Genomic DNA, 447,744 nt, shown 5'->3' with positions numbered 1-447,744 from the left:
CCTTTGGAAATGAAGTGTTATCAATGGCACAGGTGTATCGTTGGCACAAAAATGTTTGCGGAAGGCAGAACAAAAATCGAAGATGAACACCGCAGCGGGCGACCCACAACACGAACGGAAGAGAACACAGACAGGGTGAAGGAACTTGGGCAAGCGGATAGATTATTAACGGTGAAAATGATTGCGAATCAACTGATCATGAATCGAGAAACAGTGTGTCTGATATTAACTGAAAATTTGGGAATGCGAAAAGTGTGTACCAAACTGGTTCCGAAAAATCTCACACAGCAACAAAAAGATGACCGAAGGACTATGGCGGCTGATTTGTTGGATCAAGTGGAATCTAATCCGTATTTACTGGACAATGACCACTGGTGATGAAAGTTGCTGTTTTCAATATGACCCCGAAACAAAACGTCAAAATGCGCAATGGTGTTCGAAAGATTCGCCACGACGAAAGAAAGCCTGCATGTCGAAGTCCAAGGTGAAATGCATGCTTGTGTGCTCTTTTTGACTCCAGGGGAATTGTCCATAAAAAGTGGGTACCTCCAGGGCAGACAGTAAATCAACATTTCTACATAGAAATTCTCGAAAGACTTCGAAAACGTGCCCGTCGTGTTCGTCCTGAGATTGCTGACACCTGGACCCTTCATCACAATAATGCACCAGCCCATACTGCATTGTCTGTTTGACAGTATTTGACATCAAAATCCATTACAGTGCTACCACACCCTCCTTATTCACCGTATATCGCCTCGTGTGATTTTTTCTGTTCCCAAAGATAAAAGTAGTTCTTAAAGGACACAATTTTAAAGCAGAAATAGATTTTCAAACAACTTTAACACGGGCTTTGGCAGGCATCCCAAAAGATGACTTCCAGAGATGCTACCAACAATGGAAACTCTGATGGAGTAAGTGTGTGCAGGCACAAGAGGAGTGCTTTGAAGATGATCACATTGTGGTTGGTTAAAAATAAAAGTAAAGTTGTTTTTTCCAACAATACTTTATTGTCAGCTCTCGTACGCAAACTTTAAAACAGTTAAGAGTTAAAGTAGTCAGCTAATGGTGCTAACTCCCTCTGTAGTTGTTTCGAATGATGCAATGTGAGTCTGACTTGTGCTCATATCTATAGTCTACTACTAAGACTCGCTGTACGAAAGGCAGCAGTTGCTAAGTTCACTGACAAAAGCAGGGTGCGAAAACGAATTTCGCATAATATGCAGTATATTTTGTGGATAAAAGTTGCACCATAAGTGGATTTAAATTTTAAAGTAGATGTTTGCAGTAGACGGTTTTAGAGATAAAACAGTAGTATCTGCTCTTATATTGTAATTGTTACAGGCAATGATTTTAATATTATTTATGACAGAAAAAGAAAATAATGTACTAAGACAACTATGGGGTAATGCCATTCAGTGAGTAGCATTTCCCTGCTACTTTATTATAGCAAAATATCAAAAGTACTCGTATGTTGTTACACAACAGAAACTTTGAGATTTGACTGCAAAACAGGAATTGATTTGAAAGATGGGGACATCGGATAATATGTAAGGATTGTTTGTGATGGGAACATGAAGAGTGCAAAGACACTTCTCGTCAATAAGACTCTTACGAGTTGCATACGAAAATTCTTAATAGTTCACGGTTAGGTTAATAGATGTTGTTAGCTGCGCTGCCTTCTACTTGACGCCGATAGATGTCACTGATGTCACTGGAATTTGCAGACGAGACGAAATGACTCCTTTTTAGTTTAACTTCGCTTAGCGGAAATAACTAGTGATTTTAGTTTTCTTTTTTAAAAAAGAGAAGTTTTTGTTTATTTTTAACTCTTGTTCCTTACAACTTGATTATTCATGAACATACAAAAGGTTTCAACTTTTCTTTTACGAAAAATTCTAATTCTTTTCTGATTCTCTTCCTAATTCTTTTCTGATTCAATTTTTAGAAAGGAGAAGACAGAGAATGTCTTCGTTTCCCGCCTGAGAACAATATTAACACAAAGAGCTTCTATGGTATTAACAACAACACTGAAATTTGCGATTTCCTGTCTTCAAAGGAAAAAGTTTACAATAATGTCAAAGTAAGTACGTGTAATAAAGAAAAGAAGGTAACAAGAACAGACAGAGACATCTGGTAATCAGTAGTTGAAAACGAACAGTCATTTTTATTTCTTGTTTAGGCTTATTTACAATTTGTTAAACTAAACAAAAAGAATAAAAAGCTTGCGTCTTTCGCACAGGGAATGAAAAGATCAGCAGATTTTCTTTAAAGAAAATAATCCCTTGAAAAAGGCGTAGAAATGAATAATCATCGTAGTCTTTTTGTTGTGAAATTCGGTGTCCAGAAGAGAAAGTGATCAGCCACGCAACTCCAGGCAGAACTAATGAATGAATTACTTAAAGAAGGAAAATGGAAAATCCTTCATTTACGATTATGCGAAAAAAAAGAAGTTAAATATAAGAAATACATGCCTCGGGAATAATTACTATTACTTTCGCATCTCATTCATTGTAGCAAGATGTTTCGAATCAACACTGGAAAGTTATCAGGAAAACTTTAATAATGATTACAAAGTCAAAATAATACTAGAAATGGGTACCGGTATAGTTATACTACGATTAATATCATACAGGGTTATCCATACTTATGCGGCATTTTTATTGGGGAATGTTTGTGTCACTAGTTACTCTACCGAATTCGTTTATTTCTAATGGTCCTTTACATATCAGTTTTCAATAGAAGCATTAGTGTTAGCAGCATTTTTGCAGGTGTCAAGGCGAAAGTTGTCGACAACTCATTGTAACATGTTTCCTTGCATCCTTGTACGATTTTCCTCAATCATATATCTAAATCATGTTCTTTCTGGTGTACACTTTCTGTTTAAGGGGATCCCAGAAGAAATATTCATGGTATTCTCTCCGTCGAGATAAGATTTCTGCGACGCTCAATAACCTGGCCAGTATTCTCAAACCATTTCGTATCATAGCGAAATGTGGCAATGCTCCGTTATGCATGAAGAGTACATCGTTCCAAGGATAAAGATTAGGAATTAAAGCCTGTGACAAACATCTTGGCATTTCAGCTAAACGAATAAAACGCAAGCTCTGACGCGACGTTGTCAAGTGGTATGGCTAAGCAGACAAACTACAGAGCAATCAGGTAACAGGGAATAGACGTGGATGTGTGCAAAATAAACGTGGCAATACCGCTGGCCTCTCATTTGCTAGCAGCATTTAAAGAGAACTTGGAGCGCCGCCTTCAAATGCCAAGATGTTTGTCACGCTGTTTAGATTTCTGGTCTTTCGGCATCTATGATCATGTTAGCCCGTCACGTACGAGGGATGACGTCACTTGGCAATTACACTGCCAGGGAACTGGAGAGGAAGAAAGGAATAGGGAAGGATGAAAACAGCCTAGAACTATTAAGTGAGGTACCATCCCGGCATTTGCTTAGTGTGAATGAAGAAAACACAGGAAAAACCTCATTCAGAATAGCTGGCCTGAAAAGACTTCAACATTTTTTTCGACTCAGTGTCGTTCCAAATTGCAACAATGGGATAAAGAAAAGTTTGTAGGACACAGATAGTCAGTTTTCTAGTGGTCACTTTTTTTTTTTTTTTTTTCATTCCGTATGTAATTTAATGGTAGAGTATTGTGGATGGTATCATTTTGTTCCTTTTAAGGTAGGGAATGAGAAAAGTGATGGTGAACATGCCAGACCCGCGACTGGGAGGGGGAGGAGGTGGGGGAAATGATGAGTCATAGTTCGCTTAACCCCTTATAACTTCGCTCCTAATCATTTGATTTTACTTTACTTTTCTTTTTTCTAAAGTAACTTCTAAGTACGTTCTATACATTATGATATTAGCACCTTTTAGTACCGTTTTGGTTAAATTTTCAAATAATAATAATAATAATAATAATAATAATAATAATAATAATAATAATAATAATAATAATAATAATTTTTCCTAAGAAAATATATTTCATTTATAGAAATTATAAATATAATATAGAAAATATTATATTTATTTTCAGAATCGTTGTTATATACACCGGAAGGGAAAGAACAGTATAAAAAATCTAATATTTCACTCAAGTGAAGCAATTAGTATTTATTGATTATTATTACACCTATCCCTACAACTTATTATATTATGTGATACATATTAATATTAATTCTATAGCTGTTCATAAAATAAGTACTCCGTCATGTGTTTTCTTATTATATTCATTTACTGAAAAGTAAGGGATACTTTTCTTCTGGTGGGAATCCACACGTTAAACTTCGGGGCACTTCCAGAATCCTAAGTTCTTCTTCTTCGGATTCTGGAATCTCAGTACTAAAATAATGCGAAGGATAATATACTCTCGTGAAGTAAGAAGGAACTGACTAGGGATGATTCCATATCGGGACCAAGTACCTGGGGGGAATATATATATCGTCTGAAAGCTCTTGCTATGAGAAGTACGAAACCGTTTTCAAATTATGGGCAAACCCGCAACTTGACCCTATAAGGGGCCGGTTTGTTGGTGTTTGTGACGCTATGTATGGCATATTCGACAGAATCAAAATTAATGTTACGCATAAGTGCCTGAGGCCATCATGTTCCTTTTTGGCTCATTGCTAGAACGTGACTCGAGCAAGGGTTTGATTATATCACTTTGCACCCAGACATACCCATTTGGTCAGTGTTGCCAACGAACTATAAATACAATCTGGAAGATGGTTTCTGTACCACTGGATGTATATCCATGAAACGTGGGATAAACATCATTCGTCATTAGAGAAAATATACTGTGGATATTTTCCTCTCTCAAGTACCCCAGTTTGTCAGCGTTGCCAACCAATTGTCAAATGAGAAATTGTAAAGCAGGTTCCGTACGATGAGACGTTTATACACCAAGCTTGGTAGAAACATCACGCGACACTATAGCAAAAAGGCGTTGAGTGTTACCGTCTTCCAACCATTCTAGGTTGTCAGTGTTATATACATCCAGTGGTACAGAAACCATCTACCACATTGTATTTATAGTTCGTTGGCAACACTGACCAAATGGGTATGTCTTGGTGCAAAGTGATATTATCATACACTTGCTCGACTCACGTTCTAGCAATAAGCCAAAAGGAACATGATGGCTTCAGGCACTTACGCGTAACATTCATTTTTATTCTGTCAAATATGCCATACATAAGGTCAAAAACACTAACAAACCGGCCCCTTATAGGGTCAAGTTGCGGGTTTGCCCGTGATTTGAAAACGGTTTCGTAGTTCTCATGGCAAAAGCTTTCAGACGATATATAGGTACTTGGTCCCGATATGGAATCATTCCTAGCGAGCACTGTCATAACTCGATTAAAGGAAAGCCTTTGTTATGTGGCTTCTTATTCTAATCTTTCGTGAAACAATTCGTTCATCTTTCGACCTGCTGCCGATCGATTGAACAGCGTAAAATCCCTGTGTTCATAGGCGCCGACTTTGGGGGGGGGGGGCGAGGTCCTCGCCCCCCAACATAATCCAGTCGAGGAAGAATTAACAAAGAAGAGCAAGAAATTCTGTCGTGCCTTTAATTCAATATTAGGGACAGCCTTCTTATTCGATAGGAAACGCCATTTTCAAAACTGTGTTTAATAGAGCACGGAAGCTTCAACCAACACTCTGGCAGCACTGATATGATAAGTGAAGATCAATGTGGTGCGCGAACTTGAAGTGAAGTTCCCAAATTTTGGACTTGAATTTGTTTTAATGCCTTTAGGCAAATTTGACTTAGGTCGTGAATTTCCCAGGGGACCGGATGCAGCAGACTGAGATCTGGGAGGAAGGAGGCGGCGGGCCTTCATCAAACAGTTGATAGAAAACAGCTGAATATAATGAATAATATTTATTCATTGTCCCCCCCCCCAATATTTTCTTCAAGTCGGCGCCTATGCCTGTGTTGTATGTTTCCTTTGACCCCTTTTAACCATTTCTGTTTTTTTTTTCCTTCGTGCGTTCTGAATGTAGTGTCTTAGTGTAGTATATATTTAAAATATTAAGAAGAATTAATGTTATGAAGATTGAAATAAGAAGGATAACTTTGGATTCTGGAAGTGTCCCGATGACTAACGTGTGGATTCCTACCAGAGGAAGAATACCCTTTACTTTTCAGTAAATGAATATAATAAGAAAACACCTGACGGAGTATTTATTTCATGACAATTAAAACATATTTCTAAAATACTGACGAACATCTACAGAATTAATATTAATATGGATCACGTAATATAATAAATTGTAGGAATTTAAGTATTTAACGTCGTACAATTATGTCCTTCAACCTAAGGTCTTGAGTTTGTGGGAAGAAGCACAGGAAACCCTGAGAACTCACAGACAGGATGGCATCTATCACGAATTCACATGGCGGGTTCGAACCAAGGCCCCCTCAAACCAGAGGTGAGAAAGCTCTACAACTGAGCTACCGTTAGGATTACCATGTGCTCCGAATTAGACGAACATCTCAAATTTTAAGAACATTTTCAGCTTCCCGAATTATATCTAAGAGGAACGCATTATATAGCAGGGCTCCAAATCATCTAAAACAGTTACAAATTATGGGACAGATAAGGACGCATTACATGGTGGAACGCAAAATTATCCAAAGCACTTAGAATATATGCGACAGAAATTCTTACTGGTTAGTGAAAATTTCGAGCCACGATGTGTACCTATGCTTATCAAGACATCGATAAAATTCTATTGCTAAAGTTTTTTCGTGTTAGCGGCAATAAAATCACCATCAATGATGATATTTTTTGTTGGTACCAGTTGAATGGTTCAGAATTTCTGTTCGACTAATCACCAATAAACTGATGTTACGAGTTTTCTGTTACGTGTGTTTTTAATGTCAATTTTTTTCATTAGAATTTTCATTCAGGAATATAGGTACTTCTTTCTATTTAATAAATTGTCTCGTACTTTTGCAAATTTAGTTATGAGAAAACCAGCTGTATTCTGTACATCTTCAATTAAATGCGTCCCGGTTTAACCTTACCACAAGATGGCAGTAATATCTATTGTTTTCTTGGTGACACTACTTGATAAGAGGAGGTCGTTACGTTGAAAACAGCTGGGTACATCGAGGTTGCTATAATTCCGAATTAGGATTACGTTCCTCAGTAGCTCTTTTCTTTTTGAAAACAAATTATATCCCAACACAGACGGAAAACAAAGAAAATAATTGAACGAAATGGAAACCTTTTGGTTTAACGTCCCACGTTATTCTCGTTACCCGTTAGGCTAAGGGAGACCGATGATTAATGCAATACCGCCTTAAAAAATAAAACTAATTTACCGAATGTTCCTCAGTAACTTAATTACCTAATTATTACTATGTTTTACGATATTTTACTTGTTTTTCAGTAAAGGAGGCACGTGGCTCAGTGTTAGAGCGCTTACCTCTGGTGCGTGGGGTCTCTAGTTCTATCCCCACCCAACATCGTGTCCATAGGTTTTCTCGGGGTACTTCCGTTTCCTCCCACTTTCTCATTCTACCAAATTCTTCCGTCATCATTCATTTGTTTTAATCATCGTTTCCCTTACGTTAAACTGAAAGATTTCATTTCATTTTGTGTTTACCAGTAACATATAACGACAGGGACTCAAACACAAACAATCAACGACAGTTAAAATTTCAAAGGTTGATTGATTGATTGATTTTGAGTTTTACGTCCCGTTCAGCAGCGAGGCTATATGAGACGTGGACCTACTGATTAACGTGGAATCCGAACCACATGAGCTCCCGCCGGGAATCGAACCCGGGTCTCCTGCGCCAAAGGCGCGTACGCTAACCGCTTAGCCACGGAGGAGCTCCTAAAATTTCAAAGGCTATTCCACTGGGAATCAAACCCAGGACAAAGTACAGCAAAAGTGCACGCGCTAGTCCTAGACCAGACAGTAGGGCACAACTCAGCCACTGCGCCTACCCCCCAAAAGAAAACTAAAATAAAGGAAGGAAAACATTTCAATCGACGCCACTGATAAATTGAGTGTTTGAGAGTGAGAAGGGGCTATGCCACACAACCTGAAATTTTGATGTAGATACAGTTCCTGTTGTTGCTGATAACAATTTTTCCAATTATCCTGTTGATATTTGAAAGCAAATAAGCCATTGCCCAATAACAATAACCATACGTTATGCATTTTGTACTTAGTCTAATAAAACTTTATTTTTCTCAAACTATCTGTTTGTGGCATAGCTCCTTCTCACTCTCAAGCACTCAATTGTGTACCGGTTCATTGGGATCGGACGGTAAATCGAAGACATTAATTCTAAATCTTAGAAATTTACTTATGTCAATGAGGCATTTTGAAACAGCGTGTTATCGATTAAAACCATTAGCACATACCAGGATACCATAACGGGCAGAAAGAACGAATGTAAAAACGGCTTTTTTTCTTATGAAGCCGTTAAATATGAAATTTAAAGAAGTAAAGTGCTTGATATCAGCAACAACAACCATAAAAACACAGCAATTTTTGGTTGTAAAGATGTTATCAGCATATCACAAGTGACTAGTTTTTGATATTACATCATCGATCTACAATTTAGCTTTTAAATCTCTGCTCTGACCTGTTCGTTCCTTCTTTTACCTCCTTCCCCCCTTCTTCCAACTTAAGTCCAATCATCACGTTCGCTTTCTAAGTTTCGAAACCAGCTCACTTCCTAAACGATTTTCACCACAATCAATTACACGCTTTAATTTCTAACAGAGCGAAAGAACAGCTACAAAACGCTTCCACTCCCAAAGCATTCAAGATACGATTAAATAAATAAATAAATAAATTTTCTATGTATTACACGATACTAGATAACATGTTAAAATGTTATTGTTAGGGTAAGAACAAAATAGCAATTTCACTCAACTGAGGACCACTTACCACTAAAAGCTGCTGGTATGGTAAAGCGAGTGGTCTAACACAATGGTTCCCAACCTGAGGGCCGTGAAGAATGCGTAAGCTATCGACAGAAAAAAAAACTACGTTCGTGATTACATATATTACGAATGTTGAAACAAAGACGCGTTGAATTTAGTATCGTACAAATAGAAAATAACTATTATGGATTGTAGTTCCATTAAGAAAAAAGCTAGTAATATACAGGGTGTTTCAGAACAACACCGACAATGTTTGGGAGGTGATTCTTGACACCAAGGTAAGACAAAAATTATAGACCTACCTGCACAAATGCTTCCTTTCGGAGTTACAGGATGTCGAAAACATGAAAAAAATAAACTTTAAAGGTCATAGCTCCAAAACTATGGGACCTACCCTAGTCGGGTAAAGACTTCACTTAGAAACTAATATGTGTGCTATCCAAAAATCCATGTTTCAGAATCCTAAGGTACTCACGCAACAATTTTTATAGAGGGAATTTGGCTACGGGCATATAATTTGAAGTACTCACCAACTACCACTTTAAAAATTGTTGCGGAAGTACCGCAGGATACTTACATATATGGAACCTGCGTATTAGGGGATCTATTCAATTAACTATATTCAGTTATCACTTTTTATCACCGTATATATATAAATTACTTAAAATGTAGATATAACCAATGGCCACCGTTACTATTTGGTACCAACATGTTCACCATCCTCTTAGGCAGCCCTGCCCACGGCGAGCAGATAGTGGAAACCCTCCTCGTGAACGCTCACGAGCATTCTACGAGCAAATACCATTGTTCGTGCTTCGTGGAACTTCGGGTTTTGTCCTTAGAGGAGCGGAAGTGTTGTCAACCTTGGCGGTAATCACTAGCTTACCAAAAAAAAAAAGTATGTATGGTAACTGATTGCCATTTAGTGTAAAGTGTTTTTTTACAATGTGGTAACCGTTAACTATAGACAATACAAACTTGTAACAGCAATCAAATGATAAACTATGTACGTTCCTTTTCTTCTTTTTTCTTTCCTTTTGTTAAAGAGGGATGTGGGTTTGTTATATCCGAGTGTGGGTTTCTTATATTATGTTGTTTCGCTTTTTAGGAAAAGAGATAATCTGTTGATAAGAAAAAAAAACTGTAGCACTTGTTTGTAATTATCTAAGTATATCTCCAGAAAATTAGCTTATGCATGTATGTGTGTACGAATAGGCTTAGCAAGGGGTTGGTTGTGGAGATTAGAAGCCACTATTACACTATCAATAGGAAGAATAGTATTTCTTACTCCACTTTTAAAGTTACTTTGATCGCAAAGAATCAAACAAAATATTAAGAGAGCCAAAGAGATTTTCCATTTTTAAGTGTGACCGTTAGTGACTGCAATTAGTTTTTTTTTTTTTTTTTTAAACAAGGAGTGTCTTTTTAATAAGGAAAAATGTATTGTCCCTGGCTGGTTGCTTGCCGGTGGCTTGTTAAAAGTGAAAAAGAATGTTAAATCATTTCAACGACTGAAGCTACACGCTTGTCTTTCTTCGATAGTTACTGACTGATTTTGAAAGTCACAATGTTGTAGGCCTACTGTAATAGCGTAGGTCTACTGTAATAGCGTAAATTCGAAAGGAAACGTTCCAACTGAATGATACGAACAATTATTCCCAATGTCTTGAACATGAAACGTGGGTTGCACGGATAACGCTTAAAGTAGGCTGGACTGCACTGGAATTTCCTTCCGGCAAATTAGTGTTTGGTCGAAACTCGGTTCTTCTGTGTAATTGTCTCTTAACAACATTTGAACATTTCTTTTAGATAATAATAACTAACTAACTCTATGGTCTATGGAACCCGAAGGTTCAATGCCGCGTTTACAAAATATTTCCACTAACTTATGTCCTTAGCCAACTGGATCCAGTTTCTACTCTGTACTCTTATTTCTGCAAGATCCATCTTAATATTGTCTTCCCATCTACGCCTAGGTCTTCCTAGTGGTCTTCTTCCAATTGGGTTTTCAGTTAAAATTATGAAAGCGTTTCTAATTTCTTCCATTCTGGCTACATGGCCTGCCCACCTGAGCCTTCTACACTTCATAACCCTAATAATGTTAGGTGAGCGGTATAAACTATGAATTTCCTCCAATCCCCATTTTCATCCCTCTTTGGTCCGAATAATAATAATAATAATAATAATAATAATAATAATAATAATAATAATAATAATAATAATAATAATAATAATAATAATAATAATAATAATGCGTATTATTATTATTATTATTATTATTATTATTATTATTATTATTATTATTATTATTATTATTATTATTATTATTATTATTATTATTATTATTATTATTATTTTCAACCTCCCGTCGTTCTCCTATCAATCTAGCAACGAAAGGCGTTTACAACTTAGCAAACGTGAAGCGAATGACAAATTACAGACCGAGTGCTAATGTAATACAACGTCACGAATTGTGTAAGCAAGCTAAAAAGGTCTGAAACAATTCGTTTCCGATTTTTTCAGTCGTTTTTACGTCTGTAAGATGACATGTTTAATATTAGTTTCTTTCTTTCTTTCTTTCTTGTTCATTTGTTAGTTATTTCAACGCTAACTGTAACCTCTATCATGCGTCTTCCTCAAACAAAAAACGTACCAATTTTATTTCCTGCAGTGTTTTCGCGTCACTGCTTTCGAAATGGGGAGGGGGAGAGCACACCTGCACATTTCACGCTTGCGTCTGCTCAATGCTTATCATCGTGCGAATTTCTGGCCAGGCTTGGCCATAGGTTTTTTGCCATCATGTGTGGTTGGCAACACTTATCGGATGCAGTGGAAGAAGCGAAGCTAGCAGCACCTGTGCTCACCTGTTCTTATCTTCGCTCGTGCCCGCTCACGCTTTGGCTCCGGGAGCCAATTCATGGACAGGCCTGCTCTTAGGTATTGATAGAAAACCAATAATGGTCTCTCTATGACTTACGGTTCCCGAGATATGGCTCCTTGAATCTCCTGAAATCGGAACTTTTGTGGGGGCCAAGATCTCGGGAACGGTAAGACCTACACGAAAAATTCCATAACTTCTTTCAAATAGTTTTTGATGCATTATCGAATGGAGAGCTTAAAATTGAAAAATTTGCAAATAACAGACAGACAGACGCACACACACACAAATATAGAGACTTCAGTAACGAACTTTTTAAGTTTGTTGATTTAAAAAAAAAAAAAAACAGTGGTAAGGAAGTACATAAATCATGAAAACTACAGTTAAGTGACAGTTTCAGTTCAATAGTGTATCAGTGTCTTCATCTGTTACAATGTATATACGTACTAAGCTAACATTGTATCGAAACTGTCACATAACTGTAGCTTTTAGAAGAGTAATGCATTGCTTAGTCAGTGCGTTTTTTTCTTTGTATTTGAATAAAATCAAGTAAAAGTTACTCTTTACTGTACGACTATGATAAAAGAGATTTTTTTAATATTCTGTACAGATTCCTAATTTTCCTTTAATTTTGTGTTTTTTACGTCAAGATTTTTTAGCATCAATAAAAAAAACTAATGTTTATCAAGTAACATTCTTTCCCTTTCACATTTCTTCATTTGTTTGACTTCGTGACAAGGAAGAAGAGGCTGAACTATGCAATTGACTTTTAATTAATGATAATAATATTATATTAACAAAAGAAAGAATTTGAATTAAAATTTTTAGAGGATTTTATTAAGTATCACTTCCTTCTTCCTATTAACAGACAAAAAACTATTTGTAAAGAATACAAAAATGTGTACCTATTAATTATTGAACAAGTCATAACATGCATTCCCAACATTCTAACGTTCCTGTCACAAATGTTAACAAGTTCACTTTTCTTATAGTCCAGAAGGTATAACGTCGTTGGCTTCCCCAGGGCCGGATTTAGCATTTTGGCGCCCCTAGGCCCAATAATTTTTTCCGCCCCCTAGTCTGGTTAAAGTTACTTTCCTAAAAAAAATTATTAAAAAATTATATCAGGCCTATATGTTAATTGCTTAAACACCACTCCACAATGCAATTTTATCATTGCAAGTTTTTTGAGAAATTTACTTGGTTCTGGACTTAACAAAATACCGTTAATGTATTAACAAAAGATTGGTGAACTTTACCAACAATTATTTGTTCCAATGAACTTCAAAATCAGAATGCTTTATTAGCCTGATTTTTTTAATCAATTCAAAAAATATGTTAAGTTATGGCTATTTATTTTAATTTTTAGATTTTTTTCTCTCGGCCGTGCGCCCCCTGGGAGCTTGCGCCCATAGGCCCGGGCCTACCAGGCCTATTGGGAAATCCTGCCCTGGGCTTCCCGCGCTTGGACGTGCTCGTCACTGGAGGAGTGGTAAGAGGGTAGCCAATACCCACCAACCGTCTACTGCGCTCAGCGAGCCACGGGTAACCAAACTAGTCACTCCCCCATAAACGTCAATACAACTTTTTTGCGGGAAACCAAGAACGTTATACCTTCCGTATTATAACTTGGCTGAATTTTAGAAATATTTCGTGAAAGTAATCTAGGAGTCAACATAAAATCTTTACGAAATGAAATCTTTTAGTTTAACGTCCCACGATTATACTCTTTAAGCTAAGGAGGAGGAGGATTAAAGCAAATACATTATGATGGAAGAATTTGTGGAATGAGAAAGGGGAGGAAACAGGAGTACCAGAAGGAAACCTACGGACACAGTACTACCCAGCACAAATTTACTTGGCCGGGGATCGAATCAAGGACCCCACGGACCAGAGGTAACCGGTCTATCACTGATCCACCTTGTTCCAATAAAATCTTCATGAATAACTACAACGAATTCAGGTAGATGCATGAAAAACATAAGGAACATCTATTAAATACAGGGTTAGCATAAACGATTCATTCGTTTTGAAAAGGCAATATTTTCAAAAGTATTAGACATACACATATGTCCAAAATGATTGTCGCATATCTATAACTGCCTTCTTGTAAGAATATAATTTGATAATGAAATGAAATCTAAGTTTTACGTCCCACGTTTGCGCCGATTAGGCCAAAGGAGACGGTGATGATGAGAAAAAAAATGAAATGAAATCTTTGAGTTTTACGTCCCACGGTTATGCCGGTTAGGCTAAGGGAGACGGTGATGATGAGTGATGGATGAAATGGTGGAATGAAGATAATGGGAGGAAACGGGAGAACCCCGAGAAAACCCACACACACGGTGTTCGTCCACCACAAAGTTCACTTGGCGGAGTCTGGGATCGAACCCGGGACCCCAAGCACCAGAGGTGAACGCTCTACCACTGAGCCACCGCGGCCCCAGGTGATGATGAGAGATGAGTGAAATGGTGGAATGATGAGAGTGGGAGGAAACGGGAAAACCCCGAGAAAACCCACGAGCACGGTGTTTGTCCACCACAAAGTCCACACGGCGCGAGCTGGGATAGAACCAGGGACCATAATTTGATAATGATTTTGCAGGGTACTTTTAAAACTGTTACTATGTGTATAATCGGGAAATGTATGTTTGTGGTAAAAATTTCATAGGAAAACAATTATAAATACGAAAATTAGAATGAGTAAAACAAAATGTTGCTAAATGCACAAGAAAGTTTTATTTTCGTTTTATTGTTCTTATTTACTGCTCTTTTCACATGAAATTTGTCATATACGTGTCTTTGCCGATTGTACACATACTAACATTATATATATATATATATATATATATATATATATATATATATATATATATATATATATATATATATATATATAAAACCGGTCGAATTCGTTATCAAATTATATTCCTACAGCAACATATTTATAGACATGCGACAATAATTTTGGACATGAGTGTACACGCATGAAAGATATATGAAAAGAACCAAAAACTCACCAAGTTTATTCACTCTCTACAAATGTTCAATATGTACCTTTTTGGTGACACGACACACGTCCAAACGACGTCATTTTTCTTGCTTTCCCTCAATTTTCGACAGGTACTAACCTCGTACTGCCACACCCGATCGGAAAGATAATGGACTCGTGCTGCCACCTAGAAGACACAATACGAACAAACTTGAACAGTTTGTGGTTCTTTTCATATATATCTTTCATGTGTACATGTAATACTTTTGAAAATATAGCCTTTTCAAAACGAATCAATCATGTATGCTAACCCTGTATATCTTCATCTCAGAACGGTGACCAATACTTTAGGACTTCTCTCCTTACGACACTCGTGTACAAGTGACTGAGTTAATCGTATTCTGTGTCTTAAGAGCAGTGACGTACGCAGTATTTTATCAAGGGGGTCCTTGTATTATAGGGAGCTAGCTTGTTTACCAGCGGGGGCTGAGGTAGAAGGGGAAAAATTTCAACATTTTTTCTGCCTGACTCTTGCAATACTCCCTTACTCTCCTTCTATATGTCAGCGTTGCCAGGGTTAGAAAATTGTCACATGAATGTCATTCTGAAGAAAAATGAAATGAAATGAAATCTTTGTTTTACGTCCCACGGTTATGCCGGTTAGGCTAAAGGAGACGGTGATGATGACTAATGAATGAAATGGTGGAATGAAGAAAGTGGGAGGAAACGGGAGAACCCCGAGAAAACCCACGCACACGGTGTTCGTCCACCACAAAGTTCACTTGGCCATTCTGAAGAGTTAGTGTGAGTTGGTTATTTGTTGAGTTCTGTTGTGGTTGCGGTTTTGTTGCTCATAATTCATTTGACAATGGCTTTACAGCATAAGAGAGGGCAAACTATACACAGCGAAGCTTGAGAAGCAATAAGGAAGGCCATAGTGCAGTACGACGAAGAAGCAAGGGAGAAAAAAGTGAAGCATTTGTTATCATAGCCTAATTTGCGTGTGTCCACGTATACAGAGATCTTCGATAGGGATTGCACAATTGCATAAACTCTTTCAATTAAGTGAGTATTAGCTGAATTTTTTGACAACGCACTGGCAACCCTGCCCAGGACCGTCGAGTGACCGTTTCTTGGTGACGGGGTGGGGCATCTGTCAATCAACTCTGAATTCCTCAGCCTCGCATTAAAGCCAGCTCCTTATATTACTCGATCTCACATCCTTTCAGAACAAACATGAATTTTGTGTCACACACACATGTCTTAATACTATAGCAAATATCTTCTATATTTACTAATAGTATTCTATAGAAAATTCCCATAATAGATACCTTAATCAAGGTGGAGTTTAAACCGCAAAACCTCCCTTGCGTACGCCATTGATCAGGAAGTCCCATATACCAAATATCTTTGTTAGTAAATAGCAATGTAAACTTCTTCTCTGTCTCATACGTAAATTTCGTGTTAAATTCGGCCGACCCATGTTTAAGGTGTCAGTACCGTCATTTCAGTTTTGCTGATAGGGAGGGGGAGAGGTCAAGATTCTTCACAAATATAAATAGTTTCAGTTTTCACATTGCTATTTTACATTTATTCAAGGCGTACAGTTACATCCTTCCCCCTAAATGACTCTAATGTAAGGTGTTTGCTGTAGCTTTACCAATTCCACAATATGCAGTACTGTGAAAGGAGCACACCCAAGGGCGCCGATCCTGATGGGCGCCCCCCAAATCTTATGTGGGCCCCCTAGTGTATTTACGAATATACAATATTTGGCATGATTTGAATGCAATTTGTCTTACCATCCTCATATATATACACCTTATGCGTCTGAGTGCCCCCCCCCCCCAAAAAAAAATTACAGAGAAATCGGAGCCCTTGAACACACCCTGACAGAGAGGTCCACCAGGTTCATACCTTGAAACTTCGAAATCGTAGGTTTGTGAACTTTCTTAATAAAATTACACTTCCCAAAAATTCGATTGATATATGGCTGATCTTTGAACGTTTTTTTAATGAACTAATAATGTAGAATTTCAGGGAAAACTCTCATTTTCATATCACCTAGAATAAAATATCTGAATTTCGAGATTACAAAAGTACCGAAGCGTAAGTTATTTCAAGTTCTAGAAATCTAGAAGCGTATTTCAAGTTAAGTTTAAATGTATACTTTAAGTTTCATTCCCTTTGAACAATCTTAGTAATTTTAAAATTAACGTTCTCATCAGTTTGGATGGACTTGGCAACACTTGACAGCAAGAAATTGTGGGAGGATATTGTTTCTAACAAGCTACCAAGTACAGAACATTTCTTTCTCTTCTATCTTGTTACAAAGTTACTTTTCTTTGGTCTTTTCGTTTTTTAAAAATATTTTTTCAAACAATAAGATTAATTGCAAGTTGTTTTTAAAAAATGATCAAATATTCACCATAGAACAAAACAAAATATGTACACAGATGAATAATTACATGCTTTTGTACCATTGAATGAATCAAAGGAAAATAACAAATCGATAGAGGGCTTTAAAATTGGCAGATAACACTCCTTGATAATAAATTATTATCAGTACATGTTTTCTTAGCGGGGGTTGAAAAAATAAAGCCCAAATGAAAGTGATTTGTTGCTTGGAGCAGTTCAAGGCCAGGATTTTTTCAAGGACACTGAACTTTTCGTAGGCCCAAGAGCCAAAGCCAGCGGGAACGTCAATAAAAAACGATAAAAACATATTTAGGAGTGGAAAAAAATATGTGCAGATTAAAACTAGACAGGTTTGTCTGAAGCTGAACTACTTTCACTGATTTCTTTTCACCTGGTACCACTGATTATTCTCTCTATATACTGTAATTAAAAAACAAAAATGAATCATATTTTTTGTTCATGTCAGTTTGCATCTATGGGTGTGGTAAGATCAGAAGTTTTTAGTGCTAGTATTGTAATAAGGAATGATGTTTCTGGCGGTAGTAACTGCTGATATTTATTTTATTTTTTGGTTAATGCCGAGAAACCGTGCTCTTCATTATAAATGTAGCTTGAAAAGATGCAAACTGTATATGCATCCAAATATCTGAAGTGTATACATTACACAAATAGTTCATTTCACTAAATATGAAGCTTAATAGCCCCTTCATACACAGTAACTGAGTTGCGCCACCGAGTTGACCCACTAGTACGAATGGAAATATAAACCAAGTGACTGATAGCTGACACAGGTATATATTTTTTAATCTCCCAACAAACAAGTATTTTCTCTAGTAGTAGTGGGACGGAGTTGCGAGAACACAAAAAATATATTTATAGCACCTAGGCTACTAGACTATATTGGACGTAGATTTATGGCTTTAATTGAAACCACAGTACCTACCACCAGGAATTAAATCCGGCCTCATGCACAAGCAACGAAGTTCTAGCAACCACTTAGCCATGAGGAATCTTATCGATGTATGTTTAATTTTGCCAACAACATATTTCCTTTGTTTACTTCTTTCCTTAATGATTGAATAATAATAATAATAATAATAATAATAATAATAATAATAATAATAATAATAATAATAATAATAATAATAATAATAATAATAATAATAATAATAATAATAAACAAATCTGGATTCATTTGGCAAATAGGGGTGGCTGGAAATCGGGTGATTAATATAAATGATTAATATACAAAGAACAAAGCATAATAGACGGCCAGTTAGATCCAATGGGCTTGTTTTACCTTACAAAAAGATTCAGGGTTATAAAGGTGACTTGGAAGATGGTTGTAAAATAAAGAAGCAGGCAACAATGTGTTCTTGGTACCTTATGTGTTCATCACAGAGATGAGATCGCATTTTAACACAAAATATAGGAATAGTGTATAGTTGTTTAACACGGTCGAGAACTCCAGTATATGGTATAAAATAAGATAAATGTTAAGAGACAAAAAAGAATTATGCAATTTTCGTGTCTGATCAGTAATCCAACTAAGTTTATTTATTTATTTACAAAAGATATATTGGCAGCCTTATGCGCTGGCGGCCATTGCAATATCCCGTGTGAAAACTTCCATCTAAGACAGTGCTTCTTCACGAGTGGCGGGTCCTGAGAGTTGCTCGAGACGGTTGCGTTTAGAGCAGACGGTGGCAACTGTTTCAGTGGAAGCAACTGCAGTTGCTCAGTATGAAAGCTCCAATTTAAAGCAGTGCTTCTCAAGCAGTTGCGCAACTCAGTGGCTACGTATGAAAGAGGACTAAAAAGTGCTTAATAGTATTTCCCATGAGATGAAAGATGAGGAGCTCTTTATTGTGTTCGTTCAATCACTTTATTAATTAATAGTTTGTAAGTTTGTATACTATGAAACACGTATCACTAAAATGTTTTTAGATGTAACACTTGAGGAAACTATTGTTGGCCATGAGCCTCTTCAAAATTCTCATGTCGAAAAGCCACAGTCAGGTTCAGCGCCGTAACTTAAACTTATTTTCTGGGAGTGGGGGGGCAAGCATTAATACGCGTATTTGCCCCCCTAGAAAAAGTTTTATTCTAATTCTTGGGCCCCGTCTTTCCATCTTTCTCTTACTCTTTATGGGTCCCTCGGAGCCTGTGGGCCCTACCGCACGGCAAGGTCTCCGGGGCCGTTAGTTGTGCCCCTGCGCCTGTTCCATACATGACAAATTAATTAAGGGGACAATATTAACAAATCTCAAATCCATAAGAATAAATATTATTTCTAAGGCATCTAATAGTAGACATTTTTTACTGAAATGGGTCCACGACTCATTTTTTGTTTTATTTACCTTGTGTGTGCTGTTTTGTTTATGTAATGTAGTGAACCTGTTCGAAGCTTCATTTATAATTTTATGTTCGTATCGCATATGAAGTAAGAAAATTTTGTCTCAAAATGGGCCCCCTTTGAACGGCGGAGAGCTTCCCCGGGGAGACAGTTGCCCCTCCTGCCCCCCACAAGTTACGACCCTGGTCAGGTTGTCCACCACAAACTTATTTAGCCGGGGATCGAACCAGGGACCCCACGCACCACGGGTAAGCACTCTACCACTGATCCACCGTGCACCCGCTCTACATCATTTTAGTCAGGCATGCCAGCCTGATGTCTAGCCTTCTTAGGATCAATAAGACATAAGGAAGAGCTCCTCCGTGGCTAAACGATTAGCGTACGCGCTTTTGGCGTGGGAGACCCGGGTTCGATTCCCGGCGGGAGCTCATGTGGTTCGGATTCCACGTTAATCAGTAGGCCCACGTCTCATATAGCCTCACAGCTGAACAGGACGCTAAACTAAAATCAACTCAACTCAACTCAAGACATAACGGTTAATTTTCGAAACTAATATTCCGTTAAGATTTGGACATGAGCATATATACATGTACGAAACAAGAAGTCTCAATGATTGAATGGGTGATCAACGACGGTATTGTACACCATAAAATTATTTTGCCAGGGTCGAACCAGAGTCCCCACGCATCAGAGGTAAGCGCTCTGCCAATGATCCACCGTGCCCAAGGGCGCCCATGTTGTGGTTTCTAAGGAAGGGGGGGCAAGTATAAGCGACGTTTCAAATATAGGATCAAATTTTGCTGTAATTAATGTAAAAATTCTGTTTCGATATTCTGAAGTACAATTTCCTCTAGGGGGGCGAGCGCCCCACCTTGCTCCCCCTGATGGGCGCCCCTTATAGGCCCTATTGAAAGAAAGAAAATACTCTTGTCGCCTCATCTTGTCGAAAGAATACAACAAGATATTTTTTCCTTGAGAAGGGGGCTCAGTTCCCTTCTGGATCCGCCGTTGAACTGAATTGAACCACATTTTGAGGACCGTATGAATAGTATGTAATGTAGAATGACAGAAAAACAATAGGAACTGAAAGGAGCAATTAGTTCAAGAATATGTCGTTAGATGGCAGGGGTATATTGCATGCTTGTAAGTGTCATCTCTTGACGAATAAGAGAACTATTTTCTTTATTTGTGCATCTTGACACGTACCGTAAGACGTGGTTACTTTGCACATCAGGGATAACTTTGCACAAAATATGAAAACAGTTGCACGGTCCTCTGTCGTAAAACCATAAACTGTAGAGAAAAAAATTCAAGTGCCACCGTAAGATAGAACATCTAACTGTATTTTGGCTATAATGTTGACGGTTAACATCAGTTCTAATTATCCGGAGGGTTTTTTGTTGTAGAGGTATGCAAAACAGTCACTGTAAAGGCCAACTAAATTTGAAAGATATTACCTACAAGAATTTCCGTGATAGTTAAGTCAGTTTCGTAGAATACTACTGTATATAATGGGACTTTGAAACAATAGTTGAAATTGAGGTGTGAAACGTTTTAAAGTCATAAAAAAAAAAAAATGGAAGAAGGCGGTTTCGGCCCCTAACCGGGGTTACTTTGCATCTGTCCAAAATAACCCCTTAGATAGGAAATTACTATTGCTGGTACTTTCTGCCTTCTAATTTTAGGTTAATTCCCTATTTAAGTAGATGCCGGAATGGATTTCTTGTTGGAAAATAAATTACGAACAGTGGCGGATCCAGAAAGATAGTTTGAGAGGGGCTTCACTCAAATAAGCTTAGTTTGTTTAGAAATCAGTAGACTTTGAAGGAGGGGCTTAATATTTACCCTATACGTATAGGAATGAATAATATTAGATTTTTTTTAAAAAAAGGAGAAATCATACAATTTGGGTGGGCTTAAGCCTGAAAGCCCCAAACCCAGTAACTATTTCACTGATTACGTTAGGCGTGATATTCTTGGACATAAATAGCAGGATTTTTATTCTGTTCCTGAGTTGGCATTTTTGCGCGACGTATGCTTAACTATCAGAGTGTGTGCTTCCTGTGCCGGTATCAGAAAATACATAATTTTCTTAACATATATCGATAATTGATACTAAGTACTGATACCGGTACCATCATTCTAATATCAATATTTGTAGACTACAATCAGTTTTGTGTGGGAAGTGAAATGTATAAATATTGAAGAGAAAACATTGCACAGAAACATTATGCTCGTATGTTGAATAGGGATGCGCACGAGACGAGTCGGGACAGGATTTTCCTGACAATGTTCGAGTCGAGACACGGCTCTTCTAATAGAGAAATATACATTTTTCGAGTCGAGACATCACTTTTACGGCACATTTTCGAGATGAGACAGCCACAAATCTTATTTCGTGCGCATCCCTAATGTTGAATATAGTATTTTGTATGTTATGCAAAGTACGGTATGTAATCTTTTAATGAAATTAAATATTTAGCCTTTAACGAAAAAAAATCAGAATCGATATCAATCAACAGATCCCATTAATATGAACAATATCATATATATTTGCATAGTATGAAATTTCAGTGTTTTTGTCTATTAGTTTGAATGTTACAAGGGCGAATCATGATAAATGTAGGACCTACCCAATTTGCCGCCCCGTCCAATGCCATCATTTGTAGCCCCCTCCTTTCTCCAGTAAAAAGCAAATCTTAAAAAAGTCACTATTTTAAATATACAACCCCATCATGAACAACGAAGGGGAGCGAAAGTGCACTTGCACTCAGAAAGGCCTAATCACTATAAATACAGTCTCGTTATACCTGTTTTTCTTCTTTAAGTAATCTATTTTGTTAGTGAAAGATATAGCAAACAAACCTGCAGAGGAAAGATGGTAATGCTTTTTATAGAATTCAATATCGAGCTTCAATCTGAACATGTCAGTTTGCAATTCCAGTGCCAACTAGCTCTTTGATCTTTATTTCTTGCTTTTCCTTCTACGTCTGTTAATTAAAAAACAAAAACAAAACAACAACAACAACAACAACTTGTTCCTACCTTCAATGATAAGGAACATGTTTGTGACAAAGACAAGACTAGTTTTCATATCACCTACTGTTCGAGAAATGAGTTTTTGTATTTGACATCAATCAAGCAATTCATGCTACGATTTGTTTCACCATTTGCTTTAGCAGTGTCTATGTGATCTTAAACTAATGTGACCTAAACGTGATTTATGAATGTAGTATTCAAATAGAAAATCAGCTTAGTAAATTTAACTATCATAATCATGAAGTCTGTTCCCAACAAGATAATATTTCTTTTAAATAATATAGTTTTGACAGATTTTGCCTCCCCGTGCAAATGCACGTGTTGTATATGGTAGAGACGATCCTGGATCCACCGTATATTGTGTGTTAGAAAATAATATTTTTGTTAATATTTTCAGGATTGTTCGAAAATTGAAAACTGAAGATTTGAATGCCACGACCCTGAACTATTCCTCAAGTTAAGCAAATTGCATTTAACTATTTTGACGTTTCTTTCGTTAAAATTGAAGTGAAAACGGAAAATAAGTATCTTGAAGGTTCTAATTATAAACTATATAACAATAGCAGGCCGGTAGCCAGCCCAAAAATGTAGGGGGGGCCCGGCTGAAGTTAGGGGGGCCCGATCCAAAAATATTATAGTTCATCACCATATTATAGTTCATTTGCAATCCTACCGTGAAAATTTTAGGGGGGCCCCGCAAAAATTTAGGGGGGGGCGGCCCCCTTAGACTCCCTGGATACGGGCCTGAACAATAGTACTAAAGAATTAGAGCAGAAGGATTTCCATTCAACATGTTCTAACTCGAATTTGGAAAGTAAAACACTAGCAAAGAATGAAAAGAAGGGATACAGTTATAAACTTTGGAACAGAGGGATCCTCTTTCAATATGCTCAACGCTATATGTATTTGGAATATAAAGATCCAACAAGAAATGAAAGAAAGAGGCATAATGACGGTAAACTTTCTATGTTAAAAGATACATTAGTTACTAAATTCAAAATCCTTTTAGAACATAATGATCATGATACAACAGTAGATTGAAAAATAACCTCACAACCAGTGGCGTATTTAGGGGGGGCTTCCGGGCTTAAGCCCCCCCGAAATCTTACTTACTATAGTAAAGTATATGAAATATCTTGCAGAATTTTCATATTTTTAGGCAAAGCCCCCCCGAAAGTTAGCAAAGCTCCCTCCCCGAAACGAAATCGTAAATACGCCACTGCTCACAACCAATGTGTTTTGTTCTTTTTATACGAAATCTTATAGAATATAAATAGATTTTTTCAAATATACGTACATTTTATTTTATCAACATTTATTATTATTATTATTATTATTATTATTATTATTATTATTATTATTATTATTATTATTATTATTATTATTATTATTATTATTATTATTATTATTATTTGTCTTTATCTCATCTTTCTGCTAAGAACAAATTCATATGTACGTAATCCAAGATTCTATGTGGAATGGTACTTTTATATGTGTATTCTATTGCATGTCATAAATATTTTCTTTATGTTTTAAGTTCTTAATAGATGTAATAAATGTTGACCAGCTGTAGTTAGATTATAGTTTCTTTTAAACTGAATCACCTATATCAATACATTGTCCTGTATGTGTGTGTGTGTGTGAATGAATGAGTGACAAATTTAGCTTTAAGTAGTAGTTTTTAAGTTTGAATTACGACAATAGTGTTTACAATATGTGTGTAATACTATATTATATATATTGGTACGTGGCCGAGGTCATGAAAGATAACTAACTCTATGTTATTCTAAATTGGCTCTGGGAGGAAAGCCAAAACAACAAAATGAGCTTGGATAACGACAGTCTGTTCAAACAATCTCGAAAACTTCTATTTGTGGGAAATATGGAAATCACTTTGATTTTTTTTCTTGGTTTATTCAAATGTGTGTTCGATCTCCACTATGGAAATTCAGCTATTGGATAAAGGTTATTTAACGTTTGGAAATAACAGACAAACGATTAAATTAAATTTTTTTCATCACCTTCCATTTGTACAGTTGCCTGGATCCAGGTCAGGGCAGTATGAGGGAACACGTGTCTCTTCAGGATCAATTCAGAATTGATTCTCAAATAATAAAATTCGGGTATAACTCACTCTTTTAAAACCATTTAAGTTTCTTTACCATATTTCTGTCATTATCCAGTAATTCTTCATCTCTAATTCCTTTTTCCTTTCCTTCTTCCTCTTTTCTTTCTTTCCCCCATCTTTCCTCTCTTCCTCCTCACTCTTTCTTTTCCTATTTCTAATAAAACTGAAGAGGGGTCGTGACTGGGAGTTGTCGCTATAGACATGGTCATTAAATTCTTTTGACGTTTCTCTTCGGAAATCCGATACTAAATTAACCAGTAACAAAACATATGTATAAGGCGACAATAGTGAAATTTATATTTATTTATATTTAGTAAATTAACTGATTGAAGATTAATATATAACGACTCCCCTTTCCCACTCACGACAATTGTCTTCACTCCTAAGTGACGTTTTGAACCACACTCTCTTCGGTGTATTGTTTTTGTACCATTGGCCTCTGAAGATCATGTTCCCATACTTTCGACACGCCTAAACTAGACGGAATTTCCCCCACGTTCACTAGGACTTTTTTTTTGCTTCTTTTTGAATATACTATCACCCTTCCAAGTTTGTTTCCTTAGTTAGAACTCACCCTGTATAGTTCTAATTTTATTTTTAACTGCCCTGTTTATTCACGTGGTTGAAAAACATCAATAAAGTAGTATCATATGTATATTGTCATTCATAAATTTTTTCGTTATTTTTATTATTTCTATTCATCATTACTAGATATTGAAATTTAATAAAGAGTTCCATCAAGAATTTCAACCACAATCACATACATTAATTGTTGGGATGGTATCTAGAATTTCTTTTCTAAATATTATCTCTAGATAACATCTTCAGTGTGGTTTAGTTCTTATGTATTAAAGAGCTTACTTTCACTCTTCAATGTACTATACTAGCAGAATACCCGTTCTTCGTGCGGGAAAAATACGTTTCATTTTGGACATATAGGGCTCGATTTGGATCTAAACGGCATCGAAAGTGTCACTATTCATCTCAGCGACCCCCAAAACTACGGAATCGATACTAATATCGGTCAATTTCGGTCATCACCCCCTCTCATAAGTTGTACCATCAAAGTAATGATAATGGGGGGGCGCGGTGGTTCAGTGGTAGAGCGTTCACCTCCGGTGCTTGGGGTCCCTGGTTCAAATCCCAGCTCGCCCCGTGTGGACTTTGTGGTGGACAAACATCTTGCTCGTCGGTTTCCTCGGGGTTCTCCCGTTTCCTCCTACTTTCTTCATTCCACCATTTCATTCATTTGTCATCTTCACCGTCTCCTTTAGCCTAACCGGCATAATCGTGGGACGTAAAGATTTCATTTCATTTTTTCAAAGTGATGGTTAAAACGCTATGTTAAAAATTTGATCGAGATCGGTCTGTGGTTCAGGAGTTATTAAGTTTTATTTATTTTTACATATATCCCCCGTCTTCCTACCCTGCGTTGTGCCGTCAAAGTGATATGATTAAAAACCATCCCAGGCCCGAACCTCATTTGTGTTGAAAATTTGATCGAGATCGGTCGGATCGGGTGGTTCAAGAGGCACCAAGTCAAAAACATAGTGACTTTCATATTGATTGATTGATTTCGAGTGAAGTGTTTGCTAAAACTAAACTTAGTGTCACCGAACTAATGGCTTGAAAAGAAAAGAATTTTAGTTGCTCATGTCAGCACTTGTACTTCGTACGTACTTAAGTTCTTGGAGATGTAAAATCAGCTGAGATTCCCTTTGTATTACTGGAGTCAGTCAGGCGTGCAATGTACGTGATTTTTATTTACATTTAAAATATTTCTTTTCAATTTATATGCATTTCCTTACTGTTTACGTCCAGTAATAAATAACTTCAATTCTTCCACATTTCGTTTTTATTTATTTATTTATTTATGCATATACAAGAAACGTTTCCTTTTAATGTTACACTTCGTAAAACTTTCGTTCCTAATGCTATTTAGAAATGTTACACGAAAGCAATAACTGACCACGAAATTGTCCATTTTATTGTGGCTAATAGTAGTAGCAGTAGGTTAAGTGCGTTAACTTGAACTAACTGCAACTTATTATAACGCAAATTAAGCAACCATTTAATCAATATGAAAATGATATTTGGAGTGAAAAATATAAATCCGTAACAAGTGACAATCACTTTATAATTTTATTTTTAAATTGGAAACAATCGACGATTATTAAAGAAGGAAAAAAATATGAAAGTCATTTTGAAGGGCCTACGAGCGAACAGTACAACAACTGTTTAATAAATTTAAGAACAGTAGTGAATCCAGCCAGTATGCACCACGTTGAGCGAAGTTACGTCACAGGTGTACCCACAGTCGGGACAAACATTTATGTTCTAATGTTGACTAATTATGATTTTTCAGGTTCGTCATTCTCAAAGTTTGTTGCCTTTTCGTTTCCACGTCGAAAATCAGACACAACATTTGGGTATCTAATGGGAAAATTGAATAGAATTTAATAATGTACCGGTAACTCATGTTACATTTTAACTTGTGTAACTTATTAGAATCCGTAATAATATTGAGAACATTTTTACACCCATAAGAAATCATTCATTGTTTGTGTCTAAATTATAGCTTATTATTGTACGATGTACCTTTATACTGAAAAGAAACTTTTATCTACTTTCAAGTAAATACCCACCGTTTCTTTCCTGGGAGGAGTTTTTACCATTTCTTATTCTTCTTTCTATAGGGTGGTTGTAAATTCAATACCTATTTTTAATTTAGATTATCCTAGAAAATAACATCAGCTCTAGATGATGTGTAATACCGTTTGCTAATGTGAAGTTTACCATTTATGGTTTCAAAGTTGATCCAGTGAAAACCGCAAAATGACTGGTGCACATAGTGTAGAAGACAGAACTAAGATTGCCACCAGGTATGAAGTTTGGAGATCAGTGGTGCAGAGACGTTGGAGGCAAGAGAGAGGTAGGAATGCAACGCTTAACCCTAAGGCAATAAAAGAACTGCTATAAGAAATTACTTGTAATGACAGCGGGTATTGTGTTAGATGTAAGTCGATCTGAAAGGAAGATATAAGAACATGGTTTGATGACAATTTCTCTGGCAGATGAATTGGCCGCCGGGAACAAACAGAATGGCCTGCAAGCAGCCCCGGCCTACCTTTATACGACGTCTTCCTTTGGGTCGAGCTAAGGAATAAGTATACAAGTTAAAACCAACGGATATTAACAATATTGAACAAAATATCCGGGAAGTATTTGCAAATGTTCCAATTGAGGTGAGGTGAGGTGATTTTGAGTTTAACGTCCCGTTCAGCATCGAGGCTATATGAGATGAGGACCTACTGATTAACGTTGAATCCGATCCACATGAGCTCCCACGCCAATCGAACCCGGGTCTCCCACGCCAAAGGCGCGGACGCTAACCGCTTAGCCACGGATGAGCTCAATATTCCAATTGACATGCTAAGAAGAGTTGTGGATCATGTTTCTAAAAGATTTCAGAAGTGTGTGGAAAATGCGGATGCATATGTTGAAATGTACCTTAACTCAATAACAAAACGTTACACCCTAAAAATGTATTCAATGGAAATAAAACTGTGATAGGTTCTTTACTTTTTGAGATATTCATTGTTACAAATAGGTACTGACTTTACAACCACCCTGTACACATTATTAACGAACTCTATCGCTGTTAATTTAAATAATACAGATTTTTCTCTGAATATAATTTGCCTTCCGCCTTTATAATCTGATATTTCTCATTAAGTAACTCTTATTCATATACTGGCAGGTACGATTTCAAGCAGTATGTGTTTGTGCTCTCTTGACCATTCACTATCATCATCGTCAATGCCAGCTCTAAACTACGAGGTCGTTTATCTAGGACTCATGTGTATATAATTCACGAATCACTTTTGTCTGCCGTTTTTCTCTTTAATAGCTCGGAACGCTCTTACTCTTTGAGTTTGAAATATTCGAAATAACCCCAACGGAAGTCAAAGTTAAGTCACACATTTTTAAACGTGATTTTACGAAACTGAAAATATAATTGATTGTGTTATAATTACTGGCAAAATGCAAAAACAATATAAATAAATTAGAAATATTAAAGATAAATAAAGTCCGATATTACTTTAATAAGATTTACCTGTGTATAGAGAGCATGATTAATTTGAGTAACAAAAGTAGAATAAATGAAATATTGCAACAATCAGACACTTAGTATTTTCATGTCAATTAAAAAAAAATCTTTGAAAAAAATCTCTTCCAAAAAAATGTAAGGAGTATTCATTCAGTGTGCAATGAATCTCCCATAATTTACAATGCAAGTGAGGATCACTCTTGCAAGAGATGTCAGAAGATTTTCATTACTAACCCTCAGTTGAGAAATCATTTACAAACTCTTACATGGAATATGCAGTCCTATTCCCACGTTTGTATGAAAGAGGTTAGTTTTCAACTAAATTTGCAAAACATAATATTCTCACTAATAAAATTGAAAAAAATTCATAATTAGCTAACAGTATGTCAACCAATTACCACAGAAGGAAACTTGAAGAAACATTTTCTAGCACGTTCAGACACACAAATTTACTCGTGCAAAGTAGGATTCAGAGGAAAAGATATTTTTAAATCCCATATTCTCAACACACGAAAAATAAATCTCATATTTGAAAAGAACGTGGAAAACTTTTTAGTCAAAAAGGAAATGTGAAAAGACATATGTTTTTACTTACAGGTGAAAAATCTTATACGTGCCAAGAATGTAGACATCAATTTAGTCAAAACACAAGTTTGAAATACCACATGTTCAAACATACAGGTGTAAAATCTTATATTTGCCACGAATGTAAAAGAGGGTTCTGCCTGAAAAGAGATTTGAGAAGACACATATTCACTCACACAGGCGTGTTACAATATATCTGCCACGAATGTAGAAAACGGTTTCGACGACTAGCAAGATTGAAATCTCACATTATGAATCACACTGGTGAGAACCCTCATATTTGCCACATATGTACGAAGCAATTCTCAGGAAATAGAAAAATTAAAGTCATATCCTTACACATTCAAATGACAAACTTTATACATGTGGGGAGTGTGGAATGAAGTTTAAACTTAAAGGTAATTTGAAATATCACGTGGTCAAGCATACACAAGAGAAGTCCCATATTTGCAAGAAGTGTAGAAAACGATTCTCGGAAAAAGAAAAATTGAAGAATCCTACTTTTACACATTCAGATGACAAATTTTATACATGTGAGACGTGTGAAATGGGGTTCAAAGGAAAAAAAATAGTTTAAAATATCACATGGTCAAGCATACACAATAGATGTTTCATATTTGCGAGAGATGTGGAAAGCTATTCCGACGAAGAGAAACCTTAAAGCAACACTTATTTACATATTCAAATGAGAAGTTTATACTTGCGAGAAGTGTGGTAAGAGGTTCAAAGGAAAAGCAGGTTTGAAATACTATTTGTTTAACCATATAGGAAAGATGTCTCATATTTTTTTAGAACTGCGGTAAAAGGATCAGTCGTAAAGCATACTTGAAATACCATATCTTAAGTCACAAGGGTGACATACATTTTACAACCTAAGGAAAAGGGTTCTTTCAGGCAACATGCTTGATAACATAGGAGATAAATAATATGATTGCAAAGAATGTGGAAAAGATTTCACTGAAAGACGTTTTTACATATAGGCGGGAAATGGTATACATGCCAAGAATGTGGACAACAGTTCAGTCAAAACATTAGTTTGAAATACCACACGTTCAGTCATACAGGTGTAAAACCTTATATTTGTCATGAATGCAGAAGAGGGTTCTGTCTTAAAGAAGATTTAAGAAGACACATATTCACTTATACAGGCGACCTACTCATACTTGCTACGAATGCGGAAAAGGGTTTGTCAACGAGCAAAATAGAAAAATCACATTATGAATCATACTGGTTAGAATCTTCGTATTTGCCACATGTGTTCAAAGTTGTTCTCAGAAAATGAAAGATTGAAGAATCATATTCTTACACATTCAGATGACATAGATTATTCATGTAGGAAGTGCTGAATGGGGTTCAGAGGGAAAGGTAATTGGAAATACCATATTGTCAAGTATACAGTTGAAAAGCGTCATATTTGTTATGAGAGTGGAAAACGGTTTCGTCTCCAAAGAGAAATAAATGGACACGTGCCTATTCATAATAGGGAAAACACACAATTGAGACAAGTGTGGAAACAATTGGGACAATAAAATAAACCCAAAGCAGCAGAAAGTTAATACGTACAAATGAGAAGTCTTCTATATACCACAAATAAGGGAAAGGCTCATAATAAACAGTTTCTAATATCACACTTTGAGCCACGTAGTTGTGAAATAATACCTTGGGTATAAGTATCGAAAATAGTTGAGACGAAAAGTAAACTTGAAAATTCATGTTCACTCATGCAGGATAGACATCTTATTTTCAGAAAAATAGAAAATATTCAATCAAGGAATATACACGCAATATGAAGTGCTTACTTATAAAGTTGAAAGTCAAATATTTTCGAAGTTCGTGTATAAAGTTTCAGTCTTAAAAAAAAGATTTGCAAGTTATACGTACTATATAGCGAATGAGAAGAAGCGAAAGGTTGACTGGCAAATCTTGTTTTAGATACTACAATTTTGTTTAGTAAGGTTAAAGCCCCTATTCATTTTGGAGTGTGGCAAAAGGTTTATTGGTCATGAAAGTAAAAGCCCATAACGCTGAAAAACTTCACTTTATACATTAGTGTACTATGCTGTATTTTACCAGGTTCAAATGTTCACTCATGCTGGTAACGAAGCAGTATAACGAAAGGTTTAACATTTACAGAAACTTCAAATCCAAGATTGTCAATCGTTCTTGTAAGGTGCTTGTAATTTTCGCTAACTTGTAACTTGCAAAATATGACATATAATTCACACGAAGTTCAATTTCGAAGACACATGCCCATGAGAAATATTACTAACAGTGTTACGTAGTTCAGTATAGAATCAAATTTAATAAAAGCTCACGACATCAGAATTAACACGCTCTTGAGAGATCACATTGAAAACTTTATTAAGTAACAGGTGAAAATTTATTTTGGAAATCTCGTGTTCACTTATACCGGTAAGAAACACTAAGATAATTGAGAGGAGAATTGAATTGGGATTTGTTTACAGATTGAGAAACCACATGCTCAAGTAAATGAAAATACTTACTATTGCTATGTACGTGATGAACGGTTAACTTATGAAAAAACATCTTTCTTACAGAGGTATGAGTGCTCGCTCTTGGAATAACAGAGCAAATTAAACTTTTAAATTGTGACACTCTTCAGAAAAGGTTGGTGAAGAGACCAGTACAACTGATTTTGAGAACAGCAAAATAACTGTTACCATGAGGATGAAGAAGAGTTTACTGACAATCCAATTTGTGTAGATGATATATTCATACAGGTTGGTTATCTCGTCCTTGGTAAGTGTCTGGCAATAAGTTTACCCAAGAAGACTATAAGAAATCAAATTTTACGTAAATAGAGGGATATCAGACTTCCCAGCAGTGTTCTAACACTGAGAGTTGGAAAGCTTTTTATGACATTATTTCGTTATAATCATATACAAATACTGCAAAACATTCACTTGAATGAGAAATACTAGTAAATTCATACAGGTTTAATCATAATTTTGTTTCGAGTAAGTTGTAGCTATCGGTTTAAATAAAAGTTTATTTGAGCTTATGCATGCTAATTCGCAGTGTAACTCCACCTTTACTTATGATATGAGAAGCGTTTATTCCTGAATGTGAATTAAACCGTGTGTATATCAAGTCGTGCAGGGAAAAAAATATTACAATTTTACAATAGGAACCGCACTAACTATGGAACTTGGTGGTTCAATGCCGCTTTCACAAAAACTCTCCATTGACTTCTGTCCTGCACCAATTAGATCTAGTTTCTACTTTGTTTTCCTATTTCTGTGAGATCTATTTTAATATTGTCCTCCCATCTGCGCCTAGATCTTCCATATGGTAGTTTTCCGTTTGGATTCCCAGTTATAACTTTGAAAGCGTTCCTACTTTCTTTCATTCTCGCTACATGACCTGCTCACATGAGCCTCCTAGATTTAATGACCCTAACAATGTTTGGTAAACGATTTATATTTTACATAGTTCCACGTTATGAAGTTTCCGCCATTCCCCATTCTCTTCCTCTTGTGTCCTAATATTCTTCTCAGGATTTGGTTCTCAAATACTTTTAATCTGAGTTCTTATAGTGGGCGACCATGTTTCGCAACCATACAATACAACACACTTAAATTTCGTAACATGTAACAATTGTTAGATTTAATTTAGCTGAACAAAATGATATGATTTATAGTAAATTCTTATGCGCAGTTTTCGAGAAAATTCATAAAATAAATTTCGTTGTTTGTACATCTTAAGAATATATGTATGCTGTACGATAAACGTACCAGATATTAAAATGAAATTTGATCCTGAAATTTACGCTAATGAAGAATTTCATCGTGATGATAGCAAGAAGACAGCACACAATATAGTTAAAATGAGATATAGCCGGAAATTGTCATTAACCCTTATGATTTATTTCTTTTTAACTAAAATATCGTCCAAAGAAGAGTCATACATCCACCGGTAGATTACATCATATGAACAAAACAATATACTTGAAGCTGTATTCTTAGGCATAATTTTTATAAGGATCGAAAGAGACACACACACACAGAGACAAATGTTCGTTTTCAATCTGATATAATTGATATTTCTTATTCTACTGGAATAGAATTTTTATTATTAATTTACGAGTCATTTTGCAGCATATTACATGTATTGTTGCTCAATTTTCTTTAACAGTGACACACACTACTTATAAATGACAGTTGAGTCTCTTGAAACAGAAAGTGACATTGATGAGGCATTCGGGGATTTCAGGTGGATAGACGAAAATAAGAGCACTTGAATTCTCGCTTCCTCTGTCTTCCTTGTGTAGAACGCCTAGGCTGATCGAGCAGTTTGGATGGTGGTCTCCCTCGCACTCCATGCGGATCCATATAGTTGTTGTCTTGTCACCTTAATTCGAGATGTGTGTGTGTGTGTGCCAAGATGTTCTTCTTTGAGTAAGCAGCATTGACTTCGGTATTGGAAGGCACTTCGATGAATAGCAGTGTTTACTGACTGCAATATTCCACCACCACCAGAAATTCCGTGGAACATTTATCCTTGCATTGGAGAACAAAGTCAGAATTGCACTTGTGATCTGTTTGACGGTTGAAAACGGATCGAACTTTATTCGTCTCATCTAGATAGAGCTCTCTAATCCAAAGTATGTCTCCTGTTCCCTGTGGGATATGTCTCATACAACTTTCTGGTGTTTGTGAACCTCTCCTAGATGCGGTACTCTGTGAAGCAGTGTCCTATCACTTTGTGATGCTCTTCCATTACAAGGTTCTTCCGGATAATATTGAAAACTTTACCCTTTTATGTATCTTGTCATTTCCCAAAACTTGTCTGTGTTACAGGATTATCCTGTGTTACTGCTCTCCTAATCCACGCACTGCATTATAGTTGAAGGAAGCCATGTTCTTAATTTGTGGCCAACCATGTACTGCAAGGACATGTTGGGCATATCGTCGGATAACGAGATTCACACCAGGTTTGCTGACGGCTGAAACTTCTATCGGGAGTACCTCAAGGATCTAATCTAGGTCCCCTGTTGTTTCTTCTTGTTATTAATGATATTCTTCTGTGTATTAAAACTTCTCAAGTTCTTCTTTCTGCCGACGATCTCAAATTATACTCCAAAGTAAGTTCAACTGATGACTGTGTGAAACTCCAACAGGATCTAGAGAGTGTTCAAATATGGTGTGATTAGAATAAATTAGTCCTGGATGTATCCAAATGTAAATCTGTATCTTTCACGAGGAAAGAAAATGTAATTAACTTTGCCTATTCAATAAGTGGCACTTCCTTGTCAACCCCAAATACTGCCAAAGGGTTAGGAGTTATATTTGATAGCAAATTAACTTTTGCTCAACACATTGACGCGATAACGAGTAGTGCATATAGAAAAGTTTAATTTATAGAATAGGACAGGTTTTCTACAAAAAAAAAAAAAAAAATCAACATTTATAAGGTTATATTTTTCGTATGTGAGGTCAAAATTAGAATTCTACTGTTTTACTGTTTGGACACCAACAGTCACTAAATTCTCTGATGCAATGGAAAATATAGTTTAAATTCTTAAAAATGCTTGCATACAAGAAAACCGGTTTCTGACCAAAGTATGTCCCCTACAAAGTAACGAATTTTAGTTTTCAAACATTAAAAAATAAGATGGATTTTTGATTTGTTGTTCTTACATAAATTATTAAACGGTAAAATTGATTGTCCAGAATTATAGTTTCAGTATTATTACGTGTCCCAACAGGTAAGACTAGAACTGCAAACACTGGGACATTCTATTGTAGAAAAGCAAAAATTAACATATTACATAAGTGTCCTCTGTGGAGAATGTGTGCTCCATATAACGAAATGATTGAATTTTATGTAGTAGATGTCAGAAAACAAGTTCAAAAGAATTGTTAGGCAATAACTTCTGTATAATTAGAAGACGTTTATTTGTGTATGTATAATAATGTATGTGTAATAGCATATGTTAAATAATTATGTATGCGACACTATTAAGCCTGTTGTGTTGTTCTTATGAAATAAATAAATATGTACCGATTCTTTATTGCTGGGTGGTTATAGTGGATAGCGGAAAGTCCACAAATGAACCCCTTCCAGAAACTTGTCACTTTTTCCTTCATCATTCCATGGATGGTGCTCAGGTGATACTACTACTGGTCCTAGTGTAGCCAGCAGTGTATCGGAACGTAACAGCAGTTAAGTGTGTCGTTTGGGAGGGCCAGGGAAATTAGCCTATTTTTATCGTAAGCAACTCTCTGTTAGTGATGGACATATAAAATCATTATAGATTGATTGATTGAAAGAATTGGACTGGGCGCGTTGACAGCGAGGTCTTTTGCACCCTTCTGTGACATTAAAAATAAGAATTGAAAAAGAATGAAAACATATTTTCCCCGTAAAAATATGAAAAATACTCTCACAAAGCATGCAGGACTAGAGCACGTTGTAGGAAGGAGAAAATTTTGAGGATCATATGGACATCGTCTTCAAGCAAGGTAGGCATATCAGCTGGTAGTCCAAGGCAGGTCCGCTCAGGAGCAAGAGGGAGACACTCTACAGGAAGATGGCGGATAGTGAGTAATGTACCACAAAAGGCACGGGAAGGCGGATTTTGCCCACGCAACAGATAGCCGTGTGTCAGATGGCTATGCCCAATGCGCAATCTTCTTTCTTCGAGCCGTGAAGGACGAGAATTCGTGGCCCAAACACCAAGCTGAGGCTTGACAACATGCAATTTATTATGTATGTGCTCGTTCCAGTCTGTCTGCCAGCGCTAAAGGAGACTACGTTCGATGACAGGACGAAAATCTGAGCTGGTGAGCGGTGACTGGTAGTCAGGACCTGTAAGGGCATCTTTCTTGGCAGCACAGTCAGCACTCTCATTGCCCGGAACACCAACATAGCTAGGCACCCAACATAATTGTACATCATAGGTAATAAAATTAGACATATTGTTCCAATTTCAGTCGCTATTGAGATGATCTACTTTTGCCACTCAGCTTTTAGTAGTTTAATTAAAATAATTTGTTAACACCTTAACAATAAGGAATTAATCAATAAAAATATCGGAAATGTTTGAATTTTAATAATATATTTTGTTTCTTTACTTATACATATATATTATAATATATATAATATTTACACGTTTAATGTTTTCACATATTCGATGTCGTAACGTAGAAGTACAAAATTAACTAACAAAGCAATGTCTCAAATTACAAACAAATATATATAACTACTCGTGGTACAAAAAAAAAAATAGTAATGATGTATAGTTAATTTCTCTGAACTCTATTTTTGAAGTGTTTTTATTTTCGTTATATTAATAAACATATAAAAGTAGTCCTTATGTCAGTATAATACACTTAATACTAATCATGGTAGATGAGTTTATTTTTATGCCCCAATTTTCTTTTTAAAGACAAAGCCAGCCAACATTAACGATTGAAAATTACCTGTAAGTTTTACACTTCATGTTATTGTGTTTAATATGTGAAAAGTAATAAGTACCGAACCAATAAATAACTCAGATTAGACAACAGAATTCTTTTTTCGTTTCGTATATAAAGCTGGTGTAACATTTGTGTGCAAAGTTAACCATCTATTTTGTATTAAAAACCTTTGGCATGTTTATTATAATTTAATCCACTTTTACTACCAGACATAAGTGCTCGATGAATTGTGATAAATTATGTATTACAGCATTGTATAATCCAAGAGTGTCTCACAACTTTAGAGATTAAAATGCCATATTTTCTTATGTTTGACGTCAATAAGTACTTAGTATTCATGTGTAAACTTGATATCCTATTAAATGCTAGACTTATATTATTGAAATCAAATATACAAAGCCAAATATTAACCATGATCTAACTGTTGAATCTACAACATGTAACAATCTTCTTTACAATGTTTGATTTGTTTCAAGTGTACAACTTATCAATGATATAGGAGAAAAGTGGCAAAATTTGAAACCTACGGTATTTCTAACTTCTGCTAAATTTATCAAAAAGACGCAATCGAGCCTCTTATCAGGTCAAAATAACAAAACTACAAGAGGAAAAAAACATGCTGGACCACAACGGAATACATCCAAAGTCAAAATAATACTTTAGTAAGTCATATAAGAACTTACTTTTAAAATGACACAAGCACTCAAACACACTCAATACATTCAAAAAACACACAACACTTACATATTATTTGAAATTAAGAGAGCACTAATCTTCATTGATAGTATATATTGAATAATGTAAATACATATATAATTTATTTTAAACATTACAAATAAAATTGAAAAAATAAATATATTTAGATTCATAACAGTGTTACCGAATTTTTTTCAAAAGCATCATACATATTTTTTCGCTCATGTTGATATTTCTTTTAGAAATAATATGGCAAAGTTCTTTTTAAAATACATACACTTGATTCATTGTAGCTTAATACCATCTAAATATATTCTATAACATGTGTCATTTTTGTAATTTGTTCATTCTTCGCGAAATAAAAACACCTCAAAACATTGTTGTTAGTAACATTTTGTACTTCCATTAATTGTCTTTAAGGTGTGCCTGTACACACACACACACATGCTATAAAAAGAAATAGAAACGAAAATGTCCGATGTTGTTAAAGTATTTATAATAACGATATTATACAAAAACACTCACTCATATGGTGCTGCCATCTGCTTATTTTTAAATTTTATTATGATCTATGTTCACAGGATATAAAAATATACACTAAGGCAAAGATCTGCATAAAATTGCAAATCTGACACTTATATTCTTATCCAATGGCTATTTATTTATTTCCTTTGTTTTAGCAGCACCAAAATTCTTGTTCAAAAATTTATATTAATATATTTCATTTGTTTGTTTTCCCACTTCATATTTCGTATATTCTGTTTACATCTCATTAAATCATAGTCTTTTTAATTTTTTTAAAAAGTCCCCTTTATTTTTGCGTAAACACTAAAAAAATTTGGGTTTATGTTATTCTCTCCTGAATGTAATGTTTACAAATTTTTCCGTCGTTGTATTTTTTTATGTATATTTTCTCTTTCAAAAAAAAACACTTTTTGGAACCCATTTCCCAATTTTTTTCTTCCTTTTTATTCTCTTAAACTCTAGATAAAATTAGTTCATCTCCTTTTCGCTGATGCTGGTGTTTGATTCATGCAGCCTTCTACATTCTCTGGCCAATCGCATACGTTCTCGTTTGGATTGAAGACAAGATTGGATGGGCAAGGCATGTGGTGTTTTCGTTCTCCTTCACACATGTAGTACATGGTGCAATCTTGTTTGTCAGGGTGGTAAGAAATATGGCCGTCTTCTTCTTCACACACTAACTCGTTAGCTGAAAAAAAAAAGAAATAGTTTATTTTACAGATGAAACAAAATGAATCTTTGTATAATAGTTTGAATGTCAGTTATATGTTGGATAGAAGTGGATTTTAAAGAAGAAGAAGAAGAAGAAGGAGTTCACTTGTTTCCTTTATAAAACTGCACACATTATTTTTTTTCATTCAATATGATCTAAATTACAGCACTAATATTGTGATTTTTTTTCCTTCACGAGACTCAATTAGTTCATTCTTGTATTTATTTATTTATTTATAAATGTTTCAGATACAGATCTATGCCCATTTTACAGTGAAATAACGTAATAAAGTATATAGGAAATAACAAAATAAAATATATATGTACTGTATATAATGTGTACAACATTTACAGAGACTTCAGTTTGTTTCTAAAATGATCCTCAGAGTCAAAAATATCAACATCTGACGACAAACCTATTATACAATAATTCCAGCTTGAAGTATAACGAACCTTGTATAATTGATAGACTAGTTCTTACATATGTTGGTAACGTAAGACTGCGAGCAAGGTGAGAAGATACACTAAAATTTAGGAAGAAACCAATAATTCAGAGCTAATTTTCCCATTGATAATTTTAAGGAGATACAGCAAGTCTACCACCAATAATTCAGAGCTAATTTTCCCATTGATAATTTTAAGGAGATACAGCAAGTCTACCACCAATTGTGTCGAGTAATTGGAGTCTGAATATTAAGTTTGTTTAGAAGCTGTGTTTTATTAAGACTACGCACTGAAAGAACTCTTCGTTTGACAATGACAAGGAAAAAAGTTAAGAGCAGAATCAAAACGAGATAAGTTTGAAGCCCAATCATATTCCATATCGGTGAGCAACATTCAATTTTAGGATATAAAAAAGCTTTGAAGAAAATACTGAATGATTTGAAATCGCCAATTTCAGTAAATATGCAAAGAATATCCAGAATTCTCATAGTACACATCATAATAAGAGTGATATGATCAGGGAATGTAAGTTTCTCATCGAATAGTACTCCAAGGTCTTTATATATCGCAACTCTTTCGATAGGACTGTTATTAATGCAATATCTGAGAAAAATTTTATTTTTCTTTAAAGAAATACTAAGAGTGAAACATTTTTGAGGGTTCAATTTTACTTTCCAAATCGTACGCCAGACAGTAACTTTAGCGAGAATTTGTTGAAGTTGTAGGGCACCGCCTAGGGAAGACATTTTATGGAAAATTTTATAATCGTCGACGAAGAGAGATGATAAAGATAGGAAGAAATTGACATCATTCATATAAAGAAGAATAGCAGAGGTCCTAGAACACTACCGTGGGGAACCCCAGAAAGAACTGGGACAAATTTGGATGATGCATCTGGTAGAACAAGATGTTGCTTACGATCAGTAAGATAATCTTTTAGCAGAAACAGGAATTTGTCATGAAGATGATTATAAAACAATGATAATTTCAGAATATTTACAATGGAAAAACGTATATTTAACATATCTACAGATAACATAATTAGATTGCATAAATTCAACTACTATACATTTCTCCTCGCTTTCTTTAGTCTAAAAGAAACAAGCATGGAACGCAAAGCAAAAATAAATAAATAAATCCAAAGTCAAATGAAATCATCAGATCAAGTGAGAGATTAAATGGTTTGGCAACATTGCTACTGCTACTTAGATTATATGCAATGAAAAAATCGTTTTATGCATTTTACAAACGAATTAAATATTACGTCAACATCAAATGTATAAGTAACATTTTAGCAATGACTGTTCAGTACAAAACTTTAAAATGCCTACTTTACAACTTAGAAAAGAGAGTATTAAGCTGTTATTTATTTCATCTACAATAAAATAAAGTATTTCAACCAAACGTGTTTGTTAATGGACTTTAATCAGTTGGATATTGGTTCTGGATTCTTATTTATCAGTTTGTATGAAGAATGCATTCATTATTTAGTGATCTTCAAATATGATATTACTTCTTTTCTTATTAGTTTATGTGTTATAAAAATACCGTATAACAATTATCTTAACCTGTCACGGGAAACAAGGGTGTTATAAAATAGGGGATCTGTCTATACAACAAAATCGTGAAGCCATACTTCACAGTTTCGCCACCCCCACTCTACCAGCTCCGCCCAATAGCATCGCAATGTTTTGAGCCAACATTCATGGCGGAAACGAGAGTAGCCAATCAAACTCGGTGCTCTGTTGTTTATTGGCTTTAAGTTAATAGGATGAAGATACACGTGGGTAGATCGTCTATTTTTATAACACCCTTGACTGGAAATTTTAATTATTTGAAAAAACTTTTAAAATTTTTAAGTAAATTTTATAAACCTTTTATTCTTTAATATGAATTAAACTTCCAAAATGTTTACATTTTTGATTCCTTGATGTGGAATTAAATTCCAAAATTCTACTTTTTGTTTACATTACTTGATTTCCTTACATAACATTAACTCCCTAAATCATCCTGAAAATTTAAAATTTCTCTATATTCTGGTACTGAATTAACTCTCAAAGTAATTCTGTAAAATCTACACTGTTTTTATTCCCTGGTGTGTATACTATAACTCTCCAAGATATTTGAAGTTTACATTTTGTGATATGGAAATAAATCTCGATATCTGTGTGTGTGTTTATATGTTTTATTTCCTAATATGGAATTAACTTCCTAAATTGATTTGAAACCTTTCGACTTACTAATGTGAGCTGAACACTGAAAACTCTTCTCGAAATATTACGTCTTTTTTTTTTTTTTTTTTTTAAATATACGTAGAATTAACTTCCGAATTTTGCGGAGTAAATCTTACATTTCTTATTATTTTCTGTAATACACTAACTACTGTAAGTTCCCCTAAAATCTTTGAATTTTTGATTTATTAGTATGAAATTAATTACAAAACAATTTCTGTAAAACTTGAATGTTTTGATTCTCTTATATAGAATCAGAGTTCTTCTTCCTAAGTTCTTCTGCTTATTTTACATTTTTCTATTTCTAATACAGAGTTAACTTCAAGAACTTTTCTCAATCGTGACGGGGAGACAGCCTCGATGCTAACATCTCCATTGTACCCGTAATCATTCAATCAAACCCAAAATATGTTTTAAATTCTTTTTTATTCCCTGATATGTAATTGGCTTCCAGAAGTATTCTGTATACAGTATTTACCAGTTTCAGATTCCTAGTGTAAATTAAATTTTCCAGTTTTTGATTTTGAATTAATTCTCAAAGTTGTTCTGATTTTTTTTAAAAGATTCATCTCTGATATGAAATTAATATCAAAATCTGTAAATTTTTTGTTTCCTGATATATCATAAAATTAATTCAAAAATTTGTTCTAATAGTTTGAACTCTTGTACTTACGATCTTTCTTCGTGTACAATCCATTGGTGGCCGTTCCTTCGTATGGACCATCGTATTCCAACTTGACCTTGTAGTCATCCAACTCCTGTTTCATGGCGTTAATCAATGGGTACTTTCCAGTTCCACAGGCGCCTCTAAAATCATCCATGTCGATTGACCAGATCATAATTCCTCCGAAACCTTCTTCTCTTAACCATTTCATCTGGAAGTGCAAACATTAGTAATAATTATTAATTTTATATTTTGCGTACTTTATAATCGATATTTGACATATTTTATTAGTAACGGAAGAAGAGGAAGAAAAATGAAGAATAATGGTTTCGAAAATCTAAATTGGTATTTTTCTTGTAAAAACTGCAGGTAATTAAAATATGACACTTGTGAACTATTCCATAAATTCTGGGCTTTTAAATAAGCTTCCGAGAGAGATTTTTGGAGATCAGGGATGAAAACGTAATACGAATGTTTATTTTTCTAATGAAGTATTCTGCCAATTGCTTTATTTCTTCTTAACCAAACATGTTAATGGTACTATAGCCAAAGACCCATTCAACAAGAAAAGATCACTCTTAACTAGCAGCCTTAATATTGGATTAAAGAATATGCTGGTCAAGTGCTATATATGGAAGATTGGACTGCATGGTTCAGAGAGTTGGACACTACAGAAGTCAGAGAAGAAATATTTAGCGAACTTCGAAATCTAGCATTGGGGGAAGATGGAGAAGATAAAATGGACAGAAAGGGTAACAAACGAAGACGTTTTAAAACGGATAGGAGAGAAGAGGACGATTTAAGTCAACATTCTTTGTAGGAAGGCCAATTCGATTGGACACATCTTGCGAAGAAATTGTCTTCTTCATACCGTCATAGAATGAAAGACGAAAGGAAAGCGAGGAATAAGAAGAATAAGAACACAACTGCTCGACGATTTGAAATATTGTATAGAAGAATATATTGGGAGTTAAAAGAGGAAACTGAAGATCGACAAAGATGGAAGAAACATTTTCAGGACCAAACCTTATAAAAATAACCTTATTAGTTTCAGGACCTGCCAAAAAGCAGAATACTTAATAATAACAGTAGAAAAAAGATATCTTCTCAACTTAGGGAATTTCACCATCTTATCCAAATCTTAATCGACAGTAAAAATTCTTACCTTGGAATACTCAAATTTTTGAACCTTTTCATACACATAGGGATGCTAGTAAATCTTAACTATTAACTTGATATTTCTATAACTAAATTAAGCAGAAGTGTTTTATATTATTTCTATTATAGTTTGGAGATGACAGATTATTTGCAGTTGCTTACACTAGTTACGTAGGCCTATGTTTAAAGTACAGTATCTCGTACGAGCGGCTTGGGCGAACACAATGGTATGTCACATGTTCTAACTTTCGAGTAAAAAGGAAAAGGTGATTGAACATTCCCATGCAATTCAATGCAATGACATATGTCAAACAAGTTTTCCCTACCATTTGCAGATATATTTTCGAAATAATACTAGTTACATACTCTTCTGTGGATCAATTAAAACCCATTCCATCCAATAACTCAATTTTACCAGTAGTGGCGCTTACTATCATGTTCGCTTGAGCCGCATTATACCAACAAAACTCTAAGAGGTGATTCCTTACATCAAAATAAGAGAGTAAGTTCAGTGGACCTATGGAGAAAAGTGCATAGTTTCAGAACTAGGACTGTCCAAAATCGCGAAAAAGCCAAATTTCAAGAGGCCCTATTTCGAATTCGAGAGACTGTAGTTGGTGGTCCTTATCAGCGTAAAAGCAGTCATGTATACGTAATCCAAAAATGCATATTTCACTAATGTTCAATTGGTTTACAGAGTATTCCCTGCAGGGTGTAATTCTCAGATATGGTCTCAATAGAGTTTTCAGATATATCCTGATTTCAAGGAGGCTCCAAAGTAGGTAGGACTTAAGCCTTGACAACAATGGACATCCAATGCTTCGGATGGAAGTCGGAAGTGTTAGGAACCGGCAGCTCCATGTTGTTTTGTGTTCGAAATAACGTGTGATGCGATGTATTTCGTCTCGGTATATTTCACGTTTTCTTCACTTATAAGCGTGTGAAAGTAAACGCCGCAGCATGCGTTTTCCCGAGTACGAGAGACAGTGCTGCTGACGATCCTTAACATTTCCGGCATTGTGCCAAATGATTTCGTGTTCACTGCTATTAAAGTTTATCGTTTGACTACTTAGGAACAATCATAAAGCCAGAGCATATCTCAAAACTCTCTTGATGGTTTGTCTGAGAATTTCACCCTGCAGTGTAACATATAATGCATAGATTTTATGGATTTTATGTCACTGGTTATTAAATATTTATAGAAAAGGTGTCTCTAGGAATAATTTATATTATTATATTATTTTGTACCGAAAAAGCTTTTTCGTTCTTGCCTATTCTTTTGTTTTTGTTGGTTATGTCCTCTGGTGGGACGTACTAGCACGACGGATGAGCTATCTCTATAGGTGGCCATAGTTGTGCTGGAACGTCCGAGGGAGGAAGTATAATGGTTGTTTCGCTACTATTATCATAATTTGTGATCGAGTTATTGTATCAAAAAGTTATTCTATATACATAATCTACGAGTGATATTCAAAGTTTAATTCTGCTGAAGTTTAAAATCGAATGTATTCATGAAGTTTAAAGTGGAGTGCTGTAACCTCATGTCGGCTAGTTGTTCTATTTGATAGCACGCATTGGCTTAATAAGGCAGCTAGGTACGTAAGTTATATGCTTTTCCTTTCTTTATCATATTATAGATTACAGTTAGAGGTCAGTTTGCTATTTTGTTAGTTTTAGGCATTTTGCCTATTGCTTTTCTACGTTTTTCTCAATTGTATTAGATTCCTGCATTATTACCAATCGGCGTGACTAATTAGAACAAGTTAGCCGTTACTGAGGCAGAATAGTTTACGTTCTTAATTGGATAATAGTCTAAGATTGAATCTATTTAAATTCACTTTCCACTACACGAAGACCATAATGCAATACTGATTGTTGAATGGTTAAATATGTGTTGATTATTGGGTTCCTTGAAAGAAATTAAATATACTGTTTGAATTTCTAAAGGAGATCCGTTGTACGAGTATTATTTTATGAACTCAAATCCTACTACTACTATTCAGAGATTTATTTTCATAGTATTGCTTGTTGGTAGCGATAATAGATTACGTATCCTTTCTATATTTCAGTGTGGAATTACGAAACCACTAAAATTAATATCGGGGGAACCGATCGATGTGTTCTCCTCTCCCACCCATACGTATACGCTAGTTTTCGAATTTGAGGTTATATGGATGGTCTCATGCCAAAGTGAACTAACTCCAAATTTCTATTTTTTGAGTTAAACATGGAAATAAGTTGTATGCTTTTTCATGTAGTCTTATGTAGTCTTTTTTATGCCAAAATGAACCAAGCTATTTTGTAAAATGATATTTTTTTACGATAGGATTTTTGTTTGGCATAAGGTTAGCAACACTGGGTTTAGGGCGACAGAACGAACTATCTACACAAACAAGATGGCTTCTCCGGGAGTTAGTTCAAAACGAACGCTGAGAAATGTTCGCGTTAATTATGCAGATAAAGACGATTTTGACATAAGTTGTGGATCCTCAGATGTCTATAAACCAGATTTTAATGCGGGAACGTCTGAGACAGATAGGCATATTTTGTTTATTGGTCAAATTAGATCAACAGAGTAATATTGTGTTTTTTATCCTGTGTTATGAATTCGAGTTAAACTGTTTAGATGCCAAAGTGAACTAACTTTAGAAAACAGTTTGCGAACGCTCGTGTGAGTGACATATTAGACGTATAACAGTATGACAAATCTCGCAAGTATATTACACACTAAATGTTAAAATCATTGAGTATTAGTGACCAAATACGGAATAGTATACTTATTTCCAGAGCAATTTGTATTTAGTTCATTTTGGCATGTCAAGAGTATTATCACTTTTCATCAGTTCGAACGAAAAGAGATGGATCATAGCAATAAATAGAACTCTCAGAATCCTGATGTATGAGCAACTGACGAAACAATAGTAGTATTACATTAAGTACATTGCTCAACTGCAAGCCTGAAGCGTATGGCCAGTCCTCACATCGGAGATCTTTACTATTTTCGCCTAGGCTGAAACCGACCCATGACCCGAGTAGCTGTTTGACCCGACTCGAAGCTTAAAAGCTTGACCTGACCCGTAACACGAGTACATCTGACCCAACCCGACCCGTGACCCGAGTTACTCTGACCCAACCCGTGATCCGAGTTAGAAAGACCCGATCCGTGACCCGAGTTCCCCTGACCCGATTTGACCCGTTTGAGAGCACTAATTAGTACAGAGGGAACGCTGACAGTATTTTGCTTTCTGCGAGTTAAACAGACTTTTGAAATTATAACTCGCACAAACTAGAATACTGTCAGCGTTCTCTCTTCGTATCAATGGCAAACCAAATACCAAAGTCTTATGCCATAGTGAACTAAGTTACAATTTGTACTAATATTATTGTATTTTGCACTATTATTTTGTTGTTACCCACTTAATATTCGTCGTAGTTAAAAGATCAATATTTGTAACAAAAGATAGAAATAAAGCTATATTTTCAAGTGTTATGTTGATTTTTTGAAACAACTAAAACTTTAAGCCTCGATTTCTAGAAAAGCTGTTTTTGGCGGTTGGTTCACTTTGGAATGAGACCATCCATAGGCCTATATGGTTTAATTGAAATTAAAAAGATACCGAAATTAGCGTAATATAAGTATGGTTACTCTGTAAACCAATTGAACATTAGTGAAATATGCATTTTTGGATTGCGTATGCGCAACTTCCTTTACGCTGATAACCATCTACAGTCTTTCGAATTCGAAATAGGCCTCTTGAAATATGGCCTTTTCGTGATTTTGGACAGCCCTAGTTCTGAAACTTTGCACTTTTCTCCATGGGTCCATATGAACTTTTTCTCTTATTTTGATCTAAGGAACCTCTTAGAGTTTGTCGGTATAGTTCATTAACACCCTGTATATACGAAATATTGTAGCATTATTTGTTCTGAACTGAATTTCAATATTATCTTCTATTTCACGTAGGTCTTCAAAACTATTACAGACACTTACTTCATTAACAATATTACGTACAACGTTTCCAAAGTTACTATCAATCCGATCAAAACGATCCAAAACTGATATTTAAAAAAAATGATTATAGAACTTCAAATATAAAATTCAACTCAGCAACACACAGATAGGATGATATGCAACTCCAACGTAAATATAACCCACGGAAAAGCAACTAGAAATTCAATTCAACAAAAAAAAACACCTGCACAGTAGTAGAATATAAATTTAACTAAGAATACAGAGAACCGGAGCGTTCAGTGAAACATCTTAAGGTAAACAAAGAACTAGTGACATAGTGTAAGGATGTATTATAAGAGGTGTTATCTGCTCTTCCCGCTGAAACTAAATCATGTGACTGGACACTGTGTCGCCGCCACTCTAAAAACTTCGGGTAGCACGAACTACTGAAAACAAGAACGAATAGATCATTCAGTTTGATAGAATTAGTATAAGTAGCTACTGCCAGTAGCAGACGAAGCGATTATGTAGTTACGACTGCAGCCGGCAGGGTCGCTGATATCACTTTCATTGAATTGTGGGAACGATTTGAATTTTAATTGGGTATATAGGGAGTGGTGAATCAGGGTCGTCAGTGATTAGTGGTTTCCCATAGCATCCTCTGCATATTCCAACGTTAAGCATTAGGAGAAACACATGGCATATTTAACACTTTCACTGCAAACGTGATTGCCTTATTTATATGTGAAGTGTATCCAAGCAGATATCTTTCGAGAAACACAAGGTGCTAAAGGTATTCACTCAGATCCTATCAAATTTATCGTAATAGGGCAGGGAACAGGCACATAGAGATGTACAGGTATGAACAAAGTAATTGACGCGTCTCTTTAATCTGACGTTTTTTTGAAAATATCTCCGTTTTCTTTTTATATTTCGAAATTTTGGAAGGTTTCCACAGCAGGAAAGGTTACTCACAAACACGTTTTTAATTTAACTGTGAGTGACGTGGAGGTCTCAGTTCTACGTTGAACTACAAAATTCCCTCCCGGTCTAGAAAAATACCCTTTTCAACGGAATTGGTAATATTCGTAATTTCGACCAAATTAAGTTTTCTTTTGCTTCTAATTTCTTTATTTTGAAATAATACTGAATATAAACATTGAAAACATGTTTGTCATTAGCCTTTCCTGCTGTGGAAACATTCCAAAATTTCGAACATATAAAGAAAACGGAAATATTTTTTTAAAAAACGTCGAATTAAAGAGACGCATCAATTATTTTGCTCATACCTATACATGAATGTTGAGTCGAATGGTAGAAACTTTCTATTCTCACTACGAAAAAGAAAATGCACTGGAATATGTCTATCTGTAATACATTGGAAAAACGCCTATGGTAAGTACGGTATCACATCACTGTTTATGTTCTGGTCATATAAAGGGAAGAAAAATGATTCATTTACTCACCTTAGTCTTCAAGCTTCTTTCATCATCGAAGCCAACCCATTGGTTCTCCCTGTAGGCAAATGGCACTTGTTGCTCGTTGTCCCAGACGAGGGTAGTGTTATCTCCATGGAGGAAGTCACATACCTAAGAAATGAGAAATCGAAATAGATTTACAAAAAGCATAATTTGTAGTACACATTCCATCATCAGAGATATCACACATCTTCTATGTCTATACAGAATTTGAATAGAGGTCTTTTTGGCGTACAGAGGACGAAATAATCGTCTGAAATTTTCGAGTGGCAACTCGGATTTCGAAACAGACGTTGTCTCGTATGGCCTTGGCGCTGAAAAGCGATATTAATGGTCAATCAATCAATCAACCACTTTTTGTTTAGATGGAGTAAATCCACGCCGCGCATTCTTGACCAATTCCAACCTCAAACAATTGCTATGATCATAAGCCATGAATAAATATGCACCCTGGAAATTATCGTGAAAAAATATAAGCATATTATATACACACGTACAATTTCAAGTCCATAACACCACTTTATCCTTGACAGATTTCAATTCAAAATATGACGAATGTCTATTTTATGAGTTCCAAAGAAAGCAAATGCCAAGTTTCATTAAAATTTACATGAATTTTACGAAAGTTATAGATGTATGGGTACTCCATATATAGATGGAGAAAGAGAGAGAGAGAGGTATAATGTTTCTTGGGAAATACGGTTAGCGCTTTACTTAGTAATTATAAAATACAATACTACTGACATTTAAGTAGCATTAGCTACAAGAGACTTACTTCATAGTATGACATAAAACCAGCTTCTCCAGTATATTTTCCAGGAGTACCACCACCAGATGCTGGAGCACCAATATCAAACTTGGTTGGATCCACAAGAGTGAAGGATCTTCCGTAAGTAGGCATTCCAATCATTAACTTCTCCTTTGGTGCTCCCTGTTTTACCCATTCTCTTGCACTGTAGTCCTGGAAAAGAATTTTTTTATTTGTTTAAAAATAAGTAAAATTTCATTTTATACTGTGATATTGCAATAAAATTTTAAATTGTCTGGATCCAATATTAATGGCGGTTTTAGTAGTTGGATAAAGGTGTGAACGGAATATTCTTGGGACTCTGAGTGGATGTTAGAAAGAGATTTCTCATTATTTCTTACATTTTATATTATAAGCAGGTTCAATATTGATGCCGGAAATGAAATCTATACTTCCGTCTTGAATGATGGATAAGAGTGAAGACAAAACTTATCCTTTGAACGCTGAATTCGTATCAAAAAAGAGACCCGGGTTCGATTCCCGGCTGGAGCTCATGTGGTTCGGATTCCACGTTAATCAGTAGGTCCACGTCTCATATAGCCTCGCTGCTGAAAGGGACGCTTAACTAAAATAACTCAACTCGTATCAAAAAAAAATTGCTCTCTGTTATCTTGACAAATAATGGGGACATGCCCTTAATCAAAAAGAAAAGATCAAAAATCATTCTACAGATAATAAACCCAAACATATCTACGTGGCCTGTCTAATAAATACGCGAACTGCGCTAGTACCGTGACCTTGAGTTTAAGTTAGGCCATGCGCACTTGCTGATCTGTTGGCAGGGGACCCACTGGAGCGGCAGTAACCGCCAGACCGTCGAGGTGAGCGTACAGCTCGAGGTAGTATTGGTTTTGTGTTATCCTATTTTAGATCGTGTCGACGATGGATATCAATGAACAGAGGAAATAATGAGTTAACATCAAATTTTTGATGAAACGTAAAAAGCTATCAGGAAATTCATGAAATCTTGAGGATTGTTTATGGAAATACAGTACAACCCCTCAAATCCGAACTCCGGAAATCCGAAAACCCGGCAAATCCGAACACGTTCTCAGGAGAAAAAAACTATAGCTGGAAAATGAAAAAAATAGATTTAATCACACAAATTTAGTTTTTTTAAGGTTTTAACATTTTTAGACTTAATGCTTATTCTAAATCATTATCTAATTATATTCTTACAAGAAGACAGTTATAGATATGCGACAATCATTTTGGACATGAGTGTACACCCGCCCTTTCGACCACTGGGCCACCCTGTCTAACCTCACTCGTTGTTTTACTGCCAATTCAGTGACGAAATAAGTAATATTATTTGCCGGGTAATCCAAACCCCCGGAAATCCGAACAGGCTTCAGCCCCAATTAGTTCGGATTTGAGGGGTTGTACTGTAACTCCTGAAGAAAACAACTGTTTTCAAGTTGATCAAACGTTTCAGTGAGGGCTGTGAAGACTGCAAGAATGAGGCAAGGCCAGGATGGCAGGCCAGAACTGAATTCATGCAGGGGCGGTACTAGGACAACATGGACAAGACAAAACGTGAAACAACAAAGCACTTGAAGAGCCTGACTTCTGAAGACATCCAAGGGATGTTTTCAACAATGGACATGAAGTGGGACAAGTGTATTGCTACGAATGGAAAATATTTTGAAGGAGATACGATTGATTTACCCTAATTTTGTAAAAATACAGTGTTTATGACATCAGTTCGCGTATTTCTTGGACAGACCACGCATATTTTTACTTATTTTGTAGTCTCTCTGCCTCTATGTAGAGTTATTATTCACATTCTAGGAGCTTATTGATTGAATAAGAAGTTAGCCAATCTAAAAATGTTTCCGTATCTATTAAGATAAGTATATCGAAGGCTGATCCACTAAACTTCTCCTAGACTTTTGTCATAAAAATGAGATCAGGTAACGGTATCAACACTTTGGACATAGGATTTCGTCACCTTGACACTCAGGACTAGTTAGATGAGTGTGGTAGATTCTATAGACATTCAGATTTCATTCTAGTTGTTAGATTCTTGTATCCAATTCTTTACCTCTGTTTGAGTGGTCCCTCTTGGTTATGTGGATAGCGTGTGCATTTAGCGAGGGAGACCCGGATTCTATTGAAGACGAGAGCTCATGTGATTCGGATTCGACGTTAAGCTTTACAAGGTGTGATCACAAGATACAGTGAATGTAGCTGCACAGTGACATCTATCGGTGTTATATACATTTCAACTAGATTAGGAAGCTAGCACATTATTAAGATGGATCTCGCAGAAATAGGAATACAAAGTAGAAACTGAATCCAATTGGCTAAGGACAGACGTCAATGGAGAGCTTCTGTGAATGCGGTATTGAACCTCCGAGTTATAGGCGATAGAGTTATACTGTAATTGATACTATTTGATCCTTCTGACAGCTCACTGCAGCACGTGGTGCGCAATGCTGTGTTGCCAGCTTTTGCGTCTGATATTGAAACACGAAATTATTCATTGCAAGTAAATCTCAGTTTTATAAAATAAATGAAACAAAATATAACTAAAAAGTATTTTCTCAATAACCAGCAGGTTCGCTAGTCAAGTTGACATTCGACTAAAACAATGTGCATTTGTTTATATTCAAATTGGCAACGTGCGGAAAGGGTAGAATGTTTACCATTGCAGAGCGATAGAAATGAACCACTACAATTGGTTGAACGTGCTGTTGCCATAGAAACAATTCTTCTTGCCTGATTGTTATGACCACGTGTAGGAAGGAAGAAACAGAGGGAAGCAACTGTCAGAAGGGACAAGTTGTATTAAATGGGCTGTAGTTTAGTTAGTTATTGTTGGAAGCATATTTTACTAAGCTACCTTACTTTAGTTGGACGGGGTTATTCTGAAGAACATACGAAATTATTATTAAAAATCTGAATAAGTGTTCATCATGCAATTTTGCATCAGTGGGTACATCAAAGAGAAAACATATCATGTGCCTCTACACCAAATAGAATCATTTCGTTTGACAGACATGACTGAAAAAAAAATGTTTCTATCAAGAAAAGCTAAATTGAAGTGTAAAATACTAAAAAATATTGGTAGGTGTTACGAAGATACATTGAAATTAAGAAGGCAGCTAACTTATTAAACAACAACCTTCATCTATTTTGTCCAGAGAGTGTCTCCCGAGAAGGACACTACAACTAAACTTTTAAATGCCAGAAAATCTTGTGACTTGAACAGAAATGGCTCCAAGACAATCAGAACTATACATTTTAAACTTATTTTCAATGAACCTATGAATTTGTTTCAATACAAAAGATACATACCACTGTCAATTTTTTCTGGTAGCTCGTGGCACTCTCAAGAGGGAAGAGAGGACTGTTGTGGCCCACCTGACGTTCCCATTGGCCGTGGAAATCGTACGTCATTACGTTGATGAAATCCAAATATTTGGAAATTTCTGGAACATCATAGCTGTAAGAAAAAACATATGTTATTTTGTAATAGCATTCAGTAGTATATCGAAATTTGTCCATAAGAAACTTACAATAAGGCAGAAATTTTTCAAAGTTGATAAACTTACCATTCGTATATCCAATAATTTATGACATTCAATAACATGCATAAAACGTTATAAGAAACTTGTGAAAGTATGTGTATGTAATGTGATGTTGTATACATATGAAGTATGATCTCCAAACGGAAATGGAAACTTCAAGAATGTGGAGCTATAGAAGAATAGTAAAAACTCAGATAGATGAATAAGGTGTCGAATGAAAAAAGTATTGAAAATAGTACACTTAAAAAGGAGTTTAGTGAAGAAGATTTCGGGAAAGGAATGAGGACAATTGAATAGAATGCGAGAAATAGAAAAATCATGTTATTGTCTCTGAAGCGAATACCAGAAAAAAAATACAAAGAAGGTTGGGACTGAAATATACGATCCAAGTAATACAAGATGTAGACAAGAGGATTCACAAGAAAATGAAAACCCTAAATCAGGAGAGGGAAGTATAGAAAACTACGTGAAACTAGTCAAGAGATTACTGACCAAAGAAAGATGAAGGACAGAGTACGAAATATGTCCCAACCAAAAACATTCTTATTCTCCCATTGTGTTCAACCTTTATCCAGTTTCAGCAGTACTCATATTTTTAACGAAAGCTGTGATTTTAAGCAATCAAGTTTATTTATTTGTAGTGCTTTGTCCGAAATTACGGGGTTAAGTCAAGATATCGGCAATTTTGACAACCCTTGTTACATTTGTTCAAACTGACCTCTGTCGTCGTTTATTTTATTGTTATGCTGTTGTGGTCATGCTATGAAAGTTTTTTCGTAATTCCTCCATTTATCTTCCTTTTGTTGCAGATAGATCATGGAGGCTCCATTACAAGTTTGCACCAAAGAGGAACAACGAGTAGTGGTCGAAATGTATATCAGGAGCAGCAATCCACCAATGACTTTAGGCACAATATAAGAACAGTGTGTTGCCGCAAAGAAGTGTCTGCGAATGGGCTGAAAAAATCAAAAATGTTCTTACAAGTGTTACGCGCGTGGAAGGAACTGGATGAGCGACTTTATGCAATCCAAGTCTGTTGTGGATGATTCCGTTTGCAGAGCCATCACTAATTTCTAGACGATGTGCCTTTTTATCAATAGTTACTCGTCTGTCTAACAGAACCATATCATGTTCACTGCTCATTATTCCTTTTTGGTGCAGAGCTCCTCCGTGGCTAAGCGGTTAGCGTACGCGCCTTTGGCGTGGGAGACCCGGGTTCGATTCCCGGCGGGAGCTCATGTGGTTCGGATTCCACGTTAATCAGTAGGTCCACGTCTCATATAGCCTCGTTGCTGAAAGGGACGCTAAACTAAAATCAACTCAACTCAACTCCTTTTTGGTGCAAACTTGTCATGGAGTGGCCATGATCTATCTGCAACAAAAGGAAGACAAATAGAGGAATTTACGATCAAACTTTCATAGCATGACCACAACAGCATAACAATAAAATAAACGAGGACAGAGATCAGTTTGAACGATGTAATAAAGGTTATAGCTACATAGCGGATAAATTTTCACTTACCCTCGTATAATCTTAATCAACCAAACATGACTCACTCTCTCGGGTACTGAAGAATGTATAAACAATCTCTTATGTACTAGATAATCTGTAAACATAGTATCTTGTACAGTAGAAAAAGTGTAAACATAGTCTCTCATGCATTAGAAAATGTGTAAACATGAAGGTGGTATCTCGTATATTACAGAATGTGTAGATATAAATATATTGGGAATGACTGCAAATATATAAACGCCACAACAAATACAAATTGTTCATTATAGCTTTAGAAATATTCTACTTGTATTAATAAAACAATTCTGACAAAAGCACTAAATAGTGTAAATTAGTAACACTTGTGTGAACGTTTCGGCAACGTAACATCATCTTCCTCAGTCAGGTTCCTCCATTACATGCCTGATGAAGGTATTGTTATATTGCCGAAACCTTTACACAAGTGTTACTAATATGCACTATTTAGTACTTGGTCAGTTTTATTTTAATACAAACCAAAACACAATGGACTTTATGCAGAGTAGTTTTTAGGGTTGTATTAAGAGCTTAACTAACACGTGATACTAACTTCTGTATTTAGTAACACGTTAGTGAAGATGATAACGGTTAATATCGAAATAGGCCAGCCACTACTTTTCCACAGGGTTGTTCAAACACAACAGGAGAAATCAAGATAACATAACAGAAGAGTTATTAAACGGTATTCAGAAAAAAATCATTAATCAAGCGTTAGTCACGCGATTAATTAATGTCGTATTAACTCTGTACTAAGGAGGGTGTTTCCTTTTTGGTATTCAGCGTTTGCTTGGAGTTACGCTAATCAGTTGATTTAAGAATGACTAACTAATATAACCCCAATACCTGGAATGAGATAAATAAATGTGGCAACTACGGAAAACTAGACGTGCACATGCGTAGTCTGTAAAGAGGAAAATATATGAAATACAAAATTCGAAATGTTTTCTTTGTGGTTTGATATATACCACAATAACTTATAAATAGTAACGAAATCGGATTATAATTAACTTATTCATTTCTGAGGAATGTATTTATGGCAGGAATAAGTAGAAGTCAATTAATATTAGCGACAATAGAAGAATTATGTTGTAATTATAAGGGAAGATAATTTATCGATCAGTTGTATGTATCCTTCAGACAACTTGGAATTGTCTAGTCATTTATTACTGTTCACTTTAAGAAACAGTTCTGCTGTTGTAGAGGACTCAGCTAATAGCTGCTTCATAGTTAATTCACCCGATGAGGTGAAAGGAAAGAAAGAATGGTAATTAATTGTCTTCGTATTCTCATAACGTAAATTTATTGTGGCTAAACCAGGGTACCCTCTGTTCTAAATTACTTAGTCACAGTGATTAACTTCGTCAACTACTGCGTGCTAATTAGAGATTCTGAATGAAATTCAGTACCCATGCATTAGTCAAACCCTTAGTATAGCGCTAGTCATACATCAAAACGACTCTGCATAAGGCCAATTCTCTCTTTTATATTTATTTCTCCTGTTGAGTTTGGACAACCCTGAGAAACAGTCGTGTATGGCCTTTTCCGATATTTAAATAAGTCGTTGTTATCTTCACTTACGTGTCCCTAAATATGAAAAATAGTATCACACGTTAGTCAAGGTCTTAATATAGAGCTCCTCCGTGGCTAAGCGGTTAGCGTACGCGTCTTTGGCGTGAGAGGCCCGGGTTCGATTCCCGGTGGGAGGTCATGTGGTTCGGATTCCACGTTAATCAGTAGTCCACGTCTCATATAGCTTCGCTGCTGAACGGGACGTTAAACTCAAAATCAACTCAACTCAAGGTCTTAATACAGCGCTAAAATAAAGACTTTGCTTAGGAGCTAATCTTTTTAAATGAAAATTTAACTCACCCTGCTGCGATGGCTTCGAAACTTGCTGGTACAGCTGCTGTGAGAAGTAGTCTTGGTTGGTTAGATGTCTTGGCCTCGCCTTCAAACGCCAATCGAAGCTCCTTCAGAAGATTTACGTATGCAGCACGGTCATCGGCACCTCTGCAATTGATAACGACGGTATTAAAACAGGATTAGAAATACGAAAACAGGATTAGAAAAACAATAAAAAAAATTGTGAATTTTATTTATCCATGTTACTATATTTATCCACGTTAATGACCCGAATATGAAAAGGTCTCATGACATGTTGAATAATCCACCTTCACTGAATGGTTAGAAAAGTAACTAATAGAAAATTCCCTTATAATTATCCTTATGGTATCTTTTATTATCATGTTCATAAACATTGTACGTAATTTAATATGGACTGTTTTACTATTGTAGTCTCAGTCCTATTAAATAGAATGTAACATTTCTTTCTGATCTTGAGTTTTTTTTCACTCGTTCTGGTATCATTGATTCAGATTGACGTACTCAAACAGGAGAGTTTGAGTTTGTCTATTGTAATTTTATTTTTCTTCGTAATAATATTTCTGTTAGAGACAATAAATACATAAATAAATAACAACATTTTATTTTTCTGTTTCACCAAGATTTAGATTCTTTTTAATGAAACCGTTTTGTATTCATGTGAACATATTAATTATAAAATCACACACAGTAAATAGAAATTTAAGAAATATTTTCATAATAAATTGATTTTGTTATTTGTAAGATACAAACCGTGGATACTCCCAGTCGACATCCAATCCGTTAAATTTGTGCTCCCTGAGAAATTCAATGGCTTCGTATACGAACTGATTCATACGGAAAACATTGGATGTGAGTTCTTTGAAGGGTGTTGAGCCGAAAGCCCAGCCGCCAATAGCCAACAGAATCTGAAATATGAAAATTGAGAATCATAAAACATATCACCATACATCTTGCACATTGTAGCATCCTTCACATAGATTTGACACATTCACTAAACTAGTTGATTCTGCATTGAAAAGTTTTGATAGAAGCTACAGAAAATAGGAACAATATAAGATTCTCTCATTTAATTCTTCCAATACTTCTTCACACTCACATTTCGGGAGCTTCCATTGTTCTTAATCGTCCTTTCCTAACACTTCCATGACTTCCGACAACGTTACCTTACGTTTAACATATATCTCAATAAAAAATCATCACAAGGCCGAGGTGATTCAGTTGTAAAGAGTGTGGGCTCTCTGGTCCGATCCCAGCTGTCGCCAAGTGGGTTTTGCGATGGACAAACACCGTGTGCATGTGTTATCCCGTTCCCTCCCACTTTCGTCATTCCACCATTTTGTTCACGATCCTCCCTTAGCCTGAGAGCATAACCGTGGAACTCCACCCTCCAAAAAATCTCTGTTTCAAATCAGATCTCTTGTTTTCAGGTGTTCTAGAATTGATCGACCTGTTCTATCATTTGTTTTCGACTCGTGACTTTTTTTTTTTTTTGCTTTATGACAATGTTCGGGTTTACTTGACAGGAATAAAACCCATCAGTTATTGGCCAAATTCATAATGATACACTACCCTATTGCACACTAAAAGCCACAACACTGACCGTAATCTCAAAACATGCCTCAACATTTTTTTTTTTCAAAACCTGAATTTTCGACCCCAAAGACTTCTGAAATGGTCTGTGCGTTTATCCCTATTTGTTATTGTAATATTTTCTTGCTACATGAAAAACAATCAAAACGTTACACCGCCCTATAATAAACCAAGGTTGCAATGCAATTGTATCTAATATATTACAATATTTTTTATATAGACCTTATTTTTGGCCTCAATGTTACATATATGCCCAATTGCACGTATTCTTTGTTTTCCTTTCAGATGTTTTTGTTTCACGACATGTCTTGGTTCATTTGGCAGCAAAATTCATCGATTTTTGACGAACAAAATCATACTAACCATATCGTACAATACAGGTCACAACCCTATCATGATTTAATGCTTTTCAAACAGGATAAAGTATAATGAAATGTATTTTGTTGAATCTTACCTTAAGGTTGGGGTTCTTTTCTCTAAGCTCCATCACCCTTTCGTACATTCCTTTGTCGTACGCTGTGCCTACATCCTTCTCATCAGCAGCTGTCAGGCGGTGGTTCTTCAGCGTGGCGAAGGCGTAGATGATGTGAGTGCAGAGTAATGGATCCACATCTTCTGGAGTGAATTTACCTAAGCCAGGGCGCTTCTGGGACCAACTGGTCATATAACACAAGACCTGGGCTTCTCTCTCTGCAAAAAATTACAAATATATATTTATTTTAGATTATAGCATTCATACCAAAAATAAATTAATAAATTCTGGCAGTCAACAAAAAGGATCAAGTTTCATTTCGTTCGGTTAGTGAAAAGATCAAGCACTAGAAGTTTCAATTTAGTCCAGTTAAGTGAAAGAATCAAGCACTAGAAGTTTAAATTTCGCCCGGTAAGTGAAAAGATCAAGCACTAGAAAGTTTAAATTTCGTACAGTAAGTGAAAATATCAAGCACTAGAACGTTTCAATTTTGTCCGGTGACAGGATCAAGCACTAGAAGATTCAATTTCGTCCAGGAAGTGAAAGAAACAAGCACTAGAAGGTTTCAATTTCGTCCTGGAAGTGAAAGAATCAAGCACTAGAAGATTTCAGTTTCGTCCAGGAAGTGAAACAATCAAGCACTAGAGGCTTCAATTTCGTCCAGGAAGTAAAAGAATCAAGCACTAGAAGATTTCAATTTTGACCGGTAAGTGAAAGGATCAAGCACTAGAAGATTCAGTTTCGTCCGGTATGTGAAAGGTTCAAGCGCTAGAAAGTTTCAATTTCGAATGGTAAGTAAAAGGATCAAGCACTAGAACTTACAATTTCGTGGAGTAACGGGATGTAAGTCACCATTACTTGTTAAACTGTTAACGGAATGATTTCATTAATGAATTCGTCCGAGATAATCCTCCTATCTTTCTATTGAAAAAAAAAAATTCAACAAATGCTATCTATTAGAGACTTATCGTGTGGAGTAAGGGGCACCCAGTCGTCGAATGTAGTAACATTATAAATAAGTCCTTCGTGTGTAACACTAATAAATTAACAGTCTTTCGGAGCTCTTTTGAAGTAGCTGGAAACAAGGCTTATACGGGAAAAGGAGTGGGTTTCATTTCACATTATAAAGGTTAATTTATACATAGTGCGCAGTGCTCATGCCATTCTTCTACAATGCTTCATCCGAGCCGCGACTTCCGTGTCGTGCCACTACTCTCTGGTCAACTTCGTGTTGCTTCGTGTGCTCCGAAGAAAGCCGAAGGATCGCAGCCAACGTGCCATGACGACCGAACTGATTTTCCTTCAAGGCGGCCTGCCGGGGCACAGCATGGGAACGGCATAGCTTGTACAGTATTAATTACGAAAGACAATCCAACGAATTTTCAAAGTCAACGCCTGAAAAGAAGCTTTTTGGTCTACGCCACGCACGGCTAGAAATGTATTACCACTTTCGGTTTTAATGCTAATTGAGAAAATATCACATCATATGGACCAAATTCTTTTACGTTGTGTACCCGTGAACGAGTGACACTCCTACTTGTTTTTTTTTTTTTGTTTTTTTTTTAAATTTGTGTTGGGTCGTCTATTAAAATCACTTTTTACCTCAGGATAAAACATTGCTTAGGATTGAACTTAGAGGGAACAATGGAAAATGCTTTTACAAATGCTCATAACGAGTTAATTCATCATTTAGCTTACATATGACTATTATATGACCGCAAGTTTCTTTCCTCAAATTAAGAAGCTTCTATGGCTTACTGCGGTTCTCGGTAGCGTTATCCACCATATGAGACGAGAAAGAAGGTTATCTCGTCTCGGAAATTTTGAAGAAGACTCATCTCGTCTCGATTATCGAATGATTCTTTCTCGTTTCCTTTTGTTTTGTAAATTTATGTTTTTTTTTTTAATGCTCTAGTTTTTTCCTTTTCTTAATTTCACCTAGAAGCTATCAGAATCTTTTCGCATCACGAGAAGTCCACGAAGAAAATTGTTGATTGATATAACAACACTTAAATCATATTTCTTATTGGAAATCATGGGCGTCTCTGGCGGGGGGACGAGGGGGACGCGTCCCCTCAATATTTTGAAGTACAAAATATTCAATATTCTATTCAATTTAATTTATTTATTAACGACAGAATAACATATAAATAATATTATTTACATTTATTTGGAATATGATATTCAGGCTCTGAAACGATTATAACAGACTTTTTGATATGTTTCAGGGGGTCCGTGAAGGTAAGCAGAAAGGTAACAAATGGAATCGAAGATAATAAACAGGTTGGGCTAGGTAGTATCATTTAAATTATTTTTTTTATGTCCCTCCCAAATTTTACATGCCAGAGACGCCAGTGTTGGAAATCATTGAAAACATTGGAAAACATTGTGTATCTTTAAACGTTGATAAATATTCTTCATTGTGTTTGTACAATTACTTCCTCAATTTATAGTTTTTGCACATGAGCCACATAACACTATAGTAATGTTTGAGATATGACTTTTGGTGAATTACAGGGAGGACGGTAGCTCAGTAGTGGATCGCTTAGCTCTGGTGTGTGGGGTCCCTGGTTCGGTCACCGGCCAAGTAAGTGGACAACATCCTGTCCATGGGTTTCCTGAGGGTACTCCCGTTTCTTTCCACTTTTACATTCCACCAACTTTTCCATCATAATTTATTTGCCTTAGTCATCGTCTCCTTTGCCCTAAAGAGTATAATCATGGAATGTTACGGGGCCGCGGTGGCTCAGTGGTAGAGCGTTTACCTCAGGCGCATGGGGTCCTTGGTTCGATACCAGCTCGCGCCAAATGAGCTTTGTAGTGGACAAACACCGTGTGCATGAGTTTTCCTCAGGGTTCTTCCGCTTCCTCCCACTTTATTTATTCCACTATTTCATTTATTTATCATCATCACCGTCTGCTTTAGCCTAGCCGGCATAAACATGGGACGTAAAACAAAGATTTCATTTCATTTTGAATATGTGACATATAATGAATCTGATGAGATCAGCTACTGTTGTTTTTAAGCAAGCGTTTTATCCACATATCCTATAACCTTTCAAGTGATAATATAGTGTAGTATGCCATACACACATGCAGACAGACAAGCGGTCTCAGTCAATGAACCCATACATCATCAAAGCAGGTCAACGTGGGCCTAGAGGCTATGTAGAAACTAACCATACAGTCCAGGATATGAGGTAGCAGAAAATAGCCTTACTTTGGCAACAGACGTAAGTGCAGGTTTCCTGCTTTCTCTCTCCTATATACAGTATATATATAGCATACAGTGTACACAACATATATAACAGACACTATCATATTACATACAATATTTCTTCAGTTTTCATATGTTTTGTAACGTTTATTAGCAGTCATTTGTTTTAGGTAAATGCCAGCGTATAGATCTGTATATTTTGAATAATGTTAACACAGTGCAGCGATTTAAAAAAGAAGAAGAAGAAGAAGAAGAGAGAAATATTGCAAGAAATGATGCCTGTAATACATTTTTTATAAACAAGCATGATTACGCCATTCGTATACAAAGTACATACTCAAATTAAGCGTTTAAATATATATAAATCACCAAAGGGAGAAGATGTATGATGGTGAATTGTCCAGAACAAGTGAAAGTAGTAATTTTCCTAAATAATTTGTAATTTTATCTCGTTCCCACTTTCACTTTCACTAGTCGAAGGGGACTATGAGAAGAAAGGTTAAGCATATAATGTATGAAAAAAAGAAAATGAATGAATGGGCATGAAATAAAGACGCGAGAAAGAAAGTGTGAATTTAAACGCCTACACAAGGTTTAATATAAAATGAACTAAAAAAAATGTTGCAAACTTACATTCACATACGCACACACACACACAAAAAAAAAAAGAAAGAAAAATGGGCAAAAAAGAGCAGCGAAGAAAATTATGCATCTATATTTTAATGTTTCTCATAAACATTTTAACCTAAAACCACTATAATTTCTTCATGAAGTGACACGAATCATGTGAAACATGTGTGATTTCTTAAATAACATACAATGTTATGATTAAAGTAGAAAACAGAAAGTTAATTTGCATGCTACAATCCGAGAATGTAAACACCCGAGTAAATATTCATCTGAGTTTCCTCCAGGTTAAATAGCAAGATTTGATTCGTTGGTCGGAATGGAGTTTAGCGACCCTTTCAGCATCGAGGCTATACGAGACATGGACCTACAGCCTAACGTGAAATCGGAATCACATGCGTTCTCTCTAGGAATGGAACCTGGGTGTCCTATCCCAAATATTTCAGCTTTTTATTAAACTCTTTCTTACTCTTCTTTAACTCTCTTACTCTTATTTAACCCTTTCTTGCTTTTATTTAACTCTTTCTTACTCTTATTTAACTCTTTCTTACTCTTATTTAACTCTTTCTTGTTCTTATTTAATTCTCTAGCTCTTATTTAATTCTTTCTTACTCTATTTAACTCCTTCTTACTCTTATTTAACTCTTTCTCACCCTTATTTAACTCTTTCTCATTCTTATTTGACTCGTTCTTACTCTTATTTAACTCTTTCTCACTCTTATTTAACTCTTTCTCATTCTTATTTAACTCGTTCTTACTCTTATTTAACTCTTTCTCACTCACATTTAACTCTCCTGCTTTTACTTAACTCTTTCTTGCTCTTATGTACCTCTTTCTTGCTCTTATTTAACTCTTGCTTACTTTTATTATCTCTCTCTTACCTTTATTAACTCTTATTTTCTTATTAAACTCTTTCTTACTCTTATTAACTCCTTTTTACCTTTATTAACTCTTATTTTACTCACATTTAACTCTTTCTTATATTTATTGTCTTGATCTTACATTTTGGATTACTACTAGACACGATAAGGACACGAACAAAGAAACTGAGGACAGCTAAAGAACGCTCATGCTCTTCAGTGAAACTTGAATTTACGATGGATTTTTCCTCAGAGTCGTCGGCCTAAGGCCTTAAATCGTTCGCTTACACCGTGCTACTCAGCCACGAGGAGCTTTGCTATGTGGTTAGAGTTTAGTTTGCCCTCGGTGCGGAATTCCCAACTTCAATTTCTGTCGAGAACTCCCTCTTGTCTATATGGGTAGCATAGGTGCCTTTGGCTTGAGAGCTCGATTCCTGGCGGGAGCTCATGTGGTTCGGAACCCACATTAAGCTGTAGTCGACGCCTCATATAGCCTCGGTGCTGAATGAGACGCTAATCTCCAATTTAACCAATAACGATCCAACCAACTGCCGTTCAAGGGTGTATGATTTCGGATCTATCATTAAATTGTATGTCTATGTTTCGTATAATTTTGAGTGCTATAAGGGAATATCTTGCCAAGTTAAAGATCGGCAATATCTTGGAAGGAATTGAAACTTTAAAAAGAAGAAAATATTAAAATGAAATATTTCAGTTTAACGTCTCACGTTTATGTCCTTTAGGCTAAGGGAGACGATGATTAAGGCAAGTGAATGATAATGGAAGAATTGGTGGAATAAAAATGTGAGAGAAAACCGGAGTACCCTAAAAAAATCACGGACGCGATGTTCCCTACAAACTTACTTGGAAGGGAATCGAAGCAGGGACCCTATACACCAAAGGTAAGCGCTCTACCACTGAGCCACCGTGCTTTCAAAAAAGAAAATAGTAAAAAATAACAAGGAGTTTGAGACGACCTATCGCTAATGGTACGATACTTATGATGACGGTGATGAAGATGAGTGATATCGAGAGATGCACTGATTCCACGAAAAGGGTGGTGATGCCATGTATCGATATTCGGAGAACGCCATACTAATTGGTTAGAGAGGGAGAGTATTATGTTATTTATGGATATATGATCCTCTAGACATCTCATATCTATTTCAGGGTGTTTATCGGTCACGAAAGTCATGTAAAAGTCACGAAATCAAAAAACGGTCATGAAAGTAAAGAAAAATCAGAAAACTTAGCTTTTGCGTCGTCACGATTTTTTTGTTATTTGTATAAATATAAGTATAGACTGGAAGCTTTTGTTCTATAAAACGTCAAAATTCACTACTAAAAATGTCTATGGTCGGCAGTAGACGTTACCAAATCGTAAGCAAAGCACCCTTCTATTACATGCATGAAAATTTGGCCCAATTCGCAACCAAATTCGCTCTTGAGAATGTTACTAAATTTTATAGTTTGGAAAAGAAAAATTCACGAAACTTCATTTTGGAATTTTAGTAGACACCCTGTAATTAGATAAGACAATTTTGAAATAAAAATACTTCAAGCAAAAAGTTCTTCTCTAATTTGATGCTTGATTACAGAAGTCAGCCGGCCACATCAGGGTCGGATTTAGGAGGGGTGCACAGGTGCACGTGCACCCTCCCCCCTTTCGTTGTAAATATACATTATCTAAAATGAGAAGCTAGGAGTGAAAATAGCAACACTTTCGGAAACTTTCTACCATTATTTTTCTATTTGGGGCTTAAGAGAAAGCAGTGTTTTGCAAAAGCAATAGTTTAAATCGATTTTGTAAAGGTTGAAGGAAAATGATTCACCAAGCAAACCAATATAACATTTGTCAAGTATGGAAGAAAACAAAAAACTGGAGGAGAGAGCAACATTTTGTGCTGCATAGCACTTGCGACCCTCTTTAAAATACGGTATCCTCCGTTCTATGGATCAGCGTTGTTAGGGGTAAAGAATATTGTCACATGTCAATTTGAAGAGTTTCAGTGTGATTGGTTATTTTGGGAATTATTGGTGCACCCCCCCTCAGACAATCATGGATCCGACACCGGGCGACATAGCTGTATCTTCAGAAATAAAATGAAATTTCTAGACTTACGTTACACGTTTATGGTTATTTAGGTTAAAGAAGGCAGATGATTTATCAAAATAAATGATAATGAATAAATTGATGGAATGAGAATGTGGAAGAAAACGGAAAAACCTCGGTAAAACCCATGGACACGGTGTTGTGCACCACTAATTGACAACGGCCTGGGATCGAACCAGAGACTTCTTGCACCAGAGGTGAGCGTTCTACTACCGAGTCACCATGCCCCCTATAAATTCTAATTTGCCAGCCTTACACGCACCTTGTTACCAAAAATGTACTATTCCAGAAAAGGAATGTTAATCTTATTTCACATTCGTTATTAAATAGAATTTTTGAGGGGCATCACAAAGGGGTGACAATGCTGCCCATTCTCCTGAATTCCCGGCGGGATAATCCTCCCTGAATGTTCCGTTGATTTTTGAGTTTAACGTCCCGTTCATTAGCGAGGCTATATGAGACGTGAACCTACGGATTAACGTGGAATCCGAGCCACGTGAGCTCCGACGGGAATCGAACCCGGGTCTCCCACGCCAAAGGCGCGTACGCTAACCGCTTACCCACGAAGAAGCTCTTCACCTCCCTGGATGTATCTAAATACTCGTAATTATATAGGCGGCACGGTGGCTCACTGGTAGAGCACCTATCTCTGGTGCGTAGAGTCCCTGGTTCAATCCCCCGACAAGTAAGTTTGTTTTGGACTACGTCGTGTCCGTGGGTTTTCTCAAGATACTCCAGTTTCATCCCACATTCGCATTCCATCAATTGTTACATCATCATTCACTTGCTTTAATTATGTCTCCCTTAGCCTAACGGACATAATCGTGGGATGTTAAACTAAAAGAGAAGACTTTCGTAATGTTATCAGAATCAAAAACTGATGCCATGAATTTCAAACATTCAGTATAGCCTAATGCGAAAGAACTCAATTTGTTTAATCACAATATTGAAAAAAAAAAAAAAACTCTTCTCCGCAGAATAGAAAGATAACAGAAAAGGTTTGAAAACCTGTATCATAAGTGATAATGGAAAAGAAAGTATTTACCATTATGTAATGTTTCTTACATTCACTTTTTTACACAATGAAGTGACGTAAACTTTTTTCTCTCTCTCCAGCAAGGCTAATTAAAAGTAGCCCTTTCATTTTTGTATTACAGAGGTAAGAACTCGCACTGCGCCTTCTCATGTTAGTGAGTAAACGTATCAAGATCTAGTTCAATGACCCTTGCATCAGCGGATTTGTTGGTGAAACGTAAAATGATTGATTGGAATCTAATATCTCTGTTTCGTCACTGAGTCTAAATAACAGGGTATTTGCAACATAAAGTATGATCCGAATCGCATGAGTCCACTCCAAAGATCGAAGCCAGTCAAAGTACATAAAATGAGGTTACGATAGAATGAGGATTTTTCATTGAATCCGGAGACACTTTTTAAACTTCAGTCGTAATAATAGTCAAATAGGAAGTTTGTTGTCAGATAAGAAATGCAGAGCTCTTATTAAGGTGGATCACCACCCAGATGTCAGTACATATTTTAGCTCGTTCCCTTAACTACTGCACAATGAAACGTTATATATTATAAATATTGTACTATAAGATAGAGTTATGTTTCAGCTACACCACAAGACACTGATTCATTTGAATGTACCTTCTGATATCGAGAAAAATAACAAATAAAATAATATTTGATTCGTTTTACAAAGAGCACACAAGATAGCACTTACTGTTAGATCTTAGTAGAAGTGCTCAGTTTTATGAAATGTTTATTTGTATATGTAAAGTATTTTAAAGTAACGATCTTATTACGAAATAGATATATTGCTTGACCGTTTTCCGTGTTATGGTTCACATTTTATTTATATATTAATTTACATTTAAGAAAATAGATTTTGAGAAGAAATTTGACGAGAATGCCATAATGCATTGTTGCCAAATTTATACATTTGCTGTGGTAGTCACAATAATAGAATTCCTGGATCGTAGCGTTCCACTTCGAGAAGCTGCGAATTGCGGTAAGGGTCGAAAACTAACTTCTCCAGTGAGTATCCAAGCAGAATTCCATGATTACTTCCTTTATTATCTGGCATCAGTAAACACTGGCAACGCCGCACTATTCAAGCAGCATTTAGCATAGCACCGAAAAAAACCTAGTGATCACCTTAAACGCTTGTAGGGACATGGGTTTAGAAGTAAATGCAGAGAAAACTAAATACAAGGAAGTATATCAGGATCATAATACAGCAAATTATGGATACGTTAAAATATCAAATATTACTTTTAATAAAGTGGATACTTTCAAATATCTAGGATCAATATTAACAGACGAGAACCGTATTCACGAAGAAATTAATGTCGACTAAAAGCAGGGAATTCGTGTTACTATTCGGTTCAAAATCTCTTGTCGCCGCGAATTCTGTCGAGGAATTTGAAACTTAAAATATATAAAACGATAATCATGTCTGCTGTTTTGTATGGTTGCGAAACGTGATCGCTTATTCTGAGGGAAGAACGTAGACTGAAAGTATTTGAGAACAAGACCCTGAGACGAATATTCGGACCCAAGAGGAACGGGAATGGGAAATGGTGGAAATGTCATAACAAGGAACTGAATAATTTATACCGTTTGCCAAACATTGTTAGGGTCATCAAGTCTAGTTGGCTCAGGTGAGCTTGTCATGTAGCTGAAATACAAGAAAGTAGGAACGCTTTCAAGATTTTAACTGGAAGGCCAATCAGAAAACGACCATTAGGAAGAACTAGTCTCAGATGAGAGAACAATATAAAGGTGAATCTCACAGAAATAGGAATACAAAGTAGAAACTGGATTCAGTTGGCAAAGGATAGAAGTCAGTGGAGAGCTTTTGTCAATGCGGCATCCAACCTTCGGGTCCCATAAGTAATAGAGTTAGTTAGTTACGAAGTTTGCCGATATGTTACTACGGTAATATACGAAAACGATTTCTGGTACAGTATCCATGCCTTTTGGTGTGCGGTGTCATGGATACGATTCCCGGTAGAATAAACTTTGAAATCTGAACTCAAAACGGTGGTTCGGATTCCATCTTAAACTGTAGCTCCACGTCCCACACAGCCTTGGTGTTGAAATGGACACAAAATACTAATCCAATTATTAAAACAACGGATTTTGTCCAGTAAACCCACGGACTGTCTTCAAGAAACCAGATCCTCTGGTAACCTTAGCATAGAAGGCAGGAGTGGATTAACCACTTTGATATTCCCCGATAATGACAGCCTTCGAGTGCACTTCATGTTCCTGTGGTGCTGTGTAGAAGGGGTCAAATGGGACTTCCTTTTCATATACGCACGTACACTACACTTACACCTCTCCTCTTTGTACATTTACTCGTTCATACGTACATCCACTTCATATTTTACAGTTTTCTTTTCTTTTTTTAAAAAAAATTAATACATTTCTCACCTTTTCTCCTCCTTTTTAGTCTTGTTGAGCTGGATACTTAGTTCTCTTTCAGTATCTGAAGTCTCCCGATTTTGACCTTTTTTTTTAATTTTGACGTTTTCTTTTCCTGATTGTGACCTTTAATTTAGAACAATTTAGTTTTCATTTCAAAAATCCTCCTTGTGAGGTATACACAAGACAATTTTCTATTTGTAGCCTACATGAGTTGCGTTCGAAGCACTTATTTAACCATTAGTGGTTTTGGAGGAGGAGGATCTTTCATAACCTTTAATAGGAAATGAAAGCTATTTTAACATATGGACTGCCACAATAGAAAAAACAAATCCTTGAAAGCAAATATTTTATTATGAAAATAGAATACTTTCGAAAATGAAATAGTCCTAAGGAAGATTTTTCAGGTATCGAGTGCAGGATTTTGCCTACTCATCAAATAACACCTATGTTACAGCATGCAACGTGAGTTGCTTAAATGCCACATGACTCCCAAGATAAAGATAAATGAAATGAAACCTTTGAGTTTAACGTCCCACGATTATGCCCTTTAGGATAAGGGGGACGATGATTAAGGCAAGTGAATGATGATTTAAGAATTGGTGGAATGAAGAAATAGGAGGAAACCCCGAATAAACTCATGAACACGATGTCTATAACTCATGAACTCATGAACACAAACTTACTTGGTCAGAGCTCGAAACAGGGACCCAAGGCACCAGAAGTAAGCACTGTAATACTGACAAAGATAAAGAGAGACGTTTGAGGCAGTGGCGGTTCTCAGGGAAATCACATCAGTAAAATTTAATATTTTATCACTTCAAACTAAGGAGAGAAAACTTAGCTAACATACTCATTCTTGTACACATTTGGTAAGTATTTTTCTCTCAGTTAAAGCGATAAAAGGTTAACTTTTACTGATTTGACTTCCCTGAGGAGCCGCGATTGGTATGAGTTATACATGATTTACGAGGCTCCGAACCTCTGGTGAATGGGGTCTCTGGTTCAATTCCCGGCCAAGTAAGTTTTTGGTGGATAACATCGTGTTCGTGTGTTTTCTCGGGGTACTCCCGTTTCCTTCCACATTCTCATTCCACCAATTCTTCCATTATCATTCACTTGCCTGCTTCGTCCGTCTCCCTTAGCCTAAAGAGCATATTCACGGGTTGAAAGATTTTTACCAAATGTGAGTGTGGAAAAGAATGAAGAGAATTAACTGGGTGGAGCGGAAAATGAATAAGAGTATTAGAAATAATGGGCGGAAAAGAACAATTTTAGATATTATTAAGAAGAGGAAGAGAAAGTGTTTGGGACATTGGATAAGAAGGAACTGGATCGTGAGGGACGAGTTAGAAGGTATGGTGGCAGGAAAGAGAGGAATGGGGCCAGGGCCGTAACTTGTGGGGGCAGGGGTGCAACTGCCCTCCCAGGGAAGCTCCCCACCGTCTTACTTCATATACGATAGGAACATGAAATTATAAATGAAGTATCAAACAGGTTCACTACTTTACATAAACAAAACAGCATACAAAGGCAAATAAAACAAAAATGAGTCTTTGGCTCATTTCAGTAAAACATGTCTACTATTAGGAGTCCTAGAAATAATATTTATTCGTATGGCTTTGAGATTTGTCAATGTTGTCCCCTAAATTAATTTGCCATGTATGGAACGGGCCCAAGGACGTAAGTAATGGCCCCGCAGACCTTGCCATGCGGAAGGGCCCACAGGCTCCGGGGGCCCATAAAGTGTAAGATGGAAAGAAGGGGCCCAAGAATTAGAAAAACAACTTTTTCTAGGGGTCCAAATATGCGTATTAATGTTTACCCCCATGCAAAGGAGACTACCATGAACGTACGCTATCAAAACGGAGAAATCGTACGTGGTGACGAAGAGGTTAGCGGAAGACAGTAGCGCATGGAAGCTTTTCTGTTGCAGTAAGTGACCTACCAATAATGGAAGAATACCTGTGATGATAATAACAGGTTAAACTAGGGTGAGTTAAAAGAACACACAATTGATGTGTTAATACAAGTCTAATATTATTTACTACGTTCGTTGCTGACGTTAATCATAGACCTGTCCCAAAGTACTAATTTGTTGTTGTTGTTGTTTTATTGTATTGCTTTTAGGTTGTTTTAGAAGTGTATATTGATTTCGTAACACACATATGCATGTATAATGTGGTTCATTAAAGGACACCGAGAGGTGACCGCCGCATATCCCGTCCCCATGTGGTAAGAATATTGGTATTTAAAAAAATGATGGCCATGAAGCACAAGATGCCAATCGACATCCACTACATATACGAAACAGCATCAGACGCCGATTGCCGTCTTCTGCAGCGGAGTGTTTTCAAAAGGAAAATTCAGTATTCCAGTGAAACACAAAGGAAGCAGAAGGGGAGGGGAGTTAAATCAAGATTTCCAGCTTCCGTAGCTGCATCAAAAAGCTTATTAGTAAAACATTTACAAATCGCAAAGTAATATAGAACAAATATGTCTAGTTTAGTCTTTATGCGTGTTGTGTAGAAAAAAAGAAAAGAAACAAACACCGATAACCAAGTCTTGATCTTCCTAACCTAATCCTGAAAAATAAAATGAAATCTTTCAGTTTAACGTCCCTCGTATATGCCTTTTAGGCTAAGGGAAAAGATGGTTAAGGCACAAGAATGATCATGGAAGAATTGGTGGAATGAGAAATTGCACTGAAAAAATCCGTTATTCAGACAGCGGAATGATGTACAAATATACGGAATCCATATGTTTACTATGGAAATCTGTACGGACCATACGTTATCCGTATGCTGCATATGTACTGCTTTTTCCCACTTATATGTTATATCAAGCAACTGCAGGATGTCTGACATTTAACAGTCTTCTATATATTAAATACGTATACATATCTTACATACGTCAGATATATGTTATATACGTGCATCTGATTGTGAGAACCTGACCGCCTCTACACAGTCATACGGAAAGTACGTACAGATGGAACATTAATACGAACAGTATTATAAAACATATGTTTTCAGTAGGGATGCGCACGAGACAAGATTTGTGGCTGTCTCGTCTCGAAAATGTGCTGTAAAAGTGTTGTCTCGACTCGAAAAACGTATATTTTTATATTGGAAGAGCTGTGTCTCGACTCGAATTTTCTCAGGAAACTTTTGTCTCGACTCGACTCGTGCGCATCCCTAGTTTTCAGCTATACGTTTGCTGCAGGATTTTATATATAGTCGTACTTTAAGTCGAAAAACTACAGGATTTACGCATGTAACCTGCGCTTTTACGTACGGCACATACGTTCTTTTCTTTTTTTTAGGAGGAAACGTGAGTGAGTGAGTACCCTGAGAAAACCCACGGACACGATGTTGTCCACCACAGACTTACTTGGCCGGAGAATGGTCGCGGCCGTGGCCTGGACGAGATATGGCACAGGCACCCTATGTGTAAATCAGCCTTTAGAGGCCGTGCAATTAAACGTATCCGGACAAAATTTTAAACTTAAGGTTTCTTATATAAGATTTACCACGACGTGGGACATTTAGAATTTTCTTTTTACTCCTAAAAACAGTCTACTGGAAAGATTTTTGAAAATTCGATTTTCTCAAATATGACTAAGGATTTTGTTTATTTTTCATGAATCAATATTTTATTAGCAACTCTATAACTTAAAGTAGTCACTTTTATGAGAAACTGGTTAGGACATTATTCTCCAAAATGAGTGTAGTAATTTTCTTCATGTTTACAAGTAAATGTTTCATTACAACTCTAAAATATAACATAAGTATTTTTATGAAAATATTTACAACAGCTGGTTCCTTTGAGGGGTGAGTTCCTTTTTTCACAACTTTCTCTAAAATAACTTATTCGAAATATTGCAAGGTCCCACGTGATTCCAACACAACGCGCTGGCTGTAAAACAAAAATCAGACGACATCGTCAATCATCGTCGACGGTCGGCAAGTGACAAAGATTCAAGCAGTCAGCAACATTTCTGGATAAAAGGAAGCGAAACACCCGAGAACAGTGGTCGAAGTGAGGCGGTATGCGGTGGTATGCCATACCGCCTCTGGTTTTTAAATAATGAAGACATACCGCCTCTGCTTTTTGGATGATCAAGACATACCATCACTGGAAAGTGGATGCTAATGTACCTTTAATAAATCCATTTTTACACATAGTAGTTGACGAAGAGCTTTGCACGTCAAAGATTTTATTTCTTATGTAGATATAATTTCTAAGTTGACAAGATCAAAAAATGTTCACATTTTTTTGTATCTTTTGTTTTCAAAATAAGGTGTCTGTAAAGAAGTTCACACCTTCCTCCTATGTAAGAACTCGTGTTGGTTGTAGATAAGGGTCACATGACAGAAAGGAATGAATCATGGGCCCAATCCAAACAAAATCCAGTGTAATTGAGGCGACTTGTTTAAACTGAAATTACAAAGTATTGTTGTAAATTTGCCGGTACTTCTTTTGTGTCTACAATGAAGTTCTCCCATGGTTTTCAGTCGTTGTATAAATAGAAATGTAATCTTTTAGGCAACATACCCTCACTGTATTTCAACATTTAGATAGCCGGTATGTCGAGTCAAAATCGTTAAAAAAAAAAAAAAAAAAAAAAACCTTTGCTTTTTTTCCACTTTGAACACTGCCCTAGAAGACATCAATCTCCATCGATTGATTATTACCTCCAGTTTCTAGGACTCCTGGTCTCTGAGAGTTCCTTTTGCTAGAACGTCTGGTCTTTGCAAACACCCAACCACTCCTTAAGACGCCTAGTCTTTGGGTTTTATCCCCCTCCCTGGGACGTCTTGTCTCTAAGAGCTTCTTATCCTCCACTCTTTAGGATACCTGCAAGCAATTAACCAGTCCCTAGGACGCCTGGTCTCCGGGTTCTATCCCCCTCTCTAAGACGCTTGGTCATCGAGAGGCAACTACCTATACCTTGGCCTCAAGAACCTTGGTTCCTATCACTCTAAGACACTTGGTCATTGGGTTCCTACAAAATTCACTAGCAAACCACCAGGATATCTAGAGGAACTTGTCTTTTATCTATAGTATTTATTACTATTGTATGGAAGACAAAAGTTTTATAATAAAAATTGATGGGAAAGTCCAAATTCTCGTCTACTATCTTTTAGCTCTTACAATATCCGTTATGAAATAGTCATGACTGATAAAGACGGCATACAATATACATCTATCGTCTATTTATAATGCATACAGTTAAGTAACTTACCGTTAGTTGGTTGAGGTAGTACAGGTATTATTGATGTCTGTTTGCTGGCGGATTTCACTCTGTTGATGATTTCACTGGGAGAGATCTTGATTGGAGGGGGAAGAGTGGACGCCTCGATTCGGACTGACTGAGCCACTTTAGCCCAATCAATATCCTTAGGATTGCCAGGACGAGAAATTCCAAGCAGTTCCTCTCTGAAAACAAGCAAGAAAACAAGATTTTAGACTGATTATCTAATCAAAATTACGATGTCCATAATGCAAACATGAGGTGTTACGCACAAACAAAGGGTGTTCCATAAAGAACGGAACTTTTGAAATGCCCGCCAGCTCTGTTCTAGTAAGTTGGCACCACTGAACGTTACACGATCTTCAGCTGTCGTCTTTGTTGTGCTTAGTAGTCATGGAATGCTGAACAGTGTATGATCGCCATCTGTTTTCTGTACGGGTAGGAATTCACAACATGCATTACATTTGTAAGAAGTTTTCACTATGACATACGCTATTCCATCGTGAAGCGCTCCTTCCTACTCGTACAGAAAACAAATGATGATCATGCGTTCGACCAGGCATGACTAACCACAAAAACAACAGTCGAAAATCGTGTAGCATTCAGTGCTGCCAACTTACTAGAACAGAAGTGTCAGCATTTCAAAAGTTACGTTCTTTATGAGACACTGTTTATAACTTGCGAGTGTATGAAGTTTAGCAATTTCATTGATTAATTAACTGAATATTTCATAATCTACCAGTGCTCAGCAAGGAGAAAAGTTTGGCACCGCCACTAATGTGGAAGCCTCGGAAAGATGATGTGCCTAAGTCTAGATGTATAACTTTTATGACCATACTTGAAGATTTAGTACTTGGAACACTGGGCCACCGGCATGGACTATGCTTACAACAAAGGTATCTAAAATTGGTCCATTTGATAGGGGAGTGTACGGTGACTGGAGTGTAGTACTGACTAGTGATTACATCACTACCTTAAGTGCCAAAGTTGCGTTAAATGTGAAACCTTACTTCCATCGCAGTGCTTGGATTATCAGTGGCCTACCACGAATTAGAGCGGCCTTTAAAAGCAAAGAAAGGCACAAATACCCAATCAGAACAAACCAAGGTTCAGTGCTCAACACATATTGAACGGATGGATGGCTACTAAACTAATATTTTAATTAAGAAAAAGGGGTTCCAGAAAATCAGCATTTTCTATAGGAATCAGTAGAATCAGAACTTGTGTACAAAAAAGCGTCTCTAGATCGTTTGTCTACTAATACAGCAAGATAATTCGGAGGAGTAGGATATTGCTGATCACTCTATATCCGCATATTTTGGGTTGTTAAATGTAACGGAAAAGATATACAGAGACTCACTTTAATATTCGGCCACCCCACATTGTTGTCATTTATGTCAAAGGACTCATACATGTAAGTACATAGGAATTTTTAAGCGATGACAGGGAACAACTATCATGTCTCATGTACTATTTCGTAATGTATAAAAGTTGTAAATGCATACTATTCCTAACTAACTGCTATGTTTCTACTAACTGCCTTCATATTATGCCACTTTAATATTCGGCCACTAAAGTGACTTGATGATCTTACTGCTATATGTCCAGTTTACAGAACAATATGTGTGGGGGAAGGAACGTCGTATATACAACTTTTTTCTCGTCTTCGTGTTAGAAAGTGTGAATAGGTCTTGGCTTTGCAGTGTAACACTTCCAATGGGGCGAAAAAGTTGTAACACAATCTTTGAGCAGAGCCAGCTGGTCATTTTTCGTCATAAAAGGGGGATTCCAATAGGTATATTGTCCGTCTCTAGAATATACCACAAAGTACAGTCGGTGATATCTTGCGACGTTATAAGAACGAAGACACAATAGAATCCGTGAAGCAGAAGGGTCGGCCTAGCAAGCTAAATGAACAAGACAAACGTGTGATTGTGAAGAAAGTGAAGAAAAACCCAAAATTAAGTGCACTGAAGATTGCAGCGGAATTGTTGCAAGAGTGTGGAAAGGATGTACACCCAGAGACTGTTCGGAAAGTACTGAGAAACGAAGGATACCACAGAAAGGTAGCTAGAAAGAAACCATTTGTCAACAAAGTGTGCAGATAGAAACAATTTCAGTTCGCTAAAATCTATGTGCAAAAGAAACCAGAATGATGGAAAGACGTTATTTTTGCTGAGGAAAGCAAATTCAACATTCTTAAGACAGATAGCAGGGTTATAGTGTGGCGAAAGGCGAATGAAGAACTAAGGAAACTGAATTTACAAGCAACAGTCAAATATGGTGGTGGTAACATAATGGTTTGAAGGTGCATATCTGCTGTCGGTATGGATGAACTCAGGTTTATAAATGCTAAAATGACAAAAGAACAATGCCTGAGCATTCTAAAAGATACTTTACACAAGAGTGCGGACAAATTTGGACTCTGCGAGACCTTTAAATTTTATCACGATAACGACCCAAAACATAAAGCGTATGTTGTGCTTGACTGGCTTCTGTAGAACTACCCCAAAGCTATCGAAACTCCGCCACAAAGTCCGGACCTCAATCGCAATGAAAAGTCGTGGGATGAACTCGACCCTAGAGTTCGGAAAGTGGCGGTAACATCAAAGGAGGAACTTGAGAGAAGGTTAACAGAAGAATGGGCCAATATTTCTGCTGAATATACCGCAAAAATAACTGGAAATATGCAAAATCACTTGAAGGAGGTGATACACAATAAAGAGTATCCAATTAGTTATTAAAACCTTTTTCTTGCATCGAAGAAGACGACAAGAAAGTTCCACATTATGTGGTGGCCGAATATTAAAGTGATTATAATTTTTGTGTTTGAAAAGAAATGTTCTGATTTTTGTACGTAAGAGTTAAAATTTTATAGTTTAATTTTTGTAAAAAGTTGCAGAAAATATAGAGGTTTCACATAGCATAAACAATAGTATCACTTGTTTAGGGGAAGGTTGAAAATTTAAAAAAAACTCTAGAGAAGAAGTAGAAGTATAGGTAAAAAGAAAAGAGACAGAACACTACAACTACGAAAGATAAGTGGTCGAATTTACGTATACAACATACTATAACCAAATATTCTCTTTTATGCCAAAAAGGGGTTCGGCTTACCAAATAAATAGCCGACAAAGCTGTCTGCGAAGATGAGACAAGTCTGTGTCCACGATGGGATTTTCGGAAAGACAAAGGCTTTAGGGAAATCCCACCACTCACCGTATCCGGTCAACACCCTTGCAGACCCCGGAAATCCTCCGGAAGGTTAGAGACGGCGTTAATTTAGAATTTCAAAAGGAAAAAAAAAATCATCCGACCTCTAAGAAACTAGAAGATTCCAGAATAGTAATGAAATTAGAGTAATAGCTAAGATATCCCTAATTAATGATTTGCCAAAATAAAAAAAATATTAAATAAACTGGATTTTGGATCGGTGATTTCTATTGCCAAACTTCACCGATAGCTCCCCTTCGCAGAATGCGCTAAATTCTGAGGCATCGATTAATTTCCATCATTATCTAGTTTGGAAACTGAGAAAAGAAAACGAAAATATTCAAGGTGGATGGGGTCGATGCCCGGGTACGGAATAATAAATTTCAATAACTAATTGTTTTGATTCTGTAACCCTGTCAGAGCTGTCGCCTCCATGAACATTATAAGCTAGCCCGAGTAGGTGACGTGAAGAGAGAAGAAGAAAAAAAATCTCACAGAGCAGGATATTCTATTTTTAAAACCGACCAGAAAATATAATTCACTACAGCCCTGTTGTATAACTACTACTGTCTTTTCATAATTTATTATTCAATATGTATAGTCAGCGATTATATGATGCTACCCATTCTATCAGATGGTATTACTATGGTTGATTATTACTATAACCCATTAAACTACAAAGCATTACCATAGTCCGACTATATATCGCCCTCCGGTCCGCGTGATATTATGGCGCAGGGGTCAGAACCCGAGATGTTTGTAGCTACACGTATCTATTCAATATCTATATATCAACACGCGGCGAAGTATTCACTGGGCTACTATATATATTTTAACTATATGGGTGTCCTATCTTCTATATTCATTTACTACAATATTCATATACTTTCATATTCATATTCGTATTAATATTCATATTATATTCATATCATCATTCTTTTCATTTATTACGACGCTATATTTTACAAACACCCTGTCTCCTCTATCTACGCCCAGCTCATATACACATTTCATCATAACACTTTAAAATCTATAATCACTACAAACATTTCCCATTCCGATCACCGCACGACAACCTCACTCGAACTCAAGACTCTTTCACCACACACACAATACTATGTAATACCTGGTAGCTTTATTAAGAACGAAAAAAAAAATCCTACGTATGTTCACTGAAAATAGAATTATCTGCGATAATATTTAATGTTTATGAAATTCTGCAGCAACAATGAAATTATTCTGCAGCCACAAAGAAAAAATGAACATTTAATATAATTTCAAAGCGAAGAACTAGCATCATATCGCCCGACTTCTGTTAAAAAATTACGTATTGTTTATTTACTTAAATATTTCGATTTCTAGACTAAGCAGAATGTTGAAATTTTCAGGATATATTAATTTTGGGTCACTTGACCTAACTGTACATCCATATAGGCTGTGAATTATACCTTCTAGGTTTTATTTCGAAAAGAAAGGTCAATTTCACGGAAACTAAATCACTAAGAATATCGACATGCGAAAGGCGGTTAGTACTGACTTTTGACACTAGGGGCTAGCGACGATATAATCAACCCTTGAACAACTGAATGTGACCTTGTACACGGTATTATTGTACTACATTACGTTCACTTTTAAATATTGTGTATGAGTTCACTTAATGACGGAATAATAAACAATTTATCGCATAGTAAATACTACACTGTCCATATTTAATTATCTCACACACTCTTTCATCGCTTAACTACCACTACCACTGATACTACATTACAAATATACACATACTACTTAAGCTACAAGACACATCATGCCAATACACACCAATCGTCACTATCATTAATACATGTTATACTAATAAATATACACAGAAAACATTCATATTTTACCATTTTAAATCGGCTCTATCGGTTTACGAAAGGAAAAGGGACAGAAAGGAACAGGGCCAATTGGCCCTTATATTCACTAAATCACATTCTTAAAATCGACCTGTTTAATCAATGCCCCGAGGGGACGTATCGAAGTGTTGACTAACAATAGGACCCCTGCCCTGAAGGGGCAGGAACCCGGAACAAACTAAATGTTCAACTCATCCTGCTGGAAGCCGTACTCCCAATTTGGGAGTCAGATAGGAGCCCTTACTGTAAATTTACACGTGCATTGTGATTACTATTCTAACTACAACGAAATTAAATACCGCCATGTATGTTAAAAAAATCACTCGCTACCTACATAAACAAATCTATATATGGACAGGTCTCGTAACCCTCAATTAGCAGGAAAATTGGAAGGTGAAAATATCAAGGGAAACACTGATCTTCAGAACCGGTTTTAGGAAAAGAAAACAGAAATCACACTACTTCTGAATCCTGTCCATAGCGATCGGTGGATGAAATCATGGCGTCACTATATTGCACTTACTATTTCAGCTTTTTAGTCCAGTTTTTACTATGAAATTTAATAGTTCATGGCTCCTCAAGACTTCCAGTGATTGTACATGTTAATAAAATCCCAAATATTACCTTGTTTGCAGCTTTTCTAGCTCCTTTTCGACTTTTTAAGCTAGACGATCAGAATCTAGTGTCTTCAGTAACACTTCCCGGCATGGAATGGAAATAATTGCGCCCTAATATCATAGCGTGGGTTTATCATCCAATCAAAACAAAGCATTTTTGGCGGTGGGGCTTTGAAACGAATAAAATTTGGTAAAATCTGGATTAAACTAGTTTTTAGAGGGACCTAGGTATCTAAAGAGAGGTGAAGGGTGGTCCTGAAAATTCTGTCGAATTTTAGATTGGTTATTTAATCTGAAGAGTTCCGTCCAATAGTGGATCTATATTTTCAGATAGCACTGACACCGTAAGAATTGTAATAATCCATTTACATATCCATATACAAGACTTATAACTAATTTAATATATAAATAAAGATATTGATTCCCAAAACTATAATCCCTAATGAATTTTTTTTTACAGTTTTTCCATGTTAATTTGAAATAGAATAACGAACAATATTACGAATTATATGAACAGCCAGAAATTTTTTGTTAAACGTCAGGTACAGTCGGTGCAAAAAATTTCGGGCACCCTCCTATTAAAAACATAATCTCATTAGACTGTAATGGCATATTACAAAATGTTCGGTGCAGATTTACCCTACAAGGCCCGCATAAACTTAGTGATTTTACGATTCAAATTTATTATAACGTAATGATTCTACGAACATAGTGAAGACCATTTATGAACGTTTAAAGATACACAAGTCATTGCATAATATATTCCAATAATAAACACGGTTTAAATGTTGTTGTATCACACTCTTCGTGACACAAAAGGAGTCTTATAACTTTTAGATGAAATTAAGCAAAAATTCAGGACTTAAATTTTGTATGTGAATTTACAAAACGAGATGAGAAAAGTATATTTCTCATCTAGTCTCGCCTCGTGAGCAATACTAACCGCCATATTAGTTTATGGGAGTACTGCAAACAAAGAAGCCATATTGAAATAATAAGGCCATATTTTTACTTAAGATGACATAATCTTGCATAAAGAAAGTAACCTAAGCTAAGTTAAGCTCATCTAACTTATATAGCTCCCTCGCTATTATATGATTAACGTACGCGTCTTCTGCGTGGGAGACCTGGGTTTGATTCCCGGCGAGAGCTTATGTTGTTCGAATCTCATGTTAAACTGTACGTAGGTCCATGTCGCATATAGATTCGTTGCTGAATGGGACACTAAAGCTTAAGTCAGCCAATCAACTGACTTACCTAAACTAATCTTGCTGTTATAACTTAAACTTGTAAACTTGAACTAACCTAAAGTTAGTAAACTTGAACCGATCCTACATTCCTAAAGTACACTTAGCTTGTCCATAAGGTAACTTACCTAACCTGACTTAAAGAAACTAAAACTAATTAAGAAATGTAAGCTGTTATCGAATACGATTTGTTAAAATATTAAGTGTTGGTTTAATCCAATAGATGACTGTCTTATAGTAATTCTCTTCATGCAAGCCCAAAGTATATCTGCACCGAATTATTTTCGGAATAATCTTCGACTTACGTGTGGTTTAACTACAAATAAAATTACATAGAAGTCATGTAGCTACTTACCGCATTACGCCAATGAGTGGATATTTGACGTCATTTCCGCAGACGGTTCCTGAGAAATCGTCCATATCAACGGTCCATACCATAGCGCCAGCGTAGCCATTTTCGTGAATCCATTTCATCTTTATTCTGATAGATTTCTCATCGTCAAAGCCTACCCATTGGTCTCCGCGAACAGCGTATGGTACCTTCATCTCGTCGTCCCAGATATATGTTCCTCCGTTCCTCAACACATCGCAAACCTTTGGGGAAATAAAAAAGAAAAAACATGCATAAATTATACTGTAGATAGTCCAAGATTGTGTTTGCTGTATAGAGTCTTATCGAGTATTACACGTTTACTCTCGTCAATGTTTTTATTTTCATAATTCATTCTTCCTAAGGTGAACAACTAGAGTGAACATATTTTGTATATGTGTCTTTAACAGGATCCGGACTTTCTTTTGACAATATATTGAGAGATTGACAAAATAAAAGAATAATCCGAATTTTTAGCAAGTATAGCAACAAATATTTGATTTTTTCAGTATGTTGCACGTGAATCTCTTTTAGTCGAAGAGACCCCTTAAGCCCATCCAATCCACCAACTTCAATACAATTCCAAGTGAGCAAAAGTAAACATTTACTCTCTGTTCAAACACAGCATGCTGAAAACAAATTATCAACCTCATTTTATTCTCAATTCACACCATATTACGCCTAAAAATCTTGAAGTTCTAGTCTATCAATTTTACTGAACCTCAACTAATAATGCTCACGAGATGAGACAAGATAGAAATTTTTGTAACAAGATGTGACGAGAGACAGATATTCCGATTGAAACACGTACATTTTCCGAGACAACCCATCACTCTCACACCTTTTCCAGGCGAGACAACCTCAACTTTTTGCGCAACCTTAACCTCAACTTTAAGCCGAGTAGCCTCAATCCCAAAACATTTCATTTAACCTCACCCTTACATATCGCCAAAGAGAGTAAGCGAGGTCAAGTAGAGCCTCAAGAGTCGTCAACCTCTGGCTAATAGTATGTGTATGATCGTCTCAAGTATTGTTCTTCTCTCCTTGTTCTCCTCCTAATACCCCTGTGGTATCATAATAAGGAAATCTTCATAGTATTGTGTAACCATTAGGAGAAACTTCTATGCATTACGTTTCTCGGCTAATGTCTTGATTATTTTGACATATGAATTGTCCTCTTTAACGCTCACTAGCTGGATTGACCACAACAACAACATGTGTTTGAAACAATTGCTGTTATAGGTTTCGTTTGGATGTTGATTCAAAGGTGTTTGCGATTCAATTTCTGTTCTGCTACTCAAATCGTACATTACAAACAAGAAGTATCCAGTGCTTACACTCCTGATTATCCTAGAAATCATCTCGCAAAACTATTTTCTATGGATTAGAGTGCTTTTATGATTTTAGGCAAATACTAAAGATCTAAAGTGTGAATGAGAAATAAAAGCAACAATAGGAACAGCGAAAAGACTTTTATATAAATATAGGAAGAAGAAAACTATTTTGTTTGTTGCTAAATTAAGAGTTACAGAAAATTCTGTTCCGTATGTATGGGAGTCTTAACGTGAAGACATAAATATGAACATTATAAGTGAAGAATGGATGATGAACTACAAAAAGCATTCGAAATATGGAAATAGAGAAGAATCGATAAGACAAGCTGAGTGGAACGAAAATTATATGTGGAAGTATTGGTGAAAGTTGAGTTAACTGAAAAGAAGAAAAGAAAATAATTATGACATTATTTGAGATATATAGGGATGCGATATAAGATATGACAGAAAAGGAACAATATTGGAGATAGAAAGAGGAAAGAAAACTGATTAGAACATTACTTGAGAGGAAAGTGTGTTATTAGGTTGGTTGGTTGTATTAGAGTTTAGCGTTCCTTGCAGCAACAACGTTATGAGACGTAGACCAACAGCTTAACGTTGGATAAGAACCACATGACTCCCGCCGGGAATTAAACCAGAGTACCTTGTTGCGTTATTAGGAATACGATAGAAAGTATAGTAAAAGGTAAGAATAAAGCATTGAAGGAGAGAAGAACAATACTGGAGATGATTAAAAGAGGAAAAGAAACTGGTGGGACATTATTTGAATTACCGATGTGATGGAAGGAATAGTAGAAGATAAGAATAAAGCGTTGAAGGAGAGAAGAGCAATACTCGAGAGGAATAAAAGAGGAAAAGAAACTGGTAAGAGATTATTTGAAAAGAAATTCTGTTGTTAGGGTTTGATGGAAGGAATGGTAGAAGATAAGGGTAAGTGTTGAAGGAGAGAAGAACAATACTGGAGATAATTAAAAGAGGAAAATAAATTGGTTGGATATTATTTGAGAAAGAAATTGTGTGATTAAGGATGTGATAGAAGAATGGTAGAAGATAAGGGTATTGAAGGAGAAAAGAACAATACTGGATATAATTAACAGGAGAAAAAGAAACCGGTTAGGACATTATTTAAGAAGAAATTACTTTATTAAAGATGTGATACAAGGAATGGTAGAAGACAAGAGTAAGTGTTGAAGAAGAGAAGAATAATACTGGAAGTAGTTAGGAAAATAAACCGATAGACAATTATTTGAGACGAAATTATATTCTTACATATGTGATAGAATAAATGGTGGATACTAAGAGTAAGTATTGAAGGAGAGTTAAACAATACTGGAGATAGTTTGAAAGAGGAAAAGAAACTGGTTTTGACATTATTTAAGAAGAAATTGTATTCTGAGTGGTGCGATACAAAGTATAGTAGAATATAATGATGGAGGATAACTCTTACTTCAAAAGGAAGATATGAGTGGAGTACTCTGGGAATTAGAAGCTTAGAAATTAACGATAAGTGACCTGTTAATAATGATATAATGTTTACCGTAATGATTTTTTTTCTATTCAAGTGTGCTCTTCTTGATTTAATCTCTCGTTTTCCTTCCACCATGATCTCCATCATATTACTAAAATACAATTTCTTCATCAAACTCAGCAGCTCCCTTCCTTTTTATTTTCTCTAATACTGTTCTTTTCTATTTTACTATTCCTAGAAGTTTTTTCACGGATTATTCAAATCTGTACAATATTCTACTCCTAACATAATGTATACCCAACATCCTCTATACACTGATTGCCAATTTAGTGCTTTTCTGACCAGATCTAGTTGCTTTTGTTGTCATACAGAAAATTATCCATGTGCTGGCTAGTGAGTGATATTCTTCACTACAAGTACTCCCAGAGTAATACTATCGTAACTCTAAAATGTCAATGTTGAGGATAGGCGAAGAAAAGGATACCTTTGCTTCTAAAGAAACTTCATTATATTTTGTATTTTTTTAAAAAGATTGTAACATTAATTCAATTTCTATAGTATTAATTATTGTAAAGAAAATCTTTTCTTAAATACACACAAATTACAAGTCTTGTACATTAAAAATTAGTAATAATTTAAAACCCATTTTGGGTCATATTCTGAGGGTGCATTATGACCTGCAATAGAACTGCGGGGTCCTTGCACAAAAGGTGGGCAACCTACCGCTGAGCGTTCATTTCCCTCTTAATATCATTATAATTAAGAAAGTTTAATTAATATGTTAATCCTAATCCTAACTATATATAAAAATACATGAACTGACATAAAATGAAGGGGTACTTCCGGTTGACGTGAAAAATTGAAATCTGCCATGATTGTAGCTTTCCCAGACTGACCCACAGAAAAATGTTCCAAAAGTGAATATTTTTAATTTTTAAGGGGCCTAAAGGGGCGAGAGAAATTCTTCATGTTATTTAAATGGGCCTTTTTCGGACCTATAATCTGATAATTTAGGTACTTGGAACTGGAATAAAAACTTGAAATTCGGTATTATAATACGTTTTCGTTAGAGTTACCAAAGAAAATCACCAGAAACAAAAATTTCAAACTTTAGAGTGGTTTTATGAGGAACTGAAAAAAAAAAAATTCCCATGTTATTTATATGGGACATCTTCTACACTGAAAAACGTTTAGGCACTTCCCGCTGGACTAGAATAATGAAATTTGGCATGATTGTAGCCTTTCAGAACTAATCCAATGGAAAATTGCCAAAAGTGAATGTTTTTAGTTTTTAAGGGGTCTAAAGGGGGGATGAAGAAATTCCCATGTTATTTAAATGGGCGTTTTCTTGGGTTACAAAATCTTACCTTTTAGACACTTGAAATAAGACAAGAACTTGAAGTTCGGTAAAATTGTGGGTTTTAGAGGTGCGAACAGGGACGTACGCAGGGGATGGGTCATGGAGATCCGGACTCCTCCCTCCGAAATTTCGACTTTTGTGTAAATTTAGCCTAATTTTAGGGGCAATTTTACGGATTTTAATATATAATACCCTCATGTTGAGTTTGGACCTCTCCCGAAATAAATTCCTGCGTACGCTGCTGGGTGCGAGGTTTGGGGTCACAGGCCCCAGCTGGCCAAATTTAGGAAATATTAAAAACCAATGCACGAAATTCATTCTTGACGCAGTCTGATAAATGAGAGAAGCGAGGCCGTAGGCCGAGCAAACATGGGGGTCTGGGATTAGTTATTTGTTATAAAAGCACAGTTAAGAAGGTTTAGTAGTAAATCTAATTGTACCTAGCGACTGGGACAGTAAATAAAGTTTTTCTTAGCAGATTATAATGTTTTTAATCTTTATCTACTGGGATTGTAGTAAGTGCTAAAATCTAGTCTTTTGGGAAATTTTCTTGATTGTTGCTAACATTGTCCATACCTCATAATAAGCGAGGAATCCACCCTCCTTGGTGTAATCTCCTGCCTTTCCTCCTCCAGTGGCCGGTGAGTTGACTTTGAAGTTGTTGGGGTTAGCCAGAGTGAAAGTCCTTCCGTACGTGGGCATTCCGATTACCAGCTTCTCCTTAGGAGCTCCCAGACGAACCCACATCTTGGCAGCGTGGTCGACGCACAGTTGCTTCCTCCACTCAGAATCCGAGGATGGTGCGTACAGTGGGGCATTGTGGCCTGTCTCTCGTTCCCATTTCCCGTGGAAATCGTACGCCATCAAATTGATAAAGTCCAAGTAACTGAAAAATAAAATGGAAAAGAAATAAGTAATGGTACAAAAAAATTTCTAGAACATATTATTTAGTTAATAACATCTAACTTTCGACTTCTTTAGTGACAATATAAGTTTACGCATGTGTTTGGTGACAGTGAAAATGTTAGTAAGTAGTAGGTTTCAGATTTATTTGTATATAGTGGAATTGGTAGGGCTTTTGTCTCTGAGAGAACCAGTACCTGATATACTGGTACTCAAGTAATCGATATTGTACCCATGGAACTTGCTGTGACTCGATTAACATGATCATCTGCGTAAAGATCAAAATACGCAACAAGACAGTGCCATATAACATATATCAGTACATTAATTCTTCATTTAATGCATTTTTGTATGTAGAAACTATAAATTGATGAAATGATTTACGAACATAATGAGGAACATTTATTAACGTTTAAAGATACACAAGTCACTGTACAATATACTGCAATAATAAATATGGTTTAAATGTTGTTATACCACACCCTTCCTGGACCTCTTGTTATGCAGGAGGATTCTGATAGCTTCTAGATGAAATTAAAGAAAAAATCTGGGCATAAATTATTTATACAAATTTACAAAGCAAACCGATTTTTTTTTTAGACGAGCCAAACTGTTCGAGAATTGAGACGAGACAAAAACACCTTATTTCAGCTTCGTCCTCGGCAGTGGCGAATCTAGAAGGTACAAACTGGGGGATTGGAAGCCAGAACTCAGATTGTGATAGGTATATCACGAGTTTACGCAAATCATTTTTATTTGAAATCCGTTTATGGACTTCGTTAACAGAAACTAGGAATATCTAATCTTTCAAAGATTTAGGATTTAGATTTCTTGGCTTTCGGCATCTAAGGTCATTTAGCCCGTCACGGTTGAGGGATGACGTCCCCCGGGGAACACACTATCCGAGGAAAGGGAAGGAAGGGAGCGGGACCTATAAGTTAGGTACTACCCCAGCATTTGCCTGGTGTGAATGAGGAAAACCCAGGAAAACCCCATTCAAGTGGCTTAATCTTTCAAAGAATTTCCAATAAAACATAAAAGACAACAAAAATATATAAATAATACAGTAAAACCTGTCTTTAGCAGAATCGAACGAGGCTCGCAAAAATTTCCGTTAAACATAGGATTCCGGTTAGGCATTAAAAATACATGTATATAATGGACATACCAAGACAAAATAATGTGCTGTATGTGCCTTAGATAATTTACAGTATTTAGTTCTACTGCGAGTTAATACACGCAAAACTTGCAATGAACAGAAAAAATACGGCGTTTGTTTCGGTTTGAACATCATTATCTTTTTCACTGACAACGTAGTCTATTGTATATATGTATCTTATCTCTCAAAGGATGTCTAAAATCTTTCTAACTGCTGCAGTCCGGAATTTGATTTTTTTTTTCGTTAAAAGTTATATTTTGATTTTCGTTGTCTACGTCACTCAGTTCACTCTTAATGAGGGGAATTTAACGCGTTTTTCGATCCTATATTCAAGAGACAGTGAAATATTTCCGTTTAAGACAAGTTTTCATTTAATAAAGGGTCCGTTGATGGCAGGTTTTACTGCACTTCAATTATTTTTGTCACTCAAAAAAAAAAAAACTGGGGAGTAGGCCCCTCTGGCCACGGGCTAGTTCCTCCACTTGTCTTCTGGCAATACTATTCCTTTGAAAGAAAACGGAAATGATTTTTTCGAGGTTACTACGACGTAATCGAGAAACAGGGAGTGGTTTTAAACTTTAAACTATAGTATGTATGACACGCATGTGTTCTGTAGTGTGAAAGTGATGTACGGTTGTGACAGAACATATATCACAAAGACAAATTCTGTAGAAAACAAAAACTTTGTCTTTTATGTAAGCAACTAAGGAAAGACGTCGAATATGCATAAATACAAAAGATGAATGAAAGAAAGATTTAAAAAAGCATTAAGAGAGCATTGTTGTGCGAGAACCAGAGGAAATTGCATAAAACGAACACTCCTTCCGAACTGTATTGTTGCATCTAGAGCCGTGACGAATTAGTCTCCATATATCTATTGCATCTTCTTCTTCTTAGCCGCTGTTATTTAACGCCCTTATTGTAAACAGACGGTGCTCCACTTAGCACCTGACCTCACACGTTCTAAGAATCCTTTCACTTCAAATGAACGTCAATCTTAAAGTTATACACTGTTCATAAATGGTCTAATTAAATCCTTTGCACCCCCCACCTCCCTGTTCTCTGCATACATAAAAGTACAAATAAGTTCCTGTTAAAAAATATATATGACCCCAATTTTTAGAAATACTCTAAAACCAACTTCTACATGGCAAACTACAATTCATTCTGTCCAAGAGCCCCTTTTTTTAATGGTAAATTTTAGATTAAAGTTCTTGCAACTTTCCCTGCCTAATAGATAGGAATAATATTGCCAAAGACAACAGTACTACCCTCGCAACCTCATAGCTGCAAGAACCCTGGTGAAGAACAGGAATAGCTGACTGTTGTTTCCTTTTAACAGGTTGACTGCCATGAGACACGAAATCTGGTCTCACATACATATCTTGTGTAGGCCACGAGACCTGTTTTCAGGTTTCACTACAACAACTGCTTCAGGCCTTGAGGTCTTTATCAATACCTCACCTCGTACTTGATAATATGGATTGAAATATTCGTTTGGCCTCAGAAAGTTGCAAAGTGATCGTAGTCCGTGGATTTTTTTATAGTATGTGTTTACACTATAGAAGTAAACAAAAATCACAGAAATAATGGTAATTTTAAAATTTCGCGGCGTGGCCCCAAGCTAAGGAAACCACTTTACCCTCGTGGCAGTCAACCTTTAATAGGAATGGCTGACTGTTGTATTCTTTTAAAAGCAATAGCTTAAGGTTGTTTACTTCTAATAGAAATAACTGGCTTTTTAAAAAAATAGAAATAGCTGACTGACTTCAATCCCAAGAACGTAAGATAGAAGCCAATCCAATTGATGGTGAATAATCCAGTGCAGTTGGCGAGCGCGAATTCCATTCAGGCTAGGAATCGAAAATTCTATTCAGGCTAACATTAGCGAATTCTATTCACTTTAGCGAGCGCGAATTCCGTTGAGGCCAGCAAGCGTGAATTCCATTGAGCCTAACAAGCGCGAATTCCGTTAAATCTAGAGATCATATTGAATCTAGCGAGGACGAATTCCGTTGAGGCCAGCAAGCGTGAATTCCATTAAGTCTATAGCGAGCGCGAATTCCGTTGAGTCTAGAAATAACGAATTCTATTGAGGCTACCGAGTATGAATTACATTGAAGTTATCAAGAGCAAATTTCACTGAGACTAGCGAGTGCAAATTTCATGAGGCTAGCGTGCAAGAATACCATTGAGGCTAACAAGTGTAAGTTTCATTCACTTTAATCAGCATGAATTCCGTTAAGTTAAACGAACGTGAATTCCGTTAAGAGGCCCCATCACGACGAAATTAAAATCCCGCTAATTTTACAATAATTATGTGATATCTTCAAAAAGATAAAAGATAATCGAAAAGTGGAACAAGACCTCCCTAGAGAATATTATTTTACGTGAGATACCGTTATCATGACTCACTTATCTGCTTTCGATTTCTAGCCATTTAGAAAATCGGCATTTAATTTCGCGTTTCTAAATGGCTGCAAACGGAAAGCTACTAGGTGACTCGTGATAACGACAACTCATGCAAAATAATATTGTCTAGGGTGCTCTTGTTCCACATTTCGATTACCTTTTTATCTATTTGAAGATATTACGTAATTACTGTAAAATCAGCGGTAATTTAATTTCGCCGTGATTAGGTCTCTTAAGTCTAAGGAGCATAATTGCATTGAGATCAACAAGCGCAAATTGCATTAAACCTAGAGAATGCGAATTGAATTGAGGCCAACGAACGGAAGTTGCATTCAAGTTAGGAAACGCAAACTCCAGTGTAGTTCATGCAAAATGGACACATGACTATGTAGGACTCAATATTTAGTAGGGCTCAAGTCCAAGACAATCAATTATGCTGCTAAAGTGAAAATTTTGTGGAAAATAACTGACACCGTCCCAATTTCAATTTTGTAAATTGTAATAATGCAATACATCGAAACAAGATTCAACAAGTCAAAATTGCACTCCATTATTAATTTAGTATCTTAGTTTGTACTCATTCCAACTGCTCAGTAAATCAATATATATATTTTAAAGGATTTTTGAAATTTTTGTGTGTGTCATAGATGATATAAGTATGTAATATAACTACGTACCTTGCAACAGCAGGAACATCGTATCCAGACCGAACGTTGTCAGGTCCAACGGGAACAGCTGCTGTGAGCAACAGACGCGGCTTCTTCACTTCCTGAGCTTCTGCTTCAAAAGCTTCACGAAGTTCTGGAAATTAATAATAATAATAATAATATACTTCTGTTTTATGAACAGCAAAATACATTACTTTAATGTATATACAGGGTTATTGAAGAGAAGAACCGGTTTTCGTCCTCGATTCCATTTTTCCCGAACAGCAAAATACATTACTTTAATGTATATACCGGGTTATTGGAGAGAAGAACCGGTTTTCGTCCTCGATTCCATTTTTCCCGAACAGCAAAATACATTACTTTAATGTATATACCGGGTTATTGGAGAGAAGAACCGGTTTTCGTCCTCGATTCCATTTTTCCCCGGAATGTCAAGGACATTATATATCTTATCCACATTACGCTATCGATTTTCGTCTTTCGATTTTTTACTGGAAAATCAAGGGCACTATATATTATAGCTATTCATATTATGCTACCAACACCTTTGACTTTTACTTCTGGGGGACCGTCAAGAATGACGTGTATCGTCGAAAACCCCGACAATCGACGAGCTACGTGGAAAAATCGTAGAGTTCTGTGCTGTAATTACGCCAGATACACTAACACAGCCATAGTTCGATATGCAGTTCCGCGCCATAGGCGTTATATAAAAGGTGTTTGTGGTGATAATGCTGTCACCTGATATGGACTAATAAACAGTGACATTTTTTTGGACCCCTTTGTATTTATGTACTAAATATGCCCAAAATATACGCTGTTAACTATCAAATCGTGTCTTGTAACAGTGACACAGACACTGTCCTAACAGTGGCACAAATACTGTTAGCAATTACGAGCATACATACTAATAATGCTTAATGCATGAAAAAATACACTAAAAAAGGGGGGAGAACGGGAAAAGAAATTGCATGGATGCAGTTCTTGATAGCTTTCTCTCCTTGCATTGAAATCTCCTGTTGATACAAAAAGAACTGAAGGAAAGAAGAGAGTGGAAACTGAAATACCACATGCCGTGCTTTCCTTAATTTTTTGTAAGAGAAAAACTACGGGAGATATTCTCACAGCGCAGCAGTGCATTTTTCTCGAGAAAGCTTACGAAAAGGATTTATACACTTCTTTTTTTTCTCAGTTGTTACTTTATAGTTGAAGAATTCTTCACATACTTTTTTCAACTTCTTTTTCTTTTTTTTTTTAGCAAACTGTCAAAAGATTAATTTAAAAGCAGAATGTTCGTCACTGTTAAGAGTATGCGTATCACGTGTTACCCTTAGAAGAAGATATATACGCTGGATTTACGTATAAGCTAAACAAACTATAGCTTACGGCCCCACTCGCTTGGGGGCCCAAAAGAATTTAAAAAAAACTAATTGTAATGTAATTTCCAAATAACAAAGAAAAGCAAACAACATAAAACGCACATACAACAATGGTGTTTTGTATTGTTATGCACTAGGCTTTTATGAAGCAAGTAATACGGGTCTATTTCTCAGCCCCACTTGTACTGAGGCCCCTGATATCAAGCCCCGCTTATAATGGAGACTCCTTTTCCCAGCCCTGCTTGTAATGGTCCCTTGTTTCAATTTAGATGTCCATTAGGACCATAAATTAGGATATAACATATATTCAAACCTAAAAAACGGCGACATTTTTTCTCTGAAAAAGAAAGCTTGACATATAAAGGGCCCCTTTAAATAGCTTATGGTCCCATCAAAGTTAAATCCATAACTGAATACATAATTCGATGTATTTTGTTACACATAATCCAAATCGCAAAACCCCAGGACGATTGACCACGTCAATTCCTTTATACGAGCGAAAATTTTTGGATGGGGAAGATACAGTACATAATACAGCTAAGCTAAAAAACGAAAGTTCTGTTCAGCGGATCTCATGCTACAGATTCGATGTATTTTGTTACACAGAATCCAAATTTCGAAACCCCAGAGTATGGATTCAATGTATTTTGTTACACAGAATCCAAATTTCGAAACTCCGAGGTTGGATTCGATGTATTTTGTTACACAGAATCCAAATTTCGAAACCCCAGGGTATGGATTCGATGTATTTTGTTACACAGAATCCAAATTTCGAAACTCCGAGGTTGGATTCGATGTATTTTGTTACACAGAATCCAAATTTCGAAACCCCAGGGTATGGATTCGATGTATTTTGTTACACAGAATCCAAATTTCGAAACCCCAGGGTATGGATTCGATGTATTTTGTTACACAGAATCCAAATTTCGAAACCCCATGGTATGGATTCGATGTATTTTGTTACACAGAATCCAAATTTAGAAACCCCAGGGTATGGATTCGATGTATTTTGTTACACAGAACCCAAATTTTGAAACCCCAAGGTTGGATTTGATATATTTTGTTACACAGAATCCAAATTTCGAAACCCCAGGGTATGGATTCGATGTATTTTGTTACACAGAATCCAAATTTCGAAACTCCGAGGTTGGATTCGATGTATTTTGTTACACAGAATCCAAATTTCGAAACCCCAGGGTGTGGATTCGATGTATTTTGTTACACAGAATCCAAATTTTGAAACCTTAGGACGATTGACCGTGTCAGTTTTGTTTTATAGGCGAAAAACGTGTGTCCTCCCTATCCAAAGTCGTTCAAATTTTCCGTGACAAGATCAATCGTCCTGGGGTTCCGAAATTTGGATTCTGTGTAACAAAATACATCGAATCCACACCTTGGGGTACGGTGCACAAAATTTTTATTTGTGTTTGTTTGGCTGTGAAATTAATACAACTTTATCACTGCAAACAGTATTAAACACATCAAGCTACATTCTCTATCAATTTTTGATCATATTAGTTATTAGTCCTCCCGCACTGGTCTAGTGGATAGCGCATGCATCTTGTGCACGAGGTCCCGGGTTTGATTCCTGGATGGAGAGAATTGGAAACTAGATTTCACTTTTAACTGTAGATTCATGTCTCATGTAACTTTGATACTGAACATGCATGCTAAGTTTCAATAAAGAACAACATATTGCTATTTATAACAAAAAGAACTTGCTACCCTACACTTACCAATCAAATCTCAATTATACTCTTTATTTTACTTAGCAAGGTACGGAAGATTTTATTTCTTGTTTTACTTTTCTTTAACTGATGGTCCAGCATTTAATTTATTACTTTTCACTTCCGTAGCAAATTGTCCCAGAATTAATTTATTGCTTTTTCACTTCCGTAGCAAATTGTCTCAGAATTAATTTATTACTTTTTCACTTCTGTAGCAAATTATCCCAGATTTATTTTTATACTTTCCCACTTCTGTAGCAAATTGCCCCAGACTTAATTTGTTACTTTTTCACTTCCATTGGAAATTGACCCAGACTTAATTTATTACTTTTATTAAAGACTTTTAAAATTTATTGTATTCTTACCTTTCAAGAGGAGTACGTAATTCTTTTTGTCATCTGATCCCTTTGGATATTCCCAATCGACGTCCAATCCATCAAAGTTTCTCTCTCGAAGGAACGGAATGGCGCTGTAGATGAACGTCTGGCGAGAATATCGAGTGGCAGACATCTCTTTGAATTTCTGGGTTCCGAAAGACCATCCACCTAGTTTTTAAGAAACAAAAGAACATAAAAACATTATCTAAAGAAACTGTCGGAACTGTTTCAACTACTATTTCAATATTTCAAACATGTCGACTTGCTTTCGTTTTGGAAATTAATGCATTGTATCAATTGCACTATCCACTTAAATGTGTTCACTCACCTCTAACCATTTTTACTTTCAAGCGACTTCAATGGACTTACACGTTTCATGTTCCCTATATATCAAAAAAGCTATTTCTAAATATTTGTCTGTCTGTTTTTTCGTCCCAAAGTATGTACACTTGCCGAGAGTCATACCGTTAAATGCATCCGCACCAAACTTTGAACTCAAATTTTTGTTGTTGTTGTTGTTTGTTTGTTTGTTGTTATTTTTAAATAAGATTCTCTACTTGTTATGAATTTTCTATGTACTCCCCAAAATAAGGAGAGGTTACTGAAGAGTTAAAATAAAAAGAAAAGTTTTCTTGAAAACGGCTCTAACGATTTTACTTATACAGGGTAGCCAATAAAACCGCCCATTTTTTGATCGGCTGTAGTACTGTCGGGTGCACTGAAATTGCGCAAACTTTCACTCCCTTATCTGTTGACACAGATACACCCTTAATGAGCAGGTAATAAAATTGGAAAATGTGCAAAAAAAGTTGTTCAACGTTGCCATCATTACTATAAGCATTTCGACTAATAAAAACAGTCACAAAAATGCAAGTCGTTTTAAGGAGAAAAAAATACAAAGTAATGCATGGCAATAGCATTTTCAGTTATAGCTATTATATTATAAAGGGTGTGTGGGGGAGGAAAAACGAAAGGAAACTCCGCCTACACACAAGCCGTCGGAAGAACAAAAGTGGGGAATTTAGCTCAGTTCACAGGCACTGGATTCGGACGACTGTCCTTTGAAGTAAAAGATCTTTGGGATATTAGAGTTAATAACGAAGAAATTCTATGAAAGAAGAGAGACAGGATTAGGGTTAGGATTATCGGTTAGGGTAGGTGTACCTTCATGACGTCCGGGCGTGCGTTGGTCCCTCTCTGGTCTCCTGGTATCTTGCTATGGATCTGGTCCTGGACTACTGGCGGGATATCGCGGGCATCCGCCAGTTCGTAGGAGAAGTCCGAAATTAGCTTCCACTCCGAACCGTTACTCTCGGCTTCAAATCTATATCGCTACTCCCCGAGACGGAAGTAACCGGGGCTATTTAAGGAGGGCACCCAGGCTCGGCGACTATTCTCGTTGATATCGAAAGCGAGTCCCAGACGTCATAGGAGGTGTGGTTTTAGGTGTTGGGAGGAGTCAGCAAGGTGTCTCTCGTAACTTTATTACAATAAATACATAACATTCAAAAATTGCTGATGTAGCAAAACAGAAACCAGTTGGCTGATGACAGTTCAGGACGCAAGCACTCTACACAGAAACTCCACAAAACACAAATAAAATTAATAGAAACCTGTCACCAACATCATTGTCTGCATAACTCAATGCATTATTAATAACAGTCTTTGTGAATCGAAGCAAAGACACATTGATTCCTTTACAATATGTGTGCACGGGCATCGTTACAGAGAGGGGGACGTAGATAATGTCCCAGTTAATAACTTTTTGTATTGTCTAACTGTACGATTGCCTGTAAGATTAAACCTGTAAGAAAATAGTTGTTGGTGGATATGAAAAGGTAGGGAGACTCATGACGTCACACCGTCTCCCGTGCCTATCTTTGCATATTGTAATTTTTTAGGAAATGCAGGGACGCCATAGATATTTTTCTGGAAGTGGGGGAACAGTGTCTCCCCGTGTTCCTACCCATTTTTAACCCTGATTAAAAGCAAATAATTATTGGAAAACTGTAAAGAAAACGAACTTATGTAAAACAAACAAACAAAAAAATATATTTCTAGAAATTTCCTTTAAATATCGTGGACAGGGGTTCGACCAGAGATAGGGATTTGTTTACCTTTTCCAGTTTTGACGAATTACAAACAAGCATTTGTTTACGTATTTTAGGTGTGTCTACCACGTATCTTAGTAACTGTCCTTTTATCTTTCTATAAATGATCCTTATATTTGCATTTGCATATTAGTTACTGTTCTTAGGTGGTGTGAGAAAGATCTGTTATATATTATTATCGTATAAATTGTCACAAGAATGAGTGATCAGTGTGCTACTTGCGGATATAATAAAATAATAATATAACACGCCAATGAGGAATAAGAGACAACAAATGGACCAGAAGCTTTTCATAAACACTACAATAGTCAACTTTACTTCCTTACTCCTGATGTTCATACGGTGATTTCTGTTTTGCTAAGCGATCCAAACGGAAATGAGTTCGTCATGAGGAAGTGTGCAGAATTTAGGAATTCACAGATAAACCATGAGAAGGCATGTATGGCATTTTTAAAAGATGTAGGATTTAAGTTCCATGAATTCAAGCTGTAAACGTATGCAATACAAGTATATCTCACAAAGGAATAGCGTTTATACATTTTATTTCGGTGCAAAATTTCACACAAGTTCCTGAATCCTGTTGTTGGCAACGTCGAGGTGTAAATTTTGCGCAATTTCAGTAAAAATTTACCCATTCTGCTCTCCGTTATGAAGATATAGATTACAAGAATAATCAACGATCTAATCCTTAGAAAAATTTGCGCAATATCGTTGCACCGGTGCTGTCAAAGGAGGGGTGAGCGGAGTGGGGATCGTCGCTTCTGCCCACCACTCTCCTGCCGTTTTCAGTGCTCAATATGGTTTCGTCAGGAGCTCAAAACGGCATAGGCAGTCGAAATGTTTTTCAAAAGCAACAGTTTTATGATTAGGGAGGAAAGATCTTTTCGCTTCCATCTAATGAAAAATGTTCTTGACCGTTAGACTGGAACGACAATTTTCGAACAACGGGTTCAGCGTTGAAAAAATAATCTGGTCGACCTAAAAGTATACGTACTCCTGAGCATGGGCGCGCCCGAAGGTGGGGGCAGGGTCGGGCCCGGGATCCCCTCTGGCTCACGGAAATATATACCTAATATAGCAAACCACGTACATTAAATACCAGAGGTAATATAGCAATCATGCAGACGAGCCCCCTTCTAGAAAATTTTTCTTCGGGCGCCCCTGCTCCTGAGAGTATTGACACAGTCTGTTTTGCAGTCTCCAAAACGTTCTGCAATGAAGCACGCTGCAGTTGTTGGGCATCCGAGGGAGAGTGTAAGAGGAATTTTACAAGAAGACTTGCAGTAATTATAAAATGTTTTCAATACTATTTTAAATTTTTTGCACAAATTTAATTTTGCACTCTGTGCAATAATTTAATTTTATTAGCCTTGAAAATGTGGGAAGCTTTACTGGGTTACCCAGTAGTCCATATACCATGATTTCATTAACCCTATACTGCGGTATTAGTTATTTTTCTGGGAAAAATCTATGAAAGATATTGTTTATTCTCGTAGTGAGTTCTTTTCGCAAAGTCTCTCAAAAACGAATTTGACTATTTTGTTCATATTTCCTAAATAAATATTTCATTAATAACCTAAAATTATGCGTAACTGACTTGTCCTGAAAACATGTACGAGTAATAATTTATTTTTGAGGGAGGGAGGTTCGAATAATTTTAAAAATACATTTTGCAAAATATTTTGTTCAAATAATAAGAAACAGTGACAAAGTTACTTTGTGTAATTTTCAAATACTTACCAAAAAAATGCTTTAGCAAAGTAGTGTTATAAAGATGTTAGAATTCACGTCTCAAGATACCCCTACCCCTCAGTCCTCCTCCTTCTACACCCTATTACTCGTCTTCGTTATAGTTTCTAATCATATTATTGACTGTCATGCATGTCTTAAAAGCCTGACATACTAAAAATAATAGAAAATTTATCATTTTTCTTTTGCTTGTATTTCATAAATGAAAGGAGATAATGAAATGCAACTTACCACAATCATATATAATATTATTCTACAACAGAACCAGAAGCAGAACTTGATGAACCTGAAGAATTTTCAGTGTTGCCATTCATAGAAATTACAGTGTTGCCAGAATAATAATTCCCAAAAAAATCTAAGTTAAGGCAGGACTAGAGGGACGATCTCAACTGCATTTGGTTACGTATCATGTTGTTTTGGTTTCTTGTGAACTACTTTTTAAATAACATTATCATTTAATTTTAATAACTGAACGTTAAAACTATTTTGTTTATTACAAACTAAATATAACTATTATTTAAAAAAGTAGTTCACAGTATTCCAAGACAATATGATACGTAATCAAATGCAGTTGAGTTCGTTTCTCTAGTCACTGCCTTAACTTAGATTTTTGGGGAATTATTATTCTGACAATACTGTAATTTCTATGGATTGCAACCTGAAAATTCTTCAGGCTCACATATTCTGTTGTAGACTAACATTACATTATCTATGATTGTGCTAAGTTCCATATCATTATCTCCTTTCACTTATGAAAAACATGCAAAAGAAAAGTGGTAAATTTTGTATTATTTTTAGTTTTCCCGGGACGTAAAACTCAAAGATTTCATTTCATTTTTCCAGGCTTTTAACAGTGTAAGAGTGTTGGTAATCCTAACGTTTAAAAGTACTGTACGTCGTTTTACATTACAAAATGTCGGACTTATTAGCATTACGATCATCACGTTCAAGAATGATTAAATGAAGAAAAGAGTTAAACTACATTCACATTTTCATTCAGAGCAGATAGAACTGTTACCATTATATGTATTTTGTCTTCCAAATTTTGTCAATAAGCATTTTGTAAATACTTACAGCTAACATAGAAAGAAAGTAAAGAAGGCAAAACTTTATATTTACAAAATTTATGTGATAAGATCGACTCATTTCGTTACTCTTTCTTATTCTTCTAGAAGTTATCCATAGTAATTGTGATATCTGAAGAATTTAGATGCTATTAATGGAATAACAGTTTGTATATGAATATACTTTTATACGAATTGGTTATTTTTATAGACATTAAATGTACAATAAAATATAAGAGGGTGCATTCTCAACACTAAGGTACAGCCATTATCTGTACTAAGGGAATCAAGCAATGTAAACTATGAAGAAGAAATAATGTATTATGAGGAATTATATCGGGACTTGAACCTTAGATCTTAAAGTTACTGCGTTTGACTGTACTCAAGAGATCCAACTTACGATATACGACGTACGACGTGACACACGTACTGTAGCGTCATATCAAAGTCAGATTTAGAGTAAAAACTCAAAGCATCGCTCATCTTAGGGTACTATCATGTTATATTCTGGTTAATTCACTTGATATATACTTCATTATGTTATGCTATGCTCAATTCACTCCCTATGTAGTTCATCATGTCAGCCTGTGCTCAATTCACTCCAAATACACTTCATTGTGTCATGCTATGCTTAATTCATTCCAAATATATTAATTATATACTGTGTATAATTATAAAGAAGTTGTCGATACAACGAGAAAGAAAAGCTTTTTTTTTTTCTAGTGCTGGAAAGATCATATGTAAAGATGAATTTCGAAATTCAAGCAAAAGTTACATTAAGTATGATGTTAATTACCAGAAGTTGAAGTTTTGACAATTGGTATTTTAATTTAATCATATTCACAGTTAATTTGTCTCCATGACAAAGTCTGTATCCAGTATTATTTGATAAATTAATCACTGGGCTCATTAGAAAGCACGGAATATAGAAATTCCAGCTAATTTAGATTTTTTAAAAAAAATAGACGTAATAATGAAAATTCTTTCATATAAAAAAAATGTCCAGAAAGTGAGCTCAGGTTTGAACTGAGACACATAACATAATCGTATTCAAGAGCCAGTAAAAAAGAAATTTCTTTCTGAGTCCCTCTAACCCGAACTTCTGAGATCACCATGCTTCCAGAGACGGTGTACTTGTAACAGAGTCCTTTTCTCACAACTTTTAAGTTGAAAATATATTTTTCATTATTAGTGTATGATAAATATTGTTATTTATGGAATTCAATCTTACAGTTAGAATTCATTATTATGTATGGAATTCAATCTTCCAGTCTGGACTCATTGTTATTTATGGAATTCAATCTTCCAGTCTGGACTCATTGTTATTTATGGAATTCAATCTTCCAGTCTGGACTCATTGTTATTTATGGAATTCAATCTTCCAGTCTGGACTCATTGTTATTTATGGAATTCAATCTTCCAGTCTGGACTCATTGTTATTTATGGAATTCGATCTTTTAGTCTGGACTCATTGTTATTTATGGAATTCAATTTTCCAGTCTGGACTCATTGTTATTTACGGAATTCATAGTTAGGACTCATTGTTATTTATGAAATTCAATCTTACAGTTAGGAATCATTATTATTTACGGAACTCAATCTTATGATTAGGACTCATTGTTATTTACGGAACTCAATCTTACAGTTAGGACTCATTGTTATTTACGGAATTCATACAGTTAGGACTCATTGTTATTTATAGAATTCAATCTTACAGTTAGGACTTCTTGTTATTTACGGAACTCAATCTTATAGTTAGGACTCATTGTTATTTACGGAACTCAATCTTATAGTTAGGATTCATTGTTATTTACTGAATTCATACAGTTAGGATTCATTGTTATTTATGGAATTCAATCTTAGTTAGGACTTATTGTTATTTACGGAACCCAATCTTATAGTTAGGACTCATTGTTATTTACGGAATTCATACAGTTAGGACTCATTGTTATTTATAGAATTCAATCTTACAGTTAGGACTTCTTGTTATTTACGGAACTCAATCTTATAGTTAGGACTCATTGTTATTTACGGAACTCAATCTTATAGTTAGGATTCATTGTTATTTACTGAATTCATACAGTTAGGATTCATTGTTATTTATGGAATTCAATCTTAGTTAGGACTTATTGTTATTTACGGAACCCAATCTTATAGTTAGGACTCATTGTTATTTACGGAATTCATACAGTTAGGACTCATTGTTATTCATGGAATTCAATCTTATAGTTAGGACTTCTTGTTATTTACGGAACTCAATCTTACAGTTAGGACTCATTGTTATTTACGGAATTCATACAGTTAGGACTCATTGTTATTTATAGAATTCAATCTTACAGTTAGGACTTCTTGTTATTTACGGAACTCAATCTTATAGTTAGGATTCATTGTTATTTACTGAATTCATACAGTTAGGATTCATTGTTATTTATGGAATTCAATCTTAGTTAGGACTTATTGTTATTTACGGAACCCAATCTTATAGTTAGGACTCATTGTTATTTACGGAATTCATACAGTTAGGACTCATTGTTATTCATGGAATTCAATCTTATAGTTAGGACTTATTGTTATTTATGGGAACTGAATCTCCTCAAAGCCATAATCTTTCACTGTAATCTTGGCAACACGATCCGTGTAGACTGGAGCATTGTCATGCAGTAGGTGAGCTCAACGCACAGGATCTTATTCTAATGACTGTCTCCAACGAACTGACGTAACTAGACAGTTGAAACTGATACAATATTTCTTCCATAGATAGCGCTAAATGTCATGAACGATTTATTTATTATCAGTGACACGAGATTCCAGTGTCAGATAGGAAATTTTGAAAATATCCTCGTACACTGGCAATTGAAAATGACAGACATAAACACATTTCGGGCACCAAGAGCTTTAATTATGCTACTACAAATAAAATAAAATGTATTTACTCACCGATAGCTAAAAGAATTTTTAGCTTGGGATTGGCCTTCTTGTGGTTCATGATTCTTTCGTAGAGACCAATCTTTCCATCTTTGGTTTCGTCGTTGGACTCGAACGAAGAGAGTTTGCCCTTCTTGAGCCATCCGAAAGCGTAAATGATATGAGTGCAAAGACCAGGGTCGATGTCTTCAGGTAAAAATTTGCCTACTTTGGGCCTATATTGCGACCAGTTGGTGTAGTAACAAACCAACTTTTTATCTCCGCTTCCTGAAGAACTAGTTGACACTTTGGTTCTTGATGACGATGATGTAGATGGCGTTGGTGTTAGCCTGTTCCTCACTCGGAACCTGTTTACGCTGGCAGACGTCTCCTGATCTCGATTTCTCGAGGACGAAGATGGCCGCCTCAGTCTTGCGCGCCTGCTGCCACCTGTGAAGAGAAGATAAAAATATAATTATCTGCAAGTACCTTAATGAATTACAAAATACAAAATAAATAGATTTTTAACATTTTATTTATAGTATTGTATAGTATTGATTCGGACAATATTATTTTTTTCGGAATTTAATGTTTATTCGTACTAACAGGCAATCGAATTGACAAGCTTACAGTTTCAAGTAGAATATAGAATGTTCTAACCTCTACATATAGAGCATATTTCATCGTATATTATTTTAGTATAAACTATAGTATGTATAAACTTGTAACATATATTCTGTATTATATTGTATATATTTTAGTTGAATAAGAGTTTTTAGCGCCCCTTTCAGCACCAGGGAAACGTCGATCTACAAGTTTGAGGTGCATTTCGAACCATCGTAATGCGCTGAAGTTTCAATGCACTTCTACCGACAATTATCTCATACACCAAAGAAGTTCTCTACCTATTAGACCAGCGTGAAGAATATGAGATGAAAATAAATGTTACAAAGACAAAAGCCATGGTGATTGGAATGAAGCGGTCGGTGTCAAATATAGTAGTAAAAGGGAACAAAAAAGAACAGGTGACTAGTGTTTGATAATGATATCATTTTAGCAATGATATGAAGCGGGAATGTGAAATAAAAGCAAGGATAGGAATGGCGAAAGAAACCTTTAAGAGGAGGAAAAGTCTATTTTGTGGGACCGTGAATAAAGCGCTGCGAAAAAGACTCATAAAATGCTTCGTGTGGAGTATTGTACTGTATGGGTCAGAAACATGGACATCATGCAGAAACGATGAAAAACAATTGGAAGCTTTCGAAATGTGGGTGTGGAGAAGAATGGAGAGAATTAGCTGGGTCGAGCGGAAAACAAATGAAAGAGTGTTAGGAATGGTGGGGGAGAAAATAACAATTTTAGATATTAAGAAGAGGAAGAGAACCTGGTTGGGACATTGGCTAAGAAGGAACTGTATTATGAGGGACGTGCTAGATGGTATGGTGGCAGGAAAGAGAGGGAGGGGGCGAAGGAAACCACAATTAATTGACGATATCAAAACAAAAAATCGTACTTGAAGAAGTTAGCCAAAGATCTTGGAACCTAGAAGCTTCTCAGCTGCGGCAAGTGACCTGCCAATAATGGCGGAATACCTATGATGATGATGATGATAATAATAATACTCAATTAGTCGTCGGTGAACCCCTAGGTGTCCGGGAAACAAATTTAGGGGCTTCGTGGCATTACTTACATCTTATGATTTATAAAAGATGTTGGCATAAATAATGGTGTGAACTTCCTGTATATATGTACTATATATTGTATGCATATAACATAAATTAAAGATCTGAAATTTAATGATTGTTAATATTGCCGCCTACCCCTTAATACTATTTCTACACCGATACCAAAACTTAAAGGTGTAGGATCCATACTTTGCCTTAAAAATGGAAAGAGATTCCGCAGTTCTGAAAAAAAAAAAAAAGAAATGAAATCTTTAAGTTTAACGTCCCACGGTTATGCCGGTTAGGCTAAAGGAGACGGTGATAATGACAAATGAGAGAAATGGTGGAATGAAGAAAGTGGGAGGAAACGGGAGAACCCCGAGAAAACCCACGAGCATGGTGTTTGTCCACCACAAAGTCCACACGGCGCGAGCTGGGATCGAACCAGAGATCCCAAGCACCGGAGGTGATGCAGTTCTGAAGTAATTGGCAATTCCTGTTTAATGTGATATAAATTTTTTAAATATTATTAAGTTAACCTTAATTTTATTTTCGTATTAGTAGAACAAAATACGAGGCATATTCGAAAAGTAAGTACCGTTTTGGAAAAAAAATACTAAAACAGTTGTGTTCAAGCCAAATTTATTTTTACATGAAAGAACAGACCTTACACTATTTGACGACATAGTTTCCATCAATGTGCAAATATTTGTCATAGCGGGGGTGACCAAATTGTCCAAACCTTCCTCAAAGAAATACCCCGCCAGTGAAAACAACCATAACTCCACAGCGTTTTTTTGTTTTCTTTTCTTTCTTTTTTTCTTTTCTTTTCTTTTCTTTTCTTTTTTTCTTTTTCTTTTTCTTTTTTTTTTTTTGAGTTGTCGTCACTTTCAAAGCTCTTAGGGCTGAGCTCGCTCTTCAGGTAGAGGAACAAGTAGTTGTCAGACAGTGCCAAGTTGGGGCTATACGGCGGGTGGTCAAACTGCTCCCAACCGAACTATCCGATTGATGTTCGTGTGATACCAGCAGTTTGGGGCTGAGCATTGTCATGGAACAACTGAGCATTCCTCTTCTTTTGTTTTGGATTGCTCACCGAAGTTTCCTCAGGATCTCACAGTATCGTTCCGCATTGATTGTAAACGGATTCGAGCAAACTAAAAGATGCTTGCATATATAACTTTTCAAACGTTCTAAAGTATTTGACATTCTCAGGTATAATGTGTGACATGTAAGTTATTTGAATTTATTTCTGAATGTTTTTTGACAAAAAAAAATACCCTGACAATGTACTATTTAGGAAAATCGTGATTTTTTTTCTTCGATTCTGCGAAACGAGGATTTCTACACTGATAATAGGCAAATGTCGCGGACATACATAGTGCATTAAGAAGATACGACTGCTTTTGTCATCAACGATACAAAGGCAAAAGTCGTTATTGGTCCTTTTAAAGAGAACTTATTTGTTTTAAAATGAAGCTGTGTGGAAGTATTGAAGTCGTGTATCTACTTTCAGCTGTTTTCACTCACTTTAACACTTAAAAATACTTTCTAGGTTAATTGTGGCACATACACGTGATATACAATGTTTCCATATACAACACTTTTCACATAACTTAAGACTTAAAAATACTTTGCAGGTTTAATTGTGACATAAGACGCGAAACAGTGTTTTCTTATACCGCTAAAACCTTTTAAAAAAAAATGTCTATGTCAATTGCGGCTTATACACGCGAAGTACAGTGTTTCCATTCTCAGTTGTTTTCACGCAGATCAAGACTTAAAAATACTTTCTACGTAGGTTAATTAGTGCTTATATACGTACGTGAAGTATCATGTTTTAATTTTCATCAGTTTCCACGCGGTTAAGACTTAAAAATAGTTTCTAGTCAATTGCGGCTTATAAACACGAAGTAGTGTTTCTACGCAGCTAAAACTTAGAAGAATTGTCTATTAATGTTAATTGCAGTTTATACAAGCGAAGTACACTGTTTCCATTTTCAGCTGTATCATGAATATTTGTATTACTCTAACCCGGAATGCTGAAATTGGGCAGATCCTGTTGCGTTTTTCTCCTTAAATAAATAAATAAATAAAAATATTTTTTTGGATTCTTTAAAGAATACTAAGAAGACAACCTTTGAACATTTCTAATATTAGGTTATGATAAAACATACGATTGAAATCGAAAGGAAATTTCATGGATATTTCCACAACTTAAGTCTCTACATCCTGGATGTCCCAGAATAGGTATGGCATCTGTGGGACACCCAATGGATATGTTCTGTTATTTGAGAGTTTCGTTCCCGGGTTCGATCCCCGGTGGGGGCATTCGGTTGAAAAAGTGTAAAAGCTTTTTTCAGGCCAGCCATGCTGAGTGAGGTTTTCCTGGGTTTTTCTCATTCACATCAAGCAAATGCCGGGATGGTACTTAATATACAGGTCCCAGGCCGCTTCCTTCCCTTTCCTCGAATGGTGTGATACGTGAAGGGCTAACATGGCCATGGATACTAAAAGCCCAGAAATCTAATTCCTAATTTTCTTATGTGTTTCGCAATTAAAAACAATTTTATAATTGAAAATTCTACAGCGTGTCCGAAAAGTCCTCGTACCAATAGGTTTTGGGTATCACAGAGAGTCCCCATGACTCTATGGTTTGCATCGGTGCATTTGACGCGGGAGACCCTGGTTTTATTCCCGGTGGGAGTCCATGTTCGGATCTCACGTAAAGGTGTAGGTCCACGTTTCATATAGCCTTTGTACTAAAAGGGACTCTAAACTCAAAATCAGCTAATATATGTGCTTCATCGTTCTATACACATATAGCTGTATGCTTCTCCATGTTCTTTTTTACATGTTGTGGAGCATCTGAGAAGTCATGGTTCGAAAGGCTTCCACCACACTTTATTGTAGTCATTTGTCCTGTACCGACGATAAGAACATGCGGTTTGCTTATTCCTCAACTATGAGTTTTCTGGTGTTGTAAGGTCGAGGTTTGTTGGGTCTTACTTCAATGGAAATGGAGATGTTGAAGAACCATGCCCAATGCAGAGTCTGCGCCTGAAGACCTTGAAAGCAGCGTTGCCAGTACCATAACTATAACTACATAACATTTTCTCTGTGATACTAAAACCTAGGGGTACGGGGACTTCTTGGACACCCCGTACATTATTATTTTACTCCTGATAGAGGTGTTAATCATAAAATTGTTTGTAAGCGCTAAGACATGTCAAGAAGTAGATCTTGCGCAATTTATTTTATTCCTGGCTGGTTACAATTTTCCTTGTAAATTAAAAGCTTGCAATTTCATATATTGGTATTTGAATAATGAGGTAACTTTCATACACAAAAGTAAACTACGGTTATGAACTTCCATAGTAATTCCTAGGATAAGTAAAAATAATGCCATCTGAATCATTAATTAGGAGAAACTACGCTTAGTACTGTATGGGTTTTCGCAGCTGACACAAAAACAAATGTGTTGGTTCACTTGTATTCAGATGTCGCGAAGTTTTTGTTTTATTGTCTGCTGGAGATAATAATTCATATCGCGTAACTGAGTGTCAGTTGGCAATGACCCTCTTACGTTATAACACTCTTTGGAATTCAACTTGTTTATCTCTCTCTCTCTCTCTCTCTCTCTCTCTCTCTCTCTCTCTCATTATCAATTCTCTCTATTTCTACATTTTTAAAGCCCCAGTTGTGGATGTACCCGGTTGGGATAAAAATCTTCAAATTTTCTAAGTAAGTATTTGCTCGAAGTACGTATATAACTTCCTCTTCTCAACCTGTGAATTTTATGACTGAATGGTAGTCTAAAATAGGAAACCTTATCATGCATCTTCTAAGGTGCGAGATGTTTTAACAGCCGTCTGCTTCAGATCAGGGGCGTACCAACGAGAAGTCTACCCAATCCCACTAAGGTAGACTAAACATCAATGGTACTAGTGCTCTCACACTTCTTCTGGAAGAGATACGATTATGAGAATTATATTGGCACGTAGAACCATTCATGATGAGTCAGAACCTCAAACTCAACCATCTTCAACTTCTGATAGTATTTGTGTCAGCCGAAACATTTATGGCGTAAGGCAAGTTGAATATCTTCCAGGAGTGTCCGACTTTGATTTTCCTCATTTTACACCAAATTGCACCGCGGGTATCAAACCATGGTCAAAATATATTATAGGTGAATTGATGTTGCTTCTATGATGGAAAATAGAAGGTGGTCATTCAAACATAAAGCAAAAATATTTGAATTCAAATATTTTCGACGCGCTTTCCGCTAGAAATTTGAAGGGCGAAATACATTGTTTCTTGTTTTCTGTAAGGCCCTTCAAGCAAAGTATATTCATGTTTTGTTTCACTCTCATAACTTAAGTGGTTTCTGAGATATGAACAACTTTTGATTTTCGAATTTTCAACAATAACTTCGAAATTCAAAGGAATTTGATTTTCTACCCAAAGATATCTTTGGATATGAGCTATCTTTGGTATAAATATCACAGCAATCTGGGTAAGGGCACTTTTTTACACTCTTTACCCGGCTATACCCTTTGTTACTGTAAAACAAAAACAAAAAGTACCAAACGAGAAACAACCAACTTCCAAAAATTCCATATGAAATTACTGAAGAAAAAAGGTTGTCTTCTCAGATTTCGTTATATTCCGTCAAAGATTACGACAAGAAAAGATAATGGAAATACTAACAAGAAAATGCACTTCTTTCCATCAACATCTTCAATTGTCTTTTTTAATTACTTGTGAATAAAGTATTTGACTAACGTAAAAGGTCTCAACACACTTACATTACAAAAGTTGAATGATATATATTACTTTCAGTTTCCACGTTTTATAAATTTTGTGAATTCTGTGGACCGTGGGAAATTCAAGAGCAAAATGGGAATTTTTGCCTCTCGAGATGGGATTTTATAACGTTTGAAATTGGTATCACTGGACATAATTATTAACCATTTGACGATGAATGGCGGTTGTATTGTGCCCTTCTACCAGAATAAATTGAATTATATTATGTAGTTCACACTTGGCGGGCGTTGCGATTGTACTCGATACGGCTTTACGCCCACTATCCAATAATGACTGAACACCAGAGTCCTTCTTTTGCTACGAAGAATATGAGATCTCCAATGAACAGATTTGACTAGTTTGCGTTTCACATCTCACGAAGGTCTCCTCCGGTGGCTCAACGCAAGTTAGAAAAAAACGACCCTCGTAGATATAACCAAGTGTAGTATCACTCAAATTAAATTTGATTATTAAATATTAAAATAATAGGGCAGTATTCAGAGAAAATTCGTTAATCAAGCGTTAGTCACGCTGTTAGCGTCGTATTAACTCTTAGGAAGGGGTATTTTTGGTATTCAGGATTAGGAATTAGATTTCTTGGCTTTCGGCACCTGTAGCCATGTTAGCCCCTCACCTGTGATCGCTGAGGAGGGAAGGAATAAAGGATTGGACAAGAAAGGAAGAGACCTGGGACTATATGTTAGGTACCATCCAGACATTTGCCTGGTATTAATGAGGAAAACACAGGGAAACCTCACTCAGAATGGCTGGCCCGAGAAAGCTTTTTACACTTTTTCGACCGAGTGTCCCCAGCGGGACCGCTCGCACCAAAGACATTTTTGGTATTCAGAGTCATTTTTGGTATACAGGGCCATATTCAGTCTGTTGTTATTCATTTCCGCATTATCCATTTTTGTTATTCAGTCTGCTTGGAGATCAGTTAGTAAGTTAATTTTGGGTATGATTACCTAACATAACTCCAATACAACGGATGAGAAAAATAAATGCGGCAATTACAGAAATCTGGACGTGCGCATGAGTAGTCTGTAAAACTGAAAATATATGAAATACAAAGTTCGAAATGTTTTCTTCGTGGTTTGACATCACAACAACTTATAAATAGTTACGAAATCGGATTATAATTAACGTTTTCATTTCTGAGAGATGTATAGCAGGTACACTATAAGTAGAAGTCAATTAATATTAGCGACAATAGAAGGATTATGTTGTAATTATAAAGGAAGGTAATTTATCGATCAATTGTGTATATCTCTGAGAAAACTGAAAATTTCCACTGTACTCATCTCTAACTGCTCACTTTAAGAAACAGTTCTGCTGCTGTAGAGGACTAGGCTTAATAGCTGCTTCATAGTTAACTCACCCAAAAAGGAGGTGAAAGGTTAAAAGACAGGTATAATTCATTGCCTTTGTATTCTCATAATGTAAGTTTATTGCGGCTAAACCAGGGTACCGTCTGCTCTAAATTAATTAGTCACACGTAATTAACTTAGTCAAATATCACGTGCTAATCAGAGATTCTGAATACACTTCTGGTAACCAGGCGTTAGTCAAACCCTTAGTATGGTGCTAATCATACGTAAAAAAGACTCTCCATAAGGCCCAGTCTAAGTTTAATTTTCAGGAAGTAACCTTTAAAATTCCAATCCAAAGACAACACATAAACAGTTCCACATATTAATCAATGAGCTAAAAAAAAAAAAAAAGAAAAAGAAAAAGAAAAAGAAGAAAATGGTAAAGCTATTCAATATCGTACCATTACAAATGGAACGAACTATATGGATCACCTAATATTAACTTACACCAGTAATATGTATAAAAACCAAGAAGTGCTCTCTAAACTTATTTGTGTAAGAGCGAAAGAACATCCTATATACGTATGAAATAGCAAGAGAATTATCTACTGAGAGAGGGCGTTAATATCGCAAATAAATCAACAATTACAATTGAACATTATTCAAGAAATTATGTTAGTAGCGCGAGGCTACGAGAAATATGTCGGAGGCAGAAAGCATAACATTAATAACAGGTTATTCGTTTCCTTCTTCTTTTTCAAGTTTTAAAACTTGTTTTCTAAAGGGAGACAAAAACAGGAAATTTATAACCGTAAGAATAATTCACCAGTTATGTGTTTTTATATTATATTAATTTATTCTTCTTCTTTCGAGTACGTATAATGAGGAAACAGAAGGCATTGTTTCTTAATAAAATACTCTTTTCTTTTCAGTAATAATAAACCTTTAGTAATAATAATGACGAGATATCTCACTATAGCCATTTTCCTCTGTCATCATACAGAGATTTTCTCTTCCGATTTTAATTTACGTATAATTAAACTAGCAGAATCGCACGGAGAGAAATACTACATTTATGCCTTCGCATGTGTAGCTGATTATGGGACAGCTCTTGCATTATCGGCAAACTACAAGACATGGACATATTATATCAATGTTTTATATCAATATTAGAGTTCCCCTTCCGAGCTGAGTTTCCAACAATTTTGAAAATCGGCATTTATTTTCGCGTTTCTAAACAGCTGAAAACGGAAAGCCACTAGGTGACTTGTGATAACGGTACCTCACGCAAAATAATATTGTCTAGGGCGCTCTTGTTCCATATTTCAATTATCTTTTATCTATTTGAAGATATCACATAATTACTGTAAAATTAGCGGTATTTTAATTTCGACGGGATGAAAACTCTTAACCCCTTGCGTACCAGTGATATCCATGTTAATGTCATGAAAATGTATCCCTTATTAAGGATCGTGTGAATCCTGGAGATGCTGAAATTTGTTGGTGGATGCAAGACAAGACTTAATTCTACTATTTCTCCTTAAGTAACAGCACGTTACTGACAGAAAAAAAAAACGTGTTGTCTGAATAGATGGAAGTCATTAGGGAGAATTAAATTAGAACATACATATGTTTGTTTTGACGATAAACAATTAGCAATTTCAAGATTTATTTCGAGATCGGAAAAGCTTTGTCTTTGATCTCCGGTTAGTGTTGCCAACCTGAAGCAGCATAAAATCCCTTCAAGACATCAGAATTTCCCTTTTTCAGTCCAAATGTTCCAAAATGCAAATAATTGTTTTTTATCAGTAATGTGAATACTGTCTCCTCACGCTGCGCACAATAACTATGCCCTATATAACGGTCTAGACAGTATTTTAATAGTAAATGAAACCGGTATTACAGCAAACACGTAGGAAAATGACATATGGAACGCAAGAGGTTAAGCTTAGAAACATGAAATTTGGATTTAAATGTTTCATTTAAAAGAAGTAAATATTTGTTTTAGCGTTTTTTTTATATATTTCACCTAGATAACTACATAATGAACTACTCCACCCTCTTCTTCCTACTCTACCTTAATTATCAAAAAGCACTGAACAACATGTATAATTATTTTAAACAAAGAGTCTAATTTAAAAAAAAAAAAAAAAAACTTCATGTATCTAAACTTAATGGAACCCGAGTTACATTAACATGTAATAGAACGGACATCTTAATTATCTGTATAATAATCGTAATCCCCACTCCACTTTTTCCCTTCTAGATCAAGTATTTTTTTTTAATGCTGTAAAAGTGTTTAATTTATTATTTTAAATGAAAAGTTAATTACAGTTTCATGTTTCTAACCTTATAAGAGAGCAGGATATAGACATATCTTATAATAACTGGCAACCTCATTTCCCCCACCCCCTCCTTTATCTCCTTCGGTGTCAGCGGTTCTGGATTTGATTCCCGGTGAGGACATCTTTTCAGGACGCCCACCGTGAGTGAGGTTTTTCTGGGAGTTTCCTCATTCACACCAGACAAATTACCGGGATAGTGCACAACATGAAGACCCCAGACTTTTTCCTCCCTTCCCCTTTTTTTTTCTTCCTTTCCCATTTCTCCGAGTAATGTGATCATTCGCTGAGGGACGTCATCTCTCGTACGTGACCGACTAAAATGGCCATAGATGCCGAAAGCCCAGAAATCTAATCCCTAATCCCCTCTTCCGTGTGGAATGTAAAAAAAAAAAAATCCTTTCTTAGTGGTATCTTACATCAGAAATCCTATCTGGTGTCCAAATTTCAAATTTCTGGCTTAAGCAGTTTGAAATAGGCGTTAATCAGTCATGCCAGCGCCAATATTGATCTCCACAGAGCGAAAACGGTAATAGGAGGGAAGATATATGAATTCAGTATCTGAAGAACAAGTTTTATCTGTTTTATTCTTCTACTGAAACAGAAATGACTGCATGCAAGAAGAAAAATAACATTGATCATACATGAATTAGAAACTCCAACTAGAAGTAGGCTTGAATCTTGCAAATGGTGCGATAATGGAAAAATCTCCCCTTTATAATACATCTTGCCGATTTTTATCAAAACATCCTTCAATGTGTCTGTAAAGGGACGTGTACAGATGTTGTGAGGAATGACAAGGAGATTCATGCTCATATTTGAATGACGCCCTGTGTAGAGAGCGCAAGTTCAGCTAATCTATATATTAAAATGCTATTTTTATATATTTGTGATAAAGAAAAGTTTATATGTTCGTGGCCAACTCTTTCGACAAGGAGATATCGAAAACCACAAGTGCTAGAATCGTGCCACTTTCGCTGGTTGATTTCAAATTTTGTATAGATTTGCCAGTTTTAACTCGTTAAAAAAAAAAAAAAAAAAAACGTCTTTATTTTTCTGTTCTACATTTTAGGCGTCGTTTTGACCCTACTAGTGTACCTAGGTAATATTGCCACTAGGACGTTAAGGTTGATACCTTTGTGAAATGCAACCAGCAGAGAAGCTACGTATAGCGGGTTGATGGACATTTCAGGCGCTTTGCATTAATCCGAATGACAAAACCTATAGCAAATTGGCAACTTCGAAGACTTGTGGACACACAATGAGACGTACTCGGATATTGCATTACAAGAAAAAAAATACTTGCATTTTGTATCATCTATCACTTATCCAAGTTTGCTACAAACTCCCTCCAACATTCTATATATTAAAATTCTACATTTACATGTGTGTTTATATTCATTCCCTTTGAGAATCTTCTTGTCTTTCATTTGTGTCTGTGATGGACTTCTACAGATATAATGAGAAGCGGGAAGGAGACTGACAGTAAGATTAGAAAGGTGCGCTGTGTAAACAGTGTAGGTTCAGCTAGTACGTACTAATAATTTGAAGAGCGAGAAACACTGTAAAATGAACCGGTTTCATCTCTTACATTACCCTTCTATAGCAACCGAAATTTATAGATCTACCACACTTCCGGTTTTAATATTAAGTTCTCATGATTCAGAATCATCCTGTAATTTCAAAGTGTGAAACGAAACTCATTTGCTATTATTAAATACTACTACTACTACTACTACTATAATAAACAATACTTTAATTTAGAAAAATAATCTTACCTTCTGGACTAGCTGTGACTTGGGCTAGAAGCAGGATTGCCAGTGATATAAATGTTATCCATCGGATCCAATTTATTTCCTGTAAGCAAAAAAAGGCAGATAGAAATTACTAAACACGTTATTTATTGCTATGTTATTATTTATTATTTTAAATAAACAGAACTTTGATCAACAAGATAATTTCTGTTTCTGTGACCTGTTTTATCAAGCCTTTACATTATGCTTACTTTGTTTTGTTATTTTAAATGATAATAATAATAATAACTCGGTAATAATAAACAACAATAATTTTGGAAGGTAGGTTAGTAAATATTTAGAAAATGCTTTTAAATTAGCTAATTATTGATCTAAAGACTTTTTACAATTATAATGCGGCCATTTATGGATAATCTCATGAATTCGAAATCAGATATCTGAACAATAAGAGACCAGCCTAAACAGCAAAACATATCTTTGGTATTTTTGCGTTGTATCCTGTTTCTGACTACTGAATCCCAAGAAGTTCTATGCAAGTCGTAGGCTTGAAAATGATAAGACACTGCTATCAGGGCTATCTTAACCCATAAATCCGATGATTAGTTACTCGGGAGTTTCACGAACAACAAATACATACAATAATTACACTTACAACGTGTAAAATTTTGTTGTTAGGTATTCAGCACATCGGTTCTTCCGGGACACCCATAATGCTGTTAATACGGCGGCACTGACAGATATGTGATATTATTATTATTATTATTATTATTATTATTATTATTATTATTATTATTATTATTATTATTATTATTATTATTATACATTCTGTGATCATATTGAAGTGGAATCTCAAATTAATTGGTAACAAAACAGTTAATTTTATCTTGAACAAAATGTTCTTCTAAATTCCAGCTCACAAAACAAGAACAACTCACCTGTTATGTGTAAAAGAAAGTAAACAATCATTTCGGAAAGTAATGCAAGATTATAATAATAGAGACAGAACAATAGACGTTACCTAAAGGGTTATTAGCCTACAAATGATTGACCCAATTTCATAAATTCACTGTAGCACGATTATTGGAGATACTGTCACAAAACTTTCCAGACGTATTGAAAAAGTTGTGTGTGTATTTCAGGGTCGCTCCTGATATCTGCTACTAGAGCACATTTATTCAAGATGGCGATAGGCGCAGAGAAAGCTTATGTTGTGCTCGAGCTTCATCCATATGTGTCCTAACAATGCAACAACACTCTCGAACGAAGTTCAACAACACTCCAACGATGGTATGCACAGTTTACGGCTTCAGAATGTCTCTGTAAGGAAAAATCAAGTGATCGCCTACCGCACCCGATGGTTGAAAAAATAAAATGGATCAGTAGTGGGTGGGGATGATCAGCAATTTCTGTCATAGCGCTCTCCGTACCTAATACCATGAGATTTTTTTTTATATGAGATTATGTGAAAGATACAGTGTTTATGCCTCCTCTACCAACAAACCTAACAAACTGAGAGCTCGAATCAACAATGCTTTGAACGGTGCATTGATAGGAACATGCTACACTGAGTATGGGAAAAACTTGATTATCTACTTGACACATGCAGAATTAGTAACAGAGCATATATAGAGCACGTTTTCAACATGTCTGCAAAGTTTTGTGACAACATGTTCAATTTTAAAGCTACAGTGATTTTATGAAATCAGTTTAATCATTTGTAATAACCCTGTATCAAACGGAAACTTTTTTAAAAGATAGTATCAGCTATTGTATAATTTACTAGGAACCTTCTTTGCCTTGTATAAGCATAAGACACAATTCAGTTTTACCAATCCCAAACAAGAAATATGACAACTATATTGATCCCCGTTCCGGTGCCTTCAGATAATTGGAATTATTAATAATCACATAATAATTATATAAAGAACAAATATTAGACGAATGACTTCTATTTAACTATAGAGATTATTATTCATCGTAACACAGATTAGATAAATATTAGATAAAGTTATTGACATAAATAAAGACATAATGTAACAATATAGTAAAAGAGGTTTCAACTGCTCTTCCCGCTGAAACTGTGAAGACTGTGGCGCCGCCAGTCAAGGAAGTTGGGTACTACGAACTACTAAAAACAAGAACGAATCAAATCATTCAGAGCGCGTGACTCTGATAGAATTACCCAATGATACACTTAGCTACTGCCAGTAGCAGACGATGCAGTTAGTTACAACTCTAGCCGGTAGTGTCGCCGAGTCACTTTTGTTGCATTGTGGGAACGATTTGAATTTCCATTAGGAATATAGGGAGTAGTTCATCAGGGTAATTGGTGAATAAAGACGTTTGTCTCATTGTAATGCTTAAAAATGTATTCATTCGAGAACGTAAAGCAAAGAATCATTTTATGACCCCAAACAGAGAGTTTTAGGAAAATGAATATTTTGAGCGTAAATAGAGTAACGAGAATAATGACATAACACTTAGCAGAAAGTAAGTGAAGCACAGTACGGAAAACTACAACTGAAATTACGAAACAATAAAGGTACTAGAATTACTTGGTTAAGAATAAAGCATACATTTGTAGCGCACTGCTGGGAAAATAACTATTTTTCAATAACTTTCCTCAATTGATAGACAAAATAGCATTGTTAGCTGTAGTGTTTAATGTTATTATGTATGGCCAGAGAGTAGCAAGTGTCATAAAGACCAGCCTGTGCAAGCAATTTCTCAGAAACTTGGGTGCTCCCCATTCCCCACTAATCCCTAATTTCCCCACAAGCTCCTACATAAAAATTCAGTGTTATCTGAAAGTTTATAAGCTGTAGACAGGTATCAAACAAAGCTATATCATTTTTTTTTCAAACATACATCAATGCTAATGGAGAATATTCCTGTTTGTGATATATATGAATCTTTACTATACGTATTATATACGTAGCTGTATTTCTTAAAATTTTTTCATGTGCTATTCAAAAATGAAATCTTTAAGTTTTGCGTCCCACAATTATGCCAGCTAGGCTAAAGGAGACGGTGATGATGAGAAATGAATGAAATGATGGAATGAAGAAAGTGAGAGGAAACAGGAGAGTCCCGAGAAAACCTACTCACACGGTTTGTCTACCAACAAGCTCACTTGGCGCGAGCTGGGATCCGAACCAAGGACCCCATGCACCAAAGGTGAACGCTCTACCACTGAGCCACCGCGGCCCCGTGTGCTATTCAAGTAGAGCGTACTAACTGGCATACACTTGATGTAATATAACATTCGCGGTAATAGCCTATTATTCAATTTATTATGTGTAACATACAGTGCTATAGTGGTGTTGTCTGCTTATTATCATTATTATTGTTGTTATTATTATTACTGTATCTCAGTTTAAACCGATTTCAGCTCAGTAATCTGACGGCCGTCTCTGACAAGTGCAGATTATTTGAAGAGTTCTTCTCCAAAGAACTTTCGGACTATATTACAGATGTCTAGTAATACTGATTTTTGTAGATTTGTTATATCTTTTGCGTTTATCGGTTTCAGTTGCGTCACAGTACTTTTAGGGACAATTGCTGTAGTTGAGATAATGATTGGTCTAACTGTAACTTTCTGACTTTTCCAGAACTTTTGCATTTCTTCTGCCAGATCTTTCAATTTGCTTATTTTAGTACTGAATGTTGTACGTATATTATGAGTCAATGGTACCGCTTCATCTATGAGTTACTTCATGCTCAATTTTACTGATAATAGTGATGTCGGGTCTGTTTCCAGGTACCGTGACATCTGTTCTTATTTCTCGATCCCAATAGAGTTTGTATTTATCGTTTTCAAGTAATTGACTTGGCTGGTATTTGTAGTATGGCATTGGCTTGGTATCAGTGATTAATTCCATGTTAAATGCCAAAAACTGGTGAATGCTTTTTGCAACAGTGTTGTGTCTTGTTAGTTAGTCTGTGGGCATAGGCGCCCGAAGAGGAGGCCAGGGTGAGGCCCGAGACCCCCTGGCTCACGAAAATGTATTAAATTTCTTAAGATTTTCTTTTTACAAATAAAAAATACCAAATGGAATATAGCAACCAGGGATTTGAGCTCTTCCCCCTAGAAAATTTTCTTCGGGCGCCCATGTCTGTAGGAGCCATTAGGGCAGGGATGCAAATAAGCAACAAAATTTTACTAGCCCAAGATAAGAGGTACATTCCACAATAGAACTCTTTTACTTACTTTTGGTATTTTAATAGTGATATTAAAAACTCGCCTGCATCGATGAATCACTCGCCCCGGGCGAGTGGTTATTTGCATCCCTACATTAGAGTCTATATGGCATAAGCCTGTGATGTGTTCAATAGTTTCTGATGTGTCTCCGCATTTTCTGCACTTTTTATCCGGTATTTCTTTATTATTATTATTATTATTATTATTATTATTATTATTATTATTATTATTATTATTATTATTATTATTATTATTATGAAATAATGATTAGGAACTGTCTTCATAAACATAAACATAAACATAAATATGTATCATTTCTCTGTTCACACAAGAAGTGTAAAAAATAATAAGGCGAATAAAATCATACAATTATGAAATCATTTTAATGGGAAAGAAGTTTTGAAAAATCACAACATAAAGAAGCGAAAAGTAGGACATTCCGTTATTTTAGTTGGCAATCTTCCCTGAATGCGTCTACCTATGCGTTTTCACTTTGCCATCGTGAACGAATGACATCTGCTCGTGCGTACACGAGTACAGAAAAAAATATAGTAATAATAATAATAAATATTGCGATATAATGAGTTGTACGTCATGTCATTTTTTTTTTCATTCTAGCAAGAAAAGATTCTCCCATGATTCCCTAGCAACTTACTCTTTTCATAAATTTTGGTGTCTGAGGTCAAAGGTGTCAGTGTGTAGTTTCTGAAGTTCGTTGTACATATATAGATATATAATACGACCTCCACCTATTTTCCAAGGATTTTGCTTTTCCCATAATAGGCAATACATACAAGGATTTATGAACATACAAGATATTATTTTTAAAAATTTCTTTCAAGACGTAACTAGAATTAGTACTTTTTTTTTTTTTAAGAAGAAGCGGGAGATGATTGGTTTGACACGGCTGATTTTCTATCTCAATGATACGTTAAACAACCAGAAGCTTTCGAAATATTGGTGTGGAGAAGAATGGAATTAGTTGGATGAAGCGGAGAACGAAACGAGGTGCTAGAAATAGTGGGGAGAAAAGAACAATTTTAGATATTATTAAGAAGAGGAAGAGAAACTGATTAGGACATTGGCTAAGAAGGAAGTGTATCACGAAGGACGTACTAGAGGGTATGGTGGCAGGAAAAAGAGGGAGGGAAGAAGAAAACTACAATTATTGGACGATATCAAAACAGAATAAAAGGTTAGCGGAAGACCGTGGAGCATGGAAGCTTCTCAGTTGCGGCAAGTGACCCGTCAATAATGGCAAAATATCTATAATGATAATGGTGATGACGTTGATACGTTATTTTTCTACTGTAAATAAAATTTATCAATGATGCACAGAAATGTGTCAAAAAGAATTAATAGTGAATGCCAAGCTAATAGATGACAAAAGCTTCACGACTAACGGTATTTATTATTCCGGAAAAAGCTACAAATTTATAAACAAGAAAGAAATCTAAAAGATAATATACATTTACAGTATTACTCAAAAAAAGTTTTGAACACCTCAGATTTGAATGAGCATCTACTGTGGAACTATTATTTCGGTACAAGAACCTTGCCGCAGTGTGTCAAAGATGCTTCCGTCTAAAGCATAAAATTTGGCGACAGTTCGATCAGGATCTGAGAGATGATATATTTAATTATAATTCTTAGAATGGGCACACACACAAAGTTAATTTGTAATAGATACCGGTATTGCATAATATGGTAGAATCAAAAATGTAGAAGTTAAAATAATATATCGCACACCCGGTGAAAGACTGTTACAAGTCAAAATTACAGATTTGAAGGAACATGACTTGTAAAGTTTGTTATTCTATCATAATCGCTCCCTGGAAGAGTAGTATTTCTGCCATCTAGGGGTCAGGCCGGTAGCCAGCCCAAAAATGTAGGGGGGGGGGCGATCCAACCATATTATAGTTCATTTGCCCAAGCCTACCGTGAAAAGTTTAGGAGGCCAGTAAAAAGTTAAGGGGAGGGCCAGCCCCCTAGACCCCCCTGGATACGGACCTGCTAGGGGTTAATTTGTTTAGTTACCTTTCTGCGAAAATACGATTAGGTAGAGTTCGCTTCTCTCTCTCTATTCTGTTTTGAGCAATGATAACTGCAAATTGCAATTTTTTGAGTTGTAACACTCACCACCATGTGTGCGATATTATTTTTTTTTTTTTTGAAATATATAGACATAAGGATGAAAACGACCATTAGGACGCAGATGGGAGGCTAATATTAAGATGGATCTCACAGAAATAGGACTACAAAATAGAAACGATCTAGTTGACTAAGGAAAAAAGTCAATGAAGAGCTTTTGTGAACGCGGCATTGAACCTCCGGGTTTTATAGACTGTAGAGTTAGCAACTTCATTAATAAATATGAAAATCGGAACATTTTAAACTTCGAGAAATTCGTGAGATATGGTACATTTTCTGCAAAATCGGTACGGGTAGTATGTCCTACTTCCTTGTACTTAGAAGTGCTCAGTTCGTATAAAAAGTAATCCAGTGATAGCATACATATACTACCAGCGTGATTTTTCTTTCTTTCACAATTTCTAAAAGTGTTATTACCCACCAAATTTCTCATTAATAAGTTATTACTAACACTTCCGGCTTCCGTATTCTAATGAGTAGAATGTACAGCACGTTTAACTGAAAGAATGAACAGATAAAACGTGATGTTTTGAAAACAAACCAATGAAGTGGGAAGTAAAAACACTGTAAGGCTCAAAATTGTGTTAAATTCTTAGGGTTAAATGAGCTTTACGAAACTGGAAACGCTGATGATGATACATAATTATTATTCTTTGCTATTCTCAGATTGTGTAGTTTCTTCTTAAAACCTCGTGACAAGTATTATTTGTCTATTTAAAAAGAAAATTAAAAAAAGGAAAATAAGAAAGAAAGTCAACGTGATGATTTGTCAGATTTGGCGGTTTTGGAAACAAAGAAAAAAGAGAAAATGGAGCCCAATAATTATTTTCCAATCAACAAACTTCTTTCTTATTTGGATAAAGAGGAAACGGTGCGAATCGTGACTGTTAAATGAATACTTTTTCTTTTTCTTCTCAGATTATTTCTTTCCAGGATGACCCTGTTAAATACAGCTAGCTACACAAGGAATTTAAAGTTGTGGTCTCTTAAACAACAGAATCTCTTGATTCTTATGTTATATTTATTTATACTTAGATAAAAGGGTAAAGGCGTCATTTGTGGCTGCAGAGGGGAACAATTGCTCCCCCTTCGAAAATAAACAAGCAGTATAATACTTATTATAAAACTAAAGTACTCTAGTCTGTCAATCACGCTTCTACTAGTTCACAGTTTGGTTAATAATTGTCGAAATGTCGCTAGCGTTCAGGCAATTTGCAGCAAGTTTGCCAATCATATGATAATTTAAGTCTTACTGCTATATACCAGTGGCGTATTTAGGGGGTGCCTATCGGGCTCAAGCCCCCCACCCCCGAAAAAACTTCGTTATATACAAAACTTCAGTAAAATTCGTCGGCACCCAAAATGAAAAATACAAGTGCTTATTCACATGTTGTGCATAGCCTCCTCCCGAAACAAAATCTTTAATACGCCACTACTATATACTATAATGTCCTTGCGATAATAGATGAATATACGATAATTTTAGAACGCACACTTTTCTTGAAGTTTTTAAATATGCAAATAAATTGTCAATGTACAGTTAACAAAATGTCACATAGATTTACATACCCTTTTCCCCCCCTCTCTCACAGTCAAGTTCTGGATCCATAGAGCTGTACAAAATCAAGCCAACTTGAATGATTTGTATTTACCTTCATTAACGGTACAAGTCTAGATAGAACAGGACCTACTGCTTAAAGTGATATCTGAACCTCATTGATTCTCCACTGAGAATCGAACCGTCGACCTCATGTGCCAAAGGCATGCCTCCTGGATACTAGTTATTATTTATTGAATGATTGATTACTTATTTGTATAGCTTCAACGTAGCTATGTGGACAGTGTACGCGTCTTTTGCGCCGGAGCCCCTGGATCAGTTCGCTGCAGAGGCTCATGTGATTCAGATTCCTCTTTAAGAGGCCCCATCACGGCGAAATTAAAATACCGCTAATTTTACAGTAATTATGTGATATCTTCAAATAGATAAAAGATAATCAAAATGTGGAACAAGATCACCCTAGACCAGCGTTTCCCAACCGGTGTGCCGCGGCACACTGGTGTGCCGCGAATGGGCCGCTGGTGTGCCGCGAAAAAATCGAAACAAATTATTAATTCTATACGAACCAAATTGCAAGACAGGGGAAAATGTATATTTATATTTCACATTACTATGAACCTCTACTATAAATCTACAATTTTAAATTTCATACTGTGTTACTTTTCTGTACATTTTTAATGTTGAAAAACGTATTTATCATTGTCATGACCATTATTACTTCTTTGTGTTGCAGACTATTTCGTAACTTGAAATTTTAACATATCATTCAATAAATTCAACAAAGCAAGCATGCATACAAATTACCTACATTTGTGTTTTAAAAGTATAGGAGATTTGTTTATTTGTTCGTTATTTAGTGATCTTCCCTTTTAGTTAGAGGTTAGATACAGTTTTCGAAAGAGAAAGTGGATTTTTAAAAACCCGAGTCCTATATTTCATTGCTATTGTTTTCTATTTTAAAATTAGAATTAAAAATAAGTATAATTATTTAGCACGGGGGAAATCAGTGATCGAGCTTTCTTCTCTGTAAGAAGGAAATTAGTAATCACATTAAAACACCACAGTAATTATATATATATATATATATATATATATATATATATATATATATATATATATATATATATGGGTGTGCCGCGAGAATTCAAGTTACACCTGTAGTGTGCCGCAAGTTGAAAAAGGTTGGGAAACGCTGCCCTAGACAATATTATTTCACATGATATACCGTTATCATGACTCACTTACCTGTTTTAGATTTCTAGCGATTTAGAAAATCGGCATTTATTTTCGCGTTTCTAAATGGGTGCAAACGTAAAATTACTAGGGGACTCGTGATAACGGTACCTCATGCAAAATAATATTGTCTAGGGCGATCTTGTTCCACATTTTGATTATATTTTGTCTATTTAAAGATATCAGATAATTACTGTAAAATTAGCGGTATTTTAATTTCGCAGTGATAAGGCCTCTTAAGCTGTAGATCCACGTCTCATATAACTCCGCTGCTGAAACGGACGCTAAATTCAAATCAAACCAAAAATAATTATTTGCAGTTAAGTCCTTTATCGACACTAAGACCATATGAGAGATAAAAATCTAATGTTTTACTATAATCAAATCACTATTTTACAGAAGTGATATCCGAATCACACTAATTTACAGAAGTGATATTCAAACCACTATTTTACGGAAGTGATATTCGAATCACACTAATTTACGAAAGTGATATTCTAACCATTATTTACCCACTGAGAGTCGAAATCGGGACCAAGTGGTGAGAAAACATTAACTCTAGTCAATTAGCCATAATAGAGCATGATTATTATTACTACCAGTAGTAATAGTAGTAAACCAAACGGACAAGGTAAATATATAAAGGAGTTTTGTTAAACCAAACAGACAAACAGGGTAAATATATAAAGGAGTTTTGTTAAACCAAACGGACAAACAGGGTAAATATATAAAGGAGTATGGTTAAACCAAACGGACAGACAGGATAAATATATATAAAGGAGAATGGTTAAACCAAACGGACAGACAGGATAAATATATATAAAGGAGTTTTGTTAAAACAAACGGACAGACAGGATAAATATATATAAAGGAGTTTTGTTAAAACAAACGGACAGACAGGATAAATATATATAAAGGAGTTTTGTTAAAACAAACGGACAGACAGGATAAATATATATAAAAGAGTTTTGTTAAAACAAACGGACAGACAGGATAAATATATATAAAGGAGTATGGTTAAACCAAACGGACAGACAGGATATATATATATATATATATATATATATATATATATAAAGGAGTTTTGTTAAAACAAACGGACAGACAGGATAAATATATATAAAGGAGTATGGTTAAACCAAACGGACAGACAGGATATATATATATATATATATATATATATATTTGGTCTAGGAATTAATTCGTGCGGTTTTACAAAAGATGGCGCAACTAGCTTATTGTCCCATAGTTTCGTTGATCCAAACATGCGTTGAAAACTACTGTCATTGAGCATCTTGTTTAGTATATGTCAGTTGCTTGAAGCGGAAACAACAACATTTTTTCTTCAACTGAAAATGGCGCATTTTGTGCCTGATAAAGTGTTTTTGCGGGGAGTTATTCTTCATTGCTTTAACATGAAGAAAAGTGCTACCGCAAGTCATCATATTTTAGTGGAAGTGTTTGGTGACCATGCTCTAGCTGAGCGAACGTGTCAGAAGTGGTTTGCACGGTTTAAAGGTGGTGATTTCAGCTTGGAAGACCAAAAGCAATTTGGACAGCCAAAAGAATTTGAAGATGAAGAATTGAGAGCATTGCTTGATCAGGATTCGTGTCAAACGCAGGACGAACTTGCAGAAGCATTTGGAGTTGAGCAAACAACAGTTTCCAAACGTCTCAAAGCCATAGGAATGATTCAAAAGATGTCTTATTGGGTTTCACATGAATTGAAAAGAAAGACGTTGAAAGAAGAAAAACCGTTTGCGAATTGCTGCTTCAAAGACAGAAAAGGAAGGGATTTTTGCATCGAATTGTAACTGGTGATGAGAAGTGGATTCATTACGAGAATCCTAAACGAAAAAAGGCCTGGGTGAAGCAAGGTGAACCAGGTCCTTCACAACCGAAACGAGATATTCATTGTGCAAAGGTTATGCTGTATATATGGTGAGATTTGAAACGTGTGGTGTACTATGAACTTCTGAAACTTGGTGAAACTATTAATGGACACCGCTATCGACTACAATTAATGCGTTTGAAGCAAGCTCTGGCCTGAAAACGACCAGAATGGAATAACAGGCATAATAAACTTATTTATCAAGATGGTAACGCTCGACCACATGTCGCAAAACCGGTCAAAACCTATTTGGAAAATGTCGGATGGAAAGTGTTACTCCACCCGCCATATTCACCAGACACTGCTCCGTCTGACTACTACTTGATCGATTGCATGAATAACGATTTGATTGGACAGCGGTTCACTTCTTCAGAAAATATCGAAAAATGGATCTTTGATTAGATTGCGTCAAAAGATGAGGAATTCTTTCGACACGGAATCCGTAAATTGCCTGAAAGATGGGAGAAAGTAGTGGCTAGCGATGGACAATATTTTTGTTAACGTATTCATTTACTTTGTTTTTGAAAGCTTCAATGTTTATTAAAAACCGCACGAATTAATTCCTAGACCAAATATATATATATATATATATATATATATATATATATATATATATATATATATATATATATATATATATATATATATATATATATATATATATATATATAAAGGAGTTTTGTTAAAACAAACGGACAGACAGGATAAATATATATAAAGGAGTTTTGTTAAAACAAACGGACAGACAGGATAAATATATATAAAGGAGTTTTGTTAAAACAAACGGACAGACAGGATAAATATATATAAAGGAGTTTTGTTAAAACAAACGGACAGACAGGATAAATATATATAAAGGAGTTTTGTTAAAACAAACGGACAGACAGGATAAATATATATAAAGGAGTTTTGTTAAAACAAACGGACAGACAGGATAAATATATATAAAGGAGTTTTGTTAAAACAAACGGACAGACAGGATAAATATATATAAAGGAGTTTTGTTAAAACAAACGGACAGACAGGATAAATATATATAAAGGAGTATGGTTAAACCAAACGGACAGACAGGATATATATATAAAGGAGTTTTGTTAAAACAAACGGACAGACAGGATAAATATATATAAAGGAGTTTTGTTAAAACAAACGGACAGACAGGATAAATATATATAAAAGAGTTTTGTTAAAACAAACGGACAGACAGGATAAATATATATAAAGGAGTATGGTTAAACCAAACGGACAGACAGGATATATATATATATATATATATATATATATATATATATATATATATATATATATATATATATATATATATATATATATATATAAAGGAGTTTTGTTAAAACAAACGGACAGACAGGATAAATATATATAAAGGAGTTTTGTTAAAACAAACGGACAGACAGGATAAATATATATAAAGGAGTATGGTTAAACCAAACGGACAGACAGGATATATATATATATATATATAAAGGAGTTTTGTTAAAACAAACGGACAGACAGGATAAATATATATAAAGGAGTTTTGTTAAAACAAACGGACAGACAGGATAAATATATATAAAGGAGTATGGTTAAACCAAACGGACAGACAGGATATATATATATATATATATATATATATATATATATATATATATATATATATATATATATATATATATATATATATATATATATAAAGGAGTTTTGTTAAAACAAACGGACAGACAGGATAAATATATATAAAGGAGTTTTGTTAAAACAAACGGACAGACAGGATAAATATATATAAAAGAGTATGGTTAAACCAAACGGACAGACAGAATAAATATATATATAAAGGAGTTTTGTTAAAACAAACGGACAGACAGGATAAATATATATAAAAGAGTTTTGTTAAAACAAACGGACAGACAGGATAAATATATATAAAGGAGTATGGTTAAACCAAACGGACAGACAGGATATATATATATATATATATATATATATATATATATATATATATATATATATATATATATATATATATATATATATATATAAAGGAGTTTTGTTAAAACAAACGGACAGACAGGATAAATATATATAAAGGAGTTTTGTTAAAACAAACGGACAGACAGGATAAATATATATAAAGGAGTATGGTTAAACCAAACGGACAGACAGGATATATATATATATATATATAAAGGAGTTTTGTTAAAACAAACGGACAGACAGGATAAATATATATAAAGGAGTTTTGTTAAAACAAACGGACAGACAGGATAAATATATATAAAAGAGTATGGTTAAACCAAACGGACAGACAGAATAAATATATATATAAAGGAGTTTTGTTAAAACAAACGGACAGACAGGATAAATATATATAAAAGAGTTTTGTTAAAACAAACGGACAGACAGGATAAATATATATAAAGGAGTATGGTTAAACCAAACGGACAGACAGGATATATATATATATATATATATATATATATATATATATATATATATATATATAAAGGAGTTTTGTTAAAACAAACGGACAGACAGGATAAATATATATAAAGGAGTTTTGTTAAAACAAACGGACAGACAGGATAAATATATATAAAGGAGTATGGTTAAACCAAACGGACAGACAGGATATATATATATATATATATATATATATATATATATATATAAAGGAGTTTTGTTAAAACAAACGGACAGACAGGATAAATATATATAAAGGAGTTTTGTTAAAACAAACGGACAGACAGGATAAATATATATAAAGGAGTTTTGTTAAAACAAACGGACAGACAGGATAAATATATATAAAGGAGTTTTGTTAAAACAAACGGACAGACAGGATAAATATATATAAAAGAGTATGGTTAAACCAAACGGACAGACAGAATAAATATATATATAAAGGAGTTTTGTTAAAACAAACGGACAGACAGGATAAATATATATAAAAGAGTTTTGTTAAAACAAACGGACAGACAGGATAAATATATATAAAGGAGTATGGTTAAACCAAACGGACAGACAGGATATATATATATATATATATATATATATATATATATATATATATATATATATATAAAGGAGTTTTGTTAAAACAAACGGACAGACAGGATAAATATATATAAAGGAGTTTTGTTAAAACAAACGGACAGACAGGATAAATATATATAAAGGAGTATGGTTAAACCAAACGGACAGACAGGATATATATATATATATATATATATATATATATATATATATATATATATATATATATATACTAGCAGCGTTCACCCCGCTTCGCTGCGGTCACCCCGGAACGCAATAAACTTTGTTACTTAGATAATTTTTACTTTTTCGCTTTCAAGTGATATGATAAAAACCATAGAAGATTGCAGTAAATGTTAACATTATATCGCCTGTCATTTATGTTAACCCGCCCCGCTTCGCTGCGGTCATCCCGGAACGCAATAAACTTTGTTTCTTAGATAATTTTTACTTTTTCGCTTTCAAGTGATTTATAGCGCCTGTCAGTTATGTTAACCCGCCGAGTCACAGGGTCATGCGGGTTGCATATAAATACGTTTATTTTTATACCTATGATGAACTAATAACAAAGGATTTGTACGTATGGACACCTGAATGGTCAATTATCTCAAGACACTGGTAATTGAAAATTAAAGTGATATGATAAAAACCATCTAGGGTCCACATCCTAACAACCCCCCAAAAATGAAAGAAATCGGTTCAGCCGTATTAGCGTGATGAGCGGACAAAGGATTTTTTTTACGTATTGACACCTGATTGGTCAATTATCTCAAGACACTGGTAATTGAAAATTAAAGTGATATGATAAAAACCATCTAGGGTCCAAATCCTAACAACCCCCCAAAAATGAAAGAAATCGGTTCAGCCGTATTAGCGTGATGAGCGGACAAAGGATTTTGTGCGTTCTCTTTTATATATATATATATATATATATATATATATATATATATATATATATATAAAGGAGTTTTGTTAAAACAAACGGACAGACAGGATAAATATATATAAAGGAGTTTTGTTAAAACAAACGGACAGACAGGATAAATATATATAAAGGAGTTTTGTTAAAACAAACGGACAGACAGGATAAATATATATAAAGGAGTTTTGTTAAAACAAACGGACAGACAGGATAAATATATATAAAAGAGTATGGTTAAACCAAACGGACAGACAGGATAAATATGTATAAAGCAATTTAGTTAAAACAAAGACACAGAAAAAATGAACACATAAAAAGGAGTTTTGTTAAACCAAACGGAAGGACAGATTAAATATACAAAGCTGTTTTAATTGGTATACCAAACTCCTTAAAAACTAATCTTCAATTGATAATGTGAATTAACTGTATGTTAGTAGTTCATTATAGATTTCAAGATGGCCGCCGAAGCACCAATTTTGTTTGCTGTTACGCCATTCAGAAGAGAAATTTTCGGAGCGAAATGCACTTTGTTTTATAATGTGTAACAAAAGGAAGATATAATTCATTTTAATTACATCAAAGTGCATGATAATGGTTTTACGAGTCCGTATAAGATAAAACATATACATATGTGTTTGTACTTGTTCATTATTTACATTGCAAGAAATAAAAAAATATATATATAAAGTTTTGTTAAGGGAAATTTAATGGAAGAGGTTATCGCCTTCACACGTGGAAAGTGGAGCAATTTGTGCGAACCACCTGAGAAAGGAAAGGAAAATGTCTCATGTGAAAACACGTAGATGTCTATCTTCCCACACATGCATCGAACCCCTTCCTTTACCTCACACGAAGCATATCCCAGTTGCAGAACTGAATTTATCATTTCTATTTCGGACACACACAGAGAGAAACTATGATAGGTTATTATTATTATTATTATTATTATTATTATTATTATTATTATTATTATTATTATTATTATTATTATTATTATTATTATTATTATAAATGGTCATTAATTACTAATTTTGAATATCTATCATTATCATCATAGGTATACTGCCATTATTGGCAGGTCACTTGTTGCAACTGAAAAGCTACTATGGTTCTCGGTCTTTCGCTAAACTCTTCGTCTTCATGTATGATTTTTCTGTTTTGATATTGTCTATTAATTGTAGTATCCTTCGCTCCCTCCCTCTCTTTTCTGCCACCATACCCCTTAGTACATCGCTCATGATATAGTTCCTTCTTAGCCAATATCCCAACCAGTTTCTCTTCCTCTTCTTAATAATATCTAAAATTGTTCTTTACTGCCCCACCATTTCTAACACCTTGTCATTCGTTTTTCTCTCCACCCAACTAATTCTTTCCATTCTTCTGCACACCCACCTTTTGAAAGCTTCCAGTCTTTATATATATATATATATATATATATATATATATATATATATATATATATATATATATATATATATATATATATATAATTTTTGCCTAATGTCTATATTTCTGACCCATACAGCACAATACTCCAGATGAAGTATTTTATAATTTTTTCACAACTCTTTATTCAAGGACACACAAAACAGGCTTTTCTTTCTCCTAAAGGCTTGTTTAGCCATTCCTATCTTTGCTTCTGTTTCACGTTCGCACTTCACATCATCACTAATAATACTACCCAGATATAGAAAAGCTAGTATCCTGTCCTATTTTCTCCCCTCCTATTTGTATGTTTGGCACTGACCTCTTCCTTCTCTTTTTCACTCTTTTCTAGGTAAATATTAAAGATTGTTTGCGAGAGACAGCATTCCTGTCGAATTCCCCTACCATTTGCACTGTCCGCTGTAATTTTCTCTGGTATTCCAACACTTACTTCCTGGTCCATATGTAAGTTTCTTACAAGATTGATCTTTCCTTTGATCTTCAAACTCTTTTTTTTTTCTTCTTTTTAAACTGCCAACAGTGATTTCCAATTCACACAGTCAAAAGCATTTTCTGGATCAATACCTACCACATGCAACTCTTTCCCTTTTTCTATCAAGCTTTTACCAATTATCCTTAATAATCCAATTGAATCTCTTGTGCCCTTACCTCTTCTGAAGCCGAACTGTTCGTCCTCAACTTTGTCATTTGTTCTTCCATACTACGTTCTGTTCAGCATTCGAAACAAATTTTTTCCAACATAAGATATGAGACTAGTAGTTCTATAATCTTCACATCTCTTTGGGCTCGATTTCTTAGCCATCGGTATTGTAATCGTCTTCAGGAAGTCTTTTGGTCACTCCCCTGTTTCATATATTTCATTACAGAGTAGAAACAATTCTTTCTTTCCCTTGTCTCTCATATTCTTAATTAATTTGATTTTTATTTCCGATTGCCTTTCCATTCCTAATCTTGGATATAGCATTTTCAAACTCATCCCGAAAAATAGTTACTAAACATTTTCTACTTCAACATCTAGGCCTACTATCCCTACTCTCATATAAGTCCTTAGCATATTCCTTCCATCTTCCTAAGATTTCACTTCTCCCGATGACCACCTTCCCATTCTTATTTTTAAAATACCTAAAGGCAGCTTTAGTCTGGTGTGCCTCAAGAAAATACTTTGGGTCCAATACGTATAGTTTTCTCTATATGGTTGCTTTACGCCAGTGGCTCCCAACCTTTTTGTTGAACGTTTTTCCAACATTTTTACCTCTCTTCACAGATTGTAAACCATTTTTATTTCACAGTTACCCTTACATACAATATTATAACGAAAACTCTACATAAAAGTTTGGTGTATGCATCTTTGATACCAGTGGTCCCTGGTTATAGCTCTTAGGCCATATGGGTTTCTAGTGGATAACATCGTGTCCATTAAGTTTTCTAGAGGCTTTACCGTCTCCTCCCACATTATAATTCCATTCCGTAAAACTGGAAAATTTCGTTATGGAGTATCGAGCTTGTGTATGAATTGGTTCAGAGAGGACTTCGAATTGCATCAATGTTATCTTGAATGTAGAGGGGAGCGACCTATATACTGTGAGGGTTTATCTTGTACTCACCAACCGGAGTAAAGTAAAGCTTCGGTCGTGGTTCAGAGTTTACATTAATATTAGTTCGCCTCCTTCATTTTTCTTTCTTTCAATTTAACGTCCCACGATTATGCTCTTTCGGCTAAGAGAGAGACGAACGAATAAGGGAAGTGAATAATAATGGAAGAATTAATGGAATTAGAGAGTGGGAGGAAACCGGAGTACTCCGAGAAAAACCCTCAGGCACGATGATATCCACCACAAACTTACTTGATCGGGGATCGAATCAGAGATCCCATGCACCAGAGCTAAGCAATCTACCACTGAGCCACCATACTCCTCCCCTCTTTCATAACCTTTTCTTGTATGAGGACACAAAACACGAAAAACTAAAGTGGAGCTCTGAATTATCACATTTCACTCCCGACATATTACAACTTCAAATCCGTTATAATATATTGTTTACTTATATACTCTCCTTGTTGATAACTGGAAGATTTTCGAAACCATTTGAGCTCCTTTAGACGCTCTTTATCTTAAAACAAGTCTCAATACTATAAGAAAATGCTGTCTGTACGGACATTCTTAATTTACTTACTAATTTTAAAATATGGATTTTTGTAATACACATTTGCGTGCTGACCACACACCAGTACACCTAGTTTACTAAATCTCAACTGCATTGGAATTCAATTGTGAAATTCAGTCTTATTTTTCGTTTTCTCTTGATCAATCAATCTCTGTCTTCCACCTAATTACTTACGACCTTCTCTTTGCGTTAGCTGCGAAAAAAAAATCGGATGCTTTTACTTGCTAATAAATCACCTCTCTCATTTCCTCAAATCTTTGCATGTGCAGTGACCCAAAACTGCAAGTTGTGTCTATTTTACTTTTTGATATTAATTATATGCATTTGTGAATATTTCTTTCTCTTTGGAAGACTATCCAATAACTGAATACTATCTAATTATCTTGTCCTGTTTCTCTTTTGTTTTCCCTGTCAAGAAATCTTGAAGAGATCAACTGATATGGAAGAAATGTGTAATGGTTTCAGTTCAATGAACTTGTAATACTAAGGTTTAACTAAGTATCATAGGAAAAGTTTGCTTGTGAAAGAACTACATCCTGATAAATTTGGGTTTTGCAATTTTTTTTTTTTTTCCTTTCAAGAAAGAAAGTTTCTAGGCTATATTTGTACAGATCAAGTACTCCCAAACAAGCTTCTCTAAAAATGGTTGTGCAAGTACCGGAGATTCTGAAAGATCGATATTTGGATAGTTTACATACTAGTTCCTCAGTGATATCTTGACCCGACTACGATTGGTCCTATAGTAATGGAACTATGAACCTTTAAAGTTCATTTCTTTTTTTTTTTGTTTGTTTGTTTTTTTTACCTTTTTGACACCCTATAAGTACGAAACTATGTCTTCTGACCACAGGTCCATATGAACTGTTTTTTTTTTTATTTTGATGTAAGGAATATGTTATATATATATATACAGTGGCGGATCCAGGATATGATCAAGGGAGGGGCTAAACCATATTTTGCCGTTTTACCCAGTGTATAGCAGGATTGAAGCCCATTTTATCCAGTGTATACCCGAGCGTCAAGGGGGGGGGCTATAGCCCCTATAGCCCTCCCCTTGGATCCGCTACTGTATATATATATATATATATATATATATATATATATATATATAAGAGAGAGAGAGAAGATTGACTGTTTCACAATCTCACTTCAGAGACAAAAGAGAAAGGCAGATAATAAGAGACAACTTCATCAAATACCAAATGCTTTATGTTCCCATCTCATCCTCATTTTCTTTCTTTCCTTCTTTTTTTTTCTTTTTTAAAAATCTTTCTTCTCAGAGTGTCGTTGAGAATGAACTGATGACCTACAGAGAGAGATATATCTTAATGACAAAAGACTTAAAAGACAGAAGAGACCATCTTTAATAAATAAATCCTTGTCGCATAAAATTAAAAAAAAAAAAAAGTCAACTAAATTAGTCAAGCTATCATAAGCAGCAGCCTTGCACTTTTTTTTTAAGAAAAAAAGACACTTGTACCTCACGAAATATGTCAATTCATTGATGCAGTAGAAATACTACTTTTAACCTTGGATGGATCACCTTGTTACTTTCTTCTTCTTCTTCTTCTACTTATTCGGGGTAATGAAAAAGAAAAGAAGAAAAAAAAAGTTGGTCTTCCGTTACTTGAAGGACGTGGATCATGTAAAACAGTTGAGAATCGGGAGCAAAAAACAAGTGGAGTACCACAGGGAAATGTCCTAGGACCTCAAGATCATGGCATTTCAAAGAAAACTGTTTAAGAAAAGAAAAAACTTATATATCCAGAAATTTCTCATGATATTATTGCCTTGAAGATTACTTCTCTTTATAACCTAATTACAAGTCTTTAAGGATATTCATTAATTCCATTAACAATTTATCTTTTAGAATTACATTTTTATCACTCACAAGCCTTTGTTTATTTCTTTACATTATTTATTTCTTTAATTAACAAAACAAGGAGATACAGTCGTTATATTTTGAAAAATGCAATAAGAGATAGTAAGATTTTTTAGATGCAAACGTCCAGGACTCAGCATCTTCCTCGAGAAACTCTGTCTTGTGACAGAGTTTTACGGATCTTGTCTTAAATGGTAGCATTCTACACATGAATGAAAAACGAAATGGTGGAATGAAGAAAATAGAAAGAAAAGGGAGAATCCCGAGAAAATGCAGTGACACAGTATTTGTCCACCACAAAACCCACTTAGCGACAGATCGTATCGAACCAGGGACCTCACGCACTTTAGGTGAGATTTTACCACTGAAGCACTGCCGCTTTTTTTCTGGATTAGAAGTAGGTACTCCTATTGTAATGATACAACAGTCAATCCTATTTATAAAAGGCTAACATTTCAGTACGTCACGATAATAATAAAGACAAGCTAATAGATGTCGCTACCTGCAGTATCGTTTGTCTGTCTGAAGCTAACAAATGTCGCTAGCGTGCAGGGATGCAGGCAGTTAGCCGATATAAATCGACTTTGACGATTTAATTGCAAATTTTAAAATATACTGCTTCAATTTAATTGTATTTCAAAGTAGAACAAGAGCAATATTTACATTTTAGCATTAATATTTATGTATTTGTACAGTGTGTGACGACTTAATTGAAATTTAAAGCGTATTGTTTCAATTGTTATGACGATTTAATTGCAATTTAAAGTGTGTTATTTCAATTATTGTGACGATTTAATTGCAATTTAAAGTGTATTGTTTCCATTATTGTGACGATTTAATTGCAATTTAGAGTATGTTATTTCAATTATTGTGACGATTTACTTGCAATTTAAAGTGTGTTATTTCGATTATTGTGACGATTTAATTGCAATTTAAAGTGTGTTATTTCAATTATTGTGACGATTTAATTGCAATTTAAAGTTTATTTGCTTCAATTATTGTGACGATTTAATTGTAATTTAAAGTGTATTGTTTCAATTATTGTGACGGTTTAATTGTAATTTAAAGTGTATTGTTTCAATTATTGTGACGATTTAATTGCAATTTAAAGTGTATTGTTTCAATTATTGTGACGATTTAATTGCAATTTAAAGTTCATTGCTTCAATTATTGTGGCGATTTAATTGCAATTTAAAGTGTATTGTTTCAATTATTGTTACGATTTAATTGCAATTTAAAGTTCATTGCTTCAATTATTGTGGCGATTTAATTGCAATTTAAAGTGTATTGTTTCAATTGTGATGATTTAATTGCAATTTAAAATGCATAGTTTCAATTTCAAAATAGATAATAATCATGCTGAAAATGAACATGTTTTGCTGCTTATAATTTGTATATACAAAGGTCTGTAACAACGTTTAGATTTGAGCATTAATACAGTGCAACTGCATGATGGTAGCTGGGTGTAAACTCAAAATAAGAATAGTTAAATTTGAACAATTAGAGTTTTTATTAAGTATGATTTGAACCCAGTATACGGCGGGTCGAAGGCCAGCGTGCAACAACTAGTGTGTGGGAGTCGATTGGTAATTTTATACAGGGCAAGTCAAAATGATGGATCTGATTTCAGAGATTTATTCTTTGAAATCTAAAGAACATATGTTACTGTCAGACATGCTAAGAAAGATAAATTATCAAAGTTTTCTTGAAACATATCACAGGTGTTCTATGAACACGGCATCTACATGAAGCCGATAGTCTATCTCCTACCAAACCTTTTGTAACATGTTGCAGTGGGCTTCCCCCCTAGATGGGACTCTCCGATATTTGGTACAGCTATTCTGTTGCACACTAATAATCACAGACATGTTCGCATGATTATCAAGCACACAGAAAGATTTCTGTTCGCCAGTCAACGACAATTTCCTTAACTGCTTGCAAGGGTGCCGATCATGGGGGGCCGGGGAAGCCCGGTTCCCTCAATACTCATGTGTGTCCCCGCATTATATTATTTTATGAACATACAATATTTGGCATAATTTGAATTCAATTTGTCTTAAAATCCTCATAGATGGCTTCTGCAGCCAAACACATATCTGAATGGGCCCCCTCAAAGTTACAGAGAAATCGGCACCCTTGACTGCTTGCTGCTGACTCAGCGGTACAAAATGGAAACCCTGTGTGGAAACTAAATTTTCAAAATTAACCTTTCGAAACGCATGTCTCACTATAATATAAGTTTATTATATCTCACAGAAGAAATTTCTGAGTTCAGGTCCATCAATTTGACTTGCCCTGTAGGTCTATGTAATAAACATTAGTAAGGTTATGTATAGAAAATTTATTGCTTGAATCTAGTATAAGACCATTATGAAGGACGAGGGCGATTATAAATAAAGTGATTATATGAAAAATTGTCGATGTATCGTGCAGGGTTCTCAATCGATGTGTCGCGACACACTGGGCGTTCCGCAGTCCCTTAGGGTGTGTCGCGAAATTTTAGAATTTAAATATCATGAAGAATTTAATAATAATTAGTTAAAATCGAGACAGACTGTACCAGTCAACACCTCCAGTGCTATAGAGTCATTATGAAAACTAATTGGTTGTACTATAATAATAATAATAATAATAATAATAATAATAATAATAATAATAATAATAATAATAATAATAATAATAATAATAATAATAATAAACAAGCGTGTCGCGATGCCCGGGATGTTGATTAAACTGTGTCGTCAGTCAAAAAAGGTTGAGAACCATTGGTATCGTGTACGACAGAGAATTCGAGGAGTAGTTTACGTTGAGTACTTGCAATTAACACTAAAGAGATTTGAAGTTTATTTGACCTAATAATTTAAATAAAAAATATTTCCTCTTAGTGTTCATTAACCATACAAATTACTTACTTTCAATTCTTTTTCTAAAAAGTCTTTGAAGAAAAATTAGATTCAAGGACGATTCATGTGTGTGACGCAATAATAAAAACATCAACTTATTAGCAATATAAGAAGATAAATGTTTAAACAGAGGAAAAAGAAGTAGTTATTCGTTTCCTGTAATAGGTTGCTACTTGTTCAATGTGTGATTTAATAAAAGTTCAAAAGGAACAAAACGGACAATTACATAACTACAAAGAGCGACACTATTAAAATATATATATATAAAAAAAAGTTACTTCAACACGATAACAATTACATTTCGCAGTTTATGTGCTCATAAATTTCAATTTAATCAACTTCCGTTTCTTAATCATGAGCAATTAAACTGCATTTCAGATGTTGTCGCTTCGTATTTCCCTTAGTTAACCCACTTTCTTTGCGGATTAACGTATTTCGGTAAGTTACAATGCTTCTTTCTTCTGCCATAAGTAAAAATTTCTGTATTAATTTTCTACGGGTGTCATTTGTCGGGATATTTTCTGGGATGTTTTCCGCAGAACGACTAACGTGAAGACACCCCGAGGGTTTAATGTCCATAACCAGTAGCGTAGCCAGGGTGTGTGTTTGCGGGAGGCAAGTGCTGTTATAGGCACATATACGCAGTGGTGCCCACCCCCCTTATGTCTATGACGCACCCCCCAATTGTCTATTCGTAGGTGTTCTTCCATGAAAAAAATCTTCTTTTCGATTAATTTTACCCCCCTCATCAAACATATTTATATATATTTTAACCCCCCCCAAATATTTCAATGCGTCATAGCCCCCCCCCCCTTGTGGGCACCCCTGCATATAGAAAAATTACAAACATAAAAATATATAAACATAAAAATATATATAAAAATGACAAACATCAAAGTACCAAAGTACATTGCCGAACCTCTTTGGGGGGGCGGCCCCTCTGGGCCTGCCTTCCCTACGCCACTGTCCATAACTGAACAGATTTCCTCAAATTTAGTAATAAATCTCATTACAGCCGACTTACTTGGTACATTACGTTGAACAAACATTTCACGGAGTTTGCGAATAGCCTCTGCACAACATCCATTATATTTGTAATAAGTTTTCACTACAACACGCTGTTCCGTAATGAATTGCGTGTTCCTTCCTATCCATACGGAAAACAAATGACAATAACGCGCTATTCGGAACTGCATGACTACTAAACCACAAGAGCAACGGATAAAAATCGTTTAGTGGTCAGTGCTGATTAGGAATCATGTCGTGGACCAAGTAGAATTTCCCTGGGGGGCCGCATTAGACCCGCAGGTCATTGTTTCCCTCATTACTGCTATTGGTCATAGGAATGCATTCCTTTATTACTCTTTGTTGCCACATATCAGATTTCTCCATTGTACAGTTTCAGCAGACGTAGATCCAACAGTGTACAACACTGTACCAGTACACTTCACTGTTAAGTTTACTGATACTAGTGCATTTTAAATCTGTGCATATTTGTATATGGTGTTATTTCAACAAAATATTTTTATGCTGAGTTGACAACACTGCTTCACCTATGGCAACACTGTTTGTGGTCTTCGATAGAGCATTTTATTCTCATTATATTGTACAACTTTTGTTTTGATTGCTTTAACAGTTTTCAAGATATTTACTTTAAACGTGTATAATTCCATGACATAATTGATCCGATATTCAAATTTTGAAGCCCCGTATCTCCTATCCTTCTGGTCGATTGCACCACTGGCGCAAATCCCGGGGGAATGAGGGGGACATGTCCCCCCAACCTTGAAACTGAGGGGGACTGTCACCCCAATAATCCGATTTGAAATATGTTTTGGGACAGAAAATTGATTATATGTGTCCGTTTGTCACAAAGGAAAGTGAGATGAAATTGATGTCTCTCCAGAGTAAGCCTCAAATCTGCCCGCCTCCCAATGTTGAAGACAACTCTGTTCCCCTGGCTCTCCACAGCATTGTTTTTCGACTTCATAAAAATTTTGAACATCGCCATAGAAATATGTAATATATAATATAAAGATTATGGGAACAGTCTTACCCGTCCCCCCAATGTTAAAGACAGATTTGCGCCCCTGGATAGCACCTTAAATTTTGCTCATGTTCATTTCTCATGATGCTCTATCAGATGTGCTATGTGGCAATCAGATTTTAGCGACAACTTGTGGGACCTTCCCTCGTGAGAATCCCCACACTGTGAGGAAACTCTACATGATCAAAACAAAAATGTGTATTGACCGCTTTATCAAGATGTCTCATTATTGGCAACATATTTTTACACATAACAATAGATATAGACGTCTACAACGGAATCTCCACGAGTTTCAAAAATCAGTTGGATGACAAGAAACTTCGTAGTGGCTACAGAGTTTCAGCAATATGGTGTTACTTTCTTTGTTTCTAGCATAGCATGCAAGAAATTTCCATTTGAAGATCGTGTCATTTCCAAAGAACTTTGACCACCCAGTTTGCCATGCTTTATCCTGCCGGATTTCCTTCTATAGGGCAGACTGCCAAGTCCCATAGACAAGCAACTAGTGGAACGCTGTGATTCCTAGATGTCGGTAGCTACCTTCTGTAACATGTAGAGGAATGTGAAAAAGTGTATTTTTATTAATGACGACCACATCCAACACTCATTATAACGTCACTATCCTTCTCATATACTAAGGTATGTCAGTAGCTGATTTCATCACATAAGGACCAACAGTTGATTTTTGTAAAAGAAAACCAGGGGCCGAGAGCATGTGAAATCTCTCCACGTGGGAGGCCGGTATCTTTGTTACAAAACCTGATATTGTTATTAAATATTAGATAATAATAATAATAATAATAATAATAATAATAATAATAATAATAATAATAATAATAATAATAATAATAATAATATCCTTCTTTTACTTTCTACTTTAATTTCTACATCATTCCTAACTGAACGATTTCTTCTCTACTAATGTTCTAATGGGGCGTTTACACTTAGTCGATTTGCGTTCGATTCAGTTGAATTGACGTCACTTTCATCCTAATCGACCATGTAAACAGGACTTCAACTTAATCGCTTGTTGATCGAAAGCGACTAATCGACTAGCAACTGAATTGAAAGACGTTCTATTTTCTGTGGTCGATTCTATTTTCTTCTGCTATAACACCGTAAATTGTACCAATTACTTTTTGCTTGGACATCTTTAAAATTGCCAGTCGATTTCGAATCGACCAGAGGAGAGCGAGTCGACAAGCAGCATTCAATTTCGGTTGAAACAATTGAACACATCCATCGATCTGATTCGGCCTAGTTGCTTCGATTTAGTCGCAAATGCAGCGAGTCGATTTAGCCGTGCGACTAAATCGACCAAGTGTAAACGCCCCATAACCGGGATATTGACATTTAGACATCGAAAACTAAAATCAACATAAATATTGAAATTAAATAAATTAATTGTTATGAAAATATGATGTGGAAGTTTAGGCTGGATAAACTTTTGAGAGAGCGAGATGCCTTACTTTATCAAATGCCTTCTGTAAGTCGAATAAAATTACTTCAATTTGCCGAAATTATCACGATACTGTTTTATTTAAAGAACTTTACTTTCCGATAGAGGCGGAGCATAGACGATTATAACTTCTCTATAGTCAGTGAGTGCTACATGAAGTAAGAAATCTATTCAGTTTTTAAAAGGATTTCATTCCCCCAAAATTGGTCGGATTTCGGAAAACTACGTCACTTTCTCTTCAGCCAACAATTTGTAGGCATCATATTTTTAAAAGAATGTTTTGATGGTCTCACTGCAAATGCCCCATGATGTAATGATTATTTGACTTTTTTTTCTTTTCAGTTTTCCGTAGATGGTAATGTTGTCTATTTGGTAGTGTAATATTTGGATATAGTGATGGATAGTTCCTAACGATTCATTGTAAAAGAACGAATCATTCAATGGAATGAAAGGATCGAAACACTGAGAGGAACCGGGTTGACTTTGCCGAAATCAAAAGACGGGTTCATTCAATGGAATCAGCTGATAACCAAACAACAGACTGATGAACTTAGTTGATTGACTGGGATAGATGGAAATTAGGAAACACAATTCTTCAACATGGTTAGACTTTACATGATAGAGTAGACAAATTAATCTTTCCATCCTTAGTTCCTACTGTTTCCACTGGTGAAACCGGTATGAATATTTTGTATGATGAAAGAAATCAGGTTAGAGAATCACATGAAAACTCGAAATTATGTCTACTTAGCAGGGAAAGAAAGGATTCGATCCAGAGGAACGAATCTGTGTTTGGAGTACTCTATTTCAAAAAGAATCGATTTTGCGAAATGAATAATACTTCCCATCACTACTTTGCTTTGAGGATCGTAAGGAATAAAATTTATTGTTAATGTAACTATGGACATCTACTGTCTCTACGAAAATATACAAAATGACAATATATTTTAGTCATTTTTTTTCAAGCTAAACATTAATCTGGGCAACATACTGAAACTAATACTACGCTTAGGAAAACTTAAAATGTACAAAAAGGTTAACGTTGTGGTGACGTAAATAAATATCCAACGTGAAGGTTATCTAGTGGTAAGTTCCAGAAACACTTTCAATCGGTGCCAATGTTGCAAGGTCAAAAATAAAATAAATATTCTTGCTTCATGACAAAATAAGGTTTAAGAACGGAAAATACGTCTCAATGAAACCGGTCTATATTATTGATTTTTATTGTTTTTCGTTAGTACAACTTCCTTTGCAAGTTATACTCGTTTTCTTGAAGGAGGTTGTACCATACGTAGCTTCCCGACAGAATGTATTCCTAACACGATTTTTAAAGAATTTCGTCTCTAAAGCTTTGTGCGTCAGTGTTTGTCAGAAAATATTTTAGATTTCTTAGTGTGGTCAAAAGTATACTATTAGCTTTATATTTATATATAACCAGACATCGTGATGACGCAATAGTCACACTAAATGAACGTGACTTACCTTCCAAGTACAAATACTTGTCGCGCAAATATATTCTAATCCTTAAAGTCGTAGAAAGATAAACGCGCTTTTATCTTTCCTGTGGTAGAAGATAATTTTAAAAGGGAAGCTATTCTGTACATTTAGCATGGTATGAATGAGCTTAGCTGATCACTTGTGAGAATATCTGCCACAGGTCCCACTGTTGTTACTTCAAAACTGGCAATTCCTGACAAGTTATTGTGTGCATGCACTGTATCAAGAGGTTGATGCACGCTTTGCCACTATCTCTGCACTTGTACAGCGGGGGACACTTCTAAATGGTACAGCCATATGGAGATTTACGGCTAAGGTGTACCATTTAGAAGTGTCCCCCGCTGTACATACCAAGGTTCGTTACATTTCGTACCATGTGGCCGGCTGAGGCAGTTCAAGTATAGTGTTGAAAGCTGAAAACAGAAATGACTATTTTGCAACCGGGGCTCAGTCGGACTTACGTGATCTCAGGCTCACTATTCTCAAAGGGGGCTCACTAATCTTATTGGGGATAGATTTCACTAGCCATTTATAAGCAGGAATGAAAACGAAGGGGGACGCGAGAGGGTGGCGTCCCCTTAATAATAGTTCAAAGGAGAAAAAATGATCAAAATCACACACGAAAATATTAAACCTTTAACTTTGTTCTTTGTATCTTCTTGCAGAACATAAAAAGACACCGGTTGTATATAAAGCGGTAGCCCGGTCAGACTGAATCTATCAATGGCCGCCCTCACTGGAATTCCACTTCCACTACTACTTATAGGGTGACACACGCTAGGCCGGATTTAGGCAGGGGCCAGATGGGCCCGGAACCAGGTTGGCAATTTAAGAAAAATATTTTAAAACCGTTGAAAATAAATATGGCAGCCTTATAAGGAGAGATTCTCAGTAGATTTAATTCTGTGAGTAAAAAGATACAATCCCATAATGTGACTGTAGCTACAGTTGTGAGTCTGTACACATCTCTCATTACATTTGTGGATTAACTGAAAGATATGTTAAGTTCTGCAAGTTAAATTCTATAAGATGGCTGGTGAGAAAAAAAAAACAACTTAAGACTGTCCAGACTGTTCTTGAAACTGATGGTGAATGCATAGGAAATAGGCCTAAAAGATTAAGAAAAAGAAAGAAATTCTTTGATGAATCAGAATCATCTGAATCAGAAGAGGAAAAGGAGATAGAAACCCTAGATCATCGTCTTCAAGAAACCTTTGTTATGGTCATTGGCAAACTTCTTTCCGAATTGAACAAGAGAATCGCGGTCTAATAAATTTCTCAGCAGATTTTCCTTCTCGACCACAGCAGAGACTTCTTTGCAGGAAGTGTACGCAGCTGGCATCGAGGAATCTTCGTTTGTATTCGAGTGGCTTCATTTAAACGGACATTTAGGTCAAGAGAAGTTGGGAAGTGCTGAAGAAATATCACTATCGCAACTTAATCGATTTCTCATGTCGAAAAACCTTCAATACTTATAGCCTAACATAATTATTTGTCTTAAAGTGCTTTTATGTACACCAACAACTAACTGTGCGGCGGAAACATCATTTTTAACACTATTAAGAATCAAAAACTTTTCGATATCTAATCTTTCTCAGAAGAAACTGGTTCATCTAGCTGTTTTAGCCATCGAAAATGACTTGACTGTTAAACTTAATTTTGATGACGTTATTAATGATTTTTGCCAATGTCAAAGCAAGACGTAAACAGTTTTGATACAAAAAAAAGTATCAAAAACGTCATTTTGTAATTTTTTAGGTACAATAATAGAATATTTAAGATTATTTTATATTTTGCCGTATTTTACACCAAGTAATGTTGATTACGTTAGGCAGAAGCCAGGTAAGTTTTAATGAATCTACACAAAATGCTGGCCAGATTACATAAAATGAGTAATAAGAAATAAGAACAGTACTAACTAGAATAATAATAATTATAATTTAATAGCAAACATAAAAGCAATAGTTTAAGAAGTGAATCGAAGAAAATGGAAGTTTTGGAAAATGAAATGAAATATTTGAGTCTTACGTCTTACATTTTTGCCGGCTAGGTTAAAGGAGACGGTGATGATGAGAAATGAATAAAATGGTGGAATGAAAAGTGGGAGGAAACGGGAGGACCCCGAGAAAACCCACGAAAACCGCAAAGTTCACTTGGCGCGAGTTGGGGTCGACCCAGGGACCCCTTTGCACCAGAGGTTAACGCTCTACCACTGAGCCACTGCAGCCCTCATAGCAGGGCACATGGACGCAAAACATGGAAATCCGGCCCTGGACACACGTACCCCTAACAATGACACACATAACCCTACCAGTTACGCACAGACTACTTTTAATTATTGCTAAACATTTAAACGTCATATTTAAAAACATAACTTTGCTGCAGTGAAGCCACCTAAGGTCGTCCCACGGAGACATAATCCAACCGTTTAACAGTTAACGCAGCCAGTAGACTTGTTTATATAGAAATTTTCCAGGATCTCACAGTTCAACTAGATTCCATTATTGATGCCCTCCGAAATACTGTGTTCTACTGTATGTTAAGTAGCTACTGCAGACATCCCTTAAGGTAATGGTCTTAATTGTCGAAAAGATTCAAATACGACTCTTCAACGTGGACGATGGAATTCGGCGTTTAGCTTATTATGTTAGATGAGAAGGAAAGTGGACAACAATACTTTAATAAAAGCAATATGAAAGCGGGCGAGTGTAAATATATTAAGCCACAGGTGTGAAAGTTATAATTAGGGTTCAAACACTATCATACACAAGAGAATGTTAGTGCTGCAACGCTCAATCTTACAATCCGTTTGGTGTGTCCCTCCAAATTGTAATGTCCGTGACAACGCATATTTTGTACCTTCTCAACCATGGACGTACGTTGCATGATATTTCTAAATCCATAATTTCTTATGAGCAACTACGTAAGCCACATAACTGGTAGAACATTCCACATTTTATTAAGGCACTAACTATAACTGATCCCAGATTTGAAGAGTAAAGGATGTTATCCGAGGAGCCTAAGACAATTACTCACACATGTTGATTGTAAAGCAGCACATTGCAAATATTAACAACAGCTCAATATAGATATATAACGTTATAAGAGAAACTCGATTTTAATTTTTCTCCAATTGATTTAACTGACTAGTAAGACACTTATAACTGCGCAAGCAGACAACATCCAGGACCTAGAGCTGAGTAGTATCCACCAGGTTATTGCGTATACTGATGTAAATATAATAAGGAACGACAGGAGAACAATAGAAAGAAAGGCAGAGGTTTTCTTAAATGCTTGCAGGAACATGAGTTTGAAAGTAAATGTCGAGAAAACTAAATACATGGAAGTTCGCCGGGGTCATAATATTACAAATTATAATGCGTTAAAATATAATACTTTGAACAAAGTAGATACTTTCAAATATCTAGGATCAATAATAACAGACCAAAGCATATCCACGAGGAAATTATGTCGACTGAAAGCAGGGAATTCGTGTTGTTATTCAGTTCAAAATCTGTCGAGGAATTTGAAGCTTAAAATTTAGGGTGTTTCAAAATAACACCGACAGCGTTTGGGAGGTGATTCCTGACACCAAGATAAAACAAAAAGGTATAGACCGACTTGGGTGCACAAATGCTTCTTCTCGGAGTGATAGGCTGCCGAAAACATGAAAAGAATGATCTTTAAAGGCCCATAGCTCCAATACGATAGGACCTTATGTAGTCGGGTAAAGACTTCACTTAGGAACTAATACGTGCCCTATCCAAATATCCATGTTTCAGAATCCTAAGGTACTCACGAAACAATTTTTATACAGGGAGTTTGGCTACGGACACATAATTTGAAGTACTCTCTAACTACCTCTATAAAAATTGTTACGGAAGTACCAGAGGATTTTGAAACTTAGATATTTGCATAGGGCACATATTAGTTCCTAAGTGAAGTCTTGACCCGACTACGGTAGGTGCCATAGTTTTGCAACTACGGATCTTTAAAATTCATTTTTTTTTTTCATGTTTTCGGGAGCCTATAATTCCGAAAGGAAGTATTTGTGCACCCAGGTTGGTCTATATATATATTTTTTTCTTATTTTGATGTTGGGATCACCTCCCAAACATTATCGGTGTTGTTTTGAAACACAATGTATATAAAACGATATAATCATACCTGAAAATAAAATCTTGAGACGAATATTCGGACTCAAGAGGAATGGGAATGGGGAATGGCTAAACATCATAACGAGAAATGCATAATTTATAGGCCTACCGTTTACATGTCTAGTCATCAAGTCTAAGAGGCTCAGGTTGGGAGATCATGTACCCAGAATGAACGAAAGTAAAAACGCTTTTAAAATTTTAACTGGAAATCAAATCGGAAAACAACCATTAGGATGACCTAGTCGCAGGTGAGAGGATATTAAGATGGATCTCGCAGAAAAAGTAGAAACTAGGTCCAGTGGGCTAAGGACAAATGTAAATGGAAAGCTTTAATGAAAGCAAAATTGAACCTTCGGGTTCTATAGGCCATAGAGTTAGTTAGTTAGATAGATAGATGACACGTTGCATAATGACGAATCACTAGATGTTTTACATCTTTTAAAATCTGTAAATAATCACCATACTTATTTTGGTGTACTTCATATTACGTTCTACGACATATTGTAACTAATAACAACATATCAATTCTTCTTCTTCTTCTTCTTCACGAAAATATACCTGTGAGTATAATATTTCCGGAAGAAGTGTTGTTTTAAACATCACGTGTAGATCAGAGCATTACAATTGTAACAGAATTTGTAAAATCGTTTATCAGATTTATTAGAAAAATTAAATTTAAACAATTCTATACCAGAAAGTAATAAACACATTATGTACATTCTGCATTAAAATAATCTTTGGAAGACAAATGTAAATAAAATGAAACTGTTTTTCTTTTATGCAGAAGCGACTACTTTGAGTTGACAAAGTCTATAAATAAAATCGTCAACTGTCAGTTTCGTGTAACGAACAGTTTGGTCCGTTTCAATTTTACAAAGAATGGATTTTAATAAGCTCACATGAACAGCGTATTTATTTTTTGAATGAATAGCTAATGGCAGTTCTATCTTTATGCTTTCCTTTATTATTTTTTTTATTAAAAAGCAAAATATATTTTGTGTACTACATAATTGTGGCCAAAACACACTTCCTCTTCACACAAAATTATAGGTTAGCGACAAAATATGTATTGAGTATGACGTATCTCATAAACTGTTATATATTTTTCTTTCTTTTCATTTAACAGAAAACCAACTTATATAACTGTTGACATGCGTATATCAGAAAAAGAGATTTTTGCATTCCTTAGCGTCTCTTTTTTTTCTTTCAATTGTCAAGAAACAGATTTTCTCCGCTTATTATATCGTTTAGCACTTTCTCTGGTTGTATGAGTCCTTTGTCTGTCATTGGAAAGGGCGGGAAAATTGCCGCGGTCCATTGAATTCCTCTAGGGTTGACAGCACACGGTATTTGAACATACACAGAATATAAAAATTAAGTAGCTTTAAAAAAACATGCAATCTGTAGAATTTTTGAAAAAAAGAGAAGAAAGAGAAAACTATGGATATCTAGTGTTCACTGATCTTACACGAAATATCACGAGATTTATTGTGGATACCAAAAAAAAAAAAAAAAAACACTTCCTCAATTGGCTACCCACAGTGACTTGAATCGAGGACAAAAAAGCCGCAATGGTTAAGATAGGATCAATAAACCAACTACCAGTTGCAAGTTGCCACCAGTAATTTGTATACATACACACTCTAGTTGAAGCAAAACCTTTCATTTCCAAGTGACTGTCTCAAGTACTTATTACTGCAGTTCGTATGTGTGTTAGTATTTAGAACAAGGGCTTACAATACTGCCTTGGGGTATACCTATAGCAAACAACGTACTTGTTTCTTTATTTAATACTGCCTTGACAAGAGTTCAATAATGTAAGATTAGAATGAAAAAATGAAATTACAAAGTCATATTTCTGGAAGTAAATATTGGTCAAAGAACCGAGGAAGATCTCATATACGCAACTTATAATTACCGACTACAGTTCAAATGGCGGAGTGACAAAGGTATCCCCAATGAAATCACACTTATAACAATGCAAGGATATTTCTTTTGAATATTTTATCCCAACAGCAGACAAAGGTGCTATCTATCTACAGGAATACCTCGGTTATCGCGGTTTATAGTTTGATACCAAAGTTCTAATTATCGCGCTTCTACTTCGATTTATAGTGACCATGAAATGTAACCCAATACACATGAAACCAGAATTACATTTAATTTGAGTCTCGACTCACCAGGTAGCGCTTCGTTCGGAGTAGATGGAAGCTGTACGAGTAATGACAGTCAAGAATCGAATGGCCAATGAAAAAAACGCTGAAACAGATGATTAGCCAATCAAAATCTCCGAAACAATTCCAAGATACCTCAAAGTGGCTGCTATGTGATTATGATTACTCATGTGTAACTTCCGTCTGCTTTGGATTCATTGCCTGCTTACCATTCACCAGTAACTTCCGTCGTTGTCTGCACTGAGAAAAAAAAATTAGGTGGCGTACTTAAAAAGGTAAGTTACATGCGTAATTCCTGTAGTTTTTGGACTTAACGTGCAGCAGACGTATAACTGAAAACGCATGTTTTATAATACTTTCTGTATAAGCGTTCCATCTATACGTACTTTCTGTATGAAACAATGTAGGCGGTCAGAATCTCACATACAAATGGACGTATATAACATATAGCTGACGAAGGTAACATAAGCATATGCATGTGATATACGGAAAACTGTTAGATGTCAGACATCCTGCAGCGGCATGATGTAACATCTAAGGGCAGTGCCTATGTAGCATACGGATAACGTATGCTCCATACTGATTTCTGTAGTAAGCAAGAGGATACCGTATATTTATACAATATACCACTGTCCGGAGAACGAATTTTTCTCTGTGTAGAAATTGAAATAGTGAGAATAAGTTTTTCGTATTTTCTAGAAAAGTCTTACATACATTTTTCGTTAAATAATTTCTTGTTTTGTATTAAGTGAAATGAAATTAAATATTTCAGTTTAACGTCTCACGTTTATTACTTTTAGTCTAAGGGAAGCGGTTAATAAAGCAAGTGAATGATAATGGAATAATTGGTGGAATGAGAATATGGGAGGAAATAGGAGTAACCCGCGGACATCACAAACTACTTGGCCGGGGATCGAACCAGGGGCCCCACGCACCAGAAGTAAGCATTCTACCACTGAGCCACCGTGCCCCGTGTTTTGTATTAAGTAAATGCGATTAATTATCGCTGTGTGAATTTTCCGTGTAAAATAACACATTTAATTAATAAAAATGCTAAAATAAAATTAAAATGTAACAAATAAAAACGTTTGTGATATTGTCAGCACTAATAAAGTCTGTTTAAAATGCCCACCATTTTGATCTAGTAACTTCAAAATGGTGGACATTTAATGTACAAAATGGTACCTTTTTTTTTTTTAACTTTTAGGCTACAATAAATGGACCTACAGGCGCCAATGCACTGGTATTAAATCTATTTTCTGTCTCAACAGACTAAAGAAATTAAGATTGAAAGGCATGAAGCAACGTTATCAGTACCATAAATATTATTTCACTTTAACAGTTGAATGACGCAGGTAAAAGTAGAAGTTTTTGGACTCCCATTAGCACCTCACACTGATAATTATATCCTGTAATTATCAATGCAATACCATGATAGATTAACTTACTGATTAATTCCGGGTCAAAGACATGTTAATGTCAAAAGTGAGAGTTTGGGAAATCCGGGTTAGAAGGAAAGCAATATTATATATATCTTTATAACTTTTAACCATAGTAATAGATAGTTTTCAAGTCATGAGTTTGCAACCTGTTTTAGAGGGGAAAGTTTCTCTGCGTGTGTATGTGTATATATATGCATGTGTGTGTGTGTGTGTGTGGCTGGTGATCTGTATGTGTAAGTTGTCTGTGTCAGTCAGTCAGACAGATATTTTCAAGCAAAACGATGCTAACTTCCGGTTCCGCATCTCACGGTTAACTGCTTGCTCTTTCTATACATTCCCGACTCTTTTGATCTGAAGGGTGTGGTACGTTTTAGACTCACCTTGTTCCGCAAGACCGCGTTTTTTTTCACCTTTTCCAATCACTGTGTCTTATAATACTCCCACTCTCTTTAATACATACACACACATAAACAATAAAATATATATATATATATATATGCTCCCCCCCCGTCTCAGTTTTCTCAACAATTATGTCTGTTCTGGCTTTCGACTTTTCACTTCTGCAATTATGGTATAATTTCGACAAGTATGAATAATTTCTTTACAACGCCCTGATGTATTTATCCTGTCTGGCATAATTCACTGGGTGAATCAATACGTCACGCAAATGAGCCGTAATCGGTTAGATTCTCTCTCTCTCCCTCGCACTCTCTGAGAATACTCTTGAGACACCATTAACAGAGAACAAGGCAAGTATTGGTCCTAGGTTATATATATTTTGAGAAACTACATATAATGTTTCTTCCAAACATACTTCAGAGAGATTTTGTCTGCCTGGAGCTGTTTATCCGGTCCCCCACCCAGTGTTTCTTCCAGGGATCCTTTCGGAGGGTTCTGCAGTTGGAGTTCATCAAAAGTCCCCCCTTCCGAAGCTAAGAAAAATTAAATTACTATTTCAAACACATCAAAATATTATCCCAGTACAGCCTCTAATATTTGGATTTTGTCTCCTCACCCCGGACAGAATTTTCTTCAAGAAAACATGTCCCACACTATCCGTAAGATAAATTAAATTCCGATTACATGACATTCTTCTGTAGGGGGTTTCCTTTATCAAATAGTGTCCCAGTAGCTAGAACCGAAGAAGGACTATACGACATGATTTACAAAAAAAAGTTGACACTGGAAAACTATATGAAATGGAAATTAACATCGAAAAATCGAAAGTTATGAGAATATCCCGTGGAAATGTGCCCTTGTAGGACAGGGTAGAACAAAGAGAACTTGAAGAAGTCGATAATTTCAAGTTATTTAAGAAGTATTTTGAGGAATGACGCTTACTGCACTAAAGTGTTCAGATCAAGAATTGCCATAGCCAAAGAAGAAATCAACAAGAAAAGATCAATCTTAACTAGCAGGTTTAATGTTGGACTTAAGTTGATCAAGTGCTATATACGGAGCATTGGACTGTACGGTCCAGAGACTTGGACACTACGTAAGTTAAAGGCGAAATTTAGAGAGCTTCGAAATGGAGGAAGATGGAGAAGGTAAAATGGACAGAAAAAATAACAAACGAAATTGTTATAAAACGGATAGGAGAGAAGAGGACACTTCTAGCCACCATCCTTCGTAGAAAGGCCAATTGGATTGGACACATCTTGCGAAGAAATTTTCTTCTTCATACCGCCATAGAAGGAAAGATGGAAATAAAGCGAGGAATAGGAAGAAGAATTGATCGATATTTGAAGGACAGAAGAAAATATTGGGAGTTAAAAGAGAGAACTGAAGGTCAACAAATGTGGAAGAAACATTCCCAGGTCTAAACCTAAATAAATAAGTAAATAACCCTCATTAGTCCCAGGACCTTCCAAAAGGCAGAATACTTAATAATAACAATAAGTGCGTTTGCACACGACAACGATAATATCGGTGGTCCCACCGATAATGTCGGCGGTGAAATCGACTTCAATGTATTCAAATCGTAGCTTGCACACGCCACCGATATTATCGGCCGTTCCTCCGACACGCAGATGCTGTCGGCCAAGCCCCCGATACTGTCGGCGGTACCGCCGACACCGATTTTGTCGGGGCCAATGTTTTCTTAGTGCGTTTGCACACGACAACGATAATATCGGTGGTCCCACCGATAATGTCGGCGGTGAAATCGACTTCAATGTATTCAAATCGTAGCTTGCACACGCCACCGATATTATCGGCCGTTCCTCCGACACGCAGATGCTGTCGGCCAAGCCCCCGATACTGTCGGCGGTACCGCCGACACCGATTTTGTCGGGGGCAATGTTTTCTTATGATTGGATGCACACGCCACCGATAATGTCGGCCGGCCAGCGGGTTAGATGAAGAGAGTGACAAGGCGCTGTGTATTTTTGTTTTTCTCTTTTCTTTGGAATTTTGTTGTTTTTCCATTTTTTCTATTACAATTGTATAATATTATTATTATCTTGTCCTATAAACAACTTTGGAACAGCTTATTATTTTTTTACAGTCTCTGTTTTGGAGTAGCTAATTCCCTTTATTAAATAAATATAAAATGTGGGAAGTCTGAAGAGTACTGATTTCCCTCTAAATAGTTATCAAATAGAATATAGGAAATTTACATAACCAATTTCCGTTGATTATTTTCTACTCCCTTTTTTTTTGTTTCTCTCTCTCTCTCTTTGATTGTATCTTTTTAAATCTACTAATGCATTTAAGTTTTATTATATTCTGGAAATTAATTCAAGCGTAATTTTCAAAGTTTGATACTCAGTGAACATAAGCATATGGAAAAATCCTGATTATTATTACTTTCTTTTATTTACATCAGAATTGTGTGCACACAATTTTCCCGGTCTCACTCGATAAGCAATGATTGAATAGAATATTTATTGACAAGTAGAATTATTATTATTATTATTTTGAAACGAACCTAGGATAATCAAACGTTCTTTTCAAAGCTCCCGAGGACAAGTGACTCATTTGGCATTCTCTTGATTGTGATCTCAAAAACAGGGATGTGACTCCACGCTTCACTTGTCGCACATCTTTTCTCTAACTTCCAACGCTACCCCCATTTTTTAAAAGAATTTGTGGAATGGCAAATGGAAACAAAGACCAGAGCTATGTATGCAAGTTTCCTTTCTCCCCTTTGTACCGGGATCGACCACCTGATAGAGTTCTCCAGTTTAGCTATAGTGAGTGGGTGAAAAGGTTGTGTGTTCTTGTGTTCTTACCTTTCTAGTTTTGCTTACAATTTTAGAGATGGCAAAAATTTTTCCGTATGATATTTTAACCCTTATCGAACTTGTGGAATGCAGACCTTGCATATGGGATAAGACAACAGACTCTTTTAAGGACAAAATTGAAAAGCAAAAAGCATAGCGAGAAGTTTATGCAAGCCTTGCCGAGCATTTTGAATTCATAGACAAAAAGAAACGAGAAACGACAGGTATGTATGGACCAAGTAAAACAAAATAACTAATTCAAATCTTATCATTTAATCTACTATAACATTAGTGTTAATTGCATGGAAAACAAAATAATGTACATACAGGTACATACGATATGTAACAGTGTTTCAACAGAAATTAACCTAATATAGTTTGCAATGTCTCACAGCAATAATTCTCATCGAAACGAAAATATTATGTTTACGAAATCTACGTATTTAAACGGCACTGTGAAATCTAAACATGTTTAGGCATATTTTTTTATAAGTTTTTGTACCGTCCTTCACACCTCTTCAGAACAGTTTTTGTAGTCCTTGTTTTAAAAAATAATTTTCCCCATTATTAGAACTTTTGGTTTCATATATGGAGAAGATTTTTAGAAACACAGTGCAGAATATATTGTGTGTGTCGATTACTTCGCTCGGTCCCACTCGACAAGCAATGGTAGATAATAGAAAGGGGAAAGGGCGGAAGATTGCATAAATAATACATTATTTATTGTAAAAAGCTAACTCAATGCAGGTGAAGAAATCAAAATAGCTGTGAGGCACTACTTGCTTGGGATGTGAAATGGATTATGTGTGGATTGTAAGCAAAGCAGTACAAAATTAATAATTTCCAGATATAATAATAATAATATATTCCGGTTGTGCTCCTAGTTTATATCTGTATGTTGTTAAATTTAATATGCGTTCAAAAGTTGTATGTGAAAATACATTTCATTTAAATAGTTGTTTGAATAAAAAGCTAAAATTATTCGAATAATTACATTAAGATAATTATTCAAATATTCTAATATGTGAAAATTACTTGAGTTATGTTTCACGTCTTGTCCAATACTAGTCTCAGCACCGACATTATCGACCACGTGTGCAAACTATCACCGACACCGATATTGTCGGGGCTTCCACCGATATTGTCGGCGACGTGTGCAAAGTACGCCGACACCGACACCGATATTATCGGGGCTTCCACCGATATTATCGTTGCCGTGTGCAAACGTCCTAATACAAACCTTCACATTTATGGCGTCTCCCCAGTTCCTAAAAAAAGTTACAATGGGCAAAGATAGGTAGGGCGACGGCAGGACGTCATGCCGCTCCCTACCGTCCTCCTACTTTTTCAGATCTACTTTTACTCTTGTACTGAATACCCATCGTCCTGCATTATTCCCTAATCTAATGGTCTCCTTGGTTAGGTATTGGGAATGGGAAAAATAAAGTTGAAGAATATGTTGACTCAATGTGCTTTAAAGTGCATGCTGTCCCACCTACAATTTGCCGTCGCTTATCTGACAGTTTCGACCTAGCAATCTTATTTAATTTGTAGAGGGACATGTTGGCAATTTAGATTATTGGGAAATGTTCGGCAAAGCTGTTAATTGCAGCATGTAGGACCAACAATGGTAGTTGACTTTTTTCTTTCACTTTTGAACTTTCTGCTTGTGATGCTAAGTTTATTAAGTTAACCCTTATATGCCTGAACCACTCCAATGCCATCTGTTAGCGACAGGCTGAACGAAGTCCAGCTTAGTGAAGAACACGTTGTCAACACGCTGCGTAGCCTTGTCTCTAACAGGCGTATTAAGAGCTCTCTAGACCTAGTGGCCGTTATGTTATTATTATTATTATTATTATTATTATTATTATTATTATTATTATTATTATTATTATTATTATTATTATTATTATTATTATTATTATTATTCACGGCCACGGCCAGTTTTGCTTACGACCCTGGACAGACGCCGAAAATTGGAAAGCACAGGCCTGAAATCGAACCCAGGACCACGCGGACATGAGTCCAGCCTTCTAACCTCTACACTATGTGTATTATTGAGTAATGATGATGCTATTTAGTAGAAGTGCTTCATTTTACTGAAATTTGGTGAGTATTACGTCTTTGATTCTCAGGAGGAGCACAGAATGTTCTGTGTTTAAGGTTGGTGTAAACGGACAAGTTTTGCCGATAGATGTCACTACAGTCCTTGTATATCCCTCATACATATTTATACCTTTCACCAAAATTTACAATATCTCATAAATTTCAACCTAAAGACTTCAAATTTTTAGAGAAGGAACTTCATAACCTATGGAAGGCGACAATCCGTGCCGATTTTTTTTATTTAGAAATTCTCTTCATCGTTGAAACAGTTCCATTGTTAAAGCTTTGGATATCCATTTCAACAATCAAGCCGTTTCAACAATGAAGAAAATGCTAAATAAAAAATCGGCACGGATTCTTGCCTTCGATAGGTTACGGAGTTCCTTCTTTAAAAATTTTGAAGTCTGTAGGTTGAAATTTGTAAGAGAAATCATGAATTTTCGTGAAAGGTAAAAAAAATACATGAGAGATATACGAAGACTGTAGTGACATCTATCGGCAAAACTTGTCCCTTTAAACTAACCTTAATCCAGCATTGTGAGGTAACTTGAAAGATAACGGAATTATTACCAGGTAATGAAACTTCGGTGCAGAAAGACGCGAACAACATTGATGAGAGCTAATATGATGTGCGTACCAACCAATTAGGAGCAATCTTCCTGGTCTCAGTTTTTCGTTGGAAATAACACTGTGGACTTTATTTACTGCTTTCCATCCTACGACATTCATCCGCTATCATGTTCCCTCCCATAAATTAAACAAGCAGAAAGTGATCATATGTCTTAAATAAATTGTAGATATGTTAGAAATAAGAGAAGCACTAAATCAGTACAGCTTTCAAGATTACTCGTTGAGTGCAATGATCAAGCTGATTCTGGAAGACTTACAATTGTTTCATTTTGTTATTATTGCTATTATTCTATTGCCGTACCTGGTAACCGCGCGGTGTCTGTGGAGGGAGCACCAGTCACACTGCCACTCCTTTCACCTGGACACACCCTGAGTCATGGACCACAAGGAGAACCGGCCAACAGACAACCTTCCCCCTTCCCCGAACTTTCCTCTAACTCCTTAATAAAAAAAGAAGCCCGACAAACAAGCAATTGCTATTTGACTTCAGTGTGTAGGCCAACGTATGAAATATTCAATGCCTTGATAGTTACAGCAACCCACGAGGATGATCGAGAAACATAGATAACTTTTCCAGCGCCATCTGTGGACTGGATCCTGTACTATTGCCAAAAATAAGGCTTTTCCTATGAAGGCCGTACTAATAAGACCACACAATTTTAAATTGTGCGCATTTTTGCTTTGTTGTTTTAGCACAGCTGAAAATTACACAGTCGTTACGCAGATATATCACATTGACTTGGAAAATCATAGATTATAATTGAATCGTTCAGTCCCAAAACGACTCTTTGTCCATTTACAGCAAATCCCAGAAAACTTAGAAAAAAATGTGGGATCTGCATGTTTTGTAGAACTGGGAATACTTCCGTGTGTACTACTATGAGCAAAATAAATGACGCGTCTCTTTATTTTGAAGTTTTTTGAAAATATCTCCGTTTTCTTTATATGTTCGAAATTTCGGAAGGTTTCCCCAGAAGGACAGGTTAATAACAAACCCGTTTTTAATATTTGTGTTAGATATTAGCTTAAAATAAAGAAATTAGAAGCAAAAAACATTAAATCGACAGAAATCTCGAGAATTACCAACTCTGCTAAAGTGGGAAATTTTCAAGAACGCGAGGGAATTCTGCAGTTCAACACGAAGCAGCGACATCTATGTCATTGAGAGAAGCGTGGATTAGATCTACAAACGAATATTTTAACGAAATATTTCTAGTATGTCTTATTATATGCATTATCAGCTAACTCCAAATATATGAATCTATGCTAAGTATTAACGTATAGATAGTGCAAATAGTGGAAATTACCTATGGAAAAAGACGAATTGTTAGCCCAATCGTAATGAAAATTCGTCTTTACTGTAGAACAGGTTCAACTTACGTAAGAAAGCAAATAGCTCAGTTAGATAAAGCAACGAGTTTGTATACCGAAGGTAGACGGTTCGAATCCCGTGGAAGTACTGTTGTCATTTTTATCACTAAGGTTATTTTATTTATTTTTTATTTGGGAAAGAATCAAAATGTAACATATGTGTAAAACTCATGACGATACAAAAAAAAAAAAAAAAGTTTGGATATTTTGATAACAGATTTCCCTATTAAATGTTTAATTTTCCCTATAAATATTTGTCTTAAATTGAAATTGTTTTGAATTTACTACATAAGCAAAGTTGCCCGAAGGAGGAGAGCTCAAGTAATAGATATTCTACGTAAAAGCAACCTATTGTAGAATGATGATGTTTCTTCCCTTCAGCACATAATATTAACGTTAGAGAGTCAGAGAGAGAAAAATCCTGTTTTTCCTCCCCTATGACCACTCATCTTAAAGCTCTATCTATAATGATTCGTGTCACATAATTTCGGCTCTCCAAAGACATTCATATTTATTATTATTATTATTATTATTATTATTATTATTATTATTATTATTATTATTATTATTATTATTCCTGAATATGAGCCAGAGCCCACTCTGAAAAATTGCATCTGGCGTTCTGAGTGAAAGTTCTATGGGACTATTAGAAAAATATATTCCCGTTTCCACGCTGATGGTAGAATTTCTTAAACAGTTATTGAATTACGTTCGAAAGCTAGGCGTAAATAGCGCCCCCGCAACAATGTGGCGTGGGGACCGCACAAGCTGCAAGGCCAAAAAATATACAGAAAGTACGCCGGGGCGGAGCAGGCCAAATTTTCACACGGGCAAAGTGACTTTTTGGCGCCCTTCCCCTAGTAGTAGCCTATATTTTACATTTTATCATAATGTTTTTAATAGTTTAAACCAGGAGCGTCATTTCAGATTTTGCTTTGGGAGGGGGGGGGCAAGACCTCTTGATATAAGTAAAATTTCGCGTTTTTCACTGATTTACTACTATTCTAATGATAAAATCTATATACATCTCAAACTCAGGGGGGGCAAATGCCCCTCCCTGCCCTCCCTAAATGACGCCCCTGTTTTAAACCCATTTTCAAAAAGAAATCCATTACCTAGGAAAACTTCACAAAGAATATGGCCCGCTATAAACAATACCAACTCCACCCCCTCTGGTCTAGTGGCTAGCACGCCTGCCCTCTGTGGTACCGGGTCCAATTCCCGGTGGATTACTGTTGAACGATAAAAGTGGTTCGGATTCCACTATAATTAGTATCCACATCTCCCTTGCCCATTAAGGCATAACCGTGGAACGCTAAACTCAAGCAAACAAACAAACAATACTTAATTCCCGGCACTCTTTATTCTACATGCCATCTCTCAATTTTTCGATACAGCCCCCTTAGTACTATGAAACTCTCTTCTTCCATAGTGAAATGTAAAAAGATCATATAATTGCCACTACTTTACAAGAATATAAACCAAAAACGTCAGTAGAAAGCACATTGTAAAATTTACTTTTTGAGGCTCGTTTTGGTGCCCCTCTTTCTCTGGCACCCCGGGCAGTCGCCCGGCCCTTAGTCCGCCCTTGAAAGTACGGACGCATAACTAAGGACTGCGGAGGAGAGGTTAACCTTCATGTTATGCCACTGGTTTGACGTGTTTGAAATGTTCAGTAAGTGATCGGTTAGTGAAATAATTTCGACGGTTACTGATGTTTAAAGTTTAGGTAAGACAAAGCTACCTAATCAAATACATTTGATATCGCGATGTCACAATTTGATTTTTCCTCACATAAAAAAGATAAAAACAATAGTAATAAAAACCCTTACTCGTACTGGGCTCCTAACTAACTAACAACCTAATTCTTACAGACTAGTTGCTCTGACCAACTGAGTTTCGATTTCTTACGCGAAAGAAGTCTGTTATATTAAGAGGCATGCTTTTCATTATCAAAACTGTTCGAAGTAATACGAACATGGCTTAAGAACAGAGACGGAACTGAATTACCACTCGATTGACCTTGAGGGCAAATCACCAAAGCGTAGCTATAAACGTAAGTTCCAGCATGCATTTCTCTGGAGTTGTGTTCAGTATTCCTATCTGCCAGTCATGCTTGTTCGTAGGAGTAATATGTTACAAACCTAACCTTTCGATAGAGCACAATGACAGAGAATCAGAGGAAAGAAACTCTTGCCATTGTGAACGTGGGATACCACACTGTGCAATAAAACTGACGCGTCTCCTTGAAGTGATATTTCATCGAAAATAACTCGTTTTCCTTTATATAGTCTATCCGAAGTTTTTGAGGGTTTCAAAATGAGGAAATGTTACTGACAAACAAGAACGCATTTAGGGGTGGGTCTAGGGGGTCCGGACCCCCTCTGAAACCCCAACTTTTCTGTAAATTTAGCCTAATTTTGGGGATTATCTTTTAAAATTTTATTATAATTTATCCTAATATTGAAGTCGGACCCCTCCCGAAATAAATTACTGCATACGTGTCTCTGACAATTTTCAATATATTCGTTAAATAATAAAGTAAAATAACTAAATTAGGAGCAAAAAGCTTTAACACGGGCTAACTTTTGTCTACTGCCAATATTGCTAGAAGGGATATTAATAGCAAAAACTGCTAGTCAATGCTAAACCTTGGAACGTCATCCCGAACAAGTCTATTATTGAGAACTACATATGAAACATGTTATTAAAACTTATCCAGCTTTTATCTGGCATGAAATTATTATATACACCAAAATTCACTCTCCTAAAATGTGTATCTAAACAATGTACGAAGCAATGAAAATTTTTTATCGAAATATTTGGGCAGGAAACTCTAACAGCCAGCCATTTTATTTAAATCGTAATAAACCCTGTAACCGTACGTTAACGTGAGGACAAAGCTTGGTCCATTGGTAAATTGTTTGAAGAATAAAAACTCAATGTTCGTAGGTTCGAATCTATCCAGTCACCACAACATTTTATTCTTATGTGTAACGATGAAATAAGAAAAAAATGTATAACCGTTAAGTCAAAACTTCAACCAAGTCTGAAGAGAACAATACTAAAATAGTAACACAATGACGTCAACCAAAAATTATTTCATGTAGCGTTTGGACGAAATTACAGCTGTTAACAATTGCAGAAATAAAAGCAGACTGATAGCTGTAATGCAATCTAGACTTCTGAATGCATTTACTTCCTGAAAACTTCCGTCTCGTCATTGGTATGCCGTTAATCATTGTAAAACCTTTCAATTGGAAGTGAAATGACACAAACTAAAACAGTTTTAAATCAATAAATAATGTCTATGTGTAAAAGTAGGTGTCTTTTATCTGTAGTTCTGAGTTCCTTTTACTTTGAAGTGACAAATGAGAGAAGAAAGTATGGTGTTCGAAAAAAAAAATCAAATTTGAGATTTCAACGATTTTACACGTATTATAGCCCCTAACACCGAAAAAGTTATTTTTCGATACATGTCTATCTGTTCGTCCGTCCGTTCGCTACACTTTTCTGTGCACTCGCCTAGAGGCCATACCGTTCAACTTATCTGCACCAAATTTTAGTTTAAGATTTTCATAGTATTTCCTATAGTTTTTTTTATTTCCCTCCTACTCCCAAAACAAGGGTAGTTTCCTGTACGATGAAAATAGAAAAAAGATATTTTCTCATAACTGGCTCTAACGATCTTGTTTTCTTTCTTTTTTTATAAATCAATATTTAATTAGCAACCCTATTTTGTGGTATAAGGCATTTATCTGAGAAAAATCTACAAGGGGTAGTTTATACTAAGGGGTGACTTTTTTCTCAGTGATTTTCTCAAAATGGACTCAAATGTTTTCGTTCATATTTCATAAATAAAGATTTCATTAATAACTTATCAATATGGCATAACTCGTTTGTCCTAAAAAAATGCGAGGGGTAGTTTATTCTTGGTGGAGTGTTGTCTGGGCGATTTTCTCAAAAACGACTCAAAAGAGTTTATTCATATTTCAAAAATAAATATTTCGTTAATAACCGAACAATATGGCAAAACTCATTTGTCCTGAAAAAATATGCGAGGGGTAGTTTACTCTTGAGGGTGTTTTTCCTCCACGGTTTTCTCAAAAATGAGTCAAGCAATTTTGTTCGTACTCAGAAATAAATATTTCATTAAAAACCTAGTAATATGGAATAACTCGCTTACCCTGAAAGAATCCTCAAGAGATAGTTTATTCGGGGAGTTATTTTTCCCTCACGATTTTCTCAAAAATTACTCGGACAATTTTATTTATAATTCATAAATAAGTATTTCATTAATAACCCTATATTTTAGTATAAGTCATTTCTATGAAAAACAATTACAACGGATAGTTTATTTTTGGGGTCAAGGTTATTTCCCCGACAATTTTCTCGAACGACAGGCGAGTTTGTTCAAATTTCGCAAATAAATATTTCATTAATAACCAAAAGTATATCTTAACTCATTGTTCGAAACAATTCACAAGAGGTAGGTTACTCTTGACGTGTTCTTTTTGAACGACTTTCCCAAAGTGACTCATTTGATTTTTTTCATATTTCATAAACAATGATTGCATTAATTGGTCTATTATATGTCTAATGAAAATGCTTAAAGTGTGAGTTAGTTTTGTAGTGTGGATTTTCTTCAATCGAAGTTTTTTATTCGATAATCTGACATTCGATGTATTTGAATAATACGATAACTTTATTCGTATTATCCAAATACACACTTCAGTAACAACTGCGGCCTAACACAGTTAAGAAATTGAATTGAAAAAGTTTAGTGCGGTGGCCCTGTAATTGAATATTTTTTGAGAAACTCCCTAGCTTTTTGTGGTAAACTTAGGCTTTTCTTTTTCGAGCGACAAAAGAGAGAAGAAAATATAGTGATTGTGAAAATAATATCAAATTCAGATTTCAACGGATTTACATGTTTCATGGCGTCTACATACCGAAAATGTGACTTTTCGACACCCGTCCTTCCGGTCCGTCCGTTCGGCACACTTTTATATGCACTCGCCTAGAGGCCATACCGTTCAACTTATCTACACCAAATTTTAAACTTAGGGTTTACTTAGTATTCTTACAGGAGCTTTTCCATTTTTTCGTACCACCTAAAATAAGTGTGGTTTACAAACAGCCGAAAATCGAAAAACGCTATTTTCTCAAAAATGGTTTTAACAATTTTGTTTACTTTTCATTAATCAATATTTAATTAACAACCCTATATTGCAGTATCAGATATTTCTCTTAGAAAAATTTACAAGGGGTAGTTTATTCTTGGAGGTGACTTTTTTTCGACGATTTTCTCAGAAAAGACCCTGGCGAATTTTGTACACACTTCATAAATAAATATTTGACCTTACAACATGGTATAAGTCAATTGACCTGAAAAATATATGAGTAGTAGTTTATTCTTGGACTTGAATTTATTCTCAGTGAGTTTCTCAAACACGACCAGTTGGCAACCCTGTATCTCGACAACGAAGCTGAATTCGAAAACTGCAAGAGGACCATTTGTCTCCTTTTGATGTCACGAATCACCTCCCGAAGTTTGTGGACATCTTTCAGGTTCACCCTTAATGAAGCTTCTTTTCGAAAAGTTAACTATTAACTTTAGGCATTGTTTATCTTTTTTTAAATCACAAATGTCGTTATTAATTTTAAGGCAGAGAACTACTTCTGAGAGAATAGATCTTGAAAGATAATATTAAAACTTAGACTTTTGTTTTCGAGACATTCCAGACAAGACGAGACATTTTACAAGCTATCTCGTGTCCAAAACATTTGCCTCGTATTATCTTGGATGTCACAAAGCGCGTCTTGTCTCTTTCTCGAGACATGTCTTATCTCGTGCGCATTCGTTAACACTTGGGAAGGATTATCTTTCTACTCAAAGCATTGTTTTTATAATGGTTGCATATTTATGATAATTGCTGTCCACATAAATTACAGTCCTTTCAGTTGAATTAATTTTTATTATTATTATTATTGAAATTGCAATATCTAGTTTAACGTTGGTCGATTGTGCACCTACGCTAAGGGAGAATGATGATGAATGAAATGGTGAAATGAAGAAAGTGGGAGGAAAATGGAAAATCTCAAGAAAACACATACCCATGCACACGGTATTTGTCCACCTCAAATTTCACTTGGCGCGAAGTGGAATCGAGCCACGGACCCCATGCACCAAAGGTGAATGCTCTATTATTATTATTATTATTATTATTATTATTATTATTATTATTAATAATAATAATAATAATAATAATAATAATAATAATAATAATAATAATAATAATAATAATAATAATAATAATAATAATAATAATAATAATAATAATAATTGTAGCGAGCTCAACGGGTTTCAACCGTTCGACTTAACCAACGTTTGGATGCCTATTCGTTCGTCGGCTCCATGAGAACTTCTCATAAAAGACATTTCATTTTAATGAAACTAGTAAGTGCCTTCTTTTAGCTCTGCGAAGTAACTATTGCTTGGAATATGAATCTGCAAAACATAAGAGGTAAAATTAACCAAATGGTGCAAGTTTCCACTTATATATACAAAACAATTTTGCAATATCAACTACGTGAATCTTGTCCCATAAAGAAGCCGAAACCCCTACACCGAAGAGCCCTCCGAGATTTGATCATTGTCCACACGGACTGAAATTGTCATTTGAAGCCAAGGCTTTAATATGAAGCCAATAATTTCTTTAAAATAGACGGAAAATTCGGAAGTTATAAGCATTTTCATAGTTTTGCCTTTTCTTATAAGGGAGCCGTAGCCCCTATACTGAAGAGCCCCCCCCCCGGAGATTTGATCATTGTCCACTCGGACTGAATTTGTCATTTGGAACCAACACTTTAATACGAAGCAAAATATTTCTTTAAAATAGACGAAAAATTCGAAAGTTATAAACATGTTAATAATTTTGCCTTTTCTCATAAGGGGGCCGTATTAACCTACACTGAAGAGCCCCACGAGATTTGATGATTGACCACTTGGACTGAAATTCTCATTTGAAACCACAACTTTTAATATGAAGCCAAAAATTAAACTTTTACATCAATTTAAACTGACTGGGTTCCGGTTCCCCCCACTATTGTTTAGTTTAGTTAAGTGGTAATTTGTGACAGCTTCACATCATCAAAAGAATGTTTCACTTCAACTCCCCTCCCCCAGGAGTTCGTGCTTGATCCACCACTGGAATCAATAGACACTCTTCCTATTCTTTTTGTCACCCTTGATTGTGTAGGGGCTCCCTCGTACAAATAAAGAAGCGGTAATATTACAATCAAGGGGCGCTATATATTAGGTATTTTTTTAGTTACCTACCCCTAACCGCACAGGGCCATCTTTCGTAGAATAAAAAATATTACGTGATATTCCAATCATGAAAGGGGAGAGGATGCTGTAAATATATTTCTTGTTCATTTTGTCTGTCCTGCTTATCAAAAATTACTTTCTGTTGGAAGGGTACTGAAATGAGAGGGGCAAAATAAAAAGTCGTACCCCCTCCTACATGGTTGCTTAAATAAGTACTAAAGAAAGCATTTTAAACTAAGATATTTAAGATTTAAACTAGGAAACTAAGATATCCTTACATTATGTAAGGATGGCATATTCAGGATTATTATTATTATTATTATTATTATTATTATTATTATTATTATTATTATTATTATTATTATTATTATTTGAATGTTTTTGGAGCACCGAAATTTTGTGAGACGAACAATGATATGTAAAGGTTTAAGATGGGTGGTCATAGAGGAGGAAAAACCAGGATTTTTCTCTGTCTGACTCTCTAACGTAAAGATTATGTGCTGAAGGTAAGAAGCATCATCATTCTACAATAGGTTGCTTTTACGTAGAATATCAATTACTTGAGTTCTCCTCCTTCGGTCCACTTACCTTATGTAGTAAATTCAAAACAATTTCAATTCAATACAAATACATTGTAAAACTTTTCCGTAATTAAACATCTAGGGAAAATTAAACATTTAATAGGGACATCTGTTATCAAAATATCCAAACACGTAGATAGAAGAGTATCTAGTGAGAAATATTGTAAAACTTTATAAAATTCTCCAAATTAGAATTAACATTTACTGGGAAACATTCGTTATGCGCCAGCGAGCATATGGTGAACAGTGAGCACAGGGGAAATAATTACGAAACTGTTTGCAAACAAAATTAGGGACGCTAATGCAAGTGCGACAACGGCATTTTTTCTTTTTTTGGTATCGTCATGAGTTTTACACATACGTTACAATTTAATTCTTTCCCACATAAAAAAATAAATAAAATAACCGTAGTGTAGAGATAAAAATGACAACGGCACTTCCATGGGATCGAACCCGCTACCTTCAGCATACAGACTCATTGCTTTAACTAACTGAGCTATTTGTTTTTTTACGTGAATTGAGCCTGTTCCGGTAAAGACGATATTTCATTACGACCGTCCTACCAATTCGTCCTTTTCCATAGATAATTTCCACTATTTGCTCTATCTTTATGTTAATACTTAGCATATATTCATATATTTGGAGTTTGCAGATAATGCATATAATAAGACATACTAGAAATATTCGTTAAAAGTTTAGTTTGTAGATTTAATCCACATTTCTCTCAATGACATAGATGTCGCTGCTTCGTGTTGAAATGCAGAATTCCCTCGTGTTCTTGAAAATTTCCCACTTTAGCAGAGTTGGTAATTCTCGAGATTTCTGTCGATTTAATGTTTTTTGCTTCTAATTTCTTTATTTTAAGCTAATATCTAACACAAATATTAAAAACGGGTTTGTTATTAACCTGTCCTTCTGGGGAAACCTTCCGAAATTTCGAACATATAAAGAAAACGGAGATATTTTCAAAAAACTTCAAAATAAAGAGACGCGTCATTTATTTTGCTCATGGTAGTACATGTGAAAAACTTTAACATCCTCAAATATTTCCAGTTCTACAAAATGCGTCAATCCTGCAGTTTTTCTCGGTTTTCCGGGATTTTATATAAATGGAACTGGAATCAATTGTACTATATACACACATATATACACAAGGTGTTTCAAAACAAGACCGACAACTTTTGGGAGATGATTACTGTCACAAAGATAAGACAAAAAGTATAGACTAACCTGGGTGCACAAATGCTTCCTTTCGGAGTTATAGGCTGCCGAAAATATGGAAAACTGAACTTTGAAGCCACATCACATAGCTTGAAAATTACAGTATAACACCTATCGTAGCACGGTCAAGACTTCACTTAGGAACTAGTATGTGCTATATCCAAATATCCATGTTTCAGAAACCTATGGTACTTCCGCAACAATTTTTTATAGAGGTAGTTGGTGAATACTTCAAATTATATGCCCGTACCCAAACTCCCTCTATAAAAATCGTTGCGTGAATACCTTAGGATTTTGAAACATATTTTTGGATAGGGCACATATTAGTTCTTGAGTGAAGTCTTGACCCGACTACGGTAGGTCTCATAATTTTGGAGCTATGGACCTTTAAAGTTCATTTTTTTCACGTTTTGGGTAACCCATAACTCCGAAAGGAAGCATTTGTGCACCCAGGTTGGTCTATACTTTTTGCCTTACCTTGGTGTCAGGAATCATCTACCAAATGTTGTCGCTGTTGTTTTGAAACATCCTGTATATAGACATACATGTCTTACTTCTTATATATTGTTACATCCATTATTACTAACCGAGAGATCTCGCTTACAGACCTTAGATAAAAAGATGGGCCATTGCACTAAACTTTCTCGTTCCCATTGAATCATTTCATGCTGTAATCATTCCTGAACTATTTATATACGAAATATTAAAAAAAAAAAAAAAAAAAAAAAAACGCTTGAGTAATTTTTTGAGAAAGTTGTCCGAAAAGAACTTACCTCCAAGAATAGCCAAGCTATCCTGTCTAGAAACAGCTATTTATGTAATTATTATTATTATCAAAACCCTTTTATGGGGTCACGATGCCTCAGTGGTAGAATGTTCACCTCCAGTGTATGAAGTCTATGGTTCGATTCCAGCTCGCACCAAGTGAGCTTTGTAGTGGACAAACACCGTATGCGTGGGTTTTCCCGGGGTTGTTCCGTTTCCTCCTACTTTCTTCATTCCACCATTTCATTCATTTCTTATCATCACCGTCTCCTTTAACCTAGCCGCATAACCGTGGGATGTGAAAATGAAAGAATTCATTTCATTTCAAAAACCTTTTAAAAGGGTTATTTACTCAGTAAGTAAAATTTCATATTACTTACGTTGTTTTAAAAAAGTTTCAACGTATTTCTTTATTTAACAATAAATATTAGATTATTTAATTAATTAATTAATTAAGGCTTAAAGCATTGCGTACTCAACAGCAAAGCATAATGCGTATATTTACTCAGCAAGTTCAGACTTGTTTATTTACTGTATACTTAACAATAAAGTTCAAAATGATTTGTTTAGTTAATAAACAGCGTTTAAAATCTTTACTTAGGGTCTAATAATAAAGCGTAGAAGTACTTACCTAGTTATTTATTTAATTAAATTTTAAAAGATTAATAAATAAATAAAATTTCAAACTACTTATGTACTCAATAATAAATAAAAGCAGGGAATTCGTGTTGTTATTCAGTTCCGTCGTGAATTCTGTCGAGGAATTTGAAGCTTAAAATATATAAAACAATAATCATGCCTGTTGTTCTGTATGGTTGCAAAATATGGTCGCTTACTTTGAGGGAAGAAAGTAGACTGTAAGTATTTGAGAACAAGATCCTGAAACGAATATTCGGACCCAGGAGGAACGGGAATGGGGAATGGTGAAAACTTCATAACGAAAAACTACATAATTTATACCGTTTACCAAACATTGTTAGGGTTATCAAATCTAGGATTCTTTGGTGGGCAGGTCATGTAGCCAGAATGTAAGAAAGTAGGAACACTTTCGAAGTTTTAATTGAAAGTCCAATAGGAAAACTACCATTAGGAAGACCTAGGCGCAGATGGGTGGACAATATTAAGATGGATCTAGCAGAAATAGGTACAAGGTAGAAACTGGATCCAATTGGCTAAATACAGAAGTCAATGAAGAGCTTTTGTGAACGCTACATTGAATCTCTGGATTCCACAGGCCACAGAGTTTGTTATAATAAATATTAAAAATGTGTATTTAGTAAATAAATAAAAATTCAAGTCTTTTTTTACTAAAAAACATAAAGTTATTTGTTCAATAATTAAACTTTTTAATAGCATTTGTTTGCTTACTACGTATATTCTCAAGGAATCAATTTACTCAATAAATAAAATTGTTATAATATTTATTTATTTAGTAAATAAATCCTAAAAAGAATTTATTAACTTAATAAATAAAGTCTTAAAACCTTTACTTAATTTCTGAACAACTTGTTAACTATTCTAACGGAGTTTTGTACTAAGAGAAAATACATTATTTTGTTTCCTTCACTGTAATGACGTAATTATTTATTAGTGAAAGTGCACGAATGTTCACACAAAAATACTCACATGCACGCATGAATAAAAGGAAAGCTAACAAACACATGTTACAGGGAGAAAAAAAATACATTCTTAATTAGTATGCGTTTCAAACTGCATTATCAAGCGGAATTAATTTATTATATTAGGAAATTTTCTTCTTTTATTTTTTTTTTAAAAAAGAGGAAGAAAACCATGTTTTGAGAACTGCAAATGTAAAGCAATAAAAGATCTATTTTAGTTCTCACATATCATTTTCTCCGGCAAATGAAAACAAATAATTATATACTTTCGTGTCTCTCTCTCTCTCTCTCTCTCTCTCTCTCTCTCTCTCTCTCTCTCTGTGTGTGTGTGTGTGTGTGTGTGTGTGTGTATGTGTGTGTGTTGTACAACTATACATTCCATATATGTATAAACTAAACTGCAATTCTATTCGAAAGTTCAACAGGTCCTTCTTTTACAAAATATACTACTAATCATTTGACCTATAAGAGAGTAAGAATGTTTTTTTCACGATGACATTTCTAAAGCTAACCAACTACCTACTTTTCTTTACGGTTTAATAGATTATATTAAATGACTGGTTACACTTGCCACCAACTTCCTAAATAACGCTTCAAAGCACTTCTGTACTTAATATTAAAGCTTAAAGGTACAGGGCCAGCATAAATGATTAACTCGTTTGGAAAAGGCTATATCTTTTAAATGTGCACATGTAATACTTTTGAAAATAAGCCTTTTCAAAACGAATAAATCCTTTATGCTTACCCTGTATTTACCTAGGTATTTGTTTAATAAAATAAAGTTTGAAAATATGTATTTAATTAATTAATAAAGTTTTAATCTTATTTATGTATTCAATTATAATAATTTAAAAGTATGTACTTAGTTTAAAAATAAAATCTCAAAATATTTATTTTACTAACTAATTAAATTAGATACACAGTTATTTGTTGAATAAATAAGCTTTTCAATACCAACCACTCTCTTGGGTAATTCGAATGAAAATTTATTAGTATTCAATAAACAGATGACCAAAATCGGTTTTTACTCGTTTAAAAACACTGTGTGCAAAGGAAGTCGAATATGTTTATTTTCTGTTGTATGTCCTTCGAAATAAAGTCATCAAACACGAGTAAATATTTGTGGTTTAATTTATTAGTAAGTCAATATTTTACACATACTTTATGATGTTAATATGTCTATTGCCTTGAATTTCTCCAAGTCTGTCTAATTTATGGTTTCAATAAGTATTTTGAGACTTCATTTATTAAATACTCCATATAAATAGTCTGAGGTTTATTTTACCAATAAGATAATATTCTGGGACTTAATATTTATTAAGAAAATAAAAAAGTTTATGATTATTTTTATTAGATGAATGATTATAAGCATTATTGATGTGCTACTCGTCAATGTTTTCAGGTTTTACTTATGAATAGTAAAATCATAGGATTCTGTCTGTTGTCGGATATTAGCTAATCATGGCATGTGTCAGTGAAGTATTTTGCCATTATTGATTAAGTAGGTCTTTGACACAAACCACCCACGTATCTGCATTATTTATATCATTGCTCTGTGTTCCTTCTTCCTAACTGAGAAAGTATTCATGTTGAGTTGGAGATTACCCAAGCAAAACTTCCACATTCTTTAGTAGTTTCAGAATTTAGGAATGCTTTGTGAATCACTTCCTCATACAGAGATTGATTGTCTTTTGTCCACGTCAGCATTCGGTCTTTCTCAACACCTAAGATCAAAGAACACTTGTAATCCATACACTGGTCATACATTTGTCATATGTTCATCATCAAGTATACCTATACAGTCATACCAGCACTCATTTGTACAGTCAGTGATTCATGGGATTGTATTTGAATCTCGAACAGCTAGTTTTATCTTGGTAGAATCCAATATGGCCCTATATAAACCTCTATTCCTAAGTCTCCGGTTCTAATAAAATTAACCATGGAATTTATGTGCTCTACCGTAAACTAGCTCAACCCTCTACCACTATTAAGGTATGAACTAATAGAAATACTAAACGTTTAGTTTATAACGTGTGTGGTGGGAAGATAGTTTGAAAAAATGGCGTGAGCATAAACGGGATCAGATGTACCAGAATTTTGCTAAATTTATATTTTATAAGATTGTGTGAGATAATCTTGAATTCGATTTTCAGCTTTTCAACCCTTCATCATTATACTCAGTGACAGCGTCAGAAAGTTTATGCTTTACTATCTATCCTTACTAGTAAGATTTTAAGTTAGTACAATAATGGATACGGTAAGCCACAGAATTACACTTGCTCAAACTTTGAAGAGGGTGAATATATTTTGAGATCATTTCAGGTTCTGTAGGAATAATACAAAAATTCTGCTATTGTATTTGATTGTATTTGATTCTATTGATAATTATAACCTACTACCACTTGCATATATATATATATATATATATATATATATATATATATATATATATATACAGGGGCGGATCCAGGATATGATCAAGGGAGGGGCTAAACCATATTTTGCCGTTTTATCTAGTGTAAAACAGGATTGAAGCCCATTTTATCCAGTGTATACCTCAGCGTCAAGGGGGGGGCTATAGCCCCTATAGCCCCCCCCTTAGATCCGCCACTGTATATATATATATATATATATATATATATATATATATATATATATATATATATATATATATATATATATATGTGTGTGTGTGTGTGTGTGTGTGTGTGTTTGTGAGAGAAAGTGAGTGTACATGTGTATGAAATAAACAAAGTATCAGGAACTACTACTATGAAGGACAGCTTGTTTCTGTGTTAATCGTGAAGCTTTGTCATACAAAAGAAATCAATAAGACGAGATGCATGCTTTCCACATTTTAATCTTTCTTTCTTTCTTTCATTATTCTTCTTGTTTAATAGAAGTAAATACAGGTAATTCCTTTTATTTATACAAGGTTTTCACTTTTCTTTCTTCGTCAATTTGAGTCTTATGTTAATTTCATCAAGTGTCTAATGAAGGTCGAGAACTTCTGGACACTCATAATAGTTATTAATGATTGGTCTTCCTTGATTAGTAATAGTGGCTTCTACTTCCAATCATATTCTGTGTTAATAATATCAGCGAAACCAAATTAATATATTCTAATATATGTATACGGGAGAAAAAACTTATTAAGTTTACCATATAATTATTCTGATTGTATAACAAAATGATTTGTTAAATTTTATTTAAACAACAAAGTCTTATATTATATAATGATGATAATAAATGGAAGAACTAAATTGAAAATAGGGAATTCTCATTAAAGAAGTAAATCTCGTGAACCTCAAGACGACAAAAAAACTAGAAATTGTATTACAATAATGAAAAGAGATAATTATTGTTTGTTAACTATGCACAAAATCTTTTTAGAAGATATTCACGGACACAAAATTACATTGTAATTTCTTAAATATCACAGTGCTTAGACATTAAAATTAAAAGTTGAGAATAAATGAAAAGAACTGTTTGGTATCTGAGAAATCTCTTTAATGAGTTTCGTGATCTATTGCTAGTAATTCTTAGAAATAAAAAATAACATTTATTTCTAAACAAGAATATATCATACTACCTTAAGAGCAAGACTATGTTTTGTTATCTGTTCCGGTTTACCTCTAAACGAAGATAAACAAAATTATTCGGATCCTTCTGCTGTTCAAAACTACGTATGATAGGCTAATGATGCATCGTAACTTGGAGGATTTTTTTTCCTCAAAATTTTGTAACTTGATATACATTTATACATTAAAAAAAATAATTGTTTAGCAGAGAAATGGTTGATGTAGCCTGAAGAGTTGACATTACACTTCATCTGTACTATTTCTTTTCTTAGTAAAAACATTTTCTTCTTTTCTAAAAAAATGTAGATGGCACTAGTTAAAAATTACTTATCGTTAGAGACAGGATGTTTAGGCATTAAAAACCTGGAAAATAGGTAGACAAATAGGCACTTAATTTTTTTAAAAAATAGGCACTAAAATGTAATTCGAAATAATGAAGATAAATACTCAATACAATTAAAAAATAAATTCAAGTCATAGATAATGTTCAAAGAATATAGAAATCTACTTCTTTGTTAATATTTTCTTTTACTATATGTACATAAACGAAGCGTGACAAGCATTACATGTATATTTGGTAAAGCACTTCATCACTACCCATAACACTCCAAATTTTATACACTTAACAGAACACACAACAGACCAAAGTTTTACGGCATTTTATGAGTGCAGAGCTTGTTCGTGGATAAGCGGTTAGCGTATGCGCCTTTGGTGTGGGAGACCCGCCTGCAATTCCTTACGGGAGCTCATGTGGTTCGGATTTCACGTTCATCAGTAGGTCCCGTCTCATGTAGCCTCGCTGCTGAAAGGGATGTTAAACTCAAAATAAACTCAACTCTTATGACTACAAACAACACTTATATTTCTTGGAAGAGTCAAAATCCTTTCTTGAAATACCAAAGTATATACCGGTACGTATTTTCCCCAATAAAGTCTTTCTCTTGAAGCAAATGCATGCAACAGGCAGCATTAGGCACTAAAGCAATTATTTAGGCAGGAAGGGGTGAAATTGGCAAAATGAAATTGGCATAAATTGAAACTATAACCCTCCATATAAACTGGAAAACGTTATATTTGATTACCTAACATCCGATCTCTACTTACGATCTTTTTGGATGCATAATAATACCCGTTCTTTATTACATAGTAGTTCCTACTTAAATGACACCTCTCCTGTAACTCCGTGCAGCTATTTTCTCCATTAGACAAATTGATATTTTTTGTTTTGCACATTTATTTACATTGTTACTGAACCTCCTTCAAACTACGCACCTCTTCCAACACAAATTTCTGTGTTCGGACCTGATTTATGGATATTATTTTAAGTTTTAAAAAAGGCAACATTTTATTTCATGTCATTTCTTTTATTTATCAGAAAGAACGTCCAGGGTCACAAAAATGATACGTAGTTCATGACCGTCTAATAAGTCTTTTCTTTGGGGACTGTGGAGGAGAGTTATTTTCGGCGTTTGAAGCTTAAGTTAGAGTTATTTCATTTCTGGTTAAAGTAATGTTTCACGATCCGTGGGAATATTCCCCACAATCTCTTCCTTAAATGACGCCTCTGTTGTAACCTTGAGCTTTCTCTATTAGACAAACTGATATTTGTTCTTTTGCATATGTATTTACATTGCTACTGCTTTGCATACGTTTCCATTGCTATGAAAGCAAAAGTTTTGTAATGTAAGTAATTAGGTAGATAGTATATCATAGAAATACTTAAAACCATCTCTCTTAAATCCCGAGAACGAAATTCTCCCATAGAAGAAAAAAACTTCCACGAGTGGTTGTTGAAACTAGGTCAAACAAGACATGCTTCGAGCTGACTACTCCAATGTTTTTTTTATGATGACAATAATGCAATGGAAATAAACAGCAGCTTTGTCTTTCCTCTTTTGCCAATTTCTTGTTCCTTTTCCAGAAGCAGAGCAGTGTTACCATCTTAGATTTAAACTCGGACAATTCCATAATAACCGCAAAAAAAAAAAAAGCTTCAAAAAAACTAGGCTTTTATAAAATGCACTAATGAGACTTTTTTTACGAGGGAAGGGGGTAAAATGAAGATGAGACTAAGAGTAAAAGAATTTCTAAGATTCCTAAGATTGAAAATTGAAGAATTTATGGATATTAGAGAAGTAAAAAGAATTTAATATTTCCTGGCGACGTGATTTTAGTAAGTGTTCTCGGGTTATCGGCCAGGTTAAAAAAAAAAAAAAAAAAAAACTGACATCCGACGTTTCAAATGCAGACATTATATTCATCTTCAAAGGGTTTCAAACAAAATAATAAAAGAAGCCATTACCATTTCACGTGAAAGGAACAGTCTCAATAGAGCTAAGGTTTCAACTCAGTCCCATCTGGTCGGCCCATTTCAGGAACAAAAAATATAGACGTTCAACAAAGCCATTTCTCGTAGCTACAACAACAGCCAATCAGGAGCCCATTCAAAGCTTCGGCCCTAAATATTATATATATATATATGGTGCATCCAGGATATGTTCAAGAGAGGGACTAAACCTGAGTTTGTCGTTTTATCCAGGGTAAAGCAGGATTGAAGCCCATTTTATCCAGTATATACCTGAGCGTCAAGGGGGGGGGGCTATAGCCCTATAGGCCCCCTTGGATCCGCCACTATATATATATATATCGGGTCTCGCAAAACAAAGCTAATTTAATCATAGTATAGAGTAAAATTTTAACAACTAAACTGTTAGATATTGAAATAAGTTGAAGAAGTATCAAATAAAATGTGTTGGATGGATTGGACTCTAGGAGAAGAGAGAAGATGGAAAATGGAAGATAGTGCTATAGAAGGATATTGAAAATGAAATAAGTTGAAGTATCAAATAAAAGTGTATTGGAAATGGTTGGGGGCAAAATGAGAATAATAAAGACTATTTTGAGAAGAAGATATAGGATGATTGGACACATTATGGGGATGGCACTATTAGCTATGAAGGGAATGGCAGAAAGAAAAATACCCAGAATTGTCGCGATTGAAAGATACGAACCAAATAATACAGAATAAGGAATTAAATGATTCAAAGAAATAAGAAGTTTGGTTCAGGATAGAGAAAAGTAGAAATTCACTTCAAATCAATCGAAAAATTCCTAACCCGAGAAGAAAAAAGAGCAATGGAAAAAGAGTATGAAAAAAATAAAAGAAAACGGAAACGCACTGTTCAAGACAATATCTGAGAATTAATTGTAAGCTGAAGTGTACCACAGAAGCTGTTGGACAAAGAGAACTGGAAGGAAAATAATAAGCTGCTTTCTTCCTTCCCTTTCCCCGGATAGTGTGCTCGTCGAGGGACGACATCCCTCATACGTGACGGACTAAGTGGTCTTAGATGCCGAAAGCCCAGAAATCTAAATCAAATAGTATTGGTCATTATAAAGTTGATTTTTTTTTTTTTTTTTTTTTTTTTACAAATTCTTCTTGAAATAGAGAAAATATTACGCGGAAGGATTTTAATGATGCTTAATAATATATATAATGCATACATTAAAAAAATTGTGATTGCATGCTATGAACTGAAAGTTTTTGTGCATGAAATTCGTACAAGCATTCATGTTCAATAGTTTTCGCTGTTTCCTGTACTAACTTACAATTTTAGTACACTTCCGCATATTCCTAAAGTAACGTTAAGATCTCTATAAAAATGTAAAGAAGAACATATAAGATTTTGAAAAGAAGACATAGAATGAATAAGCATGGAATCATACTGTTGGCTGGGAAAGGAATCACAAAGAAAAGGAAATATGTGGAGGAAGGTTGCGATTCAGTAGCCACAGGGATGAACAGTGTGGCTCAGGACAGGGAAAATGAGAGACTTCTGACAATCAAGAGGAAATGTGTGTGTGTGTGTGTGTGTGAGAGAGAGAGAGAGAGAGAGAGTACACATAATAGCTAAAAACAATAAATAAATAAATAAATAAAAGATTTTTGGCGCTTAGTATCAAAATTCGCTACATCCATTTCGCTTAGTTTCGAGTGATCTCGCAAAACGTGCAGTGGAGCTTCATATACACGCGTACAAAGTCGCATATTTGAACTAGCTTTTCAGTATGAAATATTAAGCTTTTAAACAAAATTCTGTTTCCATAACATTCCTTTAGATCAAACATATAACAAGCGATATATAACTCAATTTCGGTTTAAAAAAAAAAAAAAAAAAGAATTTTGCTGCTTTTGATACTTGGCGCCACATTTGTGCTCCCATTTTTTACCTCCTTGATATAAATCATGAAAATGACTCGTTAGTCATATGACTCGTTGACTAACTAGGAAAAAATAGTCCAATAGAAAAACTTTCCTTTGGCATTGCATTTTTATATACTAACGAACTTCCAGATATACATATGTAATGTCATTTTATAATGGAAACAATTAAAATTTAAAAATGAGTAGGACTGTGCTGGAAGATAGAGAAACAAAAAGTACATTCACAGATATCACACCAGCAGTCGCTTGATGAGACCTGGGAAAATGTCATGAAAATCTTCACTTAAAATAGCCGTCAAAGAGATTTAAACTTGGAGCCTCCCAGTTGGAAGCGACTGTTCCCCCATTCCGCTACCTCAAAAATCTTTTATGTGTATAGGATGGCGGTACAAATAATCTGTCAAATATTCTAGATGGCAGAGCGGTAGTGTTCAATCTGATGTCAGCTGTCCCTAGATCGATCCAATTTTTTTGTGAGTTTGTTGTGCGTAACATTGTGCGTGTAGGGCTTCACCTCATTCTCATAAATCTAACAATTCTTCCACCTCCTGATTTCACTTGCATTTATCATCTATCTTCTACAGTTTACAAAGAGTAGATTAATCACGAGTCTTTGGTCCCTGGTTCGAACCCCGACCAAGCAAGTTTGTGATGGACAACACTATGTCCGTGAGTTTTCTCAGGGTACTTCCGTTTCCTCCCACATTTCTATTCCATCAATTCTTCCATCTACATTATTAACCATCTCCTTTAACCTAAAGCGCATATACGTGGGACGTTAAACTGAAAAAAATTTCATTTATTAAAACTTAATATTATGATTCATTATGTTAGATTTATTTTTAAAGAAAGGAAGATTTTGAAGTGTATTTATTTTTAAAAAAATCTTTTAGTTCTTGTTGTTCGTAGTCTGCAACACAAATCACGTAACCAGTACACAATAATAAGAAGAAAAATGTCAACAATTTCAGTCAGATTTCAACATGGTTGAGCGATCAACCGGTGAAACGCGGTTTTTCTATCGCATTGTTTCACTTTAATGACCTGCCTCAACATCAATGTCCGAATAATGGCTGGCTATATTGATGCATGCATTTCGATTCGTGTCTGAATATCTTGTAGAAATTACGCAAACCGTGATATAGGTTATATACATAATTCAAAAGAAATAATCAAGAATGCGGTTAAGTGTACGAATTGGGGAAAAAGAAGCATTTGCTAGTAATTAAAAAAAAAACGACTATGTGGAATATTTCCATTTTAAATGGTGGCTAAATAATATATATATATATATATATATATATATATATATATATATATATATATATATATATATACATATATATATATATATATATATATATATATATATATATATATATATATATATATATATATATATATATATATAATATGTATGTATGTATATACGGATTTAACAGATATTTTCCAATATAGCATTGTCTTCTTAGCTGATTCAATGGATCTTTCTCGATATTATTGTCTTCTTATTGATTTATCGGATCTTATCCGTTATAATAGTGTCTTCTTACTGACTTGGATCTTTTCCGTTATATCATCGTCGTCTTACTGATTTATCGGATCTTTTCCGTTATAACATTGTCTTCTTACTGATTTTGTCTGTTATAACATTGTCTTCTTACTGATTTATCGAATCTTTTCCGTTATAATATTGTCTTGTTACTGATTTATCTGATCTTTTCCGTTATGACATTGTCTCACTGATTTATTCGATCTTTTCCGTTATAACATTGCCTTATTGCTAATATAACGGATCTCTTCCAATTTCGAAACAAGCAAACTGGCTTATATTGATCATATTTATGTTTCAAATAACCAAAACCAACTAATTGCTATCTTCCACATGCTTAATTATCGAATGTGTCTCTAGATGGTTAGACTAGGTTGATATCTGAAGTAGATGTGAGATTGGTATCAATATACAGTAAGAAGAAGTGTTCAGTGTGTAGCAACAAACTAATATCGTAATACACTAAGTTTGTTGATAAAATATGCAGAGTCATGTCAGAATTGTGTGATATCTCAAGATATGTCTAGAAAAATTATCAGAGGTTGTATTTGTGGTGGTGTGAAACCAGATCATTGTATGAAGACGAAAGTTGTACTGTGGGAATTAAAAGTTTTCTAGTGGCTTATTGTAGTATGAATAAATTTTGCCTTTCTGATAATGGAAATGAAAAAATGAAAATGAAATCTTTAAGTTTTACGTCGCACGGTTATGCCGGTTAGGCTAAAGGAGACGGTGATGATGAGGGATGAATGAAAATTGTGGAATGAAGAAAGTGGGAGGAAACGGGAGAACCCCGAGAAAACCCACGCACACGGTGTTTGTCCACCACAAAGTTCACTTGGCGGGAGCAGGATTTAAACCCGGGACCCCAAGCGCCAGAGGTGAACGCTCTACCACTGAGCCACCGCGGCCCTTTTTCTGATAATGGGTTTGTCCTCTTTGAAGCTGCCTGTCATGTCAAGCTATTGGTTAATATACAGATATCATCCTATTTGTACAGCAGTGGTATAACAGGTGTATTGTGTAGAATATGTGTGCTTAATCCAATTTAGTTAATAATCCTAATGATATGAAATAAAACAATGGAAGACATGAAAACTGCAATATACTGAATTGTCCCTTTTAATGTTTCAGAAAGTTGCTACTAATAAGGTGTTACAGTAAATTATTTGCTCTTCAACAGAACAAATCTGATTTACTGATTTTACATATTTTTTTAAAAATTTTTACTGTTAACTGTAATTATTTTCTATTATTTTTTCTTTCTTCTTCAGTTTAATGTCCCACGATTATGTTCCTTAGGTTCCTTAGGGAGATGATCAAGGCAAGTGAATGATGGAAATTGGTGGAATGAGAGAGTGGGAGGAAACGGGAGTACCCCGTAAAAATTCACGAACACGATGTTATCCACCACCAATTTACTTGGCCGGGGATCGAAAAAGGAACCCCATGCACTAGAGGTAAGCACTCTACCATATCGTTTTTCATTATACTTGTATGTACGAATTGCATTTTTTTTACAAATTCTCTTCTGTTAGATAGTGAATGCAATAGTATTGATATACGTCGGATTTTAAATTACAACAACCATTAATACGCTGTAGAGTTTCCTTTATACGTTCAGTTGGCAACACTTGCTGCAACATTTGTTGCAGTAGGAACTTGTGTTGCGAACTACATCAAGAAACGATATGAAAGATTGGTATTTTTACAGTCTTCAAGTCTTGAACTAATAAGAACTACAGTGCCCCCTCCCCCCCTCAAGTCACGAACTTAATCCGTTCTGTAGCGTTGTTCTCGAGACAAAATTATTTTTCCTATTGAATATAATACAAATACAATTAATCCATTGTAGCAACAAAAACATGACATTGTATGTATATGTTACATTTTTGAGGAGTTTCTTTTATTATTGTAAAGAACGTAAGATGAAAATAAATATCACTAATACTTTGTTCTCTTTCTAAGGAGGCATAATGAAGCACAAAACAATAAATGGCAATGGAAATAAAAAATACAAAATAATAATAATAATAATAATAATAATAATAATAATAATAATAATAATAATAATAATAATAATAATAATAATAATAATAATAATAATAATAATAAGTAAAGTTCTTGTACACAGCATGCTAATAAATGATGTTCACGGCAAACGCGGGAAAACACTGGTGAACGTTTGGAATTGTGGGTAAAGGTGTGTGTGTGCGTTCATACGCCAAAATATCTTCCATGCAGTGGCAGATCCAGGGGAGAGCGATTGGGGAAATCTTCCCCCAGAAGAGGAAACTTTTTTAAATTGTATATATAAATAAAACCCATCCCAGAGTTTGGAGTTCTCAAAAGTAGCTCTAGGTATAAGTATTACAACCCACCGCCTCCCCCCAGAAGTCCGTCCTCAATCCGCCCCTGGTTTCATGAGCCAAGGGGGAAAATGTTCGCAAAAGCGTGGGTTTACCGTATAGTGTAATTTATGGATATCGTATGATTGAAACAAGAATTTTAGGAATGATCCAAAAAAATGGATCAAAAGATTGCGATCTTGGCCAATGGTAAGTTTTTGGATCAGGGGGTCGCAAAATTTTTGAACGGCCACTCAATCGAGTTATCGTATTTTCACCGGAATACGCACATCATACTGAGTTAAATGATAGTTTGGGTTTGGCTACACTATATGTAGTTCTCCAGATATAAGGCGTACAAGAAAATTTTTGATTAAAACATCCTGGATCTTTTGATTAAAAAAAAAAAAAAAAAAAAACACTATTGCATTCATGTTATGGCTTTAGATAATAACGAAAAATATAAAATGAACTATGCTTTTCAATTCGATTCTTTCTTTTCTGTTTCTTCTTTTAAAAGATTAGCTTAATTTCTGTCTTAACAACTATTTAAACAAGAAAATATTAGATTCAGAGACCACTTAATCAGATATTTCATTTGTTAGATACAGATACTAACTGTTTCTGCTTAATTACACTCGAATACTGTAGCAGCTGGATTCAGTCATTTCTACAATTTAAGATAAATTATGCACTGGTGTACAGAAAAGAAAAAGTATAGTGTACGTTTAACCCCTTACCGCATGCCGTGCCATATATGGCACATACCCTTTTTTCACTTTCGCTTTTTTGTGATTTATCAAAGGCATCAAATGACTTTTTTATCTGCTGTGTGAAATATTGACGTGAATGAATAAGAGATTTTGGTGTCATCTGGCATGTTCTTTGTGAGTTGTAAGTGTGTCATATATGACACTTATTTATTTCTCGTCTAAATTAAGTGTAAAATCTAAAATTCAAGTTTTAATTCATTTTTCAAGTTCCCATATGAGGATTTCCAACACTGATTTTTTTTTCGCTAAAAGAAAAAAATCATGCAGAAATGGGTTAATACTCACTTCACCAGCGTTTCTTTACCGTTTTATAAATTACGTCATACAAAAAGTTCTTGTCATCTGCTACTTACCTGTAAAGAAAAGAAGACACGATTATATAATTATCATGGCTTAGTTATCTAATTGCTCTACTTATATAGCTATTTCAACACAATCTTTTTATCTTATCTTTTATTCATGAAACAAAATAAAAAAAAAAAAAAAAAACAGCTTTCTTGTGATCGTAAGATTATCGTATGTGCTCAACAGGACCTTCATCTCTAAATTAAATAATGAAATAAAATTAAGTAATAAGATAAAAGTAAGTAATAAAATAAAATTAAGTAATGAAATAAAATTAAGTAATGAAATAAAATTAAGTAATGAAATGAAATTAAGTAATGAAATAAAATTAAGTAATAAAATAAAATTAAGTAATGAAATAAAATTAAGTAATGAAATAAAATTAAGTTTTTTAGTTTAACGTCCCACGATTATACCCGTTGGGCTAAGAGAGATGGATGATTGAGACAAATAAATTATAACAGAATAATTGGTGGAATGAAAATATGGGAGGAAATGGGAGTATCCCGCAAAAAAAACAACGGACACAATGTTGTCCACCAGAAACTTATTTGGCCGGGGATCGAACCAGGGACCAGAGGTAAGCGCTCTAATGCCACACTGAGAAAAAAACGTATGTGGCATACGTAAAGACGTAGGTTCACGCGTAAATCAAGTAGTTTTTGGATTTAACGTATGACTATATGTACATCCTGGAGCAAACGTATAACTAAAAAGGCGTGTTTTACAATACTTTCCGTATAAGTGTTCTATCTATATGTACTTTCCGTATAAAAGAAAAAAGTGTTTATAGGCGATACGGTGCCCACATACAGATGAACGTATATAACATAGAGCTGGCATATGTAACACATATATACATATATAGTATACTGAAGACTGTTAGATGTCAGACATCCTGTATTGGTATGATGTAACATCTACGAGGGAAAAAGCAGTTTGTATCTAGTTTATAGATAGCATATGCTTCGTACAGATTTCTGTAGTAAACATATGGATCCCGTATATTTGTACAATATACCGCTGTCCGGATAATGGATTATTCTCAGTGCAGGACCACTGATATAATTATGTAAACCAACTCTTTGAAGGCGAGATAGTATTGTATACTGTGAGCAATTCAAGCCCCAGTCAATGTTCCGGGCCGACGTTAACATTAGAGCACCGTCAGGCAGGGGCGAATCCAGGGGGGGGAGGCGATCGCCCCCCCAGAAGAGGAAACTTTTTTATTTTATATATAAATAAAAACCTATCCCCGAGTTTGGAGCTCTTAAAAGTAGCTCTAAGTACCTTTATTACAACCCACCGCCCCCCAGAAGAGGAAACTTTTTTTATATATAAATAAAATATACAGTTTATTTTTTGACGCTCTTAAAAGTAGCTCTAAGTACCTGTATTACAACCCCCCCCCCAGAAGTCCGTCCTGGATCCTTCCTGTTTTAAACGATGTGCTACTTAACCCCCTTGTCGATTGAAACTTTTTAATTGGACCCCACCTGAGCCCTTGTGGGGGCCCTGGGACAAGACGTTTTGCCTTAAATCGTTGTACTTTCAAAATGATGCCATACGTGCTTTCCTGTTTTCACATTTGTCCCATCATTCCCAATTTATAGGGATGACCATGGACTTTTCAATTAAGTTTTTATTTACATTTTGACCCGCCGCCATTTTGCAAAGGGTAGTCGTAGAAAGTCGAGAGTTGCTCCATTTTCTTTCATTTAACAACACCTTTCAAGCAATGTGCTACTTAACCCCCCTTGCTATTTGAAACTTTTTGAGTTGGACTCCGTCTGGGACCCTGCTGGGGATCCTGGGGAATTTTTTTAATCCCAAAAAGTGTGCTCTTGAAAATGATGGGACACGTGTTCTCCGAGCTTTCCAGTTAACTAACCGTTTCCGAATAAATGACCAGTTCAAATCGCCAGCTTTGTAGCTTTGCATTACAAAATATGTTGTAACTCACGATATTCCTCCTGGTGGCACGTATAATTTTGGGATTCGTCTAGTTATAACATATCAAATGCAAACATAATTGTCTCGTTCGGATCTCAGCGGAATCACTTCCTGGCCTTCCCTTGTCAGAATATAATTCAGTATAGTCCTCACACTTGATTCCACAGAGAATGGCCAAGTTATTGAAGTGGCCACTAAAAGAACGACAATCCACTTCCTACATCAACATCGATCCATAAGTATGCGGTAATATTAGGAAGGTGGACGATAATCCTCTCATTACATTTTAAAACAAGGAATCACGTAGAAAAGTTGCAACATTATTTATTATCCTAATATGACATTGACTGTCACACGCATTGACGTAATACAATGCATAGGAAAAAAAATCAATGTTGAATCGATAAATATCCAAGATAAAGGACCTTTTCTTCCTTGCTCAAGCCCCCACAATTCTATTACCGAACACGACAATGGAAAAACACCTATTCGCTACTAGCAACTGGTTTGTTAGATATGTCCTTGACGTATTTCCTATAACTACTTACAGCGTTACAATAGCAGTGTCTAATTTCCAAAATGGAATCTAGACTCTTTACGTAGTAAATTAAAACCATACAAAAACTTGTACAAGTGAACTTTCTCTACGCAATATTTTCAGTTTCGATAATTATTATACAAATTAGAAAATGGACTTCCAGAAGCAGATTTCTAACAATATCCTGGGCTTTTACCTATGGAGTTTTTTCTTCATTTTAGTATTAAGTCATGTGTTTTATCTTAATTCCTTACATAATCTGGTCATTAAAGGGTTAAAATGTCCTACCTATAAAATTACATACGCAGATATACATTTAAAAAAAATTAAGTATAGTTTTATATACAGTATATTAAAGTAAGTGTAAAGTAGCACTAACCACTAAGAGATAACACCAAAATTTCTCTACCTTTCCTACGTATGTATTTATAACAGAGTTTTATTATTACGAATAATTCATCAATTTCAACGGACAAATATTGAAATTTAGTGAAAAGATAAATTTAATCCTAACTATATATAAAACTACATGAACTGACATAAAATAACGGGGTTCTCCCGGTTGACGTGGAAAGTTGAAATTTGGCATTATTGTAGCTTTCCGGGACTAACCCACAGGAAAATTACCAAAAGTAACCATTTTTAGTTTTTAGGTAGTTTAATTCCCCATGTTATATGGGCTGTTTTTTGGACACATAATCTCATGTTTTAGGTACCTGGAATTGGAATAAAATCTTTAAATTTAGTATGCTTATGCGTTTTCTATAGAATTATTTAACAAGATCACTAAAAATAAAAATTTCCAACTTAAAATGGTTTTATCGGGAACTGGAAAATCTTTCCCGTGTTATTTATGCAGGACATTTTACCCAAAATTGTTTAGGCACTTCTGGCAGGATTAGAATGATGAAATTTGGAATGATTGAGCTTTCCGGGACTAACACACAGGAAAATTGCAAAAAGAGAATATTTTTTTAATTTTTTAAGGGATCTAAAGGGAAGATGAAGAAATTGCCATGTTATTTAAATGGGTGGTTTTTTTTGGGGGGGAAGGAGGATACAAAATCTTATCTTTTAGATAGTTGAAATACGAAAAGAAACGAAATTGGGTAGAATTGTGGGTTTAAGAAGTGAGAGACCGTAGGCCGAGTAAGGGTGGGGGTCTAGGGGCGAAGCCCCAAGTTAGCCAAATTCAAGAAATGTTAAGAACAAATGCACGAAATTCACTCTTGATGCAAAAACTGATACATACGAGACATGAGGCTGTAGACCTAGCATATACGGGGATCTGGGGGAGAATCCCCCAGCTAGCCAAAGGCTAGTCCATTATATAAAATTGAAAGTGATTATGTTTGACTTCATAACTTTTGAACCACCCGATGGATCTCGATCAAATTTTCAACATAGATAAAGTTTGTGCCTAGGTAGTTTCTTATCATTTCACTTTGACGGTACAACACATACACAACACACACACACACACACACACACACACATATATATATATATATATATATATATATATATATATATATATATATATATATATATATATATATATATATATATATATATTGTGTACCTGGATATATATAGGGTACGTTTATATTTTATATGTCTTGATTTAGATGTTTCGACTTTATGTTATTTGAGTTACATACGTTTCTACCTTGATTTAGATACGTTTTCATTTTATTTGTCAAGCAAAGCTTCTCTATTTTAAATATAACGATTGTAATATTAATAAGTATGTTAGTGCGTGTATTTCTTTTCATTAAAAAAAGTCTAGACGTCATATTTAAATAAATGTAAAGGAATGCAAATTCTTAGAATACTAAAGAATTTAATTATTACGGAGAGATATCGAAATAACCCTGAAGGAAATGAACGTCAGACAGAGAATATGTATCACCACACCATAAGTGTAAACCATTCCATTCCCTGGTCACTTTCCAAGGTTAGGTCTCCACGCAAATTAAGGAAGAGAGAAGGGGGGAAATGACCACACCCAGATAACTACAAAAGAAAATGTATTCAAGGGCACAGTCACTAAACACGTGATCCATTGGAACGTTAAAAGGAAAGAATAGGATTAAAGAGATTTTTAAGTAAATTTAAACACAAACATTAGGTAACACACACAATGTCTCGTGGCGAAAATGAAAAGTATTGGATACACCGTTAAGAGAAATGCATAAAACATGCATGCAACACTATATTTGAATTGGAGAACTATGGTATTTTAACAGGTCAATATAATAGTTGCATGCAAGTAATAGGCTTTCAGTTCTCCTTGAGAGTCAGATTAAAGTGTTTAGTTTATTGAAGCTATGTTTTGGTTTCTTTTTCAAGTGAGAGAAACGTAAAGTGTTACCACATTAACTGATGCGTATTAAATAACATTACCTATGTATTAAGTAAGTGAAAAATAAAAAAAAAGAGGCTATAAGAATAGAACTTCTTTCCTTATATTAATTTTATTGCATGACAATAGAAACGTTTAAAGCTACTTCTTCCTCTACACAACGCCCTTCAACATAACTGACCAGGGCGGGCCTAGGCAATTTGCCGTCCCGTGCAATAGCATCATTTGCCGCACCCTTCTCCAGAAAGAACATATTAAAAGCCACGATTTTACATATTAAATATGCTACTCTATCATGAACAACGAAGAGGAGAGAAAGTGCACTCGCACTCAGAAAGACTTACACACTACAAATGCAATCTCGTTGTGTCTGGTTTCTTTTAAAAAATAATAATCTATTATGTTAGTGAAAGATAAAGCAAACACCTGCAAAGGAAAGATGATAATCCTTTTTTATAGAATTCAGTATCGAGCTTCAATCTCAATATATCAGTTTGCAATTCCAGTGCAACTAACTCTTTTATCTTTATTTCTTGATTTTCCTTCTACATCTGTTAAAAAGTTTTTTTTTAATGGTTTCACCACCAATGATTGAAAATTTGTTTATGACAAAGACAAAAACTAGTTTTCATATCAAAACTGTGACAACTTTTCGTATATAATCTGTGATAACTACCTACCTAATTTAGTTAGTTATCACAGATTATATATGAAAAGTGATGTCGTTGTTACAAACAAGTTCCTTATCATTGAAGGTGGAAACAAGTTTTTTTTTTAATTAACAGATGTAGAAGGAAATCAAGAAATAAAGATAAAATAGCTAGTTGCACTGGAATTGCAAACTGATATATATTGAGATTGAAGCTCGATATTGAATTCTATAAAAAGGATTACCATTTTTCCTCTGCAGGTGTGTTTGCTTTATCTTTTACTAACATAATATATTATTACAGAAAAAACAGATAGGCCTACAATGAGATTGTATTTGTAGTGTTTAGGTGTTTCTGAGTGTGAGTGCCCTTTCCCTCCCCTACGTTGTTCACGATGGAATAGCATACTTAAAATCATTGTTTTTAAGATGTGTTCTTTCTGGTGAGAGGGGGCAGCAAATTGCCTAAGACTGGCTTGTCTCAATGGTACATAAAACGAAAAAATCAAAGTCAAAAATTAAATATTAAAGTTATAATTTCGATTTAGAGAAAAAGTACTTCAGCTGTAAAAATTATTTTAGGTAGCAACTCTGCAACCTCAATTTCAAAATCGGGTTGAGAATTGGAAAGAAAAATAAGCTATGAAAAAAAAATCTTTCTTTTTTTCCTTCTTTTTTTTCAATGAAAACATTTTACATCTGAAATAACACGGTATGATTTTGCCTTGTAATTCTTTCGAAAACAATAACTAACGCCCTTTTTATATATAATAGCTATGGTATATACAATACGATGTATTTACATTGAATCGATATTCGCCAAGTATTAAATGACGTTATGTTATTTCAATGTAGTGCAAACTCTTACCCGATCTATTTGTTCAAGGTCATACCTTGTGGAGTAGCAGGTGTAACGGTTTCGCCATGATTATGGAGGAATGAATTAGCGAACAGGTCTTTCTTTCTCGCTCTTGACAACAACATTCCGTTGCGCTGCAATTCAAATTTTCTTCTCATCTTAAGAGGGAATAAGACGATACAGGTAGTATGGATTAAGAGGTTCAACAGTTGTTTTCGTTATATACAGGGTGTATAAAAAGTCCGGGGCCATAGGCTAATTTCGTTATGAATAAAGATTCGAAAAAAATGGAAATATTAGGATTAGTAATTAGATTTCTGGGCTTTCGGCATCTACGGCCATGTTAGACCGTTACGTATGAGGGATGACGTCCCTCGGTGATCACACTAGCCGAGGAGAGGGAAGGAAGGAAGCGGCCTGGGATCTGTATGCTAGGTAGATTGTTTCTATTTCAAGTGTGCCCTTACTGGTGCTGCTGTCGATGTATGTTTTCCAGCACCTGCCTACAAAGAGGAGCAACAAGTTGCTGTGGCCGAGATCCTTACATGGTTGGATGCTTACAGGGTTGCCACATTGAATTTCTTCACGGGCTTCGCTGTGTACTGTCATGTTAGGCATTCTAAGTAGCCTACGATCTTCGTTCGCCAAGATCAAACGACTAAATGACAAATTGGCAACATAGCGGAGGTCGTTCACTTCTTTCCCCCAAAGCAAAGAGAACGTTTTCTCCGTAAGAGGGCGGAGAGGATGGGGCCGATGTATGGTTCACATATTTTCCGAGGGCACACTTGAAATAGAAAGGATCTACTATACCGGCATTTGCTTGGTGTGAATGGGGAAATCCCAGGAAAATCTTACTCAGGATGGCTGGCCTGAAAAAAAAAAAGATTTAACACTTTTTAAACCCAACGTCCCCACCGCGAAGAAAAATCGAAAGAGAGAAAAATAGTTGGAAATAGATGGTTTTCAATCTAACATTTTTCCAATTGCGCCAGCCATTTGAGCTTCACACTGATAAGGCGTCTTACGTTAAGTAAAAAGCTAATGTTACCAGTTTAGTATACTATTCCCTTGCGTCCACACCATATTAAGAATACAGCGTTGTTGAACAACAGATTGTGAAGTGTTTGTTCTCTCACACACAATAATGTGGACGTTCTCCATGTCAATTTTGCGTGCCCTCACGTTCCGTTATAACACCTGCTAAAGTGGATATGTTACTTTTCTGCCCTTACGTTTCCTTATAACACCTGCTGAACTGGAAATGTTACTTTTTTGCCCTTACATTCTGTTCTAACACTTGCTGAACTGGAAATGTTATTAGTTTTCCCCTTACATTCCGTTCTAACACTTGTTGAACTGGAAACGTTACTTTTTTGCCCTTATATTTCGTTATAACACCTACTGAACTGGAAATATTATTTTGCCCTTACATTCCGTTACAACATCTGCTGAACTGTGAGCTCTTACATTCCGTTCTAACACCTGCTGAACTGGAAAGGTTACTTTTTTCCTTTACATTATGTTCTAACACTTGCTGAACTGGAAATATTATTATTTTGCCCTTAGATTCCGTTCTAACACCTGCTGAACTGCAAATGTTGCTCTTTTGCTCTTACATTCCGTAACACCTGCTGAACTGGAAATGATACTTTTTGCCCTTACATTGCGTTCTAACACTGTACTGAGTAATCTGTCGTGAGTTTGGCTAGTAAGCCAGTACGTTATGTGAGAGAAATAAGAATGGTTACGATGTTCTTTTATACTTGGAATCCTTAATCTTTATTCACCATGAATACCTGTCACTCAGCTCCCGAAAATTTCAGTTTTCCATATACCCTTTAGACACACAAGAAAAAGACACTACTAGCCACCCTATCACTGTACGTTTGGCCTAATGTCACAGCCTAATTTATATACGTAATAGATTTAGGACCAAACCTCTGGATAGATCATCGGTATACAAAATCAGATGTACACTGCAAAAAATAAATCAATGTTTAGACTTATTTACAGAAATAACTTTTGGTTATTGTTTAATATGTCCCATCATTGAACAAAATGTTTAAAATGTGTCCTAACAGTGGTTAATAGTTACTGCGCTAAAAGCGTTCGAAATGTGCCTCCTAAACTTCTGCCTTCTTACAGTGGTTAATACGAACACCCCTAAAAGTGTTCGAAATGTCCCTAAACTTCTGCCTCCTAACAGTGATTAATACGAACTCCCCTAAAAGTGTTCGAAATGTGCCTAAATTTCTGCCTCCTAACAGTGGTTAATACGAACTCCCCTAAAAGTGTTCGAAATGTGCCTAAACTTCTGCCTCCTAACAGTGGTTAATACGAACTCCCCTAAAAGTGTTCGAAATGTGCCTAAATTTCTGCCTCCTAACAGTGGTTAATACGAACTCCCCTAAAAGTGTTCGAAATGTGCCTAAACTTCTGCCTCCTAACAGTAGTTAATACGAACACCCCTAAAAGTGTTCGAAATGTGCCTAAACTTCTGCCTCCTAACAGTAGTTAATACGAACACCCCTAAAAATGTTAGAAATGTGCCTAAACTTCTGCCTCCTAACAGTGGTTATACGAATACCCCTAAAAGTTTTCGAAATGTGCCTAAACTTCTGCCTCCTAACAGTAGTTAATACGAACACCCCTAAAAATGTTCGAAATGAGTATAAACTTCTGCCTCCTAACAGTGGTTACTACGAACACCCCTAAAAATGTTAGAAATGTACCTAAACTTCTATCTCCTAACAGTGGTTAATATGAACACCCCTAAAAGTGTTCGAAATGAGTGTAAACTTCTGCCTCCTAACAGTGGTTAATACCCTACAATACACTTGTTTTACATAATATTGTACATAATTTGACGCAAGTAGGTGTTTTATTCTTTGTTTGATGCGTTATTTTTAAAATAAATAAATAAAAGTTTGACATATAAGTTTAATTTTGTAAGTCAATAAGGAAGCCTCAGATAATTCAAAAATCTTCCACATACATTTTTTAAAAAATGCGCATAAAATGGAGTTATCTAAATGAGAGATCCATTTCACAATGAACAAAACAAGTTTGAAGCTTTTACAAAACGAGTTTCAGGATATATACCTACGAACATAAACTACTGAATACACCTACGCGAATATCAACTATCTCCCGTTCCGTTCCTCTTCTTGTCATTTTAACATCTGAAAGGGGAGGGGGAATGAAAGTTGGTCTAAACTAAACAAGATCCTTGAGGAACGTTCATATACGGTAGACAAAAAGAGAGAGAGAGTGAATTCAAAAGAAGTGAATACAGAAACTGTAAATTCTCTGCCCTGAATGTGTTTGTCACGACGACACCAAAAATTCTTTAACTGTACTTTAAACAAATAGTAGTACACTGTTACTTTTCAACGCCAAAAAATTTCGATTTCGTTCTTCATTTTACTGTTAACGGTTTCTTCCAGAAAATTAAGTTTTTAGATTTCGAAACTATGCTACTCACAAGGAGCCTTCGCAAAGTGTTGCACTCCGATTTTCATGAAATTGTATAGGCACAAAGTAGACCTACGATCAGCGAAATTACTAGGTTACTTGTATCCCGAAGCAAGAACTCGCCTTAGCGTCCTCTGACTAACCAAAACAAAATGTTCTCTCAAATATTTACACAATTTTGCGCCCTCCCAATCCGGCGCCTGGACTACGAGCGCCGTTTGCCTAGTTACGTCGCGGCTTACTATAACTGAATACGGGTCTTTTCTTTTCTGCGGAAACCTTGTTTAAGGGGACAAAAGCCCCCTCTGAAATTGTTTCTAACCAGTGCTGAATTCTATAGAAAAACGGCAATTGAAATGAAATTTTATTCACAAATAGCAAACAAAATGAGTGAACACGTGTTTTTTTATTATTATTATTTCTTTCCTGTGGGAAAACAGTTTAAGAGGGCAGAAGACCCCTTCAAATATGTTACCAGGCGAAAGTGATATTTCCCGTCAATCTTTGCTATAATCTCTAAAAGTGCATGCATGAATTCAACCAAATTTCACACACATATACTGGACATAAAATAAGAAAACACGTAATTGTTCTTTCCTGTAGACAACCATTTTAAGGAGGGTAAAGCACGCTCTGAAATTTATTCTAGACGGCGGTTGGTAACACTGTGCGAAGGATCCTTGTCAGATTATCTACATCTGTTTCTTCCGTCTGTCTCTGTCTGTTGAAAAGCAAAAGAAGGTATCGATAGCGAGACTTTTATAATGGATTCAATATCCCTAAAATAGATTCCAGATCCCTAAAATAGATAAGCAAGGGCGCCAATCCTGATTGTCCGAGAGGGCGATAGCAGGTAGCAAGCAAGACGTCCCAGAATGTTGCACACTGTTCAACTCCTTGCAAGATGGAAAAAATAAAGTTTTATGACCCTTTCAAGACTATGTGTACATGGTGAAATATGGTAGGGTTTCAAGATTTTTTTTTATGACAGCTAGACAAGTTCTTCTAACGTGGTAACCCATCTTTACATATAATATGAAACACCGTCGGAAACTATTAACATAGGCCCAGAACCAGACCAGGACTTGAAAACAGGGCAATTGATAGATGCACAGACCCAGAGGCGCACCAAGAATTTTTTATTGCGAGGGTTCCAATAATATAAGATACTATGTTTTATGTAGTACAGAAAGGGTGTTATTCTGCAGCCGAAAAAATATAAGTAAGTTTTAAGTACTGACACCCATATACTCACGAAAAATTCTAAAAACTTGATTGTTTTTATCAGAAAAAAATAGTATAGATAATGAGTAAGGTCAAACCTTTAGTCTATATTAAGTATTTTTCTGCTAACTAAGTATAGTTTTATTAAGAAAGTATACAAATGTACGTCGAATAACGTTTAGAGCGGTTCGGACACGGTGGATATCCGTTAGGTTCGTCCCTGCACAGACCTCATGCTAGATCAAGCTTCACAATATGCAACGTTCCCCGCCATACTATCTCGCCTCCAAAAGACCTGCATTACAGGACTACATCTCTTGCCTTGACCTATATTGATAACAAAGATCCCAGGAATGACGGTTAGTATCATGAAAATAAAGACATTGTAGTGATATCAGAAGATGGACGTTATCAGAAGAAATTATGAAATGAAAATGAAATGAAATGAAATCTTGAAGTTTTACATTCTACGATTATGCCGGCTAAGCTAAAGGAGACATTGATGATGAGAAATGAAGGAAATAATGAAATGAAGAAAGCGGAAAGAGACGGGAGAACACCGAGAAAATCCATGCACACGGTGTTTGTCCACCACAAATCTCACTTGGCGCGAGGTGGGATCTAACCAAAGACTCCATGCATCGGAAGTAAATGCTCTACCATTGAACCACCTTAGCCCCCAAAAGAAATTATGATCAATACAGAGGAGCAATTCTTAACTAGATATCAAGAGACAGAAAGAACCTAGGACACGTCCTTATACAAGGTTGTGTAACGAAATCAAGGAGTACTGCGAATTAACATGTAAATAATAAATTGAGAAAATTTCGGAAACTTTTATCCAACTGTTGTCAATGATTAATATTTAACTTTTATTTTATTTTATTTTTTTAATAATCTAAGAATTTCTGTGTATGAAGAATGTTAAACCTATCTCTTATTAACTAGAAACTATGTGCGTATGAAATTTCTTTCCAAGGACACCAAAGTGAAAGCAAAAATACTGGAACAACAGAGCAGTTCAGACTGAAAACAACGTACTCAGTGGAATTTGTTCTCTTATTACAACCCTGAAGCTAAGCGTACTTCCCAGATATTCGTATTTCTCGTAAATATTTCCGTATTTACATATTGTTTTTTTTTCTGACGTATTTCCTTTCATACCGACCTTCAACTCTTGGTACCAATATAGACAGAAATGCCTTTAGAAAGATTTAAATGCTGTACGAAGGTTAGTGTTTAACGTAAATGCCAGTAATTATATGTATATAATGCCCTTAATTTTTCTTTATCCTTAACGCACATTGTTAAGTCTTTTAACACTAAACTTCTGAGAAAATAAAACATGTGTTTTCGTGAAAGGTCGCTTCTATATACAGGGAGTTTGCACAGGCACGTATAAAATAATTTTTGAAAACTAGATATACGTTTTTCTATTTAACTTTCAAGTGACGAAAGAAGAGGGCACGGTGGCTTAGTGGTAGAGTGTTTACCACTCGTGCGTCGCGAACCTAGTTCGATTCCCGACCAAATAAATTTGCAGTGTATAACATAGTGTCCGTAAGTTTTCTCGGGGTATTCCTGTTTCCTCCCACTTTCTCATTCCACCAATACTTCTATCATCATTCAATTCCTTTAGTCATCGTCTCCCTTAGTGTAAAGGGCATAGGCGTGAGATGTTAAACTGAAATATTTCATTTGATTTCATTTTCGAGTGACGATAGAAGAGAAGCAAGTATGATAGAGATGAAAACATTCGAATTTTAGATTAGAAGAGTTCTACACGTTTCGTGGTCTCTTGTATACAGATTTGTTTTTTTTTTTTTTTAAGTGATTTTTCGCAAACGATTTTTCGATACCAATCGAATGTCATGCCAATAAACTAGATTATGTGCAGGGCCGGATTTAATACTATACCAAATAGGCCTAGGTTTAGGGACGTAACATTCTTTGAGGAGCACATTGGATGAAAATTTAATAAGCAAGATAAAAAAGACAATTGTTGAATAATAATAATAATAATAATAATAATAATAATAATAATAATAATAATAATAATAATAATAATAATAATGTAGTAACATCATTCATGTCAGAGTAAACGGCCTCCAAGTAATAATTCCTTTAACAATTCTGTTGAGTTCAATCATTTGTGGTTGAAGTTGAATGGAGTTTTAACGTTCTACTTAACAGTAAACAGTTACGTAAAGGCAGAGGTATACGAGAAAGGCGGCAAATATCTTTCTGTCTAGGGGTGGCAATGCTTTAAATCCGACCCTGTTTGCATGCCATACTGTTTAACGTCTCCGTACCAAATTTTAAACTTACGAGCCTGCCTTACTAAAAATAATACAAAATTTACCATTTTTCTTTTGCTTTATATATCTATATCTATCTATCTATAAATATATATATATATATATATATATATATATATATATATATATATATATATATATATATATATATATATAGATAGATAGATATATATATATATATATATATATATATATATATATATATATATATATATATATATATATATATATATATATATATATAGATAGATAGATAGATAGATAGATAGATATAGATATAGATATAGATATATAAGTGAAAGGATATAATGAAATGCAACTTACCACAATCATACATAATGTTATTCAACAACAGAAAATATGAATCTGAAGAATGTTCAGTGTTGCCACTCATATAAATTACAGTGTTGCCAGAAAAATAATGACCCTAAAATCTAAGTTAAGGCAGCGAACGAACTCAATTGCATTTGGTTTACGTATCATGTTGTCTTGGTATCCTGTGAACTACTTTTTAAATAATAGTTGTATTTAGTTTGTAATAAACAAAATAGTTTTAACATACAGTTATAAAAACTAAACGATAATGTTATTTAAAAAGTAGTTCACAAGAAACCAAAACAATATGACACGTAACCAAATGCAGTTGAGATCGTTCCTCTAGTCGCTGTCTTAACTTAGATTTTAGGGGCGTTGTTTTTTTCTGGCAACACTGTAATTTCTATGGATGTCAACACTGAAAGTCCTTTAAGTTCATATTTTCTGTTGTAGAATAGAATTCTCTATGATTGTAATCAGTTGCATTTTACCATCTTCTTTCACTTATGAATAAACAAGAAAAAAATGGTAAATTTTGTATTATTTTTAGTAAGTTGAGTTTTAAGGTATTTATAAGGATCTTCACGGGCAGAAGGCAGTTGAATTAGCTTCGAAAAAAAAAGTCTAGTTTACTTATGGATGAAACTCAAAAACTGCTATTTTATCGAAAACGGTTCTAACGTTTTTATTTATTTTTCATAAATCAACATCTCATAAACAGCCATAAAATAATACATGGACCGCTTGGATTAAGTACAAAATCGAAATTTTCCAAGAGAGAAATTTGAAAATTCATATATCTGTTATATTCACAATCAAAATCATAATTATGAACCTTATAATAGTCTACTTTTTACAGGAAGTCTTTTTTAAAAAGTACCCACGTATAGAAGTGAATTATGGCCTAAGACCATTTTTTGGAGTTAGACCACTTGATATTCAAACAGTCCATATGGTCTATAAACCATTTTAGGGGACGGGTGTGGAATCCAAAAGGTGTAGTTTACTCTTGGGAATAAGTTCTCTGTAGACGATTTTCTCAAAAAGGACTAATGCCATTTTGTTCATATGGTGCGTTCAGTGCACAAGGGAATCAAGTTCACTTTTTTGGTCATTTTGGACATATTAAGATCTTTATCTAAAGCCCATTTCAAAGCTTAAAAGATTCGTGTTCAGATATTGTCAATAATTCTTATAATGTAACACACCGCATGGTGCTGGACGAAAATAGTGCTTTAGTGGAAGAGCTTATAAAGGATAACAGGCGTATTACTCTGAAGAAAATAGCCACCAATTGGAGCACTAGTGTTGGTTCAGTGCACAATATTGTCCATAATGTGCTGCAGTTCAATAAAGTGTCCACAAGATGGGTACCACATCATTTGACAGCTGAACTGAAAGACCCTCGAGTCGATGCCTGTGAAGCATTGTTGCTTCGTTTCCACGTCGAAGTTGGAAAACATCGTTACAGGTGATGAGACCTGGAGTCACTACCACAAACCAGAAAAAAGATAAGGCAAGGAATGGCGCCATAGCTCATCACCGAAACCCCGAAAATTCCGTACTCAACCTGCAACGGGAAAGGTCATGCTCACTCTTTCTGGGATGCAAAGGGAGTCATTTTGGAACATTACATGGAGAGGGAGCAACAGTAACCAGTACTTCTTATTCATATCTGCTCACAAACCAATTTCGTCCAGCAATTTGGAGTAAACGAGGAGGACTTGTGACTTCAGGTATATTGTTACAGCATAACAACGTTCGACCACATACTGCCCGTTTGATAGTTGAGGGTATCCAGAATTTGAAATTTGAATGTCTCCCACACTTACCTTATTCACCAGACCTCGCTCCTAGTGACTTGCATGCGTTTGGACCGCGCAAAGAAACGTTGGGAAGCAAACATTTCAGAAGTGACGAAGAGGTAAAAACCACGTGCACGAGTGACTACAGTCACGACCAGAGAGACTTTTTTTTTAAACGTGGTCTCCATTCACTTCTGAAGCGTTGGAAGATTTATATTGAAAGTCAGGGAGACTGCGATGAAAAATGATAGGTAGGCCTATGTTTTTCTTAAAGGTTTTCATTTGAATCAGCCTCGTGTTTTTGTCAATAGAGGGGGGCACAATATAGGTAAGTCGTACAGCGGTAATAATCACTGATCAAACATAGTTCAAGACCTAGAATTTATATTGCTATTATAATATAATTGTTATTAACTGATAATTCTTATTTTCATATCAACCGTATTCGTTGAAATTAATATATAATTACAATTTAACAACAAACCACTGACAATATTTTACAATGATTCTTTGTAATATTACTTGAGTATCATGTAATCTATGTTGATAGGAAATAAAAAGCTGTGTTCTTATTATAAAAGATTTCTCGGCCTAAACAAAGAAGGTATGTATTCTTTCCGCTCTGAAGGACAATTTTGATCCATAGATATTTTTATAGGCCAAAAATAAACCAACAATATTTCTTTGTTACAACGAGACAAAAGAAAAAAGAAAATCGTGAATATTAAACACGAAATAAAACGCATTTAGATACGAGCCGTTTACTATTGTACTTTCAAAGTGTACCAGAGTTAAGAATGTAAATGTATTGTAATTAGTTATATATATTTTCGTGTTAATGAGATTTCCTACGTAGCTAACCCCCCTTCATAATTCTTTTTGCTTTTGAACAAGTGTCCTTGGAGTACTGTTAACATTGCACTGCTTGGTTTGTGGTGTGTATAATACGCGCTATGCTAAAAGGAAACACGAGGGAATTTATGAACAATCTTAACTCTAGACACGGTATACGTGGTCCCAAAGAATCAACACAGTGTATGTGGGGACTGGGAGACCCCCGTAATTATTTATATGATTTCCAGTAGTTTCTGAACTGAAGTTACTTTATTTTCTTCACATTTGCTACATTTATACCACTTACTAGCTGAACCTGCTCTCTTTACATAGCGCATACGCATAATTCACATATGAGTATGAATCTCCTTGTCATTCTTCACAACATCTGTACATGTCCCTTTACAGACACAAGTGAAAAACGTCTTGATAAAAATCAGCAAGGGGTACCATAAAGGGGAGATTTATTCGATTATTTTTTTCAATATCTCGCGCCGTTTGCAAGCTTTGAGCCTAATTCCGGTTGAGTTCTTAATTCATGTATGATCAATGTATTCTTTCTTCTTGCATGCAGCATGTAATAAGCAAATACATTACACACACAATTAATTATAATGTCAGTGATATATGGTGTTCATTGGACAAAACACTCCAAACAATAAAGATTCATCTTAGACTGGAGAAATGGTTATCCGTTTTTCAATATCATTTGATCATGAAACAAACGCCTGAAAGACATACAACCCCTGTGTACAGTTATGTTGTTGGTATGTATAACTCGTAGGATATGATGCTTTACTTTTTTAAAATTTCAACATTTTAAGTGTACCCCTAGAATATGTAATAAACAATGGCAATTTTCTAAAAATATTCAATTAGAACTGAACAATCTACACAAACCTTGCAATGGATCAGTGAAAACGGCATCTTTCTACAGCCAATGGTTCTGGAGAGCTCACTGTCAAAAGGATTGGCCACAAACATATTTTTTTTACCACAAACATATAAACCTAGCATTTTAATACATAGCATTTTTCTCTTCTTTCGCGTTTTTAATATTTTGTTTACATTTATAACATATTTTAGCATTTGTAATAATAATCTATACTAAAGCGTTTTTCACAGTCCTTTGCACCTTTCAAAAACAAACCGCGTAACTTGATGTTGTATCCCTGCGCACACGACTATTTGCTGATTGGTGAAGAGGAAATTGTTTCGTCTGTTTCCCGCAATATTTCTGCTGCAGCACGTGCATGTATTTCTGCTACTGCAATGTGCATTACTCGTCACACTCTCACACCATTGCCGTGATATAAGACAAAATACCCAATACTATATAATCCCCCATCCTTTGAGCAACTGAACATTGTTATTTTTCTCCAAACTGTAATTATAGATGAAATTACAATGAGTTATGTCAAATTATCAACTGAACGATAAAGAGATGGCGATGGTATGTAACAGCAAGCATATTTATCATAATGGGAGATTATTTCTTTTTCATCAATTACCTAAATCATTATGCATATCCATAAAAAACAGATGATACTTTTCCCTCTTAAGTTCAATTTATTGATGTGCTTTCTTACATTGTATAGCATGAGAATGTACAAATACTAACTTCAGTACTACAAAGTAAGTAAATAAATATTCTATGAGAACATGAAAATTAGCTATTATAGGTCTTAATTTTCTTCAAGTGAATTGAACAACGTTGATATCGTTTTATAAAGTATTTGCTTTTCTTCTGCACTTACAGGTTTGCCTTGTTTATGTTTAACAGAATAACTCGGAGCAGCAAGTAACCTGCTGGCTTCTTTGGGCGACATCTTTAAATTGTGGCGCGCACTTCTTGTGTTTTGCCATTTGTTGTAACAGTTTTCCCTTACAAATTCGATTTTGGTTCAAGATTTCGATCCCATATAGATATATACTTTGAGTCGAAACCTAAATGTTCTTACTGTGCCTTAACAATACATGAATTACCATAATACATTGCATTTGTTGTGTACTATTTGCTCATGGAAGAATCAACTGTTATTAGTCTCATTTTCAATGTTGCTAACTCATAGTTATTTTTCAGTTTTTCACAAAGAACGGTTGTCAAACAGTTATCATTTCATGAAAATGAACTAAGAAAGTGAAAAAGAGAAATCAAGTGAACTCGCTGTTCTTATTGAAGATAATAAGTTCCTTATAGTATTTCAGATCTTTGTTTGACCTTTCATTAGAGATAAGGAAATAGTCAATTAAAAAAAGAGAGAGAGGAAGAGAGAGAGTGTGTGTGAGCGGGATAGAGAGAAGTTAAAGAGGATAAAACCTGTTTTAGTGATTCACTACGAAGTAATATGACGCTAATTTTTTTAGTTATAATTTGTATATCGCCTTTTTTAAATGCAATCAAAATAAATGGCCATTTAAAAGATGCAAAAACCGAATATTCGGTGCCAGATATGAAATAATGTACAAAGGAATCTTCAACATTTAAGAATTTTTATAATATTGGATAGGAATGTTCATAACTTTTGAGTCTTATTTTTTTCTGTCTGCAATGAAATTAAGAGGAGGTACTATGTACGTGTTAAATAATGTGTCTTTGTTCCTATGTAGAATCTAAAAAGTTTCTTGGAATTTGTTGAATAAGATGTCGATAGAGTCTTCATACTCTCATGACTGATATTAGTTTATGGCGTAACTTTTCTGTTAGATATCAAATGAAAGGATGTCACGAGGATTCAAAATATATTTTATAAGTATTTTATTACATATAACAAAGGAAATAAAATAATAAATTTTATATTCAATAAATAAGTAAACTCAGTAGTTTTCAAGTTCTTGCAGAATGAACAATTGCTTGTTCCAAACACTCGCTCGCCTATAATGGAAACGTACAAGGAGCTCAATTTTGAAATGAAGTGAAACGAAATTTTTCGAGTTTTACGTCCCACGATTATGCAGGCTAGGCTAAAGGAGACGGTGATGATGAAAACGAATGAAATGTTGGAATGAAGAAAGTGGGAGGAAACTGAAGGACCCAGAGGAAACCCATGCACACGGTGTTTGTCTACCACAAGGTTCACTTGGCGCGAAATGGGATCGAACCAGGAACCCCATGTGCCAGAGGTGAACGCTCTACCACTGAGCCACCGCGGCCCTCCAAGAGCTCAATTTTGAATAGAAGTCGTGAGTACAACTGCACATGTTTCTAGATCTGATAATTAACTCCTTTGTGGGTATATGATCCGCGTACTCGTCGTCGGGCTGGAGACCCGCGTTCGATTTCCGGAGGAAGTTCATGTAGTTCAGATCACTCGTTCGGCTGTAGGTCCAAATCTTATAGAACCTTGTTGTTGAAGGGGACGATAAACTTTAATCCATCCATCCAACCATAGATCTGCTAGTAGGAACACTAACTCATCATGTAATAGTGGCTCTGAATCCTAACATTTTAGGTAGATTCTCAACTAGAGAAAACGTTAGGAGTGGGGATAGTAAGTTTTAGTTGTAATTTACACTGGTAGAAGAAATTCAACGTTCTGCCCTTCTTTCTCCTGATGCGTGTATGCGTTTATATAGTAGTTCAAAGATTCAGGAGAGCAGTGCGTACGTCACTGCAAAAGAGAGAAAATGGTTCCTGATTCTCTTATCACAAGCCAATGCCATTTTATTTTTAATCTCATTGTTTTCCCCCTTCATTTTTTTATTTATTTCTTAGCACAAAATTGCATATAACAGTTTTTGTTTAATTAGTTGGCAACATTTGTGCACTGCAGTCTGCATTGTTTACAAGGAGTGCAAAGCTTCGTGAAAATCAGATTAATATTATAAAATAATGTATGTGTGTATGTCTATTATCAACTTTACGTACAGAAATAGCAACCCAGAGTCACCAAATTTTGTACACAGCGAAATCATCTCCATATCTATTCCTGTACGAAGCCCTTTTTTCGATTTTTGGCTCAGCGGGGTTTAAATTTGAGGAATAAAAATATATGCGAAAACTTATGCACGTTTCTCTTGCGGTTTCTCATAACGCCGTGTGTGTATACAACCCCAATTACTTCATGGCTCTGCGGGGTTATATAACAGCAGGGGATAAATACCGGAGAATGATGTAAGGACTTTTTCCTGTCCGTTTATCCGGATTCTGAACTAAGATCTGACAACGATTGATGTTTACTGTTAGTATATAATGTAACATTCGCCACCTTGTACGAACATTTCATTTTCTGACCTCAAATAATTAGGTGGTTAAACGGGGATATAAACCAGGAATTTCGCCATCCCAGCAACAACTGAGAGAGAAATTAAAAAAAAAAAAAAGTCACGAGTGTATAACTTCTTGCCTCCACGGGAGCGCCTGCATCATGTTGTTAAACACTGTCTAGCGTGCAAGAAAACTTATTTTTGTTTTCAACTATTTTTTTACCATGTTCGAAATTACCACAATCTAGTCGTCCCAGCAGGTCAACTGTCGACTACAAGTTAAAATAGCACTTAATTGAAAGATTTAGTAGACTATCTTTAACAAATTTATTTATTCATATTTTGACTTATTCACCGACCACCCGAAGCTCGCTAAACTATTTTTAAAAAGATTATTTTTATATACATTTATTCAAGGACTTTGTTATACACGACAATTGTCCAGGTAGCGACATCTGTTAGTGTCAGTCAGGCAATAATATAGCACGTAGCGACATCTTTCAGCGAGATTGTTTACTATTAAGAATTAGTGTGACACATCAAGACTGATTTAGTACACGCCTGTAGAGTGGAAGACCTGGGTTCGATTCCCGGCTGGAGCTCAAGTGGATCGGATTCCACGTTAATCAGTAAGTCCACGTCTCATATAGCCTCGCTGCTGAACGAGACGTTAAACTCAAAATCAACTCAACTCAACCAAGACTGATTTAAACAAGAGGCCGCCACTGGTTTAAACATCACTAGAAGTGTCAGGGAAGAGAATATAAACTCGTTCAGGGGCACCCGTAAGTATTCTTGCATGTACGATGAAATGAAACAAAATATTTTAGTTTGACGTCACACGATTATGCCCTTTAGGCTAAGGGAGACGGATGATTAAGACAAGTGAATGATGATGAAAGAATTAGTGGAATGAGCATGTGGCAGGAAGCGAGAGTATCCTGAAAAAATCCACGGGCAAGTTGTTGTACACCACAAACTTACTTTGCCGGGAACCGAACTAGAGACCCCACGCACCGGAGGCAACCACTTTACCACTGAGCCACCGTGCCTTCATTGTTGCATGTAGAATCGCTAATTCAAATGTTTATAAATTTTATTGTGATTTGTTTACTTTCTAAACATTCAGCGAAGTTTCTGCTGAATCCATTCCTGGAAGAAGCACCTTTTTTGATCATATATTTAACGAATAAAACTAATAATCATTCCTTTACGTGCATATCTAAGAAGAAAATTGATTTTTCTTTAGTTAAAAGAAAGTGTTATTGATAGATTATGATTTTCCTTGATGAGGGGTAATTTGTCACACTAAATCGCAGGTTACTTTTTTCCTCACGTAGTGAGACACAAAAATGTCGACCGGATTCTTTGTGGAAAAGCAATTTCCCTTAGGTCTGCTCGTATTCTTTTCATTTAATGGTCTATATTTGAGATATCGTAGAAGCCAGTTTTTTTTCAACTCTTCCTTATTCCATTGAGCATAGTTTATAAGACACTCTCAAAAAGCTGCAAGGAGAAAGTCGTTTATTCCTTGTTCTCAGTACGTGTGTATATGTGTGGTTTGCCAAATAAACAAAAACCTGGTGACCCCCTTGTTGTTTGTCAGTTATAGTGCTGGAACAGGGTTGCCAACCTTACTGATTTTTTCAGTAAATTCCCTGAATTTTTTTATTTACCTACTCAGAACCTCAGATTAACACACTCTTCCACAATAGCCTAGCACCGCTCTCCCCGTAAAAAAAAAGTAATAAATTTTAAATACGTATTTGTACTAATCGAATTCGATAGCACTTATTGCAGAGCCTGAAAGGAATATCAACAAAATGTTACGAAACTTGAGAAAATGGTGTGAAGAATATAAGATATAAATAAATATTAGAAAGACAAAAGTAATGGTGATTGGAACGAAGCGGTCGGTGTCAAACTTAAAAGTCGAAGGGAAGAAAAATAGAGTAGGTAACTAGTTTTCGATATCTGGGCAGTATTATTACCGATGATATAAACAGTGGTGCCCATCCCCCTTATGTCCATGACGCACCCCCCCCCCCGCAATTGTCCATCTATAGGTGTTCTTCCATGAAAAAAAATCTTTTCGATTAATTTATACACCCCCTCAAACATATTTATATAGATTTTTAACCCCCCAAATATTTCAATGACGCAGTTTGCGTCATAGCCCCCCCTTGTGGGCACCCCTGATATAAAGTAAACGTGAAGTAAAAGAAAGGATAGGTGGCGGAAGAAGTTGGGTCCTTCAATAAAGAGTTGAGAAAAAGGATCATAAAATGCATCGTATGGAGTATTGTACTATATGCGGCAGAAACATGAACATTACGCAAAAGCCATGAAAGAAGACTGGACTTTCGGAACGTGGGTGTGGAGAAAAGTCGAGAGAATTAGCGTGATTGAGTGGAAAACCAATGAAGGGGTGTTAGAAATGGATGGGATAAAGAGAACAGTTTTAGATGTTCTTGAAAAGAAAAAAAAGAAACTAGTTGGAACATTGGCTGAGAAAGAACTGTATTATGGGACTTGTTAGAGGGTATGGTGGCAGGAAAAAGAGGGAGAGGGAGGCATGAGACGGTATCAAAACAGAAAAATCGTACGTGAAGACTAAAAGAAGTTAACTGATGACCGTGGAGCATGTAAACTTGTCAATTGCGTTAAATGACCTGCCAATAATGACGGAATATATATAAAGAAATGAGGGGCCACGGTGGCTCAGTGGTAGAGCGTTCACCTCTGGTGCTTGGGGTCCCGGGTTCGATCCCAGCCCCGCCAAGTGAACTTTGTGGTGGACAAACACCGTGTGCGTAGGTTTTGTCGGGGTTCTCCCGTTTCCTCCCACTTTGTTCATTCCACCATTTCATTCATTAATCATCATCACCGTCTTCTTTAGCCTAACCGGGATAAACGTGGGACGTAAAACTGAAAGATTTCATTTCATTTTCTATAAAGAAATGAAAGTGTCGTTATCTTTTGCGTTTTAATTAATGAAAATTATATATATATATATATATATATATATATATATATATATATATATTGATCTAGCCCAATGAGATCAATGAATACATATGTGTCTCATGTTTTTACTTACTTTCCGTTAAGATTATAGAATTATTTTTTAAAAAAAAATATCCACTGAAATATACCAAACTTTTCGACGGCTTGTTACTGATATCTTGGATTCGTACGTTGGCAACACTGTGCTAGAAGAACAAGTCAACTCGAGAAATCAGATGGCGGTGATGTCACGCGCTGCTCGACCGGAGCTAATACTAAACAACTCGTCTGAAAACTTTTCTATCTTTGCCTTCTTTACTTTCCTATTTTTATTTTTGCTTCTTCTTTCTCCTCGTCCTTTCGTTGTTTAAATTTCACGCTCGTTTCATTATAATCAGCTGGTATTATCTTTTTTCTTCTTGATAACCGGAAAGTAAAATTGACTGTTTAAACCGTTGTGCATGAGTGCCTTTGGCCGTCATATCAACAGAGAGTAGGCTACTAATTCAGAAATATATACAATAATCCGTTTCTTGCTTTTAGAAATCACATTCCATTACTTCTTAATTATACTTAAGAGTCTTCATCCCGGCGAAATTAAAATACCGCTAATTTTACAGTAATTATGTGATATCTTCAAATAGATAAAAGATAATTGAAATATGGAACAAGAGCGCCCTAGACAATATTATTTTGCATGAGGTACCGTTACTACAAGTCACCTAGTAACTTTTCGTTTTCAACCGTTTAGAAACGCGAAAATAAATGCCGATTTTCAAAATGGCTCGAAATCGAAAGCAGATAAGTGAGTCGTGATAACGGTTTCTCATGTAAAATAATATTGTCTAGGGCGCTCTTGTTCCACATTTCGATTATCTTTTTTCTATTTTAAGATATCACATAATTACTGTAAAATTAGCGGTATTTTAATTTCGCCGGGATGAAGACTCTATTGTATTTTTTTTTCTATTTTGTACTTTGTATTTTGTACTTGCAAATTTCTATTTTGTACTTCTATTACACTAGTCAGTGGCGTATTTAGGATTTTGTTTCGAGGGGAGCTATATAGAACATGGAGAAGCAAGGAGAAATTGCCCACCTGAGTTTGAGAATTAAAGATATTTTAATCGATCGTCTACTAATATACTAGGGAAAAACATGAAACTCGTATGTCGGTGGAGGATCTTACCCCCTCAGGCAAATCTGAAATGACGCTCCTGTAAACACACATTGAATATTTGTAATCTCATTTCAACTTAACTGATTTCATTGTAGAAAAAAAAAAAGAAAAATGAAAATATTCAGTTTTATATGTGTACGAAAATGTTGAGACAAGTTGAAGCTGAAATACATTGATTGCAGTTTTAATGCCAAGAATTGCGACTGGTGAATCTTGTAATATGATACCCACAAAAATTTAGCAGTGAATCTAACCTTTTATTCTATTTATAGAAGAAAAAAGAAGCATCCTCTTCGCCCACCTAATTTCCCGAGTTACTTATTTCCCCCTGTTGATTTTCTTTAATTCAAACATTTACCTTTCGTTATAACTAAATGATGTAAATATTCCTTTGCTATAATAACTAAAGTCCTGTTATGTTGATATCCGTGCAAGTTGGTGTGAAGCACCAGTTTCGCTTATCAGCTCCTCTTAGTTTTGGTGTTACTGACGACGGCCGACTTGAATCACAACTAACAACGGTCGAAAGTATGATAGGAGAAACGAAAAAAAGTATACAATTAAGAAAAGAAACAGAAGAGTAGAATGGACGAAAGAAAGAAAAAAAAACGCAGTTATTACATGAAATGAAATTTGACAAATACAATATTATTTCCGAACAAAGAGCATAAGAAAATGGAAAGTCAATGAAATTCTTAGAAAGAGTAAGAAGGAATAATGTACGTGGAATGTGAAAAACTAACAAATTTATTTCGGGAGGGGGGTCTTGAGCTCGATAATCCCCCAAATACGCCATTGACACTAGTCAAGATTTTTGCCATACAGCTGAAAATAGGTAGAAATAGGTCAATTTTACGTACTATTGACGAATATGGACAACAAAATGTTTTACTACTTTTGATTTTATACTAAATTATATTAAAATTAATATCATATTGGGATTTTTTTGTTAATGGGAAGCGTTTCTTCATAATATCATGTATCTGTTACCAGAATTATCACGGTTTAATGGATTATAAAATCGCATACGCGGTGGAAGACTGTTACAAGTCAAAAATACACATTTGAAGGAACATGGCATTTAGAGTTTGTTATTTTACCATAATCGCTTCCTGAAATAATAATATTTCTACCATCTAGGGGTTAATTTGTTTAGTTACCTTTCTGCGAAAATACCACCAGGTAGAGCGCGCTTCTCTGTCTCTATTCTTTTTTGAGCGATAATAACTCAAAATTTCCATTTTTTGAATTGCAACACTTCCACCGAGTGTACAATATGTTCTTTTTTTTTTCGTTTCAACTGACTCAAAATCTTGACAACTAATTGCTAAAATAAGAAGTCTAATTTAGCTGAAATTGAGGGAAAATTTATGAAATTCCCCAGTAATAATAATAATTATAATAATAATAATAATAATAATAATAATAATAATAATAATAATAATAATAATAATAATAATAATAATAATAATAATAATAATAATAATAATAATAATAATAATAATAAATTGTGTATGAAGAAAATTAATTAGCTATTTTTATCAAACTCCCTTCTATCACTCCAAAACGTTACGTTAGAAACTTTTTATTGTGGTTTTCGTGTTCCGGATGGTCAACTTAGTTAAAGTAAGCTACTTTCATTCATTCGTCAGAAAAGTTCAAATTTGGACATTTTTATTCGTTAAACGCTATAGTATTGTAGAGTATGAGAAACAGTGGATTAAAAAAAAAAGTTGCTCAAACAGATATAAATGGAGGTTATATAGGTTTTACACATCCTTTTTAGATGCAAGATCAGAACCAATCTTGTTCAAGCTTTCATGGAATGCAGAATGCAGAAATTTTTTTTTTTTAATCAATGTGAATAAATATTTTTTTAATAAAAATAAATTGCTTAACAAACGGAATTAAACCCGTTATACCCAGAGCAAGTACAAGCTATATAAGAAACTAAAGAACTTAGAAAGGCCAATAGTAATATTATTTTGCAAAACAAAGAAAAGATCGGAAAAAATAGAAAAAGCAAAGATCGTAATTGTGCTACCGTTATTTTAGAAGAAAACAACTGTCGGTACTTTTCAAACAACAAACAGTAAATGCAGTTTGCTTAGGTCAATAATGTTTCTGCACCGTTTAAAGTTCATTTTCTTAAAAAAAAAAAAAAAAAGGAATTAAATTGTAACGTAGTAATTTGTGCTTCATTATTACACGATGGTTACTTGTTTCATGATTTCGTTTGGCAAAGCGGCAGTAGCTGCCAATGTACGAGGGTCATTCAAGTAGTAATCATTCGGCAACTGTATGTAAAACACCAATAATATGTTACTAAAATTATTTTTCACCATCTCAGAAAATTGACTTATCGATTACCATTTTAACATTTTACTCCAAAGTGTGCTCGATTGGAAGTAGCACCAGATGTGTGTCAAAATTTAAGATAACTTCGGTAGTGTAACACAGTACCATGTTGTTGAATTAACACAACCATTTTGTACTATACACATTCTTCTTGTCTTAGAATAAAATCAAGGCCGTAACTAGGGAAGGAAGCAGGGTATGTGCCCCAAGTGCTTAGTTGAGGGGCACCTAAAACGGGCAATATACAGAGGGATCCAAAAAAATGTACTCACTGTTTGCTAGTTCACCGCTACAAATTTGACTTGACGAGACAGTTTTTGGCTCTTCGTAAGCGTTCGAAATTGCCACCAGCAGCTTCTATACAACGCCCACGGCGCCGAACTGCACGGCGAACTATGGCTATTAGTGTATCTAACGCAATGGTTCACATGACTCTATGATTTTTTCATGTAGCTCGTCGATTGTAGGCTGTTTTTTTGTCGATACACGTCATTCTTGACGGTTCCTCAGATGTAGAAGTCCAGAACTGTTAAATCAGGAGACAGAGGTGGGTTAGTCAACAGTATCTCGTGAATGTTCTCGTACTTTTAGTACTATTTCAACTACAGCCTTGCGTTCAGTAAACAATAAGCAAAGCTCAGCCATTTTTGCTACTTGTCTGTCTTTTGCTGCACTGGCTAATATGACTGGCTCCTTCACTGTTGCCACAGTACTAGCTCCGGAGTGGGCTAAAAAATAGTACCAAATTGAAACAAAAAGGGCTGAATTCATTATTTTATACCAGTGTAATGGATGGCTCTATAACACGAAACTAAAATAGGTAAAGTTCTAGAAAACTCCCCCCCCCCCTCTTCCACGAGTCCAAATCAAGAAAGTCTTTATCTTCGTCAATATGGCGTCACTAGTAAACAACTTATCCCGGTAAGCCGGCAACTACGTCAATGTATTTTTTTCGTTGCTATTATTTTTTGGTGTAGAATCTTTGCAACGACACATAAATTGTAGACTTACTTGAGCACCCGCTGGTCTTCTTCAGAATTTCCAACACTTGATTCAACGCTTTTTTTTTTTTTTTTTTTTTTTAAGATTTTAAGCTAAAATTTCCACCACACTGCTTGTTTCTCGTCTCTTTAATGCGCCCATCTAGCGTCATTTGTTTCGCGGTATAGTTCGAATTACGAATTTTTCACACGAAGTTCGTAGTGGTATGCGGTGCAGCGTTACTGAATGAATGTTCAACAGCATTTTAAGAGTACAACACACAGTATGAGTAACGTGAGATATAGGAGAAGTCTTATTGGCACTTTTGAAAATGTGACAAGTATTTGTTAAATGGTACTACTAAATTGGGTAGAATTGTACCAACTATTTTACAAAAGGGGCTGAAAATGCCAGCATGGTACCAACGGGCCAATGAATGACAAAAAAGGGCTGAATTTGGTACAATTGTACCAAGTGTGGTAACAGTGGGCTCCTTCCACCACCAATGACCAGCGCATGCACAGCATAAATTGCCAGCTCCACCTAGGTACTATGACAAATTCAATACCATACACTACACTACGCATTAGACTAGTGAGTGAAAATCTTTTTGTTTAGAAATTATTTAATTACAAAACAGTGTGTACATTTTTGGACCCTACTATATATATAAATTTGGGAGACTGAATTTCGTGTTTGTCCCGGGTGACACAAACGCTAGTTGTGGAAGTAGAAAAAAATGCAATTATTTTCAAACTAGTATAGAAATTAAACCTAATTGACTAACATATCAGAATTAACAAAAATGATTTATTCTTTTCTGAATTGGTTAACAGTTGCTATAACTGCAGAAAACCGGACGGTCAGTGAAAATGAAACCAAAATTACAGCAGTTTCACTTCTTAAGCTTCGAAATAGATATTTTCTCCCATTTGCTATTTGGTATTCATAACGGAGTCAACACTGGAACACAAATCGTCGGAAAGGTTTCCGACCGACAATACTCAACAATCTAGTTGTTCTTAAACAAGTTCTTCTTTTGTTTTTAAATCAATTAATGAAAGTATTAGCTTTTTCTTTGTTCTTCTTGTTTTTGTTTATTGTTATTTATTAACAAGTAGAAATTCAAGTAGAGGCGGAGAGTAAAAATGAGAAAGTTAATACATATTACATACAGTATCCCACATGTTAAACACAAGGTTTGCTGTACGAGGCATACTAATGCAGTAACACGAAGGATGCTTTCGTTTTGTTACACTTTGTTTCCTGTTCCGGAGTAATATGTAAAGAATCCTTTACTACTTCTTCACCATATAACAACAACCAATATGTCAATTTTGAAAAGTAGGACATTTAATGCTTAACAACCAGTGATGATTTTCGGAAGGTTTTCCTCGGGGAAAAGGGGGGAGGCTTTAAAACACATGGTGTGAAAATACTGGTAGCTCATGTACAGCACAACAGGAAATGTATTCAGAGAGAAGGAATATTCCCCCGGGCAATCCTTGGAATTATCATTGTTAAATACTATTTTGTGGGACCTTGAATAAAAAGTTGAGAAAAAGAATCATAAACTGCTTCGTGTGGAGTATTGTACTGAATGGGTAAGAAACATGGACATTATGCAAAAATAATGAAGTTTTCGAAACGTGAGTGTAGAGAAGATTGGAGAGAGCTGAAAACGAATGAAAGGGTCTTAGAAATGATTGGGGGGAAAGGAACAATTTTAGATATTATTAAGAAGAGGAAGAGAAACTGTTTGGCATATTGGATAAGAAGGAACTGTATCATTAGGGGACGTGTTAGAAAGTATGGTGGCAGGAAAGAGAGGGAGAGAGCGAAGAAGACTACAATTAATGGACGGGATCCAAACAGAAAAATCGTACGTGCAGACGAAGAGGTTAGCTGAAGACCGTGGAGGATGGAAGTTTCTGAGTTGCGGCAAGTGCCCTGCCAATAATGGCAGAATATCTATGATGATGATGATAATTATTATTATTATAACTACCTGATTTGATGGCAAAATAAGAATTCGAAAGTGGCTGCAAAATTGCCAAAAACCACAAAAATGGCAAAATAATACAAACAAGCAAGGGCTTTTGGAGAAATGGTTACTAAAATATTAAAAATTATATTAGCCTATAAAGTGTTTAGTAATCGAATAACAAATATGGATGGTAGGATATAAAATATTTCATTTTGTAGTTAATGCTTATAATTTCTGGAAAGTTGCAAATTGTACGACATCTAACAATCCATTCATCATTCTTCAGTGAAAACAATGAATTAAAATCATAAACACAAAAAACACTATCATACTTTATTCACACGAAGTTCCGTTAGCAGTTTAGAAAACATCCAAAGCACAAGAATTATTAAAGTTAAGTTGTTTTACACAACATTAGCAGTTTCTTTTTTTAGTTATGAAAGTTATTTCATATTTTTGTTATCTCAAATTATCAACAATTTTCAAACGAAAGACTGTCTCCTGTCAGAAAACATTCCTGACTTTGTGTCTTGTCAGATGTGAAAATAATCATTCCATATCTACAGATGTCACTGGAGCATACTGGAAACAAGTAATTGTCAAAGGATTACTGTCATTATCAACAATTGCATCAGCATGACCTATCATAGCACTAGCAATCAGGTTTGGCTGGTTTAAACCAAAAAAAAGAACGAAAGATGCTTTAAATCGTGTGAACTTCATGGTGACGTTTCCACATATCAAACCATCCGCATTACATTTATCTACTTTTCACCTTTTAATTAAGGGGTCCCGTGTTTAATTCTCGGTCGAACCACAACTCATCTTTCAAGTGTAAACCAAGTAGCGATTCGAGGTGTTCCTTTAAGCGAAAGTCTTCTCCATGATAACCTTGGTATTTCATAAGGATGCTAAGCCTAAACATACGAAATGAAACTAAATTATATATTTCTACTTGAGTGAATGCCTGTTGTTTTATAAACAAGCCAAGGTTGCTTAAATATATTCATAGAAATTGCCAAATTTATCAACTGCCTACGTAGCTTCCAACATCAACTTGGATTTGACTTTGTTTTAATTTTATTGAATGATATCTACATACCAAATTTGTAATTTAATACTTCAGTTTTAGCGTAGTGATTATGATACGTTGACGTTAAAATTTTACATACAAATACATTTAAAGTAATAACAGGATTTTCCCAATGGCTAAGGCGGGAGTTTCCCGATTTATATATAATTCTGTATAATGGTTTACTTGTGTAACTGTTTATCTTTTTGTCCTTCTGAAATAACTCTTGACAATTATATTAACAAGTAGGCCTATGTAAAGATCAGTACAACGTATTTTTATCAGGAGTCCTTCGTGAGTGAGTCGGCAATCGCATTTGTGACCAATTAGTCCCGGTTTCGTGTCCAAATGGACAATTTCTCTTGGATGTAAGCCGAGAAGCGGTTTGGATTCCGCTGTAAACTTATGTGACCCCTTCCAGCATAACCTTGTTGTTGCATAATAACACCAAGGGGAAACAAACTAATTTCTGTCCATATTTAATATAAATACATAGACTACATTATTTAAACCAAAAAAAAAATGTTTTTTTTTTTTTTTTTTCAATAAAAGCCATGGTTTTTGCCAACCCTGCTAGCAATGTTCTCTAATTTTTCCAAATCTTGATTAACAGGTCACACTTTTAACGAGTGTTTCACTTTCACAAACATTGTTTACTTGTTTTCAGCCGACCCTTATTTGATTTTGAGTTCAGGTTCCCTTTCAGCAGCGAAGCTATATGAGACGTTGACGTACAGCTTCATGTGGGATCTGAACCACATAAGCTCCCGCCGGGAATAAAACCCCGCGTCTCCCACACCAAAGGCCCGATCCTCAAATATATAAATTGATTTTATTATGATAGAAGGTGCGGGCCTAAAACCTTCAGTCAGACAGCAGAAGGCAACTAAATTTTTAAATACAACTGTACGTATATTTTCTAGTACTTACGTATCCGGGTGTAGCGAGTAGCCATTTAAGAAAACTTACCTAGGAAAAGAAAACAAGAAGTCAGTTAAAATTACAGTTATTTAAACATTAAAAAATTATATATTACATCAGTAACATTGTTAACAACGTAAGAACATGTAGTAACTGTGTTTGATATTAAAATTCACAATATTATTAGTACAACGCTAGGTGTAAGGACACATCGATGCCAGGTCTCAATTTAGAATCTGGATTTAAAAGAAGAAGAAGAAGAAGAAGAATGTCCTTATTCCATTGGCAGCATATTTATCATCTGTTGATCAGTGGCGTATTTACGATTTTGTTTCGGGGGGCTTTGCTAACTTTTGGGGAGGGCTTTGCGTGAAAATGTGAAAATTTTGCAAGATATTTCATATACTTTACTATAATAAGTAAGATTTCGGAGGGCTTAAGCCCGGAAGCCCCCCTAAATATGCCACTGTCTGTTGTTATGTAAGCCTGCATAACCAAGGTGTAACGCTGGGTGCATAACGCAAGGTTTTCTTTATAAATTCGAGAAATGCGCAGTGACGGCTTTAGCGGGTAAGCCTGCGAGGCACGAGCCTACCCAAAAATTTGGAAAACTATATAAAGACTAAAAGATACAATAAAGAGTATATATTTCTATATTTTCCACTAATTTATATTAATGGTAGAGAATTATTTAACAAATAGCATCATGTACTACTGTAAAAGTAATTTCCTACTGTCATTAATCAATCACATATTTATATGTATCCATAAACGCGAGAGCGGTCCTACCCAAAATTAAAATCCTAAAGCCGCCCCTGGAAACGCGTATACGTTTTCACTCACGCAAACATGACTCCACTAAGCCGAAAATGGAAGAAATGGCTCCGCACGAAATTATATCTGTTGGAGATCTGTCTGTTTACAAAATTTGGTGGATTTAGGCGACTTCTTTGTGTGCGAAAAACTGTTGACAGACAGACACGCACTATTATAATAATAATAATAATAATAATAATTATTATTATTATTATTAAAGACACCAATTCAGAGATCTCATTAACTTGAACAAAATAGCATATGTGAGTATAAATCGTCATGTGTAGTTTTCGATTTTTTTTTTTTTTTTTTTTTGTGTGTGTGTGTGTGAACTTAAAAATTGATACTAAAATAACTTGAATACTTATGAAGATAAAACTGATTCTGAAGCATAGTCCTAACCTTTGATTAACTCTTATAAACATTTTGTTTACCTATGATGTTGTTCAAAGTTGATGCTTATACAGTGTGTTCATTTATTATGTAGCCAAAACCCATTAGTGAAATCCTCACATCTAAACAATAAAAAAAGTCCATATGAACATAAGGCGAAAAACGCGTTGTTTCAAAGTTGAAATTGAAAAAATTGTAACTTTGAAGCTGCGTACCTCGAAAACTATGAGAGATATCAAAGGCGGATAAAGAAATATTAGAGGAACAGTACAATCTCTATTTAAATACCTATGATTCAGAGTTGGATTGTACCGGCGCGCCGGTACATATGATTTTGGAGAGAAAGGTGGAAGAGCGAGACCTATACCGCAGCTCCCTCTATAAAATCCATTGCGCCGATACGTCCCAACTCTGAAACATGGTTATTTAGATAGACAGTATACTAGTTTCTCTAATATTTGTTTAACCACTTTTGATATCTCTCATAGTTTACGAGCTAGGCAGCCTGAAAGTTACAATTTTCTCAATTTTTTCATCTCGTAACTTTGAAACAACGCGTTATTCGCCTTATGTTCATATGGACTTTTTTCAATGTTTAGGTATGAGGATTTCACCAGTGGGTTTTGGTTACACAATAAATGAACACACTGTATATAAATCGATAGTTGCCATTAAGCTAAACAAAAAGGACATGTTTGAGAGTAAATTCTCATGAGTATTTTTCGAAAAAAATCACGAAAAAACTAAATTAAGTGGCGCTAAAAAGTGTATCGTTTATTGTCAATAATAGGCTATTTCTTATTAATTTGTGTTCTGTATATGCAAAAATAATACATCGCTAACGTCCAAATTTATCTATTGATGTTGGTCTTCTAATAGTAACGGACATAGTAATCACAGGGACAAGCACATTCCTAAACCCTGTTCGGCCTAAGCTCTAAACTGCGGTAAACAAAGCCTCGTGAAACTAAATCTCGCTGATTTGTTGTTGGCCTACAGATACTTGTACTCCTCTGCAAAATAATTCATATGATTTGATTATTACTTTTACTATGAAGCTCCATATAAAACTGCTACATTATTATAAATGACTAAAATATAATACGGATTATCTAATAATACTGCAATCGAGTGTGGCTAATGAAACAATAGAAATAAACACTAAGCATGCGCTGTAATTATGGCGCCAATTCAACTATGGAGGCGTGTTCTGCTTGTAAATCTGAAAGATGGATCACATGAATCCTGGTTCCGCGAGTGTTGTGGTGAAACGCCAACAAGGGAAACCTTTACTCAGCAGGCAACAACTGCTTACCAGCTAAATTTACATCATTTTTCTAAAATTTTCGAGTTTTTTCTTTCTTATCTGCTGCTGCCCTAAGTATCTGGACAACACGACACAGTATTGTGAACATGCACGTGTATAATTTGCTCCTCCCCGTGGGAAGTGGGGGTGATACATCACTAGCCAATCGTATTTGCGACAAGCGGAAGATACAAATATTTTGTTTATCGGAGTTTAGAGCTTATGCTGAACAGGATTATAGTAGGCTGGAACATTTTTTAAAGTACAACAAACTCATGAATTCTCTGCCAAGACGTCAAAGTCCAGAGAACTGCAGGGGTAGCGTCAGTTAGAGGTCTGCACGGGTTCGGGCCGAGTCCGCAGGCTCAAGCCCGAGCCGCCCTGCGGGCCGGACTCGGACCTACAAAGCATATATTGCTTGGGGTCCAGGCCGGACTCGGGCCTACAAAGCATCTATTACTTCGGGTCCAGGCCAGGCTCGGGCCGTAAATTTTTAAATATACAACCATATTTCTCGGGCCTTTTCGGGCCTAACTTTGTAAATTTAGTATACAACGATATTTATTGGACCGTTCTTTCTGAAGAACTTTTAAAGCACAACTGCACAATTAAACCTCTTATTGCTGTAGTAAATAAAAATACAACTTTGCGTTAATTATTAAGTTTCTGTATTTCTGGCTTATTTCGGGCTCATTTGATTACCACACGAGCTCGGGCCTAAATGCTAAAACGTATTCCGGAATCGGGTCGGGCCTTACATTATAAACTCACGGGCCGGGTCGGGCCCGGGCAAAAAAATTCCGGCCCGTGCAGACCTCTAACGTCAGTGGAAGCTGTAGGTGCATATATAGCCTATGTTTGTTGAAAGACCTGTGTCTTGTCTCGGGTCTCGTAACAAAAAAATTTGTCTCGTCTGGTCTTTGCACAGCCCTAGAAGCACTATTTCTACTATAAGCAGAATAAAGTATTTACAAAATCAAATTAAAGCATTAAGAATAACGGCTTCCCGTAACAGAAATACCACGCTACGCCACTGGATAAGGGAAACCAAAAAAATCATTCATAGAATGTGTTCAACATAATTCTTTTCAATGTATGACTCAACATGTGGTTTGTGAGCTGAAGTTCAAATATGTACTGTCAGCTAGTTTGCTTTCTTTTAAATGAATTTAGCATCGTAAAAGATTTTTTTTTTCGCGTATGACGTCTGTAACCAAGGTCGCTAAAGTAATAAACATGTTTTTGGTTTAAACTCATTGACATTTTTCTTGTTGCTACGAAAAATTATATCTTTAGCCCGCGATAGAGGTTTCTGCTTTAAATTGGTACAAACCATGTTTATGCGTTATGTGATAAACATAAAAGAATTTTAGTGATACGTCACACAAATGGTATGTTATTTTCTTCTTCTTTCTTCAACTGTTTTATGCATAAAATCTATTTTAAGAACACTTTCTCTTTACCTAAGAGCCAACAGTTGAAGGAAATATCACAAATAGCACGATGTCCATTTTATTCAACCAATGATAGAATCCGTTTCAGCATAGGGACTTAAATATATTTATTCTTAGGAAATTACACATGCGTCTTTTGTTTCAAAATGTGACGTTATTAAACCAAGTTCGATGAACACGTGACTAGGACGTGGTCCTTCGGCTGAGATTCGATTGTATTTTCATGACACAGGTCCTTGCCAATACACAGGACGTTTATATGCAGTCAATTAAGTACACAGTTTGTTTGCATAATGTCAGAAAAGAGGGACACAGAAAAATAAAAATAAAAATTTTGGAACAATTAGGCAACGAAATCAAAATTTATGGTGTATAGACTATTTATTTATTTTCAAGAAGTCCTGAAATCTTTGAGTTTTACGTCCCACGGTTATGCCGGTTAGGCTAAAGGAGACGGTGATTATGAGAAATGAATGAAATGGTGGAATGAAGAAAGTGGGAGGAAACGGGAGAACCTCGAGAAAACCCACGAGTACGATGTTTGTCCACCACAAGGTCCACGGCGCGAGCTGGGATCGAACCAGGGACCCCAAGCACCGGAGGTGTACGCTCTACCACTGAGTCACCGCGCGCCCCTCCTATGAAAATGTATTTTTCATTGAAAAGCATTTGTGTGATAAAAAGAACGTTATTCAATTCGAATTAATCTCTTAAGCTCAGATACTGGGAAATTGTTTACAGATATTATTTCGTAACCTATCAAAGCACTAAGTTCAGAAATGTCTTCAAACATGATAGCATTTTTGTAAATAGGCAGGTCTTAAGGTATTATTTTACAGAACGACATAAAAAAAAACCACCATAGTCACCATTGTAACTTTGTAAAGGTTTCTTATGGCTATCGAAATGAGCTGAAACTCAGACATACGCTGTTCTATTTTCTTTCGATAACAATTCGCCAAGAAATCATGAAAATCATTCATAATTCTTTTTCCTTGTAGAATACTCTTTTCTTTGTCTTGAATCTATCTTAATCTGTCTTCTGGATCCGGAACTGGCAGCAGTCAAACACTTCCAATTTTAGCGTTAATCGTTATAGAGTAAAAAACGGAAACAGCGAGAAGCGGTTTTCTGCAGTGAATCAAGCATACCAGCACCAGGTGTATCCTCCATCTCCACTCTAATCTCTCTATACTAAACCGGAAGTAAAGGTATTATCAATATAGTGTCACTTCCGGTTTCAACATTATTTGAGAAAATAGAACGCCCTACAAACCGAACTCCTTCACGGGGTGAACACGTAGTAGTGCTACTTGTTTTATTTATTTATTTATTTATTTATTTTTGGTCTTTTTTAGACTAATGATAAGAGGGTAACAAGGACATTTTTATGACCACAGTTTGAGAAACGTTACTCTACAGGGTGGACCAAGAAGATGGGAGAATAGGGAAAGCAGAATCTTAGGTTAGTGTGTGTAAGAAGTTCAGAGTGGGCTTGCTTGTTGCAAGACAAAGTCTAACAGGGTTCTGTTTCTGAGACGATGAACATTCCTGTTCCTTAAAGTCATAGAATGAGTTAGTTTTGCTTATACATAAAGAGTACATTTTTTATTCTTGTTCGGTCCGTGTTCTTTTTCCAACTGACAGAATCTATTGTTGTATTTTTCAGCGGTGATGAACCTTTCAGTTGTAAGATTTCGCCCAAAAGCTCCCCTAATTAACTTTGCGGATTTTTACGGGAACAACAAGATCAAATGAGCACATGAAAAACGAAACTATAACATACAAAACCTACACACACACATACGCATATAAGCAATCATATATATATGAAAAGAGAAATCAGTCACCCAGTTCTCTTCGTGTCCCGACCTTCCACAAGATAACACTTCATCCTTCTTCACGCCGTCTTTCTCTGTTCTGCATGTATGTAAATCGGGATCAAAAGAACAACGGTACGCAACTGGTTCAGCTCATACTAACACAGTAACTTTCAAGTTTCAATCTCAGAAGTTAAATATGCAACTACCACAGTTGCCAACTCCTGATAAGGACATCGAGCTAAGCAGTGTTTGTAACAGAAACAACTAGGACACGTAGATACTTAATATCAGTTACAGGGCAGTGTTCTTTTATTCTGTTTAGGAATACTGTTACTACCTTTTTCACCCAATACTGACAATAATTGTGTACATTATGCATCTAATACTAATCAAGCATATTAGAAACAAAATATGTAGATCAGGAGCGATTTTTCAGATTTTGCTTGGGAGGGGGGACAAGACCCCTTGATATAAGTAAAAATTCGCGTTTTTCACTGATTTAGTACTATTCTATTCATAAAATCTATATACATCTCAAACTCACGGGGGGGGGGCAAATGTCCCTCCCTGCCCCCCCTAAATGACGCCCCTGATGTAGATTCCTACTTGAATAAAGATGCAGAATTAAATGCGTGTATAAAGGATGTTTCATAAATGGTGGATCAAGCCTGGGGTCCAGGCCTCCTAGTTTCTGAGCGAGAGAGTTAGGTTGGAAACTTCTGCTGGACTCATGAAAAATTTGTAAACTCATGATATACCTATCATCAGTGGCGTATTTACGATTTTGTTTCGGGGGGGGCTTTGCTAACTTTTAGGGGGACTTTGCCTGAAAATGTGAAAATTCTGCAAGATATTTCATATACTTTACTATAGTAAATAATATTTCAGTGGGGCTTAAGCCCGGAAGCCCCCCTAAATACGCCACTGGCTATCATAGTCTGGGTTCTAGCTGACCCCGCCAAAAATACCTTCTAGATCCGCCACTGTGTTTCATTTAGTGTTGTGACTTTAAAACAGTTTCGAAACGAAGACAGAATTCGGAAAAGCTACTTGTATATACAACAGCAAGATTTTCTCCAGAGTGTGGACTTTGTGGTGGACAAACACCGTGCTCATGGGTTTTCTCGGGGTTCCCCCGTTTCCTCCCACTTCCCTCATTCCACCATTTCACTCATTTCTCATTATCACCGTCTCTTTTAGCCTAACCGGCATAACCGTGGGACGTTAAACTTAAAGATTTCATTTCATTTTTATTTTCTCCAGAAAATTTCTGTCTGCACGGAGCAATAAGTGAGGGAGACTATATGGAGGTTGACAAACTCCAGGGGGGGCTTTAACCCCCAAAAGAATTCCTGGAAGATACACTGCACATGAGTATGTGCACGTAAAGGTCTCACAAAATAAGAGGTTGTGCACCATTAAGTAAATTCAGAAAATGTTTCTTCTGCAGCTTTTCCATCTTTTGTTTCGTTCCGAAAATATTTGAGGAAGCAACGTTAGATGAAATACCGTGTATGTTGAACCTGGCATGATTATCAATATGTAATACATTAACACTGTCAAAGATCTGGCTTTTTATATCTAACAATTCTTTATGTTAAAGGATACGCTATTCATTGGCATATTAAAGTCAAGATTTGTTTGACAAAGCTATCTGTAATATTTTAGTTGTTGTATACTTCCTCTCAAGTATCAAGAAATGTGTCGCTGGACGTTCGTAAACAATTTATTAAGACACTGGTATGGAGCGTGGCGCTGTACGGATCAGAGACGTGGACATTGAGAAAAGCTGGAATATCCATGCTGGAAGCATTTGAAATGTGGTGTTGGCGCAGAATGCTGCGCATATCATGGACCGAAAGGAAAAATAATGAAAACGTACTAAAGGAAGCTAATGAAGATAATAGGAAAAAGAAGAAACAGCATGCTTGGCCATCTTATTCGACACTGCGATTGGATCACTGTGCTGATTGAGGGAAAGGCAGAAGGAAAACCAGGAAGAGGAAGACCAAGGATAGAATATCTAGATGCAGTTATGAAGAAGAGGCCTTATCAAAGTGTAAAACAGCTTTCTCAAAGGAGAGAAAAATGTTTTAAAATTTCCATGTTGCCCACCAACCTATGGTTGAGGTGAACAAAAAGAAGAAGAAGATACTTATCCTCAATGGCACACGTAAAATTCTATCAACGGGGATGGTAGGTGTGTCAAACCCGTTGATGAAAATTTTACGTATGCCACTGAGGGCATGTAAAAAAGATATCAAATTGGGGATATATATATGTGTGTGGCGAATTAATATATTTTCATATCCTGTTAAAAAGGGTTAAAAATCTGCAACTCATTCTGCGTCTCTAACCCTAAATCTTAATCTTTCCTTCCACTCCAGTATCTTAACTTTCAGTTTTCATTTTGAACTGCGGAGGAAAGGAAGTGACTAAACTAATCCTGCTTTTCAGGCTTTTATTAGAGAGAAAATTTGGAAAAACAAATATAAGAGAAAACATTTGACATAAATATCTGTTTATCCATTAAGACCTACTTTTGTACCTATAGCCAGGCACGTACACAGAAATTTATTTCGGGAGAGGTCCAAAATCACAGATAGGAGGGGTCCAAAATCAATATGATGATAAATATTAAGATTTGTAAAATTGCACCTAAAATTAGATTACATTTACAGTAAAAACCCAGCGTACATTCTTGCCTGCAGCATTTGTTTTGCTTTACATGCGATATGTTAATAACAATATAAACCTTGGCATGATATTCTTTAATGAACAGATTGAGAAGTTTTCTTTTTTTTAATATTTTATATCAAACGTTATTATTATTATTATTATTATTATTATTATTATTATTATTATTATTATTATTATTATTATTATTATTATTATTATTATTATTATTATTATTATTATTAAATGCAAAATCAAGTATAAACTTGTTTTAAGTAACTGACCATTAATCTCGTTTTGAAAAGTCCTGTGTTCTTGTTCATCATATACCCAGGGCCGGATTTCCCTAGGCCCGGTAGACCCGGGCCTATGGGCGCAAGCTCCCAGGGGGCGCACGGCCGAGAGAAAAAAATAAAAAAATATCTAGAAATAAAAATAAATAGCCATAACTTAACATATTTTTTGAATTGATTAAAAAGATCAGGCTAATAAAGCATTCTGATTTTGAAGTTCATTTGAACAAATAATTGTTGGTAAAGTTAAACTATTTTTCAACATTATGCATCAACTTCGTTACAACATTGACCTCAAACACGGGAGAACTGGCTGTAATTTTTTAATAAAGGTTTTTAGGAAAGTAACTTTAACCAGACTAGGGGGCGGAAAAAATTATTGGGCCTAGGGGCACCAAAATGCTAAATCGGGCCCTGCATATACCTGGGTATTTTGCTCGAGTGCAGATTGTAGTTCATTTTATCCTAACGTAGGTAGATGGGAGCACTAAGCACAGCAGGGGTAGGATACTCATTTTCTTTCCCCTTTCGTTCAAAAACGGCAATGACAAACTGAAAACTAAGAGCTAGAGTAGAGAAATTAGTTAATAAGTAAGATTAGGGAATCTGAATGTACGTACAAAGAGTTTGTACTTATGGCTTAATCACTCAGATAGGAGGGTCTTTTACGAAAAATCAGTTTTTCGGTTTTCGGACATTTCGTTTTTTCTAGAAAATATAATAAAAAAGTCGCTTCTTGGAAATTTTTTCGCTTACTGAAAAATTTTCGTTTTCCGAAAAATGTCGTTTTACGCTTTTTCTTACAAAAATTGTTTTCCAAAATATATTTTATTTTCCATTTTTTTGAAAATTTTGTTCTTTTAACTTTTCAAAAATTTTTCGTTTTCGAAAAATGTAATCATCTTTATTGTACACTTAAAATTAACATATATTCGACCTAGAGAACTCTGCTCTGACGTCTACACGATTTTTACAGAGAGTCTTACTAAGAGATGTAATTAACTAAAAGGATATGGATCCTTTGTCCGATTGTGATCTTTATTTCGTACGAAAGCTTTCTATGTACAGTTGCTATAATATGATTATTTAAACATAGGTGTGTAGCCAGTTTTATTGAAAAAGACTGTGTATGGATGGTCACTACCTTCCCTAATTCCTTCTGATTAAAAATATGTCTGGGCGCTGATCATATCTAGTAACGTCTTCTACTTTGAAACAAGTAAAACTTCTCTTTTGTTGCAAAAGAAACCTACAATGTATCTAAGGAATCCTTTTTAAAATCAAGACAAATAACCATTGGATAAAATCTGCATGAAACAAAGAAAAATATTTGCTCCTATAATCTTAAGGATATCTAAATTTTTTTTCTATTTTTAAGCTAACTCGCCTACAGCAAAATATTCTAGAGTTTTCTAACCATTGTTGCCTCATCTTTTATCTAATTACACGAGAAGAAAAAGCGGACCTAAGTCATATCCTTGAGGTACTCCAACATTTCCAGAAGCAAAATTAATAAATTTTCTAGGTCATTCAAGTCGACTTTTTCTTCTAGTGTCCTGTTACAAGAAAATATTTCTTTTTAAGTTATTATATGCTTTGTGTACGCAGGCATTTACATTCTCTATGAAAACTATTTTTCTTTTCTTAAGTGAGCAACTTAGTCGAAGGCCTTGGAAATGTCTGATATGAAATGTAACTGACTGGTGAATTAGACTGAAAAATAAATGTGTCTGATTTCAGATCGTGTCATTCCGAAAAAATTTGAACTGGGTTGGAGTGAAGTAACCATTAAAGTTTACTTAGACAATAGGCAAGTCTTTCTAGCAAATGTTGCTTTATGGTGGACAATTAGTCTCAACATGTTACAAAATTTTTACGATTCCCATGAATAACATTATGAGAAATGTGCTTTAAGATAAACAGAGAGATAAATTGGTTTTGTTCCAAAATGTGAAACTACAATAGATTGAATTCCATATTGATACCGAAAATGAAAAATCTACCTACCGTTTACGTTTTCAGGAAGGTCATCCAGTCGCAGCTAAAACTAGTTCTTGGGACGCTGATCCCATGCCAAACGTAGTTTATCGCTATATATTACAATTTTCATTACATACAGAGAGCAATACTGAAACCGGAAGTTGTAGTAGATTTCTACCACTTCCGGTTTCAATAGATGGTTTAGAGTTTTAGATGGGTTTTGTTCTTGGAGCAATAAATCAATAACAACATATCGGTTCTCGCTACCTATTACTGTTTTCGATCCATGGAGTCAATATCGAAACCGGAAGTGGTAGTACATTTCTGCCGCTTCCGGTTTTAGTAGTCAGATAAAGATAGAAGCAAAACTTATTTTTGAAACTTGAATTCGTTAATGAAAACGATTCTCGCAATATTTTTTTTTTTTTTTATGATGATGATCAATGTTGAAACCTGAAATAAAAATTATATAGTTTAAGAAGACGGGGATTGAACCTATTCTTCGCACACTGAATCCATATCAAAAAATTACTTCTCGCTATATCTGACTTTTTTTTTTGTTCCGATACCTGTCTACAGATGGACGGACATAGCCGTTCTACTAGGCTTCACATAGCATGAACAGTTGCACACAGCATAGTTTCCAAGTCTAAAAGATACGAGAATACATTTATAACGTCAAATAACACCGTAAGATTAAAAATACATATACAGTATTTTATTTTTACTAGACATTTTATTTAGTTTAATAGACTTTACAACTTCGAGTTATAGAGGTTGAACGCATAAAACTTCGAGTTCTACAGTTTGAACGAATAAAACTTCGAGTTATACAGGTTGAACCAATAAAACTTCGAGTTATACAAGTTGATTGATTGATTGATTGATTTTTTAGTTTAGCGTCCCTTTCAGCAGCGAGACTATATGAGACGTGGACCTACTGGTTAACGTGGAATCCGAACCACATGAGCTCCCTCCGAGAATCGAACCCGGGTCTCCTGCGCCAAAGGCGCGTGCGCTAACTGCTTAGCCACGAGGGAGCTCTTATACAGGTTGAACCAATAAAACTTCGAGTTATACAGGTTGAACGAATAAAACTTCGAGTTATACAGATTGAACCAATAAAACTTCGAGTTATACAGGTTGAACGAATAAAACTTCGAGTTATACAGGTTCAATGAATAAAACTTCGAGTTATATAGGTTGAACCAATAAAATTTCGAGTTATACAGGTTGAACGAATTAAACTTCGAGTTATACAGGATGAATAAATAAAACTTCGAATTATACAGGTTGAATGATTAAAATTTCGAGTTATACAGGTTGAATAATTAAAATTTCGAGTTATACAGGTTGAATGAATAAAACTTCGAGTTCTACAGGTTGAATGAATAAAACTTCAAGTTCTACAGGTGGTACGAATAAAACTTCGAGTTCTACAAGTTGAACGAATAAGACTTCGAATTCTACAAGTTGAACGAATAAGACTTCGAATTCTACAGGTTGAATGAATAAAACTTCGAGTTCTACAGGTTGAATGAATAAAACTTCAAGTTCTACAGGTGGCACGAATAAAACTTCGAGTTCTACATATTGAACGAATAAGACTTCGAATTCTACAAGTTGAACGAATAAGACTTCGAATTCTACAGGTTGAATGAATAAAACTTCGAGTTCTACAGGTTGAATGAATAAAACTTCAAGTTCTACAGGTGGTACGAATAAAATTTCGAGTTCTACAAGTTGAACGAATAAGACTTCGAATTCTACAAGTTGAACGAATAAGACTTCGAATTCTACAGGTTGAACGAATAAAATTTCGAGTTCTACAGGTTGAATGAATAAAACTTCGAGTTCTACAGGTTGAATGAATAAAACTTCGAGTTATACAGGTTGAACGAATAAAACTTCGAGTTATACAGGTTTAATAAATAATACTTCGAGTTATAGAGATTATACAGTATATTTACTTTTAATGAAGAACGAGGAACCTCAGTATCTCGAATTTTTGTTCTGGACACCTTGATAACTCGAATCTTGATTCCTCGAAAAACTCGAATTTTTATCTATTCTCTTCAGCTTCGAGGTTCGAAATCCCACTGTATTTTTTTTTTACATCTTTGTGATAACTGATCCGAAACACAGTGATCAAATTAAGCGAGATACCAAATAGCTTAAATAGAGTCATTCTCTCTTTTGGAGGAGAGATAGTTTGGTGAGGAACGATCTATGCTGGAAGGATAGATCTTACATGATGTTGGGGACACGGTGGCTCAGTGGTAAAGCGCTCACCTTTGGTGTGAGAAGTCTCTGGTTAGATCCCAGTCGTATGAGTTTGTGGCGAACAACCGCATGTCTGTGGGTTTTCACGGCGTTCTCCTCTTTCCTCCCACATCTTCATTCCAATAATTCCTTTTATAATAATTTACTTTCACTAATCATTCATCTTCTTTAACTTACAGGGCATAATCGTGGGACATAAAACTGAAAGGTTCCATTTCATTCTTTTGGATAATGGTCTGCGCACTGCATCGATCTAAACCCTAGTCATGAAATGAAAATGAAATTAAATCCTTCAGTTTAACATCTGACGATTATGCCGTTGAGGCTAAGTGAATGATAATGAAATGAAAAAGTGGGAGGAAATGGGAGTACCACGAAAAACCCTACGGACACGATGTTGTCCACCACAAATTTACTTGGCCGAGGATCGAAGCAGAGACCTCCATGTATCAGAGGTAAGCTCTCTACAACTGAATTACCGTGCCACCTCATAACCTGGGTGTTGCATAAGGACGTAAAACAAAAGAAAGAAGAAAAACAACTCAAAACCTAAATCGCAAATATATCCAATTTAACACATGTTTTCTTACTAACAACGTGCTGAAAAACCATCACTTTTCCAGGTAAATATTTATAGTTAACAACACTGTCAGAGCATCATTTGAACTTCAAAGCAAGAACTACACTATAACACCTACGACGAGTATGGCACTTGTGTGCTTCTTATCCTGAAGAGCTGAGAATTCCCTTCAGAGATACCGTTACGAAACCGTTAACCGCTTTACCTGCTGACGGCAGGCAAGCGCGAGGCGAGAGTCGTGTGGGATAATGAAGTCTTTTTCACCACGTGCTTATTTTGTTTCATTTTCTCGTGAGATGCCTCACCGCTCAAAGATGTATTTTCTCTTTTAAGTATCATTTTAATAAAGATATTAAATCTGAAATGCTTTAGGTAAGTATACACATTTTATCTTTTAACGATAGCCTTCTTCCATTTATATGGGAAAAATTGATGCGTTTGAGTTATCCAATTATTTCACCCACCTCTTGACATAACTTGTTTCTTCTTTCTTTTATTTATTTATTTATTTAGAATAATAATTTCCAGAGTAGCTACTGTAGGTTTTGAATTCTATAAGCTTTACGTGTGTTATTACACTGTTTCTATGTAAAGTGTCTAATAATAATAATAATAAAAAGACTAACATTGAGATAGTTTATGGCAAATACGATTCAGTGTTCCGATTCACTACATCAATTACAAGCGATTTCAATACATGAATTATACAGTAAAGAGATTACAGTAATCAAAACGACACGAATAAAGTGGCTACTTCTGTGCTATATATATTATACAGTGTATCGGGTGGACAGAGCTGTTAAAATCCGAAAAATGGATTCTTCCAATATTTAGACAATTATCCGAATAGTGAATAACTATTCGAGTCGTAGGTCGAATAAAAAGTTTTTCGAAAACCGAAAATCAATATTCGCATATTTGAATAATTTTAACAGTACTAGTCTAAAGTTCTCGTCCGTAGTCAGCGATGAATGACGCAAGGGATAAAAAAGAGACAAAAACATACACGGTGAGCATAAAGTCCTGCCCTGATTATAAAAATCTATTACGGAACAACCGTTGCACAGAAAAATGTAAATTCTGGTCCGTTACATAGATTAGTATTACAAGTTCTTTTTAAAGACCAAATGAAATCTTTGAGTTTTACGTCCCACGCTTATGCCGGTTAGGCTAAAGGAGACGGTGATGATGAGTAATGAATGAAATGGTGGAATGAAGAAAGTGGGAGGAAACGAGAGAACCCCGAGAAAACCCACGCACACGGTGTTTGTCCACCACAAAGTTCACTTGGCGGGGGCTGGGATCGAACCCGGGACCCCAAGCACCAGAGTGAACGCTCTACCACTGAGCCACCGCGGCCCTCTTTTTAAAGACCAATAGATGGCACTAGTGCTACCCAAGAGTGACGCAGTACGTTACTTGGTGCGCGCGGATTAGTTGGCGAAATGGCATCGAAGCAGGAGAAAGCGCAATGCGTGTTGTGGTATCACGAAAGCAAATCGCCCATCAGTGTTCAGCGTAAGTTTATGACTTCGTATGGCCGCAGCCCTTCAGATGTGAAACCACTAAAGCGATGGTATGAAAGACTTAAAGCAACAGGCAGCGTTGAAGATCTTCCGAGAAGTGGCAGGCCTAGTGTGAGTGAGGCAACTGTTGATCGTGTTCGGCAAGCGTTTCAACTTTTTTTATGGGGCTATATCAAGGACAGAGTCTATGCCACACCTGTTGCTGACGTCGAGGAACTGAAGGCTAGGATACAAGCAGTTGTGGGTACTGTGACAGAAGACATGTTACAAAACACCTGGCGGGAACTGGAATACCGCTTCGATAGTCTCAAAGCTACCAAGGGGGGCACACGTTGAAGTGGTCTAACGTAAGTGGTCTTTTTAAAAAAACTTGTAATACTAATCTATGTAACTGACCAGTATTTACATTATTATGTCAAACGGTTCTTCTGTAATAAATTTTTGTAATCAGGGCAAGACTTTATGCTCACCCTGTATGATTTTTAACCTCTGAACCTTGTTTCGGCGATAGGGCTCCCAAACATGATCCCACGATGCGACAAGTGCTTCAACCGATATGGAAACTATGTCGAAAAATAACTTAATGTATGTACTATCTGTTGGCTGTATTGGTTGTATGAAATAGTATATATAAGTTTCAGTGCAGGCTTCGTAACCTTACTCTTTGATCACTCCTCGTATTATTATTTATTTTTATGGTACAAAGCATTACTTTAAGGTAAATGTGAATGCAAACAACAAAAGGAAGTAGGATCGTGCCAATGTCGGGACTGGAACCAGGCTCCAACACATTGGAGGTTAGTCACCTAGCCGCTTGGCTCGGGAGGCACGTACTTACCATGCATATTGTATGTAACTTGTTTAAGTGTTTGTTAGAATATTGACATCCGTGTGTGCACTTTATAACACAAATAAAACACGTTCAGGCTTTCACATGGTACAGTCCGCAGCAAAAAAAACTGCAACATGAGCATGCAACTTTATTGTGAAACTACGTCTAACAGCGCAGGCAGGAATCAACATAACGTCTAAGTGGCACGAATCACGCCAGGAGAAACCTCGGCGTCCTACTCTGCACACTTATTTTGAAGCAGAAGACTTCGTCGTTTCACAATAAACTTACATGCTCATGTTGCAGGTATTTTGCTACGGACCATACATCAGTTTACTTATTTCTGTTTGTGCATACTCTCTTTTTTTCTCTACTTACGAGGATAAGTCAATAAGTAACATAATATTTTTTTCTATTTCTTTTCAGGTTTGCTCTATGGCATTGTTTGCTCACCGTTGCTTTCGCCTGTGGTAGGTTACAGCGTTATCACATCTGTCTGCAGTGGCGTATTTACGATTTTGTTTCGGGAGGGGCTTTGCTAACTTTCGGGGGGGCTTTGCCTGGAAATGTGAAAATTCTGCAAGATATTTCATTTACTTTACAATACTAAGATTTCGGGGGGATTTAAGCCTGGAAGCCACCCCCCTAAATACGCCACTGTCTGTCTGTTTTGCATTGTTGCGAAGCAAAGATGGCTGTGCCACTATCTGGGTGCACTAAAGGAGAACAGCGTTCTGTCATCCGTTGTTTTGGTCTGAAGGTGTAGCTGGCCTGGGAGTGTTTTTAGCTATCCACTTTGACAGTAGAACTTAGGGGGGGAGAGGAGGGGGAGATAGAAAAAAATAAATAAAACGTAATAATTCTTAAACCGCCACACCGATCTCGACCAAATTTTCAACATAGATTAGGTTCGGACCTGGAACAATTTTGTCATTTTACTTTGACGGAATAACGTAGGGAAGGGGAAGGGAGAAAATGATATCTTTGAGTTTTACGTCCCACGTTTATGCCGACTAGGCTAAAGGATACGGTGATGATGAGAAATGAATGAAATGGTGGAATGAAGAAAGTTGGAAGAAACGTGAGAACCCCGAGGAAACCCACGCACACGGTGTTTGTCCACGATGTTCACTTAGCGGGAGCAGGGCTTGAACCCGAGACACTATGCACCACAGGTGAACGTTCTACCACTGAGCCACCGCGTAGGCCCGCAGGAGCCCGCAACTTAGGGGAGGGTATATATACATACATATATATATATATATATATATATATATATATATATATATATATATATATATATATATATATATATATATATATATATATATATATATATAAATGTTCGAAAATAACCGATATTAGAGTCGAATCCATAGTTTTCTGGGTCGCTGAGATGAACAGTAATAGTTCCGATGCCGTTTAAATCGATGCCACTGAAAAAGAAACAGGATATTTCATGGATACTATCACATGAGATTCGGAGTTGTGCACTTCAATTTTCATTTTAACCCAGCGAAGCGGGTAATAGATACTAATAAATAATAAATATGATTGCAGATACTTATAGACTTGCCCTCGTACTTTCACTCGCATTTATGTTGCAGTGATATTTTGCACCGTAAACACACGTAAATTATAAATCAAGTAAGCATTTGTTATATCTGCTTTAATGTAAAGGGCAGATTTTCTATAGCCGTGGAATAAAATAAAGAAATAGTTGCAAAACTAAATAAAATAATATATTATTCCCAAAAGAAAAAAAAAACTATCTTAACTTTGCCTAGAATCTACTTTAGTCGAATCTTTTCCCCTCACCCCACTGCAAAGTAAATTTCTAAATAGGATAAAATAGGATACTTCCCCCCCTCACCAAAAAAAAAAATGAGGAAACAAAATTACTTTCTTTAAAAGATCATAATAAAAGCCATAAACTCTTTTTGTTATTTCGAAACTAGCAGCGTTCACCCCGCTTCGCTGCGGTCACCCCGGAACGCAATAAACTTTGTTACTTAGATAATTTTTACTTTTTCGCTTTCAAGTGATATGATAAAAACCATAGAAGATTGCACTAAATGTTAACATTATATCGCCTGTCATTTATGTTAACCCGCCCCGCTTCGCTGCGGTCACCCCCGAACGCAATAAACTTTGTTACTTAAATAATTTTTACTTTTTCGCTTTCAAGTGATATGATAAAAACCATTATAACGCCTGTCATTTATGTTAACCCGCCGAGTGACACGGTCATGCGGGTTGCATATACATACGTTTATTTTTATACCTATGATGAACTAACAAAGGATTTGTACGTAATGGACACCTGAATGGTCAATTATCTCAAGACACTGGTAATTGAAAATTAAAGTGATATGATAAAAACCATCTAGGGTCCAAATCCTAATAACCCCCCAAAAATAAAAGAAATTGGTTCAGCCGTATTAGCGTGATGAGCGGACAAAGGATTTGTACGTTCTCTTTTATATATATAGATTTACTGTATATTTAAGCTCCTAAAGTCAAAAGAAACGATATATTGAACACATTTCTTTTGTTGGCTGTTTTTTTTTCCTCTTTTTTTTCTGCAGAAACTTTTGAACAAGGAAATTGTTTTACGAAATAACAGTTCATTGAGACAAGTCCTTTCTTCTAATGTTTACCTGAGGAAAAAAGTAAAAAAGATACATCAGCAGGTTTATTTCTTGCCTACTTTCTATTGATCAACTCTTTTAATTCATTAAAATATTTATTTCTCTTCTATAAATCTCTATATATTCTACGAATACTTCTTTTGTTTAATTTTTCAAAATATTTAAATGAAAATTATGAAAAAGAGAATAATACAGTGAGTAAACAGTATTGGAATGTAGTACTATTTTTACATTGTCCAAATTGAAACGCAGTAACATCCTTATTATAATAGCAAGACTCCTCAGTTAGTTACACTAATATGCAAACAGCAAAACATTAAAGATTTACGGATTGCATAAATGCTTAGGCGACAATATTGAAATATACTTAATCCTTATTATAAAAGCAAGACGTTTCAGTCTGTCAGTCACGCTAATAGTTGTTGTTAGCTGCATTGCCTCCTACCAGACGCCTGAAAGTTGGGGCGAACAAATCAGATCAAAATATACCTACGGAGTTTTTTTTCCCGGAAAGTAGTCAGACTGATTTTTTTTTACCGCCAAAACGTGGAGGGGGATGTTACTGCGCTGATTGGGTGGTGGTGGGTCTTAGCTATGAGCGCACCACTTGCCAGTCATCTCCAAGCCTGCACGGAGTGTAGACTAAATTTAAGGAGAACCCCTTTCACGGTGCCCTGTCAGCTCCACAATAAATCTATAGGGACGGTGGATAGCAGTATGACGTCATGTGGTACCCCTGCCTATCTTTGCCCATTATAATTTTCATGAACTGGGGGGATGCTGTACATTTTTTTTTTTTTTTTTTTTTTGGAGATGAGGATACGGCATCCCCCGCGTTCATCCTCACTTTTATCCCTGGGACAAACCCTATATACAATGTGCCAGATCCAGATTTAAAAGGAACATTATTTATGCACCGTTCATGGCATATCCAAATGCTCTTACAACGGCAGGTCTATTACATTCAATAAGTTTTAAAGAATCAACCTACGATTTGTTCTTCGGTTGTGGGAACACAATCTTTTAAAGAGGACTTGATGGCCGGATTCTTTTGGACAAGACTGAGTAATCCAAGTAAAACCCGTTCAATAAATAACTTTCTAGTTTACCAACGGTGATACATACAACTTGAGGCTATTCATTTACTACATAGTTCACTCAATATCATGATATATACGAGGATGATTCAGAAAGTAAAGCCTCCAAGCCCACTACTTGGCCAATAGTACAGCAAACATTCTGAACTGTTTATCATTAATGCACTGATGTATGTCACTTATTTCACCTTCCTATCTCTTTTTGTTCCAGAGTAATGGAGCAATTAATGGCATCCAGTTGTCCGTAATGGGGACTACGTTGAAAAATAATGCCACCATCTGTAGCTGACATTGCAGGCTTTCCACTGTTACCTATATCGGTGCTATGTGTCAAACACAAATAAAGGTATTACCTTGGAGCAGGCCAGTATCCAGGGGGGGTCTAGGGGGGTCGGGCCCCCCTAAATTTTTACTGGCCCCCTAAAAGTTTTACAGTACGCTTGCAAAAGAACTATAATATGGTGATGAACTATCATATGGTTGGATCGGGCCCCCTCTAACTTCAGTCGCCCCCCCCCTAAGATTTTAGGCTGCCTACGGACCTGCCTTGGAGGCATTACTTTCTGAATCATTCTCGTATATTCACTGCATATTGTATCACAGGTTCCTTTCTTGCAGTATTTACAACGTTCTCTACGTTGTAAATACTGATATTTCTCACTGACTCAGTTAATATCACATCTTAAAAATGGCGTTTCAATATTTAAAGTTATGGAAAGGACTTAACACCAATTACGAGACAAGTTTTATTCTTACACCAATGATTTAAGATTGTTATTTATTAAGTTCTATGGGAACAGTACCACCTGACATCTCAGTACCGTGATAAAGGAAAACAATATATTATTCACGTTTCCATTACAATGACGGAAATTCCATCATAAGTTTTGGCCTCTTTATTGTATTAATAAGTAACGAGTATTTAAGTCAACGTAGATTAGAAACACAATGTAACTGACACGTATGCCTTTTAATATCCATTAATTCCTTCCTCACTTGGTTTGTGCTACTTTATACAATCAAAAGAACAATGACTTCTTTAAATTAAGATTTCCTTGTGTTAAACGTGATTCACATTTCATTTATTGTTATTGTTATTATTATTATCATTTGTAGAAGTATTGTTAATCATCTCACTACTTTCACATAACAAAATGATGAATAACATTTTGTCTCAAACTAATATTGAACTGAATTTCTAACCTTTGAATAAAAAATTCGTCATTTACAGTATTTCTTTAATTTTTTATCGCATACTACACGATAATATTTCCTCTTAGTCATCACTAACATAAATTCAGACAGAAATCTTTCGGTGTCGTCCTAGATGCGACAGTCTTATGTGCGACAGGAACTGTTAACTGTCCTATGAGCGACCGATTCGATCTGTTAACTGGCCTCTGAGTCACCGATTCGTTCATATTAAGAATGGCGTTGGTTGGGAATAGCTAATCAGAGGTAACGGATCTCAAATGCTGTATTTTATTATTGAAATGTTTTTCGCAACAAAAAGTAGATAGTTTGCGAAACTCTTATACGTTTAACTTTTCCAAAATGAAATATATTGCTTTGCTTAGTGAGTAATTAGATTTGAATTAAATTAAATACAGAAAGCAGAGCTTTCGAGAAAGGGGATATTACAATTGGATTTTAATATTTAATTACATAGGAATACACTTTTCATGGAAATAACTCTGTTGTCTCTCTAAGTTATTTGATGTGTTTTGTGTCAAGTCTAACTCAGAATAAAGATAAGCTTTATTTGAACTCACAGTTGAGGGTAAATATATTTGGCGAACAGTATCACTGATACGTACATTTTTCATAGAAAGGTTGTTCGGACGCTAATAACGTCAGAAATAAACATATTTTACAAATGGAAATCTTATCATCTTCCATAATCTCATTGTAATGAATCGGTCGCTTATAGGACAGATAACAGTTCCTGTCGCTAATAAGACTGTTGCTTTTAGGACTAATTCAAATCTTTCAGTGGGTGTAAGGTAAGAGTAAGAGTAGTTTAACGTCCCTTTGCAGCATCGGGGCTGTGTGAGACGTGGTCCAAGAGTTTAAGGTGGGACCCGAATCACCGCTCATTCATTCATTATTCATTCATTCAGGCATTCATTATTTTTAATGGTTCTTAATGGAATCGAACCAAAGGCCCACACATTGCACTAAGAAAAATCCGTTATTCGGACAGCGATATATTTTACAAATATACGGTATCCATATAATTACTGCGGAAATCTGCACGGAGCGTACGTTATCCATATGCTACATACGAATTGCCTTTTTTCCGCTTAGATGTTACATCCCACCGCTGGAGGATGTTTGACATCTAACAGTCTTCCGTATATTACATATGTATACGTATGTAACATACGTCACCTATATGTTACATACGTCAATCTGTATGTGAAATTCTTATCGCCTATATACAGTTCTTTGTTTCATACGGAAAGTACGTATATATGGAACACTTATTCGGAAAGTAAAAAACATCATTATCGCCTATATACAGTTCTTTATTTCATACGGAAAGTACGTATAGATGGAACACTTATACGGAAAGTATTATAAAACATCCTTATCGCCTATATACAGTTATTTATTTCATACGGAAAGTACGTATAGATGGAACACTTATACGGAAAGTATTATAAAACATCCTTATCGCCTATATACAGTTCTTTATTTCATATGGAAAGTACGTATAGATGGAACACTGATACGGAAAGTATTATAAAACATCTTTATCACCTATATACAGTTCTTTATTTCATACGAAAAGTACGTATAGATGGAACACTTATACGGAAAGTATTATAAAACATCCTTATCGCCTATATACAGTTATTTATTTCATACGGAAAGTACGTATAGATGCAACACTTATACGGAAAGTATTATAAAACATCCTTATTGCCTATATACAGTTCTTTATTTCATACGGAAAGTACGTATAGATGGAACACTTATACGGAAAGTATTATAAAACATCCTTATCGCCTATATACAGTTCTTTATTTCATACGGAAAGTACGTATAGATGGAACACATACGGAAAGTATTATAAAACATCCTTATCGCCTATATACAGTTCTTTGTTTCATACGGAAAGTACGTATAGATGGAACACTTATTCGGCAAGTATTATAAAACATACGTTTTCAGTTATACGTTACCTTTGGTACATGAGCTCGCTTCAAGTGAAATGTGTGTGTTTTGTGAGATGAAATCTTTAAGTTTTACGTCCCACGGTGGTGCCGGTTAGGCTAAAGGAGATGGTGATGATGAGAAATGAATGAAATGGTGGAATAAAGAAAGTGGGAAGAAACGAGAGAGCCCCGGGAAAACCCACGCACACGATGTTTGTTCAAAGCAAAGCTCACGTGGCGCGACCGGGGATCGAACCAAGGACCCCATGCACCAGAGTGAACGCTCTACCACTGAGCCACCGCAGCCTCTTTATGACGAAGTTATGGGGAAGGGATTTTATTACTATTATTATGAAGTATTCTGCCTCCTAGCAGATTATGGGACTAATGAGGGTTATTTATTTATTTATTTACTTATTTATTTTAGGTTTGGTCCTGCAAATGTTTCCTCCACGTTTCTCCTTCTTCAGCTTTCACGGAATCTTCAGCTTCCTCTTTTAACTCCCAATATTTTCTTCTAATTTTCAGATTATCAATCAGCTACTTTTCTTCTTCCCATTCTCCCTTTCTTTCCATCTTTGGTTCTATATCGGTGTGATGAAGACAATTACATCTTAAAATGTGTCCAATCCAATTGGCTTTCCTACGAAGGATGGCAGCTAGAAGTATCCTCTTCTCTCCTATACGTTTCAAAACTTCTTCATCTGTTACTCTCTCTGTTCATTTCATCTTCTCCATCTTCCTCCAACATCACATTTCGAAGCTCTCTAAATATTTCCTCTCTAACTTCCGTAATATTCAAGTCTTTGAACCATAAGGTCTAATACTCCATATAGTACTTGACCAATTTTTTCCTTACTCCAATATTATGGCTGCTAGTCAAGAGTGATCTTTACTTCTTAAATGCTTTTCCGGCTATGGCAATTCTTGATCTGATCTCTTTGGTGCAATACGCGTCTTTCTTCAAAATACTTCCCATATATTTGAAATGATCGACCTCTTCAAGTACTCTTTCTACGGAAGGTTTTCTTTCTTTCTTTCTGGCCTTCTAAAACAGCATAAAAACTTGTTTCAAATTAAATGTCGATTGGTAGTGACTGTCGGTTCGCTAAATAACACGGCCCTCGAATTCAAATTATTTCAAGATCACTATTTTTTTTTTTTAATCCCTTATAGTAGACAGTAAAACTACATTCTACACAAACTTCGAACTTAAAATTAATACGCTCCTTTATCCTCAAAGTTAAGTTTTTAATGAATCCTACGCTCTACTGCAACAAATCTTTCTTTACACCTAGCATTCCCCACAACGAGTTTTCTGTACACCAAATTTTCCGTACACCGAATTTTGAATTTTCTTACACCAAGTTTTCGTACACCGAATTTTCTTACACCGAGATTTCCTACACCGATTTTTCCTGCTCCCATTTATTTTTAAATTTGAAGAAAGCATTTTCTGTGCTAAAAAAGTATGAAGTGAGAGTAAATCCTGCCCGTTATGAAGAGGTTACTAAAGCGTTAGGGGTCAAAGAAGACTGTCCCTAAAAGAGATTGCTCTGTACCATAATAATACATATATTCTTTGCGGGAAAAAAAAGTGCTATTATACAAGTGTCCGTTATTGAGGGCAGCGTTTTAGGATATAGGATTTAAATTTCTGGGCTTTTGGCATCTAGGGACATTTAGCCCGTCACGTATGAGGGATTAAGTCCCTCGGTGACCACACTATCCGTGGAAAGGAAGGAAGAAAGAATTGGGGAAGGAAGGAAGCGGCCTGGGACCTATAAGTTAGGTACAATCCTGGCATTTGCCTGGTGTAAATGAGGAAAACCCAGGAAAACCTAACTCAGCTTTTTACGCTTAGTGCCCCCGCCGGGAGGTAGCGTTTCTTGCAGGGATACTTCCAAAAGTCCCCCCCCCCCGCCACCAGATAAATCAAATTGCGATTGCGTTTCACTTTTGCCAGGTCACGTCCTTTGGCACATAGCGTCCCAATGCAGCCCCATCGGATGTTGATTTGGCCCTGTCCTGGACAGGATTTTCTAGAAGAAAGTATGATTGAGAGATGTCCGTTATGGGAGTTTTCACTATATTATTATTATTATTTCAGTTTGTGCATATAATATATTTTCTAGGTCAGTGCAAGTACGAATGTAATATAATTAGATCTAAACATAGGACTTGAATATTAAGTTTCATTTACAAAGACTTAAAAGCGAAGAAAGAAGGACCGTAAAAGTCCTTCATAAGTGGAACGGAAATGGGCTTAACTTCGAATGCATTAGCTGTTTTGTATTATCAACTGATGTTCTCTCATTTGAAAGGAACAATCATTAACATTCTAACAATATTAATGAAGCTTTCTCAGCGATAGTTTTGTTTCTGTTGTCCTAATTCGATTTTGTGTCCTATTGCGCTTAAGATAAAAAAATCTTGTTTCTTATATCAGGCAATTCTCAACAGCTGAACCAGTGTTGGCGAAACCTATGAATGCAATTTCCTTCTGGATGTACAGAAAATCGTTTCTCTCTCTTAACCCTTATCCGGGCAAGCGGGGCCTCCCAGGCCCAATAGCTTCATTTTTTTTTTCGAATTTCTCAATAACAATAAATATTTCGATGACATAAAATTCTGAATTCTTCTATCTTTAGTCGAAGTTAAAGTCATGAACATATCGAGTTGGTAAGGCTAATAGAGTTGGTAAGGCCCCAGTTGCCGTCTACGTTACAAAAATAACTTGCCCGGACAAGGGTTAATTTTATCTTTGTCAAGTAACATTAGCTGAACGGTGTAGCTAGAAAGTTGATTTAAGAGATCCATGATATTTTCAATGGGGCTAAGCACTTTGAAGACTAAAAGCCAGGGGCGGATCTAGAAGGAAAAAAATTGGGGCCAGCCCGAATCCAAACTATGATAAATATATCATGAGTTTGATATGAACTTTCAAATATATGTAATATAAATAATAGCTTAAATTATTTCTGTCATTCAAAAACTGTGGATTCTAGGTCCCCCGGCCCTGACCTAGATCCGCCACTGGTAAAAGCTAACTAAAAGTTTCCTTTCAGAATACGAAAACATTAATAACTATCATACACGCATTATTATTATTATTATTATTATTATTATTATTATTATTATTATTATTATTATTATTATTATTATTATTATTATTATTATTATTATTATTATTATTATTATTATTATTATTATTATTATTATTATTATTATTATTATTAGAAACGTTTTTCGAAAAAATCGAAAGTTCGCAAACTGTTAAACTGGACTGAAAATAGACATTCACTACTTCTACGTCTTGAGGAATAAAATCAACATACACAAATATTCGACATAATAATTTATCAAGTCGTGTTATTATACTGTGATACTAACTTATTTCTTGTACAGTAGTTAGATAATCTCCGTAATAGATGTTTCCAATATAGACGATTGCTCTCCATAGGAGTTAATGTACTTTATGTAGATGCTCCACACCGTTATTATAACCGATTGTGCTCCATAGGGGTTAGTGTATTTTATGTAGATGCTCCACACCACTATTATAGCCGATTGCTCTAAATAGGGGTTAGTGTACTTTATGTAGATGCTCCACACCACTATTATAGCCGATTGCTCTCCATAGGGGTTAGTGTACTTTATGTAAATGCTCCACACCGCTATTATAGCCGATTGCTCTCCATAGGGGTTAATGTACTTTATGTAAATGCTCCACACCGCTATTATAGCCGATTGTTCTCTATAAGGGTTAATGTACTTTATGTAGATGCTCCACACCGCTATTATAGCCGATTTTTCCACGGGCGTGCCTTTAATTATACAACAGGATTAAAATTTTCGGAATTGAGCAGGGGCATTTGGGGCTCTAATGAGGGAAGAAATTGACCTCCTCTGAATTTGACAATTGTATACATTTTAATTCGTAAGATAATAGGGCTACCTGGTTCGTTCAAGTTTCCCTAAACTGCAAAATGTTTATTTTTTAGAGATACAATTGTGAACTATATTACATGTATTGGTGAGTCCTTCCTCATCACTCCACATAATCCCCATTGAGATTTAGTCATTTAGGTCAGCGTTGCACCAATTTCTCCAAATTTTTTGCAAAAAAAAAAAAAATCAGGGCTCTGATTATATTTAGCACTACGTTCGTCTTGCAATGCAGACTTGTAACACCGCAAAAAGATGGAAGTAACTCGGCGCTAACTTGAGGTTGTATATGAAGGGTGGGACAGCTGTTCCCATCCTAACTCTTCAATTTTGTGTCCTGTTTGCGTGCTGAATGGGGAGTGGGCGTTATCGTCAAGAAGAAGAGACCAGGTCGTTTATGTCGAATTGCATTTCTCTGAAGAAGAGTTCAGGCCAAGGGCGCCGATTTCTCTGTAAATTTGGTGGGGGGGTCCATTCAGATGCAGAAAGCATATATGATGATTTTAAGACGAATTGCATTCAAATTATGCCTAATATTTGCAAATTTACAAATAAAATGAGGGGGCCCACATGAGCTTTGGGGGGGGGGCCTCGGTCCCCCCAGGATCGGCGCCCTTGGTTCAGGCTCTACATAAGTCTCGTGTCAACTGTTGATGAAGAAGTGAAGGGAAGTGTGAGGAGAGTTGTAAATAGCCAGAGCCTTGATTTCTGACTTTTTGCAAAGGCTTTGGATAAATTGGAGCAATGGTGAGACAAATGCTCAATGCTGAATGGTGATTATGTGGAGAGGTAAGGAAGGATTCAACTACTCATGTACACAGTTTACAAGTGTATCTTAAATATATACGGTATATATTATATATTATTTTTATATTATATTATATTATATTATATTATATTATATATTATATATATTATTTTTTACAGCTAAAGGAAACACATTGAATGACCAACGTCTATAGGGTATACCAATGAATTCCTGAAAATCTACTGACATTTAAGGTTTTGTTCACCTCTCCCCTAAGAAATCTAAAATGCTGCTGATATTGAGTTACTGGGATCTACTTGAACAAAAATTTCTTCCATTAACAAAAAATCCTGACCGGCTCAAACGAATTGAAAAAAACAAGAAAGGAAGGAAAGAAGAAAAGTTTCTACAACGTTCAAAAACGCCTGCAGCGATAGGAACAGTGCTAAAACCGGAAAACCTAGTCTAGCCTAACCGTGTCACGATGTCGTGCAGTATTCGGTGAAAAGAATGTTGTCAATCTAAAATGGTTGGAAGGAGCCGTGTTGGCTCAATGGTAGAGCGTTCACCTCCGGTGCATTGGATCCTTGGTTCGATCCCGGCTTGCGCCAAATGGTGGACAAACACCATGTGCGTCAATTTCCTCCTACTTTCCCCATTCCTACTTTCATTCATTTGTCATCATCACCGTCTCCTTTAGCCTAGCCGGCATAATCGTGGGACGTAAAACTTAAAGATTCATTCGTTCATTAAAATGGTGGGAAAACACTGAACACTGCTGTAAGCAGTGTTCGTACCTTTCCTTAAGAAAACCTCCCTCAACTGGCTAAAAATTTTCCCTTTACTTATCAAATGTTCCCTAATTTGTTGAATGTTCCATTCTTATGACAAAAATATGTGATAACATTAACTTAGCTATATTAATAGAAGTCCCAACAACATTTGTTTTATTTATATGTTTCCTGTTTCTATTTTTACTTTTTTTTCTTCATTTTTTTAATACAAGAAATACAGACAAATACATCCAGTCAACAGTGTGTCCAAATTATTCCACTTTGAACATACACACAAACTATTGCTCTTATATTAATTTACTTCTGAAGTACAAACAAGCAAACAAAAAAAAAAAAAAAAAATAACAAGGAACGGACATGAACGTGTCATCCGGATATACGAATAAAACCTATATGTTTATGCATAAAAAATTAGGTGCCATGGACAACAGAGTAAGTCCCTGGGGCCCAATAACACTGTGGGTACCTAAGTACAAAGAAAATCATAGACTCGCAGTGAAATAGCTATTGCATCAATACTGTTCATTGGAAAGTCATGATTTATAGTTCATTCTCTTCAGCATGAAACAAAAAGCTTACCAAAGGCCATATGTATTGTAGCCCATAAGTACTTAAACAGGAAAAAATTAGAAAATGTCGGGAAAATTGCCTCCAAAAATACCTCCCATCAACTTTGGTCCCCTCTGGAGTGGCTCCGGGTAAAAGCACACAATCCAAATGTATCTTGAAAAATACTATAAGGGATAAGAAATGTGTGTATCACATATAAGGACAGGTCATAAGTTCGGTTTTGTATGTATAGAGCGTATTGTCATACAACCTTTCTCCTTATACCTTTTTCGTCTATCAAAACAAAACTTGGAATACTCATTTCTTATCTCCTATAGCATTTTTCGAGATCCATTTGGATTGTGTGCGTTTACCTGGGGCCACGCCAGAAGGGGCCAATGTTGATTGGAGGGATTTTTGGAGGGAATTTTCTTGACATTCTACCAATTTTCCCTGTTCAAGTACGTTATTGGCCCCAATACATAACACCTCTGGAGAGCTTGTTTCATGCTGAAGAGAATGAACTATAAACCATGAATTTCTAATGAACAGTGTTGATGCAATAACTATTTCACTGTGAATCTACTATTTTCTTTGTGCTAACAGGGTTAATGGGCCCCAGAGACTTACTTCGTTGACCATAGCACCTAATTTTTCGTGCATGAACTTATCTTTGTTATGTTTATAGATTGGACTAGGTTTGATTCGGCTGTCTGGATGACACGTTCATATACGTTCGTTGGAAGTATTTATATTGGTCAATCTATTAACGCAAGAATTTCCCTCGATTTTCGCGTTTTATCGAAAAATTCCATTTTTCCCTTTTTGCTAAATTTACCTACGAAAATTTCCCTCACACTACGAACACTGGCTGTAAATAATAAAGAGAACTATTCATAACATAAGTTACTAAGTGAACAATCTAAACCCATTTGTGTTAAGACACGTTTCACACACAATTGAATTAAAGCGAGAGAATGTTGAACACTCAATTTGCTAAACCAGACATTTTAAAACCAAGAGCAAAACAACCTTCTTCTTCCTTTTAAATGAACAATTCTTGATTTCCAATTCATTTCTTTCCTTCTTTTCTTTCTTTCTTTTTTTTAAAACTAATTTTATTCTTTCAATTTTCTAGTCACGAATTCTGACTGAAGAAAAACAGGGATAACATCCGTTGGAGCAAAAAGAAAGGAAAACAAATGACAATCGACAATTGTGGTTGTTTTGACATCACGACGACGACTACGAAGCAAGTACTATAACCATAGTGATTCAGTGAAAAGAGAAATATTTCGAAATCTAGAACGGAAGCCTGCGACACAAAAGTAAATATTCTTTTCACAATCTCTTTTTCTTCCTCTTCTTTTTCTTGTTTTTCATTGGTGTTTTTCTTCTGTTTTTGAAGCTTACAGACGATAGTTGAGGTGTTTAAAGGAATTTGGCCTATGGCTAACATAATTCGACGGACTTTCTGGGATATTTTGGCAGAGAAACAAGTATCAAAATATTTGTGAAAGATTGGTCAACTTATCAACCAATAAAATCAAATAATAAGTAGCACTGTCACGTTCACACCACGTGAAGAAGTTTGGTTTCGATGGCGTGATAGTTTATTAATTAAAATTTAAACCGGAAGTGGTAGTAGATTTCTACCACTTTCGGTTTTAGTAGAGAAACTAGCCTTTTCTACATAAATAGGCTGCTTTTCTACATAAATGAACTGACTAGAAAAACAAGATGGCGTACATATTGACCTGTCCTTAATTTTTAGGAACAATTCAACAATTTTAAAATCAATAATGTTGACATTCTTAAGTTAGCTTGTGCCCTCTTTGCTAGGTTAGTATCTAGCATACGTGGCTTTGGTGCACGAGTCTGGGTTCAAGACGCCATCAGACGTGCTACAGTGGTTTACATCCCATTTTAGAGCGTGTGTCTTGCTCTGTGGAGCCTTGCTGTTGACAAACGGTGTAAATAAAAAGTCAATCAATAGTCTGTTAGATGTCCGTGGTCCCGGAACATAGTTGTTGGTATTGAACCTGCAACGATAAATCACTAAATTTATTGTCCTGGATTATAGCTGTTCACTATGTCAATGTATCGATCAATCGTAAGTTTTGATTTTCAAATATCAAAATTTCTGATCGATAACTCAAAATTTTTCCATATTTTATTACTCGATATGTGTCCATATTTCAATATCTCCATACTTTTTTATTTCAATATCTCGACACTTTTCCATATTTCGATGTCTCAATATTTTTCCGTATATCAACATCTCGATATTTTTCCATATTTCAATATCTCGAAAATTTTTCCATATTTTAATTACTCGATATTTGTCCATATTTCGACTTCTCGATATTTTCCATATTTCAATATCTCGATATTTTTCCATATTTCGATATCTCAATATTTTCCCGTATATCAACATCTCGATATTTTCCCATATTTCAATATCTCGATATTTTACCATACTCCAATTATTCGATATCTTCCATATTTCGACTTCTTTATATTTTCCCATATTTTAATATCTCGATATTTTCCCATATTTCAATATCTCGATATTTTTCCATATTTCGATATTTCGATAATTTTCTTTCTTTCTGTGTATATGGTGATTCCCCATTTAAGTATCAGTAGTGTAACTTCTCAGTGATTTAATAACTAAACAACATTTTCGCATATCTTTTTTTTTTTTTTTTTTCCACTTTCGAGCGATGCTAGAAAAGAAGAAAGTATGGTGATCGTGGAAAATATCGAATGGATTCGCACATTTCATATGGCTCCCTATATGCCGAAAAGATCATTTTAAGACGTCTATTCATTCGTTCGTTTTTATGTACGTACACTTACATAAAGAGAGGATATTTCACATATCAATCGATCGATGTTTTTTCAAATATCAAATTATCGAAATTGAAAGATTTTTATGATCGATTAAGTTTTGATATTTTGTAGATATTGATTTTCGATATTTACATATGGAAATATTACACAGATTTCACAAAACAAAGGAACTGCACCAAGAATTTCTACGTTCACAAGTGCAATTTCTCCAGTACACAATCAAACGACGATTAAGATCTTGGTCCTACTTTATAAAATATTATCTTTGTGTGATGTTATGTATACATATTAACGACCTCTAGAAAGTGCATATAGAAAGAGGCACTATATTATTATTTGTGAATCATTTTTTTGTCCTTTGAACATTACAAGGTATGTTGCCAATGTCTCATTTCCGGTCGTGATCTTTTATCCAGGTTACTATGTTGATTGTGAATAGCATCGCACGTGCAACAACTTTCCAGCCATGTCGCAGCACACTGCTTCCGAACTATCTTGCTACTACAACCCCTGATGGGCGAAACAGCTTTTTAACTAAGTGGTGCTGATATATAATATGGGATCACTTCACCTTTATTTCTTGATTTCTAAACTAGAGTTCGATACCTCTTAATTCAAGTTCGTTCCGGCGATGGAGGGAGAGGGGCAGTAGTCGAAGTGAGATAGTATGCGGTGGTATGCCATACCGAATCTGTTTTTCAGTAATGAGGACATACCGTTTCTGGTTTTTCAGTAATCAAGACAATATTTAAATAACAGGTATGTTGAGTCAAAATCATAATAAAACATACCGTTTCTGCTTTTTTTTCCACTTCGAACACTGGAGAGGGATAATTATCGAAAGTTACGTACCCCCACTTACTTTTCGTAGGCTGATGGGAATTCTGTTTTTCTGCACTGAGTCTATGTAAGACTTGAACTATCTTTAAGGTGGAATGTGATTCACTATCGGATCTGTATCTGAGGCAAGTAACTCCCACTGGGAATCGAGTCTGGAACCAAGCGCGTTAGCCATTTAACCGCAAAATGGCACTGCTTCCGTTGAGAGTCGAACACAGGACCATGCAAACGTAGTAACTATTCGACCACGCTGAAGCACTCCGACTTAAACTATTACTATTACGCTTTCTTTTTCTGTTTTGAAATCTTTGAGTTTAATATCCCAAGATTATGCCCCTTGGGCTAAGGGAGACGATGGGGAAAGTTAATATATAATGAGGGAAGAATTGGTGGAATGATAAAGTAGGAGGAAATGGGAGTATTCCGTGAAAACCCACAGGCACGATGTTGTCCATCACCTACTTGGCCGGGAATCCAACCAGGTACCCCACGCACCAGAAACAAGCGCTGTACCACTGAGCCACCCGTTTCGTTTTTCAGCAAATATGAACAGTGTCCCGTAATTGCTATTCAAATTTTAAATGATCAGAGTAAATTCTACACCCTTTCGTTAAAATGATTGTGTATACACTAGGAATGATCACAAAGTTCCGGTTCTCGGAGATCCGGTTTTCAGAACAGGTTCCGGACCTGGATCCGAAAACCCGGTTCCAGAACCGGATCTTAGGAACCAGTTCCAGACCTGGATCCGAAGAACCGGTTCCGGAACCGAATCCGTTCATACCCGAAAACCGGTTCCACCAGGAACCGGTTATGGCCATCCCTAGTATACAGTTATATTTGGTATCAATAATATTAGGAATTTTTAAAGGCCGTACCTGGATTGACAATTGTTGGGCATTACTTAAGAAACGCTGCGGTATCATCCTTACTTGTCTATTTTATAACTTCAAAACAATGCTTGCTCTTAAAATGCAAATCTCTGATTTTTATACTTTTAACCTCCTCCCCACATGCGATTCATGAGCAGGGCCGGATTTAGCATTTTGGCGCCCCTAGGCCCAATAATTTTTCCGCCCCCTAGTCTGGTTAAAGTTACTTTCCTAAAAAACCTTTATTAAAAAAATATACCAGGCCTATATGTTAATTGCTTAAACACCACTCCATTATGCAATTTTATCATTGCAAGTTTTTTGAGGAATTTACTTGGTTCTGGGCTTAACAAAATACCGTTAATGTATTAACAAAAGATTGGTGAATAACTGGTTTTGTTCAATTTAGCCATTTGGGCAAATAAATAAAAAAAACTCTGTAATACATTATAAAATAGTTTTAATCTCAGAAACACAGCTTACATGAAGTATTTTGATAACGTGACACAAAAACTGTGTTTTAAAGTAAAACTAGATATTTTGTATGTACAAATAGTAAATTGTATTAGTATAAAAAATGACATTTTTGAGATCAATGTTGTAACGAAGTTGATGCATAATGTTAAAAAATAGTTTAACTTTACCAACAATTATTTGTTCCAATGAACTTCAAAATCAGAATGCTTTATTAGCCTGATTTTTAAAAATCAATTCGAAAAATATGTTAAGTTATGGCTATTTAGTTTTATTTCTAGATATTTTTTTAATTTTTTTCTCTCGGCCGTGCGCCCCCTGGGAGCTTGCGCCCATAGGCTCGGGCCTACTGGGCCTATTGGGAAATCCAGCCCTGTTCATGAGTTGATACTAAGTTTAATGTCCCTTTCAGCAGTGAGGCTATATGAGACGGGACCTACTCAGTAACGTGGAATCCGAACCACATCAGCTCCCGCCGGGACTCGAACCTGAGTCTCTGACGCCAAAGGCATGTACGCAAACCGCTTAGCCACGAAGGAGCTTACATCCGATTCATATGCGTCCCGTTTCTGCATGCTACAATTCTGGTCACTTTATCTTGAGGGTATCTCTCACATTGTGGGCGCTTTCAGTCAGAATCTCCCTATGTAAAAATCAAACATAATTTGATCACGAATATTTCAAGAACTGTTACACATAGCATGTCAAAATTTTAACATTTCATCTGATGATAATGAGTGTTCAATTTCACAAATATCCCGCATTATTTTTTTAATTAACCTTTGTCAATTAAATTTGACAACATTATGCTCCATTAACATTTTCAGAGAATATGTCAAACTCTCTCTAATAGCTTGCAATAAAAAAAATAACGGGGAAAACAAACAAACAAACCAAAAAAAACATTGTTAGCTTTCTTATCTTTGTTTAACCATCAAACAGTTTTGTAATAGATTACACATATTGACTACAGCAAATAAGTGGTCAAAAAGGCCTTCAAAATGTTCAACATGCTCTCTTATTTTTTTGCGAAAAAAATTACTTTCACTCAGCAAATGCACGCGACGCAATCATGCAGTTGAATTTCTCATAAGTACATATATCTAGAAAGAAGCATATCGCATCAACACCTCATTTCGTTTTCACTTTCTGCATACAGCTTACATTCATAGATTTAACAACAATACCATCAGCCACAAGACAACAATCAGAGGCGCTCCTCGATATGTTCATTATGTTTTACAGCTTGTCTCTCCCCCTCGAAGTGAAAGTGTTGCCAGTTCTATCTATACATATATACCTAATATTGGCCATATTGTATTACACACACACAAACACACATACCGTACATACACAAATAAGCCAAATAGTTTTCTCCCTAATGAGGAAGATTCGTGTATCAGTTCATTAACGTATCATAACAGCGTAACAGTGGCAAAAGGAGGGGGAGACCAAGCTTCTTATAGGTAAATAGTGCTCTTAAAAAAAAAAAAAAAAAAAAAAAAAACTCATTATTCAAACGTAACTTGCACTCAAGGAGAAGGGATTACAAATCGAATTGGTAATATGTTATGCAAGCAAGGCTATTATAAATTGTTTTTTTCTTTCTTTTATTATATATGTAATGTACACATACTGGCATTGCATATTTTTCGTGACCATTCATGTAAATAGATTTTTTTTCTTTTTACCAGACTTCCACAAAACAAGAATAGTTATATATGTTGATTTTAAAAAAAATGTCGAGGTCAGAGCCATTATTATGATTTTTATTATCCTTTCACAAAAGCTACATATTTGTTTTAGTTTAAAAAAAAACGAAAGGAAACTATACCGGAATACCAATCAATGTTTGAATAACTAAAACAAAAAAGAAATCAATTCATTCACGCAAATATCTACAATATTTATTGGAAAAGAATTTGCATTTCAATACTATTTAGCTTAAGATCCAGTAATGTACTTTGGAGAAAATGAACATTGAACTGAATAGATACACTCGTATTTCCAAAGTAGCAACTTTGGCGACAAAAAATCAGTATATCATTGTTTTTCTTTTAAGGCAGAATTAATGTTGCCACGAGACGAGACAGAACCCTTTGAGGCGAGATACGAGACGAGACGAGACATCTCGTGTGAAATGTCTTGTCCCGTCTCGTGTCTTGAAAATGCAAACACAGTTTTTGAATTTGTTTAAAAATTTATTAACTCAGAATAAATTATTTACCTTCGAAATGTATACTAACGTTTGTTATTTTAAATTAGGACTATCCTACAAAGAACAGGGAATACCTAAAGTTATTTTTTTTAAATGATTCTTACAAACAGCTTTCATTTCCATTTTTCTATCGATTCAAGTTTAATTATTTTGTGATAGTGCTCCAAATTCAAGTACAATGTAAAGTATTCATCGAGATCAGTGTTTCTGAAGATTTCATTCCAGGAGCTGGTGAAGACATCTATGTACTGTATAAACCAGTTCCAGAAGTTCTCTTAATGGCAGTTTTGTCAGTAACTAACCATTGTTTCATGATTTTTCTCGTTCCGAACAAAGACAGAAACGTCCGCCTTTTTCGATACCGGTACTGAGTTTTGAAAGAATGCTGGTTTGACAATTTAAAATTTAGTTATTCGAACCTAAACCATTTTGTTGAAATAGAAAAGTCACATAGGCGTCCTTATTTATTGAAGTGGCGCCAGAGGTTCTGAAAAAAAGGATTTCAGAATAAGTGGGGGAAATCTTGCCTTTCGACTATACCGACAGTATTGACAAATATTCCTGCCGTAGTAATTCATTACTGGTTTAGTCGAACCTAAGCAGTCGCTGTTGGAAGATTGTAATCGTGTTGTGATTGTGCTGTTAACCAAATCAAACTTGGTTAAAACTTGGTTTGGTTACCTCCACCTTTAACCACCTAGCATAACATATCTTTTTTGTGGGCCTCAGCCGCTCTAGTGTTGCCACGAAATGAGACATTTCACGTGTCTCGTCTCACGAGACAACCATTCGAGACGAGACACGAGACGAAACGAGCACATCTTTTCGAGACGACATTCTTTGCACGAGACGAGACAATCTGAAATCTCGTCTCGTGGCAACACTAGGTGGAATGCTTTTCTTTCACATATAGCTAGTGATAAACCTAATCCCGAAATTTTCATTTAGGTGCCGTTTAGGTTTTTAATTATACAGTTCAATCCACTACGCACCACACTTCACATTACTGGAAACTGGCCGTAGAATCGACGAAAAAATACAGCTTATTATATCTGGAAATCAAGTACCTCAATTAGTTCCTGAGATGCAAGACTCGAGCCGACTTTTCCGAAACTAGATCACTAACAAAAAATCAGAACTTTAATAGTATCCTGTCTTATATCCATCTAACTTTTTATGGCTGTTTCAAGTTCTAGTAAGGAGCCTATAAATAACTTGCCTGTTTCTTTCATATAATTAGCTTGAAATATTATTTTGACATGTTCCTTCATTGAAATAACACAAAAGAAAAATAATGGCAGATTTAGAAATTTTAAGAAACGGAAAAGCAAACTGGATCCTAGTAGTATTTAACTACGATATGCAAGGAAATGAACATGAGTTATTCATTAGTATGAAATGAATTCCCTATTTTCTCCCCTTTCAACTTAACTTTATCACCGTTTTCCTTCCTTTCACTCTATGAAAACTGCCATTAAAAATTCCAACCATATTTGAAGAATTTTTACTGTTATTGCTTTCGAGACGAGACAAAAAATAATATTTTCTCTTTTTCATACTCATAGAGCTGTTCTCGTCTCGTTTTGAAAATTTATGCACAGAATTTTTACCCTGACTTTCTTCTAATTTAATCTAGAATTTATCAGAATTTTTTCTCGTCACTGGAGGTCGAGGTAGGATATCATATAACATTTAAGTCATATTTCTTATTGGAGTATATTGCAATGACTAGCATATCTTTAAATGTTGGTAAATATTTATGACGAAATTGAAAATAGTCTCGTCTCGAATATAAATATATATTCGTCTTGTCTCGAAATATAATACTCGTCTCGAATATGAAAATATACACGTCTCGTTTTGAATATGAAAGTGTATTCGTCTCGTCCCGAATATGAAAAATGAACTAGTCTCGTCTCGAATATGAAAATGTACTTGTCTCGTCTCAAATATGAAAATGTACTTGTCTCGTCTCAAATATGAAAATGTATTTGTCTCGTCTCGAATATGAAAATTCGTTTCCCGTCTTCAATGCAACATCAATTTTCACAAAAAAAAAAAAAAAAAAAATGTTTGATTCTCACATTCCGAACTTCTTACTGGTAAAAACTTCATTTAACTTAATTTCAAACTTTTTAAATCCAGCAACTAAATGTTAAGTATAAACATGTATGTAAAAGATATCCAAAAGACCTTACGGAACATATCTTACTAAACTAGAACAGAGAAAGTAGGGGGGGAAAGTTTCCAATGCTTTTGGCAAGACAATTGATGGCCACCCAGTTGGTTGGTAATTAAATAACCAACGAATTATTAACAAGCCTCGCCTAACCCAACGACCGCAGCGGACACAATCTATACATAATAACATATTTCAAACAGGATATGAATGTATTCAATTCTTCAAGATAATACAATGTTATTAACAACATACTTATCGTTCATTTTTCAAATTAATAGTGTAATACAACTTCCGCCACTGTTCTTGAATTTACAAGAATCTTAATACATACATTATTATTGTTCTACCTTCATATTTTAGTGTGGCCTCTACGTTATGTAGTAACAATTTTTAAACAAATGGGCTCCTTACTTTACGCAGACAATAGTAATAAACTTTTCCATTTTGAAATACAGTATGTGAGATTCAATAACTAGTTTTCCTTGAACAAGATTTATATTTTGTCATTTGCATATAATCATTTTCTATCGAATGATTTGGTTATAAATTATATGCTTCTGTGATAGTTCAATTATGACATTTTTTAAACAATTCTAGCTGAGAAATCTTTGAGGGAACAAAATTGATAAACCGTAAATGTAATTACGTAAGTAAAATTATGTATTTTCTAACCTTAAGAGATTCCGAGATATAGGCAGCTTAATATAATAATTACCATACTTCCATCCCTTTCCACCTTTCTCGTCGAATTCCCAGAAATCCTTCCATAGTGGTATCTTTCGTCACAATTCCTATAAAATGTCCAAATTTCAAGTTTTTAGCTTACGCACTTTGGGCTAGGTCAATCACTCAGTCAAGTAGTCTGGACTTCTTTTATATTGAGAAATAATCGAAAACTCTATAAGAAAACACATTCAACTATAGTGCATTTTCACATCCATCCCTTCCCTCGTAGGCTTTCTTTCAGAAAATTTTGTCCACGGGGTAAAATTTACATTTAAGGGGGCTCCATTAGGACACTATTTGCTAAAGGACATATTCTGCGCAAGAGTGAAGCATTGTTACAATTTAATTTATCTTACTGTTAGCTCCGGGGCAAGAGACTGTAGCTTAGTCCAGGGAGTAAGCACTCCCGGGAGTATGCTTGGAAGAAATACTGTCACCTAGGGAGTGCCCTTAAGGCTCCAATAGGGACCCATTGGTCTACACAAGTAGGGATGTTGTATTTCTCCAAAGTAAATACAGGACATGCATTGTACAGAACGTTAAGGATAGGACAATCTTGTATATACAAGTACGTCTTGTAACCCATCCACAAGGCATAGCCATCTGGTAAGGAACTAAAAGTTTAATTTTATTTTATTATCAAATAATAGGGGAGAAAACAGAAAAGCACTATGCCTTTACCAGGACCGGATTTAAAGTTTTGCCAACCCTCATTCCGACACAGAGACGTATTTCAGTCTGATTAGCCCTAAGTTATTGAAGGTAATGGAGCCCTTTTATATGTCTAGCTGTTCTTTCTCAATGACAGATTGTCCCTTGCCCTTCACTGCTATATGGTTATTTATAAACCTAATAGGAATGCAGAACGTAGACACCCTGTATACAGAAATTAGCAGACTAGTGATATTTTATGGAGCAGGCTAGCAGTAGGAGCCCCTTTACTCGCATCATGGGTGTTGCTATGTGTAGATTTAATTCCATTTGTTTCTATCTTACATTTTGGAAATGTACATCTAGTTTCTTATTCCCTTAACATATTTTGGGGCACCCAAGAGAAAGGGGTAGGGGCTCTAAGTTTTAGCTTTTTAGCTTATACGTAAAATGAGTAGTTTTACTTTTACAATTCGGTCTTGGCCTATACTACATTGCAGTATTATGGGTTTCAATTTGCTGCAAGTGCAACGTTAGCACTTTCCGCCAACTAGTTTTCAATAATAACAATAGAAATGCCTTAATAGCAGTTGTCATTGAACACGTCTCGTTACATTTATTTTGAATACAATTCAGTTCCTTTGTTATATAGAAAGGAAAAATATTAGCGGGTGTAAATCTGGCAACGCTGAATTGCAAACATTTTTGTTAGCGTTCCATGTGATTCAGAGCGAATCTCTTGCATTTACTCCAGATGCAGGAAAAAGAAAAGAAAAGAAAACCAAGAAATGACAAACAAAATTTCACTGAAAAAAACAACTAATTGTTTCTGTCGTGGTGTGGAACAAGTGTATTATAGAAGTCAGTTGACAAGGTTGAATCAAATGGCAAATTTCAAGTCATTTAGAATATTTAAGTTAATCTCGTGCCGCGATTAGCGTTTTTATTCGACCCTTCCTGCTGATGTAACGTGGAAATACTGCAAAAATGAAATGAAATGAAATTCTTGAGTTTTACGTCCCACGATTATCCAGGCTAGGCTAAAGGAGACGGTGATGATGAGAAATGAAAGTGCGAGGAAACGGGAGAGCTCCGAGGAAACCCACGCACACGGTGTGGTGGACAAACACCGTGTGCGTGGGTTTCCGCGGGGTTCTCCGGTTTCCTTCCATTTCCTTCATTCCTCAATTTCATTCATATCTCATCATCACCGTCTCCTTTAGCCTAGCTTGTATAACCGTGGGATGTAAAACTCAAGAATTTCATTTCATTTCATTTTTTCAGTGTTTCCACGTTACATCAGCAGGAAGGGTCGAATAAAAACGCTAATCGCGGCACGAGATTTACTTAAATATTCTACGTGACTTGAGATTTGCCATAGCATAGATATTGGAATATTGAGGATAATTCTAAATATCAAAATTTTATGGGTTGACGTAGCAGCTTTGTCTACCCTGCTCATAAAACGGTAATTTGTAATAATTTTACTCAGTAATTGTTTCCACAATACACAAATGTTTACCAACGAACCTAGTTATGCAATATAGGTCTTCTTGTATGGTGGCCATCCATAATAAAATAGAAACATACTTGTATCTGATGAGGCGCCATATTGGTCTGCCACACAACAGTGTTAAACTGCCTTATATGACTTTCGGCATACCAATATGGCAGAATATTAGTGCATTATGCTTCCACATGAGTATAGAAGGAAGGTAAACAATGCCCTTCATTTATATGCACTTTAGTTGCTTGCTATCTCTTCTGCTAATTTTTTCCTCCAGATAATGTTAGAAAACGATATTGGATAAGCTGATTCAGAATTCCCCCAGTGGCGGATCTAGAATGTAAAAACTGGGGGACAGCCAGAACTCAAACGATGGTAGATATATTATTTATATATACAAAAATATATACATAATAGTTTAAATTATTTTTTGTCACTCAAAAACTGGAGGCATAGGCCCCCTTGGCTCCGGACTAGATCCTCCACTGGGCTCTCTCTTCTGGAAGAACTAGAGACTTGCACGGGCCGATTTTTTCGGCCCGAGCCCAATCCAGCCCGAATGTACCTAGGCCCGGCCCAGCCCGGGCCCGAAAAGTTTTGGAGATTTTCGGCCCGGCCCGATAAGTTTTTTTTTTTTTTTTTTTTTATTCTTGGCTCAAGTCCGGCCCGGGCCCGATACATTTTAAGTTTCATTTTGTAACATTTTTCACGAACACACTTCTTCAACGTTTTCCTATATTCTAATTATTGTTTAACGAAAGTCAGTTAATCGGCCCCAGCCCGACCCGACCTGAAGAGAAATCAGTGTCGGCCCGCCCTCGGGCTGAGCCCGGCCCGTGCAGGTCTCTAGGAAGAACCCTTCCTGCTAGTCTAGTGGCTGCCGAGCGCCTTTGGTTTTGTTATACATTCACATGGACCCCTGAAGATGAAATCAATGCATTCGAAAAATCGATGTCAATATCTTCACCTGGCTAATCGCCCGAAAAGACTTATTAAAATCACGTCACCGGGAAAATTCCATTCTTTCTTCAGCTATGGAACATTTCCACAGACATGAATAAGTTACAAGCATTAAAATCATTATCCGAAATTCAAGTCTTTTCATTTCACTCTAAATAGTATATTCATAAATATTGGTGTGAGAATGATCAATGTCTGGATTTCTAAGAAATAGTTGGTTACTCCTGTGACTACGATATCTCTTGCATACGTTCCTAAACAATGTTACTTATAGATAATTCATAGCATAACCGCAAATATAATCACGTTATTAACACTGACTGGTCTTTTGACATTTGTCAATACACTTTCTTGTTGTTCTGGAGCTTTCCGAGACAGTTGCAACATTTCCATGCAATTTTATGACAGTAATATAAAAATGTATTTTTTCCTTTTAATTTTTAATGGAACTGCAATATACTTTCAAAATATGTTCTCATCATTTTTTTTCTTTGTTTCCATATATATATATGTATTGTTAGCGGGAAAGAAGGCAAAAATAATATTTTTCCATCGTCGCTTCTGTACTACTGGTGTACAACGCTCCGCCACCCCCACCTTCCCTACCTACCTACAAAAGCTCTTTTTGTCAAGAATCGTGAGAAATGTGTCACTTAAATGCTGACGTCACAGAAACGCTCAAAGCGACATCTACACGAAAGTGTCTAGGCAACAGCTGTTCTCTAACGTGAGTTCATGATGTTGCTTCATATCTGTTTTTACTATATATATCCTTAGCGATTATATTTTTGCAAATTATCTTTTTTTTATTTTTTTATTTTTTATTATTATTATTTTTTTTAGAGTTTTATTATAAACGAAGATCTAATGTTGATACACAAATATCTATCCCGGAACAGGAAATTGTACATTAATTTCATAAACATATGCATGCTGATAAAATATTTATATTGAAATTAAAAGAAACGAATTCCTATTTCAAAACTGTGAGCGTCAACCATCTTTCTTCATCATCCACCATTTTCATATTTTTTTTCGTAAAATTACTTCATTACAAAACAATTTAATATTTATAACAAAACTAGTGATATAGGCGACTGGAACTGAGGTCTGTATCTGAAGATATAAAACCTCAATTGAGGTTAAGAAAGAATAATAATTTATAATCTGAACTTAGGGATCATCATGTTCTATAATTTTAAGAGTAAGGAATGCTTCCGAAAATAGTACCGTATAAAAAGACAAATTTTAACACAAAACTTAATTATATTTTGTTTATTATTAAAAGTGAAACAAAGGGTGCATGCCTCAAAAAGTTAGAATAAAACATTTATCGCGTCTATCAGCTGGATGACACATATGGACCGAGATTTACTCGCCACCCTTCAACATTGCCCATAATTTCCATCAATTTTTAGACGAAAATTACTTACAAAACAATTATTTATAAAAGCAACTTAGGTGACTGAGAACGGGTCTGCACCTGAAATAATAAAAGCTTACTTGAGGGTAAGACAGAAAAAGATGGTACTGTAGGATGACATTATTATTTTCAATGTTCTCTTTATATTCAAAGCAGTATAATGAGAATTTAACAAACTTTCTTCCAAATCTGATGAAAACTATGTAAAACACTGGATTTAGTACTTCATTATCAGGGTCTGGTTTCGTAAAAGGTACTAGACTTGTAATAGAAGTATAAACAAGCTTACAAGGGAGATTTCCACCGATATACTATAACATCTATTTTGCACTAAATGAGTTATATTATAATTTCTGGAACTAATTAAAACGTAGTTTACTCACTAAACATTCAATGATAATACTCAAAACAAAACATTTTTAAACTGATGTATTTTCCGAAGATTTTCTGCATTTACCTTCTTAATTTTTACACAATTACTTCTTTATAATTGAAAATACGGAGTATGTTTAGTACAAGGGGTCCAAAAGCACGCAAAACACACAAAATTTACAGGAGAAATGAATGAAGCAAGTACTTCGACGTAACATAACGTAACCAAATCCTACCTAACCTACCATAAACTAACTTAAGCTAACCTTAACTAACCTAAACTTACCTAATATTAGTAGAAATAAGCGAAATTCTATCGTTTTTTGGAAAATTATGCGGGACCCCTACACTAATTTAACATAAACTAACCCAACCTAAACTAAACTAAACTAACGTAAGCAAGCCTAAACTAACCTAACGTACTCTAAACTAACCGAATGTGAACAGAAATTACCAAAATTGTAACCTTTTTTTAGAGAAAAGAGCTGGACCCGTTCTGCTAAACATAGGCCGAAAATACATTCACTATTAATGGCTTCTTTTCGTATTATATATGAACTGTGTAGAAAAAACATGTTTATACATGTCTGTCCACAAAACTTAACAACCTAAATATTCAGATCTGGCCATAAAGAAAAATGATATCATAGCTACGATACGGACTGTTGTCCATATCAACATATACATGTTTATAAATGTTATCATTATAATACGGATTTAATATTTAAATTTAAAAAAATAAATATAAAATATTGGTATGAAATATACCTTAAAAATTTTCTTAACATTTGTCAATATTTGAAGATATCAGGGAGATGAAGAGAAATAGCGTTTGAAAAACGGAATTTTATTGATCCAACCCATAGTCGTGTTCGCAGACGATTTCTGCCTTTTCCCAGCATAGATAGTGTGAAATAATGCATAACTATAGCTTGACACAATAATGTAGAGAACAGATATCTATATATGTGTGGAAGAAGTATTACTGAAACCTGATTAACCAATTTTATCAGTTGTAGATTTGAATTCTTTACACGTAATATCGATTTTTTTCTCTCCCAAATTTCTATTAAAGTTTTCACTTTACTATCATATTGACATGCCATGATACACAGGGTGTTAAATAAATGTGTTACATTATTTTGGAAATAGATTCTTTTATTCTTACATAAAAATAAGAAAAAAGTTCATATGGATCTGTGCTCAAAAGAGGATAGTTTCAGAGTTATAGGGTTTCGAAAGTGTAAAAAAGTAAACTTTAAAAGTTCATAGCTCCACTACTATGGGACCTATCGTAGTGGGGTCAAGGTATCAGTGAGGAACTGGTATGTGAACTATCCAAATATCCATGTTTAAGAATGTTCCAGTATTTACACACCAATTTTTTAGAGAGGTAGGTGAAGAGTCATAAACTACTCCCAAACAGACTTTCTAAAAATGATTGTGCTAGTACTGGAGGTTCTGAAAGATGGATATTTGGATAGTTCACACACTAATTCGCCAACGATGTCTTGACCCACCAACGATCGGTCCTATGGCAGTGGTGTTCTGGACTATGTTCATTTTTCACGTTTTCAGCAAACTACGAAACTATGCACTTCTGATCACAGATCCATATGTTTTTTTTTCCTTATTTTAATGTAAAGAATCTGTTATGAAAATATTTTGACGCAATTATGTAACACCTTGTATTCGTTATTTATCAAACAATTTTAGCTAAAAATAAAAATAAGAAAAGACGAAGAGGTACGTCAACTATCTAAATGTAGAATAATTTGTTCAAAGAGAACTTCAAATACATGTTTATTATTATTATTATTATTATTATTATTATTATTATTATTATTATTATTATTATTATTATTATTATTATTATTATTATTATTATTATTATTATTATTATTATTATTATTACGGGAAGTATGGTTATCAGAACTGTTTATGATAACTTTAATACAAATTGTAAGCCAACTTAATTTTTCACTTCTGTAAATTACAGTATTACTTATCTTTGAAAGTGACGTCTTGAGAACACACCTACACACACACACAGGAAAAAAATCCTTTCCGTTGATTGTTCACAAGCTTTCCCTGTATGTGTTGTATTGCGTCCATGCTGGTGGGAATACATGCGATTCGGATCCCACGTTGAATTCTGGCTCTACATCTCATACAGTGGAGAAGACAAAAATCTAAATGTTTCTTTAAAATTTAAGTAACAACTATGTTGGATTATCTATTATTGGTCATAGAATAATGAATAGAAGTTCCAATTGAAGACCTGAATTGCAGAACATCTCAAGTTCACCGGAGTACTTTCGTGATTTTAGAAGAAAGACGAGATTATACTTGGTATGTTATTCTGTTTAGCTTATATATATATATATATATATATATATATATATATATATATATATATATATATATATATATATATATATATATATATATATATATATATTCTATTTTTCTTAAAAGAGATTTTGATATGGATTTACATATTATGCAAGTGAATAGCCCTATAAAAAAAAAACAACTCAAAATACGAAGAAACAAAGTGAACTTGGGATGTCATGCAATTCAAGTCTTCAATTCTTTTTCAACGAAATTCTTTCTTCGGATATTCAGAAATAGTAGTACTGATTATAGTACCGGTAGTGAGAATTAGTTATATCAACTTCGCCGTTTTATTTATTTCGCAGTCCGTTGCTTGACATTTAAAATGTAATGCGCTATTTCAATGCACTATTCAAAATTATCACAATTTTCTAAACGTATTTTGATATTACATAATGTATGTAGATAACTTTAAACTTATGGTGGATTTTATCCTGTTTTACACCGTATGTTCACGGATTTGAACCCCTAATACTTGGTTAAGTCGCTAAGTGACAATGAAAGCACATACCAAACTTAATTAAAAATCAAATTAATTTTAATGAAAATTTTCGTCCATCAAACAGACAAATTCATATTGAATCCAATTGTAGTAGAACCCTGTTTTTCAAAATAAAATGAAATTAAATATTTTAAGTTTTACGTATAACGCTTATGGCAGCTAGGCTAAAGGAGACGATGATGATGAAAAATGAAGGAAACGGTGGAATGAAGAAAGTGGGAGGAAACGGGAGAGCCCCTAGAAAACCCAATCACGGAATCTTGTTTTTGTTCGCTGCAATAAAGTACATCACATTCCTCATAAACATATGCAGTATTTTCATTTTCGTAGATTTCACAATTTATTGCTTCCCAGTTTGAAAATTGATAGTAATGTACACATTTTATTAAGAAAAACAGGCAAATTTCTGCGGAAATCCTATGCGGAATTTTTTATAACACCTGTGCTTCTTTTTGGCTTCTTACCTAAAATTATTTTATGTTGTACAAGGCATTTTATAGTTTAGATCGGCGTTTCTCAAACTTTTTAAAGGATTTTGGATAATTAAAAAAAAATCTTTATATATTTACTCTGTTAATCCGGCCGGGAGATAATAAATCGGAAGAACTAATTGGTCACTATCAATTTTGTCCACGTTGTACAGAGTCAAAACTTAGAAATCGACTTCGTAGATAGTGGTAACCATGGAAGCAACTGCGCCGACTTTCCAAAATTTATGTGGGTGCATATCAATAGTGGGACGTGTTATATGTTCTCAGGGGAGTGTCAATATATTTTTTGATTGATTTCCTTTTAGTTAAAATCTTTTATGAACACTGTCATAGAGGACGGTGCTCGATTATATTCACAATATAGTTTCATTTATTATTATTATTATTATTATTATTATTATTATTATTATTATTATTATTATTATTATTATTATTATTATTATTATTATTATTATTATTATTATTGTGGGGACTGCCTTTGACTAGGTCAGAGACAGGCAAAGAAGAGGGCAAGGTGTTGCTTGGTTGTCTTTTCATCGACATATTTGAAACAAAAAAATTGTGTTTTAAAGGTTAGAAATTTTGTGTGGATGCTGGAGCCCCGGAGCGCCCACGTAGTCGACGCCCATGCACGGAAGAGGTAGAAAGAAACGATTTTCTGGTTTAACGTTGATCATTATAGAGCAAAAACGGTAATAAATAGTGAGAAGCGATTTTCTGAAGCGTCCCACAAGAATACATTTCATCCCCATCCTTAACTTTCTGCTAAAACTGGTACCAATAGAAAACCACTACAGCTTCAATTTATTTTCAAGCTTGTGAATGTTAACCGCTATGTACGAGATAATCAATGCTTAAGACGAAATTAGTTGCATACGAAAAGGCTGATATCAATCATTAAAATCAAACAAATGGTCTAACTAAAAGATATATAGAAATATATAAAAGTAAGTATGGAATATTGTATTCTCACCCGGCTGCATATTTACGGATTCCAGATGTTTCAGGTATCCTCTGATCTTATTGGTCGATACACATAGGACATCAAGAGACATGACACATATAGCAGACAGCAAACGCCAGACGCTGTCGGCCCTCGTAGCCGAGCGTGCTAGTGAGCACCAGGCAAGTATGGAAAGCCAAGGCGTGGGTTCAAGCCTAGCAAAACGAAAGTTTTCTTTTTAAAACTTTCATAACACTTCAAGCGCGGCCCAAGGAAAGTTTTTTTTTTCATAACACTTTTTTCACTAAAATAAAATTGAAAATAATTCTCAAAAAAGTTATTTACCTAGCAGGTTAATAATGAAAGTAGCTTTTGGCGTGGGTTCAATCCCGGCCCAAGGATTTTTTTTTTTTAATTTTTAAAATTTTCAAACACTTTTTTTCATTAAAATAAGTGCGAAGTTTTACTATATGGATTCATAGTAGTAGTAGAATTTTTCTTGACCAAATTTTTCTGTACATTTTACATGACCAACTTAAAACACCTGGCTAGAGTAGCGCGCGAAAAAAAAATACACCGTAACACAGGAATACTGAAACGTTTGGGATCGGCAAAAATGCCACCCGGCTTACGTCGTTGTGCAAAATGTAATAATTGTATGTCGTCGGGGAATGAAAAAAATGAAATGAAATCTGTAAGTTTTACGTCCCACGGTTATGCCGGTTAGGCTAAAGGAGACGGTGATAATGAGAGATGAGTGAAATGGTGGAATGAAGAAAGGGGGAGGAAACGGGAGAACTCCGAGAAAACCCACGAGCACGATGTTTGTCCACCACAAAGTTCACTTGGCGGGGGTTGGGATCGAACCCGGGACCCCAAGCACCAGAGGTGAACGCTCTACCACTGAGCCACCGCGCCCCCACGTCGTCGGGGAATGAGTTAAATTAATTTTGCAAGATTTGAGAAGACGGGTTGAATCATTGTAAGTTAAAGAAAAGCATGTAAGAATTAGTATCGTAACATATTTTTAAATTTATGTACTAGTAGACCTACTAAGTTGTCAACCCGTGCAGGTGGCTCGGCGTCAAGAGGCAGTTAATTGTCGATGCAATTAGCGCCTCGCCTGACCCACCTTTCTCTTGCCATTTTCTCACATGCATAGAAAGGCGCAAGGCGATTCTAGCTACACCTTGAGTTCGGTCTTAGGACATGACCAACCCAATCTGTGTACCGTCGAGCTCGTTAAAAAGAAAAAGTAAGTTGTTGAAAAGTGTCTTTCTGGCAAACATGTATGTTTTTCTCCCATTTGCAAGTTAACGGTGGTACAGCAAGGGTTAATGAGCGGAAAAGCCTTTATGATCAAACACTAAAGTTCAGTTTAGAAAAATAAGAATTAGTTAACGGGATTGTAAGATTTCATACCTATTAACCAAATAAACTTCATTGAGTAACGTAACGAATTACATATAAGGTTTTCAATAACCATTACAATGATAACAATGGTAAGTTTTTTTTTACTATGTGTCACGCGAAGATAAAACCTTACAATCATTTTATCTTTCTAGCAGGTTAGCCTAGAATATTGTAATGTTAAACCAGTTATACTTTGGTACTTGTTCATAGAAATGGTACGATTATTTTTACTAATTTCTCCAAAGAACTTGCCAATTTTTATTTTCTGATATCATTCGTACATTAGTGGACACTGTCCTAACCAGTGGCGTAGCAGCTGCCCCCGCAACCCCCGCAGTGCGGGGGGGCCCGACGTATAGGGGGCCCCGAAGCCTTGCGATGAATAAAGGTTTAAAGAAGTAGAACTTTAATCTTACTTCTATCGGCTTTACAACTAGGACCCCTTCTCTATACTTTGCGGGGGGACCCGCAAAAGTGTGCTACGCCACTGGTCCTAACTGTAATATATTAATAAAAGCTACATTGTAAACGTTAAAAATTCATGGACACGCTAACTTTTCGTCAGTTTATAAATAAATGGGTTTTATACACTTTGTAGTTTTCGTGCGGAAAGCGTTTAGCGTGACTTTAATAACAATAATAATAACAAGGAAGCGGCAAGTAAAGTAGACAAAACTCTTGATTGTTGTGGACCAGGAAACTGTGTATGAAGGACAGTGCAGAGTTAAGAAACTGTGTTACCGGAAATGTTAAAAGATCGTATGTTAATTAGATTATTCAATTGATATACCAAGTTAGGCTTAAAATGTGGCTTGATTATGCAAACAATGAATGTGTAACTTGTTACTGACGCGGTAGCTCAGTGGTAGAGCGTTCACCTCCGCTGCTTGAGGTCCCTGGTTCCATCCCAGCTCGCGCCGTGTGGACTTTGTAATGGACAAACACCGTGCTCGTGGGTTTTCCCGGGATTCTCCCGTTTCCTCATTCCACCATTTCATTCATCTCATCATCACCGTTTCCTTTAGCCTAACCGGCATAACCGTGGGACGTAAAACTTAAAGATTTCATTTCATTTTGACCTGAAAATGAATAAGTGACACTAACAAATCATCGGCTTGGATTCAAGCACATATTCATCAGAAATCATCAGTGGCGTATTTACGATTTTGTTTCGGTGGGGGGGGGGCTTTGCTAACTTTCGGGGAAGCTCTGCAAGATACTTCATATACTTTACTATAGTAAGTAAGATTTCGGGGGGCTTAAGCCCGGAAGCCCCCCTAAATACGCCACTGGCAATCATGATTGGGTAACAAATATCCAGGGGTAATGAAGCTTGAATCATTAACAAACAATTGTTAATAACACATTTCCCTTAGCATTGTATGTGGATTAATGACATGTTTTTACTCCGTAAAGGTAACTCTTAGTACAGTTGAACAATCTGGAGGCCATGAATTTAAAAATTTAAAATAAAATCTATTAGTTCACAAAGACTAATGTCTACGAAACTTCTTTATTTAAGAAACAAGCATATAACTAAAATACTAGTGCAGGAATAATCCAAATGTCATTACCATGTTATCGTCCATAAGAGAAGCAGTGCATCCTGGCTATATGATTAACGCACGCGCCTTTGATACGGAAGAACCGGGCTCAGTTCTCGGTGGGAGCTCATGTGATTCAGGTCCCACGACAAGCTGTAGATTCACGTATTATATAGCCTCGTTACTGTAACAGAACCGTTTTCCTTTACTGAAGTTATGACTAGTTAAGTTGCAAACAGAAATGAAGAACCGGCTGTAATCAATCTATTTATGTTTGGAATTCCAGGAAATATAGCTCCGATTAATTTAAACAGAGAATAAGCAGCTCTGAAGTTGGAGCGGAACGTCGAGATACTTTCATCGGATCTTATGCGTTACAGGACAATGTGGTGGTATTTTATTTTCCTAATTCAAAAAACTGACTTACGTTGGTTTTACTTATGATTACATTTAGGTAAGTAATATAATTACAGTTTTCTACACTCATAAAAAAATGTCTCTAATAGGTTGTGTTAAGTTCAGTTGGTCAACTTCAACTAACCGTTTGTTTTCATATTACATATGGTTAGAGACGAAAATTTTCTGCAACAATTTTGATATTTTGTAGCATTAATTATCACAATTTTCGCATTTATTTTTCTAAATGTAGCACTTTTTAAAAAATATATAAATATGGTACCTGTAGACAGTATATTTTTCGTAGTAAGGTGTATCTAATGCCAAAATGAGGATATATCTTAATTAGGTGCAAATTCTAGCTAATGTATTCACTGAAATATAGAAATTAATGCAAAATGTTAAACCTTCTTCTAACCTTATCCTTAGTTTGAAAGAAAACGTATGTCCGTTGCCATAGAAACCACCGTTTCCAGGGCAACAGATCCTGTCACGGTTAGCCAATATTGAAAGAAAACGTGAAAATTATTAACGAAGATAAAAGAGCTAATGTAGAGGAGTCGCTAAAAATTAATTCTCTTTAACGAGGACGATTACGAAAGATCACTTACTGATTGAAATCCAGATTATTTTCCAATAGAGTAACTTCCAATAAACCTTTTGTTATTGTTAATTATTCCATATCGGACTCCCGAAGAAAACTCATCGAAACAACTTATTGACCGTGCCAATAGCGACTACTCTCAATCATGACTCCGTTTTCTTTCATTTAGAAATAGGAAAGAAAGAGAAGAAAGTAGAAGGGTAAAAGAAGGAGGTAGGTAAAGAAGAAAGAAAAGAGATAGGGTATTTTAATGAGAAACAGATTACTGGATAATTCCGGAAATATAGTAAAAGGTCGGGAAAGTCGTTGAAAGATGAATCATTCTAAATGTTATTAACAACTAATCAATTTTGGAATGCTTCGGAATAGACACATGTTCCCTCATACCACCCAGACCTAGCTCCAGGCACCACGATCATGGGGTTGCCCAGACCTAGACCTGGAAATGAGAAAAGTGAAATTTAATTCTTTGTAAAGTTATTCCAACCGGTGATTGATAACTATCCAGCATCTGAACTCTGTCCTCTAGGATCGACCACACATATGAATTAGCCAAGAGGGAAAAAAAAAAACAAGCTTATTAACTCAATATAAATTTATGTATCGTATCAATAAGAATTTCAACTTCCTGGAAGAAAGATGTCGTATTTAGGCTTATCCTGCTAATTTTGCTTCACTCCTCGAGCCGATTTAAACCGTTAGTGACGGTCCTTCATGACCTAGGTTATTTACCTTAACACATATATTAAAACATGACACATATATTACAGATGTTAAGATGACAAATGATATCACTAGAATTGCTTATATTAAATCTATCATGCATTCACTCGCTCACTCACTCAGGACAGTGTATATATGGTTAAAGGAAACCAACTAACTACAAGGGTACAAATAGTTTATTACATTCATAGTGAAAAAAGAAAGACAAACATATAATTATGAAGAAAATATTAAAAGCACAAGTTCTTGGTTATATATTAATAGAGTACATAGTATTATATTTTAGTAATTTTTTATATATTCAATCATATTGACAAATGAAAAAGAAAGAAAAAAAAATGATTACATGTATCATATCTTAGGCATGCTAAAACAAATTATGATTTGCGACATACGCAAATAAGACACTTATTTCACTTTAAAAAAAAATTGGACAAAGAGGAAAGAAAAAAAAACCTTTTGGTGTATTAAAACTTATATGAGTCTCTACCTCACGTCGAGATATTAAAATATTAATAATTTCGAGCGTCCAAATCACAACTCACGCACTAGTCGTAGTGTCCAAAACGTTTCGCTCCATTTAACTTAATTTGTGTTTATACATATATATATATCTATATATATATATATATATCTATTGGTTTACAAAACCATTCGTCGTCTATATTTGGTTTGTAACTGGTAACAGTTTATATCTGCAATCGCACACTGCTACGTCTATACCCATCTAGGGATTTCGAGAAAATAACTTTCACTAGAGGAAGTTTCTCCTCTTAGACGGTCTATTTCCAAATTTATTAATCGAATAATTTCAAGTTATTTATCCAACACTGGGACACTTCACGAGACCTTTCATTAGGATCACTTTCGTATATGTTTATACATGGTTCGGATTAAAAAAAAAAAAATGATCTTCCACAGGTGTACGGAGTATGATGGTTCAAATTGAGGATAAAAAAAAAACCGGTCAAGTCACAGGATACACATGTAGGTGAGAAGGATTCAAGGTGCACTTTCCACAATGGTTTTAGGTTAATTGTCCAGGGATAATATTTGTTATGATGGGGGTTACGTTTAGACCTGCCGATATTTTTTCAATGCATGCCATTATATAATTACAGAGGTTATCACTTACATTGATTCAGAAGAAAAGGAAAATTACTTAAGTGCACGGCGGTATTCTTAACAAAATCTACGTTCTTAAATTCGTCGGAAGACTTCTGGTAAACTATAGCAACCAATACACGTCTAGGGGGACAGACACGAGCGCTCTTACATATATTCATAATACATTTAATATCATACTTTTACTTTAACATCATATTCACATACTAATTACACATACATTTCGAAGTATTTATTTCTCTCTATATATATATATATATTTATAATAAATGCGCACACATTTCAATTAATCATCCCCAACAATAAAATTTTAAGAAGGTTGCAACATTGTCCAAGAAAACAAATGACTTCCAACATTACATTTGGAAACAAATTAAATTTTATCTGATACCGCGCGTCTATAAATTTTAACTTTTATATAATCAATTCGTGTTTAAATCATGAAGGAAAAAAAAAACTTTGTGAGGCAGGCACGTAACACAGAGCATTTCTAAATATAACTAGGTAAATCAAAATACAATTTCTGGGCCCAGATTAACTACAAAGTAATTGAAAACCAAAACAGAAAGGAAAGTGACCAACGGATTAAAAAAAAAAAACTTAAGAGGAACGACGGTGAAAGAACGTAATCGAAGTGTCGTCAAATACTAAGTCTTTGTTCATTTCAGCGATAGGTCAAAATGTGATGGAGGACCCAATCATTATCTACTACATTCATGAATCGTGTCTTGCAACGTCTCAGCTGGTAATTTCAGATCAGAGTTGTACGTTAAATAAATCGTAAGTAACAAGTTCAAAATCTTGGGGGGGGGGAAGGTTGAAAAAATTTGAAAAAACTTGAAGAAATGAAGAGAGAGAGAGAGAGAGAGAAGAAGGAAGACGAAGAATAGGGGCGCCAAAGACTTAAGTGAGAAATAACTAACGCTACAAAGTTAGAAGTCGAATTTCGCTCTCAACAAAATCCATAGCCAAAATATTCTTAACATGCCAAAAAGGGTTCGGCTTACCAAATAAATAGCCGATAAAACTGTCTGCGAAGATGAGACAAGTCTGTGTCCACAATGGGATTTTCGGAAAGACAAAGGCTTTAGGGAAATCCCACCACTCACCGTATCCGGTCAACACCCTTGCAGACCCCGAAATCCTCCGGAAGGTTAGAGACGGCGTTAATTTAGGATTTCAAAAGGGAGAAAAAAAAAATCATCCGACCTCTTGGAAACTAGAAGATTCCAGAATAGTAATGAAATTAGAGTAATAGCTAAGATATCCCTAATTAGTGATTTGCCAAAATAAACAAAAAATTAAATAAACTGAATTTTGGATCGGTGATTTCTATGCCAAACCTCACCGATAGCTACCCTGCGCAGACACGCCACGGTCTGGGATGTCGTTAATTTCCCTCGTCTAATTAAACTAAGAAAAGAAATGAAAATACTTAAAGGGACTATGGGTCGACATCCGGGTACGCGAAAATAAATTTCAATAACTAATTGTTTTGATTCTGTACCCTATCAGAGCTGTCGCCTCCATGAACATTGTAAGCTAGCCCGAGTAGGTAACGTGGGAAAAAAAAAAATCTCACGGAGCAGGATATTCTATTTTAAAAACCGACCAGAAAATATAATTCACTACAGCCCTGTTGTATAACTACTACTGTCTTTTCATAATTTATTATTCAATATGTCTAGTCTGCGATTATATGATGCTACCTATTCTATCAGATGGTATTACTATGGTTGATTATTATTATAACACATAAAACTACAAAGTATTACCGTAGTCCGACTATATATCGCCCTCCGGTCCGCGTGATATTATGGTGCAGGGGTCAGAACTTGAGATGTTTGTAGCCACACATATCTATTCAATATCTATATATATCAACACACGGCGAAGTATTCACTGGGCTACTATATATTTAACTATATGGGTGTCCTATATTCTATATTCATCTACTACAATATTCATATACTTATTAATATTCATATTCACATTAATATTCATTTGCCACGACGCTATATTCTACAAACACCCTGTTTCCTCTATCTACGCCCAGCCTATTTACACATTTCATCATAATACTTTAAAATCTATAATCACTACAAACATTTCCTGCTCCGGTCACCGCACGACAACCTCACTCGAACCCGGGACTCTTTCATCCCACACACAATACTATGTAATACCTGGTAGCTTTATTCAGAAGAAAGAAAAAAAAATCCTATGTATGTTCACTGAAAATAGAATTATCTGCGATAATGTTTAATGTTTACGAAATTTCTGCAGCAACAATTGACTTCTGCAGCCACGAAGAAAAATGAACATCTAATATAATTTCAAAGCGAAGAACTAGCATCATATCGCCCGACTTCTGTTAAAAATTTACGTATTGTTTATTTATTTAAATATTTAGATTTCTAGACTAGGCAGAATGTTGAAATTTTTTAGAATATATTAATTTTGGGTCACTTGACCTAACTGTACATCCATATAGGCTGTGAAGTATACCTTCCAGGTTTTATTTTGAAAAGAAAGGTCAATTTCACGAAAACTAAATCACTAAGCACCTCGACAGAAGAATGGCGGTTAGTACTGACTTTTGACACTAGGGCTAGCGACGATATAATGAACCCTTGAACAACTGAATGTGACCTTGTACACGGAATCATTATACTATATTACGTTCACTATTAAATATCGTGTATGAGTTCACTTAATGACGGAATAATAAAGAATTTATCGCATAGTAAATACTACACTGTCCAACACACTCTTTCATCACTTAATTATCACTATCACTGATACTACATTACAAATATACACATACTACTCGAACTACAAGACACATCATGCCACATTCATACTACACACTACATTAATACATGTTATACTAATAAATATACACAGGAATCATTCAGATTTTACCATGTTAAATCGGCTCTATGAAAGGTAACGAAAGAAAAGAAATGAACAGGGCCAACTGGCCCTTATATTTACTAAATCATATTCTTGAAATCAACCTGTTTAATCGATGCCCTGAGGGGACATATCGGAGTATTAGCTAACAATAGGACCCCTGCCCTGAAGGGGCAGGAACCCGGAAACAAACTGAATGTTCAACTCATCCCGCTGGAAGCCGTACTCCCAATTCGGGAGTCAGATAGGAGCCCTTACTGAAATTTACACGTGCATTGTGATTACTGGACTGACTACCACAAAATTAAATACCGCCATGTTACTAATAGATAAATACAAAAAGAAATCACATCCACTACATACACGAACACAAACGGTAGTGAGGCAGGCCTTACGTAACTAGAAAAGGGATAATTTTAAGGATAAGAATATTTTAAGGGAGAAAACACCACTCCTCCGAAACTGTTTATAGATTCCTAAGAAAACTCGCAAACTGATGCACTTTACAAAGCCTGTCCATAACTAACAATATCTGCTCAACATGGCGTTGCAATGTTGCACTTCCTATTTCAGTTCAGTTTTAGTATGAAATTTAATAGTTTTTTGGCTCCTAAAGACTTCCAACGATTTTAGGTTAAAAAAAACTCCCAAATATTACCTTGTTTGCAGTTTTTCTCACTCCGTTGCGACCTTTTAAGCTCGACGATCGAAATCTGGCTGTTGTCAGCAAGATTTTCCGGCTTGGAATGGAATAATTGCGCCCTAATATCATAGCGTGGGTTTATCAGCCAATCAAAACTAAGCATTTTGGCGGTGGGGCTTTGAAACGAATAAAATTTGGTAAAATCTGGATTAAACTAGATTTTAGAAGGACCTAGGTATCTAAAAGAGAGGTGAAGGGTGGTCCTGAAAATTCTGTCGAATTTTAGATTGGTTATTTGATCTGGAAAGTTCCGTCCAATAGTGGATCTATATTTTCGGATAGCACTGACACCGTAAGAATTGTAATAATCCATATACACATCCATATACAAGACTTATAACTAATTTAAAATATAAATAAAGATATTGATTCCCAAGACTATCATTCCCAATGAATTTTTTTTTTTTTTTTTACAGTTTTTCCATGTTAATTTGAAATAGAATAATGAACAATATTACGAATTATATGAACAGCCAGAAATTTTTTGTTAAACGTCAGGTACAGTCGGCGCAAAAAATTTCGGGCACCCTCCTATTAAAAACATAATATCATTAGACTGTAATGGCATATTACAAGTTAAAGAATAACATGCAGCAAGATATTACCAATTCTTCTTTTAAGTTTGTTCTCCTGTCAGTAAGACCATATTATACTTGGAAAAGAATGTCTCGGCATCAATACTCGAGACTGGTAACCATGTTGAACGTAATGAGCTGACAGCAAAAGACCTCTGGTTAATTTTAAACTGTTTAATAATGATACAATGTCAATTTCCTTATCCTCTCTGTTGAGAATTTCAATAACCTTACTTTTAAATTCACCGTAAGCAACCAACAGATCATGAACATTTTCACCACAAAATACAGTCAACGATTTAAACAACAGTTCAGTTTTGTTGATGTCTACATCTTTATCTGGATCAAATAATTCGCAGAGCTTTTCGTACTCTCCACACAGAATTGTCGTCACTTGCTTGCGTATAATTTTGCAGCTTCATCAATAATTTTGACAAGCAGTTTCCAACTTCACTTCACTGGAGAACTTTATTTAGCGTAGTGCACGTTTACGGTTTTAAAAAAATGCAACGATTTTTAAGTTAAATAATATTGGAAATGCGCTTTTTAGTTATTATTAGCAATAATTCCACTTTTCGCATTTATCGCAAGTAATGTCGAATTTCGCAAAAATTCGCGATAATATAAACCGTGATTTCTGGCTCTGAAACGAAAAGTTTGAAGTTTCCTGAAACATATACGGATTTTTTTTAATGTTTTGCACATATCGTATTTCCGAAAAAGTTTCGCCTCTACACATGATGATTGCATATCTCTTTGTCCTTTTAATAGGCATTATTTAGTACGAGTTCTTCTGTAGCGGAGGCGATCCTTCGATCCACTCTCAATATTTTCTTGATAACGATTTCTTGATACTATCCATATTGGGATATTGCACCATCCTACTAACAGTAAATTTTCATCTGAGTGCCATGAAAGGTAAGCGCTACTAAAATGACCCTAGGTTTTGGTGTATTGACCGCGCACAAGCACTTACCACGGTTGATTCATCAAATCCATGATCTACCTTATAAATTCACTTAAAACGACACGTTGTCGCTTGGGTATTTAAGAAGACATAGTAAAAAAAAATATATATATATCCATTAAATAGACAATACACAGCAAAACAAAAGAATTACGAATTGCAACCTTTCGGTCACGATTCCATTGTCACAGATATACAATACGAGATCGGGACAAGATATATAAGCAAGTTATCAAAAACAAAAAATAGGAGTAACATTGCATAGTAAGAGTTGTTACTCTTCCTACTGTAGTCGTAAATTTCATACAAATGACGCTATGAACACTTCATATAAAATAACCTATTCAACTGTCTATAAGCTATCCCGCCTTTGTCTTGTACTATAAACGATGAACAATAAACACGTAACAAAGCACTGACAAACCAGATACGTTTTGTTTGCTAATTTGATAAAACCTTATCCTGCTTGGCACAAGTAAAAATCAAAACAAGAGAACAAATACATTATATACACTGTGTTGTATTAAAAATTGTGTTAAATGTGGAAGAAAATGCCACAGAATATCAAGCTTGTTTCTCAAGTGTGTTTTGTACAATAATATGTCAGAAGACAATAATAACATATTTTTCTTTCACATCTACAATTTCTATCGCTTTGTTTCTGGGCATCTAATGTTACTACAATGCAGTCTTTTTTTCCTGGTTTGGAAAAAAAAACTAATATTCATATTATGCCAAGCATTTTCTTTGTAATAGCTTATCTTTGACAGTGGTACCAGAACGTTATGGTCCGTTGATTTACACTTTCACTAAACAGCCTTGCAAACGAACTTCTAAACGCTATATGCATAAGGAATGTTGAAGTTGCATTCTTAATAAAACGACAATTATCTCGGGAACTCAAGTAGTTTTATTCAAATGAACGTACTGCAATTTATTTTATACAATATCTACTAAAATCTTACAGAGGTCTGAAATTATCCACTTTAGATAGCTTGTGTGTACGTGTTTTAGCTAATATAAATTTTAGGTCATTTTTTTCTTTTATATTTTATATTATTTTATCATGTTTGTATCAAAAGATCCAATATATTTCAATCAAAACATTTCTTGTAGGCCTTATATTCTGGAGAATTACATATAGTGTAGCCAAACCCGTACTATCAATTAACTTAGTATGATGTGCTTATTCCGTAGAAAATACGAAAACTCGTTTTAGGGGCCGTTCAAAAATGTTATGGGCCCTGATCTAAAAATTAATTATTGACCCAGATAGCAATCTTTTGATCTATTTTTAGGTTTCCTAAAATTCTTTTTCTATTCCAATAGATGGACAGTGAAGATTATATCCCAAAGCTACCGTAGCATGAGGCCCCATTAAATGTGGTACACACTATATCAGTAAGATTTAAAAATAACAGGCTAGAGAACAGAGAGGCGAGGCTTTCCACAGACATACGTAGTTTTATGTTTTTCATTAGTATACGGGACTAGCATAAATGGTTCATTCGTTTTGAAAAAGCTATATTTTCAAAAGTATTACATGTACATACATGAAAGATATAGGAAAAGAACCACAACCTCATCAAGTTTGTTTGTATTGTGTCTTCTAGGTGGCAGCACGAGTCCATTATCTTTCCGATCGGGTGTGGCAGTTAGTTAGTGTTAGTGTCTGTCAAAAATGGAGGGAAAGCAAGAAAAAGACGTCGAGTATCGTCTGTCGCAACGTTGGCAACATGTACGCTAATTATCGAATCATACGATAATTTTGACCCGTGTACAATGTACGATAGCTGCTATACGACAATAGGAAAATATATGATAATTTAACAAGTCCTAGTAAGAAGTAAAGATAATTCTGGAGGTATTTGAAATTCGTTGCGTAAAAAGAACATGAATTTTGCAATATACAAGGATGTGAGAAACTACTCAAAACATTACAAAGACGACCAACGTCTCGAGAAGGTAAATAATGCAGGCAAATTAAAGTTACTCAGGTAATAATTTAAATATTTTTTATGTTACACTGTTAGCTAGGTAGACTGTATGGGATAATGGAACATATTAGAAAATTGATCCAAACCACTACTAGTATACTGCAGATACGTGATCCCACATGTAATCAAACCGGGACCACTACCACGCACACTGGAAACCAATCAAGAAGGGGTAATTACTAGCTACTTAATGTAGATAAGTTTCAAGGGTAAACATGTGGTGTTGAAGGAAAATCAGATTTTCTTCTATAGACTGGTAAAGAATTAAGCTTCGATCCTGTTTCCTATTCAGATTGTTAAATATAGTTTTAGCTGTAAATGTTTATGTCGGTTTTGTTTTAACCCCTTTCTGCATGTTTTTTTTTTCTTTTAGCAAAAAAAAAAAAAAAATCAGTATTGGAAATCCTCATATGGAAACTTGAAAAATGAATTAAAACTTGAATTTTAGATTTTTCACTTAATTTCGACGAGGAATAAGTAAGTGCCATATGTGACACACTTACAACTCACAAAGAACATGCCAGATGACACCAAAATCTCTTATTCATACACGTCAATATCTCACACAGCAGACAAAACAGTCATTTGGTGCCTTTGATAAATCACAAAAAATCTAAAGTGAAAAAAAAAGGGTATGTGCCATATATGGCACGGCATGCGGTAAGGGGTTAATAATAATAATAATAATAATAATAATAATAATAATAATAATAATAATAATAATAATAATAATAATAATAATAATAATAATAAAGCTTGATATTGAGACTGGAAACAAAATATACGATAATTTTACGACAAAAACGATAATTTTAAGTGTTCCGTACGATATCATCTTCTGATCAGGTTGGCAACTCTGGTCTGCCGTGTCACCAAAGGGGCATATATTGAACATTTGTAGAGGGTGTATATAAACTTGGTGAGTTCGTGGTTCTTTTCAGATATCTTTCATGTGTGCACGTGAAAATATAGCATTTTGAAAATGATAAATAATTTATGCTAGTCCTGTATTATAATACCATCGATTAACCTTTATTTTACGGCTGTCAGTACACTGCCAGAATAGTAATTCCGTTCTTTCCCGCGTGGCACTGTACTGACACAGGCGAAATGTTTACTTTGACCCGCGAGCACACATATTTTTTTTTAACTGATGTGCCTTATTGTATGAAGAGATAGTCCATAGTGAAAGGAACCAAAAACGTTGGTTCTCAACCGGTGTGCTCGCGGGTCAAAGTAGACCTTTCGCCTGTGTCAGTACAGTGCCACGCGGGAAAGAACGGATTTACTATTCTGGCAGTGTACTGACAAGCCGTAAAATAAAGGTTAAAGTGTAGGGAAAAGCGGGATACAATGAAACAACCTGATTTACTCAGTACCCTGCGGAGGCAAGCACTTCAAACTCTTGTCAGGTGGTAGGAATACTGCAGTGGCAGTTAAAATCACATGCTAGTTTATAGAAGGCTACCAACTGTGGTTTCTGTGCTCCAGTCGTTTTTTTTGAGATTTATTGATGAAAACTAAAATTTTGAACGCGTTTGTTAATTGAAATATAAGTTAGGTACTCAAAATATTAATATTACAGAAGACTAAACATAAATTAAAAATTACAATATTTTTTCTTTCAAAAAACATATACGTATAAATTTTGTATCGTGTAACAAAATGCGTTCATTTATACATTATTCCCAATAGATAGAGAGGGGCACAATCAAACACTTTGATTTGGGGTGTAGTAAAACGTTTCATTGTGTTCTTTTAGCTCTGTTGCATCAACAGAACTAAACAACATAACTACGGGGTCACACCAAAAGAACGAAACAACTGCTGGCTGTTAATTTCATGCATGCTAACGTTCGCTAAGTCTCTTGAGGCATTTCGTTTGCCAAACCGAAGCTTTTTTTAATTTTAATCTAAGTATAGGGTTGCCATAATTTTTCGATCCAAAATACGGACAAGCCTTAAAATGACGACCCATCAAAGACACGGTGAATAAACACAGAATAAATATTTTGAAATTTCTTACCTAAAAATCACCTTTTTAGGTTATCACACAATTGTTTACTGTAATACTTAAAACACTATTGGAAACTAACATATTTTATAATTTTTTTCATTAACACAAATATATAATAAATCATGCAATTAAATTACGTATATTAAATCTAACCGAAAGAACATTGGAATTGGAAAATGAGAGACTTTAAAAAAAAAAACTACTTTATTAATAATAACTAAAATATAAGTTATGTGACAAAGACTCAATTCTTTTCGCCCGAGATTTTAGCGATTCCGGATCCGGAAATTTTCGGGCAGCTCCAAAAATTTTCAAATACGGACATTTTTCCTATTCATGCTTTGTACGATACGGACACGGACGCAGACCCAAAAATACAAACAGTCCGTACAAAATACGGACATATGACAACCCTATCTAAGTATACATTAATATTCGTCTCTCTTCGATGTAATGTCAAATTAGTAATTTTACCAGAAGTATACCCCGCTATTGAGATACTATGTAACAATCACACTTTTTTTCTCTTGTTTTGAAAATTGTTTAACCTATCCCCATTGGTGCCCATCCCCCCTTATGTCCATGACGCACCCCCCTCAATTGTCTATCCGTAGGTGTTCTTCCATGAAAAAAAATCTTTTCGGTTAATTTTTACACCCCCCTCAAACATATTTATATAGATTTTTAACCCCCCAAATATTACAATGACGCAGTTTGCGTCATAGCCCCCCTTTGTGGGCACCCCTGCTATCCCTGTATGTTGAGTTATGTCAACGAATTTGCAAAGTATATATAGAATAAAATGGTTCTTTCAAGACAGGTTTTTAGAATGAATCTATTGTAGTTATCCCAAAATAATTAATTACCTCTGGGTTGAAATTTTAGAAAAAAAAAATCACTGGACCGAACTTGATTCAGGTAAGAAATTTCCAACTTCAACACGTACATTGTACACTCATGTCCAAAATTATTGCCGCATGTCTATAAATATGTCGTTGTAGGAATATAACTTGATAATAAATTCGTCCGGTATTTCTTATAATGTTAGTGTTTGTATAATTGGCAAAGACATGTATGTGGAAAATTTCATGTCAAAAGAGCAGTAAATAAGAACAACAAAATGAAAATAAAACTTTCTTGTCCATTTGGCAACATTTTGTTTTACTCATTCTAATTTTCGTATTTATAATTCTTTTTGTATGAAATTTACTACAAATATATATTTTCCGATTATACACATAGTATCAGTATTAAAAGTACCCTGCAAAATCATTATCGAATTATATTCTTACAAGAAGACAGTTATAGATATGCGACAATCATTTTGGACATGAGTGTACACTGTCCAGTATGCATAATTAAACAAATGCACTGGCACTTCGTTCTGATTATTGAAAGTTAAATTAGTTATGCAAACAGACGAAATACACGACAGGAATAGAAATCACTTTTATTTTTTATTTTATTTTTTTTTTACACGTGTGTTTCCCTTTAAAACAATGTAGTGAAAACTACTTAGGAATATAGATCTAACGGAACTAGTAGAGAAAACGGTTCTGTGAGAGAAAACGGTTGATTAAATATTTGTGTTCGTTATGGATTAATCAGATCATTACTCATTGCATTTACTTCCTGTGCTTAAAAAGAAAATTACTATACTAATTTGCTTTAGTCAGAGTTTAACATTTGTTTATAAGACAGAGTATTCTGTTGCAACTTATCATTTCGTCTTCTGCTCATTCTACTAATTTCCTCAATTAACTTTGTCTTTTAACAATAAAAAATGTTTTAATCGATTACAGAAAACTGCTTCTCACTATCTATCACAGTTTTTGCTGTATAGTGATCAACGTTAAAAACAGAAATTGCTAATTTCTACTACTAAAGATTTAAATACGGCTTCAAGAAAATGAACCCATTACCTAACTTCTTATTCTGTACATTGTGGCGAAAATTGATGGTGATCGATCAGGCGGTTTCTGAAATATTTTGTCTCCCGAACGGGCAGAGTAAACCAGGCCCGTATCTAGGAGGGTCTAGGGGAGGCGGGGGCTCCCTAAATTTTTGCTGGCCCCCTAAAATTTTCACGGTAGGCTTGCAAATGAACTATAATATGGTTGGATCGGGCCCCCCTAACTTCAGCCGGGCACATGAAATATAGGTATCTCCTAACCTTGTGCTAAAATTTCATACATGTACAACTTTCACCACATGCTCATTCCGGGGCCTGAATTTGGGACCATAAGTGCTGCTATAACTCTACACCTATACAATTTTCATTAGTTTTGATTGCAGATTTAAAATCTACATGTAAAATTATATCATAATGCAAACTTTTAGCGTCATAGCTCTTATGGTTATTAAAATAAACAATAAAACGCAAAATCAGACGTTTTTGAGTCGTGACCTTGAAGCTAATCGTGTAATTAATTACTAATTAACAATAAGGGCTGGAAAAGTTTTATTTTGGGAAATAACTATTCGCAAACATGTCTTTCAATGTACAAAAAATTATCAAAATCTGAGACCATGAATTTTCATCATTGTTTGATTTGTAATAGAATGACTCATATGTAACATTTTCATTTTCAATAAATAGGAGACAGATAAATTTGCAGAAACCAGTAAAATGAAATTCCAGCTCACTTAAAAAAAAAAAGGAATACTTCCCTATATAAATCAATAGGGTTAAAAAATTCAGACATGGTGCTGGTATTTCACTCTCTTAAGAATTGACCATTTTCGGCTTAAAAACTCTCCGAAGTCTTCCTGTTTAATTAAATATTGTTGTAGTAATAAAATTATATAAAACAAATGGCTTTATAATTTGAGATTCTATGCTAATTTGCTAAGAAAATTCAGCGCCAATATATATATATATATATATATATATATATATATATATATATATATATATATATATATATATATATATATATATATATATATATATATATATATATATATATATATTTGGCTTTGTTAATGTTAACACTGTTAATTAATTAATTTTAAGATTACTTTTAAAAAGAACAACAGCCTTATCACGGTTTTAATATCGTTTTCTCCTGACATTTTTGACAGCACTTAATTTTCTCCGGAATACAAAGGCAATTTGAAACACGCTTGGTAAATATTATCAGGATTTCACAAAACAATCTCTAAGAGAGAGATTTTTCTTTACTATGAAAAGGAAGAAAAATAAATGACAATACGCTTAGTTTTTGCTGTGTAATTCTTCTATGTTAAACGAACTGATGTCAGTAAATTACTACTAATTTTCACTTTTCTTTTAACCCTTTCACTGCCACTTTTAATCTTTTATTTGATGTTTTTTTAATACTTCATCTGTGAAATGCATAGAAAGAAAGTTGACCTAATGTCAACAGTATATATATATATATATATATATATATATATATATATATATATATATATATATATATATATATATATATATATATATATATATATATATATATAGTATGTAGGATATATACAGGATGTTCGAAGAAAAATCGAAAAAAAAATTGGAAAATGATTACTTGCACAAAAATCAAAAATTATAAACCAACATGGAAACATTCATGTCGGAGTTATAAACTAGTAGGTCCACGACCATGGGCACCCGAAGGGGGGCAGGGGGCCGCCCCCTGGCTCACGAAATTTCCTTAAGAAATACCAAAAATACCAACCGTAATATAGCAAGCAGGGAGATGACCTCCTAGAAAATTTTCTTCCGGCGCCCATGTCTACGTCCCGTATAGCGTTAAAGCTGAAAGAAACGGTATACTGCAATCCGACCAACCAACTTTATAGTTAGAGTCGGACATATGCTATCAATTTTAATGAGTAAAACGGAAAGGTGCAATTTATAAGAATCAATGATGAAAACTTGTATAAACATGACTTTTTCGAATTTTTATATTTTCTTTCCATTTATAATACTTAAATAAATATATGATATACCACTTGAAGGCATATCATATTAAGAAAATTTATTAAGAAAATTTTGGTATTTATTAGGAAAATTTTAAGAATTTTAATACATTTCCGTAAGCCAGGGGGCGTCCTCCTGTCTCCCTTCGGGCGCCCATGGTCGTGGACCTACTAGCTTATAACTCCGACATTAATGTTTCCATGTTGGTCTATAATTTTTGTGCAAGTAATCATTTTCCAAATTTTTTCGATTTTTCTTCGAACATCCTGTGTATATATGCTACATACTATTTATATATCCATACTATTGACATTAGGTCAACTTTCTTTCTATGCATTTCACAGATGTGTAATGCGCTTACTCTCACTAACGCCCTCCATGCCTAGACGTCATTAACTATTTCAGTGTTATCTTGCCATGGATGACTTTACAGATGTCGTTTTAGGATCCTTTTACTGCTTCAACAAGACAGACAACACAAAACAGTATCTGACTTCCAATGAGTTAGGCGTTAGTATAAGATAATAAAGGCACAGAATCCTCTACGAGGAGACCTGAGCCTCTGGCCCAGTAACGGAGTCGCCGATGTTCCCCTTCTTTATCCGAGGAAAATTATAGATTCGTGGTAGAGATGGATGTTACGTAGTGGGAATCTAAAATTCACAACGTCTGGCAAATGTATTTAAATGTTCCAGAACGTAATCAAAATGAACTAGTGACACCAAAAACATACAACGTTAACTAAACTTAATTTCTAAGAGCTTTTTAATGATTCTGTACACATTATATCATTGAAATGTATATTGTGGAAACGAAAGTAAATACAGTAATAATCACATTATGAATAATAATTCCATGTCATTAAATTTGTCAAGTAGTTTTGTGGTTGTGCGTGTGCTTGCATGTACTAGGAATAGTATTTAGGTTAAGTTGGTTTTCTTTCGATTACATCTAGTTACATTTGTAGCTTGTTTTATATTTATTTAAGTATATATAGCTCGCTTTAGTGTCTTGCTTGTGCATATCTTGCAGTAGTTCATTTCATTTCCATTTTCACTCAACCATTGATTGGTACTATCTGACGTTCCTACGCTCATGTACATCAAATATACGAAGTTTTACTTTATCATCTTTTATAAATATATCTGTGCACTTATAGGCAACTTTTATATTAACATAATTATCTTTTTTATATACTTTCATTTATATATATATATATTTATTTATATCTACATTTTTAACTTAAAAAAATACAATTGACGTATTTTAGTGAGCTCTTCCAGAATCGTCATGACACCATCCATATTTATAAGTTATAGAACCTATGCAAGTTAAGCAGCAAGAAAGTTTAGTACCTTTAATAGCAGCTACAAACACATGTTATCAAGTCTACTCATTATATTCATGCAGCATGCACCACAGAAAATTTTGATGAGACATTTTATTTTACAAATATTTATAAATTCATGTCGAAAGTTTAGACGTGATGGTGTGTAGAATTTGGAGAGGGGATAGAATCCCCTGAGCTAAATAATAGCTTCAGAAATCCATTATATTTTATTCATGCCTTACTGTAAAATAATCCTCAACACTTACTGGAAAGTTAATTAAAATTTGGCACAATAGTTTCGCACTTGTCAATCCCTCGACACTATAAGATTAAATTCATAAAATAATTCGCAGGGTTGATACTTCCATTTTATATTCTCTATATTCTTAAAAACATTTTTTCGATTCGAAAAATGTCTTGATTTAAATTTAAATCCTCTGATACAGACAAGAATGCAAATTGCTACTTGTCCAAATATCATGTAATGCGCTAAGGTTCAGATCAATTTTAGCGGCGCATTACAGATGGAGTATTTTTTTTAAAAAAAAAAGCATCAAATAAAAGATTAAAAGTGGTAATGAAAGGGTTAAAAGAAAAGTGAAAATTAGTGGTAATTATAAATGCATTTTTAAACCATCAGATACTAAACGATATGACAGAGAAAAAAACATATGTTGCGTACGTAAAAACGTAGGTTACGTGCGTAAATGCTGTAGTTTCGTGGACTTAACGTACGACTACATATATATATATATATATATATATATATATATATATATATATATATATATATATATATATATATATATATATATATATATGTATGTATATATATATATATATATATATATATATATATATATATATATATATATATATATATGTGTGTGTGTGTGTGTGTGTGTGTGTGTGTAATGTAACTATGTGTTCAATTAGTATATCTAGGGCACAAAGTGAGTCATCTGGTTATATATGTATATTCTTGTAAACTTAATCGCTTCCAAATAACACCTGACGCTGCAATTTAGGATAATCATATATTTGCTTCTATAATTTACGAAAAATAAACAATCATTTGTAATACTCACTTCACCACCTTACAAATTACGTCATAGAAAAATATACTGCCATCTGTTGTTCACTTACCTGTAAAGAAAGAAAGAAAAAGAAAATATATATTTTGATGAATCCATTAGTTCACATAAGCCTATATCTTATAATGTTTCTACTTATAATACTACATATATCTCAATGTACTTCAATGAGAATTATCATAATGATGTAGACAATTGAATAGGACCAAAACCAAATGACTCCCTTTCACTATTTGTTTAGTTTGATATAACGAGAGGTCACAAAATTAGTTTGTATTGAGAGAACGGATCGTACATTTATATTTCTTTATGGGCGTTGATCCAATGTGGCAACTTGTGGAGGCTACATTTAAAAACTCCTTACCATTCGAAAGGACCCACTTCAAGACAAAATTTTCTTACTTCATATGGTATGATACGAACATGAATGCATTGTGTAAATAAAGCATGGAATAGGTTCACAACATTAAAAAAAAAAAAAGAAAGAAAGAAAGAAAAAAAAGAAAGAAAAAGAAAGAAAGAAAGAAAATGTGTTAACGAAACGAAAATGAGATCTGGACCCATCTAAGTACGATGCCTACTACAGTATTAGAATCCTCAGAAATAATATTGAAGGTCCATTCAATAAATAACCGGAAAAATTGTATAAAAAATACAAAACTCCGACAAAGTTTGTGCTTATTCGTTATTTTTTGGTGGGGTTCTAGAACTATTATCAGATGGGCCTGGCACCCCTGCTTCGCGAACTGGATGCTGGGGGAACACTTGAAACAAGATGGCGGCACACTTGCAGTTTTGCACCAACGTGGAGCAGTGGAATGTCATTAAATTTCTCTTAGCTGAGGGGTTAAAACCAATCGAAATTCACCGTCGGATGGCAGTGCAAGTAACTTTTTATAACCTCTATAACTCGAAGTTGTGAAAATTGTTTTGGAGTGGAGGCATTCATGTCTAGACATGAGTAAAACACAATTACAGTACACATTAGCAACAATGACAGGACTAAAAACAATGACAATTACGTAAAAGCATAGACTTATAACTTCCAGTTATCGAGATCACATCAACAGAAATTCGAATTATAGAGGTAAACTTCGACTTGTAGAGGTTCGCAGATACAAAAGTTCGAGTTACCGAGGTTTTTAAATATGATTATAAAATCTAAAATTCGACTTATCGAGGTTGTAATTTTTAAACATCCGACATATAGAATTCGTTTAAACATTGAGTGTTATGGAGAGTTCAAGGGAATGTGAAAATATTTGAGTTACCAAGGAATTCAGGTTACCGAGTTCCAACTGTAATTAAAAAAAATATTTATTAGAGTTTTAAATTGTAGAAGGGAGGGCAAATATTATACTTCATATTTTTCAAGGGGGATCAACTTCATCTAGGAGGGGGCAAATATTGATACTTGCTGCCCCTGGGAATTTCTAGGCTACGGTGCTGCGTTGATCCCAAATCTGTTCTCACTCGGTGGTAGAGCGTTCACCTCTGGTGAGTGGGGTCCTGGTTCGTTTCCAGCTCGCGCCAATTTGACTTTGTGGTGGACAAACATCATGTGTGGGGGTTTTCTCGGGGTTCTTCCGTTTCCTCCCACTTTCTATATTCCGCCATTTTTACTCATTTCTCATCATCACCGTCTCCTTTAGCCTAGTCGGGATAACTGTGGGACGTAAAACTCAAAGATTCCATTTCCAAATTTGTCCTACATTTCTATGGATTACAGTTTTCGATTGGATTGATTAGTATAAATTATCGTCCTTTGGGAAGATCGAGGATATGACCAATAATCTCACTGTAACTGTTGGCAAAGTACCCATGATGCTCATGGTTATGTCTAAAAGAAAACTTTATGCTTAAAAGAACTTAAGCTTAAAAGAAAGACCAAGATTTCTAGCATTAATGAGATTTGGATGTTATTTGTATTACAATTTAAGGAACACTATCCTCTTGTGATGACTTATTTGCATGAGCTCCAAAACTATAGAAAATAATTGAATGCACTTGAAATCCCTCTGAATGCAAAATTCCCTGACTTTCTCTAGTTTAAGGTTTCTTTTATTGCAATTTAATTTTTTTGCAATATAATAAAATGGAAAGTAAACGGCTGAATTTATACTTTAGAAAAGCAAAATTACATGAACACACACAAAGTATTATATGCAGAATTAACCCTCACACATACTTGCATGAGAATAAATTCATGCCTATATGCGGCTGAGAAGAACAAAAAAAGGAGAGGGAAAAAAAACTTAAAACGTAGAAACATTTTACATGCAATTGAGTCAGGAAGTTATGAGATGAGGAAACGAATCAGGCACCGTAAAACCAACGAACGCTACCTCAACAGATTATAAGGAAGTTAAAAAGAGGACTATAGATTTATGAGAAAGCTTCGAGCATATTCAAGGAAGACTCGTCGGTAAATGTTAGGAAGTTAACACTAAAAGGCGATTTTACACTGGTATATATATATATATATTTGAATTTTACTAAGAGTGATTGTAAGAGTTTTCTCCCTGTTAATAAAGTTCTCTCTACAGTTAAAAAAGGGTTACGCCTATGATGTAGGACAGTGGTTGTCAAACTTTCCGATAACGCGGACTTCTTGTTCATTCGGAAAGTGATCGGCGGACCTCCCTTGTAATGCTATCTGAAATATCACATGGTATTAAAAAGACCAAGAAAAATAATGCAATAAGTATATAATTTATTCTGAAGATACACTATTGGTTCCTAGTGTACGAAATTTCAATTGAAAATATAGTAACTTTCAAGACTGAAAATCAATATATATTTTTTAAGTAAATCCATTTGATAATGTTCTCAAATTTGGGGCTGAGAGGTATACTTTGCCAAGTCACTTTTTGGCCAAAATTAAGTTATCATATTTTTTCTTACATTAGTACGAAGGACACTAGGAACGTTTTGAGTTGTGGACAACTGGAACGCAGGAAATGAAATATCTTTCCATCAATAAACAATCAACGCAATTCAACAAAATATTGTCTTGCAAACACTTTTTCACTTCTCCTGTGAAATTAATATTTTATGAAATATACGACTTTACTTAGCCCCAGAAATATGGGGTCACTAATGTGAGGAATGAAATTCTTTGTGTTTTTCCATAATTGCATTGAAATCTGGAATAAGTTTTGTTACCATCAATCTTAGGTCCGATTCCACATTAAGACTATTTTGCTTCAACCAGGCCCGCAACCAGAGTGGGGCTAGGGGGACCTGGCCCTCCTAAACGTTTCGTGGCACCTCCAAAACTTAACACAAAATGCTATTATTAATACAAAAAAAAAAGCTATTGATTAGAGAGTGTTTAATGACTTGGCCCCCCCATAACATATTTTTGGTACCCCCAAACTTCTGTGGCTGGTTACGGGCCTGGCTTCAACAATAATAAGACCGCAGTGCAATGTTCTTACCTTTGACGGAAAAGAAGCGGTTAAAAACCAGTGTTATGTCATTTTCATTTTTTAAAAAATCTTTTCTCAAATTGTTTGAATCAAAACAACGTTCTTATTTCTCTGTTGCGATATATCTTCCAAGACAATTTTACTTTAGCAGCACGCAATTTGAGCCAAGAGTTACTCGCAGTGGCGGATATAGAAACATATTTTGGATAGGGTTTCTCTTCGTTTTTTTTAGAAATCCCAGAATTGGGGGCAAGCTTGATGTTTATAAGCATAGGAATGGCTAACATTTACTTCTTCTTCTTCTTTTTTAAATCTGGAATTGGTGATAATGGTGAGAGCTTTGCGCCACTTGAAGATGAAATCCATGAAATTCCCAAGCGTCATGCAGTTACTGTACAACCGCTTTTGAAGGTGCCCTAACAAAGAAGGAATTTCTGTCACTTGAAGTAGTCCTATATAAGGTTGACCGGCTTCAGGTAGAGGTCTGCAAGGGCCGGAATTTTTACCCAGGGCCCGGCCCGACCCGTGAATTTATAATGTGAGGCAAGACCCGAGTCCGAAATATGTTTTAGCCTTTAAGCCCGAGCCTGTGTGATAATTAAATGAGCCCGAAATAAGACCGAATTACAGAAAGTCAATAATTAACACAAATTGTATTTTTATTTGCAGCAAATTAGAGGTTCAAGTTGGTAGTTGTGCTTTAAAAGTTCTCCAGAAAGAACGATTCGATACATGTCGTTTTACAATATATTTGCAAAGTTAGGCGCGAAAAGTCCCAAGAAATATGGTTCTATATTTAAAAATTTACTACCCGAGCCAGGCCAGAGCCCGAAGTAATATATGCTTTGTAGGCCCGAGTCCGGCCCGAGCCCCTGCAGACCTCTAGCTACAAGGCAGAAATTTAGTAAAGTAGGAAAACATTTAAATTTACATACGTAGGTATAATTTCTAATTGGTTTCCTTTTATTAACTGAAAAAAAAATATATTTCTTGCATAACAAGTATGAGTTCCATTTTATTACAACACATTTAAATTTTTAGGCGTCGCAGACCCCCTGGCTAGGTCTCGCGGAACCAAATTTGAGAACTACTGATGTAGGAAGTTAATTTCTCTGACGGAACCTAGTGTCTACGTAAGCTTCGAACTACGACAGGACTCTAATCCAGTACATTTGGTGGACTCAGAGAGAAAGTACAGTTATCGCGATATTTAGATCGATATTTTAATATTATCGATAGTTTACCTGACAGAATCTATTCACGCTGGGAATTATGCCAGGACACCAATTCGCCAACTGGGTTTTGTGGTGAACAGCGGCGCAAATCTATCCTCATTATTGGGGGAAAAGCAAGACAGTTCCCATGATTTTTTTAAAACGATGTTCAAAATATTTATGAAGCTGAAAAACAATGCTGTGGAGGCTCAGAGGAGCAGAGTTGACGTCAACATTAAGAGGCGAGCAGATTTGAGGCTTTTCAGGGGGGACATCAATTTCATCTCACTTTCCTTTATAGCAATCGGGCACAAATCACATTTCTCCCCCCCAAAAAACACATTTCAAATTGGATTATTGCGGGGGGGGGACAATCCTGCAGTTCTAGAATTGGTGGGGACATTCCCCCTCTTTCCCCGGGATTTGCGCCAGTGGTGGTGAATAAACGCCATAAGTATGAATTTTGTTGGGATTATCCCGTTTCGAGACGTAAGCAAAGCTTTTTGAGGCTATTCCAAAGTTTCCAACAACACTTTGAAGTTAGTGAATTATATTCATTCACAGCTTCGTCCCTAGTAGCAAGGTTGGTTGGCCCGCCGTTGGAGATTAAGTAGGATTTGATCAAAACGGCGGGTGATGGTCAGTGCGAGCCTATAGCGGAAATATTTACGTTGGCCCAGCGTTGGCTAAATATATGATTGACCAACCAACTATTCTTCCGACTTTCACTCAACGATACTAGAATTGACTATTTTCCCAACCAAGAACTGCATTACTTTAGCGTTGGCTAAATGTCGGGGAATCGCTCTTTTGGTTTGGAAATAGTTTCCAAAGTTAGGTTTGGCCACCGCTGGTATGTCGCATCGCTACCATTTTCCCAACGTTGGGCCAACCGATTTTGCTACTAGGGTTCGTTCCAATGTACCATTCCTCAAGTTCAGTGGAGACTGTAAATAAGTCAAGGCTGGTTCTCTTTACGCAGCACATCAGCTCTATTAAAAATATTCCACCGACATGAATATTTAATGTTCTGCTGCCCCACCTGAGAAGACCTATCGTCCAGTGCTTTTTGAGGACAAATTACCTTCAAAGAAATCTTCAGTCTCTGGATCCGTGTGAGTGGGAATGGAAATAAGTCGGAGATGACACGAACCCCTCTGGTCAGCTAACGCCAAGATTACTGTGGACAAGCTGCAAAATCTAATATGATGCATATCAAACAAAGGTGCAGGTCACCACACACACATTCTGGAAATCCGGAAATGTATAACTGTACAGTCATTCCTTTGAGAATTTCAGCATTCGAACGGAAAAAAAGAATCTTGCCCACACACGTTTAGGAAATCCGGAGAGGAATAATTGTATAGTTAGTCCTCTCTGGCTTTTCTGAACATGTGGGGGCAAAAACTGCGCAGTTTTTCCTCAAATCCAGAGTGGAATAACTGTAGATTTATTCCTCTCTGAATTTCCGAAACATGTGTGTCCAGGCCCGTATCCAGGAGGGTCTAGGGGGCTGCCCACCTAAATTTTTACTGGCCCCCTCTAAAATTTTCATAATAGATTTGCAAATGAACTATATTTTCTAATATGGGATGAAATATAATATTTTTGGATTGGGCCCCCCTAACTTTCACCAGGACCCCCCTACATTTTCGAGCTGGCTACGGGCTTGTGTGTGTCGACCTTAGTACTTTGCTTTGTAGCTGGGAGCGTCAATGTAGAGATTAAAATGCAACCATAGAAGATAAAAATAAAATGTATCGTGTATAGTCTAAATTCATACGTCTCCATTTATTTTTAGATACCAGAATTTCGCGACACACCCCATGAGGCTGCGTGACACACCTGTTGGGAATCGCTGACCTAACCTAACTCAAACTAATGTAAACCTTACTTCTACCGTCTTAGGAAAAAAACCTTGGTAGTTCACCTTCTCAGATCGTTTATTGTCATTCATGTGCTGCAGAGAGAGAGAGAGAGAGAAAAAAAAAATGTTTTTATCGCCTTTGGCATTACGTTACGAAATAAAATTTCAGTAGAACTACTTACATCGGACTTCGTTATATATCATATTTTAAAACGTCTTAGTATTTATTACTTCTTAGTATAGATTCAATAACCAACAGTGAAGCTATACATTTTACACAAACTCCATTCACTTCCAATCCAGACACCAACATGTGCACTTTTTAAAACTGGAAAGCAAAGTCTGCCTAATTTAGTTTCCCTGTCTGCTCCAGGGGACATAAGACCAACATTTCATTTCATGGGCCCTTTCACTTTTCATTTGCAATTACTTCCTTAGTACAAACAATCCAGGTGTGTGTCATTGTGCTAGAAAGTCTCTGCAGGATTGTGTCGGCGTTTTGTTTTATCATCTAGTATTGTACACACGTACTAATTTATTCACAGTAAATTTTGGGTTCAATATAGCCAGAGCATATAACAGAAAAAGCTTTTCTTCATTATCAAAGCTGATAGGCAATCAAACCACACTCTTTTATCTTTCCTTCTTTGCAACTGCACGTAGGAGGAAAAGAAAAATGACTGATTTCATTCAGGGAAGAAAATTTTTCTAGCAGCTATACATTGTTGTTTAAGATTAAATTTTCCACCGCTCTATGCTTGTACTTCCTGCTTTTAAAATAAAAATTACTGTCTCTTTTGGTTATGAGGAATTTACACTCCTTATATTAACTGTGTTTCATCAACAAAACGATCGATTGGTCATAGTTTTCTTTGTGCTGCAAAATTATTTACTGTATAAGTTGAACTTAAGACCCTATATAGTATTACGCCGGGTTCGATTCCCGGCGGAAGCTCATGTGGTTCGGATTCCACGTTAATCAGTAGGTCCATGTCTCATCCCCATCAGGATGCCGCGGTCGGCAAGAGGGATTGCCGCCGTCGACGGTGGCAGGCCGCCGGTAGGCAGCCGGCACCCGTCCGCGGCGGCACGACGATCTACTTGTTCAAAATTGCCGACCTTTTGCCGATGCGGCAAGCGGTCGAAAATCGTAAAAAATAATGCCCTTTGCGGACTCTTTGCCGACTGTTGCCGACCGCCAGAGTCGGCAAAACAGTCGGAAAGACCTCTTTCCGACCCTCTGCCGACTCCTTATGCCGGCCTCTTTTCGACGGCGGCGCCGGCGCATTTACTGCACCTTTACGGCTGTTTGCCGACTGCTCGGCAAGCCAACTTTCCGACGGCGGCGCCGGCGCATTTAATGCTCATTTCCGGCTGTTTGCCGACTGCTCGGCAAGTCAACTTCTCGACGGCGGCGCCGGCGCATTTAATGCTAATTACCGGCTGTTTGCCGACTGCTCGGCAAGGCAACTTTCCGACGGCGGCGCCGGCGCATTTAATGCTCATTTCTGGCTGTTTGCCGACTGCTCGGCAAGTCAACTGTTCGACGGCGGCGCCGGCGCATTTTATGCGCCTTTCCGGCTGTTTGCCGACTGCTGGAAAGGACCTCTTTTCGACGTCGGCTTCACGATTCTCCCACTGGCGGCATCCGACTTCTTGCCGCCGTCGAAAAGTGGCCCTTTGCCGACTGGAAATCAACGCTTCAGGAAGGCAAAATTTTCATCAGCTTTTACATTAGTCTTGCCTAAGTCTTCCTCCATGCTATGATTTCTCGACAAGGAGCACCCTTGGAAGTTCTTGAAGTATAATACTTGCATTTTTTTGTGTGTCCCAGTACAAAATTTGTTCTTTTTGCTTTTTTGCAGCACTTTCAGCCAAAAAACAAGAAATTGAATGGGACATGGAAGTATTATATACTTTCAGAACTAGCAATTGTGCCCTTCATGAGAAATCATAGCACGGAGGCAAACTTAGGCAAAGCTACTCTAAAAAGTGGTGAAAATTTTGCCTTCCTGAAGGGTTGATATCCAGTCGGCAAAGGGCTACTTTTCGACTGCGGCAAGAGGTCGAATGCCGCCTGTGGGAGAATTGAGAAGCTGACATCGAAAAGAGGTCCTTTCGAGCAGTCGGCAAACAACCGGAAAGGCGCATAAAATGCGCCAGCGCCGCCGGTGGAAAGTTGCCTTTCCGATCAGTCGACAGACAGCAGAAAAGATGCGTAGCACTGCAATGAAAATCATGGCGGATTCCCACCAGTAATAAAAATGAAATGAAATCTTTAATTTTACGTCCCACGGTTATGCCGGTTAGGCTAAAGGAGACGGTGATGATGAATAATGAATGAAATGGTGGAATGAAGAAAGTGGGAGGAAACGGGAGAACCCCGAGAAAACCCACGCATACGGTGTTTGTCCACCACAAGGTTCACTTGGCGGGAGTAGGGTTTGAACCCGAGACCCCTAATACCAGAGGTGAACGCTCTACCACTGAGCCACCGCGGCCCCCCCCCCACACCAGTAATATTGCACTCGGTACATACGCAGTACATTTCTACAATTCTCAGTATGATTTAAGTGCTATATAGAGGAAAAGTATCTGGGAATGACTTACAAATGCTTAAAAGCGAACTAAAAATAACAACTGAGCAGCTAATAATGAACGTTAAGAATAATTCAATTAACATGTCTGTGCGCCTAATGTGAAAAACTTATAACAGTCAGTACATTTTCCCCCTGAAAGCACATCTTTCACTATCACGACCACTAGGAACAACACTGTTCTATGCAATCAAAATTTGCTAGTTGCAAACACTTTCTTCGAAAAAAAAAAAAAAAAAGCCGCAGCAATCCGTCGGAAATACGGTCTTTTTAGGTTGTCGTTATCCCATCAACTATTGGAAAAGGATTTTAAACGTCAATGATTTTCTAAATTTTTTTAAAGTACAGGGGTCACACTCCCAATGGAAAATGAGATTTAAATAAAAATTAATGAAGTAAAAATTATAAATAAAAATACTTTAATAAAACGTATGTGGTGGCGGAGAGATTCAAACCGAGCCTACACGCAAAAAAAAAAAAAAAAAAAAAAAAAAAAGTTAAAGTAAACAAGAAAAAGGTGGACAGTAACCATGTTAGTTTGTCAATATATGGAAAACAGAGATGTGTATCCAAGCAGCCAAGCCAAAATGTCTATGCATTTGTTGTAACTTTGGTATTAAAAAAAAAAAAAAAAAAAAAAAAAAAAAAAAAAGTGGCCGGAGCGATCACTTGTCTGCTTACACCCATGACTATATTCGTAGAAACCAAACACTGAAATGCACTAGACACAAGTTCTAACGACTAAGCTGTCAGTTCTAACTCTATTCCTTAAATATTTATTTAAATACACTTTAAAAGTGGAAATCATATTAAGATAAAATAACAATTAAGTAGGTAACTAATTGTTCATTTAATGCGTTCCTATATGATTTATACATTAATTGTATACAATGAAACACAAAAATGTGAGAAAATAATTTATATCGTAAATGAAACAGCCACATGTACAGTATACTCATAGTGCATACCCATTATATAGAGAAAAAAGGTTAATGAAGTCATTTACATAAAAAATGAAGTGTTTTAACATAATACTTTGCAAAGATCCTTTGTTTTAAAGGAATTCTTTAAGAGAATAAATGAAGGGAAGATCACAATTTTTTCTGGTCTATATTAGCACTAAAAACACACCAAATTGTATTAACAAAATACAATGCACATCGTATTAACTTATATACATTAGCCTATGTAATGAACCTTATCATTTAGAAGTTATATGTAATATACCTTTGGATGTACTACTACTTTTTTTTTTAAAACAGAAATTTGTAGCATTCCATAACATTGAGTTTTAACACAGATAGCCTTCATACAGTATGTAAAATCAGAAAAGCAAATATATATGAAGTGATTACAATGTTCAAAAAAGCACTATATTATTCTAAAGAATTCCTGCTATCCATATTTTGTCTTGAATAACTCAGCCATTTTTCTTTTTTAGCCCATTGATATATACGAGGAAATCTTCCTCTGTTTCTTTGAGATTTTAAGGGTTTTACTTTTTATTATTTTTCTTCAGGTCTATTTAAATGTCTCTTACTTTGTGGAAATAAAATTCTGTGTTGTATGTTTTTAATATTCATAAATGACATCTAATTTAAATAATAATATACTTATATATACTAAAAGATCATTTTGACAAAGCAAGGGACATTTAAATAGATATTCAGAAGAAATCAGTAAAATCAGAACATCAAAAATTTTATTCATTTCAAAGAAAAGGAAGAATACTTCCCCTACAAATCAATGGGATAGAAAAGAAAGGAGGCGATGGTACTGAACCTCACCGTTAAGGAGCTTGTACTCTGAGAAATATAATTACACTTTCTCTCTTAACTGATTCCACGCAAAAAAAAAAAAAAAAAAAAAAAAAAAAAAAAAAAAAAGTTAAGAACAATATCAAACAACAGTTGTCTTTATAATTGAAGAAAACTTCAAACCTATGAAATAGTAATGTAGAATTTAAATAGCTCAGAATCAGGATTGTGAGAATATAGAGAGATACAGAAAATTTTACAACACTGCATAGAAAAGATGAAGTAATAATAAAAAAAGAATTTAACGACAAAAACTGGGATAGGGAGACTAAGGTAATATTGGCAAAACAAAAATCAATTTCAAAGCCGTAATTCTCAATATTCGCTTCAAAGGTAAGTGATGACCATAATTCCCGTGTGATTTGAAATAAACCGCATTAAAATGGGAAATGTTTTATAAATGTTATGATTGAATGAAATTCACCCGTTCTAAAAGGAAAAAAAAAAAAAAAACTGTAGTCCCACATATATCCTACCACTCTTCACAAATATCTTTAAGGATGTTAGTACATATGATTTTTGTCAATACTCTCCGTTAGTGGCGTAGGGAAGGGGGGCCCAGAGAGGCCGGGCCCCCAAAGAGGTCCGACAATGTAGTTTGATGTTTGTAATTTTTTATATATTTTTATGTTTATATATTTTTTGTTTGGAATTGTTCCATATGTACCTATAACAGCACTTGCCCCACCAAACACACATCCTGGCTACGCTACTGCTCTCTGTGGGTCTTCTTCCATTGCCACACTTCTGTATTTCTTGAGCAACATTTCCCCTTGCTTCCAGAAATAAATGAACTATCTAAAATAGAACAAATATAATGCTTTGTAAAATATACTCTTCAATGTGTACGGCGTTGGCACATCACGTATATTTATTACAATCGAAAATATACTTCATCACACCAAAACCAAACCAAACTACACAGTGTAATAGACCTTGTTGCAATGAACCGGCTTCAACGCTATATGTTAGACGCTATATGTTACAAGAAAACCTGTAAGAGTAATGAAAACTATAGTCACTGATGAAGAATTCAATTACGTCGAAACAGTTAACTTTTACTTAACCTTTTGTCACTCGCGCTGTTGGAAAAAAGCAAACAGGTGAGTAAAAATCGCGCTGTTGGAAAAAAGCAAACAGGTGAGTAAAAACTAATGATTTTTACGAATAAGGTCGCATTAGCGGAGTCACCCTCTCTGCTATTCCTCAAGTGGCTCCTTCCCCTCTTTCACCCTAAAGCTCGCTGACGTGCTGCAATTGTAGTAGCTTCCAGTACAGGTTGAGGAAATAGTTTCGTCTGCGTTTGCTTTTATCAAACGCGCGAGTAGTTCCGTGATAACACTAGCAAACATATATTTTTATGGAGTTTGAAATTTTCCAACGCGCGATCGTTAATGTGGTAATTATTGTTTATGAGTGAAGTTTTGTTTTTCTAAGCAACGTCTCGCTTCTTGAATAGACGTGAGATAGAGAAGTGGCTTGACAATATTAATGATGAGTCTGATGTTAACTATCGAAAATTAGTGGCTGCTGAAAGTGATGCGAATTGAAGTAATGAAAAAGTGAATGAAGATGATATTGATCATGATAGTGAAGCAGATAAGAACAGTGTAGATGCAGATTCAGATGCAAACGATATGGATGTGAATTACAGTTACAGTGAAAATATTGTTTCATTGGGAAAGACAGGAAAACAAAATGTAAATAGTAACTGGCAGCATCAGCAAAGACAAAGTGTAAAAACATTGTGAAAAAGATGCTAGAACCGAAGTTTACTGCTAAGGGTATCACTGAGTAAACAGTTTTTTTTTTTTTTTTCGAAATTTATCGATATAGCCGTGATTGATGAAATTGTAAAATGTACTAACAATTATTTGGATAAATTACGAACAAGTTTCGGCGAAGAACGCACTGCAACTGTACAGCAACTTCAAGAGCAAAATTAATGACTTTATTTCGACGTCTTTATTTGATTGCCAAAAGAAAGGAGCACGTGATGATGTACGATCACTGTGGACATGTGACGGAACAGGAATTCTAATCGTAAGAGCAGCAATGAGTTACACGAGCTTTTTACTGCTACTCAGGGCATTAGATTCGATGATTTCGAAAGCCGATCTCAGAGAAAAGATATTGACAAGCTATAGATATACCACATTGACTTGACACCTAGTTTTGTGTTCCAAGCGTTGCTATCGGCTGAAGGAATTCACTCCCTTTCGCCAAGGCTCTCTCGTTTAGCAACAGCTGAACCCTTATTGGCTCAACGCGTGGATGTGTCGATGGTTTGAACTTTAGTTCGCATTTTTGCCACGGATCAAGACATTTTGACAGCACTATAGCAACAATTCCAAATATCCTAAGTATTTACTCAACAATTGCATGCATTACTTCAAATAAGTTTACTAAATATATTGTTTGTATCTCAAAATGTCAATGTTGGAAAAAAGCAAACGCGCGAGTAGTTATGTTACTAAATTTGGCGCGAGTGACAAAAGGTTAATCTTTATTACAACAGTACGGTCGCCACCCCAAACGAGAATTAGAAAAGAAAAGAAATCCTGCCGTATATCCAATGGTAGGAATTTGAGTTTCTTGAGAAATCTTTGAAACATTACCTTGAAGCTGCAAGTTAAACAATAAATCCCTAAGTCCCTCACCAGACAAAAAGATGTATTAAAATAGAATATTATATTTAGTGAAGATAGCATTATATTACTTTGAAATAGAACTTCGATACGCGTCAGGGTTTTGCGACACTATTGTATTGGCAATTGAGAATTTTGTATTCGGCTGATTACAAAATATTACATCTTAAAATAAAACCTTGTTAATGGAACAAATAAAATGCACATATACTTAAATAAACTACAGGTAAAATCGATCAGGTGGGCAAAAATGATAAAAGTTTCAAAACAAATACATTTTATGTTCTCCTAGGAGTCAATTTGAGTAACATATCTAAAACACAAACCATCTGTAATAAGAATTCAATCGAATGAACATAACTTTGAGAAACGCTATAAAAAAAAAATCACAAAACTATAACTTTACATTTGTTCGTTTGTCTGCCGAGCTCCTTTATGGCTGAGCGGTTAGTGTACGCGTCTTAGACGTGGGTGACCCGGGTTTGCTTCCCGGAGAGAGCTCACGTGGTTCGGATTCCACCTTAATCAGTAGGTCCCGTCTTATGTAGCCTCGCTGCTGAAAGGGACGTTAAACACAAAATCAACTCAACTTTCGGCCTTTTAAGTTAAAATTTTCAGAGTACAAGCACAAGACACTCTAAATTCTTTGTTTAGATTTTGGCGGCATACCAACGTAATATATCAAAATGGCGGCCATTTTGTCAAATGAACGAGTATCTACGCTACGAAGCGCAATTTTCAGTCTTTTAAGTTGAAATTTTGACGGTAGAAGCACAAGATATGCTAAATTTGCTGTGTAGATTTTCTCGGCGGTCCAATGTAAAAAAAAAAAAAAATAAAAATGGCGGCCATTTTTTCAAAACGGCAGTGAGTAGAAAATTGTTGCAAGTTGTGACAATGACAATATTGAAATATAAATCACATTTTAACACTTTTACTCCAAAGACATTGAAATATTTCGAAAAAAAACGATTAAACCCGAAAAGACCCAATTAAACTCGAAAAACACCCGAAAAAATGGGCCCAGGTGGGTTTGGCTTTTTCAAAAAAGCCCGGGTTTTTTCAAACCCTCGTTCATGATGAGCTTTTCTCCTCAAAAAAGTTTTAATAGTAGTCGCTAATGGTTTTCTACAGATGTTAATGTTAAATTGTTAAATTTTTTCAAACTTCCGATGTCCAAGTTTTTGTACCTACACATCGTGAAACAGTGTCAGGAGAAAGGGTTAACACTCGGAAAATGAAAATGAAATATTTGAGTTTTACGTCCCACGGTTATGCCGGTTAGGCTAAAGGAGACGGTGATGATGAGAGATGAATGAAAATGGTGGAATGAAGAAAGTGGGAGGAAACGGGAGAATCCCGAGAAAACCCACGCACACGGTGTTTGTCCACCACTAAGTTCACTTGACAGGAGCAGGGTTTGAACCAGGAATCCCATGCACCAGAGATGAACGCTCTACCACTGAGCCACCGCGGCCAGCAAAAAATCAAAATAAGACAGTCTGGTGCAGGTGTAGTTTTGGTGCACTACATTTTGGAAGATTTACATGTAAAATTCAATACTTTCCATGAAAAGACATGTTTATAAGGAACGCATTTCTACAGGTAACTTAATTACATACAATGTAATACAACTGTATCTTACGTTTACTAATGTTAAACCATTACAAGTGCTTTACGACGAATAAAACAAATGAGTGCATATGAAAAATGGCTCTATTAGATGCTATTTTCCACGGGCGGCTTATTTCTGCACCGTGTACACCAGCATCATATTTCTGCACAGCGTGCAGAACCTGTATTTTGTTTACAAGTGGAGAGTTACTAGTATGAAACAACAACAAGTGTTGTTGAAACTTGTATTATTCTCAAAACGCACTTCCTTCCACTACCCTCACTTCTCCGCATACACACTATCGCAGACGTGCCTGCTCCCTTCGGACGTATTCCCGCGCGGGCCCACCAGCTTCGCCCTATCTGACTCGGTTCGATAGCATTAGTGCTATTTAGTGGCCACCCAGCACAGATTGTTTTGTGCTTTTTTGCGCTGTTTTTATGCTAGACATCTGGAAGCCTTATTTATACGCAAATCGTAAAAGAATTATAATTTTTCAACAATTACTTCTAGAGGTCCCCTTGAATTTTATTTATGCCAAGTAAAATATATTCCGCCCATTTGAAACCGACTAGGGGACAATAAAAAAGAAACTGGTGAAAGAATTATAATTTTTCATTTTTTTTTTTTAGTATTGCGCCACAATTAAACCTGTACACAAGAGCGTTTAACCACTACCTCATTTCTCCTGTTTTTTTTTTTTTTTTTTTTTAATTGGAAGTTTTCGCTCACATGTGAAACAAGTCCTGCAGTATATAATCTAGTGGATCTTATTAGGTTACTAAAGATACACTAAATACTAGAGAATACTAAAGGAACACAAACCTTGTCATGGCACAAGCATTATGAGAAATTGTCCACGTTTCTCTAAGATAATTTAGCACCAGGTGCTAGTTGGCCACTAAAGAACACGAATTCTATATAACTGAGTCAGAGCAGGGCACCGCTGATGGGCCCTCGCGGTAGCGCGGGGTGTGTCCGAAGGGAACAAGTGCGTCAGCGACGGTGGGTATACGCGTAAGCGAGGGTAGTGAAAACATATGGGCTTTGGTAATCATACATTTTTCAATATCACTTTTTATGGTTTCATACTAGTAACGCTTCAGTTGTAAACATAAAATACAGCTTTCGTACACTGTGCAGAAATACATTGGCGTTGAGTTAGAAGACACTTATCTTAAAAACTAAGACATGTAAACTTTTGCAATTTCAAGAAGAAAATAATGTACTACAGTTTCTTAACTGTCCCTCGTTTTGTAAATAAAAATTAAGTGAAACCTTTAAGTTTTTTGTCCAACGGTTATGCCGGTTAGGCTAAAGAAGACGGTGATGATGAGTAATGAATGAAATGGTGGAATGGAGAAAGTGTAAATAAACGGGAGAACCCCGAGGAAACCCACGCAGACAGTGTTTGTCCATCACAAAGTTCACATGGCGATGGCTGGGATCGAACCCGGGACCCCAAGTACCAGAGGTGAACGTTCTACCACTGAGCCAGCGCGGACCCTACAATTGTAAGCGAGTTCTTGATATACCGGTAACTCTTTACTTTGGGCAAGGCAATGATATCCTGTCAGTACATAGTATTGCCGAACGAGCGTAAGCGAGTGAAGGCGGGTTAGAGCCCCGCAGGGCACTTTGTTTTCTGTCTTTCCTTCTTGGGAATTGTAACTATAATTGCGGGAACCAGTTCAGATGACTTGGTTATTGTCACTGCCTTGCCTAAAGTAATGACTTGCCGATATACCTTAGGGGGTTCGTGAAGGTAAGCAGCAAGGCAACAAATAGAATCGAAGTTAATACACAGGTTGGGCTAGGTAGTACCATTTAAATTACTTTCTTTGATACCCGCCCCCCAAAAAATTTTATATGCCAGAGACGCCAGTGCGCGGGAACATACTATAACCGAATCTTTTTCATGCGCAGCAACAATTAACATATGTAACACAACATATAAAATTCATGACAATTTGAAATGTATATGCATAATATTAAATTAACTCACCCCATGTATATGCATAATAAGTGCAATAATATATGCAAATGTATATGAATAATATTAAATTAACTCACCACTCTCTCACTTCATGTTTTCGTGGTATTTGCTTAACCAGCAACTGCGTACAGTTCCAATGAATGAATATTTTTATGATAAAGATTATTTTCCCTATTTGTAAACTTATCTCAACGAATTTTTTTTGAAGGACTTTACCCACACTGCATCACAATGTGACAAATGAAGAACGTGAACCGAACATACAGGCAGCGCAACCAGACTACGATTTCAGCAATCAGGCTCTTCAGCGGCAAAGGCGGCTCGGCGCCTGTCCGAGCATCTTTTCAAGGTCGGTCCATCCGCTGTTTGCCGACCTTCTTTCGGCTCCTTTACTTGTCGGCACGCCGCCAACGTTTCGGCGTCTTTCCGACAATATTTGCCGCGGTCGCCGTCCGCTGTTTGCCGTCTCCTTGCAAAATGTTTGTCAAGGATCCTCTCGTACTTGTAATTTATTTTAAGTATTTACTTCTCATATACCCTTTACGTGCAGTCCCTTTACTACATTTCTTTTCATGCATTTACCTTTTTCGTGGTCGGCACGCCGTCAACGTTTCGACGTCTTTACAACCATCCTTTGATGCTGTCGTTCCGTCCGCTGTATGCCGACTTTCTGCCGACTCCGTTTTCACAAGACATATTTTATGGAATTAGTGCCCACCCACAAGAAAAACCTTCGGACAGTTTCAATTTTTACTTCATCATTAAAGAAGATACAGGCTCTATTCATTTTCCAAAATTCGACTCTTTGCCGCTGGTACGCGTTATTGCAACTTTCGCCGACGTCGTGCCGACGTCGCTTTTCAAGAAATTGCCGGCAGTCTCTTTTTGCAGTCGTCGTCCGACTGTCTGCCGACTGTTTCGAGAAAGCTTTATACGAGGGAAATATAAGCCCTAATTCGTATTTTAAAGCAACAAATTACCTTCTAACTTTCTTTGTTTTCTATTGGTGAACGAATCTGTTTTTGCTCGTCGCGGTCGAAAATCGAGCGGAAAGACGCCGGTGTCCGGCGCCGGCAATCCGACCGCGGCATCTGGTCGGCATGCACAAATTGTCCGACTATAGGCGGCAGGATCCTGATGGGGATATAGCCTCGCTGCTGAAAGGGACGCTAAACTAAAATCGACTCAACCCTATATAGTATTACGATATTTCACGGATAGGAATTGTATTAAAAATCAAGAATAGGAATAACGAAACAAGCATTTAGGAGAAAGAAGTCTTTTTTGTAGGATCTTGAATAAAGAGTTGAAAAAAAAAGACATAAAATGCTTCATGTGGAGCATTGGCGTATTTAGGGGGCCTATCGGCTCATGCTCTTCCCCCCGAAATAAATTTGTTAGTTTCTCGCATTCGACGTACAACAATCCTTCTTACCATTTCTATGAACTTCATTGACTTTCCATTTTGTCAGGGGTGCCCACAAAGGGGGGGGCTATGACGCAACCTGCGTCATTGAAATATTTGGGGGAGGTTAAAAATCTATATAAATATGTTTGAGGGGGTGTAAAAATTAATCGAAAAGATTTTTTTTCATGGAAGAACACCTACGGGTAGACAATTGAGGGGGGTGCGTCATGAACATGAGGGGGGTGGGCACCACTGCATTTTGTTATGCTCTTTGTTCAGAAATAATACTGTATTTGACAAATTTCATTCCATGTAATAACTGCGTTCTTTTTTCTTTCTTTCGTCCATTCTACTCTTCTGTTTCTTTTTCTTAGTTGCTACTTTCTTTCGTTTCTCCTATCACACTTTCGACCGTTGTTAGTTGTGATTCAAGTCGGCCGTCGACAGTAACACCAAAATTAAGAGGAGCTGATAAGCGAAACTGGTGTTGCACACCAACTTGCACGAATATTGAAATAACGGGACTTTAGTTATTACAGCAAAGGCATATTCACATCGTTTAGTTCTAAAGAAAGGTAAATGTTTGAATTAAAGAAAATCAAGAGGGGAAACTAACTAGTCCGGGAAATTAGGTAGGCCAAGAGAATGCTTCCTTTTTCTTCTATGAATAGAACAAAAGATTAGATTTACTACTAAATTTTTATATGATATCACATAAGATTCACCAGTCTGCAATTCTTGCCATTAAAACTTCAATTTAGATAAATTGAAATATATATTTAATTCTCAAACTCAGGTGGGCAATTGCTCCCTGCTTTACCGTGTTGTGCATAGCCCTTGAAACAAAATCCTAAATACGGCACTGGTATGGAGTATTGTATTGTATGGGGCAGAAACATGGACATATGCACAAATGATGAAAAACGACTGAAAACTTTCGAAATGTGGGTGTGGAGAAGAATGGAGAGAATTAGCTTAGTAAAGTAGAACACGAATGAGTGAATGTTGGAAATTGTGGGGGAGGAAAGAACAATTTTAGATATTAAAAAAAAGAAGAGAAACTGGTAAGGAACTCCATCATGACGGATGTGCTAGACAATATGGTGGAAGGAAAGAGAGGAAGAGGATGAAGGGACCTACTAGAATTGATGGACGGTATATAAACAGAAATATCGTACATGAAGACAAAGAGGTTAGCTGAAGATCATGAAGCATGGAAGCTTCTCAGTTGCAACAAGTAACCCGCCATTAATGGCAAAAAACCTATGATGATGACGCTGATATTTAACGGAAATTGGTCTTGTTTCTGACACAATAGAGTTTATTTCCTTTTGCTTCTGTGAAAGAGGTGCTACTGAACACTATAGGCTATATTCAGTTAAAAAAGATAGAAAAAAAGTCATGCAAACCTTACGTATTGGAGTTTCAAGCAATGCACGTGTTGGTTTTTCTAATCATTTGAAGATTCGCTGTTAGCAGAGTTAATTCTTGGTATATCTTAGCGATAATATTGTATTTGGGTTGAAATATAAAATTAACGTATGGACACGTTAAACATCTGACAACTTCCAATTCTGTCATTCGTTGCGAGATCTGGAGATTAAAAAAGTAGCGAAGTTGTGCTTCAAAAGTAGCGGATTTGAACTATTTGTAGCCCAAACGTTACATTGAATTATTATGCAACTATAGGCCTACACTTTTACTAATCATGAACAAAGCAAACATTCTGATTTCTAAGGAGATATGATTGTTCAAGTTAGTTTTATGAGCTCTGAAATACACTTTACATTGTTTACAGTATGATTATTCACTGTTCTTCCTAACTTCTTTAATTCACTTCCTAAATTCTTCATTTGGAAGCGATAAATTTTGGAAGTTTATTATTGTACCTACTCCACTTACCCATTATTTTAATATGGATAAAAACACAATTAAATGTTCATTTTCACGTTTACACACCATCATTAGAACTAAGCATTAAGTGAGACATTGAAACGGTCAGTGATGCAGTGTTCGTAGTTTGAGGGAAATTTCCCTAATCTAGGGAAATTTCGTAGGTAAAGTTAACAAAAAGGGGAAAAAAACGGGAATTTTCCGATAAAACGTGAAAAATCCAAGGAAATTCTCGCGCTGACGGATTGACCAAAATAAATGCTTAAATTTTTCTTTATTCTTAAGTTTAATTGTGCGTGCGTGTGTGTCTGTGTGTGTGTGTCTGTCTGTCTGTCTATCTGTCTGTTCTAAGTAGTATAATTTGCACCCATTGTTGGTTCAGTGGATTTGTGTGTATTTTAAAATGAAATCTTTTAATTTTACGTCCCACGGTTATGCTGGCTAGGCTAAAAGAAGACGGTGATGATGAGAAATGAATGAAAAGATGGTGGAATGAAGAAAGTGCAAGGAAACGGGATAACTCCTTAGAAAACTCACGTACACGGAGTTTGTCCAGCACAAAACTCACTTGGCACGAACTGGGATCAAACCAAAGTTTCCATACACCAGAAATGAATGCTCTACCACTGAGCCACCGCGGGCTCGTGTGTGTTTTTAAGAAATGTAAAGGAAAAAGTAAAAAAAAATAGAAGCAAAAAGAACATGAATAAAACAAATGTGGTTGGCACTTCCTTTTAATATAGCTAAATTAATCTTATCACATAATTTCTGTCATAGGAATTGGATACTCAACAAACTAAGGAAAAGTTGATAAGAAAAGGGAAAATTTTATGTCAGTTGAGGAAAATTTCCTTAAAGAAACCTATGAACACCGCAGTGATACTGCAACAGCACAAATTCAACAAAGGTCTAGTGTTGTCAGATTTGATAATTAAAAAGTATTAAGATAAGAATTGAACTAATATCGAACATGTTAGTTCAGTGGCGTATTTAGGATTTTGTTTCGGGGGGTGCTATTCACATTCTCCTGAGTGGGTATATATATGTAAGTATACAGGTATTATATATACGATATATAAATTTATCTATTTCGGGAGGGGGCTTGAGCACGATAGCCACACCCTATACACGCCACTGTCTTAGTTTTAGTAAAACTATTGTTCATTGTGAATAGAAGACTCAACGAGCGAAACTTTTTTTTTTTTTTTGTAGTTATATAAAACTAACAATTTGTGATTTTATATATGAAATTAAGAATGTAGCGCATTATTAAGACAATTAGCCTGTAAATTCGTAGTTAAAAGTAGCCTCCAAAACAAAGTAGCGTGTCGCCCAATTTGGAATTTTGGTAGCGAAGGCACTTAAAAAATAGCACAATCTGGCAACACTGGTTACAATCATATCACTCGTCTAGCAAGCACTTTTTGCTATTCCAACATTGCGTCACAACCCGCCAGTGTTGGTCTGGCCAAGTTGAGGGCCCTGTCATTTGGAAAACATTATAAGTGACAAGATGATATTTTCTGTAATGAATAAATATGTAATACATGAGACAACAGGTGAAAGCGAATAAGCGGAAGGGGCCGTTACGGACTAGAAGGGGCTTTTACTAAGTACGAAGTTTTACTGGCTCACGGGACCCTACTGATATGAGCAAGGGGACCCTAGAAAACTTCTTTCGGAGAGGCGAACTTTGGCTTTCGCAATCTTTTTGGTAGGAAGACTCAAGAAAGCATTTGCGATTGCGAAAATTCGACCAAGGCCTCCTGATCCCTGCGGGACCCCTCTGGCCTCGGGCCCTTGGCGAGCTCCAAGTAGCCAACGTGGGGCCAGTCCGGCACTGCAACCCCCTACTAAATAAATAATAAATTAGTTACATTCAATTCAATTTATAAATACGATATATGTATGTTAGTTATCTCACTGATAAGAGAATATAATAAAGAGTTATTATAATTCTATCTATTTGCTATTATGGAAGCTATTATTAAATCTTTATAAAACGTATTTCAATATAAAATACTTTGCTGCACGGGGTGGGAACTCTTTATTTAATTGATTAAGTTGCTTGATTGTAGGATGCTATATTTAGGTCGAAATCTCAATACACTATAATTATTTCGAAGAATTAGCCCTGTACCTGTTAACTCGTGGTTGTTTAATCCTTTAAAAGGCTTTGGAAACATGGTTAAGAGGCCTCATCCCAGCGAAATTAAAATACCGCTAATTTTACAGTAATTATGTGATAGCTTCAAATAAATAAAAAAAATGAAATGTGAAACAAGGACGCCTTAGACAATATTATTTTGCGTGAGATACCGTTATCACAAGTCACCTAGTGGCTTTCCGTTTTCAGCCGTTTAGACGCGAAAATAAATGCCGATTTTCAAAATTGCTAGAAATCGAAAGCAGATGAGTCGTGATAACTGTATCTCGTGTAAAATGATATTGTCTAGGGCGCTCTTGTTCCACATTTCGATTATCTTTTATCTATTTGAAGATATCACATAATCACTGTAAAATTAGCGGTATTTAATTTCTCCGGGATGAGGCCTCTTAACTTTCGAAACCATCCAGGAAATTGGGCTAGTGTCCGGCACGAAGGATGAAGTTACATGACGGTATTATAGACAGCGTGATCAAGCATATACTAAAGACCCTGCCAGATGGATTGTGTAAACAGAGGACGTATAAGAGCTGTTTAGAAAATCAGGACAAATGCCTCACAGAGCCTATAAGCAAATTTGAAAACGTGACGTTACATTTTTGTTATTAAGTAGAAGGAAGAGCCTCGTACCAGAAGGGCAAATGCAGAAGGTCACAGAGAAACCGAATGTGGGCGACCTCTCGAGTTACAATTTGAAAGCACGTTTCGCTTAATGAGATGAAGCGTTGTCATGAGTGAAGATGCGAAGCGTGTTCTCATCTCTGGAGTTTCTATTCTACCTCGTGATTTACAACCCACAATACTTTCTCAATGATTCCTCTATCGCTGCCTCAACATATGTAGAGAAGTGAAGACATATATGTGTTGGTAACTACATATTCTTCTACCCACCGAGTTCATAGACCTACATTTTTACGATTCTCCTTACACGGTGTTCAGTACTCATGATTCCTTCTACAAAATAATGTTCACTTTTAAATATGCTTCTTTGATAGTTCAAGGGGGGCGCGGTGGCTCAGTGGTAGAGCGTTCACCTCCGGTGCTTGGGGTCCCTGGTTCGATCCAAGCTTGCGCCGTGGTGGTGGACAAACACCGTGCTCGTGGGTTTTCTCGTGGTTCTCCCGTTTCCTCCCACTCTTCATTCCACCATTTCACTCATTATCACCGTCCCCTTTATCCTAACCGGCATTACCGTGGGACGTTAAACTTAAAGATTTCATTTCATTTTCAGTTTGATAGTTCAATATAGGGTACCATCATAGTCATGATCATCGACATTCTGAAATTTTCTGTAGATCACTTACTGCAAAAACTTTCATTCACCATGTTCTTCAGCTAACCTCTTCGTCTTCACGTAGGAATTTTCTATTTTAACAGGACTGTGGTTTTTTAAATCCTCCTTCCTCTTTTTCCTGCCACCATACATTCTAGCACGTTCTTCATCATACAATTTTCTTCTCAGTTAATGCTCCAATCAGTTTTTCTTCCCATTTGGGACACTTGGGTCAAAGAAGTGTAAAAGCCTTTTCAGGAAAGCCATCCTGAGAGAGGCTTTCCTGAGTTTTCCTCATTCACACTAGGCAAATGCCGGGATGGTACCTAACATAATAGTCCCAATTTACTTCCTTACTTCCCAATTATTTTCTTCCTCTCCAATTCCCCTAATAGGAACATCTCTCAAAGATGACGGGCTAACACGCCATAGATACCGAAATCCCAGAAATCTAATTCTTAATTTTAATAATTTCTTCCCTCTTCAATTACATCTAAAATTGTTCTTTTATCCCTTATTATTTCTGACACCTTCTTATTCATTTTCCTTTTGTCCCAGATAATACTCTCCATTCTTCCCTACACCCACATTTTGAAACAATTGTGTCGTTTCTTCATTGATTTTGCGTAGTGTATATGTTTCTGCCCCATACAGAAACTAAACACGAAAAAAATTTATGAACCTTTATCTTAATGTGGCTTAATGTGGACCTAAGGGTGGCCGAGTTTGTGAAAATGCCGGGTTTCGGGAACGGGGGGGTTAAAAAAAAAGAATAAGTACGAGTGTATCCTCAGAAAATACAGTACTGTATTTGTATGTATTGGTTGTTTGAGAATACAACAGAGAATAAACTGCCTAATTACCCTTAAACAAAGGAAAAGTGCATATTTTATGAAGGCATAGAACTTTTACTATATGAAAATGAACACTGTACAGTAATTTACCTGATAAGACAGATCTCAGAAAAATACTTTATGAAAACATAAAGCTATCTATAATGAAAATTAACTAGCCGACTTTGCAAACACTAGTGCAATGATCTTGAACGGGTCTGCGTGTGGGGTTTCTTCGCCCTACCAGGGGTGGGCCAAGTTATCTTGACTGTCGGGTTATTTTAGGCCGAGTTTTAGGGATTCTAACTAATAATGAAACGAAACTAAAAGTTTTGCTAAAATTACGAGATTGTCGAAAAATAAAATGTAACGGTACTGTCTTGTACAAAATGATACGTTTTGTCAGCTTATAATATAGGGCTGTTCAACCCATAGCCCGTGAACGAAATACGGTCCTGTAGCTGACTTTCTCCCGCCTTCTGAACTTTAACAAAAAAAAGGAACATTTACTGACATACCATCATAGCTGCCGCGACCACTCGCAGGTCCTATAATCCATCTCTCTTTTAGGTGATATAGTGGGGTGAGAAATAACAAATAGTGTGAGGAATATCGCATGATGGCCTGTGCATCCGTCAACTGCACTGGACCAATCCTCAGTCGTATAAACTGGAGTCCATGTTAAAAAGCAGGTTTTGTACTTAACCTCGGTGTTGAATGCATCTCTCCTAATTTGACGCATTCCTTTTTTATGAGGTTAGCAACCTTGTTTAATATAGCTGGTTAGTCATTCCTTTTGGATAACCCTTAACAGCATCCATTAATAAAATACACAGTACACCATATCTACAGTTTTAATAATATTTAACATGCACACTCATATTTCTCTAAATACAAAGAAGTAGCTTGTTAGCTATACGATAATTAACTCCCCCTCCTATCCCTACACTTCCCCCTCCGAGCCAAACATATTAAGTAAGAGATTATAGAACACACTCTTTTATAGCGAACATTATGCATAACACATACTTTTGCTGTGTTTTCGTTCATATAAGAGTAATTGAGGAAAGGCCTAGATGTGTAGCGAAGCATGTCCGTTGCAAATGACCACACACTGTGCTTTGTACGTACTCATATGTGGATGTGTGAAGCCAAGAGACAAACCATTTATTAATACGGTACTTTACCATGCATAATCCCAAGTATGTGTACAGAATATATACTCTATATGAAGCTCCTTTACAAAATGCTTTTCTCTTTCCGTCTTCTGTTGTTCTGTGGTCTTTTTCAGGTATTTTATAAAAAACACAGTTCGCGATGCGAAAAAACTTTTATGAAGATGGAGCAGGTGTGAACAGAGCTAGTAAAGATTAACACACTAACTGATACGTGTGTTAAATTTAACTCAGTTGGATGACTCATGGACATAGAACAATAAACAAGAATTTTAGGAAAGACCAAAAGATTCGATCTTGGTCAATAATTGGTTTTTGGATCAAAATTTTTGAACGGCCACAAAATTTTTGAACGGCCCCTAAATCGAGTTTTCGTATTTTCTACGGAATAAGCACATCATACTGAGTTAACTTATAGTTTGGGTTTGGCTACACTATAAATTCTCCAGATATAAGGCGCATAAGAAAATCTTTTGATTGAAATTATTGGATCCTTTAATCCAAAAATAAGATTTTTTTTATTGAAGTACAAATATCGTTTCGTTCTTGAAGTTCTTGGAATCTTTTATCGTAGTAAAACACCGTGGCTCCCCAGGAAAAGATTTTTATTATTATTTTCTAGTGTAACAGTCAATATTTAAAGATCTTCAACTTAACATGGATCATAAATGTTTTTCATTACATAGAATGTTTAGAAATTCGGTGACCAAACTCCCGGAGGTAATTCCTTATATCAAACAAACAAACAAACAAAAAAAAAAAAAAAAAAAGAGGAAAAGTTCTAACAAAATTAAGTCAAGAAACGCCTCCTTTCAGAGTTATAAACGGCCAAAAATTCCAAATATCATGTCTTAGAAACACTCTGACCCGAAAACTTTCAACTCTGTCGCAAGCAGTTCAAAGAGTTACAGCAGGAACTAAAATGCGCTCTATCTAAATTTTCACGTTTTACAATCCTTTGATGCCGATGAAATGAATTGTTCTGTAGAAAGGAAATTGGTGCACGGGGGGAGGGGGATACACTTTTAAATTCAGAGTGTGCATTCGTTTCACCGGTAGCTGCGGATTCTGAAACATGGGTATTTTAGAATACCGAGTGCATAATAGTTCCCGTGTAATTGAAGAAGTCAGATGCAAAACAGCACAAGTCCACTTCGGATCGCAAATGAGTTAAGACTGGAACAGTGTTTCTCATGTCATGCATTAGTTCCGGTGCAAAAACAACAGAACTTTCCATTAAGGAGATCTTATTAAAAACTGATGAAGAAAATAAAAGCAGTTGCAAAACAGAAACAGTTCTGGACTAGTTATCAAAACTGTGTTCGTTGGAGTAGCCTCGCGTGGTGTAGTCACTAACGCTCTCGCCTTCGGTGTGAGCGGTCCCGGGTTCGATTCCCGGTGGGGTCACTCGGTCGAAAAAGTGTAACAACACGCTTTTTCAGGCCAGCCACCCTGAATGAGGTTTTCCTAGGTTTTCCTCATTTACACTAGGCAAATGCCGGGATGGTACCTAACTTATCAGTCCCAGGCCGCTTTCTTCCTTCCCCAATTCTTCCCTTTCCCCGGATTGTGTGCTCGCCGAGGGACGTCATCCCTCAAATCGTGAAGGGCTAAATGGCCTTAGATTCCGAAGGCCCAGAAATCTAAATCCTAAATCCTGTGTTCGTTGGACTTGTGCGTTTTGCATTTAGCTTCTTCAATTTCTTGAATCGTTTGCGATAAGGCCATTGTTTACAAACCAGGGCCATCTTAACCCTCGGATGCATGTCGCTTTTTTTCTACACTTTTACATATGTGGGGTCAATTTGACCCCACGCAATATTTGGTTGATAATAATATAACATAGTATGCATGTTAGGTTAATTAGATTACGTTAGGTTTGGTTAAGTTAGGTAATGCGGAGGTATGTTAAGTTTGTTTAGATTAGGTTACATTAGGCAAGGTATATAGTTCAGGTTATCGCGTTTTATTCATTAATATAAGGAATAAACCAATTACAAATATTGTTCAGATATTTTAACTGTTTTCCTCTTCCTCGCTTTCCGAATAGTTAAAAATAGTTCACTCTTCTTCATATTAATATGAGTAACAGTTCACTTACACTTATCCGAGCTGCAATTCAGCACCATAATCTTACTTGAAACAAAAGATTTCTTGAGCAAGGAAAACAACACTAAATATGAAGAAAGTACCCATGTTTTGGCTTTGTCACATCAATACACATCACTGACATTCAGAACACACTACTAACACACTACTGTGAAATTTGCACACATATTTCTCACATCTGCTGCAACGCTGTGATGTCTTCCTGTCCTCTTCCCTTGTACAGATCTGACATCTTACTCTCTTGTTCGAAGATGTAGGAGCCAATGCCTTTGTTTCCCTCTCTACACTGCAGAGTTTCATCGCATCAATCACTGGTTTCTTTAGGTTCAAACTGTGGCACCTCAGCCTGATGTGAGGAAGAATCAGTTCGTTCGCCAACTCAGTTAGAAAGACACGGCGCTTGTGACTGATCCCTGAATGATAATCCGGATGTTGTGATAAGTAGCATGTGTATGCATTGAGAGCGCCTACGTTGATTACATTATAAAAGAGGGCCATTGGCCAGCGACGCGTCTGTCTCCTACAGGTGTATGTTTGAACCAATTTGTCCATGGCGTCAACTCCACTCTTTGTTTGGTTGTAAAATTTTATGATTTCTGGCTTCTTCTTGGAATCTTCCTCATCCACGCCTGTGTCATGATGCATGGTGCTGAGTAGAATGACGTTCTTATTCTTTCTCGGTACGTAGCTTACTAGGGTAACATCTTTATTGAAGACGAATTGTGATGTGCTAGGCTGTCTTGACTTAACATTGACCAGCGCAGGTGGAATTTCACGTCTGTTTTTCTTTATTGTACCAACAATAGTTACATTTTGTACCAACAGTTCCTTAGCTAAATCATAACTTGTGAAAAACTGATCAGTTGTGATATTACTGCCGGAGTTCCGCAGCGTGTAGCACAATGTCTTCACGACGTTGCTGGCGAGGTTAGTTTGAACTGGTTCCCCTGGCTGTCGTCCCAAGTACACTAAACCGTCTTTTGCGTAAAAGTTCTCAGCATCACACAACCAGAAGATCTTAATGCCGTATTTACCTGGTTTACTTGGCATATACTGCACAAACTTGCATCTCCCACGGAAAGGCACTAACTGTTCATCAATCGTGAGGAAAACTCCGGGAACCATAACTTTTCGACAATTTTCTATGAAAAGTGTCCAGATATATCGAAATGCAGCCATGTGATCAGTTTCCAGACGCAAAGCGCGGGTTCGCTTGTCATCGAACCGGAGCAGTCTTCTGATATCTTCGAAACGATTCACGCCAAAAGTTGCTTTGTATTTCGGATTAGCGAATTTGCTGAGAAAAAGTTCGCGAATAGGAACATCCCAACTTCTCTCAGTACCTGCGATAAGAAGGATGCCAATAAAAGCCTGAAGCTCTTCTAATGTTAGGTCAGTCCACTTTTTCACTGATTTCACTGCCACTCTTCTTCCTTCTAAATTCGTGCACTGCACAATTTCCTCCAAAATGTTACGGGAAATGAACAAATCAAAGGCATCTTTGGGTGACGTCAAGACAAAGCCCCGCGGGAGACCTTGTACATTCCTTACGATGTTGTGCCTAGCAGTCTGGTGAACACCGGGTGGTTTGCTTTTCCACTCAATTCCATTCTTCGAAATCATACCGAAAGACGCTTGCTCATCCCTTGCATCTTCTTCTTCTTCTTCATCATCATCACCACCATTATCCATTTCAAAATCACTGTCTTCCCTCGGAATGTTTTCCTCCTCTGAAACTCCATCATCTTCGTCAAAACTGTCCAAGTTGCTGGCAACACCATTATCATCCTCCTCCGTAAGCAGTTCGTTTATTTCATTTAGAGACAATCCTCTTTTTGTCATTACTGTCTATGGCACTTTCAGTCTAATAAACAGGATTTTATAAAATCACGTAAAAGCAATAAGCATGCACTTGTTCAAACCTAAAATGCGGCGTTCTTTCACACACGGTGTGCAATTGTTTCTGCAACACAAACAAACATGAGAGCGGAGCACTGTAGAAATGTCGTCCGACTATACACGCGGTCTGTCAACAACAACTGATTGCAGTGTTGTCAGGTTACAGTGGAAACAAATATTTTCAAATAAGATAAAACAACCTTTTATTCGCGACAAATTTTTACTATACTTGCAGCAATATGCGAATTTATGGAAATTTTACAAGAGCATAAGTTTATTCCCAGAGAAAATAAGATCTCGAAATCAAAACTTATAAAAAATATCCAGTTTTACAAAAAGATTCATCATCATCCCTCGATAATTCGAATGATGATGATTGTTGTTCTGCCCTAAGGCAGGTCTTTGACCCGAAGGTCCCTGGGCAAGATGAGCCCATGGTGGTTTTTCATTGCCTTCCATGGGATGATGATGACGTCCTAAGGACGGGACCTACAGTTTAACGTGGGATCCGAATCACATGTGTCCCCACCGGGAATCGAACCCGGGACCCCTTGATTACAAGGCGGTGAGAGTAACCACTTATCCACCGGGGAATACTGATTTTAAAAGATTTTCTCTACTTTGGGTATAGCTGAACATTATATCCAGGCCAAACTTTTTATTTTGAACGTTTCTAAACTATTTTGAAACTGGGGTCAAATTGACCCCACATATGTAATAGATGGGTAATGATAAAAAATGGTAAAAAAAATAAATAATAATAACTTGCAAAACAAATGTGTTTACATTCTTTTGTAGTTGAAGCATCCTGCTTAGATGTCACAGAACATCAGGATTTTTCAGTGAGATTTCCTTGTAATACTAGGAAATAAAAGCATGTTGGGGTCAAAATGACCCCACACATGCATCCGAGGGTTAAAAGGTGATATTTCGTATTTTCGGAGGCTTATAACTCTAAAGGAAGCATTCCTCGACCAATGTTTTTAACTTTTTTTTCTTTTCATTAGATATAATTAAACATCTCCAGGAGTTTAGTCATCCAATTTCTAAATATTATTATTATTATTATTATTATTATTATTATTATTATTATTATTATTATTATTATTATTATTATTATTATTATTATTATTATTATTACAGTATTATTATTTGAATACTAATGACTAGTTAAAGCTGATTTTTTTTTAAAAAATGGTGCAGAAACGATTTTAACTTATGTTTTGCATGGAAACCGAGACATTTGGAGTTTTGAACAATTTCCGAAAGGGAGGGTATGGAGATGTTGTAAATTCGGGACTGTCCTAACTAAACCGGAACGTCTGAGAGAGTTAGCAGTAGGAAGAGAACAGTATGCATTGTGGGTAATGACATATAATAATCTAAAAATATCGTTGATTCTTTAATTATAATTATTTTTAATTAATATTTCGTAATTCTTGTATAAAAAGAGTGTACTTTACAGAACAATTTTTTGAATTTTTAATTAATATTTCGTAATTCTTGTACAAAAAGACTGTACTTTACAGAACAATATTTTGAATTTTTAATTAATATTTCGTAATTCTTGTACAAAAAGACTGTACTTTACAGAACAATTTTTTGAATTTTTAATTAATATTTCGTAATTCTTATACAAAAAGACTGTACTTTACAGAACAATTTTTTGAATTTTTAATTAATATTTCGTAATTCTTGTACAAAAAGACTGTACTTTACAGAACAATTTTTTGAATTTTTAAATAATATTTCGTAATTCTTGTACAAAAAGACTGTACTTTACAGAACAATTTTTTGAATTTTTAATTAATATTTCGTAATTCTTGTACAAAAAGACTGTACTTTACAGAACAATTTTTTGAATTTTTAATTAATATTTCGTAATTCTTGTACAAAAAGACTGTACTTTACAGAACAATTTTTTGAATTTTTAATTAATATTTCGTAATTCTTATACAAAAACACTGTACTTTACAGAACAATTTTTTGAATTTTTAATTAATATTTCGTAATTCTTATACAAAAACACTGTACTTTACAGAACAATTTTTTGAATTTTTAATTAATATTTCGTAATTCTTATACAAAAACACTGTACTTTACAGAACAATTTTTTGAATTTTTAATTAATATTTCGTAATTCTTATACAAAAACACTGTACTTTACAGAACAATATTTTGAATTTTTAATTAATATTTCGTAATTCTTATACAAAAACACTGTACTTTACAGAACAATATTTTGAATTTTTAATTAATATTTCGTAATTCTTATACAAAAACACTGTACTTTACAGAACAATATTTTGAATTTTTAATTAATATTTCGTAATTCTTATACAAAAACACTGTACTTTACAGAACAATATTTTGAATTTTTAATTAATATTTCGTAATTCTTATACAAAAACACTGTACTTTACAGAACAATTTTTTGAATTTTTAATTAATATTTCGTAATTCTTATACAAAAACACTGTACTTTACAGAACAATATTTTGAATTTTTAATTAATATTTCGTAATTCTTATACAAAAACACTGTACTTTACAGAACAATTTTTTGAATTTTTAATTAATATTTCGTAATTCTTATACAAAAACACTGTACTTTACAGAACAATATTTTGAATTTTTAATTAATATTTCGTAATTCTTATACAAAAACACTGTACTTTACAGAACAATATTTTGAATTTTTAATTAATATTTCGTAATTCTTGTACAAAAAGACTGCACTTTGCAGAACAATTTTTTGAAACATCGATTTCATTTAGATTTTTTATGCAGGTTGTTACAAAAAATTGTCATAACATTTTGGGAATAGGTTCTTCACATCATAATAAGAAAACAAGTTCATATGGACCTGTGGTACGAAGTGCATATTTTCGTAATTATAGGATACCGAAAACGTGAAAAAAAAATCAACTTTAAAGGTCCATAGTTCTACTACTATAGGACCGATCGTAGTCGGATCAAGACATCACTGAGGAACTAGTATGTGAACTGTCCAAATATCCATCTTTCAGAACCTACGGTACTAGCAAAATCATTTTTAGAGAAACTGTTTGGGAGTACTTAATCACTGTTCACCTACCTCTCTAAAAATTGGTGTGCATGTACTGGAGCATTCTTAAACATGGATATTTAGATAGTTCACATATCAGTTCCTCAGTGATGTCTTGACCCTGTAACATCCTATATACATATAAGAACGTATTACTTTCGTTTTCCTTTCCTAAATCTTGATTCAGACTCCGAACAATTCAAAGTTTGGAGTCTGGAAGGAATTAAATAAAAAAAAAAAAAAAAATATGAGATAATATCATTATACATACTGTACATCCATTGCGGTAAGTTCATGTCGCAAAACATTCTCAATATAATAAGCAGAGGAAGAGAGAGAGAGAGAGAGAAGTGCAGTTCCTGTGTTAGAATTGCATCCGGTTCTAAAACAATTGCAATTACGTTGTGAGGTAATCGCAGTTCGTTGTTCCAGTTCCTCCAATATCACTAATGATTCTAATTGATACGTTGGGGGAGCTTGTGCAATATCACACACACAGGATAACAACACACGATAGGTAGCAATAGATAATTAGGTGTTTCTCTTTCGTCTTCATTGGCAAAAGGAGAAAAAAAAATATAAGCTTTTGTTGCTAAACTCAAGCAAGAGTCACACGCTCCAGTTATACGGAGCACTTATTGCTTCAAAACCAATGCAGTAAAAGATATATAAAAAATATAACATGTTTCGCCTGAGCTCGATAAGAGAAATCCTCACGTACTGTACAAGAGCTTTCCATTCTAGTCTGTATGTAATGAAGCATTTTAGTAGTTTATTATTATTATTTCATATTATTATTATAGTAATATTATTTCTTTTTTAATGTAATTTAAAATACATGATAAAAACATTTCATACAAATGCTTAACTAAGCTAAAGTATTTGACATTAATTTTGCCCTCGTCGCGTCTCGAAGAGTTGTAAACTAAGTGTATTAAACCTGGTATAAAGCATATATTTACAAAGAACAGACCATGATTTGATTTAGTTTAACCACAGAGAACAGTGGTGTACGCAAAGGGAGTCGGAGATTTACCGGGTTTTTAATTCATTCTGTCCACAAGATATTATGTTAAAATATACGTGGTGTTTCAAAACAACACCGACAACGTTTGGGAGGTGATTCCTGACACCAAGATAAGACAAAAAGTATAGACCAAACTGAGTGAACAAATGCTTCCTTTCGGAGTTATAAGCTGCCGAAAACATGAAAAAGTGAACTTTACATGTTCACAGTTCTAATACTATGGGACCTGCCGTAGTCGGGTCAAGAGCACTTAGGAACTAATATGTGTCCTACCCAAATATTCATGTTTCAGAATCCACCAGTACTCACGCAACAAGCTTTATAGAGGGAGTTGGGCTACGGTCATATAATTTGAAGTACTCACCAACTACGTTTATAAAAATTGTTGCGGAAGTACCTCAAGATTCTGAAACAGGGAAATTTGGATAGGGAACAGCAGCCTATAACTCCGAGAGGAAGCATTTGTGCACTCAGGTTAGTCTACACTTTTTGTCTTTTCTTGCTGTCAGAATCACCTCCCAAACGTTGTCGGTGTTGTTTTGAAACACCCTGTATATCGGCCATGTCTTCGACCGATATCAAATTCTGTGCTTGACTTCCTCACATCTTGATGACAGACTGTGTATGCCACTAACAGAAAGATTTATTTATGAAAGTTTTAATGGGTTGTTATGTATCATATACGAGACGCTTAAGTTTATTGTAACTTTTACTTAATCCAAAAGAACGTGCCACTGCAATCAAAGTAACCGTTTGTGATGACTTTTTTTCTTTAAAATTTAATTACTTTCACTGGAGATTGGAAGCTTTTGTAATCCTATCCACACACGTATCGTACGACCTATCGAAAAAGAAAAAAATACTTTCACGCTATATACATGCCGCATATGTACGTAGGTATGTAGGGAACCGGAAGTTTTAAAAATGAAATCTAAATGAACACTTAAAAAAAAAGAAAGAGGAGATAGTTTTCTTTGCCTTCATCTCGCTATAGCTGTTTAAGCAGAGAAAGTTGATGCATCTCATCATTTTCGGGTTTCTTTCAAAGCTGCCAACAGAGAATATGAAGAGAAAGATATGTTACCTCTGTTGCCAATATAATCATTATGATTCGCTATCTCTTTTTGTTGGGGGGCGGGGGGAGGTGTTGTCTTCATAGAAAGTGTAAGTTAAAGGTCGGTTATAAAAAATGAAAGGCTACATTACATAGTAAATCGGTTTAGTAGTGCTATTAGACCGTAGGCCAAGGGAATTATAATTCCACCCAAGGGGAATTTTCGGCACTACATTAGTAATGTTCCTTAGGGGTCCTTAGAATCAAAAAAAAAAAAAAAATAGTTGTTGGTCAACATATAAGTGCAACATCTGGGTTTTGAGGCCCTTTAGCACACGTGTATTTTTACAGACAGCGCTGGAATTTCTTTAAATCTCCGTAGATCAGATTGTTGGTGCAGATCTCGATCGATTTGTAAGAGTGTAGGCTTTCAGTTTACGTAATAAATGTGATATTTCTGCGTACAAAGGAAAAATAATTGGGAGATATTTAAGAATTTTTTCTTTTAAAAAATGTCGCTTCTCGCGATTCTTTTACTTATTACGTGGCAACACTGCAAACTAGGTGATTATAAATCGATCGAAGTATAACTTGTTCCAGTGTTGCACTGACAGTCTGATCTGTGGACATTTAAAGAGATCCCATCGATGTCTGTAAAAATACACTGGTCCTAAAGGGTTATGGGACCCAGTACCCAGGTGTTGCACTTATATATTGACCAACAACTATATTTTGATTCTAAGATCCCTGAGGAACATTACTAATATACTGGCGAAAATTACCCCAGAGGTTGACACAAAAGCGCTGAGGTTCAATCTCAGATTACGTACCTTTTTTAGGGCCACAGGCAGTGTTCATGGATTTTTCTCACACAATTTCCCATCAACTACACAAAATTATAGCTTTTTCAGTTATTTTTCCCTCTAGTTGGTAAATGGTGGTCATTCCGCATTTTAACAACAACAGTTTCTTGCAGGGACGGATCCAGGACAGACTTCTGGGGGGGGGAGGTTTGTAATACTGCTACTTAGAGCTACTTTTAAGAGCTCCAAACTCTGGGATTGGTTTTATTTATATATAAAATAAGAATGTTACCTCTTCTGTGGGGTAGCGATCGCCCCAATCGCCCCCTGGATCCATCCCTGGTTTCTTGATTTTGCCATTGAATTGGGCGAAAGAGCTTTTTTTTTCACCTATAACTTCTACATATTAGCCCTAAGTTCGTTATATAATAATTTCTGGAACTAATTAAAACGTAGTTTACTCACTAAATGTTCAATGATAACACTCAAGATAAAATATATTTAAACTGACATAGTTTCCGAAAATTTTCTGTATTTTATCTTCTTTATTTTTCACAAAATCACCTCTTTATAATTGTGAATACATCCATTACTAATAATTTCTTTTCATATTATATTCGAACTGCTTAGAAAAAACATGTTTATACATGTCTGGCCACAAAACTTAACAAGTTAAATGTTCAGGTTTGGTCAAAGAAAAAAATTGATATCATACGATACAGACTGTAGTCCATATCATCATATATTTATAAATGTTCATTCCATCTCCGTAATGGAACAGGAGAACGAAAACGTGGTGGCATACAAGTAGTTGGTCATCTGCATATATATATATATATATATATATATATATATATATATATATATATATATATATATATATATATATATATATATATATATATATATATATATATAACATCAAACAGAAGGAAAACCGTATCATCAAATTTGGTTTGCTACTCAATTCGACTGTCTTTCTCGATTTCAACATTGTGCCTTACAAAATTCCCTTCTTTTTACAAAATATTATTATCAAATTTCCCTAAATTAGGGAAATTTCAGTCAACATTCGAGCACTGGATAGGAGCTCCTTCGTGGCTAAGCGGTTAGCGTATGCGCCTTTGGCGCGGGAGACCCGGCTTCGATTCCCGGCGGGAGCTCATGTGGTTCGGATTCCACGTTAATCAGTAGGTCCCCGTCTCATATAGCCTCGCTGCTGAACGGGACGCTAAACCAAAATCAACTCTACTCAACTCGAGCACTGGATACTGTCAAACAACGTATATTTTGGACTACAAAAGCAACATTCAATTACAACCTCAAACAGAAGTATAGTAAGGAGTAATGACACGTCACCAGGGGCGAACTCACGATGGGATCAACTGGTAAGGATCCCCCCCCCCCAAAACTTTCTAACTAAACATACATTTGTACAGTTTCAACAAAACTATACTTCCTTAACAAAGAAGTGATTGATGTAGAATGAAAAATTGATCTTACACTTCATCTGTACTCTTTCTCTTATAAAACAATCTAGATCTATCTTTTTTGTTCTGAAAATATAGGTGGAAGTATTTTACGATTACAGTAAGACGTCGATAATCCGAATGTCAAAAATCCGAACGCGGTCCCTAGAATCTTTTTACATTTTGACTTAGCGCTAGCGATAAACAAACAATAGGGTTGTCCGTCAGCGTCGTGTGAAGTCAGTCTTTTTATAGAAGCTCATTCATATGTAGTTCTTTGTCATACATATTTTCCCTTAGGTCTATATAAGTTAAGTTTTAAGTGTGAGTTACAAGAGCAGTGTAATTTAGTGTACGAACAGGTTCTTTAAAAACATTAAATGTAAATAACCTTATGTACGATATTGTAATTACTGTATATATTGTATAACCACTGTATTGATAAAAGAACATACCGTACAGTATATTTAAGCCTAAATGGCATTTTCTTGGTTATTTTCGAAAATCCGAACAATTTGAAAATTCGAACTACCTGTGGTCCCAATTAGTTCGGATTTTCGACTTCCTACTGTACTTATCGTCTTTTCGGACGCAGAATAATACTTCAGTACATAGAGGTAGTGGTTTTTAGTATTGGGCTTCTCCGAACATAAATTTCTGGATGCGCGCCTGCACTTCACCCTGCCTGCATATATATTATAAACTGACGTTTTCGAATTGAGCACAAAATTCTACATCAAAGGCAGGGCTCTTGTCATTCAGACGCATACACTACTAATTTACTAATGCTTCATAGTAGTAATTTCAGCTGAAACAAGAGTATACTTGAAGTTGGCAAAAAATGTTCAATAATCGACGTTTATTCAATTAATTTATGCTTCCTTAAAAAAAAAAAAAAAAAAAAAAAAAAAAAACTGTGTTCGGTAAAAGAAACCCAGTAGAAAAGTCCATTAATAATTAACTTTGCTGCCGCACGTCTTAGCCGTGTATGGGAATTTCTCTTAAAGCTTTCTTGCGCAAAATATAGTCTTTTCGTGTTGTTGGGTAATTTCGTTTTTGTTCTGGGTATTTTTTTATATTTCTTTCACCTTCTTTTCTATTGTGTGTGTGTGTGTGTGTGTTTTCGCTGACTATATATGCTGCGTTGTCTCCAAGAAAAACATGGTGTCTTTTACTTTGCAGCTGGAAGATGAATCTTCCGCTATAAGGCATTTTTTAAAAATCTTTTTTCTCTCTTTTATGCTCTATTGCTATCAACTGCACAACATGGTTGCCAGGCTTATAAGTTAGAATAATGTCTTTGTCTAAATGTTGTTCAGAATAACTTTGATCTTGTAAGCAATTTTAGATTCCAATAACATATCTATGGGGAGAAATTTTTCGTCCTATACAGTTGAGTTGATTTTAAGTTTAACGCCCCTTTCAGCAGCGAGGCAATATGAGACGGGACCTACTAATTAACGTGGAATCCGAAGCACATGAGCTCCCGTTCGGAATCAAACACGGGTCTCCCACACCAATTTTGCCCTATAAAGTTATCGCTTAAAATAAGAAGTTACAAATCCTGGCAACAATCAATCCACTGCTGGATGAAGGTCTCCTAGCTATTCTCTATCTTGGACAATTCTCTTCCACGTTATTCCTTAGTGCTTTTTCATTTCGTCACACCAATTTGTAGCGGAAGTTTCCTAGGTATCTTCATGTGTTCTGGTATCTAGTCAAGGGTTGCAATGTGGTTCCCTCTCGCAATCATTCCAATCAACCGCAATCTGAATGCGTTGTGGATTTATATTTATGTGTCACTTTGTCTGTTGTTAAGTGGGATCATGTGTGTCGTAATTAAACGCTATTGCAGCTCAAGGGGGGGGGGATTATACTCCTTTTGGATTGACCTCTCCCTCCTCTCTCTCTCTCTCTCTCTCTCTCTCTCTCTCTCTCTCTGTACGGGTAGATACAGGACCAAATGTTGAACATACTTCACTGAAGATAAAGTGATCTTAACAATCAAACACTTAACAATGGGGATGGAAAATGAAATGAACTCTTTAAGCTTTACGTCACACTGTTATGCCGTATAGGCTAAAGGAGACGGTGATGATGAGAAATGAGTGAAGAGGTGGAATGAAGAAAGTGGGATGAAACGGGAGAACCACGAGAAAACCCACGCACATGATGTTTGTCTACCACAAAGTTCATTTGGCGCGAGCTGGGATCGAACCAAGGACCCCATGCACCTGAGATAAACGCTCTAGTACTGAACATCCGTAGCCCTACACTGGGGATGGAGATCAGGTATCACACACATATTGAGAAACCTATTTACAACATACTCATCATAAGTTATGGTTCTAATGAAACCGTGAATACTATAAAACATTGCTGACTCTATTATAACAACAATTTCCATCAATCATCAAAATATACTCTAAACTCGTTCAAATGAAACGGAAAATGCATTGATTTGCTTGTCATATCTGAACGTGACAATTACGGGGCTTCTTGCCTTTTTTTTTTTTTCTGAATGTAAAATTACGGTTTTAAAAATGGAGTGTGTAAGCACCAAATGCTAATAAGGGATAGAGATAAATAAAATGAAATTCTTGAAATGTAGCAAGGTTTCTTTAGTCCTATAATGCAAAGGATGATCAACATACTTGGTGTATCTGGTTTCGAATGCAGATAAGTACTTCTGATATTAAATGTTAACAAAGCATTATCAGGTAATTTTGAAGTTATTGGAATTACGAGGTTGAGAATATGGGACGAGGAAACCCAAAAAAAAAAAAAAAAATATTAGAGATTGGAACCAATATACTGACCACACATCACTCAAGTGACAATAATCGAGCTGGTCAGAGCTTTTCCGTCTCGTGGTTTTAGTTTATTCGTTTGTTTGTTTGTTTTGGGGTTTAGTGTTCCGTTTAGCAGCGACGCTATATTAAGCGTAGATGTACAGTTTAACGTGGGATCCAAGCTACATGAGCTTCTGCTGGGAATCAAACCCGGGTCTTCCGTGTTGGAGATTCGTAAGCTAACAATATAGCCACGAGGGAGTATAATAGTACAATATATCATTCAATACACATTTTTTCAGTAATGCATTTACATACGACTTTATTATTATTATTATTATTATTATTATTATTATTATTATTATTATTATTATTATTATTATTATTATTAATAATAATAATAATAATAATAATAATATATTTTTATTATTATTTCAACGTTTCGCGATTATGCACCGATTTTAAAAGAAAGACGATGATGATGATGGTAAATGCCACGATGGAATGAATAAAGTGGAAGGAAACGGGAGAATGCCGAGAAAACACACACATACGGTGTTTATCCACCACAATGACCTTTTGACGCAGGCTGAAATCGAACCGGAGACCCTATACACCAGCGTAGAGCGCTCTACGACTGCGCCTCTATATAGTTGATTTATTGAATATTGTCAGATAATTTGCACCAAAAAACATCTATAGATCTGGTACCACTGCACGTATGCACATACAATCTAGAATTGACCTAGTGTTGCCAGGTCCACTGACCTACTGCCTTCTTAGCCGGGTTTCCCCTTACTTCATTCCGGCCGTAAGTGGAAGAAGACTTGAGTCAATGGTGCATCGCTTCCAATACTTTTATGCTGATGATATCTTGCGGTTAAAAAATTTCTCTTTTTTTTTTATTGTATGTAATTACAGCTTTTGTTTTTAAAAAACTACTTAACAGGTATTGAACGAATGTTTTCTTTAGCGATGGTTAGAAAAATTGCACTTAACACTTCCTAGTAATATTTACATGGCTTTAAAAACACTGCAATTTATTATTATTATTATTATTATTATTATTATTAGTAGTAGTAGTAGTAGTAGTAGTAGTTCATTTCATTTTCGACCAGGGGCCACGGTGGCTCAGTGGTAGAGTGCTTACTTCGTGCGTGGGGATCTCTGGTTCGATCCCGAGCCAAGTACGTGTTTGGTGCACAACATCGTATCCGTGAGTTTTCTAGAGGTACTCCCGTTTCCTCCCACATTCTAATTTCAACGATTCTTCCATCATTATTCATTTGCCTTAATCATCCGTCTCCCTTGACCTGAAGGGCATAATCATGGGACGTTACATTGCAAGATTTAACTTCATTTTCACTTTTATTTTGCTGGGGCAAAATAATCTGCGTGTATCTGAGTGTGCCCACCAAAGGAAGAGTTCTGTAGAGGCTAAATAATCTGCCCGTATCTGAGTGTGCCCACAAAAGGAAGGGCTCTGTAGAGGCAATATAATCTGTCCGTATCTGAGTGTGCCCACAAAAGGAAGGGTTCTGTACAGGCTAAATAATATGTCCATATCTTAGTGTGACCGCAAAAGGAAGGGTTCTGCCGGAGCAAAATAATCTATCCGTAATTCAGTGTACCTGGAGAAGGAAGGGTTCTGCTGGGGCAAAATAATCTGCCCGTATCTCAGTGTGCCCGCAAAAGAAAGGGTTTTGCGGGGCAAACTATCCGTCCAATCTGAGTGTGCTTGGGAAAGAAAGTTTTCTGCCGGAGCAAAATAGTCTGCCCGTATCTCGTTTGTCCGAAAAAAGAAAAGGTTCTGCCAGGGTAAAATAATGGTCCATATCTAGGTGTGCTCGAAAACGGGAAAGTTCTGCAGGAATAAAATAATCTGTCCGTATCTGGGTGTGCCCGAAAAAGAAAGGGTTCTGCCAGGGCGAAATAATTCGTCCGCATCTGAGTGTGTCCGCAAAAGGAAGGGTTCTGCAGAGGCAAAATTATCTGTCCGTATCTGAGTGTGCCTGCAAAAGAGAGGGTTCTGCCAGGGCGAAATAATCCGTCCGCATCTGAGTGTGTCCGCAAAAGGAAGGGTTCTGCAGAGGCAAAATTGTCTGTCCGTATCTGAGTGTGCCTGCAAAAGAAAGGGTTCTGCCAGGGCGAAATAATTCGTCCGCATCTGAGTGTGTCCGTGAAAGGAAGGGTTCTGCCAGAGCAAAATAATCTGTACGTATTGTGAAGATGTCCGTTAAGAGATATCAATGAATTACATTTCTTTTTTCCATTTTTTCCCCTTAAAAGTTCTTTGGAATTCATCTTTTATATTGTTACATTCAACGCTGACCTAGTAGCAATATAGCGTAAACATGACAGTCGGTTAAAGCATGTTAACACATATAAATTGAATATTAATAACACGGTGATATCCCCACATATCTTAGATTTTTGTGTAGGTTCACGTTAGCCATTAACCTTATTAAAATGAATTAATTATTTGATTTAAATTGAATAATAATTTGAATTTCTTCTTTCATACTTGTAATCGTAAGCGAGAGAAATGTAACATATGTGTGCACAGAATGAATAATTCAATAAAATGGCTTAGACAACGAGTTTTTTTCCTTATCTGTCGTTGCTCAGTGAAATGAGCACGGTTTCTTTCTTTCTTGAATCAATTTTCACATCGGTATAATTAATCTTTTATTTAAAAAAATGTCCTTGCAATAATACAATTACCTCTATGCATATTAAACAGCGTCTGCTATTTCCATTCCTAACGTATAGGGATGTATGACTATTACAAGAACGCATACCAAGTATTTTTTTCACAAGAAATATAAGCGTTAATGTTAGGAGTTGCAGGTCAAATTAAATGACAACATAAATTAAGAATGTGTTAGTAGTCCTATACAGACCTCAGAAGGGATCATTCCGATTTTCTGAATTCAATTGATGAAAATGATTGCTAGCACTGGATTCAGCACCAAAAGACACAGGGAAAAAGAAGGTGCTTAATGGCAGACCGTATACAGGGTGGAAGATAAATGAGAGCAAAGTGCGAAAATAGAACGTAGAAAATGTCTAGAAATGCCATGTTAATTTTGAAACGAATAGAGAGATTGAGGTCAAATGATGGATATGAGGAATGCATGTAGAGTTCCACTGAATAGGCGTAATGTGAACAGTGTTTTAACTGCCAATTGTATGTATCTTGTTGTGAGAAGGATCACCAGTGTAACAACCGGCACGTATTGTTGGAGAGGGTCATTAATATATCAACCCTGAATGGGACAGGTGTCTTTGCGCAAGGTACCACGCTAGCATTCATCCACTGAAACTATTACTCATTCCGCTACACGTTGCAAACATTCTTCTTGATGTTCCAGGATTCGATTCTATCTCTTTCTACCCCTCGTGCACACAACGTGCTTATGAACCGTACTACAGGGTCTCTAGTTCCTCATTCACGTTACCTTTACGACAGTATTGATACATTGCTACAGCGCGGAACGTCTCCTGTTACGGAGATCTCAAACTATGTTGACCACAATTGATTTCAATAGACGGTGTGCGTCAAGAGCCATATGTCACATAACCCCTTTCCTGTATACTCTTCTTGCACTAAGTCCAACATGGCGGGCTTTTCAGATGTCTCCCATGATTCACATTACGCCTATTCAGTGGAGCTCTACAGGCATTCCTCATATCCAACATTTGACCTCAATCCCTTCACTCGTTTGAAAATTAACATGACATTTCTAGGTATTTTCAAAGGTCTATCTTCGCACTTCGCTCTCATTTATCTCCCACCCTGTATACGGTCTGCCACTAAACACCCTGTTTTTCTGTGTTTCTTTTGCTGCTGAATTCAGTGCTAGCAATCATTTTCAGCAACTGAATTCATAAAATCGGAATGGTCACTTGTCAGAATGTACTTGCAGCGTAAACATTCATCCATCTTCTTTCACCTACATTACGAGGTGAGTTAGAGAAAAATCGAACTTTTGGTTGGCAAATATATTTTATTGAATTGAAAATCCGAAACACTAATCTCCTTCAAAATAGTCTCATTGGTAATGTACACACTTCTCCCAGCGCTCGCATCCCTGTTGGAAACACTTCTGCAACTCAGTTTTTGGAATGGCAAGCAACCGTGTCGTCGCATTCCGCATGATGTCTTCTCTTGACTCAAATCGGGTCCCCTCTTAGTGGCATTTTCAGTTTGGGAAATAACCAAAAGTCACACGGAGCCATGTCAGGTGAGTAGGAAGCCTTTACGACACACAGAAATGTTGTGTTTGACGATGAAATCGTGAATCAAATTTCACGGACACTCCCCTCATGCCGGGGCCGCGGTGGCTCAGTGGTAGAGCGTTCACCTCTGGTGCTTGGGGTTCCGGGTTCGATCCCAGCCCCCGCCAAGTGAACTTTGTGGTGGACAAACACCGTGTGCGTGGGTTTTCTCGGGGTTCTCCCGTTTCCTCCCACTTTCTTCATTCCACCATTTCATTCATTACTCATCATCACCGTCTCTTTTAGCCTAACCGGCATAACTGTGGGACGTAAAACTTAAAGATTTCATTTTCCCCCCCTCATGCCTAAATTCTCGTTCCGAATTGAATGTATCGATCTGATTGAATGGTTTACGCTTGGGTATCGCCACGCTTTTGGCAAAATTTGATGCAATATCGCTCCTCAAGTTTTTCTATCATTTTACAAAAAAACTGAAATTTGACGACCGCTCACTACACGTCTACACACATCGGGCGACTGCCAGCGGCTGACGTTTTCTGCGGGCGAAAATAAAAACACGTCTATGAAGAAAGTCTCTCACGCTTCATTGGTTTACACAGGGGGGGGGGGGGAATAAGGTTCATTAGTTTTTGAACACACCTCATATATAACCACAGAGATGTTAAATTGTAAAATTTCATCTTTGGAAAATCCAGGAAAACTGCAAAAACAAAGCCCTGAAGTCTAAATTTTTGTGACGTACAAAGTAGAATAGAGCAAACACGTTCTCGTAAACAACAAAAGAAAATTGTTTTTTCTTCTTTTTTCTACGAAAACAATTTTGTTCGGTACAACAGAACAAGTTCGTTAATTTCTGTGTTGTTAAACACATTTTCCGCGTTTATATTATTTGTTTTGTTTCCTTTATGTGCGTTTTTCAGCTCATGCTAGGGTTTGACACAATATGTCACGATGTTACAGTTCATATTCTGCAAATACAATGCGTAACATAATTCTATTAAAAGGAAACGCTAAATATCACACAATTTTACCAGCTGCTCATGAAAAATATGCCACAAGACTTGTGGATCAAAATACATTAGAATCCTACTGTAGGTACCGGTACACCTACCATGTTCTCACTAATAATATTTAAACTTATTATTTATTATACGTATTTTGCAATTTGCAATCATCATCATACTGTACGTATTCTACCATTATTGACAGGTAACTCGCCACAAACCGAGAAACTTCCCTGCAGCACTGTCTTGAGCTACCCTCTTTGTCTTCAGGTACGATTTTTCTGCTTTAATTTCATCCATCAATTGTAGTCTTCTTCTCCCCCTCCCTCTCTTTGCTGCCACCATACCCTCTAGCATATCCCTTATTATACAGTTTCTTCTTAGCCAATGTTCCAAACAATTTCTTTTCTTTTTCTAATAATATCTAAAATCTGTCCTGTTCTTCCTCATCACTTCTAGCCTCTCATTCTTTTCCCGCTCTACTCGCCGTATTCTCTCATTCTTCTCCACACTCACATTTCAAAAGCTTCCAGTTGTTTTTCATCAATTTTGCGTAATATCTATGTTTCGGCCTCACACAATACAATACTCCACACGAAGCGTATCTTACAGTTTGAACACTGCTATATAGATTACCCACTTTTCTGATGAATAGAACAAAATCCTCTAACGTTGAGTAACTTCGAAACTTTGAGCTATAGAACGAATTTAATATACATTTCCTTTAATCTTTTCAAGTACACAAAAATCAGAACTACTGGCAGGTAAAAAAATTGAGAATATTAACTCAAATAAAAAGTTAGATACTAGACTTGTATTTCTAGTTGACATGATGACCTGGCGACCAGTATTCTTCGAGCCCTGATTATTTTAATTACAGGTAATTGTAATGACTTTAAAGGTAGTCAGGGCGGTAGCGAGCCCAAAAATGTAGGGGGAGGGGCGGTAGAAGTTAGGGGGCCGACCCAACCATATTATAGTTCATCACCATATTATATAGTTCATTTGCAAGCCTACCGTGAAAATTTTACGGGAGGCAGTAAAAATTTAGGAGGGCGGCCCCCTAGCACCCATGGATACGGACCTGAAGGTAATCAGAGTAGATCAGTAGTAGATTACTCAGTACTGATGTTAGGAGTATCTGGTTTCATTCCAAGCCACTCGAACGAGAAGTGAGCAATATCATTCGTTAGCCACAATATTCTTGAAATGAAATCTTTGAGTTTAACGTCCCACGGTTATGCCGGTTAGGCTAAAGGAGACGGTGATAATGAGAAATGAGTGAAATGGTGGAATGAAGAAAGTGGGAGGAAACGGGAGAACCCCGAGAAAACCCACGCACACGGCACAATATTCTTGTTAGACAGAAAAGAAATCCTAAACTTGGTGGGAAAAAGATCAAATTGGTAACCCTAACAGTAATACATATCAGTCCATTAATTCCTACCCAGTCCTTGTAGACGTGGTATTTAGAATTCAGCTCCCTAGTACATATAATGGTCACCTCATCCATTAAGATTCAATCTGCTTCTTTCCTATTATGCTGTACATATACAAAAGAGTATGTTACCCTATGAAATAAGTTATTTTGTGATTCCATAAGCACCTGTGAACTCCAAGATTTGTGTGGATGTATAAAATACATCATGTCTGGTTGCTATTTGTTAAATTGTAATCAACATAAAACTATAAATATGTAATTTAATTGTAATTTTTTGATTTTTTTTAACGATGTGTATTAACCCCTGGTTCATGCTTTCCCTGTAGGAAATAACCAGCCTAATCATAGGTATTGGCCATTCGGTAGTTTGGGCACGAAATTTATTTATTCCGGACAACAAACCGCAAATATACCATGCGTTGTCAACTGACACTGGAATCAACAACAATGACAAAGGAAATTGAACAGAATCGGCCAGGACTTATATTTAAAGGTATCATTTCGTCATTCGACTATTGGAACTGAGGAAAAATTTGGAGAAGCATCCGTCAAGAATGATCGGCCTCCGGAGTTGAATATATGACCTCCTTATAACGAAGTTAGAACGCTTACTGACATTTTCATTCCTTCTATTTGTAGAAAATATTCCAACTTTCAGTATGATATTAAATGTGAATAATTCAATACAGTCCTGAAAGATTATGAAACCCGCTCGTCATAAGTTTCTTTCGGGTTGCATAACGTCTTAACTACAGACAAGAGAATTAAATACATAGTAGTCTTGGATACGGATAATGCCGCAGTAGCTTAAATAGATCTACCTGTCTACTGGCCAGCTTATGGATTCGATCCTGGCGGAGGCGGTTTTCTCTTTTGTCTCCTTCTTTCGTCGTTTCAATGTCATTAAGGGGCTGTTCAGACAGCCTCTGCAAAATGGAGATCTAGGATAGTAAACTGTTAACTTAGTATTACCTATGAGACGAAATATTTCGGGAATCTAGGGGAAAACACTAGTTCATCCATGTCTTACATATCAAACACTGTTTGGCTGTTACATGATTCATAATATAAGAAATATATAAATTGATATAGTCATTGTACGAACAAAACGAAGAGGATTTATCAACATTTAAAGATAAGCAAAGTAATTACACAATATATTTAAATAACAAATATGGTTTAAGTGTTGTTATATCACACCTTTGGTGGACCTCTCGTAACGCAGTAGAATTCTGTTCAGTTCTAGATGAAAATTAAAAAAAAAACTCCTCATTTTTTACATAAAAATCGCACATTTTGTACATAAATTTATAACGTGGTACGAGAAAAATTTATGCGAGACGAGATAAAATTCTTCGAGAATCGATAGCTCTACAAAAAATTTACGAGACGAGAAAACTTTTAATCGTCTCGTCTCTTCTCGTAACCAGCACTCTTGTCTATATCACTTTCTGAAATCTGGGAAGTGAACCACTCAACACTTGGGCCTTCTTTGGGTTATTCAGAACGGGAGAAACATTGCCCTTTACCTAAATATATATGGATATGGCTCAAAAGAAGAAAATCAATGTATACCGTAAATGTTTATAAATGCACCGTAAACACAAAAGGATAAAGCTAACAGCCATTGACACGCAGCGTTTCGACATCTCTTTGTGTTTACAGTAGATCTCCAAGTTTCAGTGACACATATCCTTTCTTTCTTGCCGGAAAATCGTGATCTGCATTCATAACGAGCGTGTAGAAATAGCTTCAAACAATTTCGAAACGTTTATTTTTTTTTCGCTTTCTTTTAAAGAGTTCATTATTTGAAGAGTTCATTTTTCACGGAGAGTCCTTTTTAGAAGTAAACACACATACAGAGTAGTTGAATCTTTGATAAAGCATTGCGAAAACTACAGAAATTATGGACAGTAGAGTTCCGCAAACTCGCCACTCGATAACCCGGTCAGAGTCCCGAAAACTCGCCACTCGATAACCCGGTCAGTGTCCCGAAAACTCGCCACTAGATAACCCGGTCAGAGTCCCGAAAACTCGCCACTAGATAACCCGGTCAGAGTCCCGAAAACTCGCCACTCTGTACACTCGATAACTCGGCTCTAGGCTGTATGCCTTCATAAAGTACATACTTTTCCTTTGTTTAAGGGTAATTGGGCAGTTTATTCTCTGTTGTATTCTCAAACAACCAATACATACAAATACAGTACAGTATTTTCTGCGAAAACACACGTACTTATTATTGTTAACCCCATTCCCAATAACATGATATTTTAATAAAGTCAGCCACCCTTCGGTCCACATTAGACCGAGTTTTTTTTACTCTACTGTACTAAATGTATAGTGAACCACTAAAATAATAGTCTGAAGTTGCAGGTTCGACTCCCGAAACTAAAAATTTCTCAGATTCAATTTGGAAACGCGCAATGCAAATGAACAAATTCTGCCTGGGCGCTTTCTATTTCCAATTTTTTAAGTATTTTGATTGGTTTGGTGATTAATATTTATTTCAGCACCGAGACTCTACGAGCCTTGAAACTACTTGAGTTTGTGTCCCTCCCTAGGCAATTATCCGTACCGGAAATCTAATGTGGGACCATACAAGCACATACACACACACACATACAATCACGCTTTAGCCAGTCGCCCAAGAAGATAGACTCTAGGTCATGTACCTATTGCTTGAGTTCAGTTCAGTTTAGCATCCCTTTCAGCAGCAAGGCTATGTGAGACGTGAACCTACAGCTTAACATGGGATACGAACCACATAAGCTCCCGCCAGGAATCAAATCCGGGTCTCCCACACGAAAGGCGTGTGCACTAACAACTTACCCATGAGGAGACTTTACCTAATGTTATTGGGACCGAGACTAAGATAGCCAGTTTTTTTTCGTTCCTAACACTGTTAAAAATCATATAATCGCACACTCAAGTAATAATTCTTCGAACAAGTTGTTAAATAGTGTATGGTACGAAAGTCTGGTTCGAGTCCCACAGAGAGTGAATGCACATGTGCTTTAAATCACGTTTACGGTATTGAATACCCATGCCATTTTCATTTTTTTTTAAAAAAAAAAAAGCCTATTGATTTATACGGGGAGATTAAAATAAGTGGAAAGTCTCGAGTAAGGACAACATATGGCAGCACGTGCCCTCATCATTCCAATGTATTTTGTATGGTGCGACAATATTCCAAACAAATAATTGAATGAAATTAGAGATATGAACATTTACACTTCGTCCAAATACAAAACTGAATAAATATTTAGAGAATGATCCGTGCACATTTGTGATACTTTATTTCTTCCATTGTTGAGAGACTTCTATTGGCGAAAATGTGCTTCAGAAGAGTAAAATTAAGTGCTGTGTACAATGAATAAAAACAAATGAATCAAAAAAGTGCACGAATCATTCTATAATACCACTTTAATTTGTCTTGGACAAAGTTTGAATATTCATGTCTCTAAAATGTATTCAATTATTTTGAACAATTGTCGCTACTTACAAAATAAAGTGGAAAGATAGAGGGATACGTGCTGCCATCTGTTGTCGAATCTACACCTATCTTAATTTTCTTGTTTTCTTTGAACTGGAATTTTACTGACTTTTGCTGATTTCTTTCTTCAAATGTTTTTAAATGTCCCATCCTTCGTGAAAATTTAAATTTCGTTAAATTTAATTTTGGTAATCACAATTTATTTTAATGTTCTACCTTATATATATGATGTAAATTCATTTTGACGAAGCAACGGACATTTTAACTATACTTGTAAAAGAAATTTTTAAAAGTCACGCTGCTAAAAAAAATGTAGTTTATTCCAATTAAAATAAAAATAAAAACACTCCCCATATAAATGAAAGGAATAATAATAATAAAAAAAGAAAGATGGAGTATGTATCTGACACCCTTAATTGTAGGTTCACATTGCCTCAATTTAGGAAAGAAAGCATTATCATCATATTCAGTTTAACGTCCCACGTTTATGTCCTTTAGGTTAATGGAGACGGATGATTAAGGCAAGTGAATGAGGATGGAAGGGTTGGTGGAATGTGAAAGTGGGAGGAAGCTTGAGTACCCCTTGAGAAAACTCACGGACACGATGTTGTCCACGACAAATTTACTAGGCCAGGGATCGAACCAGGGAATTCCACACACCAGAGGTAAACGCTTTACCAGTGAGCCACCGTGTCCCACGAAAATATTGTAATTAAGAACAGTATTTCTGAACAATAAAAGAAAAGAAATATTCAGAAAATTAATCGAACATGGAATATTTTCATTTTTTTAAAAAAAAAACAAGAGTGATGCATATAACAGTGCTTTAACTCGACCCAGCTAATTCTTTCCATTCTTCTCCACACCCACATTTCGAAAGCTTCCAGTCAGTTTTAATCATATTTGCATAATGTCCATGTTTCTGACCCATATAGCACAATACTTCACACGAAGCACTTTATGACATGAGTCTTTTTTCTGAAATCTTTATTCAAGGTTCCGCAAACAGCATTTTCTTCCTCGCATAGGTTTCTTTCCAAATGCCTATACGTTCACACTTCATATCATCGACTACCTAGGTATCAAAAACTAGTAACCCCTTCAGGTGTAATAGAATTTTACAGCTGTTGACCCAAGACCATGATGCAATTTGGTGATTACTTCAATTAATGGAAAGTGATCTCCGGTTTAGAAAACCAACAATTGAACTAAAGAATCGCGTAGACAATTATATTTCTTTATGGTTTAAAGTCCAAGAGAGTTTAATGAACGCTACCAGAAACAGTTATAATGTTAACTTGCATTTCATAATTGTAATGAATTGCAACAAAGTAAATTTAAGTTCTTCTAACTAACGTCAACAGTGGAGTAGATTTTATCAGGTTTTATTTAGAAAGTTTAGGTTAGCTCACTGTTCCAGTAAGATAGTTATTATTTTTACAATTACTATACATAACACATTTTCACTTGGTTATATATCTTCCATAATCATTCCATTGATTACAACGCAAGGAACTGTTACAGTAATAATTACATCTTACGGTCACTTCATTAACATATCGTTGAACCGAAAAAAAAAAAAATATGAGAACTATGTTTCATTTTGTGAGGATCAGTGGCGGCTCTCTTGAAGAAAGTTACATTAACAAAAATTACATTTTTCCAAGTTACAAACTAAACGAAGAAAAGTTATCGAACATATTAAATTTTGTTTAAATAATTACTGCATTTGGTAACTTTTCTTCCCGTAGGTTGTAGTATTTAAAAAATAACCCATGCACTTTCCCTCAAGAGCCGCCACTGGTCAAGATAATACAAACACTTTTTACACCTATAACTGACAAAACCGTATTCGAAGCCACGATTTTTCTGAATAAAATATCAGTAAATTTTATTTGCTTTATCCTTAAATATGCAGAATACCAAATAGCTCACCACAAAGTGTTCAGAATTCTGTTCATTTCAGGTCAGCATAAATCAGAAATCGAATCCATATCTTGACTCGTAAATGCAAATACAAATGAAATTAGATCTTTCAGTTTAACGTAACATGATTATGCCCTTTAAGCTAAGGGAGACGGATGGTTAAGGCATGTGAATGATAATGGAAGAATGGGTGGAATGAGAATGTCGAAGGAAATGGGAGTACCTGAAAAAAACACTAACCCGATGTTGTCCACCACAAACTTATTAAGTCGCGGATTCAAACTAGGGACACATGCATCAGAGATAAGCGCTCCAGTACTAAGACACCTACCTCCTCGTAAACAAAAACTTCCCGATCCATCCAGTACTTAGTTACGTTATTGGTATTTTTAAAACTTTTTTTTTTTCAGCACGAGCTTAGTTACAGAGACAGTATTTTGGTTAAAAGTGAGTTCCGAGCCACTACTTCTGATTTATACCCCAGGTAAATACTCCAATTTGGCATCGAACCTAGGACCACGCGAGCGAAAAGGCACGTGAATTAGCCACTTAGCCACAAACGGAGCTCTTAGTTACATTATTGGATTGGTTTACATACAGTGTAACCTCATTTTGCAGCATCCAGAATTATATAAGACGGGGAATTGTTGAAAGTAGGGCGCGAACCAATACTCTAGTTTATATCGTACGCTAATATCCAAATCTAGAATCAAACCAGAGACAACGCACGTTAGCAGCCTAGACACCAACCAAAGAACTTACCTACTTTGTTGTATAAAGTGTTACGATAATATGCATTGTGCATATTTTGTACGCTAGGTATGTGTTATCTCATTACTACTTGTGTCAATAAAAAATATTACAAGTAGCCCTTTAGCTAATGTAATAGGAAATTGCAGCACGATGTTTTTGCAAAAAAAAAAAAAAAAAAAAAAATCTATTTCTAAAGGTCTTCACTTCTATGTGCTCTTATTATGTACGACAAAACGTTTTGTTTTGTTTTGTTTCCATTCAACAGCTACTGTACCGTTATGCAGTCATCGAGTCATTGTAACGCGAGAGACGAGTATCCTACTTAAAACTTCTTTTTTTTTTATTTCAAAATAAAAAAAATCATCAATAATGCTGACTTTGCCTGTTGGAAAGACCTCTATAAGTTCAATAGCTTCTGGTTGATCGATAAACTCATTCATTGATTGTACACATAAATCATCAATCGGTAATCTTATTCAAGAAAGAAAAGAAAGAAAACAGCTGTTGTGGCACTATACAGAACAAGAACAAGAAGCTGACACAATTTCTCGAGATTTCTTTAATTGTGTTGTAGGTACTTACCATTGTGTCCTATAATGGAGAAATTAGAAATACTGGCACAAATTAACACACTTTTTTTTTTTTTAAATAAATCACTTATTAGCGTCCTAAAAGCAGTTTAGCAGAAAACAATCACAAATTTCTTGTATTTAACAAAAACGCACACAAAACGAATCACTAACAATATTGTCGTTGAAGAACAAACACTAATTGTTGGAAAGAATTGAGTTATCAACTAACGGATTGTTGCTACTTTTTTTGTTTTGTTTTGTAATTGTTGACTGTTCTGGGTTTAGTTCTGCCCCTGGTACCCCCAACAACAACAAAATATAACCACTAGATGTATCACAGAAGAGAGGCACTATGCAGCGGTGTCAGAACCACTTAACAACTGACTTTGCCCAAAGTCTGGTAGTAGATGGACACCTTTCTTCTCGTCGCACTCAACGACTGCGGCCTTCTAATTCCAACTTTTGCTTCATTTTTTTTTCTCTCTCTCTCTCTTTCCAGGACAGAGAACGAACCTGTGGGGACTAGCAAGCACTCATTCTGCAGTTTACCATGACGAGAACAGCCAATCAGAGCGCGTAGAAATGGGAACAGTGAGAAGAAAACGCCAATCACAGTGACTTTTTCTATGTCCAAGTTTTTAAGTGTTCTTGTCCTGGAGGTATATAATGTCTATTTTCTTTTCCTCCCCTCCCCCCTCCTTAAACTTTTCATTATATATATATATGTTCACACAATTACAAGTAAGTAAATAAATAAATACATATATTTCATGAAATAGAACAGCGGGGACTTTAATGATAGGGAAGAAGAGTAGCTTGCAGGAGGTCCTCGTTGGCAATACCAGAAGACTACGGAAGGCATGTCAATATATTAAAAGAATAATTGGGAGAGAACAGTTAGTTTTTCTGGGGAAGTAAAAGTGATTTATCCTTGGTCTCATAAAATAAGATACGATTTTTTTTTTTTTTTTTTCACGAAATGTTCGTCCTTTCTTCTCTTCCTTCTTCGTTGGGAATTTCTCGAGTTTTTCCAACGATGGAAGAAAGTGAAATTTTTTGTTACTGTTTCGTGAGACATGGCTCTTCGACTGTACAGATCGTTATCAAATATTGTCACCAATGCTACGTATGGCATTCCCTTTTCTAAGGTATAACACCTGTTAATTGAGAATAACATGAAAACGATTCTGAAGTTTACCTTGCGTCTATACTATATAGCAGGGTTTCTCAAACTTGAGGTCCCTAGGAGGTCTCAAGACGGTTTCATGGGGGTCGTGAAGAGAACCGGAAGAGATAAATATAATTGGATTCTAATACCAGTAAATATTTTCAAATATTATTTTGAATTTTGTTCTGATAGGCATATTTTTATTTCTATACATACTGTTAAGAACAACAACAAAATACATTTTCAACAGGACGATATGAAACTAATAAGAACTGCATATTGAAATACCAGAAAATTACAAATTCAACATAACCTGCATATTGAAATACAATTAAAATTGAAAGCTAATGAGATACCTGAGCATGGTGTGATTTCATTAGTGCGGCAATGTCCAGGTTCAATCTTCGTGATGCACGTTATGAAGTCATTTAAAATTCTCAATAACGTTTTTAACAACTGTCCCAGTTTTTAAAATCAAAATTAGAAATTATTATTTTTTAATCATATGCCCCAAAATTAAGGAAATTATGAAGTTTTTAAAATTTTCAAACGGCCTCCATTTTAAAACAGTATGACGGATCGGGTTCAATATTTGTATATAATATGAATGAACTGACCAAATTTGGTTTTAATCCTTTCGCTTTTAGGGAATTTACTATATCCACTATATAAAAAAAATGAATTCTGCTATTATAGAAGCAAATGGATATCATGAGATCTCTGCAATAGGTGTAATAAAAATCCATACAAGCTTATTACAAACGAGAAATTACAAGGGAGTTGCTGGTAAGGAGGTGTGATAAAATGGGGGATTAGGATTTAGGATGTAGATTTCTGGGCTTTCGGCATCTGTGGCCATTTAGTCCGTCACGTTTGAGGGATGACGTCCCTCGGCGAGCACACTATCCGGGGAAAGGGAAGGAAGGAAGGATGGGGGAAGGAAGGAAGCAGCCTGGGACCTATAAGTTAGGCACTGCTCCAGCATTTGCCTGGTGTGAATGAGAAAAACCAAGGAAAATCTCGTTCAGGGTGGCTGCCCTGTAAAAGCGTTTTACACTTTTTCGACCGAGTGCCCCCACCGGGAATCGAACTCGGGACCGCTTGCACCGAAGGCGAGAGTGTATTAAAATGGGGGTCATGATAGGAATTAGGTTGAGGACCACTGATATATATAGTGGTGAACATGTCCTCTCAAAACCCACACAAAGCTATTAATTGCTGCTAGAAATTTGAAATCCGAATTTTTGGCTAACTATAAACAAATTAGTTAAGACAATTCTTTTGTAACTTAAATATTAGAAATTTGTTTGGCAAGAGAGGTCATGCCAGATCACTAACCAATTAAAATGTTCTGTGGAGATGCTTGTCAATTCTAGAAAGGGTTCATCAAACTTCTATGCAATCATTTTACCTTTTGGTTATTCATTTAATACCAAAATTTCACAAACTCCTCTTGGCTAGCGTGCATGCCATTGGTGCAAGGGGTCCGGATTAGATCCCCGGTTGGAGAACTTTGAAATTTGTACGCACTACGGTGCTTGTGATTCAACTTTAAACCGTAGGTTCACGTCTCATATAGCCTCGGTGGCAGTGGCGGACCTAGAAGGTAAAAATTGGGGCAGTCAGAACTCAGACTACGTTAGGTATATGATGGGTTTACTATGAACTTTCAAAAATATATATAAATAATAGCTTAAATTATTTTTGTCACTCAAAACACTGGGGGACCTGGGCGCCCCCGGTCCCGCGCTACATCCGCCACTGCTCGGTGCTGACAGGGGCGCTAAACTCCAATCCATAAGATATTTCGTCACTTCGTCCAGGCGAATGTCCAATGGTACCTTAAAACAGGCCATAAGAAGCTTCCTTTCTACATTATTATTGTTTTTACTGTTTCTAATTCAAGAGTAACTTAACTTCTGATTGAATTGAATTGAAAATGTCTTTATTTGTGTGGCGAGGTTCAGCCGTAGGTTTATGGGGCGAGGTTTACATTAAAAACACAAGAATATGTTACATGAAAATATATTTTTTTTAAAATATACATGCTAAAAAGATAGTATTTAGTTAAGAGGTATCAAAAGGTATCTGATCTGGAGATTGTTAATATTAGAAAGAGCCAGAACTCTATGTTCAGCACTGACAAAGAAAAAATATATAAGGAAGTCAAGCACGGTCTATTCATATACTATCCCGATATTCACCTAGGAGTACGATGACTCAGTGCTAGAGCGCCCACCTTTAGTTCGAGGGGTCCCTGGTTAGATCTTAGGTCATGTGAGATTTGGTGGACAACATTTTGTCAGTGTGTTTTCTCGGGAATCTCCTGTTTTCTCTTCATTTACATTACATGAATTCCTTCCATAAACATTCGTTTTGATTTACTATCCGGCTCTTTTGACTAAGCTAAAGGAGAGACGGTGATGATAAAGAATGAAGAAAATGGTGGAATGAATAAAGTATTAGGAAACAGAAGAACCCGAAGAAAACCCACGCACACTGTATTTGTCCTCCAGAAAGTCCACTTGGCGCGAGCTAGAATCGAATCAAGGATCCCACACACCAGAGCAAAACACTCTACCACTGAGCCACCGCGGCCCATCATGTTACTTTGATTAAAGGAGACGTATATCCTAAGTGAGGTTGGGAACTCAAAATGAATATCAAAAATGCCGTATCTCACGATTCTGTCAAGTTATAAAAAAGAAATTCGGTATATAAACTTTTTATTAGAAATAAGGAAACTCCTGCCTCAGCGTTTTTGAAAATTTCCGTTTGAAGAAGGAGGGTGGAATATCTATATTTTTCGACAGTGAAACCGACGTTGTCTCTTTTTTTGTGATAGCATCAAAGGATAATGGATGAATCGTTCGAAACGAATTTTGGAACGCGGTAACTACCTCAATCTGGCTTTTTAAATCATGTTACTTTGATTAAAGAGCGCGTCATAAGGGTATAGAGAGGTTCAAAATTTTAGTTCTAAAATAAGGTGTTTTATGTATTTTTTTTTAAAAAAATCATTAGACTTTAATTGAAATGGTAACCAATGTTGGAAAGGGTTTTCCCTTCCCGTATGCCAAACGGGCATTTCAGCCACTTTTTAATAAATTGGAATGTATTTCGAGATTTTTTTCTTTTTGAAATAAAAGAATAACTTTCTAAGCACATTAAAAATCTTTTTTTAATTTAACGTCCCACAATTACGCCCTTTTAGGCTAAAGAAAATGGATGATTGAAATAAGTGAATGATGATTTTAAAAAAGTTTGTGTAATGAGAAAGTGGGAGGAAACAGGATTACCGCGAGAAAACTCAGGAACACGGTGTTGTCCACTATAAACTTACTTGTCGTTGATCGAACCAAGGACCCCATGCTTCATAGGTAACCAGTCTACCACTAACGAGGAAGGTCCATAAACCGTGAGAGTTGGATTTTGATGAAAATTTGTGACAAGATTCAGTTCGAGTTGCTAAATAACGTAGTAATAGTCACTCGATGCGCAAACGCTTCGTCGAACTGCTACACCGACGCCATCTTGAAATCCAATAGGCAATGTCCAAGAATACCTTTTTGGAACAAAAATGAAAAGGATTTTGATAGATCTGACTTCAGTATTGTAAACCAAGGTAGACCATCTATATGTGGGAGTGCTTCCAGTGCATGATCGCCATTTTGAAAGACGCCATATTGAATCGCCGTCAAATATGATAAATGGTAAGGGGGTCATGTGGGGTATCAAATAGCACTGGAATTTACTCCTGAATCCATTTCCGTAAGCAGAATTTATATATCTGGTTTTACTTCTGAGGTAGGAGATCTCTAGCTCACAGGAACATATAAAAACTGAGCAAGTAAAATTTGTATTATAAAGTGCGGTCTTCCAAGCACTTGCAGGATTTTAACTAGTGCAGTAGTAATCAGTTGATCTACAATAGCCATTATAACAGTCAGATCTTGAGACTAGTGAGAGAAATCGTTAATTAAATTGAAATAGCTGTAGTAAAAAATAGAATAGCACTGTAACAAATTATACCTATTTCAAAATGCGCTATATATATGAATCTGTGTGTGTTGCGATTATGCATAGCATTTAAATGCTGTAATATAAGTTAGGTGCAGCGACACATATGACTTTACAAGAATATGTCTTTAAGTTATTAGAAAATGAATAGAAAAATAATAGAAAAATTATTAGAAAAATAATAATAATATAAACTGGTGCACATAAGCAAATATTAACCTACTAACCTTTTGCTCTTCAGTTGTGATGGAGATCCCAAATAAGTGATTAGCACGCAGCATCATGGAGCAGTGCAAACACTTAACAAATGCACTTTCGTCACAAGCTTCGTGACCACAGACACTATTTTCTACTAATCTCCAGAACATTTGTAAATGAACCAACTATTGCTCCTGTTACGTACCCACATTTCTGCCAGGCATATGCAAGCATGTCCTTTAGGACTGGCGCACAAAATTGATGGTACACAACAGAATGCATTTTCTTTATGAACATTCTGCCACATAACTTGTACACCGAACAAGTTAACACCTGCTACAATTAGTTATTTATCATAACTTTGATATGAAAACTAGTCTTGCCCTTATTATAAGCAAGTGTTTTATCGTTAAAGGTGGAAAGATGCAGATATTTAATTATTTAATATTGAAGAAAAACCAAGAAAGAAGCTTGTTTCATGGATTGCAACTTGGTATTGAATCTTGTAATAATATTTATTGCCATCTATCCTTAGCAGGTGTGTATGCATTCTCTTATTAATAATAGCAGAAGAGACAGAAGAAAAGTGAATTCTAAGTTTGCAGGTGTATCTTCTTCTAAGAATTGGCTGTGAACTGATAATTTAAATCCACTTCATTGTTCAATACGGCAGCAATAAATCGATTGTATTTAGACAAACTGGCAATAAATACATTAAAGTACTTTAACTTCGTAATATACAGGGTAAATTATAGGTTGTCAAGTATAGTGTGTCCGCTATCCTCTTATACAGTTTCTGTCCGATGCCGACACACAGTAGGTGGTGGAAGATGTCACCAGACTCAGTATGGGGGCTTATTTATGGCTGGTCAAAGGGAAGTCATTGAGGGTGACAGTTCACTTGTTGCCACATTTTACTTTTCGTGTTCTTTCTAGAATTCTTTTAAAAGAACAGGCGGTTGCAGAACTTCTAATATGTATAGAAAAGCGTTTTATAGATTTGGCTTTTTGCGTAACAAGCTGCGAAACATTTAAATTTGCACACCAATTCATACTTTTGTATAGCACTTATAGATATAATAATAATAATAATAATAATAATAATAATAATAATAATAATAATAATAATAATAATAATAATAATAATAATAATAATAATAATAATAGTAATAATAAATGCTTTAATTCTACGTCCCTCCAGATGGTTAATTAAGCGTAATTTATTGTTATGATGTACACATTGCATTAATGTTGCCCACGCTACGGGATGCATCTTTTTAAATTCGTGACAAGATAAATAAACTTGACAATTCATGTTTCGTATTCGAGAGTAGAATCGAGACGACACGAGAAATTTTATGTGTTTCGTGAGTAACATTAGTTAAGTCTTAGTTCTCAAATACTTTTTGTGATACAAGACACAAGATAGTTTAAAAACTAAATTGATAAAGTGATTGTACGAACACAATAAAGAACAATATTTAAAGAAATGTAGGCCATTAAGCAATAAATATATTCTAATGTTAAATATGGTGAATGTTGTTATGCCATTATCTTCGTGGACCTTTCGTTACGCTCAAGGATTCTGATAACTTCTAGGTGAAATTAAGAAAATTATCAGACAATAAATTTTAAAACGAGATCAGAAAATTTTTGAGACGAGGAAAGCTTTTTCTATAATAGAAACGGAAGAAACTTTATATCTCGTCCTCTTCTTGTCGCGTGAACAGCACTATAGAAACCCCGCTACCCGCGTGGACTAGTGGTGCCCTCCCCGCTGGTCTAGTGGCTAGCACGCGCGCCTCTGGTGTACGCGGTCCCGGGTTCGATTCCCTGTGGGAGAGCCTTTGGAATTTTAACTGTCCTTGATGTTTCTATGTTCATGTCCCTGTCGTTCTAGGTTAATAGAAAAACGAGTTAGTAAGTAAAAAAGTAAAAATCTAAAGTAAGAAGTAAAACGAGTTAAGTAAAAACCTAGTAATAACTAGTTAAGCAAGTAAATCAGCCACGTCCGGTGAATCAGTTAACTTCTTTTAAGAAAAAAGTTGCTAGCACGCTTGACTTCGATTCGCATCATCCCTGGTTCGATTCCCGGTGGAGGTACAGTTGAACGACCAAAGTCTGATTCCACTATAATTAGTAAGTCTACGTCTTCTTTAGCCTAGCAGACATAATGGTGGGACGTTAAACGAAACCGTGGACAGTACTATATTAGACGCATTTATTATTATTATGTTCCTTCTGTATTGCATGCTAGAATTCAGCGTTTACCAAAATTTGAGACAATCAGTAGTTACCATTAATATAACTCTTAATATTCTATTGCTATAGTATTCAATCAGTGTTCAAAGGTGATTTTTATGCTTGTAGTGTAATATTGCTCTGCTTTCGCTGCAAAAAATGTTTACTATATGTGAATTACGATCCCTGTTGAAACAGTGTGCATTTTAAATTAATTGCTTAAATTTTCTTGCATACACTATCGAAAGAAAAGAAAGGGAGAAAGCTATTTCTTAGTGTAATGATGAGTTGTGCTATTGTAAGCACCTAAAAAGCACCTATAAAAAGACCTAAAAATATCTTTAAAAAGTGCCTAAAATGAGACGGCACCTTATGTTTAAAAGGGATCTGAACCATTACTCGATCTGAATTCGAGTCAAGAAGTACACAAAAAAGTTAAATGAAAATAAAAACTAGTGAATGGGTTTGCTGGGTCTGTTTCATGTACAAGCAGGCACATAGCCAGGATTTCGTAATAGGGGGAGGGGCTTCGAAGGAAGGGGTCCGGACCCCCCGGACCCAACCCTTAGCTACGAGCCTGTGCACAAGTGATTCATGGAACTAGGTTCACGTTTGAGTTTCGATGCTATAAGGGACACTAAACTCCAATCAAACAAAAGTGATTCGTTAGTACCTGTCAAGTTGTGTTAGAAACTACAGGAAAGCAAATGTTAGCAAGTCCGAGTTTGGCGTTCTTTTTCGAGGCTGAGGCAATATGGGACGTGGAATCCGAACTGCGGTAATGCATTCAAGTTGTAAGGCACGCACTGGCAATGAAGCCGGGACCCGCATGCTCCAAAGGTGCTAGCGCAAGCCACTAGACCACAGAAGAAAGCTGGAAAGAAAATTCTGTATATATATATATAAGGGCGGATCCAGCAAGGGAGGCTAAGGGGCTATAGCCCCCCCTTGACGCTCAGGTTTACACTGCATAAAATGGGCTTCAATTCTGCTTTACACTGGATAAAACGGCAAATTATTGTTTAGCCCCTCCCTTGATCATATCCTGGATCCGCCACTGTATATATATATATATATATATATATATATATATATATATATATATATATATATATATATATATATATATAAACCTCTATAAACACAACTTTTAAATAGTGCTCTAATAAATCAATATCCTATTAGATAATATATTACTACCCAAAAAGAAAATCGAACATATGTTACTAGAAACTAAAATATCAATTTGAATAAGACTTACTTCATGTCACGTCATCGTCTTCACTGCTTGATTCTCTAACACAAATAATAAATTGTTCTGAATTCTGATCATGACTAAAATAACTTTCTTCTATTTTCTGAATATGACGAACACAGTTCTCCCATAAGTTGCTGTCTATCTTTTGAACACATTCTCGTAATAACTGACACACACTTGCACTAAGGGAAGGGGAAGTATTGTTTTTTCTCACATCTGTCTTCAACCGTGCCCAAACCAACTCTATCGGATTGAGGCAACAATGGTAGGGTGGCAAACGAAGAACTTCGTGACCATGCTCGTGTGCTATACTATCAATAACAAACTCTTTCTCTATATTAGAGTTTTTGATTGCCTCTATTAATACAGCTTTAATAGGGAGGGGTTGTGGAATAGGAATATTGTGCCTATTCATGAAATCTACTATGTCCGAAATTTTCGTTGACATTGTGGGTATACGGCGTTTAAGTCGTGAATGATAGCTTGCATTGTCCAATACTATCACGCATTTCATATCAGTTGGTAAGTTCTTTATGAGGCAGTTCTCGAACCAATTCTCAAACACCTGAGCATTCATATCATCATGAGAATCTGCCTTTGAATCGCCGATGTTTTTTGCAGAAAGAAACAAACAATTCGGAACCCATCCTTCTGTACTCCCTGCGTGTAAAATCATGATGCGCTTCCCTCTGGATACAGGAGCTTTGGGAGCGCAAGAGCAAGAACCATCATCCCAACCTCTTTTCACCACATCGTGTGTGTCGAACCAAGTTTCATCTACATGAACAATTTTGCAACCACTGTTCCTAAGCTGATAGAGTCGCGACAAAAATCTAAACCTCCAGGCAACTATTCTAGCCGACTCCATAATAATTCGCCTCTTGTTCAAAGTACGGAACTTAAAACCCAATTTCTGCAATAACACACTTAAAGTAGTTCTTCGATATGGGAAGTGACCATCCTTTCGAAGTTCGGATAAAATTTCATTCAAAATGGGGCTTCTACCTTCACTGTAAAAATAATAAATTTTGCGCCTAACCATGTCACAAATGAAATTGTCGATTTTTGACAGTTTTCTTCTTTTATTACTCGATTTCTGTGGAGTTTTGGGACCTCGATGCACTATTGTTCGAACTGTATGTCGATGAAGGTCTAGAATTTTTGCGGTTTCAGTGATTGCTCCCCTCCCTAATTTATTTTTTGTGACATAATTGAAAGTATTGCACACAAGTTTTTGCGACTGTTTGCAAAGAGTTCCTGTTTGCTTTTTCACTTTCCTCGGAGTATCTTCGGCACGACTTGGTCCCGGATTGATTTCGAGGCTGTTAACACTACCGTCGTCTTCACTGTCACTAGAATTAGAACCAACACAAGCGCTACGGTTCGAATCACAGTCATCAGTTACATCGACATCAACGTTATTCAAAACAGCATCATCTTCAGCATTATTGTCGCCATTGGAATCTTGGCTCTGTTCCCACGGCCTCCACATGCTGAAGATCACAGGAAAGTTTGATCGAAGAAAATCAGCGATAGTTTTAAAAACCTTGATAAAAATTAGCAGTCTGATCTCGCACTACGCTTTACTAAAACTGAACGACTAGCCCAAAATTTACTTCGGATATTGGCAGATAAAAGTTTCTTCCGGCTATGCCTGGGAATGTGTAAATATGTTACGGTCGTGTTTTTCTATTCATTCATCTTTTTAGTAAGCAATTTAAAAAAAAATCTAAAAGTGAAAAAAAGGAAGAAAAGAAAGATCTTAATTTTATGAGCCGTGAAAAGTTAGCAAGTTTAATAGAGGACCCTTTTTTCCCTCGAAGTTAGGTCAAATGAGTTTTCAAAATTGTTTCTTCTATGTATAAAACGGGGTGCAACGTTTTTATCTAAAGGGTGTCTTACTTGCAGTAAAGTTATATATATATACATCGTTATAACCGAGGATTGCCTAGGGAAGATTTTTGACGCGAATCCAAGAAAGAAAAAAAGTGTGTTTTGAAACGGATTAAAAATATTGACAAAAAAAAAAAAAAAAAAAAAAAAAAAAAAAGGAGGGAAGGAAAATAGCCACTGACCATCAGATGCAGTACACCCTGCCTGACAATTTGGAAAGACATACGGCAACATCGTAGAACACATTGACGAATGGGTTTTGCCAGCGGGAGCGTTGTCTGTTGGTGTTATTTGACTGCTGTTTTGTGGTTTCGGTGGGAAAGGGACAGAGCCTTTGAGATTCTGAAACTGTACATGAGGAAAGCGGACAGACTTTATGAGTATTGGAAAAGAATGCAATATTCTGCAACAATGATGGTGTTTGCGTAAGGTTTCTAGATTGGAGAAGAAAACTTAACACACTATAATGGACCATGTAAAATTGCCTAAAATAGATTTTTGGTTTGATACAGTTCAACGTCCCACACTTATGCCTGCTACGCTAAAGGAGACGTTGACCTACTGATTATAGTGGAATCCGAACCATTTTGGTCGTTCAACTAATATGCACCAGTTTATATAATTTTTCTAATATATATGCGAACAATCCCTTTGATATTCTCTGCTCGTCAGCACTATTAGGCAGGTGTTTCATCGACCAGCAGTCTATTACATCGCACTTTGAAATAGATATAACTTGTAGCATGTTGCTATTCAATTTTTCACTACAGGCATTTCAATTTAATTAACGATTTCTCTTACTAGTCTCAAGATCTGATTGGTATAGTGGCTATTGTACTGCATTAACCACTGCATTAGTTAAAATCCTGCAAATGCTCGCACGACCGTGTTTCATAACACAATTCTAACTCGCAGTTTTTTAATATATTCCTGTGGGTAAGAGGGCTCTTAACTCTGAAGTGCAAACAGATATGTAAACTTTGGTTGCGAAAATGGATTCAGGAGAAAATTTCAGTGCTATTTAGTACCCCACATGACCCCCTTGCCATTTATCATATTTGACGGCGATTCAATATGGCGCCTTTCAAAATGGCGAGCATGCACTGGAAGTACTCCCACATATAGATGGTCTACCTTGGTTTACAATACTGAAGTCAGATCTATCAAAAGCTTTTTCATTTTTGTGCCAAAAGGGTATTTTTGGACATTGCCTACTGGATTTCAAGATGGCGTCGGTGTAGCAGCTCAACGAAGCGTTTGCGCATCGAGTGACTATTACTACGTTACTTATCAACTTGAACTGAATCTTGTCACAAATTTTCATCAAAATTTAACTCTCACGGTTTATGGACCTTCCTCGTAAGCCACCATGCTCCCCATTAAATATATTAAAACATCAAACTCTAAAAAAGAAAAAAAAATGTTTTTTCTCGATTCAATCTCATACAATTTGTAGCCCTATGCTGTTCACGTCTAAAAACGTTCCGTGTAAAATCACCTTCTAAATACGTAGGTCATTATAACATTAGTTGTAGGAAAAACACATGTTAATGAATCTTCCTTATACTGTAACGCCTATTGTATACTTTGAGTTTAAGAACAGATATTTCATTTTTTTTTTTTTCAAATACTACTATAACATGGAGCAGGGGCAGATCCAGGACGAACTTCTGGGGAGGCGGTGGGTTGTAATACTGTTACTTAGAGCTACTTTTAAGAGCTCCAAACTCTGGGATGGGTTTTATTCATATATAAAATAAGAAAGTTTCCTCTTCTTGGAAGGGGCCATCGTCCCCCCTGGATCCGCTCCTGAAATGGAGAAATATTTATACGATTACAAAGTAATCGAAGTCGACATTTTCTCAATCTACCTTGTGAATATGCGTCCAACTCAGGTAGATTGAAAATGAGTCAAATTGAATCGAGTTGAGCCTAATAGATCCACATGGCGGGTTAGTATTAGGATTAGGAATTAGATTTTTGGGCTTTCGGCATCTATGGGCATGTTAGGCTGTCACACATACGACGGATGACGTTTCTCTGCGCTGACACTGCCCAAGGAATTGGAGAGGAGGAAAGAAATGGAAAAGGAAGGAAGCGGGTTGAAACCATTATGTTAGGTATAATCTCGGCATTTACCTGGTGCGAATGAAGATAATCCAGATAAACCCTCACTCAGGGTGGCTGGCCTGAAAAAGTTGTTACAATCTTTCGGACCGAGTTTCCTCCACTGGGAATCGAATCCAGGACCGCTCGCGCTAAAGGAATGAGCGTTGATAACTATGCTGTGCAGGGACATTCCATATGGTTGCAAATGACGCGCCTACCTATAAGGCATTTTTGTAGATAATTAAGATACAGTAGTGCCACGTTCTACGGGCTATCCAAGGAGTGAGCCCGTAGAACTAACTAAAGATGTATCCATTTGCTAAAAAACATTATCTAATTTGTATGTGAAATAGTTTACTTCTGTAAGCATGCAAAAGATTTTGTTAGAACAATAACCAGTTGCATTTTACTTTAATAACCAGTAGGGTTTCCGCTCTTCGCACACAAGGAATAAAGATTATGGATAATATTTAAAATATATACGTATGTACAACATATACTTTTTTCTAGTATCAAAATACTTTTTGATGCAAATTCGCTTTCACTGGAGTTACATAGCCACCCCTTCCCCCCGTTTCGGGTCACATTTCGTAAAAAATCTATATTATCTACAGCCTAGGACGACAGGGAGAGTTTTATATATATATATAAAGAAAACATGCTAATCTGTGCGTCCCCGTTATTCTAGAATGTTATACAACATCGCTGGAGATATATGTAATGACCAGGGCCCGGATCTTGTTGACAAGTCAACTTTTTTCTGTTACGCATAGGACATTCAAGTTCAAATAAAAACGTTATTCATCAACTCTAGGGTCTAAAACTATTTCTTTTTAGGGTCAACTTTTAGTCACTTTTTGCCATTTTCAAGTTTTAGGTCACTTTTTAATATTTTAAGGTAACTTTTAGATCACTTATGGTCTTTTTATTCTTTTTCTTCTACATAAGGAAATCTTAAAATGAACATTGTTTACGGATTTGAAAAACATGAAGGAAAATAATATATTTTCCTATTTCCTGATTATTGGGGTGGAAAAATTGCATTTCTTACAAGGTAATGAACACTAAGCTGTAGCTGGTTGACGAGGGGTTGGAGTTGGTACGTGGCCAAAGCAGATGGTTTCGAGTTGTTGACTACAAAGGATGTGATCACGTGAATAACTAAAAATAGAAGCGTGCAGATTTTAAACAGGACTTTTATTTATTGTTCTCGTGTATACAGTCTACACTTGCGAACTTTTATTCTGTAAGTGTGCTTCCTAGTTTCAACGCAGGAGTGAATTGACTTTTTCAGTACGTACAATGTCGAGGCCTAAACCATCTGCAGCTTTTCATTTAAGACAGATTGTTTCTAAATTTAGCGAGGATGTTTTTAGTATTGACGGTTCAATATTGTTTTGCAATGTATATAAAGTAAAAGTGGCAGCAGAGAAAAGATACACTTTGCAAAAGCATATCAGCCGCGAGAAACATTTACGCGCAGTAGAAAGCAAACATACAAAGAAGTGCTCGCAGTTGTTACTTGTGGAGAATGCCTCGAATAATAACGGCAAATCCTCAGAGTTTTCAAAAGAGTTGTATAAAGTTTTCGTGTCTTCAAACATTCCTCTTTGGAAACTCAATAATGTGAAATAACGGGATTTCCTGGAACGTCATACAGGTCGTTCCATTCCAGACGAATCGACTCTTAGGAAACATTACATACCAAAGTGTTACGAGGACACAATAAGAAAAATAAGAGAGTAACTTCGAAATCAGAGAAATTTTGTCTCTATAGATGACTAGTGATGTGGAGGGACGGTATATAGCCAATGTTATTGTTGGGTCAATGGAAGTCTCCAAACCTAGCAAAATATTCTTGCTAAATAGTTAAGTGTTGGAATTTGTCAACCATTTTACAATATGTAGTCTTTTCGATAAATCGATATCCCTACTTTGGCCTGAAGGTGTCCAACATGGCCATGTTCTTTTTGTAACATGCTGATCCGTATGTAATTAAGACTGGTAATTCAATAAAATCGTCTTATCCAAAAATGATCCATTTAACGTGCTTAGCTCATGGTTTACACCGAGTGGCAAAAGAAGTACGGGCATATTTTCGTAAAATCGATTCCTTGGTTTCGAATGTCAAAAAGATTTCCCCATCCTACAGAAGGTCCCATCCCCCAGAAGGGCATTCAAATCTGCCGCACCAAACATTCCTTTGCTACCACAACCTGTTGTTACGAGATGGGGAACCTGGATCAACGCTTGTGTTTTTTACTGCGATAATCGTTATGTAGTAAAACGTGTCGTTAACTCATTTGAATTACAAGATGCAAAGGCAATCCAGTATGCCCAAGATCTGTTTTCCGACATTGAAGTAGAGTGTGAATTGGCATATATAAAATCGAATTTCGGTTTTCTGCCTACATCCATCATGAGTCTTCAGGAAAAAGATGTTTCTCTTGCGGAATCCTTACTTGCTGTTCAAGAAACAAAAGTGGCATTGGAAAAAGTGTCAGGTAATGTTGGCAACAGTGTTCTGTGTAAATTGAAACGTGTGCTGGAAAGGAACAATGGATACAATACTTTGTGTGCAATTTCAAGTGTACTGCAAGATGAAGTGTTATCCTCCAAAGTTGAAGATTTAAACCCCAATGACATAGTTCATTTTAAGCAAGCTCCCATAGCTTCTGTTGACGTTGAAAGGAACTTTTCCAAATACAAGAGTGTGCTAGCGGGCAATATGCGCTCATTCACTCAAAAGAACTTGCGCATGTTTACAGTTATCTACTGTAATACTGAATAAGGTATGAGCTAAATTTTGTGACGATTACGAAGTAATTTCTTGAGTTAGTTTGTTGTTTCACAGCTTAAAAAATGTTTATATGTGGCTTAACTGAATATAGGCCTTTGTATCTGTAATGCAAATAAATGCTTAACTATTTACTAAATTGGGCAAAGTTTAGTTTTAATATTATTCCTTATTTTCTTAAACCAAAGACACAAATGATCAATGGACTGCAACTAACTGAAACAAAATTTTTGAAAATGAGTGAGAAATGGAAATTAAAATCCAATAGATATTAAAAAAATGACAATGTTTAACGAAATAAACGTTTTAAAAACCGCAAGTTTTAAGGTCAATTTTTGTGAATTTTAGGGTCATTTTACAGGAATTTTAGTGTCATTTTATAGATCACTTTTTAGAAAATTTTAGGTCAACAAGATCCGGGCCCTGGTAATGAGTGTTGTAGACATGCAAGGGCCACAATGAGAATTCATAATAAACGGCAAATGTTTCAGTGTATCATGCCAATTATTAATAGTAAATACTCATACTAAAAGATGTCGCTACGTGCTCTATTATTGTCTGGCTGACACTAACAGATGGCAACACCCATGAAATCCTTGAATAATTAGATATAAAAATATGGAATGGAGTTTCACTGCTCATTTCCAAATAAAGGCAGACATCTATTTATAACGCAAAATGATTTCAAATAAAGGCAGACATGTATTTTTAACACAAAATATTTTCAAATAAAGAGGGACGTCTATTTATAACACAAAATCATTTCAAATAAAGTTAGGCATCTATTTATAACACAAAATCATTTCAAATATAGGCAGGTATCTATTTATAACAGAAAATTGTTTGAAATAAAGAAATGCAAATAGGCATGTAGCGAACGTAGCGAAGCGGCAATTGTTAACCATTAACCAAAGCCTTACTTACAGACTGAGATGATTTTGTATTATAAGTTGATTAATACTAGACTTGTGACATATCGCCTCATCGGATATTTCCAGCTACGTTTATGCCATGATTGTTGAATGAACACCTACAAAAAGTATCGATCTAAAAACAGTGATAAACTATATTAACATCCAGTTCATGATGAGATGTTCATTGGACATAGGGGTATTGTCTTGGATCAGGAGTTGGCAATAGCTCTTCTGTAGGACTGCCAGATTTTCAAAGTAGTAAACCGGGCACCCTATGAGAATTTACATTAGGAACCGGTACAACCTATGAAAATTTACAGAATATTCATAGTAATACACGTGATTGTTGATGCAATACCAGAATTATTATTACTGCGAACGGTCCCTGGTTCAATTCGCGGTGAAAACATTTGGTCGAAAAAGTATAAAAGTTTTTTCAGGCCAGCCACTATGAGTGAGGTTTTTCTGAGTTTTCTTGGTTCACCGCAGATAAATGCCGGGATGGCACCTACCATACAGATTCCAAACTCTTCCTCCCTTTCACAATCATTCCTTCCTTTCCTTTCCTCAGATAATGTGATCGCCGAGAGACTTCCTCCCTCATACGTCACGGTCTAACATGGCTGTAGATGCCGAAAGCTTAGAAACCTAATTCCTAATCCTAATCCTAAGGAATTTTGGTACTTATTCTTCTGATAATTATACCTAGGTACAATACCTAACATATAGGTCCCAGGCCGCTTCCTTCCTTCCCTTTCCCTTAATAGTGTGATCACCGAGGGACGTTATCTCTCATACGTGATGGGCTAACATGGCCATAGATGCCGAAAGCCCAGAAATCTAATTCCTAATCCTAATCCTAAGGAATGTTGGTACTTCTGATAATTATACCTAGGTACAATACCTAACATATAGGTCCCAGGCCGCTTCCTTCCTTCCCTTTCCCCTAATAGTGTGATCACCGAGGGACGTTATCTCTCATACGTGATGGGCTAACATGGCCATAGATGCCGAAAGCCCAGAAATCTAATTCCTAATCCTAATCCTAAGGAATGTTGGTACTTCTGATAATTATACCTAGGTACAATACCTAACATATAGGTCCCAGGCCGCTTCCTTCCTTCCCTTTCCCCTAATAGTGTGATCACCGAGGGACGTCATCCCTCATACGTGTAGGGCTAACATGGCCATAGATATTGAAAGCCCAGAAATCTAATTCCTAATCCTAATCCTAAGGAATTTTGGTACTTATTCTTCTAATAATTATACCTAGGTACAATACCTAACATATAGGTCCCAGGCACCTTCCTTCCTTCCCTTTCCCCTATTAGTGGGATCACCGAGGGACGTCGTACCTTAAACGTGACGGGCTAACATGACCATAGATGCCGAAAGCCCAGATATCTAATTCCTAATCCTAATCAGGATTAAATAATAGATCATTCACTAAAAGTGAGTGTCATGGAGTAGACCAACAAAAACGAAATTTCTTAAATATGGCACGAATTACATATATATATATATGGCACATTTTGAGTTCTGAACAACTTTGGAGGGAACAGATGATAAAAAATCCGGGACTCTCCTGGATAATCTTGGACCCTAATCTTCTGGAAGAGAGAGAAAGGAAAATGTAACAAATTATTGGAGTGAGAATCTGAAGATCAAGAAATATGATGAACTTTATCAAGTAGAAAATTCTTGACTGAACCAAATCCATTACCGCCATGGGCGCATTTGTCCCTTTGTTTCCTGTTTCTTTTATCCTTCGTGTGAATCAGTCTGCTTGAGATTTCTGTCTTGTTTGCAGCATTCTTGAGATTTTTCCAGAGGCCGCGATGATATCTCGGAGGAAGGACGAGTGTATCTACCATCTTACCTTGGAGCAAAGCGCATTCTAATGAGCTTAAATTGTTTTGTCAGCGAACGAACGAGTATACGGTATTAAACTCAAAGGAGAAAAAAAAAAGGTAAAACTAAAATGGCTTCCATTTCCCTAAATAATTACATTCAGCGTAGTATTTTAAGTGTCTGTTTGTTTATCTATCTATACTCAGCTACAATCGTCGAGTTATTTTGTAAGATTTGTCTTTTCTCAATAAGGCAATGCAAAACGAAATATCTCACAAACCTTCTTCTTCTTTTTTTTTTTAATATGCTTCAATTACAAGCTTCTTCTTCTTCGACTTCCTATTTTTCTTCTACTCCATATTTTATTACATGCTTATGTGTTATTTGTTCCTGAACATGAATGTTCTATCTTTAAGTTTTACGTCCCACGTTTATGCCGCTAGATGGTGATGATGAGAAATGAATAAAATGGTTGAATGTAGAAAGTAGAACGAAATAGGAGAACCCCGAGAAAACCATGCACGTGGCGTTTGCCCACCACAAAGCGTACCTGGTGCTAGCTGGGATTGAACCAAGGACCCCAAGCACCAGAGGCGAACGCTCTACCACTGAGCCACCGTTCGACTCATGTACGTTTTAATAAGCCACTTACAACCAACACTGCACTTTCTGGAAGCCAATGAATGTCCAGTATCTTGTACTCTCAAAAGGCAATCTGTTTTGTATCAGCGAATGTTCATTCTTCTCGATATATCATTCCAAATCGCTTTAGTCACTTTCATCTTGTTCTCCATTGTTTTCTCTCATTAGAGTACGTGCGTTTTTTCAAATATATATATATATATATATATATATATATATATATATATATATATATATATATATATATATATATATATATATATATCGACGAGTCGTTTCCTTAACGTACAAGAATACTTAAAGGGGTGGCGATAGCTCAGTGGTAGAGCGTTCACCTCTGGTGCTTGGGGTTCTTGGTTCCTTTCCAGTTCGCGCCAAGTGAACTTTGTGGAGGACAAACACAGTTTGTGTGGGTTTTCTCGGGGTTCTCCCGTTTTCTCCCACTTTTTTCATTACACTATTTGATTCATTTCTCATCATCACCGTGTCCTTTAGCCTAGTCGGTATAGGCGTGGGACGTAAAACAAAGATTTCATTTCATTTTCACGAATACTTAAGAAGATCAGGAAGGTGGTGTCGTAGGTAAACATGATTTGAGCAAAAGAAATGATAGGGAATTCTTTAATATTTGCAGAAATTCACTCATAGTTAGGAATACACGGTTCAATGAGCACAAGAAGAGAAGACATACAAGAAAATCTTCTTAAACGGCCTGTTATACTAAATACTGTAGATTATCTTCTGATTCAGGGAGGACAATGGAATAGCAAGACTCTTCGCACGGCCGTCATTTTGTTTGATCTTACTTTTGTGCTGGCCGAAGTGAGTACCCAATTGAGAAAATATAGCGAGGACTAAAGTTGACACTAAGTAGTTGGACAACGAAATTTCGAAAAATGAAAACGTAAGAAATCAATTTGTATGAACATTTGAGCTGTATTCAAATATAAGAAAGATAGATGAAGTACTAACGGAATGTAGAAGAAAAATTAAACTTGGCCTGCATCAGGCTGCAGAGATAGTAGTAGTAGGAAAGCGCAAACAGAAAGTGACCAAGAAAACAATGAATAAGACCTATAGAAGATATATTTCGGAAAATGAGGGAGAAGATGATTTTGAAATGTGATAAAACCGAAGAACGTAGAGATGTGGAGCAAATTCAATAACGAGTTACATAGAAAATTACCCAGAGCAAGAAAACTCATCAAAAGAATATGAAACAACATAGAAGAATAAGAAAGAATAGAGAAATGTGAAGAAATCTATTAGAAGATGAAATCAATGGATAGAAAATAAAAACGAGAAAATAATGATCAAGCGGAACAAAGATATAAACTCTAATTAACTAACTCTATGGCCTATGGAACCCGCATTCACAGCTCTCCATTGACTTCTATCCTTAGCCAACTGGATCCAGTATCTACTTTGTATTCCTATTTCTGCGAGATCCATTTTAATATTGTCCTTCCATTTTCTATTACATTTTCCTAATGTCGTTTTTAAATTGGATTTCCAGTTAAAGCTTCGAAAGCGTTTCTACTTCTTTCCATTTTGGCTACATAATCTGCCCACCTGAGCCTCCATAGACTTGATGATAATAACAACGTAATGAAAAGGAGATTCAGAGCTTATATAAGAGTAAGCAGACAGTGTAAGCTGAATGTTGAAGACGAATAAAAAGAAAGAGAGGGTGATAAAGAGTTTACGATATTTCCGTACAAGTTTGAGAAAGTGACATCAAAAATTGTCCAGATGACACGTTCGTGCCCGTTCCTTGTAAGTAATTATTGTAAATGCTTTTCAAAAAGTAATGATATCCCACCAAAGAACACAAATGTGAAAAATAGAGCCAAGTTTTCGTATATATTTATTACTTTGTTGGGTTAATAAAAGAATAGAGAGTTGGAACTATGTCAAGTTCTACTGAAATTCGGAAATGGAAATATGAAATTTGCAACTTTAGTGCTAAGAGAAACTTGTCAGGTAAAAGCTTCTCGAGCCGATACTGTATAGAACTTATTTTCAGCACTAATATTGGAAATTTCAGTCTTCGGTTTCTGAACTTCAGTAGAACTTTGCATCGTTTCCAACTCTCTAATCTCTTATTAGCCCAACAAAGTAATAAATATACGAGAACTTGGCTCTATTTTTCACATTTGTGTTCTTTGGTGGGATATCATTACTTTTTGAAAAGCATTTACAATAATTACTTACAAGGAACGGGCATGAACGTGTCATCCGGACAATTTTCGAGATGCATTTGGATTGTGTGCTTTTGCCGGGGCCACTCCAGAGGGAACAAAAGTTTATGTGAGGGATTTTTGGAGGAGATTTTCCCGACATTCTCCCAATTTTCCCTGTTCAAGTACGTTATGAGCCCCAAATACATAGCACCTCTGAAAAGCGTGTTTCATGCTGAAGAGAATGAACTATAAAGCATGACTTTCCAACGAACAGAATTGATGCAATAGCTTTTTCACTGCGAGTCTTCGATTTTCTTTATATTAACAGGGTTAATGGGCGCTAGCGAGTTACTCCGTTGTCCATGGTACATTTTTTTTTTTTTTTTTGCATGAACATATTTTTGTTATGTTTATCGAATGGACTAGTTTTGATTCGGATGTTCGGATGATAGGTTCATGTTCATTTCTTGTTCCTATCTAAAATGGCAGATAGATCAATAGTACATTAAATGGTGATAGTGATCAATTCTTATTTTTGCACGGTGGCTCAGTGGTAGAGCGGTTACTTCTGGTGCGTGGGGTCCCTGGTTCGATTCTTGCATCGGAAATTTTGTTTTAGGATTTTTCCTTTACTTGTATTACAAGTTCTACATTTGTACCAAATTTCTAGTTTCCTTGTCTACAGCAGTGCTATTCAATCGGGGGTACACGTACTCCTGGGGGTACTGGAAGATTTTTCTAGGGGTACGTAATCCTAAAATAATCATATTACCAATACTTATTGAATGATTATAGTCAGAGAATTTATTGAATGATCAGTGCTGTTTTACAACTTCTTTCACTTCCATCAACATATTTGTGTGAACAGAGTTTCTCTGCATTAACATCAATAAAAACGAAACACAGATATTGCTTGAATCCAGAATAAGCTCTGATTCTCGGACACTCGAAGATTCGATCAAGAATCGAGGGGTTGGCGTCCCGGAAACAAGCTCAGTCATCTCATTAACAGATTAGTTCTAAAGTTACTTTTAGGTTTTTAATTTTTAACATTGTCCTGTATGCGAATTATCAGGGAGGATGAGGGGAAAATCCCCTCAATAGAGCTGGATGTCTCCCATCTGTTTTGAAATTTCTCATGTTAATTTTTTTTCGGATGTGCACTTCATTCCCCCGTAAATAGTCTTTTGATTGGCACATTGATTGTTCTTTTGTTGAGTCTAGTTGTCCCCCTTTTTAAGAAACAAAATGTGTGTATTAAGTTTAATAAGTTCATTTCGACTTAATTTCTTTTAAACAACTTCAGGGGTACACAATTGGATGACGAACTGTGTCTAGGGGTACGCGAGAGAAAAGGGTTGATTAGCACTGGTCTACAGAAAGTACTCTATGAAAATCAAGTGCCGTAACTTTACTCTTGACATCCTAATTTCCCCCCTTGCCTGGGAAAATGTGTAGTTTTCGGATGTTTTCCTTTACTTGCATCATAAACCCTACATTTATGTCAAATTTCAAGTTTCCACGTTTACAGGAAGTGATAAAATTTGATAGGTTTTAATGAATAATTGCCAAAATTTGAGTGTTTTATTTACGCGTATTTATTTGAGGATTTCATGACCATCTATCTAGTAAACGGTTAGAAATAAAACATTGAAATTTTGTAAAGAATATGGCCTGCTGAAGCTTACTGACTCAGCCATTTTTTTTATTTCATTATTTTTAAGGGAAGCAAAGTTATGGATGTCCGAAAAATGTCTGAATTTGCTTCGTGGAATATACACACTGCGTAATTCAGGCAGATAACTTGCCTTGCGCACTATCGTGCGCCTTGATCGGAAATGGAAAGGCAACCGAGACAGATAATATTCCACACTTATTAAACATACGCAGCAGAAGAATTGTCATAACACTGTAATGATATATATGAGATAAGTGGCCAAGTAATTTCTTGAAGACATCAGTGATACCATTGGCTAAGAAATCGAACCCCAGAAAAATTTGAATACTACACATTTTTCTCTTATTACTAACTAACTAACTAACTCTATGGCCTATGGAACTCGAAGTTCAATGCCGCGTTCACGAAAGCTCTCCACTTACTTTTATTCTTAGCTAACTGCACCCAGTTTCCACTTTGTATTCCTATTTCTGCGAGACCCATCTTAATATTGTCCTTCCATCTGTCCTAGGTCTTCCTAATGGTCGTTTTTCGATTGGTTTTCCAGTTAAGACCTTGAAAGCATTCCTGCTTTCTTACATTCTGGCTACATGACCTGTCCACCTGAAACTCTTAGATTTGATGACCCTAACAATGTTCGGTATAAAGTATGTAGTTCCTCGTTATAGAGTTTCCGCCATTCCCCATTCCCGTTCCTCTTGGGTCCGAATATTCGTCTCAGGATCTTGTTCTCAAATACTTTCAGTCTATGTTCTTCCCTCAGAGTAAGCGACCATGTTTCGCAACTATGTGGAACAACAAGCATGGTTATCGTTTTATATATTTTAAGTTTCAAATTCCTCGACAGAATTCGCGACGACAAGAGATTTTGAACTGAATAATAACACGAATTCCCTGTTCTTAGCCGACACTTAATTTCTTTGCGAATATAGTTTTAGTATGTTAATATTGATCCTGGATATTTGAAAGTATCCACTTTGTTAAAGTATTATTTGATATTTCAACGCATCTGTAATTTGCCGTGTTACAATCCCGACGAACTTCCATGTATTTAATTTTCTCTGCATTTACTTCTCAACTCATGTCCCTGCAAGCGTTTAATAAGATACCTGCATTTCTTTCTCTTTTTTCTCCTATAATCCCCTATTAAATTTACATCATCAGCATACGCATAACCTGGTGAATATAATTCATTTCCAGGCCCTGGTTGCTATCTTTGATTTTCCTTATAGCGTACTCCAGGACAAGGTTGACAAATAATGGCCACAACACATCTCCTTGTTTCAAGCCATTTTCGACGAGAAAGCTCGTGGACAAAATTTTTCTATCTGGACTTTACTTTCGGATTCATTTAAACATAGCTTAATTAATCTAATTAGCTTTCTCTGTATTCCAAATTCTGTAAGAATGTTGTAAATGTTTCTCTCCTAACCGAGTCGTAAGCTTTTCTAAAATCAATAAATAGTTGATGTACCGGGATATTGGCGAATGGTAAATATTTGGTCGATATTCTCTTATTACGTGCAGCATAAATTATACTTCAAATATCCTTACTCTTATCGTCAAATAATGTGCCCTCATCTTCACTAACCTCAATAGAATCTCGCCCTCACCCTCATTTTCAGTGGCTACTCTTGAAGGAAGTCTATTAACAGGAAAGTTTTCTTCTCTAGTTTGAAGCAGTAAAACTTTTCTTCGTTAGTTATTTCAGAGATAGGTGAATGAAAGCGAAGATATCAATATCATTTGAGGGTAAGAGTGAATAAAGGCGAAAATGCAAATACTATTTCAGGGAAAGCGAGAATGAGAAGAAAGTGTAAATATTATTTAAGAGAAAAAAGTAAATGAAGGCGAAAATAAATATTATTCGAGATGAAGGATGAACGAAGGCGAAAATGTAAATATTACATGAATGTAAGGTTGAATGGAAGCGAAAGTGTAAATATTATTTGAGGGATAGGTGAATGAAGGCGAAGATGAGAATATTATTTGAGATATGGGTAAAACAAAAAGAACATGTAAATACATTATTCACATTAGGGAAAGGGAGAATGAAGGGAAAGTGTAAATATTATTTGAAGGTATAGATGAATGACTAAATGAGGGCGAAGGAGTAAATATTTGAGATTGAGGAAAAGGAATTATTTTATGGTAGTGGTGAATGAGGGCGCAGGAGTAAATATTTGAGAGTGATGGCAAGGAAATATTGTATGGTAATGGTGAATGAGAGGGAAACGAATGAGAGGGTGTTAGAAATGTTAGGGGAGAAAAGAAAAATTTTAGATATTATTAAGAAGAGGAACTGGTTGGAACATTGGATGAGAAGGAACTGTATCATGAGGGACGTTTTAGAGGGTATAGTCTCAGGAAAGAGAGGGAGAGGGCGAAGGACACTACAATTAATGGACGATATTAACACATAAAAGTCGTACGTGGAGACAAAGAGGTTAGCGGAAGACCTTGGAGCATGGAAGGTTCTCAAATGATCTGTCAATAACGGCACAATACGATGATGATGATGATTATTGTGAATGAGGGCGGAGGACTGAATATTAGTTTGAGTGTGAAGATCAGGATTCATGATTATTTTCTGACAAAAATGAATGAGAGCGAAGGAGGGCTATACTGAATGAGAATAAAGAACTGAGTATTCTTTGAGGGTGAGGATGTGAAAGTATGATTTGAAGTCTAGTGACTGGGGTCAAAGAAGTAAATATTATTTTGATGGTGACTGTAAGTGAGGGTAAGATGGTGAACCTACGTGAGACAAAAGAGAGAAAAACAATCAAGAAATATCAATTTGAGATTGAGTCTAAGGAACGATTAGGAAAAAAAGTGCATCTTAAACTGTTCTTTTTCCTTCTAGGATATTGTATGGACTAAAAACATTATTTGAGGTTATTTTTTTTTTTTCGTTTATATACCAAAACACATAAAATGGCAGTTGCATGACAATACATGCAATCGACAGGAAGGACGTCGGCAAATGAGCATAAACCTTTGAAGAAATGGTCTTTCTTCTTTATTCTTTTGTCATTTTGTGGGCTGTGAAAGAGAAATTGCATTCCGGAATGTATTAAAGAAACAGAGTAAAGAATGTAGTGAGCGCTCCAATGATTCTTCCGCAGAAATCGCATTTCATTATTCTTTCTGGAAGGTTACTGAAATAAAAGCCAGCCGTGGAATGTGGAATTCGAATAACATAATGTACAATAACATAACGGCATTTCTTTATTAATAATAATCTCACAACACCTTCGTGATAACAATTAAAAGTTACTACAAATAATCCAGAATAATAGCATTGAATAAAAAGAATTATACCGTACTTACATTACAATGAAAACATATTTTAAATTTATTTTCCTTTATTAAGTTTTATTACTAGTATTATTATTATGACGAAAATGTTTTATTGGCTTTGCGAAAACTTTACAACCTTCTATGCTAATCTGATCAAACACTTCCTCTATGTATTGTCAGCACTAAATATCTATTATTTTCTTCACATATATAAGTACTAGCAAATGCCCTCATGTGTTACGGTGGGCAATATTTTGGGTACTTTCTTCTGTTTCGTTTATATAGAGTAAATCAATATCAGGGACCCGACTTCAGAAATTTATTCTGTAAAATATAATAAACATAATGTTATTGTGATACATGTACATCGAAAGGCTAAATTTCTTAGTTTTTACGCAGTGGTTCCACTTTCTACCACTAAGAGTCAGCAGTGAACAGCTAAGGAAAATAGTGTTACTGGAGAACAGTAACAGTGATGCCAATTTGGCCTATTTTTGACTAAATCTAGCCTATTTGGAGAGGCATTTAGCCATACAAATCTACGAAGTGCTTATAGCCTTAAATATAGCTTATTTTATGAAACTCTTCTGTCATTTTTGGCCTCTTTTATTAGCCGTTAAATAAATTCTAAAATTACTTTTTTCTTTGAAAATCAAATGTAATTTTTAAAGAAAAAAAAATAAGTCTATTTGCCATTATATATTTGACATTGTATTAATTGATTTCTCTTGATTGAGGGTGTTTTATTACGCATCAAATCACTCTTTCTTCTTCATCTCTCTCCCCACCCACAGATTTATAGGTACTTAACAATACTTGTCTACTCAAGAAAGAATTTTAATGTCACTCCCGTAACGATCCTGTTTCGTACTTTTTAATTACTTTAATTTTCGCATTTCGTTGCAAGAATGATAGTTCTCTTATACGAATTTAGTAACTGTTTGGTTCTTCTAGCCACAGAGATCGTTTTAATTTATTAAAGGAAACAAATAGGGTACCTAATTAGCTTGAAAACAATCAATCATGACGATTCGTGTGGGTGTACGGAGAAATTAGAAGCGTTCTAATAACTATGACCTGCCGAAAGAAGTACTACTGAAAATTGGGACAATGGCAATCTTCATAACCAATCTACAACTCTACGATGGTGCATCCCGTTCCAATGCCTCGGCTAGATGCGACGTCATCGATGATGACTTATTTTAAATCAACTGACAACATGGGCAAGGGCGCCCATGTTGTGGTTTCCAAGGGGGGAAAGTATAGCGACGTTTCAAATATAGTTTCAAATTTTGCTGTAACTAATGTAAACATTCTGTTGGGTTTTCGATATTCTGAAGAACAATTTCATCTAGGGGGGCAAGCGCCCCCCTTGCCCCCCCCTGATGGGCGCCCTTGAACATGGGTGTTGACTTTCACAAATCAAATGAGCTGTTAATGGATTTTATTGTAATTTAAAGTCATTGTTGCTTGTTAATCTTCAGCGAATAAAATTGAACATTTCAAATTTTACTATAACTTACTTATAATCCTACATACAAAAAAGGAGTTTAAAATCTACAGTGTGGGTTTTAGGTTACCATTTCAAAATCTAGCCATTTTTTGTGTAAAAATGCTTATTTCCGAAGGAAATATAGCCTATTTTCTTCAGAGATTGTTGGCAACACTGAACAGTAATCTTTCTATGTGCTTGAGTATTATGTAAACAAGTTTGTGATTACTATGCAACGGTATTCTTGCATCAAATATCGGAGAGACCCAACCTACGGGGAACGCCATTCATAAGTGGTATGAACATTTCAGATATTTGGGCTCCATCATGTGTAAACTAAAATCACTGGCTTCATATTGACCGCAACATACACTGAGGAAAAAAAATCGCATGTGGCGTACGTAAAATCGTACATGTGTAAATCCTCTAGTTTTTGAACTTAACGTAGAGCAAACGTATAACTGAAAAAGTATATTTTATACTACTTTCCGTATATGTGTTCCGAATAAACGTACTTTCCATACGAACGAAAAAAAAAAAACTCTATATAGGTGGTCAGGATCTCACATACAAATAGGCGGATGTAACATATAGCTGATGTATGTAACATACATATATAATATACTGAAGACTGTTAGATGTCAGACATCCTGCAACGACATGAAAGGCAGTGCGTATTGCCATATGGATAACGTATGCTCCGTATGCTGATTTCTGTAGTAAACGTAAAGATTCCGTATATTTGTACAATATACCGCTGCTCCGGATTTTTCTCAGTGTGCTACAAACTCTTTCTGGCAGGAGATAGACTATCTGCTTGCAAGGGCGCCCATCAGGGGGGTAAGGTGGGGCGCTTGCCCCCCTAGAGGAAATTGTATTTGGGAATATCGAAAACTCAATAGAATTTTTATATTAGTTACAGCAAAATTTGAAACTATATTTGAAACGTCGCTTATACTTGACCCCCCCCCTTGGAAACCACAACATGTGCGCCTTTGTCTGCTTGATGTGTGCCGTGTTACTCGAGGTGCTCACTTAGGACACTTCTGATATGTTTGAAGAAAACTTGGACAGTTAACAATTCTTAGCACATGTCTCACAGTAACATATCTTTATTATATTTCACAGAATAAATTTCTAAAAATCTGGTCCATTATTTTGACTTGACCTGTATATAGTATTCGTCTGAACTCCAGGTCTCGCAAAATATTTGAACGTCTCATAAGGGCATCTTGATGAAGCATCTCCATCCTCTTCTCTTTACATTCTTGGTCAAACATCAAAAACACTGAGGCACATGTGTAATTATTTTAGATTAAAAGACCAAAACACAAATGTCGTCTCTCCCCTTAAGGAATTTCAACATACTAAATCTTAATATAATAGTTGTAACAACCACTCGTATTTTTCTCAACTTTTTCTCTCTATTAGGATATTAAAAAAAAAAAACGGTGAAAAACGTATTTAATTATTCTTAATGAAAGCACACAACAAGCAAATTTCATTGTCTACTCTTTAAATCTCTAATCTTTAAAAATTCTGATAATTTAGAGTATCCAGAAAGGAAGTGTCCGTACTTTATGAAATTATTGTACAGTCAACAGCAAAAGTATTTCCCCCCTGACTGCTATAACTCCATTAAATCGAGTGCAATACTTTTGTTGGTATCAGAAACGCCTTGAGAGCTGCAACCCAATTTACACTTAACATTTCAATCTTGGCCTGTGGGCCACTGAAACGAGCTGTTGCTGTGCAGTTGAAGCACGGGAAGGGAAATATCTTCAATTTTATATTAACCGCTGTTGTTTGGAACGTGCTGTCGAATGAGTGCCGTATATCAGCAGCATTATAATTCATCGTGTATTTAATGTATTATTTTACATCGTACTGCATGTATGAAGAAAAAAGAACATTGATGGTACATAAGATAAAACGATAATCACGCCTGTTATTCCGCATGGTTGCGAAACATGGTCGCTTACTCTGAGGGAAGAACATAGACTGAAAGTATTTGAGAACAAGATTTTGAGACGAATATTCGGACCCAAGAGGAACGGGAATGGGGAATGGCGGAAACTTCATAACGTGGAACTAAATAATTTATACGGTTTATCCAACATTGTTAGGGTCGTCAAGTCTAGGAGACTTAGGTGGGCAGGTCATGTAGCTAGAATGCAAGAAAGTAGAAACGCTTTCAAAGTCTTGACTGGAAGACGAATCGGAAAACGACCATTAGGAAGACCTAGGCAGATGGGAGAACAATATTAAGATGGATCCCGCAGAGATTGGAATACAAAGTAGAAACTGGATCCAATTGGCTAAGGATAGAAGTCAGCGGAGAGCTATTGTGAACGCGGCATTGAACCTCTGGGTTTCAAAGTCCATAGTGTTAGTTAGTTAGTTAGATCATACATAAGTCAGAAAATGGTTGAACTTAATTGAAAATATAAAATCTAGAACAATTGAAGGAAATAGATTTGTATATCTTTGTCTCCATTCATGGACGTACCCCTATTAGCCGTCAATCCCGTCATTTCTTTCTTTCCCGATAGAAGAAGGTGTTGCGTATTGCACTGATTATAGATTGAAAATGAAATTGAAGGATGTGTAAAATTTCCAACATGCGGGGACTCGAACCCTTGCTGCCTGGTACGAATCCAATGCGATAATCACTTACTTACACCGATTACTTACTTGATGTTCTACCAAAAAAAAAAAAAAAACTGTAAACTAGTTGAAAACCTTTCATGTAAGACTAGTCCAGATATTAAAGCCTGTATGAACAGGCTCGTCAGTTCCTTCTTCGACTCAGAAACAGATTTAATTGGCAATCTTCAGTGAAAAAATCTCTCGAAATGTTCCTCAAGTTAAGATTGAGGTTTTAATATTGGCCACCAACCCAAGAAGAAGATAAATGGCAGACGTTATTTTGTAATTCCTTAAATTTTATCAGTACGTGCAGGAATATTAGTTAGGAATACCTGCAGGAATATTAATTTGAAATATTTTAGAGTAAAATACACTTTGCAAACATGTAGTGTGTAACTGACTGTGAGATTATCAGTGCAGATTTAGACGAAATCCATCAACTATCGACCAGATATTTACCATTCGACAAATACTCGAAAAGAAATGAGAATACAACCTCCAGTACCTCAATTATTTATTGATTTTAGAAAAGCCTACGACTCAGTTACGAGGGAAACATTGTATACAACATTCTTGCAGAATTTGGAATGCCGAAGAAACTAGTTAGATTATAGTTAATCTAACTAGTTTCTTCGGCATTCCAAATTCTGCAAGAATGTTGTATACAATGTTTTCCTCGTTTGAGATATGTTTAATTAAATTTCAAAGTAAAAACCGAGTAGAAAATTCTTGCCCATGAACTTTCAAGTCGAAAATGGCTTGAAACAAGGAGATGCGTTATCGCTATTATCATATAACTTTCTTCTGGAGTACGTCATAAGAAAATCAAAGATAGCAACCAGACACTAGAACTTAATGGTATTCACCAGGTTATGGCGTATGCTGATGATGTAACTATAATCGGGGATTATAGCAGAACAATGAAAAGAAATACATAGGTTATATTAAAAGCTTACAGGGACATAGATTTGGAAGTAAATGCATCCCCGGCCTTTGAAGAAATCGGGGAGGAACCTGTGAAAATTCATCTTCATATCAGTGAATTCCCTGTAACAGTGGAACATTAATATTTTGATGTAGTCAAATATCTTTCAGTTGCGTATTTTGTGTTGAAGCTGTAAGAGTTGTTTAAAGTTAGGTATTCTGATACTATCTGGGATATTACTAAGAACATACGTGTAGGATGCATAATTGAAAGAAACACCGTTATGCATCTCCTATTTCTGCGTTCATTCGTTCGTTCACTTAGTTCTTTAAGAGTGCTGCAGCATTATTTCCACACCGCTTAATATCGAGCCTGTGTTAACCACAACACCGGATCTCTGATGTTGAAGCAACACGCTAAAGTGGTAGTCATGCTGGGAACACTGGCTTGTGTTAAAATTCAATTTGTTAACACGATCTTGAATAGGTCAACCAGAAAATCCTGTTTCACATAGTCTAAGATGAAATATATATATAGAGCGTCGATTATCCGAACGTCGGTCAACCGAACGACCGCTTAACCGAACTGTGTACTCGCTCGCACCTGTTACTCTCCCACCCTACCGTCCATCACCCCCCTCACTCCCAAACCAAGTTTCCCACAGTAGTCGCCTCACTGAGCCACCACTGGCGGAACATTGCTTCTAATGGGGCCTTCATAAGGCGCTGCTGACCGGCCAGGCCGCCAGTCGCTGTGTTTCAACAATCAGCACATTTCTGTCGGTTTGGCACTGGCTGTAGAAGTAGTGGCAGTATCAAAGCTGTTCACAGCAACAGCTGCGCCAGCTTAGAGTTGAGGCGTGCCGCTCCGCGCATGGCAAATAAACATGTACAGTTCGATTATCCGAACAAACCAGTTTTCGGAACACCCTTGTCCCCCAATTACTTCGGATAATCGAAGCTCTACAATATATATATATATATATATATATATATATATATATATATATATATATATATATATATATATATATATATATATATATATATATATATATATATATATATATATAATGATATAAATGGGCGACAAAAGTGTAGGTGAAACAGGAGTAGGCCAAACAGGAATTCATGTTTCGCCTATATCTAAGATAAAATAAAGATTTTAGTGATATAAATTGCTAGTAGGGCTGTAGGCAAACAGGAATCGGCCAAACAGTAATTCTTATTTTGCTTATATCTAAGATGAAATAGAGGTTTTCAATTACATAAATTGCCGGCAGGGCTGTGGGCGAACAGGAATATCTACACCAAACCAGAATTCCTATTTCGCCAAAATCTAAGATGAAATAGGTATCTTTAGTTACGTAAATTGCCGGCAGGGCTGTACGTGAACAGGAATACGCCAAAACAGAATTCCTGTTTCGCCTATATCTAAGATGAAATAAAGATTTTAGTGAGGTAAATTTCTGGTAGGGCTGTAGGCAACAGGAATAGGCCAAACAGTAATTCTTATTTCGCTTATATATAAGATGAAGTAGATATTTTTAATTATATAAATTGCTGGAAAAGCTGTAGGCAAACAGGAGAAGGCCAGAAGTTGCCATGATTCACATTACGCCTATTCAGTGGAACTGTGTATGCATTCCTCATATCCAACATTTCATCTCAATCCCTCTATTCGTTTCAAAATTAACATGACATTTCTGGATATTTTCTATGTGCTATTTTCGCACTTTGCCCCCCACTTATCTCCCACCTTGTATATAGTCTGCCACTAAACACTCTCTTTTTCTCTGGTTCTTTGGTGCTGAATCCAGTGCTCGCAATTACTTTCAGCAATTGAATTCACCAAATCGGAATATTCCCTTGTAAGATGAAATAGAAGTTTTTAATTATATAAATTGTCGGTAGGGCTGTAGCCGAACCGGAATAGGCAAAACCGGAATTCTTGTTTCGCCTATATTTAAGATGAATTAGAGACTTTTAATCATATAAATTGTCGGTGGGGCTGTAGGCGAATAGGAAAAGGCCAAATCGGAATTCCTGTTTCGCCTATATCTAAGATGAATTAAGGATTTTTAATTGTATAATTTCAGGTAGGGCTGTAGGTGAACAGGAATAGGCCAAACCAGAGTTCTTGTTTTGGCTATATCTAAGATGGAATAGGGATGTTTAATCATATAAATGCAGGCAGAGCTGTAGCCGAACAGAGGTAGACCAAACAATAATTTCTTGTTGTTGAGTTGAGTTTAACGTCCCGTTCAGCAGCGAGGCTATATGAGACGTGGACCTACTGATTAACGTGGAATTCGAACCATACGAGCTCCCGCCGGGCAACTGTGTCTAAGATGAAATAGAGATTTTTTTAACGATATACATTGCCAACAGTGCTGTAGGCGAAAAGGAATAGGCCAAACTGTAATTCCTGTTTTACCTACACCTAAGATAAAATAGAGACTTTTAATTATATGTATTTCCAGCAGGGCTGTATGAATAGTCAAGCAGGAAGACTTTTTCTAGCATGTGCTAAAGTGTATATATATATATATATATATATATATATATATATATATATATATATATATAAGTATATATATATATATATATATATATATATATATATATATATATATATATATATAATTTTCCCCCTACACTTCCCATCAGGTGCGGATCCAGGAAGGACTCCAGGGAGGGAATTGAAAGATTCTCAGTTTCTCTCACTTACAGGGATTTGGCAACACTTGTGCCTATGACGCTGAGGGGAAAAAGAACAGCCTATCGTTTGCTCCAGATCCATCTATGCTGCCCATAGACCACCTCAGTATGTCCCGAATGAAAAGAGAGGCACATTCTGTACCCCCCTACTTCACATCCAGTGATTTCAGGGGGTAGCCCAGGAGAAAATTCCCTCAGAACTAAGTAATCATCCCAGCGCCCAGTATTTCTGTTCATGCTAAAAGTGATTTGTCAGTATTTTCGTAGTACAGTATTATTTTTCATTCTTGAAGTATTAAAAGTACCTTGAGCGAGGCCGTGGTGGCTCAGCAGTATAACGTTCACCTCTGGTGAGTGGGGTTCCTGGTATGATCCCAGGTCTCTCAAGTGAAGTTTGTGGTGGACAAACTCCATGTGGGAGTTTTTTCGGGGCTCTCCCACTCACTTCATTCCTACCATTGCATTCATTTCTCATAATCATCGTCTCTTTTAGCCTTGCCTGCATAATCATGCGACGCGAAACTGAAAGGTTTAATTTTATTTATTTTTTTCTTCATATCTGGAGCAAGGAGGAATTGTCACAGAAGTAGAAAGAATCAATAATTGTTCCAATTCACATGAAAATCTTTGGAACTTACTACTGCTTCCAAATACGAATTTTAAGAATTTAAATGTATTAAACTGCATTATTACTATAGTCACAAAATTATTCACTTTCGCCATTTTGTTAAGTCTTAACAACGTTATTATGTGCCATTACTGAAAATTTCAAATAAAATTTTTACGTCGGATGGTGGAACGAGTAAAATTAAAGAAATTTTCCTTGACTCAGGATTGCGCTTTTGTGGAATAATTACGTGAATACAGAAAAAAAAAGAAGAGAAATATTACTATACTGTTCTGGTAGGTTAAGCAAGATATACGATACAGTAAGCGTCTTTTATGGTGCATGTTAATAGAATGAATAATATTTTAGTTTATTTTTAGTTCAGTATCTTCGTTTTGGTTTATCTAGATGAACGATCGTACAATAACAACAATAAAAATAAAATAATGTGGAAAGATCCAACCAGACACAGTAGATTATTTAAACTTCTTCTTCTTTTAATCTTAAAAGAACGAGAAATAATAAAATAAAATATGGGGTAAGGACGTCCGACATTTTATAACAACACAATGCTACTTCAACCATCAAAACGACATTATTAGCAACTAACCTCGGGATTATTGCTCGCTTATTCTTATATTTGGTTTTTCTTTACCTTCTTTTGTTTATTTTTTCTTTGTTATTAATTATCTTCATTCTCTTTTATCACACACACACACACACACACATATTCGTATTTATGTGGAGGGAGAGAGAGAGAGAGGTAACTTATGTGAGAATTGTTTCTTCTTTTTTATTCTGGGAAACGAGTTATTAAGAAAGAAAAAAAAACTATATGCCCCTTCTCCATCAATGTGTATTGTATTATACGCGGAAGATATACCTACTTGTAACAAGGATACATTTTTAAAACTGCATTAACTCCTATGCGCAAACACCATTACCTCTTTTACTATAATACTAGATGCAATAAGCAATATATGAACCTCTCTCTATCTCTCTCTATCTCTCTGTGTATATACCATATGAATGTAACGCGCCAAGGGCAACCCTTGTATACGTGTGTGTCCTGTTCAAAAGGTCTCTCTGTTTCTCTCTCAGGTCTTTTGGAGAAGTCCTTCCCTTACAAGACCTTACACTCAAGGTCCTGTCTTATGAGTACGAACATGAGATATGTCGATTAAGGAGATCTTAAGAACTGCGGAGGGAGGAAGGGAGGAGGGAGACATGCTTGGAAAGTAACGGTACGGTAATATGTGTGTGTAATAATGCATTAATTTAGAAAGACATATTAATTAATTAATTACAGTGTTATTTGCAATTTGCAAGAAGAAAATCTCTTCTTTCAGTTTAACGTCCCACAATGATGCCCTTTAGGCTAAGGAGACGATGACATAATTTGCCGCCCCTTTTCTCGAGAAAGAACAAATCTTAAAAGCCATGATTTTAATTATTCTACTCCTTCATAAACAACGAAAGGAAGGGGAAAAGCACTGCACTCAAAAATGCCTAAACACTACAAATACAATCTCACTATGTCTGTTTATATATATATATATATATATATATATATATATATATATATATATAACTAATTTATTATGTTAGTGAAAGATAAAGCAAACACACCTGCAGAGGAAAGATTGTAATCCTTTTTAAGGAATTCAATATCGAGCTTCAATTTATAGATCTCAGTATATCAGTTTGCACTTAAAGTGCAACTAGTTCTTTTATCTTTATTTCCTGATATTCCTTCTACATCTGTTAACTTAAAAATAAAAATAAAAAAAAACTTGTTTCCATCTTCAATGATAAGGTACTTCTTTGTAACAAAGATAAGACTTGTTTTCACCATAACTAACTAAATGGAGCAGGTGTGCTCCTATTCGAGATTTTTTTTGGGGGGTTCTTGTATTTAACAACAATCAAGCAATTCATGCTGGCATTTGTTTGACCATTTGCTTTAGCACTGTCCATGTGACCTTAAACTAATGCAATCTAAACATGATTTATGAATATAGTATTCAAATATAAGGTCAGATTAGTAAATTTAACAACTATCATCATGTAGTCTGTTTCCAGTGAGACATATTTATTTTAAATAGTATACTTATGACAGATTTTGCCGCCCCATGGAAATGCACATGCTGCATATATGGTACAGCCAGACATGTATAAATGCCATTATGATCTTTAAGACCATTGAAAATCATCCACGTAATTGCATGTGATACTTATCTAGGCACTTAAAAAAAAATAAAGCAATTCAAAACTTCTCCTTATTTATTTGAAATAATTAAGTCATTACATTGTCATAGTATTTGACACTAAGGTGAGCTCTTTCATGGTTTAGCGGTTAGTGTACGCGCCTTTTGCGTGGGAAATCTGGGTTCGATTCCCGGTGGTAGCTCATGTGGTTTGGATCCTCCGTCGATCTCACTTGTGTTATACTGCTGTACTTTTGTAAAGGCCGACAAAATTTGAATGTTGTTAGTTTGTTAACTGAATAATAACTATGAAATTGGAAGTTTTCCTGTAGATTTGAATGTAATAAACTATAATAATAACCATAGTGTCATTCGAAAAAAAAAACTTTATTTGGGATTGACAACACTGTTAGGGACCGCCGTGGCTCTTTGGTATGGACCTCATCTTGTGTGGGGGGGTCCCTGGTTCGATCTCAGCTTCAATCAAATTGTGGTGGACAAACATCATGTAGGGGGTTCTCTCGTTTCCTTCTACTTACTTACATCATCATCATCCATTTCATGGCATATGTCCAGCCTTTTATGTTAAAATTACGCTAATTTCAAGTTGTATTCGGATTAGGCGAGGTTAAGTTTAACCAGTACTTGCACCACTGTATTCATACACCTTTAAGTGTGCTTCCGGTAACTATCAATAGTCCCTACAGCCTTTCGCATATCCCAATCCCATCCAGTCTATTTTTATTTCATTGATCTCTTATGTTACACAGGAAACAATTACCCTTACAAAACATCAACTCATTTCTCCTGTAAATCTTCTGTTTTTAACTTACTTTTGATCCTCCCCCCCCCCCCCGAACTAAACATACCCCATTTCATTAACACTAGCTCTCTGTCTCGGAGTATAATCGTGGGATATATACGAGGAGCAGTCCAAAACTTCTTGAAATTCTGTTGTAGCTCTTTATTACCACATTATATGTACACACTTACTTATCACCTTCAAATTTGGCATCTTAGGAACACACACACAAACTTGTTCCACCGTTCTTGCGATTGCTGGAAACACTGACGAAAATTCTCTTTTGGTATCTTCTGAAGTCCAGGCGTCGCGTTGCTTTTGATCCCTTCTGCGTTGGCGAAACGGAAAAGGCCCATTTTTTAGTCTTTGGAAAGAGCCAAACATCCGATGGTGCTAAACTGTTTTTAAGGCAATCAAAGTCTCTGGAGCAGATTTACAACGATAGTGTCTATTTTTGTATGTACTTCCTAAGTATTGTTTATATTTACGGGCAAAAGTGCTATTTTAAAGGCACAAGCAATTAAGAAGAAAAAGAAAAATATAAAGAAATAATTTAAATATTTATATCGTATTAAAATATTTCTTAATTTCGTTGCTATGATGACTTGTTTATGTGTTTGATGTCGTTGTTATGGAATGTAGAAAGATAAATAGAACGAAGAATCATCTTGTAAACACTGAATGTATAATATTTTTAATGTGACGAACATCATACATGTTGAAAGTGAATATATATATATATTCAAAATTGCATAACTGTGTTGTGTAATTCATGATAACCTCGTGATCTGTATAAATATTCAATATATACATTTGGAATTAGGGAATGTAACGTAACGAAAAGTAATAACGTTACATATTTATATGGTGCCGAAACCGTGGAACTTTGAGATCAGTCAGAAGTATTAGTAAACTATCTCACTCAGCATTACGGATTATCTTTTACTACGCAATAAAAGAAAAATATACCGAAGACCTAAAATGAATACTAATACAGGAGTTGAGGATATTCCAGAAATTGAGACTTCAACGGATGTAATTAATCTTTTACGACAGCTAGGACAGCAAATGAATTCCATGAGACAACAGATGGATTCCAAATTGGAACAAGGAACACAAAATTTGGATTCCAGAGTGGAGCGGGTGACACAACAAATAGGACAGCAGATGGATCCCCGTTTGGAACAAGTAACGCAGCAGATAAATACCAAATTGGAAATAACTGACAATAGGATGGAACAAATTATTCATATCTTTGTAGTGATGAGAAGTACTGTTGATGTAGTCGAAACGCAAGTCAACTAAAATACAAACCAAATTCGAAGATTGCAAGAAGAGATTCATACCATCAAAGAGAAAATCAGTACAGCCCAGTGTAATTCTGATCCTGCCCTCAACGTTGTGTATGAAGAACATAGGAGAATTGAGTCAAGACCCTGTGAAGAAAACAACAACTCATTAGAAGTCTACTCTGAAAGCATTTCAAATATTGAAGACGAAGAAAGAAGACCATGTCGCAGGAACCATACACACATAAAACCTCGACATTTAAGGTATTTTAGTAATAATAGTCGCGTGAAATTCAGTGAAATAAGATCATTAACTAAATTCAGCGGTAGATCTGAGGACATCCCAGCGAGTACCTTTTTAGAGAAATTTGAGGAAGAGTGTGAACTAATTGGAATAGATAAAGCTAACTTTCTCAAAATCTTATCGCATATTTTGTTACCACCTTGTTCGGTATGGTACAAAGCAATCAGAGGTAGTCTGGGTAATTATTCCGACTTTAAAAATGGGCTGTTAGCAAATTTCGAAAATGTTTTTATGTTAGCAGACCAGGATGCCCAAATTAGAAACCGACGTTTTGATCCTAAAGTGGACAAAAGCCTTACAGATTTTGTTAGGGATGCGCACGAGACGAGTCGAGACATCACTTTTACAGCACATTTTCGAGACGAGACAGCCACAAATCTTGTCTCATGCGCATCCCTAGATTTTGTAATCTCTGCGTATAATGACTTGAAACAGATCAATCCATATCAGCAGGAATCACGTATTATCGTATCAATAAGAATATTATTACCATTTAGACTACAGCAAGTACTAGCAGCGTTCACCCCGCTTCGCTGCGGTCACCCCGGAACGCAATAAACGTTGTTACTTAGATAATTTTTACTTTTTCGCTTTCAAGTGATATGATAAAAACCATAGAAGATTGCAGTAAATGTTAACATTATATCGCCTGTCATTTATGTTAACCCGCCCCGCTTCGCTGCGGTCACCCCGGAACGCAATAAACTTTTTTACTTAGATAATTTTTACTTTTTCGCTTTCAAGTGATATGATAAAAACCATAGTAGATTGCAGTAAATGTTAACATTATATCGCCTGTCATTTATGTTAACCCGCCGAGTGACACGGTCATGCGGGTTGCATATAAATACGTTTATTTTTATACCTATGATGAACTAACAAAGGATTTGTACGTTATGGACACTTGAATGGTCAATTATCTCAAGACACTGGTAATTAAAAATTAAAGTGATATGATAAAAACCATCTAGGGTCCAAATCCTAATAACCCCCCAAAAATAAAAGAAATTGGTTCAGCCGTATTAGCGTGATGAGCTAACAAAGGATTTGTGCGTTCTCTTTTATATAATAGATTTATCTCTTCGCAGTGTATTAATTTCAATCACTTAATAATGATAATTCAAAATTATGAAAGTCAGACTAGATTGCAAGGTAATAATAACAGAAATCAAGCTAACTATATTCCTGTTCGAAATATCAATGTTAGAGAAGAGTGTAATCATAATACGAGAGGTAATAACAGATTTTCTCGTAATGGCAATACAACCGAACCTAATTTCAGAAGAAATAGAAATAATAATTATACTGCTTTTAGGAATAATGTAAATAATCGAGCTAATTTTTCACGAACTCCCAGATTTCGTAATAATTACATAGATGGCAGAAATTTTTCAAAATAGAAACCAAAGAACGGGTGAAATAAATAACATACAGGACTGTACTCAAGATTGTGCTTTTCGATGCAACCTAATGGGATCTTTTGACAATGCAAACTTAACCTAAATGTGGTTGACGTGGAATGGGTTAAAGCCACGTTAGCAACTTATTCGCAAGAATATAAAAACAGTAATTTAAACTTAAAGGACAATGCTTAAAATCCCTTAAATGATAGCAACAAGTAATATAGTGTGATTATTCTTTCTGTAACATTAATTAGTTTTTGTTTTGTTTCACTTTGAATATTGTTATGATTTCATTTGTAACTCGTATTTCTTATGAATCCTATGCTATTACATCTATTTATCAATACAAATATTGTCTATCAAATTTATGTTAAATATGTCCGAATAAATGAAAAATGTTACGTTGTATTTTAACTCACATCAACTTTATTGTTAACGAGAATAAATGACATTGAATTAAAGAATATATTTAGGGCCTAAAAATGACCAACAAACTTACTACCTTTTGAATATGTCTCTCTCATCGATAATTTTATAGAATTAAAATAAAATTGATTATTGAATAAATATAAAAATGCTATTGAGATAAAATGAAAATATATTGTTTTATGAATTGTAATTTATATATATATAAAGGCAATTCAAAAAGTAAGTTAACTATTGTATATAAAATGTTTAACGGTCCAGGATTCTTTCTGTAATTGTGATCAATTTAAAGAAGTAACATAGTTTGGGAGTCATTATACAACGATAGTGTCTATTTTTGTATGTACTTCCTAAGTATTATTTATATTTACGGACAAAAGTGCTATTTTAAAGGCACAAGCAATTAAGAAGAAGAAGAAAAATATAAAGAAATAATTTAAATATTTGTATCATATTAAAAAAATATTCCTTAATTTCGTTGCTATGATGACTTGTTTATGTGTTTGATGTGTTATGGAATGTAGAAAGATAGATAGAACGAAGAACCATCTTGTAAATACTGAATGTATAATATTTTTAATGTGACGACACCATACATACAGTATATTCAAAATTGCATAACTGTGTTGTGTAATACATGATAATCTCGTGATCTGTATAAATATTCAATATATACATTTGGAATCAGGGAATGTAACGTAACGAAAAGTAATAACGTTACATATTTTCCCCAATTTACAAGTAACTTGATGTTTGCGCGTTGCTCGATGTATGAAATTGCACCAACAGATTACCACACATTCCTTCGTTTAGCTACATTATTCGTACACTTCCTGTTATGACGTGTTAATACTTGTCAAATTCGTAATTAGGCAGCCTAAGGACTGCACTGTTCAAGATTCATTGTGATTGTAAAACAAAAGCCAAAATTAGAACAACAAACCCTCGTATATATATAATAGTGGTCACGTATCAAAATAGCCTACTTAGTATGTGAGGAAATTTTTCACTTCGCGTTAATTTTAGTCTCTCTTACCTTCTTCATGCTTCGTAGATTTAAACCAAAAACAAATCTTTCTTATTTCTTAAGCTACAAGTTAAAATTAAAATTTGGTAAAGTAAATAGTACGGAAACGATCGTGGAGTAGATAATAAGACAGACGGACAGACAGATAAATGAATGTTGAAATAATAAATGGTAGAAGCTTGCTTACGCTTGCTTCAATTATAACTAGTCCTAGTTTGTGTTTAACGTATCCTTTCCCCCCAAAATAATAAAATCATAATTTGTAACTTTCACTTTTTCTAAGTTTGAAAGGATTCTGTAATTATTAAAGATTTATGTAATCTCTTTTAGGTAGACAATTCCCCGATACAAAATATAGTAATACAGGAATAATTCTTTTGTTTCTACTTCCAAAGACATTCAAAAGCAGAACAAGACCCCTTTGGCTCATGCAGTTTCCTACACAGAGATGTATTAAACGCGAGACTAACTACAACTTCCTGCCATTTTGTGCCTGACAGTTTTTCACTGCTCTTTTTCACTACATATTTTTCCAACTGCATGCTTTAGAAGAAAAACTAGGAAGTATATGTAACATTTTACTCTAATTAAACAAGGACATAGAGGCTGTTATGTATCTTTAAAGGCTGTGAATAACATGTGAATCTCTTTGTAAAAGCTATGTAGTTTCTTTGTATTGTTTCCATGCAGCAGAGGATAAAAAAATGCATATTAAATTTCGTTCTTGGTCATAACTCATACCATTCTTTAAAAAGCCGAATATTTTTCGTACTATTTTACATGTAAATTACTTATTTCCATTTCCTCGTTGAAAAGCCTACAATACGCACATGACTTAGTTGATTTATTGTTGATATTACAAGGTCCTTCTTGTAAGAAGAGTTTTAAAGAAGTAAGCAAAGAAAAAAATATTTTTCTTTGTTCAGGAAGGAAATACTTATATTTTTGTATTTTTTTTTACCTGTTTTAATGGTAAAAAAGATAAAACATCTTAATGTTTTGTATATTATATGTACATACTGTGCATTTGTATACTCACTTCCTACTTTCGTGCGTCTGCGAAATATTTTTCGCGTGTGCAAAAGTATATGTTTCCGTTATCTAAGGCATGTTAATACATACTTTTATGGATTCGTGTATGTGGAGATAAACTACCAATATTACCGCATATGTGGAGAGTAAAGAAAGTTATTTTCTTTTTTAAATCAGGGTAGTCGTTTTCGAGTGGCATGACCATCATTTGACACAAATTTGTAACGCCTCAAAATACGAACCCGTTATTTTGTGCATAATACGTTACATTTTATTATATTATTTAAAATTTTGTTATACATTGTCATTATCTTGTGTGTTAACACTTTGATCGTGTTAATTACCCCTAATGTTCTTTGTTCTTTTGTTGTGTGTTTGATAAATCTCCAGATTTTAATTTCTATTTGTAGTTAAAAACCCGTTCTAATGTGTAGAACAAGCATCCATTCATACTAATGTATAATTAATCCGAATTATATGCGATAGGAAAAACAATATGTCCGTAACGCGTCAAATCCTGGAATTTCAAATTCAGAAAATGTTAATACAGAGAGTGTTTCGAAACAACACCAACAATGTTTGGGAGGTGATTCCCGACACCAAGATAAGACAAAAAGTATAGAACAACCTGGGTGCATAAATGCTTCGTTTAGGAGTTATAGGTTGCCGAAAACATGAAAAAATGAACTTTAAAGGTCCATAGCTTCAACACTATGAGACCTACCGTAGTCGGTCAAGACTTCACTTAGGAATTAGCATGTGACCTATATAAATATCTAAGTTTCAAAATCCAGCGATACTTGCGCAACAATTTTTAAAGATGTAGTTGGAGAGTACTTAAAATTATATACCCGTAGCCAAACTCCCTGTACAAAAATTGCTTCGTGAGTACCTTAGGATTCTGAAACATGTATTTTTGGATAGAGCACATATTAATTCCTAAGTGAAGTCTTGACCTAATGACGGTAGGTCCTATAGTGTTGGAGCTATGGACCTTTAAAGTTCACTTCATATTTTCGGCAGCCTATAACTCCGAAAGGAAGCATTTGTGCATCCAGGTTGGTCTATACTTTTTGTTTTATTTTGGTGTCAGGAATCACCTCCCAAACATTGTCGGTGTTGTTTTGAAACACCCTATAAAATAAATAATACATAAATTGCTCTTACTCTATGAAAAAGAAAAAAGAATTGTTGAATTTTGCTATTAAGTTTTAAACAAACAGTCGTATTTGGAAAATACTATTAATTTTAATACAATGATACCTCTGGTTACTAACGACTTTAATCAAAAAATCGGTCTGCAAACATAATTTACAAACAAATTTTGACTAGACCTGCGAATAATACCTCAGTGCATGAACGTATACAAGTGACTTTTACTAATGAACACAGGCTTCAAAGAAAAAGGAATGTAAGTAGAGTTAGCAAAGAAGAAGAAGAAGAAGAGGAGGATGTTGTAGATAACTGTTTAGGATATAGAGTGTTTTGGTGGGGATCAATATGGCGTCCAGGTTATTAAATATTGGAGCGTGCCGTACAAACTTTATGTTCCTCTTTCTCTCAGCTTTGGTAATGTGACAGGATTCGTTTATGCTCTAAACGCTCCATATCAAAAATCCCCCACCCAAATGATTGGGGAAAGACACCATCTTGGATTTTTGGTTGAACCTTGTTGACGCATGGAGAACTTATTTTAATTAATTTTTCTTTTCAGCTTGTAAACGGCGTAACCCATTTGTTTGAAAACTTACAAATATGCATTTAGAATATCTATAACATATGTGTCTAATTTGCCAAGTGTAGAAAAATGTTTTTTTTTTTTTTTTTTTTAATCGAAAGACAACATTTTGACTATTTTATTCTGTGATTATGGCTGCAACAGCTTCTCTCAAACGTATTACTACAAAATAATTGCTGATTTACGCTAAATAGTTTGACGAGGAAAGGATTCGTTAATATATTTCAATCGTTCGTTCTTTTTCCTATGTGTGATATGAATTTTGACAGCGTCCTATCCCTTCCATGATTCTTCGATTAATTGTGGCGTAATGATTTTAGTGTATCAAACTTGTCAACCGAATCAAGTCGCATTATTTACACTAATAAATGTGTTCCTCATCAGAATCGTGTATGCTAATATATGAAAGCTTCATAATGTTTGGTAAGTGACCTGCTAGTAATGTGATAATCCTCGAGGCTATGTAGTTAGTATACGCTTGTTTGACTCCTGATGAGAGATCGTGTAGAGAGATCCGCACGAAATGAGACGAGGCAGAATTTTCTTGACAAAATTCGAGTCAAGACACAGCTCTTCCAATAGAAAAATATGCATAATAGAGAAATACATTTTTCGAGTAGAGACATCACTTTTACAGCACATTTTCGAGACGAGACAGTCTCAAATCTTGTCTTGTACACATCCCTACTCATGTAGTTAGGATGGGTTGCATGCGCAGGATTAAAACGGCGTAGGACCGAAACGGTATACTGCACTGAGAAATTTTTTTTCTGGACAGCAGTATATTGTACAAATATACGGAATCCTCTTGTTTACTACGGAAATCAGCACGGAGTATACATTATTAGTATGCTACATAGGCACTGCCTTTAGATGTTACATCGTGCGGTTGCAGGATGTCTGATATCTAAAGTCTTCCTTATATTACATACATAGGCCTATATGTATGTTACCTTCGTCAGTTATATGTTATATACGTCCATCTGTATATGATATCCTGACCGCCTATATTGTTTCATACGGAAAGTACGTACAGATGGACCACTTATATAGAAAGTATTATAAAACATGCGTTTTCTGTTATACGTCTGCTGTACTTTAAGTCCAAAAACTACAGGATTTACAAATGTAACATACGATTTTACGTACGCCACATACAAGTTTTTTTTTCTCAGTGTACCGAAATGACATAGAACTGAAACGGCCTACAACCGAAACAGCATAGGATCGAAAGCAATCCCCTTCATTTGCTTGAAGATATATAGGGAAAGTCCGTCATATCGGAACAACGTACGACCGAAACGGCATAGAATCGAAATAGCGTAGGACCGAAACAGCATAAGACTAAAACTATGTAGGACCGAAACGACATAGATCAAAACAACGTAGGATCGATACCCTGTAGCGTCCGATAGTGTTCGGCGATATATCCACGTCCCGCACCTTGAATTTGGGGTTACAAAAATAAAAAAATAAAAACGTTACGTTGTTTGACCACGCTTCATAGGGTCTCGGTGCTGAAGAGCATGTTAATCTCAAAACCAGTAATTCTATAAATGAATACTCACAATCATGGGTCTATACTTAACAAAAGAGATGCTTGCTTTTGGTAAAAGTATAAAATATCATATTTTAAAAGAAAGTAAATGCAAATAAATTGTTCTTAACCAAAAAAGTCTGACATAGTAATTTTTTTTAAAAAAAAAAAAAAAAGAAACTTGCAATGCTTTCACTCTGTTTTCAATGGCATTGAAAAACTACATTATTTTTCCTTCACTCTCAACATCTTTTATCCGAAACGTTCTTCAGAGTTCGTTGGTGAAAGGGTTGACTGAGCCTTAGATCTGAAAGGCTAAACATTCATATTAGGACAGAGTGTCCGCTCTCCGGTTTCTCATGCGTGGAGTGGAAGCTCTTTTGATGTTATCTTAGATTTACTCTAATACGAAACCAGAGCAATTTAAAAATAATTAGATTGTAGTATGTATATATATAGTGGCGGATCCAGGATATGATCAAGGGAGGGGCTAAACCATAGTTCGCAGCTTTATCCAGTGTAAAGCAGGATTAAAGGCCATTATATCCAGTGTATACCTGAGCGTCAAGGGGGGCTATAGCCCCCCGTTGGATCCGCGCCTGTATATATATTAGCATGTCTCCTACCTGGAACCAGAGAATTGGTTGAACGTTCCTTTCAGAAACGAGCCTATCTGAGAGTGGACCTACAGCTTTACGTGGGTTCGAACGATATGAACTATTGCCGCGAATCGAACCCGAGTCTCTCACGCCAAAGGCTCATACGCTAACTACTTAGCCACGAGAGAGCTCCTGTAGCCAGGCACTGAATAATAATAATAATAATAATAATAATAATAATAATAATAATAATAATAATAATAATAATCCATATATTAAAATGCCAGGTTTATATATTTGTGGTCAAGAAAAGGATTGTGGCCAATCCTTTCTAGTTTAAAATATCGTGTTTGTGGGTTTTCTCTGGGTTCTCCCGTTTCCTCCCACTTTATTCATTCCACTATTGCATTAATTTTTCATCATGACTGTCTCCTTTAGCTTAGTTGGCATAATTGTCGGACGTAAAACTGAAAGATTTCATTTTTTACTTTCGAGTTTACATATTTGTGTCCAACTCTTTTCGACAATAAGATCTCGAAAACCACAAGTGCTAAAAACGTGCTGTTTACGTTGGTCGATTCCAAATTTTGTGTAGATTTGCCAGTAACTAACTAACTAACTCTATGGCCTATGGAACCCGGAGGTTCAATGCCGCGTTCACAAAAGCTCTCCACTGACTTCTATCCTTAGCTAACTGCATCCAGTTTCTACTTTGTATTCCAATCTCTGCGAGACCCATCTTAATATTGTCCTCCCATCTGCGCCTAGGTCTCCCTAATGGTCGTTTTCCGATTGGTCTTCCAGTCAAGACTTTGAAAGCGTTTCTACTGTCTTCCATTCTAGCTACATGACTTGCCCACCTAAGCCTCCTAGACTTGACGACCCTAACAATGTTGGGTAAACCGTATAAATTATGTAGTTCCTCGTTATGAAGCTTCCGCCATTCCCCATTACCGTTTCTCTTGGGTCCGAATATTCTTCTCAGGATCTTGTTCTCAAATACTTTCAGTCTATGTTCTTTCCTCGACAGAATTCGCGACGACAAGAGATTTTGAACCGAATAGTAGTAACACGAATTCCCTGCTTTTAGTCGACATTTAATTTCTTCGTGAATAGAATATGATGTTTCCTAGATTTGCCAATTCTCATTCAAATATTCAAACAAACTTGTCTTTATTTTTTTTATTATTTCACATTTTAGGCGTCGTTTTGACCCTATAAGTTTCATATTGCCACTAAGGTTGACACCCTTGTGAAAGGCAACCAGTAGAGGAGCTGCGTATAGCGGGTTGACGAACATTTCAGGCGCTTTGCATTAATCTGAATGACAAAACCTATAGCAAATTGGCAACTTCGAAGGCTTATGGACACACAATTAGGCTTACTCGGGTATGGAATTATAAGAAAAAATATTTGTATTTGGTATTATCCATTACTTATCCAAGTTTGCCACAAACTCACTCCAATATTCTAATATATTAAAGTACTACATTTAGATGTTTGTCTATAGAAATTCGCTCCCTTTCAGAGTCTCCTTGTCTTTTACTTGTGTCCGTAAAGGGACTTGCACAGATATAGTGAAAAGTGGGAAGGAGATTCACGCGCTGTGTAAATAGCGCAGGTATAACTAGTAATTACTTAAAATGTGGCCCCACGTAGCGTAGTCGCAAACGTGCCCTTTCTTGGGTTCGATTCCCGGTAGGGACACTTGGTCCAAATAGTGTAAAAGATTTTTCAGGCTAGTCATCCTGAATGAGGTTTTCCTGGGTTTTCCTCATTAACACTAGGTACATGACGGAGTGGTACCTAATATGTAGGTTTCAGGCCGCTTCCTTTCTCCCCCAATCCTTTTTTCCTTTCCTTTCCTTTCCTCGAATAGTGTGATCGCTGAGGGACGTCATTCCTCATACTTGACGGACTAATATGGCTAAAGATCTCGAAAGCCCACAACTCTAATTCAGTGGTGCCCACCCCCCCTCGTGTCCATGACGCACCCCCCCTCAATTGCCTATCCCTAGGTGTTCTTCCATGAAAAAAATCTTTTCGATTTATTTTTACACCCTCTCAAACATATTTATATAGATTTTTACCCCCCCCCCCAAATATTTCAATGACGCAGTTTGCGTCATAGCCCCGCCCTTGTGGGCACCCCTGTCTAATTCCTAATCCTGACCCTAATCATTTAAAATATCGTGATATCAACTTCTTTGCTCCAAACTTCCCCCTTTGATGAACCTTTGTAGGTCACTGATCCATGCCTTTTATGCTGTCTAGAGGCTAACGCTCGCTTTTATTGCACAAATCAAGGGTTCGATTCTCAGTACGACAATATTAAAAATTTGAATCCATTACGGTGATTCGGATTCCTCTTTGAACTTATAGGTCCACTTCTCATGCAATCTCGGTACTGAAAAAGGGAACCCTAAACTCCAGTTAACAGAACATGATATCACTGCTCCGTTCTATGCAATGACAAAAGACAAATTAATGTTCATTCACCTCTGAGAGGTTGTTGCGCAGTGAAATATGAAGTAAGCGTGGAATGTGAATGGAAAAGAGTTTTGACCGTGATTCTGTAAAAGGTTGTTTTGGAGCCTTTGTGTGGCTCCACCATTCACTTTAGAAAGAATGAACCCTTGATGAGTGCTTGAAGAATCTTGGATGGATCCAGACGCGAACACAGGAGAAAGTAAAAATGACGAATTAGTTTTTTTTTTTCATTTCTCTCTTTAGTTTCATTCCAAAACTTTTCTATCTGGTCATTGATCTGTGACTTTTTTTTATTTTTTTTATTTTTTTAATTCCACGGGTTTCCAGTAACCTGAAAGATGTCTTGTTCCACCTGTCATCTTGGGAATCTGTGTAACTGGCATATAACCTTCTGAACTGTGACGTTTATCTCACTTCCGCATGCTGACAATCAATTATATCAGCGGTTGCCAACCTTTCTATCGTTTGTACCTGTTGCTAATTGAGGTCCTTTATGGCTATATGGTAAGCACACGGGTTTTCGACACAGGAACTCAGGTTCGATTCGTGGCAGAAATTCATATTCTTCTAATCCCACATTAAGCTATATAGGCCCGTGTCTCACGTCGCCTTGCTGCAGAAATGGACATTCGACCATCCCATCCAATCTTGTTGATTCTTGTTCATCCCTTGTGTCACTATTAGAGAAGTCATTGTTAGGAGAGTATATATATATGGCCTATGGAACCCGGAGGTTGAATGCCGCATTCACGAAAGCTCTCCGCTAACTTATATCCTTAGGCAATTGGATCCAATTTCAACTTTTTATTCCTATATCTGCGACATCCATCTTAATATTATCTTCCAATCTGCGCCTAGGTCTTCCTAATGGTCCTGTTCCAGTTGACTGGTCCGATTGGTCTTCCAGTTAAGACTTTGAAAGCGTTCCTACTTTCTTCTATCCTAGCTACCTGGCCTACCCACCTGAGCCTCCTAGACTTAAAGACCCTAACAATGTTGGGTAAACCGTATAAATTATGTAGTTCCTCGTTATGGAGTTTCCGCCATTCCCCATTCCCGTTCCTCTTGGGTCCGAATATTCGTCTCAGGATCTTGTTCTCAAATACTTTCAGTCTATGTTCTTCCCTCAGAGCAAGCGACCATGTTTCGCAACCATGCAGAACAACAGTGATTGTCGTTTTATATATTTTAAGCTTCAAATTCCTCGACAAAATTTGCGATGACAGAAGATATATATATGGATCACTGTTAAGAGTTATATATGTCACCATAGAATATATACAATTGTAGACACAATCTGGTAGTTACTAGTGTATATACATTATATATACAGGGTGTTCTGGAAGAAAACCGATAAACTTCGCACACATGCTACTCTCATCAAAACAAAATAAAAGTTTATATTTGCTGAGAAGTGCTTAGTTTCGGAGGTACAGGAAGTATCAGGTAATTTAGTGATAATGAAGCCAGATTTGCTATACTGTGACCATCAACGAACGAACTCAGTCACCGTGTTTTGTACACTCATCTCCAAAATGATTGTCGCATATATATATAACTGTTTTATTGCAAGAATATAATTTGATAATGATTTTGCAGGGTACTTTTAATACTGATACTGTGTGTATAATCTGGAAATGTATATTTGTGGTAAGTTTCATAGGAAAATAATTATAAATACGAAAGTTAGAATGAGTAGAACAAATGTTGCTTAATGGACAATAAAGTTTTATTTTCGTTTTATTGTTCTTATTTACTGCTCTTTTGACGTGAAATTTGCCACATACATGTCTTTTCCAATTATACACACACTAACATTATAAGAAATACCGGGCGAATTCGTTATCAAATTATATTCCTACAACAACATATCTATAGACATGCGACAATAATTTTGGACATGAGTGTACATCGAAACAAGAGAAAAAAGTTTACTTTGCATATTGCTGGAAGTGCCTAATTTCGGAAATGGAATTCGATATGTAAACAAATAATGATAAATTAGTAAATATGTTGCAACGTTTTCGACAATCTTATTTGTTCTACGGTATTATAAGCATTTATTGGCTTTAATAAGCATGTTTAAATAAACACCTAACAGTCGAACTACATTTGAAAGACCCAGGAAGTGTTTTGGGGGGGCCAGAACCCCATCCTCCCCGTCGGTACACTCCTGGGATAGCATGTCCCAGGAACTAACGTGTTTCCCTTTCATAAATTAGGATATCAAATATCATCACTAAAAAGAAAATCTAAACGTATGTTCTAAAAATGTTTGACGTAGCTTGTGTATAGAATAATGTACGATGATTAAGAGAAGGCAGTTTCCTTTTCAACTTTGACTAAGGTTTAACATCAGAGGATGCTTTTATGCTCGGAGAAGTGACACAGAGAAACGGGAAGAGCAACGAAATGGAGTGAACGAGATAAGGGAATGAAATAAACAAATATTGCCAGTATTACATTCGAGTAGTCATGGATCCATGAATAATGTGTCTGCAGTGTTGCCAACGAAACTAGAAATTTCTTATCTCGTCTCACCTCGAAAACGAGATGACAAGTACGTTTCCAAATTTGAAGTGAAATAAGAAATATATTCAATTCTCGTCTCGTTAATAGAGACGAGAAGTTTATCGAATTTCGTGCGCAACACAAGTTCACCCAAGTCTTATATCTCAACTATTTTTTTTGTTACATGATTTACAGTGAAAAGAATATAAATGGATAAAGTGATTGCACGAACACAAAAGAGCATTTATCAACGTATAAAAAATACGCTAGTTATTACACTATATACTCCTACAATAGATGTGGTTTAAACGTTGTTATGTCACACCCTTCGCGAACCTCTGGAAACGCGGAAAAAGATTCTGATAACTTGTAGATGAAATTAAGATAAATTAAGGCATAAATTTTGAGCATAAATTTATAAAACGAGACGAGACGAGGTTTTCGAGAATCCGAGACTTTCTCATCTCGTGGACAACATTACATATGGATGCAAATTGTGTCAAGTGGATCGTTTGATTGCAAGAATGAAATAAAAATCTTTAAGTTTAACGTCCCACGATTACGTATTTTAGGCTAAAGAAGACGATGATTAATAGAATTGAATGATGGAAGAATTGGTGGAATGAGAAAGTGGGAGAAAACGGGAGTACCGCGGATACGATGTTGTCCACCACAAACTTACTTGGCTGGGTACCCAACTAGGGTCCCTATTCACCCGAGGTGAGTACTCTTCCACTGAGACGGTGCTCCTCAGGATCGTTTGGTTCCAGAACACGTTAAGTGAAATTTTAATGCTAAATAATCACAGTTGCTAAATAATACTAAATAAATAATAAAGTTGTAATCACAGATTTTTCAGTTTCGAAGAGGACAAAAACATGAAAACATCTTATTATCATTTTTCTTAAAAGGAAAAAAAATATGGTTTTATCTTTAAAGGAAAGATTTTGATATTCTTGAATTGAGATAAAATGAAATGTTTTAAGTTTTACATCTCACGGTTATGACGGCTAGACTAAAGGAGACAGTGATGATGAGAAAGGAATAAAATGGTGGAATGAAGAAACTGGAAGAATCTCGAAAAAAATACACGCACACGATATTTGTCCACCACAAAGCTCACTTGGCACTTTCAGAGGTGAATACTCTACCACTGAGCCACTGCGGCCCTTTAATATTGTCGAGTTTCGTTTCTAATACAATTAGATTAGCATATTTTGCATTTGAACTAATCAATTATAGTGACAAAATTATCAGAAATTAGACTATAATGATAAGCCCTACCTCCATTAACATTTTCAATAATAATAATAATAATAATAATAATAATAATAATAATAATAATAATAATAATAACAATAATAATAATAATAATAATAATAATAATAATAATAATAATAATAATAATAATAATAATAATAATAATAATAATAATAACTTTGTTTTCAGTGCAGTGAATAGCTCATTGGCAAAAATACAACACTATGTTAAAATCATTATTCAATCATTTAAAACAGGCCCGAAAATTTGTTGTATACCTAGTTAAATGAATATTTGCAGGTTAAGGCTCTTGTTAGAAGATTAATATATAATAGATTAAAATAAAAACAACGTCATAATATACCATTTACAGAACTATGGAAATTAAAGCTTCATTTGACTTTCGTTTAAGGATGGTGTAAAGGGCCAAGTTTTGTCAATAGATGTCACTACAATCTTCATATATCTCACATGTATTTTTTACCTTTCACGAAAATTTACAATTTCTCTTACAAATTTCAACCTAGAGACCTCAATTTTTTAGAGAAGGAACTTGATAACCTATGGGAGGCAACAATCCGTGCCGATTTTTTATTTAGAATTTTCTTCATTGTTGAAACAGTTCTGTTGTTAAAGGTTAGGATATCCATATCAACAATCAAGCCATTTCAACAATGAAGAAAATTCTAAATGAAAAATCGGCACGGATTGTTACCTTCGATAGGTTATGAAGTTTCTTCTCTAAAAATTTGAAGTCTATAGGCTGAAATTTATAAGAGAAATCGTGAATTTTTGTGAAAGGTAAAAACTACATGAGATAAATACGGCGATTGTAGTGACATCTATCGGCAAAACTTGTCCCTTTAAACTAACCTTAAAGAATGAGTCAACCTTGCTTAAAATTATATATCTGGTATGCAAAAGACCCCAGTCACTTATTGTGATATTTCTATATAAAAGATTTGTTCTTTGAATGTTATATAACTAAACATTTTCTGAAGATAACAATAAAATCGAGTCCCTTATCATAAAGTTAAAATACTTTAATTTTGTAAAAATTGCTCTATTGTTTCTCCCAGCATATGCTCATTTTAAATTGTTATAAGACATTGCCGCTTTTCTCAATATTTCTCGTTTTGAATTTGGTGCAACCAATGTCCACTGACTTCTTACACTATAACTCGGCACTCTTATTCCTATATTTTACAAGCAGTAATCGCTACCATATTTATTATCCAACACCATTTGAATAAAGTATTTATCCATAAATTTCCATCTTTCTGATTGAGATTGAAGTCCCCAAAAAGGCAACCAATATTTATACTTTTGTGACTAGTGTTTTTTTTTTTTTTTTTTTTTTTAATTTTATAACACAGTAGCCGTATAAGACATTTCTGTACTGTTTTAATTTTGTTAACAAGTATATTAGACAAACTGTTCCAAACGACTGAACCAAATTCAAGTTTGCATCTAACAAGTGTAAAAAAAAAAAACAGGCCAGTGATTAAAGATAAAACCTATTGTTTTTCACGTTGATTGCACTAAATCATTTATGTGATTACCAAATTTCAATTGTCTGTCATATACAATAACAAGATCTTTAATTTGTTCTATCTTGTTTATTCTTACTCCATTAATTCTATATTTGTTGACAAAATATTGAGTTTTATTAGTAAATGTCATATATTTAGTTTTTTTCATAGTTAATAATAATAATAATAATAATAATAATAATAATAATAATAATAATAATAATAATAATAATAATATCCAATTTTCTGTACTTCTAGATGAGTACCTCGTTAGGATCGTTTGTTTCCCACATAAATCCACTTCTGTACTGAAGGTTAGCAGTGAGAAGATTTGATCAGGTGAGCGTTTAGAAGGAAAAAAAGAATCACAGTGACAAGAGATGAGCAAAAATGGGCCACCCACGAGGACATTCAACATAGAAGAAAAAAAAGAAAGAAAAACCTAAATAACGGTTGATACAAACAGAAGGACGTGGGGACGAGGATAAGAGAAAGTGAGTTAGGTTCTTTTTACCTTCTTTGAGAAGCTGTGTGATGTACGGTACATTATGTGGTTCGTATTGGGATCTACGTTGAAGAATCTTCAACAAGAAAACACAAACCGCACGACTCCTTGGTTTGTTTTCTTTTTCGTTTTTATTTTTTAATTGCCCGCACGAGTCTCAAGAAGAAATTCAATGCATTATACAGGGTGTTTCAAAACAACAGCGACAACGTCTGGGAAGTTATTGTTGACACCAAGATAAGACAAAAATATAGACCAACTTGGGTGTACAAATGCTTCCTTTCGAAGTTATAGGCTGCCGAAAACACGAAAAAAATAAACTTTAAAGGTTCATAGCTTCAATACTATAGATCCTACCGCAGTCGGGTCAAAATTTCAGTTTTATGTGTGCAATTAAAAGTACATGTTTCAAAATCCTGCGGTAGTCTCACAACAAGTGTTATAGAGGGAGTTTGGCTACGGGCATATAATTTGAAGTACTCACCAGCTACCTCTAAAACAATTATTGAGGAAGTACCGGAGGATTCTGAAACATGTACTTTTGAATAGCGCACATGTTAGTTCCTAAGTGAAGTCTTGATCCGATTACGGTAGGTCTCATAGTATTTAAAGTTTTTTTTTCATCTTTTTGGCAGCCTATAACTCCGTAATAACGGATATCTGCACCCAGATTGGTCTATACTTTTTGTCTTATCTTGGGGTGAGGAATCACCTCCAAACGCTGTCAGTGTTGTTTTGAAACACGCTGTATAAAGCTGAAATTTCTCTGCAGTCCATCTTCATATATTATTCGAATTTAACGAAAAAAAGTCAATAGATGATATTGAACCGAGCATAAAATCTTAGTGTATTTTTTCAGAAAATGCAGAAAACCGAACTAATTTGTAAATCTAAAAGGAAAAAAATGATGTAGCAAAGACAAAAAAAAAGGCCGCTCTGAGAGCTACCCAAACCTATAATTCGGGTAGGAGTGACTTATTTGACCACACGTACAGTAAATGAGGCTTTTAAACTACACTGATCCCCTCCGTCGTAATGTGTTTATATACCACATCAACCCTGAACGATCGACTTGTTTATATGCCACACTAGTCTCTAAAGAGTTAAAATTTAATTTTATTGATTTCTTCTATAGATCGATTGTGTTTACACGCCTCGCCACTCTCTAAAGAATCAAGGTTTGATTTAATTGATTTCTTTTATCGATCGACTGTGTTTATATGCCACGCCACTCTCTAAAGACTTAAGGTTTAGGTAAGACTAGAGTAGATTCGAATCAAGTCATTTGGAGTTGATTTCGTATGTAGACGCTGTTGCGTACTGCTTACGTTTAGAACAATGAAGATTGTGTGTAAGCAGGTACGTCAAAATAGGTGTCAATTTTATGTGTATTTAAGTACGATTTTTAAAGTTTCAAGGTTCTATTATTCTTCGAATTGGTAACATATATGTGAATTCTTTAAGAAATTAAAATCGTGGTTCCTGTTGTAATATTTTAATTCGTTATTATGATTCAAGCTTTGTTCTTGTAAAGCTTTCTGCAGTAAATTTTAAAAGTATTTATCTGAAATAAATTGTGTAATCACTTTACTCCACGTAATTGTAGTTTTGCTTTTTACATCATACTGGATACTTAAACCAAAAATGATTTTTAGGGCTGTTTGATCACATAAAACATTTAGTTCCGCTCATGAGTTCAGTCTAACAAAACTGGACTTTCAATTTACCTCGCACTCATGCGCTCAAATTTAATTTAAAGAATTCTGGAATGATATTTGAAACTCAAGAGAAAATAGGTACTAATAAAACTTCTCTCATTCGGGAGGTCGCGGGTTCGATTCCCGCTGCCGACCATCCTGACTGGGGTTTTCCAGGGTTTTCCTCAGTTCTACCAGGCAAATGCCGGGATGGTACCTACCAACAGGCCCTGGCCGATACCTTCCCAAATCCTTTCCATTGTTAGTGTTGTTAGATATCCATTATAAAAAATGGTCTCTGAGTTGTATCTGGTGATTGTTAAATAAATAAATAAATATCCTTTTTGCGAGAATTAGGCAGAACACGAATTCCTGTTCTGCCTAAAGATAAGATTAGATAAAAATAGTGTTATAAAGTGCTAGAGGGTCGTTAGGCAGAACAGGAAGGAACCTTTGTTACACCGAGCTTAATAAAAAGGTATGGCTTACGTATAAAGTAGAAACCGAACCGGTACTATAGTACTCGCGCCGGGTCGCGAAGCTTGACCTAGATCTACCGATTTCAGCACCCAATAGAACGGGAGGGTGTGTTCCAGTCGTCAACCCCCACCCATCAAATTTTGTCAGTTTCTTCTCTCGCGCTACACAGAAAACATCTCCCGAGAGTACAGTGTTGTCGGATTGGCGTCAAATTCCGTTTTGTTAATTCTTTTTTGTTGCGTTATGTTTTCGTTGTTACTATTTGTGCTATTGTTATCATTTTAGACTAGTTGTTGCAGTAGTTATTGTTGTGCAGTGTTATTATTGGTAATTTTTAAATGCTTTTTTTTTTTAACATACTCGCTTACTATGTCTTCAAACTTTGGCAACATTGTTGGTGAATTTCAGCTGTTCGACATTTCCCCAAGTGTGCGCTCGGGAAGCGGCTCCACGAATTGTACCGAAGTTTTCCGATCTGTTGGACCTCAAGCAAAATATTTCTATGATTGGTTTAGAGCCCAAGCTTCACGACTCGGCGCGAGTACTATAGGACTCTTACAGGTACTTGTGTTTGTTCGTGTTACTGTGTACGGCATTTGTTACTAAATCTATGTTGTGACAATATGTGTATTGAATTGTATTTCCAGTGTCATGTAAAGATTTGAAATGTAACGTAAATACAAGCATTTTGAGCGTTCTCAGCAATCCCGAACTCTCGCTATTTTGACAGCCTTCTATAAAAGATATGGTCAGATTAACGAGAGTGCAAATTATTTTCTTATTGAAAGATATGAATCTTTCAAATTTATAATTTCGATATTTTCTTTAAATGGTATGTTCCATTTTATTTAGTTGTGGTTTTTGTATTTCAGATTTTGACGATTTCAAATGCTTGTTTGTTAATTTTTTATTGAATTTTTTAGCGTCCATTTTCAGCACTAAGACTATATGAGACATGGATTTATAGTTTAAGGGTGGAATCCGAACCACTGCATTGCATTCCAATTTGAGTCCTCTCCGATCGGGAATCGAACACGCAACCAGTTGCACCAAAGCCACGCGCGCTAGCGACTAGAACAGCGAGGGAAGCCAAAGCGTTGGTGAATCTATTTTGAAATTTATACATAATAGGCCAAGTGGTAGAGCGTTGGCTTTGCATTCGGGAGGTCGTGGGTTCGATTCCCGCTGCCGACCATTCTGACTGGAATTTTCCAGGACTTTCCTTAGTCCTATCCGGCAAATGCCGGGATGGTTGCTTCTAAACAGGCCGTGGCAGATCCATTCCTTCCAAATCCTTTCCGCTGTTATTGCTGTTGTTAGATATCCAGTAGAAAATGGCCTCTGAGTTGTTTCTGGTGATTATTAAATTAAATAAATAAATATTTTAAATTTAACCAATTTTCAATTTAATTAAAATTTATATACTTGGTTGTTAGTAGCTATGTATATTTCGTTCCCCTCCCCCAATGTGCTTTGGAAATCCTCACAAAGAGTGCGTTCAGGTTTAGCCCCAATTTCGTCTCCCCATGAATTTGCCCGAACATGATTGCAATCGATAGCTTCAGATGCGTAGAACACGACTGTGAAGCAACCAGAGTGATCAGATGGACCGTTCCTGAGATATCGCGTTCCAAAAGTGTGGGATGCCACGAGATGGCGCCAGCATCGAGGTTGGGATCGACGTGGAACTTTAGTTTATGAAACTCAATCAGAAACATCATATCGGAAGCATTTCCAGTGCGAAGAGAAACGTTGGACTCTCGATGACCGGGCACAACAAACTCATAGTTGTGGCCGTAAGAGAAGTACCAAATAATGGTGGCCATGTGTGAACAACATCCTACTGTATCGTACGTGCTCCAGACTCACAACAACGAGCTTAATACGATACGGAGTTATATCTGTGACCACTATAATGTGATACCTTCACACTTTATACAAATACATTCGAGGCGTTAAGAGTCTTCATCCCGGCGAAATTAAAATACCGCTAATTTTACAGTAATTGTGTGATATCTTCAAATAGATAAAAGATAATCGAAATGTGGAACAAGAGCGCCCTAGACAATATTATTTTACATGAGAAACCGTTATCACGACTCACTTATCTGCTTTCGATTTCGAGCCATTTTGAAAATTGGCATTTATTTTCGCGTTTCCAAACAGCTGAAAACGGAAACCACTAGGTGACTTGTGATAACAGTACCTCACGCAAAATAATATTATCTAGGGCGCTCTTGTTCCATATTTCAATTATCTTTTATCTATTTGAATATATCACATAATTACTGTAAAATTAGCGGTATTTTAATTTCGCCAGGATGAAGAAACTTAAGAGGCGAGCTGCGCCTCGATACTGGCGCCATCTCGTGGCATCCCACACTTTGGAACGCGATAACGCAGGAACGGTGCATCTGAGACCACTCTGGTTCCTTCAGAGTCGTGTTCTATGCATCGGACGCTATCGCTTGCACTCAAGTTCGAGCAAATTCATTGGTGTCTCTGGCAGGGGGGACGAGGGGGAAGCGTCCCCCAATATTTAATATTTTATTCTAATTTAATTTACTTACTAACGACAGAATAACATATAAATAATAATTATTATATTTACTTGAAATCTAATATTCATCAGGCTGTGAAACGATTATAACAGACTTCTTTATATACGTTACGCGGTCCATGAAGGTAAGCAGAAAGATCACAAATGGAATCGAAGATAATAAAGAGGTTGGGCTAGGTAGTACCATTTAAATCACTTTCTTTGATGTCCCCCTCCAAATTTTACATGTTAGAGACGCCAGTGAGCAAATTCATGGGGAGATGAAATTGGGGCTAAAGGCTAATGCTTTGTTGGCCGCACTCTTTTTATCATTCCTTCCCATACAAAGATAGAAGAAGAAGCTGTACCGCTCTCTCTCTCTCTCTAAATAAAAGAAAGGAAAAGAAAAAGAAAGATAATGAGTTTCTACACTGATTTGCATGTCAAATACATAGGATGCTGCTTTTCTTGGTAGCCCCTGTCCAGGCGCGCACCCACAACTTTTTGTTGGGAGGGAACCAACCATTGGAAGGGGGGGAGTCTAACGTTACAAGCCACGACGTCTATGTAGTATTGAACGGGTATAATTTGCACTCGAAAATACGATAAATAATTGTAAAATATTTCAAGTTATATTTTCAGAAAAAAAAAAAAGATAGAATTAGATTGTTTTTTATAAGAGAAAGAGTACAGATTAAGTGTGAGATCAAATTATCATGTTACTTCAATCATTTCTTTGTTAAACGACTATAATGTTATTGAGAAAGTGTACAAATGTATGTTGAGTTAGGTTTCGGAGGGATCTGGACCCGGTTGACCCCCTGTGATTGCGCCTCTGCTTCCTCCTTTTTAAACTGAATCTGTCTACCAAGATGTATCTACTTAGGACTTCTGACACAATTTTGTAATCAAAAGAGAATGCATTCTTTGCTATGACAATTAATTATTTCAAAGCGTTATTCATGCTAAGTTTTTCTTCACAGCGTTCTTAAAAGTATCACTGTGGTGTATTCAAGGTTGGTTTAAAGGGACAAGTTTTGCCGATAGATGGCACTATAGTCTTCGTATCTTTCCCATGTATTTTTTTTACCTTTCACGAAAATTTACAATTTTTCTTACAAATTTCAACCGAGAGACTTCAAACTTTTAGAGAAGGAACTTCACAACCTATTAAAAGAAACCATCCGTGCCGATTTTTTATTTAGAATTTTCTTCATTGTTGAAATGGCTTGATTGTTGAAATGGATACCCAAACCTTTAATAATGGGACTGTTTCAACTGTGAACGATCGAACAATCACTGGACTTACTACAGCCCTTCAAGACGCAGCACAACGTTCCATTCCAACAATCGAAGTTCAGCTACACAAACCTAAGTTACCTCCGCAATATTTACCATTTATTTCAGCATCCCGGAGAGCTTTCCGTGAATATCTCGCTACGGGTAACCTTGAAGCGCTTCGGCTTCATCGCCAGTACCTAAGGATCACGCATAATTATATCGTTGCGTTCAAGAGACGCCACTGGATTCAAACTTGCAACACACTAGCTAATGAAACACATCCTACCAAATATTGGCGCAAATTCCATCAATTAACAGGTAGAGTTTCTCGTACGCCTTACCCCATTGTTCATAATCATCAAGCAGTCCTTACGGATGCAGAAAAGGCTAATATTTTTGCTTCCTATTTTCAAGATATCTTTACACCTCTACCCGGTTGGCATACACCAGTTCGCTTGCAATCAACTATAAACCGCCATACCGATGCAACTTCTCCTTTCTTTCGTCCGTCTGCTGATCATGATTTAGAACCAAATAATCCTCTAACCAGGCCGATTCAACCCGAAACTATTAGTAATACACTTAAAGGTAAACGGAATACTGCACCAGGATTTGACTCTGTTACATATGTACTCATCAGACAAGCGCCTCATTCTTTTCTACTCTTTCTTAGCACCATTTATACATTTATTCTGCGCACTGGATATATTCCACTCGACTGGAAATACTCAAAAGTGCTTCTCTTTCCTAAACCAAAGAAACCTCCATCAAAAGTCACATCCTATCGTCCTATTCACCTCACTAGTTGTCTATGCAAAATCTTGGAAAGAATCCTTGTCCGTCGCATGCACGACCATCTTCACTCACATAATCTTCTTCCAATACACCAAGCTGGATTTCGACCAAATTTTAGTACTCAAGATCAATTATTCCGTCTCACCACAGCTATTTACAATCAATACAATACAGGTTTTCCTTCTTGCCTTGTAACATTTGATTTGGAAAAGGCTTTTGACAAAGTTTGGCACCCTGGCTTACTATATAAACTTCGTAACTATCTCCTGCCAACTTCATACATCCGCTTCATACACTCCTTCTTAATAGGACGACTAGCTTACATCTCAATCAATGGAACGCTATCTCATCCTATCTTGCTGCAATCAGGTGTACCACAAGGCTCATCATTGTCTCCTTTATTATATTTACTGTACGTCGCTGATCTTGTTATTCCTAATAACACCACAATATTTCAGTTTGCTGACGACACTGCTTTTTTCACATCTGGCCGCACCGTACAATCACTTAATAAAACCATGCAAGTAGCCATTGATTAATTTGTGCGATGGTGTCATGTTTGGAGGTTAAATATTAACTCTTCCAAAACACAAACCATAGTTTTCTTACCACGTCGACGCCGTTCACGAGTGCATCGAAACCCGAATCTACTTCGCCTTCAGGTTGATCTTACGCCTATTCCAGTTTAGAGTACTATTACGTATCTCGGTGTCATTTTTGACACTCATCTTACCTGGACTCCACACCTCACCAAACTCATAGGTCAAGCGCAAAATCGACTTAATCTTCTCAAAAGATTAGTGGGCACAACCTGGGGATTAAGGGCACGTACCGTTCTCAATACCTATAAAACCTTCATGCGGAGTACATTAACCTACGGACATACAGCCTGGGCATCTGCGCCATTAAAATTCTATCAAAAACTTGCTATACTAGAACGCCATGCTATACGCCTAGCATACCGCATAAGCCTACCGCATCCAACACGTTTACTTTATGAGATGATCGATTTTCCGCCATTATTAACGCATCTTGAACAACTTCGTATACGTTACATCAGCAAACGTATGGCACAGCCCCATCCTATGATACTTGATATACTCCGCTACGACCGTGACAACGATGCACCACCAACTTTCATTGACACCCCTCTCCAACACTTCATGACATTATATCATTTACAGTTAGATGATGACATCTTGGACCCCGAAATCTATACAATCTACCGACCGCACGAACTTTCATCTCACATCTATCCATCATATGCACAGTAATACCTATTAACAAGGGCCTCCTTCGTCTTCATCAGTTCCTGAATCGCCCCAGGAACAGAAGATAACCTCATTCGTCTGAACTAACATAACCTTGTGATGTGACGTCCAAAGCACTGCATTTCATCCATTCATTACAGTTGTTCATTATATTACTGCAGCCCTCAACTTTCTTTTCCTCTTAATTAGTGTTTATGTAATAAATGCCAATATTGTCTTCTTGCCATTAACCTATTAATGTTTGTGTTATATATATGTTTTCTCTCTCCTGGAATCATTTCAATCCATGTATGTTTAATATTAATGTGATGAATAAAGAAATAATAAACCTGGCAACCCTTAGACCACCTACATTTCCATAGAGACAATTGATCTACATTACAGCACTTACCCGAAGAAAGGGCACAACCCTTTAAACGGGACGACGAACAAAAAAAAAATCAACTGTGAAGAAAATTCTAAATAAAAAATCGGCACGGATTGTTCCCTTTAATAGGTTATGAAGTTCCTTCTCTAAAAGTTTGAAGTCTCTAGGTTGAAATTTGTAAGAGAAATTGTAAATTTTTGTGGAAGGTAAAAAATACATGGAAGAGATACGAAGACTGTAGCGACATCTATCGGCAAAACTTGTCCCTTTATACTAACCTTAAAGTTCGCCCATGGTATTTTTAATGATTTACCTCCCCCTTCCAACCCCCCAAATAAACTCATATCCGCAACATGCTACCTAAAACAAATCTGTGGATTTCCTTGCTTATTAACTAAGTATGTTCTCTTAGGGCAATAAGCAAAAAAAGTCTTGTTTCTCTAAGTACATATTCTTTTCATGAGCGATTTTTTTAAATGTATAATCATCATGAGAAACTTCAACTCCTCCTCGAGAAAGATGCATTGTGCTCGAAATATGTTCATCTCAGAAACAAGAAGGAAAAAAGATAGGAAGGAAAAAAATAATGGATTTTATCTAGTTGTACTATCTCATTTGAGAATTTCTCTGGGTTGTATTGTGGTTACGCACATTTTTTTTCTCTTTTTCTTTTCTTTCTTTTTTTAAAAAAAAAGAATGGAGAGACCATTATTGTTCTGTAGGGGTCAAATACGAAAGTGTTTTAAGCGGCAACGTTTGATGAAGTGGAATCGTGGAATAAAGAAAGAAAGCAGAAAGCTCGGGACATGATCCACGAACTACCAAGGATATTTTATCTTCATATTTATCGTCTTAGAAAGACTCTCTTGTACATCCGAATTGTGTTTGTGTGGGTCATATTTTAATCAAACGCCTGGGAAATACTACATTTTCGCCTGCCTCCGAGTGAAAGTAATTGCGGAGAAAGTAAGAAACATTACCCTTCCCTTGAGGTGACAGTCAGTATTTTAAGATGAAGTAAAAGGTGTGTTTATGTGTGTGTGTGTGTATTAAATGGGTGAACACCTCATTTCATATTGTCTAAATCACTGCCGTAAACATTGCCAAATGTACAATAAAGTAACTAAATAAGAAAACCATGCATGTATAGAAAACAAATTGAATTTATGTGAACCATCGCTCTGTAGAAATTTTTTACGGGTAATTTATGTCATGTGGTAGAGACGTACGCAGGGAGTGTGTCCTGGGGGCTCCAGAGCCCCCAAAATCTCGATTTTTCTCTAAATTGTGTCTAATATTAGTGGTGATTTTACAAATTTTACTATAATTTATCTTCATATTGAATTTGGACCCCTCCCGAAATAAATTTCTGGGTACATATGCCTGACTCGCTCATGGCATTGCATAGCGCAATCGCTAACACTTTCGTCTTTGGTGCGAGCGGCCCCGGGTTTGATTCCTGGTGGGGTCACTCGGTCGAAAAAGTGTAAAAGCTTTTTCAGCCAACCATTCTGGGTGAGGTTTCTCTTGTTCATACCAAACAAATGCCGGAATGGTACTTAAGATACGTGTGCCAGGCCGCTTCCTTCCTTCGCCATTCTTTTCTTCCTTCTTTTTTCACGAATAGTGTGAAAATGAAATGAAATGAAATCTTTTGAGTTTTACGTCCCACGTTTATGCCGGCTAGGCTAAAGGAGACGGTGATGATGAGAAATGAGTAAAATGGTGGACTGAAGAAACTGGGAGGAAACGGAAGAACCCCGAAGAAACCCACGCACACGGTGTTTGTCCATCACAAAGTTCACTTAACTTGAGCGGGGATCTAGCCAGAGACCCCACGCACTAGAGGTGAACACTCTACCACTGAGACACCGCAGCCCCACGAATAGTGTGATTGCCGAGGGACATCATCTCTCATACGTGACGGGCTAATATGACCATAGCTGCTATTGGAAGGATTAGACTACTTATAATAATAATAATAATAATAATAATAATAATAATAATAATAATAATAATAATAATAATAATAATAATAATAATAATAATAATAATAATAATAATAATTGTAGTGCTCCACAATGATGGCAAAGCACTACAGATTATTTTGTTTAATTTACGTTTGTTTCTTGTTTGTTTCTTTGTTATGCTTAGTTTATATCTTGTTTTGTAATTTTTTGACCTAACTTTAATTCTTTCACGTTTATGTAATATCTACCGTATTCTCAATCTGTACCGAAAATTTTTATAGAAACATATTACTTTGGAATATTCAATGTAGGCGAAAAAGATTCAAAATTTGATACTTGCTGAAGAAGAAAGGAAGAAAATTTAATTATTCACAATTAAGTTTGCTTTTAAAAATAATAAGGATTTCCATCAAAGATAAGATATTTGATATTTTCTGCAGAACTGATAGTAAAATCAATTTTTATTTCTAAAAAGTTGTTTACAAGGTAAAATCGTAAAACTTATTTATTAAATATTGTATATTTGGTTTTGCAAAGTGCGAAATAATTAAAATGAATTGTCACTAGGAAGGCTAGTGATTTGGGGATTTCTAAACCCCAAAACACCACTCAGCCACTACAAATGATAATGTCTATAATTTAATTCATCACCGTCTTATCTTCAAAATTTCAGTTAGTCATTGACAATACAATCATATCATTTGTTGAATGCAAAAATCGATATTAATAAAATCAACATAATGTCTGCAAGCAATAGTCATTACAGTTTATTGATTATAAGATACAGTTTTAAAATGCCAACTATTGATATCGTAATTATATGCTAGCGATCTATTCATGTTAATGTAATGGGATTCTCCTACAAGTGCATAGGTAAAGTTGACCTAGGTTCGCATTTTTCCACGAGTAAAAGAAATAACACTAGCATCAACTCAACTTTGTCTCTGGAAAGTAAAGTATGGTAATAATAGTTGAATAAACGAATAATAATTTTAATGAATATTTAATATATAGTATTTAATGAAGGATTATAAGATGCAATTTAATTTGCTATAAAATAAATGATAATTATATAGTATAATAATTAAAATCTACGATAATACATGGAAATTATGAAATGGAAGAAGAGAATACTTACCTGTGATGAAGAGAAATGGTTGATGATGCTTGGAATTGCGATATCTCGATGGAACATCGGCAAAATAAATAAATAAACAAATAAATAAAATAAAGTAAAATACATCCATAGGAACCTAACCTAAAACCTAAAATACCTGTAAAATACTAGTAGAAATAAATACTACTAGTAAGCACTAAATCTACTTAAAATGAAGCAAATTACGATTTGCCTAACACCTGTTATCAAATACTGTAATGTGTCGAAGGATATGTGATGACACTGCGGGCATTATGAAGCAGAACTGTCTTTATGTTCAACGTCGCTGGTTCGATTCTATTATACTTATTATGATCCTCAATAATTTGTTTGAATTCATGTATCTCCAGTGTTATAATATAGCGTTCTATAAACTACATTTCAGTGTTCACTAAGTTATTTATATAATTGGTATATATTAGTCTATATTGTCTTAGCTGTGGCTAAGTTCGTTTCGGAAACAATAATAATCCGTACGATGTGATTTGTATATCGTCTCTGTATACTCCTGTGCCCACACGAACTTGGAAATTGCGTTTTCCTTCTCTTCCGTGGCGAGTGGCTGCGGTGGCGACTTTAGTAAATTTTACTGGGCCAAATTTTGTGAAGTTCTCGCGTGTTTTCAGGAATGCGTTGATGAACTATATATAATATGTTGCGCAATAATAAAAGAAACCCGTAAGCGCAAGAGCAACCATTACATAATAATAATAATAATAATTGCACTTGTCTCGTGCGTAGCGCCCGTGTCTTTGGTGGACAGATTGAAGATCATTGGAATTTAAACGCATCATAGTGGTTCGGATCCCATTTTAAAGCTGTTGGTCCACGTCTCACAGAGCTTCGGTGTTGGAAAACACTTAACATAAATAAACAAAGTAATAATAAATGTAGAAGCAGTGGCGAATTTAGAAAATAAAAACTACTCAAGTAACATTTTCGTTGTCAAACGGTGTGCCAACCGTTGTCTATTTGTAGGCATCGTTGGCAAAGCCACTATCAAAATGCCAACGCCAAATTCGACAATCCATCAATCATCGATGCCAACAAGCGAAAACAAAACAGTGGTTCAACGTAGGAGCATCGTTGTTTCGGCAACGCATCGAAAGACGATGTTCTATTTTGTTGTTACAATGTTGGCGTTCCGTAAGATAACGATCGTTGGCCAACTGTTTTTTTTCACGTTGGTGTTTTGTTGGCATTCCGTTGGCCCAACCTCACAATAGTTGGTAGATTGTAGAATAACGATCGTTGGCCAACTGTGATTTTCTCGTTGGCATTTTGTTGGAATTTCGTGGGCCCAACTCCTCCATGGCTGGCACACTGTCGTCCATTGGTTGGTTGTCCAACTGTACACAATCTTCTGTTGGCCCAATGTTGCAAATAATTGTTGGCATAACGATTTGGAGTACTGCTAAAATCACCATTGGCCACCAACTGTGGTCGGTTGTCCCAACCATTTGCCAACCCAAAATACCACTTGGGTAGGGTGAGGGTAGCCAAAACCAAGACTATGATAGGTTTACTATAAAATTTCAAAAATATACAAATAATAGGGTGGCCTTAGATGGTGTACCCGGATAAAACCCACATAAATCTGGGGCCACCATCTGCGGCATAATAAGTTTGTTTTTCATTGTTTTCAGGAATTGCATAATGTAGACAGATCATTAACACACCTTTTTTGGACTGAAACATCACCAAAGTTGCCAATTCAGAGTGTTAATTTATGAAAACTACGATTTCCCTAGTTCCCCCTTACAGAGAGTTTTTGGTGGAAATGAAAAATTCTTTTTTTCTGCTCCATAATTTCCAAGCTACTGCAACTAAACAAACTGGAAATTAACGACAGAACATCCATACGTATAAGTTATGAGTCAATTTACATGTTTTGCAAAAAAAAAAAAAAACCTTCGGTTAAATCTGGCAACACTGTGTGGTTCCTAGTGTACTTCAATCATTACTTCCTAGTTCAAAAATATATGCATGAACAAGGCTTCATTTTGGTAAAACCATTATTCGTGTATCACTTCAGGTTCAAAAGTTCTACTATCCCAAACTCCGGGTTGCATTGTATATTGGACATCCTGTATAAGTATTAGTAGTGGGGACGGGTTGGAAGCCCCGCAGGGCCCGTTTTGTTCCACCTTGACCCCCATGATAATACAGCAGCATACATATCCTAAGATAGTTAATAACACAGTCGGTTTGAAACACTGTCAGATTATGCTCTACTGCCACCTCACCTCATATCGCATCAATCCGCGAACACATACAGTCCACAATTTAACTTAAGTTTTCTCCCTTATTAATTACCTTACAGTGAGCATTTATTAATTTCATTATCACATTTAATCTGATTCTGTTGATTTCTCCGTAAATTTTCTATTTCGGGGCAGACATCTGCGGCAGTTAACCCAATAATAGCTTCAATTATTTTTGTTACAAAATACTAGAGGGCCCTAGTTCCGTGGGCTAAATCCGCCACTGTATAGGAGTAGTAATAGTAGCAATAATTTGAAATACAAAAAAGAAAAAGGTTCTGTAAGAAAATTTACTTAGTTAACTAAAAGTTTCACAAAGCCGGATTTTTCTTTGTTCTTCCGGTGGTAATTTTTTGCTAAGTGGCACTTGGCAACACTTTTCCGTATTGTTCTTCCGCTTTGGACATCAAAGATATATATATATATATATATATATATATATATATATATATATATATATATATATATATATATATATATATATATATATATTTTTTTTTTTTGGGAGCATATTCCCTTCTACTATATTATATATACTTTTTTAAAAACAAAGTGAGAAAGATTACTTTAGAGAGAGAGTTAGAAGTAAGTAGCATTTCTTTTTTAAAAAATACAAAACTTTATTCTGTCACGAATTCGTGCTACTGCAAGCATAAGATTAAAAATAAAAGATAAAGAAGAAAAAATACTGCATAGCAGGCAACAACAAACGAAGAAATTATAGCCTTTTTCCTTATTGGAATGTCTTATTTAACAAAAGAATAACGACATTAAATTGTTATGCATTGTTTTCCTTTTGTTAACAAGGTTAGTTTGATCACTTTATAATGTATTAATCCTTGTTGCTTTGTTTAATTTCATTAATACAATTGTTATCACTACTATTTTTTTTCTATGTAAGTACAACACAAAAGAGCAATAAATATTTTTCTACAAAAAAATGAAGTTTGTAAATACTAGATGTCGACATTTTACAATTCGTGGATTTATTTAACAGAAAGGAAAGTGAAAATAATTTTATATATACTTTACGTAATACAATAATGCAAACAGATGAAAGAGAACATAATTTTAGGCTGTGTTATGTACTGAAGGTTCATAAAATGTTTTGCTTCCAATTTCCAATAAGCGATAACTGTAGTTTTTTAAAGACAGAAACTACTTCATGTTTATGTGCTAGGGCGTAACCCTCTAACAGGGTGCTAGCCGCTGGCTAGCTTTAAAAAAAAAAAAAAAAAAAAAAAAAAAAAAAAAAAGGTCCTCTGGAATTTAAAAGGTAATACTCAATGTCGGATTAACTTGTTACGGAGTTTAAAAGGTACTAACTGTAGTCTTAACACCAAAGTCATTCTTTATTCGTATAAGCTTGTTTTTTGTCCTGCTCTTATCCGTGGACATGTTGCCTTGTTATCGGCTCCACGGAGGTTTTATGATAAACTACAAGTCCTGGAACGCCATGATTTACGTGTTGCTTATTCCTTACCACCACGGACGCCAACACAAGAAATCTACCGTCACACATCTATACCAACACACTTACCCACTGTTCGTAGGTTTTCTTAAGAAAATTTCCGACAACCGACTCAAAATTTTCCTTTTACTTATCAAATTTCTCCTAGATTGTTGAATGTCAAATTCCTACGACAGAAATTATGTGATAATATTAATTTAGCTATATTAAAGGAAGTGTCAACCATATTTGTTACTTTCATTTACTTCTTTTACTCTTTCCTTCATTTTTTTAAACTTTTTTTCTTCATTTTTTTTTACAAAAAATCCAATTACATCCAGCCAGTGGCGTATTTAGGGGGCTTCCGGGCTTAAGACCCCCCGAAATCTTACTTACTATAGTAAAGTATATGAAATATCTTGCAGAATTTTCACATTTTCAGGCAAAGCCCCCCGAAACAAAATCGTAAATACGCCACTGCATCCAGCCAATAATGGATGTAAATTATGCTACTTTCAACACACAGACAGACACACACATACTACTGCTATTGTATTGTTTATTTCTGTAGAACAAAAAAAAAAATTAAGCATTTATATTAAGCAATCAGTCAGTACGAAACTTTCCCTGGGATTTCACGTTTTATCGAAGAAATTCCCTTTACCCTTTTTGTTAAATTTACCTACGAAATTTCCCTAGATTAGGGAAATTTCCCTCAAACTACGAACACTGCTCTTACCACATCTGTAGTCTTCGCTCTCATTACGTTCAACGCCGTATAGCAGACGCTCATCGATTCTCCATTAACTCTTCGACCGCACTCCAGCTCTACCACGTTACGCATATTCACCTTTAGATCACCTCCTTGCTTTCCATGAACATGATCAAGCCACCGCTCACTATAACCCCTGTCGTTGCATATATTGTTGCCCTCCATTCGACCATTGCACATAATTTCATTAATGAACTGCTTTTTCTAACTGGGCCCCGAAGATTAACACCCTCGTCGGAACTAATATACTTGTGTTCTGTTACCTGCACTTCATCATATAAATTACATACAATACTCAGGTCGCCTTCTTCTGTATGTTTAACCAGATAAATAGTCGTATACCAATAAATAAATAAATCCTGTTACCCATCGGGGGGTCCTGGGTTCGATCCCAGCCCCCTCCAAGTGGACTTTGTGGTGGACAAACACCGTGTGCGTGGGTTTCCTCGGGGTTCTCCCGTTTCCTTCCACTGTCTTCATAACATTACTTCATTCATTACTCATCATCACCGTCTCCTTTAGCCTAACCGGCATAATCGTGGGACGTAAAATTCGAAGATTTCATTTCATTTTTGCATCTCTGGATGATACTACAAGTAAATGAATGCTCGTATGGCCCCAGAGAAAGCGTTACCTTCTACGGCCCGCTCATCTTCGGATGGGAATGAAATTGAACATTAAAAAAAAGTGCTGTGTGTGAATAGCTTGTCAGTGAAATGTTCCCAAATGTTTCATGTGTTATGGGATGAAAATGAAATGAAACCTCTCAGTTTTAAAGGAAACGATGATAGTGAGAAATGAATGAAAATATTGGAATGAAGAAAGTGGGATGAAACGGGAGCAATCCTGAGAAAAAACATGCACTCGATATTTGTCCAACACAAAGTCCATTTGGCGCGAGCTGGGATCGAACCATAGACCGCATATCTCAAAGCTGAACGCTCCACTACTAAACTACCGCATTGTAGGAGATTATAAACATCGCACGAAAAGAGAATACAACCTAACACTCCATGATACAACCATATTTATGATACAAGTAAAATATCTTAGAGTCATCTTGGACCATCGACTCACTCTGGTAGATCATCTGTTTCAAAATTTATGCCAAGAGTAGAGTATCTTGTGAATTTTTGTCATTATCTCTCTATTAAAATGTTTATTCTACGGGGGGAGGGGATTCAAGTATTTCCAATACATGCATTCTCCCCGTTCGAAGAACTTGTATTTCCGCTAGTTACTAATAAGTGCACGATTTGATTTCTGCTTAACAAGAACACAATAATAATAATAATAATAATAATAATAATAATAATAATAATAATAATAATAATAATAATAATGCGTACGGGTCTTTGGCGTGGGAGGCCCACCCAAGTTCGATTCTCTGAAGGTGGTCATATGATGCGAATCCCACGTTAAACTTAGGGTACCAACTTTTGATAATGGGAATCCTGGGCACTCTCCTGGAGTAGCTACGTATATTCTTACGAGTATGACATAAAAAAATGTGAACAATCTGAAAGTTCGGAGTTCGAATTTGATAACTTTAGTTACTTTTGAAGCATTTACTGTTGAAGCAGTTACTTTTGAAGCATTTACTTTTGAAGCAGTTACTTTTGAAGCATTTACTTTTGAAGCAGTTACTTTTGAAGCATTTACTTTTGAAGCATTTATTTTTGAAGCATTTACTTTTGAAGCATTTACGTTTGAAGCATTTATTTTTGAAGCATTTACTTTTGAAGCATTTATTAAACTTACTTATTCCAGATTTGGTTGAGTCGGCATATTTATTTTTTGTAGTCTACCATCAATAATGCATGTTATTTAAAGCAGAAAAGCAAATACACTCGTAATTGGCAATATAATTATAACGTGCACAAAATATACTTGAAAAACAAACCTTACCAGCCTCGCTAGGGCTAGTAATGTCTCATTATGACTATGTACTTTTACTAAAGCCAGTGACAAACATCTTGGCATTTCAGCTAAACGAATAAAGCGCAAGCTCTGACGCGACGTTGCCGAGTAGTAAAAGGGTGTGGCTATGTCGCAGGTGAAGTACAGCGCGATCAGGTGGCAGGGGACAGACGTGGATGTGTACAAAATAAACATGGCAATACCGCTGGCCTCTCATTTGCTAGCAGCGTTTAAAGGGAACTTGGAGCGCCGCCTTCAAATGCCAAGATGTTTGTCACGCCGTTTAGATCTGGATGCATTATTTAATTGGAAGATGTATTTGAGGATGAAGCAGTGGTAGCTTCGCTCTTCAAAATGTACCTTAGGTGACCATTAGCAGTTTTGATAAGTTCAGTAAATTTTGCTAGCTTCAATTCTTCAGCAAATTCTGCGTACGGCAGGTCGATATCAAAGCTAATTATTTATAAGCTTTAATTTAACCATGCTCATCGTCAAACGATTTCTTTCGTCACTCCAAAATAATCTCAATAGAACAGAGAATAGAACTAGTAAGAGAAAAATTACCCGATATTTAACGTCCGATTTTGAGATCATACCGGAAACCAGACAAGAATGTCAAAAACCGAACTCTCCGGTAAAATGCCGGACGGTTGGCAACCCTAGTTAAACTCTAGGTCCACGTCTGATATAGCCTCGCTTCTAAAAGGGGCACTAAAGTCAAACCAAATCCAAAACTGATGATGATCACAATTAGTGTTATCACCTTGCCCGATTTTGTCGGGACAGTCTCAGTTTTGGAGAAAATGTCCCGCGTCCCGAAATGGCTCTATCTGGATTCACATTCAAACTTTCATATTTAATGATAAACTTGGTGATTACAATATTATTATTAATTTTGAAACTTGGTTTTCACATTATTATGCGGAGCCTTGAAATCTCACAACAGCGGCAGGTAGGTGGCAACGGGCTTGGAAACAGAAAATCTAAGCTCACTTTGTAATTGGTGAAAATCGACTTCTCAAGGCAGCAAAAAGTAACCTAAAATATACATTTAAATGGGAATACCAGTAACAGAAGCAGGAGACCGGAGGCGGATCTACAAAGCCACTGGGGGAGAGGGCAGCCAGATCCCAGAGTATGAAGGTATAACATAAGTTTACTATAAACTTTAAAAAATATATAAATAATAGCTTAAATTATTTTTGTCACTCAAAAAACTGGGGTTTGTAGGTCCCCTCGGCCCCTTGCTAGATGCGCTATTGTAGTAGACCTGGGAATGATAGCAGCTAAAGCAATAAAAGCGAACAGTACTATTCTTACAATAAACATTTTATTATAATATTGGGCCAGTTAACTATTTCTATTTTTCAATTGCGTGTATTTAGGTACGTAACATTTAGGCATTGGCCATATTTTTAATATAAATCAAATTTTATGGAGCGTATATTATTTAAAGTTCATCACTTTCCTTTTATCAATAAGATATATACACAATACAAGCAGGCCCGTACCCAGGAGGGGGGGCAAGAAAGGGCCGCCCCCCTAAATTTTGGCTGGCCCCCATAAAATTTCACGGTAGGCTTGCAAATGAACTATAATATGGTGATGAAGTATAATATTATTGGGTCACCCCCCCTAAATTTTTGGGCTGGCTACGGGCCTGAATACAAGTATGATTCGCCCTTCGTTATGCATTAGTCTTTTACATCAATACGGTAAAAGATACGCTGCTACATCCGCTCCCTCTAAGGTATGAGTGAAAAGAAAGACAAATGTATTCGAAAAACAGGACAGATTTAACAAAAAATGAAATACAAATTTAGCCAGCAAATTTGGCAAATTGTCATTTTTTAAAACTATAAGTGGAAGCCATACATTACAGATTTGTACCAAGGATCTTATAAAATAGAGGATCTGCCCATACAACAAAATCTTAAAGCCATACGTCACAGTTTCGCCACCCCTACTCTGCCCTCTCCGTCCAATAGGATCGCAATATTTTGCGCCAACACTCATGGCGGAAACAAAAGTAGCCCATCAGACGATGGTAGAAACGAGAGTAGCCAATCCGACGTGCCGATGTTCCGTTGCTTTTTGGCTTCACCGATTTAATAGGATGAAGATACATATGGGCAGATCCTCTATTTATAAAATCCTTCATTTGCACAAAAAATAAAATAATTCTTCTTCTTCTCCGAAACCTCTATTGGTTAAATACTTGCCTCGGACACAATTCATGTAGGCTACAAATTTAACATTGTCTTATGTATACTTCACAAGGAGGATTTTTAAAAAATGAAAACTAAATTGTTCAAAAGTATAAGTCGCAATCAGGAAGAAATACACTTTCAAAATTGGAAAAAGATCCAAATCAGGAGAGAATTTCAGACAGTGAAACAGGGCTAAGTACCCAGGTGGACAGGACTAAAAAAGGGGGGAGCGAGAAATGTATAACGAATTCAGTTCTCACATGTGCACTAATAGAGAACTAAAGAGAACTAAAGGGCTCGTTTTATTCCATCTTTATAACAATAATAATACCACATCACGTGATATTACAGCACGCTCGGGTGGTGTAACTTCAATGTAAATCTAACCTCATCCTACTACTGACACACACTCAACTGTCTACTGATGTAGTGAGTGTAGCCAGATCCAGTTCAAAAATCACACTTGGGTATAAATGAAAACACCCAGAGACAATGTTGAAATATAACATTATATATGTAATACTTGTAGATTTTTTAAAAATGAAATGAACAATTATCAAAAATAATTACTGGCGTCAGGACAAGGACAACGTTGGTAACCCTAGCTTCCCCTTTCTTCCGAATAACTGCATGAAGTGTCTCTACATTCTGCTTTGAAAAGGTAGCAATCCTAATCGTAATAGACAGAATAAAATACGCATTTATATTAAGAGTGTAGTATAATACGCTTCGGGGAGAAATTATGTTTTGGTGTGCCGTATTGAGTCATGGATAATGAATGGTGCCCTGCGAATAGAAAATACTGCTCTAATTTATGAAACTTTAGAAATTTTCATTACAAACAATATTATAATTGTTATTTATTTCTTAACACTAAATTGTTAACAATGCGTATTCGTTGAAGAGGAAACAGCCACTTTCTATTCGGCCACCTATTACACGACGCTAATTTCTAAATCTTTTGTTATTCTGTGACAAGTCAAAGGCGAATATTTACACTTAAGGTATCTAAGTTTAGGAGAAATAACACATCCAAACTTCTACCTCTGCACAACTCAACGTTAAAGGAAATATGTGGGATAATACGAAGCCGAGACACCATTGTTCATTGAATATAGAGTGAAGTGTTCAGAATTTATCCAGACTGAATAGTGAAAAGTTTCAAGTAAACACATTTGATTCGAACTTAGTCTAATTTTACGTTAAGTTAGGGAGTTTATGGCATAAATTTCACGACAGCACAAAGATAAAAACAAATTTTGCAATGGCTTACAGACAAGGGCAGTGCAATTGCAAACCTTGTCCTTTGGAAAAGGATGATCGTTTTTCTTCTGCAACAATGTATAGTAACTCTACTTTGCCTCCTACCTATAACAATTTTGGTGATAAAGAATGCAATTGTACAGCCAATGGGAGAGAAGAAATTTGGAAAGACATTCCTCCTTGTATGTGTGAAGGGAAACCCGATCCAGTGGTTTCTTCAAAACCTGTTTCTACTGAAGAACCAGAGGCTGATGATGATTACTGTGATTCATGCAGTGTAGCTGATTCTGTGCCAGGGTTGAACTTAGAATTTTCTCATCGCTTCCAGCAGAAACTTCGTGTTGGTCCTGATTGGTATACGGAGCTCTCGAATACGCAGATACGGTATGTGTTCGCTCTGGGAGATGCCCTAAAGCTTGATAGGGACGAAGAAGTGCTTACGAGAACTTGGTGCGTGCTAGATGAAATTGGTGTGTATCCTAGACCTAAAACAAAGATTGTAAAAAATGCAATGAATCTTTATCCTGACCCTGCCGATTTCCTTTTGGAACTTTTTCGCTGTATGCCAAAGGAAGACGTTATAGACGTGTCCAAAGAAATGAGCATCGCCAGATATTCTCATCGTGCTCGTCTTGTACTAACGGCTGCAGCTCATATCTTGTTGCCAGCGATACTAAAAGAGCTGGAGCCTTGTCTTCCAGAGCGTAAGATCAAGAAGAAGGAAAAGCCGAGAAGACAGAGAGACACAGCTGCCGAAGCATTGTACAAGAAATACCTGAATAGCTCAAAAAAGACATATTCCCCATACGCTATACCGCAAATGTTCCATCTGGTTGATCGGCATGACCTTGAACAAGCTATCAAAAGAAGAGACGAGCTGAAAAAGAAACGAGAAGAGATGAGGCAAAAAAGACTAGGCGAACAATTTCGACAGCTTGTCTTAACAAAATCTCAAAAGAAGAAGAAAAGAAGAGGCAAGAAGAAAGATGAGGAGGAACCAGAGGAGGAAGAACTGGAAGAGAAAATTTGTGACTTTTCTTGCAACGTTTGTTTATGTGAGGATCGAGATGGAATTCCAGAGGACTTGGAAGAAGTTGAGGAAACTGAACATAAACGTAACGTGTTTACAGGATATGAATGTGGCTGCATAATAAGAAAGAGACTTATTGACGATAAAGCAGACAATAACAATGAAGCTCATTATAATAAAAATGGACAAGATGAAGAAGCATATGCAATTCTAGATGATAATGTATCATGTGGCAAGGATCATGTTGGAGAAAGTAACATTGGTTCCAATGTTGATGAGAATAAGATATACACCAATTGTGATGAAAAAAACTTGGATACCTCTTGCACATGCAACAATGACCAATTGGAATCTCCTGCACGTGAGTCAAGCAATGCTCCAACTCCTGAGAACGTACAGGGGACAGAGGATGAAGTCAAGGTGGTTCATGAAGAATCAAACGTGTGGGAAAACTCAAGCCAATACAACTGCAACACACCAATCGTATCTCAGCAACATAGGAGCTCAATAATAAGACAGGGTAGTATTTCCAGTTCTCCTGACTCTAAAAGAAAAAGCGTATCCTTCATTGAGGAATCTATAGTTTTGCCCGTGGAAGTTCAAGTTGCAGGGGTTGAACCAAACTTAACAAATATACCTGGGCCACCGCTCTTGAAGAACAGTATTTCGAATTTAGCTGTAGAAATGCCGGATGCAATTGAGGACTCGAATAAATACGAGCCAATGGTTGTGGATTATGATGATTTGGATGCTCTAAGAGAATTTATGAGAAGACTTGCAACTGAAGGACATAATGCTATAGCAGCCCTTCCTTCCAGTTATTTACTTCCGCCTTTGAGACATTTTATGGAACAGAAAAAGGGACATAAAGTTACCGAGAAGGAAAGACAAAATATGCTTGTGCAAAGTCGAAAGTTCTGGTCCGAAAAGACTGAACATCTTCATACGGTAAAAGTTCCGAAAGCCATTGTACCACCCAAAGAACAAGAACATCTTACAATGAAGGACATTCTCCGGCTTAGAAGACTGACATACGGGATAGAGGAAAAACCGCATAGAGAACTAAAAGCAAAGTTCCTCGACTGTTCCAGAGAATTTTGGTCCACTATGTTTATGGAAAAGTTCCCTTACCACCTGAAGACCTTCCGCGACACATATTTCTGTTATTTGCCCTCCAGAGAAAAAGACGTAGTTATTAAAAGGTTTGGAACGAAAAGCAAATCGAAAACTAGACATCACAAACAATAAAAATATTAATCTCAGTAAACTGGAAAGAAAAGAAACCCTACTTTTTGTCACAAATACCTCATTGATACTGAGAAATAATATTTGCACTATTAAGAAAAAATTCAAAAATATATATTACTACTTCTTGTCTATCGTTGAAAACCATAGAAGGTGTATTTTAAAAACTACTTGGTGTTATGAAATTAGTATAAATTACGTGTTAGTAACAATGTTTGATTACATTGAGTACATATAAGTTATAAATATAATTTAATACTTAAGCATGTGAGCCAAAATTTTTAAAAACGGATTTAGCAGGGATCACATGATGCTAAAAATACGTATTCAACAATTATTTATATTAACATTCACACAATTGTTTGGTTCCCGGTGGAAGCTCATGTGGCTCGGTTCTCATGTTAAGCTGCAGGTCCACGTTTTAAATAGTCTCGTGTTGAACAAGACGCTATATTTCAAATCAACTAACCATTTAGACACGAATCTTCGTAGTCTACGAAACACTTCCTAAGAGGTAAAAGTTCTAAGAAAAACTATTGTTATACGTAGAAATCTTATTATAAAGCTAACAGAGCTCAGTCTAACAGTCAGGCTTCTGGTAGTTCATGGTTAGGCTAATGGTTGTTGATAACAGCACTGCCTCCTACTTGATGCCAAGAGATGTCGATAGCGTGTGCAGACAATTTGCAAGTTGGGGAGAACACCTAATTAATGATTTTAGAAAGTAAGGTAAGTGTATAAGTAGAGATGCAAAAAAGCCGATTTTTTTCCGAGCCCTTGCATCTCTATGTATAAGTGTACCTGTTTTTTACAAAGGGTGTTCAAAAAGTTTTGCACAGTTGTCTCTAATTTTTTTTATTTGTTCAGGAGGAGAATTAAATTTTTTGTGAACATACTTGGAACATTTAGCTATAAGTTGGTATATAAAAGTATTTTCTTTTATTTACAGGTGAGCTATAATGGACCGTGAAGTAGATGTCAGGTTGCGACAACGGTCGGTGATGGAGTTCCTCTTCAAGACCGGCAATGACCCTACCACATCGATTCACAGGAAGTTGCTCTCTGTTTATAGGGAGGACACATTGGATAGCAGTAGTATCCAGCTGGGGTTGCAGAGGTTTAAAGAAGGTGATTTCTCTCTACTGGACAATCCACGATGCGGTAGACCATCGACGGCAGTGAGTGATGTGAATAAAGAGACCATTAATCAAATCATGCAAAATGACAGATGTATGACGACACGACAGCTTGCTGAAATGACTGGTTTGTCATCGGGTAGTGTGGTATCAGTGGTGCAGTCACTAGGGCACAGAAAAATATTGCACGTTGGGTGCCTACATTATTGACAAGAGAAATGAAAAAGATGAGGAAGGATGTGTGCGAGGGTCTCATGACGACCTTGACTGAAGAGTGGAAACAGTGTTTTGACGGCGTCATTACCCAGGATGAAACATGGTTGTTTTTGTCCGAACCTGAGAGCAAAACACGCCTGAAGGCCCACCTGCGCGGTAAAACATTTGATAGTGAGAAAGACCTTATTTCCTGTGTCAAGCGATGGTGTAAAAGTCAATCCCCAGAATTTTACCAAAGTGCATTTACATCATGGAAAGAACGTTGGACCACATGCGTCATAGTTGATGGAAGCTACATTGAGTAGGCTCAGTGTATAGTTGAATGTTCCAAGTATGCAACACTTTTTGAACACCCTTTGTATACAAACTCTATGCACAAAATGTGAAATGTAATTAATACCCAAAAATGAAAAAAACGTTCATTATTTAATGTACTTTTATTGGTAAAAATGATAGCGATGTTTGTCATCACATTTTTCTCCTGTATATTTTTTTTATATATAGGATGTCCCAAAAGTAATGGCGAAAAATGAAACCACAGATTGCTGCACCAAAACAAGACGAAAAGTGTATATGGCAAATAGTCCGGAAGTGGACAGGAGCGGAGCTAGACAGCTCTGAAAGTGGGGGGAAGGAACTTCACACCTGTCTACTGGAATAATGATAGGAGCTCAGAAAGGGGTTCAGAAAGACATAATTATCATATCGGCTTGACCTGTTAAACGCATATTACAAAACTAAGGCCAGAGATTTTCCATACGTCATGTACGGATAGGGATTCACCAAACCGTTTCATTACTTGTGCTGTACATTCGGTGAATATATATTGGTGAGTTCTATAAACCGTAGAGAGTCTAATCCATTCATAACCTTTTGAACGCCTGTATCAATAATTTCACAAAAGATTGTTTATGAGACGTTTTAATATCAAGATCGTCATGTAATCTTAACCTCTTTCTTTCTGGTTCATAAAAGTATTTTGCTTCCTGTACCGTCTTCTCTCAATATTCTGTAAATTGTTGACGTTTTTTCTTTAAGTCCACCTTTAATTCTTTCATATTACTAATAGAATAACCAATGTTGTAGGATTTCTTTTGCAAGATGGGAAACATCACATCAGTCAGAGAGAGAGAGAGAGAGAAAAGAAAAGATGCTTGAAAATATCTTCAATATAAAATTGAATCCGAAGTTGTTTAGTGAAACTTTAATCCCATAAGCAGCAATTAATGCTTCATAATCTCATTTTACATCTGGATCTGCCATTTTTTTTTTTCAAATAATGAAATAAGATCCTTGTGACATTCTGATAACAGCACTTACTGAACTAGAATTATAGCTACACTTTGGGCAGCCTCCTTCTAATTTCATTATCCAGAGTATGACTCTTCTTTGTGCACTACTTGGGAAAAGATGGCAGTAGATCATAATCTTGTAACTTTCGCCCGAAGTCAATTCAAATAACTCGAAGAAACTACTGCATCATCAGAACTTTGTGCTACTAACTTTTGAGCACAGTTGTACCCATCAACTACTCGGCAAACAATGTTGTGAAGGGCTTCATCTGACAATTGTTTCGAAGCGAAAAACAAAATCTTTCCTCAGCTGTGCCATCGCAACGAAATACACAAGAGAGGCTGAGAAAAAAATTATTTATATCGCTAATTTTACCCAGGGATATCGAAACAAAAATAGTTTTATAAATATCTTGCTTTATATATGAAACACATTAGAAAGACATTCTATTAAATCATTCTGAATTATTGGATAATCCACTAAACGCATTAGAATTTTCTAATGAGCGTAATAATGGATCATATTTGTTAATTAGAGTTAGCAGTTATACGTAATTTCCTTTATTTAAAGAATCTGTACTCTCATTTTGATCCCTGAAACCCTATTATATATTTCCAACAAAATAATAAACATCAGTAAGACATTTTATACTGTGTCTGTTTTTACGAACGTGCACCTTGTGTTGCTAATTATTTATTTTCTTTTGTTTAACAAGCATATGATTAAACCTGTACGTATTTTCCCAAACTTTATTTTCGTAATTACTGCTTGTAGATGACATTGAAAAAGACAGTGCATTTTTTTGAAAAAAGAAATCTATACATTATTAATGTCATTATATCATCTATTGCTCCAAATATTCTTATCATTTGAAAAAAAAAGACATCACTTGTTTCTAGAACAACAATCACATAAAAATGTATTTTCGTAATATTAAAATGTCGAATACGTTTTCACCTCACTGGAAATATTGAGAACACAATCACTTTTTAAAATTTTTTCGTATGCTCTAGAAGCAAGATTAGATCGCCGATAATCAGAAATTATGCAGCCATAATTGCCTCTAGCTCCTAACTTTGTCTTCATTTCACAGGCTTCTTGATTCCACTGCAATAATTAGAAACTGTTATTGCATACCTTCCTCACATACAGTGCATAAGATTCAAGTATATCACTACTCTATTAAACAACCGAATATCACAGTAAAACTGACACACGTCAATACAATTTATACATAATTTTTGACTAGTTTTAGTACATTTTTTTTTAATAATCACAAAAGGATTTGATACCTTTTCATAATCTGTCTGTTTTAACTTGACACGGGTGTGCAATGTGAAGAATTGCTTCCAGATCCGCAAGCAGTACCAAAGAATGACGTTAGACGGCAGGCATATGCTATTGTGCTGCGTACTAGTGACAGTATGAGGAACTCGTAACAACTAATCTAGTGATGGGCAAAACGATTCATTTCGGAGAATCGATTCATTTACTTTGATTCACTAAAATGATTCGCTCATTTAATTCGTTCATATGAATTGGTCGTCCGCGCATTCCTTTTGCGCAAGTGAATTGGTTGGGAATGATTCGCTCATTGAATCAGTTAGGTTTCCGCGCATCTCTTTTGCGCAATGAGTTATTCGATCATATGATTTGAGTGGGAATTATTCGATCATATGAATCGCTTGGGCTACTGCACTTATTTTCTGCGCAACTTAATAAATTCCTTGTGAGGAAATGCAATCTCGTGAATAATCTTTGCCACATGACACGGACAGCGTTGCATTGGAGTGAGTGGAGTGGCTCGGGAACTTTTAAGCTTCAGTGCAATTATGAAGTTTCAATAATATGCTGTTGCTCTACTCCCATTGTAGCTATTTTTGCATCCTGCTTTCATATTAGAGCTTGAGACAAACACTAAAAGTGTTGCAATCTCCACGTTTTTTCTCCCAACTTCAGTTTTTCGAGGAAATATTTTGTTGAAATATACTCCATAAGATTTTCAGGGGATATGAGCAGTTATAACAATTTATTTTCAATTTCTTATTGTCGTACATACTAATATGGGGGGAAATATAGAGCTCTGTATAGGCGACATTCATGCTTTTGGTTTTAAATACAGAAATGAGTCTGTAGTGTTATATTCATTTCTAGTGGGTATTATTTGCCCAGGTCATATAAACTTTGTAAAGTACACATCATGTTAATGGATTTCTTTTGTTGTTGTAAGTCAGAGTTATACCCTGTAGGGTAAAGAAGATGCGGATGATTAATTAAAGTAAATTCTTATCTCACAGTCCATTCTATTCTATCCTAGGGGTCACCCTGGATCACTGATGAAACTCTTTCCTCCTTTGCGCGGGGTCCCTGGTTTGATCCACTGCTAAGTAAGTTTGTGGTGTACATCATCATGTCAGTGGGTTTTATCGGGTAAACCCACTCCCCTTTCCTTCCACACTCTCATTCCAATTATTCTTCCATCGTCATTTACTTGCCTTAATCTTTCGTTTTCCTTAGGCTAATGGACATAAACATGGAACGTTAAACTGCAAGATTTCTATTGTATTCTATTATATTCTGAAATATGTTCTATTTTATTCTTGACTGGAAAAGATACTGGTCTTCGAGATAGAGAAAAAGAATGAATTTACACATGAACATATAGGCCTATTTAATACAATTGTGATAATTTTGAAAGATTTAGCTCGGGGGTACTATGAATAAACGCAAAATGAAATGAAATTTTAAAGTTTTACGTTTCATGATTATCATCGTGTAGACTAAAGGAAACGATAATGATGAGAATGAATGAAATGGTGAAATGAAGGAAGTGAGCGAAAACAAGAAAACCCCGAGAAAATCCACACATATGGTGTTTGTCCACCATAAATCCCACTTGGCGCAAATAGAAAATTAGGGACCCCATCCACCAGAAGTGAACGCTTTACCACTGAGCCACTACTACTTCAATAAGCAAGAGATGAACATATATTTGCGAAAATACTGGTAACCTCAATTGAACGCAATCTGAGAGATGCCCCGGGAGAAACTCCTTGGCCTGGCGGACTTTCTCTCCGGCCACCCCTGTTATTATCAGTGTTTTTCTACATTTCTAAGAGAAAACCGTTAGTTAGTTAAATTTCAGTTGAGTTGAATTTCAGTTTAACGTCCGGTTTAGCAGCGAGGCTATAAGAGGCGTGGACCTACTCATTAATATGAAATCCGAACCACGTGAGCATCCGCCGGGAATCGATCCCGGGTCTCCCACATCTTGTTTACATGGAAGCTCAGAAAACTATTTGTGTCTTCATGTATGTTTCAATAGAAGTAAAGCGAAAAGTAGGTACCACTAAGCTTCGTTCCATGTGGACAAGTGTTTTTACTGAAAGATGCAATACACTGTCTTCCTAGAAAGAATCTTTATTCGTCTTTCTACATATACATTTTTAAAATCAATTATGTACAGTACAAATAATTTACAGTGCACTTTTTCTGTGTAAGTACCGTATTTACATTGAATATAATATAGTACTTTGAGTTGATTATAAAACATTAAAATTGACCTTTTTGGCTACTGCAGTTGAAAGTGATGAAAATAATTTTATCCAATGCACGTACAGTATCTTAATAAAATGGATAAATGCTCATTAAGAGTATGTTGAAATTAACTACGAAATCGTATTACATCTAATTGAGCAACACTGCCAGTACTTCACGACAAGAAGCAAGCAACAAGAAAGTTTGCGGCTTCCTTTCCTCCTAGGAAAGAACCCTACCACGCAGAAAGAAAAAAAATCGCACGCATCTAATAAAGCAGGAAGAAAAGACGCGCGTATAGTTTTCTTTCATTTTCATTCCCCGTGAACTGCAAGCGCATTTACAGAAGCAACCTCACCAATTGTCTCACACAAGCTGGCAGTTTGTGATTCTCAATTCATTTCGATCATAACAAACAATTCAGGGAGAAGTACAAATGATTCATTAGAAGAATCGATTCATTTGTGAAAAGAATCATAATTCATTTGATTCACGCCATGATTCGTTCATAATGATCGAATCGTTCATGATCGACACAACACTAAACTAATCAGTTCCAATGTCAAGAAAGGGAAGCAAAAGAGCGAATTTAGAAATCAATCGGAAAATAAAATAAAACAAATAATGCTATTTGTAGTTTTTTCTTTGGGTATGCACTGCTTGCCTTACATACATGAGATAACCGCCACTGATATTTAAAGGGAAAATATGGGTTTTCTAACATGAGATCCTTACAGGCATCGCGTATTTGGGCAACCATTTTTCTGTCTGGTATGCTGGACAAATGGAATGAATGTCTGCACCATCACAGCCATCATGTGCCCACCGATTGCAGCTCAGACATCTTCTCCATTGTTCCTCTTTGTGACCTTGGAAGTAGAAACGACCACAAAACATGCATTCAGCGCCATCTGTATCTTCTGCTTCAATATTAATACCTTCACTAGAACTGTCGCAAAAGAGAGAGAGAGAGGTTGAATCAAGAAGTGGTTGGTGAAGAGTTGAAGGCGGGAATTTATCATTGCTGTTATCATAAAAGAGTAGGCCTGGATTCATGGCAATGTCTTTAAAACAATGCTTTGTGTCCAGTGTGTCTTCTTGTCGTCTAAGTTCTAAACAAATACATTCCTTTACATTAAATACAGTACTTCGAAATTTTGATGTTCTTATACTACAATCGTGAACGTAGAATTCTGTTTTGTTTCTAAGTGTGTTTTACTCCTGCAGAGTCTCATATAATCCACTGTATGGAGTATTATATTAGGAACATAAGAATCGATGTTTGGCATATAACGATTTATGCGGTGCTATATTTTTGTTTGCTGCAACGACACTGTTGCCATCCAATTCTGGAAACCTTATTCTAAATAAGGGATTTTTTTTTTCGTTATAAGTTTGGAATTTCCCTTTACAATTTTCCTATCATGTACATTAGAGTATCATACTATAAATCTTTCGAAAGGTCACACCCGTTCCTTTCCAACGTGCTATAACACTTCCCAGAATGACAATTACATGCCGAGTATATATATAATTTTCTATAGGGAGGTGTCCAAAGTGGTTAACGGCCTATGGCTCGCAAACTGTTGAGAATCGGACCTATGCTCATGGAACTTCTTTCGATTGGAATTAGACATACTGTCAGCCTCCGAAGAATTTCCCCTTCCTGTATATATGGTGTAGTGAGTCGAATGATAGAAACTCACTTCAGGAAAATGGGAAACACAGAAAAGCTGGCTACAAATTTATGTAAATAAAAAATGGAAATTTTGTAACACGTTTATTTACGTAATACTAAGTTTACTTTGTGTTGTTTGTAACCCGTTAGAAGTATTCCTTCGCATCTTTCGTAAAACCAATTGATCCATCAGATATAATCTATAATAAACAGTCTGTACTTTTAAACAGAATTTCAATAAATGTGTAGCAGAAATTGGAAGTAATATTCTGGAAATATCAGAAAGAGGGCGTTCAGATCTGAAGAATTTTTACTTATTTGCATATACGGCAGTTAATTCTTCAATTATAATTAATTCCTCCAAAAAGGAGTCGTCGCTCATAACGTTCATGTATGTATTCAAATTTATCGTTCGAGAATTGCAAAGAAGTGTTCGAAATAGTTTCTGTCATGAAAAGTCCTCTTCTTTCTTTCCTAGACCTCTGAATCAAAAGCTTAGGTGCTGGCATCTTGAGGTTGTTAATTGAATGTATATTCATAGGGCAGAATCTTTCATACGTCCATCTATAGCTAATAGGAAGATTACAATTCATAAACAGCTGAAGAATTTTGTAAAATATATCGGAAATCTCGGCATCAAAGAATCCACACAGCTCGTCTTCATCATTTTCCCAGCAGAGGGATCGGAGTTCGTTATGCACTGGTAATTGGACCTTCATTTTCTGATGTTCATTTGTTTTTTTATCTTCAGATACAGCTGTTTTCACACTCTCAGGAACGCCTTCCAAAGCCTCCTTGATATGAGAAATTGTACGATCAAAAGCATAGCATACTATATAATATAAACCAATACCGATAAGGCAAAATTTTGATATTTGCTTGCAACTAAAGCTGAATTGATTTGATAGAGATATGCAAGAAGAATTAATTTCATATACGGTTGACTCCATTTTGCCACCTTAAAAATTACCTGTGTTAGAATAGAAATCTGACCAAAGATCATGTAATTTTATTTGACAATTTGCCACAGTATCGTAGAGCTTAATTGTAAGTTGGTGTTTACACTCATTTTTAACAGACGATTTGTAAATATTTGTCTCTAGCTGACTAGAAGCTTCTTCTCAACGTTTTAAGATCTCATCATATACGTTGCAACTCTTTCATTTTACATTTACAAGCTTAGTTGCAGAATTACAAGTTTCAAATTATGCCATTTTCTTTCTAATCTTTCAAAGAAACAATACAAGACTCATTCGGTTGTTCGTTTCTAGGAATGAAAGCAACAATATCATCCTAAGTGAAATAATCAACGTGATAATAAAGATAAGATTTAACGAAACTACAAAATTAGCTATGCATAGACGTGAGATAAGGGGATATCCTAGTATACTGGTTAAAACGTTGGACTTAAGTCCACATAGTCCCGAATTCGATTCCCGATCGGTACTTTCCAATTTTCGGCGTCCACCCAATGTCGTGAGGGGTAACATTCATAAGTCCTAAACGGCACAAGACCTAAACGGCATAAGACCTAAAAAATAGGTCACTAGACCTAAATTTTAGGTCTTGTGCCGTTTAGGACCAGTGCCTTTTAGGTCTTGTGCCTTTTTCATTCAACTGCTTTAGTTCTGAAATTCGCCACCATCACACGTAATTGCGACGATGCAGTAACTAGTTGGTAATAATGTTACGAACGTAGCTAATTCCAATGGTAATAGCTATATTTGTAGTACTAAAATTATTATTATCATTATCTGTTCTGCAGTTATACATGAATTACATTATATACCCTACTTAATTCTAAGAATTAACTATACGTATAATTGGTTAAGAAATTCATTTCTTTCAAATGGAGATACGAGAATCCCATGACAAATTCCTTTTTAAAAAAATGTTTAAAAAGCATATTTTATCAGTCATTCCTGAAACCAAGCAAGCATTCAGAATTGCAATATATACTCTGTGGAGTGTATTTTATTAATAGTAGGACAAAAGCCCACTCTAACTTTCCAAAGGTAGGACAAAAACCCACCGAAGCTTACTTAATTAGAACAAAATCCCACTAGATATCTCACAAGTGAACATTAAATACTTACATAAAAAGAGTTAAGATGAGTGATTTTCTGGGAATACTACTACAAGTAGAGTCGTTAAATTTTATTAAAAAAATCATTTTCTTACGAAAGCAGCATATAAGAAAGAATTTTTGGAAATACGTATCGTAAAAAGGGTGGGGTAAGATTTTTATTACAGTGTAATGTATCTAGCAAATCTCTGAAGCTAGTAAAATAAAACTTGGCATATGAACTTTCCACTAATTGCCATTCTGGGAAGTGTTATAGCACGTGGGGAAGGCACGGGAGTGACCCTTCGAATGATTTATAGTATGATAATCTAATGTACACAATAGGGAAATTGTAAAGGGAAATTCCAAAATTATCTCGAAAAAATTGTTCCTTATTTCGAATAATGTTTTCCCGAATTGGATGGCAACACTGTCATCGAAGCAAACAAAAAATATAGCACCGCATAAATCGTTGTATGCCAAAATATCGATTGAAAGTTTCAAGTCGTTAGCTTTCATAGTGAATGAGTAAAGAAATATTAACATTGATGACAGTTGATTTTTTTTAAAAAAATGTCGTCCACTACAAATCCTGCAAACCAAGCGATACCGTCAAATGGGGTGAATAGAAACAAAGTTCCTAAGGTCGGTCAAGATAGAGTTCCACATCGCCATTTACAAAAATAATTTATACCAGGGTTTTGTACTAGTTTTGTACTGTTTTGTACCAACAATAAAAAGTTTTGTACCAGTCCCAAAATGTCCCAAATTTTAGATTTTAGTGTGGAACTCCAACTTGACCTCTGAGTTCTACATTCGCCGATTTGCATCAAAATGCCCTCATTACATAAAGAAAGTTTTGTACTGTTTTCTACCAACAATAAGAAGTTTTGTACCAGTCCCAAAATGTCCCAAATTCAAATTTCTAATTTGAGACACATAAACAAATCTTAGTCCCATAAACATATATATCAATGATAATAGCCTCATTAGATAAAGAAAGTTTTGTACTGTTTTGTACCAACAATAAAAAGTTTTGTATCTGTCCCAAAATGTCCCAAATTCCACATTCTAATGCTGAACACTAAGGTCAAGTTGGAGTTCCACATAGCCCGATTTCTTTCAAAATTGTCTCATTAGATAAAGAAAGTTTTGTACTGTTTTGTACCAACAATAAAAATTTTGTACCAGTCCCAAAATGTCCCAAATTCAAACTTATAATTTGAGACACATAAACAAATCTTAGTCCCATAAACATATATATCAATGATAATGCCCTCATTAGATAAAGAAAGTTTTGTACTGTTTTGTACCAACAATAAAAAGTTTTGTACCTGTCCCAAAATGTCCCAAATTCCACATTCTAATGCTGAATACTAAGGTCAAGTTGGAGTTCCACATAGCCCGATTTCTTTCAAAATTGTCTCATTAGATAAAGAAAGCTTTGTACTGTTTCGTACCAACAATAAAAGTTTTGTACCAGTCACAAAATGTCCCAAATTCAAACTTCTAATTTCAGACACATAAACAAATCTCAGTCCCATTAACACATATATCAACGATAATGGTCTCATTAGATAAAGAAAGTTTTGTACTGTTTTGTACCAACAATAAAAAGTTTTGCACCTGTCCCAAAATGTCCCAAATTCCACATTCTAATACTGAACACTAAGGTCAAGTTGGAGTTCCACATAGCCCGATTTCTTTCAAAATTGTCTCATTAGATAAAGAAAGTTTTGTACTGTTTTGTACCAACAATAAAAATTTTGTACCAGTCACAAAATGTCCCAAATTCAAACTTCTAATTTGAGACACATAAACAAATCTTAGTCCCATAAACATATATATCAATGATAATGCCCTCATTAGATAAAGAAAGTTTTGTACTGTTTTGTACCAACAATAAAAAGTTTTGTACCTGTCCCAAAATGTCCCAAATTCCACATTCTAATGCTGAACACTAAGGTCAAGTTGGAGTTCCACATAGCCCGATTTCTTTCAAAATCGTCTCATTAGATAAAGGAAGTTTTGTACTGTTTTGTACCAACAATAAAAAGTTTTGTACCTGTCCCAAAATGTCCCAAATTCCACATTCTAATGCTGAACACTAAGGTCAAGTTGGAGTTCCACATAGCCCGATTTCTTTCAAAATCGTCTCATTAGATAAAGGAAGTATTGTACTGTTTTGTCCCCACAATAAAAAGTTTTGTACCTGTCCCAAAATGTCCCAAATTCCACATTCTAATGCTGAACACAAAGGTCAAGTTGGAGTTCCTCATAGCCCGATTTCTTTAAAAATTGTTTCGTTAGAAAAAAAGCATTGTACTGTTTTGTACTAAGAATAAAACGTTTTGTACCAGTCCCAAAATGTCCCAAATTTTAAATTTTAGTGCGGAACTCCAACTTGACCTCTGAGTTCTACATTCGCCGATTTGCATCAAAATGGCCTCCTTACATAAATAAAGTTTTGTACTGTTTTGTACTAAGAAAAAAACGTTTTGTACCAGTCCCAAAATGTCCCAAATTTTAAATTTTAGTGCGGAACTCCAACTTGACCTCTGAGCTCTACATTCGCCGATTTGCATCAAAATGCCCTCATTACATAAAGAAAGTTTTGTACTGTTTTGTACCAAAAATAAAAAGTTTTGTACCAGTCCCAAAATGTCCCAAATTCAAACTTCTAGTTTCAGATACATAAACAAATCTTAGTCCCATAAACATATATATCAGTGATAATTGTCTCATTAGATAAAGAAAGCTTTGTACTGTTTTGTACCAACAATAAAAAGTTTTGTACCTGTCCCAAAATGTCCCAAATTTTAAACTTTAATGTGGAACTCCAACTTCACCTCTGAGTTCTACATTCGCCGATTTGCATCAAAATGCCCTCCTTACATAAAGAAGGTTTTGTACTGTTTCGTACCAACAATAAAAATTTTGTAGCAGTCCCAAAATGTCCCAAATTCAAACTTATAATTTGAGACACTTAAACAAATCTTAGTCCCATAAACAAATATATCAATGATAATGGCCTCATTAGATAAAGAATGTTTTGTACTGCTTTGTACCAACAATAAAAAGTTTTGTACCTGTCCCAAAATGTCCCAAATTCCACATTCTAATGCTGAACACTAAAGTCAAGTTGGAGTTCCACATAGCCCGATTTCTTTCAAAATCGTCTCATTAGATAAAGAAAGTTTTGTACTGTTTTGTACCAACAATAAAAAGTTTTGCACCTGTCCCAAAATGTCCCAAATTCCACATTCTAATACTGAACACTAAGGTCAAGTTGGAGTTCCACATAGCCCGATTTCTTTCAAAATTGTCTCATTAGATAAAGAAAGTTTTGTACTGTTTTGTACCAACAATAAAAATTTTGTACCAGTCACAAAATGTCCCAAATTCAAACTTCTAATTTGAGACACATAAACAAATTATTAGTTCCATAAACATATATATCAATGATAATGCCCTCATTAGATAAAGAAAGTTTTGTACTGTTTTGTACCAACAATAAAAAGTTTTGTACCTGTCCCAAAATGTCCCAAATTCCACATTCTAATGCTGAACACTAAGGTCAAGTTGGAGTTCCACATAGCCCGATTTCTTTCAAAATCGTCTCATTAGATAAAGGAAGTTTTGTACTGTTTTGTACCAACAATAAAAAGTTTTGTACCTGTCCCAAAATGTCCCAAATTCCACATTCTAATGCTGAACACTAAGGTCAAGTTGGAGTTCCACATAGCCCGATTTCTTTCAAAATCGTCTCATTAGATAAAGGAAGTATTGTACTGTTTTGTCCCCACAATAAAAAGTTTTGTACCTGTCCCAAAATGTCCCAAATTCCACATTCTAATTCGGATCACTAAGGTCAAGTTGGAGTTTCACAGAGCCTGATTTGTTTCAAAATCGTCTCATTAGATAAAGAAAGTTTTGTACTGTTTTGTACCAACAATAAAAAGTTTTGTACCAGTCCCAAAATGTCTCAAATTCAAACTTCTAATTTGAGACACATAAACAAATCTTAGTCCCATAAACATATATATATGAGTGATAATGGCTTCATTAGATATAGAAAGTTTTGTACTTTTTTGTACCAACAATAAAAAGTTTTGTACCAGTCCCAAAATTAGAAGTTTTAATTTTGGAACACAAACAAATCTCAGTCCCATAAACACATATATCAATGATAATGGTGTCATTAGATAAAGAAAGTCTTGTACTTTTTGTACCAACAATAAAAAGTTTTGTACCTGTCCCAAAATGTCCCAAACTCCATATTCTAATGCTGAACACTAAGGTCAAGTTGGAGTTCAACATAGCCCAATTTCTTTCAAAATCGTCTCATTAGATAAAGAAAGTTTTGTACTGTTTTGTACCAACAATAAAAAGTTTTGTACCTGTCCCAAAATGTCGCAAATTTTAGATTTTATTGTGGAACTCCAACTTGACCTCTGAGTTCTACATTCGCCGATTTGCATCAAAATGCTCTCATTACATAAAGAAAGTTTTGTACTTTTTTGTACCAACAATAAAAAGTTTTCTACCAGTCCCAAAATGTCCCAAATTCAAACTTTTAATTTGGAACGCATAAACATATCTCAGTCCCATAAATACATGTCAATGATAATGGTCTCATTAGATTAAGAAAGTTTTGTACTCTTATCTGTACCTGTCCCAAAATATCAGAAATTGGATCACGTAATGTGGAACGCTAAGGTCAATTTGGAGTTCCACATAGCCCGATTTCTTTGAAAGTGGTCTCATTAGATAAAGAAAGTTTTGTGCTGTTGTGTAACAGCAGTAAAAAGTTTTGTACCTGTCCCAAAGTGTCCCAAATTTCATTTTCTAATGTGAAACGCCAACAGCCATTTCAGTTATATAAACAAGAATTTACAAATAAAAGTTTTACCAGAGTTTTGTACTTGTTTTGTACTGTTGTGTACCAATAATAAAAAGTTTTGTACCTGTCCGAAAATGTCCCAAATTTTAGATTTTATTGTGGAACTCCAACTTGACTTCTGAGTTCCACATACGCCAATTTGCATCAAGGTGGTTTCATTATATAAAGAAAGTTTTGTACTGTTTTGTACCAACAATAAAACGTTTTGTACCTGTCCCAAATTACATCACGTAATGCGGAACGCTAAGGTCAAGTTGGAGTTCCACATAGCCCGATTTCTTTGAAAGTAGTCTTATTAGATAAAGAAAGTTTTGTACTGTTTTGTACCAACAATAAAAAGTTTTGTACCTGTCCCAAAATGTCCCAAATTTCATTTTCTAATGTGAAACGCCAACAGCCATCTCAGTTTTCCAAACAAGAATTTACAAAAAAAACAAACTAGTTTTGTACTGGTTTTGTACTGTTGTGTACCGATAATAAAAAGTTTTGGACTTGTGCCAAAATTTCCCAAATTTTAGAATTTATTGTGGAACTCCAACTTGACCTCTGAGTTCTACATACGCCAATTTGCATCAAAGTGGTATCATTATATAAAGAAAGTTTTGTATTGTTTTGTACAAACAATGAAACGTTTTGTACCAGTTCCAAAATGTCCCACATTCAAACTTCTAATTTGGAACGCATAAAGAAATCTCAGTCCCATAAATACATATATCAATGACATACATATATCAAAAACAAATACATATATCAAGAAACTATTCTGTAGTTTCGGGAGTGATTAAATCCCATTCTTCTTGAATAGCTGTTTTCAGGCCTTCTTTAGTAGAGAAGCCTTCTGATCCAAGAATCTGAAAACAGCTATTCAAGAAGAATGGGATTTAATCACTCCCGAAACTACAGAATAGTTGGTGAAATCAATGCCTCGAAGACTACAGGAAATCATTAACGCACAGGGTAATCCCACAAAATATTAAATAACGTAATATACTTTATAAACAGACGTTCAAGCATAAGTGTACGGTGATTTTTGCGCTTACAAGATAGGAATTATCTCTTTTTGTTTGAACAAAACATTTATTGTGTTCGTTTGGCCTTTCTCTTGTATATAGAAATAAAATGTATTAATGTGTAGTCTTAATTCTGGATTTATATATATTTCCCACCTCAGAGTTGGCGTGGGTCAATGAAAACTTGACCCGTGACCCACGACCCACTTACCCACTCTGACCCACCACCCACCATGAACCACTCTCATCCACTGTGACTTACTCTGAATCACCAAAATCTCGTCATCAACTCTTACACATAATCCACGGCCTCTTCTACTGACTAAAGAGTTTACACTTGTAATAAAACAAGACTGTGAAATTGTCACTAATCGGAGTTTGAATTTCTACGATCAATCGCTCAAGCACCACTCTGTTACAATAAAGGTGGAACTGACCTTTACGATATAAAATGGCAAAGTGTTTGTCAGTGAGGAAATTGAAGCACTTCGAGGTGGGGGGAAATTAGTGTTTGCCTAAAATATACTTGTACTAAGAGAGTATTCTTGCGAGTGTTAATTTCTCAACGCATTCCAAAAGAAACTTCTATTCGCAGGAAAATACTTCTGTACGATATGGAAAAGGTTATGATTTCTCAGTTCACTGTATTTTTCTCCAAAAGACTTGATAAATGAGTTTTCCATAGCGTATAAAGGTGCTCGGGTACTGTCTGTAGGAGCATCTCCATAAAGTATGCTCATAATTGTAATTTGTGTAATCACTGAAACATTTCGTTAAATTTAAGTTACAAATATGCATAATTGCAATTATTCTGAATATTTATTCAAAGTAGTTTACCTTCTAGTTTATAAAAAGGAAAGAAGAGACTTATTAAAAATTAGGTACAAAATTGAAAAACACAAATAAGCCATTAGTAATACAAGTATACATTTTCCATAACTCGTAATTTTCCACCTTAAAACAAATCTGAAATCGGTTTTGTTTCGTGTTGGCCTCCAGAACTTTTTCGTGGTAAATCATCCGCAGCGGAATGATGTCCATCCTTCAGCCAAGAAATAACTAGCTCGTCTACTTTGAGCTTGTCTAGCGGTGGGCCATTAACATTGATGAACAACAAGTTAGACAATGTTTGAGCGTCTATTTCTAATATCAGTCATCTGTAAATTCATAAGGGGAAATCCCCGTTTGCACTCAGTCGTGGAAATTGGTAATACTCGACATGGAAATTGGTAATACTCGACAATCTGCTTGTTAGACTTAAGTCTGATTACGATTTTTCTCGGTCAGTTTTGAAATACTCAGCAAGAAGTATCACCTCTCTATCACCATACAACATCTTTTCCATATCGACCATGTCAGTTTGCAATGTCGACTCATGGAGAACAGAAACTTCATCTACCACACCTTCGATAGGAAATCTTGTGCGTAAATTATCAATTAAAGCCTGATAAACTGATGATTTCTTATTTAGTTAATATTTGTAATATTTTTAGTTAATATTTAATATTTGTAATTACACATGAAGGTTTGATGTCATTACCAAGTTCCCTCCCCCCTAGAAGTGAAAAAGAAACCAGGTTCCAGAGAAGTGTTCAGAGGTGTCTGGGAATTTCCCCCTTCTTCCCCTTCAATTACCACACTCCTTTTTGTTATGGGCCAAATTACGATGAATTTTAATTAAATTATCATAGTATAATTATTTCCTTGTTGAATTATAGATACTTTTCAGTGGAAAAAGGGATGAAATTTGAAAGTCCCAAATCAAGGTAAGTAGACCAACGTAAAGGAAAAAAAGTGTAAAATTTTCCATATAATTATGCATACAATCCAAACTAAAATTTCCGTGTACTTAAGCTTACAGTACAAATTTTATGTCTATTTTTCTCACAACTTTATGGATTGATTGCCCTGTGCTGTAAGCGCTCCATATAATAAACAAGCTTCAGCAATTATTATAGTAGAAAGCAATGGATATATGAAACGAAGCACTGTAATTTTTGTTTCTGAATTTTTTCTTAACTAATATCGATCGTTTTTGATTATTTTTATAAACCAACTCACTTCCAATTTTCCAAATATAGAAAGTCCCCCCCCCCCCCCATAAAGGAGAATTTAAAAAAAATGCTAGGACAGATTCTGTTTATTTTTAATAAAGAGTTAATACACTGTACTTTAGCTTCGTGAGTTTAACGGCTTGCGAAATACTCATTTTTTCCCCGCAAAAATTCGGATCCTCACTACCTCTTTAGGATGTTTATTATAATGAAAGCAATATAACATCCCAGTTTGGATTAACGCCTAACTATATACCAAAAGTCATTTCATTTGACTTTGCTATTTGGCCGTTATGATCAGGCACACATAGTTACATTCAATTTTTTATATACAGTAATAAACACTTACACATTACAGTGATTCAAAAATGTATTTTTCCAGTAGTTAGCTTCTCTAAAAACTGACAGGCCTCGAAAGCCAAGTAGTAGTATAAGTCCTATTGCCATTATTACAATTACAAATATCAAATCCAAAAGTGCCTGAAGTTCTTTTTTCACTTAGATATAGCCTACTCACCTCAGGTAAGTAGACAGAAACAAATGGAAAAGGAAGAGAAATGAAGGTCTTGAAAGTAAAACGCAGACAAATTTACAAGTCTTCAATGCTGTCTACAATGCAGTGAACAGAGTCGGTAGGTCAGACTGAGTCGGTGGGTCGCAGTGAGTCATGGTGGGTGGTGGTTGCAGTGGATCAGGATGGGTGGTGGGTCGCAATCGGTAATGGGTGGCGGGTCGCAGTGGGTCACTGTGGGTGGTGGATCACAGTGGGTCATGGTGGGTGGTGGTTGCAGTGGGTCACGGTGGGTGGTGGGTCACATGCTGTTGACCCACGACCCACTGACCCACCCAGAAAACTTGACCCACTCCATCTCTGTCTCACCTCCCGTTCCCATGCTAGCTGTTTTCAATATAAAGTATACACGGTGTACAAAAGTTTCTTCTTCTGGGGGTGATCGCTCCCCCTGGATCCGCCACTGGCCAAGAAACTAAACTCTCAAGAATTATATTGTCAGGCCATTATACTCTCGGCTCCCTTTTATATTCCGTGATAGGAATCGTGTTGGATTTCATTATTATTTTTGATTCCACTGGCACGGCTCTGAAAGTGGCATGGTTCATTCTAACTTTATAGGGGACGTAAGTCGCAACAAAATTTTAATGAAATGCTTAAAGAATTTGATGTATACAGATTACCGCCGTGACTGTTCACAAGAATATTGGTTATCGAACACGTTTTCCACATTTTTTTCCCTCTGACTTCCTCTCTTTATTAAAATTTTTCATTGGGCTCCCTTTTTGATCTGGCCCCTGGCTGGGCGCCGATCGCCGCCTAGCCACCTGGGCCAGTCCGGACTTAATCTTCGAAGAATTTAACTGGGATGTAGGCCTATATACAATAGCTAACTACTGTATATGCGACTACAGCCCGACACACTTCTGTTGCTCAATTCGATACATCATTGCTAATAATCAGTTCACAGGGACGTAAGCAGGGGGTGGGTCCTGGGGGTCCGTACCCCCCGAAATTTCGACTTTTATGTAAATTAGGCTAATTTTAGGGTCAATTTTAGGAATTTTAATATAAAACACCCTCATATTGAGTTTGGACCCGCCCCGAAATAAATTCCTACGTACGCTACTGTCAGTTTACCACTAAGTGAACATTCTTTAAGTCTTTTTTTTCTTCAATAACTACACAGAAGGAAATGACCTCATCTGCATTCTTTATTATTATTTTCCTTTCTAGAATATTGCACATTAAGAAAAAGATTGTAATGAACTGTTGCATAATCAATGCTGTGTGATATCACCTTGTTGTATGGCATGCTAAACGATGTGGAAAGGCATGTATTTGAACATGCAAACCGCTAAGTATGCATGGGTTAACCATTAGAAGTGATTCCATCATATTCTGGAACACATTATCTACGAAAGCTATCAACGATCAGATTGGGTGATATTCAACTCGAGCAATCCTTTGATTTCTTAATGTTATCATTTTTTTCTTTCTTTCTTTAATTTTCACTTTAACAATTAGATTGGTACATTCAACTTTACAATGAAAGCTCAAAGGGTTATAATAAATGAAAAATCTCAATGTATACCAAACTTATGATATTTCGCAATATTTTGATGGCCAGCCAGTAAAATTTTCTTTGAATACATCTATGATTTATAGAGTCGTGACCACTTAGCACTTCTTACTCTTTTATTGAAGGCATTAGCTAATCTTGTGTTGTGGAAAACAGTCATTAGATCCTTGCTTTTAACGATGATTTTTCTTTCCAGTTACTTTATACGCATTAGCTCAATTGCATCGTCTCATATTGTGTTTCTTCGAGAGAGGCCGTATTATGTAAAATGTTCTTGCGTATATTAGACTTTATTTTCTTCAAGTAATGATTGAAAGAAAATCCGGGTTTGCAACTTGGCGTAATAGCGTTATATGTTGATGTTGATGCCATCAACCATAAAACTATTTCAGCAATAACTACTGTAGTTCTTTTGTTTTAGTTTATGCCCTATGATTATGCACTGAGGCTGAGGGAGATAGTAATAAGTAGATGGATGACAATAGTGAAATGAAGAAAGTAAGAAAACTCACTAAGTTGGAGCTGGGAACGAAGCAGGGACTCAGGACTCAAAAGTGAGCACTCTACCACTGAGCCTCTAGTAAACAGTAACGATTTATTCATAAACAAACATGTATGGAGGAATTCATTCCGGGAAGGGGGGTTCAAAGCTTTTTGGGGACCTAAATCAAATATGCAGATAAACTATATTAAAATTTGTAAACCCATCTGTTAAAATAAACTTAATTTACAGAATAGTCCGGATTTTGTTGGGGTCCGGACTCCAAAGGACCAACGCCCTGCGCATCCCTCTGTTCATGTTATGATTTCCATATAACAGCGCATTTGGTCGATCCTATAGTCCGTCCTTGAGAATTGGTAACTACATATATATATATATATATATATATATATATATATATTGTGCAACCAACAATCAATAGCTTTGAATTCGCGCTTCGAATAGCAATTTTATTACTCTTTGGCAATTGAGTTCATTGGCAAATGCTCAACGAAGTAGTCAGTCAGAACGTTGCTCGAACGTTGATAGTTGGCTAGCCTACCATTTCCCACTGTTGGGTCTTTTGTGTATGCTGCTAAAGCCAATAAATATCCTTTTAAGCGACTTGAGGCCCGCTAGATACGATGATATTTCTTCAAAAATCATGCAGTCCCGTTCCGATTCATCTGATTGAGTAGTCACAGTGTTTAATCAAGTATTCATGTAGAAATAAGGAAGGAAGAGGAGAAAAAAGAACAGATGGATAATTTTCGATACTCGGGTAGTATTATTGGTGATAATATAAAGTGCGAGCGTGAAATAAAAGCAAGGATAGGAATGGTGAAAGAAGCCTTTAGGAGGGAGAAAATATTTTGTGGAATCTTGAATAAAGAGTTGAGAAAAAGATTCATAAAACGCTTCGTGTGGAGTATTGTGCTCTGCGGAACAGAAACATGGACATTATGGAAAAGTGGTGAAAAACGACTGAAAGCTTTCGAAAGGTGGATGTAGAGAAGAATTGAGAAAAATTAGCTGGCCGAGCGGAAAACGAGTGAGAACGTTCGTGGACTGTATCATTATTTTAAACACAAAGTTCGATGCACAATATGCTTATTTATTCTATAGAAAACACACAACTAAATACAATAATTACTATGCATAAGCAGCTACACACTAGTTCGTTATGCAGTCACACACGCCACGTTGACACTTATAAAAACTATTAATCATATCAATCATACAGCGTTGCCAGATACAAAACAAATGAATAATGGAATGCGGCCGAACATACCTCCCAACTTGAAATATCATATCAACATTACATATTATTCTACACTACACACTCTACATTTTATTCTTCATTAAATGAAAGAGGAGAAATTTTTACAATTGGTCCTTTAAAGACACCTTTGCTAGTTTTAATAGTAACAGTTCTAACAATATTATCTACACCAGGATGAACAGCAACTACTCTTGCTAAATTCCAATGTTGAGGAGATGTCTTATCTTCCTTTATTAATACTAAATCATTGACCTTGATATTAGCATGTTTACACCACCATTTTGGCCTTTGTTGCAGCCGAGACAAATATTCTGTTTCCCAACGGTACCAAAAATGTTGGACCAATCTTTGAGTTAATTGCCAGTGTAACAAATGATTGATATTTAATTCACACAAATTTGGTTCAGGTACTGCTACTAATGCATCGTGAATTAAGAAATGACTAGGAGTTAATACCTGATAGTCATTAGGATCAAAAGATGGAGCAGTTAATGGTCTAGAATTTAAACATGCTTCAATCTGACACAAAACTGTATACATTTCTCAAATGTAAGCACAGTGTTACCAACTACACGTCTCAAGTGGTACTTGACAGACTTTACACCAGCTTCCCATATGCCTTCAAAATGAGGTGATGATGGTGGATTAAAATGCCAACTTATAGATTGCATACTGAGGTAATTACATACAGACTCTTTTGAATCACCATTCATTACAAGTTTCAGTAAGGATTTTAATTCTCTGTTTGCATCTATGAAATTTGAACCACAATCACTGTAAATATCAGGGGGATGCGGCACAGGATCGACACGGCATACGACCGACAATTCAGCTCAGAAACCTGTTTCGGTCCTGTGCCGTGTCGATCCTGTGCCGTTTCGGTCCTATGCCGTGTCGATCCTATGCCGTGTCGATCCTGTGCCGTTTTGCTCTCACGCCGCTGCTCTGAAATAATTTAACTTTTAATAATGTGCCTAAAAAAATAATATTTTTATTATCTGTTTAATCTTTGCTCTTACAAATCATAAACTCCTGTCGATTCTATGCCTGTGCAAGTTATATGCATAGAATACGTACGATCGAAACGGCATAGAGCCGACACGGCATAGGACCGAAACGGCACAGGATCGACACGGCATAGGACCGAAACGGCACAGGATCGACACGGCATAGGAACGAAACGGGACAGGATCGACACGGCACAGGATCGACACGGCACAGGATCGACACGGCGCAGGACCGAAACGGCATAGGACCGAAACGACGCACGATCATCCCCACTGCGTAGTATCTACAAAACCAAATATTTATTTCTCATAAAAGCAATCAGAGATCTGTCAATTGATTTTAAAATATAAGAATTATAAGATATTTACTATATGAATATTAATAATTGTGAGTGACAAAAGAATGATAGTGCTAAATGGACAAAATATAATTTCTTGTGTGCTTGGTCAAAAGCATTTCTATATGTATGGAATACTTATTATTATTATTTTTATTATTATTATTATTATTATTATTATTATTATTATTATTATTATTATTATTATTATTATTATTATTATTATTATTATTACGTTTTAACTCGTTTTGAAATCATGGTCTGATTCCACTAGAAAGCGAAAGCCATGAGAAATGTAAGCTAAGTAGTAATATGGAATACTTTTAATGTTGCTCACTAGAGGAAACATGCTCGCATATCTTCTCGTCTCGATATCGAGACCACAAGAGACTTTTTTAATAAGAAGCTCAGTTGGGAAGTAATAACTGAGTCGATGGCTCGAGCCGGCTCGCTTGGGGTGAACCATCGGCTCGAGCTGGCTTGGTTGGATGAACCATCTGCTCGGTTCGGCTCATCTGGGCCGAAGGCTCTTGCTGACACGGTTCGGTGAGCTGTTGGCTCGGCTCACTTCTCGGTTCGGGTCCATAGTGAGTGAGCTGTGAGCCCAGCTGCTCAAGTTGTTTACAATTGTAAACCCGGGCCGAACAGTTTTGAAGATATTTGGCCAGTGCCCTATAACTTTTAACAATGTTTGGCTCGAGCCCGAATACTCAACCTAAACCCTCAACCCAAATTCACAAGCTCGTGAACAATATCCTTGACTCCTAGAATTCACGACTACCGAGGTTAGCAATCAACTAGTTTTTTAGTATTCAAACACAGACCGCGTTTCTTTCATGTTTAAACACAGTGTTGTTATAATTATAATTATAATTATTATTTATTATTATTATTAATAATAATAAAAGTTGTACTAGTAGTAGTACTAGTATCATTGATAACCTATATTGTCTATGCAAGATACTTGAAGAGAATACTCGAAACTACAAACCAGATTTGGTTCGACTCGACCCGAATTCGAGTCGAGTGTGAGGAAATTTTTCGAATCGCGTTCAAAGATGTCTGTTTTTAGTCGAATCGAGTTTCAAAGAATACTCGCTCGTACTCACTCGTGCCCATCGTAGGATGACCACATTCAATAACAATCGAAAAGTAGGACACAAATATAATAGTACTGTATATGATATCTTACTGCGTCGGCAATACGCATATCATTATTTCAATTAATGTTAACCTTAAGTTAATGAACATTTTTGTTAAGAAGAAGCACTGAACAAAATTATTAAAGGAATTAAACACAACTCCAAATGCTTTGATGAATAACAAATTGGTTTATTTTATGAACGTACAGTCAAAGTTCGTGTTGGGCTAAATAATAATAATAATAATAATAATAATAATAATAATAATAATAATAATAAATTTCGAAGCGTGGTATTATTTTAAGAAATGAAAGAAAATTTAGACCGGCACAAAGGAACTTCTATTTAACTTGGTTAGCATCACTGTCATAAGTTCAATAAGAAACCTTTCCTACTTTACCGATATCTCAACAAGGCCTTCTCTGTAAAAGCGATGTATTGTAAAAAATGGTTTGTTGATTGTTCTCCATCCCTAGTCTTCTGAGGAGTGTTAAAAAACACAGCGGTTCATCATTCAGGAGAAGAGTGTGTTTGATTCAAAATATTGTGAATAAAGAATGAAACATTAAGATATTGCAAATAAATTAACTCTGGACATTTCGCTGGACATTTTAAAGAAGAAGGATATTTCTCGATTTCCTAGACATCTTCGCAACACGCAGGACAGCTCTTTGAAAAACAGTACTGTACTGCGAAAATCAGTACGTCTGGTTACCCTAGCCCATCCCTACGAGTAACGCAGTATGGCATTTTAGCCAATGTTACCTTATATGAAAATATTCATAACTTATAGCTGTCAAGTAAAAATGTGTCCTTGCATTTACATAAAGCAATTCAGAAAGGGCAATAATAATAATAATAATAATAATAATAATAATAATAATAATAATAATAATAATAATAATAATAATAATAATAATAAAAGCGATAGTAATAGTAGTACGGAAAATTGAAGTGATAACATTTGTTCACATATTCTAAGTTTCAGACCTAAAAGTAACGCGTTACTTTCGAAGTAAAGTAACAGTTACTTTTTGGGGGCAAGTAACGCGTTACATTTTAGGAAAAAATAAAGTAACTTGTAACGCGTTACATTTTTACATGTAACTTACCCAAAACTGTCCATGGGAAAATTGTTCACTGCTCGGGCCAAGATTGTTTCTGACTGTCGACAGATGGATGCCGTTTATGGCAGACCTTTGCCTGAAGTACTGCCCAAAGTTTGTAGTCCAACGGGTTAAGATCCGGGCTGCTAGAAGGCCAATCAGTGGTAGAAATGAAGTGAGGGACGTTCCGCGCCAGCCAGTCCTAAGTTGGTTTCGCTGTGTGGCCTGGAGCGGAATCCTGTTGGAAGGTCCACCTTTCTCCAGGGAACATGGTAGCAGATAGTGGTTACACTATAGGTGTTAGCACTATGTTCTGGTATACCTTGGCAGATGTTTTAACACCTTGTTCGCAAAAATACAGCTGGGTTGTGCTTGAGTAGCTCACTCCCCACCAAACCATCACTGAGGCAGCATGATGTGTTGGGTGTCATCCAGAAGTCCTAAACGGCAGAACTCCTAAAAATATAGGCACTAGACCTGAATTTTAGTACTTCTGCAGTTTAGGACTTGTGGCACGGTATGATTTTTAGGATTTCTGCCGTTTAGGACTTGTGCCGCGATATGATTTTTAGGACTTCTGGCGTTTAGGACTTCTGCCTTTTAGGACTTGTGCCGTTTAGGTCTTGTGCCTTTTTCATTCACCTGCTTTAGTTCTGAAATCCGCCACCACCCCACGAAATTGCGACGATGCAGCAACTAGTTGGCAATAATGTCACGAACGTAGCTAATTCCAACAATAACAGCTATATTTGTACTACTAAGATTATTATTATCACTATCTGTTCTGCACTTATACGTGAATTACATAATACAACTTATTTCATTCTAAGAATTAATTACATAATTAGTTAAGAAATTCGTTTCTTTCGAATGGAGATACGAGAATCCCAAGACAAATTCCTAAAACAAAAATAAATAAATAAAAAATTGAATAAATGTTTAAAAAGCATATTTTACCAGACTTCTGAAAGCAAGAAAACATTCAGAATTTCAATATATACTGTGTGGAGCGAATTTTATTAAGAGTAAGACAAAAATCCACCAAAGTTTACTTAATTAAGACAAAAGCTCACTAGACATTTCACGAGTGAACATTAAATACCAACGGTATACATAAAGAACGCAGTAGATTTAAAATTGAACAAAGAACATTTACTATGCAATACATTGGGTGACATTCATAAGTTCTAAACGGCACAAGCCCTAAAAATATAGGCACTAGACCTAAATTTTAGGTCCTGTGCCATTTTTGCAGAAATTACTACATAGTCATTTAGGGGTGTAGCCTGCAATTTTTTTCTAGGGGAGCTTGATTTTTATATATTAAAAGCAAATCAAAAGTTTATTTTCAGATTACGAAAGCTTCAATAAGACAATAAATTTATACATATTACACATGTACATAAATACATAATATTATTGTATTTCCAGTTACTTCCTTTTTGAAACCTGGACCTTGACAGAGCGTAAATTTAAAACCACAGCTTGTGGGAAATGTACGAATAAGTTAGTTATAAGAAATCGGAAACTGTTCATGGAAGTCCATTTGTTTGACTGTATTTATCTTCTGTACTCTTATATAAAAGAGTAAAGATGAGTGATTTTTGGGCATACTACTACAAGTAGAGTCGATAAATTTTAGTTATAAAATATAATTTTCTTATGAAAGCAGTACATAAGAAAAAATTTTTGGAAATAAGTATCGTAAAAAGGGTGGGGTAAGATTTTTTTAAAGGGTAGTGTATCTCGCAAGTTTCTAAAGCTAGTAAAATAAAACTTGGCATATAAGCTTTCCTATTTAAAAAAAAAACTGAAAATTGAAAATTGAAAATTGAACACATAAAAGGGAAAGAGCAAAGGGAGCACATTTTTTTATGTTCGATTTCCCCATTACTTACTCAGAAAATATGTAAATAAATTAAGGAAGGATTTGTTTAAGCTAGATGCGTGAAACTCGGCATTTGAACTTTTAACTAAAAGTAATAAAATACTATATGTAATTCCGTGGAATATGGTACTTCTGTGCACAGAAGCAACAAAAGTGGAGAAATAAGGGATGTTGTACACGTTGCATAACGATACCAAGAAGTGCGCTGGAATAGTATACTTGATTTATCCGTTAGATGAATCTTCTCCCAGGAATACTTTTGATGGCGTTTTCCCCTTCCTTCGAGTTGGCAAACCTCAACTTTTCCCTGAGCTATGAAAAACTTCATTGCTATTGTGAATATACCAAAATACTATCCTAGTGTAGACAACTTACATTTTGATTTTATCATTGCCGGAGAAATTTTCTCAAAGGAAGCTCGTTGAAAGTACATTTTAAAAAAAGGATAGTCTTTTTTCGACATTCTAATGTACATACCTTAGAGCTGTATGGAATACCTACACGGAGGAATACCTACGGAACTATCGTCCCTTGTGTGCCAATTGCGAGTGGCTTACAGAAGGCTGTCTTGAAGTTTTATTGTGGAATGGCTTCAGTTAGCATGGCTGAGTTGTAATAAGCATCTACGCAACTTGTGAGTGATATACATAGTCAGATGCTCTACTGTTACACGTGTAATTGCTGTATAACAGGATGGGAAATGTTGTGTTCAACGGTAGAGGGTTGTGTCCAGGTATTTAAGGTCGTGTAAAAGTGTAGACGTTGGTGTTTAAGTAAAATTGATTGTGTTAACCTGTACACGCCTGCGCGATGGAAGATTACCCTGTCCACGAGCTGGCAGATATGCAACTCATTTATGGAGTAGCAAAGGGCAATAGCCCAGAAGTGAGGCGTTTATATCGTGACCGTCGCCCTCAAAAGAGAGTAACTTTCCTTGTATTTTTCCACGCCTCCATATTCGACTTCGAGAGAGGGGTCCCTTCGGTTTCTCGTACGTGAAATCGGAGGAAATAGCCCCATATGGACAGCTGAACTTGAAGACAGCGTACGTCGAATGATCAAAACCGTCTTGAAACTATCATGTGTATGGCGTAAAAACCCACATGCAACTCTAGTAAACGATCAGCAGCAGAAATTTGGTGTGGTGTGGTGGATAATTTTGTGGTAGGATCTTATTTATTATCGGTCTGCCTGTGTGGGAGTACGTATCTTTTATTTTTACGTAATTTTCTCCCAAAATTGATAGAACATGTGCCCTTGAACATAAGACAGCAGATGTGATTTCAGTATGATAGTACACCTGCACATTTTGACAGGAATATGCAGACTTACCTAAATGAAACATTCCCAGATTGGGAGAGAAAAACCTGTGTTATGACAACCTCGTTCATTCTACCTCACGCTGCTTGATTTTTTATTTCGGGGATACGTATGAAACTCCGGCCACGACAGTCGAAGAACTTGTAGCTCGATGTAATATAGCTGCGGCAATCATCTACGAAATTTCAGATGTGCTTGATCACACGCGGAAAAATTTGCTTCGCCGATGTCATCTTTGCAATGCGGTCAACGGTCGACAATATCAGACTGTGAACTGTTATTCTTCATAGCTGTCTCGTGTACACATACTGCATTGCACAAATACTGTACAAGGTACCTCTGAGTATTTCACAGTTATCCTACCTTCTCCGAAACAGAATAAATCGATAATTTGAAATTGTATTTCTTTCTTTCCTTGTGCAACACGCGCAAAACCTTGAGTATCGTCGAGTTTCATTCCTTCTGTACTCGTAGTTATTATCTTCCACGAATTTACGCATTACGGGGAGGAAATCTTTTAATCTAGCTTACTTTGGCTGAAATTATATTCACATAATTTGTGGGAATCACTGTTGTTATGTGAAGAATCCCTTATACTCTAGTTCATCGTACATGATCTTTTGCCCCTGACTGTCTTATGCACAGTCGTTATAAACCTACTCTGGATCAAAGTTATTTTTTTCTCATTTTTACACACTCTTAAGTTGAACAGGAAGCCGTTGATTGATCATCCGTTACCATTGGCATAGAAGTTATAATTATGATAAGCTAAAGACTTCGTTTCATTTAAATTCTTCTTCCGAGTCCAGGAACCACCTCCAGACGTTCATTACATTAATGAAGTTACACACTATATATATAATGATAAAAAATAATACCGATATTAGTGTCGATGAAATAGTATTTGGAGTCACTCAGACGAACAGTAACACTCCCGATGCAGTTTAAATCCATACTCAGATTCCATTGCCCTTTATGCTCAAAATGAAACTATTCTCCCCGTGCGAAGAACGGGTATTCTGTTAATAATTTATTATTAAACATCACACCATAAAATACAAATTGTATCACGTAATGTACACGTTATACTGTTACTTGCTTAATGTATAAATGGAGGATGAAGGACTATTATTGGATCAAAAGATCCAATATATTTCAGACAACAAATTTCTTGTAGGCTTTATATCTGGAGAACAACATATAGTGTACCCAAACCTAAACTATGACTGAACTCAGTATGATGTGCTTAGTGCCTGGATAAAACGAAAGCTCGATTTAGGGGCCATTCAAAAATTCTGTTGCCCTTGATCCAAAAAATCTAATATATTTCATTCAACAAAAAAAAAATCTTGTACGTCTTATATCTGAAGAACTACATATAGTGCAGCCAAACCAAAACTATCACTTAACTCAGCATGATGTGCTTATTCCGAAAGTAATACGAAACCTTGATTTAGGGACCGTCCAAACGTTTGTAGCCCCTGATCCAAAAAGTCCAATATATTTCATTCAATCAATAATTTTATTGTATGTCTTATATATGGAGAACTACATATAGTGTAACCCAACCCAAGATATCACTTAACTCAGTGTGATATGCTTATTGCGTAAAAAATATGAAAAGTCGATTTAGGGACCGTCCAAAAATTTTGTGGCCCGTTATTAAAAAAAATCCAAAATATTTAATTAATCGAAATTTTTCTTACATATCTGGAGAAAACTCGATTTAGAGACCGTTCGAATATTTTATGGTAACTGATCCAAAAATTAATATTAGCCAAGATCATAATATTTTGATCCATTTTTTAGATCATTCCTAAAATTCTTGTTTTTATCCAATCTTTCTTTTAAACAGTATCACTCTCTTTGTTCTCAATTTGAAATTTATCAAGCAATTATAAAGCATTGCTTATTATCCAATTTGTATTCGGTGTAGAGCTTCAATTTTCTCAAAGTTTCAAATAAGATAATAAAATATGATTTACTATCGGAATTCGTGTCAGGTATTATTATTACTTTTATTGGTGTTTTCCTTTCTTTCAATTGTTAAAACAAGAAACTACCTTGCACTGTCATAAAATATGTGCTCTTTTCCAATAGCATAATAAGTGCTCATATAATTTTGAACTTTAAAATTAAGGATTGAATCAGTACAAGAAGTACAATTTGGATAACAAATGACTTATAATTGATGTTTAGTGGCGTACTGAAGTAAAGGGATTAAGGACTTTGAAACCCCCCTTGAGCAAGGTATTATGCAAAATTAAGCACGTTTATCATATTAGCACGTTTATATATATAAACACTTGATATTATATAAACTTGTGTTCCTAAAGCCCCTGAACCCCCTAAACATTTGCGTAGAGTACTGATTGTGTTTCTCTTATTATTTTAACCGTTTTATGCTTTGAACGAAATTTGAAGTGCAGGAACCCTGTGAAGGTGACCACCTTTACTATAAAAATGTCTTTAATGGTTCTTAGTTTTTCTTCAAAACAATCAATAACGAACGAAAAATAAATGATTGAGTTTGATTTTAAATCGAAATTTGAAATACCACCAAAAAGTTGGCCCACCCAACCTTATTTTGTAAATGACTCTTAATAATTTTCAAAACAAACTATTTCCTCTTCAAACCAATCAATAAGAAAGGAAAACATGTTATTAGCTTGAGTATTGAATCGATATTTACAAGCAGAAAAAACAGTATGAAGTTGACCACCAAATGTATCCTGGAAATAGATATATTTTACTAGTTGTTTTGAAACAAGTGATTTTTTCTTCAAAATAAGCAAACCGCCCCGAAACAAATCACCTTCATCAACATTATTTCTTAATTATATTCTTATGTTTTTCGAATCAAATTACTGTTCTTCCAAACAAGCAACAACAAATCCATATCAAACGATTGATTTTGGTCTTGAATCGAAATTTGTAAGTAAAGGAATCAGATTGAATTTGATCACATTCTAAATTTATTTTGTAAATCTCTTTCTCTATTTTTTCGAAACAAGCGATTTGCTCTTAAAAACAACCAATAAGAAACGCTTGGCTTCGGTTTTGATTCGAGACTTTAAAGTGGAGCCAATATGAAATTCCATCACCCATTTCTCTTGAAAAGACTCTTTATGTTTTTCGAAACAGACTATTCTTTTTCAAAATA

General features: G+C 35.6%; 2 protein-coding genes across 2 annotated transcripts; one reads left to right on the top strand and one right to left on the bottom strand.

Moving 5' to 3' along the window:
- Nucleotides 1-36,485: 36,485 nt before the first annotated feature.
- On the bottom strand, nucleotides 36,486-337,504 carry Cht7 (chitinase 7). The gene is made up of 16 exons (XM_081732086.1): nucleotides 337,023-337,504; nucleotides 113,898-113,976; nucleotides 102,031-102,447; nucleotides 94,158-94,337; nucleotides 90,696-90,819; nucleotides 86,121-86,430; nucleotides 81,368-81,606; nucleotides 74,038-74,231; nucleotides 58,523-58,758; nucleotides 57,229-57,383; nucleotides 56,464-56,604; nucleotides 52,831-52,978; nucleotides 49,498-49,683; nucleotides 48,711-48,833; nucleotides 42,144-42,345; nucleotides 36,486-38,772 (listed from the first exon to the last, which is right to left on the bottom strand). The coding sequence occupies exons 1-16, from the start codon at nucleotides 337,023-337,025 to the stop codon at nucleotides 38,558-38,560; spliced, it is 2,952 nt and encodes a 983-aa protein (XP_081588212.1). The 5' UTR covers nucleotides 337,026-337,504; the 3' UTR covers nucleotides 36,486-38,557.
- A 79,487-nt stretch (nucleotides 337,505-416,991) lies between these two features.
- Nucleotides 416,992-417,378, top strand: LOC145665525 (protein GVQW3-like). Its single transcript, XM_081732831.1, has one exon. It carries the CDS (start codon nucleotides 416,992-416,994, stop codon nucleotides 417,376-417,378), a length of 387 nt encoding a protein of 128 aa, XP_081588957.1.
- Nucleotides 417,379-447,744: the final 30,366 nt, after the last annotated feature.

This window comes from Thermobia domestica, chromosome 11 (assembly GCF_964235325.1).
Source record: "Thermobia domestica chromosome 11, izTheDome1.hap1.1, whole genome shotgun sequence".
In the NCBI taxonomy this organism is placed as follows: domain Eukaryota; kingdom Metazoa; phylum Arthropoda; class Insecta; order Zygentoma; family Lepismatidae; genus Thermobia; species Thermobia domestica.
Note: the sequence above shows the minus strand (reverse complement) of the source record. Positions and strands in the feature narration are given on the sequence as shown.

Excerpts from the sequence above, each read along its gene's own strand:
- Cht7 (XM_081732086.1), bottom strand. Across the intron at positions 58,759-74,037 it reads ACTACCTCAACCAACTAACG|AGAGAGAAGCCCAGGTCTTG; the intron begins GTAAGTTACTTA and ends AATTTTTTGCAG. Across the intron at positions 48,834-49,497 it reads GTTTTATGTCATACTATGAA|GTATGTGACTTCCTCCATGG; the intron begins GTAAGTCTCTTG and ends CTCATTTCTTAG.
- LOC145665525 (XM_081732831.1), top strand. The coding sequence starts at position 416,992 with ATGGACCGTGAAGTAGATGTCAGGTTGCGACAACGGTCGGTGATGGAG.